Genomic DNA, 560,970 nt, shown 5'->3' on the forward strand with positions numbered 1-560,970 from the left:
TTTGATCTTTGGCCAAAGCAATTATTATCTGGTTTTCTTCAGTACCAAAAATAAATAAATAAGTAAAAAAACAAATCGAAAGGCACAAGAAGCTGGGCTATGGTAGCCATGGTGGTGTGTATAGCTCCACCCACTTGAGAGGCAAAGGCAATAGATTGCTTGCACTTTGGAGTTCAAGCCAGCTTGAGCAACATAAGGCAGATGCTATTGGAAAAAAGAAAGAAAAGAAAAAAGAAAGGAAGGAGGGGGAAAAGGGAACAAAAGAGGAAAAAAATAAAAAGGACTAGATCGACGGCCCAGCAGTTAAGACCAGACCGATAGGGAGAGAGAGAGAGAGAGAGAGACGGGGGGGGGGGGGGTGCAGGGGGGAGACTGAGCCCAGTGTAGGCTTTTGAAGCCTTTTTTAAGGCACCACCCACACCTACTCCAGCAAGGACACACCTTCTAATTCTTCCCAAATGGTTCCACCAACTAGGGACTAAATTTGCAAAATAGTGAGCCTATGGGGGCCATTTGCATTCAAACCACCACATCATGCCTGATTCATAAAATGAACTTTATCATAACTATGTATGAGTAGAAAAAGTGTGATGCACAACTCCATATTCTTTGCAGTTTCAGTCATCCATCAAGGGTCTAGGGACACAGCTCTCGCAAATCACAGGGAGCTGCTGAAGAAGAAGCTGGTCCCTGCTTTAGAGAGCTGCGTGTGCTTTTATAAATAATCCCCCATGGCAGTAAAGAGCATCTATTTCTCTCGCTTCTTTTCGCCTAGTTATTACTCATGTAAAAGACAAATGTTCTTTCAGAGAAACAGATGTCTGGACTGAGCCTAAGAAAGGATCTCACAATCCTATGCCTCTTTTTTGGTGGGAAAAAAAATAAAAATAAAAAGCATGTCCTGATTTTGTAAACGGAACACTTACTGAGTTAGAAAAATTCAAAACAAAACACTAGTAAAATCTGACCATAAGCCTGCTTCATTTTTAAAATCAGGAATGGATGTGTTAACCTCAAGGGTGCCAGCATCCATAAAGGAAATAGAGGTTCTGATCATATGGACTGACTTTCCTAAATAGAAACTGTTTAGAATAAGCACAGAGCCCACGGAGATGGATTCTTCCTGCCCTGTTCTTTAGGAGCCGCACATGAATCCCAAGCTCCCCCTTGAACTTCATCTGCTGGACTCAACATTATCACACAGCGATGATGGGCACCCACATCTGTGCAGCATCCTCTGCGAGCAGAGAAACATTCAGGGAGCACAACTTCGTCCAAGTGTCTAATTTGGCACGACAGCTTGAATTGGAGCCTTTGCCGCCATTACAACTGGGATCGCAGCTGTGTCTAACCAGCCTTCTAAGCGAACATGCTGCCAAGGATACCTGGGCTATAGATGCTCCTAAGCTGGAGGGGGCTTTCTTGTAGCTCCATTCAACCAGTCTTGGGAAAAGAGAGTGCTGGTTCCCCAGAAGACTCTAGGGAAGCTGTGGGTCTGCATGGCCCATCACTATCACTGGAAGCTGGGTCTATGTACCCACCCTCTTAGTTGGAACAGGACAACTCACCTTACCAGCTAAGCATCAGTAGGGGCTCATAAAGGCATAACCTTTACTTTATTCAGTGCAGCTCTAACATCAATAGATAGCCCGTGGCTGTCAATCATTACATGCTTGTGGAAGAAAGGAAATAGGGAGGGAGGGAGAGATGGAAGAAGGGAGGGAGGGACGGAGGAAAGGAGGGAGGGAGGAAGACAGTGAAAGGCAACATAGACGGGTATTCTAGACTAAATAGTAGTTTGCTGTTGTTCAACATGGGTTTTGTTGTTGGTTTGATTTTGGTTCTGCTTTTTTTAAGACAAGGCTTCATTATGTAATCAAAGCAAAACTAGTTTGTAGCATCCTCTTGCCCCAGCCTCCCAATTGCTGGAATTGCAGGTATGAGCCATCATACATAAGCAGTAGTCTTTATCAGTTAAATTTATGATCTTAGAAATATGAAAAGTTTTATATGTCTTGAATATGGATATGTATTTATCTATCTTGAACTGCAAAAAAGTAAACAAACATAAAAACTTACTACAAAAGAAAAATTAAAAAAAACCAACAACATGTAATGAACTACCTACTTCACATCCTGGACTCCCTGAGACTAGAAAGGAAGCCTGGTGTTGTTCTTTAAGAGTTACTAAGGTTGAGATAAAGGGGGTTGGGGGGTGACCATATGTGAGAGCCAGGATGCTAATGTTCACCTGTGAGGAATCACACTGCACGGGCGAGGGGGGCAGACCACTGAAGCATAGATAATGTGAGTTTTTCCCACATTTTCTTTGGGTTGGGTTCTTATGGAAATTCATGTTCCTGAGGAATATCTGAAAAGAAGTCAGCTACACCCAAGCCTCCTTCTAGCCCTAAAGTCACATGACTCTAGGGGCAGCTGGTCTTTTTAAAGTTGGCCTTGAGGAAAAGGAAATCTGAGTGGAGAATCAAGTCATCTATAGCAATTAGTTAGGTTTTCCTTCCTAGACAGGCCTGCCTTCAGTACTCTGTATATGCCATAAATAGGTGTTCTAGGCCACCGCACAGCAACGATTGGCCATTACTAAGCTATTGTGGGTACACTTCAGAGACGGTCAAACCTCATTAAATCAAAAGGAAGTCTAATCAAAATCAGAGAAAATTTAGCCCTGGTATTTCAAAGAGAAAGGCAACACCCAACTAGCAGGGTGCATGCTAACAGCCACCTCTGCAAGGGCCATTTTACTAAACTGGGAGAGGAGATGAACTTAATGAACTGTGTATCCAAAGGCACAGAACATTCAGCCGAACCATTTCCCCTGATCCAGCCCCTGCTCCAAGTTTCCTTATTCACTTGTAGGTCTTTAATGAAATGGGCTTCTTCAACTGGCTGGCGCTGGCTTGTTAATTCCGAATAAGGAGTGTCTGAACTTGATGGGTCTTCACTGTAGATGGAAGCCCATCACTTTCCCATTCACTATAAGCCAGGAACATGCAGCCAGCCCTCACCTACCCACTTGTACAGCTTTCATCTTGACACTTCAAGGAGGCTGATAGGTTGGTTTAGGTTGGGTTTGGTTTTTCTGTTTTTGTGTTTTGAGACAGAAACTTTGTGGCTTTGTAGCTCAGGCCTGCCTTACCCTTTATCCCAAGGGCTGTGTGTGCTACCATCTCTGGCTTTGGGAGCTTGGCTTCTAGTTTCAATCTCATTCCTTCCTTGCTTCCCAGGCCCTGAGCTCTTCATTCAATCCACTTCCCTCCCAGCTGCCAACCCCTGAGCTGCTAGAAACACAAAATGCAAATTTTTGGCCATAATCGTCCAAATAAACCCAGTCAATCCCAGCAATGGAATCCAGAGGCAAGTGGGAATTTTTACAAATTGCCTAGTTTGCAGATTTGCCCGTGAACATCCCCTTCATCCTTCCTGAGGACCACAGCAGCTGGAGGCAAGACAGCCTAGCCTGATGGGCAAAACAATCAGACATGCCGAAATTCCAACCTCAGCTCTCCCTGTGGTGTAAGTCCATCCCCTGAGCTTTTGTTTCCTTACTGGTAAAACTGAAAGGATGCACACGAAGAGCTGGACACACTGCCCAGGACATGGAGCAGATGCAAATATAAGAGCTACTGGCAGCAGAAGCTCTCCAATTCCTTACAAGGAGATACTGTGCTCAGCCCCTTCGTAATAAGAGACAGAGAGGACGAAATTCTCTTCCATCCCTCTGCTGCTGACCTGTGAAGACAGTATGGAAAGTGCTCCTATCCAAGTGACAAGTAATAGTTAAAATATTTGATAATCCCGTGAGCCACCCCATAGATCAGACCTCCCACTTGGGAGCTGGTTCTTGAAACAGCACAGCTGTCTCCAGCGGGTTTCGTATGAGGAACCTCTGGAGACTCGGCCGGGCCAGGTGGATTGTCCAACATGTAAAGCAATTGCTGGAAGCCTGCCAGAGGTTCTGATGATGTACGAGTGGGGCAGGGAGTGGGGCAAGCACCATTTAACTCAGCTCAACACCGCAGAGGCGCAAGACTCCCGCTCCACGGCTAATCACCAGCAGCAGTGACTTCCCCTAGAAATCTCTTTCCAAAAGCTTTAAGAGAAGATGGCTTTGGGAACCGGAAATGCAGGTTCTTCCAGAAGGTGCTGCAAAGAGTTGTTTGGATTTTCTAATCAGGTAGAAGCCTTGAACTTGAGCTGCGGAAGAAAGCCTCCACACGCCTGTTGTCCTCTCTGCTGGTTGTACAACTACTTCACATAGCTGCAAAGATAAAGCAAGCTGACTTGCAAAAAAAGCATTTAGATTGCATGATGCGTGCTCACTAAGTAAGTTGTGATTATCATCAAGTCTGTGAAGTCACAGATTAGGGGCTTCAGATGGCTGCAGTGAGGAACCCAAGCATCCAAGAAGAGTTGGGACTTACACAAGAGCCCTGTGGTCAGGAAGAAGGCAGTCAAGGGACCAGGTTCTTGAGGCCCTTACAATGGTCATGTGCGACATTAAAAGCCTGTAGGTTTCAAGAGCTTCGTGGGAGTTAGTTCAAAAACAGCTATCACTTCCAGCCTATCCAAGAGGAAACTTGGACCCAGGAAAGCAAGGGCATTTACTTAGCAAGACTGGTGTCACTTCCTCTTTCTACCATTGTATCTCTTTTTGTGGCCCCTGTCTGGTGCTGTGCCCAGAAAATGAGTTCCCTTCGTAAGCAGAATGCTTGTCAATAATTTTCATCTTAAACGGTGCCGCAGGGCGGTGGTAAATGCCTTTAATCCTAGCACATAGGAGGCAGAGACAGACAGATTTCTATGTTCTAGTCTACAGAGCTAGTTCTAGGACAGACAAAGTTGCACAAAGTAGCCTGTCTCAAAAAACCTCAATAAATAAATAAAATGCCAAAAGACTCACACAACAGAAAAGAAAAAGGGCTTAAAATCCATCCCTCCAAAGAGCATCATCCTTTCCTTGCCCTGATTCCCTAAGAAATCCCAATTCCCTAGAGCATTTGGCCATTGTCTCCTTGGAGGCTCCTCTGAACACTGATACTCTTCTATTAACTCCTGAATCAAGAAGTGTGTTATGTAGGGGAGGGGACAACTCTGGTGGCCCAAGGGGAGAGACTGGTACCAGCACGTCTAGTATTCATGAACATAGGAATTGCTTCTACCTATACAAGTAGTTCAGAAAAAGTAGTTCAGAAAGAAGCCCTCACCGGTCATTGTTTGGTTAAAAGCATCACCTCAGCTCCCTAACATCCCTTTATACAAAAAGTCCAGATTGTTTGGCTGGGGGGACTTCACCCCAGCTCCTGGTATAAGCCCCCTCCCCTGGGAGTTGCCTTAGTCCAAACTCCACCTCTGAGAAGGCCCACCAAACAGTAACCCCTCCCCAAAGAAGATCAAAACCACTCCTATAGGCTATTTAAACTGCCCCCAGAGAATGAACACAGGGTCTTCCTTTCTCTCTTTCCTTCTCCACATTCTTCCCCAGGCCACCCAGGAGTATTGCATTAAACATGGGTATCTTTTATTCGATCTGATTTGGTTTGATTGGAATTATTTGTGTCAGTGAAGAGGTTTGGTGTCTAAGACAAAATACCTAATATTTGGAGGTTCTACCAAGATGGGGGGGGGCTGTAGACAGGCCTGCTTTTCGTCCCACACGGCTCCTGCTCGGCTAGCTTAGCCCCAGAAATAACAACACACAAATTGTATTCGTTTAAGCACTGCCTGGCCCATTATCTCTAGAGAGTTAGTTACTGACTAACTCTCACATCTTGATTAACCCATTTCTAATAATCTGTGTAGCACCACGAGGTGGTGGCTTACCGGAAAAGATTCAGCATGTCTGACCTGGTGGCTGGCTCCATGGCATCAGCCTCATTGTCCTCTTCCCAGCATTCTGTTCTGTTTATTCCGCCTACCTAATTTTCTGTCCTATCAAAGGGCCAAGGCAGTTTCTTTATTAACCAATGAAAGTAACACATAGACCCTCCTCCATCAGGGGGCTGTTTTTCCCACAGGCCCAGGGCCACATGTGGGAAAACACCCTTCTCACACATGCTTTCTGCCAGGCTAAGATCGTCTTCATCTTGGTGAGCTCCCCTTTGAGTACATGCACCTAGGGTCAGGGGTGCGGTAGATGGGTGGGGGGCAACAGGACACAGACATTTGCACTTCCTTATTTTTGATTTTCAGGCCTTCCGTGGAAGTCACGATCATCCCAAATGCCCATTCAAGCTGCTAGCCAGGCCTCACTGAGATGGGGCTGAGTGCATAGAGATGTCTGCCACTCGTTTCTCATGAGCTCAAGAGCTCTGTTCCGGTAGACCCATCGCAAGAGGCTTGAGTCCCAAAATGTGGCATGGGTTTTTAAATGGGTTCTTGCGATTTGAAGCCAGATCCCTCAAACACCCTTGGGCTGCCTTTTACAAAAAAAAAAGAAAAAAAATCCTTTCTAAATTGGGGTTAAGATAAAAAAAACAAACAAGGCTTCAAAAGCCCATGGTTTCTAGATGTGTGCTCCTGCCCCCTCTCCCATTCCCCACTGCCCTCCCTACTTCTCTGTTCTCTACAATGGATCTGGATCCCTCTTCCCTGTCCTTTCTAAAGCTCTGTAGGTGTTCCTTTTTTGTTTAGTGTCTGTTAATCAGGTCCTTAGTGGAACCACCCTGTGTGCTTTCCTGGCTTCTGCCGCCTGCCTACACCAGGACTTTTAAGTTGGTCAGCTGACACAGGTTCTTGTCTCACTGTTTGTTCTCTACAGTGGATCCAAACAGTGGATCTGTTTACCCCTGTTCTTCCACTCTCAAACCACATAGTTCCTTCATCCTTTTGTCCTTGTTGCCCCTTGCAGCATCTGCTAATCCTGTCCTTAACAGAACCACCTCTGTGCTTCCCTGGCTTCCACCACTTGCCTAAAAGTTTTTATTTGTCTGTTAGAATAATGTGGTGTAGTAATGAGGAGCGGCGGGCTGCTTCCCGCCGCTCGGCTCCCAGCTGCCTGGCTAGCTTATACCCCGAAATAACAACACACAAATTGTATTCATTTAAACACTGCCTGGCCCATTATCTCCAGCTCCTTATTGGCTAACTCGCACATATTAGTTTAACCCATTTCTAATAATCTGTATCTCCACTTGACTGTGACTTACCTACATGAGTCTAACCAGCGTCCATCTCAGAGAGGAGAGCCATGGCGTCTGCCACACTGCCTTCTTTTCCCAGCATCCAGTCCTGTCTTCCCAGCCTATCTAAGTTCTGCCCTATCAAAAGGCCTAGGCAGTTTCTTTATTTGACTAATGAAAGCAACACATAGAAAGAAGACCCTCCTACACCAATGTGGCCACAGTATGATTGTTTTATGTCTATGCGAGTATGTGGGTGTGTTTTCATAGCATGCTTGCTTTATGTCTCTGTGTGTATGTGTGCATGTTTTAAGATCTGTAAAACTTACAACTCCAGATTACAACAGCTCTGAAAAAAATATAAACACATGGGTAACCCCATTTTGACCCCACCACCACCTTGGGTAAGAGTACCCACATATGCCAGTATTCCTTGGCTTATTAAAATATTCCTTTTAATCTTCTTACACTTACTAGCATTGGTAAGCTGTAACTATTGGGTAGAATAGATGTCTAAATTTAACTAACGGGCAATTGTACCTAATTCTCAAGTGCCTTTACAGATCTGAAAGTATGGCATTTAACAGAAGAGCTTCTAACACCGAGACATGCCAGCTCCCGCAGCATCCTATAACTCCTCAAAGAAGATAAGTAGTTGCAAAAGATCTTCTACCTCAAGGCTTGCCTTTGGGTTTGGCAAAACTACCCACACATCAAAAAGTGGCCTTTCCAACCATTTCTTGGATGCTTCACCCAGAAAATCAATCTTCTCATCCTGCCAAGACAGGTAGACTAAATCGTCCCCCTACAGGAAATCTTTGGGCCTCTTGTTACTCAGCAGCTAACAGCAAGCACTGCTTCTAGGCTGGTGTTCTCCAAGGACTAAGGAGAGACTTGGGATTGCCTGCGTAGCTAAAAAGTTGTCTCATTTCTGCTCATTTATCCCTCCCAGATCTGTCTAATGACATTTGATGACTTAAGGTACTGGTAGTTCATTACTTGATTTGTTAAGTTTCCTGCTAAAATAAAGACAAGTGTGCTTCTTTCACAGGCTTCATAGTCCAGAACTAACAGGTTTCAGATGTATCTTAAAAACAGTCCAGAGTTCCCAATTCCCTTTAACAAGATACCTGCAGGTTCCTGAAAAAGTTCTGCTGCATTATCAAGAAATCTGATCTGGTAAAGACTAACAGTCTCCAAAGCATATTTTAGCCCCACCAATTTTAAAGCAGATTTTACAGGCAAGCCTGCTGTCTGGGCCAAGACCAACTTACAAAGCGCTCTCCAGACAATGCCAACATCTACACCAGCTCCTGGGACTTCACCATTGGTACCAACTCTCCTGGATCAAGGACAACTACCAACTAAAATCTGGTTTTATCTGCTATTGTGTCCCACTTATAACCCGAGACTCACCTGTACAACCAGGACACTTCTCTGTCCCATTCTTTCTGGCAGTTCATGACTCTTCCCATGGCTAGCCCCATTCATAGGGCCAATAATAACAATATATTTTTTCTCCTAGCCACCTGCCTTCTCATCTCTCTCAAAACCCAGATCCCTGAGGTCTCCAGGATGGCCATAAACCCAATGCCCTCCAGTCACACCTCTCGCTGAGCGTGAGCCCACCAACTCCCAGCTTTCCCCTCTCCCATGTCACCCCATGCCAGCAGGAAACAGCGAGACTTGAGTCAGTGCCCCTTCATCCAAGGAGTCTAAAATGTTTGGTTGAGGAGCTTCACCTCAGCTCACCTGGCACCTCTTTATACAAAAAGTCCAGATTGTTTGGCTGGGAGGCTTCACCCCAGCTCCTGGCATAAGCCCCTTCCCCTGGGAGTTGCCTTAGTCCAAACTCCACCTCCAAGAAAACCCACCAAATGGTAACCACTCCCCAGGGAAGGTCATGGCCTCTCCCACAGGCTATTTAAACTGCCCCCCAGAGAATGAACACGTGATCTCTAGGTTTTGCGTGGTCTCCCCTTCTCTCTCTTTTCCTCTCCATGTTTTTCCCGGGGCCACCCAGGAGTAAGGTAATCTATTAAACATGGGCATCTTTTATTCGGTCTGATTCAGTTTGATTGGAATTATTTGTGTCAGCAGAGAGGTTTGGCGTCTAAGACAAAATACCTAGCAGTCATGAGGATACATCACGGAGGAACTCACAACATCATTCTATTAGAAGACAAAGAACAGAGGCTGGGGGTGCAGCTCAGCGATCCCTTCTCTAGCACATTGGATGCCTGACCCTGCACCCAATCCCCAGTGCCACAAAGAACAGACAGAATAGGATTAGGAAACAGCAGGAAGGGAGAGACAGGGTGTGGGGGGGTAGGGGTGGAGAATGAATAAAGAATAAATGAAGGAAAATAATCTCACAAAAGCTGAGCCACTGGGGAAACAGAAGCAAAGGGGTATGTAGGTATTCACCAAGACTTCTAAGCCACCAGGCTAGGAAAATCCAGTCAAGAGAAGATGAATAGGGTGGAAATTACAAGTGCATCTGAGTACAAAGGATAAAGCTCTTGTCATCTGTAGAAAGGTTAGTATTGGCAAGAAAGCATTGTTCTAGCTGCTGAAGAGAAGGGGAAGCATTACAACTACAGGAGAGAGAGAGAGAGAGAGAGAGAGAGAGAGAGAGAGAGAGAGAGAATGAATGAGAGAGAATTTCTAGCCTTTTGTAGAACATCTGGTTTACTTAAGTGAGAAAAATATTTTTTTCTTTCTTGAAACATGGCCTCATGTGTCCCATGTTGGCCTTACACTCAGTATTTGCAGGCCTTCTAGTGCTTGCCCACCAGCCCCCTGCTGGGGTTATAGGCGTGGTTTACCAGACCTGGCTTTATACAGTGCTGGAGAGCAAACCCAGGGTATCAGGTATGCTAGGCAAGCACTCTGCCAACTGAGCTACATCCCCAGGCACCAAGTAAACAAATCATTAGTGGATATCGACCAAGGGCCCAGCACAGGGAGCACTAGGAAGAATTTGATGGCTGCCATTCGCTGAAGCATCTCCACCCAGGGACAGAGGTAGACTCTGTTCACTGGGCAGGGTGACTCATCTGAGATGGCTGAAGACAAGTTCTGGTCAAGCCCAGAAAACATTTCTCTCATCCGTTTCCCCAAAGCTCAAAGCGTTGTTTTAGGAGTTGAAAGCCTTAAGACTGCAGAATCTGAGGGGGATTCATATTTTGACAGCGGGATATATCATTTTGTTCTTAATGGCTGCATTATTGCTTTTCTCATGGTTCTGCTGGCCTTTTCACGGTTTCCAGTTTTCCCTTATTGCCATGGTGGTGAAGAAAACATCTTTAAATCCTTGAAAATCAAATTAAAGTCAGGAACTTTTTTTTTTCTACTTAATATTTTAAGAACTATTTCCAGGGAAGTGCCCTGGCATCCAGCCAAAACTCCTCCTCACAAACTGGAGAACTTGCTGGAAGCAGACCTTCATATGTTTGACAATGAAATCTCGGCTTCCTGCATGATTATTTTCCCTTTTGTTTTCTTCTCAGATAAGCAACTTTCTTTCCTAGGTGCACTTTACTAAAACCACAATTGTTTTTGCAGATGAAAACGGACCAAAAGATCTTGGAATAATACTGATGAAAAAATGGGGGTTTTGTCTTGGTTTTTTTTTATTGTTGTTTGATTTGGCTTGTTTTTAGTTTTAAAAAAAAATAACAAAGCAAATACGGACTCCGTGCATTTGGGTTTCATTTGCTTGGCTGTTTGTTTGCTTGAGACAGAGCCTTGCTGTGAAGCCAAGGCTGGCCTCAATATTTAATCTTCTTCTCCAGTCTCCCATGTGCGAGCTACAAGCATACACTACTACACTCAGGTTTGATCATTTCTAATGGCAGAATATTGTAATAAGTACTTTAAAGTAATACAATTAGTGGAAACAATACTTTATTTGGCAATTTTCATTTAAAAAAATAACCGTCTTGAGTTTGCCTCCAAGAATCAGCCACCAGTTTTCGAGTAAGGAGAATGAAAATAAGTTTTGAGCCTTGCCCACAGAGACCTAAATTCTACACTTGGGTCCTGAACTATTCTAATGAATACAATGAAATAGTACCAGCCTTGATTAAACCGTCCTTGAATTAGCCTCAGAAATAAAACAAATAGGAAGATTATTTGTCTTAAAATTGTAATAGATTTGATCCTTAAAGCAATTTACACAAATGGCTCTCCTGGGTATTTTGTTTGTTTGCTAACGTTCAATCCACTTACTGACTCAACATTTATTGAACACCACGCCAAGTGTGAAAATTTACCAGTGGACAAGCAACCCTGTGCCTTGTTTCAGTTGATGTATCTACCAGCTTTCTTGGTGATGGAGTGGAGTAACTATGGGGGGGGCCAGGGATTCTGAGAGCAATCAGTTCCTCATCACCGCAATAAGTACAGGAGGACGATTTCAGTCCATTGGCATTCGGCTTGCTGTGTTCTGGACCATGATAAGTCAGGCCATCATGGTCGAAAAACCGAGGAACGGAGACATTCACCTCACAGAATCCAGGAAATGGGGAAAACAGGGAAAAATTTGGGACAAGACATGGACTCCAAGGACATGCACCAAGCCATCTACTTTCTTCAGGCACCTCTGAAAGAAAGTTCCCATCCTCTCCCAATAATGACATAAGATAAAGATTGTCAGTTGATTAACTCACCAAGAAGTCAGAACTCTCATGAACCAATCACCTCCCGATGACTGGATCCACCAGTTCATAACCGTGTGGTCACCACCTGAGGCTCCTAGGGAAGCTTCTTATCCAAATACAGCAGGGATGATGGACAACGGATCTGAAAGAAAGAAGAGCTGTCTGTGGCGAATCTTCTCAACTTTCCCGTTTTCTTTGACAGCACCTCTTAGAATTGCAAAGCGTTGGTTCTATTTCTGTCTCTAAAGGGCTTCAAGTGTCCCCTGGTGTTTCTACTTAATGTGTCCCTCTCTGGAGACCAAATTCCACTTAAATGATGTTACATGAAGGCCGGCTTGCTTGTGGAGTTTCTGTCCCGCCCTGTTCCCACAGCTGGCAAGGGCCGGGCTAGTTGGGATTTCTGTCCTCCCACCAGTTCCCGCAGCCATTCAGCCCCAAAGAAAATCACACAGAGATCTCCATAAAATTATAAACTGATTGACCATTAGTTCAGGCTTCTTTTTAGCTCTTATATTAACCCATTATTCTGATCTATGATAGCCATGTGGCTCAGTACCTTTTTCAGCAGGGCAGATCACATCCTGTTGTTTCGGTGATCTGGGCAGGAGTGGGAGGAATGGTCTTCCTCCTTCCTAGAATTCTCCTGTTCTCATCGCCCTGCCTCTACTTCCTGTCTGGTTGACCTGCCTATACTTCCTGCCTGGTCAATCAGCGTTTATTTAAAACATGATTGACAGAATATAGACAATTGTCCTGCACCAAAATGAAGTCTGACATACCCCAAGTTTAAGACTCTGAAGAGCCCTCCAAAGAGGAGATTTATGCTGTCTCGCTTCAGGAGTGGGATGTCTTGTTGGCAGATAGGGGTTGTTTGTGGCTAGTGTGGTAGGCTTTGGCAATTTCAGCCTCCTGGTGCCCACAGTCTTAGTCGTCACCAAGATTGAATCTGTTAGCATGGGAATGTCCTATTTATGAGGTAAAAAGACCCAGATCCTCTCGAAAAGTATGTCAATAACTTGTCCTTCCTTATATGAAAGATAAACGTCTTTCTTGGAAAGTTCCTGAAGCTTTGGAAATAAATCTCAGTGTATCTTTAAGGAGGCCTCTCTTAAACTTTCATTTCAAGCTTTAGGATATTTATTATCAATTCTTTTCAACTGTTATTACTGAGCATCGTCTATAAAGGGCATGTGCCAGGATGCTAATAGATAGAGCCTTTGACTGGGAGGACAATGGATTGAAGTTTGGGTAGAGTCTCTTTGTGTTCACCCAGATCTATGGGAATATAGAGAAGCAAGTAGTCACCTTCTTAACAGATCTAAAACCATCAATGAGAATTCCCCAACTGGAGGATGGCCACCTTCTAGACAGGAACTTCATGAGCTAACGGCTATTCGAAGAAGTATGGTGTTAGAGGAACTTTGCTCTAACCATGCAAAGTGTACCCCTGGGAACTTGGAAGAGATGAGAGTAAAAGATAAGGTGGTGGAAAGGCCTGTGGGTGTGCATCATGCTCTGTGTGTGTGAAAGGCCTGTGGGTGTGCATCACGCTCTGCGTGTGTGAAAGGCCTGTGGGTGTGCATCACACTCCGCATGTGTGAAAGGCCTGTGGGCGTGCATCATGCTCTGCGTGTGTGAAAGGCCTGTGGGCGTGCATCATGTTCCGTGTGTGTGTGTGAAAGGCCTATGGGCATGCATCACGCTCTACATGTATTACATAGCTGCTACAAATGAGAACACAGAAACTCACAGAATTGGCTCAGTGGCTCAAGACATTTGCCACCAAGCTTAGCACCCTGAATTAGCTCCTTAGGCCCCACGTGGTAGAAGGAAGGACAGACTCCCACAAGTTGTCCTCTAACTTCTATAAACATGGCTGTGGTGAGTGTGTGTGTGCGTGCACACACATACAAACACACACAAGTAAAATGTAAGAAACTATTTTTAATGGGTAAACAGGTGTGCAGACGTTCCTTATGTCACATAATCACGGGTTCCCCTCGCACGGGTGGAACTGGGGGAAGAAACCGGCGGTTGTCCATCCTGTGAAGACAGGATTGAAGAGAAAGAGAACAGCTCAGATGCAGATAGGCTGAAGGTCTCTGGTGACCAGCACGTCTGCCCCATGGACATGAGCCTGCTTCTCACACCACAGAAGAAAGCAGAACTACTTCTTGGAGGACTCTGTTCCCAGACCCCAACCCTACTTCAGGATTCCCTCCACCAAAACACCTGTGAGGCCCTCTGTGGTAGTTAGGATCCAAAATGTTCCCCCCCAAAGGACCGTATTAAAGGCTCCATCTCCACTTTGGCACTATTTGAGGATGTAATGGAATCTTTAAGCAAGCGGTACCTTGTGGAAAGAGGTTTGGTCACTGAATACCATGCTCTCTAGTGGTTTGAGGGGCTTTGACCATTTCCTTTCTTTTGCATCCATGAGCACTTCCCGTATTGTGCATTCCCACCACATCATGCTGCCTCACTATGGGACCAAGAGCCATAGGGCCAATCAACCAAGAATTGGCATCTCTAAAACAGAGGCCAAAAACTAAGCCTTTCCTCTTTTATTTTTGTTTTTTGTTTTTTTGTTTGTTGAGACAGGATTTCTCTGTAGTTTTGGAGCCTGTCCTGGAACTAGCTCTTATAGACCAGGCTGGCCTCAAACTCTCAGCAATCCACCTGCCTCTGCCTCCCAAATGCTAGGATTAAAGGTGTGTGCCACCACCATCTGGCCTAGCCTTTCCTCTTTTAAACTGACTAGGCATGGTGTTTCATTACAGTAACAGAAAGGCTACTAACACCTTCTCCACACCAAGCTGACTTCAGATGCAGTTTGAATGAGGGGGTCACCCTGTTTGTGCTGGGCCTTCACTTTGAAAATATGAGTGCACACTTATCAGAACTTCAAGAGTGGTCCTCACAGTCCTGAAAATCCTGGTTACAGTCATGTGTCCTGTGTTTAGTAGCCCATGTGGCCTTGTAAAGTCCCTGAGATGGTATAGTGTGTGAATGAGAGGCATCATCAGACAAGAGACCATTTAGGCCTAGGGGTAGCTCAGTGGTACAGCACCTGCCTAGGATGTGCAAGACCCTGAGCTCCATCCTCGGAAACACAAAAAAAAAATGAGGAGGAGGAGGAGGAGGAGGGATAGGAGGAGGAGGAAGAGGAGGAGGAAAAAGAAGAAAGAACTCCCTACAGTCTCCGTGTGGGCCTCATCCACAGGTACCACCTTCTTGGTGCTATGAAAGCCTCTCCAGATTATTCAAAATCCTTTCCAACTCTCGTCCTGAGTGGATGAAAGCACTGAGCGCAAATCCATGCTCCATTGCTACTCCCGGAACTGTGGACAAACACTAACTGAATTCCTGGGCAAGGGCCTTTCCTGTCCCGATTTCACAAGCGGAATAGCAGGACCAAACCCGGGTGGTTTGGGTTGAGAACACTTAAAAAGACTCAGAATGGATTATAAATTCAACACGATATCAAATGTCAGCTGTTGAACAGTATCATTATCTATTACCAAGTCTCATCAGACACCCCATGTTTGCAGCACTGAGTAAAAACAAGCGCCTGGGCTCCTAGTCATCAACAAAGTCAACCGACAGAAGAAAGATATTCAGGTTCCCAGTTAATGGCATCAATTTCACTTAGGATGTATCATCTTAGGATATTTTTTTTTACCTATTTATTTATTTATTGGCAGAACTTCTAGGTCCAAAGCACAGTTCAACACAAGAAAAGACTTGGCTCTGCCCCAGCATGTTAATCAATGAATTAATTCTCAGCAGTCATTAACCTTGGGCCTGAAGCAGTGACTTGGCTGTGACAGTAGCAGAAGGCCTTCAGTCTCCTGAAAAGATTATGACAGCTTACCTGTGCTTTCCGGTGTTCTAGAACCTTCTATGGAACACAAGGTGAGGGAAAGAGAGTGTACTGAACTTGAGGGTCATAGCCTATGACTCGGGTCAAGTCTGGCCACCTGCCCCCAGGAAGTCGGTTAAAGAGCCACATTAAAGTAGAAAGCAGAGGAACTCTGCTTTAACTGCTGAGAGGTGGCTCAGCAGTTAAGAGCATTGACTGTTCTTCCAGAGGACCTGGGTTCAATTCCCAGCACCAACCCGGCAGCTCACAACTATCTGTAACTCTAGTTCCAGGGGATCTGACAATTTCACACCAATGCACTTAAAATAAGTTAAAAATAAATGTTTAAATAATTAATTAATTTCAAAAGTGGAAATCAGAAAAAAGAGATTTAAAAGAGATTTACTCAGTGTGGTCACACTGGGAAGGAAGCTGCAGCCACCAGCCAAGATTATATACTTAGCCAATAACCTGACCATAGAGCCTGAACCTGGGGGAGCTAAGGAAATAAGGGGGAGGCTCATGAAACTTTAGAAGCTTCATGATTAGGTAATCATGGGCATTTGCTGGGACAGGTGAGGATGGAAGGTTCAAGAAGCCAGGCTATATTGCTAGGAACTTAGCAATGGTGGAGAGTTGGCAGAGTGAGGTTTTCCAGCCCCAGAACCTTAAGGAAAAAAAAGCATTCAGAGATGAGATTAGAAAAGTGAAATTATTCCAAATTAAGGAAAGTCGTGAAAACCTAAGAGCTCCCGCCTGAAGCGGAGGGAAAAACAGCCTGTACGGGGCAGGAGTACAAGCCTGGAGCCGCTGCCACACAGTGAAGGCGATGGTCCACCAGGCAGTCAAGTTCCTCAGCAAGGTTTCAGGATGGCTAATTGCTAGGACACCAGTAAACACGTGGAATCCTGTTCTCCATCTCCCAGACAAGGCCCCACGCCCTGTTCACCAATCCTTTGAGGTCTGAAACCACCTAAAACAAAGTCTCCCTTTCACCCCAACCATCAACTCCTTTTCCTGCTTCATTTAATCCGCATGTGTTTTCCATTGCTTCACATAAATCCCCCTGAGAGGAAAAGCTGCTCCACCCTCCCTCCAGCTAGGGAAGTAATCTATTTCTACCTGGAACAAGACCATGGTGTGGCCCCAACATGTCACCGACTGGGGTTCCAAAACAGCAGCTAAGCTTTCTAAACCTTTCTTGGGTGCTCCTTGAGTCCTTCCCGAGCTGGGTGAGCACTCATAGGCCTCCTTAGGAACCCAGGCAGTGGTTTCCCTAAGTGTTAAAGGGGAAACATCTGTGTTTCTACTTGGAAACATGGATGCTGGTACACAGGAGCCAGTATGGTTGTAGCAACACAACTGAGGTACTTCTGACCTAAGGAGACAAAAGGACTGCTGGACTTGCCGGGAATCACCTGGATAATACTACTGGGGCCTCAGGCCTTGTGGTCCTAGGCTCAATTCTCTTCCACCCCAAGGGGTGGGGGAGGGGCAGGGGAGGGGTGGGAGAGGGGCAGGGGAGGGTGGGGGCAGGGAGAGCTCAGTGGCCTTTCTAGTTTGCTTCATTGTCCATTTGACACAGTCTAGAGTCACCTGAGAGAAAAGTCAACATCAATCAGCTTGGCCTGTTGGCATGTTTGTGAGAAAGGTGCAAGAGACCTGGGCAGACAGCTCGGGCAGTGAACTATCTGCCGCGCGAGCTGTGAAGCATGAAGGAGCTGTGAAGCATGAAGCCCTGAGATTAATTCCCTCACCCTCACAGCAAGCTAGGTGTGGTGTTGTGCACTTGTAATCCCCAGGACAAGCAGGTAGACACAGGAGGGTCCCTGGGGCTTCCTGGCCCCACTGAGTGAAGAGATGGCTCAGCAGGGAAGAGCTGCTCCTTTCACAGAACACACTGGTTCAGATCCCAGCATCCACATGGTGGCTATCAATCGCCTGTAAATTCAGTTCCAGGGCATCTGACACCTCTTCTGGCTCTAGGGGGTACTGCATGCATATAATATGGTACACATACACACAAACACATACACACACACACAACCAGACAGACACATATGGCTAAAAATAAATAAGCATTTTAAAAAAGAAATTATGCCCCTTAAAAAACAAGGTGGACATCTTCTAAGTAACAATGCTTAGAAGGCTAATCTCTGACCTCTGCATAGACTTGTATGTGTGTGCACATGCACACATATGAACACATACACACAGAGTGCAAAACATAATTGAAGAAATTAAATGCTAAAATACATAGATAGTGTTTGTATTTATGAGTCGGGAGGCTCAATTTGTTAAAGTATTTTTAACTTTCCCCAAATCTATCTGTAAATTCATTATTAATCCAATTAAAATCCTTCTCAACTATTTTTGTAAAAATTAACAAACTGGTCCGAAAATATGAAAACTCATCAAAAATTATCTGGATAGAAAAAGAGAAAGCAAACTAGGAGATTTATACCACTCAGTATTCGGACTTGCTATAAAATTATAAGAGAGCATGGTATTGGGGAAAAGATCAATAAACAGATGCACAAAACAGAATACAAAGCACAAATCTTTGTGTGTGTGTGTGTGTGTGTACAATCCTGCATATAGGATGAATGAAATGCCTCAGTTGATTTTTAGCAATGATTCCCAGGCGATTCAGTGGGAAAATTCATTTTGACAAATTACTCTGGAAGTACTAAATGTCCATATGGAGAAAAAAAAATAAACCCTGACCCTGATATATATAAACAATGCTGCCCAGTATTTGTACATTTTTATTTTTGTTATTTTTACTGGTAACGACACATACTGGAGTCATCTGGGAGAAAGAGCCTCAGCTGAGGAATTGCTTCCATAGGGTTGGCCTGCAGGCAAGCATCTGGGGCAGTACATGGGAGTCTTTTAAGACTGTTCTTAGATCCCCAAAGTCAAAGCTGAAACTAAAGCACCTCTAAGAGAAAGCACCTAGGGCATCCCTGTGATAGGAAGGTCTGCGACAGTTGCTCAACCCAGGGACAGAGGGATAACCGTGAAGGAAAGACGGGGAAGCCCAACATAGTCAAATTTAAAATAAGTTTGTTCAAAGTCTATCATTAAGAGATTGCACATCTGGCAGTGGTCTTATGTCCAGAATATCGAAAGGACTCCTCCAGCCAGACGTTTTAAGCCAGCAGAAGACGCTTACAGTCATTTCACGGAAGCTACTGTATGCAAACAGTATCCGGAAGGGGGTGTGGAGTCACTAGTCCTCAGGTGAATGTGAACAGTAGCCGAAAGCGGGTGTGGAATCACTAATCCCAGGTGAACACAAAGAAAAACCAGCATTGCTTGCTACTTCCCATCCCCTGAGGGCGGAAACTAAAAGACTAACATAGTAAATACCAGCAAGAAACCATAACAACTGGAATTTTCTTACAGCATTAAAGCAGCTATAATGTCCCACATGCTTGCCCACAGGCCAGCCTGATGGAGGCAATTCCTCAAGTGAGATTTCCTCTTCCAGAGGACTCCAGTTTGTGTCAAGTTACCAGAGCAATAAAAAGGTACAGATAGTGACCAGCATTATTTACATCAGCTTTGTTCAAAATAGTACAGAAGTTTAAAAAATACAAATGTATATAAACAGATGACTTAAGACATTTTGATGCATTAGTGTAATAGAATATTATTTAACAATGAAAAGGAATAAATTATTAGCACCTGGAACAACATTCATGAATGTCAGAAGTATTATAATTTAAAAAAAAAGATGCCAGACACAAAAAGTAAATACTAAATTAAATGAGTCTACCTACCTCTATGAAGATTTAAACTAGACAATGAACACTAACTGATAGAAATTAGAATATTGGCTGCCCCTCTTGTGGGTAGCTAGCTGGAACTGAGTATACAGGAACTTCCTGGTTTGACAGAAAGTTGTTTGTCTTGAGGAGGGTGGATATTACATGAGTATGTGCAGATGTCAAAACTTATCAGACGGTGCACCTAACACCTACATGTTTTACTGTGTGGAAATGACACCTCAATCTGTTAGGTACTGAATAAAGACATCTGTCCTCTGTCTTTTTTTTTTTTCAACCCCAGGCTTAAGGTTGGCGATTAAACCAACCCCTACAACAGACTAACTGATCCCAGTTCTGTGTCCTGCAATACAGTTCCTCACCGAGCGGTGACTATTCTCTACAAGGTCTACTGGATAGTGGGAACTCCTCTTATTTGCCTAAGACATCTTATTTGCATAAGGTGAGTTCTAAAGCAACCCTTAGACATTATTGATGGGAATGTAAATGAACCCCACCACTAGGGAAATTAGTCTGACAGCTCCCCAAAGTAAAAACTACCATGTGGTCCAGCTATGGCCCTCCTGGGTATGTACACAAAGGAATCAGGGGCAGAGGACAACGGAAATACCTACATGCTATGGACTCAGCCTAGATACCCATCAATAGATGTATGGATAAAGAATGTGTGACATATATATTTTTAAAAAGGAGCATCATTCAACCATAAAGAACAAATTTTAGCTGGGGAGATGGCTCAGTGGGTAAGGCACTTGCTGGACAGGCGTGAGGACCTGAGATGAGATTCCCTAGCACCCATGTGAAGGCAGGGCATGGTGACCTGTAACCCCAGTGTTGGGGGACAGAGGCAGGCAGGACCCAGAAGCTCACTGGCTACCTAGTCTAGGGGAGAGTGACAGGAAGCTTCTGAATAACCTTCACAAGTACATGAGTGCAGGCTCATGCATGTGCACACACAAAGAAAAACAAATAAATAATAAAAACAACAAAATTCTGTCATTTGCAGGAAAATGGATGAAACTAGAGACCTCTGTGTTAAGCAAATTAAGGCAGCCTCAGAAAGACAAATTTCTCCCAGTTTCTCTCGGGTGCACAGCTTAGATTTAAAAAGATACAAACATGGAAGCAGAGAGGTGTCACGTCCGTTTTGTCGGCAACGAAGACGCAACATCAGACTCTTCTTAACTGCAGTTTTATTCAGAATTTTCTCACCCTATCACTATCTCTCATTACCTCTTGCTCCTTCTCAACCTCTCACTACCTCTCGCCCCCGAGGCAGAGCCAGCCCGCAGCTTAAATAACCTCTGGGTAGCCAACCCCAGCAAGCCACGTATGAAACGCAGATAGGTCCAGAACAGAAGCAAGCCAGATCTTAGCGTTAGCCATATATGGAGTTGTTACACACCTGAGAGCATTCATCGTTGGAAAGGTGGAAGGTGGGAATCAGCGCCACCTGTAAGGCGTGGCATCACGCGGCTCCCTACAGAGAGGAAATTATTTGGGGTCAGCATGGTCAAAGCACACTCCACATCTATGAAAATGTCACAGTGAAACCCATATTAGTAACATATGTTGATCTAAGAAAATGTCCACTGGACTGAAGAATATGGTGATGAGCTGAGAGACTAAGATGTGTGTGGTTGTGACTGATAGCCTTCCAAATGGAGCAAGCAGAGGTGTGATCTGGGGGTTAGGAGTCTATGGGCAATAACTGGGGTGGAGTAGGCAGGACAGAGAGTTTACTGACATCATATCAAACACCAGTATAAGTTTCAAATCGCTTGATTTTGGTCCTAGGACTGACCCTAGGGTCTCAGGCATCTTAAACACAAGCTCTGTCAAGCCACCTGAGAACATCTATTTTAGCCAGGAGAAACTAAAATATGAAAGAAAAGTTTGCAGAATGCTTAATAAAATGCCTATGGTATATTCCACAGGAGGAAAAATCCAATTATAAAAGTTATATCTACAAATTTTTAGTAGACTATCTCATCTCTTTAATAAATTATATGTGACCACAGAGAGTTCTAAAAGTATCAAGGTAATAAAGTTGAATTGGTGTGAAATGACAATGGGTTTTGTGTGTTCTGTAGTGTCGTATAAAGTGCGCATTATGTGTGTGTGTTCATATAGCAGAAAATGTCCTCTTATCAAACCATCAAGTCTAATTCTTTCTCTTTTTTTTTTCTCCAAGACATGGTTTTTCTATGTAGCCTTATTTGTCCTGAAACTCCCTCTGTAGAACAGGCTGGCCTTGAACTCACAGAGATCCACCTGCCTCTGCCTCCCAAGTGCTGGGATTAAAGGTATGCACCACCATCGCCCAGTTTAATCTAATTCTTGATGCAGAAGAATATTGGTCTCTTAACAGAGCATGCCTGTAATCCTGAGGCATGAGGATGGTTGTAACTTTGAGGTCAGTTTGTGCTACGTAGTGAATTAAAGGGCAATATGAACTCGATAGCAAATCCCTATCATACTCAAGTGAGCAAAGCAGAGAAAGAGAGAGAAAAAAATAAAAAGAGACTAAAATAAGCAGATCCCTTCCTTTTGTGTTTGCCTTGACTATGGCTGTGGGACATGTCATATCGTGATATTGGCTGCGTTTTGCTCATGGCAGTGAGACTCTGAATCCTAACTGAAAGGCGCCATCTTGTCAAGTTTCCCATCTTACTATTGAGCATCATCTGTCACCTGTCCCCACTGCTCCTGCCTTTTCAGGGGCTATTCTTACCTCTGCTGCAGGCAAATGAAGGCTCTAGAGGAGATGGACCACACTCTGGCATGCCTTCTTCAGTTCCCTAGCGGGGAGGTATGCCTTCTTCAGTTCCCTAGCGGGGAGGTATGCCTTCTTCAGTTCCCGGGGGAGGGGGAGGAGCCATGTTTCCCACACCAGCTGCTACCAGAAGCCTGTTTGCTGTTAGTTCAAAGCTCTATGCCTAACCAGGATGACTAAACAGGGCTTTGGGGTTGATAGTGCTGTGTTCTGTGTGTTGATTTCATCTGCAGGATCCCAAGGTGGTTTTCTTTTGTCTTTAACATACTAGATAGAGCCCAAGGCTTTGCCCATGTTAGGCAAGCTCTCTCCCTGAGATCTATCACAACCCCAACACCAGTATTTGGTTTTATTTTCATTTTTTAAACAAGAACTGCTCACTGGAGCCCTGAATGGCTTCAAACTCATGATGATCCTCCTGCCTCTGCCTCTCCAGGGATGGATTACAAGCATGCATCATCATGTTCAATTCCTAACACCAAGTTAGAATTAAGTGCTTTAAGCAGCAAAATTGGGATCACGACTGAGTCACTACTTCAAACTCAGCTACTGTTTGTAGGAGAGAATAGTCCATTAACTTTAAAATATAAGTAGCTAAAGGTAGTTGTGACTAAAACCTTATTATGAATATTACAGTAAACAAAACCAGTGACATCATCCATCCGAGAAGCTAAGGTATAATTAAGTCCATGAGCATTTTAGTCAGTGTAGATGGAGCATCTACCATGTTCTAGTTATTTCTCTAATCTCACAAACAGTTCTCACAGGATCTAAGGATCATGCATTCCAGGTGTTCTGGATGTTCTGGGACCTGACTTATGTCGTCACTGATTAGTAATCTTACCATGAAGAACTGAGATTCCTGTGGTAGCCCATCCTGCTCTGAGTTGACCACAACTGCTAGCAAAGTTCTCCCTTGAACTAATTCATAACTCCCACTCATGACTACTGTGTGAGGTATGATCAGTGCTTGCCCTCCACAAAGAAAATCAATTTGCCCCTTTCTCTTATCTTCTTCCTTCTACCATATGACTCAACGTAAGTTGAAGGCTGTTTTCCTCAGACCTGGAAGTTGACAATTTGCCAAGGAGCTGTTCTGCTTTCTGGAACTCTGTACGCTTCCTAGATCATTCAAACAATGTCAAGATGCTAGAGTTTGGGCTTCTAGCTGCTGTTTGGCCCATGTGATTAGAAACACAAGAGGAACAAATGAATCTTTTGGGCTCTTGATGGTGAGCCATGAAATCCATAAAAGGTCCAGCCTCTGGCCCCTGGCATGGAAGATGGATGACGTTTCCCCCTGACTATGATCCCCTTTATCCTCCAGAGGCAGAGGCTCTCAGAAGGAGCGTTGATGAAAGTGTTTACTCACCCTGCATGAGGAAACGCTCGGCTTAAGTGGAAGAGGGTGGAGAGATGGCCAAGAGAAATAGGCTGAAGCACACAAAGTTTTAAAACTTAATTATGCTTCAAGACAATAAAATAATTTGTTCAAAATGTTTATGGGAAATGAGTTTGAATTTAGATTCTTTTCCCACTCAAATGATCAATAGCACGAGAAGGGGCAAGAAAGAACTTAGTTTTCCTACCCATGTGCTCACCGTGAAATCGTTAATCAAGAAACTACTTTGGCAAAACAAAAAAGAGCTGAAGAAAGGGAACAAAATAGGGTCAAAGGAGTGGTGTCAGTCAAACATGAGGCAGAAGGGGAAGCCATTAGACTGAGCAAGCAGAAAATTCTAGAACCAGAAGACTGAACTTCTGTTTTGCTGGGCTCGTTTAATTTTAAGAAAGGCCTTCCTGGAATAATTCACAGCTCGCTGGAAGTGTTTAGCATTTAGAGGGCCTTTGATCCATTTCCTCTTCTTCCACAGCTTCAAATCCACTCACATGCAGCAGTGGCCCTCACTGTGGCCGACATCAGCAAATCTCCAGACCCCAGCCTGGTGCGTTGCCAACTGATTCATCTTTAGCCATGGCCTAGGAAATGTCCAATTACAAGGAAAAGAAAATGGCCGAATTCAAAGATCTTGAGCTTGTGCTATTTTTTTGGAGAGAAAAATTAGGACATAAAACCAGACTGATAAGTAAGATTATATCTTTAAGAACCAACCTGCCTCTTCTCTCTTATCCCTAGTTTAGCTCGGGCCCCACGCATTCTGCCCTCCTCGGCCTGCAGCTGGCAGGCATATAGGAAGCTTGGGAGCTGTAACACTAGTATGATCTTGGGAGCAGAATGGGCTGGGGAGTAAGACATCTTACTTAATATTTGAAGTCACTTATCAAAGTGTTTCTGCCTACCTCTTACACTATTCTGTTTAGATGATTGGGAAGAGGAAGCAGGAGGATCAGGAATTCAAAGTCGTCCTTGATTATATAGTGAGTTCATTGTCAGTTCAAGGCCATGAACTCAATATATATATATATATATATATATATATATATATATATATATATATATATATATATGGTCTGAAAAGTAAAACTTTCTATCTTATTGCAACCCTTGTATTGTTTTGGTGTTTCTCTTAGGGTGGGACCCTCAACAACCATAGAGCTAACTGCTCCACCCCTCAGTAAATTCTGAACGCAAGCCCTCAGAAGAACAGTAATTCTAGCGATTTACACACACGCACACACACACACACACACACACACACACACACACACACACACACACACACCATACACTTGTAGCCCCACCTCTTGTTTCCAGGGCTCCTTCAAGTGACTCACTGGTCTTGGCCACCAGAATGCCCCGGTGACAGCTGAGAGAATAAGATAAGAGCTGCAGGCCTCCCTTCCCTCAGGCCATTGTGTCATATTTGGGGAGTTCTGCCACAAGAAGGTGATAAGGGCTGAGCAGTCTTACTTCCCCACAGAGAATGGTTCATACCCATCAGTACCCGGTGATGCTGCTCCTGAATCCAGAGAGGCAGTGGCGCCTCACAAATATTTACCTGGCCACACGGCAGCAGGGAGGCACTAGAGAGGGTTCTGGTTCACTTTAAGGATATATGCCCTCATTCCACTCTCTCCACAAATATAGGAAAATGTGGTTTCTGTCCCAGAACTGAAAGCCATGTGATTGCTGAACCCTTTCCATTTCTAACGCATCTGCTAACCCAGGATTTGAACGAGCAGTGGAGGTGAAATCAGGCTTGCTTGCACGTGCGTAGCTCACAGCACTTACCCTGGAGTTCAGACTCATTCTTCCTTGCACTTTACACAGGCACAGATGTTTCTAGGGATGCTGCCCATTTTCCCACAGATGAATGAAAGAAAACCAAGTGCTCGAGGCTTAAATCAACAACTACAAAACACAGCAGAGAGAGAACATAGCTCATGACCCTCCTACATACTCCACTGGGAACTGGGGAGAAAAATCCAATGTCTTCAGAGGCCAACTTAACCAGGAATAAGGAACGGCAAGCCAGGTGTCACTTTCGCAGCAGTTAATAGAAAAGACATAGTTGAAAAACAGAGCATAGTTAAAGGATGTAAGAGGAGACTCTCCATCATTAAAAACTCACACAATGATTCAGACTTTTGTCTCCATGGAAACAGCATCAGCTCTGCCAAGTGTCCCCACTCTAAGTACAAGGACTTAAAGTAGGGAAGGCCTTTCATTAACTACCACACGCTGGGCGCCCTCTTGTGGTGAGCCTTTTAGTAACGTGGAAGAAGTCACAAAACCAATTTCTTTCCAAAATCGTTAATAGTCAACTATTTTTGACTAGTTTAAGAAAACACGCGGAGTTTTCCTTTCTAATTAAAAAGTAAAGAAGAAGACATGACATGTTCTCCCCTGGATCTAAGAGTTGGTAAATATCAGTTGTGATTTCCTCACCCCAAAGTCAGCAATCTTTGAAAGAAAGGAAGAAAATTTGAGGAAGTAACTTGACAGTTTTACAGAAAAATATTCTTACATGACAATCACCCTTTCACTGGAGAAAAGCTTCACCCAGCATTTCAGGAGCTGGGCGCTGTTGTATCTGCTCCTGTCTGCCTGTTGTGGCGACTCCTGTCTGCCTGTTGTGCAGACTCCTGTCTGCCTGTTGTGCAGGCTCCTGTCTGCCTGATGTGCCAGCTCCTGTCTGCCTGTTGTGCAGGCTCCTGTCTGCCTGTTGTGCCAGCTCCTGTCTGCCTGTTGTACTGGCCCTGTCCACCTGTTGTGCCGACTCCCATCTGCCAGTTGTACTGGCTCCTGTCTGCATGGTACAAAGGGAAGAGTGTATTCCAGTTATGGTCCTGGACAGAGTGGGTCCACATCACCTGGGAGGAAACCTGAGACCTGAACATGTAGATCCTGGTTCCTACTTTCTTTGGTTTTCAGAAAGAAGTACGCATCAAACCTTACGAGTACCAGGTGCAGACGAGCCACTTACTTCTGAAAACATCTCATAACTGACTGTACCAGCCAGAGCAGGATGGGAACTAAGGCTCCACAGTCGACAGTGGATATCAGTGATCACGTTCACACATGACACCACATTGGTTAGAGGTGGTATTAGGTTCTGCATTTTCTGCGGTTATGATACCAGCGTGTTTGTAGACAGTGTCATGGGAACTAGGCGACTCTCAGGGTTTTGTTACCCCACCCAGCCTCCCAGCAGACAGACTCGCAAATCCACTGTGTTAGTCAGGATTCAGTAACCATAACAAATACCGGAGACCACCAAGTTAAAGGGAGAAAAGGTTTGGCTCACAGAGTTGATGTTCTAGTCCGTGATCAAGGATGTCATAGCTTTGAACTTGTAGCAAGGAGTGTGTAGGGGAGCTAAACAACTCACCTCATGACTGGCACATGAAAGAGAGAAAGAGGCCAGGACTTCCAGTCCCCTTCAATGTCACTTATCCAATGGTCTGGGTGTCCCACTAGGTTCTGGTTCTCTTAAAGTTTCTGTTGCCTCCTAATAGTGTACTTGGAGACCAGACCTCTATAAACATGTCTAACCTGTGACCCACAGGCCCCATGCAGCCCCATTCTGATAAGAACTAGTACACATAGGTCCAAGGAGAGATCCCCAGATTGTTCTCTGGACAGAGGAGGGGGTGCCTGAACCGGCCTTGGCCCGTGACCATACTGATGAATATTTTGCTTATCACCATAGATCCCTCATCTGGCGTTGGATGACGATACAGATGGAGGCCCACGTTGGAGCACCGAACTGAGCCCCCCAAGATCCAAATGAGGAGCAGAAGGAGGAAGAAAATGATGAAGGACTGCGAGGGATACTATCACCCACTGATACAAGGGGTCGGATCTAATGAGAGTTTACCAAGGCCAGATGGACCGTGACTGAACGAGCATGTGATCCAACCAGATTCTCTGAATGTGGCCGGATTTTCTGAATGTGGCTGGCCTGCAGTCTTTCTGAGAAGCCATTGACAATGACACTGGGACTGGTTTCCTCTGCATATACTGGATTTTTGGGATCCAGTCTGTTTGGATGCTCACCTTCCTGGACCTGGAGGGAGGGGGGAGGAACTTGAACTTCCCACAGGGCAGGAGACCCTGACTTCCCTTGGGGACAAAGAGGGAGGAGGAGAGGGAGGGGGGGAGTGGGAGGGCGTTGGGAGGAGGGGCGTAAATGGAAACTTTTTATAATTTAATAAAATTACTTTCAAAAAAAAAAAAAAAAAAGAACTAGTACACAACCAGAAACTTAGTTAAAGCATTAAGAGAGGTGTGTGTGTGTGTGCGTGTGTGTGTGTGTGTGTGTGTGTGTGTGTGTGTGTGTGTGGAGGCCGGAGGACAGCCTCAGCTGTCATCTAAAGATATCATAGATATCATTCCCTCCTGTTTTTTGAGACAGGCTCTCTTATTGGCCTGGCACACATCAAGTAGGCGACTCTGACTGGGCACTGAGGTGCAAGGACCCACCTTCTCTGCCACCAGGGTGCTAGGATTACAAGTATACACCCCCATGCCATTTTTTAAATGTTAATTTTGGGAGACTGACCTCAGACCCTCGTTCTTGTGATGCAAAGTGCTTCTGCAACTTTTCACCTTAGTCTCGAGAAATTTGGGGGACTTTTATGTAACTTAATTATGCATTCTTTTTCAAGCATGAACTTTGTAGATGATACTGCTACCTCATGCCTGCAATGTATGAACCTTTGACAGTTTTGCAGAAGAACATTGATTGGCACAAGACCCACAGACTTTCCCTTTGGAGGCAGAGGACAGAGGGGACATCCATCAGTCAAGCTATAGCATTCACTAGCTTGCAAAACCACACAGCTCTCCCACCAAAGTTTCACCAGTTCTCCTCTTTCTTCATGGCCACATCAGAGATAAATTCATAGAAGATGCTCAGAGGAGGTTCATGGCTGTTTGGCACTTGACAAGTCTTGTTGATGAACACCAGAAGAAGCTAAGGATTGGACCACAACAGCGTTAAATAAACTGTTGGTTGATTATATTACAAAAAAAAATTTAATCAGAATTCTTATCCTAACTACCCACTGGTGTGCACCAAATACAAAGATTTGTTATTGTTGTTGTTGTTGTTTTGCTATGTTTTTCGAGACAGGGTTTCTCTGTAGCCTTGGAGCTTGTCCTAGAGCTCACTCTATAGACCAGGCTGGCCTTGAACTCACAGAGATCTGCCTGCTTCTGCTTCCCCAGTGCTGGGATTAAAGACCACCACAAAGATTCTTACTTGAAAACAGATCTGTAGCGCCAGCAGGGCTGACAGACGAGACAGGGGAAAGCTTTTATGTGACCCCCAAATCAATTCTCGGGGAGTGCCTACCTGCAAGTGACTTCCAGGTCAGAGAGTGCGGCATCTGACTTCAACTGTCTGAAAGCCATAACTGGGCATAACTAGAAAAGTGGGACAAGGAAGGCCGCAGTCTCATCTGGAAGATAAGAGTCAGGCCTAGGATGTAGTTAGAGGAAAAGGAGATCAAAGCAACGGGGCTGGGAGTCAGCCAGTGACTCCTGAGGAAGGACCCCAGGGGCATCACACCAGGGAGCAAAAATTCCAGTGAAGAATCTCAGGTGGGAAAAAGTAGGAAACTGTGTTGATAGATTGACTGATTTGGAGGTTCTATAACTCTCTGTGAATTCCAGCCCATAATTTCACTGCTCCCCGGTATTTCCTGGGTGAGAAAACGAGGTCAAAGGTCTAAAGCAAAGAGATTAGTATTTTAGTACTGAAGATAGAATCAGAGTCTTGGGTGTGTTAAGCAAGTTTTCTACCACTGAACTACCCTGCCACGAAACATGCATTTTTGTTGGTCTTAGCAGCCAACATAAAGTGTGAGGTTGAGACCAGGTGTCGTGGCACATGCCTCTAATTCCAGTACTGGTGAGGCAGAGGAGCGTGAATCTCTGTAAGTTCTAGGGTAGCCTGACTTCTATGTATCAAATTTCAGGACATCTAGGACTACATAGGGAGACCTTGTCTGAAAAAAACTAGACAAGAAAAAATTGTAAGGCTGAGGAAAAATTGCTACAAAGTACTGGAGGTGCTAGAAGTACGGGGGTGACGATGTGTGAGTTTTGGCTTTTCGCTTCCTTTCTGTTGCATTTGCCAAATACTCTGGGGCCAAGTTCAGGAGGTGGCAACCTTGAAGAAGGAAGCGAAGCCCCTAAGGTGCAGATGGAGGGGGAAAGTCCTGGCGTGTAATTAGTTGGTGGAGCAAGTTGGAGAAGGGAAGAACAGACTTGGCAGACCCAAACCCCTAGAGAGAAGCTCAGAGTCACTTAGATCCGCCTGAAGTGAGGACAGCCACAGGAAAAAACAGAGCAGATGTGAAGGGAAAGGGGAAGGGCATGGCCAGAGATTGTAACGGAGGACATCACTGCTCCCCTTGGGGATTCTGATGCTCTGTGGAGAACCGCTTGACTGCCAAATGTTCCCTCTCCAATTGCCAGCTGGGCCCTGCCTCTGCTGTCCCTACCAGGTCAATGATTAAACTACAAATTCGGATTCAAGTAAGGTGTCTATAGATAGAAGAGGTGACGGTTCACAAGAGGCTAACGCCTCATAAGAACCCTGTTTCCCAGTGCCCGCTCCATAACACACAAAGAGAGGATGCATCTTCCTGAGAGCTATCCTGGTTAACTAGGGTAGGGAAAGGGAAGACAGACACAGTCAAGGTTTTTTACAGGAGCAGAATTTTCCAGAAGGCAGCAACTGCTCCTTTCTCTGGGGCTCTCAGCCCAGTGTGGATTGTGCTGACTGGCTGATCTGGGGGTCCTGCTATGTCCAAGTCAATACTTCTGGGTCTGGGCATCGCTCAGGAGTCCCCATCCCCCAGCTTCATCCCATGGAATACACAGTCCCTGCTGCAGGCAGCACAGGCAGTGGAAATCTGTCTAGAGCTGCTTTTCATGCTGTGTCTGCAGATAAGAAAGAGCAAGTGTGCAGCTAGGAGCCATCAATGGGAAGAATAGGACAAAAGGGTACTTAGAAAAATAATAGACCCACAGGAGCCCCTGCATGATATCAGAAGGATTCGTAGCACCGGAGTCCCAGAGAAAGGAAAATTGACACACAGAGAATGAAGGTGGTCTCCCACTTCAATGGCTTTTTCACTTTATAATTACGAGCCATGCACCACATAATTCTCACATTGTCAGGCCTTGGGGACAAGCCATAGCTTCCAGTCATCCCTGAGATCATGCTGTGGTTTGAATGTAAAATGTCCCCTATGGGCTCACATGCTTGAACACTTAGTCCCAGTTGGTGGCGCTGTGTGGGAAAATTGTGGGATATTAAGGAGGTGGAGCCTCCTTGGAAGAAGTGGGTGACTGGGGAGGGATCTTTAGGTTTTGTAGCTCAGTCCCCCTCCTGTTCACTCTCTGCTTCCTGACTACAGATGCAGCATGACCCACTGGCCTTCTGCTGTCTTCCCCATCACAATGGACTGTATACCCTCAAACTGTGAGCCAAATAATACCTTTCCCCCAGAAGTCACTTTTTGTCAGGTATTTGGTCACAGTGACAAGGAAGTAACTGGTACAGCTAGTGTGCTACAGACATACCAACGAACGCTCTGATGCTGAGCTGGGATGGGCTGTAGGTGTAGTAAATGTGCTACATCCACGGCTGTCTCGCCAGTGTAGCAGAAATGCTGACTGGATGGGCAAATATTGCCGGCAGGATTGGGATTTGTGCTTCCAGGAGCTGTGTGTTCCAGGCGGGTCCCTGGCAACCAGTTGTGGTGTAAAGCTACCTGAGTTGCCATTAGTATTGACTCGACCTGGCTGTCCTTGGAGCCATATGTGTGTCTTTTCCTTTGTCTGTGTGTTCTTTGTGATTCTTGCAGATTATCAATAGATCAGACTATTCCAGGCAGTTGCAGATACAAACAAGACTGCTAAGGACATTTTTGAATTCTGCTCCGCTATTAATTAAAGCCTTAAAAAAGTAACCAGTTCTGGGAATTGCCAGAATCATCATTAGGACAATTCCTTGATGATGTGGAAAGAAAGGAGTTAATTTTACTAGAAAAAACCTTAGAAGCTTTAGGCATTTGCCTGAGAAATATGTGCAATTGTAAACAGAAGGCCTATGAAACCTTTCTTATGGGAAGAAAAAGACCTAGCCTAAAGTGACAATATCTGAGCCTGAGAATTGAGAAGGGAGGAGAGTTGAAGTTATTGATATAAAGTAAACTTCAGAGAGATTTAAGACTATGTATTAGAATTTTCCTAGCAGAAAGCTTTCCCAGGGAAATAGTAGCCTTTTTCTTTCAAACCTAGGCACACAAGGTCATTTAGCTCATACCAACCAGCCACCTGCAAGCTGATAAAGATGGTCTAGCTCAAGGGCAGTGATCTCTTTGAAGGCAAGAGGAGAGAGTTTGTTTTGTATAGTGTGAGAAAGCAGAAGTCCTTGTGCCCAAGTCAAAGCATCTTCAAAGATTCTTTTTGTAAATTATTTTATGCTGTTCTTTTCTGTCTTATGATTTGATGATGTATGCCTTTGCCAAGTTCTTTGATTGTAAAAAAATATATAATCCTGCACTGAAGTAAGTAAATAGCAACAGCATGTCTCAACATTGAGAGTGTCTGTGTGTCGCTTTCCTCGCCGTATCCTGATCTCTCCTGAGCCTTCGTCCTGATTCCCTATGGTCTGAGTGGCTCCCCTGAGCCGGTCCGTAGCATAAATGCATTTTCAGCTTGCAATTTTTTCTGTGTAATTACAGCATGATATGGAGTCAGCCACATAACCTCTTTGTGCCTTGGTGTTCTTATCTGTAAAATGAGATGCCAATGTCTTCTGTTAATAGGGAGTTATTGTAATAGGATTGGGCACACGGTATATGTGTGTTAGTCATTATTCCAAGTGCTCAAAAGAAACTAAACAACCTTCTGTAATATTAGTTGATATTCAGTCAGCCCTATGATTAACTGAGGAGTAAGCTAAGCTCAAAATATATTCTGTGTCATTTGTGGTCTTGTAGGATGTATATCAAAATATTTTAAAGATCTGTACCAGAAATAATGCAAAAACAGGATATAAATTGAAATACACAATTTTTAAGAGATTTTATTATTATTTTTAATTATGTGTACATGTGTGTGCCTTAGTAAAGGTTTGTGCATAATAGTGCAATGGTTAAAGAGGACAAAATGGGTGTCAGAACTCCTGAAGCTGAAGTTATGGGTGGTTGTGAGTTACCCGATGTGGTTGCTAGAAGCCAAGATATCCGTTGCAAAGGCAGTACCAATCTTACCGCTGAGCCATCGCTCAAGCTCTGAAACACGTGTTTTTCCAGTGAGAATCAATGTGGCCACCTGAAGTCTAGTGCCTAACAGTTAATCATCTCTTTCATTAAATGAAATGAAATACTGTGTGTGTGTGTGTGTGTGTGTGTGTGTGTGTGTGTGTGTGTGTGTTTGCTAGGCATCAAACCCAGAACTTCATGGTCCTAGGTTAGGTAAGTGTCATATTTTTATCTCCAGTATATACTAGAAAGCTCAACTTGAACTTCTAGTCACTAGTCTTTAGCAGAACTAAGTTGTAATTTGACAGATTTATAAAGACAGGTGTATCTGTAAACAGTTCTAGGCAGTTTGAACTATGTCCCTTGATCAATTTATATCATCAAAACCTTTTCTTTGTACTGCCCCCCATATCTCTTAAAAACCAATTCTATAGCATCATATTGAGAACGACCAGAGAATACTGTTGCAGTTTCTGCAGAACTGCTAAGCAATAAAGATGTCCCTTTACAATAAATGTGATGGTATAAATTTCAGGGGGGGGGGGCAGGTGTTGCTTCCCTGCTAAGTTAACGTGTGCACCTCCTGTCATTAATTAAATTCTAATCCAGTGCTTCTCCACCACCTTAATTAATTTCCTCCTTGCTCGGATCAAAGACCCAACAAGAAGCAGCTTAGCAGAGGGCATGTTTACTTCAGCTGACCAGCTGAGGTTTCCACCCACTGCGGTAAGGAAGACATGGTGGCAGGAGCGAGTCATGGCTGCGGCTGCAGGGGCAGGAGGCTGCCTGTTTCCCACCCAACAGACGAGAATTGGAGGCCAGACAGGACACAAGACTGAGCTATAAATAAAGGCCATCACCACTCTCTTCCTCCAGCCAGGCTCTACCTCCTAAAGATTCCTCAACCTCCCGAAGCAGCACCACCAACTGGGGACCATGTGCTGTAACAGAGAAGCCTACGGGGGACAACAGCCTCTTAAAGTTTGTGGGGGAGCTGGAGAGATGACTCAGTGGTTAAGAGCACTTGCTGTTCTTGCAGAGGACCCAAGTTCAGTTCGCAGAACTCACAAGGTGACTCACAACCATTCTTATCTCCAGTATATATACACAATGGAATATTACTCAGCTATTAAAATGAAATCATGAAATTCACAGGTAAATGGAAGGAACTAGAAAAGAAAATCATCCTGAGGTACACAATGGAATATTAGTCAGCTATTAAAATGAAATCATGAAATTCACAGGTAAATGGAAGGAACTAGAAAAGAAAATCATCCTGAGGTAATCTAGACCCAGAAAGCCAAATATGGTATGTCACCACTTGTGTGTGGACATTGACTGTTAAGTCAATGATAACCAAGCTACAATCTGTAGAACCAGAGAGGTTAGGTGTGGAGTGAGGGCCTGGGGAGCCTGGCAGATAGATCTCTTTAGGAAAGGGAAATAGAATAGATAGTTCTGGATAAATGGGAAGGGCTGGAACAGGAGAATTAACTTGAGAAAGGGAGAGAAGAGAGGCACACGGGTACGGATACAAGGAGAGACAGCTAAAATTAAGGGCCATTGAGAGTAGTATAAAAATCTAGTACGTTAGAAGCTTTATAAAATATATACATATAGGAAAGCAATCTAAATAAAATTGCCAAATAATGGGGAAGACAGACCCTAACTTGCCATCGCTTGTCACCAAATAAAGCTTCCAGCACTGAGATTGGATTACAACTAATTGAGTTATTGGCCAAAGGAGTCCCATGGGAACCCCAAGCAACCCAGGCTGTTGCCAAGACTAGAGGTTGCTCCACAAACTGACAGCAAGGCCTGTAAAGACAACACCTATACAACTCATTGAATGTGAAGAAGTCGGGCTGGTGCCTACACGGAGCCTCCACCCCTATGTTCTAGTGTCTTTGGTACTGGAAAGTATTCTGCAGGCTACACAAGGAGAAGCACAAATCCCAGTCAAGCAACAAAACCTTTCATCTACAGTGGTGTCCTGCTTGCAAGAAATGCTAGTGCAGCGGTGGCACAAAGTTGGGGGTAATTAATCAGCATCTGATTTGACTTAGATTGGTGCATCCCATAGATTGGAATCCATACCCGACACTGCTTGGATGACCAAGAATTTAAAACTAGATAGCTCAGGGACATAGGGTAAAACCAAATACTACTGTTCTGAAAAAAATACAATGTAGCAATAAAATAACAGTTAATGACACTTGGCTATACTCATAGATCAGAGCCTTGCTCAGCCATCATCAGACAAGCTTTCTCCTGCAGCAGAAGGCAACAAATGCAGAGACCCACAGCCAGACATTATGCAAAGGGACAGGCCTTGGAACAATTGACTCTAAATGGGATGTCTCCAACAAATCCCTTCTCTCAGGGACCAGGGAATCCTGGGGGAGAGGAGGCAGAAAGAAGATCCTTTGCAAATGTGTTTCAGTTCTCAGTTTGGTCTTTTTATGGGATTCCTGACTGTGATTGGGTGGATCTCTGAGTCTACATCTGTTTCTTGTGCCTTTTCTTGGACTCTTTTCCTTCTGTTTGTTTGTTGTGTCCTATTCCAATGTATTTCTTTCTGTTTATCTTATTATATTGTATTTTATTATTATCCTTTGGAAGGAGTGTTTGTTTCCTAATGAAAGACAGAAAGGGGGCGTGTCCAGATGAGAGGGAAGGTGGGAGGGGAAATGGAAGTAGCAGAAGGAAAGGCAGCTGTAATCAGCATATATTATGTGAGGGGAGCTATTTTCTTTCTTTCTTTCTTTTTTAAATTAACCTTATTTTACATGCATTGGCGTTTCCCCATGGGTGTTGGGTCCCCTGGAACTGGAGTTACAGACAGTTGTGAGCTCCATATGGTGTTGGGGATTGAACCCAAGTCCTCTGGAAGAGTAGCCAGTGCTCTTGACCACTGAGCCATCTCTCCAGCCCTGCTATTTTCAATAAAAGTGAAAAAGCAGAGAGGAACAGAGACAGAGAGAGCTGAGCATCTCTGAAAGACTTCCACAGAGCATCCTTAATCCCCTTGGCCCACACACACTGGTGGTCAGCTACTATTTTTGGCACACGCGATCACCCCATTTTCTAGTGATGATTCCTCGGCTTTCCTTTGAGGGAAATGCCTGGTCTGAGGGCATTCTGTCTTATGGACACTATTCATCAAAGTACCGTGTGCTGCTCTGACTAGGTTTCAAAGTCAACACTTGGATATTAAATCTCAAGAATGACATGAACCTCTTTTCTGCCCCTGGATCTTCCCAAAGTCTGCTCCATCTGTTTCTTTCTGTGAATCTCTAGGGAACCAAAGTCCACATTGTTTGAGCCAATAGTTTATTGACTTCGCATACACAGGGCCAGCCCCACCTCAGCCTCGAATCTGAATCTTGACACTACAGCATCAGTGCAGAAGCTTGTATCTCTCTGGGGACTGAGTCCCGGAGTCACTCCCCATGAGGTTTTTCTGGTCCCTGTTCTCTCTGTGGCCTGACGCTTCGATTTGCTGAGAACTCACCAGGGTATATCACAGCCTGCTAAGATTCCCTCCACTGCAGTAAATCAGAGGGGTTTTCCTGTTGTTTGAAGATGAAGCTTATGAGCTGTCTGTATCTCCTGCCATGATACATCATAGTCTGGGATCTTTGTCTCTTCTCTTCTCAGGCACATAGCTCCCGAGATTCTCACTTTAATCACAGAAGGTAACTCAGCAACAGGCAATAGTGCTGAGAAAGAGCCATCTGCCATCCTTCCTGAACTCCTCTGACTTCCCAGTCCTAAATCCCTGCCGAGTCAGCTTCTTCTCAAGAGTGCCTGAGATAGGATCCTGCACCTCTTTTTCCTTGTGTCCTCCTGCCTCTGATGACCAGATTTAAAAATAAGCAAGGAATGGGCTAGAGAGATGCCTTGGTGGTTAAGAGCACTTGCTGCTCTTGCAGAGGATCTGGGCTTTGGTTCCCAGCACCCCCTTGGTGGCTCATAACTGTCTGTAATTCCATTTCTAAGAGATCTGACAAATTCCTTCTCTGGCATGAGGCATGCACATGGTACACAGACACACAGACACAGAAAAAATACTCATACACATAAAGAGAATAAATATATCTTCAAAAGAATAAAGTAGCTAGAGGTATATCTTAATGATAGAGCGTATGTTTAGCATACCTGACTGCTGAATTACACACACACACACACACACACACACACACACACACACACACACACAGAGCAAAACAAATAAATCAACAACACATCACTCAAACCTAAGGATGCTAATGCTATCATCATTAGTAATACATGCACAGAAGGCCACACTTTTCTTGTATGTGAATTGGAGATAAATTCTGGCTAAGAATTTTGGGCTTTCATTGGACAGAGATATATGCCTTTATGCCAGAGAAAACAAGCACCCTTAAAAGCGATAATGTCACTCGATGCGTAGGCACCATTTTTCATCTTCGAAGCAATTTGTAGACATTAAAGAATTGACTGTCAGCTCTTCTTAGATAAGAATAAATTTATTCTGCTGGGCACAACCCTATATACCCATGTCTTCAGACCTAAGTAATGGACCCTGCTGATACTCTGTGACTGGACAAGACCATTTCTTATGAGGGTAGATGAGGTTGAGAGTGGGTTGGGGAAAACCAGAGGACTAAAGAAACACAAGCAAGAAAGAAAAACAGAAAGACCTGCAATCCATCTTCTGACTACTGGGAGTCTAGGAGGACAATTTGGAGAAGTCCCTACAGGGTTTTGGCCTGGCTCTGCTTCCATTTATCCCCCTCCGTGACTGCATAGAAGTCTCCAGAGAGATCACGTCATTCCTGAGCGTCCCTAAAACTGCAGCCTGTCATTGCTGATGCTCCTTCCTCTGTGTGCCTGACACACATGCTTCCTTATTCCTAATTCAGGAGTTGCATGGCATATCCAAGGAAGCCAGTCTTAGCATAGCATATGTATGTACGTGTACATGTGGCACTGGTACTTTTTCTTATTCTCTGCTTCTTCTCACCTTTCTTTTATATATATATGTATATATATAAATACATATGATATGTATGTATTTATATTTGATTTTTATTGAGCTCTACATTTTTCCCTGCCTCTCACCTCCCCTTCAACCATCTCCCAAGGTCCCCATGCTCCCAATTTACTCAGTCGATCTTGTCTTTTTCTACTTCCCATGTAGACTAGATCCTTGTATGACTCTCTTAGGGTCCTCATTGTTGTCTAGGTTCTCTGGGATTGTGGTTTGTAGGCTGGCTTTCTTTGCTTTATGTTTAAAAACCACTTATGAGTGAGTACATATGATATTTGTCTTTCTGGGTCTGGGCTACCAAACTCAAAATGATGTTTTCTAGCTCCATCCATTTTCCTGCAAAATTCAAGATGTCATTGTTTTTTTCTGCTGTGTAGTACTTCGTTGTGTAAATGTAACACATTTTCCTTATCCATTCTTTGGTCAAGGGGCATTTAGGTTGTTTTTAGGTTCTGGTTATGACAAAAAAAAAAAGCTACTATGAACATATTTGAGCACATGTCCTTGTGGCATGATTGAGCATCTTTTGGGTATATATCCAAAAGTGGTATTACTGGGTCTTGAGGAATGTTGTTTCCTAATTTTCTGAGAAATTGCCACACTGATATCCAAAGGGGCTGTACCAGCTTGCACTCCCACCAGCAATGCAGGAGTGTTCCCTTTACCCCACAACCTCTCCAGCATAAGTTGTCATCAGAGTTTTTTTTATCTTGGCCATTCTTACAGGTGTAAGATGGAATCTCAGAGTTGTTTTAATTTGCATTTCTCTGATGACTAAGGATGTTGAGCATTTCCTTAAGTGTCTTTCAGCCATTTTAGATTCCTCTGTTGAGAGTTCTCTGTTTAGGTCTATACTCCATTTTTTATTGTTCTCTTGATGTTCTTTGTATATTTTGGAGATCAACCCTCTGTCTGATATGAGGTTGGTGAAGATCTTTTCCCATTCTGTAGGCTATCGTTTTGTCTTTTTGACCGCCCCTCACCTTTCTTATTCGGGGCTGGGGCTGAGATCTGGGGATCAATACTGCATCCTGCCTCTTATAAGGTTCGATGTTTTGCAGTGATGGTGTCTGAAGGGAACACAGTGAGATCAAGGTCTGCCATACTCTTAGTAAATCATCCCATCAAACCAAAGATGAGTCTGCACCTGGTCAGAGAAACGCTGGCAGAATTTAGGAGCATTTGGTCACCTGGCGTGCAGGCTGGATGTGAAGCTAGGGCTAGAACCTCTTCTCCCAGTGTCCATGACTGCTGATCCCTTTCTTTGGGTAGCTGTGTTCTCCCTCAGATCGACAATAAACCTTCTCCCAAACAATCCCCAGAAGTAGTTGTGTCCTCATGTTTTCATTCAGTAACCTGAGACGAGGAGCCTTTGCTGTGATAAAACTGCCCATGTTATTCTTAGGCCTTCAGAACGGCTTGTGGGAAGAATGTAGAAGAGCTACAGGGGAGGGAAGCCCCAGAATGTAATCAGAGTATAAGGGGTCATTCCGAGGGGAATCCGGAAGATAAGAATGGCAATAGAAATGCAGACAGGAAAGGCCAGGTGTGCGAGGTTTCAGAGGAGAACAAGGGCTTCAGGAGAAGCTTGGCCCAGCCCATTCACTTTGGATTCTGGCAAAGAATTTAGCTGTGTTATGTCTGTATCCTGGGAATTTGAGGAAGACTGAATTCAAAAGTAGTTGACTCATGGACTGGGGTGCCAGATTGAATAAAAAGGGACAAAGGAAAAGCCAGCTGAACACCGACATTGATCTCTCTGCGTTTTGGATTCCAATTCATGAAAGCAGGAACAACCTTTATCAATGTTTTTCAAAAATCTGGAACTGCTATAAGAAAGGAATAACCCTCACTAGGATATTTTCAGGAACCCGGCTCGGTTTTCCTTGTGGGTTTTAAAATGACAATGTAAAGAAGTGTGGGCTTTGAACTTGGATGTCCTGAGTTTGAATCTAAACTCTGAAGCTTAATTATCTGAGCTCCAGATGAAAAATGGGGAAGACTATTCCTAAATTCACATGGCTATAGGGTTAAAAATTAGATCATATACATAAGGCATTTGGCTCTCCCTATGCTGGAAGTTCTGAAAATCATCTTGTTGCTTCTTGTATCTTCTAAAGTGGATGCCCTGACTTCTAGTTCTAAATCTATTCCTGTAATAGAATTGTACTTTAGCATTCCTAATGTTTCAGATGTCTGAACAAATGCTCACTCCCATCCCCCCTCATTGCCAAGTCAAGTTCAGTCGCTCTGGAGAGACATGCACTAAGCCTTCCGAAGCAGGTGAGTCTTGTTTCCGCTACAGTCAGGGCCACTATAGGGCAGGGATGCAGGCAGGATGGGAAAGATGGACGTAGAAGGATCTCCATAAATTGCCACCCCCACCCCAAACACAGAAGAAGGGAGCTGAAGATAATATTGGGATGTCACATTATACTTATTACTGATATTACTAATGTCACATTATACTTATTACTGATATTACTAATATTGGGATGTCATGTTATACTTATTACTGATTTACTAATATTGGGATGTCACATTATACTTATTACTGAGTCACACTGCTATAAGGACAGAGTCCTGTAAGCTTCGTTCACTGAACACTTACTAGAAGGTCACCGTCCCACACTGAATTCTAACCTCCCCTAAGGAGGTGCTACTGTAATGTTTATTTTATAGACTAAGAGATAGCATGCCAAGAAATCAAATATCTTGGCCCAGGATCATGCTCTCAGATGGTAAGCAAGCCATCTGGCTTTTGAGTCTACCTGACTAAGCATAATTGTGTGAGATTACTATGCCAGGGGCCTGTCCTGCGATCAGAACCCAGAGAGGAGGCAAGGAGGAAGCCAGGCCGTGGTGAATGTCGCAGTCTAACTAATAGTCAGAATGCTTCTTTATTTATACAGAATCCAGTAAGCTGGGATAAATTCATGTTGTTCTGAAACATAGATCATATCCTTTTTGTTTCCAAACATGCGTTTAACTTTTTCTCTTGCACATCGGGGGTCGTCAGTTTATCATCACTAATGAGCTGTGACGTAGCAGTAATCTTTCGTGTCATTTTTCCTCAAGTTTAGTCATCACTAATCAGCAGAGTTACCTTTCATGATCACTTTAACTCGTCAACCCCATAACCCGGTTTTTAAGAGTCTAGCGGCAAGTGACAGCCTGTTCTCAGGCTACCAGCTTCTGTGGCTTCAAGGACACTAGACAGAAAGAAAATATCCACGCCAGCCCAGGGAGACCGCCATGTCCTGAACAGTGTGTTATTAACTTGTAATGTTCGTGGTGCCCAAGGAAATCCTCAGGTCAAAGATGCTGCAGTAACTTCTTACATAGTACAATGTTTACATTTTATCTATTTATAGCATTTGTTTCTCTGTCTAATCCTGGCCTTCTTTTATTCCTTGGTCACATGGCAACACAGTAGCTCTATACGAGCTAATTTTTCTAAGAAAGAAAGGTCCTGACACCTCATTCTTTTATCATCTTCCCACGCCATTCTTTGTCCATCAATATAAGTCCCCCTGTAGGGCAGAGGTAACTTCAGTTAATCTAAGTTTGTTGCTGTATATGCCACGTAATCGCCTGAGTGTATAGTGAGAAGAGGCTTGCAGTCTGATCTGTGGCCAACCCCCCTAGCCCACTGAATTTTGCTGACCTTTTAAAGTTTACTTTGTTTTGATTATCTTGTTCCTGGGTAAGTGTGGGGGCAGATGTTTTAAGAATGTCTCCAAGTCTCATAAAGACACCTCTGGCTTCTTTAGGTACATCACAACCTCCAAGGCCTAAGGAAGACCTGCATCACGCAAAAAGAGAGACACTGGGCCTGGTGTGGGCTTCTGAAACCTCAAAGCCTACCTGCAGTGGCACACTTCCCCCAACAAGACCACACCTACTCCAAAAATGCCACACCTCCTAATCCTTCTAATCCTTCTCAAATGCTTCATCAACTGGGGACCAAGCATTCAAATATATGCACTGTGGGGCCTTTCTCATTCAAATCACATCAGTTACCCAAGCAAATATGTCCAGCTCTTGTTATGAAGGGACCATTACAGATGTACTTAAAGCCAGTATCAGCCAAGAAACAGTGTCTTGCTGACCCCGACCAAATCTGCTAGAGAGGTACGAAAGCATGTCTGTGACTTTCCTGCAGGAGAGGCAATCCTACCTGGACAACAGGCAAAACCAATGGCTGTGAGCGTCCAGCCCGTGTTTCCCTTCTTGCCTGCCCTCTCAAAGGCAGAGGTCAATCTCTTATTACAAGTACACACACATAACAGGGACATTTTATATACACATGCATGTGTTAAAGATGTTTATCTCACCTTAGTTGGCCTCTCTGATTGAATTCCAATGCATAATTACCTCATTTACGACAGCTGGCAAATTATGCTGAGGGACATGTACTATAAAGGAATTAATTATATCAGCATCATGGTTAGAAACTGTAGTCCCTAGTAAAGCTGGGGATTTTCCTCTCTTGCTGTCCAGTGTATATTGTGAAAGAGACCCTGCCCTTTGACATGACTTTAACAATGGGTTCTCGATCAATGATCCCTAGAAGCTGAGTGCAAAATTATTCTGAGGAAAGTCTATGTTCTTACTAGATTCTCAAAGATCTACTTCTTCTCAAAATAGATTAACAGTGGCTTATATTGAAGTTAAGTCATTTACACTCATTTTTTACAGGAAATCTACATATCTTATGAATAGGAAGTTCTTACCTTGTTCAAAAATTGTTGTTGAATTTTAGTTAATTTTTTTGAGAAGGGGGTATGGAACAAGCCACTTGCAATAAGGAGAAATTCTGTTTTACTTGATTAAAAGTCCACAAATACAAGTTGGATAGTAACCTCTAAGAATGCTACACATTAAATATAATCTCAAAGAAGTAAGGCAATCATTGATGCAAAAAATACAATTTAAGTCATCTTCAGTTTATATTGAGTCTGAACAAAACGATGATAAATTAGAGAATTTCAGTATAGTTCTATAGAGTCAGCTTGGTGGTGCCCACCAAAAATCCTTGGGCTCAGGGGCTGAGGCAGGGGGACCAACAGTTTAAGACAAGCTGGACTACATAGGAAGACTCAGTTCAAGAAAACCACAAAATAGGGACTGAGGAGAAGACTCAGTGGGTAAGAAAGCTTGCTATGAAAGAAAGTGTGGGTTCCTGTGTAAACGGAGACTGCTCATTCATTCCTGGCCTCCCAGACCTAAATAATCACACAGAAATTATATTAATTACAATACTGTTTGACTAATAGCTTAGGCATATTCCTAGCTAGGTCTTACATCGTAAATTAACCCATTTCTATTAACCTGTGTATCTCCGGGAGGCTGTGGCCTACCAGAAAGTTTCTAGTGTCTTTTTTTCTTTGGAAGCTACATGACATCTCTTTGACTCTGCTTACTCTCTCTATCTCTTCCAGCCGCTATATTTTGCCCCTCTACAGGCAGAAACAGTTTCTTTATTAATCAATGGTAATAAAGTATATTCAAAGCATACAGAGGGGAATCCCACATCATCTCCCCTCTTCTGTCTAAATGAAAAGGGAGGTTTTAACTTTAACATAGTAAAATTACATAAACAAAACAGGTATCAAACAAGAATTACAGTATTTCTATATGAGTCTAAAGTTTCATATCCAATTTATCTTTTATCATAACTACGGAAAACTCTGTCTTTAACTCCACCAAAGGCCCCTGAAGGATATAATACTACCTAAGTTAACAGGAAGTACATTGTAAGCAACTTCCAAAATTCTAGAATTGACAGAGACATCTCACTGCCTTGGACAGTCACCCAAAGTTCTGTAAAGTTGGGGCATCCATCTTCAGCCTACAGGACCATAGTATCTGGCAAACTTTTCCTTGAAGTAGGAAATTTTAAAGACTTTTTAGCCTATATTGGCAGTTTGTCAGTCATTTTCTGCTGTGTCCTGCAGAATGTCTAGCAGACTCTTTCATGAAGTAGAAACCCTAAAGGACCATCCCATCTTTTGTAAAGTTCAGAAGTCACTTTTATTTGTGTCCTGCATGTCCTTTTCATATAGTATGCCATCAACAGTCCAGGCAAGAGCAGCTTCTTGCCCAAATGGCTAGCCTTGTCACATTGAAGGCAAACTCCATAACAAGTTTCTTCAATGCCCATCAACCTCTCTGAAGTAATTGGAGCTGCCAGAAGACATATCTCACTATTGAGAAAAGTCTTACTTCTTAAAACATTTTAAATGCTATATTCCATAGGTCTTTGAAGTGTTGGAGATTATCTAACATATCTCTGAATATTTAGAAAACATAATGTAATTAAAAACTTGGTTATAATAAATGACTATCTAATAATATCTGTATTTCTTAACTATAGATTACATTTTTAAATAAGTTGCACAAACACAATAAGATAAACAAGACTAAAAATATACATATACACAGTGTTATGAAATAGACCTTAAATTTGTATCAATAGACCAAGATCCATACCAAGGTAAAGTATCCATCTCTATATCATACCTCCCCCACTTTTTAGAAATTGACTGTGACCATTGGGAATTTGGGTGAAGTTGTCTCCAAACTGCTTCCTGCTGTTTATTGGGCAATGTATTTTTAGAGTTCACCAAGGTCTTTCAGGGGTCTTGTTCAATCAAACCACATTAGCCTGGAAGGAATCCACAGGTTCTCATCTTCTGTAGAAACAAAAGCAGAACTCTTTTTCCAAGCAGCATATCTTAGACCCAAATTTTGAAGTTAATGTGCCTTTATGTTGGTTTAAACTTAGCAACCCCCAGAATCAAATGTCTCTCTGCAGTCACAAACTTAAAAAAAACCACAATAATATACATAATCCAGACTCTCTGTGTATTTTTCATCTTTACACGGCTTTTTTATTACTATATTTCTTTTTAATATTTATTTTATTATCTTTACTCCTTTAATCTATGACTATCTGTACTCCATTTTTTCTCTCTCTCTTAAGCCCATGTACAATAATACAACACTGTGACTTATTCAGAGGTCTTTTTCATCTGAATCTGTCTTATTGTGTATTCATAATCATTTTCTGACCAAGAGGGCCTTTTTAAAAAAATGCTAAGCGGACATGGCAAGGACCAACTCCACAGCCTGCCTGTTTTCTCCACCCAGTTCAACATGGTGGAAGCCTCTGCAAGCCATGCTCACTGCCCCAGCTTCAGGGACCAGGAGGTCTATGTTGCCTTTAACCAATCTGTAACAAGCTGCTCAAAGACTCCATTTAAGTGCTCTGTAACAGGACCAGCACAAACCAGGAAGTCGACTCTTAAAGGAGCTACACAGTTTTTGCTGCTAACACTGAGTCAGGAAACTTCAAGAATCACACTTCTCCTTACCTCTAGCAAACAGAGTCTACCCAAGAAAATGCTGCTACCAAGAAGCCATGCTTAACTCTGTTCTTTTATGTCTAGAATTCCTTCCCAAGTTCTCTCAGGTTTTATGTGGATGCAGCTGGCTCACACTGCATTATTATGTAAACAAAGACTACTTGTTCCTTCCTGGTCACCCAGACCCAAATAATCACACAGAACCTATATTAATCACAATACTATTTGGCCAATAGCTTAGACATATTCCTAGCTAGGTCTTACATCTTGAATTAACCCATTTCTATTAATTCGTGTATCTCCATGAGGCTGTGGCCTACCAGAAAAGTTCTAGTGTCTTTCTCCTTCCACAGCTACATGGCGTGTCTTTAACTCTGCCTACTCTCTATCTATATCTCTTCCAGCCTGGATATATTCTTCCCTGCTATAGGGAAGATTCTTTATCAACCAATGGTAATAAAACATTCATAGTATACAGAGGGGAATCTCACATCAGTTCCACAGAAGTGGGTCTGCTCCACCTTGACTAAAGGTCAGAGATCCAAACCCTACTTTTGCTCTTTCATAGTTTTGACAAGAAGTCTGACTTAAGGAGTGGCTACAAATAAGATATCCTGACCTTGGATTGATTACTTGGTGTTTTGGATATTAAGATGGCCCATAGAGATAGATCTGCTCCACCTTGACCAAAGGTCAGAGAATCCAAGCCTATTTCTGCTCCTTCAAGGATAAGTCAGGTGGTTGGATCCAGGGAGTGGATGCCTACAGAATGCTTGGTCTAAGGTGTGGTCACTACACATCCTGCCTAAACAACAAAATACTTAGCTAAAGGTTAACTAGTTACTTGATATTTCAAGTATTGAAGCGAGTAATTATTCTGTTTGTTCTTCATATCATATTAAAGCAGTCTTTTGCCTTCTTCCCCCCTTTTGTATTGGGGTATAAAAGTATATAAAATTAAACATGAAAGAATTTGATATCCAGTATTCACTGAGCTGCCCTCCAAGTTCTGTTCTATGTCTCTACAATTCTTTCATATCTCTGTTCTTCTTATCTAATTTTTCTAATCCACATGCCCTTACCCTGGAATGTATGAACCCTATCAAGTCTAGATCTTGACAGATGTCACCCTAATGTGTGGCTACAACAAGAAAGAGGATCCAAGAAAAATCTCCAGCATTCATATAAAAGCCAGACATGGTCATGAGTACCTGAAATCCCAGTACTGGGCGGGGGGGAGGGGAGGAGACAGGTTGATGCTGAGAGCTTGCTGGCCAGTCAGCCTACCCAAAACTATCAGTTTCCACAAGAAAATCCTGCCCCCCCCCATCAAAAAAAAAAGAGAAGAGTGAGAGAGGAAGACATTTGACAGCTGTGATGGTTTGAATGGAACGGCCCCTATAGGTCCATAGGGAGTGGCACTGCTTGAGAGGGATCAGGCGGGGTGGCCTTAGTGGAGCAGGCTTTGAGGTTTCAGAAGCTCAAGTCAGGTCCAGTGTCACTCTGTCTGCCTGATGCTGTGGATCCAGATGTAGAACACAGAACTACTCTTCAGCACCATGTCTGCCTGTGTGCTGCCATGCTTCCCACCATGATGACAATGGACTAAACCTCTTAACTGTAAGTCAGTACCAATTAAATGTTTTCCTTTATAGGCGTTGCCATGGTCATGGTGTCTCTTCACAGCAATAGAAACTTTAATTAAGATAACATCTTCCTTTTGCTTTCTTGTGCATATACACGGGTGAATGTACCACATGCTTCACATGCAAAACAAGACAGGAAGAAAATTAGATTGCTAAATATCCTTCATTTCTTTTGTTTGAAGAGAGATTTGTACTTGATATATTTGAAAAACAGCATGAGAAGTCTAAATTCACACTAAACAATCCCCTTAGGACATTGATTCATTTCATAAAAGATTATAGTGAAGTTGACAGAACTAAAGTAGTCATCTGTGACCATTTTAGTTATGACAATGAAGAATAAAGCTGGAAGGTTTGAAGGGAGTGTTCCCATAGTTGCCTGATTAGAGTCAACCAATCACGAAGATTCATAACCTTGCACACAAAGTCGTTCTGTAAGCTGTCTATTCAGCCTTGGACTGTTACAAAATTTGATTCAACCTATTTAAACTCTCTTTACTATTTTGTAAATCTCCCTCAGATGAATACTGGAATCACTGTGCCTAAGAAAATAATCTTAATTTCCTCTCTACTAAATGGTTCCACTTTCATTTTTTCCATTTTTTTAAAAGATTTTTTATTTGTTATGCATACAGTGTTCTGCCTGCATGTATGCCAGCATACAAGAAGAGGGTGCCAGATCTCATTATGGATGGTTGTGAGCCACCATGTGGGTGCTGGGAATTGAACTCAGGACCTATGGTAGAGCAGCCAATGCTCTTAACTGCTGCTCCATCCCTCCAGCCCTCTTTTCCATTCATAAAGGAATAAAAACATGTTTGTTTTCACTTTTCATTTCTATGACAAAATACAGAGACAAACAGAAGGAAGAAAACTTATTTTGACTCAGAGTTTACGAAGTTTCTATCTATGGCTGCTGGGCCCTGTGCTTTTGGGTCTGTGGCCCATCTCTGCAGAAGGCATGGTGGAGGATCTTCATTTACCTTGTATGGTAGTGTTAACCTCTGAACTGTAACATTTCCATCCTGTAGGGAGGACTGTTAAGACTAGGAAATAAAATAACTGGCAAGTCCCAGGAAGTCCCTGAAACTTAGAGTCCACAAGGCTCCTCCCTCCACTAGGTTATAGACACAGAAGACTGCTGGGGAAAGAAGGGACTCTTTGACCTGCTAAGCTGCCTTTGTACCCTGTAGTCTTTCATCCTACCTATCAACTTATTGCCCATCTCATCCTCTTCTTTGTCTTAACTGTTAGCACAGAATGGAAGCCATGATCTCTCAGAGACAGCTTCCTCCTAATCCATCACCCTGTTTTCCAGATAGGAATCAGAAACACAATTGAGAAACATAAATCAGATTATGTCTCTCCTCTGCTTAAACTTAAAGAGCATCTCACTTCAGAATGAAATCCCAACATCTAACCCTGGGAGGACCTGGTTTTGTTCATCTCTTTCCTCACCTACTGTGGTCTTCTCTCTTCTTTCAGGGTATGTCATCTTCTATGCATTTCTATGCATGCTCTTGTGTGGAGGTGTGTGTGTGTGTGTGTGTGTGTGTGTGTGTGTGTGTACCCACACGTGTATGCACCCATGTGTTCCCATGAAATCAGAGGAGGATGTCAGATGTCCTTACTCTATCTTATCCATCACTCTCAACCTTATGAGATAGGGTCTCTCACAGTACCTAGCACTCAGCTAGCAACCAACAAGCCCCCATAATCCTCCTGTCTCCACACTGTCTACACAGCGCTGTCTACACAGTGCTGGGGTGACAGTTGCATGTCACCATGCTAGCTTTTCACATAAGCACTGGGGGATTCCCCACAAAGCAAGCACTTTTACCTACTAACCCTCCTCTCCAGCTCCTTATACAAAGTTCTTGTGGCTGCTTTCGGCTCCATCTCAGCCAGAGTACCTCTGCCTTGCAAGTTCCTCTTCTCACCAAAGTCAGTATCTATCCATTTGATCATTAGTGTTCCCTGTTTATCACTATCTCAACTATCTACTTGTTTGTTTTAGCTGGGCTCATGCAGGCAGGGACATCCAAGTGGTGTGCCTGTCACCTAAAAGTTATAGATCCAAGAAATATTTGTTGAACGATTCAGTACCTGTGATAGTACACAGAACTGAATACTCTATCTGTGCTTGTTTTTCCAGCTTATTTGTATTCAGAAGTGTTGCTTTATTTTGGATTTCTCTGACTAAAGGAAGTCACATGTCAAAGAATTATTTCTCTACTTCATATTCATTGCCCAGCTCTATAACACGAAGCATGTAGCCACTTTGACTACTACTTCCCTACAACGCCCGCCACGCTTTCTTCTCAAGACTCTTCTCACTGTGTACACAGTATGTCTGATGATGAATGAAGTGGTTAATCACTGTGCAGTCTACTTTTATAACATGCCAATCAAAACTGTTCTTCATAAGCCACAACATCCATGTTAATACTGAAATCTTATTTTTAAAATGTCTAAACACAGCTCTGCTATTGCTCAAGATCAACCTGGTTAGCTGTAAACACGAAACCACATTGTCCTCTGAAGAACTCACATGGCTCTTGATTTCTTCACTTACTTTCTCTAATTCCTCGTTCTTTGATTCCTTCATTCAGACGTGTGTGCAGTGAATCTGTACTTATGTTAATCTTTTTTGTTTGTTTGCTTTTTGAGACAAGGTTTCACTGTGTAGCCATGGATGTCCTGGAACTCTCTGTAGACCAGGCTGGCCTCAGACTCACAGAGATCAACTTGCCTCTGATTCCTGAGTGCTAGGATTAAAAGCATGTGCCACCACCACCTGTCATTTTGTCTTGTTGACCATGCCCTTTGCTTTACAGAAGCTTTTCAGTTTCAGAAGGTTCCATTTATTAATTGTTTCTCTGTGTCTGTGTTGCTGGGGTTATGTTTAGGAAGTGATCTCCTGTGCCAATGCATTAAAGTGTACTTCCCACCTTCTCTTGTACGATGTTCAGTGTGGCTGACTGGCTTTATGTTGAGGTCTTAGATCTATTTGGACTTGAGAACTCTCTTATTTAGACAAAAGGGAAGGTGCTGTGGAAACTCCTTCAGCCAACAGCCTGTAATATATCAGCCTACTTGGTGTGGTCTCTTGTACTATAAATGCAGATATAAAACTTGCACGGTCTCTCTTTCTAGGCTGCTGGATTCAGTTCCCGTTACCCACTCATGCAGAGGACTGTGATCTGTGAGTCTACCACTAAACAACCCTTTATTATACTCAGTTCTGAGCTAGTGTAGGATGACTTTATAGCATCCATCTACAAGGAGAGAAGGATAAAACGTATGTTATTCCCAACCCTGACTCTGCACAAGTAAGGGAATTATTGACACTCTTTAAAATCCTGGTAGAAGGGCTGGAGAAGTGGCTCAGATGTTAAGAGCACTGATTGTTCTTCCAGAGGTCCTGAGTTCAATTCTCAGCAACCACATGGTGGCTCATGACCATCTGTAATGAAATCTGGTGCCCTCTTCAGGCCTGCAGGCATACATGCAAAATAAATCTTAAAAAAAAAAACTTTAAAATCATGGTAGAATGTCAAAATGTCAATATATTTTCTGAAAGTCAATACACTGTACAGCTGATAAGAATGTTTAGGACTCCCTAAACCCAATAGCCAATACCATGCTCTTAATACAAGATATTTTAAATGAAAGAACTGAGCCCTGGTATTTGTCACATATTTGGTCACATTCCAAATTACCAGGAGTCTTGGCAAAGAGAGATATAATAACTGGTGCCACTATAATGATAGCTACAGTAGATTTGCTAGAACAAGCTGGAATGTTACATCAGCAATTTTACTTATTACCACAGAGCTTACATAAGTTGCTCCCAGAGGTGCCAATTTTGCAGTGTAAACATCTATCCAAGTCCTGTACTACATGTGTGCCGCTTGCCCCTTTGGGGCCCCCTTCAGAGGGGTGGGGTGAACCCCCAAGGCCTAATACCCAATACTATATGGCAAATGGATGATAAATCATGCACTCTTTGGCAACTTGAGATATGTAATATTATAGTAGATACCTCTCTGACTTTGTGTATGCATTGGCAGTGCCTGTGGAAGACCCTCCAGTGTTATAAAGACCCTCAAATTGGCAATGCTAGTCATGGGGGTAGCCTCAGCCATAAAAACTGATAATGGCCCTGCCTATGTGTCATGACAATTTACTGATTTTTGTGTGTTCTTGGCAGATTTCCCATATGACAGAAATCCCCTACAATCCCCAGGGACAGGCCATAGTGGAAAGAGCAAACTGGACCCTTAAAGAGTTCTTGACTTGAATAATACCACCAGAGACAAAGAGAGATCCTAATCCTGCTTTGGTGGAGGTCCTTTTCCACGTTAGTTTCCTGTGATTTGAAGATAAGGGATTAAACCCAGCCTTCAAACACTAGGCTGCCTGCCACAGGACACCCCCTGCCACTGGTGCAGTGGAGGGATCTTATATCCCTCCAATGGCAACTCCCAGACCCCCTATTGACCCAAGGGCAAGGGTATGCTTGCATCTTTCTTAAGAGTGCCACCACTCCAATATGAATACCTCCTAGAGATATTTGTACTGCTACAGACCAGGAAACCTTGCCCAAGGAAGAAGCTACAGATGGGTGATGTATATTGCTTTATACTGCTGTTTGATCTCCATCTGTGGAGGATTTGTAGACCCTTGTCCCACTACCCTCTATTCTTTCGCCCATGGCTGTCGAATCCTGTGTACCCACTTTTGTTTACTTCTAATGCTAGCTAGTTTGGGCTTGTTTTTCACGGACCTAGTACCTGCACAAAGAAAACTGGAAGGAAGAAATACTCTGCTTCACAATAAATGTGTTCCTCAGTCCCTGTATAAAATTATATAACATAACCACGGGAGACTTTCATGGCAACCTTACTAACGGAACCAAGAAGCTTGGAGTTTCTTGCCCCACTCACTAATTACAAACACCCATTAGTTCCTCCAACAATATCCCAGCCACCTTTGCTTCGATGTTCAGCAGTGTCCAGACTGTCCACTTTTGGACTGCCCATCCCGGGGGAACATTGCCAACCCGTTGTATCCTCTAGATTAGAAGATTATCCAGTACAACTCGGTATGTGGAAGCTCACTGCACTTGGTGTCTCCTACCTTTCTCTGCATATTCTCAGAGATCCCATTCATTTTCTATTTGACCCCATCATGGGCAACTGGGACTTATGTGGCCTCTCTAATTGTCATGATCTGCACCCTTTGACACTCCTAAAGGTGTCCGTCTTTTTAACGGGGCCTACGTCCATAAAAAGTGTATGGGTCAATGGACAGGAAGAAGTGCTGTAAATGTGACACAAAATACTGAATTAACTGAAGGCCACCCCAGTCTGTGTCCGACTCCCCCTTCTTTCTAGTAACTAATGCTTCCAGTGTCAGAGATACCCTCAATCGCTCTCTCAAGATGAGCTCCAGATAGCATGCTGCCTGGGATATTCCTAAAGAACCAGCAGCCATCTGGGTACCCATTGTCAATGCTACCCACTTCTACGCCATTACCATTATGACTCAAATCTAGTTAGAGGAGGTGGGTAGGACAAAAAGAGACTTTGGAATTAAGGACGCTGTCATTGCGGTCATTGTGCTGGGAGTGGGAGGAGCGGTGGCCAGAACAGTGCCACTAACACAAATGGCCACTACAGTAGAAACCTTAAGTCAAGTAGTCGCTAAGTCTGTTGAGGTTTTACATGCTCAAGAGACAATTATCAACATTTTTCTCAGGCTAATCATGTATTACAACAACAAATTGATCTTTTGGCTTAGGAATTGACTTTGATAAAGGATACATCATTGTTAGTGTCTGAACCCTGATACCAAACAATTTGTCTCACTCCCTACAAGGTTTTCAATATTTCCTCAAAAAGATTCTGATTGACACAATACATAAAAGGGACCTGGTCATATAAGTTCCTCAATTACTCCATATTACTTTGGGAACAAGATCATTGACTAAACATGACTAGGAAATCACACATGTACTTAGAGACTGAATTTTTGATGAGTGTATGGAATAATTTAAAAAGACTTTTTGATCCCTCCTGGATCCTTATATGTTTTGCTTGGGGGTGTGGTACTGCTAATTCTTCTGTTTTAAATGTCTCCTACTGCCTAATTGTCAACAAAAGGTGGCCAAGGCAACCCTCCAGGTTCTAATGGCTCAGACGACTCAGACACTAGACAAAGCCCTCCTGGAGAGGTAATGCATGCAGGGCTTACTGAGGTTCAAAAGGTGCCTGACCCACCACTCTGACTGCTCGCCAAGATCAATGCTCTACAAGGGCTGGTAGTCAAGGAAGGGTAAGAGTAGGAAAAGCTGACTTAAGACAGACACAGTTCATTGTGCTGAGCCCTCCTGAGGTGGGGACAAGAAGGCCAGGGTAAGGCACCCTAGCTTCCACTGAGCATGTCCTGTAAAATTAATTAAGGATGGATATGTGGGATGACTGAGCCTTAATGGGCCTGCGAGCCAGCCAGCCTAGGCCGATATTAAGAGCATGTGCAGTAGATATTTCCTAAAAGCCGGCTTGGGTCTGCCAGAGAGCCTTGATAACACCAGCCGAGTCTGACAAGAAATGATGTGGACCTGTGAACAGTGGCCACATCACCTCAGCAGAGGCCAACCCCTTCCTGAAGTAAACTGAGCTTTGTTTCAACATGTTCCTGGTGCCTATGGCTCTGCACCTACTTTGCCTCGCCCCCAAGGGCCACCCTCTAGGACCCTGCCACACTTTATTGTATATATATGTGTGTGCATGTGTGTTCATGGTGTGTCTGAGTACATGAACGTTAGAGGCTACCCTCAGGAGTCAGTTTTCTCCTTCCACCATGACTTCCAGGAATCGAGCTCAGGTCGGCAGGCTTCTGTGCCTTTACCCGCTGAGCTATCAGTCCATATTTTCTTACTTCTTCAGTTAATATTTTAGGTCAGTACACAAATTATTGTGTTCCAGCATGGCATCACCATTCATATGCATCACTATATTTTGTTCTGCCCAATGGCCTGCAGGCCTCTGCCCTCCCCCCTCACATTGGTCCCTTTCTGTCCCTCAGTACTCACTGTGCTCTCCCTTTGCACAACACCTACTACCCTCTCCCTTCCCATGTCATTTAAGCTCTCTTCTTCCCTCTCACGATCTCTTACTATTTCTGTAAAGCCTAATTCTGACCACCTACCTGACAGGTATAAAAATGGAAATGAAAGAAATATAGATAAATCTGAACAGACTGAGCCAGAGAGCAAGAATTTCATAGAAAGTTATTTTATTATCAGAACAGTATGCTTCCTTATGTTTAAGATCTATTTATTATGTTATGTTATTATTATTATTTTTTTTACAAATACCAAAGTTCCTCCATGTTTCCCAAGTGAATATGTACGAGTATAAAAACTGATGATTTTGCATACTGCCCACTCCATCTCCTGCTGGTCCGGACCACTGGGAGGTTGTGTTCTGTACGCCGTCTCCTAGAGTAGCTGTTTCCCTCTTCTACTTATTCACAAGGCAGCGCTCAGTCGTCCTCTTGCTCATTTCTTTTCTGTCAAAGGAAACCAAGACTATGTTGGAGAAGCACATTCTAACTAGGATATCTGCCCAGCCAAGGTCACTGTTTCTGTCAGAAAGTGTAACTTTCTGGAGATCTTCACAAAAGATGTGGCTTGAAATTATGGAAAAAAGATGCTTTAACTAATTTGATAAGCTGACACATCACCGGGCTCCTGGATGACAGCCCTCAAGCATCCGAATACTTTCTTCTCTTCCTTACACAGGTACACACACTCCGACAAAGAAACACACATATTCACAATCACCATGTAGCAGAGGAGACTTGATCTTCGAACCCATGACAACATACATACTTAAAGCTAGTAGTATGCAAATTTTTCAAATGAGTATGTGTCATAAAAGTGTCTTCTGCCATCCTGACAAGTTATCCCTTCACCTTGTAGTTTCTATTTCCTTACAAATCGGCCTAATTCTTTCACTGTGGTCCTTTAATCCATAATCAGTGATAAAAGTCCAGGTGGTCCAGGACTGAAAGAAAGTGCCACAAAGCACACTTGAATCCCAGCACATGAACTTCCATATACTCTACCAGTTTAAGGAAATCTATAAGCTTGTAAGCGTCTTCCCCAGTGGAGAGGTCCACGAAGTCCTTGGGCAGTCGGTAGCTCAGATAGGGACTGGGCTGCACCGTAACTTCACTGTTTGTGCAGCGGAAGGCTGGAGAATCCTTTACAAAGAGAAAACAGCGAAGTCTGTCAATTTGTTTTTAGGTCTACTTTCTAAACTTAAAAACAACAGTCGCACAATTTCAATGCCATTGTTCTCTTCTGAACTACAGAAGGAAGAAAGTAAGACTCTAAAGTAAGAGAAGGTACCAGACTTTAAAATACTTCTACATGGTTACTAGAAAGTGAACAGAAAGTCTTTCAAAGTAGCGTTCCATTTAGAGCTGGACGGGTCTCTAAGAGCTGCCTACATACAACACTGTGTGTGGCGGAGATGCTCCTGAGTAGGACAGAGCCCAGTGTTAGTCTCTTTAGGCCCAAGCAACGTCATAAAGGTCAGAACTCTGTGCTATTATCACTTTTACAGGTGTGTGGTTGGGAGGTATGCTCTTGGAAGTACTCTGCCCTTGGGGAAGTACTTTGCCCTTCACAGTGAGGGCAAATGAGTACTCTGAATTCCATAATTTTTTTATACTCCTCTTAGATCATCAGCCATTGCACCATCTACGTGAACTGCAAGTTCATAGGTCACTAGTCTTCCAACTCATTCTTTAGTACACTTGGTCAAGTCTTGTGTATAATGTGGACATGTTGTCTTGTGCCAAAAAGGACTCCAGAGACAGAAGGCCTTGGCTATGGACTTCCCAGCTGGCAGATATGTAGGTGAGGAAGGTTGATGTCCAGCAGAGGAAGACAAGACGGGAACTTAGACAAGACGGGTTGCCTGCCTGAGCATGGGTGGGAAGAATTTAACTGAGCAACGGCAACTTAACTGTAACTATCAATGAATACAACTCTTCTACTCCCAGCAACCTCTAGTTCCTCAGGCAAACAAGTTTAAGGGTAGAAAAAGGTAATGAAAATTTGCTGAAAGAAAGGTTAGCTGTGAAGATGGGAAAAGGAAGAGTGTAGCTGCATAAATAAATGTGGTTAAAGGAAAAAAAATTAAGATGGGAGTTACATGAACTTGGCTGAACCCGGACAGGAGTAGACAAGAAAAGGGTGAAAAATACAACATGCTAAGAAGGGTGAGCTCAAGGCTTAGGAGGGCAGGCAGGGGTGAGCTCAAGGCTTAGGAGGGCAGGCAGGGGTGAGCTCAAGGCTTAGGAGGGCAGGCAGGGGTGAGCTCAAGGCTTAGGAGGGCAGGCAGGGGTGAGCTCAAGGCTTAGGAGGGCAGGCAGGGGTGAGCTCAAGGCTTAGGAGGGCAGGCAGGGGTGAGCTCAAGGCTTAGGAGGGCAGGTAGGGGTGAGCTCAAGGCTTGGGGAGCAGGCAGGGGTGAGCTCAAGGATTAGGAGGGTAGGTAGGGGTGAACTCAAGGCTTGGGGGCAGGTAAGAGTGAGCTCAAGACTTTAGGGGGCAGGCAGGGGTGAGTTCTAGGCTTAGGAGGGCAGGCAAGGGTGAGATCAAGGCTTAGGAGCGCAGGCAAGGGTGAGCTCAAGGCTTTGCAGACAATAAGCCAAGAAGCTTCTCCTTCCTATAGAGGGGCTGAAAGGATCTGCTGAGAGGAAGAGAAGGAACAATGGCTGGAAGAAATGAAAAGCCTGGAGAAATGGGACCAGCCTGGAGACACCTGAGATGAAAGCTGACCAGGGACACTCACCACAAAAGCAGAGGTCACAATGTGAAGAGGCCCTGGTCTGGGTAGATAGGTAGCCACTGCTCTCTGCTAACACGCAGCAGGAAGCAAGGACCAGAGAAGCAATGGTGCGAACTGACTGAGGGTCAAGGTTCTTCCAGGTGAGCATGACTGACAGGCAGAGTATGGAAAACCAGAATAAGCAGAACAACTCTGCTTTCCAGGGAAAGGAATGAGCACATGGACACCCATGCTGATGGGAAGTAAGAGCCAGCAAAGCTGTGTCTCCTGGACCCTTTCCCAGAGGTCCAGGTTCTGTCAATGCGATCAAGGGTGTGAATGGACTGAAAAGGTCGGACTTACCTGCCCCTGAGCATCCCCTTCATTGAAGTCACCTCTTAGGTTGTTCTCTGATGTCAGCTCTTCCCAAGTAAACAACAGTGAGTCTGTGACTTCCCCAAATGGATTAAAGTCAATCAGCCACACCTTCCCCTGGAGCACAGACAGAAGAAAATCAGCTTAGTATAAAATAAAAACAAACACAACCTATACTCTCTGATTAAACAGGCATTCTACTATTACTTTCCCTTAACAATCATCTTAAATGCTCAGTGTCCTATCCTGGAGTCCCCTGTCAAAGCAGACAGATCCAAGGGGCTGACTGAAGCAGAGAGAAGAGAACCAGTCAGAAGGCCCCACCGAGGGCCCATCTAAACACAGCACAAAGGGTACAGAAATGGTTTTTATTTTATTTTTAGTTTTCCATGTGGCATTTAGTTTGCATGTATGACAGAGCTTGAAAGCACACGAAGGAGAGAGGAAAAAGATTATCTCAACCTTTGAAAGGAATTTCTTGTCTTCAGAAACAGCCTACTAGATGCTCACTTACGGGAAAGAATGCTCCAACTGTTCAACTGTGCTGGAGTCAGGGACAGCTGAGCAAAAAGTGGTCCATATAAACCTATCTGAACTGGGAATGTGTACAATCCTAGGAAATCAAAGCCAGGGCATTTGATCACAGAGCCATTTGGGTCATAGGTAGACATGTTTTGAAATTTTTATTCTTCTACTTCTGGTTTGCTCTGTGTGTGTGTGTGCGTGTGTGTGTGTGTGTGTGTGTGTGTGTGTTGGGGTACTTATGCAGAAACCAGAAGGAGATGTCAGCTGTCTTCTTCAATTGCTTTCCCCCTTAGTTTTTGAGACAGAGTCTGTCACTGAACCTGCAACTCACTAACCAGGCTAGACAGGCTGGCCAGCAAGTCCCAGGGACCATCCTGTCACTACTTCCCCAGAACTGGAATTACAGGCACATACCATTGCACCCAGCTTTTCATATATGAGTTGTGGGGTTCAAACTTTGGCCTCCATGAATGTGTGGCAAGCACTTTACCAACGGAGCCTTCTCCCCAATCCCTGATTTTCTACTGACTTGTTCATTTACTTTATGTACTGTTAACAATTAGATGTTTTATTATACATGTGAAATTCCCATGTTGTGATCAGATAGCTGTGTCACAGTCGGACATTCCAAAAGAGAGAGAATGCTGAGTCAGCAGTCTACTGATGCTGTTTTCATCTAGGCTAAAACAAAATTTTAGAGAAGGTGAGGAACCTCAACAGGGCTTACTTCGGAAACATCCAGTCAATGGCATGGAGCCATTTCAAGACATTCTCACCACATGTCATGTGAATAAGGTTATTTAATATATTCCCCAGGAGAAATCCTACAAGCTTCTCTTGCCACTTGAGCCATTGGCACACATCAGTCTGGCACTCACCTCTCTATTCTTAGACCATGTGAAATAATACTAGCCACCAGTCAGTCTGACATAACACCAAATTTGTTTAGGGTGCTACAACTAAGATAGTTTTAGTACCCTGCCTGTTGTTTTTAACAAAATTCAAATTCTCTCTTCTTGACTTTTGCTTGTTTGTGTTTTGAGACCGTTTCTCTGTGTAGCCCTGGCCGACCTGGAACTCAGTTTGTAGGCTAGTTGGCCTCAAACTCAGATCCACTAGCCTCTGCCACCTGAGTGCTGGGATTAAAGTGTGTACCACCATGCCTGACTCTATTTGAGTTTTCATTATCAACAAAACCATCTCAGAATTTTCCTCTTTTTGATAGTGAATACTGACTATAAACTAAAATTGTATCTCATTACAAAACCAACCATCAGTGGTAGCTGGCAGCATTTGATCTGAAAGTCAGATACCATTTTCATTAGCCCCCAAAATAAGGTAAGTCAGCTGCAGTGAGGCATAAAACTGTGCAGAATGAAATTCTATGGTTGAACATGCTTTTATATGACATCTCAGGCCTCAGTCATCCTGAGTAGTTAATTCCATATAGGGAAATTCATAAGAAATGAAGACTCAGACTAATGTTTCTTGTATCAACCAAATGACCACTCATCAGTAAATGTCTCTAAACTAGAAAGACCAATCAACAACAGGATCTGTCCCTTCAACAAGCTCAATCTGGATCACAACATACTTCCTAAACAACCAGAGCCAACACCACCCACAATATGGAGCACACTGCCATGGGACAGAGCAAACTCAGGGCGCGCTGAGATTACAGCAGAGCACAGAGAACCTGTCTGGCTGAGGATGCTAGAAATGCTTCCCAGAGTAACTTGGGTTTCGGCACGGCTCTTCTGAGAAAGATCTCACTGTACTGTCCAGTGCTCAAGTGATTCTTCCGCCTCAGCCACCCAAACAGCTACAATTACAGCTGGCACCACTGTACCCAGTCTTCGCAACTCAGAATTTGGAGGACAACAGTAACAGTGTGGGTGAGAGTGCAGTGTGGATGGGAAAGCCGATACCTGCAGAGAAAAATCAAGAATAATACAACCATAATGGTGAGGTCATGAACAGCAGATTGCTTTGGTTAGTGTGTAAAATTCATGATGGTTTGTTTCTACAATACACTCTGCTGAGGTGTCTTTAAAGGCCTCCTATTTGGAACAGGATCAAATTCAGATTATAAGAATCCCTTTAAATGTACAGACAACAACTGTGAGGAAGAGGGGGGGGAAGCCCCAGGAACCAGAAAGGAAAGGAGTCTGAGAACCAGAGGTAAGAGTCTAGTTGAGCAGCAGGAGCTCAGGGAGCTTAGAATTCCTCCCAGGAATGCAAAGGCAAGGGTTCCAGCACCACACAACAGCCAGGACTGGCCTGAAGGAGGGACTTAGGACTAGGGAGCAACTTCCGAGGGCTGCATCCTCAGTGAAAGCCTCAAGTCGATGTGCCAGACTTTGTTGACTCCCCATTGGAGCCTTGTCCTCTCTGAGGGTTAGATGTGGGATGGAGAGGGGAAAGGTAGGTGGAGCGGAAGGAGGGGAGGGAAGGGGAACTGGGATTGGTATACAGATTAAAAAAAGACTGTTTCTATATAAAAAAGTAAATTAAAATAAATAGTTAAATAAATAAATAAATGGCAGGAGAGATGGCTTAGACGTTAAGAGCACTGGCTGTTCTTCCAGAGGTCCTGAGTGCAATTTCCAGCAACCACATGGTGGCTCACAATCATCTACAATGAGATTTGGTGCTCTCTTTTGGCATGCAGGAATATGTGTCAGAACACTGTATAAATAATCAATAAAATCTTTAAAGAAAATGTGCCAAAGAAGAAAAAAATAAATGCCTACCGACTGACTGGGAACCAAAGGCATCGTCTTTCTCCAGAGTTTGAGAAACATGATAGGAGCAAATGAAAACTCTGATCTCTAGAGTCTTTGGGATTCTCACAAGTAAAAGCTCATTAAAGATTAATTCAAAGTAAAACAAGCAAAATGAATGATGAGATTAAAGGAAACAACATGGGTGAAAGTCTGCAAATACAGCAGAGACTAAAACCCCAAGATCTTAGGTGGAAAAAACATCATCATACTGAGAGATAATAAGAATAAAAATACTGATGTTAGGACAGTTGAATAAGGTCTAGAAAAAGACAAAATTGGATCCATATTGCACAGCAAACAGATAAATGAAAAAATACTAAAGAAATCAAAGACTTAAACATAAAGCAAGAAAGCAAACTAGAGGAGCTAAGAATTAAGAATGGTGGCTCACATTTGTAATTCACTGTAGTCAGGAAACTGAGGCAGGACTGCCTTGAGTTCAAGGTCAGGCTGGGCTACTTGGAAGGATCCTGTCTCAAAACAAACCAAAAGACTCCCCATATAATCCAACAATATTCTGTTTATAAGACCGCTAAACATAAAAGCATAAAAAAATGAATTCACAAAACAATCCCAAGCCTACCATACTATTGATATTAGATAAAATACATAATGAAAAACATATTAGGAAAAGAAGGTCCCTACTTAATGATAAGATTTCACTTGAAATGATCTGTTGTGGTTAACCTCAATTGTCAGCTTGTTTGGACTGAGAGACACCAAGAAGATTGGCAAAGCATATTTCTGGGTTTATCGCCGAGGGCAAGCAAGTTCACATATGACTGCTACAAAAGACAGGGACTAAAGGAGAAAGACCCACCCTGAATATGGGCAGCAAAGTCCAAAGAAAGGGTCCTTGGAGGGAAAATAAAAAGCAGATAGAAGACCATCGGTGCAGCTCTGCTCTACTCTACCACCTCTTTCTCTGGTGTCTCAGTCACCAAAGGCTCACAGTGATGGAGCCAAATGGCCATGGACTGAAACCTCTGAAACTGTGAGCCAATATCCAATGTCCTACTTTTATTTACATCATATGTTTCTTCAAAATAATAAAGGCTGACACAGAAAAATTAGTGTTATTTAAGAACATAACTTCAAAGTAGAGAAGTTATGAAGTTATGAAGAACACAGCTTCAAAGTAGAGAAGTAGAGAAGAAACTAACACAACTAGAAAGCAAGGTATTTTAGTAGACACTGGATTTTTTCCAAGTGATAAAGTCTACACATCTATAAAAATAAACAAACGGCACAAAGAACCCGTTCCCTCCTGGTCTGCTGCACCAGTTGATCAGTTCATTGATGATACTGCTCATTGGCGACCCCAGCCCTCCCCACAAAGTGCACTGACTTTACAGAGATCCATAAGTACCATTCCCTCCAGAAGCTGCAGATTTTAGAAACAAGTTTGATCTAGATATAGCTCCCTGTAGAACATAGCACACACAAGCTAAACTTCCTATGGCAAGCACACACAGAAAGTTTCCAAGGGCATTATCAAGTTATAAAGTCAAACTTACAAAAGAAAGACTCAAAACTAAACATATATTCTGTCCAGAGAGCAATAAAACTACAAGTTAATAACAATAAAACACATCTGAAAAGGGGCGGGGGAAAGAGAGAGAGAAAATTTTTTTTAAGACTCTAAAACAGGACTGGAGAGATGGCTCAGAGGTTAAGAGCACTGGCTGCTCTTCCAGAGGTCCTGAGTTCAATTCCCAGCAACCACATGGTATCTCATTTGTAATGAGATCTGGTGCCCTCTTCTGTTGTGTGTCACATAATAAAGAAATCTTTAAAAAAAATTGAGAGACTGAAAAAAAATGTCTATAAAATAACAGACAGATGGATCTCTGTGAGTTTCAGGCCACTCACTCTACGAGTTTCAGGCCAAATTGTTCTACATAGTGAGTTGTGAGTTCTAGGTAAGCTAGAGCTACATAGCAAAACCCTGTCTCACAAAAAAAAAAAAAAGAAAAAAGAAGAATGCATACAATGACTAAATTCTACTGGTGTATTATCATCCCTGTGGGAACTTCTGAGAGCATTTTCCAAGGCCCCATTTCAGACGTACTGAGTGGGTAGGTCACCAATGTGATGAGTACAGAACAGGACTCTGCAGACTGAATCAACTTGTCCAACACAATAAACACAGTTGTGTCAAAGTGTCACCAGGTACAAACACAGCTCAGTTATATTTCATGAACCAGACCACTTACATACATGAGTTAGCTTTCTACAAGAATAGCCTCACAATAATATATTCAAGAAAGTGTCTAACAAACTCTGATATACGTGCCATTGAGTAAATGCAAATGAGTTGTACAATATGGTCTAAATCTCTGAACAGAAACTGTCAGGATGTTTAGACTGGCGTGCTTCTCACTTTTAAAAATGTAACTAGTTTTAGATCCGCAAGATCTCAGCTACCGTTACTCATGGCCTCGTCCAACTTTACGTTAAGAAGTTTCTAAACTCTTTTACAGGCGAAACAGCTGCTTCACCTGTCAGCCCTACTAAGTCAGTGATCACGACACTTGCCAGGGACAGAAGGAGACAGCTTGCCTGATTCCAACATTTCCAAGTGGCAGTATATGAAATAACTGGCTTAGTAGCTGTACAATGTGGGCAGATAACACATACCTCACAACATTAGATAGACAGATATGGGATTAAATAATACTAAAAGCCTTCTGGGAAAAGAGCGTGTTCTAGACAGTAGGCTGGGTTCATCCTGCTTTAATTGCCTTGATGCTGCCTGCAGCAGGCCATTCCTCACAAACATTTACATGTCTGCCACTTCCATGTCAAGATAACAAACTCCTTCACTGTCCGAGGTCATGCTGTTTAAAACTTTCTGTCAGAAGCGCAGCAGCTAGCACAGCAGATTCATAAACGCTGGCCGTGTGAGCGATCTGCCAATGTCTGCAGTGAGAAGCAGAGCTGCATGATAGCCAGGGTCTTGGCTGCAGGATCAGATTTCTATCCATGAACTCACCCCCGCCTCCCACTCTTCTGAGGTTTATTTCCACACAGCTGACACTTTCCAAAGCATCATTCCTGTCTTTACCCCGCTTCTTCTATTTGTGTATGTGTGATGTGCATAAAGGTGTGTATATATGTGTGTGTATGTACACACGCAAACCAGAGGCTTACACTAAGGTACTTCCTGGATTTCTCTCCACTTCACTCATTAAGGCAGGGGCTCTCACTGGACCTAGAGCTTGCTGGGTTTACAGCACTCCAGAAGGCTACACCATGATCGTCCAACCTTTCCGTGGGTTCCGAGGGTCTGAACTCTGACCACCATGCTTGCAACAGCAAACACTTTATCCACTTTAACCACCTTAGCCATCTTCCCAGCCCCCAACTCATCTCACTTTATAACCCTCCTTTCTAATGCTTACATCTTCCTTCACTCTAGAAGACAGAGAGGTCAACAGCAAACAGTTACTAGAGGACATAATTCTATGGGCCATATTTGCTTGGTCAGAAAGAATTCAAAGTTGTGATAGGCATCACAGTCACACAGTGGAGTGGGAATGAGACACCTGCTGGTGAATAGGTCAGGCATGAGAAAATATATCTCTAACAGCTCAGTCACCAGGCAGAATCACAGGACAACATTCAGACTGAGGCTTCTCTGAGAAGATCACACGGCTTAGACAATGAAATCTCTGCTGTAGGAAGTTTGCATGAAGTCAGGCTTTTGTCTCCTTCTCCATCTCACCAGTTTGCATCACTTTTAAGATGTTAAGTGAAAGTGTTAGACGTTTCTCCAAAGAAGATATACAGATGGCCAACAGACTCAAAAAACACTCAAAACCATCCATCAGAGGTGTGTGAATGAAAGCTACAATGAGATATTGCCCAGTGCCAGCCAGAACAGCCGCTCTCAGAAAGAACAAAGATAACAAGGGCCTGGGAGGAACGTAAGCTAGTTCACCCCATGAGGAACAACGTGGAAGCTCCACAAAAAGTTAAAAACAGGCCTCATCTCAGCCTGTAAAGGCACTTGCTGACAATGCTGATGACCTGGGTTTGATTTCTGGAACCCACATGGTGGAAAGAGAGTAGGACACGCAAGTGCATCCACACTCTTACACATTATCAACGCAAATAAACAAATAAATAAAAACGGAAGAACTGTATGACCTAGCAATCCCAGTCCTTGGCATACATCCAAGGAGAACTGAGTACCTGAACAAACCATTGTCTCTCATCTTTATTCGCAGCACTACTGACAATAACCTATAAGTGTGGACAGCTTAAGGGCCAGTCAGCTGATAAATGGGCAAAGAAAATGTGATCCAAATACACAACAGAATAATGTTGAGCAATTAAAAAAAAATGCTACCCAGTTATCTGAGGCAACACAGATGAACTGGAAAGCCTTATGTAAGCGAACTAACTAAGCCAGGCAAGGGCAAATACCACATGATCTCATTCATATTAGAAATCAAACCAAGAATCTCACAGGAGTCAAGAGTAGAAATGTGGCTACCAGAGGTTGGGTAGACAGAAAGATGGGCAGACGTTGATCAATGTACAAAGTTAATATTGAGGAATAAAAAATTCTGATGTGTTACTGCATAGCAGGGTGACTATTGGGATGTTAAAAGGGTGACCTTTTAACACTGGGAAAGGATATTGTCACCTCAAATGTATTGGGTCCCATTAATAGCTATCCTGGGACACGTGACCACAGGCTGCAGGTTGGAAATGCCTTCTAGATAATGATGATATTCTGTGTTGTTCAAGAGAATTTTGAATGTTCTTACCATAAAGAATTACAAATATTTGAGTAGAAAGCTGTTTACCCAGAACTAAACATTACACAATGCAGACATGCATTAAAATGTTAAATTCATCTAATTTTTATGGTTTTATGTATTAGATAAATATCAATTTAAGTTAAAAATGTCAACCTGGGCTGGGGAGATAACAAGTTGGTAAAGTGCTTGCCTCACAGCCATGGGGGCCCAAGTTTGATCCCCAGAAACCACAGAAAAATGACAGGCATGGTTTGTACACATTTGTAAGCCGGCAGTAGGGAGGTGCGACAGGAAGACCCCTGAGGCTCACTGTCTAGCTGGCCTCATTTAATTGATGAGATCCAGGCCAATGACACTTGCTTCCTCAGTGGAGACTGGAATTTCTGAGGATGTTCTCTGAGGTTGTTCTTTTTTCTATGTGCACAACCCATATGCAACATACAGCATGTGCGACCTTCCCACATGAATATAAATACACACACACACTCACTTAAAAATTTAAAGGATAAATATTAAAGAAAAAAACAAAGAATAAATGTAAACAAGATCACATCTTTAGTCTAAAGCAAGTCATGCAAAGAACCCTTTAGTTGACTTTAAAAGAAAGAAATTAAGTACCAAATGACAAATTCCTGGCCAGTTAAGTGTGTACAATGCATTATTTTCAGCAGGGTCAGACCTCCCAAAAAGCACGAGGAAGGATATAAAGTAGCCACTTATTTATCTACTTGTTCCTTTATTAGTCCCTGCATTGAGGGCACATGGCCATATTCCCGAGATCAGATGAGATCAGGCACATTCAGGGTCGTATGGCCGTAGACCATAATCCCAACACATGGGAGAAATGGTAGGAAAGCCATGAGTTCAAAGCCAACCTGGTTTATATAACAAGATCCAGGCCAGCAGAGCTACACGGAAAGACTGTTGCAAAAACAAGAACGCTGAGTTTCTTCACGTTGGGCATGCTGCTGTAAGGAGTAACCTTGCAGTGTGAGCTCAGACCTCAGCCTGAGAACTCATTTCTTGAGCAGCAGACCACTGTGGCCTTAATGGCTGTGCACTCTGCTCGTCGTTCCTTATTTAAAGCAAGTTAACTACAGTCTACTTACCCTACTGTCTCTGTATATATCGAACACAACTGCAAAGAAAAAAACACCTCAGTTACTAATAAACTAATACTTTTATAATCCGGATCTTCTGTTGAAACTCAAGCACATTTTATTACTAAACACAAGAGAAGATCATTAGCCTTGAATACTTAATACTTCTAAATCTCCAAACTCAGTCAGGAAAGGTGGCCCACATTCCTTAGCACTGGGGAAACTAAGGCAGGAGGATTGCTGTAAGGTCAGAGTCAGCTTGAACCACCAGTGGCATCCAGGCCAGCGGACTACAGTGTGAGACCCTGTCCCAAAACAACAATTAACGGACTCACTGATGAAATAAAATTCCAGACATAAAAGCATTCTGTGCTGTATTCTCTGTTTAACTGCCTCCTCCTTTTCTACCCACAACTGTAATGATTCCTCATACTTAAAAATGCAAACCAAACGCCATCATCTGAACCAGCTGCTTCCATGGGGAGAAGAAGCTGTCACCAAGAGAAATACTAATAAAAGGAGCATCCATTACTTATCTGAGGCGTGAAATGAGTAAAATTTGTCATAAGAAAGCACAAAATGTAATTATAAGACAGCACAATTCATCTTCCTTTTTAATTAAATCTGCTACGGAACTCAGTCGTGGCAAGTACAAAAGGCATAAATCATAGATACAATTCAAAGCTAGTCAAAAACTCTCTTACGTACCACAAACTTTCAGTTCCTCAAAACACCCCCTAGCTGTTTGCTCTGCGGCCACTGCTATCTTTGATTATACAGACAGATGCTAAAATAGAGAAGCACCCTGAGGAACGCACAACATCTACAAGCACGGGGAGAGAACTGGTATCAAATAATGTTACCTGATTAAATGAGGTGAAACACACAGAGAAATCACCAGGATAACAACTGGTGATAGAGAAGCCCGCTAAGAGCACAGACTCTGAGCCGAGTGTACAGACGAGTGTACAGACCAGTCCCACGTCACTGTACTGACAGAGAATACTCACAGTCTTCATCTAAGAACTTATACTGTATGTGTTCCGTGAAAAAGTCTTGAATACATCTGCGAATTTCTTCTTTTTGTTTAGAAATATGATCATAGTATTGCGTGTAGTCCCTCTGAGAAATACCTGGCAAGAAAACATTCCACAGATGTTATTATACAAGGCTCCTAAAACACCAACATGTAATTCAAAGCAGTAATCAAAGCCATTAAAGGTGGCCAAAAGGCCAAGCAGGTGAGCACTGCGGCACAAATGACTCAACCACAGAGGCCATGTGGATAAGAAAATCTTTAGCTCCACAACGCCATGCATTCTTAATTTTGGAAGTAGTTATTTTATTTACCATAATGGAAAGAATTCAGTCACAAATAGGCTTGTTGAGTAAAATATGCACGTGACAACTCTAAACCTGTGCATATGCACTTTTATTTTTCTAAGACAGTCTTCAAATCAATAGCCTCTTCCACTGGGGAGGGGGAGTAGCCCTCTCACACACCCGCCTTCTTCACGCTCTATCTGTAAAAGCAGTCTATTCTTCCTGTTTTGGGAAAGCTGGTCTATCTTTAGAGACTTATCTTTCAAGTCACAGAAAATGAAATATTCTCTTTTTTAAAAAGTGAAGGGGCTGTTGTATGACTCCCTCAATGTATTCAAGTCCTAGGGAAAAGGTTTCTGCTATAAAGAAAGGCTTCTGAGTCCCTAGCCACACACCTAGGTCCCTCTCTGCATACTTAAACTACGGACTATCTAACAGTCAAATGCCTACATTTATTTTAGTTATGGAAATGAATGCTGATATCACATTCAACGAACAGTGATGTGATGTGGGATTTCCCTGTTGTGTGCTGTGAATATTATCATTGGTTAATAAAGAAGCTGCTTTGGTCTATGGCAGGGCAGAATATAGCAAGGTGGGAAATCCAAGCAGAGATAGAGGAGGAAAGAAGGCGGAGTCAGGGAGATGCCATGTAGCAGCTGAAGAAGAAAGATGCCAGAACCTTAGTGGTAAACCACGAGTCTCGTGGTAAAATAGAAAATAATAGAAATGGGTTAATTTAAGATGTAAGAGCTAGCTAGGAATACACCTGAGTCATTCATTGGTCCAACAGTATTGTAATTAATACAGTTTTGTGTGATTATTCGCATCTGGGTGGCCAGGAAACAAAATCACAGTCTCTGTTTACAGTGGTGAGCTGATATTCAATTATACTTTCCTTTGTTAACAAATTTATTTTATAGAATACATGCAGAGATCCACAGCCAAACATTAGACAGAGCTCAGGAAATCCTGCGGATGAGGGGGAGGAAGGATTGTAGGAGGCAGAGGGGTCAAGACCATTACAAGAAAACTCACAGAATCAACTAACCTGGTCTTATAGGGGCTCACAGAGACTTAATCAACAACCAGGAAGCCTGCATGGGACTGATTTAGGCACTCACTCTGCACATATGTTACAGTTGTGCAGCTTGGTCTTCTTGTGGGACTCCCAACAGTGGGAGCAGCGGCTGTCTCTGAGTCTTTGTTGGCTTTTGGAACCCTGTTCTTTATATTGGGCTGCCTTGTCCAGCCTTAATACAAGGGGAGGTCCAGCCTTACCGCACTTGATATCCCACATTTGGCTGATATCTATGGGAGGTCTGCCCTTTTCTTAAGAGAAACGGAGGAGGAGGAGTAGATTGGGGGAATAGGAAGCGGAGTAGGGGGAGCTGGGAGGAGGAGAAGGAGGGGAAACCTCAGTTGGGATGTAAAATAATAATAATAATAATAAATCATTAAAAATACAGTGGAAAAATTTTAAAAGAAACTATCTTCAGCATTTAACTTGAATAAGTGATAGCTAACAAAATAATAACTTCAGAGGTAAGAACACAATGTACTTGTTTGTTGACTATATTTTCTTTTGCTCATGTAATAAACAGTGCCCTACTAACAGAAATAAAGACTGCAGGGGGCTGGAGAGATGTCTCAGTTAAGAGAACAGATGGTTCTTGAGTACAGGGGACTTGAGCTCGGCTCCAGCACCCACGTTAAGACACCTTAGGATTAACTCCCTCAGCTTCAGCTCCAGGCAAATCCAATGGGCATCTGCACTTTATGAGTACAACCCCACACAGAAACACACACACACATGACTAAATAAAATAAATCCTTGTTAATGAAAGGAAGACTGTTAAAACTTGGCTTTTTAATGTTTACAAGCACTTTATACCTAGTAACACAAAACTTTCTAATATTACAGATAATATGTTGAGATTGGTAACAGCTGTCCCCTCCTTCTCTAGAGTCCAGACAAGACTAACAATGCCACCTTCCTGTGTGGAAGTCAAACATAGGCTCAGGACCCTTAGGTAACACAGAGCTCAAGACTCTATCAAACAGAGGCAGCAGCTGGCAGCAAAACTGACCATCCCCCGTCCTAATCACTGAAGTTATTTCCTTCAAAAGCTTGCCTTCTTTTCTTTAGCTATTTTATTATTTAATGAAACATGACAATTGTACTATGAAAGAGTGATGTGACATTTTGAAATATGTATGATAAAAATGATAAAATATATTCACACAATGAAATACAATTCGACCACAAAAGAGCAAAATTCTAAAATTTATAACATAGTTATCCTTCTCTTTTAAAAACAAAAATATTACTCGTGTGTGTGTGTGTGTGTGTGTGTGTGTGTGTATATATATTTTCCTGTTCAGGCATGTGTGAACACACCCCTACGAACAAACAAGTTCATGTGGTGGTCAACAACAACCTATGGAGTTAGCTCTCTCCTTCCACCATGTAGGCTCCAGGGACTGAACTAAGGTCATCAGACCTGGTGACCCACTGAGCCACCTCACCAGCCATCTTCTTTTGGAGATTACTTTGGGTTTAGGGCTATAACAGAGTACTTGCCTAGCACATACCAGGATCTGGGTTCAATTTCTGGAAACACATATGCATTAAAGATTACCTTCAAGGATAAAAACTCACCAATAAGCTTGTTTTCCTTGACAAAACATCGGAATTCAGCCCCAGGAATTAATTCACACCATTTTCGGAGGACAAGCTATGGACAAATGGATAAATGTAACAGAAGTATACCAGAAGACCCTTTCAGACCCTTTCACATCAAGACCTTATTGTGATGATGCCATAAAAGTGGTTTGAGGAAAAGAGGCCACTTAAACTGGAGATGTGACATGAGACGCAGGCAACAGAGCTGCGACCTGTTGTTCTAATAAGGAGAAATTGTTCTGAAACACTTTAGGACAAAACACATTAGGATTTAGGTTTGGCTCAGTGGTGAGTACTTACTTAAGTAAGCTTCTTAAGCTCAAAGCCCTTAGAGTATTCCAGTCAAAACACTCATTTTGATAGATAAGAAATGCATTGAATCAAGCCTTGCAAATGTGGTATTTTAAAAACATGATAAAAGGCAGGGGAGATGGTTCAGTAGTTAAGGGCACTTATTGCTCTTGTAGAGAACCTGGCTTCAGTTCCCAGAACCTACATGGCAGTCCACAATCTCCTGTAACTCCAGTTCTAGGGAATCTAATGCCCTCTTCTGACCTCAATAGGCACCTACCACACACATGATACATAGATATATATGTTGGTAAAACACTCACATATAAAATAAAATTAACAAATTAAATTAAAAAATAAAAATAAACATCAAACTAAAATATTATACATTCCTATGTATTAAAGTTGACCTTGGAATAGGGCATGTGTGAAAATATGGCTATGGAAATTTTATTTAGCAACAAATTAGCAACTATAGCACATTAACAGCAACAAGTAACACACACAGTGGTTGATTTTAAAGCACAAAGGAGTAGAGTCTTTCTCCTTGCCCAGTCTTTCTGTTGTCCTCAGAAGCAGCCAGAACTTTCTGGTTCTTATTTGTCTTTCTAGAAGTAGTCCAGGAATACATAAGTATATAGCATATGGAAACATTTTTAAAAATACAGACAGAAGCATATGCTACATTGGATTCTACTTGCAACATTTTTCACTTTAATTACTTGAGGAATATCACTTCCCTAGCTTTAACTCTTGTGTTCTTAGCATGATGATGCTGTTTCAAAACAAAAGCAATTCAACAGCAAAGGACTGGTAAGCAAATCTTAACTTTAACCAGTATTATATTTCAATGAAAGACTAAAGAAGCAGGAGCAAGGCCCTGCCTCAAAGTGATGTGCCAGACTTTGCTGACTCCCCATAGGAAGCCTTTCGCTCTCTGAGGAGTGGATGAAAGGTGGGGTGGGTGGAAGGTGGGAGCACGTGAGGAGGGGAGGGAGTGGGAACTGGGATTGGTATGTAAAATGATAAAAGATTATGTAAAAAAAGGAAGGAAGGAAGGAAGGAAGGAAGGAAGGAAGGAAGGAAGGAAGGAAGGAAGGAAGGAAAGATACTAAGAAACAGTCTTTACAGTTCTTGTGCAGCTAGCACGGTCTGCTGGAGCTTCACAGGAAGTGTTCAGCAAAGCAGTAGGTGTAAATATGTAATATGCATACAAATAATGCTACAAAAGACTGCACAATGACATAGGAAAATAACACTCTGGAAATCAGTAGGAAAAAAGCCCACAGTGGCATATAAAGATTCCAGTAACAAACACTCTAAGTTTAGTGACCTAATAATAAATTCAATGTCCTACAATAACCAGAGAAGATATATCGCTATAGTTATTCAGCAGAATGAATATTCAATTCAGGGAGTGTTGGTGAACAATATTTTTTCTTTGTGATACTAGGAACACACCCAGGACCTAAAGCATGGCACACAGACTAGGCTGCTTGACAAAAACATGTATATGCAGAGATGTCTAGAAGCAAATAATGAAAAATTTTAATCATGGCACTGAACCTAAGATATTATAAAAACCAAATATGAAAATGTTTTGCAATTAACAAGCAAAGACAATTATGCTTGCTTCAAATTTTTCAGAAATACTGCATTTTAATAATGCAAATTAAAAAAGAATCAAGAGTATACAAGTGACAGCCTACTAAGCAGCATTTAAAGGACAAGAAAACTCTAGATTTAATTAATTAGTTAAGAAATCAGCTGTAATTAAGAATAGTACCCATTTGAGAGATATTTATATGTACATTTTCAAAACAATGGAGTAAAACCAGGAGTCTGTAATTTTCTACAATGCCTTCTAAAGTTGGATCATTACTTTCCATTCTTTGACATGTTCTTTCCAGGATGAGTGAATGATACAGAGGGAAAGCGAGGATGATGTTTTTCCTGTCAGTGTAATTTGGATTTGGAGTCTCCCTCACAGGATCCTACTTTTACACTGCTTGCTCTCCAGCTTATGATGCTATTTGGAAAGCTGTGGAGGAGCTGGTAAGTGGTGGCCCTGGCTAGCAGACACAGGCCACAGCACAGCTCTGAATCAGACTTGGTTGGTTAAAAAGTATAAAGGTGTTGTAGAACTTATTTTAAGATGTGTTACATTTGTTTATGCTATGGAACATTTGTTTAATGATGCAAAAATGTGTTCCATTCTTTTATGTTTCATTTGTTTAACTCTGTGAAGCTGTGATTCTTTGCCTGTCTAAAACACCTGATGGTCTAATAAAGAGCTGAATGGCCAATAGCAAGACAGGAGCAAGGATAGGTGGGGCTGGCAGGCAGAGAGGATAAACAGAAGAAATCTGAGAGAAGGAGCAAGAGAACAAGGAGAGGAGGATGCTAGGGGACAGCCACCCAGCCACCTAGCCAGTCAGAGAGTAAGAATGAAAGTAAGATATACAGAAGAAAGAAAAATAAGAAAGTCCAGAGGCAAAAGATAGATGGGATATTTTAAGATAAGAAAAGATGGCTAGAAACAAGCCAAGTTAAGGCCGAGCTTTTATAAGTAATAAGACTCCACGTGTATTTATTTGGGAGCTGGGTGGCAGGACCCCGAAAAAAGCCAAAAGAGTAAAAAGAGTAAAAAAATATCCAACAACACAAAGACATTTATTTTATTCAAGAATGTGTATATTCTAATATATAGCCTATAAACATTTTTCTTTCTGTGGTGGTTTGAATATGAATGGTCACCATAGGCTCATAGATTTGAATGCCAGGGAGTGGCTCTACTAGTAGGTGTGGCCTTGTTGAAGGGAGTGTGTCACTGGGGGTGGGCTTTAAGGTTTCAAATGCTCAAGCCAGGCCCAGTGTTGCTTGCCCATCTGGATGAAAAACTCTCAGCTACCTTTCCAGCATCTGTCTGCCTGCATGTCACCATGTTTCCCACAATGACAATAATGGACTAAAACTCTGAAACTGCAAGCAAACCCTAATTAAATGTTTTCTTTTATAAGAGTTGCCATGGTCATGGTATCTCTTTACAAAAACAGAACATTGACTAAGTCTCTACCCCCCCCCCCAATTTGTTTGAGACATAGTCTTACTGTGTGGCATTGACTAGCTTGAAAATTGCTTTGCAGACCGGGTTGGCCTTGACCTCAGCGGTCTGCCTGCCTCTGCTGGTATTAAAGGTATGCACCACCATGCTCCACCTGAACAATACATATTCTTCTATATGTATGACAAATTTCTGAAGTTTAAAAATTTAGTGTTTCTAAGTTCCCAGAGAAATTAGTCCATTTTTTTTATTCATTTACAAATAAGCAGCACTAGTTCATGACCTTTGACCACCACTCTTAGTGTCATAAAAGGCAAGAAGATGCTTACCTCGTATTCTATACAAGGATCTGGAGAATCATCAGTACAATGAATGAATCTTTGGAGAGAAAAAAATGCAATTGAGTATTTTTTAATATGTTAGTTTATGCATTATAGACATGTTCATACTTAGTGTGAGAATCAGATTTCATAGAAAGTATCCAGAAACAAGAAACTAAGCAAATTCTGTCAACAGTTATTAAGTATTACTTAGTGTTATGTATTATGTCATCTCATTTAATCCTCAAAACAGCATGAAGAGTTCATATACTACTCATAACCTCCATTTTTCTGTCACTGAGTAAAGAAATTAAAATTCAAGGGCCCAAACTTCATAATAAGCTAGGACTATATACTACACAGGCTGCCCAGCTTCTCAGCAAAGGTAGGATGCCACTGTACACACTCTCAGTGTTTGTCCAGCTGCTGAGACACCAGATTGTAGACTGCTCTATGACCACGAGCTCTGCCAATGAGAGCCACACAAAGTGACCACACTCCTCCAATGGAGGTAGGATGATATCCATTATCCACCTTCGTGCTCACTCTGTGGATGAGTCAGCATGCTGACTACGGCTCCATGAACATTAACTTGGCCATTGACAGTCACACAAAGTGGTTGTCATTTCAAAAAATATTTGATAGAACAATTCAGCCGCCCACTACATACCCCACTCTAAGCATTGTTCCATGAACAATGATATATACCAGTATAAAACGTCCATCTGTGCCAAGCACTAGGTCAGGCACCAAAAGGACAAAAACACCTAGGACTCGGATGTCCTTTAAAAGGTGTAACAGAGAGAGCTAGCAGGTACACATAATTTCAGAACACTAGGGTGAATCAAATAAAACACTCTGGCATCACAAATGAAGAACCAACGGGCTGGCTGTCATGTGAGAGAAGGAGAGGAGGAAGTACGAAAAGAGCTTACCTGTAAGACAAAGGGAAATGTGTCAGGGCAGGAAGTGGAATGAGAAGGCAAAGAGCTACATGAGATTAGTATGGGTGGGGTGCGGAACACAAGGGGAAGCGCCGGTGATAAGGATGGGTGAAAATTTGGACAAGGAGTGTTGGTTAGATTTTTTTCACTTTGACACAAACTAGAGTCACCCAAGAAGAGGGAACCATATAGAGGACCTACCTCCACCAGATTGGCCTGTGGACATGTCTATGGGGCATTTTTTTAAATTGATGGTTGACAGGGGAGGGGCCAGCCCACTGTGGGCAGTGCTCTTGGGCAGGTGGTCCTGGGTTGTATAAGACAGCAAGCTGAACTAGCCACGGAGAGCAAGTCAGTAAACAGCACCCCTCCATGGTCTCTACTTCAGTTTCTGTCCTAGCTTCCTTTGACAATAACTGTAAGCAGTAAAATAAATCTTTTGCTCACCAAGTTGCTTTGAGTCTGTGTTTTATTACAGAAAAAAAAAAAAAAAAAGCAAGCTAAGACAAGGAGGAAACACAGATGATGTGGTCCCGGGGGGGGGGGGGGGTGGTGGGTGGTAGGGACTATAACGGAGATCATTGCATTTCAATGCATTAAAACTATCAGGATGGCTCAAAGTTTTACGGTTGTGAAGGAAAGACTAGCAATGTGAGGTAGACAGTGAGAAGGCTTACTACAACAGTCTCAGGAAGTGAGGAAAGGCTAAATGAGGCAATGGGAGGGGTGAGGGAGAAGAAAAGAGCACCATACAAAGCTATTGGGAGGGCCAAATCACTCTAACTTAGAGAGGGATTAAAAAAGAAGGAACAGGGCTGGAGAGATGGCTCAGTTGTTAAGAATGTATTGTTCTTGCAGAGGACCCAAGTTCAATTCCCAGCAGCCACACCAGTGGACTCTGTTTTTACAGGAGTGAACGTTCACATGTGCCAAGCACGGCTGGAAGCCTTTCACAGCTGCATCTCACTTAATCCTTGCAGTAAGAGCTGTGATTATTGTCTCCAATTATCTAAGCTATCAAGGCTCAGGAGGGTGAGGTAACAAGTGGGAAAGAAGCATTCAGTCACAAGCTGCACCACATCTCTAGGATGGAGATACTAGAACTCAGGTTAAGCCTAGTAGGCAGACAGAGAGGTATGCGTACACACACGTACACACACACACACACACACACACACACACACACACAATATACATACTGACAAGACTTTAGCCTAAAGAAGTACCAGTGTTGAAAAAGAAAAGAAGCCGGGTTGTAGTTGCACACGCCTTTAATTCCAGAACTCAGGAGTTCAAGACCAGCCTGGTCTACAAAGGGAGTTCCAGGACAGCCAGGGCTACACAGACAAACCCTGTCTCACAAAAGGTTCAAAAAGAAAGAAAAGAAAGAAGGAGGGAGGGAAGAACGAAGGGAGGAAGGGAAGGGAGGAAGGAAGGAGAAAAAAATTATTAATAAATCGTATCTCCACGAGAAAGTTGGGGAACCTGTTTTAGCATACTCTAGCACACAGTAGTGCTATCTGAAGACCTTATCTTCCCTTGAAAGCAAAAATTCCTTTCTTCAAGCTCATCTAAAGTATATTACCCTAAGGAGCTTTATTCCAACACTAGCTTTGAGTATATTTAAAATTTCTTAAGCAAAAATGAATCTTACAGGTAGTTTTATGTTAATCAAAATTGAGGCCATGAAATGTTGGGTTAATAAAAATTAATACAATTGTTTCAGTCTCTAAAAATAACCACCCATTCCTCACCAGGACCAGCAGTATGATAAGACTAAAAATATTAATAGAGTTCCTAGGTTTTGACACCTATGTAAGTAAGTACTCTGGATTAGAGTAACTATACAAATAAGAAAAGACAAGTAATCCAATGCATGTTAAGAAAACAGGAACTGCTTGGTGTAGCGGTGCATGCCTGGAATCCCATGACCCAGAAAGCTGAGGCTGGAGCACTACCATTAACTCTAGGCTAGCCTAGGCTACATAGTGAGTTCCAGGCCAGCCTGGGCTAACGTGTGTAAGAAAATAAAACTAAAAAGGGAAGAAAGGAAGACAGAGGAAAGGAAGAAGAGAGAGAATAAGGAAGGGAAAGAGGAAGGAAGGAAACAACAAAGGACCAGAGGTCAAAAAAAAAAATGCTGGCCAGTGGTGGCGCACACCTTTAATCCCAGCACTGAGGCAGAGGCAGGTGGATCTCAGTGAGTTTGAGACCAATCTGGTCTACAGAGTGAGTTCCAGGACAGTCAGGACTGTTATACAGAAAAACCCTATCTTGAAAATAAAAATCATAATCAAGACCATAGGTTCCATAATAAGTGCCTTAGCTTCTCTCTCTCTCTCTCTCTCTCTCTCTCTCTCTCTCTCTCTCTCTCTCTCTCTTTCTTTCATGGTTTTATGAGACAAGGTTTCTCTGTAGCTTTGGAGTCTGTCCTGCTGTCCTGGAACTAGCTCTAGTAGACTAGGCTGGCCTCGAACTCACAGAGATCCACCTACCCTGCCTCCCAAGTGCTGTGATTAAAGGCATGCACCACCACCACCTGGCCCTTAACTGCTTTTCTATTGTCAAGATAAACACCATGGCCAAGGCAACTTATAAAAGAAAGCATTTAATTTGGGGACCATGCTTCCCTAGGGTTAGAGTCCATGACCATCACTGCGGAGAGCATGGCAGCAGGCAGACAGGCATGGCAATAAACAATATCTGATAACTTACATCTTGATCCACAAGCACAGGGCAGGGAAAGAGACACTGGGAATGGTGTGAGCTTCTGAAACCTCAGAGCCCACCCCCAGCGACACCTCCTTTAACAATCCCACTCTTTTCCCAGCAGCTCACCAAGCGTGGACCAGGCACTGAGAGGTCACACAGCTTAGCCGTCAGACTCGCAAGTCTGACCCTCCACTCTAGTGCCAGGGCTGCAGGCAAGGACCACATCCAGCTTACATGTGGGTGCTGGGACTCACACTCAGGCCCACATGCCTGCACTTTACTGATCCACTGCCCCGACTCCACTTGTTAAAAATGCTTCTATAGTCTTACAAATACCAATTCAGAATCTTAGTCATCATATTACTACTTAAAAATAAATATACTTACATACATATTTACATTCTATCATCTTATAACATTATTTTTAGCTGGTTTAACATTTATGTAATTTTTAAAATGAGTAGTCTGAGAACATATGTGGTGCCGGAGGTTATTGCTGTAAGCTTTTTCTTACTGAGATGACTAACCAGATGGCCAAGTATGTTTATGAAAGGTGATGCTGAGCCATCTAGAGACTGAAGAGAAGTCAACAGGAGCCTGTCAGGAGCTCATCTCGAGCAGACATCAGGGACAACTGATCATAGTAAGACCTCTCTCTTCAGAAAAAACAAAAAAAAGTTGAAAAATTACAACATTGTGCTTCATACTAAACAAGGCCAAATTTTATGAAAAAAATAAATCATGGACAGAAAGACAAAGGACAAATTTTGAGCAAGGAGAAAATAATACATCAAAGTTTTGGTGGTATAGCTTTTCATGTTGTTCAGAAAGGCAAAACAATAGTGTTGGCATGTAGATACCATTTCTTTAGCATTTTCAACTATGGTAGAAAGGGAAAGAATAAAAAAAAAAGTGAAGTAAGGGTGATTAGATGGTTCATTAGGATTTTCATAGATCTTTTCTCCAAAGAGGCAAAATACTGTATTTAAAAATTAAACCACCTATGGTAGCTGGAATGAGATGTCCTCCATGGTTGCAGACATTGGAATACTTGGTCCCTAGCTGGTTGCACTGTTTGGGCCATTTAGGTGTGTCCTTGCCAAAGAAGTCTATCTCTAGAGGTGGGGCTAGGAGTGCCTGAGGTTCCAAAGACCCATTCCCAGTTAGCATTGTCTGCTTCTTGTTCATGGTTTAAGATGTGAGCTCTTAGCTGCTCCTGCCACATACCTTCCCTCTGACGTCAGACACTTACCCTCTGGAACCATAAGCCCAAATAAACTCTTTATTTAGTGTTTCATCATAACAAAAAATAACTAAGACACCAACACCATCTAAAGCACATACGCTGTCATCTAAATAAATACAACTGAAAAATGATAGTGGCACAGTTACGTCAAGTCCACTGATACACAAAACTTTACTCCTGAGACTACTGCTGAACTTCATTTGGGATTATAAACGTCTTATCAGCAGTTTTAGATGCCTATGATTATGATCACTTATTTAAAAATAAAAATTCCAACACAGCAGAAGCCAGCCAGCCCGCTCCCACCTCACCAGCTGGGCACCACTACAATGAACAAATATGCGATGGAGGGGTGGGAAAGAGAAGAACGAAGCGATGTGTGCACTGAGAGGCAGAACTGGAGCCAAGACTGTGGTGACAGGTGAGAGGGGGCTGAGGCTGACACTGGAACATGTCGTTTCCCAGTAGGGCCAACGGGGTGGTGTGCAGCAGCGTGGAGCTTATGCAGACACAGACTCAGTCCTCAAACACACTGCCAGGTTGTGGGATCACCCTGGCTCTGCTCATTGATGGAGGCCCAGGATGAGAAACAGTTCACTTTCTGGATTGGACCTCCTCGAAGGACCACTGTAGTCCATGATGCCCATAAAGGCCATGTTGGTCCATGCCTTAGGCCGTGATGAAGCCTGGCTGTATGAAGCCTATGCCGCTGACTGAAGCCTTGAAGATGTCCTCCAGCTTTACTGCCTCAGAGGGCCATGTTGAGTGACAATCGTTTAATCATGAAAAATGTACGTGGGCAAATGATGTAGCCAGCAAACATAACACAGATTCACTGTAAGTGTTATAACTCAACTTCCACTTTTTAAAGCATCTGATCTACAGTCATCAAGTAAAGACCAAGAAAAACAAAGCCAGAACTTAGAATTCTATAGGAAATTTTGCCTATGGCAGACCCTGGGTAGATGCTCCAGCTACTCCTGACTGGCAGCCTTGCTAAGAGCATCTGGATTGTACAGACTGTGATGCACCTGTGCTTCACAATCACCCCTTGCTGAGGAATAAGCCTTTACACTGTGTGAATATTTGTCACTGTGATTGGCTTAACAAAGAAGCTGACTGGCCAATAGCTGAACAGAATAAAGTTAGGTAGGAGAACTAGACAAGGAAAATGGTGGGAGGAAGAAAGTTGAAATCAGCAGTTGCCAGCCAGACTCAGAGGGAGCAGATGACTGTGCCATGTTTTTAAAGGTACCACCATGTAGCAGAATGTAAATAAGGAATATTGGTTAACTTAAAATATAAGAGCTAGTTGTAATGAGCCTGAGCTATTGGCTGAGCATTTATAATTAACATAAGCCTCAGTGTGTTTATCTGAGAGTGGTTTTGAGACAGGAAAACTCATCTCAGAACCTTTCATAAAACTTTTATCTTGAAAGTCCCCCAAAGTCCATGTGCTAAGTGAACTCAGCTCATTGTGTCCTGGAGAGATAGTGGAGCCTCTAGTATGTGGGGCCTACTGAAGGAGGGGGCAGGTAACTGGGAGTGTGCCCTTGATCTTAGGACCATGATCATTTCCTATCTTACTCTCTGTTTCCAGGCTGCCATAAAGTGAACAGGCCTCTTCTATCAGGCATTCCTGCTCTGATGCACTATGCTCTCACAGACCCAAAAGAAATGGGGTCAGCCAACCACAGGCGGAAACCTCTAAAATTGTGAATCAAAATAGAATTTTGTACTTTTTAAGTTGTTTAACTGAGGTATTCTGTCCATGACAAAAAGCTAACTAACACATCCTTTCTTCCAGGGATTCACAAATTGACTCATATAAGCAGCCCTCAAAGCATGAGCCTGGAACTGCCAGGAAACACGTTAGAAATAATACAGTCAGGGCAATAAACCCTGTGTGAGTAAACTATTTTCAATTGGCTTTTGCTAACTTTAAATATAGGGACGGGATAGAGAGCTCAGTAGTTAAGAGCACACATTGTTCTTACGAGGACCTGGATTAAGTTCTCAGAACCCACATCAGGCAACCCACAGCCACTTCCAATCCCACCTCCAAGGGATCTGATGTTCTTTTCTAGACTCTGTGGGCACCTGTACTCATCTGTATATACTCCATCACACAGACATATACACATAACTAAAACAATAAAATTAAAACTCAGAAACATCCTGATTATATCACAAATGTTTTTAGTCAAGGTAAGCCTCAAAATAGTGTAAACAATACAATTTCATTTTATGATACTGTAAAAGTTTGCACAGATCAACAATTATGTATTATAATAATCACTGATATCTCATTCTATTATATATTTCAATGGGAATTCTGAAAAGAATCTGTAACTGATAGTAACCAGCAGAGGAGTTTTGTTTTGTTTTTTTTCAAGACAGGGTTTCTCTGTGTTACAGTCCTAGATGTCCTGGAACTAGCTCTTGTAGACCAGGTTGGTCTCAAACTCACAGGGATCCGCCTACCTCTGCCTCTTGAGTGCTGGGATTAAAGGTGTGTGTCACCACCATCTGGCTAGCAGTGGCGTTTTGAACTACTGAACAAACTTAGACCTCAGCAAAGTAAAACACTGCATGATCTTGTTGAACCTAAAGAATTACACTCTTAGTATTTGAGAGCTTCTGAAAGACACTCTGACAAAAGCTCTTTTTATTTTTTCTATTTTGCAATGCTAGGACTCAAACCCAGGACCCCAAAATGCTAGGCAGATGCCCTACAGCTAGGCCACACTCTAGGCACAGATCTTCAGTGTTCATGAGTTTTACTAATAGAGACTTTGGTTACAATGACACATTCACTGTTAAGTACCTGGCTTACTGCTTTCTATGCTAGTGATTATCAACATTTCTAGGAATGCATCAGTGATGCCCAGCTAATGGGCTGGAGGCTGAGCATGCATCATTTGTTCCCTCAACATCCCAAATGATGATGGTGGAAGCATGGCCATTTGTGGGTGAGCACTCTAAACCCAAGGCCTCACAATGACTTTCTGATTTAACTTTTTCCTTAAAAGTCAAAAAGTACAAGGTGTAAAACATGACTGGTAATTTTACCATCCACTGGTGAATGTTGAAGCTGATTTTTAAAACCATCAGCTTCAAAATTAAAAGTAATGTGAAACTGTTTTGGAAAGGCCAAGGTGTCCTCACGTTCTCACTGCCATGAACACTAAAGGTCTGCAAAAGTCTGTATCTATTAATTAACAGATGCAAAGCAGTTTGAATGTAATGTAGTTCAAGATCCCTTTACTCAAAGCATTAGAAGTTGAAAACAAAAAAAGCTTTAAAATGAGGGGTGGGGGAGAGATGAAGCAATGACTTTCTTCTAACCAGAGGAACTTGCCAGGATACAAACAAATGTTGCTGCATTTATTAAAATGAAAACTGAGGGCCACCAACTCCCAGTAATACCTGCGCCAGCATGACCATAAAAGGTCGGCAACTGCATGTAAAACAATACATACGATATGTGGGTTCTTGTTGTTGCTATTTTTGTTTGTTTCGAGACAGGGTTTCTCTGTAGTTTTGGAGCCTGTCCTGAACTTGCTCTATAGACCAGACTGGCTTCGAACTCACAGAGATCTGCCTGTCTCTGCCTCCCGAGTGCTGGGATTAAAGGCGTGCATCACCATCACTCAGTCTGTTGTTATTTTTGCTCATTTCTATAAACCCAGAAATGAATGGCTATGGAACCACCTGGTTAACTCTCTCCCCTCTATATGTTAATTTTTTATGATGCTTGGGACTGAATGCAGGGCCTCATGCAAGCAAATCATATACGTAATGACTAAACCATGCCCTAAATTCCTTTTATGATAAACTGGGATACAAAACACTCATTGATGGCTACAACACATTGCTTTCTCTCATCAACACTATAATCACATACAGAGCCCAGGTATAACAGAGCTGACTGTGACTGTCATGCAGAGGACATGCCTAGTAATGCCAGGACTCCTTCAAAACAGGAGCTGAGGCTGAAGCAGAGTGAACTCCCAGAAGAGACTCTACTGCATGGTTAGGAAAAAGGGGTGTGCATGCACATGCAAACAGTCTATTTTTGCATCTTAAAGCAGAACTTACAGACTAGTTTAACTGAGATACTGGTGTTTAAAGATGACTAGGAAGGGATGTCAAGACTAGCTATTATCTGGTGATGAGACAAAGGAAGAGTGGGGTGCACACACACAGTGGTGGGTACTCTGTTGCCCTGCTATAATTAGCAGCAGCAGCCCAAGTCCTTTTTTTTTTTTTTCATTTGAGACAGGGTTTCTTTGTGTATCGCTGCCTGCCCTAGAACTCACTCTGTAGATTAGGCTGGCCTCAGACTCACAGAGATTCACCTGCCTCTGCTTCCCGAGAGCTGGGCTTAATTAAAAGTGTGCACCACCATCACCGGGCACTGCTTGAGTTCTTTAGACACACAATTACTATCAAGGAGACAGTAATTCTATTTAAAAAAAAATGCATCTTCAAGATTTACTTTAAGGATCTTTACTGCAGTGCTTTATAAAAGAAAAGAGGATTGCTCAAACACATCACGCTACCAGTGTTCAGTGGCAAATCATCAAGATCAGATAGAATAATGGTGAATGTAAGCATTTAAAGACACAGAAAGATGTCACTATGTGTTGGTAACATACCGTCACTATAAACTGCAAACACACCCCAGAGTAACATGAACAACTGGATCCCAATCTTCAAGTTGGGTTGAAGAACTGGCTGAGCAATTAAGAAAACTGGTTACTCTTCTAGAGGACCAAGGTTCAATTCCCATCACCCACATGACAATATACAATATCTATAACTCCAACTCCAGATCTGATGCCTTTTGGTCTCCAAAGGCACCGAGCTTGCATATGGCACACAGACATATATATGAGGAAAACATAAATACATAAAAGAAACAAACAAAAAAGTCCTAAATTAAAAAATGGTGCGGGAGAACTGTCTGTAATCTGTCAATCATATTTTAAATAAATGCTGATTGGCCAGACAAGAAGTAAAGGCGGAAAAACCAGACAGGAAGTAGAGGTGATTCAATGAGAAGCAGGGAGCTCCCTCCGCCATTCCTGCCCAGACTACTGAAGAAGCAACATGTGAGCTGAGAGCTGGAAAAGGTACTGAGCCACATGGCTAACATAGACAAGAATTATGGGTTACCATAAGATGTAAGAATTAGTTAATAAGAAGACTGAGCTAATTGGCCAATCAGTTTATAATCTTATGGAGTCCTGTGTGTGATTTTCTTTGTGGCTTGCCGGCTGTGGGGTACCGGGCGGGACAGAAACCTCAACAAGCCGGCCCCCTCATGTTACAAAAAAAGGGGGGGCAGGTGGGCTGGTAAGATGACTCAGGAAATAGAGGCAGTTGCTACCAAGTCTGACAACCTGAGTGTGACCCCTGAAATCCATGTGGTAAAGGGAGAGAACCAACTCCTGTAAGCTGTCTTCTAATCTCCACACGTGTTTAAGACTTGTGTACACACAGACACACAAAAAAAAATATAAGGAGACTTTAAGTAATCCTTACTAGACAAAGACAGGTATATACATTATTACATTATATCTATGAATCAAAAGAAATCTGGAAGTATATACAGCTAATTATGTAGTGAGCTCACCATGTTTTCCTGCTTTTTAGTCATCTGTAGTTACTAATTTTGTTCTTATAAGTATATTTAAATTTTATAATAGGAAAAATTACTAAAATGTTTTATCTATCTATCTATCTATCTATCTATCTATCTATCTATCTATACTGTGTTGCTAGTTAGGCATACCCATTGTAGCATTTGCTAAAAAAGAAAAAGAAAAAGAAAGGTCTGCTTTGAAAATACCACTTGAGGGCCACAAGTAGCTCATGATACAGAACTGTTAGAGTATAGCATTCGAGAGAGAATTTTATCAATAGGAAGCTACTCACGAACACTTACGGCTGTGTGAAGTCACGAGTGATGAAATCAGAACTCTTGAAGAGTAGGAAGATGTCACTGAGGGTGTTACACTTCAGAGAACTATTCATTGCTATCCAGTATGCATCCTAAATAATAAACATGTGTAAATTAAGACACATCCCACAGCTGCAGCTCAAGCACATAAATGAAGGCAACAGTGCACAGCACCTCAAGGGTTTAAAGAAAACAGCCAAGCAAATTTTAGTAGAACTGTCGGATATCAAACACACTTCTTAACAAAAAGAGCATGGCAAGAGCATGTCAAACTCAATTATGTACACTGAAGACCAAGATGGTTCAGTAGGTAAAGGCACGTCCCAAAATCTTTGATCACTGAAGTTCAATACCTGGGCCACACATGGGAGAAGAGGAGAAGTAAGTTCCACAAATTGTCCTCTGACCTTCAAGTGTGTATGCACAAGTACACCCACAAAACAAACAAACAAATACAACTTTTTAAAAAGAAGGGCAGTTATGCACACTGAGATAGTAGGATCCACACTTCTCAGCCCAGGGCCAGGTACTTTCCAGTGTTTTTCATGTTAAGATGGAAGGCGAGTAAATGAAGTCCACACATCAGCTAAAAGATCCAATGGTAAAGAAACAGCTACTGTCCAAAATAAAAGTCACCATTTCCATCCTTCCTGTTTGGGGAGAATGACAAACACCTGGAGCTGGTTGGCCAGCATAGTTGAGAGTCTATGTATTCAATCAGAAAGGAAGACAGTGGCTACGCTGGACATGCAAACAAAACATAAGGGAGCAAGGCTCAGTGCCGTGTGATTAAGTCACACTTCTATAGTCACAGGATAAAACACTCATTGAAAACACTGGGAGGAAGAGAAAAGGAAAAAAAAAACACTGATAGTTACCAAAACTATCCAATTATCCACACTACATAGAAGAAAACACTGGTGTATACAAGTCAATCAATAAAATCAATAAACAAATGGACAAATAAGGAATTTACAACCAAAAATAATCTTCCCATCTTAAGTGGAAACAAAGTAAAACATTACTCCTATAGAGATGAAAATCTGACTGGGAAACTAAAAATGAATTTAAAAACATCTACATGATGTCTTTATAATTTCTCCCAATGAAAAAGGCAGTAACTTCTGGTTAAAGGAAGAATACCTAGCATTTAATTCCACTAAGACATCAGTATTTACATTAAAAAAAACCACACAGTTGAATTAGGAAAAACAAAAGAATGCAACTACCAATTCCAAGGAAAGTAAAATATGGAATAAAAATACTAATAATCATAGTAAGTATACACCAGTGAGTACACGGTGTTTACAAAATGAAAGCCACTGGAAACACTCAATACTGGGAGAAACGGAAGGCACCCCCAAGAGTGAATACACACTTCCTGCCGCTGTGCACAAGCTCATGTGTGGGAGGGGTGTGTACTGAGACTAGAGGACAGCTTTCAAGGGTTGGATCTCTCCTGCCGTGTCGGTCCCACTGAGCTATCTCTCTGGTCCAGCATATTTATTAGTACTTTTCAACAGAGAAGATTTTGCTCAACCAAGAAAGTGACATTTTTAAAACTGCAGACTATTAAAATAAAGAAAATTCTAGCATAATTGGCAACACAAGGGATCAAACTGTCTTTTGGTAAAATGCATAGTATTTCACTGACCCAGGAAAGTACACACAGCAAAATCAAAAGAAGAAAACAGAGGAAAAAAGAAATAAACGCAAGAGCATTTTTTTCTAGAATTAGGAATATAACCAGATCTCCATGGGGATAGAAAATGAAATAAAGAGCAAAACAAACAAGCATTCAAATAAAAAGATTTTCTTCTGTGCACCTACCCTTGGGGCACTCCAGTTAAGCTTCGGGAAGACACTACCCCCCAAGGAATTGATAGCTTCCTGGACTTGAGTGTTGAATTCAGGAAACTCTGGTGCCTATAGAAACAGAGGACAAATCATGAAAAAGTCAGGATCACTAGAGACAAAGAAAATATGATCAATGTCTCAAGATTGTAGCTAGGGTATTAAAAACAGAATTCTTTAGAATACAAATTATTGTTCCTATTCGTCCACTCGACTAAATAAAATAAGCAAGAAAATAATTTTACCAGAAAGAGAAATAATCAGCTTCTCAAAGGGTACTTTCTAAAACAATCAAAGCTCATATCTCTGGAAATACAGATGTCTGTCACCAAGTACACGGTACAAGAGGAACAAATCACTTGTTCTTCTGAATACTTACATAATGCCAGCAACTAAAGCCAACTGAGCTGGCATATGCCCTGTAATCCCACCACTTGGCAAGCAGAGACAGGAATTAGGAGCTCAAGACCCTTGGCTAAGGAAGTTCAAGGCCAGCTGGAGCTAAGGGGATGGGGCGATAAAGCAGTATAAAGTGTGCTCTGCACAGCAAGCATAAGGACTTCAGTTTAAACCCCAGTACAAAGGCCAGGCGTGGCTGCCCATGTCTGTAACCCCAGCATGGGGAGGGCAGAGACAAGCGGATTGTAAGGGCTCACTGGTGAACCAGCCTCACTGAAATGGCAAGCTAAAAGGTTATTGAGAGACCCTGTTTAGAGGCAATGAGAGGAAGGGCGACAGAGGACAACACCCAGTATCTTCCTCTGGCCTCCATGGACACACACACAAATGGACTAAGGAGAACTGGTATTTTTCAAGAGAAGAGATTGGGGTGGGGTGGACATACACTCCAGTTCTCAGAAATATTACCCAATACTTAACAGGCCATTTGTGGGAAAGGGCCAGTGAAAATGAAAAATACATGATATGACAAAATGTACCTAAACACTACTATTTACAGACAAGTTTTTATTTATTTATTTATTTATAAAAATTTCCACTTCCTCCCCTCCTCCCAATGCCCTCCTACTCCCCCCACTCCCTCTCCCCCTCCCTCTCCAGTCCTAAGAGCAGTCAGGGTTTCCTGCCCTGTGGGAAGTCCAAGGTCCTCCCCACTCCATCCAGGTCTAGGAAGGTGAGCATCCAAACAGACTAGGCTCCCACAAGGCCAGTCCATGCAGTACAATCAAAACTTAGTGCCATTGTCCTTGGCTTCTCAGTCAGCCCTCATTGACAGCCACATTCAGAGAGTCTAGTTTGATCACATGCTCCATCACTCCCAGTTCAGCTGGCCTTGGTGAGCTCTCATTAGATCAGTCCCATTGTCTCAGTGGGTGGACGCACCCCGAGCACCCCTCGCGGTCCTGACTTCCTCGCTCATGTTCCCCCTCCTTCTGCTCCTCATTTGGACCTTGGGAGCTCAGTCCAGTGCTCCAATGTGGGTTTCTGTCTCTATCTCCATCCATCGCCGGATGAAGGTTCGGTGTGAAAGGTGTCCTCAGCACAGGGACAGGACTCTTGGAGGTTGAAGGACCCCGCAGACAAAAGGGCGAACTTGGGGGGGGGGGGGGGAAGATCTGTGCGGAGCCAAAAAGCCCCTGCAGCAGGAGTTGGAGGTGCCGTGAACTTCTCTTTCTCCGGCCGGGCGGGTGCGCACCCCCACCCCTATGGGTGGGTAGCCTCAGTCCAGACAAGTTTTAATACAAGCAAAAATCCCAAATAGTGTTTGTGTGAGTTAAAATGTCCTTTTCTTTTTGGTTGAATTAGAAGCAGACATTTTCGCATAAAAAGCAACTCAGTCTAATGTTTGTTTCAATCAGGAAGTGACAGAAAAACTACTATTCAACAGGAAGATACGCTTGATTGCCAAGAGGCCCTGCTTTCGGTAAATATCAACAGGGATGGAAACAGGACTTTCTGGGGAGCCAGAACACAAGGACACTGACGAACACTTCCTGTCACTCTCTGACTGCATGAGTTTCTAGAGAGGAGGGCTGCTGACCCCTACTGGGCAATGGCAGGTTCTGAAAAAAATCTAATCAAACTCCATAGTAGAAAAATATTCTGAAAAAGTCTAAAATTACCTACACACTACAAAACCCATGAACTCTCATGTTCTAGCCCAGAGAAGAAAAATAAAAAACTGAGAAGATTCTGGGGGGAAAGGCCAAAAAAGTAAGCTTTTAAAAATGGGAATATACCTCCCAATTAGAAACAATTCATTGGTGGGTTTTGTTTGATTTGTAGGCTAAAACTTGATCCCTGGCGTCTTGTGTGCCAGGCAAGCACTCTAATACTAAGATGCACTCTCAGCTCTAGAAAGGAATTATAAGCAAGATGCTAACCTGTAGGCTGGTTAACAAGTTCTCTCATTGTTTGATAGACTGCATCGTATCTCTCTTCCACTAGACTACCACCAACTCGGCTTAGACATTATCAGGGTCATGAAGATCTGAGTTAGAAACCCTGTATTACCATTGCCTCTCCCATCCAAATGATGTACCACTCCCCTCATGCACATACTCCCTCTTAATTACCAGGAGCTGCTGATCAGGGTGTTCTAGAGCTGTCAATAAAAGCCACTTATGTAAGCTCTGCATCAGCGGTAGTTTCTACAAGATACAACTGGGGCAGTAGAGATGGCTCAGTGCCTAAGAGCACTGGCTGCTCTGCCAGAGGACCCAGGTTTAATTCTCAGCACCCACATAGCAGCTCACAACAGTCTGTAACTCCAGTCCCAGGAGATCCTACTCCCTCTCTGACCTCCACAGGTACCAAACATGAACATGGTGCACAGACATACAAGCAGGCAAAACACCCATGCACATAAAATTTAAAAATAATAATTACAAAGATAAAATAATTAATTCCATTTCCCTACTCCACAAAATACTGTATGGAAGGACCGCTACATTTCATACATTTGCTTTGGTTTTTGTAGTGCTAAAGATTGACTCTGGGCTATGTGCACTTTAGGCAATCTGCAGAAACCCTGGGTTTTATGTTTGTTTGTACTGTTTTGCTTTTTTTTTTTTTTGAGACAGGTTCTCTTGTAGCACAGATTGACCTAAAAATCACCATATAATCAAAACTTGAACTCTTGACCCTACCTCTCGACCTCCATTTTGCTGAAAGAATCACTGCCATGCACCACTAAGCCCAGGTCTATTTATTACATTTTAAAAGATTTTATTGGTTCTCCCAAATCCTCAAAATCATCCAACCTTATGAAATACTAAATCATGGATACTACAGAAAAATTTAAATTATAAAGAATTTACATATAGCACACCATTATGTGATTTTTCACTATGCCCCTACTATGAACAACTTGCTAACAGATAACAGTAAGAATGACATTTCATGGGTATCCTGAAAGGGATCCAGTTGTCACCTCTCCCATCCCAGAGGACTACATATTCACATAATACTCCTGATCACTGTCTTTTCTTTACATTCTATTTTTAACCAATTTTAATTATTGCCTAGTTCCTCTAAGAGTTAAAGTAAAATCTTTAAAAAATGTGTTAAATCAAGAGTTTCGTTTCTGCATTGTAGTTATGATTTTATACTATGAAAACGACTAATAAACAGATGACATTAATATTATTTCAAGCTCATAGCTCAAACGCTAGTCGTGAACATGGAAACCAGTCAGTTGTCCAGGGAAACATTCTCATTGTGAGTGGGTAAAAACCCACTTTCATTTGATATCCCTAGACTTTCTAACCTCAATTCTGTACCACACTCATTCAAAGAGGCTAGGTTTCTTTCTTTCTTTCTTTCTTGGTCTGAATTGTTTGGTTGGTTGGCTAAGTGGTTGGTTGGCTTTTTGAGACAGGGTTTCTCTGCAGCTTTGGAGCCTGTTCTGGAACTAGTTCTTGTAGACCAGGTTGGCCTTAAACTCAGAGATTCACCTGCCTCTACCTCCCGAGTGCTGGGATTAAAGGCGTGTGCCACTACTGGCTGGTCTGAAATGTTTTAAAAACTACAAAATGCATATAAAAGTTACATTTACTCATGTTTCTACATTGAAACAATCAAAAATTTGGCATGTTTAACTCAAACTTTTACGTGTTTTTGTTTGTTTTACTTTTTTCAGTTAAGCAAAGCTAAATTAATCGTTAGTTGTATATTTCTTAAAGGATAAACATTACTGAGAGGAATAAAAATCCTAACCATCATTATAAAATTGTTGTATATTCTTCTACATTCATGACTTTAACTCTACAGTACACAAACTTGTCCATAATTATGGTATTCTAAGAATTTCATATACTACTATGACTTGCTATGCATACTTTTATTTTTTTAAATTTTATTTCTTTTACATTATATGTATGACTGTTTTGTTTGTATGTGTGTATTGCTGTGTTGTATCCAAGTCTGGCACCATAGAGACCAGAAGAGGTCAACAGATTCCCTAGAACTGAAGTTATAGCCGGCTATAAGCTGCCATGTGGGTCCTGAGAACAAATCCTGGGTTGTCTAGAATCAATGGTTGTCTAGAAATGCAGCCAGTGCATTTGGCTGCTGAGCCATCTCTCTAGACGTGATTTGGGGGAGGGACAGAAATGAATCCAAGTTGCACTGTCTTTTAAGCAATACTTTTAAGCAATACTTCCAAATACAAGTTCACCGTGGTGCTTCTGAAATCTTAGTATTTCCTTCTTTGTTTTGAGACAAGGCCTAGGCTCTTAGCCCAAAATGGTGTCCAGTTTGCAATCCAGATTACACACCTGAGTCTTTTGAGTGTTAGGTTTATACGTAGGTGATTCATATTCATCCCTCCCTCTCACCCTCAAGGATGGGGTGTTTCTCATTTGATAGCTTTTAACTTATACTAGTGAATGATAAACTCTGGATTTTCCTTCAATGGACCAGGTTTCAATATCTCCTCGCTAAGAGTTATCCAACCATGAGTGTTCCTAGTGTCCATCTCCACTTAATTCTATATGAAGAACTTAATTACTTAAATATATTCATTAGCTTTTTATTGTAAAATAATGTCAGACTTCCAGAAATGTAAGAGCAGCAAGAATGCCAACGTACTATTCACACTCTTTTCCCCTTTCACCCTGTTTGCTTTATTATCGTTCCCCAAACCCTAATCTCTAGGCATGTCTATTTATATATTTATACCATGTAGTAGTTGTTGGGTTTTCTGTCCTGCCTGTTTTCTATCCTCCAACCAGGTCCCACAACCGTTTAGCCCCAAAGAAATCACACAGAGGTCTACATTATAACTCTATTTTATGTGGATTGGTGTGAGGGTATCAGATCCCCAGAAACTGGAGTTACAGACAGTTGTTAGCTGTCATATGGGTGCTGGGAATTGAACCTGGGTCCTCTGGAAGAACAGCCAGTGCTCCTAACCACTGAGCCATCTCTCCAGCCCCCTAACTCTTATAACTTATATTAGCCCATTATTCTAGTATATGTTAGTCACATGGCTCGGTACCTTTGTCAGCGGGGCAGGTCACATTTTCCTTCTTCTGTGTCTGGGCAGGTCTGCAGAGGAATGGGCTTCCCCTTCCCAGAATTCTCCTATTCCCATTACCCCGCCTCTACTTCCTGTCTGGTTGTCCCACTTATTATACTTCTTGTCTGGTTACTGGCCAATCAGCATTTATTTAAAACATAATTGATAGAATACAGAATTGTCCCACACCATGTAGTGAATTCTTTTCCCATGCTATTTTAGAACACATTGCAATCACTAGTCCCTTTACCCCTAAATATGAAGATATATTTCCTAAAAAGCTGTTTAAACATCCCTGTAGAAAAGAATAAACAATCTCAATCAAGAGGCTTACATAAAGAGAACATCACTGCCTAATTTCATTGTATTGAAGCATGCCCACTGTCTAAACAGTCTTTTATAACAAAAGAAAAACCAGAACCTTTTCCTTATCTGAAATCCATTGCAGTCGTGTTTCCTATAACCTCTAACAGCTAGTTCTCTCTGTGGTACTTATTGCTCACGACCTTGATGTTTTTAAAGTTTACAGAGAGCTGGCTTCTGGGATTTTTGTCATGTTCCCATCATTCTTTTCTATTTTGTTGGTTTCTGGCACAGCAAGCTACTGTGGGTCCATTTCACTTTCCAACTTCAGTCCTAAGTTTCAGTTTAGTGGAGAATGGTGTTCAGAAGCCAGCATAAACGCATGAAGTATGCTTTCTGCCACCAATGATGAATGTCACTGATTCTGCAACTTCTCAGTACACAGGAGCATGGAAAACACACACACACACACACACACACACACACACACACACGAGTTAGCACTGATTTCAAAAGACTTACTCATTTATTTGTTGTATGGGTTGATGTGCAATGTGTGCTCACAGAGGCCAGAAGCCATATAGCATGCGACCTCCTGGAGCTGAAGTTACAGGTAGTTGTAAGTCACCTGATATAGATGCTGGAAATTGAACCCAGGACTTTTATATTAGGGGAAAATTTTTTTTTCTCATTCCCACTGTTCTGATTTTTAAAGTTTGTGTCTCTCCAAAATTCATGTCAAACCTGAATCCCAACCACAGTGATACTGGGAGGTATGATGTTTAGGAAGTTAAGTCATGAGAGGCTATACCTTCATGAATAGAGTTAATGACTTCATAATGGACACCAGAGAACCTTCCAGCTCTTCATCTCCCCTGCCTCCTTTAGCACGGTCTTATACAGCAATAGGGGGCCATCTTGAAGCCATCTTGAAGCAGAAACAGCCTCTTCCCAGACACTATGTGTACCTTGTTCTTGGATTTCCAATGAGAAACAAATTTCTATTATTTCTAAATTACTCAGTCTAGGAAGCAGACACATGTGACATGAGAACAGAAAGAGGAGCTAATTTAGAATGGAAGCACCAAGGAGAGGGGAGAAGATCATGGTAAATGAAAAAGAGCAAAGTGTGATAATATACATGTATGGAGATGTCATGATGGAAGTGTGACAATATAGACAATATACGTGTATGGAGATGTCACGATGGAAGTGTGACAATACATGTGTTTGGAGATGTCATGATGAAACTCATTTCTTTATGTGTGAAGTACTTGCTTTTCAGGAATGATCCCCAGAAGTCAGATAAAAACTCAAGGCCAACATTGAGGTACATACTTATAATCTCCCAGCTAGAGTGAGGGAATAGGAAGAAACCTGGGAATTGCTGGTCAGCTAGTCTAGCCTAACTTGTATGTTCTGATCAGTGACAGATTCTGTCTCAAATGAAGTGAATGGTGTTCCTTTTATTCTTTCTTTAAAAAAAAAGATTTATTTATTTATTTATTTATTTAGTACATAGTGTTCTGCCTGCATGCCAGAAGAAGGTGCCAGATCAAATTACAGATAGTTGTGAGCCACCATGTGGTTGCTGGGAATTGAACTCATGACCTCTGGAAGAGCAGCCAGTGCTCTAAACCTCAGAGCCATCTCTCCAAGCCCTCTTCCCTCTTCCTTCCTTTCTTCTTCTTCCCTTTGAGACAGGGTTTCTCTGTGTAATAGTCTTGTAGACCAGGTTGGCCTTGGACTCACAGAGATTTGCATTCACCTCTGCCTCCCAAGCTGAAATTACCACCACGAGTTATGAATGACATTCTTAGCAATAATATCTCAGGTTGTCCTTGGGACTTCACATGCACATGGGCATGTGTGCATGCACACCTATATGTATATGCACCTGCACACATATACATAATAAGTAAACATTAACAAGTAGATAGAAATGAATTGTCCAGTATACTTTGTTATAGCAGAAGGAACAAAGTTACATACACTACCTATCCATCCATATTATTTAAATGTGAGCTCATATACTAATCACCCTTACTCCATTAAGATTCACATCAAGGGTATCAGCGGATGGATGGCTCCATACCCATGACAGTATACATAGGACAAAGTGGGTGGGTAATCAAAAAAGAGGACATAAAGTTGGGAGTGGGGATGGGAGGGGGTCTGAGAAGTTAGGGGAAGGAGTAGATATGAATATGACCAAAATACACTGTATGTAGATATGAAATCTCAAAGAGTTCATAAAAATATTATGTTTTAAAAATCTTGGTCACATATTGCTTTCCATTGAAGCATTTCTGGATGCCTTCAGTTAACTGTTCTCTCTACTTTGACATTTTGGCCAACTACCTTCTGTCTTAAGTCATCCTGCTCCCTGGTTTACAAACCCTCCGATGGCAGAAATCAGATATCTTTGTTCCACAGAGGCCAGTTTAGTGGTCTGAGTATGACAGGATCACACTGAGCTAAATGGGATTTTCATATATAAGAGTGATATGCACGGCATCTGGAATAAACAAGACAAAAATGTCCCATCTCTGCATCTGTTGGCATGGTAATCTAAGAAACAACACCACTTTTAGACATCTCCACATCTTTCCATGTATCCTTGAAACTGTATTTCTTTAATCAAAATAAACGAAAGTACCTTTGAGTAGTACTTCAGTCTCACTTGAAAGAAATAACTTTATGCCATTTAATATCCTTGAATAAATGAATACAGACTTTTCATTTTAATTTCTATTCATCTGAGAATCTCAGAGCTAATATTTGGCTTGATCTCACCTTTCAGGGCCTGACAGAAGCAAGAAGAGTATCAAATATGTACTTTTGATGTTTCTTTTGTAAGCATGGGGGAAAAGAGGGCAAACTATGCTTGCCTCTTAAACAATGACACAAGTTATTTTTATAAATAGTAAGTGATAACCCACAGACAGTAGGCTATCCCAACGCAAGCACATTAAACCTAGAGGCAGGCACTTAAGCTTTGAGGCTCACTCTTGTACGACAGTGTGAGACTGCTCCATGTTGGTGCAGCCTTGCTCTTACCGTTAGTGTGGTTGTGTTCTCATCATCGGACCACTGCATGGACAAGAAGACAGAAAGAAAACATTCAGTTTAAATACTATATTGGGATAACAAAGGCAGTATGCTACCTAACAATGACACACAGGAGACACCTTTCCCTGAATATGGTCTATGAAGAGATGGCTCAGTAGGTAAAAGTACTTGCTACTCAAACATGAGGACCTGAGTTCTAATCGTCAATACCCACGTAAAATGCAAGAAGCAGCTGTGCAATCCAGGAACCCTAGAGTTGAAGTGGGGTTGAGCATATCCATGGGGCCTGCTGGCCAGTGGTAGTCTAGCTGAAACACAGTGAGCTCCAAGTTCAGCAAGGGAATGTGTCAAGGAAATACAACAGAGAGTGATAGAGCAGGATACTGGGTGTCCTTCACTGGCCTGTGTGCACTTGCACAGGGGACATACATAAGTATGCACAAGCTCAGATACCACACATATATACCATGTATGTGTAGATATATATCTGACATATTATGTCAAAGTAAGACTTTCATGCAACAAAACCTAAGGTAAGAGCTGTCAAAAGCATTTCAGAGATTGTCTAAATGAGAACAGATACTAAACAGACTTTCTCTACTGACCTGTGTTTCTTCCGCTTCGTTATCACTGTCTGTCTGGGAACATGTTGGTGGATCTTCCCTAAGAAAACATAAGGCAAAAATTAAGTGAGAAAAATACTTTGGTGCCATGAAGTCATAATTTCAAATGTACTGAATTTTATAAATAAATCAAAGCAAAATAGTTTTACTATTGGAGAGTTCAGGTGCATGCCTTTAATCCCAGCACCTGGGAATTAATCAGGAGGCAGAGGGAGGTGGATCTCTGTGAGTTAGAGGCCAGCCTGATCTACAAGAGCTAGTTCCAGAACAGGCTCCAAAGCTACAGAGAAACCCTATCTTGAAAAAAAAAAGAAAAGTTCACTTCTTGAAACATAAATAAAATATGGAATTTAATTTTTTTAATATTTATTTATTTATTATGTATACAATATTCTGTCTACATGTATGCCTTCTGGCCAGAAGAGGGCACCAGACCTCATTACAGATGGTTGTGAGTCACCATGTGGTTGCTGGGAATTGAACTCGGGACCTTTGGAAGAGCAGGCAATGCTCTTAACCACTGAGCCATCTCTCCAGCCCCTGGAATTTAAAATTAATACAGAATTTAAATAAATAAATGTCAGGCGGTGGTAGTGTACACCTTTAATTCCAGCACTCAGGAGGCAGAGGCAGGTGGGTCTCTGAATTTGAGGCCAATCCAGTCTACAGAGGGAGTTCCAGAGCAGCCAAAGCTACACACAGAGAAACCCAGTCTCAAAAAGCTATAGAGACTGGCAGAGCTCCCTCGGAGAGGATCAGAGGACCTGAACTGATGAAAGAGGCAGTCTCTAACCTAACACACTCCTGGCAGACTGTACTGTGCTCTACAGTTCCAGCTTTTGTGAGCACTCACCTGTCCTGGGATGGACATCTGTGATGCACCTGTCTTTGAGTCATTTCTGCTCCTCTAAGTAACCCCTCACACATATTCTTCTAAGTGGTTCCAATAAAACAAATTAGTTCACAGACTGGACTTAGGTCATCCATCAGTCCACTATGTGGGGTGAGTACACACCTGTTTACATCCCCATGAATCATGTTAAATATCAACTAATACTGTTCATTCCACATGGTGCTTACCAATACCTGAGACTCATGCAAGCATCTGACTTATAAAAAAAATCAACACAGGAAGCTCTTCAATGTCCACAGTATGGAAAGTTATAAAATATCTTCTAATATTAGGAGTCAGTAGTATTGTGAATTATTATATACACATTTGGGAATAGCAGTTTTCTTTTCAGTACAAGAGATTGAACTCAGAACTTAAACTAACCATCTTTAGACTGAACCCTAATACTGAGCTTGCAACCCTTTCTCTTTTTTCAATCATTTCCTTATTCTTTAATTATACCACACTAATGAGGCTCTACTTTAATAATTTTCACATTATTAAAAGGTTATCAATGGCCAGTGAGTGGTGTATCACATCTGCAATCTCAGCATTCAGGAGGCATAGGCAGGCAAATCTCTGAGTATGAGGCCAGCCTGGTCTATAGAGCAAACTCCAAGACAGCCAGAGTTACACAGAGAAATCCTCTCTAAAAAAAACAAACAAAAACAAAAAAAGAAAGAAAGAAAGAGGGGGCTGGAGAGATGGCTCAGCAGCTAAAAACACTGACAGCTCTTCCAGAGGACCTGGGTTCAAGTCCCAGCACCCACATGACAGCTCTCAACTGTCTGTAATTCCAGTTTCAGGAAATCTGACAAGCTCACACAGACACACATACAGACAAAACAACAATGCATATAAAATAGGAATAAATAAATTTATAATTTTAAAAGAAAGAAAAAGAAAAAGGGGTGGGCAATGCCAAGAAGCCAGAAATAAAATCCAGAAAGCTACACTAGAAATCCAGCAGGCAATAATGAGGATAATCTGCACACACAATAAACTTCTGGTTAGTGTGGGAATATGAGAAAACTGTCTCAAAAACAAACAAACAAACAAACAAGGGGGCAGAAGAGGTGGCTCAGAAGTAAAAGCACTTGCTGCACAACCCTGAGGACTTAAACATAAATCTCGAGGACTTGCTTACTTGTTTCTTTATTTATTTTGAGAAAGGCTTTACTGTGTGATAGACTGGCCTGGAAACTGGTGTGTAGATCAGGCTGACCTTGAGTTCACAGAGATCCAACCGCTACTGCCTCCTGAATGAAGAGGTTGGTGTGCCTAGGCTAATCTACTTACCAATGCAAAAACGTTGATTTAATCAGTACACTGTCTCTTTATGATTACAAAGGATTGTTTTCTGATATGCTTTACCTTCCTGAAACCACCAGAGTTCCATCGTCGAGTAAATAGTCTTTCACATTCTGAGGAAGTGGGAGAATGACACTGGAAAAAACAAACGTATCATTTAAAAGGACTAGTCACAGTGGGGAGAGGCAGACAGATTTTCTAGGGGACCGCCAGCTCATAAAAAACCCATATGGAGACTTAATAATAAGTATGAAAGCTTGGCCCATAGCATAGACTTGTTTCTTTTCTTTCTTTCTTCTTTTTTGTTTTTGTGTTTTGAGACAGGGTCTCTTTGTGTAGCCTTTGATGTCCTAGAACTAATTCTGCTGACCAGGCTGGCTTGAAACTCACAGAGATCCACCTGTCTCTGCCTCCCAAGCACTGGGATTAAAGGTGTGCGCCACTACCACCAGGTTTAGGTTTGTCTCTAACTAGTTCTCATAACTTAAGTTAACCCATTTCTACTTATCTATGTCCTGTCACATAGCTCACGGCTTTTAACTCTCCTCCTGCAAGTCTTTCCCTGGGCTTCTGACAGTGACTCCTCCTTTCTTTTTCCCAAGTGCTCTCTGTCCAGAAGTCCTGCCGAACCTCTTCCTGCCTAGTTATTGGCCATTTAGCTCTTTATTAAACCAATTAGAAGGTGTCTAGGCAAAGACATATCATTGTACAAAAAGATTATTCCACAACAGAGAGAAAAGATCCCACACAACTCATTTTATATCCATTTGTGAAAATAAAAACATATTTAGATCATTTTAATATGAAACAGAGCAAAAACCAGGAGCTAGTATAATATGAATAGACACTGCAGTTTATATAATTACCACAGTAGTTCTTACAATGAAACAAGAAAACCAAACACCACCCAAATCCAGAGAAACAGACAGAAATCACAAATGGTCAGAGTGCTGAGAATGAGTGTAGAACGGCCATCTCTAACGGGAACATCTCTATCACCCTCAGTCCCAAGGCTTAGGGGACATTACTGAAGAGCGGGTAGGAAAACTGTAAGCGAGGCTGGAAGGAGCACGATGACATGCTGTTTTCTGCACAATATGAGGCACCGTGCTCATGAACGCCCAGTAGCTGTGGTAACCAGCAAAAGAGCAAGACAGACAAAATCCCAGCAAGTCTCACTCCCAGCTGAGAGCTACTGACAACTGATGGTTGCTGGGGGAAAAAGTCATTTTTCTTAGGTGATGTGGATACTGGACGATTGCCCAAACTCCAGTGGATGGCCTTACTCCCATGCACATACAGGCATCACTAACTGAACTGAGAGAGATATTTAAAAAAAAAAAAAAAAAAGCAGGGTAGGAAGTTGGGAGATGCACTGTTTCTTAGACCCGAGAGATGGGCAAGGGGGAAATGGCAAGACTAGGATCAAAATACCTTGTATACATCTAGGAAATTCTTGAAGAATAAATAAAAACTATTTTAAAAAGGAATTTGCATAATCTGCTCTGAATCAAAAATAATAAACACCAAATACTAATGCTAGGCAGGATGTGTATTTTCAGCACTGAAGCAGACAATGTCTGCCTTATGCCTTCACCTGATCTGTCTGGATTGTGGAAGGGCTGTATTACAACTGGGTTAAACAGACAAAGAAAAGGGTTTAAAGCAGAATAAATGCTTTAAGGCTGCTAAAAGGCAGCTTAGTGGGTAATGGTACCTGGAAACAAGTCTGATGACTTGAGGTTCAACCTAGGACTCACATGGTGGAAGGTGGAAGCAGACTCCTGCAAGTTGTCCTGGAACCTTCACATGCCCAACATGCGTGTGTGCGCGCGCGCGCGTGTGCACACACACACACACACATTAACTAAATGAACATTTTAAAGGTGGTTTTAGGCAACACGGCTTAGGCATAGACTGTCTATAGAGATGCCAGACAATCCCACTCACCAGCTTATTTCCACCGATGTCTTCACATACATGGCATACATTTTAAGTGAATTAAAATAATTTGCTCAATGGGAGCTTATTCAGTTCAAAAGGAAACAAAGCAACGTTTTTGTGTGTGCTTATTATGTGTTAGAAAGAGTATCAGCACTTTAAGTATGTGACACTCATAACAAACCTACTTCTTTCTGTGTTTTCCAAAGGAGGGCTAGGGAGATTAAGAAATCTGCTGAAGATGCTGCTAGAACCAGAATTCAAAGGCAGACAGACGGTGCTGACACTAGAGTCTAATATGTAATCACCACATGTTTATTCTGCTTAAGGAAAAGGAGTACTATGACAGAGGTTACAGCAGTCAGTTACATAGAAACCAAAGCACAGTTTTGAAAATCTTCAGTGCAGAACTGGGAATGGTGGTGCCTGTCTGTAACCCCAGCACTTGGGAGACTGAGGCAGGAAGGTCACCAGTTCAATAGCCAGACTCTCTCAAAACGAGAGACAAAAGGAACGAAAAAGGATTTTTAGCACAAAAATGACTGAAAAGTTCACACGTATCATACCAAAGTATATGTATGTGTGTGTTACACACACACACACACACACACACACACACATTACCTATCCCTGTTAGTGAATGAAAGCCTTACCTGCATCTTTCAGATAGTATGATTGCTTTTGAAGGTTGGAGCTGGTCTCTTAGCTGCCTTGCATTTGAGTGATAAGATAACGGATTCACCAGAGGCATTCTGCAAACCTGCGAAGACTCCTTGTTCTAGGCCAGGGAACTAGAGAACGAGTATGACTCTACACTATTTCCAGATGGATTGCTGCTTCTCAGAACACTGGACCATCAGTAGTAACGTAACCATCTAACGTTTCCTATACACGACCGCACTGGAGCTTCCCAACAGACTTGGAGGTCGGGTCTGTAGCACCGTCCTCATTTTACAGTGACGGAACTCAACTGTCACCAGACGGGTTAGACAACAGCAAGGCGCACTACCCAGTTTAGTTTGGTTTTGTTTATCGCCTTGCACTTCTGGCAATTCCAAAAGTATCTATCTCGATTTAATCTGCCTATGACCCTCACTGCTTTCCTAGCTCTCTTGACTCGCATCAGGAAGCACGGCAAATTTCTGATCTACTTCGTTAATCTTGTCACCTCAAACCTCAGGGAGTCGACAGCTCCACACCTTCGCTCCCACTGAGTCGTTAGAAGGCCTGCCTTTTTGTTTAGTTTTCTGAAGGAGATGGGATTTGCCCAAACATCGCAGTTCACCTCCGGGCATCTTACCTCTTGATGGTAAGGCTTCGGAAGAGTGGGTACCAGGCGGAGAACTGACAGTGACTAACATGCTCCTTCTTCATCCTCCACCTGCCTTGTCAATCGCTGCCTTTCTCCTCTCCCGCCAGCACTCTCCCGGAACCCGGCGTGTCACTTCCGGAAGTGCCCACCAAGTTATTTTGATGGAAGGACTCTTCCGGTCCGTTAAAAGTCAGGAGGCGCTAGAAGCTAAAGTAATGGTGGAGGGTACGCTCAGCATGCCCGCACACACTCGCGAGACACAAAAAGACTTTGAGTCCGGGAGAGAAGCATCATGAAAAGTACAGAATTTTAGAAAGCTTACAACTCCTCTTTCGTCTGTGGACACCTCGACCCGGAAGGTAATCATCTGAAGCTAGCCGAGTTTCTACGGGTGCCGGGAGGAGGACGTGTGCACAATCCTTCTTCCACCACGAGAGGCGCCGGTGTCTCTAGTGGTGGCGCCCGCTTCTACGGAGATTGCAGCTTCTGTCTGATTGTTTTTCCTTTCCTCCTCCATCCCTTCCACATCCCACAGCTTAGTGTAGGTAAGTAGGCGCGCGCCAATCTCGGTACTAAGTGTCCTCGGAGAGGGGAAGGGACCGGAGGGCGCGAGCACTGCTGGTGGTGCTGTGGACGCAGCTAGTCGCGCGCGTATCTCCTAGTCCGCGCCTGAGCGCGAGAACCAGCCTGGGCTGCGAGAGGAACCAGAGACCAGCACAATAAACGGTTGAACACACGACAGTAGTCGAGGCATCTACAAGAATGGTCCCTTCTCATTAGTGAAAGTGATTTTCAGGAGATACAGGGAAGAAATCCCGCATGCACGATCCTGGGGAGGAGGCACGTATTTTACGGTCCTGGAGATGAAAGAGGCGATGTTCGTCTGGGGAAGCAAGGGAAAGAGGAAAGTTGTGCTTTGTAAGCGTAAAAGTTCATTTAGTCCAGCCTCGAAAAAGTCACCAGTGTGGAAAAGCACAGATTTTATCAGTGTCGCTGCAATGATGAAATCATAAAGTTGAAAGAGTTTTTACGCGAACTTGTGGTTTTTCTCCCTACTCCTTTTTCCATCTATCTTCTTACAAAGTTCAGTTTTGTTTCTTTAAAAGAAAGAAAAACCACCAGTTTAAGGAGATATGGCTTTAAAACCCACTTGCCATAATTTACAAGTCTTGGGCATGTGCCAAGCACGTATTTGTCCAAAAGTACCACATTTTCGATATCCACCCCCTACAAAAAAACAAAACAAAACCCAGCACATTTCCTCTAGCCTGTCTAAGCAGTTTAACTTAGAAAGGTAAAACCCCAGCCACTCTCGACTTCTTTAGAAAGGTATTTGTTAGAATTAACCATGGAATACTTTGTATTTTAAGTTAGAATACACACATAACAGAACTATAACTTTTTAAAAGTTACAAGTGAAGTGGCTAGAAGTATTGTTTAAAGAACACATTTTCAAAGCCAAGATAAATGTGTTATGGTGCAGTGTACGCTGGTGGGTTGTGAATGACAAAGATTCCAATTCAGGTACCTGTGAAATGCAGAATTAATCAGTCCCGTGGTTTTTTTTGTTGTTGTTGTTGTTTTGTTTTGTTTTTGTTTCTTTGTTTTGTTGCTTTGAGACAAAGTTTCTATAATCCTGGCTGTCCTGGCATGGGCTATGGCAGTGGTTCTCAACCTGTGGGTCGCGACCCTTCAAGGCTTGCATGACAGATATCCCGTATATCTTACCTTTGCATTATGATTCATAACAGTAGCACGATTGCAGTTATGAAGTAGCAACAGAATCATTTTATGATTGGAGGTCACCACAGCATGATGAAGTGTCTGTATTGAAGAGATACAGCATTAGAGAAGTTGAGGAACACTCTAGACCAAGCTAATCTCGATCAAGATCGGTCTGTCTCTGTCTCCCTCGTGCTGGGATCAAAGGGATGCACCACCAGGTCTGGATGCACCTCCGTGTTCTGAGGGAAAGCGTCGATAATCCGTTCCTTCCCTTTCCTTTTTCTGGGGGATAGTGCTTGCACAGCTAAGAGACAGAGCAGAAGTGAGAGACCATTAATACTTTTTTTTAATTGACCTGGAAACAAAGTTATAGTAGGAGGAAATGTTAGCACTGATTGGAATGCATTTGGGTAAAGTATTTTTTTGTTGAAGTTAGGAATTGATCTGTGGGAGAAAGCAGACCCAGGAACATTATTTATTTGGATAAAGCAATACTTTTAACAGCCCAGTGAACACTTGGGCACAGAGACTGAGACAGTTATTTGGAGAGAATCAGCTAAATTGTAATCATCAGGAAGATGACAGGACAGAGAGGAAACTGGAACAGAGTCTTGTGTATTCACTGGCTTGTTTGTTTGTCGTGGATTTTTGAGACAGGGTTTCTCTTGTAGCCGTGGTTGTCCTAGAACTTGCTTTGTAACCGGGGGTGGTGGCACACGCCTTTAATCCCAGCGCTCGGGAGGCAGAGGTAGGCGGACCTCTGTGAGCTTGAGGCCAGCCTGGTCTACAAGAGCTAGTTCCAGGACAAGATCCAAAGCTACACAGAGAAACCCTGTCTTGGGGATGATGGGGAGAAAGAAAGAACAAACTTGCTTTGTAGACCAGTCTGGTCTTGAACTCACAGAGATCCACCTACCACTGCCTCCTGAGTGCTGGGATTAAAGGCATGCACAACCACACCCAACCTGTATTCTATGTTTTCAATAACTGTTTTTAGTACTGAAGTAGGTTCTGCTACAGACTTAGCCAGAATTCAATGAACTGATACCACAAATAGAAGATGTGCAAGTGTTTTGAAGAGTAGAGTTAAATCTCCTATTTTTTAACTACCATTTTTTTTCAACTTTTATAGGGTACAAATAATCATATTTTAGTGTGTACCAGTACAAGTGGGTAGTACAGCAGGCATGTGAGATCAAAGGATAACGTTTCAGCTTTGGGGAGTCACTTCTGTCTTTCCACTGTTGGCTCCTGGGGTTTCCCTCGAGTACTCAGGCTTCCGTAGCAAGCTCCGGTTGAGCCGTCCCACCAGCCCTCTGGATTTTTTTATATTTTTTAAATGTCAGTACCATTAGGGGATTTACTGAGTGATTCCAAGGTGAAAATTTTTTTTTTCTTCCTTGAATTCATAACATGACTTCTAGATAAATATCTCCAAAGCCACAAACTTAGTGTGTCCCAGTGTGAACACTGACTTCTTTTCCCTAGTGTCCTTTAAAATCTTCTTGGAACCCCCCCTGCATTCACTTCCCTAAAATAACTCACTTTCACTTTTAGGACAAGATGATAAACTCTAGTTGTTGTTTGATGCCAGCACCCCACCACACACTCGTATCCTCTCCTGTCTGAACTGCTGCAGGAAGTTCCTTACAGGACTCACCACTGTGTGGTTGTAATCAATTAACCTGCCCAAGGTCATTACTGTTACTTTCCTCTTGCTCACCTAGAATAATAATAGTGCTATAATAAACTGTGGTAAACGATGTTTTTATAGAAGTCACCGGGTAGTAGAATCTCAATAAATGTCAGCTCCTTCCTTCACCACCCATTGCCCAACCCTATCGGGAGAAAGGACACACTGGACCTGAGTGGCGTTCCACCCCTGCCATGTGAGTGCAAGATCTCTTGACTACTCTGAGAATAATTTTCAGTGAAGGGAGGGGCACTGAAATCCATTTGATGTGGGTACTAAATTTTTACTATGTGTAGTATAAAAGAGAGTATATATCCTTGTTTTTAAAGTAAACTTTTAAAGTTATGATAATGGCTAAAATGATTTAGCATTATTCTTGTTTTTTCCTTCTTGGTTCTTCATTAAATGAGATGACTTTTCTATTTTTTAAAATTAATTCTTTGACAGGTGTATACTGGTTACCTTCTGATTACTGCTTCTTCCAACCCTGTCTTATCTGCTTCTCATCCACGTAACCCTCTCCCCCAACCACACATACCTATGAATCTTCAGATTCGTGACTTGGTTTTGTTGTGTGACCATTCGGTTTAGGCAGAGCCATCTGTGTGGCCATTGGATTAGGACCATCCATTGCAGGCTGGTGGGGGAAGTCACCAGTGGCCACCTAACTGATGACAGGGAGTCCCTCTGTCCCTGAATTTGTATGTAGGAAATAGTTCAACAGTGAGGGTTGGGGCCCCTAAGTCCCCCTCCATCCTAATCTGACTGTTGAGCAGAATCATTGTCAGTAATCAGTAGTTTGGGGAAGTTCTTGATTGCAATGGCTGTCCGTAAGATGGCATTTTGCAGCCCTTTTTCCTGTCTGCCAGCTTTTTCTTTCCTCCCAATCTTCCATACTGTTCTTCTGAGCTTTGGCAGGAATGCTATAAATGTCCTGTTTGGGGTTCAACACTCAACCATGATTTACTCTTAACACAAATGCAATTGTAACATTCTAACTTCATCTCAACTCCCTGGAAAGAGGCTTCTTTGGATAAGACTGAGAATGGTGATTGTCTGTGAGTATTAATATGTGCGTTTAGCCAGCACTCTGGAGGCAGAGGCAGGCCTGGTCTACAAAGCAAGTTCTGGAACCCCGTCTCTCAAAAAAAAAAAAAAAAAAAAAAAAAGCCAATAATACTAAATTATTTCTTCAAACTTTTTAGTTAAAGTTTTAATTTTTGGGGGGGGCGCTAGGAGATAGCTTACTCAGAACGTCAGAAATCATTCAAGATATCTAAGTTTGATCCCTAGTACCCTTGAAAAAAGCCAGGGTTGCTGGTTCAATTTGTGATCTCAGTGCTGGGGAGGCAGAGACAGAAGGCTTCTGGGATAGGATGGACAATTGCTAAGCTAATTGCGAAGCCCCAGAAAAACAAGGTGAGGAGTTCCTAGGAACAAACGCTGGAGGCTGACTTCAGGCCTCCACACACCTGTGCACAAGCACGCCCGTGTTCACACAAGCTTGTATGTGCCCCACACAAAGCCACATTTTCCCTGCTCTCTCAAAGTGCCTTGTTGATTTTCCTCCTTATATAATGGTCTCAACCGCCTGCTTGTCAGCCAGGGTTTCACTCATGCTTTGAACTTCTACATTTTTTTTTCCTTTTTTTTCCTTTTTGAACTCGTATCTCACCGTATTATCCATGCTGGTTTCAAAGTGGTGGCCTCAAGCCATTCTGCTGTGTTGGCTTCCCGAACAGCACAGTCCTACTTCTTAGACAGGATGAGTATTGAGCAATGCCGATACCATTCCTCAGATTTTATCAGAGAGAATGCAGTGACTTGTTCCCTCTTGTTAAGATTTTGTTTCACTTTCCATTTTGAACAAATTGCAGCAATTCAAGGAATGGTAGCAATGAGCAGGGTACTAACTCCACAGTCCGACTTTAGTTTCTGGTTTCACTTCTTGCATCTTAACTCTCACCTGTCTCTTTTTTATAATTTTTTAAAGTCTTCTGAGATTAATATAATTACAGTATTTCTCCCTTCCCTTTCCTCCCTCCTAGTACTACCATATGCCCTTTTAAATCCTTTTTCAAACCCACGGCTTCTTTTCTTTATTAATTATTATTACATGTTATCTTCCTAAATATAAACTGCATAGTCTGTGTAATGTTAACTTGTGTGTATGTTTTCAGGATTGACCATTGGTATAGGGCAACTAATTGGTGTGTCTTCCTTGGGGAAGATTATTTCTCTCGCTCTCAGCCTTCCTTAGTTGCCTGCAGTTCTTTGTGCTGAGCTGAGACTGCGGGATTGTAGTTGGGCTTTCCTTTGGGCCGCCAGCTCACAGAAAACAGCATAGAGATTTATATTAATTATGAAAGCTCGGCCTTAACTTTGTTAAGGCTTGTTTCTAACTAGCTGTTATAACTTAAATTCACCCATTTCACCTATTTCTTTCTGCCTCTTGGCTTTATCTCCTCATCTCCATATTGCCCATCCTGCTTGCTCTGTGTCTGCTGGCGTCTCTGCCCTGCTTTTTCCCAGGGTCCTCTCTGCCTGAAATCCTGCCTAGCTATTCGCCCTTCAGCTTTTTGTTAAACCAAAGTGACACATCTTTACAGTTTACAAGAAGTTTATTCCACAGCATAAGATTGTGTCTCCCGCTGTCTTAGGGTTCAATTGGTATGATGAGATATCATGCCGCAGTAACTCTTTTAAAGGAAAAATACTAATTGGGGCGGCTTACATTTTTAGAAGTTTAGTCCATTATCATCGTGGTACAGCGTGGTGGTGTGCAGACAGACATGGTGCTGGAGAAGTAGCCAAGTGTCCTACATCTTGAGTTGTAGGTAACAGGAAGAGGTCTGAACCACTGGCAGTATCTTGAGCATATAAGAGACCTCAAAGCCCATCCCCACAGTGACACTCTTCCTCTAGCAAGGCCACCCCTCCAAATAACTCCACGTCGTGGCTCCCAAATGCTTATAAAAATAACATAATGCAAAAACTATATTCCAACTTTAAAAGTTCACATAGTCCCTCACAGTCCCAAGCTTATGTAAAAGTCTGAAGTTCAATGTCTCTTTTACGATTCCTGCAATCTCTTAACTATAAAATCAAAATCGAAAATCCAGTGACTTACTCCCCTGCTTTCTTGGCCTCTGACCAACTGTCAGTATTAAACCACCTTTTAAAAATTTTGCATTCTTTTCCTTAAATGTTTGTGGTCACCCCACTTCTAAACAACCAGGTATTGGTTGGTTGTGGTGGCTCACCCTGTTTTCCCAGCACTTTGCATGTAGCAAGCCCTGAGCATGTGAAATTCTCGAGTTGAATTTGCCCACTCAGTGGGGCTGCGTGGTTGTCTAAAAGTTCTCCTTGTTTAGAATTAGAACTCAAAGGTTTCCTTCCATCAGCACATTTCCTTGGCTGCTGTGCATTACTAACAAGAAGGAATGGATATCTAGAAGACAAAAGGACCTCTAGCCAGACATAATGGACAGGTCTGTAATCCCAGCACTTACGAGGAGGGGCAGGAGGATCTAATTTTCAAGTCCAGCCTCTGCTACAGAACAAGTTCAAGGCCAGCCTGAACTACATTAGTCCATCTCGAGAAACAAAGAAAAATTCTACCATTCTTTTATGTGAGTATAGAGTGTGCAAGCTGAGATTCACAGGGTTTTCCCCTTCAGCCAGTTATCCACATTCTACATTGGTTACCTGTGGTGATGGCTTAGATCAGTGCCCCTCACCAAATGCACCTAGTGCTTGTCTCTCATCCCGGCATATGAAAGGTGGGTTCAGGGTTGCCAGGAGTTTAGGGTCATCCTCAGCTACGGATCAAGTGCAAGGCCTGCCTGGGCCACATGAGACCCTGTCTAATAATATATATATGTATATGTATGTATCCGCCAGGCCATGGTGGTGCATGCCTTTAATCACAGCACTGAGAAGACAGGCAAGCAGATCTTTGAGTTTGAGGCCAGCCTGGTCTACAGAGAGAGTTCCAGGACAAACAGTTCATCAAATGCAGCATAAACAAAAGTCACACACCTGAAAATAATATTCCCCAGCATATCTATATATCTATATAAATATTCACACACATATATATATATAAAACAGTATACATTGTGTCTGTGTGTGTTTGTGTGTATGCGCGCATATGTGTGCACATGCATGTATATATGCATGCGTATAACAAAGAAAGACCTTGCCATTCAGGCTAGTGAGTTGACCCATTGAGTAAAAGTCTTCCTACACAGGCCTGACGAACTGTGTTTGATTCCCAGAAACCATGGTGGAAAAAGAGAACTTACTCCTAAAAGTTGTCCTCTGGCCGGGCAGTGGTGACACATGCCTTTAATCTCAGCAATCGGGATGCAGAGGCAGGTGTATCTCTGTGAGTTCGAGGCTACTCTGGTCTACAAAGTGAGTTCCAGTACAGCTAGAGCTAAACAGTAAAACCCTGTCTCGAAAAAAAAAAAGTCCTCTGACCTCTGACCATGACACTATGGCACACATGTACACCCACACTCACCCAACAATACACAAAGAAATAAAGCTAGGGATATCCCTGGACAAATGGTTCAGCAGTTAAGTCCTCTTTCAGAGTGCCCAAAATCAGTTCCCGGCACTTACTTCAATACGGTTACAGTAGCTGGCAGTCCGAGTTCTGGAGGATATGATGCCCACTGTCCTCCACAGGCACCTGCATATGCATGGTACACATAAACTAATAGAGCTAGGCAGTGACGTGCATGCCTTTAATCCCAGCACTCAAGAAGCAGAGGCAGGTGGATCTGTGTGAGCTCAAGGCCAGCCTGGTGTACAGAGCAAGATCCAGGACTGACTCCATAGCTACTGAGAAACCCTGTCTTGAAAAACCAAAAAAAAAAAAACCCAATAAATAAATAAAAAATCTCACACAAGCACACACAGACATAATAAAAATGAATCTTCATGGGGGAAAGTATATAGAAGACTGTTGGGGAAGATTAAAGATTTATTAATTCATGCTGTGGAATATTTGTTTAATGACGCAAAGGTGTGTTGCATTCTTTTATGTTACATTTGTTTAACTCTGTGAAGCTGTGTTACTTTGCCTACCTAAGACACCTGATTGGTCTAATGAAGAGCTGAGTGGCCAGTAGCAAGGCTGGAGAGGGCTAGGTGTGATTGCCAAGTGGAGAGAATAAATAGAAGGAAAGAACAAGAAGAGGAAGTGGTGCGGGAGAATTATCTGTATTCTGTCAATCATGTATTTTAATAAAACGCTGATTGGCCAGGCAGGAAGTATAGGCGGGTCAACCAGACAGGAAGTAGAGGCGGAGTAATGAGAATAGGATAAGGCTAGGGAGGAGAGAAGTTCCTCAGCCACTCCTGCACAGATCACTGAAGAAGCAACATGTAAGCTGCCCCCGCTGGAAAAGGTACTGAGCCATTATGGCTAACATAGATGAGAATAATGGGTTAATATAAGTTATAAGAGTTAACAAGAAGCCTGACCTAATGAGCCAATCAGTTTATAACCTTATGGAGTCCTGTGTGTGATTTTCTTTGTTGCTTGCTGGCTGTTGGGGTACCAGGAGGGACAGAAACCCCAACAAGCCAGCCCTCATACTACAAGGAAGAAGTGAGAAAAGGAGGAGAGGAGGATGCCATGGGTCAACCACACAGCCAGCACGGAATAAGAGGGAAAGAAAATATATACAGAAATAGAGAAAGATAAAAGCCTAGAGGCAAAAGGTAGTCAGGATAATTTAAGAAAAGCTGACTAGAAACAAGCCAAGCTAAGGCCAGGCAGTCATAAGTAAAAATAAGTCTCTGTGTATTTGGAAGCTGAGTGGTGGGCCTCTGAAGAGTAACGCTGTGGGACAATGGTCTGGTACCCTGTGAAGATTTGTTACTTGTATTTTAATAAAACACTGGTTGGTCAGTAGCCAGGCAGGAAGTAGAGGTGGGGCGACTAGAACAGGGGAATTCTGGGAAGAGGAAAGGTCAGTCTACAGTCATCACCTGGATGCATAGGAAGCAAGATGAGAACACCTCACTGGTAAAGGTACCTCTGCATGCTTCCTGAGGCAGTTCTCCCAGAGAGTCACGAAAGATGCTTTAGTAGTAGATAATTTTTTAAATCTCTTCCAATACTTTGACCAGAGACCCATGTTTGGAGGAGCCTGACCAATCTCACTCCCTTACAGCGGAACTTCCCACCGGAGGATTGTGGAGACCAGCTAGGTTGAAATGGAGAACCAAGAATCAACAGATTCTTCCCAGAACGCCAAACAGCACATTATTTCAGAGGAGGTAGAGTTTGTTTTTTCCTATCCTTTCCCTTCCCCACATAACACTAAGTTTAAAATGAATGTGCAGGGTATTTTTTTTATTACCATGGGATTTTCATTTTTGAAGATAGTTTGCAAATGTTATTTTCACATCCCATTTCAAGGCTAAGCCACATTTTGCTGTTGTCTGAACAGTGGTTTATCCATCTTAATTATATGTATAATGAAATTGAGAATAAGTAGATTTTGGCTTCTAATAGAAAAATTCTTTCTAAAAATTGCCCTGGATAGAAAAATAATATGTGGTTTTGCACATAGTATGTGGTTTTGAGATTTCATATTCAGTAATTACATCTTGCTGTTTATCATCCCAGCATAAATGTTTAAAATAATAAAAACTTAAATTGTTTTCAGGTGGTGGTGGCACACATCTTTAATCCCAGCACTTGAGAGGCAGAGGCAGCCGGATCTGTGGGTTCAAGGCCAGTCTGCTCTACAGAGAGAGTTCCAGGACAGCCGTAGCTGTTACACAGAGAAACAGTATTGGGAAGGAAAAAACACTTAAGTGTTCATTGTAGTTCGGATTCTGCTGAGCTGTAGAGCTAATGTTGAATGGAGTTTTTAGGGCTTTGTTCTCTGAGGAACCAGTCGTTGTGGATAAATTTTACATATTCATCGTGGAACTGTGGTCCTGACACTTTTCTGGAATTTTTTTGATTTAGAATCTTTCTGTGTTGTCTATGAACAGATCTGATAATGATTAGGTTGGTGCTGGCAAGAAGGGGTGGGATGGGGTAGTAAGAAAAGGCTATTATTACTTTAAGTTCACAGTGAAAATCTCCTCGGCTCGCCTGCCTCTGCCTCCTGAGTGCTGGGATTAAAGGTATACACCACCACCATCCAGCTTAGTAAGATTTTACATACAACTACACACCAGTGTGGTCAGCTTAGCATGTATAACCTGGGGTCCAAACTTGAGAAACACGCAGAAGATTTCCCACACACACACCCATACTCCCGTTGGTTACCTTTTTCTCCCCAGCCCAGGTATTTTTATTTTTCAAATAACAAGTGCCTACTGTCAGTGAGCACACCTGCTGTACTCCAATCTCCAGACATTAATTCTTTCCTCTCTTAGTTCTACCAAAAAGACCCACCCTTAGGAGGCCAACTTTAAATACTTAAGCTAGAAACTTACCCACAAATTATTGGGGGGAAAGGGACATAGAGAAAATTTAAAACAATACATGTTTTGATTTAAAAAAAAAAAAGACCAACTTGGTTTGAACATTTCCTACCTTATAACTCTCTGATTTTGTTGTAGTTGATTTCGGAAGGAAAATGGGTCAAATTTGAAAAAACAACTTACATGGATCCTACGGGTAAAACTAGGTAAATTTTCTTCTTTTCTTTCCATCTTTGGTTTTTCCAGGTCTCTCTTGTTTCATGGACACTGGTGTGTCACCGTTGTAAGCTTTCATTGAAACAAAGGTCAAGTCCAGCTCCTACTCCACCGCTAAACCCTTGGGTTGTTGATAATCCCTGAATAAACTGAATACAGTTGTTCCTATACCCAGTCTGAATCCATTCTTCATAGTATTGTGGGCCGAAAACGTGTGATTCTGGCTTAACAAGCTAAAGAATACTCAACAAACAAACAAAGCAAACAAAGCAACAAACAAAGCAAAGTGTCGATTGCTTCCTTCTAGTAAACCCAAATTTCTTGGTGGTTGTTGTTTTGGGTTTTTTTGTTTTGCTTTTTTTTTTTTTTTTTTTTTTTTTTTTTTTTTTTTTTTTTTTTTGAGACAGGGTTTTTCCATGTTACAACCCTAGCTGTCCTGAAACTCAATCTGTAGACCAGGCTGGCCTTCAACTCACGGAGATCGGCCAGCCTCTGCCTCCCAAGTGCTGGGTTTAAGCCACAACTGCCTGGCTTAAAACCAAATTTTTAATGTCTGAGTTAAAAGAAACTCAGTACTTGCCTAGCATGTGTGCAAAGTCCTGGGTTTTATCCCAACCTCCACACACACACACACACACACACACACACACACACACACAAATGTAAACCAGTAGGAAAAAAATAATGTATTAAATAGGCTTACTATTTACTCAATGAAGTATAATAAGAAATAAAATAGACTAAAGCTGAATTTAGTATCCAGACTATATCACACCAAGTCATTACAAAAAAATTTCACTTGCTACACAATCATGGAAGAATCATTTGTGTGTGTGTGTGTGTGTGTGTGTGTGTGTGAGAGAGAGAGAGAGAGAGCAAATACATTTTCCAAGGTGACAATACATAGATTTGTTGATGATTGAAACAAACGTGAACTGTGTCTGCTGAACTAGCACAAACTTTAATAAGGCCCATTACTAGAGAGCTATGGGAGACATACTAACAGACAGCAGACAGAGCTAACGATGGAGTAGACAGAGGGTGGGTGCAAGCCCAGGACGCACCAGTGGTAGGACCTAAGCCTCAGGGAAGCACAGTGTGAAATGTGTGACTACTAGAACTCTGTAGAGTGAAATAGTTTGACTCTATTTCTCTGAAAACGAAGTTTGTAGCACAAAATACACCCTTTAACACTAACAAATCTAAAGAATGCGTGTCAGTTCACGCCCTCTCGTATCTTCCCTGACCACTCTTAGGTATTTACTGATCAGGTATTTACTGACCGACTTCTATGTCTATGTCATTGTCCCAGTTGGGCTCCTATTAACTGCAGTGAAGCAACATGACCAAAGCAGCTTGGAGAAGAGAGAGTTTGATCATGCGTTCATGTCACTGTTGGTTATCAGAGGAACAGGACAGGAACCTGAGGCAGGAGCTGAGGCTGAGACCCTGGAGAACATGGCAGTTTGCCTGCATTCTACAGAACCCAGGGATGCCACTGTAACATGAGGGCCGGCTTGTTGGGGTATCTGTCCCGCCCGGTACCCCTCAGCCGGCATGCCCCAAAGAGAAATCATACACAGCACTCCATAAGGTTATAAACTGATTGGCTCATTAGGTCAGGCTACTTATTAGTTCTTAAGACTTATCTTAACCCATTATTCTGATCTATGTTAGCCACACGGGCTCAGTACCTTTCTCAATGTGACAGCTTACATGTTGCCTCTTCGGTGGTTTGCGCAGGAGTGACAGAGGAACCCCTGCTTCCCAGAATTCTCCTGTTCTCATTGCATCACCTCTACTTCCTGTCTGGTTTTCCCGCCTATACTGCCTGCCTGGCCAATCAGCGTTTTATTAAAATATGATTGACAGAATACAGACAATCCTCCCACATCATGCTACCACCCGTAACAGGCTGTACCCTCTGGCATCAATCACTAACTAAGAAAGTGCCCCACGGGCCTGCACATTTTCTCAGTGGAGGCTCCCTCCTCTCTGGTAACTCTTGGCTTGTGTCAAGTGACATAAACTACCCGCACAGTCATTTAGGGCTATTTTCCCCAGGGTTCCTATGTCTAGGTTCCATTCCAGAGAGTCTAGTCATTAATTTGGGAATGAGCTACGTAGAGCATATTCTTGTCCCTTCTTCCATACATAATTCTTTCTCCTGGTCACTGATGAAGGGTTATGTACTGAATTAATATCTCTTACCGTGGTGTCTAGCTCTGAAGCATGATTGACCATATTTTATTAATTTATAAACATTCATTCTCTGTTACCTCAAAGAATAGCATGTATATATATATATATATATATATATATATGGATAAAAATAGCTAGAGAATGATTTTACTACTGTCTCATTCATGGAAGAAGGGATATGGAATTAATCCTAGAAGTATTCAGTACTAATGTTAAGTCCTTAATTGGCACTGCAGACAGGGCTGAGTCACCCTTTGCTGTCTCCTACCTCGCCGGTGGCTGGAAGTAACTGCTCCAGGTCTCTAACGAGAGACCAAATGGAGTAATTTAAATTTAAATAGAAATTCCAGTTCTAAAGCTGGAAGAGATTTTTTCCAGTTGATTTACTCTTTCCTGAGTTACACAAAGAGCAAGCTGTTGTAGCTTCGGTTTAGCTGGAGGACAAGTGCAAGCGTGGGTAAGTGGGTCCATGAGAGCCCAAAATTAAGGGAGATCAAGTATTTATTGGGGGACACTCACAGATAACCATAAGGTAGAGATCCACCGGGGTCCCCTGCCCTTGGGGGCACTGAAAGCTGCGATCAAATCTCCAACCACCACACAAGAGAGCAAGCACGCTGCTTCTCTGTGCTTAGCAGTCCACAGACTACACCCAAAGGGCCGGAACCTCTAAAGGTACTGGCTGAGTGAATTCCCACAGCAGACAAGTAGAGACTTAAGCGTTTCTTGCCAGCGAGTCCACATCCGTGAGTTCTAGGAGAGCGTCTGAGCTGTGGGGGGCATTCCTGTTGTAATGTTTGAAATGTGTATTGTTTCTACTGCTTCTCATGTGCGGCCCATTACCGCTCATTCACTTCCGCTACCCACTGTAATGCTGCCACTCTGTTTTCCTTATTCCTAGTGTATTTGGGATGGGACCTTCGGTGCTTTTCCCGCACTCTTCAGTCTTTAGGACTAACCTTAGGAGGCAGCAGAGATCTGTGACAACAGGTGTTCTGTCTCTTGTTATCGGTATTATGTGTTGGAAATCGCTTGGGGTTGGCTTTCTGGCTACTAACAGGAGTGTTAGGCTACTGTGAGTTGTCACAGCGGTGTGTTTGGTTTTTAGTTTCACACGCTTGCCTTGGGAAACTCGGGTGCAATGCTGAGAGGTGTGCAGCTCACAGGAAGGGTTTGTGTTTACTCTTGCTTTAAGCCACATTAAATAGCCAGAACTTTTTGTAGGAATGCGATATAAGCAGACATCAAGGACAGCCAGGGGAAAAAGAAAGTGTGAGCAAGAGAGCCCCTTAGAGCAGGATGCCTTGTAATTTACTGTACTTAGCCTAGTGCCTGGAGCCATCCAGAGGATAACCCCACCTGTAAAGCACAGCCTAACTTTGCTTGCCTGACCACCTCCAACATTAGTTTAGCACTGCTTCCCCCTCCCAAGAGACGAGAAGCAAAAGAGGTAAATTTTCTGTTATTTCCTCCCCTTTCCTGAACAATGTGTTTTTTTCTCCCTTATAACTGAATTTCCCATATAACCCTACCTGATGTTCCTGTAAGAGCAGGTAGAATAGCGGAGATACTACCAAAACCTGAGAGCAAGCAGCTAGGAAGAAATCGCTAACACGAAGGAAGCCATAAAAAGGAGCGAGAATATGATGTCAAGCACTTCACAGCTTTCTCCAGGGACCTGTCCTTTTCCTCTTGCATAAAGCCGCACTCATGCAAAGAAAATCCAATTCTTTAGATAAGTGAAACGTTCTGCTTTCTTGAATTGTGTGGTTTGGTTACATATTTTACACCTGCATAATTTCAGTGGTTCATGTTGTGCATGGCATCCTTTGTCCTTGGAAATGCATCTGGAATGTTGCACTGCTGCAGAAAGGCCTGGACAGCTGCACTACCAGCCTGTGCTGCTGACTGTAGACTTATGATTCAAACCAAAGTATTCTAAGGGCGCAGTGGCTCCCGTGCTCAGCCGCTTCCGCTTAGATGGCAGCCAGAGGCTGGGGGAGAGGTGACAAGTTTCTTTCTTTTCACCTGTGCTACAGGAAAGCTCGGTTGGCTGATGAAGTACAGGTCTTTACTGTGCTCCTTGGCCACTCTCAGTAGCATATCTGCATGCATTTCATTATGAAGTTCTCATGTCTACAGAACATTCTTCCCTTTGCCACTAATGATTGTTTTTCTTTTTTCTCTGCCTGCATAGAACTTGGGAAACAGTGAAACTCACAACCAGGAAGGGAAAATCTGCTGACGGTATGACTATTATAACTCTCTTTATGACGGAAGCTAGCGCATGAGATTATAAGCTATAACCAAAGACCTCAAAGCAGAATTACCCTCAGCTAGGATCTTTTATACATATACTCACGTAGTCTTCAGTTTTTACAGTGTTATGTTTTAGAACTTTCTGTATAAGTAACTTCTGGCTCCCGTTTTCTAAGCTAAGGGCAGCTTTTGAAGGAAAGATGTGTTAACCTTTATAGGCAAACATACGGCAGTATAATTTGAAGGTACATGCTGTGTCTTCGTGTGTTAGGACCACTGGAGCCCTTCGTTCTCTGAAGGTGAGTGCCTGAATGTGTGGTGAAAAGATCGCCCACCTTCATGCTTCAGTTGAGAGGAAAGAGAATTGGGAAAGGGCTTCTGTCCACCTTCCCTTCTAGGCATAAATGACTTGGCTGTAACCACACCAGAAACATCCTGGTAGCCACATGTGGTCTGGAAAAGCAGAGCTTTTTGCTTTGCTATCTTGGTTTGGTTTGTCTTTGTAGGAGGCAAACAGTTGCCTTGCTCAGCTGCTCTTAACTGTCAACCCATCTGGGAGATGCTAACAGTCCTCCTTGATGGGGTCTGTCTCCACAGCCAGTGACTTTCTGGTTTTGTTTTAAGGCCAAATTATTTGGAGCAGAAGAGCTTATATTCTAGAACAGCAGAAGTCAGTCCGTTGACAAAGACGACACAGTGGCTCTTCACTGGCTTCTAACATAAAGGAAATCTAGGGGCCCGCAGACGCTCTTTTGACCAGGTGTCACCTCACTGGCTGCTGCGTGGGGAGCAGGGGCTTCCCATGCTTGGCCCTGTGTGACATGTTTAGTTCCAATTTCAACTTCATTTTTTAAGAAATTGTGACTGATCTGGTAGTTTACACCTGTAATCCTATACACTTGGGAGCCTGGAGCAGGAAAATTGTGAGTTTGAGTTAGCCCAGGTAGGAGACACACACAGGCTCCTTCTGAAAGGGGAAAAGGAAAAGGATGTTTTGACAACAAAAAATGAACTTTTTATAATTAAAAGTATTTTAAAATCTGACAGAAGTGTTACTTTTTACTTTCTTTTCTTGTTTGTTTTGTTTTTTTTTGTTTGTTTGTATGTGTGGGTTCTTGTTTTTGTTTTGTTTTTTTGGTGTGTGTGAGACAGGGTTTCTCTGTGTAGCCCTGGCCATCCTGGAACTCAGTGGACCAGGTTGGCCTCAAACTCAGAGATCCGCCTGCCTCTGCTGGAACTAAAGATGTTCGCCACCACCACCTGGCTTACTTTTACCTTATTAAAGGAGACTAGTTCAGAGTTGGCTGCCAACATGTAGATGAATTAATTGCTCACTGCTTCAACAGCATATTCAGAATGTTTTGGATGCATCCTCAAATCTGAAATCTATGTTGGATTGCTGACCTTCCTTATGGATTGCTTAGCTGTGTTTCTGTCTGACAGTTGTGTCCATCATCCCGGTGCTGCAGAGGACCCTCCATTATGAGTGCGTTGTTCTGGTGAAGCAGTTCCGACCCCCGATGGGTGGCTACTGCCTGGAGTTTCCAGCAGGTGAGTAATGCCAGGTCCTTTGCCTGAGACTGAGCATCGCATTGCTTATGTCTTAACATCTTTTCATCTGTCCACGTGGCAAATGTTCAAGTGATAAACATGTCTAAGGCTAGGGAAATGGCGTGGCAGTTAAAGAACTTGCAATGCAAGCAAGAGGACTTGAGTTTGGGATCCCTAGAACCCCATGTCAGAGACAAGTAGGTAAGTTGAGACTTACCTGGAATTCCAACCTCCAGAAGGTGAACAAGGGGATCCCTGAACAAGCTAGCTAGAAGACTAGCCATATCAGTGAGCTGTAGCTCTGACTGGATAGCCTTGGGCAGAAGAGTGATTGAGGAAGATTCTTACATCAACTAGTCCTCAACATGCACACACACAAATATATAAAAAGAAAAAACAAACAAGCAAACTATATTTCTATAATGAGGCTCCTTCAAGCCCTGGTCACGTTTGGGGTTAGGCAAACCATGTACGTGATGTGAAGCTCAGTGGCCACAGCCCCTTCCACACAGCTCACGATCCTCCGTCTCCCAGTGACTGCTGCCCTTCATTTATCAATGAATTGCCCCTTCTGTTACTACCAGTCTTTCACTCACAAGAATTTTACAGTATCAGTAGTTCAGAATGTGAATGGCAAAAGTCGTAACTAGAAGACACTAATCTGCCATAAACAAACGGGGCAAGGAAACTGTCTTGATTTTATCAGGTATTTTCCAGTTTCACTGTAAAGAAGCCACCCGGAATTTGGTACACAGTATTATTGCAATTTATTGGACTGTACTCATGAAGGAATGAATAAACCCCATGTATTTATCAAAAGTGACATTCTTTACAGCCAGTTTCATGAAGCTCACTAGGGTTTAAGTGCAGTGTTTACCCAGCATACATAAAGCCCTGTGCTCCATTCCCAGGACTAAAGTGGAAAAGCCCACTTCACAGCAATATATAGTAAACTAGTTTCTTTCTCACTTGCCATTTTATTAAGACATTAATAACACTGAAAGTAATTTAAAAATTTAATAACCTAAATTTTACTTGTTCTTTACACAGTTGTATTCCATTCAGGAAAATGAACCTGAGTTTTTACTTTCTCCATGTTTTGACTGTCTGGTCTCCATAGCAACTGTAGTAAAGGCCTACTGCACAACCTTCAGGGCACTTCCTCCTGACACTTCATTGCTGGGTCTCAGGATTTTTTTGTGAGGAAGGAAAGTAAGATAAGTAAATGATTACCACACCAAAAAATGAAACAAAAAGAATCAGCCTCTTGTGCTAGCTACAGTCAGTCACGTAACTAACTGGCTCCAAAACCTAGGCTGTTTGGCCCCCACCAAATCGTCTTTCCTCACAGTGCTGCCCCTCTTGTACAGTACATGGCTGAGATGTTCATGAAAACATCTAGATGTAAGCAAGAGGCAGGAGAAACACCTACCATAACCTGCTTGGTATGCAAGGGTCACCGTGACTTTCCTAAGTCGTCTCCTTACCAACTGTTAGAAAGATGTTCAAAGAACTGGCGTCCCATCTGTCCTCCAGGGCTCATCGACGATGGGGAAAGCCCAGAAGCAGCTGCTCTTCGGGAGCTAGAGGAAGAAACTGGCTACAAAGGGGATGTTGCTGAATGTTCTCCAGGTTTGTTTTCCTTTTCAGATGTCAGTTTCTTAAACATTAATGAAACAGGGCTTCTGTATGGTTGGAGTGCAGGCAGAGAGGGACCAGGGATTTAGAGTGGTTTCCAGGCATGCGCAGTGATGTTTTTAATTCTAGTCCTCCATGGCTGAGGAAGGGGTGTAAGACATGAAGGTCAGCACGGGCTATACAGTAAGACAGTGTTTCAGTGCTCCTTTACCCCAAATTAAAAAGGGGGTTCTCCACCTGCAAGTGAACTGTTCTTCTGCATGAGAGCAAGTTAGAGAACTGAAATTGAAAAATTATGAAACCAAGTTGTCTTCAGTGCATAGCAAACCTGGCTACCTTCTTCCCTGTGTGTGCCATGCTCCTCGCTCGGGTTGTTCGTCCCCATCAGAACATCTAACCCCTCAGACTTCCCGGCTGGTGCAGGGACTCCAGGAACTCTGAGAGCTTTTGGAGCGCATACACATTCTACAAGCTGGTAGCATCTGCTGACTAGATACGGATCAAATGAACCCTGAGCCTCACCTCTTCTGTGACATTTAGTGAAACAAGTAAGCACTTGCCTCATTTCTTAAGACGAGTTGTCACTTTTCTCAGCTGTGTGCCTGAATCCGGGCTTGTCGAACTGTACCGCACATGTTGTGACAGTGACCATCAATGGAGATGATGCTGCAAATGTAAGGCCGACGCCCAAACCAGGTAAGGGTATGCTGGATGCATTTAAGCGGGTTGAGCTGCATTGAGTATCTTAACTCGCTAAAGCAAGCATAGTATTCACTGGAAGAATCATAGTGTGCCACAGGTTCTTTGTGGATACTTGTCTGCTTCCCAGTGTTGATAGGTATTTTGACATATTCTCTTTATTTAGCATTTCATTGATCTTTTATGTGTTTTGTTTTTATAAAATGTTAAACTATAAAAGTTATAAGATATTGTTTGATTTTATAAAATGTTCAGTGTCCATTTTTTTGGCATGTGTGTGTGGAAAATTGATTCCTATTTAATGAGATACAGGCCCAACTAGAAAGTAAGAAACTTTAAAATCGCCTTGGTTTTTGTCTTCATGTGTAAGAACAGCAGGTGTTAAAGGCTGCAGCCTTTATTCAGCCAGTTTTATATTTAGAGAGTTTGTAAGGTTAGTCTTTGCACTAAAATATCCCCTAGCAAGTTGGGGCCCGAAGGTATTAAGATGCTGTCAATTCCCTGTCTTTTTCTCCACCCCTTTGAAGGTGGATTAATAGGTGGATGAATTATCAGTACACATGGTTATCAATACACACACACCATAGTAAATCATGTTTGGTAATTTCTTATCCTTGTAAATTACTCCTGCATATGCTTCATTACCTCTTGCAGCCAGTTTTAAATGCTTAGTTGTTTAAGCTGCATATATTCATAAGACATGGAAGAATTCCAACTTTCAGTTTGGGGTGGTAAAAAATTGTGAGCTTAAGGGTGGTAATGTTTGCATAACTCGTATTTAATCGTGCTGAATTTTATTTAAAAATGGTTAAAATGATAAATTTTCTATTGTGAATTTGTCCACAGGTATAAATGTGGCAAACATGCATTACAGGATATACTTTAAATTTTTCTGTGAAATGTTTGATTTGGAGAATAACAATGTTATACTATTGAAGTTGACTTTACCATGATATATTTAGTAGTCTTGGGTTTCTGTTAGATTCTTCTCTAGTTTTTATACTTGCACTGAAGTCTTCCAAAGGCTTGCCCCAGCAGGCTGTACTAAAATATAAGTGTTCTTCCCTCTTTTTATTTGCAGGGGATGGAGGTATGTTATTCAGCTCCCGTGGCTGGCCCTGTGATGGCTTAGTGTAGTGGTAATGACAGCGGCAGACTTTGGGGCTGTTGGGGTTCACTCCTGTTCAACGTTATTTTCACTGCATTCTGTTTGTTTAGAATTTGTGGAAGTGATTTCTTTACCAAAGAATGACCTACTGACTAGACTGGACGGTAAGCACCTTAAGGTTATTACCCAGCCTTCTCTTGGTTCCCTGTCCCCATTTCTGTCCACTAGGACATTAGTGTAATTCCCTCACCTTCATCTCATTAATGTCAGACACCGAAAAACTTTGAAAACTACTGTTGACCAATGCTAGTTTTCTTTTTCAAGTGATATACAATTTGAAATTTAAGAAAAAGATTCTGTGTTGAGGGAATGCTTTAATAGGGGCCTTTTTAAATTTCCCTACATAATAGTGATTATTTTCCTGCTGTCTAACCAAAACTATTGAGTTCTTAAGATCTTTGATCGGTATCAGTGCCAAGGTATAAATATGTAGTCCAGCTGTACTGGTTAGTGTATTAGATGGTCTTTGTGGACAGTCAAGTTAAATCAAGTTAAACTCTGACAGCAGCCCTCCAGCATATACTTGACTGAGAAGCTGATAGAATGAACCTTAGTAAGTCAGGGTCAGTTGGTTAGATCAGCCCATCCCACAAAGACAGTGCAAAAATCCTGTTAGATATTGGTAGACCTTCCATAGATCAATTTACTGAAGAGGTTGACACGGGTACTCCTCTGTGCCCAGCTTTGTGGACCGCTATTCACTCATTTGTGAAGAAGCAGAGCCTTTCATGATCCCAATTTTTTTTTATAAGATCTCTTTCAGGAAATAGATAACTTATTTCTGCTATGGTTTTTAAACAATTACTTTGGAGATTAACATAAAATAACAAGTATTCACTGAGCTAAAACTGTAAGAATAGTGCTTACTTCCTCCCATACCAGTGACTTATGGCTTCCCTTAAGCAGAGAGCTCTATTTTGAAATGTCTGTTACTGTTTAAAAGTTAAGTGACTATCTTTCAAAAAACTATGGTTTTATATTCCCAGACAGCTTCAATTTCTTCACCTTTTCAAAAACTAGACCTGAGATAAAAATCATCTGAATACCTCAAAGTCAAATTAAGTGCCATCATTTATTCAGAAAAGGCATGGCAGCCAATATTAGGCAGTACAGCTAATGATCGGACAGGCCTGGTGAGTTTGAGGCTCTGCCACCATTATCATTATGTTACTAGTTTCTTGTTTTCTTGAATCGAGTAAGCCTCTTCCTGTGAGGATGCATGAGAAAATTTAGACAGGTAATGCAGGCAAAGTACTTAGCCCCCAGGTGCTTAATTAATAGGTGATAAATACTTTGTTTATAGAATATCCTTTATAGGGTTCTTTCTCTCATTCACCTGACTTCCCTTCTGGTCTTAGGAGGGGATAATTCAGCAAGAAAGAAAGGAGGGTGAAACAACCAATTTACCTAACCAGTATAATCAAACTACAGGAATCAACATTCATGTTGGTTTGTCACAGAGTGACATACACTTCTGCTGTACACAGGTGAATAGGACATGACCCCTGACCTCGAGGATCAGTCCTTTGAGCTTATTCCCAAATAAGTGGCTAGGAGACACTGGGCCAGTGAGATGGCTGCATGCTGTCCTGATGGGATATTTGTGTCGCTACCTTTAATCCTTTACTGTGTTAATTTTAGACTGTGTCCCCAGCATCTAGTATAGGAACTGGCATACACTGTGAACAGTGACTCTCCAGACTCTCCTGCCGTCATCTCTAAACTGTCATCTTTGCTTCCTTAGCTTTGGTAGCAGAAGAACATCTTACAGTGGATGCCAGGGTCTACGCCTACGCTCTGGCACTGAAACACGCGAACTCGAAGCCATTCGAAGTGCCCTTCCTCAAATTTTAAGGCCAAGAAGGACACTGGCCATGTTTTGTAAATGAGACCATAAGGCCTTAACTGTTCAGTGTATTCAATTAAGTTTAATGTAGATCGGAAATCAGCTTTTTCATAAAATAAAAGCAGCCCAGACTGCATGTGGCATGGAATTATAATTACAGAGAGGATGTAGCCTTCATTTAAACTTGTTAATGCTCATGAGAAAGAACATAAATGTAGGTATGTATGTTAAGATTTCTTAAACTTCACCTAGTCTAGAAGGTGAGGGTATATCTCAGGAATAGATTTGAGCTCCAAATTAGGTCGGCTATTTCCATCCTCAACTTCTAAAATAAAAATTATGTACTTAGGTCTGCAAATAGCTATTTATTAGATTCAAAATAAGATTTTGATTAGATTTCGAAATAAGAGGGTTAGGTTTTGTTTTGTTGAGACAAGGTCTCACTCTGTAGCTCTAACTGGCCTGATACTTGCTTTGTAGCCCAGTCTGCCTCTGAACTCCTAGAGATCCTTCACCTGTCTCTGTCTCTCCAAGTGCTAGGATTGAAGGTATACACCACCACACCTGGCCAAAATAAGATAGGGAGTTAATTGGCCTCTCCTAATTCTAATTGATTTGCCATATGGAATTTGGGTACTTTAAATGTAAAGTCAACAGAGAATAACATTTGCAGTAAATATTTAGCTACTTGTGGTACATGCTAGTAATCCACCCTCTTGGGAGGCTGAGGCAAGAAGATCATAAATGTGGCCAGCCTGGGCTGCATAATGAAACTTTATCTCAAAAATAACTTTTAAAATGTATTTGATATCCTTGTAAGGCCATTTAATTCCTAAAACATGCCAAGACTAATGCTTCTGTAGTGAACATGGTTAACTCTTAATATATTAAAGGCTAAGCTAAGAGACTGAAAACTCAGGACCCTTCCTGCAAGTGTGCATATACTTTAATTTCCTTTTCTTACCTCAGAAAATTGTCTACTAAAGCTAAATCCATATGAAGATTGGCATTGACTCCACATGTATATTGATGTATAGGGAGATATATTAGCCAGCTATCTGAAAGGTAAAACTATACTGGGAATGCAACAATGGTTTCCATCCAGTGCATGGAAAACTCATCAGCCAAGAGTTCTGCCAGTGTCCTTGTTGTGATGACTACTTCGGCAGTTCAAGGATTGTTGTTCACTATGTCTGCAGCTGGATCCAGGTTCAAGGCAAACTCTCTGAACTTACAAAAGTGGTTTATCCATGCCCAGTCAGGATCCATGCTAAGTGTTATCACCGACAGGTATTTTTATGAAAAAGTATAAGCTCTTTCTACAAATCTTTATATTGGACTTCTTGAGGATGGAAATAATTCTGGAATTTTATAAACCAAATCTGCTTTCCTAATGAATGTGAAAATTAAAACCCACCTTTTTATACAATAGTAGCCTTCCCTATGATTTTAACACACAAAAAAACCAAAAAAAACCTTGTTTTCTAATCACATTATGATATTTCTCCAAAGATACTAGTTTTCCCATGCATTCCCCAGGATCTTTCTTTCCCCATGTTGCTTCCATCCTCTGAAATGAAGACACAGGCTCCATACATTCATCCTCTCCGTGGGGCAACTCTAGAGCCAGGTGCAATAGGAATGGCCTTTGGTATTGGCCAGGACACATTTGTCCCATTCTCCCTGGCCTTTGTGTCTCTTTCTTCTAGGAGTATAACTGAGCAAACGGCTATCTCCTAGAATTGTCCTTAGTGCCATCTGTACTACCTATGCACCTCAGAAGGGCCTGCCATCTGGCATCTTCACGCCTCCCAAAATGGTTATTTGCCTACATTTCTAAGGAAGCTGCCCTTTTGCATCCCTCAGTAAACACACAGAATGGGTCCTAATGCCCCAGGGTGTTTCTGGTGCCTGACTTCACTCACCTCTGTAGTTATCTGACTTCATGATCCAAGCTAAGTCAGTACTACCTCCCATTCCAACTAAGGAAATCAGTGATTAAAAACTGTACTTCTGAAAATAACTTAAAAATTAAATTTGATAATTTTTTTTGGAAAATAAAGTATACACTCTGAAAATGCTAGGGTAAGTTTTGAGATACTTTGCTTGTCCCTTTCTGCATGAGCACCCTTCAGCTGCCACTGCCCTTCAGGAATTTAGAATTGAATTATGATTACATCTAATTTCTTTAAGCCTATCTGGATGGTTTCCATAGAAAATACAATGAGCCTACAAAAATAATCATAGAGAACATTTAATACCACATCTCTTTATTTTTCCAACACAACTGCAACAGTTTTATTAAATAAAACTTTATTGTCTACTGTTTACATTTGGGTCCTGCTATGCATGTAAGAGACAAAGTCCTAGTTTGAATTATTCATTGTTCACTTCCACTCAACTACAGACACTGCTTGAGAACTGGATCTTGCTTAGGGACTTGGGGAAAGGAGAAGTACTAATGGTCATCACACTGAGTGCTGGAAGGAGAAGGCATAGCCGATGCAGCTGGACAGCACTCATAGCCTTCACTGGGAGAAGAGGATGAATGAAAAGCAGGAGGAATTAGAAACAATTGTTTCCAGTGACAGAAATAACTTCAATGTTTGACTTTTGCCCATCCAGGCTGAGTGGCAGTTTGGAGATAGGACAAATAAAGAGGGGTTGGGGCTGGTGAGGGAAAGTCAAGAACATGGATACGATGAGTTAAAAAAGTATAAAAATTATCTAAAATATACATTAGATATAAATGCTCCATAACTCATTAGGGAAGCTCAAAAATACTGGAAAGTGGCAATTTGCACTGTTTATTTTTAAACAAGGGAATATTCAGTGTTCTGAATGTTGTGTGCAAAGCTAATCCATGTCACTGTCTTGCTGTCTGACCAACAGCTAAGCAGACACACTGCGTCCCAGCGTCACAGGCAACACTAGATGGACGGTGCCAACAAATAATGTAAACTTCAGTTTTAAGGCAGCTGGTACTAATGCTGCACACAGGCTTAGCTTGATGCCCATTTCAGAAATGGGACAGTTAGCACTAAAGACAACAGACTGAGGGAAGAAAAGGGAGTCCGTGTTATTTGACAGAAACAGTATGTCAAAATATTTTCCCTTTCATACACGCAAAGAAATATATGAACATTTAGAAAAACAAAGCACCCATCCCTCCAACTTCAGCCTGTTCCTTAACAAATATTTCAAAATACTGATAAATAATAGTGACTGCAAGTAGAATCCCAGTGCCAGAGCCAATGGCCCCAAGGAAGTCTGCTAATACCGACAGGGCACCAATGCACAGGCCCCCAAAGGCAGCTGCTGTGGGGATGTACCTGAAAGACAAAAGAACTTCAATCAGGCAGTAGGGAAACAGGGAAAGAAAACACAACAGCTAGAAGCAATGTAATGTCTAGTTTTGCTCCAAATGGTTCCCTCTAAAGAGATACAAACTAGTCAGAACAGGTCCTCGCTACTGAGACACTGTCCTCAACAGATGGGAAACTGATTAAGGCAATGATATTGAAACCCCAGATTTTAAAAATAATAGCAATTTTTAGGACAGAGGATTAAATTTTGGACTGAAATTTAAGCATTATTTATTATACAAATGGAGCATATATTTTGTGTGTGTATACATATTTACATGCATACATATGGATATATATGTACAAAATATGCTCTATGTATAAAACATAGTGTATGCTACAGTGAATATATAGTACATATATTTTTTCAGACATGTATCTATAGCCTCAAATTGGCCTAGAACTCGGCAATCCACCTGCTTCAGCTTCCCCAAGTACTGTGATTAATAAGCTACCACACCTAACTAAAATTTGGGGGTTTTGTTTGTTTGTTTAGACTGAATCTCATGTAATGAGGGTTGGCCCTGAGCTCATTCAACCCCCACTTCAGGAATTTCAGGATCAATGAGACATGTGCCATCACATCTGGCTAAAATATGCACTATTCTTAAGCAGGTATCCTTAAGTTCCCTCTTGTAGGGTAAAAAAAAAAATTCAAACCAGGCACATATATACACAGGCAAAACATTCATACACATAAAATAATTTGAGATAGGAAGACTAGGGCCAGTTTAAGAAACTGCTGAACAAATGAACAATGCACACACAACTGGGTTTTGTTGTACTGGCTTGGTGCTCATAAGGTAGACAGCCCAGGCTGTCCTTGAACTCGCAGCAATCTTGAGTCTCCCAAGTGCTCAGGTTAAAGGTGTAAACTATATATTTCAAACTGTATATTAAGTGATACAATAAAGCTGTCACTGAAGACCAAATACCTGATGCCTGAGAACAAATCCTATTTCGTGAATGTGAGGGTCCCAGGGTCTTAGAATTTCCCTGGTAGCTCATGAACTACTAATATGCATTACGTTAACACTGGGGTGAGCAATGGTAGCACAGTTTCAATTTAAAATTATATAAGCTGCCTAAACAAAGCCTTAACAGGAACAACACCAGTAGACTTGCTGACATAGAAGGGACCCAACCCTAGACAACTACAGGCAACTAAGGAACTGAGAGCAGGAGAAAACAGCCTTCCCCAAGGAAGAGCCTCAACTGGTTATCCAATACCAAATGGTTAGCTCTAAAATCATGTATATTTATCATGAAACATAAAGACTGAGCAGATTTTATATATATATAATGTATATAAATGTATAAATTTATGAATGAATATAGATACACACTTCTTTAGGAATGTAAGATACTGTGAACTTGAGAGACAGCAGGTGGGGGGAGTACACTAGAGGGGGAAAAGGGGAAAATGGTATTTTCAAAATATAATTTTTAAAAAGATTATAAAAGGGCCAATTCTTATGTGGAGAACAATTAAGACGTAGTTGATTTTAGTTCTCTTGCGAAGAGTAAAAAACTGAATTTGAATAAATCAATGTCCCTTAATGATCAAAGAAATGACTTTATGAGCGTACCTGTTCAGCTCATGGACCATGGAGGTGTCTCTGTGGCCTCTCATCACCATCTGCTGCTCTTTCAGCTGCTTAGCCACCTGGCCAGAAAGAAGACTTGAAATAGTGTGTGTCCATTCTGTTGCTTTCTGTACTAGAAGAGCCTCAACACTGGTACTGTATCGCTCATAGTAAACACAGGGAAACAGGTTTCGGTGCTGCCAAGCACATGCTACTCATACATTACATCTGTACTCTTAGCATTTTTTTATGTTTTTTTTTTTAATTCCTTGGTTTTTTTTGAGACAAGGTCACTGTGTAACAGCCCTAGGTGTCCTGGAACTAACTTAGTAGACCAGGCTGGCCTTGAACTGTCTGCCTGCCTCTGCCTCCAGAGTGCTGAGATTAAAGGCATGCGCCACAACTGGCTGGCTGCTCTCAGCATTTTTTTGTATTAGTTCTCTAAGTTTTAGAGGATCATAAAGCCACAGTAAAAGTCCAAAAGAACCAATTTTTAGTCTGTTAGGGATATGTCTCACTAAGAATATATGAACAAAGCTAAAAACTGTATTTTAGAATCCAAATACTATGATTTTTACAAAAGTTTCCTTTATTTTTATTTTATGTTCATTGGTGTTTTGCCTGCATGTATGTCTGTGTGAGGCTGTCAGAAGCCTTGGAACTGGAGTTACAGACAGGTGTGAATAGTGCTGAGAATTGAACCCGGGTCCTTTGGAAGAGCAGCCAGTGCTCTTAACCAATGAACCATCTCTCCAGCCCCATAAAAGTATTTTTAACAAGTCATATACTTACATCTTTGGCTGACGAGCCAGACACTTCTATCCATGTCTTAGAAAAGAATGCACATGATCCCAACATGAAGATGATATATACAACTACGTGGACAGGATCCTCAAATATGGCACCCATGGACTCAGGAGGAGACAGATAGTAGCAAAGGCCTCCAACAGGGTAAGAACGAGCAGGTCCTCCCCCACTGACATCCTACCAAACAAGAATTAAACAAACAAATGGTCAACCTGACTAGTTGAGAATACTAGGGGGTTTTTTGCTGTTGTTGCTGATGATAAACCCAGGGCCTGGAATATCAAGAGCATGCCATAGAATGTATTGCACCATAAACCTTAAGATTTGTCTCTGTTTTGGGATGAAGTCTCACGATGTTGCCCAAAATGACCCCAAACTCTTTTGAGGTGAACTGCTTTAGCTTTCTGTAGTCTGTAGTTTAAGACTACAACTGTTATGGCCAGAATATACATGTTTGAATTTTTCAAAAATAATTACAGTGTTTTAACTTTTTAAAAACGAAGCTTTATTGTTAAGTGAGTGTATATCATGCCTGTGGGTTGGTATGTGCTGATATGTGCATGGCACAGTATACGTGGAGGTCAAGGGACAAGTCTGTGGAATGGTTTTCTTCTGCCACCCTTTCATGGCTTCTTAGGGTAAAACTAGTCTTAGCAAACACCTTTACCTGCTGAGCCATTTCACCAGCTCATGCTGATTTGAAACACCAACAGCAAATGAGCCTATATAATTTAAGAAGTTAACCTTGTATCCTTCAGTTCTTCAAAATTATGTACTTTATTTTGTGCAAGACACTTTGAAAAGATCATTAACAGAAGAGTGAGTTTTAAAAATATAGATCTATGAAATCTGGAGGAGAGAGATACAATTTATAATTAATCTCTGATTATATTTAGAATCTGAAATGGATGACCAAGCCAGGTGGTGGTGGCTCATGCCTTTAATCCCAGCACTCAGGAGGCAGAGGCAGACAGATCTCTGTGAGTTTGAGGCCAGCCTGGTTGACAGAGCAGGTTCCAGGACAGCCAGGGCTACGTAGAGGCTATACTGAGGCAAGAGGACTGCCTAGTCAGCCTGGGATATAGTGTGAGACCATGTCTCTAAACAACAAAGACTACAAAACAAAATCACTTTTGTGAAAGCAATTATAATTTTTAGCCTAAAAAACTATTCAAATGATGTAAAAAAATGTTTTCCATATAGCAAAACATTCAAAACTACCTGGCAATCTTAGTCTTAGAACATTTACCAAATTTTCCAAGTAACAAAATGGTACAGTTAAAAATACAACTATAAAATACAAATTTTAAATATTTAATAAAAATAAACATACTCACGGCCCACTGTCCTAGTAAGTTTACTAAGAAGTTGCCACTAAATCGAACAGACAGCATCTGGGAAATGACATACAAGTTTGAAACTAGGGCAGACTGGAGAATTATGGGAATGTTCGATGTGTAGAAGAGCTTGATGGGATAGCTACTGTACTGTCCGCGATACCGGGCCGACTTAATGGGCAAGTCCACACGAAACCCCTAAAAATGAAATCACTGTAAGAGGAACTTCATATCAAAGATTGCAGAGAGAAGAAAGGGTAGCAGCAGAGAACTGACAAACCAGCAATAAAATTTGTCCCTTCCCCAAAGATTCCTTTTTACTACTTCATAGCTAGTATTGTCTACCTTCAAACTAGGGCAGACTGGTTCTTAAAAAGCTGACTTACTAGGCACCATCCTTTCAAACTGCATTCTTTTTACCAGAAAAAGCAATGACATCAGTGAAAAGGTTGCACTTACCTGAAAATATATGACAACAGCAAACACGAAAACTGTGGCGATGAGATTCATGAGATTGGGGAGGTTCTGCCGATAGAAGGCCTCCCTCAAGGCTCGGACTTTGTCTGTCCTGGTGGCCAACAAATGAAATAGAGCTATGACTGCACCCTCAAACTCTGTACCTGAGAAATCGAGACAGAAATGAACTGTGGGTGCCTCTTCCAAAATCATCTCAAAAGTCTAAACAAATAAGTTGAACCTCGAGTCAATTTACCAATTGATGACTGTTATACGTATGGCTTTATGACATAGCCATGCGTGTGGGTTCTAAACATGTTTCTATCATGGAGGCAAATTTCAACATAAATCTGCAGTTTTCATTCATAAAAGTTTGCCTCTCCTTTACTCTAGGGAAAGGAAGGAAGTATTTTTAGGGATAATAAAAAGCAGCAGCAAAGCAGAATAAAAATGTCAGAATCAGAGCAGGTATGTTTATCTACCATGCTTGCCTTTAGTTTACTGCACCAAGAATGTTAATAATTATCAGTATTTTCTTAAGGCTGGGATCAAAGTTAGACATTGACTAGTTAGGACAGAATGACAACTAAGAAGTTCAAAGAGATATAGGGAAAAAAACAGAATGAAATCTTTCAAACCTTAGATGCTAATACAAAGCCAGCTAGAGAGGCAAGGGTATGAGTGCTCTCAGAGGACGGCCAAATCGTAATCCACTACCTTTCTGTCCTTCCGGTAAAGCTGCAATCAGGGAGGTAAATGACTCTGGCAGCAATGGCTTAAGCAAGGTCAACAAAATTGGAATACAGTTTGCAACCACTGAAACTTTAAACAAGCAGAGGTTAGATGCACTCTTTTGGACTTACTACTGCATACTTCACACATCTCTCTGCTCATTAAGTTTTAAACAATTAGCATTCGTGGTCTAGGGTAGCAAACTGGAGTACCTAGAGGCATGTGCTGCTGCATTACAGACTCATTTTCAGCATACATCCAGCAAAGCTCGTGCAGTTGCAGTCACTGTGCAATGTACCTCTGCCAGTGTTAATGGTAGTGGGACTAAAGGCCTTCCAGACAATGGTTTCACAGATGTTGGTGGCAATAAAGAGGGAAATACCAGACCCCAAGCCGTAACCCTTCTGTAGCAGCTCATCTAACAGCAGCACAATCAAACCAGCAACAAACAACTGTGGGGAAAGAAATGCACGTAAGCAGAAGCAAGAATAAACTCAGGAAGGGGCAGACGAATGACTAGTTCACAGTTTGTGCATTCCCACTGTCAAACCCAAGCACTGTTCTTCACCGCTGTGCTATCTGCAGCCTCTGCCTGCTCTAGTCTAGTCGCCGATCAACGTAAAAAATTGAAGGACTGGGACTGCTGCCTCTTTATATAGCAAACATTTCACCTCAGAGTTATACCAGCTAGATAGTTTCACTTATAATATTTAAATTGTGCCCATGGTAGGAGCACTAAATAATAATCACAGCTTAGAATTTGAAAGGAAGAAACAGAAAATCGTCCAAATGCTTCATGTAAGTAAAAGGCCAAATAAATTACAGAAAAACTAAGAGATTCTTCACTCCCTAAGGGATGAGAATGAAATTAACACTTTTTACAAAGTAATACATCTTCTATATAATACATATAGAATAAGCCAAAACCTAGCGCACAATTGAGTACAGAAATTGAAATATAAAATTCATGCTATGCTTATTATGCATACAAATTTGAAAAGCTAAGATTTCACTATGTTTTCTAGATCATCTTTCTTTTTAATAAAAACATACTAAATTTAGCTTATGGCTATTCGTGGAGAAGATACATCTATAAAAGCATGTATCAATAAAACCAAGCCACAGTTTCTGTGATGTGGCTTCTTTCTGGCTGGAATAATCTTATGGAGAGGGAAATAAGGCATGAGCCCCAAAATTACTACCTTACACTCTCCCCTACAGAAGCAAGGAAGTAGCTTTGATTCCTCCCAACTCAAGCAGTCCACCCTCATTACACACTTTACCTATTATCGCCTGTCAATGAACACATCAAGCTGCATTATACCGTTTGAGCATGCTTACCTTACACACTGTAGTTGTTTTTTGTTTTTCTTAAATGCCATTTCAGTGCTTGTACAAAGCCTAACTTGTCTTTTTAAAGTTTTTAGTTTGACTGTCAAACAATTGGAAAAGGGGCATAACTCTCAAACTCATGAGAGAGATCATGGTAACCTATCACCGTATGAAAATCAAGTTTGATATTTTGACAAGATAAGAGGGAAGTTAGGACTGGGTTTTATTTGGACACAATTGGGTAATTGTGTCAAAACACCAAGTTAAGTGTTTCCTGTCACAAATCCAGTAACAGTAACCCATCACCACTGACAGGGAGAGTGCATACTCATAAATCAGTAGTCATGACTCTGACAGATAGATGGTCTGTCCAAAGACACAAGAAGTCCTAAAATAATGAAGTCCCCTGTGCAGAATAATATACCTAGAATTGTTCATGAATATCCTTTAAGAATGAGACTCATCTTTTCCCAGGAGGAGTAAGAAAGTATAGCTAAATCTAAATGAGAAATAGTTTGTGCCATTTAATGAATAGCAGAAGAGATAGTAAACACCATGTGTGCTTGTGGAAGAGGAAGAGGAAGCAGAGAATGACAGCAGCATCTCCATGAAGCCCAGGGAGAACAGAACTGTGATGGGTAAACATGTGAATGCACACTATGACCCTCTGAGTGGGTGTAAAAGTGCACTGGATGTCAACTGGGGTGTGCATACCCACTCCACTTAGTTTGACAAACACACTTACCTTTACTATGTGTCATGCACAATGACACTTTCTATTTAATTTTTAATTTCAACCAAGACTCAATTTAGATTTCAAAATCAATTAGTGGAAAGAGCACTATGTGAGTGAAACAAAAACAAAGTGAGAAATACCTTCCAAACAGCATGCAAACAGTTTTCAAAAACCTATGTTTCTAGGTGAACACACACTGATCCAATCATAAATCTTCAGTGTAGCCACATATTGTCAGTGTTAGCAATCCCTTGAAAAGACACAAATGGATCACTGCCCACCAGCAATCAAACATGACATTTTTCTTTATATATTAACACTAGAAGAATTCATCACAACAGATATTTATATACCAGAATTTATGTCAACAAGCTAATACATACTTGCTCATTTCAATCTCAGAAATAATGAGATTTCTCAGTGTTCAAAAGAAACATTAAAATAGCCTGAAATGCTGGAAAAGCCACCTCACCTAACCAGGCCAGAGCTGCTAACCTACATTCCTTGACTCTAAGCCTAGCTTTTGGAAGGTGCCAGAGAAATTACACTGGTACAAAATGTTCTGAAGGTTTGATACTAGTTCTGAATGTCTTTTAAAAGGACAACTCAAGGCTACTTTATGCTAAAGGAGTATCTCTGTGACAGTGCAGATTTAGCATTTTTAAGACTCTGAATCAATCCTTAACTCCAAAAGAAAACAAACAAAAGTTAAACAAAAAACCATAAAACTTTATTTGCTGCATAAAGCAAATGTTTTAAAGCAGTGGTTCACACAGGGTGGTGGCAGTGCACGCCTTTAATCCCAACACTCAGAAGGCAGAGGCAGGCGGATCTCTGTGAGTTTGAGGCCAGCCTGGTCTACAAAATGCCTTCCAGGACAGCCAGGACTATTATTACCTGGAGAAACCCTGTCTCAAAAACAAACAAGCAAAAGGACAGGTTCTCAACCTTTCTAAATCTGTGACTATAAAATACAGTTCCTCATGTGGCAACCCCAACCATAAAATTATTTTCATTGTTACTTCATAAATTTAAGTTTGCTACTGTTACGAACTGTAATATAAATACATGGTATTCAGGAGTTCTGATATTTGACCTCTGCGAAAGGGGCATTCCTCCCCCCGTGCCAGGTTGAAAACCACTGCTTTAAAGAAACAAGAACAAGCATGATGTCCTCAGCATATAAAGAAACCATAAGCACTGAAGGATACTAAAGTCAGGGTCCAGAGGATTCTTTTTGCCCCATCCTCTGCATCTTTTCCTTTTTCAACTCCCAGTAGCTATAATGTCAAGCACGTGATTTGTAAATGAAGAAATAAAGGAACCATTATTCTCTTAGGAAACTCATTTTATGCTGGAAAAGAATGCACTAGGCCTCAGCAAGTTACCAACGACCCAATAATACACTGAAAATCCTGCCCTAGAACACAGACAAAATAGTTATAATCCATTATATTATTATCAGATACTTGAAAATCTCTGTCCTCAGTCAGGCTCACTGAATACTCTCTTATTTGACTTGCTTCCTAAATAAGGCTTATTTTACAAAAAAAAGGGGGGGAGGGTAAATTATACACATCTGAGATACTCATATTTCTCAAATACTGGCATTTGTGATTATTTTAAAAATATTTTCTGAATTTGATCTTTTGAACTATTAGGGGAAAAAATCCTAAATTAATTCTAATTTTATACAATAGATCAAATGAATTTCCATGGTAACCAGAACCACAGGAGACATATTTTATTAACATAGAACTTTAAAAAAATCTTCTGAACATTATATACAATCAAAATTATGTTGGTCTTTAAAATACCCATTTCAGAAATCCATGGAGGGCTGGGATGTCATTAAACTGGCAGTTTGCTTACTATGCACAAAGCTCTAGGTTTAATCCCCAGTACTGCATAAACCAGATAATGGTACAGCAGATGTATAATGCAAGCACTTGGGACATAGGGGTGTGAGGAACAGAAACTTAATGTCACTTCAGCTACATAATAAGTTTGAGAGCCATCCAAGGTATATGACATTGTCTCAAATAAATAACCTCCACAGAACACTTGTACCTGAGTATATAAGGTATTTTGCAGGCACTAAAATTATTTAGAGCATCATAGTTTTGTATTCCACCAAGAAAGAAGAAAATACTGTTAGAAACCTGGGTACAGACCTAAAATCTGAGCACTCAAGATGTGGAGGCAAGAGGATTCCAAGTTTGAAGACTGCTAGTTAAACTACGACAAAATATCTTATTACTACAAATTAGGTATTTCAGACTTAGCTGTTTTTCATCAAGTTTGCTGTTACTGTGCTTTCTCTAGACTAGCATGTTTCATTTCAATGATAACAATTTAATGTTGCACAGGCTTGTCTGTAATTGTTGGTTCAAGAATTCCTCCACTACAGTCCCCAACTCGGACTAGAAGTTTGTACCACTATGCTGGGTTTTCCGAAGTGACTTCAGCCAATAAGGAACTTCAGATATCTACTATACCAACAGTGCATAAAGTAACCAACAGCTAGAATGCTAATCCCTACAGCTATGACCAAGTGGACTATCATACAAGGGTGCTGAATGCCCCACCACTACCACCTGGCTGGCAACAGCAGGAATGCACTATTAACTGAGGGAATACATTAGAATTTCAGAGACATCAGAATGTGAATATCAAACAATGGTGGAGTGGTATCCATAATTCTTTAAATGACAGACTCTAAAGCTATGAGAATAAACTTTTAAAAATCAATACAATGTATATGTAACTTCATTAATAAAAATGTAATTAAATAAAATGACTCAGAAGAAATGATTATATCATTCACCTACAGAATTGTTAGATAAAAGGGACCAAACTGTTTTTATTAGCATATGAAAACACAAGATTTCTTACCTGTATAATGATAAGGAGACAGATCCCAGCACCCATTTCCGCAGGGTCCCCGTACATCCCCGTCATGACATACACAATGGCTTGCCCAATGGTAATGATCATACCAAATACTGATAAGAAAAGAATTACATGCTTACAACCAAAGACAAAAACCAACAAAACCAAAGAACTACAAGAAACATCTTTCCCAAAACCATCCTCAAATTTGGAAAATAACTCTTTATTATTGCTCACGTTTCTGGGCTCCATTGAACAGAGCTCTATCTTTGGGTGTATCTCCAACTTCAATGATTTTGGCTCCAGCTAACAACTGCATGATCAAACCAGATGTTACAATTGGGGAAATACCCAATTCCATCAATGTTCCTGTAAAGGAAGGAAAATGAGTAAACAATTTCTATCAATGAATATGTAAAGAAAAGGTCTGGATGAAAATCTGAAATTTATCAATACCCCAGAAACATCCATCATATATGTTGGTACATTTTATAAATGCTGATTCATTGAAAAAAAATAAACCTTCCAAGAAACAGTGAATGCGTAGACTGTGGGAGCCCACGGATGTGGATTTGTTTCACCTTCACCAAAAGTAGGACAGTGCAGACCAATTCTTGCTCCTTCAAGGTTATGACAGGAGGTTTATCCAGGGTGTGGAGGAAGGCTCTGAAATGCTGTAGGATGTGCATGTTATAGCCATGTGCTCATTAGCCCACAGCAGATACAGAGCTTGTAGACAGTCAGCACAACTAAGCCACTGAACATTTGTTCTCAGTGATGTAGCCACTGAGGAACTCAGGTTCCAGGACAGCTCCACACCCATGCCCTAGTTAAGCCCACTACGTCACAAAGTAACACTAAAAACAAGAGGCCTGCAGAGATGGTTCAGCAGTTAAGAATACTGACTGCTCTTCCAGAGGATGTCAGTTTAATTTCCAGCAACCAAATGGTAGCTCACAACTATCTATAACTCCAATTCCAGAGGATCTTGTGCTGGCCTCTGTTGTGGGACAATGCTTTTGCACACTGTAAAGATTTGTCACTCGTATTAGTTTAATAAAACACTGATTGGTCAGTAGCCAGGCAGAAAATATAGGCAGGACAACCAGACTAAGAGAATTCTGGGAAGAGGAAAGCAGAGAGTCAGTCACCTAGCCAGATGCAGAGAATGCCTTACTGAGAAAAGGTACCAAGTCACATGGCTAAACATAGACAAAACTTATGGGTTAATTTAAGTTAAGAGCTACTTAATAATAAGTCTAAGCTAAGAGGCCAGACAGTTTATAATTAATATAAGCCTCTGTGTGTTTCTCTGGGACTGAACAGCTGCAGGATCAAGCAGGACAGACACTTCTTGTCTATTGGCCTCCATGGGCACTAGCTATGCATGTGGTATACAGACATATATCTAAGCAAAACACCCATAAATATAAAAATAAACTAAAGAAAAAAAAGAGAGAGAGAGAAAGAGAGAGACATGAAAATGGGATGGAACATGATGGGAGGATAGGGCTAGTAGTGATGGGGGTGGGGTATTAGTAAGTGTGACGAGAATATATGAAGCAGTTAATGAATTTGGAGATAGGAAAGGAGAGGGTGGTGCCGGTGAGATGACTCAATGATTAAAGGCTTTGTGGCAAGCCTGGCAACATGAGTTCAATCCCTGCAATCCATGCAGAGGTAGGAAAGATCAGCTCCAAAAAGTCTTCTGACCTCCACATGATCACAGTGACACGTGTGAGCATACAAACATACACATACACACACACACACACAATTTTAATAAGTAAATAAACCAATATTACTCCTATAATCTAAAAAACTACAAAGACCTGCCATTTATTCAAAAATATTTCCCCCAAACATGCATCACCATTTCTGAATGAAATTCAAGAGGCCTCTGGTCCAGGGCATCAGCTCCCTGACACTGAAAATCATGGGAATTTTTTTTTTCGTTTTTTGAGACAGGGTTTCGCTGTAGCTTTGGAGCCTATCCTGGAACTAGCTCTTGTAGACCAGGCTGGCCTCACAGAGATTCGCCTGCCTCTGCCTCCCGAGTGCTGGGATTAAAGGCATGCGCCACCGCCCAGCCAAATCATGGGATTTTATTTTTTTTCTTCTTCTTCTTTTTTTTTTTTTTCCTTTTTCTCAACATATATAGGAAAGTCGAGTGGCAGCTGCAGGCACTGTGCTGGCCAGGGCTGTCAAAGTCTCTCCAGTTACCCTGGCATGCAGTTGGAGACCCCATGGCAAATCATGGGATTTTAATATCGGAAAATTCTTTAGGAAATAGCTCAGTGGGTAAAGAGTTTGTGGCACAAGCTTGAAGTAGAGTTCAGATCTCCAGTACCCACATAAACACCAAGCTGGTGTGGTGGCCCATTTGCAATCCAAACTCTCAGGATACAGACATGGGTTACCTGAAGTAAGTTCTAGAGCACTAGAATTGGCAAGTTCTGGGTTCAAACTGGAGACCCAGTCTCAATACATAAAGTAATCTGGACGTGATGGCACATACCTTTAATCCCAGCAATTGGAACGCAGAGGCAGGAGAATATCTAAGAGTCCCAGACCACCCTATATACAGTAGAGAGTGATCAAGGAAGACACTAGTCAACCTTTGACCTTCACTGTGTACACACACATGTGTATAAACCACATACATTCAAACACACATGCACACACAAAACACATACAATAAACCCACTGCTGTCACTATTACAAGCTGGTTTCTCCTTCTAAGCCATGGGTTTCTGTTCTAGCTCTCCCATATAAAACCACAACTAATGGCAGGAGGGAGGTCAGGAGTGCATACCTCTGTTGGATGCAAGAATAACTCTCATCCAGTAGAAGGGATCTGCAGAATCCGATGACATGATCCCAAACAATGGAATCTGAAATATCACATAAAATGACAGGACACTCTTAATTTAAAATGCACTTGTTTGGCCTACAAAGCATGTTAGTTACTTCTTGTGATTTCTAATGAACAAGCTTCCCTTAAAGTTCTCTAACAAGCACCAGAGATCACTACTTAGTAAATATATATGCCTGTAAATACAGGAAAATATGCCTAACACTACAATATATCTAAAAATAGCAAAGAAGATCAATTTTGTTATTTTTCATCACGATTTAAAAAAAATACCCCTAACATATTAGTGTATGTATTTGTCAAGGCCTGGAACAACTTTGCAAAACTGAGAGTATCCACCAACTAGAATGAGCACAATCCTGATTTAAGACCCAAGGAGATGTATATAACTGGAATAGTATGCAGCCACTGAAAACAATACCAATGAAATTGTAATATTATAAATACTTTCTCAAGGTAAGAAGAAAATGTCAGTTTTCACGTATGACTTTCCCTTCAGGAGAGCATTTGGAAATGGCTACAAACATACTCGACTGTCACAACTTGGTGGAGGAGAGTAATATTGATACCTGATAAACAGACGTCCATACCCAGGACAGCCTGTAGCATGATAAATAAAAACCCAAAGACTGATATTGGGATTCAACCTAAAGGTCAGAAAGACAAAACAGGCAGCCATTGGTTCTTACCTCTACCTCATTCCAAAATGGTGAGCCTGCCTCCAAGAATCCTCAGAATGAGAATGAGTCTAAGAGCTGTCTCCTCCTGTCTTATAGTTCTCTCTAGTGCTGGGATTAAAGGTATGCATCATTGCCGCCCAGTTTCCATGGCAACTGATGTGGCTACTGGGATTAAAAGTGTGTGTCACCAGTGCCTGGTCTGTAAGGCTGATCAGTTTTACTCTCAGATCTTCAGGCAAGGTTTATTTCTTAAAATACAAGTGAAATATCACTAAAACAGCCCCCAGCACACAAGATGCCTGAAATTCAGTAGTACCAGTATTAAGATATCCTGGAATAAAAACTAAAATTCAAAACTGCATACAGTATAAGTGCAAAAATAAGAATACATACAGAAAATACCGGAAAACCAGCAGCTTGAGCGGTAGCTCAGCGGCTAAGAGCGCCTAATGCTTTTGTGCCAGAGGACCCGGGTTCGAGTCCCACCTGGCGCTAATAGCAATCGATAGACTAATCGATCATTATCAATAATCGGGAAAAAAAACCAGAAAACCTTTCCAGTGTTAAAATACTGATAATATCTAAGACAAAAGATTATAATTGATTTTTGTTCCTTATTCTTTTCAGAAATTATCAAATATTCTAGCATAAGACATCATTTTCCACCCAGTTGTTTTGGCAAGGTCACACCAGCAATTCCAACACTTAGAAGACTGAGGCAGAGAGACTGCTTCAAACAACAGCAGGAGGGGGAAAGAAGGAGAAAGAGGAGGAGAAGAGAGGAGGAGGAAGAGAAGAAGAAGAGGAGAAAGGAGGAGGAAGAAGAGGAAGAAGACGAGGTGTAAGAGGAGGAGGAAGAGAAAGAGGAGGAAAAGGAGGAGGAAGAGAAAGAAAAGGAGGAAGAGAAGGAGGAGAAGAATAAGAAGAAAGCGACAACAGAGGGAGGAACTAACTTTCAATTATTATTGCCCATGACAGGCCCTTGTTTAGTTTCCTTACCATACTATGGAGGAACCCAGGGCCTGATACATGCTAAGCAAGTCCTTCCCCACTGGGCAATACCTCCATGCCAACACACACATATAAGACAAAGCAGTTAGTGCAAGCTCCTTCTCAAACATGATAGATTCCTTTCTCAAAAATGCAGGTTCAGGCACAAAGAAAATTACATTGCTAATTTCAAAACTCTATAGCGACTGAGGAGATAGCTCAGTTAAGAGTGCTGTCCACACAGCATGAGGACCTGAATTAAGGTTCCCAGTGTCAAAGGAAAAGAACCATGTGCCAGTGCATGTCTGTGACCACAAGACATGAAGGGGAAGAGGCAAGAGGGTGCCTGTGGCCTGTTGACCAGGCTGTCTAGCTAAGCAGGAAGCCACAGACCTCTATACCTGTACACACGTACACGTACACACACACACACACACACACATACACACAGAAAAAAGAAAAACTGTAAAACAATTTTAAAAGTTCCCAAATATCCTCATGAAATTTTAAATAACTGAATCTCTGGAATATTTGAACTATTATTAAGTTAGGCGACAGGAACGGTAACTCAGAAGGCACGACTAGTTTGTGCACACTCTGTATCTGTGAGAAGTGAATAAGGAAGTCACTGTGCAGTAACCCACTAGCACTACAGGGACAGCTCCTATCTAAGGCCCCTGAACAGAACCTCTATACTTCTCTGGTGCTATCAGATTGAGTCCTTAAATGTCCAAATAAATCACTAAGTTTATTTTCTGTAAAGTCTTTCTTTTAGCAAACCTGACAAAATATTAATATAATACAGTATTGTGGAAAACCCATATACTCCCTGTCCTAATGGAAACCTGAACTAACCGTATGGAGATATAGAAAATGAGCACTAGAAGTCGTCCAGAGCAGTGAAAGTCAAAGCTAAAGAAGGCATGTCTGGGATGAGACTGCAAGTTGCAGGCCTGGAATGTGGCTTGGTATTTGCCTAGCATGCTCAAGGGTCAGGGTTCATCTCAGTGCTGAAAGTGAACAAGATGGCAAATTGCAGTCACATTACAAATTCCCCCCCTCTGGCACATAATAAAATATAAACATAGAAAAGAATAAAAGCTAATCCAAATTTTAAAAAGCTACAGGAAAAGGAAAAATCTCCAAAGCAACTATGATGTTAGCTTGACTGTTAACTTGGTAGGATTTAGAATGACCTAAGAAACAAGCTCAAATACATCTACAAAAGTATTTCCAGAGACGTTTAACTGAGGAGGGAAGAGCTCTCCTAAAAGTGGGAGAACCACCCCATGCGTTGGGTCAATGGGTCAAGCAAGCTGAGTGTCAGCATTCATCTCTCTCTGCTTCCTGACAGCAGACACAATGTGACCAGCCACCCTATGCTCCTGTCACACCTTTCTGCCACTGTGGACTGAACCCTCAAGTTGTAAGTCACACGAAACCATCTTTTAAGGTGCTCCTGCCAGGTGTTTTGTCATAGTGGTAAAAAGAGTGACTAATACAGCCGCTAAACAAGAAAAAGGTGATAGATTCAAAGCAGCAACAGCCATGGTGCAGCGCACAGAAAATCAGTAGACAGCTGCCTACCTATTACCATGTAAAGCTGACAATTCCCAGAATGCCCACCAACATTTCAAATGTGGAGAAAAGGAAACTAGAGATAGCTTTATTTTTTTGTTTTCATTAAGAGGAAAGAGAAACAGCAGCTGAGAAAGAAGAGATGGAAGTTGAGCAAGGAGGGTGAGTGGCTAGGATGAAACTGAAGATTATGGGGCAACACTAAATGCTAAATTTGAGAACCAAGGAGTGGCCTGAGTCCAGAATGAATTATAGACCTCCAATTAGTTGATGGGAAGCTCTCAAAGACAGCCAAAAAAAAAAAAAATCAAAGCAGAGCCCTGGAAGCATCTAATGTAATGATCTCAGCTTATCTCACCTCCCACCATTCCCTCAAGTTAGAGAAAACTGGCTGGAACTTGTTTTATGTTCAGTTGAAATCACCCACACTGGGCAGATCTGCCCAAACGTGAGAAAGACAAAAAGCAACCACTTAGCAACTATATAAACACAGGGAACTAGGTAACACAAAGGCATAAATGGGCCAAAGCCGGAGACATTCCTAAGAAATAGTATTGGTTTTTTAATAAGAAATGTTGTGTGCGGGGTATTTTTGTGAAGAGATACTGAATAGGGAGCTTATATAAGCTAGTCAAGCACCCTAAGGAATCAGGAAGGTAGGAAGTGCTTTGTTTTGTTATCATTTTAACATTAGAGACAGGGTCTCTCTAAGCTGTCCAGGCTGGCTTTCAACTTGAGACTCTCCTTGCCTTAGTCTTCAGAGTAGCTGAGATCACAGGCCAATGATACTAGGCATGGAGATCTTTCTTCTATTTATGTTTCCTTTTTGGGTCCTGGGTAATGATTTAAATCCCAACATTTCACTAACTGTACTTTCACAGGTTAAAGTTTGCTGACCACTATATTAGAAGATTCAGTATTTTTAGGATGGTAATTTTCATAAATTGACCTAAAAAGTCAAAGCAGTAAATATATATACGTATCTCATATTCAATGATTTTCTTACAAAAATACACATAATGATTCTAGATGTTTCTATAAAAATATAAAGGATCTAGAGTTGGTCCTTCTCAGTAAAGAACAAAGCGGAAGGACTTTTCCTAACTGGTAAGTATAAAGAAAGTAACGTCAGAATCCAGATGCTACTCAGAACACAATATATCCAGTAGCTTTCCCCTGTCATAGATACCAACAGGCATCCTACTGAGACATTTGGGTCCCTAGCTAAGAGACTTCCAGGTGCCAGTATCTCTCTAGCCTGAGAGTAAGATTAGATCAAAGTGAGTACTTATGGCCACACATCTTGCTCCTTACCCTCTTCCCTGCCTCCTGCTTGGGAACGAAAGAGCCACATTATAGGCTCAGGCTGTGAAACCTCCCCTATTCTCAGACACACGTAAGAAGAGACCTACACTTCTGCCATGTGGGATGATTCTTTTCTTCAGAAACACCCCCCACGCTGTCACTGAGGCTGGGGCCTCAACTCTGTGCTATTGCCTCTCTTTCTATCCATCTACAGCATTCATAACTCATATTGCCTGTGTTGGTTAGGGTGTCTATTGCTGTGAAAAAAACACTATGCCCAAAATCAACTTGGGGAAAGAAAGGGTTATTTCATCATCTAGAGAAGTCAGAGCAAGAACTCAAGACAGGAAATGAAGCAGAGGCTTTGGAGGACTGATGATTATTGGCTTGTTCTGTTTTCTTATGCCATCCAGGACCATCTGCCTTGGGGTGCACCACCTACAATGTTCCGGGCGCTCCCACATCAACCATTAATCAAGAAAATGCAAAGGGCATAGTGACATACACCTTTAATACCAGCACTCAGGAGGCAGAAGCAGGCAGATCTCTGTGAATACTAGGTCAGCCTGGTCTACATAATGAATTCCAGCCACATACATAGTGAGACCTCTTTGAAGAACAATAGTATTGATGTTGGGCAGTGGTGGAGCACACCTTTAATCCCAGGACTCAGGGAGCAGAGAAAGGTGGTTCAAGGCCAACCTGGTCTACAGAGCAAGTTCCAGGACAGCCAAGATTACACAGAGAAACCCTGTCTTGAAAAAACAGAAACAAAGCAAAAAAGATACTTTACCAAATATGCATCTCTCTGTCTCTCTCTCTCTCTCATACACACACACACACACAAAAAAAAAACAACGCTCACTATCATTAACCAAGGGAATTTAAACTAAAATTGCACCTATGAGGACAGCTACTATTCATAATAGATGAGGTAGTTGAAAATAAACAAAACCTGAGCATAAGACACATGGGTGTCTCACCTGGGGGTTCACAGGTAAAGAACACTGAACACAGTCACCATGTAGACCAGCTACACGATCCTACTCACACATTACTAGGGAGGAGAAACTCTTGTACAATAGTGTTCACAATAACCTGTTTCAGCAAAAAGCTGCACACAAGCCAAATGTCAACATATAAGTGAATGCACTGTGATATATTCATGCACAGAAATAAAAACTGCTGACATGAATAAATCTCAAAAATATTATAAAGTCAGATTCTAGACACCCTGACCACATATATGTGGAATTCTAGAAAGGACAAATTATAGCAATGAAGGGCAGATCAGGGCTTGCCTAGGACTTGGGGTAAGATGAACAGTGATGGAGAGTTACAAGGATCTTATGAGGGTAACAAAAATGTTCTGTACTTACTTACATAATAGATTCTTGGTGTACACATCTGCCAATATTCTTTAGAATGTACAGTTAAAACTGTTACTTTGTACATATACCACCCTAAAGTTGATTGTTCTTTAAGTGGGGGGGGGCAACATCAAAGATGTCAAATGCATATGGGAGAAATATAAGTGCCTGCTTTTTTCTTTGAATTTTCTGTGTGTGCGTGTTTTTTAACTACTCTCTCCTGCCTTCCCCCCAAGAAAAAAATTAAATCAGACTCAGCAGTAAAAGTTCTTAATAACCTGATCTTTCATTCTTCAACACACATGAACCAGCAAGATGGCTCAGCAGGTTAAGGCACCTACAACCAAGCATACCCACCTGAGTTCAATTCCTGAAACCCACAGGATGAAAAGAGAGAACCAACTCCCACAACTGTCGTCTGATCTACATACACAAGCCATGGTATGAGGCATGTATGTATTCAGATACAAACACACACACACACACACACACACACACACACACACGCATACACACAAATAAATACTAAAAAAAAATAAAAAATAAAAAAAAAGCTGGGCAGCAATGGCACATGCCTTTACTCCCAGCACTTGGGAAGCAGCAGCAGGCTGATCTCATAGCCAGTCTGGTTTACAGATCGAATTCCAGATTAACCAAGACTACACAGAGAAACCCTGTTGTTGAGGGGAGTAGGGAAGGAGGGCAGATCTCTATGAGTTTGAGGCCAGCGTGGTCTACAAAGAAAGTTCCAGAACAGCTTTGAAACACTGTTGAAAGAGAAAAACTGGTCTCGGAAAAAAAATAAATAAATAATAATAATGTTCAGCTTAAAATGTAACTCAGTCACTCAGTCATACAGCACTTGCCTTGCATGTACAAGGCCCTGGGTTTGATCCCCAGATCACAAAGAAAAAAAAACAACAGAACTCAGAGCCAAAGAGATGGCTCAAAAACTAGGAGTCCTTGCTGCTGTCCAGAAGACACTATTTCATTTCTCAGAATTGACACTGGATAGCTCACGACTAACTGTAACACCACCTGTAGGAGATCTGACCCAATTCTGGCTTCCATGGGCAACTAGACACACGTGACACACACACACAAAACACAAATAATAAATCTTACCAAAAAAGCATCACTCAATGTATATCAGTATATTATTTTATCGTTTTTTCTAATTCTTACTAATCAAGACCTTAAAATAATACAGACATGTACTCAATAATTTGGTTACATACCTGACAGCACACTAAGAAAATGAAGAGTGTAATAGCAGTCCATAGTACCTTCTCTCTAAATTGAATCTGTACAACAGAAGTACAAAGAATGATCAATCAAAACCAAGAAAAACCAAACTCAAAGCAAAATTCCACATTAAGGCATGATTACCGCTCCCTATGAGGCATGCTCCTATTATTTACGTACCCTAGTTTGTTCCAGCTAAAGTAAACAACCAAGCAACACAAACCTAACTCTCTTCTTTACCAAAAGAAAGTTATTATTTGTATTCTGTGCTCTTTACATAGTCTAGATATTAACCCTCAGTGGTTGTACAGCCAGGGAAGAATTTCCTCTCATTCCGCATGTGCTCTGCTGCCTTTCCCTTTGCTGTGCAGAAACTTTTAATTTCATGAAAATTCCATTTGTCTGCTGTTGACATTAACTCCTGAGTGACTGGAGTCCCATCCAGAAAGTCTCTGCATATGCCTGTATCTTAAGGTGCTTTCCCTACTCTTTCTCACTGTTCAGGGTTCCAGGTATTACATTATGATTTTTTGAACCACCCTAGTGATGATGAAATTTGAAAGATTTAACTATAGTTTGTAATAGTTAAGACTGTATCTCCAACTAGCTCCCATGTGTTGCCACAAAAAAAAGATAATTTAAATATAAACATGCTTCATGATCGCCAGCTGGTGGTGGCGTATGGCTTTAATCCCAGCACTCAGAAGGCAGGTGGATCTCTATGAGTTCAAGGCCAACCTAGTCTACAGAGCGAGTTCCAGGACAGCCAGAACTAAGACTATACAGAGAAACCCTGTCTCAAAAAGTCAACCAAACAAACAAAAACCGCACTTCATGTACACTGCACAGGGAAAGTAACTGGGGAGGAGGCAAAGTAGAGCAGACCTAACACATGTCTCAGGCAGAAAGGGGACTGTATGAAACACTGAACCGTTTTACACAGGAATCCTAGGATATTCATAACTATCAAAAGTTATGTTTTGCATGCCTAAAGTAAAACGGAGTAGCCATCTTTACCACCTCAAATCATTAAAAATTAAAAGTACTTCTAAATAAAACAGTAAGTCCAACAAAAGTTTTATCAATCTTTAGGTCCCCATTTTGTTATTAATTTCCTAAGGACTAAAAGTAGGGAAGAGGATAGTCTGATAACTGAAAAACTTGAAATGAATGTTTTTTTCTGGAACTTTATCTCAGTTCCAAATAAATTCAATGATTGAATAATGTGATTTAGTTATGATACCTTCTAAACACATTCCTGCTATTTCTTTCCAAATAAGAAATCAAAATATGTGAGGTATATACTTATACAATTACAATTTATTATGCAAAACAGATGGTACTCACCGAACCTACCCAGCAGATCATATCATTAGCTAGCAATATATACATCTTACACTGAAGAAATTATAAAGTTCCAACATGGCCAGGAGAATACCATATCTTAACAGTTCAGATACCTGTGTGTTATCTTAACACACAGGCCAAGAAGCACTTGGACTGGAATCATTATAACTTAGAGTAACATTTTTGATAGAATGAGAATCCTAGTCTTAAAAAAGGTCTATAACAGTGCCAGCCAGCCAGCTGGAGTGATCTGAAGAAGAACAGCCCTGTAGGCTCATATATTTGAAAGCTTAATCCCTAGTTGGCAGAACTGTTTTGGAAAGGATTAGGGGCCTTGTTGGAGGAGGTGTGTCATTGGAGGTGGGGTTTGAGGTTTTAAAACCCCATGCTAGGTCCAATCCTCCCTCCAGCCTCTTTCCTGAGATCCACCTGGTGAGAGAAAGAGAATCAATTCCCAAAAGTTGCCCTCTGACCTCCATATGTAAACCATAGAACACTAGTGAACAGGTACATATGCATACATAAGAGAAAAATAAATATAACTTAAAAAACTAAAAGCAGGTCTATAGTTGATTGCAAGATGAGGAAACATTTTTCTACTTACAACAGAAATGGCTGGGGTAAGCAAATGAACCTTGGTGGTTTGGCAGAATAATTCACTCTGCTACCTGCTGCATTATTAAAGTATTATACTTACTTTCCTTTCAGGCTTCTGAATTTCCGGTAGAACTGCACAGAAAGGTTTGATAACTTCTAAAAATTTGACTGTAAAAGAAAAGTATCAAGTTTAATAATGTATCTGTGAACGGTTCGGAAAAAAAATTCTTTAACAGCTGTTGATCCCATCCACCCAAATTAAATAATCATGATGTTCTCAAGTTCAAAGGAGTAGGCCTGCAATAGATAAAACCACCCAAATGGCTAGGAGGTAAATAATGAAGGAAAGTGAATAATGAGCCGTGACTTTGCTTCTTCGTGCTTAAACCCAATCTTGTATATACACAGAACGGGGAACCTTCAGATCACCACTATGAAAAATACACAAAGGCGGTTTATACAGTACTTAGATGATCCACTAATAGATGGTAGAAAAGAGGGAGCCTTTCCCAGGGACCGGATAGTAGGAACTGAGCTTAGTGAGCTTAACTGAAGTACTGACTTAAACAGCTTAAAGATGGCAACATTCACTAGGCAGAAAAAAAAAATCAGGATCATGTCCTACAGGCAACTTTTTAAAGTCTACCAACTCTACTTCATTTCAGTTAGCCACTTTTCACAGCTTGGTCATTCTCCAAGTAACCATATCAAAGTACTTACACACAAGAATCAGCTCAGAGAATGGCAATTACATTTCATTACAAAGTCCTGCATTCCCAAGCTATTTCTGAAGCAAAATAAAGTAAGATAAACCAAGGTTTAGGGAAAGACACTAACCTCCTAAGTCCCACTGGACTCAAAGGTGGAAGTCACTGATGTCGGTTAGAATTTATAATTGTCATGTTTGTTATTTAAGTATAAGTTTGGACTACTTATAAAGTAAATCCAAATAAAAAACAACTAAGGGTCACATCAAGAAACTCTATTCCTTTTCCTTCCCAAGAGACTCTCTGGGATTTCTTGGCACTTTATGATTTACTGTAACTGACGTTCAGGCTTAAACAATGCTGTTGCATGCAGCCATGTATTGCCTATCCTTAGAATTCCATTTATCATTCGTAATTCATGGCCAAGGGTCTCTTCTGTTTCCTTTCCAAATGTCTACCAGCTGGCCAACTGGGTGCATCGCTTGAACCTGCAGTTGGGTATGCCTTTATACACAAACATGTGAACTGCTAGGGTAAGTATCTGTGTGAACACACATGAGGATGAATGTTTGGGGCAGGGCCATCGAAGGACCCCCATTTTACGAGGTCATGTCTCTATCGCGTGCACCCACTTACAGTTTTCATTGAACACTACAGAATGACTGGGATGAATATTTCAAGGAAAATGCTGAGCTACCGATCACACGCCTTTCCTCCCCTAAAACACGTTATGAATCACATTTTTTTAAAAAATGAGGGAGACTTATTCATCTCAGCACGCTAAGGAAGCGTGATTCAGGAATTAAAAAAAAAAAATCCCAAGTGGTCCAAGCTAAGGAGAGTGTCCTAACTCCCCGCCCCCCCGCCAATGGCTTCCCCGCGCCATCCACGCGCCATCCAGGCTGGCTAAAGGGCGCAAACCAGGACCTCCGGGTCCCCGTGACCCCCGTGCAAGGCCTCGCTGACCAGAGGCGACTTGGCGGAGGCCCCCAGCTCGAGTCATCCGCGGCGACAACGGCGAGGCCTGCGCATCCTCGGCCCCCCTGACGACCCTAATGGGGAAGCGGCTCCACTGCCCATAGCTCGGAGGGACCCGCGACCCTTATGGTTCCTGCTCTGGTCACCATACTCACTGCCCATGGCGGCGGCTCAGGACTCCCGGCGAGGACCCGCGGCGGTTGCTTTCGCTCACTTCCTCACGACTCTGGCCTAGGAGACGAAAGCTTGGGACACGCTTCGGCCGTCCCCACACAAGCTCCGCCCACGAGTCATGTGACACGCGCTCTCAGCTCCTCCCAGACCCGCCCCCGGATCTGGCCCCAGCCGTTGGACGACGGCCACCGCGTTGCCATGGTCACCGTTGGCGCGGCGGCAGGGGCGGGGCTGGACGCCAGGAGGCGGTGCCGACCTGCCATAGTGGGCGTGTCTTGGTTGCCCTACCCAGTTCCAAAGGCCTTCCAGAGGCCTTGGGGGGACCCAGAGTTTTCCATCTCAGAGCTGGTTTCCCAGATTAGGTTTCCTAGCCTAGACATCCTGCTGGTCCCCTGAGGCCTGGGATTGAGCTGCCAGAACCGATCTTTTCTTTCGGTCCCATCTTAACTGTAACTTCTAAAAGATTTGTAAAAATTGGTGATACACTTATGCATTCAATAGCCTACAAAAGTACTTTCCAGATTACTACCATGTGCCTACCCTGCCCCCCAAAGTACAGACATCAAGGTTTTATGAATCCTGTGATTGAGGACTCAGTGGAAGTCAGTTCTTTGACCCCTCTGGTGGTTCCTGCCTCTCTTATTTTTGCTTTCTTGGACAGCATGTGGTAAAAAATCCACACACAAGAGTGTTAGAAATCAGCGAGCCCTACATTTAATCCTCATGAATGCCTTTGGGCCATCAACCTAGATAAGCTACTCTGACAAAATACGGATAACAGCAGCCAACTCCTGAGGGTATGGTATAGAAGTTAAATTGAGTCACTAGACACAAGAAGGCCCTCAAATTAATTTTCTTTACTCAAACTTTAAGCCACTCCCCGAAATCAAGTATCTGTTCTAAAGTCTGCTGCAGTAAGTTGAGTTGAAGGTACATCCTATACTCGGTCAGCCATCAAATCCAAAGATGTGCTCTCCGGTTCAGATCTATATAGCCAAGAAGAAAACAAGATAGCATCTACAGTGGGTGTGGAGATTGTTAAGAGTTGTCTTGCAGGGACCTGCAAGGGTTTTCCCACTTCTTGGGGCCAGCTGGGAAAACTCAGGGGCTCTCTCACTTAGATCTGGCCAGCAGTGCTTATTGTGAGCATCGACACATCCATTTGGTCTCCCGGTGTGTACTGGGCCTCCTCACAAGACTGTAACTTAGCGTCAAGAAATGCCACTGGAAAAGAGTGTCTTTTTTTTGTTTTTCACTGTGTAGAGGCAGCCAGGAAGGTCTGCTCAAGTTCTGAGAGAAGAGAGAAAAGGCATCATCTCTAGGGGCAGGCATGACAAAGCTGGAAGATCTTGAGTAATCCCCCATTCTTTGAACGCACCCTTATTTCATCCTACTTTGTCAGCCATTATTTTTCTTCCCACCACCCTTACCTCTGTTCCTCCTCCCCCTTTTCTTGAGACAAGAATCTCTTGTACCCCAGGAATAGACTGATTCCACAGATTAACCTGAATAAAGCCTCTGCTATTCTTTGGTCTTTCTGGACTTCCTACATGCTACCCAGAACTCCTTGACTGATACGCTACCTACTCTATGTCTAGCAGGAATATCCTTCCACCTTTAGTCTTCAAGTTGTTTTAGAAGGAAATCTCTTGGGTTGGAGAGATGGCTCAGCAGTTAAGAGCATTGACTGCTGTTGCATAGGACTTGGGCTCAGTTCTGTGTTGGCTAGCTTTACATCAACTTGACACTGGCTAGAGTCATTTGAGAAGAAAGCTCAAGTGAGAAAATGCATTTTTAAGATTAGCCTGAGGGTAAGCCTATCTGGCATTTTCTACACTGATGAGTGAGTGATGTGGGAAGCCACAGCTCACCAGGGTAGAGCCACAACTGGTCCTGGATACTATAAGATAGCAGGCTGAAAACAAAGCCAGCCTACAAACCACAATCCCAGAGAACTTAGACAACAATGCGAACACTAAGAGTGACTTACATAGATCTAATCTACATGGGAAGTAGCAAGTAGAAAAAGACAAGATCTCCTAAGTAAACTGGGAGCATGGGGACCTTGGGGAGGGTTGGAGGGGGAAGAGGAGAGGCAGGGAGGGGAGCAGAGAAAAATGTAGAGCTCAATAAATATCAATAAAAAATATATCTAAAAAGATAGCAGACTGAGAAAACCATGAGAACAAAGCTACTGAGATGCATTCCTCCTCAAAGAGACCAGAAAGACTTCATCCAGCAACTGATGGGAGCAGCTGCAGAGACAGACAGGCGAACAATAGGGAATCCTGCGGGGGAGAAGTAAGGACTGAAGGAACTAGAGCAGTCAGAGACACCAAGAGAACACAGCCCACAGAATCAATTAAGAGGGATTCATGGGGTTTCACAGAGATCAGAGAGCCTACAAGGGGTCTGATTTGGGTTCTGTGCATATGTTATGTCTGAGTAGCTTGGTGTTCTTGTGGGATTCCTAACAGTATGAGCAGGGTGGCCACTGACTCTTTTGCCTAATTATGAGACCCTTTTCCTCCTGCGGGGTTGTCTCATCCAGCCTAGATGTGATAGTATGTGCCTGGTCTTAGAGCAGCACATCATGTCACGTCTGGTGGCTGACCCTGGAAGGCCTGCTCTTTTCTGAGGTGAGACTGGAGGGAGGAAGGATCAGGGGGAGAAAGAGGAGGTGGGAAGCAGAGAGTGAGGGGAAACTGTGGTCAAGATGGGATATATGAGAGACCCCCGCCCCCGAAAAAAAGCATCCTCGAGGAAACTTCTTCTTCAGTTTCTGCCTCCAGGTTCCTCCAGGTTCAGTTCAGTTTTCTGACTTCTATAATGATGGACTGTGATGTGGAACTGTAGGCTGAAATAAACCCCTTTCCCCTCAAGTTGATTTTGGTCATGGTGTTTTTTCAGCTGTAAAAAGTTCCCAGGACCCACATGGTAGCTTATAGCCATCAATAACTCCAGTCCCAGGGTATCCAGTGCTTTCTTCAGCCCCCTGCAGTGACCTGCTATGCACATGATACACATACATACATGTAATACATACACACAGGAAAGACAAACATATGCATAAAATAAAAGAAAAACAAATTTAAAAAAAATCCCGTCTTGCCAGGCATGGTGGCACATTCTTTAATCCCAGCACACAGGAGGCAGAGGCAGATAAGACCAGCCTGAGCGACACATCCAGTTTCATGGCACCAAGGGTCATACAGGGAAGCACTATCTTAAAAGGGAGGGGACCTTTTTTAAAAAAAAAAAAATTCACACACTGCTAGTGAAGGACCAAAGCCTTTTAAAGCAAAACAAAAACAATGCTATATGTACAAGAACCCAGAAGAATATTTCTTAATGAAATATCTTTTTACTCTTAAATTGCTGTTTCTTATGTTTTGATGTTCATTCAATACATCTGGCTTCATATGAATAAGAGAAGATAGTGAACAATACTAAAAAATCAGTAAAAGTTTTCTAAATTAACAGGTCTTCTAATTTAGAGAAATTGGTAGGTTTTATGCTTCACTTTATCAGATGTAAACAAAAACATGACAGAGCCTTTTAGGGTTATTTGTACAGGGTGTGGTGTATATTCTGTTGGTTTTGTCCACATTTCCTGCAAAATAAGCTTATTTTATGTAAAACGGACTCTCTGAGAAGAAACTGAGATAAAAATTAAGCATGCAAGTATATTCAAAAGAAATTTACAGAAAGCCTTTGGAACTTCAAGACTAAAAAAGCATTGATTCATAATCTGAGACTTCCTTCCTGGTCAACTCTCTTTTCCTTCCACTTTGTAAAGAAATACTGTTTGTATCACCATTTCAAGAGCCTTAAAAGTGTAGCTAGAGAATTCAAACTTAGTTCCCAGTCTGCACATCTGGCTGCTGCTTAACTACCTGTAAGTCTAGTTCCAGAGGATCTAGAACTGTGGCCTCTGCAGGTACCTGCGCTCCTATACTCTCTCTCTCTCTTCCATGCACACATAAAACTACTCTTTTTTAAATTATTAAAACTTTCAAGATCATATAGGCAAACTAGAGAAGTTAATTTCAGAATACATTCCAAAATAGGAAAAGAAAGTATATGGAAAATAGAGCAAAAATGATTCTTACAAGGTAGAAAATTTTATTTTATTAAGAATAATGTATTATTTCAAGCAAAATTGAAATCCTCTCATGATTGTTAATATTTTAATTTACTAACTAAATAATTTAAGCTCTATTCCTCAGTGAACATTAAACAAGCATAATTATGGATAGCAAGTATGAAAAACTAATGTCACATTTTTAAGAGGAATAAAATACAGTAGTATATGTTTGACTTGAAATTCTTCTAATGGTCCCTTGTGAAAAACAATTCAAAATATGGTTGTTGTTGAGATGATAGACACTTTTATGGCTCATGCAGGTAAAACCATAACAAGAAACAGTAAACTTGTAAGGTACATTGTTATGAAGAAATTCAGAAAGAGCAAGACGATTCTTTTTCCTTTTCTTCCTTTTTTTTGGGCTTCTCTGTAGGAAGCCCAGGGCTCTGTAGGACAGCCCTGGATGTCCTACAGAACAGGCTGGCCTTGAACTCAAAGATCTGCCAGCCTCTGCCTTCTGAATGCTGGGATTAAAGGTATTCACACTATCCTGCGACGACAAAAATATTTTTAAACATATTAACTTTCATTTTATTTTATAATTAGAGTTTGAAAATCTTTTAAGAAACCAAGAGATGGAAGAATAAAGATACATTATGCTTTTTTCTACCTAAATGTACATTACTATTCTTATTCAACAGGCCTTTGAAATTTTACTGATTTATATAAGTAGTACTAAGCTACAAGATTTATAAGGCTTGATACAAGAAAAAAGGACTGAAGAATACAGAGAGAAAAGGGAGGTAAAGGGTTGAAGGACTGGCTCAGTGGTGGAGCTTGTAAGCACAAGGCTCTAGAACTGATACCCAGATCCAGAGAAAAGAAAAAAAGAAAGTAAGGAAGAATGAACGAATGGACAAAAGAAAGAGAGGGAAGGAAGGAAGGGAAGAAAGAGAGAGAGAGAGAGAGAGAGAGAGAGAGAGAGAGATAGGAAGTCACAGAAAAAAGAGAAGCAAATATTACAGAAATGTTAAATAAGCACACTAAAGAATGATTTTAAAATGTAAATTGTAGTCTGGTATGGTGGTGTTCACATTTAATTCCAGCACTCAGGAGGCAAAGGCAGAGAGATCCGAGATCCAGGCCAGTGAGAACTACATAGTGAGACCTTATCTCAGAAACAACAACAACAAAAAAAGACGTACATTATGAATCTATTACTAATCTAGAATTGCCTATTCAGTAATGATTTAAGACACAGCCCACTGATGGTAAAAGAGAAAAGGGAATAGATGCATTCCAGACCTTCATATGCCCCATCATCTTTTAGAAAAACAGTATCATAAAGCAAAATAGTACATGGCAGATGCTCCTCAGAATCAATTCAAATGAAGCCACACAGCTACTGTTTTGATTTGGTCCCAACATTAGGCTTAACTCCAAATGGAGTGGGTCACTTGGTGACCCCTAAAGAACCCCAAGTACCTGGCTTTGGGAAGGTAGCTAAAAAATTAATGTACTTTACAGTACAAACATACATCATAGTTGTACCTGGAACTTTTAGAGACAAAGGTGATTATCCTGATACTGAAATCCACCCATCAGACACCAAAGTTAGTTTAAAAGTTAGAAAATGTCAAAGCAATATAATGGGGAGAAGGGGAACTTAATGGTAAAATAAAGCACAAGCCAGTTTTAATACAGCTAACACTTCATAATTTAAAAATTATTAGGGGCCAGGGCTGCAGCTTAGTTGGTAGAGTGCTCCCTACCAGTCACGAAGTCCCAGATTGGATTCTCACCAGCAGTATTAACTAGGCACGACTGCACAAGTGAGTAGTCCCAGCACTCAGGAAGTAGAGGCAGAAAGAGCAGAAGTTCAGTCAGTCATCCTCTGCTACACAGTGAGGATGAGGCCAGCTGGACAACAGGAAACTGTCTCAGCACAGTGCTAGAAGAGTGCACAGTCAGAAAGCTGTATTTAACAGAATTTACTTTTCAGGATAATGGATAAAACCTGAAAGAACACAAATCCGGAATGGTCTAAATTCTACTGGTATTGGGCAGAACATTTCGTAGAGTGGCTCAGAGATGTCTTAAAACAAAAATATTGCCGTTCAGAGGACCTTAAAAAGGGGGAAATTAAGATAAGTCATGTGCGCTAAACAATTAAATGGTAGTGTTGGGGCTGCCTATACACTGCCTATATACAGCCCCATATTTTAGCAAAAGAACTTTCCTTGCTCATTTACGGTCAGTTACAGTGGAGTCTAAATATATCTGGTTAATGACTCCTTTTTCAGTTCATTCATATCTAACCAAAGCATAACAAACACTATTGTCCTGCAAAGGATAAACATCTACTATCTCTTTCATTACTTATAAAATCGGTTTCCCTGCTTATTCCACTTATTCCAGAGTCATTTGTCCAAATCACTCCAAGGGCTTCCATGCTCGCTAGGGGAAAGGAGAAAGGGTGGAAGAAGCAGGTTCTCCTTTACAGCACTTTGCTTGAAAGGCGACCTGTTTTCTCAACGCACATTATGAAGCAAAGGTCTTGGTGAGGATATCTTCATGCTGCTGCTGGTGCACAGTGCCAATTCCTACTGCAGGTGCTGGCAAAGGCGGCCGGCTTGCAAGACGGAGCTGTCATGGGAGCAAAGAAGAAACCACATGACATTTTGAATGCACTGGAATTCTGTTCAGTTCCACCAAAAAGTTCCATATATTCTCTGTTAGCTTATTCAAGGTAAGAAGAAATATCGAATTACAGAGACCAGACTAGAGGAAAATATTTAATCCTGAATTCCAAGCATGATAAGGTGAGAAAACTATCTTTTGATCTTAGCCATAGTTTCTTTAACTAGGTGTATTTCATGTGATCTTAGCCTAGCAAACTCATACTAAATGAGTGAACTATATTCTAATACACGTAAAATAAAAAGATAAACAGAAGTACAACTACTCTTACTGTTTCTCCTTTCCTGAGAAAAGTAAAGCATTATAAACATGACTGGAATAAGTGATAACTGGGTATCTCTGGCACAAAACTGAAAAAAAATATTATTCATCAAACATCTTTTTCTGGCACTTGAACAAGAAATGATGAGGAAATACCAGAAAAAGTAGCAACATACAAAGTCCATAGTTTTTTGGGATACAAACACACTTTTAGCATAATATTACAGGTGAGTATCCTCAAACCAAATTCTCCAGATAGTTATTAAAAGGTCTTGGGTTTTGAAGCATTTCAGATTTTGAAATTTTTTTAAGGCTTCTCAGCCTAGGAAGTGTACATAAATACTCTAAAATCTGAAAACCTCACATATCTGAAACACTTCTGGTTCTGATCATTCTGGGTAAGGGATACTCAATCTCCATAATCTTAATACATAGACAGCTCCATAAACTCAACATTTTCCTCCAAAGGAATAATCTAAAACTAAATTTCCCTTTTTATTTGCTCTTCCTCTTGCATGTATCAGGATCTGACTATGTTGCCTGAGCTGATGTCAAACTCATAAACTCAAGTGTCCCCAACCTCCTAATATAGGCATGCACCACCGTGACCAGCTGAAAAAGAGAGGTTTTCATTTCACTTTATCTTTAAACAAATGAGGAAGCTGAGAATAAAAACCCTTATGTTGTTACTCCAAGAGAAACAAGAGAGAAAGAATAAGAATGAATATAAATTTAAAAATGGACACTCACCTTGCAGGCCAGCTGTTTTTCAAACCTTGGAGAAACAAAAAACCATGGACCCATATTCTGAGGCTCCTCCTGACTCCAAATGATATCTACAAAAGGAAAAAATTTACTTTAACATCTCATATATAACTTATATACCAAGAAGTGGAGTAGGGGAAGGGATGAATGGAACATATACAAATTTTCAACTTCAAGTAAATGTTTTTCCAACATGTTAGCATCTTAAATTTTTTATTAGGCATGTGTATGTATGCATGCCTGTATAAATGTATGCCACGTGTACAAGTGCCCACAGGTGCCCAATGAGAACAGAAGAGGACATTGGATCCCTTGAAGCTGGAGTTACAGGTGGTTGTGAGCCACTAGTGTAGATACTGGAAAGGGTTAACACCTGAACCATTTCTCTAGCTCCTAATGTTATTTCTTCCTTCCTTTTTCCCTTCCTTCCTTCCTTCTTTCCTTCCTTCCTTCCTCTTTCTTTCTTTCTGGCATGCACATAGTTATGTGTTCACCAAAAAAATTATGATTCAAAATAGTTCTTTCAATCCCAAGTCTACTCATCCTGATTGTTTGCAGTTAGTATGCTTCCAAACCCCAAATGTCAGCAAGAGTCAGTCTTTCGTCTACCATAAAGTTTCACCTTACCAAAATGACATATAAATGGATCCATACAGTGTGTAGCCTTTTGGGTATGATGGGAATTATCAAAATACATTTGTGATTTATCCAAGTTCTTCTGAATAGCAACAGTTCATTCCTGAGGTTCGGAGCTAGCCTGGTTGCCTTTAGCATCCTTGAGCCCTGCATAGCAAACAGTACCTCCTTCCTGTTTTATTGAGTATGATATTACACACATTTCTTGCTACAGGAGAACTGTGTTTATTCATTGCCTAGGTGAAGAACATTTGATTATTCCTAGCTTGAGGCAATCACAAATAAAACTACTAAAAACAAAAAACAAATACAGCTGCTAAAAATACCTGTATGCAGATTTTCCTGTGAACCTGTTTTCATTTTCTAGATAAACCAGCAGTGGGCATTCTGGGTTACAAGGTCAACTGGGGTTTATGTAGTAAGAAACCATCTTCCAGAGTGGTTGTAATCACTTGCAATCCCAGCAGTGGTGAGTGACGGTTCCAGTTGCTTTGCTTTGCATGCTCGGTTTATTGGGGAGGGGTTGATTTGTTTTACATTTTAAATATATTTGGGGTAGGGGTGTTTGGCCTGCAGGTATATCTGTGCACCACATATGTGCCTGGAGCCCTCAGAGGCCAAAAGAAAATGTCATATCCCTTGAAACTAGAGTTACAGTTAGTGATTAAGCACTACGTAGGTGCTGAGAATTGAGCCAGATAACTGTGGAAAAGCATCCAGTGCTCTTAACCACCAAGCCATGTCTCCAGGCCCTACAATAATTTTTACAATGAAACTTTTTCATGCTGATTAAGCCAAATTTTTAATGACAAAACTAAAATCTTTCTATCTAACCAAGCTCAGAGAGGTTTTCTCCTAATAGTGTTACAGTTACATTTAGGTCTGTAATCACTTAATTTCTATCAAATGCATACACATGCCAAATTTTCCAGTCCTAAGTACTGAAAGTGCTTTACCATTTACAATTATATTGCAATTACCACATATGATGGGACAGCACTAATGACCCACAAATTTTCAAGGAATTATGTTTAGATGATAGTGGAACACCAAGAGAGACATGACCCTAGTGGTACTTCAAAACATATTCTCAGATTCTATGAGATTTGACTTCCTAGTGCCTTTCACTTCCCCCACCTCGTTCCATCTGAAATGGTGTGAACGGGTTTCAGGTTTCTGAAAAGCAAAGGGCCCTAACAGGAACAAGTGTTGTGGAATATTAGTTGAAGATGTGTTACATTTGTTTATGCTGTGGAACATTTGTTTAATGATGCAAAGATGAGTTGTATTCTTTTATGTTGCATTTGTTTAACTCTGTGAAGTTATAGTACTTTAGCTGTCTAGAATACCTGATTGATCTAATAAAAAGGTGAACAGCCAAATGGTGTGGGAGAATTGTCTGTATTCTGTCAATCATATTTTAATAAAACGCTGATTGGCCAGGCAGGCAGTATAGGCGGGTCAACCAGACAGGAAGTAGAGGCGGAGCAATGAGAATAGAATAAGGCTACGGAGGAGGAAGGTCCCTCCGCCATTCCTGTGCAGACCACAGAGGAGGCAACAACATGTGAGCTGACAGCTGAAAGAGGTACCAAGCCATATGGCTAACGTAGATAAGGATAATGGGGTAACATTTAAGTTATAAGAGCTAATAAGTAGCCTGACCTAATGGGTCAATCAGCTTTATAACTTATAGAGATCTCTGTGTGATTGATTTTCTCTGGGACTTGCCAGCTGTGGGGTACTGGGCGGGAACAGATACCCCAACAAGCCGGCCCTCATGTTACAGCCAAAAGCTAGGCAGGAGAAAGGATAAGCAGGGCTGGCAGAAGGAGAAAATAAACAGGAGGAGAAATCTGGGAATAGAGATTGCGGAGTAAAAGAAGGAGAGGAGGACATCAGGGGCCAGCCACTCAGCTACACAGCAAGCCACAGAGTAAGAAGTAAAAAAAAAAAAAGTATATAGAATAGAGAAAGATAAAAGCCCCAAGGCAAAAGGCAGATAGGATAATTTAAGAAAAGTTGGCAAGAAATAAGCCAAGCTAAGGCTGGGCATTCATAAGTAAGAATAAGTCTCCATGCAATTTATTTGGGAGCTGGGTGGTGAGACCCCCAAATAGCAAAGAGTAAAGAAAAACAACCAAGTACAAACAAAAGGCTTTACTTTGGTGGGCAGTGGTGGTGCACGCCTTTTTAATCCCAGCACTCAGGAGGCAGAGACAGGTGGATCTCTGAGTTTGAGGCCAGCCTGGTCTAGAGAGCAAGTTCCAAGACACATTCCAAAACTACATAAAAACCCTGTCTTGAAAAACGAAAAAAATAAAAAAAAAGAAAAGAAAGAGAGAGAAAGGAAAAGTCCTTTACCTTTAACATGTTTGTATTTGCTCATCTCTTGTTGTAATGAATCCAGGGGGAAAGGGCAGAGCTCCTCTATTCGAATGATGGCAAAGTCATGCTTCTTGGCCCCCAAAGATTCTCTTTGCTTCAGCAGGGCATAAAAATGTTTACCACAGCAAAATATAAGGGTTTTAACGCTGTTGGGGACAAAGCAGGTATCAGTGTGGAGAGAAACATCCTTAAGAATTGTGTCAGAAGAAAGAGAAGACTAGATTTCAATGTGTTCCAATAAAGCTGCTTGGGGCTCTGATGCTGAGTTCAGTCACCTGAAATTCTCTTTCTGTGACAGATGTCCCCAGAATTCACTCTTTCATACACACTCCCCTTAAAACAGAGCTATAAAGGGGCTAAGATGTAGCTCAGCAGTATTAAGCATGGTAAGGCAGTGTATTCAGTCACACACACACACACACACACACACACACACACACACAATTTATAACAGGATATAAGAAATTTTAAATTTTGTTCAGTTATTAAAAGCCCAAAGTAGGAAACAGAGAAACACCAAATTACTTTTTTGGATCTACTGATGAATCACCAATGACAGGTTTGAATGCTGTTCCTGGGGCCATTTCCTGAAGAGCCGACACAGCTGCCTAAGGGAGAAAACAGCCATGTGAACAACGGAGAAGAACTATAGCTGTGACTGAGAGCAGGTCTTAGAAAAACAGTTCTAGAACTCTGGCACGGAACCGCACTCAAGCACACACACTAACACAGTGTTCTCCAGGGCACACAGTGTTCTGTGTACGCCAAACTAAATGATAAGAGCTTGCCTTGTCTGTACCATAAGACAGCTTTGTTTGGTCTTTTTATTTTGTTTTCTGAGACAGAGTCTCACTATACAGCTCATAATGACCTGGAGCTCACTATGAAGACCATGTTGACCTTGAACTCAGAGATTCTCCTGCCTCTGCTTCTGTTCCCAGAAGCTGACCATTGTAGTAATTTACACTTTGACTTGGCTTGAGGCTTCTGTTTCAAAATATCTGCATCAGAAAAGCCCTTCCACAACAACAACAACACACACACACACACACACACACACACACACACACACACACCAAAAAAGCAAAATAAGAAACCAACCTGTCCTAAAGGGATTGTACGACCGTTCTTGAATTTTATGTGATTTCTCAAGACTCCCAAAAATATTGGTGAAAGAAACTACAGAGAAAGCCACAAAATAGCTGCTAAGGATAGATCAGAGAATAAGAGTACCTGCTGCTTGTCCAGAGGACCCGAACTCAAGTCCCAGGATGATGTGGGATGTTCCTCTGTATGCTACAAATATGTTTTATGGGTTAATAAAGAAGCTTTTTTGACCTATGGCAGGTCAGAAAAGAGCAAGGCAGGAAATCTGAACAGAGATAAAGAGAGAGTAGGCAGAGTCAAGGAGATGCCATGTAGCTGCCAAAGGAGAAAGATGCCAGAACCTCCTGGTAAGAAGAGTTAATTCAACATGTAAGAGCTAGCTATAAATACAACAAAGCTATTGGCCAAACAGTGTTGTGATTAATATAGTGTTTGTGTGATTATTCAGGTCTAGGCGACCGGGAAACAAACAAGCAGTCTCCGCTTACACCAGCACCCATACTGACTGGCTCATAACCATCTTTAAGTCCAATATATCTCCTGGCCTCTGAGGGCTCTTACACACACATAGCATGCACACACATACACATGCAGAGCAAATAAAACTTAACAAAAAATAAATTCAATTAAATACAAAACATAGAGAAAATAGAATATAAAAAAGTAACGAAAGGAAAAGGCCTTATGAGATAGCTCTTTCTACTTACAGGGTACCTGAGCAACACTTTGGGAGAAGCAACAATGAGAGGTTTCCTGAAATTCCGGATCATTTGTCTTCTAAGCAAGTGGAAATACTGAGCGGGCGTAGTTGGGTGAACCACAAACATGTTCACAGTGTCGCTGTCCACCCCTGCTTCTGCACTATCACACATCTAAGAGAGCAATGGAAACAAATCACAGGCACGCTGAGATCATCTACCTTAGTCCCAACACAGCCCAAGGGCTACAGGGAAGCACGTAGATTCTCAGCTAATAAAGATATTTCTCTCCATTGTGTATCAGAAAAGTATTAGAAGGCATTTCCCCTGACCTATAAAGTATTAACCAAAGAAGAGACAGAGGGTCGTCTCCATCCACTCATTTCTAACAAAGCTACTTCCAGACAAGGCTGTTTGAAAAAGGCACCTGGGAAAGAATTTTTTAAAAACATATCCTGACGACTTTCTCTTGAGCAGTCAGTACCCACACATAGATGTGGAAGGTAGAGGCAAAAGAGTCAGATGTTCACGGTCACCGGCAGCAACAACTGAATTTGAGACTAGCCCAAGCTACATGGAAACCTGTCTCAAAGAACAAATAAATAAAGGATTCTCTATCCTTTGTTGCTATGCTCCTATCCTCCCCCAAACTCCCATATAAAGTTAAGAGCAATAGTTATTTGGCACACTTATTCTCTGGTATGTCTTACTTTCTTCTGAGTTCCTCTCCCCTTTTCCTATTATCTTCATTTAAACTCATATTAAAATATCTTTATGTCAGGTGGTGGTGGTACATGCCTCTAATCCCAGCACTTGAAAAGCAGAGGCAGACAGATCTCTGTAAATCTAGGGCCAGTCTGGTCTACTGAACTAGTTTCAAGACAGCCAGCCCTACACAGAGAAACCCTGTCTTAAAAACAAAACAAAAAAATCTTTCTGCCCCCCACAAATCTGGTTATTGTCAGATTAAGACGGTAAGAGGGAGCACTAACAGAATCTCACACTTTTGGTGAAATAAAATCGTAGTGTGCACATTTCAGGACAAAAGAACAAACAAATGCAGATTGAGACAGGTGTGTTGAAATCCCAGGAATTGGAAGGAGAGAGTCTGAAAGGTTGGGAGTTCAAATAGTTCAGCCTTGGCTACAAGAGACTGTGGCAAAAAAAAAAAATTAAGATGTTAAAAGGTTGAGAGCAAAAGAATAATCTCAGAAGATCCTGCTGGCCCCAACCCTAATATGGAAGCAGTGTGGGGATGGAAATAGAATTGAAAGAAAAAAAAAAACCCTAGTATCCCAGATGAAAGGCAGTAAGGAGCATTCTGGAAAAGATCAGAGGCACAGTCTTCTCTAGTAAGAAGCTCCCACAGAAGCCTAATGGAAAGGGGATCCATCTCCCATAGGGAGGAGATAGTTGTGGGCAATTACTGAACCTCAGAAAAACACCCAGATCAAAGAGTTCTTTCCCAGTTACATCCTCAGGACCCAAACTCTGGAGCCTATCCTCAACTATTGTTGTAAGAGAATATATTGTATCCTGTATATTGTGCAGGATATATAAAGATTTACTCATTGTTGATTGGAAAACAGAGAAGGTCTTCGAAGAGGCCTAAATAACCAAAGACAAGATGAAATGAAACAGCATAGCGATAACATAAATGCCATGTCACCAAATAACTTTATGAAGGAGGAAGGAAAAAAGAAAATAAAGGAACACAGTGGGCTAAGAACACAGTTTGAGGGTTTGTTTTTTGTTGTTGTGTTTTTGTTTTGTTTTGTTTTGTTTTTGCTGTGTTTTTAGGGAGGATGACACAGTCTCATATAGCTCAGGCTAGCCTCAAAATCACTAATAGCTGAGGATGGCCTTGAATGTTTGACTCTCCTGCTTCCACCTCCCAAGTACTGGGATTACAGGCATGTGCCAAGCAACCATGCCTGGTTTTGTATAGCACAGGGACTGAACGCAGGGCTTCAGTGCATGACAGGCAAGCACTCTACCTACTGAGCTACACCCCAACCCAGGATAGACAGTTTTAAAGAGAACAGAACAAAGTCAGACAGTAATGAAGAGCATAAAACTAAGAACACAAAGTAAAAACTCTATTCAAACTACTGCGGTTTAAGTAAACAAGAAATACCAAGAACAACACCGGGCAAGGTGCCTTGGTGATTCAGAGCATTTGCTCCTTCTACAGAGGACCTAGGCTCAGTTTCCAGCATATACATGGACAGCTATCAACCATCTGTAACTCCATTTCAGGGAATCTGTTGCCCTCATCTGGCTTCCATGACACTAAGCATGCACATATACATATATGCAAACAAACACTCATATACATAAAATGAAGTTTAAAAAAAAAACCTGAAGCTGGAGAGATGGCTCAGAGGTTAACAGCACTGGCTGCTCTTTGAGAGGTCCTGAGTCTAATTCCTAGCAACCACATGGTGGCTCACAACCATCTGTAATGAGACCTGGTTCCCTATTCTGGTGTGCAGGTGGAATACTGTATACATAATAAATAAATAAATCTTAAAAAAGAAATGTCAAGAACTTACAAGGCTGAAAATATAAATGACACAGAGAGCTTGGCATAAAGACAATGAAAGCAGAAAGCAGAAGGAATAGCAGGCATTTACATGAGCAGCAAAGACTTTTCTTTCTTTTATTATTTTTGGTTTATCGAGCAGGGTTTCTCTGTAGCTTTGCAGCCTGTCCTGGAACTAGCTCTTGTAGACCAGGCTGGCCCTGAACTCACAGAGATCCACCTGTCTCTGCCTCCCAAGTGCTGGGATTAAAGGCGTGTGCCACCACCACCCAGCTAAAGACTCTTCTAAGTTATTTATAGACGTGAACCTTTTCATAAGGCTGAAAATGAAATTAATAAAATAAACAAAGGACTTGAGATAACCACTATGGTAGTAGATGAAATCATGGCAATAAAGATTTAAACCCACAAGTGTCAATTTGTTTGTTTTTCACTGAGTGACCCTGGCTGTCCTATCTGTAGACCCTGGCTAGCTTCTAATTTGCCTTCCTCTGCCTTCCTGAATGCTGGCATCAAAGGCATGTGCCAACACTCATGCCTATAAATTTCAATTATTATAAGAAAGGAGTTGTCAAATCCTCAGGGATGAAGTTCTTGACACTCAAAGCTTAAAAGCCATAACACTATGGCATGGGAGCTGGAAACATGTCGACATATCTCAAATAGTTAAGAGTACCGACTGCTCCTCCAGAGGAGCCAGGTTCAATTCCCAGCACTCACATGGTAGCTCACAATAATATATAATTACATTTCCAAGGAATACAATGTTCTTTCCTAGCCTATTCAGGTAATGCATGCATGTTGTTCACAAATACACATGTAGTCAAAATACCCATAACATAAAAATAAAAAAAAAAATCTTTGAAAAAAGCTGTAACACTCTCTCCTTTGCTCACCTGCTGTCAATGCTAGCTGCTGCTACAAGGCACAGACCACAACCAGTCCCTGAATATATGGCCACCAATTGCCTGTGGTGGTTTGGAGGAGAAAGGTCATGAAACCGGGTAACACTGTTTATGTTATGGTTTTAAGACAGCATTTTATGTAACCCAGTTGGCCTCAGACTTACTAAATGGTCAACGATGGCTTTGAACTCCTAATCCTCCTGTCTCTATCTCCCACACATTGGGACTATAGGTATGTTCAACCATTCCAGGTTAAGTCCAGGTTACTTAGGAACAACATAAATTTCTTTCTCACATTTATGGAGGCTGGAAAGTCCAAGATCACGGAGTAAATTTGGGGTTTGATCAGGGCCCATTCCCTGACTCACACATGGTGTCTTCTCATGTGTCCTTACATGGTGTGAAGAGCAAATATGCAACTATGAACTAAAGAGAAGGCTCTTTAGTACAATCCCAGCCCTAAGAGCTCTATGATTAGGACTTCATCACTTATCACAGGCCTCACCTCCTAATTTCCTCACCTGGCTTTGGATGAGGGTATAATTCAATGAATGAGTTTTGAGAAAACACATACAGATTGTGGCACAAGATAATATTCTTGACAAAATCAACAGGATTTTCTCCACAAACTCCATTTTGTGCATCCCCCCTTTCTGGTCACCATTTTCTATCTTTCTAGGTCACTTTTTTGTTGTTCTTGTTTCCTCCCGCTCCCCTCTCTCTCTCGTGTGTGTGTGTGTGTGTGTGTGTGTGTGTGTGTGTGTGTGTGTACACGTGTGGTGCATAAGCATTCATGTGCATATGAAGGCCAGAGGTCAACATTATATGATCTCCTAAGCCACTTTCCACTTATTTTTTGAAACAGAGTTTCTCACTGACCCTGGATCTCACATTTAGGCTGGAGTAGCTGGCCAGTGACCTCCAGGGCTCCACCAGTCTCTACCTCCCCAGCACTGGGATTTCTCTTGTTCCTCTCCCTCTCCCCAGACCCCCAGTCATGTGGCTAGTGCTAGGAATGTAACTCAGGGCCACTCACGTTAGGTAAGTACTCTATCGCTGCGCTACAGCTCCAGTCTGAAATCATTCTGTGCCTGTGAATGTGTGTGTATTCATGCGGGTGAACATGTGTGCATGGGTGTGCATACATGCGTTTGTGTGTAAGTATTTAGGATAGAAGTAAATCCTAGAGGATCTTTCCTCAAGTGGCACCCACCGTGTTTTCTCAAACAAGGTTTCACTTGGCCTGCAGCATCCTGATTGGGCTAGGCTGGCCGGCTGTGAGCACCAAGGGTCCTCCAATCTCCTGCCTCGCCAACTCTGTTAGTACAAACTGGGTTTTCACTGGGCGGGACTGTGGTTAGGGCACACCTTTAATCCCAGCACTTCAGTGGCAGAGGCAGGAGGATCTCTGTGAGTTCAAGACCAGTACAAGGTGAGTTCCAGGATACTAGGACTACACAGAGAAATCCTGTCTCAAAAAAAAAAAGAAAAAGAAAAAGAAAAAGAAAAAACAAGCCAAGGCCCCCACTCCCAAGTCTGGCTTTTAAATATGGATGTTGGAGATCAAATTCAGGTCCTGTGCTCGGGCGATAAGTATTTCACTAAGCTATTGCTCTAACCTGTCTTCTAGCCCCATTTTTTAAATTTATTTTTATTTTATTTTATTTTATTTTATTGAGACTGCATCTTCCTATATGCCCTCCAGGCTAGTCTAAAACTGAAGGAAATCATTCTTCCTCAGTCTCCTAAAAGACTCAAATCACAGGCATGCGCAACCACGCTTGACTCCAGAAACCCTTTTATTTCTTCTATTTTTCAGAAACTGTGGTTTTATATAGAAGCTGAGGCATTACACGCCAAGGAATAGTCACACTGCATTGAGTTGGTGTCACTCAGCTACAGTATCTTGCAGTTGAAGTGCACATGAAGCTATCTACAGGAGGTAGTATATGGAATGGGAAAGAACCTAGAAAACAGGAAAACATTTTTTTTAGAATCCAGTGGCATTTTACATACCTGCAAGAACCGCTCTATTCGGCAAGATGAGTGGTCAGGTCCAGCCCCATCATAGCCGTGTGGAAGGAGGATGACAATGCCACTCTGCAGGAGCCACTTGGCCTCTCCTGGAAACACAAGATAGAGATTTCCCTAAGAAGCAGAACAAAATAACCTGACATGACTTGGGGAATGGAACAGAATGCTAGTGTGGCTCCCAAGCCTCCAAACCACTTTCATTACATCATCTTCTAGCACCGATCTACTAGACTTGGATGGAAATACCCATCTGAATGTGTGAAACCCTGCGCTAGCAGATGCTTTGGGCTCTAGCAACTAGAAGACCAATTCAGTGGTAAATATACAACATGTGGTGCTCTGATTTCATTATCTAACAACTGTTAGCAAAGACAAGCAGCTCCTGCCATGCTCATAGCACAACAGACAACCCTGGTCACTATCCTCAAACAGAGAGCAGTAGACATTCAACAATAATCCCTGGGAGCAGGGAGGATAGCTCAGTTTGTAAAATACTTGTTGTGCAAATACGAGGATCTGAGTTCAATCCCCAGCACTCACATAAAAAGCCAGGCATGGGGGGCTGGAGAGATGGTTCAGTGGTTAAGAGCATCACCTGCTCTTCCAAAGGTCCTCAGTTCAATTCCCAGCAACCACATGGTGGCTCACAACCATCTGTAATGAGGCCTGGTGCCCTCTACTGGCCTGCAGGCATATACAGCCAGAATATTGCATACATAATAAAACTAAATAATAAAAAAAAAAAGCCAGGCATGGTGCACACTTGTAACCCTGATGCTAGCGAAGCAGAAAGAGGGATCCCTGAAGCTTGCTGGCCAGTCAGCTTAGCCTAACTGGTGAGTTCCAGGTCCCAGCGGGAGACTCTGTCTCAAAGACCAAGGTAGACAGCTCCTGAAAAAGAACACCTGAGGTTGACCTCTGACCTTCATATGCAACTACATGCATATGCATGTACACCTGCACACACACAAACACACAAACATGAATATTTTCTGGACAAGTCAAAATCCAGATTCCTCATGCATTCTTCTTTCTTCTAACACATTTCAGATTTTCAAGCGAATCATCAATCTCCACCATAAAGTGTCACTATGTCACCTCAGAATGCTGGCTAACTATGCTGCTCAACACTCCAAGAGCGGGTGCAGAACCACAGAGCCTAGGAGCTGCCTGCAGCTTGACACAGTCCTTGGGAGATGGGGGACAACGACAAGCTGACAGAAAGCAAAGATAATCTTCCCAGAAGCTCACTAAACTGCCAGAAGGCTGCCACATGCCTGTAGATAACAGGGAAACTCCCCAAAGTCTCTGGAGATGGTGTGGTACAGAGAATCTCAGAGGCAGTCCTGGCCCCTTCCCATTTACTTATGCTATGAGACTGGACCCAGCCACCACCCAGCCACTCACTAACACCAACCTCCAGAGATGAATGTGTCAAAGATGATCTGGGCTCCATTGAAGAAATCACCAAACTGCGCTTCCCAGAGGGGCAGCAACTTTGGGCTTTCGATGCTCATTCCATATTCAAAGCCCAGGACGGCCTCTTCTGACAGCGGGCTGTTGCTAACCTAAGAGCGAGGAAGAGAATCAGACACTGAAGTGCCTGAGACATCTGGGAGAAGCCAGCGAAAGTCAAGCACCACAAGGATACAAACCTCTCAAGGGGAGGAGGGGGCGGGGAAGGGAGCATGGCTCTCACTCATCACCTCATTTCTTTGCAAAAGGAGACCTACTGCTCAGTGTCACTGGCACATTTGGAGAAAGTTAGGACAAAGAGAGGAAAAGAGAAGACATTGGAATACAGTCATTCAAGAATTTCTTCAAGAATAAGTAGTACAGGGCTAGGAAATGGTACAGTACTTGCATAGCATTCACAAGGTCCTGGGTTCAATCCCCAGCACCACCACTGAAAAATAATGGGAAAAAGGAGGGAAAAAACCTACCTGGGGGGATAGCGAGATGGTTGAGAAGGTATCACTAAGCCTCAGAACCTGAGTTCAATCCCTGGACCCAGAAGATGAGAGAATAGACCCCTGAAAGTTGTCCTCTCATAGCCCCACCCCTCCCCACAAAAATGTAACAAAACTTTAGAGAATAAGCAATTCTTCTCATATGATACACATTTAAACAGAAAAAAACTGCCACATTTTTCAAAGATATCATAAACAAAGATGGAAAAGTTATAGTATGAAGTTCTACCTTTGGTTAGACTCTTGCTGGAACATCTGATTTGTAGAGACCAAAAGAGTCATCGTGGTAAGACTGACAGAGCAGAAACTATTTCATCGTTGAGGAGTGGAAAGAGGCGCCCTGCTGAGAGTTAATGCAGCAAGATTCTAGAGTGCACTTAAGAAAGATGGGAGAAAAAATGTCATTGGCTATGATGAGTGATGCAGGGGGATGCCTTTGATTTAAGCAAACACAGATTGCAGGTGTCACGTTGGCAGTTTGCTCTCAAACGGCTTAGGAAAGGGAAAACATTCTTTTATATATACAATTTATATAATTCTGTATTTGTCTCAGTATGTTTTTTGAGAAAAAGTCTCACTCTGCTGCCCAAGATGGTCTTGAACCTGCTATGTAGCTGGCCTCAAACGCATGGTGATCCTCATGTTTTACTTCTGGATCCTAGGATCATAGGCATGAGCCACCATACTCATCTTGTTCCAGCTTTTCTCTTTTCCAACTTTTTTAATGTTACATCTCCACAGAATATTTTTTTGGCAATGAAAAGGAATGAAGTACTGACATACATGACAACATACATAGGCCTTGAAAATTCTAATACGTCAAATTAATGTCATATAAGGGAATATATCAGTCTATGTATACTAGCTTCCTGAGACAAATACATTAAAACAGTCAATTGACTAGCAGCTGCCTGCAATTAGAGGGAGGCTAGAATGGGAGACAGGCGCTGAGAGTTAACAGAGTTTCCGTTGAGGAGATGAAAGTCTTCTGAAACCAAACAGTGGTGATGGTCTCAGTGCTGAACTATAAACACTCCCAAAGGTCAGATTCTGAGTTGTATTTCAACAAAACCTTTAACAAATAAACTCCAGAGGGCTTGGGAGATAGCTCAGTCAGTAAAGTGCTATCATGCATAAAGACCTGAGTTATCCCTGGGGAGGGGAAGTAGGTGTGACGGCACAAGTTTGCAATCCTAGAGCTGAGGTGGTAGAGATGGGTGCCTCCTGGAGCTCCCTGGTCAGTCAACCTGGCATACTTAGTCAGTGAGAGATCACATCTCAAGAAAGGAAATGTGATGGCACTTCAGAGACAACACCCAGGCTTGTTCTCTGGTCTACACACGTATATGTACACATGCTCACCCACACACAATTTGCTAGGTAGTTTTTGTCAATGTAACACAAACTGGAGTCACTTGGGATGAAGGAACCTCAATTAAGAAACTGCCTGTATTGGACTGACCTGTGGCCATATTTGTGAGGCATTGTCTTAATTGCTAATTAATTTAAGTGGGACTATCCCATTGTGGGTGGTACTGTGCCTGGACAGGTGGGCCTAGGCTATGAGCAAACCAGGGGAACAAGCCATGAACAAGCCTCAGTTTCCCTCAATGACAGACTACAGCTGGAACATGTAAGGCCTTCTTCCTCAGGTTGCTTTTGGTCATGGCGTTTATCAAGCAATAGAAACCAAACTAGAACATAAACATGCAGACACACACACACACACACACACACATACACACACACACACACACATACACACACACACACACATACACACACACACATACACACACACATACACACACACACACATACACACACACACATACACACACACACACACATACACACACATACACACACACACATACACACACACACACACATACACACACACACACATACACACACACACATACACACACACACACATACACACACACACACACATACACACACACACACATACACACACACACACATACACACACACACACACACATACACACACACACACACACACACACAGGAATTATATAACTTCTAATTATAGCTATAAAATGCGATTTCTAGAGATACGAACTAAATGACAAACATAAAAATATCACTGGATTATCTTCAAGCACGGTGGGTGGAATCAAGCTTAGCTTACCCGTTGGATGTGCATTCTGACTTCAGGATTTAGGTTGATGTGTGCTATGAATGCATGTTAGCCCAGGCGTGTTGCATGTATCTCTCTGCTCTCACTCCCTCCTTCCCCTCTCTTCCTATCCAAGACTGGCATGCCCACTCATGCTCAATCCATCCCTTCTTTCTGTTCCTCCCAGGTCCTGGCTTTGCCTCCTTTCTGAACTTCAACAAAGAGACCATCAAATGCTTAAAAATAGAACAAAAAGTACTCCTGACTTGAGCTCTCTTAGCCATTTTATTTGCTTCTTTTCAAACTTCTAGAAAGTAACTCAATAGATTTGTCTTCAACTCTTAGTTACTTTTATCCACCCTCTCTGTAAGTATAGTTGCTCTGTGACTTGTGATGGGGTCATGTTCCAACAAACCCAGTTTATTGATTTGAAAATACTATAAGCCCACTGGGTTAGAAACATAGCTCAGTGGTTAAGAGCACTGGCTGTTCTTCCAGTGGTGCGGGAGAATTGTCTGTATTCTGTCAATCATGTTTTAAATAAACACTGATTGGCCAGGCAGGAAGTATAGGTGAGAAAACTAGACAGGAAGTAGAGGTGATGCAATGAGAACAGGAGAATTCTGGGAAGGAGGAAGCTGATTCCTCCCAGTCCAGCCCAGATCACCAAAGAAGCAACATGTTACCTGCCAGCTGAAAAAGGTACCGAGCCATATGGCTAACATAGATAAGAATAATGGGTTAATATAAGTCATAAGAGCTAATAAGAAGCCTGAGCTAAAGGGCCAATCAGTTTATAATCTTATGGAGACCTCTGTGTGATTTCCTTTGGGGCTAAACAGCTGTGGGAACCAGGCAGGACAGAAAACCCCAACAAACAGGCCCCCTCATGTTACATTCCAGAGGACCTGGGTTCATTTCCCAACATCCACATAGTGGCTCACAATTGCCTGTAACTCCAGTTCCAGGGGAGCCAATGTCCTCTTGCAGCCTCCTCAGGCACCAGGTACACAAATGGCACACAGACATACACAGACATACATGCAGGCAAGACACTCATACACACACAAATAAAGGAGTCCTTTTGTTTTAAGACAAAATCGCTCAATGCTGTCCACACTGGTCTTGAACTCCTGGGCTCAGTTTCCTGTGGAGCACTATCACACACAGCTATCTGATTGTCATACACTGGCTCATTCTTTAGGGTGTGACAACATGTCAAAAGTACAATTAGCATCTAATGAGGGAGCATTCTAGCTCAGCAACTGTACACCGGGGACTGGTTTCCCTCTGCACTACCTGATTAAACAGGAGCTATGGCTTGCGCCATGGCCTGTAATGTATCAAAACTGATACTAAATACCAGATCACAGTCCAGTGAAAGCCTGATATGAGGTGGGGGACACTAAACACTTCTATCCTGGTTCATCTGTCCTGGAACTCACTCTGTAGACCAGGCTGGCTTTGAACTCACATAAATCCATCTGCCTCTGCCTCCCTCCCGAGTGCCCACCACAGCCCAGCTCCCACCTTATTCTTTGAGACAGAATATCTCACTGGACCTGAAGTTCACACATTCAGCTAGACTGGCTGATAAGTTAGGCCCTGGATCCTCTGTCTTTACCTCTCTAGTGTTGAGACTGCCATGCCTGACTTTTTACTGGAGACCGAACTCATCTCCCAGCCCCACCAAACGCGCAGGTTATATTCTCAAACCAACAACTGGAGTAGGAAAGAAGGTGACAAATTATTAAGTTTACCTTAAAGGAATAGTTTGTTTTCATAAATATCATGTGCTGTTCACTAAAGTAATTGTCGAAGAGACAAAAATGAGAAGACCCTGTTCTTAAGATCTTAAAAACCCAAAGAAATGTCCATTAAATTTTAGGGAGCAACATAACATTGAGGAAGTGTTTCTGTTGCATTTTGTTTTGATTTAGCAGGCTAGAAATATTGGCTTACTCTCCACAACAAATTTTAACAAATCGCAATAGTTTACAGGCTGCAATGTTGATTTTAACTTGACAGAATTCATATCTAGGTGATATCACATAATTACAGATAGGCATCCCAGTTAATTGCTCTAGTCTTCAAGTGCCAGCTCCAACACAGCTCTTATCTGTTTCTTCTAGTCCAAATTTATAGACCTCCATTGCCTCCCCACTCAGCATTCCTTTACCTAGAAAGAAGTGTTGAACATAAAGTTTCTGACATCTAAATTTAGTTGCTTTAAAACTTCTCCACCTGCGGGATGGGATGGTGCAGGCCTATAGCCCCCAGCACTTGAGGTAAAGTTAGAAAGATCAAGAGAAATTTAAGATCATCTTCAGCTACTGAGGAATTTGGGGGCAGCCTGGGCTATGTGGGACTCCATCTAAAACCACGAATCAAATCAAACGTTGTAACTGTAAGAGTCGGCACACCAGTACACAGAGTTTATGTATGAACGTCTTACCTCCAGAAACCCTTTCTGACTCGGGTCCATGTGGTTCAGAGGAATGTAGGCATTATCTGTGTTCTGACACACCACCATGGCGTGCCTTTGACTGAAAGTTCCACGGCCAACATCTTGGCCACTCAGACGAACATTGAAACCTGAAACAAACAAGCGGGGGAAGAAACAAGATTGCTCTGAATAAACAGCACAAAAATAAGATATAGCAGCCCTGAATGCCTTTCTGCTTTAAGACAAAATCTCTCAATGCTGTCCACACTGATCTTAACCTCTTAGGCTCAGTCTCATGTGGAACTTGGCTATAGCTATGTCCTGTCACACACAGCTATCTGATATCATACTCTGGCTCATTCTTCAGGATGTCCGTTTTCCTTAGGATAATACATTCTCCTGATTAAAATACACCTTTCCTGATGCTGGAGAGATGGTTCACTGGTTAAGAGCACTTGCTGCTCTTCTGAGTTCAGTTCCCAGTGCCCATATGAAGCTGCCTGCAAATGCCTGTAAGTCCAGCTACAGAGGGATCTGAAGACTCTGACCTCCTTGGGCACTAGTATGTACACAGACCCACACCAAGACACACAAATATACATAACTAAAAGCAGTACATCTCTGTATGTGAGGATATGTATATATCGTTCCTATACTTGAAGGCACATAGTCAGTGTAAAATTTGTAAGAATGGAGAGTCATTTCTGGTCCTAGCTTTCCAGTACAGCCAGGAGTGAGCCCTGTGGATCCCAGTTATGACTGCAACCTTGTCTATACGTGGATGAAAGTGTTCAATGTGCCTTCTAACTAAGGAGTGTTGTTAGGCAAAATATTTTAGAAGTCCTCTAACCAACGAAAGTGACAAGTGGTCACCGAAACTCAGAAGATCATGTGTAACAAGTGCCGCTCGGAGCATCGCCTACCAGCTGTGCCGCTAAACGGAAATGTCTTACCTTGAACAAGTAAGGAGCCCAAGGCAAGGGTTTCTGCTGTGGCCCAGTCCAGAGCTGTTCCCTGCTTCATCTTCTCCATCCTTGACTGAAAAAAAAAAGGAAAAGAATAAAACAAACTTTTAAGAATCCATATCCTGAGGGCTGGAGAGATGGCTCAGCAGTTAAGAATACTTCTGGCTCTTGCAGAAGACTCAGGTTTGATTCCCCACATCCACATGGTGATACATAACCATCTGTAATTCCAGTTCCAGGGGATCTGAGATCCTCATGTGACCTGCACAGGTACCATGCATGAAGGTGGCACATATGTATATATGCGGGAAAACAATCACACACATAAAATAAAATGAATAAATCTATTTTAAAATTTTTTAAAAATATCCTTTTCTATTTTTTTCTTTTCTTTGTCTTTTTTTCTGCAACATTATAGGCTGAACCTAAGGCTTTACATCTGGTAGGCAAACACCCCACGCATTATACATATTTTTTAAACAGGCAAAATAAGTATGGCTCAGGTAGTGGTCACCTCTGCTGAGGTTTGAGCAGATGGAAGCAGAGAAGAAACTTTATTTGTAATGTTTTGTTTCTTTTTTTAAAATTTTATTTGTATTTTATTTTACATGTATGAGTGCTTTGCTTACATGTATGTATATATGTAAACCTTGTGCGTGCCTAATGCCCACAGAAAACAGAACAGGGGTTAGATCCCTGAAACTGAAGCTATAGACAGTAACCACCACGCGGGTACTGGGAACTGAACCCGGATCCTAGGAAGGAGCCGCCAGTGCTATCAACTGCTAAACCATCTCTCCAGCCCCAAATTTTCTGTTTAGGGCTAAATGGTGAGTGCATTTTGTTTGTAAAAGTTCCACTAAAATAGGACAGGACGGATGATTCAGCAGGTAAGAGCACGAGCTGCTCTTCCAGAAGACCTGGGTCCAATTTCCAGCACTCACATGGTAGCTCACAACTATTTGTAACTTCAGTTCCAGAGGATCTGACACCCTCACAGACATACATGTAGGCAAAATATTGATGCACATGAAATTTAAAAAATAAAGAGTCCTGCTAAAATAAAAACTTAAAAACAAAGGTAGTGTTTTAAAATAAGTCAGAGGGTACAGTTACTACATCCATTCTTGAGGAAGTTAAGGACCTTTAACTCTTTACTTTCCTAGTTTGAACAACAGAAAGTCCCACACTCTACAACACCCATCAGCTGTGGGCAAACAAGTATGTTTAACCAAGACAGTATATAAAACTTTAATATGCTTATGGGTATAAATGGTCACCTTTCAGGTACATTTGTTCGCTGTTATTATTTTATTTAATCTACCGGAAGGAGTCATAGTGTTTTCTGTTCACTAGTTAGAAAAATCAGACACATTTCTGTACTTTTTAAAAAGGAGCGTGCATTTCTAGTACATATAATGTATTCAACACACATAAAATTCCCATAGAGGAAAACACAAGTAAAGAAAATCTGAATCTACTAAGGCATAGCTTTAAATCACAAAGAGCTGGGCACTCAGGAGGCAGAGGTAGGCACATCTCTGTGAGTTCGAGGGCAGCCTGGTCTACAAGAGCTAGTTCCAGGACAGGCTCCAAAGCTACAGAGAAACCCTGTCTTGAAACAAACAAACAAACAAAACAAAAAGCAAAGAAAAAAAACCCATGAGGATCAGTTGCTACAACCTGGTAACAAATAGCAAATAATTCCCAAACTAGCAACTAAAAGCATCAAAACGACACATTTTTGCCGAGCAAAGACAAAAAGCAGCAGAAGGCGACATCAAGGCTTCCCACCTGAACATACATCTTGAGAAGGTGGCTGTGTAACTGCAGCTCCTCCGGAACCTCCACGGACTTCACACCAATAAAGCGAAGGAGGTCGAGGGGCACACCTGTGTCCCAGGTAGTGATGCGTGCTTCTGGCTGCACCAGGCCCTGCCAGTGGGCCTGCAGGTTAGTGACAGGGGGGCTGTACTGGGCCGCATTGGTTAAGTGATCATTTAACTTGGTGTAGTAGGAGGCTTTTATGTCAGAAACCTCCTCCTGGGTCAGGAGTCCACTGGCAATGAGGTGCTCCGCATAGGTGTCAGGGATGCTCTTCCGGGCTCTGTTGGAGAGAGGCGGGAAGAGGGGGAATGGAGACAGGGTCAATCAAATACACACAATGCTAAGAGATAATCACTACCAAGGGCACTGCAGGATGATTTATTCCCTTTGAAAGTCACTTAAGAAATGTTCTGGAACTAGATAGAGATGATGGTTGCAAAACACTAATATATTAAATGTTACAGAGTTGTTCTTTTCAGAATATTTCAGGGGGCTGGAGATAACACCTCAACAGGTTAGAAGAGTTTGCTGTTCTCTCATGAGGATCTGAGGTCGGATCTCAGCATCCATGTCAGGTGGCTCACAAATGCCTGTTACTCCAGCTCTAAGAGACAAGACACCCTCTTTTAGCCTCTGTGGTAACCTGTTCACACACATGTGTAGTGTGTACATATTCACACAGATAAAGAAACACACATAAAATAAGATAAAAGTGCTGGGATGCCAGCTAGTCTAACCTAATTGGTAAACTCTTGGCCACTAAAACATCCTGTGTCAAAGGAGGTAAGTGGCATTACTGAAGATGATTTTACTTCTCTGTCCAACCTACCTACACACAAATTAAAATACAATTTCTCGAGTGCTGCGGGAGTACCTTCCGCTCCTTCAGCCAATAGCCACTCAGAATACCAGCCCACTGGGGCATGGCATATTTCTCTTTTAAAAAGGGCCGCAAGTCTCGGTTCAGCCTCTCTTGGTTCTGGCGCTTGTTTCCGGCTCCTGCTCTACCGACTAGGCTCCTTCCCTGATGGTTTGTGTGTATGTAAGTTTTACCCCCCAAAATAAATACACCTTTAAAACCTAACTGGTGTGGGATTGATTCGCCATTAGTCGAGCTATTTCCTCTTAAGGTAGAAGTAGCTCCTTTGCTACAACAGTTTAAAGAAATGGACCATGGAAGTCCTATTCCTGATCCTGCCTGAGTATTACTAACTAGCCAGTAGCAAGGTTTTACCCAGTCTTCTTATCTAGTCTTGCTATCTGCTAAGTAAGTAAAGTTGCCCATTCTCTACTTAATGAGGAGACATGAAGTATGAAGAATGCAGGGACCGCCGAGCCTTGTAAGATGGCCACTCTGGTTTCTATAGGACAGGCACAGTCTAGCTGTTCATCCCACTTCAAAGTATCTAACACAGATATTGGAGCCCGGCAGTGGTGGCACCCCCTTTAGTCCTAGCACGTAGGAGGCAGAAGCAGGTGGATCTCTGTGAGTTCGAGGCCAGCCTGCTGGTCTACAGAGTGAGTTCCAGGACAGCCTAGGATACACACACACACACACACACAAACACACACACACACACACACACACACACACGGAGCATTCACATGGCTCTAACTGAATCTCCACCACCACAGAAATGATTGATTGATTGATTGATTGAGGAGGAGCAGATTAGCCTGTTATTAAAGGAAGGTTTCTAATGGTACCTGATGATCTTGTACATGACTGGGTTGGTGAAGAAAGGTTCATCCAGCTCATTATGGCCCCACTGCCTATAGCATAACAAATCAATAATTACATCCTTTCGGAACTGGCGCTGATATTCAAAAGCAAGTCGTGTGGCTCGGACCACTTCCTCTGGACTGTCTCCATTGACGTGGATAATGGCACAGCCTACTGACTTTCCTAAAGAAGGTAAGACCCAGATTTAAAAAAAAAAAGTCAGTTAACATGGGCTAATATTAGTTATTTCCCAACACCTTCTTGCCTACGTAGAAAGACAGCCCTGAAATGCAGAGGTAGTTTAGCCTGGGTGCTAAGAACATAAACTTTAGAGTTCAGCTGACCAGACTCAGCTCTATGACTGACTATATGGTGTTGGGAAAGGTAGAAATCTCAATCTAGAAGCTAGAGAGCATGATTAAGAGCCCGATGCTCGTCCTGAGGACCTGGGTTTGAGGCCCAGCACCCACACAGTAGCTCACAGCTGTCTGGAAGGCCAGTCCCCACGGGATGCAACACTCTCTTGCTCGCCATGGCTACTGTGTGCATGTGATATATAGACATACAAGCAGGCATAACACCCATACACATAAAATCAAAATAAGAATATAAAAATTCAAAAATAAATCAATAAATGGGTCTTGTCTAGGCTCTGAGTGACGTTGTCAAGTGTAACATGAAGGCCGGAACTAAGGAATATAGTGTCAGTGTTTCACAGTGCCTTATACAGCGGCAGTTAACATTTATTATTGTTATTATTACTATTATCTTTCCTCCCAAGACAATAGGTCATTGAAGTATGAATCCTAGGAAAAGATTTTTCTCCCAAGAATTTTTAAAAGTATTTTTCCTGTGCCAGACAATTTAAAAGGCATCTAGTCTAGACTCTAGTTATAAAACTGGCTGACAGTGCCTGTAATAGTTTTGTGGACTATGAGTGGACAATAAAATCCCTGATTTGTGCTAAGATTGTTATTTCCACAGATTAAAATAGACTGACTTTGATCCTTTACAACATTTTTTTTGGGATAGGGCTTCTCTGTGTAGCCCTGCCTGTCCTAGAACTTGCTCTATAGACCAGGTTGACTTTGAACTCACAGAAATTCTCCTGCCTCTGCCTTCCGAGATTAAAAGCTGGGATTAAAAGCACGAGCCACCACTGGTTGGCTATAACTTACTTCCAACTAGAGCATTTTAGCAGATTTACCGAGTGAACACAGCCTTTTTTACTGAGACTCTGAACACTCTAAGTTTGAATATTCCAAAGGTAATTACTCTAGAATTGTACCAAGCGCACTGCTCTCTGATTTCTACCAGATAATTAAACTATGTAAGCAATATGGGACTGAACCCTCTCAGCTCCATCTTTGTCTCATTTCCTTTGACTTAAGAGCTCACACTTGAGGCGGAAATGTTGCTCTGTGGAAGAGTGTTTGCCTAGTATGCATAGCATACTAATGCAGTTCTGTGGCAGAGAGCTTGTGTCAACTAACATCATATAAAATAAATAAATAGCATACGCAAACTAAAAAAATGAATGTTAATTTGGTAACTTTTGGCAACTACTGACCAACCATATCCAACTTCAAAAAATTAAAATGGTTGGTAGTGGTGGCAACACCTTTAATTCCAGCACTTGGGAGTGTGGTGTTTTGAAGGAGAAAGGCCCCCATAGGCTCATATATTTCAGTGTTTGGTTCCCAGCTGGTGAGCTGTTTAAGAAGGATTAGGAGGTATGGCCTTGTTGAAAAGGTTTGTCACTAGAAGTGGGCTCTCAAAAGCCCATGCCAGGCCCAGTCTCTCACTCTCTCTGCCACATGCTTGTGGATCAGATGTGAGCTCTCAGCTACTGCTCCAACGCCAATGCCTGTCTTCCTCCTGTCCTGAGTCCTGGACTCACCAGCTGAAACTGTAAGCAAGTCTCAAGTTAAAGGTTTTCTTTTATAAGTTACTTTGGTCATGGTGTGTAGCAATAGAACAATAAATAAAACAAGGAGGAAGAGGCAGGTGGATCTTTATGAGTTCCAGGCCAATCTGGTTTACATAATATCAATTCCCGTTACACAGACAAACTCTGTTTCAAAAAAACAAAACAAAACAAAACAAAAAATCCAAAAACCAAAACAAGAACAAAAACAATCTCCAGGTCAGTTATGATGAGGCCTTGTTTAAAATGAAAATGAAAATGAGGTAACCAGGGCTAGAGAGATGGCTCAGTGGTTAAGAGCACTGCCTGCTTATCCAAAGGTCCTGAGTTCAATTCCCGGCAACCACATGGTGGCTCACAACCATCTATAATGAGGTCTGGTGCCCTCTTCTGGCCTGCAGACATACACACAGACAGAATATTGTATACATAATAAATAAATAAATAAATATTAAAAAAATGTTAAAAAAAAAGAAGAAAATGGGGTAACCAGCAAGACTCGCTGCTCTGAATGAATGAAGTTTTCCTCTGCCAATTTCTCATCTGGTTGACACAGCAATGCCAATCCTAGCGTGCTACACGCCAATTCTAGCGTGCTACTTACCAATATCGCTGCTGTATAAGGAAGACCTTCCTCTTTCCGCTGGAGTGGTGTAACCCAGCTGGTTATTGACGATTAGATGGATACTCCCACCAATTCTGAAATGTGGGAGATTAGAGAGCGTGAACGTTTCAAGAACAATCCCTTGACCACAGAAGGAAGCATCACCATGAACCTAAAACATATGTGAGATGGAGGAAATAAGGAATTAATAAACTTAGATTTTACTGATTGAAACTAGCTGTTTAAAAATATTAATTGGAATACCAACAACCACTGTCTCATGACTCTCCTGACCTAAAATTATATAGGTTGCAAGATTTCTTAGTGTGTTTAAACTGATGACTTTTCAAAGATGCCTTCTCAGCTCTCCCTGCTAACACTGTACCACTTCACTCACCCCGGCCCTGCATCCAACTCATCGACTCCCCAGACATTCTAGCATCTATAGTAACACTATGTGAGGAACGGCTACTACATATGCAATGAAAGCATCACTCTATTGATTTTATCCCGAGCTAGGGATTGAACCCAGGGTCTCCTGCCTCCTAGGCAAGCACTCTATCACTGAACTACAGATCCAGATTCAGCACAGGGAAATTTTGCAAGAAAATAGCCTTAAGATATGAGAAACAGGACCAGGAGATGGACGCCACAGAGGGTAAAGGTGCCTACCTCACAAACCTGAGGCCCTGAGTTGAATCTCTGGAACGCAGATAGGGGTAAAACGACAGAACTGACTCCATAAAATTGTCCTCTGCCCTCCACATGCACTGTGGCACGCATACACCCACACACATCACACACACGTACAAGCCTATGAGGAACAGTGCACAGCTCTGAACTCTTCTCTCCAGTCACTCACACCTGAAAAGAGACAGAGAAGTAGCTCCCATCACCAAGGCCTGCCTGTTCTTATGAATATAAGAGAGCAGGGTGATGGCACGTGTTAAAGCCAAGGTGCAGGAAGAAAGGCAATCACGTATAAGCAGGAAAGTAAAATCTTATTATGAAAGGATATCTAAAATATGCTAATCTTTTAGAATATTCAAAGCCACTAGATCAGGTTATCACTGTGAAATTTGGTAGGTAAGGTGGTTAAGGGTGGGGAGCTTTTCTCTACACCTACCGAAAATAATAAACATATCGTGGAAATTTTTAGAAAAAAAAGTTTAAGCCCCAGAATCCTCTTTCCTAAAACTGTCACGTTACTTCGCTTTCCACTGGAACACCTGTCACATTTGCCAACCCAGACAATGCTATTCCCAGTTTTCCCCCTTTCCCAAACTCAAGTACCTGCAGGCAGATGACTCTGTCCCCAGGCTGAGCCGAACTGTGCAGTGAGTAGTCACCGTCTCCCCGAGACTGCTGCCTGCCGCGAGTTTTCCCGACAGCCACAGGGTTAACAGCTTCCAGATGAGAGGGATTCGGCAGCATTGTCACATGGAGGGGGCGGTGGGCGCCAAAGTCTAGGTCCACCGAGGAGGTCAGATGGGACAGGACATCTCCAATGGCTGAGACGTTTTCTGGAAATTCACTTAAGCCTCGCATTTTACGGAACATCAGCTATTAGAACAAACATACAAGATATCAAACAAGTCTTATTACAGTAGAGTCTGAAGTGAGCTTGAAAAAATTTGCATTATGTAAATTCTTTTATAGTTATTAAAAACATACATTATCCAAAGATAGGCACAGATTTCTAACTGCTGGGTCACTCAGAACTACTTGGAGGTCTACTTGTATATACGTGTATGGGTAAGAGCACATGAGTGTAGGTATCCACGGAGTCCAGAAGAGACTGGACCCTTCTGCCAGAGAAACACTTCCCTGAAATGTGGCCAGTATGTAGCTTCCACCAGATAACCCAGTAAGATTCCCTGGAGCCTACCATCATGGGTACTGGGAGCTAAACCCAAGTCTTCTGCAATACCTACCTATACATCCTTACCTACCTATACATTTCTCCAGACCCTAGTGGTAATATTTTAAGAGGAGTCTTACCCAAGGCAAACAGTAGCTACCTCTCTCTGCCTTATATAACTTCTAAAGTATGTAATCATTAGCGGTGATTCCAGCCACCATATCTTTGTAAAGACTACAATTTAGTATTTTTGTAACTCTGAGGGAGGTGGAATTTTAATTAGCTTTCTACACTACCAAATTTCTACTTTGAAATTTCTGCAGTCTTAACTATATTAAAGTGTTCCTGTGGCTTCAAAGAAGCTGCGAATTCTGAAGTCGCAGATTTCGACCCCACTGAATGTCCTTTAAACGCTGTTTGGGGTTCGGTTTTCTCATGAGACTTCTGGAGATTCATCTAAGGTCCTTGTGCTTGCAAGCAAGCCCGTCAACAGTTGAGTCACCTCCCAGGCCACACTCTTTCTAAGGTTCTTTCCTTATTTTTTCTTGGTTTTCAGAAATTCTTTTGCTTATCTTGCATTCTCCACCCATGTCACCCGTGCAGGAGGCAGTCCCTGGAGGGAAGGTGCAGGAAGACCCCTGGGACCTCCAAGAGATGACGAGTGCCGGAGAGCCCATGCTCCTGCCTCCTTCTCCCTTCTCATCACTGAGACAGCCAGGCCACATCTCACCCAGATGTGGAAATCCCTCACAGCTTTCCCTTAGGTTCTGCTTATTTGCATCTGAATATTAACAAGGGTCCTGCAAATAGCTGACCTGCCACATCCTTCTACTCTAGACGCTGTCTAAGTGACACCATTCCCAACACATGCTGAGGATGGTAGGGAGGTGACACTCACATATCAGCTCAACTTGGAGCCCTTCCTTCGCGATGCTAACAGTGTATCTTTATAGGAGACCAAAAATCCAGTGCAGTGACCATGAGTCCTCAGAGTTTGTAGTTCTCACTGTGTTTGCTCTTTCTCTGTGTTCTATGTCTGTCTGTTTCTGTCCCATTCTCTCTCTGTCTCTTACACACACACACACACACACACACACACACACACACTGGCTCGAGTTACCTGCACAATGGCAGAGACACACAACTGACCTTTCCACTGTCCCTGAACCTAGCATTTGAACATTTGTGTGCAGATAGATTAAAAACTCACAGGAAAACAAACTCAAAGCAAGGTGGATACTCTAGTCAGATCTGGGACCCCTTCTGCCAGAAAAACACTCCCCTGAAATGTGGCTGGAAGGTGTTTCCACCAGACACCCCAGTAGGCTCAAAGTCTAGCAATGGGGTATTCCTAGGCCTGGTCAGGCATTAGGGTTTCAGCAGGTAGTGAGGTAAGCAGATTCCCATTCTGTGGCTAACCAGAAGCCCTTATTCAGCTCTCCAGACACCATCGGCTGTATAGGAAGCTCCTAGTCTTAGTAGTCAAGAATCCCTTCTACTATAGCCCAGACAGATCTCAGTTAAGAATGATGGTGACAGGTTGTTTAGGCCTCTCATAAAGCCAACTGGAAGTGTGAACTACAGGCTGTTCCCACCCTAAGGCAGGAAGGGTTCCCTAGGTGTCACTAGTCACTAGCTCTGGAACACTTAAAAAAATCAAACAGGTCCACATCATGAACTGAGGAGAACATGAAACCTGACCACTGCCAAAGGAACTCACTGCAGGCTAGAAAAGAATCTTCACAAATAATTGGAAGAGAAAATAAACTTAGGAAGCATGTACTAAATGTTTTCCTGTACAGTAATAGGAGGAAAGAGGGTCCTGCCATGACAGGAAGCCTCGTGGAGAGTACCTAGCTGAGACTTTTCTGAGCACAGATTCTGAGCAAAGGTTCAGGGCTGGACTGTCCATCAGTCCTCCTGGGTCCTTCTTGCAGGCTCCAGCACTGGAAATGTTCTCATCATGCTGGACCAAAGATGAAATAGAAGGCCTTCTTGGTGGCTGTGGTGTTGACATATCATAGATCCACCATGAAAACCCAGTTATCCTTGGTTGAACTTTCATGGAACATATCACACAAGGAAGGAGGAGTCAGAGACCAAGCAGCTGCCTTCTGCTTGGGGCTGATTTACCCACCCCACCAGCTCACATACACAGAATCTTGAGACATAAAGAACACCCATGGAAGCTGGTGGGTCTACAGTGCTCTGTGATCACAGCCTTGGGGCTCAGCACAGAGAGGTGCATTTCCCAAAAACATTGTTCCCAAGACAGCGGTCCATCCATGGTATTTCTGATAATTCCTAGGGATACACATACCCTGGCTGACAAGGAGAAAGGTGAGGCACCCCCTGTGGAGAGTGCTCTGCACTTTCCAAAGTATGGGAGGCTTCAGTTTAAGAAGATGCCTATGAGCACATTGCAGAAAAAAGTCTAAAATTTCACTCTGTCGGCTCCACATCAGATTCTGAGCATCCTGGGAGAAGTTAGGTATGGTCCAGAAGTCAGAGAGAAAGAACATCCCAGAGTTCTGGATGGAGGGCCCTGATCCCAGGTCCAGATGTGCCCCCTCCCTGGTAAGCTCTTCAGTACAGTGTATCGAAGTGACGGAGAACCTTTACTTGAGACTTTTGGGGTGCACCCCATGCACTCTAAACACTGGTAGTACATAGCACCACTATGTAGTCCTTTGGTATCTATGTTCTACAAGATGGCGCTGAACAAGGCATGCTACTGGGGCTTCTCCCCCACACATGGGTCCCAGTTGGTGGAATAGTTTGGGAAGAATTAGGAGGTGTGTCCTTGTTGGAGAAGGTGTGTCACTGGAGGGTGGGCTTTGAAATTTCAAAAGCTAAGCCATTCCCAGTTAGCTGTCTGACTGCTTTGTGCTTGTGGATCAGATGTACACACTCAACTACTGCTCCAGCATCATGCCTGTCTGCACCTTGCTGCCTACCATGATGGTTGTACACTCACCCTCTGAAACAGTAAGCAAGCCACCAATAAATTCCTCTATAAGTTGCCCTGATCATGGAGTCTCTTCACAGCAATAGGAAAGTAACAGAGACGCCCAGTTCTGCAGGAGCTGGAGCCTCTAAGTTTTGTGGCGACGCTGTTGATGACAATGCTGTGCTGTGCTCCATCAGGTACTTTCTTTTTCCTTTATGTGGTGTGCATGTGTGTGTGTGTGTGTGTGTGTGTGTGTGTGTGTGTTGAGATGGGAAGAGCAGAGGACAATTTTCCTTATCATTCCTTGACCACCATGCATGTTGAAGAAGCAAAGTAACCTTTACTTTCCCTGGTGGAAGAAAGAATCCCTGAGACCATTACAGAAAAACCAACCTTGGTTCTACCAGTCAGCACTAAGTTCCCACCCATTCACTAAACTATCTCCCAACCAACTGCTCAGAGGCACCATTAGTTTCTAAAGGAAATTAACACCATCAGTTTTATTCTGCTCCAGTCCTACACTGGTAAGAATGACAAAACGTCTCCTAGAAATGTCAGAAAAGCTACATCCATGAAGTCTCCCCAATATGGCCACCTGAACAAAACTTGAACATCAGTGGGCATGCTAACATGGAAAGAGGGATGCTCCAGGGGCCTCAACAAACAACTGTAGGCAACTGGGGGATGCGGAGAGTGAGAGAGATAGTCTCCTCTCAGGAAAGAGCCTCCATGTGGTTACCCAATACCAAGTAGTTAGCCCTAAAATCAGATACATACATGTAACATTATACAAACAGTGCAGGTTGCATTGTGTGTTTAGGAGTGTTTAAGTATAGGGTAGGGTAAGGTAGGGTGTGTGTAAAGAAAATGAGGCTGTGAATTTGAAAGAAAACAAGGAGGTACATGGGAGGGGATGGAGGGTGAAAAAAGAAAGGAGGAAAATAATGTGATTATATGTATGTGTGTGTGCGTGTGTGCATGCGTGTGTGTGTGTGTGTGTGTGTGTGTGTGTGTGTACTGGTTTTTCAAGACAGGGTTTCTCTGTAGCTTTGGAACCTGTCTGTCCTGGAACTAGCTCTTGTAGACCAGGCTGGCTTTGAACTCAGAGATCCACCTGCAACTGCCTCCTGAGTGCTGGGATTAAAGGTGTGCACCACCACTACCCAGAAGATTATATAATTATTTAATTAGTATATTTTATACTATAATTAATATACTATATAATTAGTATAATTTTTTTAAAAGCTAAAAATTATTATAAGAACACATGGACACTAAAAAGAAACAAAGATCAACAACAAAGACATAGAAAGAAATCTTACCTCTGGAGGTAACTGCAGAAGGCCTGTCAACAGATTCAGCCTCCCTCTATGGGGCATCCCAATAACGACATCAGTTATCCCGCTATAGGCTGACGACTTTAGTAACTCGTGAAAAAAGCCCATCATGCTCTCAGCCCCTTCACCACCATATCTCTTCACTGTGGCAAACTTGGTGGCCAAAAAGTGGTCAAACTCCTGTGGAACAGACATATTAGCTGCTGGAAGACCACAAGGCGAAAGTCAGGTAAGTCCTGTGTGTTGTGAGAAGGCCCCACATTATTCCAGCGGTCATGTATCTGCCCTTTCACTACCATATTCCCGGAGACAGACATCCTGGTAAAGCACAGCTCTGCTGAGGACCCTGGCACAGCAGGAGCTGTGAAGAGAAGAACCTGAGTGGTAGAATCACGTATCTGGGAACAAGCTCCTTCTGTGTTTGTTTTTCCAGCCCTGAAGCCAGACTTAGCTATCTGCTGCCTCGCCCAAGACCTCAGTTCTCCTAGAGGCTCTACAGTATTCGTTGCCAAGGTCTAACACTGTCCTACTACTCAAACTGGTGGGACGTGACTTCCTATCAGTTTGACATGCCTAAGCCCTTACCACAGCCCTGTTAATGATGTGGTTCCACTAACTGACAATGAGAACTTCTGCTGGGCAGTTGATCAAACTTCTCCAGGAAACAAAAGGAGAAGCACAATCTTAAGGACTTTATTAAGTTTTATAAAATAAGCAGAGGATACGTTAGCATACTTTGATACCGAGGAAAACCAACAGCTCAAATGTCTAGTGATCTGCTTTGCTTCTGCTTGGGGTGAAGTGCTGTTCAGTCTGATGTGCTGAAGCAATGGATGATGGACAGGGGCCAGGTCGAATGCCTTCCTTTCCTCTCCCCAGCAGCTAGTTATTTTTGTAGGAAGTGAGAAGACCTGGTCCACTAATGTTAGCTAATACTTATTTCTACTTTTATTTTTCCATTTCTAGTTATTTACAGTTGTATGTATCTGTATGTCAGTATGTGCATATGAACACAGGTGTCCTCAGTGGCCATAGGCATTGGGTCCCCTGGAACTGGAGTTAAAGACAGTTGTGAGGTACCATGTGGATGCTGGGAATTGAACCTGAGTCCTCTAGGAGAGCAGCAAGTGCTCTTAACCATCTCTCCAGCCCTTATCTGATACTTTTTATACCTGAGATTCTAGCAATAGTTTTGCTAGGTGTTTTCGCTCTTCTGTGGTAAACGACTCCTTTTTCAGCTCCTCAAACCGTCTGGCAAACCAGTCTTTCTCCTCCTGGCTCTGAAGCTGTGCGGTTTCAATAGAAATTGGCCCGCAGTAGATATGGTTCAAGTAGGCTAAGATTTCCTCAAGAGAAGCCTCTTCTTTGCCCATGTTCAACAGTCCTGTGGAAGAGAACAAAGGGCTCACTTCAAAGAATAACCAACTATGCCGAAGATGAGCTGTGGGGCAGAGCAGAACAGAGGCGCGCTTCAGTCTGAGCGCGTCATTACAAACCGAATTGTTACCAATGACTGTTAACACTGCCTTTACAAAAGACTGTGAAAAAGTATATCCAGGATCACTCGCACAACAAGCAAGTATTCTGTCACTGATGTAAGCCTCTGCCTCGTCTAGACCTCTTCTAAAGTCAAACTTAAGACTATGGCTGATAGCCATAAAGTAGAAAAAGTAGATTAGGTGGAGACCTTCTGAGGACACAGCTCTATCACGTCATGCCAAGTTTTGATCCCAGGTCTCATCCTTGCACCACAAATAATACTAATAAAATAATATAAATAAAACGAGATAAAACCCTAACACCATGACTCATGATCCAGGCCCAATATTTTGTTTGTTTGGTCTTGCTGTTGTTTTAGTTCCCAGGCTTGGAAAGAAACTGGAATGAGGGGGTTTAGGCTTTCAGGGGGAATGAAAGCCGTCGCAGGATGTTTCCCTACCTCTGCCCTGCAGCAGCTCCATATTATCCAAGCTCTCTGAATCTGTTTCTGTCTGGGTAGTTTCAATGAGAGGTGCCCCCATAGGTTCAGACATCCCCGGATAACGGGACTGTTTGGGTAGCTTAAGAGGCCATGCTGCAGGAAGCATGTCACTAGGAATGGGCTTTGAGATTTTAAAAGCCACATGGTACTCCTAGATGTGTGCTCGCACTTGCTGCTGCAGCTCCATGCCTGCCTGCTGCCACAGCTGTCCTCTGTAATGGTGAAGGATTCTTATCGCTCTGGAACCACAAGCCCAAATAAACCCTTCCTTTTGTAAGATGCCTCGGTCAATGTGTTAAGTTTATCTCTCAACTAAATACGGGAGTATTTATTAATGTTAGTTTATCTCTATACTAAATACGGAAATAACTTTTAGGAGCAGTTAGGAAAATGGATCAGCATTCTATATGCAAAGTGTGTGGCACCTACCTGTTTGGATTTTTAAATACTGTTATTTATGTATGGAGGAGGCATCATGTGCATTCTGTCATGCATGGCATAAGAAGGTCAGAGGGAAACTTTGGGAGCTGGTGCTCTCCTTCTACTATGCTTTTCCCACTTGGTGGCAGGCATCTTTACCCGCTGAACTACCCTGCCAACCTGTTCTATGTTTTTAACCACATAGAAACAAGAGCACTCTAGAACGTCAAGACAGCTCCCACGTGAAGACCATGCAGTGTGTCCTTTGTCCCTTCACCTGATGGAAGTCTCTAATCCAGGGCATCCAGTTCCTCAAGAACAGAACAAGACTGACCCTCCACCTGACAGCTCCCCTCTCACACCCAGGTGCTGCCTTACCTGTCGTAGTGAAGGGTCCCTGCAGGGTCTGTACGAGGGCTTGGATTTCAGGCACAGTATCCAGCAGGGCTTGTCCCGGGAAGAGAGGGTTGATCTGGGCGGCTTTGTGGCCATGCTCACAATAAACTGTCACCAACCTGGCAAGGCCGTGATCAACTAAATTGGAAGAAGAAAATAGCACAGTTGAGGAGATGCTCAGAAACTACAGAGACACTTGTCACAGAAGGACCTTTAACTCACCGTTCCTACTCACATTGCCGGTGGATTTCAGGGTTAAAGACTGTCAGATGCTAGGTAAGTACACTTTCTTTTTCTTTTTCTTTTTTTTCCTTTTTTCTTTCTTTTCCTTCTTTCTCTCTCTTCCTCCCTCCCTCCCTCCCTCCCTCCCTCCCTCCCTCCCTCCCTCCCTCTCTCTCTCTCTCTCTTTCTTTCTTTCTTTCTTTCTTTCTTTTGGAGAGCCTGTCCTGGCACTAGCTCTGCAGACCAGGCTAGCCTTGAACTCGCCTGCCTCTGCCTCCCAAGTGCTGGGATTAAAGGCGCGCACCACCCTTCCCCCCGCCCCCCCCAGAAACACTTACTTTCTTAAATTTATCTCATGATAGCTAAAGTCATGGAAGCAAAAGAAAAGGAAATAGGAGAGGAGCTAGCATCATGAGTGTAAGAATAACTGCGCATATGGTACAATTAGGAGAGAACTTCTGAGACTGAGAAGGATTACTTCCACCCTGATGTTATAGACACAGTCCCCTTCTTTCCTGGTTAGTGTAGGTGTATATAGATCTCAGACAGAACACTAGGGCTAATGCTGGGTGTGGTGCACACCTTTAATCCCAGCACTTGGGAAGCAGAGGTAGGCAGATTCAGTGAGTTCAAGGCTAGCCTGGTGAAATCCTGTCTCAAAAAACAAACAAACAAACAAAAAATCATACACATAAAACAAGAACCCCTCTCTCTCTTTCCTTCCCTCCCTCTCTCCATCTCTCTCTCTCTCTCTCTCTCTCTCTCTCTCTCTCTCTCTCTCCACATATGTGTGTGTGTGTATACGTGTATATATATTTCATATATATACATATGCCTATATATCTTTCCCTTTGGTTGGGGTTACACAGGCTTTTAATTTGGGAGGCAGAGGCAGATGGATTAAGGCCACATAGTAAATTCTAGGCCAGCCAGGGTTATACAGTGAGATCCTATCTCAAACAAACAGACAGACAAACAAAAACAGCAATAATAAAGCTAGGTAAAACCCCCAAATCAATGTTACATTTCCTTTTCCCCACTCAGTGCTGGGAACAAAAACCCACAGCCATGCGTTTGTTACGCAAGTACTCTACCATAAGGTCAAATACCCAGCCTCACATCTCCCTTGTTTAAAAGTGCGCATTTGTTCATTTTGACAAGGGGCGCATGTGCTTGCATGTGGAAGTAAGGGGACACCTGCAGAAACCTGTTCTCCTTTCACCACGTCGGCTCCAGGGGCCAAACTTAGGTGCTCAGGCTTGGCAGCAGGCACCTTTATCCCAGGAGCCATTTTGTCAGCTCCCTTCTTCCCTTATTGACTCCAGACACAGTTGTTTTATAAAACTGGAGACAAAGAACCTAAATTATCTTGGGAGTCACAGAACACAAAACTATCAAAGAGCTAAACAGATAAGCTGGCTTCTGCGGCTCACGCCTGCGGAAACAGGATTGCTGAGTACAAGGCCATATTGGATTACACAGTGAGGTCCAGGACAACCTTAGCTATAGAGTAAGACCCTGTCTCAAAGCAAAGCCTCTATAGATCAGGGAACGGGACTACAACTCAGTGGAAGAGAGCTGGGCTAGCATGTGTCAGGCCCTTGCTTAATTCCCAACACCTAAATCATTCATTCATTCATTCAAGCAAAGTTAGGCTGGTGTGGTGATACACACCTTTAATGCCAACACTCAGAGGGAGAGGGAGTGGCTTTCTGTGAGTCCCAGGACAGTCAGGCTACATAGTGATCCCCGTCTGAAAAAACAAACAAAGCTCTTCAAATGTCTATTTTATGAACAATTATTGTCATGGAATGGTTTCCTAGCAACACATGTGCTTCAGTCTGTATTTGATGCGTTGCCAAGCTTGCCTCTTTACACATGGCAGGCAAAGTGAGAAGAGATCAGAGATGCAGTGATCAGAGGACATCTTCGCATCACGTCAGCAGCTAGGCAGGCCCACGGTATGCCAAATGCCCAGAGGTGACTCTGGTTCGTTCCCTTCCTGAGTCTTAACTGCTGAGCGCATCCTCTAGTTTGAGGAGACATCCCTATAGCTTCCACAAAGCATTTTTTGTTTAGGACGGATAGAAATTGTTGGGAAAACAAATGTTGTTTACAAACACTATGGTGAAAACATCAATCTGCATTGCTGTTTACTGTAAATAAAAATGGCAGTGAGGCACACAGACCACAGCTCTGTTTCAAGAAGGAAAACACCAAGTTAGCCAGCACAAAGTCCATGTCAGCTAATTTAAACTAAACTTGATATTTCAGTTAAAAGCCAGGTGTCAGGGAGATGGCTTAGCAGTTAAGAGCACAGGCTGTTCTTCCACAGAACCCTGTTTCAATTCCCATCGCTTACATGGCTGCTCACATCCCTGAACTCTAGTCCCAGGGGATCTGACACCTCTTCTGGCTTCCTGGGCAGTGTGTGCCTTCTCCTCTCACAGTTAGGATGTGTCAACTTTTCAATTGCTGGGACTACAGGCATGTATTACCATGTCTGACACTTTTGTTTGTTTTGCCTTGGTTTTCTTTTCTGTTCTTCTTTCTTTTTTCTTTCTTTTCTTTCTCTCTTTCTTTTCTTTTCTTTCTTTTTCTTTTCTTTTTTTTTTGAGACAGGGTTTTTCTGTGTAGTCCCAGCTGTCCTGGAACTCACCTGTAGACCAACCAGGCTGGCCTCAAACTCAGAGATCTCTGAGTTTTCAGCCTCCTGAGCACTAGGATTAAAGGTGTGTAACACTACCTTTGCACACCACCTCCCAGTTAGGGAAAGTAATTTCTAAAGAGGGACACTGGTAGTAAAGAAGCTGGAATTTATTTGAACATAAGTGTTTTTACTTTAACACTCCATTACACACATACACACATACACACACACACACACACACACACACACACACACACACTTTTTCCTTGGAGATAAAATCTAGAGCCCTGAGCATACCAAGCAGGCATTCTGCTACTGAGGCAAATCCTCGTCCCTGCATCTGTTACAACAAAAGTTGAAGAGGGATGTTTTTAACCTATAGAAAGAATGACTAGAACTATATAAGGCTAAGGTTGTATACTTTTTGCATTTGCATTAATTTTCGAATTTTCTACAGTTGTGAAAATCACTGATGCTTTCAGTTTCTTCAAACTATTTCTTTACAATTCCAGTAAAGGCCACTGTGGTTTGTAACATGCAACATCCCCCCAAAAACATCACTTCAACTATCAAAGCTCTACTGTGATAGAGACGGTAACTGCCGGCCTTGGTCTAGAATCCAATGACTTCCCTCTCTGGAAGGTCTCTGTTCCGGGTTGAATGGGAAATGTTCCCTACGGATTGATGTGTCAGAACATGTTTCCAGCAGGTAGTCCTGTTTGGAGAGAGAACAGAACATCTGGGCTATGGGGACTGATGATGGTGGATGTCGGCCTGTTTGGCCAGGGCTTTAGAGTTACAGTCATTGCTTCCTGAACTGGCAATATGTCAGGAGCGCCCGCTCACATTTCTGCTGCTACGATGCCGCCCAGTTGCCTTGCTTTCCTCTCCATAACAGACTGTCTCCCGTGAAACTCCAGCGAAGAGAAACCTTTCTCTTTTGAGTTGTTTCTATCATGTATTTTGTAATGTAAATAAGAAAAGTAGCCATGGGTTTTTTGTTTGTTTGTTTGTTTGTTTTTTCATGATAGGGTTTCACTGTGTAGCTCTGGTTATCCTGGAACTCACCCTGTAGACCAGGCTGGTCTCAAACTCAGAGATCCACCTGCCTCTGCCTTCCGAGTGCTGGAAGCTGTACACTATCACTGCCAGCTTCTAACACCATTTTTCTGTTTATTAGTTTTCGAGACAGGGTTTCTCTGTAGCTTTGGAGCCTGTCCTGGAACTAGCGCTTGTAGACTGGGCTGGCCTCAAACTCACAGAGATCCACCTGCCTCTGCCTCTTGAGTGCTGGGATTGAAGGTGTGTGCCACTATCATCCAGCCCAACGCAGTTTTTAAAAGATACAAAAAAAAAAAGCCAGGTAGTAGTGGCATATGCCTTTAATCCCAGCATTTGGGAGGCAGAGGCAGGAGGACCTCTGTGAATTCAAGGCCAGCCTCATCTACAGAGTCAGTTCCAGGACAGTCAGGGCTACAAAGAAAAACCCTGTCTCAAAAACAACAACAACAACAACAAAAATAAAAAAATAAGAAGAAGAAAGAAAGAAAAAAATCTAAAAAGACTAAAACCCTTCAGTATAAAGTATACATCGTGAGAATCACTACTCTTAAACTAACCTCTACTGTAATTTGGTAATTTAAATAAATAGATCCAAAATTGATGCATAATATCTTAGGTTTGATTACCACGCACAAATAAAATAAGTAAATAAATTAATAAACAAAGTTACTTGGTAACTAAGGTTTACCGAGACTAAAGTACAAGTCATTACCAAGAGTAAACTACAAAGAACACTCAGCCTGGGTCAAAGTTTAACTGATGATAACACTAACAACCCCCACAATCCAAGAGGTTCCTAAAGGCAAATGTAGTGTTTCCTTAAGTCCTCAGTACAAAGCAAGGCTGGGAGAATGGTATGGGCTCCTGAGGCAGGAGCTGACTGTAACCAAGACTGGCATGAGGGTGAAGAAGCCTTCCACAGCCTTCACTTCATTCTCTCTTGGTGCTCTTCCTGTGATTCTACTAAAGTCTAGGCTGGCCTTGAACTCGTTATCCTCTTATTTCAGTCTGGGAATGAATTATAGGTCTGTGTCACCAGCTCGACCACTGAGTCACTTCTGAAGTGTCAAAGTGTCCATTTCCAGAAGGGTTTGCATTTTATCTTATAAATACTTCAAAATTAAATCATGATTCATAATAGAAAATCATTCCTCTGGATTAAGATTGTACTTTCACAGCAACTGATATACTTGAAAAATACTAAAGACAGGCCCATGGCCTCACCTGATTCTTATTCTTTATTTAAAGAAAGCTAATTTATTTATTTACTTTGTGTGTGTGCACGTGTGTGTGCGTGTGTGTGTGTGTGTGTGTGCATGTGTGCCTGCAGAAGTCAGAAGAGGATGTCAGATCCTCTGGAGTTGGACTTACAGAAGATTGTGAACTGCCCAAAATCCAGTTCTCTGAAAGAACATCAAGGCTGTTAACCACTCAGCCATCACTCCAACTTCCATACTCCCAATTATAAAAAACTAACTATAAATACACTTGTCCATAATTTAAGGACAAATGCAGAAAGACATCATTATGTTTATAGCAAAAAAGCATAGAAACAATGTATTGGCCCATATTTAAAAGGCATCTTCTCAGTCAGGCAGTAGTAACATGCACCTTTAACCCAGCACTTGGGAGGCAAAGGTAGGCAGACCTCTGTGTGTTTGAGGCCAGCTGGGTCTACAAGAGATAGTTCCAGGAAGCTAGGAAAAACAGAGAAACGCTGGCTCAAAAAACACACATAAATAAATAAATAAATAAACAAACAAACAAACAAATAAGGTGTCTTCTCCTGATACTCAATGTTCTGGTTATATAAGAAAGAGGTAAATACTCCAAACATACACATACATACATACACACACATACACACAAATTGCATGAGCCTAGCATGGTGATGCATGCCTGTAATCCCAGGATGCAGGTAACTGAGGTAGGAGGACTACCACGAGTTCAAGGCCAGTCTAGGCTACAATAACAATTACCAGGTCAACTAGAATTACAGAGTGAGACTATGTCTTAAAAAATTGCATATACAAGGACATATGCTATATGTGTCTTTTTTAAAATTTATTTTTATTTTTGTGAATGGGTATTTTGCGTTCATGTGTGTCTGTGCACCACACATGTGCCTGGTGCCAGCAGAGAGCCCTGACCTTATATCTCTTACTAAAATATAAATAGTGGGACTAGAAAAGTAGCTCAGAGATTAAGAGCACTGACTGCTCTTCCAGAGGATCCAGACTTGATTCCTAGCACCCACAAGGTGACTCACAACCTTCTGTAACTTCAGTCCCAGGGACCTCTGGGACTGGCATATGTGGTACACAGACACCAGGCATATGTGGTACACAGACACCAGGCATATGTGGTCCACAGACACCAGGCATATATGGTCCACAGACACCAGGCACATGTGGTACACAGACACCAGGCATATGTGGTACACAGACATAAGTGCATGCAAAACGCTTCTATACATAAAATTTTAAAAAATCTTTAAAAGAATGAAAGAAAACATGAGGTCAAGTGGAAACTATATTATCAACAAATGGGTAGAAACTCCGCACTGCTATCGAGAGCGACTCTGTGTCTTAGCACCTAGAACAGAATATAACAAGGAGAAAAGAGCAGGACCCAGAGGCAAGAGCTCCAGGCAAAGTGCCTGCCTGAGTGTCACAGGTCCGGAGTTTGATTCCACACACTAAGACAATAAAATGAGGTCAGGAATAGTGATTCCAGAGAGGCTGTCTGGGAGACTCATGCCTCCTTAGGGTATAGTGCTCGACAATAGCATGGGCTTGTTTTTGTTTTAACTCAAATATGTTTACTCAGTACCTGCTGTGCCCAGAGTATCATAGTAGACACCAGAGATTTAGGTATAGACAATACATATTCTCTATTGTTCAAGTTTCTAAATACCAATGAGGTAAGAGAAGAAATAGTATCTGAATCTTAGGGGAGACACCCTCCACCTGGTATGACCAGCCTTTTGTTTGCAGCACACAATGTCATTTATGACGTTTAAGGGGCTGGAACATGGCCCAGCAGTTAAGAGCACTTGCCGGTCTTGCAGAAGACTCAGGTTTGGTGGGTACCCAGCATCCATACTGAGTGGCTCACAACCACCTATAACTCTAGCTAGCTCTATGTGTGCACATGCACACACACACACACAGAGAGAGAGAGAGAGAGAGAGAGAGAGAGAGAGAGAGAGAGAGAGCGCAAAAAACAAAAACAAAAGCCAGGCTGTGGTGGTTGCACACCTTAAATCCCAGCACTTGGGTGCAGGGTCAGGTGGTGGATTTCTGTGCGTTCGAGGACCTGGTCTACAGATAGAATTCTAGGACAGGCTCCAAAGCTACTAAGAAGCCCTATCTTAAAAAACAAACAAACAAAAAAAGGGGGCTGGAGAGATGGCTCAGAGGTTAAGAGCACTGCCTGCTCTTCCAAAGGTCCTGAGTTTAATTCCTAGCAACCATATGGTGGCTCACAACCATCTGTAATGAGGTCTGGTGCCCTCTTCTGGCCTGCAGGCATACAGACAGAATATTGTATACATAATAAATCAATAAATATATAAAACATTTTTAAAAAAGGAAAGAAAGAAAATTTTTTAAAAAAAACGTAATTTTCCTTTCCAAAAAAATTCCTTCAGCCAGATACTGCAACTCACAAATAACTGTTTCCATCATCGACTTTGCTATTCCTTCACAGTGGCCCTAACCACATACAATCATACCCATGTCCTGAAGTTATAGTTCAACACTGAACTTTAAGATATTACCAGGTAGCTCATACTAAAGCAAGTTCTCTATTAGGAGGTCGTGGAAAGTGTTTTGGTGAAAAGGGAAGAATGAAGGACTTAAACATAAAATCAACTCCAGAGATATTCTTCTAACCATACCAGCCTGAAGTTCCCAAAGTGATTCTCATCTAATCTTCCAAATAGTAACTATTAGACAGGTTTTCCCATGGCAATCTTAATTTATTAGGTCAGTAGGATGTGAAAGAAAAGGTCAAGCCCATCACAGTAGCTGTATGTTGAGTGTCCACTAACACCACCTTAAAGGTTGTGTCCCTTCATGTACAACATACATTCCTTATGACTAGCCAAAGGCGGACACACACAGATACACACATTCACATAATTCCTAGGCTGAGGGTGTATGTAGCTAAGTGGTCCAGAACTTGCCTAGCATGCACCAGGCCCTCAGTTTGATCTTCAATGCTATAAGAAGAAAAGGGGAGGTCATGTTTCAGAACCTCACATAAGTCACTAAATTAGAACCTGGGTAAAGAGAAAAGATTCAGAGCTAGGAACTGGCATTTTAAGAACCAAAATCACTGTTAATCAACAAATAAGTTTAAGAATAATGGATATGAATTATAGGGAGCTGAGGAGTAAGTAGCTCGGTAAATAGGGTTATAGGTTCAAACAACACTGAAAAAATCTACACACTGAATTTGCAATGTGGAAGAAAATACCTACAGCCTTGCAAATCCAGAATTAACAATCTAGTGGGTCAAAATGCTTTCCCAAAAAAGAAAAAAAAAATGACTACAGCCAGGTATGGTGCCATGCTTTTAAAACAGCACTCAGGCAGAGGCAGGGGAATCTCTGCATTTGAGTCCAGCCTGATTTACAGAGCCAGTTCTAGGACAGTGTGGCTACACAAAAGAAAGAGATAAGATTTATTTTCAATGGTCCCCAAGATAAAGAGCAAAGTACTTTAAGGTTCCAAAGTGTGAAGAGTCAAAGAAAGGTCTGGTCAGCACTTAAACTATAAAAAGGATTTGTTTATTTTAGTAGAAACAGTCTTACTATGTAGCTTCAGCTGACCTGAATTCCCTATGCAGAACAGATGGCATTGAACTCAGAGTAGAAAGTAGAAAAGGACAAGACCTCCTGAGTAAATTGTGAGCATGGAGACCTTGGGGAAGGATTGAAGGGGAAAGATCAGAGGCAGGGAGGGGAGCAGAGAAAAATGTAGAGCTCAATAAATATCAATTTTTTAAAAAGAAGCTAAATGGGGGCTGGAGAAATGGCTGAGTAGTTAAACAAGCAAAGTTGCAAACGATTGGGGTTAGATTCCCAGCACCCACATGTTGGTTCACAGTATCTGTACATCCAGTTCCAGGGAATCCAATGCCTTCTTTGGACACCAGGCATGCACATGGTATACATGGTAAAACACTAATACACATAAATAAATAACTATAAAAGATATATAACAAATAAGTAAATGTAAAAAAATTTAAAGATGCCAACACTTTTCTCTAATAACTTGCATTTTTCTACTGCATAAGGACCAATGTTAGAATAACTTAACTTTGTAGCATAAACCAAATACTCGAAATTATTCTTGGATGCGAGACTGCAACATAGTTCCAAAAACTGATTTTTCGCGTTGGCTAATTACGTCAAAACATATTAGTCACACGGTTGCGAGTTCAGCAATTAAAGAGAAAGGCTAGCTAGGTCCAAGAGCAAATAATACCACTGTTGTCTAGATCATATACCAACTGCCGTCCTGCAAGGAGCACAGAGATGCCATCTGTTGGCCCTGCAAATATATCATCCGGTTAAGAGCTGGGAGATCTTAGAACGTGTCTCCTTTCACAGAACCATCTCCACAAAGGGTTAAATTCCTACTTGTTGATGGGTGAGAAATGGAAAAGAGAAGCTGTTCCCAAACTAGGATCCAACAAAAAAGATGGGGAGACTACGTGAATACAAAGCCCAGAGATGCCCATTTGTGGAAGCTAGACGGTGGGGTGACCTCGACACTGACAACTCCCACGCCTTCCTCCTCCCATCTCCTCAGCTCTCCCAGGCTGCGATCCTTCACAAGCCTGAAGTTTCAAGGCGCCCAGTACCCACTTTCAAGAGCACCCCACCACACGCAGCACAGGTGGGTCCCTGCCCTCCCAGAGTCCAGCCGCATCCCCAACCTGAGGGGCGTGTACGGTCGCCTCGGGGCTCTCCGCTTTCCGCCTTCCTAGGCCGGTAGCCATAGACGCCCCTCTCCGTCTGGTAACCGCGCCGGAGAAGCGGGACAGCCAGGCAAAGGGCTCTCCTTGAAGCTGCCATAGTGGCCGGAGCCATGTCAGTCTGGGTCCGAAGATGCTGTGAAAGAATGGAAGAAACAGGAGCTGCAGCCAAGGCGAGAGAGATGGTCGCAGGAGGAGAGTGAGACCCTCAATGCCCCACGTGAGGCTGAGGACCCGCCCCGGGACAACGCCCCCGGGCTTCATTGGTCAAGGTGTTGGACTCTCAGAGCCAATCAGAATCTGGAAGTTAGGGCGTAGCTACGCCCAGTATTCAGGCTGGTCTGGGGGAAGGCCCAGGGCCAAAGGCCTTCTGGATTTGGACCCAGTGCAAGGCTGGCAACCCAGCAAGACCAGCTTTCTGGTATAAAGTAGAGCTATATGTACATCCTGAAGTCTTCCGCCTTAAAATTCACCCTCTGCTGGAAGCTCCAGAGTACAGCAGTGTAGTTTTCCTTACAGAAAGGACAAAAACAAGGTTGCAAAAAGAAAGGATTTGGGGGAAAGAAGAAAACTCAGTTTCACTATTTTTTTTTAAAATTAGCCTACAAAGTGATGGGTTTCATAGCTGCATTTTCGATCATATTTTTTTCTCAATGATCCTCCTTCCTTACTCCCCTGCCCTTCCTCTTTGACCCCTTTCTTCCCTCCTATATCCTTCGTAAGGCTTTTATTCCGTCTTCTTTCTCTCTTCCTTTCTTCCTTTCTTTTGGTTTTTATGAGACATGGTTTCTCTGTGTAGCCCTGGCTGACTTGAACTCGCTTCGTAGACCAGGCTGGCCTACTCAGAAAGATCTGCCTGCCTCGGACTCCTGAGTGCTGAGATTAAAGGTGTGAGCCACCATTGCTCCGTGCATTTTCATGGTTTTTATAATATTTTTTGTCTATGGGTGTTTCCCCTGTGTATATCTGTGCACCATGTGCAAGCAGTACCCATAAAGGCCCAAAGAAGGCATTAGCACCTCAGGACCTGGGGCAACAGATGATTGTGAGTTGCCATGTTGGTGCTGAGAATTGAAGCAGGATCTTCTAGAAGGGCAGCCAGTATTCTTAACTGCTGAGCTATCTCTCCAGACCTTAACAATCTAGAATCTACATGTGAAGGAAAAAAAAGAAGTACCTTTCCTTCTGAGCCTGGCCTACTTTGCTCAACTTGATGTGGTGCTTTGATAGCAATGGCCCCATAAACTCTAAGATATGAATGCTTGGTCACTGGAGGGTGGCTGTTACTTGACAAGGATTAGGATGTGGCCTTGTTGGAGTGGGTGTGGCCTTATCACAGGAAGTGTGTCACTGGGAGTGGGCTTTGGGGGGGGGAGTCTCAAAAGCTCAAGCCAGGCCCAGTGTCTCTCTCTTCCTGCTGCCTGCTGACCCAGAAATCTCAGCTACCATGTCTGCCTGCAGGCCAATGTGCTCCATGAGGAGCATGGACTAAACCTCTAAATTGTAAGCAAGACCAATCGAAAGCTTTCCTTTGTAAAAGTTTCGAGGGCCATGGTGTCTCTTCATAGCAATAGAACATTGACTAAGATGCATGATAGTTTCTACTTTCACCACAAATGACATGATTTCACTCTTCATGGCTGAATTCTCTCTCTCTCTCTCTCTCTCTCTCTCTCTCTCTCTCTTTCTGTATGTGTGTGTGTATGTGTTTTAATAACTTTTTTTCATTCAACAGCTCATAGGCTGATTACATGGCTTGGCTATTGTGTATGCTGCCAAGTGAACACAGTGTGCAGGTATCTCTGCTATATTCTGTCCTCGATACTTTCAGGTTTATACTCAGGAATGGTATTCGTGGATCTTGCAGTAGTTTATTCTTATGGTTTGTTTGGGAATTTTTAATTACTGTTATATTGCTGTGGAGAGACACCCCAACCAGGGCAACACATAAAAGAGAACATTTAATTTGGATCTTGCTGCCTGTTTCGGAGAGTTAGTCAATGACTCTCATGGCAGGACTATGGCAGCCGCAGGTTGACAGGATGCTGGAGCAGTATCTGAGAGCTTCTAGCCTGATCCACAGCATGAGGCAGAGAAAGAGTGTGTGTGTTGCGTGGGCATTTGAGCCCTCAAAGCCCACTCCAGGGACACACCTTTTCTAACAAGGTCATACCTCATAACCCTTCTAAAACAGCCCACAAACTGGGGGCCAAATATTCAAACACAAGAGCCTATGAAGGTCACTGTCATTCAAGCTATTACAGACCTCCATACTCACATACTCATTTCCATAGTGCTTACAATAATTTACATTCCTCCTAACAGTGCATAGAGGTCCCTGTCTTTTCCGTCCTTGCCAATGTTTAAGCATTTTTTCTTTTCTTTTTCTTTTTCACTCGTTGCTTCTTAAAACTAGGCCTTACTCCAAAGTTCAAGCAAGTTACCTCCCAAATGCTGGGATTACAGGTGTAATTACCACACCTGGCTTTTTGTTATCTGCTTCTTTGATAATAATGCATTTGCCATTCTGGTCCAGGTCTGGCTAAAGATCCTGAGTACTTTTAAATGTATTTATTAGCCATTTATACTTATTCTTTTGATATGTTTAATTTATATGCAATTTGTTGGTTGGATAATTTGTTTTCATGTTTTATTTTTTAGTTATCTCTATCTTCTGGGCATAATCCCATGTCTGATAAATATCTGACATAGATTTTCCTCCCATTCTGTTGGCTGTCTCTTCCCATTGGCAACTGTCTCCTTCATTGTTCAGAACCTTTTCAATCTGATGTAATCCCATTTGTAATCCTTGTCTCTGGGCCTAAAGAAAACTACAAAATACTCAGGCACTCAGGTACTAAGCAGTGGGACCTAGAGCACTTAATATCTTCACTGTGTCCAGGGCACCAGCCAGTCATTTTCCCTGGTAGCTTCAGTTGGTAGGTTAAAGCGAACAGGCACCTGAGTCTGGTAATACATAGCTGTCATCCCAGAACTCAGGAAACTGAGGCGAGAGGATGGCAAAGTTGAGGCCAGCCTGGGTTACATGGCAAGACTCTGCCTCAAAATAGCAGCAGAACAAAAGTAAAAAGCAAGGCAGGCAGGCATGTTCTAGGTCATGCTGTGACTGCAGGGCGGCCACTTGGAGTTCCTGGGCAAATGATGAGCAGTCCCTTTAAACAGAAGTGCTGAGAAAGCAGGGACTCCAGTCTGGGAGCTGCAAGAGATGCCTGGAAGTTTTTATGTCTATCTGCTCACCAGCTGACTCCTTTCTGGTGGAGTCTACCAGATGCTCAGCCAAGGGTAACTCAGTGTTGCTTCTGATTGAGAAAGTTAAACTTAGGATGCCAAGGCTATATAAAATTGTACTCACTCACTTCAGAAATACATCATGCGGGCTGGAGAGATGGCTCAGAGGTTAAGAGCATTGCCTAATCTTCCAAAGGTTCTGAGTTCAATTCCCAGCAACCACATGGTGACTCACAACCATATGTAATGAGGCCTGGTGCCCTCTTCTGGACTGAAGAAAGAATATTGTATACATAATAAGCAAATAAATAAATATTAAAAAAGAAATACATCATGCCTATAAAATACATGGATATGAATATATGTATATGAAATATTAAATAACAAGGATTGCTATTGTGTTTGCTTATCTATTACCCCACAATTTAGAGCCTTCAAGCAACAAACATATATTACCTCAAATTTTCATAGGTTAGTACATCAGTTTATCTCAGCATGTCTGGCTCAAGATTTCTTAGGAGGACCCTGTTAAGTGAAATTTCCATTCATCTGAAGGTTCAACTGGGAAAAGATCGATTTCCACATTCATTTATTCCCACGGATACTGGGAGGACTGAGATCTTGGTGGGCTCCTGGACAGTTCATTGCCATGTGAACCTCTCCAAAGTATACTCCAAAGCAGCACCTTTCTTTTCAGCTTTTGAAAAATATGTATTTGCCAGGTGTGGTAGTGTACACCTTTAGTTCCAGCACTTGGGAGGCAGAGGCAGGTGGATCTCCAAGTTTGAGGACAAGCTGGTCTATAGACACAATGGGGGCAGTGGATGCATGTGGAAAAATACCTACAGGTAGAAAATAAACTCTAAATGTTAGCTGTTATTATCATATTGCTTCAAAGTAGAGAAGAAATGTACAGAAATTGCCCCATATTAAGTACCTAAAGGATGGCAGTGATTGTTCATAGCTTATTAATTTTGATATTGATTTTTTAATGTGAAAGCATTAATATGAAGTGACAACTATATTTAGATGAGTCTTTCATTAAATAGGAAACAATGGATTGACTCTTCCTATGGATTTCATGGGGAAATAGACTATTGTGTCTGCAGTGTAGTGTAACATGAGGGCCGGCTTGTTGGGGTTTCTGTCCCGCCCGGTACCCCAACAGCCGGCAAATCCCAAAGAGAAATTACACACAGGACTCCATAAGGTTATAAACTGATTGGCCCATTTGGTCAGGCTACTTATTAGCTCTTATAACATATATTACCCCATTATCCTTATCTATTTTAGCCACATGGGCTCAGTACCTTTCTCAGTGTGACAGCTTACATGTTGCCTCTTCGGTGGTCTGTGCAGGAGTGGCTGAGAGAGAGCTTCTGCTTCCAGAATACTCCCAGTCTCTTTGCTCCACCCCTACTTCCTGTCTGGCTTTCCCGCCTATACTGCCTGCCTGGCCAATCAGCGTTTTATTAAAATATGATTGACAGAATACAGATAATTCTCCCGCACCATTTCCCTCTTTTTTTTTTTTAAAACAAAGGAAAATACCCATAATCCATTTGTTGGGAATGTGGGCGTAGTATTTCAGGCTACTTCCTGCTGGTTGGGGGCGCTGATAGTCTTAAGGGGACCTAAAGAAAATTTAGAATTATCATCAAGTCCTGACTGGAGTATCCTGTGAGTCTTGATCATCTCAGGCAGCAGTCTTGAACCTGTTCTGGATGAAGAACTCAGACATCTGGGCCATCTGTTCCTGTCGGAGATTTCTCAGGTGGCCTTTCTTGATCATACTGGATTTTTCTTAACTCAGAATAAATCCAAAGCCTCTCGTTTTCTGTGGAAACAAAAACAAAATCTCTTCTCCAAAGTAACATACCTTTTGACTTCAGTTTTGGAGCCAAGGTATTTTCAAAATATCTATATTGGATTAATTCAGCAGCATTTATAAACAAAAGTCTTTTAGCAGCTGTTGCTCCTTCCTCAGCATTCAAACAATTCAAAGAGAGCATAATAACATACGGTATGAAGATTCTCTGTGCATTTTCCATCTTTATGTGGTTTTATTTTAACCTCTATTTCTTTTATTTTTACTTTTACTTTTTGAGACAGGATCTTTGTATATCTTTGTCCTGGAATAACACTGTAGACCAGGCTGTCTTTGAACTCACAGAGATCCTCCTGTCTCTGCCTCCCCAGTGCTGGGATTAAAGGTGTATGCTACCACACCTTGAACTCACAGAGATCTGTCTCTGCCTCCCAGGCATTGGGATTAAAGGCGTGTACTACCACACCTTGAGGTCACAGAGGTCAATCTACCTCTACCCCTTGAAGTCACAGAGGTCAATATGCCTCTGCCTCCCAGGCATTGGGATTAAAGGTGTGTACCACCACACCCAACTACTCTCTTTCTTTCCTTTTAACTTTAAGAACTTTAACTTTTAGCCTGCATATATTTTTAACACATAGTAAACCATTTAGAGGTTTTCTTCGTCTTTGAACCTCTCTTTTACTGTATCTCTCTCTATTTTCTGACCACATGAGTCTAAAACCGTGGCTTTGTCGGTTAGACCCAGCTCATTATTTACCTTTCCAGCCTCATGGCTGAGGTACCAGTCAGAGCTGTGTTCAATGACACAACTCTATGGCGTTTCAAGGTCCTTGCTAGCAAGCAAACTGCAGTATTCTGCTCACAGACCACACTCAGTCCGACTGCCTGCCTGAAAGAGTCAGAGATTGCCCTGGCAGGACAGCCCAGAAAGCCGGCATTTTAAAACAGCACAGCTTTTTTCCTGCTACGACTGAAAACCGAAAAGCATGTGTTCAGCCTTTCACCAACAGCATTTAAGTGTTTCGTGGCAGGACCTCTTAATGAGCTGCAAGGTTTTGCAGCTAAGGCTGAGTCAAGAAGCATCTCTTAGATGAGAGCATTTGCTTGCCTCTAGCAAGCAGAGCAGAACCGAAAAATTGCTGCTACCAAGAAAACATACTTTACTCTATTCTTTCCCAAACTTTCTCAGGCTTTCTGTGGATTCATTTATCCACGTCTGGGCGCCATATGTAGCTTGAGGGCTGGCTTTTTGGGGTTTCTGTCCCACCCAGTACCCCAACAAGCCAGCAAGTCCCAAGGAAAATCACACGGAGTCTACATTAGGTTATAAACTGATTGGCTCATTAGGTCAGGCTTCTTGTTAACTCTTATAACTTATATTAACCCATTATTCTCATCTATGTTAGCCATAATGGCTCAGTACCTTTTCCAGCAGGGGCAGCTTACATGTTGCTTCTTCAGTGATCTGCGCAGGAGTGGCAGAGGAACTTCCCTGCTTCCCAGAATTCTCCTGTTCTCATTGCTCCACCCCTACTTCCTGTCTGGCTTTCCCGCCTATACTGCCTGCCTGGCCAATCAGCGTTTTATTAAAATATGATTGACAGAATACAGATAATTCTCCCGCACCAGTGTAGTATCTTCCAGAAGAAACACATGCTAGAAATAATAACTTTGTCTTTATCTTCAGCAACTGACATACAAAGAGAGGCTATGAAATATTCTCTTGGAAAGAACATTTTCCCCTGTGATTTTTCTCAATGCAGCACTATCATTGAGTTGTGAACACAACCCCTGTGCACTTTGATTTTAAAATACTTGGAAGCAATGATAACATGTTGCTAGAAACAAGAATAATGTAGCTTAAAATTCTAACTTTACAACTAAAATAAAGACCTGAATCACAAAGTTACAATGACTTGGCCTTTTCTAGGAGCCGCCAAGTCTCTGCAGCCCATATGGAAAACTACAGGTGCATGCACCAGGACCAGTTAAAATTATGGTTGTTGTAAAAAATCTCAAAGTATATTTATAATATACTTTCTAAAGAGATATTCTTTCCAAAACTGCAAAGAGAGTGTTTAACTCTCAGAAGACTGCCTGCTAGAGATGGTGTTGACAAGCTGGTAATGAGCAGGCTGTGAAAGAATTTACCGACATAGAAAAAGGGCAGAAGTAGAGTATATTAAAAATACTGAAGACAGGCATGGTGACACACACCTAAGGCAAGCCATCTCTAAGATCAAGGCTAGCTTGGTCTATAGAGCGGGTTCCAGGACAGCCAGGGCTACAGTAGAGAAACTGTACAGAGGCATTCGAGGGGTGGAGAGAGTTTCTATACAGGCAGTCAGACAGGGTTTCAGAGTCATGGCGCAGGGTGTTTTAGAAGTTAAGAGAATGGAACAAGAATGGGCCACTAGGCAATCAAATTTCTGATGATCTCTTCCTACTCGTTTTTATTTTATATGCATGGGTGTTTTGCCTGCATGCATTTGCCTGAGGCCACATTAGATCCTCTCGAACTGAGCTGCCATGTGGATGCTAGGATTCAAACCTAGGTCCTCTGGAAGAGCAGCCAGTGAGTGTTCTGAACCCCTGAGCCATCTCTCCAGCCCCTGTGCATGCTCACTAAAGAGTGAGTTCTTTATAGTTATACTGGGATACCCTAAGGCAGAGTGCAGCCAGGGCTTGTTAAGGTTCACTTCTTTAGACCCTGGTTGGAGGCAGCAGGTACTGTGCTCTGAGCCCAGCTTACTCTGAAGCACAACAGCCTTTTTCTGAAGCTAGAATGGTTCACTGCACCCAACTGTCTTGGAATGGCATCCATAAAATCTACTCACTGTATCAACTGATCAAAGTTGACAGCTTCCTGGTGGTCCATACCCGTAGTTCCAGGGAAGGGTCAGTAGCTCAGGATCATCTTTGGCTACATAGTAAGTTTGAGGCCAATCAGGCCTACATGAAATCCTCCTCTGACACACGACTACACACACACACAGAAACACCAACATGGAGAGTCGGCAGGGGTGAGAGAGAGCGCACTCCAGCTGAGACCATTTGAGGGATGGTCCTGCAGCTGAAGAGCTATTGTCAGGTGCCCTTGTCCGGAGGGCAGCAATTCTAGGGGGAGGCACCACGGCCTATCAGACTGAAGACCCAGAGCACATGTGGGCCCTACAGATGGTGTTTGGAATGTGGCAGTGCAGAGCCCGAAGAACTGGAGGAAAGAGGCAGGTCTGGTAGGCTGCTCCCACCAGCCCCTCAAACAAGATCCTGGACAATAAGCTGTGGCAATGGCACCAGTGACTGAGGAAGGTATCATTGGTCTTGTAGTTGTGATATCCAAGGCCAGGATCCAGGCCCTGGGGTTTCATAGCCAGACTCACCATTAGAGGGAGGATGAAGATGCGCAGGGAGCCTTAGCCCCAAACAGGCACAGAACACATAAACCTGGTGAAAAGAATGATGTTTGGGGGAATCCAGAGTTCCTGTCTGGATTCATGAGGGAGATATCAGTGAGATGATACTGGAAGCCCTTCAAGCCTGGTAAGCATGTCCTGCCTGGATGTGACCATCCTGAGGGCTTCCCTATCTGCTTACATCCCAAGCCCTATCTCCACTCCATTCCAGAGCCAGAATTGACCACTTCCCCGGATGTAACACTCTTTTTCACCTTCCCATCTCCCTTTTCAAGGCAAAATGAATTTCCGAGAGATCCACTTTATTCAGTCCTGTACATATGTTGACATTAGCCCCAGCCTTAGTATATGTCACTTTGGGGAGAACAAAATGTCACACACACACACACACACACACACACACACACACGAAAAGGTGTGTATTTAATTGCTTTGGAAATTTTAGTTCTGAATTGTGTATGGACTATTTAATCACAGATAGCCCACACTAGGGACCTAGAAATACAGCTAGAGAGTTCAGTAGTGAAGAACAATTAGATGGTAGAAAACTGGCTTTCTCACCTTACCCATCTGAATGACTGGTTATCCTGTGGTACAAAATGAAATGATACTGGTGGTTAGAACTGATGATTACACTCACGAACCTTTGCCATTAGTGACAGACATAGCATTAGTGGCTACAATAACAGAAAACTCTTCCTTTCCACCCTGCCCTTTCATTTCAATCTTCCCCTTGAAGTTCATTATCTTAGCATGGATTCCTAGTATTTGGAGTAAAGGGACTTGGGTACACTGGTTCCTAAGCAGTGTTAAAACAAAGAAAGTCAGGAAAAATTATAGTACTATTATTTGACCAAGATGTAATAGATATGTAACATTTTCTCTGAATTTGCCAAATGCAAATGAACTAGACATTGTTGCTGTATTTATTGGGTGTATATATTGTATATAGTCATTGTACTTATTATATATAGTTTTCTCTTATTAGTTATAGCCTTCTTTATTTTAGACAAAAAAGGGGAAATGTAGTGGCATTTCAATTTCATTTGAATAAATAAAGCTGTCCGAAGATCTGAGAGTAAAACATCCTCACTGGTCAGCCTTACAGACCAGGTAATGGTAACACACACCTTTAATCCCAGAAGCCACACCAGTTGCCATAGAAACTGGGCGGTGCATGACTTTAATCCCAGAACTAAAGATGATTATAAAATGTGAGGAGACAGCTCAGTCACAGTCTTATTTTGAGATTCCCAGAGGCAGGATCGCCAGTTTGGACTGAGGTCGAGGGAAGAGCCAGAGGCTAGATGCTCTGCTTTTCCAGTCTTCAGGTTGAACCCCAATATCAGTCTCTGGGTTTTTATTAATTGTGCTTTTGCCCTGTTTCAAAAATAAATGGGGAGTAATTAGGGAAGACATTTGGCATCAGCCTTGATCCTTCACATGTGCACTCGCACACATCCAAAATAGGATCGAGGAGAAAGTCTTTCCTAATTTCCCTCCTAGTTGACAGGCACCCATTGCCTTTGCTTTGTGTTCTAACATAGAATGTCTCTGCTTCGACTCAGGGCACCATTTTCTCCCGCACTTCCAAGTCTGTCCCTTCATTCCACCACAAGGAGCTTGCTCTATTCTATATCATCAGATCTTTCCCTCCTATTTGGATCATTTTCATTAGAACATATTCTACATTTCTCTCTTTTTTTCCTTTTGGTTTTTCAAGACAGGGTTTCTCAGTGTAGCCCTGGCTGTCCTGGAACTTGCTCTGTAGACCAGGCTGGCCTCAAACTCAAGAGATCTTGCTTCTGCCTCTCAACTGCCTGGATTAAAGGTGTGTGCCCCCACCACCCGGCCATTTATCTCATTTTATCCCAGAACTCGGGAGGCAGAGGCAGACGGATTTCTGTGAGTTCCAGTCTTGCCTGGTCTACAGAGCGAGTTCCAGAACATGTTCCAAAGTTACACAGAAAAGCCTTGTCTCGAAAAACCAAACCAAACCAAACCAAATCAACCAACCAAACAAAAGACATAAAGGAAAAAAATAGGAATAGAGTGTAACTTTGTGGCTGAGTACTTATGGAGCAGGTACACTACATTGGGCTTGATCCCAGCGCTTGGTTACAAAAATCAAACAAAATTCCAAATTCTTTTATGGCTATGTTTTTCCTACTGGTCTTCACTGTAAAATTCCCCAAATATATATCCCCCCCCCCATCTCCGACTTAATCTTCAACAATCCTAATATAGTTCTATCATTTTATGACCCTGCCACCTGCAAGGCCAATATGGCTTCTGAAATGAGCGCTTCTCATCACGGTGTTCTCCATCTTCTCAGGGACACTGACTGCTGCTCACTTTCTCTCCCTGAAACATTTCTGCCTCTGCCGTTCATGACACCAACACTCTTACTGGTTTTCCTTTTTCTCCTTCATCTCCCGTTTTCAGACCCAACTTTTATATATTTAGAAGTTTCTCTGGGACTAGTCTTGAGCCTTCCTCTTGATATTTTCTTGGGCAATCTTACCCATTTTTATGATTGCACAGATAGTCTCGAATGTAACCATGGTTCAATTTAGGATTTTTTACTCTATGATGGTACAAAAGTAAACTTACATTCAGTAGAAACTCACGTTTGGACTTTTTTTTTTAAAATTAATTAATTTCTTTATTAAAAATTTCCACCTCCTCCCTGCCTCCCTTTTCCCTCCCCCTCCCTCTCTAATCCTAAGAGCAGTCAGGGTTCCCTGCCCCGTGGGAAGTCCAAGGTCCTCCCCCCTCCATCCAGGTCTATAAAGGTGAGCATCCAAACAAACCAGGCTCCCACAAAGTCAGAGTCCATGTAGTAGAATCAAAACCCAGTGCCTTGTCCTTGGCTTCTCACGTTTGGACTTTTGATGTTTCTCTCCCCCCCCCCCCCCCCCGAGACAGGGTTTCTCTGTAGCTTTGGAGCCTGTCCCTAGAACTAGCTCTTGTAGACCAGGCTAGCTTCGAACTCACAGAGATCCGCCTGCCTCTACCTCCCAAGTGCTGGGATTAAAGGCGATGTTTTTTGTTTTTTTTTTTTCTCAAGACAGCAAACATTAATCTGGATGCTAGGCAGCTGCAGTTCCCAGTTAATTACGTAAGTGCTTACGAGATAACAATAACACTGCAAGCATATTGTACTGTTGAGACAGAATGTTTAGTAGGTTAAGTAGGTGAAATATTTTCAATTTATGTTGAACGTAACACAGGTTTGAAGATGATGCAACCCTGCTGTAAATGAAGCTGCATTCATGCCTAGTTGATGATTAAACTTTCATCTCTTGGGCAGAATTCATTGCTGTATTTCAACTGTCCTCTTAATTATAATCTAGCTGGATAAGTCAGGCTTTAATGTATTAAAATACTATGATTTAGTGCTAGGGAGCAAGCCCAGGGTAGTTTGCATGCTAAGCAAATGCTCTACCACTGAGCTTTATCTTAGCTCTTCTCTTTTGATCCCTGTGTTTACAAGGTTTCATAATAACATCTGCTAACAAGATATGGGTTGACTTGTTCAGGATGAGAGTTTGTTCGTCAATACAGGGGTAAATCTTTTCTTTTTTAAAAGTCTTTAAAATATGTCTAAATATATATAGATATTTAGATGAGGCCTGCAGAGGTCTGAAAGGGTCTCAGAGGTCCTGGAACTGGAGCTAATGGTTAGTTGCAAGAGCAACAAGTGATTCTAACGGATGAGCAATCTCTCCAGCTCCCATTTTTTATGTTTTAAAATTGGAAGCCAAGGTTTCAGGAAACAGAAGGCAATTCTCTAAGACATATTCCCAGGCCAAAGAAATAAATACTTTCTTGTTTGTTTTGAGATAAGATGTTGCTCATGTGTGTCAGGCTGGCCTCTAACTTATCAATCCTCCTGTTTCAGTCTCCCAGGTGCTGGTATTACAGATGTGAACCACACCAGATCTGGAGCAGGTTTAAGACAGTGAGAGAAAGAAAAGGAGAGAAATGTAAGCTGTCTTCACTTGTGTGGTGTCATAGAAAAAAAACACCTCATAATTGCTTATTAATGATACAGAATGGCAGCCAGTGTTCACCTCTCTCCTTTGGTACCCTCTATGAGCTTGACCTAGTGGTTGTGTTGAACAAGAAAAAATTAACACAGAAAAGGCACAATTTGAAAGAGGATTATAACATAAGGGTGTTTTTTAAATAAGGGAAGAGGCTGGGCGGTGGTGCACACCTTTAATGCCAGTACTCTGGGAGGCAGAGACAGCCAGATCTCTCTGAGTTCAAGGCCAGTCTGGTCTACAAAACAAGGTCCAGGAGAGCCAGGGCTGTTACACAGAGAAACTCTGTCTCGAAAAATAAAAGAATTTAAAAAAAAAAAAGAAAAAAGAGAAGATAAATCACATGGGCAAAGGCTGAATAAAAAGGAGCCTAGACATCTCAAGAATCCAGGCTTGTTTTGTACCTTTGTCCCTTTGGCTACGGTCCAGCCGGAGCGGAACCATATGCACATCCTGGCAGATTCACAATTTCATCAAATATAGGCGGTCAGACGCACAATTACATTTGCTTAGGAAAACCGTCGGTCGAGCAGTTGATAACACATTTCAAAGGCTATTTGGTTCAAATTCGTATCCTTGTCCCTTTAAAAAAGGGTGATTCATTCCATTGTAAAATTTAAAAAGCTTACAGTAGAGGACTTTGTAGAAGAACCATGTAGGAAAAGTCTTGACTGCTTTTCATTCTAGTTGTTTTTCGGGTCCAACACTCACAACTGATCCTGGAAAGTCCCCCACGAGACTTTCAGTCTAGTCTTATTCCTAAACCACCTCTATCTTCCTCACCAGCCATATTCCTTAGCTTCTCCAGTTTTCAGCTTCTTTAATTTTCAATCTTTTCGGTATTAGTCCAATCAAACTTTGCCTCCTAGAACCTCTTCCTTACGATCACACCAGTAAACTCCTCCGAGAGGCGAGTGACCAAACTTGTCCCCGCTAGCGCTCCGTAATTCTACTGTCCCACCACTATTCTCCTCCTCCTTTAGTTCCGCCCCGCCTCATTCCGGCCCCCACCCTCCCCGCACAACAGGAGAAGGATTTGCGCCTGCGCACCTCCAATTCAGGCGCTTTCCCTTTCCTGACGACCAATCCACTTCCCGCCTCCGGTCCTTGGAACGCTCCTCCCCTCTACCGAGGCCCAGGTTGGAGGCACTGGTAGCAGTTGGCCTAGGCATTGCCTGCATAAAAAAAAGGGATGCACCCATCGGGAAATTCAAACGAGTCACAGAAGCGGATGACATATGCTTGAAAATTTGGTATATATTTATCATTTTCGAGTCAACATGCGGGTCTGAACAAGAACCGAGTCCGGCAACGAGGGTCATTTTGGATTGGGCAATAGTGCGGGCAGCCTTTCCCTTTTCCCCACCCTCCGCCCCGCCCCCCCGGCAGCCCGGCCGCGTTGGTGAGTGGCGGGCGGGAGGGCCGACGGGCGGAGGGAGGAGGGGGAGCTGAGGGAAGGCGGGCCCTCGGCTGCGAGAGAGGTGGGGGGGAGGGGAGGGGAGAGCCCGAGCGCTGGAGTTGGTGCTGGGAAACCCGGGGCTAATGTTGACAACAGGCTCTAGGTGAGTCCCAGGGAACCTCCTTCCCCTCCGCTCCAACGTCGGGGAGGATCTGGCGCTGAGGGGTCCCGGCCTGGACTCCTACTCCCTGAGGGACCCGAGAGGCGACTCCGCACTCCAGCTGTCCGGGGGCGGCGAGCAGCGGAGGGACGAGCGGGTCGGACGTCGTTCTCCCGAGACCCCTCTCCCGGAGGGGCTGCTCAATGTGGGGGATCTCTCGACCGGGCCGGCCCGGGGCTGGCGTGAAGGGCGGCAGGAGAGATGCCTGCCCCACATGCCTGGGCCGGGCCTCGGGGCTGGAGGCGGGGGAGCCTGCTGTGGAGGGGGGAAGGTTTTCGGGGGCGTGGAGGAGTGCGGGGAGAGGCTGGGGCGAGCTCCGGACTCCGGAGGGGGAGCGTGGACGAGGAAGTGGGACGGTGTGGAGGAGCCAGCCGAGCCCGAGAGGCTGCGGTGCTGAGGGAGTGTGGGACGAGAAGTTGGGGTTAGGACTAGGATGGCTCCCGGGAATGGGAGTCGCGGCCGGGAAGTGTGTCGGTGGTGGGACACTGAACCACAGCGGGGGTTTGTGGGAAATGCGTGTGCGGGGAAGAGGCTTGGGGTGGACCTGCGGATGGTGGCAGTGGGGCTGTTTGGATTTACTTCCTTTTAACCAGGTAGGCTGGTTGATTCTTCGCCTCTTCCCCGAGGCTCTCAGTACTCTCTTAGTAGTACTGGTGAACTTAGGGGGCGATCACATGATGATGTTTGATCTCTGGTGAGCCAAGCAGCTTACAGGTTTTGGGGTACGCATGGTAGCGACTAGCCGTGCTCTCTCAAAAAACTTAAATGTGCTGACTGACACATTAGACGAAAGTAAGACTGTTTACTTACTTCTAAGTACTTACTTCAGAAGTTACTGACCCTTCTCGTTTGTCATAGTTTTTAGGTGGTCATAAAAGTCGCACACATCAACAGGAAAGCCATTTTTGTGCTGTGGTGAAATTTCTGAATATTTTGAATGAGTCTCATATATATAAGGACTTTGTAAAAGAATAAAGTCAGAGACTGGAAGATATCTCTGTGCTGTTCTACTTTTAGAACATTTTAAGTTCAGAACACAGGCTTGAAAGGTAAACCAGCATTCTCTTACTCTGTAGTATTTTCAGAGCAGTCTAATTGTGATTTCATACATAGACCATATGGTACTTAGCAAATTACAGCTTTATTAGGGAAACACCTCCGTTCTCTGTCCTCTCTAGCACACTGCACTGGGATCTGTTTTACTAGTAAAATCGTTTTTACTTATTTTGGAAGTTTAGAGTATATTTAGAAAACCAAGTAAAATAATACAGACCGAGTGCCAGGACACTCTTTTGGGAGCTAGAAAGGTGGCTTTGAACCATGCTTTCCTTTTAAGGTTGTCTGAATAAAAGTGTATTCAGCAAAATAGTTTGTAAGAGTTAATTGTATTTCAATTTCAAGACCACTAACCTTTATGTTCTTTATTTTTATGTAATAGTACATGGGAAATTTGGAAACACCTTAGGTTAATTATTTTCTGTTGTTAAAGTTTGGGTTATTAAAGTAAGAATTTAGCGTTTTGTTAAATATGAGCTCAGTTTGATTTTTTAAAGTTGGCAAAATGCAAATATGTACTTGTTGGATTCATGTTTCTAGTGTTTATTTGGTCTTTAAAAATCCTTTGCATCTGTGAGTGTAGTGGGAGAGAGAGAACTGGGTGGCCTCTAAAGCCAGTTGGGTAAACTTGGGCAGGTCACACGGCCTTCAAGCTCTCAGTGTAAAAACTGACAGTCCTGACTGTAAGGCTCTATCATACTGTAATGGCCTATTCAGGGTTAAGTGTCAAAGAGAATTGACACTTATTTAATGGCTTTCTTTATGGTAGCTACTGCTCTATGAGTTTAGTAACTCCTTAAGATATGTAGCCATAGCTCCATCTTACTGGTGAATAATTAGAATAAACAGAGAAGTTAAGTTACCTGATTTCCATAGCTAGTAAGTTACAGAGTTGGGATGCAAATCTGATATCTGACTTGAAAACCTGTTCTGTTCTCACAAGTTGCATTGTTGCCTGCACTTTCGCATACAAATTTGGTAGCTAAAATTTAGCTCAGAGACCAGAACTTAAAGGTCTAATTGGGAATCTGGTTTGTCATCCTCTGAAATAGGATTTGTCTCATTTGTCATTGACTTTTATCATCTATTAGTGTAGTAGTTCTTTACAGTTAGCTGAATATTGGAGAGTCATGAAAGTTTGGGATCCTGTTAAGCTTATAAATAATGATCTTTCATGGATTTGTCATATAAAAAGTGAGTTTGTTGATGCTTTAGAAGAATTTAAGATTTAACTTGTAAGCAACACCTTAGCTATAAATTCTGGTGTTTTTTTTTTTTTGTTGTTTGAGAATTGTATGTTCTTGTAGTCTTTGAAATATCTTTTTGATACTTCAAATCGCAAAATTCAAATTTCCTAAAATTTTGTTGCATTTAATGACCAATACCCTTAAGTAAAATTGTGTTGTTACCTTAGACATTATGTTGCCTCCGTACTTTCAGCCAGTGTGTGCTAGTAAGGTAAAAACATGTAGCAAGTGCTTAACCATTATCAAAGACACCTACTGAGATTCACAGTTCTATGACTTGTCATAGTCAAGTGTCTGTGATCAAATCTTCCATTTCACAGGTTGGTATTCTCAGAGGGTTCACATTCCAGTTCTATCACCAGCTGTGAAGGCCTTGGTCAAGTTACTTGGTTAAGTCTCAGTTTACTCATTTATAAAATAGGGAAAACAATACCTACCTCATAAAGATTTTAGTATTGAGTGAGAATGTACATAAAATGTTTAGTGTGATATCCGTGACTGGTTATTGGTGGTATACTGTTTGAAAGTTTATTTTATAGTGTGGCATTTTCACATTAACGGTGGGTATATACTAGAGAATAAGAAAGTGAAAGAAAGAAGGGGTGCTGAAGGAGGTGAAGACTATGACTACTAAGATATCTACATACTTTCAGTATTCTGGTCTAGGTTGTCTTGCTGGTATAATGTTTTAGTGCATTCAAGGAAATTCCTTATTTGTTTATACTTTATTATTGCAAATGTTTTAGCTATTAACCTGGGGTTTCTTGCTATAATTTAAATTCTATAGCTGAAAATATGTAAGAATATTATGTTAATCCAAATTACTTACTAAGACACTTAAGTTTAAGTAATTTTATACTTTGTAAATTAAATTGTGGTTTGCTTATATGTAACTTGTATATTATTTAGAAATTAAAACAAAAATATTACCTGAAAAATTGTATGAGATAGCTCATTCTGGGTGGAGAATTGTTAGGAAACTCCTATGTTTTGGTAAGATAATACAGGTTTTTTCTTCCAGTATTTGTAGTTTCTATTTAAGGGTGTGAGTTTGTTTAGTGCTGTTCGATAGCACTTTTGATAGTGGAAGTGCTTAGTATTTGTACTGTTCTACTAGGCATAGGGAACTGAAATGAAATGTGGTGGTCCTGAGGAACTGAATTACAGATGTTATGTTTAAGTGGCTTAGTGCTGTGGATCCTCAGCCAGTGATATTTTTTTTCCTCAGGAGCATTTCTTAGTACCTGGAGTCATTTTTGTTGTTGTATCTGAGGAGGGACTGTTGCATTACTAGATGGGAGGCACAGCGGTGCTTAGCTGCTTCAGGGATATAGGATAACCTTTTAGTTTTACAAAGAGTGAATTATCTTGGAGGCTGGGGATACAGCTCAGTGGTAGAGTGCTTACCTGTTGGACAGAAAGCCTGGATTTCATTTCTATCACTGCTGAACAAACAAAAACAAAAGAAAACCGGGCTTATTCAAAATGATAATAGTGCTGAGGTTTAGAAGCTCCTGGGCTACAGGCTAACTACCCTATTGACAGATATAGAGCAGAATATACAGATATAGTAATTTATAGTATATAATGTTTATAAATATTGCCTTGCACTAATGAGATTTTTAAGCCTGGTCTGATTTGAGATGATAAGCTTTTTATTTTAAAAGTTTGAAGAGGTTATAGTAATGGGATAAAATTTGTGACTCTTCTATTCTCTGTCCATTTGTAGATAGCAATAGTTTTTTCTTTGTACTTATTCTCTGTGTAAACACATTCCATGAATATTGTATACAACAGTAAAACAGTATCTTTCTCTCCTCCCTTGTATTTTGGGAGTGCTGAGGGTTGGACCAGGCCATTGCTCATGCTAGATAGCATTCCCCTCTTTGAGCTATGATCACAGCAAGAGACAAACTTGCTTGCTTGTTTCACTGTGCCAAGGATCACATTCAGAGCCTAAAATGTGCTTAGCACTCTTCTACTGAGCTGCATCTCCAATGTTCAAGTTTCTTATTTCTTTAAAAGCTTAAAAAAATTTACTTATTTATTTAATGTATGTGGAGGTCAGATGCCAATTTTTTTTTTTTGTAAAGTTAGGGACTTAACCATATGGTGAAAGCTGGTGTGCAGTTCACTATATAACACTAGCGGACCTCTTATTTTTTTAATATATATTTTTTATTGATACTTATTGAGCTCTACATTTTTCTCTGCTCCCCTCCCTGTCTCTCCCCTCCCCATGAGTGAGTACATGTGATAATGTCTTTCTGTATCTGGGTTACCTCACTCAAAGTAATGTTTTCTAGCTCCATCCATTTTCCTGCAAAATTCAAACTGTCGTTATTTTTTTCTGCTGTGTAGTACTCCATTATGTAAGTGTACCACATTTTCCTTATCCATTCTTCGATCGAGAAACATTTAGGTTGTTTCCAGGTTCTAGCCAGAAGAAACAAACAAAGCTGCTATGAACATAGTTGGGCACATGTCCTTGTGGCACAGTTGAGCATTCTTTGGATATATACCCAAAAGTGGTATTACTGGGTCTTGAGGAAGGCTGTTTCCTAATTTTCTGAGAAATCGCCACACTGACATTCAAAGGGGTTGTACCAGCTGGCATTCCCACCAGCAATACAGAAGTGTTCCCTTTCCCCCACGACCTCTCCAGTAGAAGTTGTCATCAGTGTTTTTGATTTTGGCCATTCTTACAGGTGTAAGATGGGATCTCAGTGTTGTTTTGATTTGCATTTCTCTGATGACTAAGCTTGTTGAACATTTCCTTAAGTGTCTTTCAGCCATTTTATATTCCTCTGTTGAGAGTTCTCTGTTTAGGTCTGTACTCCATTTTTTTTCTTTATTGGATTATGTGTTCTTTTGGTGTCCAATTTCTCAAGTTCTTTGTATATTTTGGATAACAGACCTCTGTCTGATGTGGGGTTAGTGAAGATCTTTTCCCATTCTGTAGGCTGTCGTTTTGTCTTGTTGACTGTGTCCTTTGCTTTACAGAAGCTTTTCAGTTTCAGGAGGTCCCATTTATTAATTGTTTCTCTCAGTGTCTATGCTGCTGGGGTTATATTTAGGAAGTGGTTCCCTGTGCCAATGCATTCAAGTGAACTTCCCACTTTCTCTTCTATAAGGTTCAGTGTGGCTGGCTTTATGTTGAAGTCTTTGATCCATTTGGACTTGAGTTTTGTGCATGGTGATAGATATGGGTCTATTTTCATTCTTCTACATGTTGATATCCAGTTATGCCAGCACCACTTGTTAAATATGCATTCTTTTTTCCATTTGATATTTTTTGCTTCTTTATCAAAGATGAAGTGTTCGAAGGTGTGTGGATTGTTATCTGGGTCTTCTATTTGGTTCCATTGGTCCTCTTGTCCTTACGCCATCACCAGGCTGTTTTCAGTACTGTAGCTCTGTAGTAGGGTTTGAAGTCAGATATTGTGATGCCTCCAGAAGTTCTTTTATTGCTCAGGATTGTTTTGGCTATCCTGGTTTTTCTGCTTTTCCATATGAAGTTGAGTACTGTTCTTTCGAGGTCTTTGAAGAATTTTACTGGGATTTTGATGGGCATTGCATTGAAACACTAGGGGACCTCTTAACTCAGGGCAGTTTCTGCCTTGACCTCCTGAGGATTACTCTTAACACATGTAATAAACTTGGGTTAGCTAGGTGGTGGTGGTGGCAGTGCATGCCTTTAATCCTAGCTCTCTGGAGGCAGAGACAGGCCGATCTCTGTGAGTTCTAGAGCCTGGCCTACAAGAGTTAGTTCCAGGACAGTAAGGCTTTATAGAGAAACCTTGTCTCCAAAAATCAAAAAAAGAAGAAAAAAAAAAAAGGCGGGGAGGGGGGTTTAAAACTTACTTATAATGTTTCTAGTTGCAGTGATGAATTATTTTGGAGTTGATTGTGGTTGGAGCTAGATGTGTTTAGAAGTTCCAAATGCTGTGCTACAACTCTTTTGTTATGCTTTAGTTTTTGAGACTTGGTCTCCAGAGCCCTGGTTGTCCTGGAACTTGATATGTAGACCAAGCTGTCTAGAATTTAGGGAGATCTCCCAGCCTCTGCCTCCCAGGTGCTGAGATAACAGTGTGCACCACCATGCCTGACCTACTTTTATGCTTGAATATTTTCTTAAATAGAGAGTAAAAACCAAACCAAACAAAAATCCTTAGATATATGAGTAACTAATAATGATAAAACATGGAATGTAACCAACAATATTTTTTAGTGATACTGGAGATTGAAGTCTTGTGCATGCTAAGCAATACACCCTAGTCCCCAAGACATTATTTTTCATCACAGCAGTATTACTTTGAATGCATTTTAAAATTTCACAGTTGCCAAACTTCATATGTTTTGTTTAAAATATAATATATCATTAAATAAAAGCCATTCTGCCCACAGTACTGACATTCTTTTACTCCTACAGATTGTCCTGGGTCACATAATGCCAGCTGAGCGTAAAAAGTCAGCAAGTATGGAAGAAAAAGAGTCTTTACTAAACAACAAGGAGAAAGACTGCAGTGAAAGGCGGCCAGTGAGCAGCAAGGAGAAACCAAAAGACGATCTCAAGATCCCTGCCAAGAAGGAGGTCAGTAAAATCCCTGAAGATAAAAAGAAGAAACTTGAAGAAGATAAGAGAAAAAAGGAAGACAAGGAACGCAAGAAAAAAGAGGAAGAAAAGGCAAAGGCAGAAGAAGAATTAAAGAAGAAGGAGGAGGAAGAAAAGAAGAAACACGAAGAAGAGAGAAAAAAGCAGGAAGAGCAGGCCAAACGGCAACAAGAAGAAGCAGCTGCTCAGCTGAAGTAAGAAACCTTAGTTAAAGTGTGAAGGAGTGAGAGTGGATGATTGTTTCAGAAAAATGCTTCCTGCAACTTCTTGAGGTTTGGGAGGATGTTAATTTGTTTTATTAGTTCTCCCAATTGGGGGCATGTTTGGGGTGCTTTAAGTATTGCAGTCTTTAATGTTTTATGAGATCTAGGGTGATCTGATTTTTTGTTTGTAAAAGCTTTTATCGTGGTCCTGGAACTTCCCCCTCTCCCCTCAGTGGTAGGGATTAAACCTTGAACCATCTACATACTAGGCAAGTACTCTTCAACTAAGATGTACTTTGCAATACACTTTATAAACTCTCAATCTCTCATTTATTATACACACACATACACACACACATATATAAACTATTTTTTAATGTTCTTGTGTGAGTGTATATATCATGTATTCAGGTGACCCAGGAGGCCAGAAGAGGGTATGTTATGTGTGGGTCCTAGGAACCAAACTTGGTCCTCTGGGAGAATGAAAAGTTCTCTTAACCACCAGTCTCAGTCTCTCCCTTTGTACTTAATTCTTTGTGTGTGTTGTTTTGTTTTGTTTTGGTTTGGTTTTTCAAGACAGGGCTTCTCTGTAGCCTGTCCTGGAACTAGATCTTATAGACCAGGCTGGACTCGAACTCATAGAGATTCACCTGCCTCTGTCTCCTCCTAAGTGCTGAGATTAAAGGCATGTGCCACACCACCTGGCTTTCAGTCTCTCCCTTTTTAATGAGAAGTTTGGAAGACAGGAATATCCACAACCATAATTCTTAAGAATTTCTTGCTTTTTTTTATTTTTCTTCCAAAACTATTTTTTAATCAGACTCAGTTGTCAGGCTAGTATAAGTACTTTTACCTGCTGACCCATCTAGCTGAAGTTGTAATTGGTAAACATACTTGATTTTACAAGTTTACCAAGTAAACATTGATGTTTATGAGAGGAGATGGATGTGGCCATTAGGATGAATTGGTTTCTTTTGATTGGACATGTTAATTAATATAGCCAAAAGGGGACTTTTGATTGCAGTGCTTTAGTAATTTGATAGCTGGACTGTGGTAGTCAGCCTCAGGGGGAGGAAATGATAAAATAAGGGCATAGAATTTATAAGGGAATAGACCTTGGTGGCTAACTTTAGGATTGTAATCTAATGGTTTAGTATGTAGAGGGAATGGGAGAGAAAGGTAAATAAAAAAACTGATGGTATCATATTTGCCTTGCTCCTTAAGTTATGATTTTTTTCTTTTATATATATATATATATATATATATATATATATATATTTTTTTTTACATACATTGGTGTTTTGCCGTGAGTGTTGGGTCTCCTGGAGCTAGAATTACAGACAGTTGTGAGCTGCCATGTGGTTGTTGGGAATTGAACCCGGGTCCTCTGGAAGAGCAGACAGTGCTCTTAACCACTGAGCCATCTCCCCAGCCCTGATTTTTTTCTTTTTATTGATGTTGATTTAAAAAATTTGGATTTTATTTTTATTTTATTTATATGAGTACTTGCCAGCTTCTCTGTCTATATACCACATGCATGCAGTGTCATTGGAAGCCTGAAGAGAGCAGCAAATCTGGGACTGACATTCCAGATTGTTGTGAGCTGCCATATGGGTACTGGGAATTGAGGTTGGGTCCTTTGGAAGACTAGCCAGTGCTCCTAACTTTGAATCATCTCTCCAGTCCAGGATCCTCTCTCTCTCTCTTTTTTTTTAAAGGCAGTTTTTTATGTAACTCAGGTTGTCCTTTACTAATTATTTGATAAATGCTGGGTATGGAAAAGCAATTCTTAACAATTCATATAATTGTTTTATATAAATATTTATTTAAATATATTTTATAATGGTTGTTCTTTAACTGAAATGTTTCTTGTATAAATGTTTTTCTATTTGCCCAGTGCTTTTGTTAAACATTTGATATCATTCCCAGGCATATCACTTTATAGTTTACATATTGAACGTTATGTCTTAATTAGATGAACTTGCAAATTGGCAGAATGATTAACAATTTGGATTAGTTGTTTAAAATCCTTCTACCACAGTAAGTGTCAAGATTTACTGTGCTATTATTATATTGTCGTTAACAAAATACCTTTGAAAATAATGAAAGAGGTGGTGCATGCAGCTCCACAGTACAATACTTGCCCAGCATACTTAAGGTCCAAGGTTCTGCAGTTCTGCAAGACAAAAATATAAAGTAGTGGAAGGTCTTTTTCGCACCTTTTGTACATCTTGGATTCTTATACTTAGATCATAGTTTTTTTATTGGCTTTTACTCTTAAGTGATTTATAAATGATGCTCCAAAATGTGTATTTTTATTTGTGTTTTGTCTTTTACATAGAGAGAAAGAAGAATCCCTTCAGCTTCATCAGGAAGCTTGGGAACGGCATCAGTTACGAAAGGAACTCCGTAGCAAAAACCAAAATGCTCCAGACAACCGACCAGAGGAAAATTTCTTTAGCCGCCTAGATTCGAGCTTAAAGAAAAATACTGCTTTTGTCAAGAAACTAAAAACAATTACGGAACAACAGAGAGACTCCTTGTCTCATGATTTTAATGGCCTGAATTTAAGCAAATATATTGCAGAAGCTGTAGCTTCCATTGTGGAAGCAAAACTAAAAATCTCTGATGTGAACTGTGCTGTGCACCTCTGCTCTCTCTTTCACCAGCGGTATGCTGACTTCGCGCCCTCACTTCTTCAGGTGTGGAAAAAACATTTTGAAGCAAGGAAAGAGGAGAAAATGCCTAACATTACCAAGCTAAGAACTGACTTGCGTTTCATTGCAGAATTGACAATAGTGGGAATTTTCACTGACAAGGAAGGTCTTTCCTTGATCTATGAACAGCTAAAAAGTATTATTAATGCTGATCGAGAATCCCACACTCATGTTTCTGTGGTGATTAGCTTCTGTCGCCATTGTGGAGATGATATTGCTGGACTCATACCAAGGAAAGTCAAGAGTGCTGCAGAGAAGTTTAATTTGAACTTTCCTCCTAGTGAGATAATTAGTCCAGAGAAGCAACAGCCTTTCCAGAATCTTTTAAAAGAGTACTTTACATCTTTGACCAAACACCTGAAAAGGGACCACAGGGAGCTTCAGAATACTGAGAGGCAAAACAGGTGATTTTCAAATGTTTCTCAGAATTGAGAATTTATTGTGGAACTCATACTTAAAATGTTTAAAGTCTTCATGCCACTGATAGAACTTATGGAAAAGGGCTTCTTAACAGGTGATTTCTTAGTATTCCAGGGAAATTTCAACAATATCATAGTCTTAAGTACTCATGTGTAAATTTGACTCTTGGATTAGATCTTATTTCTTATTTCAGAAGAAACCTGGCAAGAAGGTAGTAATTTTTGCTTTGTTGATATGTTTTCTTCCTGTGGGATGTGTGTATGTGTGTGTGTGTGTGTGTATATCTATATATCTATATACATACATACACACATATATATATCTCTATATACATACATATATATCAAGACAAAAAGCTCATTAATGTAAATTTTCTGTTTCTGTCACTTTAACTGACCTGCCACTATTTTTCTGTTTCAGTGTGTCTCCTAACAGGTTTGCTTTCATTGTTTTATATTTTAAGTCGTTAATGTCACTGCTACCACTTGCTCTTGTAAAGAAAATGAGTCAGTCATTCGTTAGCAGTGACTTTTGAGAGACAGTGTATGAAGTTAGCTGTGAAAAGAGTTGCTGGATAAGTTTTAAAGTGCTTTGATAGGACTCTTCGTGAGAGCTGTTATTTATAATTTGAAACGAGTCATGTATTGTATCTGTGGTATTGGTAAAATGACCCTTTTAAGAACCAATTAAATTATATGCTTAGGAGTCTAGAATTTCTACTGATCAACAATTATTGAGGAGGCATATCTTTGTCTGTCCTCCTGACCTACAGTGGGAGAGGAATGGTGTAAGTAATTACCCCTGGAAGATGCTTGATTTAGCCAGAAAGACAAATGATTGTGTATGACAATAGTACAGGTTCAGATTGATGTTAGACTATGTGAGAAATCCTAGTGACTAAAGGTCACTCAGGTGAGAAATAGACTCTCTGGGCAACATAGCAAAATCACATCTCAAAGAAAAAAGTAAAATGGAAGCAGAATTACCATTCTAGTTTATGTTTTTGAATGTTACTTATTCCATGTTTAAGTTTCTTAATTATGATTTGCATAATGCTTTGTCATTTTCATCCTCCTTTATATGGTCTACCTAATACATTGCAACTGACTTTGTAAATATAACAATTGTTGAGTTTTATTGACTTCTTCATGGTTTTATTGGTTTCTTTATAGTTTATGCATTTAGTTTTAACCTTATAGTATCCTAGTAGAGAGGAACTACAGTGATTTAATGCCAGAATGAGCCATGTGTCTCTGATTCCTATGACTTCAATTGCACATTTTCTGATTGCTTTCTTTTTTCAGGACAACTATCTTCACGTTTAATCATCTTCAAACACTCTCACTATCTATCCTTCGGACATTCATTTTTGATTCATTCTTTTCTGTGACCAAAATTGCTTTTCTTTCTTTTCTTTTTTTTATGTATTTAATGTGCACTGGTGTTTTGCCATTCTATACTTTGTGTGAGGGTTTCGGGTACCTGGCATTCAAGGTACAAACAGTTGTGAGCCACCATGTGGTAGCTGGGAATTGAATTTAGGACCTCTGGAAGAGCAGCCAGTGCTCTTAACCTCTGAGCCATCCCTCCAGCCCCTTGTCTTTTGTTAGGCCTTCTCACACTGAAGCCTGATTCTCCTAATGGACTGGTCTTTGTTTTGTTTTGTTTTGTTTTGTTTTGTTTTGTTTTGTTTTGTTTTAGAGACAGTGTCTCACTAGGTAGCCTTGACTGGTTTCAAGCTTGCTATGTAGATCAGACTGACCTTGAACACTTAGAGATCACTGGTCCCATTCTCCTAGTGCTGGTACTAAAGGTGTGCCCTACTACACCTGGTTCAAGTGATCTACTTTTAAGGTAGTTCTTTACTTTGAACTGGTTAGTGCAATGATTTTTTTTTACCCTGAATACATATTTGCTGAACTCTTTAGTTTTTAATGTGATATCTCACTGTTTGCTTAATTTAGATTTATTTAGATGATTTTAATATGCTATTTTAACCCAATGATTTTGCAAATGATTTTATGTGTGTTATTAAGTGCTCAGTTTAATAAATGGGTTGTTTGTTTAGCCCTGGCTGTCCTGGAACTAGCTCTTTAGACATGGCTTGCCTTGAACTCAGAAATCCTCTTGTCTTTGCTTTCCAAGTGCTGGGATTAAAGGCATGTGCCACCAAGGCCCAGTAGTAAATGGATTCTTTTCTACTGGTCCACCTATAGTTTTGATAGACACATTTTCTGTTCATTTATTACTGTGGCCTTTCTTAAAAAACTCAACTGCCTTGATAACAGAACTGGTTTTTTTGGAGGGGCGGGTAGCTCTGTCTGACTAGGAATTTGCTCTGTAGACCAGGCTGGCCTTCTTCTGCCTCCCAAGTGTTGAGATTAAAGGCATATGCCACCACTGCCCAGTTTTGCTTTAGCACCTTTAAATTAATTCTGTTCTGATTGCTCGTATCACTGGCAATAAGAGATTTGATTTTAAAGTTTAGTCAAAGATATAATGGAATCAAGCATTCCATTGCTAATAAAATCAGAGTAGTATTAGTTTGACTAATGTTGATACTTGAATATACTGATTTAAAATTAAGTAATGCTTTTACTCTAATTTCCTTCAAGAGAGTTTTACTTATTCTTACAGTTTGATCAGTTTGTAATATTTACACACCATTAGAATATTGTGCCAGACGTAGTATCACAGACCTTTAATATTAGGCAGAGGCAGGTGGGTTGGAGGGCAGCTTGATCTAAAGAGTGAGTTCCAGTACAGCCAGAGCTACATAGTGAGATCTTGTCTTGAAAACAGCAACAACAAGAAAAGATATTGACTCACTTAATTTTCTCTTTAAGCAAGGTCTTACATTGTCAAAAAGAACTTACTTTGTTTCCTCCTCTTTAAGTGAATTTGACATAGTAATGGAATAATTGTTTGAGTAAGTACAATTATATTGTATACACTAATGTCTTTTATGAAATAAGATAACCATAACCAAATTAAAATGAAATTGTAAGAAATTTAGTGTAATTCTGGAGCATGTTTTTGTGATGATTTGACAATGCCGGAGCAAATGAGAGGTTGAAAACCCAGATTTTTTTTTTTCACTTGGTTTAACCATGACCATATTTTCAGGGTTTTTTGTATCCTTTTTCCATAGTTTTTTTTTTAAAGATTTATTTATTTATTAAATATACAATATTCTGTTTGCATGTATCCCTGTGGGCCAGAAGAGGGCACCAGATCTCATTACAGATGGTTGTGAGCCACCATGTGGTTGTTGGGAATTGAACTCAGGACCTCTGGAATAGCAGCCAGTGCTCTTATCCTCTGAGCCATCTCTCTAGCCCTTCCATAGTTTTTTGAGACAGGGTTTCTCTGTGTAGCCGATCCTGTTGAGGAACTTACTCTGTAGAACAGGCTGGCCTTGAACTCAGAGATCCACCGGTCCCTGCCTCCCAAGGCTGGGATTAAAGTGGTGTGTCATACACCCTGACAGGGATGTTTGTATTCTTGGTGAAATATTTATTTTAAGCTTGACTTCTAGAAAATCAAAATAATATTTGGCACTTAAGATTTTTACTTTTTTCAGTGGCTTTAGTACTTTTTCTCTCATGAAAGTACCAATTTCTATCATTATAATGCATTATATGTATAATCTTACTGATGTCTATCAATGTCCCTAAAGGCAATATCTGTTGTTGAAGGTGACTGATGGAGGAATTTTAGAACTTGTCCAAGGTAATGTGAAGGACCAAGGACAAAGTCAGGTTCTTTGTTTCAGTGCTGTATTTCTCAAAGCTGTAATACCCGTTGTTGTCACTAGTACTGTTACTTATTATAAACTTGTGACGAACCACTCAGTCCTGACCAACTGAAGTGCCAGCCAGAGGAAATCCTTGTTACATTTTTGGTTAAAAAGAGGATTTAAAATAAATTCCTTGATATTGGTGGCTTGCTTTTGATTATGTACATTGAGAGAGATTGTAATTCCAACATAATGTCCAAAATAGATTAATTTTATTTTAGATGTAGTCATAGTCTAGTTTTTAATAATGAAGACTGCAGAACCAGGGTACTTGGATTCAGAGCCTAGACTTGTAATTTGCTGTTTTCTTGGGCACGTTACCTCAGGTACTTGTGCTTCAGCATTCCTAGCCTTCAAATGGAGAAAATAGAGTTCTACTTCTGCTGGAAATGTGGGTCATGTTGTGAATTCATATGTGGAAAAGCACTTAAACAGCATCCATCACTACATTAGTGCTTTGAAAAATGCTCATTACCTAATATAGTGCCAGTTTGATGTTTCTGAAAACCTATGAATGAGTCATTGTTTTGAAAATTGTTAAACTTTTTAAACACTGAACTCTTATAGTCTTACCTCAGATTTGCTGACTATACTCATAACTCATTTTAAAAAATTATTATTTTTAAGACCATATAAAGCCAATGAGTAATTTATACAAAAATAAAAAGGAATGACAAGTCAAATCATAAAAGTAAAAATAAATAGGAAAAGAGAAAGTATGTATTTTACTATGTGGCATAATGGGTTAATGTTTGATTCAAGAATGAACTACTTGATATTTTCTGTTGATATCTGTCGGTGTTATAACAGTAACTTAAAAAACCCACTGAACTGAGTGTGAATGCTCATACCTATAGTCCTAGCACTGTGGAAGCTGAGGTAAGCAGAGCTCTGTGAGTTTAAGGTCATTTAGGATGCTTCTAGATGGTGATCTCTCATGTTGAATAAAAGAAGTTTTACCTGTTTCGATTTTTGGCGATGGTGTCTTACCTATGTAACCCTGAACTCATGGGTGATCTGCCCTCCTCTGCCTCTCGAGTGTTGGAATTAAACACTTGAGCAGCAAGAAGTCTTTTTTGTTTCTAAAATATTTTTGTTATAGTAAGACTTAGGATTGGTTTTGTTTTCATCAATTTCCACATCTGTGAGGGGGATATACCATTACTTCCTCAGTGTTGAACAGTTATGAAAAGGGAATGAGGTAATTAATAGATGTTTAACAGTGATAATTAATTGATTAATTCCAATCATGCCAAAGATTGACACACTGTGGCCTACTGGCCAGATTAGGGCATTGACTAGTTTTTAGTGCTTTGTGTAAGGATGGTTTTTAGCTTTTCATCAGATGGGTTAAAAAAAAAATTAAAAGATGACTAACAGTTTGTGAAACGCAAAAATTAAGTGAAATTTAGATTTCCTTAAACTGTTATAAAACTCTGCTCTTAAGAGTTTTATAACATAGCATAAACTCATTCGTTTCCATACTGCCTGGCAGTTACTCTTGTGCTACAATGGCAGTGAACAGTTTCAGTGAAGAACCTGTGGTCTAGTAAACTTAGAATATTGAGTTCCTGATTTTTTCCAGAAAAAGTTTACCGACCTCTGACTAGCAGTGGTTTGAAAAGAATGCTTTAAGTTCAGTTTTGTTAATAGATGTGCTTCAAAAAAGATCGGGTTAGTATATGATTATCATTAGATTGGTTTTGCCTGTATTTTCAGTGTTAACATTCTCGTGCACTTGGTTTATGAAGTTTGGTGAGGAGTGGGAGTAGAACTCAAGGTACAGGGCTCGTCTGTTATACATGAAGCCCTGGGTTCTGTCCCCAACACTTCATAGGAAAAAAAAAAGGCGAGTTTTTTTTTTTTTTTTATCTTGTTTTGTTCTTAATTTCATCTTTGAACCAAGGGCCTAGTCAAAGCTAGAGACTAAGCTCCATTCCCACCCAACACTTTTGTTGATTGATTTCTGTGCTTCAAGTCATAATAGTCTCACTGTGTGCTGTAGATTCGGTGAGCTATTTATTAAGTGTGTGTTAGATTAGATACCACTTAGAGGCAGAAGGAGAATTGCTAGTTCCAGACCATCTGGGTTTTATATTAATTGAAGGCCGGCCTATACTACAAGGCCCAGTGGCCCTTCCCTCCCTCCCTCTCTCTCTCCCTCCTTCCCTACCTCTCTCCCTTCTTCCCTCCCTCTCTCCTTTCCTTCCTTCTGTACTAGAGGTTGAACCTAGAACCTCACAGGTGTTAAACAAGTGATCTACCACTTAGCTATAGTGCATCGCTGAGACCCTGTCTCCAAAACAAAACAACAAAACAGAACTGAGGTTTGCAGAAGGATTAAGGAGTATCTCTGAAGTTACTTTTAAGGTATATTTATTTTTTATCTTATGTGTATTTTGCCTCCAAGTATGTATATTCACCACGTACATGCTTGGTGCCCACAGAGTGAGAAGGTGTTAGAACATCTTGAATTGTAATAACAGATAGTTGTTAGCCACCATGTGGGTGCTGGGAATTCAACTCAGGTTCTCTGGAAGAGTAGCAAGTGCCCTTAATATTGAGCCATCTCTCCAGCCCCAGTTTGTATTGTATTGTATTGTATTGTATTGTATTGTATTGTATTGTATTGTATTGTATTGTATATGTATAGATGTTTTGCACTTCATGTGTGTCTGCACTATAATTTTAAGGTTTTAATTTGGTACCAGTGGAACTGTAGAAGAACTAGAATCAGATACATGGAATTTAATTATTAATATGAATCATGTTCAGTTGATCAGTGCAAAGCCCTAGGCAAGTACTTAAGCGTGAAGTTGATCCTGAAGTACTGTTTTCAGTTGTGGTAAAATGGTTATCACTTTACTGCTTAAGTGCTAGAAATTCTTAGTATTGTATATTTGAATGGACTCAATGTATGCTCTTCAGATGACCTAAAAGTTAAAACTTGTTAAAGAAATACATTTTTAGATTGTGCTCTATGCTTCCCCCACCCTGTTTTTGTCACCCCCCTGAATACTGTAATAGTGTTACTTCTTTCTTATATATGTATGTGCAGAGGTGTTCCATGGTGCATGTGTGGTCTGAGGACAACTTGTGGAAGTTTATTTTCTTCTTTCACCATCTATATCTCAGGAACTTAACTTAGGTATTCGAGCTTTGTGGCAAGCACTTTACCTTTTGAGCCATCTCTCTGGCCCAAATGTTGCATGGGGTCATGTACTAAAATACCTTAGAGCCTTTATTATCCCTTCTAACAGCATTTACATGAGAATGAACTCCAGTTTTTTTATCACTGCTGATGATAATTTGCATATTATTCTTATTATTACGTTTATGTATGTATTGTGTGTGTGTGCAGGCGGATATGTGTATATGTGTGTGTAAGTAGATGTATGCATGCTGCAGTGTATATCCAGTTCTCTCTTTAACTTTGTGGGTCCCTGAAGTAGAAGTTGAGTTGTCAGGCTTGTTGGCAAGTGTATTGGCTGATCGATCCATTTTGACAATCCATTGTGAATATTTGAATCACTTTATTTTAACTAAAAACTTTTCCAAATTTGTCTTTAAAATGATTAAATATTTTAATAATTTCATAGTAATATTAATAGTTTCCTTCATATACATATTTTTGTTTTAACTTTTAAAATCTGTGAACTTGCTGAAAGAAACTTATTTTGCTTATTACATTACTTTGAAGTAAATAATAGCAAACTTTTAAGACAATAGTTTTGGTCTTTATAGAGAAATGCTTTTAGCCTAGGTAATTATGACTAAACTGTTTTGACAGAAGTTGCTAATACATTTTTAAGTCAGTGAGTGAAAAATTTAAATTTATTTTAAGTATATCTCATAGTAAATTATTTTTCCCTCCACCACTCCCTTCCTTTCTTTTTTTGGTGTTCCTATGGTTGGAATCCAGGGTATTTTGCCTACTAGTTTTCTCCCACAGAGCTATACCCCAATCCCAAAATTTCTCACTGTAAACCCTAATAAGATTTGGGAATGTAAAGAAATGATTGATTTAGTGAATCCACACATTGATGTACTTTTAATGGCAGCTGATATTCCAAAAATAAACCAGTATTTGTTACACACGGAAAAGGTTTCCGTAGGTGAGTAATCTGGGATGTTTGGAGACTGTTCTGAGTAGGCAGGGAAAAGTGAGTGTAGGCATGGTTTCCACTTTATTTTCTGTGACTTCTAAGAGGTTAACACCTCAAAAAATAAGAACTTATTTAGTTTCTAAGAATGCTCAAATGCTAAGTATTAAGCTTTACTTCTGGGAATGCTTTAATTTATAATTTATAATTGACTTTTAAAAACCTGTATTGAAAATTGGGTGTGATAGCACATCCCAGCACTTGGGAGTGGAGACAGAAGAATCATGGAATTTAAGGCCAGCCTTGGTGACAGTAGTGAGCTTGAAACCAAACTGGGCTACATAAGACCCAGTTTAAGCCAGCCTATAAATTTCTATTATATGTACAGTATTGTTTATATATACCAGTTATATTTCTATAAAAATATTTAGTGTAGAATAAATTGGATCCTTCTATATAAGTCTTTTTTTTTTTTGGCAGAGAAAGTATTTGTTTAGTGGGTTATGGAGTGGAAAGGAGAGAAGGGGGAAGAACAGAGAGAGAAAGAGAAACGGGTGTTGGGAGAAGAGAGCAGAAGCTACCTCTTTGGGAGAGAGATGGGGAAAAAAGCTCTATATAAATCTTAACTGTTTATATTAATATGGTAGGAATTTTGATTTATATATGTTGGTTATTTTATAATTATAGGTACTTTTGTGAAGTAGGAAGAATTATATTCTTGGGCTTCACCAGGAAAGCCTAGACTTGAGTAAGTGGGCTGGTCAGTTACTCTTTGTCCATTGAATAAATAACCAGTACTGTAAATTGAAAACTGGCTATATTGGAGAAATGGATTTTTACAAAAGGCAAGCTTGATTTAAATCATTGAAGTTTATGGATGATCAATTCTGGCTTTGAACCTGTTGTATTTAGAAACTGACTTTTGTGGATTTTTGACTTAGGAAAGCATAATATAACAAAATAACAACATTAGTTATTTTGCAGTAAATTTTCTTTTGTTTGTTTTGTTTTTGTTTTTTGGTTGATTTTGTTGGGACAGGGTTTCTCTGTGTGTCGCTCTGGCTGTCCTGGAACTCACTCTGTAGACTAGGCTGGCTTCTAACTCACAGAGATCCACCTGCTTCTGCCACCTGAGTGCTGGGATTAAAGGTGTGCACCACCACTGCCCGGCTTTATTTTTGTTTTGTTTTTTTGTGATAAATTGTTAAATATATTTTCTTATGAAGTCATTGTTGAGATTTAAGGATAATGTTTCTTTTCATAACATGTTGCTTTTGAAAACCAGTTAGTGATTTGGAATAAATATTTTTGGTTAACCATTTGCTAAAGAGTTCCATCCTTGTAACAGAATACTAAATATTTTGTTGATTAGTAAAGTTAAATATTATGGTAATTCTGAATACATACTTTTTAATTTAAACTTAATTGCTTGGGTGGGCTTTTTTTTCGGCGTTTTTGTTGTTGTTATTGTATTTTAGTTTTTATATATAGCCAGAGAATGTGAGATAAAAAAGAATAATAAGTTAGCAAAGAACATTATGTTAAATTTCTGTGGTAAGATCAAATTTTATGGACCATTTCCCATGATCATGTCTGCTTTGACAAGCTTATCAGATTATTTCATCATTTGTTTATAGGCGCATTCTGCATTCTAAAGGTGAGCTAAGTGAAGATAGGCATAAACAGTATGAGGAATTTGCAATGTCTTACCAGAAGCTGCTGGCAAATTCTCAGTCCTTAGCAGACCTTTTGGATGAAAATATGCCAGACCTTCCTCAGGACAAACCAACACCAGAAGGTAAGATATAACCCAGTGTGTGTGTGTGTGTGTGTGTGTGTGTGTGTGTGTGTGTGTGTGAGAGAGAGAGAGAGAGAGAGAGAGAGAAAGAGAGAACACAACTTTGTGGAGTTCTCGGCTTTCACTGTATGGGTTCTTGAGATTGAGCTTGTGTCATCAAACTTGGCAGCACTATATAGCCATATATTTGCCTATTAGGTCATCTTGTCCGTGCACAGTATCCTCCCTCAGGCACCACTCCTGCATGTGTTACACATAGCATACATGCAGGCAAAACATACACATAAAATAAATACAAAATTTTTATAGCCCTCAGAATTCCACCTCCTCTTCCTCCTGAGCACTTGCGTTAAAGACATGTACTTCAATTCCCGGCTACCTTATTTTTTTAGGATGATTTCTTGTTGGGCCTGAGCCCTAACTGATTTGGTTAGGATTACAGGTGTGTACCATCATGCTAAACTTTGGTCACATGCTGCCTGCCTCATAAGTTTGGCAGCCTGAATATTAGAAGAGTCAGTATTTTCAAGATGACAGTTTTCGTAAATCAACCTTAAAAATCAAAACAGCAAGTATATATATATTATTCAATGGACTTTCTTACAAAAATACATGATTCTAGATGTTTCTATGGAAATATGCTTCTCAGAATCCCATGAAAGTAGGAGGAGAAAACTGTCTTTTGGAAATTGTCTTCTGGCCTCGAGCACACATTTGCCCACATACACACATACGTGTAATAATTATAATTTTAAGAAATGGGCCTGGTAGTGGTGGCGCACACCTTTAATCCCAGCACTCCCGAGGCAGAGGCAGGCAGATCTGAGTTTTCTGAGTTTGAGGTCAATCTGGTCTACAGAGCAAGTTCTAGGACAGCCAGAACTGTTGTATAGAGAAACTGTGTCTCAAAAAAGCAGAACAAAACAAGAAAGAAAGGAAGGAAGGAAGGAAGGGAGAAAGAAAGAAAGAGAGGGAGGGAGGGAGAGAGAGAGAGAGAGAGAGATGATCACTGACTGGAAAGATGGCTTAGCAGTTAATTAAGAGCACTTAATGTTCTTCCAAAAGACAAAGGTTTGGTGCCCAGCCCCTACATTCAACATTTATAACTCCAGTTCCAGGGAATCCAGTAAACTCAAATAGACACACACTTATGCATACACATAAAAAGAATAAGTAAAATTTAAAAAGTAGCCAGACATATTGGCACTAGCCTTTAATCCAACATTCAGTAGGCAGATGCAGATGGATCTCTGAGTTCAAGACTAGCCTGGTCTGCAGAGTGAACTCCAGGAAAGCTGGGGATACACAGAGAAACCCTGTCTCAAAAAACAAAACAACAACAACAAAAGTTATCACGTGTAATCTCAAGTGCTTCAAACAAGAAGAATTCTGGTCAGTTGAAACAATAGAGGTTTAGTAGCTACACAATTGAAAATAAAAAGTAAAGTGCTATGTTTGCCATGCTATTTCTGAAATAGTGTTATCTGCTCATGTTTTATTTTATTGTAGAGCATGGACCTGGAATCGATATATTTACACCTGGTAAACCTGGAGAATATGACTTAGAAGGTGGTATATGGGAAGATGAAGACGCTCGGAATTTTTATGAAAACCTCATTGATTTGAAAGCATTTGTTCCAGCCATTTTGTTTAAAGATAATGAAAAAAGTCAGAACAAAGATGCTAACAAAGATGATTCCAAAGGTAAACTATTTTTTCAAATGTTACTTATATTATTATTGTGCATATTTAATGTGTGTCAAGGGTTGGGGGTAGTGCATGGAGACCAGAGGAGAACTTTACAGTTACTTCTCTCTTTCTGTCTTCATGTGGATTCCAGGAATCAAACTTGGTTTTCAGGCTTGCAGGGCACATGCTTTACCCACTTAGCCATCTTACCCTCCTTCCAAAGGCAAATTCTCAAGGAAACCCCTGACATTACATATGATTGAAATGAGCTTCAGAATGGTATATGTTTAAAAGCAAACACTGGTGTATGAGCATCAGATTAAATGAATGAAGTAATAATGAGGAACAGAGCATTAAATGGTGATGGTTACCATGTTTAGGTTGGTGTGCAGGCCCAAGGCAACATATGAAAAGTCAGAGGAGGACATTTTGTGTCCTCTTTTGTTACTTTCCATGTTACTCCCTGTAAACAGGTTCTCTTGGTTTTTCAAGACAGGGTCTCTTTTTGTAACAGTTCTGGCTGTTTGGAACTCATAGACCAGACTGGCCTTGAATTTACAGAGGTCTGTCTGCACCTGCCTCAGGAGTGCTGGGATTAAAGGCATGACACACCACCACCTGGTTTAGATAGGGTCTCTGACTGAATTTGAAACTAAACTGACAATTAGCAAGCCCTCCTGTCCCTACTCCATGTCATTATCCTGTGTGTCCCCCTCTATAGCCATAGTGTGGGAGTTAGTGGTTTAAGTGGCCAAGTTTGTATACTTTATGTGGACGCTGGCTATTAGAACTATGTTTGTACAAGTGCTCTTACCCATGGAGCTATCTTCATAGCCACTGATCATCTTTTCTAGAGCCACTATCTTTACACTACTTTAAATTGATTTGGAAGTGTTTATTTTTAGTATCTTACAATGGAGTCATGTGAGATCTTAGAAGACAAGAGTTTTCCCCTCAAAGCATAGGTTTTGTATAGTTATCTCTCTACATAATATTCTTTCTAGGCTAGATCTAGTCAGGTCTCTGAGAATGTTGAAAGAAATCTAAAAGTCTGAAACTACTAATAGAGTAGGAGGTGCTGGCCAAACTTTGTTTCTCAGATCCATCTTTGTGCTGCTTTTTAAAACTATTCTGTCTTTGTGCTCCTACCTGGTTGCTGTTTTAGCTGTTATTTTTATTCTCCTTACTAATATATTTTTAAGATTTATTTTATTTTATGTGCGTGAATGTTGCCTGCATGTATTTAAATGTCCCATGTGTGTGCAGTGCCTCAGGAGGACAAAAGAAGGAGTTGGATACCCTGAAACTAGAGTTATAGGCAGCTATGATCTGCTATGTGGGATCTGGGAACTGAACCTGGGAGCTCTGGAAGGCCAGCAGGTGCTCTTAATTGCTGAACCATTTCTTCAGACCTCCTTACTATTACTATTCCTTTTTGTTGTTGTTGTTCTTTGTTTGTTATAGGATTTTTTTGAGACAGGGTCTCACTCTGTGTCTTAGTGTTTTTATTGCTGTTAAAAGACACCATGACCACAGCAGTTTTTATAAGAAAAACATTTAATTGGGGTGACTTGCTTATAGTTTCAGAGGTTCAGTCCTTTATCTTCATGATGAGGAACATATCATGTGAGCAGATGTGGTGCTTGAAGATTAGCTGAGAGTCCTACATCTTACAAGCAACAGGAAGTTGACTGACAAATTTAGTGGTATCCTATGCATAGGAAACCTCAAAGCCCAACTCCACACTGACAAACTTCTTCCATCAAGGCCATACCACTCCAACAAAACCTCCTCATAGTGTCACTTCCTATGGGATTATAGGAACCAGTTACGTTCAAACTACCACATTTAGTCTCTGGCTCCCGTAAGCTTGTGACAGTATCATAATGCAAAATGAATGTATTTAGTCCAACTTCAAAAGTCCCCATAGTCTATCAGTCTCAAAAATGTTTTAAAGTCCAAAGGTCAAAGTCTCTTCTGAGATTCATGCAATATCTTAACTGTAAATCCCCTGTAAAATCAAAATAAAAAAAAATCACATACTTCCAACATATAATGACATAGCCTATACATTACCATTCCAAAATGTAGGGAAGGAAACATAGTGAGGAAATACTGGACCAAAGCAAGGCATCTCTGTGTCTGTTGTCAAAGCAGATTTCCAATTCTGTTCAGCTTTTTTGGCGGAAACATACTTTTTTTCTCTTGAGCTGGTTCCATTCTGTGTTAGCAGCTCTCCTTGGCAGGTATCCCATGGCTCTGACATCTTGAATGTCTTGGGTTCTCCAAGGCAATTTGTGTTTTAACTTTACAGCTTCATACAATGGCCTCTCCAGGCCTCCATTCAGGGACACCCCAGACACATGCCTGGCCTGAGCAGCTTTATTCTGTAACTCCTTTCTTTTTATCATTAACTCTAAATCTAGAATCATGAGGATGAAACTGCTATGTTCTGCTCTTTCTGGGACTGGAACATGGCCCCCTTGTTCAATTACATCTTCACCAGCTTTCTGTCCTAAGCTTGGCTGTCCTGAAACTTGCTCTGTAGAACAAACAGACTGACCTCATCTTAAAGATCTACCAGCCTCTGCCTTCCCAGGGCTAGGATTAAAGGTGTGCTTACCACAACCTACTCCAAGCTTTTCTTTAGTTTCTTTTCACAGGGTTACCATTCCCTTTCTTCCATTTCTTAATCTGTTTATCTCCTTAAACACAGAATTTAGCTCTATTTCACTTCCTGGTGCTCTTTTTCTCCTCAAAACTTTCATTTTGTAATTTACCCTGCTCGTCTTTGCTCTTTTATTGTAAATCTTCATTAGAATTAACCACTGAAACCCATGTAGCAGAGTCTATACTAAACTGTTTTGAGATTTCCTCTGCTAATGAAATTAATCAAAAAATTTTCACTTTGGCTTCAGGCAGACTCTTCAGACAAGGGTAAAAGGTAGCCACGTTCTTCACCAAAATATCACAAGTACAATCTTTAGGCAACATACTAAAATTCTTCCTGTGAATCCTTTTGAATGAGCCCCCATGGTTCATCAAATCAGCACCATTGTCTTCCATGCTCCTACTATTCTGGCTCATTAGACAACACTTAAAACTTTCAATTGCTTTTCTAATCCACAACTTCAAAGTTCTTATTACTCTAGACAAAAACTTGGTCTGGCCTATTACAGCAATACTCCAGCCGCAGTACCAACTTCTGTCTTAAGGGTTTTATTGCTCTCAAAATACGCTATGACCATAGCAACTCTTGTAAACCTCAAGGCCTGTCCCCTACAGTAACACACTTCTTCCATCAAGGTCACTCCAACAAAGCCATACTTCCTAATAGTGCCACACCCTGTGGGATTGTGGGGGTCAAGTACATTCAAACTACCACACTTTGTATTTTTGACTGTCCTGGAAATCTCTGTGTATATCAGGCTGGCCTTAAATTTAAAGAAAGCTACTTGCCTATGCCTCTGGAGTGCTGTGATTAAAGGTTGAGCCACCATACCCAGCGATGGGGTTTTCTTTGTTTTTGCTTTTGTTTGTTTTTCCTGTGTAGCCTCAGCTGTTCTGGAACCCAAGATATCCAAGTGCCTCCTAGTGATAATTGTAATGGCTTAATGGCATTACCTAAGTTTGAAACCCAGTTTAAAATTGTTATCTTTGTCTCAAAAACATTGCATAATTTGTCTCAGATTTACTACTTCATCAAGTATATTATACCTTGACTTTTCTATTCTAAAAATTCAGTCTCTGAGTAAGCTGATCTTGCCTTACATAAACCTTTCAAACATTACTTATAATATGTTCACCTCTGTACTCTACTTGACTTCTTCATGAATATTAGTTTAACTTTCTCAGGTAAGTTATACCTATTCTAAGCATATTAGCCATATTTTAAAATTCAGCATTCAGTAGCTTACTGTAGTTGTGAATGTGTAGTCACTAATCAGTAAATGTTTGTTTTCTTTTTTTATTGGAGATTAGCCTTATGTTAATTAATAACTAAAATATATTAGTAAGAAGAGGGCCTGAAGTAAACACTTTACCACTGAACTATAACCCTGTGCAGTAAATCCTTTTGTAAAATAAAAAAGATACTTCTTCCTTTCTTTTTTCTCTGTATGTGTACACATGTGGCATGGCACACATGTGGCAGATAGAGGACTACTCCTGAGAGTCATTTCTCTTCCTTCCACAGTGTTGGCTCCAGGGATCAAAATCAGGTTGGCTTGGTAGCAAGTACCTTTCCTTGCTGAGCCATCTTTCCAATCTATAAATACTCTTTTGATAGCCAGATATTAGTAAATATGGAGGAGTAAATACATGCTTCGTATGGGAAGTGGCCTTTATGTTTATTATAGTCAAGTTGTATCTCTGGTGTTTAGAACAATCTGTAGCTGAATAGTAGGAATTCGACAAATAATTGCTGAATGAAGAAATGAGTGAGTGTAGTCTCTATATTTAGAAGGCAACAAAAGCTCTCTGTAGAGCTTTTTTATATCTTTGGTATAACATTGAGTATCATGATATGAAACATTTCTTCCTTCATTGCAGAATTTAAAGGATAATAGAAGACATGAAACATAATATTTTAGGTGGTTCGAATATACATTTAAAAGCAATTTTTATTTGTTTTGTATATATGAGTTTGGACATATAAGCATAAAGTTTTTAGCTTGAGTTCTTAAATTTTATTTTATTGAACCAGCATCTCTGTAGCCCTGAATGCCTAGAACATTATCCCAGACTAGTCAGTCTCCTTAGTGCCGGTGTTACAGGAATGAGACACAAAAGCACATTCTCTTTCTTATTCTCTCTCTCTCACTTAATAAATAGATTTTTTTTTTAAAATCTCAAGGAGATAAAGGCTAGAATGATGAACTCATATTTACCTGTTACTCAACTTCTACAGATATCAACATTTTGCCAATTTTGTTGAAGTAAGGTTTGGTTCTATTTTATTTATTTCTAGCCATTTTCCTTTGTTAGGTTCATTTTGTTTCCTCTGACCTCCTTTCTGATTATTTCTTCTTTGCATTTAGTCTTTTCTAATTTGTTTAATATATTGCTACTAAGTTAATTTTCATATCAAATTATATTTCAGTGTTATCTCCTGCATAACCCAAGAAAGATCATACTGCATATAGAAATAAAAGAGAGGAGATAGGAGAGATACCTCGGTGGTTAAGAGCACTGGCTGTTTTTCCTGAGGACCCAGGCAGGTTTGACTCCCAGTACCCACAGAGCAGCTTATAGCCATCTCTAACTCCAGTTCCATGGGATCTGACCCCTCTTCTGGTCTCCACAGACATACATTTAGGCAGCACATACATACAAATTAAAATTTAAAGGGAGAGTGGAAAGAGAGAGAGGGTTGGGGGATGGATAGACCTGAATTTATCTTGGAGTTTGAGAGCTTTCTTATGAGATTATGCTAAGGAACTTTATCTCCTATCTTTAGCATAGATCCTGGTAACATGTTAGCTAGCTAGCTAGCCTGCCTCTATATCTCCTTTTTCTTTCTTTCTTGTTTCTCATCCCTTCCTTTTCTTTCTTCCTTGTTTTTTTTCCCTTCTTCTTTCCAGTGAACAAATATAGAAATGAAGAAGTTGGGTAGCTTATTCCAATGGTCACTAGTAGTACAGATGGTCATACATATTTACATACAAGCCAAACATTTACACACATAAAATAAAATTTAAAAACCATTAAGAAAACAACAGAATTAAAAAGATTTATATTTTATGTATCAATAAGCTTAATCTATTTTATAAAAAAATCTCTATTTAGTTTTCATTCAGATTTGCCAGAAGTATACCTAAGGTTTTAGACAAGTTATATAAACTTGTCAAACTTTATCTAATTTTTTTTTTGGTAGCAGGATTAAAAATTTTTTAGAGAAGTTATACAGATTTTGTGAATCTTTAATATTTTTATAGCAGGCATAAATTTTAGAGAAGTTACATAGATTTTGTGAATCTTTAATATTTTTTGTAGTAGGATTTAAAAGATTTGTTTTTTGTTTTTCTATGTCAGGTATTTTGCCTGCATGTATATCTGTGTTCCACATGCATGCCTAGAGTCCTTGAAGAACAGAAGAGGTGTTGTACCCATTGGGACTGTTGTTACAGACAGTTGTGAACTGCCTTGTGGATGCTAGGAATCAAACTTAGGTCTTCTGGAAGAGCAGCCAGTGTTCTTTAGCTGCTGAGCCATCTCTCTAGCCCTGTACAGTATTTTGAACTAACTTGAATTCAAGTATATTTGTTATTTGTTTTTATATATTTTAATTATTTTTACTGTATTGAACCCAAGGCCCCCTGTATGCTAGGCAAATATTCTACCATTATACCCCAGTTTCTTATTCTTTGTTTTTAAACAGAGACAAAAGAACCAAAGGATAATAAGGAGGTATCAAGTCCTGATGACTTGGAACTTGAGTTGGAGAATCTAGAGATTAATGATGATACGCTGGAGTTAGAAGGTGGAGATGAAGCTGAAGACCTTACAAAGAAACTCCTTGATGAACAAGGTAAAAGCCTGTTTCATTAGTTTTTATTTTTTGTTTTTATTTTTTTATTTTATGTATGAGTGTTTGGCATGTATGTATATATGTGCACCATTTGTGTTCCTGTGTCCATGGAATTCAAAAGAAGGCTTCAGATTCCCTGAAATTGGAGTTAGGGAAGGTTATGAACCATTGTCTGAGTGATGGGAACAGAACCCCAGTCCTCTGCAAGAGTAGCAAGTGTTCTTAACCACTGTGCCGTTCTCCAGCTCTAACTGGTTTTCTTTACTTAGTCACTAAGAGAATTTGATTTGTTAGAATCTTAATATTATATGACTATTAGTTTTACTGATCATGTGTATTTCAAATATTTTAAAGATGTTAAAATATTTCTTAATACTTTCCCAGCAATGTGCTAGCATTGTCCTGAATATATTTTAGAGTGTGTGTGTGTGTGTGTGATGGATTTTCATGTGTTTGGAAATTAGGTGACAACCTAGAGTGTTGGTACTTACTTTTCACCTTCTTCGAAACAGGGCCTCTTTGTTCTCTGCCTCCTACCAGCTACCTGGCCTATGAGTTTATGGGGATTTTCATATCTTCACCTCCCATCCTCCCATAGGAACAGAGGGATTACAGATGTGTGTCACAGTGTCTGGCCTTGTACAGATTTCCACAGAGTCAAACTCAAGCATTCATACTTGCACCCCAATTACACTGAGTTATTCCCCAGCCCTAAATATTTTAATTCTATTATAGTTGTTATTAGGATTTGCCATAAACATGTTTGAAAGTTACCCTAAAAATGTTGAGATAGAAATGACTGGAATTTCATTGTTCAGTGTTAAATTTATCTATCTTTTAAATTGAGTAGTTTTCTATTTAGTAATAAGTATACTTAATGTTTTCTAAATAGATATCTTTATTTATTTGTACATGTGTGTATCCATGTGAATATATGCTGTATATGTGTGCAGGTGCCCACAGAGGCTAGATGAGGGTGTTGGGTTCCTTGGAACTGGAATTATAGGCAAGTGTGAACTATCTAATGTGCCTGCTGGGAAATGAATTCTTGTCCTCTAGAAGAGCAACAAGTGCTAACTGCTGAGCTATTTTTCCACTCCTTGCTAGGACTTTTAATTAGAACGATACCTTCTAATAGTATTTATTTTCTCTGTTTGCTTCATAGTTTTATACAGCAAATTTTGTTTTTCTATATCAGCAAGAAGAGGCATGGACGTGGCTAATAAATTCCTTAGGTCTAAATCATACTAGCTTGTGACATCAAAGAGTTTTTCACTGGCTGTGTATAAATATCACAGAAGAGCTTTAGTTCTATGCTGAGTTGGTTCAAAGGCTGATAGTGTGCTGTGCTTTGGTAGCAACCACCCCCAAAATTACACAGAATGAGGAACCTTAGTTCTTTATCGGCAAAAGTTGGTAGTGCTATTAATTGCAGAACTTGAGAAAATAAATGTCAGGCAGATAAAACTACTAGATTTACTGTAAAGCTATATGAATGTTTTGAATAGATTTTTTAAAAATTTCGTGTATGTTTAGGGTAAAAGTTGTTTATAATTAGCTTCTGAAATATTATAGTGAATTGATATTATGATTTTAGGGATATCTCCAATATCCTTAGCCCTCTATAAATACTTTACAGAATGTTTTTTTTTTCTGGTTCGGAGAGAGAGCTCAGTGGTAAAGAACACTTGTTGCATAGTATAAGGACCAGCGTTTGGATCCCAGCACCCATATAATAAGGTGGACGTTGTCTTCATCATGTTTACCACCCCAGTACTCTGGAGAGCAGAGAGAAGAGGATCATTGGCACTTGCTGGGTGTCAGCCTAGCCAAAAGGCATAAATAAGTTCTAGATTTAGGAAGAAACTGGTCACGTGACGCCCCTCTGACCTCTGCACAGGCATGCACGTTGGCACATATACATGTGCATACACCATACAAACATATCTTCTTGATGGTTCATTTTTCAGATCAATAATAGTTGGATGATTTTGTTCTTACAGTCTCTGTTTATTTTATTTTTTTTAACCTATCCACAAACTAATTTTATATTAGAACAAGAAGATGAAGAAGCCAGCACTGGATCTCACCTCAAACTCATAGTAGATGCTTTCCTCCAGCAGTTGCCTAACTGTGTCAACCGAGATCTAATTGACAAGGTATTTTTTAATGAACTTTTCATTTAATTAAATTTTATAATTTTAAAAAAGTTAAAATTATATCACTTCCCTCTGTTCCCTCTTCCCTCCTCCAACTCCTCTTGTGTTGCCATCTCCCATGCTCTCACGTTCCTGGCCTTCTCTTTGTTTCTGTTAAATATGTATGTATGCATAAATACAAAATAGAGTTAGGGGGCTTCTTCCAGGGATCGGGGGCTGCTTCTCCTGCTCTTACCATCCCTTAGTTGCCTATAGTTCTTAGAAGGGTTTTCTTATCCTTATATAATTTAACAAAAACACATAGATCTTGAAGAGTCTTACACTGTCAAATATCAGTATTTTTAGGCTGTGGCAGCCATACAGTGAACCATTTTATTTTCAAAGGGAGTCTTTTGTGGGAGTAAATACAGGTAAAATTGGAGCTAGGTATACATTTTTTGTTTGGAAGTAGGAGTAACTCCAGATTCCTGTTGGCCTGATACCTTTCTCCTTCACATAGGGACCTTCAGTTTTAGAAATGTGGTTTTAGAGAAGAGTTTCTTAGAATGTACTGCGTAGATTTCTGATGGCACCCAAGGCCACCAATGTCTTCATAATATTCAGAATGCCCCACCTTTTACTGTTTTGGTGTTTGCAGACCTGGTGGTGAGGAATGTACTAGTATTGTATATAAATGAAGGAATTAGCACCATTTTATTCTTCATGCCTATAAATTGTAATTTTTAAAATGTTAACTTTCATGTAATATCAGTACTAGTTCTATAAAATGAATGATTTTATTGCATTTCAATTTTAGAGTATACTTCCATATGTATGTATGTTTTCCTTTTTTTAAAACAATTTGTTATATTTTTTATTTTATGTGCTTTGTTGTTTTGCCTATATGATTGTCTTTGTAAGGGTGTCAGTTCCTCTGGAAGTGCAGTTATAGATAGTTGTGAGTTGCCGTGTGGTTGCTAAGAATTGAAACTGGGTCCTCTGAAAGAACTGCCAGTGTTCTTAACCTCTGAGTCATCATTCCAGCCCTATTTTTCTTTTAAATCATCACATATTTGTTTTATTTTGTAAGACCAGGGTCTTGGTATTTATCTCAGGCTACCATGGAATTTGCTGTGTAGAACCAGGATTGCCTATCTGGAATTTGCAGCTCATCATATTTGGGTTGTTCTAGTTTGTATTGATTTAGTTTGCTTCTTTGTTGCTGGGATAGATACTGACCAAAAGCAGCTTGGAGAGAAGAAATTTTTTTATCCTGTAGGCTAGAGTCATCCTTGAGGGAAGTTAGAGATAGGCGCAGGAACTTGAAGCAGAAGCCATAGAGGACTGCTGTTCACTGCTTGCTCCTGGGTTTATGTTCAACTGCGTTTCTTAGCCAGCCCAAGCCCACCATGCCTAAGGATGATGGTGGCCTGGGAATAGTACTTCCCACAATAGGTTGGACCGAGCTGCATCAGTTAGTAATCAAGAAATACTCCACAGTTATTCCCACAGACCAATCTGATGGAGGCAGTGCCTCCCAGAGATCGCCTGCCTCTGCCTCCCAAATGCTGGTACTAAAGGTGTGGCCACCACCGCCCGGCTGATACAGTTTTAGATTCCACATTGTAACTACCTTCATTTAAGCAACTATTACATGTCAAATTTTGGTATGGTATAAGAGAAAAGTAATTAGAGAAGTTCCACATGGTGGTGCAATCCTATCATCAAGAGACAAGTAGGATTGAGAGTTAGAAGATAGTCTGGGCTATATATTTATTGCTATATAGTAAAATCCTGTCTCAAATAAAAGAAAAATAATTGTGATAACTGAGGTTTCTTTTTGTTTTTGTTTGTTTGCTTGCTTTTGCATTTAGACATAGGGTTTCTTTGTGTAGCCTTTCTTTGTGTATGTAGCCTTTGTGTAGCAAGTTCCAGAACTTGCCCTGTAGACAAGGCCATCCTCAGAATCAGAAATTTGCTGCCTCTACCTTCTGAGTACTGGGATTAAAGGTATACACCACCACCACCTAGTGTAGTCCAACTGCTTTTTAAAATAGTATCTACCATTTTTCACTACTTTGTTTTTATAAATTGTAGGGTTTTTTTGTTGTTGTTGTTTTTGTTTTGTTTTGTTTTTTCCCTTAAGACATTTACTAAAAACCAGGCAGTGGTGGTGCACACCGAGGCAGAGGCGGTGGATCTCTGTGAGTTTGAGGCTAGGCTGGTCTACAAAGTGAGTTCCAGGACAGTCAAAGCTGTTATATAGAGACACCCTGTCTTGCCCCCCCCAAAATTATTAAAAGACTTATTTTTAAGTGAATTTATGTTTTAGAAACTTCTCATTATTTCTAATACTATAATTGGCGTTAAATGTTGCCTATACAAAAAGGTCTTTAGATTGGTGGTGATGTGTCATGTCTTTAATCCCAGCTCTGGGGAGGCAGAGGCAAGCCAATCTCTTGAGTTTTGAGCCAGCCTGGTCTACAGAGAAAGTTCCAGGAAAACCAGAGCTAAATGGAGAAACCCTGTCTTGAAAATAAAACAAAACAACAACAACCAAAAAACTAAAAGAAAAGGTCTTTGAAGTTCTGAATAATTTAGTGTAAAGTACTCATCATAGAAAATGTGTATAACTACTAATGACTTCCTTTTTACTTTTAAATCAAATTTATTGATCTCCTTTTTTTCCTCATAGTGCTTAGAAGAACCTCTTCTAGAGACCCATAGTTACATAATTGTCATTTCTAGGTTTTCTTCAAATGATTTAGAGACATTTTTGTTAATATTTATGTGATTGAACATATTCTGAATTGAATATTCTCTAGGGTCAGTATAGTTTTCAAAAAGTTATTAATTGTAGCATTTATCTCTGCAATCCTTTTTTTTTAACAGCAGTGAAGTACCATTTTTGTCCAAAGTATTTGCAATGTGATGAATATTAAAATTTTAAGCAGACTATCTAGAGAACTCTCATTGATACAGAGTTGAAGCATTCTTCCTAATCCGAGATACTTTTCTGCTCTAGTTAGAGATAATACCAACAGGTTTATTGGCAATAATCTTATAAAATTTATTCCAGATATCTGATGTTACAGACTTCAGTTTCTGTAAGTTATGCATGATCCTTTGTATGTAGCTGGCATAAACCCTATTATCTTATCTCTCTTAATTGCTTCTGTTATTTTTTTCTTTCACCAAGACCTATATAAGTCTTCTGTAAATAAAAACATAAACTGAGACAAAAGCTGTACATTCTTAAAATTGCCATATTTCTCATGCAAGATACAGGTCTTAAGCTTCCTTATAATGACTTTCCATTGGAATGGGCATTGAACTGGTCACCTGTTTATACTGTGAACAATCTCTACTCAATAGCACTGAGTAAGTTCTGTAATCTATAGGGCAGATAGCAACTGTTTTCAACGTCTTCCCTACATCACTACACACAGCAACCATATCTGCCATGGTTCCTTGTCTTTTTTTCATTTCCCTAATAGCTTCTTCCACAGGTCCCTTCTATCTTTGACATTTAGAAGATGTTGAGGGAGGGTGGGGGAAGAGAGAGGATGAAAGAAAAATATATAGCTCAATAAAAACAATAAAAAAGATGACTGAATCTGTCCCCAAAATACACATTATTTGTCTGTAACTCCAGAGTGAGAACAGTATCTTGACATGGCTGCTTCCTCCCACTCTGTATTTTGGTGCTGTCATAAAGCTGCAGTGGAGAAGCTCAACGGTAGTGTATATTAGTTACATAATAACTACAACTCTCAAGGTGTAGTTCCCTAGTTCTCAAGTTGGTATTAGAGCCATTTCCAGTAAATTCTGGGTTAGCTTTCTGAGAGCCAGATAGATGAATAACACTTTCCTTTGGACCATCGCTTCTTCTTGAGAGGAATTTCTTCCATAGTAGGTGTCAAAGAACCAAATGACTGAAGAGTTTGGGATGTTTAAGAACAATTAAAACACTGGCTTAGGGTTTTTACTTTTAGTAGCTATGCCAAGGATTTTTTATATATACAAAATTAAAACGTTCTTTTTCCTTTAGGCAGCCATGGATTTTTGCATGAACATGAACACAAAGGCAAACAGGAAGAAGTTGGTACGAGCACTCTTCATAGTTCCTAGACAAAGGTCAGTATTTGAAACAGAAATTTGTTGATAGTGATGTAAGATCAAACATTCTTACTATTTCTTTAAAATGATCACTTCACTTAGTTTTTCTTATTTCAGTAGGTGCTATTATTATTAGCATGTTCCTAGGACTTTTATTAATTTTTGTCTTGTTTTGCTCTGTTCTACATGCTATTTTAAGAGAAAACATTTAATAATAAAAATAACTTGGTGCATATGGTGTTGTATACTGTAATCCCAGCACTCAGGAGGAGGCTGAAGCACATGGATCTAGTATTTGAGGATAGCCTCAGCTATACAATTGAGACTTTTACCTCAATAAAACAAAACAGGCAGGGATTGGCGGTTTATGCCTTTAATACTAGCACACGAAGGCTGAAGCAGGTAGGTCTCTATGAGTTCATGACCAGCCTTGTCTGTATAGTGAGCTGCATGCCAACCAAGGCTACATAGTACGCTCCTGTCTTAAAACAAAACAAAACCTCCAAAATGAAACAAAAAAATGCCCGGGTGTGGTGGTACACACCTTTGATTTCAGCACTGTGTGACAGAGGCAGGCAAACCTCTGTGAGGAGGCAGAGGCAGGTAGTTCAGTTTAACAACAGCCTGATCTACGTAGTGAATTCAAGGATAGCCAGGGCTATGTAGAAAAGGCCTCTCTTTAAACAGAAACAAGCAAAACAAAAAACAAACTCTAAATAATAAACCCAGTAATGGCTAGAAGCAGTTGGTTAGTTGGTTTATATTTTTCCTCTCTGAGGAAAAACAACATAAATTATGCAGGTTTTTTGAAAAGAATTTATATTGTGTATAGATATGATAGTAATTTAGTATATGTAATTCTTAAGCTTAAATGGAAATTTTTAAGTTGTTTGAGTTTTACTGTTAGGGAAGAGATAAATTTGCTTAGAGATTTCACTCAGTAAAATTGAAGGCTACAGTAATGGTGGTGGTAACTCAAGATACCCAATTATATAACACAGAGAATTGTGATGCTCTGTCATGCTAAATGAAAATCTGTCTATATCCTTCAGAACTTTTCAGGCCATTTACCTAGATCTAAAGGAGGTCCATTTCTGTTACTAGATTATTTTTTTTCTCTTATGAGACAAGATCTTAAGTATTGATGCTGGTCTGGAACTCATATGATCCAGTCTACCTCAAATTTGAGTTTCTCCTACTTTAAGCTTCTGAACAGAGGTTATGGGTGTGACCACTGTTCCTGGCTATTTCTCTGTTCAATAAAAAGTTAAGAAGTATGTTGGGGCTAGAGATGATTCAGTGGTTAGAAGGACTTGTTCTCCAGGAGAACCCAGGTCTGATTCCCTGCACCCACATGGTGGTTTATAAATGAAACCCCAGTTCCAGGGGATCTAATCTAATGCCTGACTCTGCCATGACATTGGTGGGCACTAGGCACACATGTGGTACATAATACATGCATGTAGGCAAAATACCCATGCATGTTAAATAGAATAAATTAATCTAAAAGGAAAAGAAGTTTGTTAACTACCATGATTAACTACTTAGTTTACAATGTAACTAAGATTGTTTCTTGCCTCCAAGGATAAGGATTTTATTGAAGATTTTATGATCCATTGATACATAGAGACTAGGGTTACTCTAGTACTGCTAAAATTTCTCAGTGAAATCAAATCCTTACTTAGCCTTTTCCTTTATCTTAAAAATTACTTAACTTTATTTTGTTATGGGTTATGGGTGTTCTGCTTGCATGAATGTCTGCGCCATCTGTATGCCTGGTACCCATAGACACTAGAAGAGGTATTGGATTCCCTGGAACTGGAGTTAGAGATGGTGGTGAGCTGTCATGGATGGGTGCTAGTAATCAACCCCAGATCGTCTGAAAGAATAGCCAGTGCTCTTAACCTCTGAGCCACCTCTCTAGCCCTCTTCCTTTTTCTTTTCTCAGCAGTGTTAATTTGAGCATGTTTTTAAGTTTTAATAGGTGGAGGAAGAAGGAATACTAGTACAGTGAGATAGTGATTAATAATTAATATACTGTAGAAAGATGACTCTATGTTGTTTTATCCATTAGATATTAAATGGGGGGGGCAAGGGCTGGAGAGATGGATGGGTCAGTGGTTAAGAGCACTAGTTGCTCTTCAAGAAGACCTAGGTTCAATTCCCAGCACCCACATCATGGCTCAGGACTGTATGTAATTCCAGTTTTAGGATTTCTGACACCCTCACACAGACATACATTCAGACAAAACACGCATATAAAATAAAAATAAATACCAGCCTGAGAGACGGCTCAGGGAGTAGAGCACCCGACCGCTCTGCCCGAGGACCTGAGTTTGATTCTGGGCCCAGCGCAAGTAGTTCCGTACCGTCTGCCAGCGCCCCCTGCCGGCCTGCAGAACGACCCACAGGCTTCTACTAACTATCCACCGTCGATCTGTATAGAGTAGTAGACAAAAAGAAAAAGAAAAAGAAAAAGAAAATAAAAATAAATATATTAAAAATATGAAATTGTATACTTTATCAAATTTAAGGTGCTACCAATTAATGTGTGCCATTAACTTATGTACAAGAGAAAAATGTTGTCAATATTAAGGCTTTAATCTGTTCTGTCTTTATTTATTTATTTTTTTTAAATCCATTGCATAGATAGACCACAGTTTTTTTTAAACTTTATTTCATGCGCTTTGGTATAATGATGTCACATTCTCTTGGTCTGGAGCTACAGACAGCTGCGAGCTGCCATGTGGATGCTGGGAATTGAACCCGGGTCCTCTGGAGGAGCAGTCAGTGCTCTTCCACTGAGCTATCTCACCAGACCCTGTTCTGTTTTTGTATAGATGAAAATAGGGATAATATATACACCTTGAATTGATGAAATTTCAGCAGTTTTCCCCCCAATATCTTGTATTATATGCATATAGATTATATATCTGTATATATACACATATACATTTTATGGATCTATTTTGTGTTTGGGTATATAGGCACATGCTTGGTACAGTGTGTATGTGGAAGTCAGTAGACAACCAGAGAGAGTTGATTTTCTCCTTCTACTTTGTAGGTCCTGGGTTTGAACTCAGATTACCAGGCTTGGTGGCAGGTGCTATGAAGTTGTCTTGCTAGCCCATTTGGGCTAATTTTTTTCAGTGAATTTTACATTCTATCAAGAAATGTTTACTTTTGTGTTTTTTCATTCAAATAAAGACATGTATCAAAAATTATATATACTAATTTTTATAATATAGCAATAAATCAGTTTGCATAATAAAATATTGTTTAATGAAAGAAACCATGTAATGATGTGACTTAGCTATAAAAGACCAACTTTTTGTCTCTGTATACTGGTGCTTCCTCCTAAAATGGAGAAAAGGTTAAAGATCTTTAAAAGTTGTATACTATTATTATTGTGTGTATACATATGTGTATGTGCTCATGTGGAAGCCAGAGGTTAACGTCTTCAGTTACTCTCTGATTTTTTTCTTTTATTTATTTTCTTTCTTTCTTTTTTTTAAGATAGGGTTTCTCACTGAATCCTGAGCTCAGATTCTACAAGGGTGACTGACTAGTGAGTTCCAAAATCCTCCTGTCTCATTCCTCCTTAGTGCTGGGATTATAGGTGCATGCCAAAGTACTCCCTTGTTTATATGAGTGCAGAGGGTGAAACTTGAGTCCTCGTGTTTGTGCGGTAGGCACTTCACCAAGTCCTTTTATTTGTTCTTTTAGAACTAAATTTATCTGTATAACTCATGAGTAGAATGTTCCATTCTGCTAGATACACAGACTTGAAAATAGTAGGAATTTACAAGTTGAGAGCAGTGATTCTCAGTCTGTGGTCCTTGACCCTTTTGGGGGATGAACATTCACAAGAGTTGCCTAAGACCACAGGAAAACAGACATTTGCATTATGATTCATAGCAGTAGCAAAATTATAGTTACGTAGTGGCAACAAAAATAATTTTATGGTTGGGGGTCATCATAATATGAAGAGCTGTATTAAAGGGTCACAGCATTAGGAAGGTTGAGAATCCCTGGTTTAGAGGAAAGAAAAGGATGCATTTAAGCTGTGCATGATGTACACACTTGTAATCCCAGCCCTTGGGAGACACAGCCTGGAAGAGGAGAAGTTCATGATCATCCTCAGATGAGTACAGTGTTCCAGGCCAACCGAAGAGACATGAGCGCCTGTCTCAATTTTCGTTTAAATTATGTAACATCTTAAAACCCTAAGAAATAGATGCCTATTATTACCATAAATGTTTGATATGATAATTTGAATTGGTTACTTAAACATTGAAAGATGAAAGTATTTCTTAAATCTAATCACTAAATAATTAATGATCAGCTGTTTGCTGTGATTATTCCAGAAGATACAACAGGTTGATTTTGTTTTTGTACTTAAGTATAGCTTAATATTTGGAGGGAAAACAGGTTAATAATTCCAAATTTCATTATCAAGAAGAGAAAGAAAAACATGACATACTTTGAAATACAGAGCAAGTGGAATTTGGAGATTTAGTCTAGGGCAACTAGAGAAGGCTATATGAAACCATGGGTTGTTTAATAGGCATACCAAGGAGTTAGCTATACGAAGGATGGGTGAGGAAAGCAAATCTAGAGTGTTTCTGATAGTAGCAGTCTGTGTATAGAGACTAGAAAGATCATGGTTTCAAACCATAGCAAAATCCCTTTGATGAAATTTGTCTGGAGGACACTGTTTCGTATACAGTAAACTGCAGGAAGATAGTCAGTCATATTTGCTGTTATCCCTAGCACTTAACACAATGTTTGATATGCAGAAGTTGATAAAATTATGTGACTTGTTTAGTTTTAATGCTCGCCCCTTTTTAAAAATGAAGTTGATAGATTCAACTTTTTTTTTTTAAAGATTTGTTTATTTACTATGTATACAGTATTCTGCCTGCACCTATGCCTGCAGGCCTGAAGAGAGCACCAGATCTCATTAATTGGTTGTGAGCCACCATGTGGTTGCTGGGACTTGAACTCAGGACCTTTGGAAGAGCAGCCAGTGCTCTCAACCACTAAGCCATCTCTCCAACCCAGATTCAACTTCTATCTATCTATCTATCTATCTATCTATCTATCTATCTATCTATCTATCTACCTATTTTTTGAGAGGGTTTGGGTATAGTTTATTCAGTGGATTATGGGAGGGTGGGGGGTAAAAACAGAGGTGGAGGGAGAGGAGAGGAGCTGCGGCAACAGCCACCTCTCCGAAAGAGAGACGGGGCAGAGTGCCTTTCTTTCTTTCTTTCTTTCTTTCTTTCTTTCTTTCTTTCTTTCTTTCTTTCTTTCTTTCCTCCTTTCCTCCTTTCCTCCTTTCCTCCTTTCCTTCCTTCCTTCCTTCCTTCTTTCTTTTTTTCTTTCTTTCTTCCCTTTCCCTCCCTCCCTCCCTCCCTCCCTCCCTCCCTCCCTCTCTCCCTCCCTCCCTCCCTCCCTCCCTCCCTCCCTCCCTCCCTCCCTTCCTTCCTTTCTTTCTTACTCAGGATTTCTCTGTGTAACCCTGACTGTCCTAGAATCTGCTCTCTACTCTGTAGACCAGCCTGGCCTCGAATTTACAGAGATCCGCTTGTCTCTGCCTTCCAAGTGCTGTGATTAAAGGCATGCACCACTCAGTGGTGGTGGCGCACATCTTTAATCCCAGCACTCAGGAAGTAGAGGCAGGCGTATCTCTGTGAGTTTGAGGCCAGCCTGGTCTACAAGAGCTAGTTCCAAGACTGACTCCAAAGCAACACAGAGAAACCTTGTCTTGAAAAACCAAAAACAAACAAACAAACAAATAAATAAACTGCAAGTGCCAAGGTCCCAGGGTCTTTCTGTTCAGATTCTTCACACACACACACACACACACACACAGCAGATATGCCTGGAGGGTTTTACTTCCTTGATGCACGGGACTCAGCACACCTTGCTCTTATAGAAGGTCTGGGTTCAGTTCCCTTTGCCTATGTGGCAACTCATAATCACTTACAGCTCCAGTTCCAGAGGATCCTCTGCCCACTTCTGGCCTCCATGTGCACTGTACACACACGGTACATGTCAATACATGAACATAAAATGCTGAATAAATAATAAAAAAAGGCGTTCACTATCACTACTAGGCTCAATCTTAATTCTCTTGTAAAATCCCTATATGTATAGAGTGACCAAGTGAAATACCTTTGTTTCCCCCACTCCAGAGTGGAATGCTTTCTACTGTGTGGGATTCCTTTGTTTTTTATTGGAATGGTGACTCATCTTTAAGTCATATCACAGTAGCTGTCTTGCTGAACAGCTGTCCTTTGTTCCTTTGCATAAAGTAAATGTAGTGTTCTTTCGGGAAGAAATCAAGTACATCATATTACAATTGTTGACTTGATGACTGTACTGTAACCAAACTGTGGAAATAATCAGCTCTTCAGGAGACAGAGGATGAGAGCTTTGAATTTACACATTTCTATACCTCGCTGGGTACTGTAGTATGTATCTATAAGTCTAGAACTTGAGAGGCTAAGGTAGAAGGTTTGCTCCAAGTTTGGGTCACAGAGCAAGATCCTGTCTTAAAAAACAAATAATAAATGTTTCATTTAAAAATATTTGAATTAGTTTTATATGCTATTAAAGAAATAAGTTATTCTGGGCATGGTGATGCACACCTTTAATCCCAGCATGGTAAGAGGCAGAGGCAGAGAGGCAGGAGGATCTGTGAGTTTGAGGCCAGCCTAGTTTACAAGGCAAACTATAGGACAGCCAAGGCTGTCACACAGAGAAACCTTGTCTCAAAAAAACTACATACACACACACACACACACACACACCACACACACACACACACACACATCTTTTGTTCTCAATACCAGAAGTCTAAGACATCTTTTAGTAGTAAATAGAAGTTTAGAGTCCTCTTCCTTTTTATACAGAGAGCTACCTCTTGTGTATATATGTTTCATCAATATGAAAAAGTCTCTCTCTTTTTTTTTTTAATAAGGCTGCATGCAGTGTTTCTCTTCATGGATGTACCATATTTAACCATTTTGGGCTTTTCAGCCCTTTTCTGTTACCGACAGAGCTATATTTGTACTTCCTTTTTCTCTTCTTATTTACACTAACTAGTATCTTTTTGGTTTTGCTTTGTTTTTCCTACCAAAACTTTTTTTTAATATTTATTTATTATGTATATAATATTCTGTCTGTGTGTCTGCCTGCAGGCCAGAAGAGGGCACCAGATCTCCCCACAGATGGTTGTGAGCCACCATGTGGTTGCCGGAAATTGAACTCAGGACCTTTGGAAGAGCAGGCAATGCTCTTAACCTCTGAGCCATCTCTCCAGCCCTCCTACCAAAACTTTTAGATTTATCATTGATCCTATTGTTTTACTATTAATAATTTTGACTTTTTTGTTTATTCCCTTCTTTGGGGTTGTTTCATTTATTTTGTTTCTTTCTTGTTAATTTCATATATGTCTTGGCCTTTGAGTGTGGCTGTAGTTATTCTGTAGTTTTGACATATGGTGACTTAATGTTTTATAGACATTCTGCATCTTTCTATGACACCTGTACAATTTGGCTTGTCTCTGAAGATGTTTTGGTCCCTAGTGGTGCTAGAATTAAAATTACCCACCAGTCTCCTGTCATTCTATCTTCAGTCTCTTCATTCCCATAAATTCAGAAACTTTTCTTTATCCCTTAAATAAGAGAGATAACTAACTAACTAACTGGTAGCCCTCGAAGGTGGGTAGATAGGAGGAGGGGAGGAGGAGAGAAGAACACAAGAGAGTGGAGTTTAGTATAAGCAGGTTATACTGTTCTGGGCTAAGAAGTGTTGGGGGTAAAAAGTTACTCTTGAGCTATCTGGATCATAGATGCTTGGCTTGAACTCATTTGAAAGGTATTCTGAATACCTTCCCCTCCTCAGATGCTTAGTTTACAATTTGGAATGTTACTATTGTTTTCTGAGTTGTCTTTGTATTTTTTTGGTGTAATGTGTAAGACCAAAAGATTTTAAGTTTGGTATAGTCCATTTCTTACAATTTGTAGATTAGGCTGGCCTTGAACTCAGATCTGTCTGCCTCTGCTTCCCAAGTGCTGGAATTAAAGGTGTGTGCCACCAATGCCCCATCTTTTACAATTCTTTTCTTTCTTTTTCTTTTCTTTTTGTCTTTAGTTTTGTTTTTCTACGCAGGGTTTCTCTGTTCCGGAACTAGCTCTGTAGATCAGGCTGGTGAGTGCTGATATTAAAGGCAACCACTACCTGGCATTACAATTATTAAAGGTGTGAGCCGAAACAGGGTTTAACTTTCAGTTTTACTTGTCAGATTTGGTGAAAGCGTGTCTAAAGGCTGCTGTTTTATCTGTTAATTTATTAATTTGAAGGACTCCTCAGAAATGAAGCCTATAAATTTTCGTAGATATTTGCATATCATTTTATAGATAATTTGTAATAGCCACAACACATAGAGGAAATTGAAACTTTACATGAAATATTTAATCTTTAAATATACTGTATCTACCACCCAGATCAAGTTATGCAAAATTTTCATCATCCTGAAGGCCATTTACCTAAGCTAGATTTTGAGTTTAAAGTTAGAATCTGGGAAAATACTTTAAAAATCTTTTTCTCGTTTTAATTACTGCTATACTGTGTTTCTTTTAGTGACTTTAAGTCCACTAGAGTTATAAGTATTGAGAGGTAGATGTAAAGAATATCCTCAGAGTAATGTAAATACAATGCTCCTCACATTTAAATTTTACACCTGATTCTGGAGGAGGTGTTTTGTTTAGTCTAGTTTGATAGGCTTTTTCTGTAGTCTGTTCTGGAATTAACTGTAGACCAGAGATCCACTTGCCTCTGCCTCACAAGTGCTGGGATTAAAGGTCCAGATGGCTTTTTGATATTTTTTTGTGAGATTTTCAAATTAGATTTCCTTCCTCATTAAATTTAAAACTTAAAGAATCAGAGATTTTGGGTTGTTTTGTTTTTGCTTTTTCTATTGGTATGTTATACCACTTGGTGGCACTGTTTTATTTAGAATGTCAGGACTGTATAAGAAACCAGAACAGTTACTTGGTTGTGGATTTCAGAGAAAATGATCCCAGTCTTTATTATATATTATATTATGCCACTTTTGAATCATATTCTACCTTAGTATTATTTTGTAAGTGTGTGTGTGTGGTCCAGATAGACCACAGCACCACAGCATCACAGCGTATGTGTGAAGGTATAGGACCAGCTTCTGAGAGTTTTGTGCCTTTTTCCACCTGGGTCCCTGGGATCAAACTTAAGTTGTCAGACTTGGTGACAAGTTCCTTTTTTCCACTAAGTCATCTTGTCAACCCCTAGTTTACTATTTCCCATGCTGAAATTTTTTGTTGTTGTTGCTTTGTAGTGTTGGGAATCAAATCTGGGGTCTTACTCATGCTCAGAAAATTCTCTGCAACTCTGATGCCCCTCCAGTTTTTTTTTTGTTTGTTTTGCTTTGTTTTGTTTTTTTTGTTTTGTGGTTTTGGTTTTAGTTTTTTTTTTTTTTTTTTTTTTTTGAGACATGGTTTCTCTCTGTAGCTTTGACTGTACTAGGACTCCCTCTTTAGACCATGCTGGCCTCGAACTCACAGAGATCTGCCTGACTCTGGGATTGAAGAAGGTGTGTGCCGCGACCACCTGGAAATAGAGTTGTTTTTAAGTCATTCACTATTAACAGTTGAAAATAATTACCACTATCAGAAGATTATAGAATTTGACTTTGAAAAGAAGGATCTAAGTTATTTCTCATGTGCTTTTTAGACAATTCAAATTAGAAGAACTGTGAGATAGGCTGTGCTTATGACTTTACTGGATGCTGTCTCGCTTTTAGATTTTATTGCATCGTATTGCAATGCAGAGATATATTTTTTGCCAGGCTTAGTGGCATGGGGCTACAAACCTCAATATTCCAGAAACTGAATGAAGCAAAAGAATCTCAACTTCAGGGTCCACTTGGCTTTGAGAGAGTTTAGATAGCCTTAGCAACTTATTAAGACCTTGTCTCAAGAAGTAAGGTAAAGGCTGATTGTTTGCCCAGTTTGAATGAGGTCCTAGATTCAAATCCCTGTTGTGGACAAACGAGAGAGGGAGAAAAAGGACAGAGGAGGGAAGAAGGGAGGGGAGAGAAAGGGAAAAAAGGAAATGTGAGGTATAAATTAATTAAAATATCTCATTTTGCCAGGCAGTGGAGGCGCACACTTTAATCCCAGCACTTGGGAGGGAGAGGAAGGTAGATTGTTCTGAGTTTGAGGCCAGCCCGGTCTACAAAGCAAGTTTCAGGATAGTCAGGACTGTTACACAGAGAAACTCTGTCTCAAAAAAACAAAACAAAACGCCTTTAGTCCCAGCACTCGGGAGGCAGAGCCAGGCGGATCTCTGTGATAGCCTAGTCTATAAGAGCTAGTTCCAGGACAGGCTTCAAAGCTACAGAGAAACCCTGTTTTGAAAAACCAAAACCACACACAAAAAAAAAACTAACCTCATTTTGTATTTTAATAACTTAAAAATGGTTAATGTTATGTTTTTCATTTTAGCCCTTTTAGGCTTGTATTTATTCTTAGGAAGGAAGGACAGAGCATTCTATGTCATCCAGAGAATGATTTATGATAGCCATGCTTTCTATTTTCAATGAGTTTATAAGATAAAATAAAAGAATGACTAACAAGTGGTAGATTCATAGAAACAGCAGATAAATAGCAAAATGTCATCAAATCAGGCAGAGATACCTGGAGTAGCCTCACTGAGAGAGTAAATAAAGGCCACAACATCATGTTGAGGCCTGCAGACATTTAGCAGAATTACTAGAGAAGCCCAGTGGAGGCAGTCAGTTCCTGATGAAGAGTCTCAGATGGAGCAGAGTATTCCCTTAGAGAAGGCTTCTAAGCAAAAGATCAAATAGCAACAGATAATGTCGTCACATTGGGAACGAACAGGAGAAACTGGCAGTTATTTGGAGTTTCATATTACATTGTCGCTTCTTTGGATAAGTTTCCCATTGCTCAATTTATAGCTGCTGTTCCCACTACAGGATTTTGGTTTTGTTTTGTTTTGAGACAGGGTTTTACTGTGTACACTCAGATCTGCTGCCTTCCCAGTGTCTGAGATCTGCCTGTCTCCGCCTCCTAAGTGCTTCAATTAAAGGCCTGTGCCACTATCACTCCTGGCCTACTGCAAACGTTTTTTATAATATGGGATAAAGAATTGTAACCTCTATTAGAAATAATATTTGTTCTATCTCTTCTCAGGGGACAGTGCTTTAATGTACTTGGCTGCCTGTTTTGTTTTTTTTTTTTTCCTTTCCCCTATATTGAGCCAAGAGGGCAGCCTGCCTTGCAACAGTTTTGGAGGATACTTGAAGTAAATTTGTTTGAGTCTGGAGTAGAAGTCTACTTTCAATAAGATAACAGCACATAACAGTTAACTAATGTAAAATACAGTTACTTTTTTTTTTTTTTTTTTAAGAGACAGGTTTTCTCTGTAGCTTTGGAGCCTGTCCTGGAACTAGATCTTGTAGACCAGGCTGGTCTCGAACTCACAGAGATCCACCTGCCTCTGCCTCCACCTCCCAAGTGCTGGGATTAAAGGCCTGCGCCACCACCACCCAGCATGATTTACTATCTTATTTACAGCGTAAGAATTTATTTTGTAGAGTAATGGATGGACACAGAACTGAAGATACAGCAGGGTAAAATTTACTATGAACTATCGATTTTATAGGAGTAGAGCTCTGAGAAAATGGAGTGTCTGTGTATGTGTGTATATACACACACGCGCGCGCCTGTGTGTCTGTATGTGTGTGTCTATATACACACACGCGCGCGCCTGTGTGTCTGTGTATGTGTGTGTATATACACACACGCGCGCGCGCCTGTGTGTCTGTGTATGTGTGCGTGTGTTTAGACTTTCTGTGCATGAGCCTTGGAAGTCAGAAGAGAGAGTTAGATCCATTGGAACTAGAGTTATAGATGATTGTGAACCACTATGTGGGTGCTAGGAATCAAACCTGGGTCTTTTGCAAGAAGAGTAAGCACTCTTAATTATAGAGTGATCTCTCCAATCCTCCAGGATTTTTTTTTTTAATTTAAAAACACTAACAATACCCAGGAAATCTTATAGGAATACCTTAGTTTTGTAATATCAAGAAGTAATGTGGCCCAAATCATGTCCATTTTTTATATCAGATGTATAACTTTCAACAGATAAACCTTTAAAATGTTTTAAATAAATATCTAAAGTTTGATTTTTTAAATGTTAGGGTTCAAAACACTTTCAAATCTTACTTTTAAAAATAATGATTTTTTTTTGAGCTGGGCAATGAGCACTTGGGAGACAGAAGCAGATGAATCTGTGAGTTCGAGGCCAGCCTGGTCTACAGAGTGAGTTCCAGGACAGCCAGGACTACACAGAGAAACCCTGTCTCAAAAAACAAAAACAAAAATATGATTTTTAAAATTTAAGATATGAGTAGATAGCAAACACAGTCTTCCATCTATCTTGTTATTTCTGAAGGGCTGACTATAATAACCATTTCATAGATTATTATTAACAAGTTGAATAATATATGTGTATATATATTAGGATTAGGACTATTTCTACTACATTAGTAATTTTTTTAACTTTTAAGTTTTCTTTAAAATCATTTAAACTAGGACTGGAGAGATCCACATGGTAACGCTCAACCATCTCTGATTGGTCTGCAGGCATACATGCAAGCAGAACACTATATACATAATACATAAATAAGTCTTTTGTAAAAATTTAAATTAGTGCCAGGTGGTGATGGCACACATCTTTAATCCCACCACGAGGCAGGCAGATCTCTGAGAGTTCAAGGCCAACCTGGTCTACAGAGTGAATTCCAGGTCAGGCTCTAAAGTTAAACAGAGAAACCCTGTCTCCAAAACAAAACAAAAAAGGTACTACACTCATTTAAATGTGCAACAGTGTGTGTGAAGGTTAGAGAACAGCATGGGGAAGTTGGTTCCTTCCGTCCACTTTGTGGGTCACTTAGGTTGGTTCGGGTCCCCTGGTTTAGCAGCTGCTACTTTATTAACCCACTGAGCCATCTCTCAGACTTTCAGGTTTTGATGTTTGCACTTATAAAACTATTTGCTCAACTTAAGAACAGGCAGTCTTCTTTCCTTTTTATAATGGTAGAAATTCTGATGCTAAGGGACATTCAGTCACTTATGAAAAAGTTTTATTTAAAAAGAAAATGTTAAAACTTTAAAAAGAAGTTATAGAAGTCAAAGAAGAAAACCAAGTTTTTAAGATTTTAGCCATGAATTTACCTTTTCTTCCCCTAACCCCTTATCTCCTTTACCCTCCTTGTCTCAGCATCAATCTAATTCTAATTCCAAGTCTAATTTGTAGTCTGCTATGACAGGTTTACTTTTAGTAGTAATGACCTATTTTCCTAGTCAGTAATGCAGGGATATGTTTGGATATAGTTAATTAGGAAGTGTAGGATTACTTGTTTGTCTTCTAAGAGCTTCCAGCTGTTATCATGGCTTCAACTGCTCTTTGTGGGGTTTAGCTTCCCTGCCTCTGCCCTGCTGGTCCTACTGCTGCGGGTGTAGCTGCTTCTGTCTCCAGCCTGTGTGATCTGCTGAGTGTTGAATAGCTAAATAATCAAGTCGTGTAAGATAACGGCTGTGATGGGAATGGAAAATAAATTGTAATGTGTGTGTTGATTCCAGTTATCAGTGATTGCCTGGAGTATTGGATTAAATAAGCAGGATTCTGGAGCTGCGTCCACATTTGATAGGAAAGAGTGCTCTGTCAGTGGAGTGAGGTGACATCATGAGTGCCACATACTACCATTGGCTAGAGTGAGATCTTATATGAGGATCTGAATGGGTTTTGTGATGAACAAAGTTTATTTGCATCATTTGATATTATGTTAATAACTTAGGTACTTTTTGGTTCTTGTTTGCTTTCTTACTTCAGAAATTGGTATTTCCAAATGACTTACCTCTGGATAAATGAAGGAATTTATTTTTTGAAAGAATTCCGACTTGCCATATTTAAGTTGCCTTTAGATTTGTAAATATTCTGTTACTGAGTAATTATGTAATTAAAAATTTAAGCCATTTCAGAATGCATTTTTTTTCATATAGCATTATATACCTGGCCAAAATATAGACTAAAAAAGTGCCAGGTTTTTAATACACTTTTACAAGGCTTACTGAATATTCAGAAGCTCCATAATGGCAATAAATTGACATGTCTGAATGATTAGCTTTTTAAAAATTATTTACTATGTGAATAAATCTGAGAAAGTTTTAAGTTTTAAAATGAATTATTACTGGTATGTCTTTCTTTTTACACATATCACATATAACTTTTGCAGGTTGGATTTGCTACCATTTTATGCAAGATTGGTTGCTACATTGCATCCCTGCATGTCTGATGTAGCAGAGGATCTTTGTTCCATGCTGAGGGGGGATTTCAGATTTCATGTATGTATTTAAGCATTTATTTTTTGATATGTATATATCCTAATAAGTTGAGGATTCTTTGGTTGAACATTATAATTTTATCAATTAGTGTACTTTTGAAATTGATAGTGGCATAATAGTTGAGAATTTATGGAATTCTAATTTTTTTGAAAGATTTATTTATTATATATACAGTGTTCTGTCTGCATGTAGGCCTGCACACCAGAAGAGGACACTAGATCCAGTCATAGATGGTTGTGAGCCACCTGTGGTTGCTGGGAACCGAACTCATGATGTTTGGAAGAGCAGTCAATGCTCTTAACCTCTGAGCCATCTCTCTAGTCTGGAATTCTAAATCTTTAAAGTGTAAGTGTACTTAACCACGCTTAAAGTTGTTAATGCTGCTCCAGGTAGGAGGGGAATTGTTACTATTTTGTCCTCCCATTATATGTATTTTTTGTCTCGTTACAAATTAAAAATCATTCTTCAAGGTCAAGTCACAGGCCTTATTGTTTACCCCAGAAATAAAGAGAATTATCCATGAAGAAAGTTTGATATGCTGTCCCAAGGGGCCTTTTTAGGTGTTAAGTTCCAAAAGTGGGAAGTGTAATAGCTTTCATAAATTCTAAGTCATCAGTGAATTCTGCTCTTGCCTGTGTTTTATTGATTCTTGCCTTAAGAATTTTTATCTTGGATAGTGTTAAGTTCTTTAAACAAAAGTCCAGTAAATACCAGGGATATTTTACTAGGCAGCTTCCCTTCTTTTCAGGTTCTACAAACCTGAACAGACTGTTTTAGTAATTCTCCTGTGCTCTAGTTACCCAGTCATCTTATGGAAGTGATGTGATAGAGCTTCAGATACAGGGTTGGTGGGTGAAAACAACACTGCTAATGACTGAAAGTGGACATTGGTAGACTTTGAAACAACTTAAGTACAGGTATTACCATAGCCAGTGAAAAGTTATGTTTACAACACCTTGCAGCAAGTTGTTTGGAATGCCAGTAAAACTATTGTTTGCTGTGTTTAGTAAACTCTATTATATTATATTCACTATTTATAAGTCAGTAGTATTGTTGAGCTCTCAAGAGAACAGATAATTCCTGACGTCAGGAACTTCAATATATAACTCACAACTAAGACATAAATTTAAAAGCAAAAAGAAAAATAATAAATTGTGATGGTACACTTACAAAATGACTTATGAAGAGTTCAGAGCAAGAAAATCTCGTAAGGGACAGATTGATCTCTAATTCTTGTCATAAATGTCTATTTGTTGCTATCTTTGTGATTAAGATTTTCCAGAGCCATGTTTTGCTTAGGTGTGTTTTAGATTTTCATAGACAATACTAAGCCTGGTAGAGTTTCTGTGTTTAGAGAACTTGGGAAACACTGAGCTTATTAAAACTAACTGTTTTGTTTTGTTATAAAACTTCTCAAAACTTCATGAGGGTAATTGTGCTCTGTGTAATGTACTAGAGGAGTATGAGTATATGTCCCATAAAGAACACACTTTGATAAATGCTGCTACTTCAGGAACAGATAAAGCAGAAGTCTTATTATTGCTGATGTAATTGATTTCTTGTACCAATGAGGATCTGTTATGCCACTGAGCTTATATGAAGGTTCTGTATTAATCATATGCATCAGTCTCTCAACCAAACCATAAATTAAGCAAAATCCAAACTGTTGCACTAAGTATGATTAGTGAAAAACATACAATTAAGAGTGTTCTATACATGCATACTCTCTTATCCTAAAAATTGAAGTATAATTTATACTGCTGCAATCTTGGGGACCCACGGTTCTCAGAGTAGAAAAGAAGTTAGTTGAAGTTACTTTCCATCTCTCACAGGATCTCTCCTTCCTAACTTCCTAATCTGCAGACTCTTTCTTAACTTCTGTTAGGTTTTAAATGTATTTAGTGTACAACTATTATCAAATGAAAACGAAGTAACAGCTGCAAAACCCAAATGTGTCGATCCTGTTAACACAGTATACCCTACAACATCCATATTTCATTTTCTTATTTTGAGACAGGGACTATCTCAGGCTGACCTCCTATTCACTGTGTAGTGGTTTTTTTATTTATTTGGTGTGTTCGTTTGTTTTCCTTTTTATTTTTTTTTTAGAGTATATTTTTTCCCCTAAAACTAGCATAGCGACATCCTTGATAGAGATCACTAAGTTTCCTGATTATCCATTATCCAAGTTGATGTCCTTCTAGGTTCTAAACCCTGGACTCTCCTGATTTTTTAGAAGACGTCATTCTGATTCCACCATGTAAACATTGTGACTAAGATTTAGTTACTCAAGTGATAAACAGGTCTATTTAATAATAGTAATTTTGCTCTTTGAAGCTGTATTTGTCCTAATTAAATGAGAAAATCCATATATAGTACAGTACCTAATATAAATATTATCCAGGATCTTTTGTTTATTCTTGTTAATCTTTTTTAAGCTAGGCTTATTTGTTGGGATTCCTTAGTCTTCTTTTGCACTGCTATTTTGCTTGTGATGGGATTTCATATAATTTGGGCCAGTTCAAACTCATAAGTGTAGCAGGGCTGGCTTTGAATTGATCCTCTTTATTCCACCTTCCAAATGCTGGGATTCCAGGTGTGTTCTGCTTTTTGAGTGGGAACACAATTGTTTGGCTTCTGTTAACATTTGTTTCCCAACAACTTCATGTCACCAAATGTGTGTATCTTGCTAGAGTGTATCCAGTGCATACACCGTTTTTTTTCCATCTAGAAACCAGTTGTATCCACAAAACAGACTGATAATTTTCTTCTAAGAACATCTTTATATTTTAGTTCATTTAATGTACTTCTGTATTTTCCCCATAAATTCAGTATATTTTATTCAGCTGTTAAGGTTCTTTCATATCTCATAGCTATGTTCACCAAATTCTTGTCACAGCATTCTGAAACACTTTACTTCTAGCTACTTCCCATCATACCCGCTACCACTGTCTTTCATAATCCACAGCTTGAGTTATGACAATAGCTCTTTAACCAGGTTTCCCTGTCTCTGTCTTCTATCTAGGTCCAATATATTGCCACAATATGATCATATTTGCCCCCTTAAGAATCTCAGCTGAGAAGTAAAGCTGGTAAAACTATATGTAGTCAAAGAAATTCTAGTTAAACAATGGATTTGCTAATTTGACAGATCAATAAAGCTAATAGAAGTGAGAAATCAACATTCTTATATACTTCAATCAGGTAAGAATTTAGATAAAACAGTTCGGCAATAATGTTTCAGATCATTAGAGACTGAACAGTTCTGAAGAAAAAATAAAAAGCTTTGTTTACATCATTAACTGTACTAGGAAAAACTGATCATCTCAAAGCCCAACTCTAATCATGATGCCAAGGTGATATAGTCACTAATTAATAGTTTTTTATAAAATGTTGTCTTTGGATAGTACAACTATGAGGAATATTTTGTTTCTAGTGTTCTTTTCTTCCAGACTTTTCAGAGTCTCCTTTTTAAATGAAGGAGAGGGCAGCTTTTGTTTAAGCAAATCATCCTCACTGACATTCTAAAATATGGTCTAAGTTTTTTAAATTAAATTTCATTATTGATTCATTAGCTTTTCACAACTGACCTGAACACCTCACATAAACAACTTAAGAGAGGAAGGCACATTTTGTTCATCTTGGAGAGTTGAACTGATGATCGCTTGACTCCATGTGTTTGGGGAGAGCATCATGGTGGCTGGGATGTCAGAGTGAATGGGAAATAGAGAATGAAGAAGAGGGCAGGAACCAGGTGTGGCATTCAAAGGCATACCCAGTGATCTACTTCTCCCACTTAGGGCCTTCTTCCCAGTTTTCCATAACAATGTTCAACATATAAGCTTCTAGATACATTCATAATCAAACTAAAACAGTTGATCAAGATAAGTGAAATACAAATATGTTTATGAGATATAACTGCATTTTTATTATGTATATGATTTTAAGCTTACATTTGCAATATAGCATTTTATCTACACTGTAGAACATAAAAAATAAATGAAAGCTGAGGCAAAATGTGTGAGTAGAAGTTTTAAATTTATCTTCAGCCCTCACTCCCTGTCCTATAGATTGATTGTACACTTTTTGAGACCAAATTAAGAAATATTATATGTAAATTACAGCAAATCTATTTATTCGTAGACTCAGAACAGATTACAAGGTTAGCATAAAATGGATTTGTAGAAAAGTGTATTGAATTAGTGGATAAAGTTAATGTAGAGTCAAAAGAACAAATTATACAGGAAAAAAATATCTTCTTGAACAAGTGTCTTTTAGCCCTTCTAGAAGGGCCAGCGGTTTCTTTTATATAGGGAAATAGTAAATGATAGGTATAAAGTAGTTTTAAAGATTTATGGGTAGACATATTTGAAGAGGTTATTTGGTGATGCACACTAACAGTAATTTAGTTTCATCTATCTTTAAATATTGAATTGGAAGCAGCATTTTTGTTAAGGTTAATTGGTAATATAAGTAACATCTTACAACAGTAATCACCGAACTGATAATATATAAACAAATACATATTGATGGTCTGTATTTAGTTTTACAGAAATATTGCTTCTCATTTTTTTGGCTAAAAGTAAGTGTAGTTTTGCATAAATTTTTGATATGTCTATGATTATAAATCATGAGGAAATGATAGTGAAGAATACTGGACGAGAAGTTATGATAAGTTTGTGGGGTCCCCCCCCAGTTATAGTCTTTCATGTTTCAGTTTCTCTTCTGAACACCAGGAATAGAGATAATTGATCTTTGTTTTTAAATTTTCATAGTTTTGAAGGGAATAAAAAATAGATCTTGTAGAAATAGGAGTAAAATAGTGATTTCTAGGGCAGGAGAGATGGCTCTGTGGTTAAAAGTAATGGCTCCTCTTCCAAAGGACCTGGATTTGGTTGCCAGCACCACATGGTGATTTGTAGCCACCTGTAGCTCCAGTTCTAAGGGCTCCAACATGCTTTCCCAGCCTTCACAAGCACCAGGCACACACATGGCATACATGTATACTTGCACATACACATAAAATGAAAATATATTTTTTTTAAAAAAGTGATTACCAGAATATGGGAAGGGGTGAAGATGGGGAGAAGTGCAGAGAGTAGCTGGTAGGGGTGTGGAGTGCAGTTGAGGGACAAGAGTTAACTCTTGATGCTCCACTGTACAGGAGGTTAACTATAGTAGGTCACAAATTCCAGAATAACTAGGAGGGCTTGGTGCGAGTGCAGAGATAGAATGTGTACTTGTTCTGCTCTGGCTGTATTTTCTCTTTGTCTCTAATCACAACGATACCCTTTATCTATAAATAATATGACTAAAATGAAGTTTTCTGGAATGTTTGTGATTTTGTTTTTGCTTGATATTCTTTTTGTTGATACTTTGGATTAGATTTAGTAATAATGACCTCCTAGTTTGCTCTGGGGTTTTAATAAACATAGTTTTATTTTAAAATCATCACTAAAGAGACTGAGTATTGTGTCACACACCTATAATCCTAGCACCCATGAGACAGAGACAGGAGGATAATTGCAAGTTTAAAACACCCTGGCCTAGATAGGATGCTTCAGGTCAGCCAGGGCTACATAATAAGACCCTGTCTCAGTCAGTCAACCAATTGATCAATCAAACAAAAATCACTAAAACTCTAAAAAGTCTAAATATTTATCTCTGTTTGCTATAGAAAGTAGATGTGTGAAAGTCAACAAATTCCATTGACTGTTTAGTTGTCTAGTTTGTAAAAGTTCAAAATGATCATGAAGTATATGACTGCTGATGAGATTAGCCCTTGTTTTTATAAACTTGGAATTCCATCATATTATGCTGAGTAAATTTCGGTTGACAGTTTGGAAATTTGAATCTTGGTGTTTGTTTACCCTGGTCAAAACATTGACACTTCTAAGATCTTTTTTTAATTGATTTTTATTGAGCTCTACATTTTTCTTTGCTCCTCTTCCTGCCTCCCCCCCCTTAGACCTTTCTCTTTCTTTCTCCCTCGTTTACTGTCTCTCCACCCTCCCCTGCTGCACCAGAAGAGTAAAGCTATCATTTTTCTCCTGAATATTATAAATGTTCTGGATAAAATAAGTAGGTAATATTCTGGAAAGAACACTGAATTGAGATGCTACTATCTCATAATCATTGTTTACATAATAATTTTCTAGACTGTCAATTTGGATTTATGAAAATATAATTCTACAACTAATTACACTTTTCTTAATGTGTCTATATCATACTGTTTTAATGAAATTTTACTACATTTGATTATTTTTAAATGCGCGCATCAGTGTAGAACTCAAATTTGCAATGGATTTGAACTTTGACACATGATTATTTCTGGTAATAAAAACAACAGTGAATATATTGCATGTTTCATTGTAGTGAGTTATACAAAATCTGTAATATACATAGTATAACAACATCTGAAAATATTTTTCACTTAAATGAGCTTTTAGCATTTATATTTTTTAAAGCAGCATTTCCTAAAGTGTGTTCTTAAAATATTAATCTGATATACTGTTAATTGATAGTGGCTAATATTGCATAAAATTGCTTAGATTTCTTGAGAAATACTGATTTAAATTCAGTGAGTTACTTTGAAGTCTTCTTTAAGCCTTAAGAATAATTATTAAGAAAAACTAATGTCTTGGTTCCCCAAATTACTTGATCATGAGCAGTTTTGCAAAGTACTACCAAGAACTGGTATGGACAACATGGGCAAATTTTTCTTTAACTTAAAATAATATGAAGACAAATCTTTCCCAGTTGATTTGAAATATTTGAAGTGAATTAAAATATATTAAAGTAGTTCATTTCACAAGTATTCAAAATGTTAATTTCTAAGCAATGTCTTACTTTATAGGTACGAAAAAAGGACCAGATCAACATTGAAACAAAGAACAAAACTGTTCGTTTTATTGGAGAACTAACCAAGTTTAAGATGTTCACCAAAAATGATACACTGCATTGTTTAAAGGTAGGTGCTGTAATATTTTAAGTTTTATTTATGTTATAGATAAAATGAAATGATTAAACATTTGATTAACTTAAATCAATTTGTCAAGAGCAGTAAAAAGGAATATTGTTAAATATGTGAGTAAAGTAGAAAAGAAATGGTAAAATGATAGAAATTCAGGAATTTTAGTAATTAAAAAAGGGACAAAATATATCATGTAAAAGCCATATAAGTACAATACTTAGTTAAAATAATTTGTTGCTATCTACAGGAGGGATGGTTCTAAAAAGATAAACAAAGTAGGCTAGAATAAAAAAACAAAGTACACTTTATAAATACTAGTCAAGAAAACTGATCTTACCAAACTATTTTCAAAGTGTGAGGCAGAAAGCATACGGAACAGAATTGCTCTCATTTATGGAGAGGTTTCTTACCAAGAAAGTATTATGCATCTAGCAGCATGACTTCAAAATACATGAAGAAGTAACCACAGTAATGATAGGAAGAGTCCTATTAGAGTTTGATGAACAGTTTATCAAACTTTGATCTAATTGACATTATATGTGACACCAAGATAATATCTTCAGATGTGCATGGAGTTACTGAAATGCTTCAAATTGTGTTTTTTTTCCATAATGAAGTTAAATTAGAAATCAAATAATAACACTAATTTGTGTGGTAAAGTTGAGAGCAGAATTGATAAACCTGCATTTTAAATTATTATTTTTTTCTAAAATTCATTTTTTCCTAAAACAAATTTTCTACTTAAACTGTATTTTTTTAATTTAAAAATACTAATAGTTATTATAGATATTCCCTAGGGAGTCTCAAGAGAGTGCTTACCAGCAGAAGACATCTCAGGCAAACCTCAGGCAGCTAAGAGTGACTGGGAGCCATGCCAGAGATTCTTTAAATATATTAATTCATTTTTGTGTAATCTGAATTGTGTAAATCTATGTAGGAAGTATACATGTTTTCTGACATAGAATTCTGTTTCTAAGAATTTATTTTAAGAAAATAGTCATCAGTATATGTACAAATTAATCTGCAGGGATCTTTCTCATAAGTTTTTGTTTTCTTTTTTGAGAGTCTCTCAAGCTTACTACATTTTTTTCCTAAGGTACTAATATAACAGGCATGTGACACTAAGCCCAGCTTTCATACTGTTTTGGGGTTTTGCATTTGTATGTTTGTTTTCTGTCATTTTTCAACAAATACTTTACATGTGAAGGCTGCTTTACCCTGTCTTAGGGTTTCTATTGCTGTGAAGGAACACCATGACCATGGCAGCTCTTATAAAGAAAAATTTATAAGAAGTTTCCGTCCTGCCCGGTCTTGCAGCCATTCAGTCCAAAAGAAATAAACAGAGGCTTATGTTAATCATAAACTATTTGGCCTATTAACTCAGGCTTATTAGTAACTAGCTCTTAAAACTTAAATTAGCTCATAATTCTTGTCTATGTTTAGCCACATGACCCGGTACCTTTTCTCAATGAGGCATTCTTATCTTGCTTCCTCTGAGTCTGGCTGGTGACTGACTAGCTCAGCCTTTTTTCTTCCCAGAATTCTTCTAGTGTAGTCACCCCACCTATTCTTCCTGCCTGGCCAATCAGTTTTTTACTAAACTAATATGAGTGACAAATCTTTATAGTGTATGAAAGCTTTATCCCTCAACAGGAAAGCATTTAATTGCGGCTGTCTTACAGTTCAGAGGTTTAGTTCATTATCGTCATGACAGGAAGCATGGCAACGTGCAGGGAGACATGGTACTGGAGAAGGAGCTGAGAGGTCTACATCTGGATCAGTAGGCTACAGAAACAGAGAGAACCACTGGGCTGGGCTTGAGCTTTAGAAATCTCAAAGCCTACTCCTAGTGTGTTAAGTCAGAGTTTTGACTAGCATACGAAAAAATAGGTTTTAATGTGGCATTTTCATACTCATATATTATTATACTAGTTCCTTTTCACCCCTCCCCACTACCTTCTCCTCCCCATTCTTTTTAGTCTTCCTCCTCTCTCCAGATAATTAACTCTAAGCTCTCATGTGTTCTGTTGTTTTCTTGTTCCCTGCTGACCCCTCTTTAGACCTCTTTCTTCCCCCTCATTGTTCTTTCTGCATATATACACATATAAACACGCCGTTCAATCTAGTTTTCACGTGATAGAAAACATGTCTTCCTTATTGCACTTAACACAATCATTAATTTTTCTATAAATGATATAATTTCATTCTTACAACTAAATGTAATTCTACTGTGTATCTTTACTATGTGAGTTCCATATCTTGCCTGTTATATACAATAATATGACAGTAAACATGTTGTATGTTGAAGTATTTCTGTAGTCTGCTGGCCATGTGGTTAGGAGTGGTATGGTATAGTTGATCATTAGGCAGTTCTGTTTTTGTTATTTTGAAGAATTTCCATACTGACTTCCATAGTGACTGCACAAGTCTGTATTTTTACAACTTCTAAATAAGGATTTCCTTCTGCCCAGTTCCTCATCAACATTTGTTGTCATTTGTTTTCTGTGTATGTGTAGGTGAGTACCTATGTGTATGTGCTTGTGTTGATGGTGGTGAGGTTGTGCCAGGTTGGGTGTGTAGGTCAGAAGACAACCTTTAACTTTGTTTTAGGCAGGGTCTCTTTGTTGAGCTTCCATGCATGTTAAACTATCTGACTTACAAGTTTCTGGGAGTCTCTTTCTCTGCCTCTCATATGACTGTAGGAGCATTGGGATTTCAGGTCCACAGTACCATAGCTGGGAGGTCCTGTCATCATTGTTGGTGTGACAATGTTTATTGAACCATCTCTCCAGTCCTAATTTTTTTTTTTAATTTGTGTGTTTTGGGTCATAGTTACTTTGATGGGTGGCATAAAATCCCAATGTAATGGGGTTTAATTTTCTTTTTTAAGATTTATTTATTTTTGTGTGTGGGCGTTTTGCCTGCATGAGTATCTAGTGCACAGTCTGTGTGCCTGGTCTCTGCAGAGGTCAGAAAAGAGCATTGCAACCAAAGTTATAGATGGCTGTAAGCCACCCTGTGAGTGTTGTGAGAACACTCACATGTGAGAGCCCAGATTCTCTGAAAGAGCAGTTTGTGCTTTTAATGCTGGGCCATCTCTCTAACCCTTGATGTAGTTTGAATTTGTATTTTTCTAATGACTAAAGTTTTGAACACTTTTTCAAATATTTTTCAGCCACTTGTATTTTTTCCTGTAAGAATTGTCTATTCAGTTCATTAGCGAAATTGTTGATTGGTGTTTTGTTTTTCACTTTTTAATTTTGGGGGCACTTTATAGATTGTACTTGTCAGATTCTCACTTGTGCTGTATACTGTCAAATCATTCTGGTGTTTACTTCCTTTGCTGTGTGCAAGCTTTTTAAAGTTGTGTGATCTCATTTGTCAGTCCTTAATGTTGGTTCTTGAGCTATTGGAGTGCCTTTCAGTTATTTCCTGTGCCTGTATGTTGAAGAGTTTTGCCCATATTTTCCTCTAATATTAAGGTCTTCTATCCATTTTAAATTATTTTTTGTATAGTATGAGAGGAGAGGTGGTGTGTGTGTGTGTGTGTGTGTGTGTGTGTGTGTGTGTGTGTTTAAAGGCATGCATGCAAGTACATATGGAGGCCAGAGATTCATGTTAGATGTCTTCCTCTACAGTCTCCACCTTATTTTTTGTGACAGTATTTTCAGTGAACCTGAAGCTTATTCATTTGGCTAGACAGGCTAGCTAGCAAGCTCTAAGGACCAAAATTAAGGTTCTTAAATTTAGAGGTTAAAGTATGTGGTTCACGGAGCAATTACCTCAGAACCCTTGTTCCTTGATATGTCTGTTCAATTTTCCTGGCACCATGTGAAGATTTCTTAATTTATGTTTTTAACACTTTCATTAAAGATTAGGTGGGCATATATATGTGTGTGTGTGTGTGTGTGTGTGTGTGTGTGTGTGTGTGTGTGTGCGTGCGCACGCGTGTGGGGGTGCTTTTGGGTCCTCTGTTCTAGGCCATTGGTCTGTGTGTTTGTTTTTGTGCTGATACCATGCTGTTTCTTTCTTTGTTTCTGTAGCATAGTTTGAGGTCAGAGTTTGTGGTACTTAGCATTCTTTCTGCTTAATAAATGCTTTGACTGTATAAGGTATTTTGTGCTTCTATATGAATTTTAAATTTTTTTCATTCTGTGAAGAATGTTATTGTGATTTTAATGGGAATTTCATTGTCTGTAAATTGTTTTCAATTATATGATCAATTTTATTATGTATGAGTGTTTTGTCTGCATGTACGTCTGGGCACTGGTTGTATGCTTGATATCTTGGCAGTCAGAAGAGGGTATCAGATTCCCTCGAGCCGGAGTTACAGATGGTTGTGAACCCACCATGTGGGAACTGAAAATTGGATGGACCTGGATCCTGTGGAAGAGTAAGAGTTCTTAACAGCTGAGCCATCTCTCCAGCACTCAATTATATAATCATTTTTACATATTAATTCTGCCAGTTCATGGAAGATCTTTCCATCTTCCAGTGTCATCTTCAATTCTCATTGACTTTTCAGATTTTCATTGTAGAAGTCTTTCTCTTTATTGGATTACCTCCCACCTTTGTTTGTCAAGGTATTGTGAATGGATTTTTTACCTCCTGATTTCTTTTTCAGCAAGTACTTTTACTCACAGAGCCATCTATTTAGCCTGGTTTGCAGTTTGTTTGTTTGTTTGTTTGTTTTTTCTGAGAATTTTATATCTATGTTCATTAAGGGAATTGTTCTAGACAATTTTTTGTTGTTATCTTTATCCAGTTTTAGTATCAGGATGAGACTGCCTTTATAGAATGAGTGTGGTAGTTCCTTCTGTTTCAGAGAACAGTTCTGTGAGTACTGGCTCTTCTTTAAGCACTTGGCAGAATTTAGCAGTAAAGCTAATTTGTCCTGGGCTTCTTTGTTAAGGGCCCTCTACTATTTCAGTCTTATTGCTGGTTAAGGGTCTTTTTAAGTTCTTTGTGTCCTAGAATTTGATTTTGGTGTGTGATATATATCTAGGAATTTGTTTCTTGTATATTTTCCAGATTCTTTTGGAATATGAGTTTCAAAGTATTCCATAATGATATTCTGAATTTCACTGGAATCTTTTTATTTAAAAAAATTTATTGATTTTATTTTATGAATAGGAAAGATTTGCCTACATGTGTATGCACCATCTGGTGCTCACAGAGGTCAGCATCAGATCTGAAAGTGGTGTTAAAAATGGCTGTGAGCCAGCTGGGTGGTGGTGGCGCACGCCTTTAATCCTAGCACTCGGGAGACAGAGAAAGGCGGATCTCTGTGAATTTGAGGCCAAGCCTGGTCTACAGGGCAAGTTCCAGGACAGGCTCCAAAGCTACAGAGAAACACAGTCTTGAAAAAACAAAACAAAACAAAACAAACTGGCTGTGAGCAATCATGTAGGTGCTAGAAACCAAACCCAGGTCCTCTGCAAGTGCAGCAAGTACTCTTAACCACTGAGCCATTGCTCTCTAACTCCTCCTTTTTCATTTCTGTTATACTTAATTTGGTTCCTATTTATTGACTTTTTGTTTAAATTGTCTTCTGGTTTGTTGATCAATCACAGATAGATAAATAGATAGTTTTGATTTTTTTTATTTTTGTTTTGTTTTTTTAAGGAAGGGTTTCTCTGTGTAGCTTTGGAGCCTATCCTGTCCTGGAACTTACTCTGTAGTCCAGGTTGGCCTCGTACTCAAAGAGATCCACCTGCCTCTGCCTCCCGAGTGCTAGAATTAAAGGCGTCTATATCTCTATATCTATCTATCTATCTATCTATCTATCTATCTATCTATCTATCTATCTATCTATCGAGACAGGGTTTCTCTGTAGTTTTGGAGCCTGTTCTGGAACTAGCTCTTGTAGACCAGGCTGGTCTTGAACTCACAAAGATCCGCCTGCATCTGCCTCCCAAGTGCTGGGATTAAAGGTGTGCACCACCACCACCTGGTAATAATTTTTTTTTTAAAAAAAGAGTGCATGTGTGGTCTAATAGTATTTCATTATGATCTGATAAGATACAAAAATAATTTATATATTTTTTTGATTTTGTTCAGACTTACTTTGTGGCTTAGAATATTGTCTGTTTCAGAGATGGTATTACAGGCTCCTGAGAAGAATGTGTATTTCATATGTTGAATGACATGGTTGATGCCAGCTATCTTCCTCCATCTCTCTTCACTTTGTATGTTGAATATGGGTCTCACACTTGAAACTAGTGCTCACTGATTTGGTTATTCTAGCTAGCCAGGTTTCCCTGGGAATACGTTATCTCAGTCTCTGAGCACCGAAATACAGGTGGCCACCATATCCACTCAGCATTTACATTGCTAGGAATTGAAATTTGCCCTTTATTTCAAGTATTTTACCTGCTGAGCTATTTACTTCCGTATCCCAGCCCCTGCTAAATGTTTGTGTGAATTGTTCACTTCATTATTACATAGTTGCCTACTTTATCTCTTTTGATGGTTCAAACTCCATTTTATCTTAAAGTAAATCTACTTTATTTTAATTGTTACTTTGACTTAATCTAGAAGGAAATCTCAGTCAAGGGATTTCCCAGATCATATTGGCCTATGGACATGTCAGTGGTGTATTGTCTTGGTTGGTAATTGATATAGCAGGACCCAGCCCCCATGGATAACACAATACCTAGGCAAGTGGTCCTGGACTGTATTTATTTTTTTATTTTATGTGCATTAGTGTTTTGCTTGCATGTATGTCTGTGAGAGGATGTCAGATCCTGGAGTTACAGACAGTTGTTAGCTGCCATGTGGGTGATGGGAATTGAATTCCTGTTCTCTGGAAGAGCAGTCAGTGCTTGTAACTGCTGAGCCTTGTTTCCAGCCCCCAGTCCTTGCTTGTATAAGAAAGCTAGTTAAACGTGCCTGTGAGCAAGCCAGCAAGCAGTATCCTTCTTCCATGGCTTCTGCCTCAAGTTTCTGCTTGAATTCCTTCCTGACTCTCCTCAATAGTGGACTGTAAAACCTGTAAGCTGAAATAAACTCTTTGCTCTTCCACATGTAGAGTGTTTTATTATAGCAGCAGAAAGGAAACTATAACAAGAAGATATTGGATTAGCTATGTCAGTTTGTTTTCAGCTTTCATTTGCTTTAGATATTTGCATGATACATTGATTTCCATCTTTTACCTAACTTTGAGTATCTTTGTTAGATGTGTTTCTTCCAGACAAGAGGTTAAATCTTGTTTTCTTTTATCTCATAAGCTAGTTATATTTCTTTTTTTATTGATGAGTTGAGCCCTTTTCCATTTAAGATAAGCCATCCACATACATGCACACATATACATAAACTACACACATACATAATAAAGTAAAATAAATACACAGCATCTAATAAATATAGAAAAGAATTTGATATCAGTTTTCTTTTCTGAAAACAGATGTTAAACATATCTAAGTTTTTAGTAAAGATTTGATGTTGAACAAGATATTCAGCGATAAAACCTACTAAAGTAGACTTTATTTTCACTATTGACATATTACATGTTATTACACACAGGTGCTTGTATTGTTTTCTTTCTCTCTTACAATTCATGTGTTGTCTTTGTAGTTTTTCATCATTCTTATTATTCCAGATGCTTCTGTCAGACTTTTCTCATCATCATATTGAAATGGCATGTACTCTACTGGAGACCTGTGGACGATTTCTTTTCAGATCTCCAGAATCACACCTGAGGACCAGTGTGCTTTTGGTAAGGATTTGTAGATCCTGGTAAGAAGTTGAGGGTCTTGATTTACCTCAAGGATTCAAAGTATTAATCAATGTTGATTGTCTTCCTCTGCCATTTGAGTACAAGCATTTCTGCCTAAACTAGAACATACTGCACAAATGAACTGCCATCCTAGAGAGCCACAGAAATTTTTTGACCTTTGTTGCTAGTTAGTTCAAAACAAAAATTAATGAGCTGGCAATACAGTTCAGTGGGTAAAGGCACTCGCTATGCAAGGCTGGCAACCTCAGCTTGATTCCCAGAATCTACACAAAACATTACAAGAGAACTGACTCCATAAAGGTGTCCTCTGGCCTGCATACGTATACTGTGACACACATGTACCCACATACACGTTGTGCGTGTATGTTCACATATACATATATGCACATATTAATAATATTTTTTTTATTAAGGGAAAATGAAGTTAACTCTAAAACAAATTATCCAAATGAATAGGTACTCAGTACTGTTAGGTGGGAATCACCTTTGGTTTTGCTGTTTCTACCCATTTTTAATGTGTCATGTAAACACTTAAAGTATAACCTAGAAACCATAAAAATTTTTTAAAAGATTTATTTATTTATTTATTTATTTATTTACTTATTGTGTATACGGCATTCTGCCTCCATGTATGCCCGCGTGCCAGAAGAGGGCTCCAGATCTCATTACAGATGGTTGTGAGCCACCATGTGATTGCTGGGAATTGAACTCAGGACCTCTAGAAGAACAGCCAGTGCTCTTAACCACTGAGCCATCTCTTTAGCCCCCAAAATTATTTTTTACATAAAAAAATATAAAAATGGGGCTGAAAAGATGAAACAATGGTTAAAACTATGTGCTCTTCTTACAGAGGACCTAAGTTTTGTTCCTGATGCATATTTTAGGTGACTCATAGCTTCCTGTATCCCCAGCTGCCAGAGATCTGACACCCTATTCTGGCCTCCACAGGCACTACACACATATGTGCATATGTCCAACTCCATATATCCATAATATAAAATACATAGATTTTAAAAGTTAGAAAAAATCATAACATATAATCTTAAATTTTAATTTGGAAGAGAAGTTGATTAGCTGATTAGGATTTTGAAATGGCCGTCAAATTTTTTAAGCATTATTACATTTATTTCATAATGTAACCCACTACACATGCCTTGGTTGTGACATTTTATCTACCTTACTTTATAGTCTACTTTTGAGGCTGAATAGTTTTCTGGTGAGATTTGAAATAAAGAAATGTGAATTTATTTGTTGTTGGTTTTTTTTTTTTTGGCAGAAACTATTCTTGTGATGACCATCAAATGAAACCAAAATGCTCTCATTCTAGGATTCTCTGTTCCTAGCTTAACTTTTGTTCTCAGTGATAAGATTCAAGGCTAAAGTGGGGGCGATCACTCAACTTATCAGGATGTAAACTATCATGCTACTACAATTTTTAGAACATATTTAAATATTAAAAGAGTACTGTTATAAATGTGACTTGATTTATAACTACATGAGCCTGTATTAACCCTAAGGAGCAGAAGGCTCAAATGTGTAAGTGAAATTAAGGAATAAAAACCAAATAAAAGTACAACTCTGACTTGAGCTGTCCTGTATGTAACTGATTATAAATTCCTTCTTAGAGTTTATGTCATCCAGTATTTTACCATTTAATCTGGACCATCTCTACAGAGAAGAAAACTATTAGCCCCCAAGGTCTTAAAACTTAGTGTGGTCAACTTCAACTTGAAGTGTGACTGAAAAGGTCTCATTAGGATTTAGCCTCTATGCCATTGCCTTTTCAGAGAAGGTAAGTGTTTTTACTTCATGCATTATGGAATGTTTTGGTTAATCAAGACATTTTCTTTTAGGAACAAATGATGAGAAAGAAACAAGCAATGCATCTTGATGCACGGTATGTTACAATGGTAGAGAATGCGTATTACTACTGCAACCCACCTCCAGCTGAAAAGACTGTGAGAAAGAAACGTCCTCCTCTTCAGGAGTATGTCCGAAAACTTTTGTACAAGGATCTCTCTAAGGTTACTACTGAGAAGGTAAAATCTGAATCAGATCATTTAGTAATAGTCACCTTGAAATTTGTGATGATACTGCACTCATACACATTCTAGAACAGGTAGGAGTAGACCAGTGTTCTATTATGTATGATTTTGTTCAAGTTATCCTAAGAAGGAATTCATGAGATGCTACAGAATATTTAAGATATATGCTTTATATTTTTTTTTTATGACTTTTTATCATGTTTTGTAACTGGAGGTTTCTCTCCCACCCTCCAGTTCTGAAAAAGCACTCTGAGGCTTAATATTAATTAAAACTCTTTGGCCTATTAGCTCAGGCTTATTATTAACTAGCTCTTACAACTTTTATTAACCATTTCTATTATTCTATATTTTACCATGAGGTTTGTGTCTTATTACCTCACATCTTGCTTCTCTGGCGACTGTTGGCATCTCCCTTGACTCCATGTATTCAGTTTGGCTTTCCCATTTGACTGTATTCTGCCCTGCCATAGGCCAAAGCAGCTTATTTATTAACCATTGATAATAAAACATATTCGCAGCATACAAAGGGGCAACCCACATCAGTGTTTCACTTCTAAATTTAATTGTGGTGCTGTATATGTTTAAAACTTTATCTTTCTGTTGTTCTTTTTGTATTGTTGTTTAGTGTTTACAGAGCCTTGTGCATGCTAGACAGGCAACTGGTGCATGATCCCTCTCAAGTTTCATAAATTGGTATATCTATTTTTTTGAGTGGATCACAACAAGATGATATTTTTCAGAAAGAGCTAAGAGCCACTTACTTGTTGTGGTTACTAAATTGTGTTTTGTTAAAAACTACTTTTAAAATGTTCCTTGTTAATTTTACAAGTTGGCATGTAATAAAGTGCAGAGCTTCTTTATTGTTTAAGGTATTAAGTGGTAAGAAATGACTACATCTTTGAAAATTGAAGCTGTGCTTCAGAGTTGTTTAAAACAGTTTTTGAATGGGGTGAAAATTTGGAAGCATTGGAACATAGTGATGAAGTGATGACATTTCCAGTGAAAGTAATAAGTGGAGTAGGAGGGTCTTCTGTCTATGTGTTACTTTCATTGGTTAAATAAAGAGACTGTCTTGGCCTTTTGATAGGGCAGAAAATTAGGTGGGCGGAGTAGATAGAACAGGAGACTGGGAGAAAGAAGGCAGTGTGGCAGATGCCATGGCTCTTCTCTCCAAGATGGATGATGGTGAGACTCATGCCGGTAAGCCACAGTCACGTGGCGATACAGATTATTAGAAATGGGTTGAATCAATATGTGAGAGTTAGCCAATAAGAGGCTAGAACTAATGGGCCAGGCAGTGTTTAAATGAATACAGTTTCTGTGTAATTATTTAGGGTGTAAGCTAGCCGGGTGGGATGGAACAAAGGGCCCGCTCCTCCTTTTACAACAGATAAGGAGAGCATGCTCAGTACTTGAAAGGTGGTTATAGAAAACAGACATGAATGGACTATTTCACAATCTGCCAGTAGTATCTATTTTCTTCCATAACAAAAGTGGAAACAGTCTGTCTTCAGGAGAGCTCTACTGATTATGTTATTTCTACGAAATTTTGAAATAGTAAAACTAACATCTGGAGCATTTTTATTTTACTATACACTTCAGTATGCATTACACATAACTTGTTTGATTCTGTGAACTAGGAAATAAGTGTTAGTACTTTTATTATTTCCCATTTGACACACAAGGAAACTGAGGTTATCCTCTCTCTTAAGTGACTTAAAACATTTGTGTGTATGTATACATGTTTGTGTGTATGCATGTATATATGCATGTAGAGGCCAAAAGGTTAGTGATGATCAGGTGTTTTCTCTCACTAAATTGTGAGCTCACAAATTCAGCTTTCCTGACTTGTCAGCAAATTTCAGGGAGCTTCCTGTCTCTGCCTGTCCAGCATTGGATTGCAGGAGTGTATTCATGTCTGACTTTTTTTTTAAATGTGAACTTTGGGGGGCATCAAACTCAGGCCCTCATGATTGCATAGTGAGCACTTCATAGCTGAGCCACTTCCTCAACTTGATTTTTAAACTTTTTAAATATACCAAATAATGGGTCTCACTATGACTTTTTCATACATAATGTGTCATTATTCTTTTTCCTACTCCTACCCTCCCCCACACCCCCTTTTTCTTCTCGATCTCCTTCTGTCCTTCTGTTAGTCTTCTCGTCTTTCATATCTCATATATTCCTTTACCTTCCCTATTTCTATCCTTCCCTGTCATCTATAAGTCTTCATCACCCAAGTTTTTTTATACTTTGTATTCTACAAATACACACACACATATAAATTTAAATTTAGAGTCCCCATGAGAGAGAACATGTATTATATGTCTAAGTATGATTTATCTTGCTTAATATAATGATCTGTAACTCTATTTTCCTACAAATCTCATAGTTTCATCTTTCTTTATAACTAAGATTCCATTGTGTGGTATATTTTTTTTTTTATTCTTTCTCTGTTGATGGGCGTCTTAACTATTGTAAAAAAGTGTACCAGTAAACACAGATGTTCAGGTATCTCTGTGGTACGATAACCTAGAATACTTTAGATATATACCCAGGTGATATATTTGGTCATATGGTGTAGTAGTTTTGATATTAGTTTCCTTGAAGAATATCCCTATTGACTTCCATAGTGGCTATACTAGTTAATATTCCTACCAGTTGTGATGCAAAGTTTATCTTTCCACATTATTTTTTTTCTAGATGGTACTGGAACTCATATAGGCCAGGGCTGACTTTGAACTCACAGATTCACCTGCCTCACTCTCCTGAAAGTGGGTTTAATGGTGTGAGTCATCACCACTGACTCTTCCTACATTCTTATCAGCATTTGTTTTTTTGATGATAGCCATTATGATTGGGGTAACATGGACTCATAATGTAGTTTAATTTCTTTCTTTGATGGCTTAAGATTTTGAACACTTTTCCATATATTTATTATCATTTATACTTCTTCCTGCTAATTCATTTATTGATTAGAAGGTATTGTCAGTATTTAACCAAACAGTAATAATCAGTTCTCATTTCTATATCTCTTCACTCTGCTGATTTTTAAATTTTTTTCAGGTGCAGACGCTTTTAAATGTATCAACTCCGTTAATTTTTTTGAGTTATTTCTCATGCTTATGTAGTTCTTTCAAGAAGGCCTTTCCTGTGCCTGTGTGTTAACATGTTTTTCTCTAGCACTTTCAGCCTTTCAGGTATTTCATTAATAATGTCTCAATCCATTTTGAATTTACTTTTCAAGGGAAAGAGAATGATCCAGCTTCATTTTATTCCTTATGGATATCCAATATGATTTGCTAAAGAGGCTGTCTTGTTTGGTTTTGTTCTCTGATGTATGTTTTTGTGAAAGATTAGATGGCTCTGATTGTGTAAGTTTATTTCTAGGTCATCTGTTCTATTTCATTGGTCTGAACTTGAGGTTTTTTTGTTAGAAAGTAAATTTTGAAATGAGATTATTTGTGTCAAACAAGAGAACACTAATTTTGGCAAACCTTGGGTTTTCTTTTTCAGTGAGCTAAGTCTTTAAGTATATACCATTGGTTTGATTTTTTTTTTTTTTTGGTAATTGCCTACTAAGCCATCTCATTAGCTCTTCTTTAAGAACCCAAATACTCTAAGAATTTTGAGAAATTATGGAAAGGTTTAGAGAATAATGATAGTAAATTTTCAGTAATAATAAATCTCATTTTACCTGTTTCTAAAGTAAGAAAATTGAAGTATTTCAGATTTTAAAAGTTCTGTGTCTCTGCATGATAATAAGACTAAAGTAGCTGAATTATTATACATGCTTATCTTAATAATTTAAATATTTTCTTCATGTAGGTTTTGAGACAGATGCGAAAGTTGCCCTGGCAAGACCAAGAAGTAAAAGATTATGTCATTTGTTGTATGATAAACATCTGGAACGTGAAGTACAATAGTATTCACTGTGTAGCCAACCTCTTGGCAGGATTGGTACTCTACCAGGAGGATGTTGGAATCCATGTTGTGGATGGAGTACTTGAAGATATTCGATTGGGAATGGAGGTAACATTTCCTTTATTGTCACCGGGTTAGAATTTGTGGAGAACATAAAGTCTCTAAATCCTAGAATTGAATAATAATTTGAGCACACACCTTTAATCCCAGCACTCAAGATGTAGAGGCAGGCAGATCTCTGTAAGTTCAAAGCCAGCCTAGTCTATAGAGTTGAGTTCCAGAACAATCAGGGCTACGCAGAGAAACCTTGCCACGTAAAAACAAACAACAACAACAACAAAAACATACGAAAAGGAAAATAATTAATGGAATAGCTGTTCCTTTTTTGTATTAAATCATTTGCTGCTCCTTGGGAGTTGTGAGTAAACTTGTATTAAATTTCCTGCTGCAACCTCAGACAATCACCAGTATTTTTTTCTGAAGTTTTTTAAAGCTTATTTTGTCAGATTATACTAAATTTTTATTATTTCTAGCTTACTGTTGAGATGAGACTTCTAGGAATTCATAAGCGTATTAATTATAAAATTGATAATTATAGGAATTTTCTCTAAGGACTTTATTTTTCTTTTCTTTTTTTCTAAGTACTTTTTTAATAATATGAATCTAACATAACCAACTACTTGTGTTTTTTGATTCATAGTTTACAAAGAAAATAGGTTGAGTGGGCTGATAGGAAGAATTCAGTGTAACTATTTAGGAAAAGTTCATTTAATGATAGGTTAATATTCAATTTAATATCTAACATGTTCTTTATATGCCTAAAGAGTGAAAGGATGCATTAAAATGGCCGTATTATTAGGCAAGGAATAAGGAAATTATCTTCGTTTCTCTGGTGAATGTTCTTTGAATATTTGATAACTGTTAAGTTTGATTAACTCCTACAGTTATATTGCTACTCTTCAGTGAAAACCTGTGGGGTGTTTTTTGTTTTGTTTTTCAGGTTAATCAACCTAAATTTAACCAGAGGCGTATCAGTAGTGCCAAGTTCTTAGGAGAACTTTATAATTACAGAATGGTGGAATCAGCTGTTATTTTCAGAACTCTTTATTCTTTTACTTCATTTGGTGTAAACCCTGATGGTTCTCCAAGTTCACTGGACCCTCCTGAGCATCTGTTCAGAATTAGATTAGTATGCACTATTTTGGATACCTGTGGCCAGTACTTTGACAGAGGTTCCAGTAAACGAAAACTTGACTGCTTCCTTGTATATTTTCAGGTATGTAAGCACAGTATGCAGTTTGGTATCATTGAATGAATGTACAACTAAAATTTTAGCAAAGAGATGATATATGTTGTTTCTATATGTTCAAAATTAAGTTATACTTATTGTAGAGACCTTATTGTGCGATGGATTCATACACAAACACACTTTAATTTTTTGCAGTATTTATCATCAATAATAATTGGTTGCTAATTTTGAGAATTATATAGATTGTGAATTTGGCATAGTATATAGATTATGGTATTTGATACAGTAATTCTTAAAGTTCTTGAAGGTTTTGGGTGTTTGTTTTTTGAGCAAGGGTGTCACTGTATAGCCCAGGCTGGCCTTGAATTCATGACCCTCCTGCCCCAGCTTCCCAAGTGCTGGGATCATAGATATGCAGTGCCACAACCAGCTACTTGCAACTTGATAACATTCTTCTCTCATGTGTGTTTTAGTTTATATTCAAAATACTTGTTTCTAAAAGATCCAATTTAATCTGCTTAATTGTTTACTTACTAACCTATTTAGAGAAATAGCAGATCACGTAAACATTTATAGTTCAGAAACCAAATGCATTTATTAGTAAACTCTTGGGTTTTCCTTTTTATATTTTATTTATTCCATAATTTGATTAAGTGTGGCGTAAATTAAATTCAGTACAAACATAGGTATAATTGTACAACTTCTGTAAAGTTTGTATCACAGACGGTAACTTCTAGGTTGGTTGCACATACCTCAGTCATCATTCCCTGCAAAATACAATATAATAAATATTAATTAGAAAGGACAGCTCGTCATCAAATGCTTAAGTTGTTGCTGAGTAAATATCAATAGTATTTGATGATACACAACCACAGTTGTTAGCAATTTACCTCTTGAGAAGGAGTATTATAACTCCAGGCATTGGAAATGCATCCACATAGTAGCCAGGATTGATCTGGGCGTAAATAATGTTGGGGAATTTCATTTTAACTTTATCCTACTCCTGTATCTACTGTCTTATTTCATGAATTTATGAGCAAGAAAAGAGGAAAAGAGTTTGCAGGTTTGGGAGTCAGAGTCCGTTTTATGTAAGGACTGTCTTAAACTGGAGATGTCTATATTAAATACCTGAGTTGTGCTTGAAAGAGATGGCTGTAAGTATTAATATCCAAAGTAGAATCTCTTTGAAAAGAGAATTCTAATTTGATGTCTGCTATTCCAGCCTCAGAAATAAGAGCCACATAGAAATACCCAGGACTGAAAATCAACAAAGGTGTTTTCCAAGTTAGTTTGACAGAAAAATGTGGCAGATTTTAAATAAATGTACTGAGAGTTTGAAATGAGTTAGGCTTCAGAGAGGAGATTATTTATTCTGCTTAGAATATGAAATGTCAGCTGTCTGCGGTGAGGTTGTTATATCTCACTAGAATAGAGTATAGATTATGTTTTAGAAGGTTCTAGAAGGCAGGTAAAAAGGATCAGCTGGAAAATGCTGAACTCCAAGTGCATGTGTATTATCTGGGATATTGCTAAAATGATTGGAACTACATTTCATTTCTATAAGCTTTCTGGCAAGACCCACACTTTGAATAACAAGAGCCTAGGCCACAAGGTGAAGAGGAAGAAGAACACGTTTGTGCTAGCAAAAATATATTTTTTAATAAAAAAGCATTTTTATAAAATATATATGCTTAGGTTGTGCTACTTGTTAATATATATTAGGAATTAGAACAAGAGCAGGTAAAATGAGGGAACACACTAGTATAGAGGAAAAATATCTACATAGTAGCATGTACATGGTAGCTGTTTAGTAAATGTTCATAATTTACTTAGTTTTCAAAAAGTTTCATCCTCAGATATTTTAATGACCTTTTAAAAAATATCAAAGCAAGTAGCATAGAAAAAATAATGACAATTTATCAAAACTGTGGCATCGAATTTGCTTCAATAAAGTTAAATGCGTCAACTCCGGGGCATGGAAATGGGTTTTCCACTTTTGTTTCAGAGTACCTGAAAGAGTATTTGGTATTTTGTTTATACTTTCTCCATGTCTGCTTCTTTCTTTCTTTTTTTTTAAATCTATGGCAGCCAGAATAAAAATGTTTGACTAAAGTCAACAACTGGCTCAAAAATTACATAGATAGGAGGAAATGATTGGGATTAGGATCATTGCTGTTGACCTTTAATAAAAAGTATAGGTTTCTTGTTCAATCTTTTAACTTAGTTATTTTAACTAGGTAACATCACAATACAACTATTTTAAATTTTTGTTATTAATTTCTTATAGCTAAATTTATTTTTCATTTGTTATCAGCGTTATGTTTGGTGGAAGAAAAGTTTGGAGGTTTGGACAAAAGACCATCCATTTCCTATTGATATAGATTACATGATCAGTGATACACTAGAACTTCTAAGACCAAAGATCAAACTCTGTAATTCTCTGGAAGAATCCATCAGGCAGGTACAAGACTTGGAACGAGAATTCTTAATAAAACTAGGTAAGCAATTCATTACAGAGAGAAAATGAAGGGGATTTGGTCAGATTGTCTCTAGAATCTGTTTTATAATGTTTCCAGTCAGAGTTTTGTATTTGCATACCTTGTGTCTTTGATGTTGAGTATTGCATAATAGGGTTAGGTGAGACCTTTGTGACCTAGTTGGTTTCACTAAGTGATCTCAAATTGAAATAAAACAGTCAAGCAGGACTTAAAGCAAGTGATAGTGAAGGAAATATACAATCTTGTGAGCTGCTCTTAATTTTAGACTCTGGTTTCTAATCAAGCCTTTGGATGAAAGGTCTCATATGTATAGCATATTTTCAACTGCTATTATTCCTGAAAACACACGGGCTTTGGAGCGTGGAAGGGAGTACCAATTTAAAATTTGTAATAACTCTACAAAATTTCCGATCTTTTTCATTAGTAGATTTGACTGTCCTTCAGAGTCTAGAGAAAATGTGCTCTTAGAAGATTATCTTTACAATTCTCTTCATCCTTCTGAGGTAGTTGTAGTATACTAATAGCTTTGTCACCAGGTAACAAGTACAAGGTCTAGTCTTGCCAACCTAGTTTGTGTGCTAACAGCTCTTCTGTCTCATCTGTTTTATTGTAATATTTTCAAAGTTATGTTTTCAGGATTGGTAAAACTATTATTTTATTTCTCATTAGCACGTAGAATGTTCATGCACATCTTTAGTTTCAGTTACACTTATGCTGTTACTTTATTAGGTTATATGTCTCAAGACTCAGTTTAAAGTAAGGGCATAAGTAATAGTCCTCTCCCTACCCCGGGCATCCAGAATATTGATAACTTGCTATCTCCAAGGTAATTCCTCATTTGGAGAACATGCTTGTGCTTGCCTGATTTTTTTTTTTTTTTAATTTCTGCCACTGACTGTGCAAGTACTGTCCTGTTGCTCACCTCACAGAGACCTACGGTGAATCTTGGCTTTTCAATCTTGATCCAAGTTACCCAATTTCTTTTTCTTTTCAGATTTCGAATTACATAAGCACTTCAGCAAAGCGTATCATCTTATATTATCATTCTAAGTGTTCACATTCTTTATGTGTTTTTAAACTGTTAAAGTGTAGCCTAGGGCCCAGAAATTTTCATAAGTGGTTCAACTGCATAAAAGGAAAGAGAAAAGATTACTTTTTTTTTTTTTTGTAAATTAAAGAGTTAAAAGACTTTGAATTTCTTTTGGGGAGCCCAAAGAGCAAAAAATGAATCACCATATATGGTTTGAAACTCTAAATATGGTGGCACTTAAAATGGGTCTGTGCCAAGTTATCTCTGATTTTAGAAGTTAGATAAAAGGAAAAGGTTATATGCAGAGGATATATTTTAAGTAAGCTTTCTGTTAATAGACTATTGCATTGTGCAGTATTTTTGCCTTTCATTGTTTGTCTTTATGCACCTGGAAACGCCTCATTTTAGTTTTATAGCATCCAGTGCAAAGAGTGAGGCTAGTGGGAAATACTAAAATTATTTTTTAATGTCTTAAACCATTTACAGTATTACCACAGATAATGTTTATGGCAGTAATTCTGAATAATTCAAAGAAAATCACATATTACATTCATAAAGAATGATGTGTTAATATACTTTGTATTCTTTTTTTTTTATTTTTCTTGGTCTTTGTAGTTTTGTAACTGAACTTTTAAATCTTTGTTTTGTTTTAAAAAATAGATTATATTCCTTTGAATTTGCCTTAGTTACTTAATTCTATTGTTTGACTCTAAGGTTTTTCCAATTTTATATCCCTGTGTTAATTTTTAAAGTGACTTTCATTTCTTTAGGTAAATAGAATAGAACGAAAAGGGGACTAAGACTTTTTTTAAATTACAAATAAAGCCAAAGTGGTATTATTTAATTTTATTTTGGAAGTTCCAACTAGTACTGCAAAGAACAGATAAGAGGGAAGTGAAAATAATATTCCTGCCAGGTGGTGGTGACACACACCTTTAATCCTGGCACACAGGAGGCAGAGGCAGGCAGAGCTCTGTGAGTTTGAGGCCAGCCTGATCTACAGAGTAAGTTCAAGGACAGCCAAGGATACACAGAGAAACCCTGTCTGGAAAAATAAACACATAAAAATGCAAAAATGAAAGAAAATAAGATATTTATGTAAATAAGTATGTTATAGAGCAAAAGAATATATTTTTTAAATTGTAAACAAAGCCAAAAGCTATTAAAGGTCCAAAATTAGTTCTAATTAATAATAAATAAGGCAATTTAGCATATGATGAATAAGGATTTTTAAAAATAGAATAAAGAAAACCAGTGAACTAAATGTGTTGAATATTTATTTTTTAAAGGCTTAAAGATGATTTAGTACTAGTGTTTCCCAATTTTAAATTGTAGAAGAATGCACCCAAAAATAACAAATTTGGTTGTTTGAAATTTTCCGTATATGTGGTTCAGTGGCATATACCTGTAATCTCAGCACTTGGAAGGCAGAGGCAAAGAGTCAAAGGCCAGTATGAATATTAAGGGAGACTTTGTCCCAGAAAAACAAGATAACAAATCCACAAAATAAACAAAACCCAACAAAATGCACACATTTTATACAGTTTGAAATTAAGAGAAAAATTGTTTCCATTCCAAGTTATTATCACTTTTATGTGAAGTGCACAAACTGATAGGCTAGCATCTGTAAGGCTAGGTAAATGAACATGACATATGTAAACCAAGAAAGTTTGTTCTAATGAATATGGTTTGTTTGCCAGAATGATGGAGGTATTACTTATGTGTGACAAACAAAGCTCAAATTAAAGCACCAGCTAAGGTATAAGACAGGTTAAAAAATACATGCTCTTATGACTTCCAAATATATGAAGGATAAGTTCAACTAAGCAGAGAAATACAAGTTAAACCACCTGAACAGAGACTTTAAAGTAGTTACCACCCCTGTGATAAGCAGAAAAACTGAATCATGAAGCAATTCAAGTTGAAAGATAAATGCATTTTATTTTGTTCCCCAAGTATACTTCTAACATTTTAATATTCTAAATTTTGTCTGTATTTTGAAGTTTCTTATCCGTATGTCCTTTATATGGTTTCTATACATTGTTTACATTGACAGTTTCCTAGGAATTCATAGTTTGGTTATTACATAATTGAGCAAATGCAAAAAGCAGTACTTACAAATTGTTTTTGAAGCTTTGTTGCAGTACAAATGAAAATGTTAGAAATAATATTATTTTTCCTGATATTTTGGAAACATTACTATCAAAATGGTTGCTTACATTTTGTTTTCTCCAGTTGCTTACATATTGTTTTCTCAGTGATGCATATTTAATGAAGGGAGGACAATGATATAATGTTTCATATCACAGAAATTATCTCTGTGTATGTGTACTGGTAACATTTAGATATAAACTGACTTTGCCTTTGATAATTATCAGTCATATTTTGGTTTTTAAAATGTTTTTATTATTATTTATGTGCATTGATATTTTACTATGTATGGATGTTGGGTCCTCTGAAACTGGAGTTGCAGACAGGTGTGAAGTGTCATGTGGGTTTGGGGAACTGAGCCTGGGTCCTCTAGAAGAGCAATCAGTGCTCTTAACCATTGAGCCATTTCTCTAGCCCCCAAATATTTTGTTTTTAAAATCTAGTTAGGGATCTGTAAAATGGCTCAACAGGTAAGGATGCTTGCCACCAAACCTGACCTTGACTTTGGTTCCTGGAACTCACATGGTAGGAGAGAACTGACTTCTGTAGGTTGTTCTCTGACCTCAACACTTATGCCATGACATGATATACACACAACATACATACATACATACATACATACATATATATATATATAAAATCTACTACTTTTATGTATGAAAAATAGTAAGCAATAAGTGAATACTTTCATTAATGGAAACGTAACCTGAGACACTATCTGTTGGTCTTCAGTATGAATTTTACTTTAAAAGCAGATACTTCTGAACTTCATTCATCTGTTCTCTTTTTCTCTACAGACTGAAAATAGGTACATTAATTGCTCTGTGCTTAAATAATTTTACCAGTTGCTTAGGCTTAGAGCACTAGAGTAAATTTTTGTTGTTACTGATTTGTCTAGTAATTCAAATTCTGACATTCAGTACTCATAAAATGCAAAGACTAATATTCATTATTAGTAATTCTTTCTGTATTTTACTAAAATTTTGTGTGTAACTAGTATTTACTTACTAAATACCTACTCTACTTATCAATGTGTAGCTTCTCCTAAGTTTGAAGTATATAAACTAAGTTCTTTATCCTTAATGTTATTATGCAACATTTATGAAATTGTTAGAAAATCAGTAAGATGTCATAGCATCAACATGTACTCCATGTGATTCAGGAACAGGCAGTAGGTAAATTTTCAACAGATTGGAAGAACAGATTAGATTTACAACTGCATATTCAAATATGCTCCATTGGGAAGGAAAGTGGATGAACAATGTGTAAAGACAGCATGTTCTGTGCAAGGTGTGGGGAAGAGATGGGAAATAGGTCGGATAAGATTATGTTATGTGTATCTTTAAAGTAGGACGAGTGGGTTGGAATTCAGTCCAGTATGAAGAGCTGCACAGTGAGATGTAGAAGAGCACAGGAAGTGAAATATTTGGGCCAGTTACCCCAAGGAAGGAAATGCTGCTACTAAAGAAAAAATTAAGCTGTATAATAACCCTACTGTGGCCTTTTGTGCTTTTCTTCTTTAAAGTGCATTGAGGGGCTGGAGAGATGGCTCAGCGGTTAAGAGCACTCACTGGCTGCTCTTTCAAAGGTCCTGAGTTCAATTCCCAGCAACCACATGGTGGCTCACAACTATCTGTAATGAGTTCTGGTGCCCTCTCTGGCCTGCAGGCAGACATGTAGGCAGATATTGTATACATAATAAATGAATAATTATTTTTTTTAAAAAAGTACATTGAAATTGATAGCCAAATGTAATTTCTTCATTAAAGTAACTTGATTTTTATTTTATTTTATTTTTGTAGTTTTGGAGATTGCTGAACTATTATTTGTAGACTGTGACCATGCGTCTATTTTATATATGTCTGAGATAGAGTTTAGACAGGATAGGATACTTTTTTAAAGTATTTGAAGCTTTAAGAAAAGGGAAAAGAGGTATACACATACTTACATATTTTTCTAGTTTAGTGGCTAGTAAATGTATTGCTTTTTTTTTTACAGTGTTTCTCAATTATTTTCAATTCTGATCATTTATTCTGAGAAAATGGCTTTTGATTAATTATAGTTTTTAAGTAAAGTGTTGGTATAAAAATGGTAGTATAGCGTTTCTCTTTCTAAGTGTATTTTCCTACTTTTGTCTTGTTTTCAAGGCCTAGTAAATGACAAGGAGTCCAAAGATTCTATGACAGAAGGGGAAAATCTTGAAGAGGATGATGAAGAAGAAGAAGGAGGAGCTGAAACTGAAGAACAGTCTGGAAATGAAAGTGAAGTGAATGAGCCAGAAGAAGAAGTAATTACTTTTATATCTACAGATAAATTTGTGGCTATATGTGCAGAAGAATATTTGATCGAGTAAATAGTTTAAAAGCTTTTTATTACACACACACACACACACACACACACACACACACACACGGCCCTGTCTGTACCATAGCACACAATTGGAGCTCAGGGATCAGTTTGTAGGAGTTAGTTTTCTCTTTGGATTTTAGGGGTTGTACTCAGACCATTGGGCTTTGCAGTAAGTGCTTTTCCATGTGAGCCATCTCTCCAGTAAAGATTCTTAATTAATAGATATCTCTCCTTTGTTTTATTACTGAAAATGTAACTAATATAATTCTATTATAACATCCCTTGATGAAGGGTTTTTATAGACACTAATACTAGGATGATCATAGCATTTTTATTTAATTAGCAGTTCGAGAAAAACATTGTTTTAATCTCCTATGTGTCTTAATCTTATTGTTGAATATGGACAATCTGTGGGCTTTATAATCTGAAAACTATTGTATTGACTAAATATTCATATACGTTACTTTATTTTTACCAACTTGAGTAGTTCTGAAACAGACCCCCTGAAACTGGAGTTACAGACAGTTGTGAACTGCCATGTGGATGCTGGAAATTGAACACAGATCCTTTAGAATAACCAGTGCTCTTAACTGCTGAGTCATCTCTCCAGCCCTCATTTCTTTGGTTTCGATATTGAACTTTGTGTTTTGGAAGGGTTTATCACTTTAAATTACTTGTAGTTCAAATCAAAGAAGGTAACATTACACATGCTATATCTCTGGTAGGGAGAAATGCAAACAAATGTTTAATTGGAGGAGTTATATGGCTGTCTAAAAAGATAGGTTGACTTTGAGAAAAATGAGATTGGAATGCTTCTCTTCACCCTTCAAGGTCCCTCTGTTCCTTATAGCTATCCTCCAAATATAAGCAGAGAAAATTATTGAAGAAGAAGGATGTGTTGTAGAGTAATAAACATGGGGAGGGGAATTCTATGACTGTTTACTCCAGTGGAGAAAGAAAAGGCAAGACTTCAACTTATTAGAAACAGTAGGAGCCAAGTGGTGGTGCACACCTTTAATCCCAGCACTCAAGAGGCAGAGACAAGTGGATCTCTGTGAGTTTGAGGCCAGCCTGGTCTACAGAGTGAGTTTCAGGAAAGGTTTCAAAGCTACAGAGAAACCCTGTCTCAAAAAGCAACCAAAAAAAAAAAAAAAGAAGAAGAAGAAAAAAAGAAAAAAAAGATACAATACAGCCTTATAATGATAAGTGTATAATATAATGATAATATGTATAATACATACACACACATACATACGCACACTACTGAGCTAAATCAGTGTGTGTGTGTGTGTGTGTGTGTGTGTGTGTGTGTGTGTGTCTAGCATGCATATAACCTTGGGTTCCATTCTTCAGAACCCCTCCCTGAACAAAGCTATTGTTCAGTTTTCATCTTGGTTCTATTTTTTTTGTGTGTTTATGAGTATTTTACTTACATGTATGTATGTATACCATGTGTGTGCTGTGGCCCCAGAGGCCATAAGAGGGCACTGGAGCCTTTACAGCTAGAGCTACAGATCATTGTGAGCTGCCATGTGGGTTCTAGGAACCGGACCAGGATCCTCTGCAAGTCCTCCTAACCATTGAGCCATCTCTCCGACCCCATCTTCATTTTTTTATGTCTTAGCACCTCCCAACCCAGAAATTTTCTCTTAAATATCAGCTGAAAACACAAATAATTGTTGAAGATTAAAAAAGATGATCTACTAAAACATCATTTTCTGCAACATTTATATAATTAATAAAAAATGATAATATTTATTGTTAAAATAACAATAATATTTACTAGATTTTTGCTATACTGTTCACTATCGTAAATATGATTGTTTCTTATGAATAAGGTTGATATTAGTGAGAAACTAAGGTACAAATAGGGTAAGTAATTTGCCCACAATCTCAAGAGTAGTACCAGAGCCAGTATATAGCATGGGCACTTTGGTTTTTGTTACATTGCCTCTCCTGCTTGCCTCACCAGCTCAGGCTTTGTGGTGTATTAATGATCACTTTATAATTCTATCCATTATGGTAGTTAGGGAGATCAGGACAGATGTATTTTTGTTCTTCAAAATGAATATTTTTATCCAGTTGGCCCTTCCTCTATGCATTCTACTACTCACATACAAAAAATATTTGAGAGTAATATATTTATTCTAGGCATATGCAGACTCTTTTAGTCATACCCTAAACAATGCTGTATAGCACTTAAATATATTTGATAGTATAAGTTATCTATAGATAATGATGCTTCATGGGAGTCCTTGAACCAATCCTGAGATGCAGTTTTATTGACTGAAAAATAACGGGAGGGGTGTTAATTCATTCAGCTTAGTTTAACCTAGTTTTTAAATATGAGGCATCTTTTATAATTAACTGATTTATGGGAGAGGCCTGGGAAGATGACTTATTTGGTAAATTGCTTGCCTTGCCAAATTTGAACACTAACACCCACATAGAAACCTGCAATTCCCATTTTGCTGAATAATCTTGGAGGATCACTGGCTACCCAGTTTAACTCAATCAGTGAGCTCTAGATTTATTTAGAGACCCTGTCCCCTGAAGTATATGTATACACACACACACACACACACACACACACACACACACACACACACACTAATTCATTTTCTTCAAGGGCAAATTTAAGACTAGTTTTTTGTTTTGTGTATTTTTGATTGGTTGTTTGCTTGCTTGCTTGTTTGCTTTTGAGACAGGGTCTTAAGTATCTTACTGTGTGCCTGAAGATGATCTTTGTCCTACTTGGGTTTTTGTTGTTGTGATAAACACCGTAATCAAAAGCAGCTTGGGAAAGAGGATGGTGTAGTTCATGTTAGAGGTTGCAGTCCTTCATTGAGGAAAGCCACAACAGGGGTTGGATGGAGAAAGTAAAGCAGAGACTCCAAAGAAGTACTGCTTACTGGCTTGCCCAAGTTTTTTTGTTTGTTTTTTGTTTTTTGTTTTTACATGCATTGTTTTGCCTACATATATGTTTGTGTGAGGGTGTCAGATACCTTGGAACTGGAGTTCAAGACAATTGTGAGCTGTCATGTGGGTGCTGGAAATTGAACTCAGGACCTCTGGAAAAGCAGCCAGTACTCTTAACCACTGAGCCATCTGCCCAGGGTGGCCTGGCCATCCCACATCAATTATTAATTAAGGTAATGCCCCACACACATGCCCACAGATCAATCTGGAGGCGATTACTCTTCTTCTCAGGTAACTCTAGCTTGGCTCAGCAGTATAGCCTTGAACTCCTGACCATCCTTTCTTAGGTCCTGGGATTTATTATAAGCATATACACCATGCTTAACTAAGAACATCATTTGTGAATTTAATTTTAAATTACAGAACTACCTTAGAAAATAAAGCTTGTGCTTTAATTTTTAACTTTTATTATTTATTGGAGGTGGGTAGGTATAGATGCACAAGTGTACCATAGCACTGCTTTGAAGGTCATAAGACAGCTGGTAGGAGTCAGGTCTTTCATTCCACTGTGTGTATTCCAGGGATCAAGTCCAGGTCATCAGACTTGGTGGAGAACACTCTTCACTGGCCATTGTATTCTTTATGAAATCTTTTCATGTAGAATTCCTAAAAACTTAACAAATGTTTGTAGTAACAGTGTACTTTTGGGACTTTAGAATTATTTTTTACATATGAACAACTAACAGTAGTACAGATTAATGTCATTTATTTTAGGGAGTATTTCTCACTTGGCACGTTGAGAAGCAGCTGAGTTTAGCATAGTGGATTTAAAACTTATTGACACCTATTTGACCTAGTTATTGAGAGTATTGTTTATGATATCTAAATACACTGTGCACTGATCAGGTTGGTAACTGTTAATTCTGTATCAATCATTGATGGTTTCTGTGGTTTAGAAGAAAATATGGTATGTCTTCATTATGAAATGTTAATTCTCTTATATACAAAAGTGCTATTCTGTTAACTTGTGTCAGTATGAATGAAACTGAAAGGTGTTGTGTTAAGTGACATAAGCCTAGCACAGAAAGAATGGCATATGTCTTCACTCACTCAGGGAAACTCTAAAGAAAAAAAAAGAATCACATGTTTAAGAGTGAAGTAATGTGTTTGTTGAGTAGCAGTGAGTCCTTAGACATGTGACTTTTCTGAGCTGCAGATTGAGTTTTTGTGTTTTTACTGTAAAAAATGGGAGCAATAAAGTACAAGATAACTTTTAAACTACAAAACCTTGTAAAACTTAGTGCTATATCATTGCCTTTATCTAGTGGTATTAAATTTGAACTTTGTATAATTAGATGAATATTTTAAAAACTACAGTGAGAAATTTCCTTAGAGGCGAGAAGGTTCAGGAAATTCTTGTGTATTTCAAGTTTATGCAACACCTCTGTGTGCTGTCTGACCGACCCAGTGACTAGCTTTTAGTTTCTGACATGTGGGAATGTTGCCTTCTGACTTCTGTCATTCATTTTGAACAGACTCCATAAAAGGAAGCTTTTTAATGTGTGTTAGGTCCCCTTTCAGAGGGCTTAATCGTCTATTGATGTTAATTTCAGGAGGGTTCTGATGAGGAAGAGGAGGGAGAAGAGGAGGAAGAGGAAAATACAGATTACCTCACAGATTCCAACAAGGAGAATGAAACTGATGAAGAGAATGCTGTATGTATGGCCATTTTGTTGTTTTATTATTATTATTATTGTGTAGTGTTTTTGAATATTTGAGCCTGTGATTATGAAAAAGAAATTAGCTTTCTTGGGAATTTACTTGCACTCAGTTTTCCCTTGGATAACATTCTTTTAACCTTCATTCTTTGGTTATGTTAACTACATCTGTATAGAAAGGCTCTGACTTATGAAGCATCGCAGTGAACATTTGTTGTGGTATTTTCTTTGTTTTGGCAAGGAGGTGATGATTAAAGGAGGTGGACTGAAACATGTGCCTTGTGTAGAAGATGAGGACTTCATTCAGGCTCTGGACAAAATGATGTTAGAAAACCTTCAGGTATGAAATACTCTCCTTTTTGGTTGGCCTCGGACCCACAGAGATCTGCCTTTCTCTGCCTCCCAAGTGCTGGGATTAAAGGCATATGTCACCACTGCCCAGCTGAAATATTCTCTATTTAAAGACTCTTTTGAACACAAAACACTGTAGCACATAAAATTCTGATTAATGTGAGAGTCTTTGTAAGCAGCCTCCTCTGTAGCATATCTCCCTCATGTTCATAGGTTGTGACTGCCATCCTGGGTTCCTGATTTGCAATTTGGAGGTGTTTGGGGAGAGATGGGGTCGGGGGAGGAGAGAGAAAGGAGATAAATGTAGTTAACTTAAGACTGGGAACAGAGTCATTTTTAAGAGCATGTGGTACCCTTACTGAGCTTGGTTCCCAACATAGTGTTGGACAGCTAACAGGTACCTATGATTTCAGTGCCTGGAGATCAATAAATCTTTATGTCTACAGCATTAATAAACTAGATTTGGTTTGGGAGGGTGAGACAGGGTTTCTCTGTGTGTCCCTAGCTTGTCCTGGAACTTACTCTGTAGACCAGGCTGACCTTGAACTCTGAGAGCCATCTGCCTCTGCTTCCCAAATGCTGGGTTTAAAGGTGTGTACCACCATGCCCAGCTAATGAAGTAGATTTTATCAAAACTTATAAGGCTGTTCATTTTGTTTTGAAATGTAGTGCTGGAGATCAAACCCAAGATCTTGTGCATACTAGCTGGGCACTGAACTGTACCTTAACTCACAATATAACAATTATTAAAATATCACAGTAATTTGAAATAATTACATTTTCCTGTAATTGGAGAGAAAATCCTTTGGGTTGTATGCATCCGCCTATTAAATTCCTGTCGCTTTTTGGTGACATCGCAGTGCTTTTACTGGAACATTGACTTGGCAAGGAGCAAGTTCTATTGAAGGGAAGTAAAAATGTTCAATACAGATAATTGTTGATCAGTTTGTATTAGAAAGAGAAGAGAAATAGGGAGTGGCTAGGGTTGGGCATAGAGCAGGGTGGTTTCTTAGCATGTTTTTGTTTAAGATATTAACTCATTATATGCAATGAACTGGTTCTTTAGGGAAGAAATACTGTCTTTACTAATGACACTTCTTCCTTCTTTCTTCTTTCTTCCTCCCTCCCCAAAGTATTATTATTCTTCCTGAAGTTATTATTAAGTTTAGGATATTATTTTACATATATTAAGTATTAGGCCAATTTGCTTCTTCCTTTAGATATTAGGTATTTCTTTATATCTTCAGATGTTTTGGTATATGTATTTGGGGGCGTTGTTTGATTGATTAAATTTTTTCTTTTTTTTGTTCTCAATATAATATTTTTATCAATTCTATTTTATTTGGGAATTTCATACAGTTTACCCTGAAAACTTGCTTCCTATTCCTCCCAGGTCTACTCTCCCACCTCTGTGTGCCCTCCTCCAAAAAACTGGGGGGGAGGGAACCCCAAAAAGCAAACAAATAAAACACCAAATCCAATTTATATTTCCCATATACTCATTGGCACGTTGTCAAACTCCTAGTGGCCAGCCCCTTAAAGAAAACCAAATCCTCTTCCACCCACCCCCACAGCCCCCCACCTCCATCAGAGGCCATCATCTGTGAATTTGTGATAAAGCTCTTTAATAGCTTCCTGTCTGAGCTGTTCCTTTATTTATTTTTTGTTTTAATTTTTTTGGAGGTGGGGAGATTGTCATAGAAGCCTTCAATGTCTCTCTGGATCTTGTTTATTATTTTTTTACATTGTTGTTGTGTTTTTTTTCTTTCGGTTTTTGTTTTGTTTTGTTTTGTTTTGTTGAGGCAAGGTCCCATTAGGTAACTGAAGCTGGCCTCAGACTTAATAATTAGCCCAGGCTGGCCTTAAATTTACTCTCTTCCTGCCTCAGCCTCCCAACTGCTTGAATTACATGTACATTCTACCGTAATTAGCCCAAGAGCCCTTAATTTATGAAATAAATTTCATGTCATTTTAGAGGCATGTCAAATAAAGCATAATTAATTATTCTAATCTTCTGAAAGAAAAAATAGTTTGCATAAAGAAGCTTATGGAGTCAGTACCATTTAATAAATATTATGCAACTACTATGTGACTACCGTTGTTCAGCAGGTGAAGTGTAAGTAGTATATAAGACAAGTGCTCTTCCTGTTCTTAGAGAAGATAGATATTTTAAAACTACCAAGAACATTACTTCTAAATTGTGCTAATTTGGTAAGGATAGAATGTTTTGGTTTATAGAAAGGGAAGATCCTTAGGTGGGATGGTGGAGAAGACATTTCTAATGTCACGATGGAGCTGTTTAAGGGTGGGCAGATGAGATGGCTGGTTAAGAGTACTGGGCTGCTCTTCCAGAGGACATAGGTTCAATTCCAAACACCCACATGGTGGTCACAACCATCTGTACACCAGTTTCAGGAAATCTAATGCCATTGCAGGTGCCAGGCATACAAACGGTACAGAGTCACATGAATGCAGGCAAAATACCCACACACCTAAAATAATTTTTTTTTTTAGTTAGGGGAAAGTGGAGAAAATTACAGAAGTCTTGAGGCAGAAAAGATCTTGCCTTAGAAAACTAAATAGAAGCTTAGTATCAGTGGACATAATCTATGGGAAAATGATGACAAGAATGAGAACTATAATGGGAACCCTTGGAAGAAGAAGTTCTATGTGAAGGTGGTACTGATAGGGGTGAGACTGCAAACCTGAAAGCTTGGGTAGAAGGTTATATTGATAATCACCAGGTTAACAAAGGCATCAGTTTGAGAGCTTTTCAGTTTGTAGAATGAACTGAATTTATTAGGTGCTTGACTAGATACAGAGTGTGGGTTCAATCTTTTGTAGCTATGACAGATGCCTGAAAGTAGTAGTTTAATGGAGGAAGAATTTGTTTGAATCTTGGTTTCAGTCCTTGATTGACTCTGTCACATTTAGAGTGACCTATAGCATTGCAGAAGCATCATGAAGGAAGTGCATGACGTAGGCAACTATAATCCCAAGGAAATATTAAGGGACAGGGACAAGATACACTTCTAAGAACATGCCTCCAGTAACCTGCTTCCTGCAGACAGGCTTGTGTTGGTTAGACCCTTTGTCCCTGTGACAAACACCAAGAGAACAACTTATAATAGGGAAGAAATATTACTTTTGGTGTCCAATTTCAGTCCTTTACCGCTTTATGCCTGAGGCATGGTAGTAGGGGTGTGTGATAAAGACTGTTTACCTTATAGAGGTGGAAAGCAGAGACAGCAGGACAGGGGCCAGGTAAGACTCTTCAGAGGTACTTTCTCCATAATGAATTTTCTTCAGCAAGTTCTCACCTCCTAAAATTTCTAATATTCTCAAAGTGGCACTCCTAGCTGGAACTAAACTTTTAGACAGAAGTCTCACTATTGTACGATAGTGGGCCTGGAACTTGCTTTATAGATCAGGCTAGCTTAATTCACAGAGATCTGCCTGTCTTTGCCTCCCTAGCGTTGGGATTAAAGGCATGCATCACCACACCCAGCCTGAGCATTAAACTTTTAATGTGAATCATGTAAGGATATTTCACACTGTATAATTAGACTTTTTTGGGGGGGGCGACCCACCTCCAAATAATGACACAGAGTCTTATTATTAATTATGAAAGCTTGACCTTTATCTTAGGCTTGTTCTTAACTAGCTCTTGTAATTTAAATTAACCTATTTCTAGTAATCTACGTTCTACCACATGGCTTTTTACCTCTCCTCCATTCTATATGTCCAACTCCCTCTATGTCTCACTGGCATATCTTCTGTACCTCAGATTCTTCTCTAGTTCCTCTCTCTCCCCAGAAGTTCCACCTAATCTCTCCTGCCTAGCTATTGGCTATTCATCGTTTTATTAAATCAATGACAGCAATACATCTTCACACAGTGTACAAATACCATAACAATACTAGATCCATAGCAATGTTTCACCTCCTAAGTTTCCGTTACTTCTCAATAATGCCATTTGTGGATTAACACCTGCATGATCCATAACTTCTCAAGAACCCTACTTGGAGCCTGTGAGATGGCTCAACAGAAAAAGCATTTGCTACCAAGCCTGATGACCAGAGTTGGAGCCCAGGCCCTGCATGGTGGAGGAGTAAACTAACAATTCCAAATTGTCATCTGACCTCCATACATACATTGTGGCACATTGTAGTAAGGAGGCTGCTTGTTGGTTTCCGGCCACTTAGCCCCAAAATAATCACACAGAAACTGTATTATTTAAATCACTGCTTGGCCCATTAGCTCTAGCTTCTTATTGGCTCTTACATATTATTTAACCCATCTCCATTAATTTGTACATCACCATGAGGCCGTGGCCTACCAGCACAGTTTCAGCACATCTGTCTCCCGTGGCGGCTCCATGGCTTCTCTCTTGACTCTGCCCTTCTTTCCCCAGCATTCAGTTTAGTTTTCCCTGCCTAACTCTGTTCCTCTATAGCTCTGTTATAGGCCCAAAGCAGTTCCTTTACTAACCAATGGTATTCACAGCATACAGAGGGAAATCTCACATCAGCACATGTTCTGCAACCCCACCCCTCAAAAAATACCTGCAAAATAAATGAATAAATAAGCATAAAAATAAGTCTTTAATGTCTATCAGTGGTGTTAGTTGTCTGTCAATGAAGAGTCAAATAAGGAGATATGCATGTATTTATATCTGCTGCCCACCCTCTGTATATATGTTGAAATAGGAAAATGCCCAAGAATAGTATTAGAAAAATAGCTTTGATCCCCACTACTCAGAAAACTGAAGCCAGTGTATCACAAACTTGAGATCTGTATTGACTACAGAATGAGTTTAAGGCCATCCTGGGCAACTTAATGAGTTCAGTCGTGTCTCAAAAATAAAAAAATAATAAAAGGGATGGGGACATGGCTTAGTGGTAGAATGTATACCTAGACGTGTTCAAGGCCCTGAATTCAATTTCTGGCACTGCATATTAATTATATATGTTTAATGTAGGACAATTTGCTTGATAATGGTTGTTTGACCCTATGTGTATGTTAGCATATGTAAGAGAAACTATGGAGGAACATAACCTATTGATAATGGTGGTTGCATCTTCAACTGAGGCGGAGACAGGTAAGATAAAGGAATTAGTATAGATACTAATAAATTTTTTTGTATTTAAATATCTTACAAAGAGAATGTGTTAGTTTTGCAATCATTAATAATTTATGAATACAGGTCAGGATTTGCCTAACAACATTTTTCATTTTTAAGTAAAAGATGTTTATAAATCTAATAGATCTGGGACTGCTTCAGGCCAATTCTAATAAATTATAATTTAAAAAACAAAAACCAATAAAACTAACATTTTGCTTGATTGGCAAGTCTCTTGAATACATGAAACTCATATTAAAAGATAATTTAAATGTTAGAAGAGCAATTTTGAGACCTTGAAAGGAATCAGCCTGCTCCATTCATCAGGATGTAGGCAGGAATTGTTAGCATGAATATAGCATGAATTCCCACTTCCTTAAATACATCATTTCAGGTCCCTGCTTTTCCACCTGTTCTTCCGCTTCAATTTTTTTCTATATTTCCAAAATTGCTATTTTCTCATCTTTTTGGAAGAAGTTGCACTAAGTCATTAATATTCTCAAATGTCTCATTTCTGTTCAATCTTTCATAAAATTTCTAGTCCCAGTTAGACATACCTCTAATACATTTTAGCTTACATAGTCTCATTTGAAAGTTTACACGCTTTCTGAAGGTACTTTAAATAAGCCCCCACCCCTGCCCCGTGTGTGTGCTAGACTGAACTAGACATTGTCATCATCCCTCATTCTTCACATTATTTTTTAAACCTAGTGATTGGCTTAGTCTGTCTGTTTGGTAATCCCCTGGTATCTTCCTATGTCTGCCTATCATTGCTGAGACTACAAATATAACTATACCCAGCCTTTTATATGGGTGCTAGTGATCCAAACTTAAGTCTTCATGCATGCATCTCATGCATTCTACCTACCGAGCCATCTCCCCAGTCCCTAGACTATGTCATTTTGCTCCTAGTACCTCCAGGCTTAACACTAAGTAAGCGTCAATGAAGGTTCATGTAACTGATCATTTGGAAATTCATTGTAAATACTAAAATTAATTGATACGACAACCAAGAAATTTTTAATGTGAATTGCTATAGATTTCAATTGCTATAGGTTTCACTTGTTCTTGGGTACTTGTTAAGCACCTGTTGTATGTAAAGTACTGCCTGTGAATGCTGGGGAGAGGGTGATTAGCTAGCTCTCAGTCTGGTGGAAGAGTCAGACTTCAGACACTGAGATTTTCTGATCATTACAAAAGCAGATGTAATGATCTGTAATGACTAAAGAGTGAAAGGACAGAATGCTTTTGAAGAACTCGGTCTATGGGACCTGCAGTGCTGTGTGTCTCTAGGAGGCTGGTGCACTGAACAGAATCCAAATTCCGTGGTTCCTTGGAGGTCAGACACAAAGGTAGTGATATTTCTATTTCTTGGTTTCACTTGTATTTCAGAGTCTCTGTATCTTAGGGTTATGTTTTAAGAAATAGCATATTTGTCGGGCGGTAGTGGCGGCACACGGCTTTAATCACAGCACTTGGAAGGCAGAGGTAGGTGGATTTCTATGAGTTTGAGGCCTGCTTGGTTTTCAAAAGTGAGTTCCAGGACAGCCAGGACTGTTATACAGAGAAACTCAAGCCTCCCCTCCTCCCCCCACCAAAAAAGAAGAAAGGAAAGAAATACCATGTTGAGTGAATTGTTTGCAGTTTATATTTATATTTCTCTGTGTTTCAGAATACTTACATACTTTTTAAATTTCTGTCTTGAAGCAGAGAAGTGGTGAATCTGTTAAAGTGCACCAACTTGATGTTGCTATTCCTTTGCATCTCAAAAGCCAACTGAGGAAAGGGCCCCCACTTGGTGGTGGGGAAGGAGAGACTGAGTCTGCAGACACAATGCCATTTGTCATGTTAACAAGAAAAGGCAATAAACAGCAGGTAAGAAATGTCCACTGTGTAGTTAATTGGTGGTTATCAGGTGTTATCTATTATATGTATGAAAGATGCATTGATTGACTTTTACAGAATAGATGTGTGTCAGTGGAAAGGACTTTTAAATTCTAAATATGTATATATTCATAAGAATATATAAATTCCTTGATTTCACATAGTAAACCATATAAGGAAGTTCATGGTAGGGAGGAAGAAGATACTAGCATCTCAAGAAAATGTTGAACTGCCAAAGGTTTTTCTTGAAATTTGTTATCTGACCCCGTGCCAGATATAATTCTTACTCTTTCTTACTATGCTCTCTTTCTTTGCTATATGTTACATATGGCCTCTCAAAATCATTTCCCTGGCTACTAAGCCATTACTTTGGGCATTCATGTGTTCATTTAGCAGGGTTTTTTTGTTTGTTTATTTTTTGGTTTTTCGAGACAGGGTTTTCTGTAGCTTTGGGACCTGTCCTGGAACTCATTCTGTAGACCAGGCTGGCCTCGAGCTCACAGAGATCCACCTGTCACCCGAGGACTGGGATTAAAGGTGTGTTCCACCACTGCCCAGCCATTTAGCAGATATTTACTGAGCATCAATTCTGCTCCATTAAGCATGTGTATGTGTCTAGGTCTATAGTGACACACACCATGAAATACCTGTCTTAATGGATCTTATGTCTCACTGAGATGATAAGACCTGGTTGATATACAAGGATAAACGCCAGCAGTCAGACACAGCTCCTGGATGGACATGTATTGGTTCTGTTTGTGTGCTTTATCATTTCTGATAACAGGTTCATTTCTAAAGTTGATAAATTCATGTAATAATTGACATTTTTACATTCTAATGTAAAGTAAAATAATGGTATATATTAGAATTAAATACTAGATTTTATGAAATAAGGTAGCTTCCACAGGTAGATAAGTGTAATACTTGGTTTTCGTGTTATTCACATAGCCATTTGGCATGTTTGTTTCATGCTAAGCCCTTTGTTTAGACCATAAGTTAAGCATATTCTTTCTCTCTTAGAGCTTCATTCTGGTTTAGGGAACCATAAAGTCAAGAAAGTCACTGTCAGCTTGAAATAGTGTGAGGGAAATAGCACGAGATGAAAAGAGACAGTGGCAGGGCTAGAGACATGGAGACTTTCAGTGATTGTGATGGAAAGAAGAGTCTGTATTCAAAGTAATGATGCCAGCATAGTGAGATGGTTCAGTGGGTGCAGGTGACAGGCTGAGTTCAACCCCAGAACCCACCTGGGAAGAGAAAGGTGACTGCCAGAAATTGTCCTCTGACATACACACTGTATCTATATCTATCTATCGCACACACAGAGACAAACTGAAAAACTAAATCTAACTATAAAAACAATCAAAGGTCTTTCTGGAGATGGAGGCTAGGGAACCTAAGAAGAGGATAATGGTAAGCAGGAATCTCTGAAAGATTAGAGAATGTGAATGCCACCATTTGGTCTTGGATGTCTGCTTCTCTGTTCATTTCTCCTCCACAGCCTTGGGCCCAGCTTGCCTCCCTGCTATCCTTTCAAACTTAGATCCTTCTGGATCCAGTAGCTGAGACCCAGTCCTGTCACTTCAAGAACAGAGGAACACCTTCCATAATTCCCTAGGTCCTCCAAGCCTAACTCCAGCCCTGAATTGGCTTCTTGGGGACAGAAAAAGCTCTGCAGCACTATCCTTACTCACCAGTGCCAGCAGATGGCAACCTAGGCAAAGACACTGACTCCCTGCACACACCTGCTAAGACCTTAGCATGGAACTCTAGCCCCTTCTTGGACCTGGTGCTCAAAGTGGGCTGCCACTTACTTGCCTTCAGCCTTGTTCCAGAACCTAAAAGCTCTACCACACTGCAATATCCGTCATCCCCTGCACCTTCCTAAGGAACTAGAGTGGGTACAAGTACTCAAACCTTGGGAGTAGGTAAGATCGGGCAGTCTCTATTCTTAACTATCAAGCTACTAAGCAGATGCGAGGGCTGAGGGCTTACCCCTTGGAAAAGAATCTTCACTTAACTTTGTTAAGACCTGATATCCTTCCTTCTTTTTTCCAGTAAGAAAAAAAAATGAGAAATTAAGACCATCACCAGCACCCTAGCCCCAAGGCAGGGGGGCACAGAGGCAGAGCCTTGCCAGCTATGCTTACCCACCCTCCACACTGCCGCTTCCAGTCTGTTTGATGTTTGGGATATATGACTCGATAAAATTCCCCTCTGCATTTTTTTTTTAATTTGGAAATGAGTGTCTCTGTTCTTGTCCATAATTTCTTATTTAGATAAGGGATTATAGAAGTCCTGCTTTATACCATTCTTTTGCTGGCTGGTAAGTAAAGAAGTCTTGATAATATCAAAATAATAGGGCCAGCAAGGACTTTCCATCATGCCTAATGTTAAAGTTAACATGTCAAAATCAGACACTAGCTTCCTTCATCACCCCCACCTTCTCTGTGCATGCACACACACACAGCCCTACCCAGATCTCATTGTGCTTTCATGAGGCTCACCCCTCTCTAGACCAGGGCTGTGCTTTATGCTCACTCAGTCTAAAGAGGAAAGTGAGAGCTGGTTTTGGTAAGAATCCTAAATTAGGTGTTATTCCCTGATCTTTGCCAAAACTGCTTCTCAATTACCTGGTGTTGGTATTTTACCACTGTAACTAGGGTTCTCAAATCCCAAGTACTGAACTTTTTCCCTAGGCCTACCTAGTTTTTTGAGCTAGACTTTTTTTTTTTTTTAAAAAAAACTTAGTCATCCCATTTTAGGTCTCCTTTATCTTTCTCTCTTTCTTCCTCTGTACTCCCTACCCATGCCAATGGCTTTTCTTGGCACAAAAAAAGTAAGTCTGAAAAGGTCATTTAATTCTAACATTTTAAGGCATAATACAGTGCATAAAACCTTTACATGTGTGGAGTGGGGGCAAAGAGTAGTGTTTAGCTACTATAATTAGGTATTTCTTGGTTCCCATTACTGCATAACTACTCATGTCTTGGCATGTACCTTGGGTCCTGAATTTTGTTAACTAAAAATAAGCTTAGTAATATCTTTTCTGAAGAAAATACAACAATAGTTTTCCTCTTTATTGTATTCAGGTACACGTAAAAATCCACTCATCAGCATGCACATGCTGTTTAGTCCATATACAACTTGTAGGCTTTGACAGTACACCGAAATGTACCTCAAGGCCAGGCATGGTGACACACACCTGTAATTCTCAGAGGCTGAGACAGGGTCATTAATTTGGAGGCCAGTTTATTGGAAGAAGCATTATAGTATTTTGTAGTCTGAATAAGTGTATTTTGTTCTGTGTGTTTTTTTTTTTATTTACCATTTGGGTGTTGGCTTTTCTATAAGTGTGAAATCTGTTATTGTATAGGAATGTTTAATTCTTCACTCCAGTGAAAGATCTCTTTGTGACAGGATTTCTGTTTAGAAAAGCCTTACTGTGGTAGTCATCTGCAGAAAAAAATATATCAGTGAAGTGAGTTGGTAAAAGTGTCAACAATTAATGTCTACATTTACGTATTTATTGATTTGATCATTAAAAATGTTTTAGCATAATAGCTCTGTTATATAATTTAGCATATTTTGTTTTTAAAAATACAAAGTAAATCAGGCAGTGGTAGCACACACCTTCAATCTCAGCTCTAAAGAAGCAGAGGCAGGTGGGTCTCTTGAGTTCCAAGCCAGCCTGGTCTACAGAGTTCTAAGACACTTAGGGCTACACAGAGAAGTCCTGTCTTGAAGAAGGAAAAAAAAAGTTGGGGTTAGAGAGATAGCTCAACCTTTTGGTGTTTGCAGTACAATCATGAGGACCAGAGTTTGGTTCCAAGCACCCATATAACAAACCAGAATCCTACAGACACACGTAACTCAGTTCTGAGGAATCCAGCACTCTTTTCTCCCTCACTCAAGCAAATATGCAAATAAAATGATTTTTTTTAAAAAATGCAAAGTAACAGATTCAACACAATGCCCATCAAAATCCTAGCAAAATTCTTCAAAGACCTCAAAAGAACGGTATTCAACTTCATATAGAAAAAGCAAAAAACCCAGGGTAGCCAAAACAGTCCTATACAATCAAAGAACTTCTGGAGGCATCACAATCCCTGACTTCAAACTCTACTACAGAGCTTAGTACTGAAAACAGCCTGGTATTGACATAAGAACAAACAGGAGGACCAATGGAACCAAAAAGAAGACCCGGATATCAATCCACAGACCTTCAAACACCTGATTTTTGACAAAGAAGCAAAAAATATCAGATGGAAAAAAGAATGCATATTTAACAAGTGGTGCTGGCATAACTGGATATCAACATGTAGAAGAATGAAAATAGACCCATATCTATCATCATGCACAAAACTCAAGTCCAAATGGATCAAAGACTTCAACATAAAGCCAGCCACACTGAACCTTATAGAAGAGAAAGTGGGAAATAAACACTTGAATGCACTGGCTAAGGAGACCACTTCCTAAATATAACCCCAGCAGCACAGACACTGAGAGAAACAGTAAATGGGACCTCCTGAAACTGAAAAGCTTATGTAAAGCAAAGGACACAGTCAACAAGACAAAATGACAGCCTAAAGATCTTCACTAACCCTACATCAGACAGAGGTCTGTTATCCAAAATATACAAAGAACTTGAGAAATTGGACACCAAAAGACCACATAATCCAATAAAAAAAAAAATGGAGTAAAGACCTAAACAGAGAACTCTCAACAGAGGAATATAAAATGGCTGAAAGACACTTAAGGTAATGTTCAACAACTTTAGTCATCAGAGAAATGCAAATCAAAACAACTCTGAGATTCCATCTTACACCTGTGAGAATGGCCAAGATCAAAAACACTGGTGAGAACTTATACTGGAGAGGTTGTGTAGTGAAGGGAACACTCCTGCATTTCTTGTGGGAATGCCAGCTGGTACAACCCCTTTGGATGTCAGTGTGGCGATTCTGTTTCTCAGAAAATTAGAAAACAGCCTTCCTCAAGACCCAGCAATACCACTTTTGGGTATATATCCAAAGGATGCTCAATCATGCCACAAGGACATGTGCTCAACTATGTTCATAGCAGCTTTATTTGTCATAGCCAGAACCTGGAAGCAACCTAAATGCCCCTCAACCGAAGAGTGGATAAGAAAAATGTGGTACATTTACACAACGGAGTACTACATAGCAGAAAAAATAACGACAGTTTGAATTTTGCAGGCAAATGGATAGAGCTAGAAAACATTATTTTGAGTGAGGTAATCCAGACACAGAAAGACAATTATCACATGTACTCATTCATAGGTGGTTTTTAAACATAAAACAAAGCAAGCCAGCCTACAAACCACAATCCCAGAGAACTTAGACAACAATGAGGACACTAAGAGAGACTTCCATAGATCTAATCTACATGGGAAGTAGAAAGTATAAAAAGACAAGATCTCCTGAGTAAATTGAGAGCATGGGGACCTTGGGGGAGCAGAGAAAAATGTAGAGCTCAATAAATATCAATAAAAAAATACAAAGTATATTTAACTTAATACTGAAAGACAAACAATTGTTTTGTAACCAGTACCCATAAAGAATTATAATTTGTTCCATGTTTTGACGAGGATAATTAGAATTTACTGTAACCTGAGACTATATATATATATATATATATATATATATATATATATATATACATATAGTTTTAAGATACAGCCATATTACGATTCAGCTTAAAACAACACCTTTAGTACCCCACTGTTGCTCCTACTGACACATGCTCCAGAAGGTCAGTAAGTGATCGCACCTTTGATCTGGAGTTATTGGTGAGGTCTCTTATGATAGATAGTGCATGCAACAGAGAATTTAGGTTATGAGACACCTAAATGTCTTATGCTTGCTAGTTAGCATAGTTTACTTTAAAAATTTCCCAGGGAGCCATGAGCCATAATTTTATAGATTTTTATCTAAGTTTGTCTGCCATATGCATTCCTAAGCTAGAAACATCTTGCTTAGAACAAGCATTCCAAGAAAGGGAACAGTATCTCAGGATGAGATGCTTCATTCTCATCCTCGAAACAAAGAAGTGCTCAGAATGCTGAAGATGGGTAGATTTGCATTTTGATCAATAAAAGTCTTTTGAACGTTGTTCACATATGAGGGGTCTGCAGGATGAAAAGTTGTTCTGTCTCTAGGTGTATGCTTCCAAAGAACTGCTATTTATGAATTCAGTCAAACTTAGTGGCCTTCTACTCCAGGTATCTCTTGGAAAAATCTGATTTATAGTGAAGGATAGATTGGGTTGTTTTGGTTTGGTTTTTGGTTTTTTTGAGCAGGATTCCTTTGTGTAGTTTTGGCTGTCCTAGAAATAACTTTGTAGATCAGGCTAGCCCCAAACTCGCAGAGATCTACCTACTGCTGCCTCCCAAGTTCTGAGATTTAAAGGCGTGCGCTACCACTGTTCAGCCTGACAGTATTGTTTTTTAAACTAATATATTTAATTCTTAACTATTTTATCAGGCTATTTGTGATTCCAATGTTATTTTTCCTCCAGTTTAAAATTCTTAATGTGCCCATGTCGTCCCAACTTGCTGCAAATCACTGGAACCAGCAACAAGCAGAACAAGAGGAGAGGATGAGAATGAAAAAGCTCACATTAGATATCAATGAACGACAAGAGCAAGAAGATTATCAAGGTATAAAATAATTTATAGCCCATAGACTTCCAGTGCCATCACTCTGGAGACTGAGGCAGGAGGGTCACCATACATTTAAAGACAGCCTGGGCTACATAGTAAGACTATCTCAGCTGGGCAGTGGTGATGCACTCAAACTCACAGAGATCCTCAAGCCCCTTTGCCTCTTGCCTCTGCCTCCCAAGTGCTATGATTAAAGGCGTACACCACCACCACCTGTCTGTAAATAAGTCTTTAAAAAAAAAATAGTGTTTACTGTGCAAGCATGAGTACTTGAGTTGGAATTCCCAGCATTAAAAACAAAAACAAAAACAAACAAAAAAAACAGGTGTGGTGATTAATGTTTGTAACCCCAGTGTTGGAGAGGCAGATATCTGGGGCTTGCCAGCCAGCCAACCTCAAGTAATAGTCAAGGCCCAAGTCCCAGTGAGAGACGTGTTGAAAAACAAGATGGACAGTGCCTGAGAAAAAAAAACACCTGTTGTTATCCTAGCTGTCAGGGTTGTTACTTCCTTACCTTTGCATGCTTTCAGTACTTCATAATCATTAACCTATACGTTTTTTGAAAGTTGCTGCCTACATATAAACACCAATGAACTTGATCTCTATGGTTTTTTGTGCATTTGTAGAAACATTTATTTACAAGAGTTAACTGCATTTTTCTCTTTACTCCTAATCACAGAAATGTTGCAGTCTCTTGCACAACGCCCAGCTCCAGCAAACACCAATCGTGAGCGGCGGCCTCGTTACCAACATCCAAAGGGAGCACCTAATGCAGATCTAATCTTTAAGACTGGTGGGAGGTAAACAGCCTTCACTTGATTCCTCCTCACAAGGGTTCCTGTTAATGTTTTTGTGAAAAACTGAGTTTGGGATTAGCCTGTTACATCACTGCTAAACATACAAAATAGTTTTAAGAGTTTTAAGCGATTGTGATGCCTCCAGAAGTTCCTTTATTGTACAGGATGGTTTTGGCTATCTTGGGTTTTTTGTTTTTCCACATGAAGTTGAATATTGTTCTTTCAAGGTCTGTGAAGAATTTTGCTGGGCATTGCATTGAATCTGTAGATTGCTTTTGGTAAGATTGCCATTTTTACTATGCTAATTCTACCTACCCAAGAGCAAGGGAGATCTTTCCATTTTCTGGTGTCTTTATCAGTTTCTTTCTTCAAAGATTTAAAGTTCTTGTCATACAGGTCTTTCACTTCTTTAGTTAGAGTTATCCTAAGATATTTTATGTTATTTGTGGTTGTTGTTAAGGGTGATGTTTTTCTGATTTTTTTCTCAGCCTGTTTATCGTCTGTATAAAGGAGGGCTACTGATTTTTTTGTGTTAATATCTTGAAATTTGCAGGCAAACGGATGGATCTAGAAAAAAAAACATTGAGTGAGGTAACCCAGACACAGAAAGACAAATATAATATGTACTCACTCGTAAGTGACTTTTAGATTTAAAGCAAAGAAAAACCAGCCTATAGTCCACAACCCCAGAGAACCTAGACAACAAGACCCTAAGAGAGGCATACATGTCTCTACATAGGAAGGAGAAAAAGACAAGATCTCCTGAGTAAATCGGGAGCATGGGGGTTGCTGGAGAGAGTAGAAGGGCAGAGGGGAGAAAGAGAGGGGAGTGGGGAAAAAATGTATAGCTCAAAAAAAAAACAATAAAGAAGCAAAAAAAAGTTAGAGACAATGAAAAATATTAGTTTCCTGCCTGTTCTCTTTCTTTAAAGTGTATGCTGTAGTATTGATATCTGTTGCTCTCATAAAATTATCAGAAACCAGAACTGTTAGAATGTTTTGACATTTAATATAGTGGCATTTCTATTTGGTAGGTTAACATCTCGGGTGTTCTTGTCAATATTCAAGACTTTCTCAACTAAAATAATGTCTTTTTTTTATCATTCTTATATGTTGGGTTGCCAAAAAGTAGAAGAAACAGTGTCCATACCCTCAAGGCTAGAGTCTAATAGAAAAATGAATTTACGAGTACTTGAAAGTTAATTCTGCACTAGTTGTTTTTGTTTTGGGGTTTGTTTGTGTTTTTTTTTTTGTTTTTTTGTTTTTGTTTTGTTTTTTATGATGGGGGTTTGTTCAAGATAGGGTGTCTCTGTGTAGCCCTTGATGCCCTAGAGCTCATTGTGACTTTGCTTACCTTAAACACAGACATGTCCGCTTTTGTCTCCCAAGTGCTGGGATTAAAAGCGTGCACCACAATACTCGTCTTAGTCATTAAAAAAAAAAAGAATTATTGAAATACAAAGTATTTCCTAGGAAGTAGGAAGCATAAAATATGGGGAATAGATATGTAAATATATAAATGCATATGTAAAAACATATGTGCCTTTTTTTTAAATTTCATGTGCATTTTCTGTTTATCCTACATGTATGTCTGTGTGAGAGTGTCAGATCCCCTGGAACTGGAGTTACAGATAGTTGTGAGCTGCCATGTGGGTGCTGGGAATTGAACCTCAATCCTCTAGAAGAGCTGTCAGTGCTCTTAACCACTGAGCCATCTCTCCAGCCCCGTTTATATGTTTGTTGATGGTGTTACATAGTTGTCTTTCCAAAATTCTTCATTGCTGAGTAGAAGTGGTCCACACCTTTAGTCCCAGCACTGGAGAATCTGAGGCAGGCAGATCTCTGTGAGTTTAAGGCTGCCTTGTCTACAGAGCTAGTTCCAGGATAGTCTCCAAAGCTAGAGAAACCCTGTCTCAAAAATCCAAACCAGAATTCTTTGTTAACATTCTCCCATTTCCCTTTGAATTTCCCATTGAAAGAGGTTGCCTTGTTTGTTTTTCCTTTCCTCAAGGTAAGGCTATGACTTACCATTCTCATTTCACTGAAGCTTCACTTGGAACCCTTCCTGGGTCTTGGCTATTGCCTTAGTCACCCTCACAGTGTAGGCTCTGTTTTGTTTGTTTGTTTTGTAGAATTTTTTACTTTTTGAGTGTTTTGCCTACATGTACGTTTGTATACCACATACGTCCCTGATGCCTGAGGAGGTCAGAAAATACACTGGATTCCTTGGTCCTGGAGTTTGGGATGGTTATGAGTCACCATGTGGGTTCTGGGAATCAAATTTGAGTTCTCTGCAAAAGCAACAAGTGCTGCAAACTGCTGAGCCATCTCCCCAGCTCCCCACCCCTTTTATTTTTTTTAAGTTTTATTTATTATTCATTCATTTATTTATTTATTTTGAGATAGGGTCTTACTATGTAGCTCTGGCTGACCTGGACTAAGATCAAGTGTAGATTGCTGTTGTAGCCCCTCATCAACTTTGTGATCTTTTTTGACCCTTCTGTGTCATTTTCTTTGCTATAACTAGTATTCTGAGATGCAGTCTGCCATGTGACTTTGTGAGTCCTTCTATCTAAAGCCCCTCAGTGGTCCCTTGTGCTGAGCTTATAGTATAGACTCTGAGTTACACAGCTTTGTTAACTTTTCTTGTTGTTCTTTCTCATATTCTCAGCCAAGCCGGCCTCTTGGTATTTTCCCCCCTTCCCATCTCTCTTCCCCTGCTTCCCTCTTTGACCTTTCTCTGCCCTCTCTGTATCTCCCCCTCCATATCCTGCTTCTCTGCAACCTGGGGTAACTCTGTTCCTCTTTTAAGGCCTGCCTTGGTATTCTTAGGACTTTCCTAAGTAAATAAAGATATGCTGCCATGACTCTGCTCTACAGAGCAGTTTCTACTTAATTACCTGTTAGCTTGTCTCCATTCCCCCAGGGGATTACTGTAGAGGTAAGGATTGTGTTTTATCTTTCCTTGTATCTCCTACATGGCACTTACAGAAGTGGCATCTAACAAAAACTCAATTAGTTGAAAAGACAAAGGGACTTTTTTTGTTTTGGTTTGGTTTTTCTCTGTGTAATAGTCCTACCTATCCTTAACCTGGTCCTTTGTAGACCAGGCTGGCCTCAAACTCACTGAGATCTGCTTGCCTCTGCCTCCCAAGTTCTGGGATTAAAGGTGTGTGCCACCACTGTCCAACTGAGAAAAGGACTTCTTTACAGTCTGTGTTTAATCATTTAATTTTCTTTTCCAAGTCTCCTCCAAGCTCATTCCTGTATCCTTTCTTTGTGAGAGTCATAGCTCTTCAGCTAACTTCTTTGGCCTGTTTTATCTGAAATCAAAACTTAAAAAAAAAAGAATAAGAAAACCCTAATTTATCCATTAGGGTTGGAGTTTCTATTGCTGTGAAAAAAACACCATGACCAAAAAGCAAGTTGGGGAGGAAAGGGTTTATTCAACTCACACTTCTGTTCATCACCAAAGGAAGTCAGGACAGAATTTAAACAGGATAGGATCCTGGATGCAGGGGCTGATGCAGAGGTCATGGTAGGGTACTGCTTACTTCCTATGGCTCGCTCAGCCTGCTTATCGACCCCAGTACCACCAGCCCAGGGATGGCATTACCCACCATAGGCTGGATCTTCCTTCATCAATGACTAATTGAGAAAATACCTTACAGCAGGATCTCTAGCTTGTGTCAAGTTGATACACAAAACCAGCCAGTACAACTGATTGACTTGACACACAAACTTGACAAAAAGCCACAGCCCTTACTTTCTTGTTTATCCCCAATATCTTACATTAAAAACATAAATAACTTTAAAAGTCCCACAATCTTTACAAATCCAAAAGCATTAAAATTTCGGTTTCTTTAAAATAGCCAATCTCTGAAACTCCAAAATCTCTTAAAAGTTCAGTCTTTCAGCTGTGGGCTCCTGTAAAAATCAAAATTAAATACTTTCTTATTTCAAGAGGGAAGAACCAGGGCACAGTCACAATCAAACCAAAGCAAAACCAAACTCCAACTGTGTGAGCAAAACAACATTCAATGTCTGGGATCCACTCATGATCTGGCTCCTCCAAAGGACTTGGGCCACTTCTTATGCTCTGCCCTCTGCAGCACACACGCTTGTCCTTGGCTCTGGCTGACTTTACTACTGCTGCAGTCCTTGGTGTTTGTTGCATGGTACTATCTTCTCCAAATTGCTGGGATCCTCTGTTTCAACTGGGCTGCGCTTTCACCAATAACCTCATAAGCTCTGTTCATGGTGCCAAGCCTCAGCTTCTCCTTATGACCCCTTTATTCCTGGGTCTTCAACTACTACTGTGTCTGTACCTTCACTAATGGCCTCTTCTGACTTCTCACAGTGCCAAGCCTCAGCTGCTCTCCCTTCATGCCATCAAAACCAGTACCACCTGGGTGACTTTTAACTCTACCAAGTCTACTGCCAGCTCAAGGTACCACCTTGGCCACCTCTGGAACACAGCTTCTGTGTGCTGACTCTGCGGAAACGCTTCCCAGAAGATTTCACCTTAGCAAAGCTGATTAACTTCTTAATCACTGTTAACTTCTCAGCTCCAGCTGACCAGCATGGAGTGTCCCAGCAAAGCAAAGCAAAGATTTCACTTCAGCAGTTCTGCTGCCTTGTTAATCCCAGCTCAACCTAAGCAGAACCACAGACTCTTAAAGCAAATAGCCCTGATTGAGTCTTTAAATATCCCTCTGATATTTCAGAAGCCAGGCCTCCATCCTCTGCACTGATCTCAGCATTCTTCCAAGCTCACACAGTCCATCCCACGTAGCTCTCAGCACTCAGAGGCATCTCTAGCCCAGAGTTCTAAAGTCCTTCCACAAGCCTGCCAGACCACTGTCAGGTCTGTCACAGCAATACCCCACTACGCTGGTACAAATATGTTTTAGTTAGGGTTTCTGTCGTTGCAATGAAACACCATGACCAAAAGCAAGTTGGGGAGGAAAAGGGTTTATTAGGCTTACACTTCCATATTGCTGTTCATTACAAAAGGAAGTGAGGGCAGGAACTCAAGCAGGATAGAATCCTGGAGGCAGGAGCTGATGCAGAAGCCATGGAAAGGTGCTGTTTACAGACTTGTTTCTCATAGCTTGCTCAGCCAGCTTTCTTATAGAACCCAGGGATTACAGCTCCCACAATGAGCTGGGCCCTCCCCCATCAATCATTAAGAAAATACCTTACAACTCCATTTTAATGAGGCATTTTCTCAGTTAAGGTTCTGTCCTTTCAGATAACGCTAGTTTATATGTCAAGTTGACATAAAACTAGCCAACACATCCATCATCTTTAAGAATGGCTCTTTGAGCCTATCATGGTGGCATATGCTTATCCTAATACTTGATGGGGCAGAAACAGGTGTTATTTCTGTGAGTACAAGGCTTGCTTGATCATAGCAAGTTCCAGACCAGCCAGGGATATATAAGACCCTGTCTCTCAAGGGGCGGGTAGAGGTGGTATATGGCAGCATAGTACTTTGCCGAGTAGTTAAGAGTACTTAATGCTCTCTCCATGGACTTGAGTTTGGTTGTGGCAATTTACAACCATCTGTAACGCTGTTTCAGGGGATCTGACGCCTTCCTCTAATCTCCACAATATCAGGCACACACGGGTAAAGCATTCACATAAAATCTTCTTAAAGGCCCTTTGTAAAGAAAGTATAATGAATGCTTTAAAGATATAGGCGTGCTGGGCAGTGGTGGTGCTCACCATTAATTCCAGCACGAGGTAGGTAGATCTCTGTGAATTTGAGGCCAGCCTGGGCTACATAAGTTCCAGGACAGAGAAGATCTACCTTGTCTTGGGGGGGAAAAAAAAGAAAGTGTATTCCAGTGCTCCTCAAACTTTACAGATGCACATCAGTTATTTACTGAAATGCATCTTGCCTACCCTTGTTTTCATAATGAAATGGTGTTGCTGTATTGTCTAGGTTCATTTAAGTAATCCCAAGCTTAGTTCTCCCATCTCATCTTTTCAAGCAGCTAGGACAGCTGACTTAAGCTTTTATTGTATACCCTCCTCACACAAACATTGCTGGATAATTATCCCAGCTAGGCATATGTTCTCCCATTGAGTTAAACCCCTAACCCATTGTTTCTGTTTTTCGAGACAGAATCTCCCTATGTGCAGCTCAGGAAGGCCTTCAACTCTCCTAATTCCAGTACAGAGACTCGAATTATGTTGTTCCACCACATTCCATGTAGGAACTTACTTATGAAATAGTGTACCTCCTAGAATAACAGCCCAAGTGTGCACTGGGAATACTTTTTTCAGCTCTTAGCATCAATCACTCAGGGTAATTCTTTGCCTATAAGCTAGTCAAGTGATACTCTACTAAAAGTCTGAAGTCTGTCTTACAAAGACGTTTAACATTTTCTTCTCTCATCCATTGAACTTACTCCATTTTAGATAGCTGCTTTGTGTTTATTTCAGGAGAGACCTTTGCATCTTTGAATTATTTCTTTCAGGGGATGGTTGTATTGATTTCCCCCTCATTCAGTTTGTTCAGTTCTGGGGTTGTTGTTTTGTTTTGTTTGTTTGTTTGTTTGTTGTTTTTGTTTTTTCCCATGGGTAGATACAACTCAGGATATACTTCTCCATATTTGTATTTTATTCCTTGAAGGTTTCTTGCTACTATAGCCTGCTGTTTGTAAAACATAATGTGGGAGTTCATTCAAACTGTCATGAGGAAGTACAGCAGAAGTTTGTTGTCTCAGTTTTGGAGACAGAAAATGTGAGGCCAGGAAATCAGCAAGGTTGATTTCCTCTGAGCTGTAAAGAACATATTCAGGCTTCTCAACTTCCAGAAGCTTGCTGGCAGTCCATGGCTTGTAGATGTGTCACTCTAGTCTGTGTCTTTATGTCCACATAGTGTTCTTTCTGTGCATCTCTGTGTCCATGCTTTATTTTATGAGAACATCCTCATGTCGGGAACTCACCCTATTGCAGCATGGCTACATTTTAACTGATCACATCTGTCAACAGCTTTTCAAATAAGATTATAATCTGATGTTTTATAGGTTAGACTTCTCCATATGCATTTAGGTGATACACAAGTCAACCACTCATAAACTGATTTCTTAGCATCTTAGAAATTAGTTGTAGAGTGCCACATATGGTGGTACGTGCCTTACAATTATACTATAACTTGGGAGCAGAAGACAGAAAACCACAAGTTCATGATTATCCTCAGCTACATAGTGAATAGAAGGCTAGGTTGGGTTACATATGACCATATCAAAAATGTGGGAGACAGAAAGTCGCTGCAGAGAAGGTATAGGAGCCATATGTTATCTATGGAGGACATTGTGTGATCTTCAAAAAGCATTTACTAGGAGAAGTCGATGTATGGTGATTGCTGGTGCTTGAGTCTTTCTTGCTCCAATTTTGTCCTGCAGTGGTAAAGTTCCTAACGTCAACCTGTTTGTACCTTTAGGAGACGTTGATCCAGCAGCACGTGTCATTTCATTAGGTCCTGTATCTGATGTTGTGGATAGTGGAGTCCTCCAGCAATTGAATGAGAGCAGCGGACACATCTCAGCATGTCGGTCTAGAGAGTTGCGAATCTAAACCTGGGACAGGCTGGGGCCATGAGGCAGAAACACCAGCCTCCGCCAACACCGGAACAAGCCGACGCTTCCAGACAAGGCAGAAAGGCCTTTTGTAATGGAAATCACGTGAGGGTTAATCTTCTCTTGAGAATGTCAGTCAAGAAATGAGAAGGTTCACTTGACTACTGAGCAGTTACACCAGGAAGAGCGTCAATGAGATGACTGAGCCAGAGAAGACGCGGTTGAGATGGGAATGGTATGGGGGAAATGAACTTGAGTTTTAAACTTGATTTAAGTTACAGTGTCTCTGAATTGAACATCCCATGTTGGAAGAAGATACATTTGGGGGCTCCAGGACTACAGTAGAAAAGTATAGAGCAAGCAGTAAAATCTTCTAGTAAAAAACTTACATGCAGGACAACAAAATGATGAAAGATAAACAAATGCCAGATAAGCCACCAGGAAGGGTTTTGTTAAGGAGTTTGTTTCAAGAGGAACAAGGGATGAGGAAGGAAAAACCTGTTTTATCCATCAGAGTCAGTGATGTAAAATTGCCTATTATAGTGAAAGAAAATGTGAAGACTGTTAATATGCAAAGCATTAATTCAGATGGTTTAGAAAAGTCTGATACCAGCCTAAGAACGGGGATATAGTTGAGCCCATTGTAAGTATCTTTGAAAACAAAACGTGCCAGTGAGCATGTCATGGAAGAACGAAGGACAACAAGAAGTGGATCAGAGTATTTTGTTGACCTTCATGGGTTTACAGCCTCTGTGTCTAAACAAAATATGGAAACAAGTAGAGCTTTTACTTTGCTTTTGTTTTCGTTTCATTTTGTTTTCTTCCCCTCCCCCCAATAGAAATGAGGGTTCTTAGTCTGTTTCTGACAGTCTGTTAATTTATTAGGATAGGTATTTTTCATTTGCTTTCAATAGGCATAGTAATTTAGTTAAAGAACACATCTGTATGCTACAACTTGATTACATCTTTTTTTTCTATTTTGCATCTTTCTTTTTACCATGTTTCAGTTTCTGCATGTAGATTTCAATAAGAAACAAAACTTGTAAAGTTGTAACATTTCACATGGAAATGCTGCCTAATCTTCACCAGCTTCAGAAATCTGACCTTTGCCGATGCTGCAATAAAGTGTTGTAATTTGGATTTGGCATGATTTGTTTTATTTGATTTGGGAAACCTTTCAGCTGGTCAGTATCACCCAGGTTCTTCTTCATGCTTTATAAAAAATATTCTCTGATAGATAAAATGGTACATGATTATAATCCCAATACTCAGTACTGAGGCAGGAGGAGCACAAGTTGGAGGACCATCCTGATCTATATAGTGACCTGATTATATAGTGAGACTTTGTAAAAAAAAAAAAAAAAAAAAAAAAAAAAGGTCTCCCTATAGCCTTGGCTGTATATACTCATTCTGTAAACTTTGGAACATAATACATAGACCTGGAGCTCTGCTTGCCTCTGCTTCCCAAGTGCTGGGACTAAAAAGTCTGAGCTACCATGCACAGAAGACAATGCCTTTAAAAACCAAGTAGTAGATTTCTTGTGTAGCTTGACCCTGGCACTATGTTACATCTCTAAGAAATATGAAAGAAACAAAGAAATATGAAAGAAACAAAGGCAAGAATGTTCCTAAATTAGCCCCCCCATGCACACATTTATCAAAGATAAATAGATGTTCACAAACCCAGCTGTCAGACTCCTTCCTTCCTTCCCTCTAGTGATCTACCTTTAAGTTCTAATGAACTGAAAACCAACCCAGCTGAGAATCTGTCTCAAGTAAAGCCTCTGCACTTTCCTAGCAGGGCCTCAGACACCTTTATATATATTGTCTTTGCATGACAGCCATTGCAGAATCAACCCACTTAAAACCAAGTGGCCAGCCAAGGGGAAGATCATAGGCAGTAAGTGGTGGAAAGAGATAAGATGAGAAAGTGGAGGAAGAAAAAGAAACAAGGAGCAGCGCTTGGAACCACAACGCAAGAGGCCCAGTAGGGGGCGAAGTTGTAACTGTCATGCTCTAGGTTTGAACCTCAGTACCACAAATAACAAAAGTCAGAATGGCAATAAGCTCCTTGCCCTGCAAGTAATAACAATATCAACCCAATAAGCCAGTGGGATATTACCCTAAAATACAAAGATTAGTGTGGAGAAAAGCTTTTATTCCGCAGATGAGTCGTCCTGAGAGGTGTCTTGTCACTCAGTGTCAATAATTATTGGGAATCTAAGGTCAGTAATTGTGGGGATTTTTATTAGCAAATAATTTCACTATAGGAAGTATGTGCTTGAATATTGAGAATCCTTTACCAGTAGTAAAGAGAGAGCCTCAAGGCTTCCTAACAATTCCTATATAAGATCTTTATCCATAGTGAGAAAACTCCAGGGCTGAAATTATATTGAATATGCCCTAGGTCATCATTGGAAGTGATTTTAAAGTATTTAAAATATTTACACTTTCAAGGGATGGAGAGATGGCTCAGTGGTTGAGAGCATTAGCTTTTTCTTCCAGAAGACCCAAATTCAAGTCCTGCACCTACATGGTACCGAACAGCTGTCTGTGACTCCAATTCCAGTAGATCTGATAACCCCTGGTCTGTTAGGGCACTGAACACATATGTAGTACATGGATATACATGCAAACAAATATCCATATACAAAGTAAAAATAAGTTTTAAAAAATTAAAAGTGTTTACACTTAAGGGGTTAACTTTGAGCTAGACTTCAATGTGTTAATTAAAGATAATTTGAGTTTGCTTAAAGCAAAGGTGATTATTATAAGGATTCTAAGTATAAAGCAATGTTCAGGAACCCATGAACATTTAGACAAGTAAGTGCAAGCAGAAATATTCTCTGCTCCTAACCATTGTTCATGCTCATGGTAGACTGTTCTTGTTACTCAACAAAATGTCACAGATGGGCAGTTTAAGCAATTGCTTCTAGCTCTGGATGCTGCATGTCCAAGGATTGGCAGGGTTGGTTTCTTCTGAGGCCTGCCTTTGCTCTGCAGAGGCTTCTTCACTATGTCCTCACATGCCCTTTTGTGTACAACATCTCATTTTTTTTCCTTGACGACACGCAGCCCACTCTGTCTTGGAACTGGGTATGTAACAAACTCATCTTGAACTTCCATCTTCCCATGTGCATGAATCACTGTTCTTGGTTTCTGTGGTGCTGAGAATCAAAGCCAGGGGTTCATCCATTTTAGATATGCACTCAGTGGGAGCAGCCCCAAGCAAGCAACCTCCATGGGAGCAGAGTTGAAAAACCCCCAGGATTGCTGAGTGACCTCCTGGGGTGATTGGAACAGTGGCCCTGACTGCATCATGAGGAGTAACCATCTGAGCCTTGGATCAACTGGCATCTGTAAGACTGATCACCAGAGTCATAGCCCCAACTACACCAATCAAAGGAAAAGATGGGTAGACAAAGTAAGAACACACCCAACACCACAAAGGGCAACATGACACCAACAAAAACTGGTGGCTCTACAACAGCAAGACTTGAATACCCAAATATAGATGAAACAGAAGAAAATGACCTAAAAAGTAACTTTAGGAGAATGTTTGCGGCCCTTACAGAGGAAGTGAGAAATTCCCCTAAAGAAATAGAGGAAAAGACAAATTTAGAAGAAATCAACAAATCCATTAAAGAAAACCAAGAAAAAGCAATCAGACAAGATGAAAGAAACAATTCAAGACTTGAAAACCAAAATAGAAACAATAAAGAAAACACAAACCAAGGGAATTATAGAAACAGAAATTATGGGAAAACAATCAGGAACCACAAACATAAACAACAGAATACAAGAAATGGAAGAGATTCTCAAACGCTGAAGATACAATAGAAGAAATAGACTCCTTAGTCAAAGAAAACATTAAATCTAACAAAAGCTTAACCCAAAATATCCAGGAAATATGGGACACCATGAAAAGAGCAAACCTAAGAATGGGATAGGAGAAGAAGAAATCCAACTCTAAAGCACAGAAAATATATTCAACAAAATCATAGAAGAAAACTTGTCCAACCTAAAGAAGGATATGAATATGAAGATACAAGAAGCTTACAGAACACCAAATAGACTGAACCATAAAAAAGTTTCCTCACCACTCAAAACACTATACATACAGAATAAAGAAAGAGTATTAAGAGGGGCAAAGGAAAAAGGCCAAGAAACAAAGACAGACCTATCAGAACTACACCTGACTTCTCAATTGAAACAGTGAAAGCCAGAAGGTACTGGTCAAGTGTTATGCAGACATTAAGAGACCACGGATGCCAGCCCATATTACTATACCCAGCAAAACTTTCAATCACCATAAACGGATAAAACAAGATATTCCATGACAGAACCAGATTTAACTAATACATAGCTACAAACTGAGCCCTACACAAAGTATTAGAAGGAAAACTCCAACCCAAGGAAGGAAGTTAGCTACATTCACAAAAACTTAAGACAATAAATGATCTCACAGCAGCAAATCCCAAAGAAGGGGAAAACATACACAATAACATCACCACCAACAAAAACTAAAACAACAGGAACTAGCAATCACTGGTCATTAATATCCCTTAATATAAATGGACTCAACTCACCTATAAAAAGATACAGGCTAATAGATTGGATATGAAAACAGAATCCATCCTTCTGCTGTATATAAGAAACACCTCAACCTCAAAGACAAAGATTGTCTCAGAGTAAAGGGTTTGGGAAAAATATTCCAATCAAATGGACCTAAGAAACAAGCTGGTGTAGCTATCCTAATATCTAACAAAATAGACTTCAAACTAAAAACAATCAAAAGGGACAAAGAAGGACATTTCATATTAGTCACAGGAAAAATCCATCAAGAGGAAATCTCAATACTGAATGTCTATGCCCCAAATACAAGAGCACCCTCATATGTAAAACACTTCTAAAACTTAAATCACACTTTAAACCCCACACACTAATAGTGGGAGACTTCAACACCCCACTCTCACCACTAGACAGGTCTATCAGACAGAAACTTACAGAGAAATAAGGGAACTAACAGATGTTATGAATCAAATGGACTTAATAGACATCTGTAGAACATTTCGTCCAAACATTAAAAGAATAAACCTTTTCAGTACCTCATGGAACCTTCTCAAAAATGGACCACATACTAGGTAACAAAGCAAACCTCCACAGATACAAAAAAAAAAAAATTGGACTAACCCCATGTATCTTATCAGATCACCATGGCTTAAAATTAGAATTCAACAACAACACTAATTTCAGAAAGTCCATAAACACATGGAAATTAAACAATGTTCACCTGAATCATCAATGTGTCAAGGAAGAAATTAAAGACTTCCTAAAATTCAATGGAAATGACCACACAATATACCCAAATTTATGGGGCACAATGAAAGCAGCGTTAAAAGGAAAAATCATAGCACTAAATGACTATATAAAGAAGCTAGAAAACCTTGGAGGAGGGTTGAAGGGGAGAGGGAAGAGGCAGGGAGGGAAGCAGAGAAAAATGTAGAGCTCAATAAAAAGGTGGGGGGGGGGAGCTAGGAAAATCCCAGTGAGTTAACAGAACACCTAAAAACTCTAGAACAAAAAGAAGAAAACTCACCTAGGAGGACTAGACAACAGGAAATAATCAAATTGAGAGCTGAAATCAACAAAATAGAAACAAAACAATACAAAGAATGAGACAAAGAGTTGGTTCTATGAGGAAAATCAAAAAAAATAGACAAACCTGTATCCAAACTAACCAAAAGACAGAGAATATCCAAATTAACAAAATCAGAAATGAAAAGGGGGACATGACAGACAAGGAGGACATCCAGAGAATATTAGGTCATATTTTGAAAACCTGTACTCCACAAAATTGGAAAACTTAAAGGAAATGGACAATTTTATGGATAAATATCACCAAAATTAAATCAAGACCAGATAAACAAATTAAATAGACCTATAACTGCTAAAGAAATAGAAACAGTCATCAAAAATCTCAAACAAACGGCAGCCTACAGAATGGGAAAAGATCTTCACCAACCCCACATCAGACAGAGGGTGAGCACCAAAATAAACAAAGAACTCAAGAAACTGGTCATCAAAAGAACAAATAATCCAATAAAAAAAGGAGGGTACAGACCTAAACAGAGAACTCTCAACAGAGGAATATAAAATGGCTGAAAGACATTTAAGAAAATGCTCAACATCTTTCGCCATAAGAGAAATGCAAATCAAAACAACTCTGAGATTCCATCTTACATCTGTAAGAATGGCCAAGATCAAAAACACTGATGACAACTTATGCTGGAGAGGATGTGGGGTAAGGGGAACACTCCTGCATTACTGGTGGGAGTGCAAGCTGGTACAACCCCTTTGGATGTCAGTGTGACAATTTCTCAGAAAACTAGGAAACGACCTACCTCAAGACCCAGCAATACCACTTTTGGGTATATACTCAAAGGATGCTCAATCTTACCACAAGGACATGTGTTCAGCTATGTTCATAGCAGCATTGTCATAGCCAAAACGTGGAAACAACCTAAACGCCCCTCAACCAAAGAAAGGATAAGGAAAATGTGATACATTTACACAATGGAGTGCTACATATCAGAAAAGAATAATGACATGTTGAAATTTGCAGGCAAATGGATGGATCTAGAAAACATCATATTGAGTGAGGTAACCCAGACCCAGAAAGACAAATATCATATGTACTCACTTGTAAGTAACTTTTAAACATACAGCAAAAAAAAAAAAAAGAACCACCTACAATTCACAATACTAGAGAACATAGATAACAAAGAGGACCCTAAGAGAGACATACATGGATCTAATCTACATGGGAAGTAGAAAAAGACAAGATCTCCTGAGTAAATTGGGAACATGGGGAACATGGGAGAGGGTAGGAGGGGAGGAGAAAGGAAGGGAAGGGAGCAGAGAAAAATTTATTGCTTAATAAAAACAATAAATAAAAAAATACAAGTTAATAAAAAAGTAATTGATTTGACATAGGAATCAAATTGCTGAGATTATTCAGAATTCATTTGTTATGACCATATAATATATGTATAAGGAGCACAAAAAAAAGAGCACAACAGGAGAGCTTTGTTCTTTAGTCAATTTTGACCACCCGCTTGTGTCTCCAGCTCAAAGGGACAAAGCAGTTCTCTACTCAGTGAGCCCATATGTAAGACATCATATTAACAATTGAGTCTGTGAGGGATGGCACGTGTCTTTAATGATTTGCAATCTGATTACCACATCCAGAACATTCACCTTCCTCTTTCAACATAGGACCAACTTTTTAGCTGTCTTCTCATCTTTCAGGTGTAGTGGAAAGGATGTGGGCCATGGAGTTAGATGAGCTGCCTTTGACTGTGGGCCCTTACGAAGAGGTTTCATAAGCTGACCCTTTCTTCACTATACAGTGGGGGAGGGGAGGGGCAGAGAACAAATGAATAGACAAACAGCTTTTCCAGGGCATTGTGAAAATTGGATGCAAAATGTTTAACACTTCCTGTATGCTGACTTTACAATCAGGTGCGAGGCAGGCAAAGCCATGCTTCCTGGGAGCCTCTGTCGGAGGAGGGAATACCACATGAGCATGCATGAAGACCAGAAGGAAAGTTCGAGTTGATACTGCCTTACTGCGCAGACATCTTTGTGTAAACACCTGTTCTGAGAGCTACTAGGGGTACCCTTGGAAGGCAGCATCTGACTGATAGCCCCAGCGATGGTCTCAGCTGTGCACTCGGCCAGAGGTGGCCCTGGAAAGGTTCCACATAAAGACAGATCAATACAAGTTGACAAGGGTCTGGCTATCCAAGGCCCAAGTCAAAGCAGCTCTGAAGGACCAGCGAAACTGCAATCTAACTGCATGTCATTAGGCCCAGGATAGTAGTTCTACGGCAGGTGTCTCTAGAGATGGGGGTTGTGGAGTAGGAGGAGTCTTCCACTCTGAGTCAAGACCTGAGTAATCAGCAGTCAGCCTTTGGGCAGGACACCACTCTTGGTGAAATGATCAGAGGAAGGAACAAGAATGACCTTCAGAGGAGCCAGGAAGAAAGAGAAAGAGGAAGAATAGATGCAGAAAGATTGGAGAACAGGACCCATGCCAGAACAAGAACTTTAGATTCTAAGCTGGGGGTACTGATTTGACTGGTTTAGAGCCCTCCTTCGGCTGGAGGTTGCAGATGAATTAGAGAAGCAGGTGGGAATAGAGCGAGAATCTAGACTGTGGGTGATGGTGGACAGAAGCGGGGGTGGAGTGGGGGTGATGTGGGGGTGATGGTGGACAGAAGCGGTCAGACGTGCCTTCTGAGGCGTTCTCACTGGTCCTGGTGGTTAACGGGCTAACGGAGGGTGGAGTGAAGGCATCAGGGCTCCTGGACTGAGCATGAGAAAGGCGGACTGGGTTAGCCTATAAAGAAAGTTCCCAGTCGTTTCACTCACTGATAGCAAGAATTTCCTTCACTCTGCTGTTCATGTGGTTTGTGTAACCTGGCACCATGCTTAATATTTGTAGAGGTTTCCGGTGAAAATAGCCATTACCAAATGGACCTGGTCTCCAGGGTTGTCCAAACCTGCAAGTCTTCCTTCCAGATAGCGGAGACTACTTTGCTCCCAGAGAAGCACAGGGATGACTGAAGTGGAGCTGAGTCTTCTCTTGGAACTTCTGCTCAGCAGAAAGACTCTAGAGCCTGGCTCTACCTGTCCTCGTGATTCTGGGCATGGAGCTTAAGAGAGTGAGCAGAAACGTCATGAGAAAGAGCTAATTATAAGCCAGTTCTTGTCTATGCTGCCTGACCTGGATTTGCCTTTCATTGGATTTGACTGGTATTTGCTTGCTCAGTATGTGTTTTGCATGGTTTCTGAGGGATGTTCATGAGATTTAGGCCAAGTGGTCTATGGCGACAGTATTTGTGCATATTATACACAACCTGGTTCAAGCAAGACTCCCAGCCACAGCCTGCTGTTGGCCTTCCTCGACACCTGAGCCTCACTTAGCAACCCTTGTTACCTGCTGCTCAGCGAGGCAATGTTTTGATTCTCATACAGAGTTTGATATTACATAAGAACTTCATCTCTACCTAGCCCTGCTTCTTCCTCCCCTGAGTTTTATATTTTGTGTTCTGTATTTAAGTGACCAAACAAGTTATTCTTTTGTTTGAGTTGTGAGATTCAGGTATCTGTGTCACCCTCCAGACCGTCCTTGGTCTAAGGATCAAACCTAGAGCATACTAAAGTCTCTACCCCAGCCAGCCACATCCTAGGTTTAGACTCATATTTTGCCCAAGAATGTCTAATAACTGCAGTGCCATTTGACGGGCTCTCCCCCTGCCCCCTACTGAATAGCTTTTGTACCTTTTGTCAGTCGGTTGAACATAGTTATTGTGGGTTTATTATCCTGCCCCTTTGATCTCTGAGCCTCCTCCTTCAAACACCGTACAGCCTTGATAACTGTAGCTAAACAGTAAGCCTTGTGGGTGGAGCAACTCTTCCCACTTTGTTCTTTCTCAAGAGTGTGTCGGCTACTCTAGCTCCTGCTACACAGACTCGGTGACAAGTTGTCTGTGTCTGTTAAATACCTTGCTGGAATCTTGACAGAAATTAGGCTAGTAGAGGTGGAATTATTGATTTCATTTCCAGATTGTTCATTGCTTCTATATAGAAATACAGCTGACAGCTCACGTGTCCTATAACATCGCTGGATTCTTTAGCGTTGGTAGCTGTTTTCTGTATTCCTTGAGAGCGTCTTCATACCGGATGGGGTCTTGCCTTCCAATCCAGACATCTGTGTGTTTTCTCACCTGATTGCACTGGCTAGACTCTCTAGTACAGTGCTCATCAGAAGTGACTTGTGCTTTCCTCAGTTCTTATCTTGGGACAAAAGCATTCCTTTTTAAGCCTGCGATGTGAACAAAGAAAACCGTATGACCACCATGGAAGGCTAAAGAAGGAAAACCATACACCCACCATGAAGATCCAAGAGAGGGGAGGTTGGATGAAGACCATTTAGGAAGGTGGGTCCCCTGTGGGCAGGAAGTTCATTAGTTACAGCAGATGAACTGCCTGCAGAAGAAGGCAGACTTGGTGCTACCGACTTAGCATGGTTTTGTTGTGCCTTCTGACGGGGAAGATCTGTTCTCTCTTCATCATACCTCCAGGAGGGACATCACAGAGCCCTCCAGAGCAGCTGCCAACACAGGCTGCATCTCTGCCCCATCGCTCTGGCCTGGAGTCGGCTGGGAAGAGACAAGAGGTCTTTCCCACCATTCAAGAAGAGAACTCTGAGACCAAGCCTATGAGACATATTCTGAGGCTGTTACCTTCCGGGGCCTTGCAAGCCTCCTTCCTGCATTAACCTGACTTTCTCACGTTCCTTCCTTGTGAACCCATTCATGTGTTATGTGCACTTGAATAACATAAGCAAGGTACCTGGTGAGGCACTGAAAAGTTCCACAAAGACTAACAGAACCATATTCACCAGACATTTGTCACTTACAGCAGAAGAATGAATCTCAAGTAAACTTTATGGACAATGTGAGCTCTGTGGTAAAAGAACCATTGCTGTGTTCACTCAAGAACCAACAGCTCACCCAAGTGTGGGTAGCTTTGGGATGGGTAGCTGGAGACTTACTATCAAGGAGATTGCACCCAGGGAGCATAGTCAAGCTGTGCCCTAGAAGATACATGAGATTTTTGCCTTTAATCCCTCTAACACTGAGGCACTAACACTGAGAAGCTGAGGCAGGAGGAACAAGAGTTTGAAGTCACCCTGGACTGTATAGTGAGAGCCTGCTTACACACACACACACACACACACACACACACACACACACACACAGAGAGAGAGAGAGAGAGAGAGAGAGAGAGCTCTGTGTGTACAGAGCTCCCTAGAGTAAGGTTTCCTGAGGGGTGCAGCCCTTAAAAGGTGTCTCAGTTAGGGTTTCTCCTGCTGTGATCAAACATCACGACCAAAAAACAAACTGGGGAGGAAAGGGTTTATTCAGTTCACACTTCCACATGCTGTTCACCACCAAAGGAAGTCAGGGCAGGAACTCAAACAGAGCAGGAACCTGGAGGCAGGAGCTGATGCAGAGGACAAGGAGGGGTGCAGCTCACTGGCTTACAAAACCTGGCTTGATCATCCTGCTTTCTTGTAGAGCCCAGGACCACCAGCCCAGGGATGGCACCACGCACCATGGGCTGGGCCCTCCTACACTGATCACTGAGAAAATGCCTTACAACTGGATCTCATAGAGACATTTCCTCAACTGAGGATCCTTCCTCTCCGATTACTCTAGCTTATGTCAAGTTGACACACAAAACCAGCCAGTACAACTGACCCCTTGTTGACTTGACACACAAATACATACTATTACGCCACAGTCCTTTCTTTCTTATTCATCCCCAAGATCTTATGTTAAAAACATAAAGAACTCTGAATGTTCCACAATTTCAAACACACCAACATTTCAGCCCCTTTAAAATAGCCAGTCTCTTTTAAAATCCAAAATCTTTTAAAAGTCAAAGCCTCTCAACTGCGGGCTCTAGTAAAATACTTTCTTATTTCAAGAGCAAAAAAAATCAGGGTACAGTCACAAATCAAAGCAAAGCAAAACCAAATTCCAACCATCCAATGTCTGGGATCCACTCACGATCTTCAGGACACCTCCAAAGGGCTGGCGGGGTCACTTCTCTGGCTCCGCCCTCTACGGCACACATAACCTGTCTTCTGCTGCTGTTCTTGGTGCTCATTCCATGGTCCTGGCATCTCTGAAATGCTGGGGTCTTCTTCTGCCACTGGGCTGCACTTCCACCAATAGCCTCTCCTAGACTCTCTTCACGGTGCCAAGCCTCCTCTTCTTTGCATGACCTCTTCAGTCCTGGGCCTTCAGCTGCCACTGAGGCTGCACCTTCACCAGTGACCTCTCCTGGCCTCTCACATTGCCAAGCGTCAGTTGTGCACCATGACCCCTTCATGCCTTCAAAACCAGTACCACCTGGGAGACTCTAGCATATAACCAAGTCCAGCTGCCAGCACGAGGTACAACCGTGGCCACCACCGGAGCACAGAGCCATCTCTGTGCTCTCAGGACACACTTCCCTGAAGATTTCATCTGGGTGATGCCGGTCTCTTCTGAATCACCGCTAGTTTCTTAGCTCCGGCCAACCAGCACCAGTTGCCCCAATAACACAAAGGTTTCACTTTAGGGGTGCTGCTAGCTTGTTAATTGTGACTGACTCTTCAGCCCCAGCTGACCAGAAAGCTCCCGATCCTCCCATCTCCACCTCTGCAATGCTAAGATTACAGAAGCACACTGCTGCCCTGGGTTCCGGGGACTGAACTGGGGTCCTCACGCTTAAGAAGCAAACACTTTCCTAATGGAATTCCCTCCCCAGGCCCTATCTGAGCCTTGGACAGACGACTGGCAAGACTTTGAGGACACCCTCCAGCAGTGAGGCCCCATGTGTACATGACCCACTTGAGAACTCCCAAACAGGCGGTCTACTTCAGTGGGCCCGGGTAAGCGTTCGATTCGGCCTTGCTGAGAAGCGAAGAGGATCCTGCAGATCCTATGGTCACAGTATGAAGAGCCACTCTGTGGAGAGCTCCTGATATGACCTGGCTGGAGAATAGTGAGTGAGAAGAACCGGGAAAGGAGGTAGAGGCCAGGTTGAGCTGAAGAGTTTGAACCGTATTTGGCAAACAACATGACTTCTGAAGGTATTTGGGTCATGAAGTGAGCCAAGCCCAACTTAGCAAGATTAGCCTGGAAATCACTCAATAGACTACAGCAAGGACAATTCAAAAATGTATTATTCACCCACTCACCTATCCATCCATACACTTGCACGCCATCCCTACCCACTATTAACATATTCTAGGGGAAAGATGAAGAGGACCAAAGCTTTTCCCCAAGGGATGCCAGGGCCTGGATCAATGAGCAACGTTATGTAAGCAGGGTTGTCGGCACAGGTATAGCACAAATTCTAATTGGTATTAATAACAAAAGCCCAGAGTCAGATACAGGGGTTAATGCTGAAGATCAAAGAAGCAGAGTAGCCAGGCACTAGAGAGTTCTTACCACTACCGATGCCCAGACCAAAAGGGCGATCCTGTCCTCAGACTGCTTCCTTAGACTGCATTCTCAGACTGACTGCTTCCTCAGACTGCTTCAGATGGACTACACTGAGCTCCAGTCTCCCCCCGCCTTACACAAGCACCCATCATGCAGCATTGTGGACTCTCAGACAAAGGAGGCATAAGCTAAGTGCTGTGGACATTCCAAGAAAGGAAGCCACACATCTAAGGGAGTAGGAAGAGGCCTGTCTTGGGGAGGTTCAAAGAACAGTGAGATATATTTGGGTAAAAAAGAGTCCAGTTGAAACATCTTGAGCAAAGGCCAGAGGGCGAGCAGACAATGGGGGAAAGAATGCTTTCAGGAGTTTAGAATTGATAGGTTAGAACCAGCGGTGGGTCCAGAGGAGCTTACTAGTCAGGGGCCTGTCTGCAAGTAACAAAACTGGTTCACCTGATGTCGGGGTGCTGGTGGCTCAGCAGCTCGTTGGTGAACAAGCTTAAGCAGGTGCTTAATGTCCTACCCTGTCCCCCTTTCTCTGAGAATTGTCTCCGAGAGGGACGGGTGGAGTCAGTTGTCTTAGTTAGGGGTATTGTTGCTATGATAAAATACTATGGCCAAAAAGAAGTGGGAGAGGAAAGGGTTCATTTGGTTTATACTTCCTCTTTGCTGTACACCACCAAGGGAAGTCAGGACAGGAACATTAGCAGGATAGAAACCTGGAGCAAGAGCTGATGCAGAAGCCATGGAGAAGAGCCAAGTGACTTGCTCCTCGAGGCTTGCTCAACCTGCTTTCTTATAGAAAGAACCCAGGACTACCTGCCCAGGAATGGAACCACCCACAATGGGCTCCGCTCACCAATCACTAATTAAGAAAATGCCCTATAGGCTTGCCTATGACCAATCTTAGAGAGGCATTTTCTCAATTGCTATAGCTTATGTCAAGGTGACCTAAAACTAGTGAGTACGTCAGTGAAGATGAGTTATCCACTCTCAGAGGATCTGGGGCATTTCCACATCCTTGACTCTGGGCCAACATTTCACACAAATCATTCTGTGCGTTCTTCCCTATAACATAAGGAGTATTGTCTTTACCTTTGGGATGAGGAACGTTGGTGTGGGAGAATTGTCTGTATTCTGTCAATTATGTTTTAAATAAACGCTGATTGGCCAGGCAGGAGGTATAGGTGGGAAAAACAGACAGGAAGTGGAAATGATGCAAGGAGAGCAGGAGGATTCTACGGAGGAGGAAGTTGATTCCTCCCACTCCTGCCCATACCACTGAGCAGCAGGATGTGATCTGCCCCACTGAAAAAGGTACTGAGCCACATGGCTAAAATAGATCAGAAAAATGGGTTAATCAAGATGTGAGAGTTAGCTAATAAGTAGCCTGACCTAATGGGCCAATATAACTGGCCCATTATAACTTATCAGCTTTATAACTTATAGAGATCTGTGTGGTTGATTTTCTCTGGGGCCTGCTGACTGTGGGGTACCAGGTGGGGACAGAAAACACAAACAAGCAGGCCCTACATGCTACAGAATGGTGCCCACGTGGATAACTGCATCCACAGAAAGCCTGAGAAAGCTTGAGAAAGACTAGAGTAAAGCATTTTGGTTTTCAGCCGCAGCAGGAAAAAAGCTTCGCTGTTTTAAAATGCCGGCTTTCTGGGCCGTCCTGCCAGGGAACACTCTCTTTCAAACAGGAGGTCCCAATGGATACAATGTTGCAGCTTGCTTCCTGGCAAGGACCTTGAAATGCCATAGGAGCTTTTGAGTGTTATCTTCTTCATATTCCTTAGCAAATTAAAGACCCATGTGGTCAGAAAAAGAGAGGTATACAGTAAAGAGAGATTCAAAGAGTAAGAAAACCTCTAAATGGTTTACACTGTGTTAAAAATATATGCAGGCTTGAAAAAAAAAGGTTTAAAGCCTTAAAATAAAAAAGAAAGAAAGAGAGTAGTTGGGTGTGGTGGTACACACCTTTAATCCCAGCACTGGGGAAACAGAGACAGACAGATCTCTGGGAGTTCAAGGATAGCCTGGTCTACAGAGGGAGTTCCAGGACAAAGATATGCAGAGAACCTGTCTCTAAAAGCCAAAAGTTAAAAGTAAAAATAAAAGAAATAGAGGTTAAAATAAAGCCACGTAAAGATGGAAAATACACAGAGAATCTTGATACTGTTTGCTATTATGCTCTCTTTGAATTGTTTAAATGCTGAGGAAGGAGCAACAGCTGCTAAAAGATACTTGTTTATAAATGCTGTAGAATTAATCCAAGATAGGTATTTTGAAAATACCTTGGCTTCAAAATTGAAGTCAAAAGGTATGTTACTTTGGAGAAGAGATTTTACTTTTGTTTCCACAGAAAATGAGAGGCTCTGGATTTATTCAGAGTTAAGAAAAATCATCTTTGACCAAGGGAGACCACCTGAGCAATCTCCAGTAGGAACAGATGGCCCAGATGTCTGAGTTCTTCATCCAGAACAGGTTCAAAACTGCTGCCTGAGATGATCAAGACTCACAGGATACTTCAGTCAGGACTTGATCATAACTCTAAATTTTCTTTAGATCCCCATAAGATTATCAGCACCCCCAACCATCTGGAAGTAGCCTGAAATACTATGCCTACATTCCCAAAAAATGGACTATGGATATTTTCCTTTTTTTTTTTTTAAAAAAAAGAGGGGGAAGTGGTGTAGGAGAATTGTCTGTATTCTGTCAATCATGTTTTAAATAAATGCTGATTGGCCAGGCAGGAGGTATCAATGGGAAAAACAGACAGGAAGTGGAAATGATGCAAGGAGAGCAGGAGGATTCTGGGGAGGAGGAAGTTGATTCCTCCCACTCCTGCCCAGATCACCAAAGCAGCAGGATGTGATCTGCCCAGCTGAAAAAGGTACTGAGCCACATGGCTAACATAGATCAAAAAAATGGGTTAATCAAGATGTGAGAGTTAGCTAATAAGTAGCCTGACCTAATGGGCCAATCAGCTTTATAACTTACAGAGATCTCAGTGTGATTTTTCTCTGGGACTAAACAGCTGGGGGTAATGGGCAGGACAGAAAAACACAAACAAACAGGCCCCACTCATGTTACAGAACATTGAGCTTAAAGAGATTTGGTGGCTTGCCCAGGGTGACCCAGCTACCAGGCACTGGAGCTTCAAGCAAGGCTGTCTTTTGGGAGTAAAAATGCAGGAGACTGACCGAGAAGGAGGTAGGCCCAGGCTACTAAAGAGAATTGGGGCAGGGCCAGGCCCAAGTCCTAGGGAGTCAAGAGCTGGGAAGACAGAGTAAGTCATGTGCTCTGATGCAGATGTGACATCTGTCACCTCCATCAGTAGAGGCTGGTGCTGGGCTGGGAGAGACCACACATTGAAGGCACTAGGCAGAAAAGTAGGACAGTGTGCAAGGAACAATTAGTGTTCCATGTGCTCTGGAAACATCAAACTCCTGGGATGTGGAATCAGGAGAGAGGTCAGAAACCCCTAGCAAGACTGGAGCTTGGAGACACAGGAGAGCACGGGAGCCAAGAACAGAACTGAAGGCTGTGTATACCCAACGCCTTGGTGTGTGATTGAGGCCAAGTGGTATACCCAGAAGAGGCTGGAGGAGACCCCAAAGGAGAGGGAAAGAGGACTTACCACAGAAGGTGGTGAGGAGGACAGGGACAGAGCAGGGTTGTAGCAGAGAAGCCTGCAGAACGCTGGACGCTGCCGTCCCTGGACACTGCTCAGTGGTCCATCTGGGACAAACACCCTCTATAAACACACTCTTTCTGTCTTTCTGCCTGCTGTGGTTTATGGTGTCCTCCATTTATTCACGTGTTGGAATCATAATTCTTCAATGGGCTAGTGTTGAGAGGCGGGGCCTCCTGGGATTAGGTTAACGGCTTCCTTACAGGAGAGACTTCTCTGCAGGACAGATCAGTCACTACCCAAAGCAGGCTATGGAAGGTCCTGTTTTCCTTTTGTTTTATGCCGGGAGGTGTTACTAATGGTACGATGCTAGCGGGCTTCCTAGACTCCAAAACTATGCCCTTAAATCAATTTTCCTTATAAACAACCCAGTTTCGGGTGTTCTATTAAAGCAACAACAAAACTAAATAAAGCCAGGCACTGTAGTGTATTCTTGTAGCCCTAGCTATTAGGGAGCAGACACAAGAGGACTGCTAGAGCCCAGAAGTCGGAGACTATCCTGGACAACATAGTAAAACTATGTCTCAGAAAGAGTAGGCGGGACGGGTGGGGGTGGGGGGGACGACGACACGGGGACAGACGGACCACCACGGACGACGGTCGCGGACGGCTCAGCTGGTTGAGTGTCCGCTGTACAAGCCTGAGGACCTGAGTTCAGATCCCAAGCACCCACACAAAAGGTGTTTGTAAACCCTAGCACTAGAGGTGCGTGTTTGCGGGGGCGGAGGTGTGAGTGGGCTGTTGGGGGCGTGCAGAGATAGGCAGTTCCCCAGAGCTCTCTAGCTCCCCTGTTTAGCCAATCTGTGAACGTTAGGCTCAGTGAGAGACCGGCTCAAAATACACTGTGGCGAATGATTGAGGAAGACACCAGACGTCTGCCTCTGGCCTCCTCACATCCTCGTACACACAGGGAGCCTGAGTCAGAGAGGCGTTTGTGGAAGGGCAGGCTGAGGTGATGTGTGGGGCTGGTGAAGAGCGGGAAGTGATCTGTAAAGGCAGAGACTAGCGGGCAAAGGTGACACCAGAAACAGGAGCCTTGGCTAGGACTGTGAGAGGCCCTGTGGGAGTGTGTGTACTGGAACAGGGCGCCAACTATTGCTAGCTCCAAGGGGGCGGGGTGTGAATGGAGTTTTCAGATACACTGCCCAGAGAATCATGGGAGCTGAACTGGTCAGTCTGCAAGGCCCATCTAACAAAGGACCACACACTGGTGGCTTGAACCAGGAAGCTTTGCTTCGCAGCTCTAACAGCTGTCAGTCCACGGTCAAGGAGCCTGGGGCTGGGTCCTATGGCTGCCCTTTGCTTTGTTCAGGGTTTACTCAGCCTGAGAAGGGAGGCCTCTGGTGTGCCTTCCTCTTCCTTTTTATTTAATTTAACTAATCCATTTATTCCTCTGTACATGTGTGCACACACCTTGTTTTTAGAGACAGCATCTGTCACGGAGCCTGGAACTCACCAAGTCAGGGATCCTTCTGTCTCCTCCCCTCTCCCCCCACAAGGGGTAGACTGACTTTTACTTCAGTGCTAGGGATTTGAACTCAGGTCCTCATGCTTGTGCAGTCACCCCTTTACTGACTGAGCCATCTCCCTAAGCCCTCTTCCTCTTCCTATAAAGACACCAGCTCTATTCAGTTATGGTCACATCTTTATGACCTCTTTTAATCTTGATTACCTTTATGGCCTCATCTTCAATATAGTCACACTGGGAACAGGGACATGAAAGGGCACATTCACCCTATAACAAGAGCCATGTAGCTCAGACCCTTATTTTACTAACGAGTACACCAAGGGTTAGGGAGGAGGTTAAGGGATTTGCACAAGGCCACACGGCTGAGGGGACCCAATCAAAACTGGACAGGCAATCAATGCCTTCAGCTATTGTGGCATGAATGGAGATTCCCCACCCCACCCGCTGCAAGGAACCAGTCTGTTGACCTGAAACCACAGTAGCGGGGAGCAGGCCTATCCTGAAACCTGAGAAAGATTTGCCTGGACTTTCTTTTTTAAAAAGATGTGTCATTGGGATGTAGGGAGGGTGGCAGTTGTGCGGGTTCCTTTGGAAATGAATGAGCAGTTTCATAACTGCTCAGAAATGCTTCTAGACTTGGGTTTCTATGGTGGTAATGGAAGCTTTGAATGCAGGAGTCTTGCCAGGAGGAAACAGAAGGGGAAAAAAAATCTACTCCTGTGTTCTAGCGTTGGCTCAACAGCCCAACCTTGGGGGTGTGGGCAGGGACCAGCTACAGCTGTTTGCCTTGGTTGGGTAACACAGATAAGTGGCCCTTTCTGTTTGCACATAGAGGGCCAAGTTTTGGTGAGGAAGGTCAAGTCCAGAGCATGCAGAAGGAATTAAGGAGCTGGTAACCAGGTCAGGGTCTGTGCATGAGTGATGGGAGAGATATACATTCAGCTAGGGTCTGGTCTCACTGTGGGGCTACTATTTGTCTACTCACAAGGACATCTCAGCAGTGCCCCCTGACCTTCCTGTACTGATTCAGTCCAAGGGTTTAGACTTTTATTTTTTTTTGTAGGAAATTTTTATTTTTTTAAAAAAAATGTATCAAAAATAAAGCAAGAGAAAAACATATTAAAATACAAATTTAGACAATGCCTTCCAGAGCCACAGTGACATTGTGTAGGAAAATAAGGGCTTGGGAGACCCACCCTGCCTGTGGAATACTAGCTGCCAGCCTCTTAAAGAGTCATTCCCAACAGGAATCGGAAGAATGTGGTTTCGGGAGAAGCCACATCGAGATACAGCACATAGCTAGAGCATTCTTTTTACAGCCTCGTGGTGACCTTTGCTCACGATTCTCTGACTTCGTCTGATAAAGCCGTACCCCCTTTGAAAGCTGGGAAAAGGAAGCTGGAAATGGGGCTAGCAGTTTCTACTATTATACCTCCAATAGCGCCACCTGCCCTGCATAGTTCAGAGAAACAGCCCCCCCAACACAGCTTAGCACTATACACACACTCACACAGCACTAGTCACACCCACACGTTAGCACTATACACACACAGACACACACACACACACACACACATTTACAAAACACAAATCTGTGCTGGGAACCTGTCTCATCTCTCTGTGACACCTGGACTCCTTGCTTCAGTCAGCTCGCACCTGCAGGAAGGCTTCTGTCTGTCATGCTGCAGGATGGAGGTGCAGCCCTGCAGGAGCTGAAGTGCCCCAGAAGTGAGTGCAAGGGAGAAAGGAGTATTGTTTTTTCCAGTGACCTCAGGGCCTGGGGTTGGTACAGGTGTGATTTCTGCTCCCACCGTTCCCAAGGACAACTTTTGGTTGCAGGCTGTCTGTTCACAGTGTGGTCAGTGGGTCAAAAGGCCCTCACTCCACCTTACTCTAGAAATGAGAATTCCGTGGTTTCATAGAAGGGCGTTTCATGCAGGCAGTGCAGAGTCTGTTCCTGCTCATCGTGTTGCATTGTGAATGTGGGGTCTGGGCAGGTGCCACCGACTCTGGGGGTACCCGTGATCACGTGGTGAAGTGGATGTGGGCTGCAGGGGGGAGAGTGTAACCTCTTCAAGTTCACACTTTGGTTTTGTTGTTGTTATTGATTGTTTGTTTGTTTTTTTCTGTTTGTTGTTTGAAAGAGGGTCTCAGTCTATAGCCCAAGCTGGCCTCAAACTCACAGCAATCCTTCTGCCTCAGCCTCCTGAGTCTGAGGATTACAAGTCGACCAATACTCTTTACCTCTTTTTCTTTTCTTTTTCTTTTTCTTTACTTTTTTTTCGAGACAGGGTTTCTCTGTATAGCTTTGGAGCCTGTCCTGAAACTCACTCTGTAGACCAGGCTGGCCTCGAACTCACAAAGATCTGCCTGCCTCTGCCTCCTGAGTGCTGGGATTAAAGGCATGCGCCACCACAGCCTGACTTTTCCTTTTTTACTTACCTCTTATAATTAGCTCTTACATGCTTTTCATTAACATCACACCTAGATGGGTACAGGAGATTGGACGATACCACCCACCTAGTCATTTGACCTTGGGTGTGTCCATGGCAACTAAATAACAGACTGTGGAAACAGTGTGTCCCAGGGCATCTTCATTCTGCCTGGCAGTTTAAAGGTCTAGATAGAGGATGAGTTCCATGGAGTCTGATGGCTGGGTTGTGCCCTGTCATTCACTCTCTCTGTCACCTTGGAAGATCTTCACTTCACAGGTTCTTTAATGGAGAAAATAAAGGGCCACCTCACTGCCTGTCAAGAGAGTTGATTTGGAGGGTCCACATAGGGCTGCAGGACCATCAACAATATCCCTGGAGTATAGACAGTGTATGCTCACCCCCTTGACTGTCAATTGCACCCCTCACTCGCCTGGCCTGGCCTTGCCCAGCCAAGGTGGAATCCTGATGAAGCTGGCTTTTCTTGGGTAATGAGAACAGTGAGTCTGCACTCAACAGGCCGTTGGGAGGAAAGGACGGTACTCTCAGTCCTGGGGACCTGGTGTTAGTGCCATCGTATCCTCAGGAGGCTTCATTTCCCTACATGGTGACCACAGCTTGAGTGAGTGAACTCCAGAAGCACACAGGGACCATTAGGCACAAGTAGGATCTTGCCAGTTTCCAGCAGGTCCACAGACCACTGTAAGGCTATGGTTCCTGGGGTCTCCAGGACTAACTGTAAGGTGGCTCTCGTCTCAGACAGACACTTCTCCAAGATACTCAGACTCAGTCCAGACAGCAGCCAGAGACAGACAGAGAAGGCCACAGTACAGCCAGTACAAACAGAAGATCCCCTCGGCCTTGGAGATCGAGTGGGGCTGGGGCTCCGAATGCACAAGACAAGAGCTGAGATGCCATTTCTGGCCTGACCTGTAAGTCCCATTGGGTAGGTGTTCACTCTATCTGAGGACCTCCTCCAGGGTGGCACCAGGCAGCCCTGAGGCCGAGGCCTGACGGGAGGGAGAGATGCCTGAGGTGTAGCAGATGGGAGATGAAAGGCTTGCAGAGGGAGGCAGTGGAGGCTGATAATTGCTGGTTTGAACTCCCAGCCAGGACCCAGCGGGGTCTCCCTGGAGCTTCACCCTTTGCCAGAGAGTGCACTGCTCCTGGCACGGGGCCTCAGAATGGAATGTTCTGGGGCCAGCAGGTGTGAAGCAACTGCTATAAATGCTTGCTCAGTGATGTCAGAGGTCAGGGTTGGAAGGAGGCCAGACTCACAGAAGTGAAGGGTGACTGTCAACCCAGTTTCCCTCCCTGCCCTCCAAATCCCTCTGCTGCACTTTTTGATGTTGTTTGGTGCAGTGTTCTGTTTCTGACAAGGTCTCACCGTGTTGACCTTGAACTCTCAAACTCAGATTCTTACCTCAGGCTTCCAGGTATCTGAGGATGAGAGGCCTACTCTGCCCAGATCCATGCCCTCAGTCGTGGTTCTCATCTTCCTCCTCTCCCTGAGTTTAAACGATTTCCTTAGGAAGTGTGTTTAGACTTCTTCTTCTTCTTCTTCTTCTTCTTCTTCTTCTTCTTCTTCTTCTTCTTCTTCTTCTTCTTCTTCTTCTTCTTCTTCTTCTTCTTCTTCCTCCTCCTCCTCCTCCTCCTCCTTCTTCTCCCTCGCCCTCGCCCTCTCCCTCTCCCTCTCCCTCTCCCTCTCCCTCCCTCTCTCTCTCTCTCATGACTGATTTGGATCCTCAAGAGCTATGAATCCTTGAGATTACATGGACATGAGTCAGGAAGTGAAGAAAGTCACAGGATAACTTGCTCTGCCCTTTGAAGTGTCAGTTTGATTAAATGATTGGAGAACAATTATCTATTACAACAAACATAAGCACACACACACAACAAAGAAACAAACAAAAAACAAGTGCACAGTAGAGAGAAGAGAAGGGTTTTCTTCATATCATTTTTTTATATGCATTGCTGTTTTGTTTGAATGAGGGTGTCAGATCCCCTGGAATTGCAGACAGTTGTGAGCTGCCATGTGAATATTGGGAATTGAACCCGGGCCCTCTGGAAGAGCAGCCAGTGTTCTTAACTGCTGTGACATCTCTCCAGCACCTGCTTCCTAAAATTTATTTTTAGTTTATGTATATGAATGTTCTGCCTGCATGTGTGTATGGGCACCACATATGTGTAGTTCTTGTAGAGACCAGAAGAAGGTGTCAAATCCCCCTGGAACTGGAGTTACAGTTGGTTGTGAGCTGCCATGTGGGTGCTGGGAATCAAACCCTGGTCCTCTGGAAGAGCAGGCATGTCTCCAGCCCCATCGCCTGACTCATTTAGCAATGACCTCACACTTTCATGGAAAAGCTTGAAAGTAGAAATTTTGATTTTTTTTTTCAGAACCATCTGGGAAAACCTTGTGTCAGGGCCCCATCACTTTCAAATACGGAGACAAACATTTTCAGCAAGAACGCCTTCGATGTCACCACGGTACAGGTGTCAAAGCCTGGGCATTCGTGGTGACTATCACGACCAATCATTCGAGTTCTTCCAGTCTTCCTGTGCTGTCCTTTTAATGAGAATCAGAGAATTTGATATGGGCTAGAGAGGTGGCTCTCTTGATGAAGTGCTTGCCACACCAACATGCGAGCGGAACTGAATCTCCAGAATTTTAGAGAGCAGAGAGTGATCATGTGTGCTGGTAATCCCAGGGCTGGGGCGGCAGAGGCAGATTTCCAGGGTTTGCTGGCCAACCATCCAGTGAGACCCTCTCTTAAAAAGAAAGAAAGAACAGTAACCACGGTGAGAGCAAAGGATGGCTTAGTGGGTGAGGCTTTGCTATGTAAGTGGGGCGACCTGAGTTTGACCTCTAGATTGCACATAAAGGTAAAGAGAGATGACACTATAGAGTTGTCCTCTAACCCCCACACAGACGTCATACACACAAATAATAGAAATACAATTTTAAAAAGTGGATGACATCCGAGAAAGACAGCTCAGACTGACGTCTGCACACATATATGCACACGGAAACACACACACAAGCACCCCCACATATATAATATTTAAACACACATGTATACACGCATATACACATATACATACATACAAAACCAACAGTAAAACAGTAGTGGTATTTATTAGGGACTATCTGAGCATTATTGTGGGACTAAGTACACCTTAGGAATTATGTCATATTCCAGGGAACTAAAGCTAGAGGACGTTTGTAAGCATACTATGAGGAGGATTACACCGGATGGTTTGGTTACCAGAGCACTGACAGTCTAAGGCTAAACAGGCATTTCCTTGGCAAGGCTTCTACCAGCAAAAGTAGGTGTTATAAATAACCTTTTGTTCATAACCCCCCCCCCCGTGTGTGTGTGTGTGTGTGTGTGTGTGTGTGTGTGTGTGTGCGTGCATGCACACATGTGCATACATGTGCATATATGTCCCAGGTCTGTGTCAGTGGCCTGTCTCAGTCACTCTCTGTCTTACACTGGGGGTGGGCTCTCTTACTGAATCTGGAGCTCACTGATTCAGGGAGGCTGAGCAGCAAGATTCCCGTTTCTTCTTCCCTGATGCTGGGATGGCCGATGTGGACCGCTAAGCCCTGCCGAGGATCTGAACTCAGGTCTTCCTGCTTGTATTCACCCTCAGAGCCATCCTCCCAGCCCATAAACTTCCAGCTTGATTTCCTTCTGTTGTTAGGTTTGACACAGACAACACCAATTTGAACTTGACAGCTTTAACATTTCGTCTACAGAAGCAGAAACGATCCAGAACAGAAATGCGTGGTATTTTATTGTCCCTTCAGTCAGGGAATCTCTAGCCTTTTACGAATTTATGATGACAGCATTTGAGTATCGCTGAGCCAGCTGAAGTTTTCTGCTTTCTGATGTGGGGATTGAATGGAGGTTTCAGCTCTGGAAGGAACAGTATGAAGTGACACTGTTCCCACGGTGTGATTTCTGCCCACTTCATCCCTGGTATTACTGCACCAGTTGAATGAGGCGGCGTCTACCTCATTCAAAAATAAAGTTATTTTTGCTTTGTAATTAGTTAAATATTGAGTGATACTTTGAAACTACATAAAAATCCTTTTACTCATCAAATAAATCATTATAATTAATAATTAATGATAAGTATGTTTATGACTAGTATAATTAATGTATATTTGACCTCACATGGATTCCCTTTTTATTTAATGGGTTGTAATGGGCTATAATCTATTATCACTATTTCATGCTCAAATGACATCAGGTTTAGTTGGTGGGAGCCCCTTCAAGCCATGTCACCATCTTTCAGACATTTCTTCTTCTCCGCCTCCTCTCCTTCTTCTTCTATTAAGGTCTCACTGCGCAGTCTCAGTTGATCTGGAACTCTGTGCGGGCCAGGACCAGACTGGCCTTGAACTCACAGAGACCCACCTGCCTGGCTTCCGCGTGCTGGGGTTACAGGCGTGCACCACACCCCCTACGTTATTTTCCGTTCTCTGCGGTCCCCGTCCCAGCTCTGGAGTCACCTCCTCTCTGTAGAGCCCTTCTCCGGTCAGTGGAGAACAAAGAGCATCAGAAGGCCACGTCTGTGTGGGCCCAGGGAGCTCAGGCTGGGATTGGCCCGGGGCCTTTGGAGCTGGCAGACTCAGGTGCGTCTGTGTACACGGACTTGCAGATACACATGTTTGTGCCTGTGCTGTCTCATTCTTAGCTGATGCGAGTGACATCGGAGCTCACATCTGTGTCTCCAGCCCCACAGGAAAGATTCATTCTGGACTTCATATGTTCATAGCGTTCCCCTGGTAGGAGAGACTGGCTCTATGTGGTCCTTCAGATCCTGACTTATCTGGTCACACCCTCTGTAGAGACTGACCTTGTAACCCTTGCCTCTTCTGTGGGGATGCTGCCTATACTCTCCTGCAGTCCCAGGTCATACACCCCCACCCCCAGCAGCCTTCTTATCCTCCACTTGGGCCACTGGATTTCTTTCAGCTGGGGTTTCATCCTCCTCTTGGGCCAGTGAACGTCTTTCAGCTGGGAGCTGGCACCTCCTAGTTGCCCTTATCTACCCCAGGGGCTTCCCGCTGGCAGAGAATATTCTATTTTCAGTTGTGTTGGTGACTTTTGAAACTCAGCTAGGCATGGTGGGTAGCACAAGCCTTTAATCCCAGCGCTCAGGCGGCAGGTGGATTTGAGTTTGTGGCCAGTCTGGTCTATTTAGCGGGTTCTAGGACAGCCAGAGCTACATAGTAAGACCCTGACTCAAGCATACACATCCCCTACCATACAAAAAAAGAAACGCACAAGTCCAAAATGTAGCCTGGGTGATAACTCCCTCAGATGACCTTCAAGGGTGCTGCTTTCTGGTGAGGGTGGGTTACTTGTGCCAGTGATGGGACCCAAGAGTGGAGCAGGCCCTCACTTCCTCCTCAGGCTGCATGCTGGAAGCTGGCTGGGTTACCTCCTCCTGCTCCACCAGCTTCCTGCCCACAGGGAATTTCCCATCTCCCCTCAGGTTCTTGTTGCTTTCCAAAAGTGGGTGTGTGCTAGCCCTTCCCATTTGTATCACTCCTGCCACCAGCAACCCGCACCCCAGGCACACCTAAGGGGCCACATCCCACTCCACAGGGAATAGACAACGAGGCCAACTATTTTGGAATTTTTCTTCGGACCCCCTGAGCTGGTTTCTAGGATGTTGCCTCACTTTTCCAGAGAAAAGAGACACAGAAGAAAGACACTGAGGAAGTCCTGGTTCAGGTAGGTTTTGTATTTTGTTGCTGTTCGGTTTTTTGTTTATTTTTTGTTTTGGTTTTTGTTTCTTTTCAGACAGGGTCTCACTATGTAGCTCTGGCTGGTCTGAAACTTTTTATGTAGCTCAGGCTAGCCTTGAACTCACCTGCCTGTGCCTCCCAAGTGCTGGGATTGAAGTCATGTGCCTTGCCCGGCCTGTAGTCTCTATGTAAAATAAATGTTTCCAAGTCATCTAAGCTGCTAGCCCCACAGCCTGGGCCTGCCTTGTTCATGTCTTCAAGGCTCCTAGGCTCAGGGCATCCCAGAATGAAGAGAAAGTGTCTAGGACAGGCCCCTCTGAGGGGGACAGCAGCCTGGGACACATCAAAGAGGCTGCTGGTTCACAGCTCTGGCCCTGACTAGCTGTAAGACTCCATGGGATCCTAAGTGCTCCTGCCTCAGTTTCCTCCATAATGTATCTCTCTTGGGGCTGACCTGCCGGTTAATACACATAGTCAGTCTGAATCCCAGACAGCTCTCAGATACGCTCCCTCTCCGTCCTACTATAACGCTGGTGATGCCATAAGACATAGCATCCTGGATGTTCCGTGGTCTTCTGTTTCCACAAAGACAGTCTGTTCCAGAACTTCTTCGCTTCATTTAGCCAAGACCTCAAAGCCTGGTGACAGATTTCAGGATGGATGTCCTGGCCTACTTTGCAGGTTAGTGGTTTGGCCTCACCCACCACACGCAAACACGTTCATACCTCAGCAGTGTGAGGCAGAGCCTGAAGGCCTGGCCTTGAGCTCCCACCCTGGCCTGGTCCTCAAGGGAAAAGCCACACAGTGGTTTCCTACCTCTTCCCAATTCAGCTCAGTGAGGTCATGCCCTGGAAACTGGCCCAGCTGAGTAGGAGTGTGTAAGTCCCCGCAGTAGGCAAATACAACAAATCGGGGCTTGGCGTATTGCTTTGTAGCTGGGGCTGCACTTGAGAAAGAGATGAAGGAAGAAAATGTGAGTGGGGCAGATCGACTGAGACATGGGTTATACCCAAACGCAACATTAAGAGAGAGAGAAAGGGGGGGGGAGGAGAAAATTTTTTTCTAGTCTTTGGAAACTATTACCCTTTTATTAATTTATTTTAGACCTTTTATTTATTTATTTATTTACTTACCTACTTATTTTGGTTTTTTGAGACAGAGTTTCTCTTGCAGCTTGGAGCCTGTCCTGGAACTAGCTCTTGTAGACCAGGCTGGTCTTGAACTCACAGGGATCAGCCTGCCTCTGCCTCTTGAGTGCTGGGATTAAAGGCGTGCGCCACCACCACCCAGCTAAGACTTTTTAATAAATACAATTTTTAATAAATAAACTCTGTGTAAAGGTCACATAGCAGGCTTAAGGGCACTAGATTTTTAAGGGTTTATTTATATGTTTGTTTACGTGTATATGTGTCTATGTGTCCGTGTCATGTGTCCAAGTGCCCGTGGAGGCCAGGACTGAGAGTTCTCTGGAGCTGGGTTTGCCAACAGCCGTGAGACACCAAATGTGGGCTCTAGGAACTGAACTCAGGTCCTCTGCAAACGCTGTATAAGCTCCTAACCACAGAATCATCTCTCCAGTCCCTAAGGACAATAGAGTAAATGGAAAAATTAAGGTGTCAATTGAGACATAAGTTCATTTGTCAAATCATGGCTAAATATGAGTTTGATCCAAATCAGTGAACAAGTCATATATGAATCAACTGGATATATAGAATTTACAGTTAGAGTATTGTATATTTTAACATTATTTATAAAATAGTTATAAAAATTGTCGTTTCTGCACCCTTTATACCAGCAGAATTTATAAGAGGTTTTTGTTTAGTGTTTTTAAATTTTATGTGTGTGAGTGTTTTGCTTGCATGTGTGTGCACCCCATGCTTGCCTGGTACCCAAGGACACTAGAAAAAGGCATTGGATCCCCTGGAAGAGGAATTACATGTGGTTGTGAGCCACTATGAGGGTTCTGGGAACTGAACCTGGGTCTTCTACAAGAGCAACCAGTCCTCTTGACCACTGATCCATCTCTCCAGCCCCAGAAACATATTACCGTGTGTATATACACAGATGTGTTTTGGGGAGAGCCAGTTGCTAAATCACCCTTGGCCTCTCTCCAGGCTGTACCCCTTGTCACTGTCCAGGACTGTAGCTGCTGTGGCTCTGTGTGTCACTCACTGGACGGTTTGAGGACAGGGAAGTCTCAGTGGCCCCAACATGTAACTTCGCCTGCCACCTACTCCAAAGGGGAGCATGAATGACAGCATTCAGCAGGGGGAGCGTGAAGCCCCTGCTGCCTGCCCTCCACGGCTGTGTCCTCCTGGGAAGACACACTGACTGCTGACACCTGATCGTGCACGGCAACAAACCCAGTCCAGTGATGGGGGACGCGGTAGGAGGAGAAACGTCAGCCAGGCTGGGCTCATCCTTCTCGGCTACGGGGACACTGTGGGCGCTGTTGTAGACTGCCGCACGCTGCTATTCTGGAATGCCATTGCCTGGTCAGTTACAAACAAGAAAAGTTCAAGTTGGCTCACAGTTTTGAGGTCAGGAAGTTCAAGGTGGAGGAATTGTGTCTGACGAGGGTCTTCTCTGGTGAGAAGTATTGTCTGGCAGGAAGACGTGCCAAAACCGGCAAGAGAGGGCTGAGCTCGCTTACGTAACAAAGCCACTGGCCATCCTTCTGACTGTCACACTGTCCAGTAGACCCCACATCCTGCACTGTTGCACTTGGGGTGAAGCTTCTAATACTGGAATTTGAGGGGATAAAGTTAAACCATAGGCTGGTGCCCCCAGCCTCACGAGGAAGGGATACCAGACCTACGGGACGGCTGTAAGTAAAACAGACTTCATTTTGTTAAGCCACTGAGACCATAGGGGTTTCTTACCGGAGCAATGTCTGATGACTCCTGGCTCGTCCCATGAGGAGTGGAAGGATGGGAAATGGGCCAGGCTGCAGAGCTCGCTTGTGACAGGGCCAGGCCCCTCCTTATCTTTATTTTCAGATAAACCAGTTTCCACCTCCAGGCGTTTCCTCCTCCTTCACACTTCTTCAGCCGTACGAAATGAGGGGCTGAGCTTTGGACTCAATGGTTAGGCGTGGAAGTGGGTTTCCCTGCACAGCTGCCTGGAACTTACATGTGCACATATCCACACACAGACACCCCCTCACACACGCATAATTAAAAAGGAAATGCATCTTTTTAAAAAAAGTGTTTAAAAATACAAAATGTGAACCCAAGGTAAGTTTTGTTCAAGGTTCAATCTGCTCAGGGCTCCCCTGTGCTGATACCTCTGAAGGCAGCCAACCCACACAGGAGGCACACCCACCCCGCGCCCTCTGTGATTAGAGGATCAGCCAGTGTGGCTGATGTCTGGATCTGAGACTCCATCTCCCATTAAGTGTGATTAGCCCGGCCCACAGGTCCCTCCCTGCCTGCCATTCCTCATTTGCCCAGACAGTCTGGGAAGTGGACGGACAGTTCTGTCATCTCACAGCATGGGACTGAGACCCCAAATGCCAAGCCCAGCAAGTGGGGCTTCTTGTTCTCAGCTGCGGGAACCTTGGCTCAGTTCTGGAAACGTTTGCCGAGCAGTGCTGCAGTGTGGTGGAGCACAGGAAGAAGAGTGTGGGGGAGCCAGTGGGCGCTGCACGGTGAACTGGCCGAGCACAGAGGTCTACAACGCAGAGAGTATTTTCTGTGTTTCCTTCCCAGGAAGCCTGGACATTTTCCCTTCTTTGACCGCAAGCAGGGATGTTGAAGCCATCAGGCTGAAGCTGCCGTGGTGTCTTGAGAGCTGACTTGGCACATTCCCAACTCGTAATTACCTGTGACACCACAGCCCTTCCACTCCCGGGCCCCCCCCTCCACCTGTCCTGTCAGGAATTCCGGCTACGTCTTGGTCCTAGCCCTCTCCCCACAATTGTTCCACCTTTGTTTGTTTTCTGTCTTCAGCACCAGAATAACAAGGTCAAGAACAGGACTTTCCTTTTTCTTTTGGCTTCTGTTTGGCTGTGTCCCCAGTGTGCGGGAATGGTGTTGTTTGTTGAATGACTATTGGGCTGTAGCGCCTGGGTGGGCAGGGACCACGGCTCTTCCCACAGGCCGTGCCTCACTCAGGGTCAGTGTTTGTCATGTGACAGACACTACAGGCCACTGTTCCTCACACACCTTCCTCTTCCCAACCTGCTCTGGGTCTTTTCCAGTGCTGTTCCTTCCATCTGAGCACCCTCGGCCAGACTTTCGGTCCCATTAGCTCTTGCTGGTCCTTTAAGTATCAGCTTGGCCGTGTCCCTGCCTTCAGTTCTGTAGTTCCCATATTTGCCCTTCTGCAGTATGGTTACAGATCAGCCTGTCTGTCCCCCGCCCCACACATACCTGGGCTGCAGGCCTGGGGAGGATGCGGCCTGAGTGGTCTGCTCACCACTGCGTGCTCCCCAGACAGCACATAGCAGGGGAGGATGTGCCGGTAGGATGAAGCCATTCGAGGTAAACCCAGAAGCCACGTGTGGAAGATGCCGGAATCAGAGCCTGACCCTTGTCAGGGTCTCCACTGATTATCTACCTATGGTGTCATGCTTGGCTCTTCAAAATGGCCTCAGCCTACTGTTTACTCTGTCTGTCTGTCTGTCTACTATGCATCCTCCCTCCCCGTTCTCTGAGCCAGACTATTTCTGCTAAGGGAGTAACAGACTCTGTAAAGTCTGAACTGCTCTTATTCTCTTACAAATGTTCAATTTACTAGCTGATTTTTTTTTTATGTGCCAAATGCCACTTCAGGTACACTGGAGCTGCAAAGGTAAGTATAATGTGGCCCCCACCTCACAGATACTGTAATCCAGCACCCATCCCGCACCTTAGGGAACTTCTTTCACTGTGCACCCCAGAAGAGGAATACACTCTCTGTTTTCTGGCCATGCCTTAGAGGCTCACAAAGGCTCACCAGCCTCTGCCAGACATGGTGGTCCATGCCTTTAATCTCAGCGCTCAGGAGAGGTAGGTGGAGCTCTGAGTTCCAGGCTAGCCTGGTCTACATAGTATGAAAATGGTGTATGTGGGACATATCCCAGGGCCACTGCTGGCCACACAGTCTCCCAGTGTTCTGGCAGAGCTGGCCTGGCATTCCCTCTAGGGAGGAGGCCCAGAAGGGAGGCTCCGGGGTGAGCATCGTGTCCTGCACCGGCCTAGAAAGGCAACATGAAGAGTGGGCTCAGATGCCCGGCAAGATCCAGCACTGGGCTTCTGAGCAGGAAGCCAGGCAAACCCAGCCCCAGAGAAGGAAAACAAACTCTGGACACATATTTTTAGAAAGTGGGCAAGCCCTGCAGCTCAGTTCCCTGTGGAGCGGAATCAGCAGGAAGCCAGGCCCCACAGACTGCAAGCTGGCTGGGGACCTCTGTGGAACACCAGAGTGCTCTGTCCTGCTGCGGCCATCACTCCACATTTTGCTCAGGTCCCCAGGGCCAAGAGGGACTTCCCTACTGTCATCATGGTGTGGGCACTAGCTGTGGTGATGGCGGTGTGAGCCAGTCATGCGCTAAGCCTGTGATCTCACTCAGGCCCCTCGATGACCCTGAGAGCTAAGGATGGCTCATCCCCATCAACCCCCTTGGGGCTCCAAGGGTCAGACCCATAGTAAGCAGTCACAGGCTGGGGACTCAGAGGCAGGTGATCCTCCGTGTGGGTGGACACCCTTCCCCCTCCTGCCAGTAGAACTGCTACCCATTTCACACCAACCCTCGGGACCTTTTAGACCTTCTCTCTCCTCCTCACTCACACATTGGAGGGCACTGTGTGGGATCTGCAACCCAGAGGCCAAAATTCTGAGGTCATGTGTTAACTGAGGCGTTTGTTTTCATAGAGTCTCATGTAGCCCAGGTTGGCCTCAGAGTCACTATTGAGCCCAGGATCACCTTGGACTCCTGATCCTTCTGCCTCTACCTCCCCAGTGCTGGGATGGCAGAGGTGTGCCCACAGCCCTGCCTGGATCTCATGTTCAGAAATAGCAAATCATTCCTAGAATTAAGACTGTAGGAGGTGGATGACTGAACTGAGGGGGAAAAAGCCTAAAAGGAAATGGTGAGGTGTTCATTTTACTGTCTGGCCTAAAGGCACAGAAGGTGGTTATTGCCAGAAAAAAATTTACAAAAATAGCAACAAGCTTAAGGGAAGGGTAGCGCCTCCCAAGGCAGGAAACACTATGTTCTTTGATGCAGGCACATCTCGGTAGAATGGGGTATAAATGTCAGCAACACCATTTTCAGACATTGGCAGAACTGTCGTCATTGCTGCCAAGATGGTTAGAGGGCCAGGGTTTGCACAGTGGTAGTACCATGAAGGGAATGGGGCCAGATACATGGGGACCATGCGCCTTCTCACCCGTGTCTTCTTGGAACCTGCAGCCCTGGCCAGAGCGTTGCACTGAGGCCTCTCAGTCTTTCCAGGACCTGCCGTGACTTCTAAGGACTGCAGTGGGCAGCTGGGCAACCCCTGCCCCCAAGTTCCCATTGTGCAGAGGGCAGTTCTGAGTTTCAAATCAAGTCCTGGAGAGAATGGATGGAAACAGGGAACCAAAGACTTCCCTTGAAGTGGTTCTTCCAAGGTCAGAGGCTCCTGCCCTTGCTGCAGGACCTGGCACACTCCCTCCCTTCTCCCCAAAGACTCAGCTGTGTGGGCTCCAGGCCCAGATTCAAGATGACCGACCAAGGCTCATCGCATTCAAAGTGAAAAGCACCCCCATCCCACCCCCACCTCCACACACCTGGTCTGATTGTAGGAGGACCATAACTCCAAGTCTGGGAGAGAGCAGGAAGTGATTCGGGGAGGAGACAAGCTCTGTGGAGAGGCACTAGGGGGATGCACACACCCTCTTCTTGATGACCTGATGGGGTGCAGCCAGCTCCACACTGAAGAAAACAGAAGGCTAGGAGGAATAGTCCAGGCCTGGCTGGAGCATCAGCAGAGGGGTGGGAGGGGAGGCAACTGTAGGCCACCAGGGCAGTGGAAGCAGGGTCCCCAGGAGGACCCGGCGGAGAGGAACCTTCCTGAGTGGCCACTGCTCATGCCACACCCCTGGCAGGTATTTAGGACCGAAAGGGTATTTATCACCACTCAATTAACCACCCTGGGCAAGGGACACAAGGCTTTGCTGAATAAAAGAGACTGATATTATTTGGCACCTACTGGTTTACCTCCCAAACTTTAGAGAATAAGACTAGTTTGAAGTAGAGCCAGGTGATTTATTCCTGTAACCCAAACTGCTCCGGAGGCTGAGGCAGGAGGACAAGTGTGAGACCCTGTCTCAGTAAGCAAATTCTTTAGTCATGGACACACTCCCACTGACTGACATCAGACACGCCTTAATCCTACTCTTTCGGAGTGAACTGAGAATCCAGGCATGGCAGCACACACCTGTACTCCCAGGATTCTGGAGGGCCAGGTAGGAGGACTGGAAGCTTGAGGGTAGCCTGTGGGTGATGGTGGCCTGCTGGGGGAAGAGGGCTTGCTGCTCAGGCATTAGGATCCGAGTTCAGATCCCCAGAACCCATAAAAAAGTCAAACGTGGTTTTATGTACCTGTAACACCAGCACTGGGAGTCAGGGCTGGGGTGAGGGTGGTGGGGGTGGTGGGAGACTAGCTGAAAGCAGTTAAGCTCCAAGTTCTTTCACTAGAGATCCAGGGACCCTGTCTCAAGGGAATAAGGTGAATATCGGTGATAGGAGAAGACAGCTGATAATCTTCCTCTGCCACCTCCAGGTGCACACAAGCACATACAGTACACACACACACACACACAGAGAGAGAGAGAGAGAGAGAGAGAGAGAGAGAGAGAGAGAAATAACCTTACTTTGAAAGCTTCAGAAACATGGATATGAACATAAAAGAATATGGTTAAGTTTATAATATAAGCATAACAGCTTGAATGGAAAGGTATCCTGGCAGTTGGGAGCCAAGGAATACCACAAGATCACACCACACAACAAACCTCACACAAGAGATTTATTAGGAGGTAGGAAAATGGGAGGGTGGCTGCCTCTGCTCAGGGAAAGAAACAGCAGGAAACCGACCAGGATACAGGTTTATATAGAGTTTCTTGCCAGGAGGGTGAAGTTTTCAGGGTAGAGACTGGTGGAATTTCACATCCAGAGATTGAGGTTTTTATTCTATAGGGTGGTGGGGCAGGGTCCACCTAAAGTATTCTTCGGTGGAACCTGGCGGTTGGAGGCCCTCGGGGAAGGGGCCTGGCTGGAGGGGCTTATGTAAAAAGATAGGCAGGAGTACTCCAGGAAATACAGTGTCCTGGGCTCCACAAGCCCTTCTTCATTCTGCCTCACAAGGCAGAGTGCATCTTCCCCAAACTCAAACGCTCACACACCAAACAAGTAGACAGCAAACAAACAGATGGACAAAGTCTACCTAGTTTCATGGGCCAGGAAACTGTTGGGCAATAGAATGAGATGGAAGCTGGAGAGAACTCTGAAACTTGCCATCACAGCAACTTACAAGCAACCTGATTTCAGGCGTACCAAGGGCTTACGTCATTCCCAAAGGCCACAGAGACCTAGAGGCCTCTAGCCGCCTGTGACAATACTCAAGGCCAGTATACCCAATATAATGAGTGCAAATCAGAGAGGCCAGGGCTGACGCCAGCCTGGTTGCTCTAGAAGAGTGTACGCATCAGACACACGTGCTTGCACACACACATGCTTGCACACACACAGGTACCAAGCCAACTCCCTGGCCTAGAGTTCCTTTTCATTCAGCTTCACCCTTTGAAAACGTTTCCAAAATTTTGGCAGGTACCTCGGCAGCTTGACTGCACACGCACATATCTATAGTTAGAGTTGACAAAGGGTGACCTGTTTGTTGGTGACGGTGACGAGGCTCCATTAGCTTCAGCTTCCAACTGTGACTTTGTGACTACAGCTGAAAGGTACAGCCTGCCTCCACAGCTGGCAGTGGGGACTGGAGCCCTGAACCTAAGAGTGGCTAGTCTGTAGTTTGGAGTTTCCCCTTCCAAAGGCTCCGGAAGCTCAGAAGTATGGCTCCAGCCAGGACCAGGAAATAGATGACCCCCTGAGGATTTTTGGTCTTGCTTTTGTTTTGTTTTTCGAGACAGGGTTTCTCTGTGCATCCTCTGGAACCTGTCCTGGAACTCACGCTGTAGACCAGACTGGCCTCGAACTCACAGAGCTCTGCCTGCCTCTGCCGCCCAAGTGCTGGGATTAAAGGCGTGCGCCACCACCACCCGGCGGGCTCTGAGAATTTTGAGGTAAGCTTGGGATTTGAGAACCTCTATTAAACACAGCATGAAGACCCCTCCTCACCTGCCCGGTCTAGATCCCAGGATACCATAAAGCAATGACACCCGAGGGACTGGTTAGAAATTTCCGAGACCCATGAGCCGCTGTCCTCCTCTAGGCTGGAGACTCTGCGGAGGGCCACACAGATGTTTCTGGAAGTCCTCCTTATGCCTCCTTCCTCCTTTAACAGTTGCACAACAGGAAGTGTCTGCCGTTCAGAGGAAGGACAAGGAGGAAGACTGAAGGAAAAGGTTCCTGTTCCTGGGGATTCTTTGTGCTGCCTCCCCGCCCCCATCGCCGCTGTCACCGGCGCCAGGAGGGAGTGGCATTTCTGGAATTTTGCCGTATTTTGAAGACTGGGTCTTATGAAGACCTCAAAGTTGCTTTGTGGCTGAGGATGACCTTCACTCATCTGCCTGCCTCCCCCTCCCAAGCAGGGCTAATACAGCAGTGCACCACCAGGTCCAGCCAGAAGGCTTAGGAAACAGGACTGCGAAGGATGGTTTTGCTGTATCTTTCTGCATCAAGACACCTTTAAAAGCACATCAATTGCCACCCGCAAAGGCTAATTCCTTCTATGCTGAAAAGTATGTGATGTCTCTCCAGCATCTCCAGAGGCAGATTCCCAGTGCTGCTTCTCTCCCCCCACCCCCCACCCCTGGCTTTGATGCCCAGAGAAAGCAGATGATTCTGGTGAGAGAGCCCTGAATGGGAGGCCAGTGGCTGAACTGAATTTCCAACTGGGCCTCCATTTCAAACTCAGTCACAAAGAGCAGCGACATTCCCAGGACACGGCAGCTTACAGCCCGGGCTTCTTTTTTTCTCAGGTATCTGAAAGCACAGCTTGTCCAACTGGTAGATTAGAAAAGGATATGGGAACGTGTCCCCATACTTTAAAGCCAGGGGGAGAAAGCCTTGTGAAGAGAAGACACAAAACCTGTTTGGTGACTTGTCACTTTAGAGAGAACAGAAACCTCTCCAGGTGAACATTCATGACCCTCCCCTTCCTCCTTCCATCCAGCAGTCTTGGCTGGGGACCAGGACGAGGCCAAGGGACCCAGGGAAGCAAGGCTACTGCTCATCCAGACTACACCGCTATTGGATGACAGAAGTTTGAGAACACAGTTTAGGGCAAAACTAAGTTTATTAACCTTGCCAGGTCAATAAAGCAGCCAGAGAGAAACAATGCCTTCATTGTACTTGTACCAGCTAGGAAAACAGCTGTGTAGCAGACACACATTTCTTTGATAAGAGTAAATTGCTGTCATATTTATCATCTTTCTTCCTCTTTAATACACGCTAAAGAACTGATTATCACCTGCACAGAAGTCGCCACTAAATCCTGGGAAAGGTCTGGTCCTCCCAGCCAAAGCCCTGGGGGTTTGGGAAGAATGCACTTCCCTTTGTTTTGTTCTGATACTAGGGCTCCATTGCCCCCTGGTCAGCTCCACCAAACTCCTCGTGAGAGCTAGTTCTCAGTGGGGTCCTACCCTGCCCCCCACTAGCGCTGCGTGCAAAGGACTTCTACAGTCAAAAGTCTATTTCTGTAGCCCCGTCTGTCTGTACACTTCGTGATTGCTGAGGGCTCCGTGGTCAGTCACTGTGTGTGTCAGGGGCCTCAGCACGTCTGGTGGGTAACATCCTACAGTCCGACTCCCCCCTTTCTCCTCAAGCAGGCATTACAAGAGGGTGTAACCTCAGTGAGGAAGAGAGCAAAGAGCAAAGGTGCTGCCTTTTTTTGTGCAGATGAGCAGGCACACTAAGGTAGGGTGCAGATTAGCAGCAAGGAGGCAAGAGCTGGAGCAGACGCTGCTCCCAGGGACAGCTAGGTAGGGCTGTGGCTGTGGGACTCTAGTTTGGACATCTGTGTAAAGATAGTAAAGGAAAGGAGAAATTGTTTTGTTCGTTTTCTGGCTTTTACATAGCACAACAGAGTTTCCTAGAAATGAAGGGGTGTTTATAATGTCAGCTGAGGAGAAACTGGGACTTTGGATCTACCTTTACTTTTCGTTACAATCTTGCTTTGAAATATGGTCCTTCAACACCGGGAACTGGATGTCATCTAAGAATGTCATATCATATCACAGCTGGGTGATGGCAGCGCACGTCTTTAATCCCAGTACTCAGGAGGCAGAGACAGACAGATCTCTGTGAATTCGAGGCCAGCCTGGTCTACAGAGCGAGTTTCAGGACAGGCTCCAAAGCTACAGAGAAACCCTGTCTTAAAAACAAAGGAACAAAACAAAGCATCACACCCCCATAACTACTGCAAGGAAACTAATGCTTTTCAGCAGAGGATACACACAGCAGGGCCCTCACCATTCACAAAAATAGGGCTTTAATCATTAGGGCTTTGGACACAAGAAACAAAGTAACAGTCAATATAATCATGGATTAAATAGACAGAAAACATGAATAAATAGAAGAAAAAGATATAACCCTTTAAAAGGAAGTAATATAGTGCATAATGTAACACAGTTGTTTATAGGTAGGATAAAAATTTGCTTTTCAAAAATGTCATTACAAGAATATATTAATCTACAGTCAAACTCAGTCTATTCGCAATAAAGTGATGGGAAAACCCTCTATGAAGAACATCTGTAACAGCTGTTCTGAGACCGTCAATTATTAAACACTGTGTGTGTGGCATCTGGCTTTGTCAAAGGGAAACCTCCGGGCTCCTATCAAAAAAATCCATCATAAGCAGGAGTAAAATTAAAGGTACTTTTAAAAGTTTAAAGCCCTTACTTAAGTAGGATTAAAAAATGTTTGCGAAGACACCAGGAGAAGAAAGAGCTGGGCGAGTTGCTAGACCATGGTTCTGAAGAAATAAAACCTAATCATTCATTTCATGGACCTTACAAAGCAAGTGGAGTTCTGCGAAAATGGCCTTCAACGGCTCAGAGTCTCAGTGATTCTCAGTTGGAAAAGAAACAGGGCTGTCACCGTGCCGCCGAGGACCTGCGGGTGTGGCTCCTCCCAGGCCAGTCTTTCTCCATCTATTTTTAGAGGTTTGAGACTCCAGCCTTAAACTGTTTTGATAATAACACTTGTGGCCACAATTCGGTAAAAACAAAGTCCGGGAGGAAAAACTCTTCATGAATTCAGTTTTCTCCTTCGAGTCCCAGGACGGTGTTCGTGGAGCAGAACCAATCAGATCGTTTCCTTCCGTCTACTACCTTGCAACACAACACTAGTGAGGTGACAAAGAAGATTTTAATTTTTAAATGAAAAAAAATGTTCTTAAGTAAAAACAGGAACTATCTTGCTTATTTGAAAGCAGGAAATACTACTTTAATTGGGAACAGAACATACTGTTGAGGAAAAGGGACTTGGGGTTCATGTGTCCCTAGCCAACTTCCATAATAGGAAGACTTCGTAGTGCTCACCACAGTGCCAAGGTGTCTGTGAGAGAAAAGGAAGTGTTCATATCCTGTAGTTAGATAACGGTGTCTTCAGAAGGAGATACTTACATCCTAAGAAATGTGCATACACAGACACACAATACTCATGTGTGTTAGCACAGGCACACATATTTATACACAACAGACTCATACACACATCCCAGGGTCGCATGAGACTTGCTTTCTCATAATTACCACCTTTTCCAAACTTGACATCCTGTTTTGTTCTTACAATTCAAAAATTACAGTAAATCTTACTCTAAAGGGTTCATTAAGAGTTTCAGTTAAGAAAATGGGGCAAACCAAATTATGCCAAGAAACAAATCCAGATTGGTAAAGTACCATCTTCTACTCTTCAGAAATACACAACACACAAACAGCTAGACTTCAAAGTGTATATTGACACTATAAAATTTAACAAGCATTTCTTTTTTTTTTTCGAGGAGGGGGAATCCTGAGCATCAGAGAACTACACTGGCTTTCAAGTCCTGTGCGTGGGATAAAGGTTCAAATCAGAGATCCTGGACCAAGTCAAGCCAAGGCCGTCCTCATATATGGAAGTCATAGGTCATCCGCAGCCATGGAAGCCCACGGGTCCTAAAGGTTATCCCATGACCCCAGGAAAGGAAGAGGACAGCTCTGGGGGCCAGGTCCTTGCCCCACTGGCCTCTGGCTCCACGCTGCACTGGACACAGGGGTTGGGGCAGAGGCATTTTCCCCGAACATGTAGTTCTTTGTGCCACCCGGTTCCTGAATAGAACACCCAGTGCGGGGATACAGGGTCTACCCAATCACTGCAGCAGTCCCACCGTGGCCATCACAAGTTCTCCTTCAGCAGCCCGAGCTTGCGCAGGGCCTCACGTCGTGCTTCCTCTGTGGAGCCACGGCCTGAGAACTGCACTGTGATGCCCTGTGGCCGGAAGCCCACAGCCCGGGGGAGCGAGCCTGTGCGCTTGCGGGCGTCCTGGGAGCCGTCCAGGCGCGGCTCGTACAGGCTGCGGCTGGCATTCTGGCGCGCCAGCTTGCCCGCTACAGCGGGGTCTGGACGGAAGGTGATGGTCTTGCTGGTGGGGACAAAGGCGCTGGGCTCGCTGCGCAGAGCCTCATGCACGCTCTGGAAGCCATTGGCCAGTGCTGACGGCTGCTCGGTCTGCACGGCCCGGGACTGCTGCACCCTGGTTGGGCCTCCTGCACGGGACCCTCCGGGTTCCCCGGCCATGCCCACCCTGCTCTGGGCGCGCCCCCCGTCCGCAGAGCCGCCCCTCTGCTCCTCAGCCTTCTGCCACCGCTCTTCCGATGACGTGTCTCCCGCAGCGATGAAGGACATGCCGTTGATGTTGGCCAGGACCTGGGCCTTCCGCTCCTGCACGTTGACAGCCGCCTTGGAGATAGTCTTGTTGAAGTCCTTGCCCGCGCTGTTGGTCACGCTTATGTTGCTGGGGAAGCGGTGGACCTTGGGCGCCGACTGGGCCGTGTGTCGATGCCACACGCCGATCTGGTCCCCATTTCGAGAGGCTATCGAAGTCAGCGGCATTCTCCATTCCCCAGGCCTGCCCTCCTTTGACGGGGACGTGGGGGACAGGGCTTCGTTTCCCGCCAACTTCTCAGAAATTTTCTGAGCAATCACCAGAGGAGTGGGCACGGAGCGGGACAGTTTGGGATGCTCTACCGGAGGAGAGGGGGATATCAGCTCCTTTCGGGGGGCCGAGGGCGCAGGGACAGGCGAAGAGGGCGGCAGAGGAAACACCTCAGGATCCCTGGAGTCTGGTGGTGGCAGGGAATTCTCAGCGGCTTCTTTTCCACCTTCAGGAACGGGAGTGTCCTGTTTTGGAACAGATGTGGCCCCTGAAAGAAAAGAGACCTCGTAAGTTTTCACCTTGCTAAAAGTAGACACGTGGCATTCCTGCCGCTGAACTTTAGAAAGTCACAGTGGGACACTACCAACCTCTACAAAGCCTAATCAAAATGCTGGTTCTGCTGCCTGCACTGCTGAGAATACACCGAGACCCAACAGATTCCTGAAAGGGTGGTGAAGATCTAGAGCCAGAAACAACCAGCTAGGAAGCAGTCTGGAAAGGTGTGCTTCTGAAGCTCCCTAGCCCTGGGGGCATGTGACAGGACACAAGCAATGACCACCTCATAGGGGGCTTCAGAAAGCACTGAGTGGAGGATGGGGGTGCTTGTCTTGAATCCCAGTACTCAGGAGGTAGAGAAAGGCAGATCTCTATGGTTCAAGGCCAGCCTGGTTTACACAGCGAGTTCCAGGACAACCAAGACTACATAAAGAAACCGTGTCTCAAAAAGCAAGCAAACAAAAGAAGATAAGAAAATAGTAGGTTAGAGAATTGCTGGGAATTTTCCAAACCCATTTTCTTTGGTGTGATTACATGATCCAATCTGTTTAAAGGATCAGTTGGTTCAAGTTACTTTAGAAACTATACTTTAAGGCAGAAGTGTAAAAAAGAAAAATGCAAAATTTAATGTCTCTTCTCTCAAGGGTTGGCTGCAAACCATGCTCTTTTGTGTGGGATGTCAATTCTGAGGAAGGCAGTTTGCTTTACAAGAAAACATACGTAGGCTAAGAATGGTGGCATATACTGTAATTGTAGTGCTCGAGAGGCGGAAACAGGAGGACAGCGTTCGGTCCGATTCGGTCAGGCTGGGCTACACAGCAAGCTCCAGGCCAGCTGGAGATGCACAGTGAGACCCCGTCTCACAAAGAAAGACACCCTCCCCTGAAGCTTATGACAAACACGGGTGTTAACAGGCTGCAAAGTGCAAGTGTTTTCGCTCTGTCTCGTCTCTCGTCTAGTCCTGGGTGCCTCCTTCACTTGTTTTTAATATCGCTTCCCATCGGCAAATAAAGGCTGTAAGAAACTTTTCACTAACCATATCCTCCCAGTTCTATCCCAGGATTCAATGGACATCTTTTTTTTTTTAAACTTTATTTAACTTTATTTGATGCGCATTGGTATAATGAGGTCAGATTCTCTTGAACTGGAGCTACACACAGCTGCGAGCTGCCATGTGGGTGCTGGGAACTGAACCTGGGTCCTCTGGGGGAGCAGTCAGTGCTCTTAACCACTGAGCCATCTCACCAGCCCCCTCAATGGGCATCTTCATGGATGCCGCTCAGTGATGCAGGGCATACAAAGAGGGCGCTGGCCTGCACCTTGCCTGCTCTTTCTAGGACTACCTCACAGAGTCATGTGTTAGAAATGGGACATAATCACACAGCACAAATCAGGTGCCCTGCCACACATAAACACACCACACATACACACAACACCACACAACACCACACAATCTATATGCGCATTTGGTCCCCCCCCCCCCTTTCAGTTGGCTGTTTTTGTTCAGTCTTTTTGGAGTTCCCCTTGCTGGAGAGACTACCAAGAGGATAATTCGGCCTTCTAGAAGCTGGAAAGAGCTTCAAGAGTGTCTATCCTGACAAGCAGAGGCAGACAGAGCAGAAGGTGCTGGTGCCTCGGGTGCACCACCACACCAAGTCAAAGGCGTGGGAACCTGTGTGTACCTGCTACGTGAGCCACATCTGGATGGCTCTCGGGGCCTGGTTGGACTAAATCGATGACATCTTCAGGTTCCGAGTGACTAGAAGGGCTCTCTTCCAGAGACTGTGGAGAGTGGCAATGAATGCCACTGTCACACAGGGCTGGCTCATCAAAGTCATATTCCAGGGAATCGAGAGTCTCTTCAAAGAACAGGATGACGTCCTTCTCCTCGTGTGTGAGGTGCTTCAGGCTCTCATCATCCTGTAAGTGGATTGGGGGATGGGGAGAGATGCACAGTGATGTGAAGAAAGAGTCACAGGTAGGAGTCAATACCTAGCCTAGGGCAGGCTTCTCTGGGTCCTGGAAGGTCCCTGGCATTTGGGTCACCCCACTGACAAATGACCTGTAAGTCACTCACTAGTTTACCTGAGCAGAAAAAGGATACTGTCAGGAGATGCAGAAAACCCAAGGCCTTTACCCCCATCATGAGCTCGAGCTGTGGTTACCATGGAGTCAGCACGGTAGAGGAAGTATTCTCCAGGAACTCTGCAACCAGGCACCCTGCTGTCCCCGTACCAACAAGGGAGACTTCTCGTGTTCAAACACTGAACTGAACTCCCCGTTTATCTCCCCTTCCTCCAGAAACGCTGCTAAACAATTAAGGGATCTTATTAATGATTATTAGGTTTATGGTGTGAGTGTTTTGCCTGCAGATATGTCTATGCCCTGTGAGTGGGCCTGGTGCCCGCAGAGGTCAGAAGAGGGTGCTGGATTTCCTGGAACTACAGATCCAGAGAGCTCTAGGCTGTCATGTGGGTGGTGCTGGGATTCTAACCCAGGTGCTCAGCAAGAACAAGGGCTCTTAATTGTTAAGCCACCTCTCCAGCCTGGGACCTTATTAATTTCCTTAACTAGGCAGAAATCACAAAGACATAAATAACAGGAAAGGAGATGATGCCAATGAATGGAAGTCAGAAAGCAGAAGGGAGGAGGTGATGAGAGATGAGCCAAGGCTGCAATTACATCAGCGCTGGGAAAGCCTACAGCCAACCTGCTGGGTAGGTGTGACCTGGACTGAGCCCAGCCAGGAATGCAGTACAGAGAAGGTGACACCTGAAGGGCAGAGCCAGCTGCAAGTCTTGATGGGTCACCCCAGCAGGAGAGGAAGGGTTTATTTTGTTTGTTTGTTTTCAAGACAGGGTTTCTCTGTGTAACAGTCTAGCTGTCCTGGAACCAGCTCTGAAGACCAGGCTGGCCTCAAACTCACAGAGATCTGCCTGCCCTGCCTCCCGAGTGCTGGGTTTAAGGTGTGCGCCACCACCGCCCGGCGGAAGGGTTTATTCTTAAAGGAGTTAGTAGTAGAGGCAGGGAAGCTGAGTTGACGGGGAGGAGCTGCACAGAAAATGGTGGAGGGTGTACAATGAAGTCAAATGGACGGCCCCGAGGTAGCGGCCAGTCAACATGCCCACATCAGAATTTCAGCCTGGGCTGAAGAAACGGCTCAGTGGTAAAGGGAATGCATCGCTCTTCCAGGGGACCTGCGCTTAATTCCCAGCACCCATGCTGGGCAGCTCACAGCTGCCTGGAACGCCATCTCAGGAGACCTGATGCCCTCTTCTGGCTTCAGCGGGCACTGTACTTATGTGCAGCCTCTCATATTCACATAATTAAGAATTAAAAAATAATAAAAAAAAGGGGGGGCTGGAGAGATGGCTCAACCGTTAAGAGCATTGCCTCCTCTTCCAAAGGTCCTGAGTTCAATTCCCAGCAACCACATGGTGGCTCACAACCATCTGTAAGGAGGTCTGGTGCCCTCTTCTGGCCTTCAGGCATACATGCAGACAGAATACTGTATACATAATAAATAAATAAATAAATAAATAAATATTTTAAAAAAAATAATAAAAAAGAAATTTCAATTCATATTTTTCAGACAGTCTTGAGAGCTAAAGGTACAAGCTTAGTGACAATGGGAAGAAAGGGGACGGATTTGTGAGTTATTTGAAAAGCAGATTCGGGCTGGGCGGTGGTGGCGCATACTTTTTAATCCCAGCACTCAGGAGGCAGAGGCAGGCGGATCTCTGTGAGTTCGAGGCCAGCCTGGTTTACAAAGCAAGTTCTAAGACAGTCAGGGCTTTTACACAGAGAAACTGTGTCTTGAAAAACCAAAAAGAAAAGCAGAATCAGTCCCTCTTGTAACATTCTTTCGCACTGTAGTGGCTGAACACCCATGCTTTTCACCTTCTTTAGATTTTACACTTAAGTATAACATTGTAGGGGCTGGAGGGCTGACTCAGCGGTTAAGAGCACTGGCTGATCTTCCAGAGGAGCCAGGTTCAATTCTCAGCACCCACATGGCAACTCACACATATCTGTAACTCCAATTCCAGGGCTTCTGACAGCCTCACACAGACACACATAGGAATATAAAATAAAGCAAAGCACCAAGGAATATAAAATAAAAATAAGTTGTACACACACATATGTATGTGTGTGTATATATATATATATATATATTTTAAAGACTCACACTGGATATATCAAGGCTTGCAGGTTTTCTTGAAGCCCACAAGGAGTTATTGTAACCAAAATATCAGGTGTCTCCTCACCATGGGTGCCTGTTCTGACTTTCGATGCCTAAAACATAAAGCCTCTAAGAAATCCAGCAATACTCTTTTTTTTGAGAAATCACCTTTCTGTGTAGCTGAACTTGCTATGTAGACCAGGCTGGCCTCAAACTCACAAAGATCCTCCTGCCTCTGCCTCCCACGTGCTAGAATTAAAGGCGTGCACCACCAAGCCCAGCTCATTCATTGTTTCAACACAAGCACTGCAAGTCTAAAATCATTAGGGCTCTTGGCGTAACAAAGATCCCTCTAGTTAAACTTCACCCATTATGGATTTTGTCAGGGTGACGTGACAGAGATCACAACTGTTACACAAGTGTTGACCTCCACTGCTGAAACATGAGGCCTGGAGAATACATTCTCTCCCCTGTGGTGACTTTTATGCAGAGCACTTCAGAGGATGCATGGCTTTTAAAAGATTTTTGTTTTTGATTATGTGGATTGGAGGTATGTATGAACATGAGTGTAGTGTCCATTGAAGCCAGAAGAGGACACTGGATCCCCTGGAGCTGTAGTTACAGGTGGTTGTGAGCTCCCTGGTGTGCGTGCTGAGAACTCATATCCATCCGGTCCTCCCTGCAAGGATATGCACTTTGAACCCTGCGTTCTTTCTCCAGCCCTGTGCTTAACTTTTGGAGCCTATTTTAGTTAGGAATAATCATTCTCCTTGGCTACATTGCAGAACCGAAATTGCACTAGCCCGGCCGAGGGTCTAGCTCAATGATAGGAAGCTGGCCCACGCTTCTCAAGGCCCTGCATTCCAGTCTCAGTACCAGAAAATAAACACAACATAAAAATCATGTGAACGTTTTCAAAAACAAGGCCGAAAAATGGACCTTCAGCTTAAGACATATTCCAGTTTCCCACAAGAAGGCAATGTAAGAATGGACTCGAAGGGGGCTAGCGAGACAGCTCAGCAGTTGCGAGAACAGAGGTCCTGCGTGTTTATTCCCAGCACCCACATGGTGGCTCAAAGCCATTTGTGGCTCCAGTTCCACGGGATGTGGTTCCTCCTTCTGACCTCCACAAGCACCAGGAACATCTGTGGTGTGCATACGCACACAGGCAATCACTCCTATATGTTAAAAAACAATGGGCCATGTTCTATCCAGCCTGGAAGTAAGCAGTCCTACCACGAGAAATCTGGAAACCATGCTCAGGAAAGTGCTTCCCACATGCCTGGTCATGCCTGTACACTATGGAAAGGCTTGGCATGACTTTCCAAGGGTCTCACCCAGGGGCCTAGCCTACTAGAACTCAGCTCTCTGCTTGCCTTCTGTTTCGCCCTTTCTAATCCTACCCCAGCAAGTATCGACAGATCTTGTAGAGATGCCTGCGTGAGCCTTGTGCAGTTTACCAGGGGGTTCTTCGGTTCTCTCCCTGTTCCCTTTCCCTCAGTACGCGGATGTGAGATACAAATCAGCTCCCACCAGTCTGCTCAGAAACAAGACCCCCAGGTCACTCTGAACCTTGCATCCCCAGCCCGAGGGCTTTCTCTCTAGTGTGGGGCTGGGTGAATGGCATGCTTTCTTTGCCATCAGCCTGGCCTGGAGTCCTGGATTATGATAAGGTCAAACATACTATGGGTTCGGTGTGCTGCCCAACTCTAAGACTTGAAGCTTTCTCCCAGTGAACCTGGGAGAGGAAAGAAGGCAAGGCTAGGCAGTGGAGCAAGGTACACCAGGGCCAGGAGAAGGGCACTTGGTACCGGGCCAAGATGGATCTGGGGAGATGCTGAACACTGCCTCTGATAGGGTTGTAAAAGGAAGGCATTCTTGGTCCTGAGGGAGTGGCTGAGCAGTAAGAGGCGTGGCAGCGAGATATATCCAGAGTCAGAAAGGAAGTTCTGGCTAGGGGTATAGAACAGGCAATGGAAAACTGAACAGGCACAGGATTTCTTTAGGGGAGATAAAATGTTCTAGAACTGACTATGATGATCTCTGTACACACAGAAAACCCATTTACTTTAACCGACATGCAAAACATAAAAATTATGTGTATTTATGGGATCCCATGTGATAGCAAACCAGGCCAGACAGACCTCTTTCTGTAAACACTTTCCACTATGCTGAAAACCTTCAAACCTTTTCTTCTAGGTTTTTTTTTTAATATTTATTCATTTATTATGCATTCAATATCTGCCTACATGTGTGCCTGCAGGCCAGAGAGGACACCAGATCTCATTACAGATGGTTGTGAGCCACCATATGGTTGCTGGGAATTGAACTCAAGACCTTTGGAAGAGCAGACAATGCTCTTAACCACTGAGCCATCTCTCCAGCCCCCTTCTTCTAGGTTTTACAATTGAGTATACAGGGCTGCTGTCAGGGGTCAGCTGTGCAATAGCACACCAGACCTTCTTTCTAGTTGACTGTAACTTAGTAGCCATGATCAGTCTCTCCCTGTTGCTATTGCCCCAACCTGCAACTTCTATGAGATCAACGTTTTTTTCAAAGACTTTCTTTCCTTTTACTTTATGAATACGGGTGCAAGCATGTCTGTCTGTGCACCACGTGCACGAGTGGTGCTCACGGAGGCCAGAGGTGTCGGATCCCTTGGAATTGGAGTTACAGATGCTTGTAAGCTGCCACATGGGGTCTGGGAACGGAACTTGGATCCTCTGCAGGATCCAAGTATTCTTAACTGCTAAGCCAGCTCTCTGGCCCCGAGATCAAGTCTTTAAGATTCCATATGTGAGCAAGACCACGTGACACCGGGTTTTCTGAGCCTGGCTTATTCCAGTTCCACCTGCGTTTTTGCAGATGATAGCACTGTATCATTTAATGGCGGAATAGCATCCCATTGTGCACAGGTAGCACATTTTCTTTATCTACGGAATGAATGACCGGCACTTGGGTGCGGAAATTTTTTGTACTGCAAATGAAGGAACAGTCTCCGCCTACACTTGGGCTGTTTCCACGTCTTTCTCTGTGTGTGTGTGTTTGGAGACAGGCTCTCATTAGGGACGCCAGGTTTGAATTCACTATGTTACCCAGGCTGGCCTCAGACTCATGATCTCGCCTCTGCCTCAAGGCCTGGTATCAGAGGCGTGTAACACCATGCCTGGCTCCTGCATTTCATAGTAACTGTCAACACTGTCACCATTACCACGGAAACACAGACTGTTCTTTGACATACTGGACTGTTGGGTCATAGAGCACATCTAGTTTTCATTTTCTGAGCAAACTCCGTCTTTTTTTTTTTTTTTTTTAATCACAGCAGTGTAACCCCATACATGCTGACAGTGTGCCAGGCCCCTTTTCTCTACAACAACACAAACACTTGATGTTTTCAGGCTTTCTGATAACCACCATTCTTACTGGGGCAAGGCGCTATCTCACCGTGGTTTTGATTTGCATTTCCCTGATGATTAGTTACATTGAACCTGTTGTATGTCTTAAGAAACATCAATTTATGGTTAGTGCTCATTTTTTCAATTGGATTTTTTTGTTGAGCTTTTGATTATTTATGTATTGTTACTACCAACCCCTTCACAGATGAATAATTCGTAAATATTTTTCTGATACTGTAGGTTTTCCCTTCACTCCGTTGTTTATGTTGAGTTGGTTTTTATAACTAATGAGAAATTGGGTTCACGCCAATCTTCGGCAGGTGGACATCTGACTTCCCAGTACCACTGACTAGAGTGCCTGTACTTTCTTCAGTGTGTGTGTTGGTAGCATGCTTGCTGAAAGTCAGCTGACGTGCGTGGGTTTACTTCTAGGCTCTCTATTATGTTCCACTGGTCTGTGTGCCTGGATTTACATTAATACTATGCAGATTTGTGCATGTGCGTTTGTATGGAGCTAACTCTTAAATCCAATTTAATGTATTTGAGGGAAGTCATGTGCCACTGAGTTATTTCCCTAGCTCCTAGTAGGCTGTTTGATCATAACTCAGTAGTATACTTTCTTTATTTTTAAATATTTATTTATTTATTATTTATACAGTATTCTGTCTGCTTGTATGCCTGCAGGCCAGAAGAGGGCACCAGACATCATTACAGATGGTTGTGAGTCACCATGTGGTTGCTGGGAATTGAACTCAGGACCTTTGGAAGAGCAGGCAATGCTCTTAACCACTGAGCCATCTCTCCAGCCCCTGTAGTATACTTTAAAAATAATGTGTATGGGTATTTTTGCCTGTGTGTATATCCGTGTACCACAGTGCCCATGGATGGCAGAAGAGGGCCTTTGATCAGCAACTAGAGTTATAGGTGGTTATGAGTTACCATGTAGGTGCTGAAACCAAGCCTGGATCCTCTACAAGAGTAGCCAGTGTTCCTAAGCACCGAGTTGCCTGTCCAGTCACTTAGCGCTGTGGTATACTATAGAAAAGCATCTCTCATTCTTAGCCCAGCACGCCAACTTAAGGTAAGATTTACAGGTCTCTGGGGGAAAACTCTGCTTCAAGACGTGTGAAGCAATCTCTCCCCTAATGTGTATGTTATGGTTTTTGAAGAAATAATTTATGAACTAATTTTCAAATCAGAAAACTCCAAACGCTAAGTATACTGGGTAATTAGAATGTGCACTGAGCAAGCTTCCCACAATGACCAGAGCCTTCGGCCAGGTGGTGGTGACACGCGCCTTTTACTCCAAGCACTCAGGAGGTTGAGATAGGTGGATCTCTGCTGAGTTCGAGGCCAGCCTGGCCTACAAAGTGAGTTTTAGGACAGCTAGGGCTGTTACACAGAGAAACCCTGTCTCAAAAAACCAACCAAACAAACAAACAAATAGAAGAACAACAACAAAGCCTTGCCAACAATCACATTCACTCCAGTAATATAGCAGAAAAAGAGCTCTCTAGTCTAATTCAAACAGAGGGAGCATCCCGACAAATGGCAGGTGGCAGCGGGAAGTGTCACAGTAAAACCCGTCACTCAGTACAATTAATAAAGATTTTTTTTTTTTGGTCACCCTGGCTGTCCTGGAACTCACTATGTAGATCAGGCGGGATTCACCTGACTCTTACTGAGTGCTGGGACTAAAGGCATGTACCACGCCTGTCCCCTAATTACACAATTTTTTAAAAAGGTAGATGATAAACTTCCTTTGGGGTGTGTGCGCGTGTGTGTGCATATGTGCATGTGTGCATGTGCTTAAGCGAGTGTGAGTGTAGGCCTGCAAACGCCATGGTAGGATACGGACATCAGGCCTCTTGTTTACTGCTGCTGTACACACCAGGCTAACTGGCCGTTGACCTTCTATCTGCCTGTCTCTGCCCCGCATCACACAGCAGGGACAGGAGAATGCGGATGCACACGGCTGCACTTGGCCTTACGTGGGTTCTAGGGTTTTGACCTCAGGTCCTGACACTTGCACACCAAGCTCTTTACCCACTTAGTCAGCTCCCAGCCTAGGACAAACATTAAAGGAATGATAAAGTCAACAGGACAGCTCTACCTGTGTTAGGACAGATTACAAATAGGAGTGTTTGGGGTGGGAGGGCAGGGCAAGGATACTAGAGAAAGGAAAAAACCCAAACCTTTAATTGAATCAGAGATCTGAGAAGACTTAAATAGACACTCTAAAATAGCCTTACAAACCTACTCGCTTTCACTCCTATAATTAAGTCAGGCTGTTCGTTTTCCTTTTGTTTTTCAAGAAAAACAGTTCGTTGAAGAATTACAACCTGAAGAATGCTCATAGGAACCAGAAAGACCGAAGAAAAGAAAGTACTTATTGTAAAAACGAGGACAACCAGAGCCTGGTGTGATGGTGCAGCCTGTGATCCCAGCACTCAGGCTGAAGAGGGAGGATCGTCACAAGTTTGAGGCCAGCCTGGGCTACATGTAGCTGTTTCCATGACAGCATGGGCTGCGTAGCAAGGCTCATTCACAAGCAAGCAAGCAGGCAGGAAAGCAGGCGGGCAGACAGGCAGGCAGACAGGCAGGCAGGCAGGCAGACAGGCAGGCAGGCAGGCGGGTGGGCAGGCGGGTAGGCAGGCGGGCGGGCAGGCAGAGGTGACTAAACAAATACTGTGAAAGGAGATCTAAACCAGGATTCTTCACTACTTGTCCCCCAGGCAGGCAAGCAATGATATTTTGTCTTGGTGGCATCTGATTTAATAATTACGTATTCTTTATTTTCTCCAAGGTTTATTTTTATTTTACATATATGGGTGTTTTACCAGCATGTATACAGGCACATCATATGCCTAGGAGGTGAGAAGAAGGTATCAGGGCCCCTAGAACTGGAGTTACTGATAGCTCTAAGCACCCGTGTGGGTGCTGGGAGCGGAACCCAGGTCCTCCGGAAGAGCAGCCAGTGCTGGTGATTGCTGAGCCATCTCTTCAGCCAGATCACATGTTCTCAAAGACACCAAAGACCTACCTGCCATTTGAGCAATACTTTACCGATTTAATAATGTAAGCTGATGCCAAAATGGAATAAAGGCAGGGAGAAGACTCGCAGCCTAAATGTTGTGCTGTCTCTGGCAACTGGGGCAGCGTCCCCGTAAGTACACATGGGACTTCCCTACCGCAGAACAAGGGCTTAATTATGTGTATTTCTAACTAGACACTGTTGTAATTTTTTTTTTCGCTGTGACTAACTTCAACCTGTTCTCCTGAAGTTAAGAAAGGGACACAAACAAATCAGCAGAGAATGAGGTCTGTGTACAGCTTGGATTAAGAACTGGAGGAGAATGGCTTCAAAGGCTTACAGCTGGGCTCGGTGGCTTTAAACTTCTTTAAACTGGAAACAGAGCCCTTGATCTCTCATCTGTCTGATGTTTGGAGCGCCTTATAGGCTGTGCCACACCGCCCTAGCTCTATACACGCCTCGATGCAATCCTGAATAAAACCACGCTTTATTCAGTTCCTGTACACAGCAGATTATTTACTAATATCTAACGGATTAAACAGAAGCTCTTTGGCTATGTCCTCAAGTAGTTTCTGGCCTGGTGCGGGGAAGAAGCCAGCTGTGGGTCACTTGCTGGCCAGTCTGCATATCTCTTTTCCCCTCTTGAAATCACAGCGCAAACGGTTTGTCGAAATCCTAGGACACTGTGTGTACTTGTGTCTAACCCCACCACGAGAGGAGCGGTGCCCACGGCTCAACAGTCCTATACCCTGACTCTGTGACTAAGGGGCGTGCATGTGGGCGGCTCAAGTGCTGGCAATGCCATCTAATCATAGATATTCTGTGACTCCAGAGAGTTTGGGTGGGGGCGGGATTCACGAGAGTTCACTGGGTACTAATCTTAAAACCTTGCCAAAGAATTTGGATCACTGCTTTTGCCCAAATCATAGATAAAAATGATTAGGGAGCATTGTGGAGTGCCCCCAATCCTCAAAGAGTGGGCACAGATTAGGGTTTAATTCCTTAGGACTTAATCCTGTGAAGACCTCTCTCTTCTTTCCAACAATTCAAAATCCCATTATTTTCTAGAGGATGCTCCAATGTGCCCTTGAGTTGATTAGGCTTCAGGAACAGAATAAGAATGCGAGTGAGTTCCAGGACAGCCAAGGCTACACAGGGAAACCCTGTCTCTGGGTGGGGGTGGGACACGGAGGGAGGATAAGAACTCAAGACTGAGCCGGGCGTGGTGGCGCACGCCTTTAATCCCAGCACTCGGGAGGCAGAGGCAGGTGGATCTTTGTGAGTTGGAGACCAGCCTGGTCTACAAGAGCTAGTTCCAGGACAGGCTCCAAAGCTACAGAGAAACCCTGTCTCAAAACAACAACAACAAACTTCAAGAACTCAAGATTGTGAACGTGGTTCTGCTGGAGTGGGCACGGTGTCTTATGAATGGCACAATTGTGCCACCCAAGTCAGGAGGTTAGGAACAGGCAGTCTAGCATCCCAAGAGCCGGAGCACTAGAAAGGGAGGATCTGTGGAAAACCAAAAGACAACATATCCTTCAAAAGACCTAAAGTTCTCGGGCTGGTTAGTGCTGGGTAAGGATCTGGATCAGAAAGACCGGGTTTTGTAAAGGCCTTGGAGTCTGTCTAAAAGTGAGCTGTTCTTTTTCTGTGGGGTGACTTTCCTGCTCCCGGCCCGGGTGGTCAGTGACTTCAGGCATGGTCCTTTCCACAGCTAAACTGCCCTGAGTTATAATCTGTGACCACAGAGTCACTCCACAGCCACGTGCAAAATTTAATATGATTTAAAAAAAATACCAGTTCACAGGAAAGTATTCTGAGACATCCACTGGGGCTTTGCAAACTATTCCTCCAAGGGGTGGAGCGCTGGGGCCAAATCAACCAACCAAAGCATCTGAAAGTTTTAAAGAACGCTACCACTCACCAAAGTGAAGCTTCTGGACCGAGAGCTGCTGCTCCGGCTCTCCAGACTGCCCCCTCTGCTCAAGTCACTGAGCCTGCCGCTTGGCGACAAGTCAGAGTCCATCTCCAAAGACTCCGGTTTCTGCTGGTTTCCAGGCATCCCCACAGACAGCGGTCACTGGCTGGTTCACTGGAGACTAGGTAGGAGCCAGGGTCCCATTCTGAGGCAGGGGAGGTCTTCTAGGGAAATCACACACAGAACAGTAGTTAGTGACCTGAAAAGTTCCCCGGCTGCTCCAAAGTGGAAGGGCAGCCCCTCGTTCACAGACTGGAAGAATTAACACTGTGAAAATAGCTGTCTTGCCAAAAGAAATCTACAGATTCAACACAATCTCATCAAAATCCCAACTCTTTTCTTTTTTACAGAAATAGAAAAAGTAGTATTAAATTGCATCTGAAAACATAAAATACCTCAGATAAGCAAACGAAGGTCTACTGGGCCCAGGGAGATGGTTCAGTTGGGTAAGAGGACTTGTGGGCCAAGCAGAAGGACCTGGGTTGGAATCCCCAGCAATGGTAAAAAGCCAGGCATTTGTAACTCTAGTGCCACGGTGTGTGTGTGTGTGTGTGTGTGTGTGTGTGTGTGTGTGTGTGTGTAGGGGGCAGGGTGATCACTGGGGCTTGATGGCCCAGGTTGAGTTAGAGTCTGACAGAGTAGGGTACCGAGTGTCTTCTGACCTCCACACACGCAAATATAACCCATCCTCACAATTAACAATGCCAGAGGTATCACCACCCCCGATTCCAAATTATGTTGTAGAGTCAACAAAATTGACATGATACGGATGTAAAAACAGATATGTAGACCAATGGGATGGAATGTAAGATTCAAACATAAACCCACTGATTCTTGACAAAGATGCCAAAAATATATATTGGAGGAAAGACATCCTCTTTTAACAAATGGTGTTGGGGAAACTAGATCTCCACACACAGAAGAATGAAACGAGATCATTTTCTCTCACCCTGCATGAAAGATAACCCCAAGTGGATCAGAGACCTTAATGTGAGACCTGAAACTTTGAAACTGAAAGGAAAACACTTTAAGATTCAGGAATAGGTTAAAAAAAAAAAAAAGTCCGAACAGGACTCTAGTTGGTAGTTGACATATGGGATCTCACAAAACCTGCTCAGCAAAGGAAACAGATAGTCGGGTGCAGAAAGCCTGCAGAATTCAAGAAGATCAAAGATGCACATCCAACAGAAGATTGAGATCTAGAAAACTAACTCCAAAACTTAACAAGCTGGACAGAGTGCTGTATGCTTTTAACCCCAGCACTCCAGAGGCAGAGGCAAATGGATCTCCGTGAGTCTGAGGTCAGCCTGGTCTACATAGTAAGTTTCAGGCCAGTCAAGTCTACTGAGTGAGACCTTGTCTAAAAAGACCAAACCATCAGACCAAAACCAACCAATGCCGGACAATGGTGGCGCATGCCTTTAATCCCAGCACTCGGGAAGCAGAGGCAGGAAGATCTCTGTGAGTTCGAGGCCAGCCTGAGTCTACAAGAGCTAGTTCCAGGATAGGCTTCAAAGCCAGAGAAACCCTGTCTCAGGAAAAAAAAAAACCAACTAACCAATCAAAAAACCTATCCAAAACTCTAAATGAAACTATTCACCCAATCAAAAAATGAGCTATGTAACTTTACAGAGATCTCCCAAGAAATTGAAATGGCCAATAAATATTTTCTGAGATGTTCAACACCCTGAGCCATTAAGGAAATGGAGATTAAAACTATATTGAGATTCTATCTCAGCCAAGTCCGAGTAGCAAGTCATCCAAGAAACGGGTGACAGCAAACGCTGACAGGGATGTAGAGAAAGAGGGGTCTTTATCCGCTGTAGGTGGGAGTGTAAACTCACTAAGGGAATCAGTCCAGAGGGTTCTCAAGAGACTGAAAACGGAACTACCATATGACCCAGCTGGACCGCTTCCAGACAAACACCAAAGGATTTACATCCTACTGCAGAGAAACTTGCACACTGCTGGTAGTCGCTGCTGATCCAGTCACATGGCTAGGAAACGAAACCAGCCTCTATGTCCACCTACACGTGATGGATAAAGAAAATACGGTACACATACATGGGACATAAGAACATACAGATATTTTTGAGGTGGGTTTTACGATGCAGCCCTGGTTTGCCTGGAGCTTGCTATGTAGACTAGGTTGGTTGGTCTCAAACTCACAGAGATCCATCTACATGTAGACATCTACATCTGCCTCCTGAGTTATGGGATTAAGGGCACGTGCCACCATGCCTGACTAGTTTTTATGAAGGAATAGAAGCGTCACAAATGACACCATTGCTGAGAACTTGGTAAAATAACTCTGACACTGTCCTCTTCACCGAGGGTCTGTACCCTTGGGCTCTTGGACATTCTGCCTCAGACTTTCCTGGCATTTCTGCCTCAGCCACCACAACAGGTTTCTTCTCCAGGTCACTGCACTTTAGAGTTTAGAGGTGGTGGTGATGACTACAGTGTTGGGAAGCAGGCTTGACAGCTCTAAGACCAAAGGGTGTCTGAGGCCCGATGATACCGCAATTTCTATAGAAGGTGAAAGTCATATAAGTTGACCCTATCAAGGAGGTCATGGCTAGTACTTCCAAGAAGAAAGTCATCGATGCTAAAAAGCATTTATTGCTCTTCCACAGAAACTAGGTTTGGTTCCTGGAACCTCTATCAGGTGTCTCACAACCGGCTTAACATCAGTTCCAATGGATACAGTGACCTCTGGTCTCTGTGGGCACTTGCACACACACAGTGCACATAAATACAGACACAGATAAATATACAGATAAATAAAAATAAATCTTTAAAAAATGTCCCTTGTATACACATGAACACACACACAGACACAACACACACTTCTTAAGTGCCAAACCTGTCACGGTGGCATACATCTTTAATTGTAGCACTTGGGAGGCAGAATCAGGTGGATCTCTGAGTTCAGCTTGGTCTACAGGACAGCCAGGGCTACACAGAGAAACCCTGTCTTAAATGCCCCCAAACAAAAACAAAAACAAAAAAAAGAAAGAAAAGAAAAGAATAAAATGTATCCTGTAAGCTAAGTTAGTTCATCTTCTGACCTTCTTAGTAGAAAACCCAGCCCAGCACCCTAAAAACCAAATGAGTTCAATAAAATATTCTAGAAGGCCAAAGAGATCAATAGAAATATGCCTCCACATCACAATCCCTGACTTAAAACTCTACTACAGAGCTATAGTAATGAAAGCAGCCTGGTATTGGCATAGTAACAGACAGGAGGACCAATGGAACCAAATAGAAGACCCGGATATTAATCTACACACCTTCGAACACCTGATTTTTGACAAGCAAAAAATATCAAATGGGAAAAAAAGAAAGCATATTTAACAAATGGTGCTGGCATAACTGGATATCAACATGTCGAAGAATGAAAATAGACTCATATCTATCACCATGCACAAAACTCAAGTCCAAATGGATCAAAGACTTCACATAAAGCCAGCCACACTGAAATTTATAGAAGAGAAAATGGGAAGCATACTTGAACTCATTGGCACAGGAGGCCAATTCCTAAATATAACCCCAGTAGCACAGACACTAAGAGAAACAATTAATAAATGGGACCTCCTGAAATTGAAAAGCTTATGTAAAGCAAAGGACATAGTCAACAAGACAAAAACGACAGTCAACAGAATAGGAAAAGATCTTTACTAACCCCACATCAGACAGAGGTCTGATCTCCAAAATATACAAAGAACTCAAGAAATTGGTCATCAAAAGAACAAATAATTCAATAAAAAATAGAGTACTCGGGCTGGAGAGATGGCTCAGAGGTTAAGAGCACTGACTGCTCTTTCAGAGGTCCTGAGTTCAATTCCCAGCAACCACATGGTGGCTCACAGCCATCTATAATGAGATCTGGTGCCTTCTTCTGGCATGCAAGCATACATGGAAGGAATGTTGTATACATAATAAACAAACAAACAAACAAACAAACAGCCTTTTAAAAAAATGGAGTACAGACCTAAACAGAGAACTCTCAACAGAGGAATATAAAATGACTGAAAGACACTTAAGGAAATGCTCAACATCCTTAGTCATCAGAGAAATGCAAATCAAAACAACTCTGAGATTCCATCTTACACCTGTAAGAATGGCCAAGATCAAAAACACTGATGACAACTTATGCTGGAGAGGTTGTGGGGTGAAGGGAACACTCCTACATTGCTGGTGGGAATGCAAGCTGGTACAGCCCCTTTGGATGTCAGTGTGGCAATTTCTCAGAAAATCAGGAAACAACCTTCCTCAAGACCCAGTAATATCACTTTTGGGTATATATCTGAAGGATGCTCAATTGTGCCATAAGGACATGTGCTCAACTATGTTCATAGCAGCATTGCTTGTCATAGCCAGAACCTGGAAGCAACCTAAATGCCCCTTGACCAAAGAATGGATAAGGAAAAGGTGGTACATTTACACAATGGAGTACTACACAGCAGAAAAAAATAATAACATCTTGAAGTTTGCAGGCAAATGGATGGAGCTAGAATACATCATTCTGAGTGAGATAACCCTGACCCAGAAAAACAATTATCACATATACTCACTCATAGGTGGTTTTTAAATATAAAGCAAAGAAAACGACCCACAAATCACAATCCCAGAGAACTTAGACAACAATGAGGACCTTAAGAGAGACATACATAGATCTTATCTACATGGGAAGTAGAAAAAGGCAAGATCTCTGGGCTGGAAAGATGGCTCAGTGGTTAAGAGCACTGCCAGCCCTTCCGAAGGTCCTGAGTTCAGTTCCCAGCAACCACATGGTGGCTCACAACCATCTGTAATGAGATTTGGTGCCCTCTTCTGCCCTGCAGGCATACATGCAGACCAAATACCAAGAATACTGTATACATAATAAATAAATAGAAAAAAAAAGAAAAAGACAAGATCTCCTGAGTATAAATTGGGAGCACGGGGACCTTGGGAGAGGGTTGAAGGGGAGGGGAGAGGCAGGGAGGGGAGCAGAGAAAAATGTAGAGATCAATAAAATCAATAAAAAAAAATAAAGAAATACGCCTCCAGTTGATAGACACAGCCATTTGTGGAGAAAGTCCAATCAGTATTGGCACCTGCCAGAGGATTCTCTCAGTCTGGGGAGTGTAGCAAACCTCTCCAGAAGAACAGATTTAAAGAGAGATTCCCTACCCCAATTCTCTTCATGTCTCAGTGATTAGCCCATGCCAATTCAAGAGCGAGGTGTGGAAACCAGAAGACTCGGAACTTGTAGAATATACCATTACTCCAAATAATGTGAAAGCAATTCAAAGGGTTAAAGTCTAAAGCTGAATATGCTGGCCTATCCAACGTGTGTGTGTATGTGTCTGTGTGTCTATGTGTCTCTCTCTGTGTGTATGTAGAAGACTACAAGATGGAAGCTAGCCTAAACGATAGAACAAGACCCTGCCTCAAAACAACAAAACTAGATGTGCTGGCCCATGCCTGTCGTCCCACCAGTTGGAAGGCAGAGAGAATCAGAAGTTTAAGGCCATGGGTACATAGTGAATTCAAGGTCAGCCCAGACTGGATGAGAACCTATGCCAAAAAACGTAGCCAAGTGCTGGGCATGGTGGCACATGCCTTTAATCCCAACACTCAGGAGATAGAGGCAGCGGATCTCTGTGAGGTTGAGGCCAGCCTGGTCTATAGAGTGAGTTCTAGGACAGCCAAAACAAAATAAAAACAGGAAAAAACTAACCAAACCACCATCATAACAAAAGTAAAATGTTTTGGAAATCATTTAATAACATGTGACCTTAAATAGTAACATGATTATATAAATACCTAAATGACTAATAGCATATAAGTCAGGCTTTCCAATATACAAGATGAAACTCTATTTAGTCTCAAAAATCAAACATCAAGCATGCGTCTAGTAAAAACACATACTACAGATCTACCAAGAAGGCTACCAATGGGGCCAGTGCAAGCAGCAATGCCTGGCAAAGGTAGATGTGTGTGCTACAACTCTGCTCCTGGACCCAGGATGGGCTGGAGTCAGGCGAAGTGAGCCAGCCCAGGCAGTGAAGGCAGGCTAATTCTTGCATCCTTCCTGTGGGTCCCACCCACTGACTCAGCTCAAACTAGGTCCTGACCTGAGTGAATCACAGCTCCAAGGGGAGGGAAGGGATGGAGCATCAGCCTTCCCCAGGAGTCAGCAAGGTGAGGGCGGGATAGGAAGTGCTGATTCACCCACACAATTCTGGGAAGGTTCTGGAGCTGTATCGTCTGGGCAGTAAGGGTAGTGCATGAGCTTCACGGTGTGACTGGAGGGTAGTGACTTACCATGCTGTTCCAGCAGACACCTTTTGCATATGCTGCTATAATTTTAAAAGCTAAGGAATGTAACTGAGATTTCTGTATGCTGTTGTCTCAAAAGTGTATGAGGAAGCTATGCAGGGTCTTCCACAAGGCCAAGGTGTTACAGCTACAAGACATTAATAGTTGATTTCTAAAAGAATTTCTAAACGAATTGAAGATTCAAGGCCCCTAGGAATTGAGCATATAGAATTTCGTGGGAAGTGTTTGTGAAGAGATTTTCTGAAGGGCTGAGCAAAGAGGCAACTCTGCCTACCCTGAAATGGGACACACTGCGACAGGGACTCGAGGTGGAGCAGACAGGATGGACAGTACTGACCACGGGTCTGTGAGGGTCATCACTACTTTGAAATATCTGCTGTCCTTGTCCATTCTAGGGTCTCTCTGGGCTTCTAAGGTACACACTGCAGTAAGTGAGGCCAGGGTCAACAGGAGGCGTGAAGAAACCGACTGTTCTCAGGCCGAGAAGGCTTCAGTAAAAACCCAAAGCCTCCGTCAAGATCAGAAACACAATCGCATCTCATATTTTTATATTTCCTGTGGTTATTTCCCATTACTGAATAGAAGCACCCCCACCCCCCCAGTTCACCCTTGGAGCCAAGAGATCAAGGCCAAGGCCATTCATCATCTTATTGCATCTGTGACTGCCCAGCATGGTTTATTCACAAGAACAACAGCCAATGGAGGAGGAGAGCCCAACGATGGTGATTGAGCTGAGACTCTAAGGAGGCAAGTGAGCCCCCTACAGTGAGTTTGCTGGAGCCAGAAGAAAAAGGCATCTCATTTTCTTCTTAAGGGGACATTTTAGAAAGACCTAGCATAGCCTAGAGGGTAAGCCTACAACCTTCCTTCTACGCACCCCCCCCACCTCCGCCCGTCCTTACAGCCAGTAGGCATACAGAACAACCCAAGTCAATGTGTCACCACTGTTCACCTGAAAGCTGCGAAGTCTGTGGAATCCCAAAGCTGACCTATGCCACCCTAAGGCCCATCTACCGGCACAAAGCTTTGAAGACATTCTTCGTTTCTCTCTCTGGTGGTTTGAAAGAAAACGGTTCTATGGGGAGTGGCACTATTAGGAGGAGTGGGTTTGTTGGAGTAGGTATGGTCTTGTTGGAGGAAGCGTGTCACTGTGGAGGTGGGCTGTGAGGTCTCCTATGCTCAAGCTACACCCAGTGTGGCATGGCTTCTGCTGCCTTTGGATCAAGGTGTAGAACTTTCCGCTCCTCCACTAGCACCATGTCTGCCTGCACACTGACATGAGGATAATGGACTACACCTCTGAACCTGGAAGTTAGCCCCGGTTAAATGTTTTCCTCCAGAAGAGCTGCCACGGTCACGGTGTCTCTTCACAGCAATAGAAACCCTAAGACACCCTTTCCTCCCGCCACTCACGGCCAGCCAGCCCCGCAGATTCTCCCTACTTCCAACAGCAGCATGCCCACTTTCCTCCTAGCCCCCTCCTGGTACAGACCCACTGTGGCCCGTGCTGACCTGCTGCCAACCTGCCGTGCCCATCTTGAAGTTCGCCTGTCCCGTTCTTCTTCATCCTTTCCTGGTCTTATTACACTGGATCCAAGTGTACTCCTTGGCTTTCCCCACTCACCTACAGCAAGCCACGGCACCCCCTTCCCTACAGACTCTAAAGTCAAACAGACGACAGAGGACTCCAACAGGGGAAAGGTCTGATCTAGTCCATGTTCACAGCATACCAGGATACAGCAACTTCATAACACTCATCCCATCAACCAGGCATGGTGGCGCCCCCTACAGCCTCAGTACTCAGGAGGCTGAGATAAGGGGTAGGAGAATGTGAAGATACCCTGAGCTACACACCCAGATCCTGTCTCCAAACAACAAACATTCCTTTAATTTCATAGGTATGCACTCCTCAACACTGACGTTAAGAAACACTCTCTTTAGACAGTGTAACTGTATTATGTGTCGGTAAAGATAACTAGAAGAATTCATATGTGTAGCCATTAAGAATTGAGTTCTGGGGTTGGGGTGATGGCTATTCTTCCAGAACACCTGAGTTCAGTACCCAGGCCCCATGTATGAACAACTCACAAACACCTGTAACTCTAGCTCCTGAGAATCTGAGGTCCTTTTCTGACCTCAGAGGGCACACACACACACACACACACACACACACACACACACACACACGGCATACACAGAAGCAGATAGATACATATACGTAAGTCTAAAATATCTTTAAAACTTAGTTCTAAATAACTCTTGGAAACAGTGCTGGAAATTAGAAAGCATTTCTAATGAAATGGTAAGAGGAATGTGAGCAGTGGAACTCAGGATGCAGGTGATGTTTATGGCATCAGAAAAGCAGGCAGAAACAGAGTCAAGTTCATCCCAGCTGAAGCCGAAAAACAAACAAACAAACAAACAAACAGAGTGGACGGACAGAGAAGCGTGAAAGAGAAAAGCTGGATTAAAATAAACACCTTCAGAATAGAGCAGGACCCTCGTGCACCCAGGTCCGGCTCTTTGATCCTCTCCTTCCTTCCCCATTCACGGGGAAGCCAAGAGGAAAACCAACCTAGCAAAGAAATGACCTTTAATTCGGCCCTGAAAAATCTCAGTAGGCTGACATAATAACCAAGTGACTTCTAAGATGATAGGTTTTTCCCCTGACCTTCAAGAACATTAAAAACCACAAGTGTCCCACAGTAGGACCCGTTTAGAACGGCCACAGCTGATTATCATGAGTGGGCTTTTCATATGGTTAAAGTGGGTGAAATAAAGACCAGCGAACACAAAGCAGCCCTTGTGGGCTTTTGGACCAGTGGCTCTTGACAACATTTGTTCGCATGAACAGGCACCAGGGTGGCTTCTGTGTGACAGGCATTTTGCTGTTCTCCTGCTTTCAGAGTCCCGGTCTGGCTGTGTGTGTACAGATAATGCTAACCAGAGTGAGTCTGAAGGATGCTTACCATTTTGGCAAATCAATTCTTCATAGAAAACTGAGTTCCAACACCTTCTGTCATTATTGAAAAAAACTGAAGAATTATTGAAAAAAATTTCTCAGACTATTTTCTTTTTCACTGAAAATCATTTATAAATCACTTCCATAAGATCAGTTTCACTTCGGTCATCACAGCACACGGGTTATCTCTGGGCACAGTTCTCAGTTCACTTAAGTGTGTCTGGCTTTGCACACCGAGCCAGGGTTGGTGTCCACCAGTCCCTCCACACACCCAAACTGCCCACTCAGAAACCCAGAACGGACCTAACCGAAAGGGAAAAAAATGGCTGCTGGTCCTGGGACTCAACTCTTCTAAGAATTCCTACTTTCAAAAACTTTCTAGAATGCAAACCAAATACTCAGTGCCTCAGTCCCCAGCAACCTGCCAAGCAGACAGCCCTTCGAATGCTCCAGACTGCTCTCGGGATCTCAGACCCACCAAGCCGGCAGCCTTTATATTCTCCTGATGTACACGGCCAAGAAACCCCTCTGTAGGCACAGAGCTTCAGAGCAGTCCTCTAGATCTGGCCTGTCCCTACCTCTTCTACCTAAAACTCCACAACATGGACCCCTTTACCCCTTTTATGCCCAGATTCCTATACACGCCAATCCCCACAGTTTCCTGTAGCTCTTTTCCCAGCTTTCTAAACCCAGCTCAAAACTGCAAACCTATACCACCATTTCCAGTTAAGAACCATATATTAAAACTCGAAAACCATCTTATTTTCTTTGGGGTAGGGGTGGGTTGAAATCCTAAATTAGATTTGTTTTCTGGCAGAGTCTTGTAGACAGCTCAGGAAGGGCCAAAACTCTCCACCTTACTCCTCGGGTTTTTTGTTTTGTTTTTAGCAGCATGAGGGTTCAAACCCAGGGCCCCAGGGCCCTACCACCGCCGACCTTCATCTCCAGGCCAGAAAACAGACTTTTTGGGTTTGGCATTTGTAATCTCAAAATTCAGAGACTGAGCAAAAAAATAGAGTTCAAGGCCAGGATGTACCACTAAAGACACCCTGTTGTTTGTTTAGGATACTGCCAACTGGACCCCAGGGTAGGACAGAGACACAGACAGAAGCAGACACTCCCCGCAGCACGGGGGACTGAACTCATCTCTCACATCCACGTTAGGTAAGCACTTTGTTGCTACATCCTCAGCGTTTTAAAAAATGTTTTATGTTGAGACAGGGTCTAAGTTGCCAGGCAGGCCTTGAACCTGTGATCCTCTTGCCTTAGCCTCCTAAAGCGCTGAGATTAGAGCCCTGTGCCACCAGGTCTAGCAATAGTCTCTGAACTTCTGACACAGTTTATGTGAAAATCAATTTTTCTAATAGGCACTCATGGAATACAATAAAAAGGCTAAGAGTTACTTTGCTCTTTGAAGCACAGAGTTGCTTTCATCTAGTTTTTGGGGTTTTTTTTTTTTTGGAAAAACTCTTTCTTAGTGATGTAGAAAAAACAGTATGATTTCAAACTGGCTCTAGTATTAACACTTTCAACTACTAATAGGAGGTAATAACTGAGTGAAGGTTACATCGCATGAAAGTAACTGATGGGCCCAGACTGAGGGAAACGAGTTGGCCTGGCAGCCTTAGTCTGCAGGAAGAGCGACAGACAGTCCATGGGCTGTCTCTTCTCACTGAGTTTACCACCTCCGAGCGAGAGAAGAAAATCAGACGTCCCTATAATGAAAGTCTCACCTGAAGACAGCAGGAGCAAGCTCCGTCGGGGAAACGAAGCGCAATGCAGTCAGCCCAGGCAGATGTTGCAAATGTTTACTCAACTCGTATTCTAAAAACTGACATTTTAGCATTTTAGAGCCAGGCGGTGGTGGCACACGCCTTTAATCCCAGCACTCGGGAGGCGGAGGCTGGCGGATCTCTGGGAGTTCAAGGCCAGTCTAGTAGTAAGTCCTGGTCTACAGAGTTCCAGGACAGGCTCCAAAGCTACACAGAGAAACCTTGTCTTGAAAAATCAAACCAAAAAAACAAAACAAAACAAAACAACCCAAAACTGGCATTTTAAATGCCTTTTATAGCTGTTTTAATCCCAGCACTCAGAGACAGCGGGAAGCAGCTATCCATGGCCAGCCTTGCCTACATATTGAGTTTGAGGACAGCCAGAGCTGTTATGGAAGGAACCTGTCTCAAAACAAACAAACCTCCCAAGACAACCAAAAAACACAAAATGCCTATGTTCTTTCTAGACACCGGAGGCAAGGCTTTTAAAAAAAAAACAGAAGAAAATCCCAGGTTAAGCTGTTTTTTGAGAAACCATGGTGTGTGCTTCATTCACCAGATACTACTGAGCACCCACTGCGTGCTCCCTGGGGAGATAAGTGCAGTCCCTCTAACTCCGAGGCAGTAAGCCTACCTTCGTGTTCTACAAAGCCTTTTGTTCCCAAGAAGCTTAAACTTCTCACCAGAAGCTTTCTCCGGTGGAGTTTGTTTACTGGGTATTCATAACACCTGGTCAGACTGGAAGTGGAGATCTGCTTCACACGTCTTATCTCAAATGTGCAGATCGGAATCAAAACCAGAGTAAAGCTCAGACGAGACCTCCTGCTGGGCCCAGCTTTTTTTTTTTTTTTTTTTTTTTTTTTTTTTTTGTATTGTTGGGAGTGGAACTCAGGGCTCTGCACGCTTGACCACTACACCCTCAGCCCTAGCGTAGAATTTTTAACGGATCTCCACAAAACTTCTTCGCTAGCTCTTCTGGTGGGGGGGGGGAGGAGAGGGGAGCATTCTACCTGGGGATGCCTACACAGGCTCCTCCTCCCTAGTCTCTCAGCACGTGTTCAGGCAACAAATCCTTCCAGCACCCACTTTGTAGCTGGTCTGTGAGGAGAGTTCACAGCCCTGCTTTGAACAAGAGGCGCAGAGTTCTTTGTTAAGAAAGACCTTAAGTGTTTGTGGAAAGCAGTCTGACTCCAATCAACAGTCACGGAGTTGCTCTTTCCACCCTTCAAGCGCTGCCGATCAGTCTCTCGAGGAAAACCAGATCACCTTCAAGTAGTTCAAGAGCGGAGTTTGATAATTATTCAAATAACGAAAAGGGTCAGTTGGCTGGTGCGCAGTCAGGTTTGTAACCTGATCAACCATCTTGGAAAACAAACACACAACTCATATCCCACAGAGGAGACTAACTAAGCAATACAGATTTAAGTATACACTGCAGGCTTTTTGATGTTTTATTTTTCTGCAGATTGAGGGACTGGGCATGCCAGGCAAGTTCTCTACCATGGAGCTACAGTCCCTGGCCCAGTGTCCACCACCACTGCTGATACTGAATGTGCTTTAATTATTTGTGGATGTCACCAGTTCTCCCACAGAAAGGATCTCTAAAACCAGACCAGAAGTCAACAGTGAGGAAAGAGGGGCATATTGACCTCACGAACAGTTTAAAGACTTCTGATTTACACCCCACATGCTGAGGGCCTCAAGGGAGTTTCTCATCCATTCCCTCATGGATTTGGGGGACAACTTACCCTGTCACAGGAGTTAGCAAGTTCAGGGCTGCTGTGGCTTAGCAGGTTCCCGGAGCTGCTTTCCAGCCGCCTACCTTCTGCACAGGGCTTTTAAAAAACGTTTGCACCAAGAATTCCACTGGACATTCTTCAGGTGCCTTCTCCCGCTGCTGGCATTTCATCTTCATAGCCTAACCGGCCTTCCTCATTCCTGAGCGTTCTGTGTGAAGGTCCCCTCTGCAGCAAGTCAGCACCTACTATGACAACCACACTCCCAAGCCTTGAGGCTAGTGCCCAAGGCAAAAGCTGGGCTCTGTGCAAGGCAGTCAAAGCACAGCACTTCTGTGTTAGCCTCATTTCCACTCTCCCCTCCACCCCCAAAGACTAGTGGGTATCTTTGTTATTAGCCCATACTGATAGCAGTATGTATCTTATTTTCTTTAATCTCAAGTTTCTGGAACAATTTCCAATGTGCTGAATATGACAGAGGGGATTTTTTTTTTTCCTTTTTCTTTTGAGACAGAGTCTCTTATGGGCCAGGTTGGTCTTGACTCACTCTGCCCCTATAACCCGTACTTTCTGCAAGCACTCTGCCAACTGCTACCCACCCAACCCCATATGAAAGGAAACTAAGTATCCACTAAAACCCTTTCAATTCTCTGAAGCTTTTCTGAAAATGCCAGTGCACCATTTTAGGAGGCAGCAATGGGCCACGCTTAAGAGCCTAAAAGTAACTCCCACCCCAACTTGTAACCAATATGTACAAAGTCAATTATTTTAAATATCTGCAGAGAACTGAGTTTGTGAAGGGCAGAATCTTGCCTCTCAAGGTCCACAGAGGCCCTGCGAGGTCAGCGTTCTATCACAAACTACAGAACAGAAAATCAAGTAACAGGAAAGCTCCGAGTGAGAACCCTAGGGCCATGCGGCTATCTGGTGACGAAGCCTGAGTCAAGTCTATGAATCCCAGAGGAATGTGGCTCTCCTTAAGATTCTTTAACCTGAAGGTTTTAGAAATAAATTTGTAATGTGTACGCATCTGTTTGTCTGGCCGTGGACTACTTCAGGGCCCAGCACATGATCCGTCACAGAGCGGGCTACAAAAATCTGCCGAAGAAACAAACGAACACCCTAGAGTTCTGGATAACAAAAGCAGGCAGAGAAGATTCAATATTTCACAGCACTGGCCAGACAACTGGCCCCTGAGAGAGAGGAACAGTCTCAAAGAGAAAGGAGAAAAACAAAACAACCCACAATAGGACAGAGTTGAACTGAAAGAGAACCCAATCCAGAGAATGCACTTGCCCATACGATTTTGGTGATGCAAAAAAGTTAAAACAAAACGGAATGACAGTTTGCATAGGCAATGAGTCTCCCACAAGGGCTCAGGTGTTGGGAGCTTGGCTCTCAGCTGCTGGGGCTGTTTGGGGAGTATCTGTGAACATTAGGAGGTGTGGCTTCGCTGAAGGAAGTAGGTCACCAGGGGTAGGTTCCTGCGGAGTGTGTGTCCTGGGCCCCCTCCGGCCCCTTCTTTCCCTCTCTGCTTCCTGGCCACTTCCACCTGACTCTCCCGCCATGATGTTCTGCTCAACCGCACTGGCACCAAATTAACCTTTCCACCTCTGGGCTGTCCTTGTATCTTGGTCACAGCAATGCAAAAGTAACGAATGAGAGAATAAAGTCCTCAGCAGACATTTCTCTAAGGATGCAGGGAAAGATAGCTGAGCAGGTAAGAGCGCTCGCAGTGCGAGTCCCTGACCTGAGTTCGCTCCCTGGAACTCACAGTAAAAGGAAAGAACTGGTTTCCAAAGTTGCCCTCTGACCTCCATGTGTACACAATGGCATGAATGCACACCCCCCCACACACACAGATAAATAGATAGATAAGATAAAATAATAAAAAGATAAAAAATTTAAAAAGCAGCCTTCCCCTTTATTCGGAGAGGACACCGTCCAAAAACCCCAACAAATGCGTGGTACAGAGTAGCGTGTTGACCCCTCCAGAAAATGTTTCTCCTGTGTACACACATATCCAGCGATGGAGCTCAGCTCATACATAAATTAGGAACAGGAAGAGATCGCTAACGATAAAGCAATTAAGACAATATACTGAAATGAAAGTTACATGAACATGCCCCTCTCACTTCCAAACTGTCTGTCCTCCGCACTGCATTGTGGGAATATCAAGCTCTGGACCGCCAGGAGTGCGTGCACAGCGCGAGAGGAGGCCAGAAGACAGTCCAGTTAGAAAAGGACCGGCCAAGCACGAAGACCTGAGTTCAGACACCCAGCACCCATGGAAAAGCTGGGCGCGTGGGCACACATCTATAACCACCGCTAGGGGCTTGGGGAGGCAGACAGGGGCGCCCATCTGGGGAGCACTGGCAAACCACCCTAGCTCCAGGCCAGTGAGAGGCCCTGCCTCAAGCAATAAGGAGGGGGGAGAGTAATGTGGAGAATGGTTGAGGAAGAGGATGGCACTGACCCCTGCCCTCCCCCCACACCGCACCTCTCACATGTATATACCCCATCACACGTGCACACGCACGCATGCACACACACACACACATACACACACACACACCCCTGCAGATGAATGTGGGAATGGCCAACAAGCACAGGAGACAGTCCTCAACACTGTTAGTCATTAGGGAACTGCAGATCAAAACCACAATGAGCTACTACTTCATACCATTGGGATGACCAGAACAAGCAACGTGTGGCCTATCATACAATGGAACACTGTGCACTCACAGAAAAGCATAAGAGGCCAATACAATGCTGATGAATCCTGAACCACAAAGGCCAAATATTTTAAGATTCCGTTTGTATGAGAACAGGCAAATTCAGAAGTAGAAAGCAGATTAGCAGCTGCCAGGGGCTAGGGCCATGGAGGAGGAAGGGAGGCTGACTGTTTAATGGGGAAGGGTGATGGAAAAATTCCAGAACCAGACAGGTGTAATGGTTACACGCCACTATTAATACACTTAGTGTCATGCCTTAATAGAGCTTAAGATGCTAAATTGCATGTAATTATGTACTTTATATTTTACTACAATAAAAAAAAATGGTAATTGGATGGGTGAAATGGCTCAGAGGGCGAAGGTGCTTGCTACCAAGGTTGACAATCTGAGTCCTATACCAGAGACTCACATGGTGGAGAAAGAGAACCTATCCCTGTAAGCTGCCTTTTGACCTCTACATGCACACTGTGGTACATGTACCTGCATGTGCACACGTGTACACACACACAAGTAAATGTAATGAACACTTTTTAAAATGAGAACCATTTCAGCATTTGGGAGGCAGAGGTGGGCCAGGGGCTCAAGGCCATTCATCGTAAGGTAGCAAGTTCAAGGTCAGCCCAAGCTAAAGAAGAACCTGACGGGGGCAGGAGAGAGGAGATGAGAATCAAGTTTTCCCAGTGCTGAAGTCTCTAGTATGATGATATACATTCATAAAAAGCTAGCAGACTCTGGTCCGGAAAGGCAAGCCGTTAAGTTGCACAGACCACCAGTTCAACTCCAGCTTTCATTAAAGTCTCTCGAAAGTCAAGACTGGAAACTCTAAGGAGGCAATGGCATTCCCGACGGGACAAACGTCACTATGCTTCTTCACAGACAGGCTGTTATCAGGGATGTCACCGTCTGAAGAGAAGGAAAGTCCCAGCAGGAGCAGAGTCATTCCGGACACAGACAGCCCATCCCCTGTAGGGAACCATGAGGAAGCCATGGCCTCACCTCCAGAAAGTGCAAAGGAAACTAAAACAAAATGCTGTCCTTGACTGTCAAAAGCGTTCAAGTTCCTGGATGCTCCTGGGATTCCCCTGGCACCTACTAAATGGCTTCAATGTCATCGGCATCCATCCCCTAACAAGGCAGAGCAGATACCTTTGAACTGTCTGTTCCAGAGGATTCCCTTGGCTTTGCTCTGCTCCACCCAGGCCTTCCACTTCCCTCTCTTCGGGTTTCAAGGCCCTGTTCTGCCTCTAAGAGTTACCTGACCTGATCTTCAGATCAGCACAAGGTGCCAACTGTAGGCTCCTGAGGTGTCTGAGAACTTTGGAACCAAGGCCAGGTGTCTCGTCAGTCACCGTCGAAGGCAGGATTACCAGATCTGGGTTTAATCAGTTTGGACCATATGGCTCTTATCTAGAAATTCTTGCGTGTGCAATGGCGAGGGAGGGCTCAGCACAAATGGAGCTGGCCAAACAGACTACAAACACAGTGATGAACTAACAGAGTCTAACCAGGTCTGCGTTAAAGCAGATCAATTCCTCTGCAATAAAGAACCACGAGGTCAAACAGACTCAGTATTTTTCAGAAGCACAAATCCTCTTTATAACTGCCACCTAGCCACCTATTCTAGTTTCAAATTTCAGTTTTCTATGAGTGGAGAAAATGTTCTTAAAATTATCGGCATCCAAAATTTTCCAGGAGTTCATTGGAGGCACTGTTAGAAGGAACCTATCCAGTCACTGAAAAAAAAAAGGCGATTACTCGTCTGGGCAAGAAAACACACAAGATTCCATACATACACTGTCAAGCCTGGCAAGAGAGATCTTAGCTGACTTCTACCCTTCCCACCCAACCCCAAGTAAATAGGGCATTTGTTTGTATTTCCACATTGGCTACACCAACGAAAATACCTCCTCCACCTAGAAAAACACTCTGGAACATTCAGGCATGGAATATGAGGGCAAAGTTTCAGCACACATTGGAGCACCTCACAGAAAATGATTTTTCATACAAGTCTGTGCTGTGAACACTTTCCCCAAGTTCACACTTAATACCTGGTTTGGTGTTTGCAGATGGCGCAGGGACAAAGCTTTTTGCTGTTCTTTATTACAACTGGAACCTGAAAGAATCTTCCCATAGCAAGACTTGAAAGTTTTACTCTGTTTAAGGGGAAACACATACACACACACTCCTTCATTTTCTGCTTTGCACCGAACACACGCGCACACACACACACACACACACACACACACACGCACGCACACACGCACACACACACAACTTCATTTTCTGTTTTGCACCTAATAGGTTCAGGCAAAGAGTTAAAAGTTGCGTTTAAGTGGCGAGGGGAGGGGGTTAGCTGCTTAAATTTACAATCTGTAAAACAATGCAGGGAAACTTTCCGTCTTGGAAAAACGCTGCAGTTGGACTGGCTTTTGTTAAGCCGCGTCCCATTAGCCACATACTCTTTCTAATCCTGAAGTCCCAGTTCACCGAGCAGATCTACACATACATTCCCGCGCGATTCAGTTATCTGCGGGAAACTGGCGGGGGCACGGAAACCTACAGAAAGAGTCGCAAAGGACCCCTGTTTAACAGGTGATTCTAGCCACCTCCCGGGTCTCAACCTCACAGGAGACACGGTCCTCACGCGCAGACGGGCGCCGATCCCCTCCCTCGCCAAGCTCCGGAGAAAGGCAGTGGGGACCAAAGTCTGGAAGTCAGGGACCCAACGCAGACAACACGCCATGAACCACTGAGCGCTCGCCTTCGGGAAAAACCCGAGGTGGGAAGCCACGCGCCGCGACCCCTTAAGTCCCGGGATGAAGGCCATTGGGTGGCACTGACCTCGGCGACGACGGGCGCCCCAGCTACGAGCAAAGGACTTCCCCAACTTCAGAGACCTGGACTCGGCACCCACGGTGATCCGGACAGCTGCTGCCGCGCCCGCGCCCGGCGCCGGGTCTGTCCCAGTTCCGTAGGGCCGAACTCACCGAGCCAGGTCCCCTCCCAGGGCCGCAGGTGTCCACGCCAGCTCCGACCCGCAGTGCTAAAGCCGTCCACCCGTCAGCAAGCCGCGCACGCACGCCGACAGTCCGGGACAGCCCGCTGCGCGCTCCCCAGGGCGCCCGGCACCTCCCCGCCGCGCGCTCTCGGTTGTGCACGCTCCGCACCTCTGCCGCGCGTTCCCGGCTTCGGGATTCTGGTCCACCAGAGGTACTCTGCGCGCCCCCGCGATTTTTAAAGGGCCAGAGCCTGAAGCCTCTAGCTTGTGCCTTTGGCCACCTTTCGAAGTCTTGGTCGGTCTACTTGTGAAAATGAATTGACGGTTCACAATGGGACATCGTTAAGCGGATGTGCTTTTGAAGTCCTGAATGAGAGGGAACTTCTCCAGCAATTCTATGGCCAACTTTGAGAGTTTCATTAGTGTTTGTTTTTTGAAGTAGTGTTTCACCATGCAGGATGACTTTAAATTTGTGATTCTCCTGCCTCAGCTTCCTGACTTCTGGAATTACGGGCATTCAACAGCAACACTATCTTGAAGAGATTATTTTCATTTAATAATAACAATGACTGCCATTTATTGAACACTCTCAGACACGTAAAATACATTATTTCATTTAATTCATTTGGGCAATGCTTACTTTATTTTTTCCTATTTATTTATTTTTTGGGGGGGGGGTAGATCTCTGTCTGTTTTTAATTTTTGACAAAGGATCTCACTATGTAGCCTTGGCTGGCCTGGAGTGCACAATAGACTAGGCTGGCCTCCAGTTCAGAGAACTCTATCTGCCTGGCTGGGATTAAAGGCGTGTGCCACCACGCCCAGCGTTATTTCATTTTTAATGAACTTGTAGGAATTGCATAGATTTGTGAGGTGCTAATGCTCCCATACACATGTGCACTGAACAGAGTTGTTAGCAGACCAAGCTTAGCTAGAGCGCCTTAAACATTTATCTTTTTTTTTTTTAATCACGAAAAATGTCATAGGCGGCAGTGGTGGCGCACGCCTTTAAACCCTGCACTCGAGAGGCAGAGACAGGTGGATCTCTGTGAGTTCGAGGTCAACCTGGTCTACAGAGTGAGTTCCAGGACAGGCTCCACAGATACTGAGAAACCCAGTCTTGGAAAAAGAAAAAGAAAAAAGAAAGCAAGGAAGGAAGGAAGAGAAAGAGAAAAACGAAAGAAAAAAATGTCAAAATCCTGTTGTAATTTTTAAAAAGCAGCATGAGAGAGAGAGAAAGACATCATGCAACGGAACTCACATGGTGGGTTTTTTTTTGGGGGGGGAGGGAATGGTAAAGGGGGTAGGGGGAGAAGGGAGACCAGCCTCTGGGGACAGGAGCCAAGTAAAGGAGGGGAGAGGAGAGACAGAGATAAAGAGAGATGGGAGGTGTTTCAGTGGGAGCTTAGTGAATGTGCACAGGAGATGCTCTTAGTGGCTACAGCTGAGGTTGTAGCCTGGCAGGACCCCAAGGAACAGATGCCTGAATACTAACACTCCTCCTCGGTTTTCTGAGAATTTTGGTACTTCCACTTTTTAATTCATTTGTGTGTGTCTGAGTTGCTGCACACAAGTGAAGGTCAGAGGGCAAACTTCACTTTCTTTCCAAGGCATGAGCTAGTACTCAGGGCTCACTGCAAGAACCCCAACAGATGAGCCATCTCCAGGACCACAGACTTTGACTTCTTATGTTCATTACAGAGAGGGGATATTGAGGTAGACAAGACTGAAGAAATACTCAGTCTTTGACCCTGCTGTTTGTTGTCTTTTACCGCCGGAAATATTTCTGAATAGCTAATAATAGTAGCTAGTTGTGGAAGACTTTTATAAGTGGGCAGAAGTTTATGATACAAACGAGAAAGTCAAAAGCATGTGTTTTATTAATTGTAAGACTTAGCATGGGCTTGAACAACAGCCATTGTAACAATCCATATTCCCAAAATGTTTGGATACCCATTTCACAGAAAACTAAGGAAGGAAGTGGCTGGCTGCACAAAACGCCCGGGTTATAGACAGTTGTCGGGGCTGAGTCCCATTCCTCAGCCATTAGATCATACCCTGCCCCTCCCCAGGAAGACGAGGTCCCTGATTAAAGGGAAGAAGAAGTTTTCTCTAATAACACACTGGCCTCACCTAGCTCCCTGCATCTTTAATTAATGTTTACAAAGCACTTCAATCTACCCAACATGCTAGTTAATTAGGCAAGTATTATTACCCCCTCTTTCTGAATCAAATCCAGAAGAGAATCTAATCCGATAGTCCCCCACCCTTGGTGAATGAAGACCCAAGCATTCCATTTCTGTTGGGTTTTTGTTTGCTCTCTCACCCTGAAAATTTTGTCTCACCCTGTTAAGTGTGCATGTATTGATCATTCAGTTACTTTTTTAAAGGTATATAATACTAAATGCTGTTGGCAAAATGTAGTATATAATATAGGTAATTATTGTCTTTAAGAAAACAGGTCAGGTCTGGTGTGGTGGCACACGCCTTTAATCCCAGCATTCAGGTGGCAAAGCTGTTGGATCTCTTTGAGTTCGAGTCCAGCCTGGTCTACAGAATGAGTCTGGGCCAGCAAGGGCCACGTAGTGAGATCATGTCTCAAACACAGATCAGCAAAACCAAAGTCCTGAATCCTCGGCACTTTAATAAGTGCTTCCCAGGACTTCTCACTTATTATTCTTTCCCAGCTCGGCTTTGGGGTGTGTCTTCTTAAAGTTTGCTGGTGTGTTTCTTACTTATAGATGAAGTAAAAGGGAGAAAATGGAAGAATGAGGGAATTAGGAAGAAAAGAGATAAAAGCAGAAAGAAAAAGATTGGGGTGGGGAGAAAACAAACAAGAAAGCAGTTGAGACTGTGAAGAAATTTCACCCAAGAGGCAGCTCCCGCTAGCAAACCACAGTGCTTGTGAGGATTAATCCCGAGTGCTTCCCAGATGAGCAGAGACCAGTATAACCAAGGAGGATGCACTGGCTCCTCCCCACTCCCCTGTGCACGCCTTTCCTGTTGAGCAGGGACCAGTATAACCAAGGAGAATGCACTGGCTTCTGCCCCCGTGCACCTCTTGTCAAGACAGCTTTGTGCCCTCCAGACACTCACACACTAGATATATATGATGCAAAAACACAAAGTGAGGTGGAGAAAAAAATATATCTAGTTTAGAAGGGACTTGAAGGATAGTTATTCATAAAAATACTCAATCTCTAGGAAGGAAACCTCTAGAACAGCCGTTCTCAACCTTCTTAATGCTGTGACCCTACAATACACTTCCTCATGTTGTGGTGACCCCAACCATAAAACTATTTTCATCACTGTAATTTTGTTACTGCTATGAGTGTAATGTAAATACCTGAGTTTTATGGTGGTCTTAGGTTACCCCATCAAAGGGTCCTTTGATTCCCCAAGGGGTTGAGACCCACAGACTAAGAACCACTGTCCTGGAGGTGTTTGTCTATAGTAGTCTTACTGCTTTCATTTTTCAAGATAAGGTTTTATCACTCTGAGTGCTGGGATGGATGTGTCCTGTGCTCTACTCTTGTTCCCCCATCCCCATTTATTTTATTTTATTTTATTTTATTTTATTTTATTTTATTTTATTTTATTGTTTTGGTGGTCCTGAGGATGGAGCCCAGAGTCCTGCGTTCAGTAGGCCCGGGCTGTACTTGTAAAATACATAGTTTGTTCCAGAGCAGCCAGAGCTACACAATGAGACCCTGTCTCATAAACAAGCAAACAAAAGCTAAAAGCTAAGGGCTGGAGAAGTGGCTCAGCGGCTAAGAGCACTGGTCTGTGTCTGCTGCAGAGGACCCAGGTGTGATTCCCAGCATCCGCATGGTGGCTCAAGGCTGTCTATGACTCCAGAGTTAGGGGAATTCGAGGCCCCCTTCACAGTATGCTACATTTTGGAGCTAGAATGCCTCTCACCAGCCTAAGGTGCCTTGGGGAAGTAACGGGACCTTTAAGAGATGGGGACTAGAGGGAGGAAATGGGGTATTGTGGGCATGTCCCTAGACCGAATATTGGGATACTCACTCTTTGGGCAGGGCGCCTTTCTCTTTGACTGTCTCTTGTTTCTCTGTCCCTGTAGTGAGTTCTGTCCTACTTGGGTGAGGCCTTTCTTCCCTGCCGGGATGGGGCTGTGAAGAGGAAAGTCTTCCCTAGAAACTGTGGTGCTGGAGCAAAGGGGCTGGCTGCTCTGCCCTGGGGTTTTGTGTGTATCCTCAATTCAAAGTCTGAAGTAGGATCAAGGAATGGCTCAGTTGGAAAAGTGCTGACCTAGACTGCAGGAAACCCATCACCATACAAACCAGGCATAGTGGTTTACATCTGTAATTCCAGCACTCTGGAGGTGGAGGCAGGAAGAGTTAGAGTCAGGCTTGGCTACAGAGAAGAGTTCAAAGTCAGCCTGGATTACCTGAGACCCTGTCTCAAAAAGTACTACTAGGCATTGAAAACAGATTCAAGTACTGGAACTCTGGGAATAGAGGGTGAACTATTATTATATATATTTGTTTTATTTTCTTTTTTTTTGCTTTATAAATAATACCATTCAAAATTTCCACCTCCTCCCCTCCTCCCTATATATTTGTTTTAAACATCACTGTTAACCTTCTTGAGAAGTTGTTACTGAATTATTATCCAGGGTATTATACACATGCTTGCATGTGTGCACACACATACACACATGAACGCACGTGTGTGCGCGCGAACACACACACACACACACACACACACACACTGCCTCAGACCTTAGAAAACTTTACTTTTCACTGTTCAGGTGGAAAGGGGACAGGAAAAATCCACTCAGAGGTTGTTATGTTTTATAAGCTCTCACAGCCTTGCCAAGGGTTTTTAACTTTCAGGGTCACAATTCTGAAAGAACTTCTAAAGAGAACATAGAGGCGCTGGAGATGTGTAAACCTGGCATGGCAGTTCTCTAGCACTGTGTCCCCACCGTAGGACCTCATGTCTACAACCCTGGCCCTGTGTCCCCACCGTAGGACCTCATGTCTACAACCTTGGCACTGTGTCCCCACCGTAGGACCTCACACCTACAATTTCAACACTTGGGGGGGTGAAGGCAGGAGGATCTTAAGTTCAAGATCATCCTGGGCTACTTGTTAAGATCAGTCTGGGCTACAAGAGACTGTGAATGAAGCAACAACAAGCTAGTAAATTAAGCTGAACATGTTTTTACTTTATAAGAGAAAAAAATCTTATGCTACATAATACTGTTTAAGTCAGTATAGAACTTATGTGATCTATTTAATTTATGTGACCCAGTGACATCACAGCCTCTCTATGAAAATGCACAGTGATGTCCACACAGGAACAAAGTCACCCACTGACACACCCAGTCAGGGCAACATTTAAGCTTTGGAAAGACTAGTGTATATGAAAAAAAATATGTTCAAAGAATGATGTTACTTATTCTGGGTGAGATTATGTGTGATTCTTATGGTATTGTGTACTCTATACAAAAACTAATGAACTTTGGATTTTTTTTGGGTGAGTCAATAAATGCTAACATGGAACATATAGAACCTGGCATCTGTCAAACACTGAGGGTCTCGGTCTCCATGCACTTGAGGGAGATACACAAACACAGAAAAGATAAAGCACAGGAAACAAACTAAACCTTGCAGCACGAATAATAAAAACCCAGAGACAGGTATTGGGGTTCAACCTGAAAACCAAAAAAGCAAAAGAGAAGTCTTTCCTCTACCAAGGTTGGACAACCACAAACTAAGCCTCTCTCTCCTCCCTAGGACTGGGATTAAAAGTGTGTGTCACCATTGCCTGACCTCTGCTTTGCCTCTGCTCTTCAGGCAAGATTTATTTATCAAAATACAAATAATATACCACTACAAAGCCCCAAGAGTTCAGGTGTTTGCTGGAAGAAAGAAAGAAAAGGAGATTGATTCGTTTCAAAGTTAACTTCAGTGAAGTTTTTACTGAAAAGAAATAACCAGGGGCTGGACAGATGGCTCAGTGGTTGAGCGTGCTTGATGATCTCGCAGATGGCCAGAGTTCAGTGCCCAGCTCCCAAGTTGGTGGCCCCAGCCACCTGTAACTCCAGCTCAAGGGGATCTGATGTCATCTTCTGGCCTTCACAGACACCCACACATGTGCACACACACATTCTTCAATAGATGATAAAATTGTGATCTGGGGATTTGCTGTGATAGATTTTTTTTAAAATATTTTTTATGGTTTATTTAACTTTTTATTTTATGTACATTGGTGTGAAGGTGTCAGATCCCCTGCAATTGAATCTTCAGACAGTTGTGAGCTGCCATGTGGGTGCTGGGAATCGAACCCAGGTCCAATGGAAGAGCAGTCAGTGCTCTTAAACACTGAGCCATCTCTCCAGCCCCAGATTTTTTTTTTTAAGCTAGAAAGAGATAGATGATTTCACACATCTACCAAATGCACGGTGTTACACTGTATTGCAGGTCAGTGTTTTGAAGGGGATAGATGGGAGAAAACAGTCAGTTACATCTAAATTAATTAGTTAGCTAGTTAATTAGTACTTGCTAGGCAAGTCCTTACCACTGAGCCACACCCTCAGTTTCTCAAAGTTTGCTGATTGATTGTTTTAGTTTTGATGTTTTAGAGATGGTTTCTTCATATGGCCCAGGCTAGCCTTGAACTTTCAGTCTTCCTGATACCAGCGTCTCAAGTGCTGGGACTATAAGTATGTGCCAAACACCCAGTCCTAAGTCTAAGCCTCATTCTAAGGGTTCCAAAAGAGAAACAAGACTCCAAAAATCCTTAATGAAAACCAAAACCCCATAACCCCAAAAAATCAAAACAAGTGGTACTTATGTAAGTGTTAGGATTGCTAATTTTTCATGCACAAATCATTTGTGGTTTGTGTCCTAAGTGTTCCTATGAGTCAGGTCACAGAGATGCAAACAGACAGTAAAGAAAGTTCCCTATCTGTGTGGAACACAGGGTCTAGGAGAAGTGGGGGTATACAGGCATGAGGCTTATGGAAAGACCATCAGTTGTTATAAATATGTTGATAGCATACAAATGCCGGGAGAATGAACTGCCTGTCCCCCAGAAGAGTCTGGTTACAGTTTGGCTGAGAATGACTTGTTCGGCTTCTGATCGCGACTGATTTGCTATATGAAGAGCTTAAAGTTCTGGTGGGGTTTTGGAAAGGGCTAAGAAAAGCCTGCATGGCAAATGGATGGTTCTAGAAAAAAAGAAGCCATATTGTGTGAGGTAACCCAGACCCAGAAAGACAAATACAACATGTACTCACTTATAAGTGACTTTTAGATTTAAAGAAAAAGCCACAACCCCAGAGAAACTAGACAGCAAAGAGGACCCTAAGAGAGACATACACGGATATAAAAGTAGGAAGGTGAAAAAGACAAGATCTCCTGAGTGAACTGGGAGCCTGGGGGTCATGGGAGAGGGTAGAAGGGAAAAGGAGAGGGAGAGAGGAGAGTAGAGAAAAATGTTTAGTTTAAGAAAAACAATAAGAATGAAAGAAACAAGGAAGGAAGGAAGGAAGGAAGGAAGGAAGGAAGGAAGGGAAGAAAAAGCCTGCACAGTCTCTGGAAGCTGGAAACAAGGCCGCTGTTGACAAAGGGGAATTGCTTTTGAGGCAGAGTCTCACCAGCCATCCCCCACTGCTCTTCAGCTCACAGCTTCGGTGCTAGACTTGTGGATGCATCCGACCCTGCCCTGCCAAAGAGATATGAGGTAGGAAGTTTCCTGGGCAAGATGTCCCTTAACCTCCATTTTTCCCACCAACTTTCCCTCTGAATGCTCTGGGAGTAGACTCTCTTCAGCATATTTGAGTGTGGTTGAGCCTGGTCTTAGGTGAGTGACGGGCCCAGAGGGGCCCAGTTTCAGCCTAGGCCTGATTGGCTGTGGATAAACGTGGTTCCATATTAAGTACGGGAAGTAGAGTAATTAACATTTCTAGCTTGTACCATCTTTCCAGACAGTTGAATTCTAGTTTTGTTTGTTGAAACCGTCTCCTTTAGCCCCGACTGGCCTCAGACTCCAAGGGTGACCCTGGATTTCTGATCCTCCTGACTCCCCAAAACTGAGGCTTGCATCACAAAGCCCCATTAAATGCTGTGCTGTGAATCAAACCCAGTGCCTCATGCGTACTAGGCAAGCACTCTATCAGGTATGCGTACTAGGCTACCCTCAAGCTTAATTTTTAGTCATATTATTTCACTTAAAGTACTCTGTAATTACAGATTTTTGAGTGAGAGGGCCGGCATTCTCCCATACAACTTACACGTGACTCAAGCCATCCATTGCTATGGGATGTGACCGGGAACACAATGACACCAATGCTAATTTCAGGGGTTCTGAGTAAACTCTTCTCCCTGCATTTCAGAATTGGGACAGTTGCCCAAATAGTGTGGCAGTGAGCCCCACGGGTGCCCTGACCTTCCCACACCCAACAACTCTGTTCTCTTCGTGTCCCCAAACCATGATGTCAGATTCCCCATGCACTAGGTCTCATTTCTATTTCCAAGTTACAGTTTCGTCAGAGAGGTGGCTAAGGGACCCCTGTTGAGTTCTCTGAGCTATTTAAAATATCGTATTTCATTTTCTAAATTGGCAAATGGATTCAAATAAACAAAATCTTCCTACAAAGAATCACAATAGGGAAACCACACAGAATTCCCTCACTAAGTAACATTTTCCGGTTATCCTAAAATTGCAACAGAGTACTAAGCCCTCTGGGCCAAGATCAGGTATTTACCACCCCTTAACATTTAAATTCAAGAAATCCATCATAGATGGGTTGGGATGTAGGAGCTCAGATCTTGAGTATAACACACGCGCAAACACACACACACACACACACACACACACACACACAAGTGCCCACTGGCTTTGAAGTGCCACTCTTCAAAGACTGATAGCCAACAAATACAAACTGTCCCCTCCAGCAGCTGCCCCTGCCCCCACTCCCATTTCTGCAGTCTTTTGAGGCTGAGTAGAATTACCATTGCATATGCAAACTGTAGTTTTTCTCTTCATTGACAGGTGACATTTAGGAGACTTCCATCTTCTCTCTGTTGTGAATGAGGACGTATAAACATTGCTATACAGATAACACTTGTGTCCCCACTTCCCGATTTTCGGTGGCTTTGGTACCCTCCCCGGAGTGAAATTGCTGAAGCGTACAGATATCCGATGTGTAACTTTTTGAGGAACTGGCATTGCCTGACACAGCCATACCATCTTACATTCTGGCTGGTGATGTGTGAGGGGTCCAGCTTTCTGGAGGTTTAGTCAATACCCATTGTTCTCCTTGAAAATAATAATAATAAAAAAGTTAGGCTCACTCTTAAATACAGAGTTGAGACTTGGTGTGATAGCAAAAACTTAGGAATTGTTAATTTGGGCAGTCTGAGCGCTGATGTGTGGAAATGGGAATTCGTTGGAAATTTGCTGGAGGCAAGACAATGAAGCAATAAAATGATTTCATTTTTATAGCCCTAAATAAACCAGTTACAAAAATAAAGTGCTAAGCAGAGAGAATCCACCCCCCCCTTGGCTTTTTCTTAAAATTCTTAGTCACTTCAATAATGCTTCACAAGAGGATGAAGCAGGCTAAATATATTTATTGCCTTTACCATTTTATTCCCCTCTGATGCCTGGCTATTCTCACCACCATTCAGCTACATAAATATACATAATATATATTAGCTTATCTTCAATGTGACCATTTTCCCCACAGTTGAATGTGCAGCACAGTGTTCAGACAGGTCTTCTCCAACAAAAGCTTGCATCACCTTGGCCTCCAGTATTACCTCCGTGATGACCTGGAAAGTCTCCACCATGGACACAGTTTGTTTCATTTAAGAGTTGGGCACCTCCGGTTCTGATTGAAAAGCTTGTTTGAAAATTGTTAGCCTGGCATCACATTCATTAAGCTCATTCATCCAGCCTCCTCCCTTATTTGGTTGTGGAAGGCAATGCTCTCTCTTTGGAATGCAAGAGATGGGAGAGTTACAGACAAAACGAACAAACTCAAAATAAACAAAACCAAGTTAGGTCATTTCATGTGAGACCGAAAAAACCCACTGGAAGGCTGTTTGTAGCTCTGTGGTGGAGCACTTGTCCGGCATATGTGAGACTTTAGGGCGGAGAGAGGGAAGTGTTTTAGAGGTCAGGAATGTAGCTTAATCAGTAGATTGCTTGCCTAGCACGTGCTTAACCTGGGAAAAATCCCCAGCATTGCGTGACCGGGTAACAAAAGCATTCAGAGGTGAAAGCAGGAGTTGAAGAAGTTCAAGGTTATCCTAGACTGTGTAGCAAGTTTGAGGCCAGTCTGGCATACATGAGACCCCATATCAAAAACACACACACACAAAACAAAAACGCAAAATAAACCCGGTCTTTAGAGTGTCACAAGATGAGAAACATGAGAACGGGGACCCTGAAGAAGGCTCTCTGGAGCAAGAAGGGAAGCGCTAGCTAAAGACGCAGTAGAATTCCATATAGAGAATTTCCAGTGTGCGGGAAAGCACCTAAGCTTTCAAACAGTGACGTCTGACGTGGAAACGATATAGTCATTTCCTCTGGTGCTCAGAAGACTCTGTCACCAGGAGGGTCAGAGCAGTCCCTTTCAGAACAGCAAGCAGAGGTTAATACAGAGCTGAAGGGTTCGGACAGTGTGGAGCGGATGCATGTACCTTGACAGAGAAATGGGAGGGCTTGTTCTAGACTATGATTAATTAAAGTTATTCGTGTCCCACCCCCCAACCTGCTTCCCAGTGCTCAGGGATTGAACCTTGGGCCTTGAGCATACTAGGCCAGTGCTCTATCACTGAGTTGCATTCCTAGTTAGCTGTTTTATTTCGGTATTAAACAAAGCCGTGCCAAGAATTTGGAAAGCAAGGAGATATGTGGGTTGTATCAATAGCCACATAGGCAACATGTGTTAGCAGCTTGCATGTCCCTTCTTCATACATGTCAGCGTGCGCCTGAGATTGGCTTCCATCTACTGCTACTAAATGCTTCCTTTTAAGCTTGTAATCTGTCATCTCAGACCTTTGGTCTTCTTTTTTGAAGTTCTTTTTAAAACATGGAGATCCTGGGCTGGAGAGACAGACAGCTCACTAGGTAAAGCATGTGCTGTGCAAACAAGGACCTGAGTTTGATCCCCAGATTCTGCACATTGCACTGCCTGCTCTTCCAAAGGTCCTGAGTTCAATTCCCAGCAACCACATGGTGGCTCACAACCATCTGTAATGAGATCTGGTGCCCTCTTCCGGCCTGCAGGCATACATTCAGACAGAATACTGTATACATAATAAAATCTTTAAAAAAAATGTAAAAGCATGGTGGTGCTTGCAATCCCAGTGCCCGGGAGGTGGAGACCGCCGGATTTCTGGGGCATCCTGCAGCCAGCCTAGTCTACCCTTGGTAGCTCCAGGGCAATGAGAGTCCCTTTCTCAAACAAAAACAAACCTGAGGTGGGTAGTTCCTGAGGAATAAACTTGAGGTTGAGCATGATTTCCAAAAACACGCACACATGTGCACTCCCATGAACACACGCACACAAACACACAAACAAAAAACATCTAGAGATCTTGTTCTCATATTTCATAAAATAAATGCATAACATTTTTATCTTTATATCACTTTACAGTATACAAAACCCATTCACACACATCTGATTTTCTCAGTAGCCTTGGAAGATGCTCCCATTTTACAGATGAGGAAATCAAAGCTCCAAAGGGTTTGACGGCTTTCTCAGAGTCATTCATGTAGCAAGCGTCAGGTTGGTCACTGAGACTACTGCCTTGTTTACCCTTTGCCAGAGCCGCTGTGGTGGTTGATCTTCATTGTTAACTTGACTGGATCTAGACTCACCACGGAAACACACCTCTAGGTGTCTAGGAGAGTGTTTACAGAAATGTCTCCCGAGTAGGAAAGACAACTCCAAGTGGGCTGCACCATCGCACTGGTGGATCGGGGTCCCAGGCTGGATACAAAGCAGCAGCAGGCTGAGCACCAGCATTCGTCTCTCTGTTTCCTGACTGGATGCCCTTCATGTATGTTCCTACCAGCGTGGCTTTCTGCTGAGATGGACTTAGCCTCAAACTCTGAGACCGAACAAACCCTTTCTTCCTGAAGCTGCTTCTGGCAGGTGTGTTACTACAGCGACTAGAGAAGGAGCCCATGGCACTGCCCGTGGCCATTCTGTGGCCACCTTCCACGACAGGGCTTGCATTTTCACTTTGTGAAGCCAATTAAGGTATCTGTACTCCAATTATTGGCTATTTCAAGCATATTAAATTAGTCTTGGGAAAAAGTAAGACCTTTACGAGAGATGAAGGAATGGCAATAAACACTAGGAATGTGAAAATCTCATCACAGTTGTGGAAATCTTCCTTTATTAGATAATCATCTGAGTGAGGATGCTGAGGAGCCGCTGAGAGGGGGGCTACCGGGATAACGAAGAAGAAGCTGCATCTTTCAGCTGGAGCTTGAGAACGACATGCAAATCCAACAGGGTTTGGATGGAAGGACTCAAAACTTTCCTCCCAAGTGTTTAGTAAAGCATGACTAAATGTCAAGTACGAAATAGCAATATATAGACTTATAAAAAGGTTCCGTGCTTCCCCCAAAACTAATTAAATCTAAAACAAACTAATTCCATGAGCACAACATCTTGTCCCAAGACAGACAAACACCCTTCACTCAAGCAAAGTCACAGAAGCAGCAGAAAGACCACAGCTGGGATTCCAACTCCACTGAAATCATCATTTTACAGGCTCAGGCAAGAGCTGGTCCCAAACATGGCTGCTTCACTCCTGAATTCTCCCAACAAGAACAGATGGGCTGATCCTGTAAACTGCTTATTACGGCGGGGCTCTGATTCTCAATGGGGCATTAACACATCCCATGAAGTGTCTGGAGGGTAGCAAGGGTACTTGATATACAAATAATTCCATAATGGGTTTGAGATTTGTATTTCACCAGTCTACTTCCCAACTTTACAAACCCAAAATGAACTCATTTAATTTTCATTGATTTTTCCTTTCTCCTTCGTCTCCTGGGAAGAAGCTCTTACGGGCTCCAAAGAGGAACAGGCCTGGTTAGGGTCATAATTTGAAGGCATAAAGCAATTCTGAGTTGTCTCCAGAGGTCCCCAGGATGCACGAGCCGGGAATCATCTCATTATGGAGTGTGATAGCAGGTCATTTCTGGATTACATTGTGTTCAACAATTGTCTTAGGGGCTGGGGGAGATGACTCAAAGAGTAAATTACTTGCTTTGCAAGTCTGAAGACCTCGGTTCAGACCCCAGGATCCGAGGGAAGCCCAATGTGGTGACTGTGGCCCTGGTGCTCTGTAGAGGGAGTAGAGGCAGAGGTGGAAGAATTCTCAGAAGTTTCCAGCCCAGCGGGTGGAGGTATAGGGAGAGACTGACGCAGACAATGCGGAAAGTGAAGACTGGCACCCACATGTGCCATGTGGCACGTGCTCCTGTGTTCACACATGCAGATGGACACACAACATAAGATAAAATTGGTTTTGAAATCCAAGTATTTGGAGCTAGGGCTGTGGCTCAATTGATAGAACACAAACACAAAGCCCTAGGTTTGATTTCCAGCCTCGCATAAACTAGCTGGGCAGCACATAACCCAGCGTAAGATGTCAATGAGAAGCATAAATTCCAGGTTACCCTTTGGTAGCCAAGGATATGTAGCATATGGGATTCTGGACTATAGGAAACCCTTTTCTCAATAAATAAATAAATAAACAAATAAAACCTTGAAACATGTTGAAGGGAAAATATTTTTATTTCATTGATACATTTACTAAATTGTGAACGCCTCTGGTGTGCTAAGAAAATTCAGGAGCGAGGGATGTTTCAGTTGTAGGATGCTTCAGAATGCTTAACCAGCATGTGGGAGCTCCTAGATGTGAACCTAGCACTCCCCTCCACACACACACATTTTCATGTAGAGTGTAGTATGAGGGAGGGAGCAGCGGGCTACGTCCCACCACCCTGCTAGTTTAACCCCCGAAATAACCACATGGAAATTGTATTAATTTAAACCCTGCCTGGCCCATTAGTTCTAACCTCTTTTTGGCTAACTCTTACATATTTGTTTAGCCCATCTTCATTAATGTGAATCACCACTTGACTGTGGCTTACTGGCATGAGTCTAGTTAGCGTCTGTCTAGGAGAGGAGAGCTATGGCATCTGCCACACTGCCTTCTTCCTCCCAGAATTCTTTTCTGTCTACCACGCCCATCTAAGGGCTGCCCTATCAAAAGGTCAAGGCAATTTTCTTTATTCAACCAATGAAAGCAACACATAGAAAGAAGTTCCTCCTACACCATTAGAGTGGTTGTGAGTTTGAAGTATGATTTCAGTAAATGGGGAATTTTGGACATTGCTTGCATATGTGAAATGCCAACAGTCCAACCCCACCCTCCCATGGCTCTAATTCCAAGAGGAGGCAGGCGCGGCAGCGGTGGATGTAGAATTCAGATTAGACACAGCTTAAGAAGCACATTTTACTTCTTTCTGCTAAGATGAGGTACATCTAACTCTGGACCTAGAATGGCTTTCATGCCTGAGTCTCAAAGTATCTCTCAGAGTTAATCAGATGAATTACATATCTGTCTTCAGAAGAGAATTTGAAGACCCTAGAGAAACCAGGAAGAAAGGGTTCCAGACCATAGTCTGTCTTTCTTCAATAAATTAGTTCATTTTTAGGGACACTGCCATACAGGTAGGGTTGTTGTGAAATGCTTTTGTTTAAGCAAGGCAGTATGCCAGGCGGTAGTGGCAGCACATTCCTTTAACCCCAACTCTTAGAGGCAGACACAGGCAGATCTCTGAGTTCCAGGACAACCAGGACTACAGAGAGAAACCCTTGTCTTGAAAAACTGAAAGTAAATAAATAAACAAAAACAAAGCAGTAATTGAAATAATCTAGCAAATCTTTTTCAACAAAATACCTTTCAGATGATTGGGGAAAGAAAACCATCCACCTTAGCAGGACACAAAGACATGCAAGCATATATTCTAATCATGAGCTTCATGCCGTGGCCCAGTGAGGAGGTGTGTATAGGGTGGCACTGGATAGATATCTTTAAATTAGTGAAAAGTATCTTGTAACTGAAACAGGAGGACCACACTGTGCCAAAGCAGTGTGACATTTCAGCACCAGCCTGTGGCTGACCACACTCACTAGGGATCTCTGTCCCTGACGGCATTGTTTGCTATCTCAAAGGCCTTCCATTTCAGCCAGGCTTGCCTTCCAGGATCAGCTAGTACCTTGCTCTGGGGAAGGAGCCTTCTTGGCAGCCTTTCCAGATGGTTGAGAGATGACCCACTTCTCTCAAAAGTCACATTGGGAGAGAGCTGCTGCTCGGGGGTTCGGGAGAGTGGCCGGTAAGCTGGAAACCAACAGACTTCAGTGAGGCTGGAGAGGGGAGGGAAATGATCGGCCCTCACCCCAAAGTTTATTTCTTTGTAAAATAGGAAAGAGGGTTGGGGGACAGTCAGTAAAGGCTTGCCATACAAGCTCCGGAACTTTTATTTGCCCTCCAGAACCCCACTCCCAACACAAAAGCTGAACATGTGGTGTGTACACAGACTCCCAGTGCTAGGGAGACAGGGGAAGAGGATCCTTGGAAATTTTAGACCTTTCACATAAGTGCCAAGCAGGTATGGCAGTCTGTCTTTAATCTCAGCATGCACGAGGTAGAGACAGAAGATCCCTGGAGAAAGTCAGTAAGCTAGACTAGCCAAATCTGAAAGCTCTGGCTTTAAGTGATGACCCTGACTCAATAAATATGGTGAGAAGTTGAAGAAGACACCTGACACCAACCTCCGGCCTACACACATACACATCGTGTATGTCTGCATGCACATATGTACCATACATATACCCACACATGGGCATGCACACACACAACACACGTACACCACTCATCACTCATGCATATACATACCAAAAAAAGAAAAAAATCAAAAAGCCATCAACATGGGCAGTACCCAATGAATGACTGCTGAACTTGACTTCTGGCCTCCACATGTACAAATATGCACACGTGCATATATACACTTGTACTTGCGTATTCACCAACACAAACAAAAAGAAAATGCTGGAGTCTGTTACTAATTACAGTGTAGCATGGCCACTGAATTTCCCCTTTTTCTTCATTAGTAGGCAAAACCAAGAGGCTTGGCTTAGAAATTTTGAGGGGAGGCTACACTTGTAATTAGACTTTGGTGGAAGAAAGGCCAAGTTTCTGTGGATTATTTCTGCCATCTCATGAGTTGCCACAGGCAAAGCCCTCTCAGAAATGCTCACTGTCTCACCAACCTCAGTGGGACCTCTCGAGGTCTACATCCCTCTGCTTGGTCAACAATTCTGTTTCCTTCTGGTCCCTTGTGTCTACTCTTGCTTAAACACTAGTGACTACTGTCTCCTGAGCTCTTCCTGAGCTTTCTGACTCCAGGCCCTGGCTTGTGCTCTTCTGATTCTGGCCCCTGTAAAAAATTTTGCTATTCTTTGAAGCCCTGCTTCACTACTGTCCAATAAGCAGTGTCCTGGGTTGTTCTATACCTTACTGTGTAGCCCCAGGGGTATCAGAAACTCTTTGATAGTTGTAAAGCCAGGGGCCATGAGTTCATTTACATCAGTACCTAGATTATAGATCAATGGACTTATTGATTAACTGGTGCAGGAGAATTGTCTGTATTCTGTCAATCATATTTTAAATAAATACTGATTGGCCAGGCAGGAAGTATAGGCAGGAAAATCAGACAGGAAGTAGAGGTGGAGCAAAGAGAATGGGAGTATTCTGGGAAGCAGGAAGCTCCCTCTGCAGTTCTGCCCAGACCACTGAAGAGGCAAGATGTAAGCTTCCCCGCTGAGAGAGGTACAGAGCTCTGTGGCTAACATAGATAAGAATAATGGGTTAATATAAGCTACCAGAGCTAATAAGTAGCCTGAGCTAATGGGCCAATCAGTTTTATAATCTTATGGAGATCTCTGTGTGATTTTCTTTGGGGCTTGCTGGCTGTGGAGTACCGGGTGGGACAGAAACCCCAACAAGCAGGGCCCCTCATGTGACAACTAACAAGTGAAACCTTTCCTGGGACTAATAGAAGAGACTCAAGAGTTAAAGATGTGCTAAGCATGACCCCTTGGCCTTGGACAAGACAGCCAAAGGTCGGCATGCTTTCTTCTCCCCCAAAGTGACCAGGGCCCTGCTCTATAGAGAAAGAAAGTTCCTCAGGAATGCTAAGAACCTGAACAGACAGGCCTTGCCAAGTTCCCCTCCTGGTATTTATGGCCATTAGGACAGACCTTCTCAACCACCAGTCCCTCTTATGACTGCCATCCTAGTATGTGGGAGCTCACCCACAAGCCTAGCACTCAGTCCTGCGAGGTAGAGATAGGAAGCCTAGCCTGGCCTATGGAGTGAGTTCCAGACTAGCTAGGGCTTTATAGCAAGGCCATGTCTCAAAATACAAAACAACGACATAGAACTTGCACAGATTTACTTGTTTCCTTGGGTCTTAATTTCTGAAGGCTAGGGCAGGACATAAACGTTAAAGTTTTTAGTCTGGCGATGGCATTACACATCTTTAATCCCAGCATTTGGGAGGCAGAGGAAGGTGGATCTCTGAGTTTGAGGCCAACCTGGTCTATAGAGCTAGTTCCAGGACAGCCAGGGCTACACAGAGAAACCTTGTCTCGAAAAACAAAAAAGAAACAAAACAGTCAAATTTGTTACACTTTTCTCTTGCTGTTAAATCTTGTTAGTCAGAAGGGTTTTATCTAAGACCTTGGGGTGGATAAGGAGAGTTCTCCTCTGTACAGTCCAAGGAGAGAAGAAAGAAAGTTGGTGATAAAAGACAAAGAGGGGGGGGGGGGCGGGGAGCGTTTCCTGGCCAGAATCCCAGCTGGAAAGAAGTGTGGGCAAGGATGCCGTGCAGATTCCGGACAGAGAAATACTAAGCGGAGCAGATGCTGCACAGCAGCACAGCTCCTTAAGATGTTCAGGGAACCAGGGGACATTCCAAACGGCCCAGGGCAATGGCATCTTAGAGACATCACAGCAAATGTGTCTTTCGCTATGACGGGATACTATCCCTGGACGTCTGAGGGACACATTTTCAGTATCAGTCTCCACTTCCGAAGCAGCTCAAGCGTAAGTTTAGGTGAGTCCCGAGAAGACAAAGAAGTCACAGCAGGGTTGAGCAGGATGGCTCAGTGGGTAAAAGGTTTGTCATACAGACTTGAGAGCCGACTCTGATCCCCAGAGCTCACAGTGAAAGAAGAGACCTGACTGCTGTATGCTGTCCTTGGACCCCCCCCTCCCCACGACACTAGCACTTCCTTTGTGCATGCGCGCTCTTTCTCTGTCATTGAAAATGAATAAACTCATTTTAGAAAACCTCAAGCATCCAGAGCAATGGTAACCAGAATTCATGGTACGTTTGTAGGTTGCGCGATCGTTACTGAGATGAGCTGTGTCTACAACGTACAGCGCTGAGCGGAAACTGTGGGGCGGGGCCCACAGCACGGGGGCGGGTGTATATAGCATCCTTGTCCTGTGCTGTTCTGCAGCATAGCAGCCAAAAGAAAGTAGCATTTATGAATAGAACTGACCTTGTACTTTCTGGACTCAGGTGTTGGGTAAAGAAATTAGGTGGGGTGAAGTCGCTAGTCAGCACTGACGGCTGACCTCTGTTTATCAGAGTCAGCGTGTTAAGTCATATAAGCGGGAAAGGAGGGGCTGAAAGACCTGGTATTGCTCCTCGGAGTGGGGCCTCAGAGTGACGCAGCTCCGTGAATACCTGCACTATGTGGGAGAGAAGGGCCATGAATAACTCAGCATAAATCCTGACTGGAGGCCATTCTTCTAGGAATGAAACCTAGGTGATGAAATCTTAAGGGAGCTCGAGGGACGGCCTGAATCAGGGAACTAGCTAGCTGTTGCCAGCTTTGGGTTGCTACAATCCCTAGGATTCAACCAGGAAAAGAAATAGACTTTTCTTGTAGTGGGCTCGGGGGCAGAGCCTCACGTAGCTCAGGCTGGCCTTGAACTTGCTACAGAGCTTAGGATTTCCTTGAATTCTTGATCCTCCTTTTTCTACTTCTTAAGTGCTGGTGGGGAGTAAAGGGGACATTGTTTTGATTTCAATGGTGATTTTTTTCTGACCACTTTAATTTGGAAGTGCTTTAATTTATAGTCCATTGTACTGATTATATAATATTAATTATATTATATTAATTTATAGCCCCAGTGCACTGCACTGTTAGCAACTGTTGGTTTTCTGCCTGGATCTCAAGACCTATCGACAAAGGTGGATGATATAAAACACCTCATGAGGAACCGCCCCCCCCAAACTTCTGAGACACTGTGGAAATAGATGGAAAAGCTAGACATGAGCATAGCGGAACAAAGACAATCTAATCAGGAAATCTAATCTGTCAGCTCATGCTGAAGCCAGAGTTCTAGAAGCCTGGCATACTGAAAAGAATGGTTATGTCTTCACAGGCTTCAGAAAAATCTCCTTCCTCCACCCCTCCCCTGTGTACCAGTGGACAAAGGCAGACTGGGCTTTTATCTGATTTGTGGTCAAGGTGGGCCCAGGCTTCTGCAATGGCCGTGACATTACTCAGCATGTACATAGCTTGCTATAGCTTGGCCAGATCTCCACCAGGTGCTACGGTAAGAATCTGGTGATTAATGCCAACCTTGAAGCCTGTGAGTGCCACCTGTTTGTACTGTGGTGGTGTAAGTCCCATGGAGCCTAGATCCAGCACTGACAAAGCAAGAATGAGGGTGGGCTGAGGGTCTGCTGCCCCATAGCCAGAGGAGGACTTCACCTGAAAATCCTGCCCCAAGGAATCTGGTCTCTGAATGAGACAAATGAGACGTAGCTTGAGAGATGGATTCAGGAGGGGAGCTGGGGGCCTTAGAGGGATCCTCTGAAGTCAGATGTCGTAATGGGCTGGTACTGTAATTGTGTCCCCTCAATTCATGGTTTGGCATTCTAAGCCCAGCACCTCAGTGGGACTCAAAGAGTCACTAAGTTAAGTCGTTAGAGTGGACACTGGTCCGACAGGACTGGTGTCCCTGTAAGAAAAGGAGACCAGACAGGCAAAGGGATGACCATGTGAAGTTACAGAGAAGGCGTCGGTGAATAAATCAAGAACAGAGGCTCCAAAGCCAACCAGCTCACACCTTGATCTTGAAGACCCAGCTCCATGACTGGGAGGCAATTAACTCTTGTTTCAGCCACCCAGCTTGTGGTGCGTGGTTATGGCGCCCTGAGCAGAAGCCTGCTGCGGAGCCCGGGAGAGAGACCTGAGTGAAGGAAGGAATGCTTTGATGTAGAAACTGGACTGTTCTACATTAGGGAAAAGAACGAGGGGGTGAATTTAAAGCTCATTCTGAGGAAGACTGGGTTAAGGTAAAGCAGCATGCTGGGCTGGTCCTCTGTTCTCCATATTTTTCTAGCTTCCTAATCTACTGCTCACTGGTTAGGGACACGGTTGTCACAATGCCATCACGTCTCTCTGAAACACAGACAACTTACTAGAGCATTCCGGGACATGGGAGTTCCATCTTTTGAAGCCTTGGGTATGCTAGGCATGTCCTTTACCACTGAGTCACAACCCAGGCTGATGATGGAGAAATATCTCATTTCTCCTCCCGTACTCTGTACTGATGGGTTCTCACTACGGTGATAGTAAAAGAATTTAGGATAAAGGGGCCTCCATATTCTATCACATGGGGGCTGCTTGCTTCTCCTACCCCTGAGCAGTCTTAATGGAGGTAAAACAGTTAGAAGACTAAAAATACTATACAAGGCAGATGTCAGATATAGATGGAGTCTGGGGCCTGATCTGTGTCCTGGTTCTTCTTAATTTTGTTTTGTTGATATAGAATCTCATGTAGCCTGCATGATCTCATGTATACAGAGATGACTCTGAACTTCTGATCCTTCTGAGTACTGGGATGACAGTTCTGTGCTACCACACCTGGTTTACGTAGTGCTGGGGACTGAACCCAGAGCCTTGTGCTAGGCAGGCACTCAGCCGACTGAACTACATCGCAATCCTAAAACAATCAACAAATTCCCAACACAGTTTTCAGGCCAATAGTGGAAGTTGTGCTAGTGAGTATGCTTAATTCTAAGTAAGTTATTCAGGGCTGGAGAGATGGCTCAGCAGTCAAGACCACTGACTGCTCTTCCAAAGGATCCAGGTTTAATTCCCAGCACCTACAAGGTGGCTCGTGAGCATCCGTAGCTCCATCCAGTTCCAGAGGATCTTCTACCCTCTTCTGGCTTCTATAAGCACAGCACCCATGAGGTGCACAGACACACAGGCAGGCAAAATCGCCATACATCTAAATTATCTGTTTAACAAGTTAGTGAGTTCTTCTATTGGTTTGCATCTTGATTTTGCCACAGGCAGAAGTGGAAGTTATGCTGCCTCCCCACTCCATTCAAAGTGAAGACCCAAGGTAAAACAGCCATTAGGTAGCTAGCCTGCTCTCACCTTTGAGGTTGGAAAGGGCTGCTTACTGATTTTTATGAAAAAAAAAACCTACTCATTTTGCTCATTAAATTGTTATAATTTTCTTTTAATAACAGGTCTGTAGCAGGCAGGAATTCCTGAAATCTTGGAAAGAATGGCTTCTTGTTTCACTATAATTTGAGTAATTATAGATGGCAGCAGCTAAGGTAGTTGGCATCATCCGAGGGAACTAAACCTTATCTTTTTGGTAATACAGTTGATTGGGAGCTGGTGGGGGCTGCAGACCCAGACCCTGAATTCCCCGTAAACAACTTGTTTTCCCCTGCTCTGAGCGGCCTGCAGCTGCTCTGAGCACGGCACCCTGATGGCAGGGGAGTGGGTTCTGAGGAGCTGCAGCTGAAAGATCCCGAGAGCTGGGGCGTGGCCAGAGTCCTATGTAAGTTGCCCTGCACTCCTCAATAAAGTTGGCACTCTTGTATAAAGAGTGACCCATGTCTCCATCTCTGTGTTTTGGGGTCTCTCAGCCCAGTTTCTGGTTTGCGTACTGGTCCTGTAGTGTCACGGGAGCTAAAGGACCAACTTCGTTCAGGTTTTCCAATAGTTGACAGTGGTCATTGTAATATTTTGAGTGTTGGTAGAATTCTCAAAAAGTCAACCAATGTAATATTTCCTCTGACATATTGTCCACTCTATACAGGGAAACATTAGCCTCCAGGGTAGTAGCATTAATTTTTTTTACTGAAGTGTGATTCAGTGATGTCATCAATGAGCTACTGATTGTTGATCTTTTGTCTGTGGATGGCTAAATAACTGTGTCTTTTGGAGTCTATGTCTACTTTGTGCTATGGCCTTCTTTCTCCTACTGTCTGCTGTGTATGCAGACCGTATGCCCACTGCCTTGCAGCAAGCTGGCAGGTCAGGCCTCATGCTTATTAAGAATGTGTCTACAACTACACAAAATAGGCATGAATCACAGGGTCAGGACTCTGTAGGAAATAAGGGTACAGTGGACTTTATGGGTTGGATGTGTGTGTCCTTCCCAAAGACCTATGTTGGAATTTTAACAGTCAACATTATGGTTTTAGGAGATGAGGGTATTTAGGAAGAATAGAACAATCGTGGATGAAATTAGAGCCCTTACAAGAGATTTGAACTCTCGATTCCTGTCCCTGTTCTGAGCCATGTGTGAACACAACGAGGAGATGAAAATGTGAAAATTGGGAAGGAGCTCTCAACAGATACGGGGGCTGCTAGTTCCTGGATCTTGACCTTCTAGTCCCAGACCTGGGAAAAATAAATGTCTATTGTTGTGATGTCTACAGTGTTTTGTTATAGCAGTCCAAGGAAGACAGTGGACATTTGTGAATACTTCCCCAGCAAGCACCACTCCCTTTCCCATTGTCTTTGATGTTTACTTGGAGATCCGTGTGCTTCTACATAGTCTCCAGTGGTAGAACTTGGGTTAGATCCAGTGGGAAGTTAAGAGCCAGCACATTGTATTTCTGTAGGTATGCGATTGGTCCAGAGGCTAACAGTAGATCCAATGAGGGTGTTTTCAGCAAGCATCTCTAGCTCATAATCCTATGGTTATTCTCGTGATGTGGAAGATGACACAGGTATTGCTGATCTGGTGCCTGTTTTACCATCATCAGAGCGTCAGCTTTAGGGTAAGGTTGGTACCAAGGAAGGAAGAGTATGGAGAACTAACGTAGACAGTTTGGTCACATCACTAACCATGGGACCCACCATTGTCTAAAGCTCTCTTTATTATTTTTCCTTCTGGGAGAAGATTAAAAGCAATAACTATAACTTTAAATAATTAATGTAATTTACTATTATTATTATTAGCATTAGAAACATCAAACAGGCCTTTGTGCGCGCTGGGCGAGCGCTCTACCAACTGATCAGCACCCTTCGCTTTACCTGCTGTTGTGTTCTGAGAGATGGAGAGCAGTCACTGGATTATAATCTGCCTGACAGATGATGCTATGCCTTCCTCAGAGGGCACTGGTTGTGCAAAAGAAATTACCGTGCAAAAAAAAGAAGTAAAGATACTAAATAAATTATCCAATATTCTCATAGCAAATATTAATATCTTATGAGTGATATGATTATCCAAGAAAATTAATAACAGAGAATTAGAAAATTCTAAGTTTTCTAGACAGAGAATCATGTACAACATGAACTGCATTTCTTTACACCAGCAACAAAGAGAAAATTTAGTTAAAAAAAAAGTAAGACAAAAAAAAAAAAAGAGGCCAGGCAGTGGTGGCACACACTTTTAATCTCAGCAGTTGGGAGGCAGAGACAGCAGAATCTCTGTGAGTTCGAGGTCTAGAGAGTGAGTTCCAGCACAGCCAGGGCTACACAGAGAAATTCCATCTTGAAAAACAGCAACAAAAAGGCACTTAGAAACATATGTGCCAAAAACATTTTCAGAGAAAGTTGTAAGCTTCAATAACAATCTTAAAGAAATATTACATGAACAGAAATGCCGTAATTATCAAAAGTAAGACTCAGGAGGCCAGCACTATCAATATAGGTCTATAGATACAATGCAATTTCTCTTGAAGTTTTAACAAGGCTTTAAATAATGTTAGACAAGGGCTGGAGGGATGGCTCAGAGGTGAAGAGAACTGACTGCTCTTCCGGAGGCCCTGAGTTCAATTCCCTGCAACCACATGATGGCTCGCACCCATTATACTGAGATCTGAGATCCGGTGCCCAGAACACTATATACATAGTAAATAAAAATTTAAAAAAAAAAAAACAGTCTTAGAAAACAACAGTAAAAAAAAAAAAAAATCATTGCTGTTGAATGAGTCTCTACATCAGTTAAAAAAAAATGTTAGACAAAATGAATTCAAGTTGAAAATGAAATGGAAATTGCTGAGAAGAATCTGACCTCTCGATCTCCTCCCCAGAGGAGAGGAGTCTGCAGGGTTCCTCCAGAAAACAAGCTTTGCTACCAAGTTGAAGTCAATATAATGCAACAGGTACAAAGGCAAAAGAAAATACACTGGTGTAGCAGCCTAACGGGTCCTGAGCAGACCTAGGTTAATAAAGAAGTTTGCAGACCGAGAAGTAAAAGATGGGACAATATCTTGAGCAAATGGACCAGCCACACGCAAGTCACACAAATCAATTCCGGGAGGATCAACAACCTTTTCCCCCAAAATGCAAAACATTCCAAGTCTTTGAAAAAAAATTGGAAAACACTTATATAAATATATTTGTATATTAATATAATATATATGTAAATAACTGAAGAGTAATCGAGTATTTTTCATGTTTGGGATCCTGGGTTCAATTCCCTAACACACCCCCATCAAAAAACAGAAAGAAAAATATTTCTTAAGACTAAACAGCCTGCGCAGCGAAGGAAAAGGCTGGTTGGCTTGGCTTGGAGTTAAGATCTCCTGTTTGAGGCGTGGGCTCTGAGGCGAATCTGTAATCCTAGCACTTGGGAGGCATTAAGCGGGACAGCTTGAAGCTTGAGGTCAGACTGGGCTACACAGTGAGTTCAGCCCCACGCTGAGCTCCTGAGTGAGATCCTCCCCCAGAAATCCATGGCTCAGTGGTACAGATACTGGCTGCCAAGTCTGATGACTCGGAACCCAAACAGTGGAAGGAAAGAACTGGCTCCTGCAAGCTGTCCTCCGACTCCCAGCAGTGGCCTCTAACTGAAAAACAAACAAACAAACAATAAGGAAATATGTAAGCAGATAAAAGCATTTTTTAAAAATCCAATAAATAACTGGGTGTGGTGACGCACACCTTTAATCCCAGCACTCAGGAGGCAGAGGCAGGCGGATCTCTAGGAGTTCAAGGCCAGCTTGGTCTACGAGAGCTAGTTCCAGGACAGGCTCCAAAGCTACAAAGAAACCCTGTCTCGAAAAACAAAACAAAACAAAAGAATTCCTCAAGACAATACAAAAGTTCCAAACAACCTAGGCAATAGTTGGCACTATTACCAGGCCAAGACCCTGTGGCTGGACAGATGGCAGGCCCGAGGAGAGAGCTGCTTCTGTTGTTCTGCTAAGTGATGCAGTATTATTCCTGAAGCCTTATCATTATATCAATAGATCAAATCACTTCTCAACCCTCATCAGAGAAGCTCTGTTTATAGTTGTTTGTGACTGACACAGAGACCTACAACTGGCCGAGGATCAGATTCAGAGATGGCAGGATGCTCATCCTAAATGGAACACATATACTTTGCCCCTTCTTCAAAGGCTCAGTGGTTGTTGCAGAAGAGGGGCAGGAAGGATTTAAGAGCCAGATGGCTGTAAGGAAGCAGTTGAGTCCTGGACCCTGCAGGGAAGCTGAGCGACCGAAGTCACAGCAATGGTCATGGCATGCACAAGACATGCTGAACCCAAGCCAGAGCAAATCCCAGCATGGAGAAGAAAGTTGGGAGAAGAAAGTTGCCCCAGCCCAGGAGCTGTTGGCATTTCTTAGCCGCCGAGAGTGGAAGGGTTGGTTTTCTCTAAGGACATAGCTCTTGATAAATTATCCCTACTCCCATGGAAGGCCACTCATCCAAGACTATTTGGACAACACAAATTGACCTTCATGGGGTAGGGGTAGGGACACAGAATTGGGTGGGAAGAAAAGTGGGATAGGATGGGAAGTGGGGTGCATCTGGGAAGAGTTGGGGGAGGGAGAGTGAGTAGGGTCAACATACGTTCGGAATTCTCAAAAAACTAACTTTAAAAAAACATGAAAAGCGAATTCATGGTTTTAAAGAAGAAGAAATGCAAATGGCTCATACGCAAATGAAAAGATGGTCAGCCTCACAAAGTAACCAGAAACATACAACTTAAAACACGGTGGGACCTTCTCATAGCCACCTGCCTATAAAGTCGTCAGTTGCTCACATTGGGTTAGAGATCCAAACTCTTGTATTCTCTCAAGGAGGTGGACTGAGGGTCTTGGACTGGCAGAATAGAAACAGACAAGATGCCTTCAACAGGAGGTTTGTTGTCTACGGTTCTGGAAGCTAGATATCCAAGATCAAGGTGTTGGCAGGGTTGCTTTCTCCTGAGGACTACCTTCTTGGCATGTGGATCTTTTGATTTGTACTTACAAGGACACCAGTCCTGTAGGAGTAGGGTCCACACTAATGATTTCATTAACTTAGTGGTCACTTTGAAGACTATCATTACAAATGAAGTTAATGGAGATTGGATTAATGTTATGAAGGAAAAAGGTACAAAGATTTAGGGATGCACCGGGGATCTATTGATATTTTAGACGCTGTGACTGAGAAGGCCTCTCTAATGAGGTGGCCTTTGAGCAGCACAGAAGGGAAGGAGGCTTGAAGATTTGATGGGGTCTGCAGGAGCCCTCCAGGTGCAGGGACCCGTGTGTGGAAAGATGCTGTGGTGAGAGCAAGTTGGGGTCCTCCAGAAACAAACAGCATGAAGAGGGGGTGGGACTGTAGCTCAGCTGGAAGAGTGTTTGCCCTGCATGGGTTCAATCCCCAGTATCACATAAAACTGGGCATGGAGGCACATACCTGTAATCCCAGAACACAGAAGGTGGGGGCAGGAGGATCCGGAGTTCTAGTTGTAATGGTTGTTCTGTCTCTTTAAGAGACAAGCCATACCCACTCCCTCCCCCATCTGCTGAGGCAGGCTGATCTTCAGCTTCTAGCCTGAGCTCACTCTCTTTTTTCCCCATCTTCCTCTTGGAGAGGCAGCTTCGCTTCTGCCTCTCTCCCTACTTCTCTGCTTCCCCCCTTCTCTGTCTCTTTCTCCTCCTCTTCCTCCTCCTCCTTCTCCTCCTCCTCTTTTTCTTCTTCTTCTTCTTCTTCTTCTTCTTCTTCTTCTTCTTCTTCTTCTTCTTCTTCTTCTTCTTCTTCTTCTTCTTCTTCTTCTTCTTCTTCTTCTTCTCTCTCCCCCCACTTCTCACTTGCCCCTCCAAAACCCCCTGAATAAATATTCAACCTCACTCTGCATGTCGTGTCTATCCGTGTCTCTGTCTCCTGCCCTCCTGCCCACCCACTATGTGCCTCCCTGCCTGGGACCAGCCACTGCTTGGGGACTGGCAGCCATCTCTGTCTGGGACTGGCTGCTCCCAGGGCCCGCTGTCTGCTGCCACACGGCCCGCTACCACCATTTGGGACCTACATCATCTGTGTTGCCTACTGCCGCTGGGGATATTGCAGCATTTAAAAAAAAAAATCATAAAACTAGTGGAATACTTTGGTACCAGCCTGAGTTACACAAGACCAGCCCTCACTCATGAAGCAGGAAGTAAGAGAGGGTTTCAGAGGCGGCTAAGAACAGGGAGTGCTCTGTAAGGCCAGAATTGTGGGTGCCACACACAGTGATAGGGAATGTTGGAGAATTCTGAATAGGGCGTGTTAGGATCACCACGCGAAGAGCGAAGAGCGTGAGGTGGAAGGACAGAGGGAATGAATCAGGCAGTCTTTGAGGACACCAGTGCAGACAAAGTGACCCAGGTTAGGATGAGACAGTGGAACTGTGAATGACTGGCAACTCCTGGAAGCTTGGTCCAACGCTGTCAGGTTGTGGACCAGGTCTAGCCTGGAAGGCACCGAGGCTTCTGGGCGCTCTTTTTAGGAGTTCTTGAAGGCAGCCGTTTCAGACAGGGAATGGAGACGTCTGCTTTGGACTCCAATGACTCTGGAGCTCTTCCAGGCACTTAGAGGTGGAATTTTTGACACAGGTCAGGGTGTAGAGAACCCTAGCAGTCTTAGCACTGATTGCCCTATCAGTAACTCAAGGAAAAGAAACACACAACGAAATTTCTTACGCCGTCCAATAGAGTGACTTGGAGGTTTCAGACGGCACTGCCCACAGTTGGCTGAGCCCTGTCCTTCAGCAGGAAACCATGGCATTGAGGGACAGAAAATAGATACAATGAAACCTTGGAGGTCTATTGGGGCTGAGCTTCCAGGCCGCTGCCTTTAGCAACCTGAGTGGGGACACAGAGGATCACTGCACTGTCTTTCTTCCCCAATGTCTTTCCACACAGTAGATTCTTCATTTTGCACCAAATGTCACTTTCCACCAAGTAAGTGGTGAACCCACAAGCCCAGCGACTGTCCTGGGAGCAGATAATGACGGTCCTGCCCTGGGTGCTTGGCCATCGCACCCTTCCATCTTCCAAGGCCACAGAGCAGCCAGTGAGACACCAAGGGCCACGCTCGCCACTGACTTTGACCCCTGCTTTCAGCTCAGGCGTCTGTCAAGTGCGTTCAGACCTCAGACCCTGGCCGCTTCTCTGCAAGCTGGCTTGGTCTAATTTCAGAATGAACAGCAAACAGAAAGCTTCTTAGAACCAGCAAGAAACACTCGGTCATTGTAGCTGAATTCCTTCTCCACTTTGCAAGTGGCAGGGGGCAGATACCTCCTCCCCAAGAGTCTTTCTGAAGCAGGATTAAGGTCTCTTGAGGCATGCCTTGGGATGTCCTTCACTTTATGAGACAATCCTCCTGACTCGGCTTCCGGTCCTGGGTCATAACAGCTTCTGCCGTCTTGCTAACCATTTCCTGCAGTCTCCCCATCTCTGGCTGTGATAAGTATTAATGCCTATAATTGGCCATTCCTCCTTCAGGCCCGAGCTTCTGGTAAGATGTGAGTTTACTTGCTTTCAAGTTCCCCAGAGATAAACAGTACTCATTTTCTGTAATGGCCTTTCCTAGGTCTGGTTTTCAATTCAAAACCTCCCTGCTTTGTGTCCCAAAGAGGAGACGACTGTAATTAGAGCTGGACCCTAGAATTTGAAGCTCTTTGTGGTCTCACGTCTTGTCCAATGTTTGCTCTTGAGAGCCCTAAAACCTGGGCTTTGAAGAGACGGGGCAGTGTGCTGAGGTTATGTGCAATGTTTTCTTTGAACAGAATGTGCACTTTTCTTCCCCTAGATAAAGCATCATAAGTTTCTTTTTCTATGATATTTTCTAGTTTTTAACTTTTAAAATTTTATGTGTTAAAAAATTATGTGTAAAAAGAAATGTTTTTTTTTTTTTTTTTTCCACCAGCATGTATGTTTGTGCACCACTTGCGAACCTGGTGTGAGCAGAATTCAGAAGAAAGCATTGCTGCCCCTGGAGCTGGAGGTAGAAACAGGTGTGAGCCACCATGTGGGTGCTGGGAATTGAACCCAGGTCCTCTGCAGAGCCGTCAGTGCTCTTAACTGCTGAGCCATCTCTCAGGCCTTCTTTGGGTTTTCAAAATACGATACCAAAAAAAAGTAAAACATTTTGAAAACCTGTTTAACTATTCTGAGGAAGAATAGTTTTTTTTGGGGGGGGTACTTCTGGGTGACCCCACCACCTCACGTGTGGAAACATCAAATACCGTTATATCTTCTGGACATGATTCACAGGAGAGCACAGAGCATCAGAATAAAAACGGGGTTGGAAGCCGGGCGGTGGTGGCGCATGCCTTTAATCCCAGCACTTGGGAGGCAGAGGCAGGTGGATCTTTGTGAGTTCGAGACCAGCCTGGTCTATAAGAGCTAGTTCCAGGACAGGCTCCAAAGCTACAGAGAAACCCTGCCTCGAACAAACAAACAAACAAACAAACAAACAAAAAACGGGTTTGGAGAGAGAGATGGCTCAGCAATTAAGAGCACTGGCTGCTCACCCTCAACACCCACATAGTGGTTCTCAACCATCTGTAATCCAGTCCCAGGGTACCTCTCTAGCCTCCTCCTGTTCCAGGCACACATGTGGTACACAGACATACATGCAGGCAAAATACCCATACACGTGAAAAATCAATAAATTTGATGGGGCATGGGGGCACATGTCTTTAATCCCAGCACTCAGGAAGCAGAGGTAGGTGAATATCTATGATTATGTAGGCCAGCTAAAGCTACATAATCTGACTCTAAAAGTAAAACAAAACAAAACAAACAAAAAAGGAAAACTGATATCCCCCTTTCTACTTCGGACCGTGACTCCCAGGCTCTGGGGCCTTGCAGGGACAGACGGCCAATGCAGACTAATGAAGACAGGTGGACGAGCACAGGGCGATGGGGAGCTGTGAACGAGCCACTCAGGGGCCAGACTCACAGCTATTGTGGTTTGTAGACATTAGGAAGTCTCTCTCCCCTTTACCCAACCCCCCCCCCCCCACGATAAAATTGATGGGGTGTGGTAAAAGTTTTTTTTTAAAAAAAACCTCAAAACCAGCCATCCCAGGACTCTGGACACTAGCCAAAGACAGACAACACATTGAGAAACATTTACTCTTGGAAATCGCCAGAGCTTGCAGCAGGCAGTAGTGGTAGAAACCTTCAGCCATCTTTGCCGGCTCTGCTCCTGACTCCTCCCTCTCCCTTGAATTACCAATCACTTCCTTAGTAAGGACCGAGCCAGGACAGACACCAGCCTTGCTGCCAAGAGGTTAAATCAATTTTGAGCAGAGGACACCCGTCACCCCAAGACACAGTATTGACACTAAGCTATAGAACTTACTAGAAAACAATCGAAAGAAAGTCTAGGCTCTGTACACCAGAGGATGTGGTCCTGTCTAGGCTGAGGAGTCACCCGCTGTGAACGGCACAGACAGGCTCACAAGGACAGTCAGAGGCACAGTGGATTCTTCGGCCATCTTTGTCAGCTCTGCTCCCCACTTCACCCTCTTCCTTGGATTTGACCTGTGTGCAAGTGAAGGTTTTGATGTCCAGCTCAATAAAGTCTCACATCTTCTGACAACTTCATGTGTAAACTATCATCATTTGCTTTCCTCTTTTTGTGAGGTCCTGAGGATGGAAACCAGGGCCTTATGCCTGCACTTGTGTGCGGGTGCCCTGTCACCAGTCACAGATCGATGGCGTCATAGGGTCCTTCCTTTCCTCTCGGTTTTGTCTTCAAAACTATATTCGTTTCTACTGGGGTGGCGTGTCTATTATTTAGCCCTTGCTGTCCTGGAAATCACCATGTCGAACAGCCTGGCCTAGAACTCATAGAGATCCACCTGCCTCGGCCTCTGGAGGGCTGGGATTAAAGGTGTATGCCGCTTTGCCTGACTTTCAACATCGTACTCTGAAAGCAGTTATTGAGGTGGTTCAAGAACTTGCCTTCCAAAAATTCAGACTGATTTTGGGGTTCTGTTCCTCTCCAGAATTAGGGTGATGATGAAAATGTACATTTTTTTAATCCCCATGAGGTGGGGACCAAAGTATTTCTTTAAAATACAACCAAATAGCACTCCGTATCTATAAATTGTGGTCTGATCTCACCTGCATGCCTTCTTGGACTTCAGATTGGTGTGATCAGTTGTATAGAGGAATTTTTCTTTCTCTGTCTCTCTATTTCTATGTCTCTCTGTCTGTCTGTCTGTCTGTCTCTCTCTCTCTCTCTGTGTGTGTGTGTGTGTAAGCATGAATGAACGAGAGAAACTCTCAGTTTTGTACGATGAAGGAATCTGGCAGCCATCTACCTTGTAAGTTAAGAACCCAATGTTTCTTATCTCCTTAACACTTTGTCCTACAAAAGCAAGTGCAAGGTGTACCCGAAGAGCCAGGTGCACACTTTACAATGCCCAGTATAAAATGAAAACAAAACTAAACAAAAGTCAAGCTATCAACTGCAGGTCTTTAAACTCCACGTGAGGCCCTGCTGCCTGGGCAGATCACATGCCCAGAACGTGCAAGTGTGTCTCCTGACACGACACAGCTCTCACGGAAAGATCACCCCTTCCCAGGTGACAGACTTCACTGGAAGAATTTCCCATCATCCACTCCTCATCATTAATCGCCTTCTCCACAGCCATTCTCTGGAGACTTGCCCCAGTTCTCCGGGTTTCTAAACATTGGCTCCAGTTTCCTGTTTATCTGTAGCTGGGAGGTGTGGGTGAGGCTTGCTTCGGTGAGCATAGTAAACACGTCTCTGTCATGGCCTCTCCCACCTGGCTCCTCCTTTTGCGGCTCACTAACTTCTTGAACTCAGCCGGGCGTGGTAGGAAACTCATAAAGGTCCCGTGAAACAGAACGAGTGGCAGGAATTCTTGGCATGTGTTTCCTCTCTAGCCAATCCTTTTTGGTTTAGTGGGTTCTGAAGGGTAGATGGAGGTAACTCACCTGCTGGGTAGTGCCAGGTGCCAGCCACTCCTGTGAACCCTGCCTCCCTGGCACTGGCTCAGAAAGACCGATTACACCGTCAGCTCAGCTTCTCTCTTGATTCTTTCTCAGTCTTAGCCTCTTTGCCTGTTTTTGATTAACAGGAACAATGGGCGCTGGCACCATGCCTTGGGGTGGACACAGAGTCTTTTGGATGTTAGAATGCTTCGTTTTGCCTACCCAGGTTCCCTTCAAGCAGGCTAAAAGGCAAGGATAAAGACTCTCCTCTCTAGCCTTTTTCAGAGATTGCCCAAGCTGCACCCTAACCCCAAAGTTCAAGCCCCTTCCTTCTGACGCTCTAGGCCACACTGTGGGTAAAGGTGATGGAGGGCATCAGATGCGTGCAGAGCACGGTGGTAAGTGACCACTTCTAGAGGAAGTCCTCTGTTGCTGTGTCGGAGCTTCTAGGATGACCTTGAACCCTGGATCTCCCAGGAGAACGGTTGAGACAGCAAGGGCTTGAGAGCTCTAGAGATATACATTCACCTTCTCCACATCTTCATCCCCCAAGCTTGTGATTGTGCTGATTTACTTAGCAGAAGAAACTTTTACACCTGATTAAGTGAAGGCTCCTGGTGTAGGGAGACTGCCTGGGTTATGCGGGTGTGTGTGTGTGAGGGGGGGTCTGATGTAATCCCAAGATCCTTGTCAAGGGGAGGCAGGCTCGAGTATAAGGTGTGACCAGGAAACAGAAACTAGAATGGCGCAATTGCTAATTGATTCCTGAGGAAAAGAATGTTGGCAGTTTCTAGAAGCTGGTCAAGGGTGAGGTAAGGAAACACAATTATTTCTCTTGCATCTTCCAGAAGGAATGCAGCTTTGTCCACACCTACACAGGGGAGTGAAACCCACTCCAGAACTGAAAGGCAATCCCGATCTCGGTGGTTAAGTCTTTAAGTTTGCAGTTGGTCATAGCAGCAACCAGAAGCTAATATGCTCTACACCTATCCTTAGAGAGTTTTCTGACTCTTCAACTGGTGATTCCCCACCCCACCCCATGCCCATTTTTATTAATAGATCATCAACTTCTGCAAACTTACGGCTGGAATTTCATCTTATTTCCATGCCGAGCCATGAACAGTGACAAAGCTAACCATTGACGGCTCAGAGATAACTAAGCTTTTATAGCTCACTTTCTTTGACAGGCAGAATATAAATAGATGCACTCTAGAATGCACAATGGCTTTAGTCACTATGGAATTTAAACGGGATCTTGAAGGATGTACAAATCCCGACGCAGTAAGGGTGAGCTGAGATGCTGTGCAACTGTTCAAGGGTTCCCAGGGCTGCATCTCCGCCACTAGTTGAATCTTGCACTGACACCAAATGCAGACACTAAGTGACTCAGGGGCTGTGCACAGGAACCCAAAGGCAGGAAAATACTGAAGGTGGCTGAGAGTATCCAGCCCAGGAAGGACTTTACCTCTCAGGAGCTCTAGACTGGTACCACCCCCAGTGCTCACACGGCTGACTTTGTCCTCTGTGTCGCATTTGGCACCGCAAGTGGCAGTGTCTCCACCGCCTACGATAGTGATGAAGCCTCTAAGGCTGCATCAAGCCCCAAGTCCACGAAGGACTTGGTTCCCCTGGCAAAAGCTTCCCATTCAAATCCCCCAATAGGTCCGCTCCAAACAATCTGCTTAGCTGGATCCACAGCCTCAGCATCTGTCTTGTTGCTCTCGGGACCCCAGTTCAAGCCCAGCCAGCCAGCAGGTACAGCAGAAGCCACAGCAGCTTGGCCTGTCCTGGGTTCTCATCAAGTGTGTCAGCAGTGACAAAGTCAGCAGGCAAGGGAATCTTCGCACCATTTTCTTAGCTTTAGACACGAGATCTTTGACGATCTTGGCTCCTTCTTCCTCACCCAGGCAAGCGCCAGTCTCCATGTTGTCGAGCACCTTGAGAAAGGTAAAGGCCATTCCACCGCCAGTGATCGTCTCATGACTTTGTCCAGCCTGTTATTGATCAACTGGATCTTGTCCTCAACTTTTACTCCTCCCAAGATAGCCAGGAAGAGTCGCTCGGGACTCTCCAAAGCTTTGGCAAAGTAGTTCGGCTCCGTCTTCCTCAAAATTCTACCAGCGTTCTGTGGCAGATTCACACCCACCATGGAGCTGTGGGCTCGGTGTGCAGTCCCCAAAGCATCGCTGACACAGACATCCCCAAGTTTGGACCGTGAGGCTCGGAAAGCATCCATCTTGGCCGACTCAGCTTTAATCTTCTTCCCAGAAGCATCCTTTCCCTTCCCTTCCTCCTCTACGTGAAAGTGAGGGTTCTCCAGCAGGATAGCAGTGCCAGCTGCTGGGTTGGCACAGACACTCTCTACTTCTGGGCTCACACAATTCTTTATGAACAGAACTTGTCAGGCATGGGAACACCATCAGCTGGCCCAGGTGGCTCATAAGGACTTGGCTCCATTGTCCAAGCTGAATTTGATGCTTGGGACAGCAGCCTTGATCCTTTGGTTATTTGTTATCTGGTTGCTTTTCATAGGAACATGGAAGTCCACCCTCATCACGATCTGCTTCCCCTTCACGTTCAGCTTGTTCAAAGTCAGCTCGTCAGACATCGACTTTTTGGCAACGCAGTAGGTTCCAAAGGCCCAGACCTGAGGAAGATCTCAACTGGTCCATTTCTTTCTCCTTCTAAGGTGTTTTTCTTTCGGGAGCATCGTGCAAGCACACAAAATATTTAAAAGAACATCTAAAGTAGCTATGTACGTTTTCCGCTGAAATCCTATGTGCAAGTCTAACACAAAACAGAAGTGCAGCTTCTTTGTTAAGTTGGAGACCTGCAGCAGATGAAGCGGAGGTAGCAATGATGAGAAGGCAGGCACTGTGTGTATAAGATTGACTGATAACCACCCACGCAGACACTCACGTCTCTTTTAAATGGGGTAGAGTTTGAAGTACCATCATTATGAATGAGGTGTGTGGGTCTATTTTATTTGTGGCGCTCAAGGCGATATGAAAGAATAGACCTCATCTTCAAGCAATTTCTTTTCCAAGAGTCTCATTTCAAATCTCTTCCTGTCGGGAAGCTTAAGCAGCAAGGTCGTGTCCCCTTCTTCCACGTTGGTTTTAGTCATAGCTAGTTTCTCATAACTATTAAAGTTGGCGTTTGTAGTCTCCTGAGCCTCTGGGGAAGTCCCTCACCCAGTGCCTTCCCCCATTCGGTGTTTTCCTGTTCACCTCAGAGTCCAGTTCAGCAGGGAGCAGGCTCAGAGATCCCCTTGCAGCTCCCTGTTGTTGGCGTCTGGAGTAGAGGACATCCTTAGACAGGGAGATCAAATAGCCCAAGGGTAAAGAGGGCCTTTTCTGTCGGCACCGCACCGACATCCTCTGGGAGGAGGCCAAGGGCAACATCAACACAGCCGGGCTGTGAAATCAAAGCCCCGGTTAAAAATAAGCAAACAAACGGAGTGGGCTAGGATTACTACTCCTTTATTAAAAGCAACTGAGGACAAGACAAAACAAACACAAACGTGGAGGAGGGTTATTAAATGTGAATTCATCTTGTAGAGGGAAATTGCTAACGTGGTCACTTCCTGGAAGGCTACAGAAAGCAAACTGAAACTCACGTATAGGTAATATTCCTTTAGCGCTGGTATAACAAGCATCGACTTAGGAACATGCTAAGAGTGTAAGTTCCTGGGGGCAGGGGGATGCGTTAGTGGCTAAGGACTGGCTGTGGAAATGTGAGGATTCAAGTTCAGATCCCCAGAACCCACTCAAATGCTGGGTAGGCGTGGCCCCCCTCCTGCAATCCCAGCCTCTGAAGGCAGAGGCCGGGAATCTAAGGGCCTTTGGCTAGAGCAGTGGTTCTCACCTTCCTAATGCTGCAGCGGCCCTTTAGCACAGTTCCTCCTGTGGTGGCCCTGACCCCAAGAATTCTTTCGTTGCTGCTCCGTAACTGTAATTTTGCTACTGTCATGAGTCATATTGTAAATATCTGGTATGCAGACTATTTGATCTGTGATTCCCAAAGGGGTCTTGACCCACGGATTGAGACCTGCTGGGCTAGTGAGAGTAAACATATCAACGGGCTTCGTTTTGATCGAGAGACCCTGTCTCCACTCTTTAGCGTCCTCCTTTAACCCTCTCGCCCCCCTGTCGCCCACCAGCTCTGACCGCCCGGCTGCCAAGCAGGCCAACTGAGACTCGCAGTCATGGCTGGTCCACGTGACTCAGGCCAAACTCGGAGTCTGCAGCAAGTTGCTTACTTCCTGAGAGTAACTCTGGTCCCCACAAGGAAGGGAGGCAAGCTCGTGATCTTTGCCTCCCAGGTTCTTTTCTTTCACGCTGGCTCTCCTGCTGTTTTGTCCCTACTCCCTCTGGTTCCTCTGTGACTTTTCCTGGCACGTATGGATGGGTCTGTGTGGGTGTTCAGAACTCATTACCTCTGGGCTGGATCCCTGGGCAAATGGCGTCTTTCCTGAGCAAGGATGACTCTAATTTGAGGGGTGATTACAAAAGAAAGCTGGAACCCACCTCCCACTGCCATATAGATACAGAGCAGGTATGTCTGGTCAGTGTACAATTTACACAGTCCAGCCTTTCTCTCTCCTGGCCCTGGCCACCCTGCATCTCATCTGCAGCCGCCTTGCCATTCTGATGCTATTCTGGCCCTTGTCTCAGGAAAGGAACTTTCATCCTCCCCAAAACTAACACTCACTGGGCAGCCTTCCAGTAGCAGGGTCATCTCTCTTTCCCACTTTCAGTGCATATGTGAGACATATATAGAATAAGACATGTACAGGGGCTGGAGAGATGGATCATAGGTTAAGAGCATTGGCTGTTCTTCTAGGGGTTCTGGGTTCAATTCCCAGCAACCACATGTGGGAGGGAAGAGCACAGGAGGGACATTCAGGCAGAAGGCAAGTGAGCTTAGAGAACAGAAATGTAAGATCTGAATAATCAAACCATATAAATGTGTGTATAATGTAATATATGCATATGTATGTATGTACGTGTATGTATGTATGGAGCGTGTGTTATTCATGTCCCCACTGAAACAGGCTACTGCAAGTCAAAGTCGATGGTGGAGAAACACAACCTATTAGCAGCAGAGACAACCAAGAAAGGTCAAGAAGTTCAATGGAGCCAGCCAGGCCTGATTGAGTCTCTCCCCTGAAAGGGCTTTGTCAAGAAATAAAACAAAAAACCAAAGCTGTTCAAACTCAAACCATGGCAGCGACCCAAGCAACCCCACTTCTGCTCCCACAGAAATGAGTACTCGGAAGCTCCGCCCACAGCCAAGGAGACTTCCGGTCATGGTGGATGCCGAAAGAGTGCTCATGGGGCCCCACCCATGGCCCACCCACCCCCGTGACAGTGTAGACAAACCTCGCCATTAAACTGCAGTGTTTGAGAGGATCACTTGCTATAGATTATTCTGTGGGTCCATTTTCATGATCTGGAGTTAGCGTAGTAGTTAAACCAAAAGTTGAGCAATATTTATTCAGGTGTCCCTCCCCTCACATAGGCTGGAATGTTTAAAATGTGTGTTCCGTGAGTATACAAAATTATACTGCTGGGCCCACAATAGGCAAGAGTTGTAACTGGAATGTTTTTACCTTCTAGTAAACTTAAAAAAAAAACAAACCCTTTTGTTTAACCTAAATTGCACATATATCAAGCGGGTGCATATCATATACATTCTCACCAAAATAAAGTCAGCGGCAGCACACAGGTGCCGGAACTGACTTAATGGGCCCTATGAAGTTTCACATTCAGGATTTCCTTCCACCATTAGTATAAAATATACGTGTTTGCTATCCAGCTGTAGCAAAGAATGAAGCCCCATGGCTTGTGTGATGCCACAGTTAGAATGAGAAAGTTTTGACTGGTCCCAGTGGGTGGAGTTAGAAATACTGTTCTGCAGACCACAGTGCGCAGGCCCACACCCCAAACCGACGACTGTCTGGCCCCGAAGGTCCATGTTGCCGACCGAGGGTGAAAAGTCCTTTTCTGGAGCCCTCCTGCAGTCCCCACCCCAGGCTGAAAACCAACAAGGAACCATATTTACAGCAGGCTACACGGGCCGCTGGTTCTACCCCTAAAATCAAAATCAGCAAGCAATTGTGTTAATTCCTTCTCTGCAGCCGTCTAAATAACTTGACTGTATGACAATAAATTGACTACTTTTATTCTCAAGATTAAAAAGTGAAAGGGCATACAGTTCAGCAGTAGGGTGCTTGCCTAGCATAAGCAAGGTACTAGGTAGGTTCAAGCCCCAGCACCAATGCCCAAACAGCAGCAAAAGCGACTTTTCCCATCAAGTAACCTGAAGCAAGTTCTCGGTAAGATTTCAATCCAGAGGTAAACAACTACTGCCCTCTGCTGGACAATCTTATAAATGATACATTAAATGGGACGAGCCAAATTCACAGGCTGGCCACTTTAGCTCTTACTTTCGCCTTTGAACATGTAGTTGCCTCCAAGGGTGGGGAGTGCATTGGTTTATACAACCCAACTAATATTTTAAATAATAATTTTATTCTTTGATAAGTCACACATTTATGCAGTGTATAAATCCATCCTCTCCTCTTGCCTTCATGTCCCCTTCGGTTTGTTACTAATTCCCAGAGTCCAGTTAGTGATGTCTATACACACACGGGTACAGGGCCATCCCCTGGGGACCTGAGCAATCTACCAGTGAGTACATCTCCAAGGGACATTGGCCCCCTCTCATCAGCCATCACCTGCCAAGAAAGACCTCTTCTGTGTAGGTGCCCACAGCTGCTGTGAGCCGACGGAAGCCCAGGCGAATTCTATCCAGAAGTCGCGGTCACAGCTCTCCCCTTCAGCCACTGGCTCTTACAGACTTCCCTCTGCTCTTTCTAGGAAGTTCCCTGTGCTTTGAATAGTGGAGGTTGATATTAATAATCTATCCATAGCTGGACCCTTCAAGGTATCTCTTCTTGGCTTTTGGACCAGTTGGAGGTCTCTGTGCAAGTCCCTGCTACAAAAAGAAGACTCTCTTTAGACCACAGTGGGGGAGCAGCATGTATCTCTTGGTATAAACATGGGGATTTAGAAGGCAGTTTGAGGACATGACTGCTCAGCGAACCACGGAGTAGGTGCCCCTTAGGGCCCACAATCCCCTCAACCTTGAGCATTTGGCCTGGCTCACAGGACTGGACACGAAAGTTCTCTTGTTGAGAAAGTCTCAGATCGAATCAGAAAGCAGTTTTATACCCTTATAACTGCCACGCCACAGCTACACCAACCACAACTACACCAATGGGCATCTGTTGCCAGTCTCTCAGTATCATAGCCTATATAGTCCAATGCTGAGTAAGACATTGATAAAAAAAAAGGAAAGAAAAACATTAAAAAATCAGGTGTTAGTGGTACACGCCTTTAATCCCAGAACTCGGGAGGCAGAGGCAGGCAGATCTCTGTGAGCTCGAGACCAGCCTGGTCTACAAGAACTAGTTCCAGGACAGGCTCCAAAGCCACAGAGAAACCCTGTCTTGAAAAATCAAAATAAAATAAAATAAAAAGACATTGATGACCCCCTCATCCCCAAGAAGCCTGTAAGCTAGTTAGCAGGCACAGGGTTCCCTGGTCAGTTTGATTGATTTCTTTATGCCTGCATCCAAGGTGAGAGGTATCTTTAGCAAGAGTCTTACTATCTAGCTATGGTGGGCAACCAAGAGTAATGCAGTTGTTGTGGGATTCCCCTCTGTATGCTATGAATGTGTTTTATTACCATTGGTTATTAAAGAAGATGTTTTGGCCAATGGCTTAGTAGAGTAAAGCCAGGTAAGAAATCCAAACAGAGATATAGAGAGAAAGTAGGCAGAGTCAGGGAGAAGCCCTGTAGCTGCCAAAGGAGAAAGATGCCAGCCACCAGCCCGAACCTTACTGGTAGGCCACAGTCTTGTGGTGGTTCACAGATTAATAGAAACGGGTTAATTTAAGACGTAAGAGTTAGCTAGAAATATGCATAAGCTTCTGGCCAAACAGTGTTGCAATTACTATAGTTTCGGTGTGATTCTTCAGGTCTGAGGTGGGTGGGAAGATAGGAGCAGTTTCCACCTACAGGCAATAGCTTGTAGTTTAGGGAGTCTCCCAGGCCTTCATCACCAGTACTCAGGGAGATAACACGTGGCCGGCATGGAGATTTTCATTAACAGCCCAGGTCTTCTGGGAGCAGCAGTGTCCTCCCATACAATGAACTTCTGCTCAACGTCTTCTTTTAAAAATATTCTTAATTTGCTTACAAGCTAGTAGATTTCCATAGACGTGCTTTGTGTATCTAACCACTACCCTCTTCCTGCCCCAGGCCACCTATAGCCACATAAACCTTTGACCTTGAATATGTCCCCATCTCCTTTCAGGTCACTTATGTTGTCTGTCCCTCTAATTGAGTTTGTCTTGGGTTAGAAAATCGCAGGTTTCTGTATAGCTCTTTCAGGCACCTTTCATTGTGGTTAAACCTTCCACTAACATCTCATTTCCCGTTCTCCACCCCGACCCCGCTTTTACAATCAGTTTCTTTCTCATGTAGTGCCCAAAAGGTTTACATGTCATTTGATGATCATGAAACATCCCGTTCCTCTCTAGCAAGGCGGCATTACTTAACAAAACAGTACCAAAGTTTAATGATAGGACGCAGAAGTAGATCCTAGGATGGGCTGGGGAGAGGGCTTAGTGGATAAAGTGCTTGTCATATGAGCGTGCCCCATTTCCAGAACCCCCATTTTAAAAAAATTCAGGCTTGCTGGTGCATGTTTGTAATCCTAGCGCCGGGAAAGTGAAGACAAGCAGATCCTTTGGGCTGCTGGCCAGCCGGCCTAGCCCACCTGAACAGTCACAAAACGTGACAGACAGCACCTGGAGAACGACACCTGAGGTTGCCCTTTGGCCTCCACATGCATACATGCTAGCACACACACTAAGATGCATACACATGCCTGTGAGCACATATATACATATCTTTCTGCTACCCCATGGTAAAATTTATTTACTGATTTTAAAATAAATTTTATGATTTATTTAACTTTATTTTATGTGAATCGGTGTGAAGGTGTCAGATCTCCTGGAACTGAATTTTCAGACGTTTGTAAGCTGCCATGTGGTTGCTGGGAATTGAACCCAGGTCCTCTGGAAGAACAGCCAGAGTTCTTAACCGCTGAGCCATCTCTCCAGCCCCCTATTTACTGATTTTATTTGTTTTTGAAATTGTGTTCAATTTGTTTATTTGTTTATGTATTTTTATTTATTTATTTTGCTTTTTCAAGACAGGGTTTCTTTGCTTAGCACTGATTGTCCTGGGACTCTCTCTGTAGATCAGGCTGACCTTGGACTCACAGAGATCTGCCTGCCTCTGCCTCCCGAGTGCTGGATTAAAGGTGTGCACCACTTACACCCAACCAAAACTGTACTTTAATTAGAGCATTTTCCTCTTCCCTTTCCTCCCTCCAACCCCTCTTGTACACCTTTTCCTCCTTTTCCATGAGTTGTCACTGCATGCATATGTGTATTTGTAGATATGTGTATATTGCCAAATACAGCCTGTCACGTATAGTTTTTGATAATTATCTAAGTATGATAGGGGATGGACTGGAAAGCTTATCCAAGGGTGTCAGGTTCCCTGGAGCTGGAGTTCAAGTGGTTGTGAGCTCCCTGATGTGGGTCCCCAAGAGCAGAAAACGCTCCTAACCACCGAGCCATCTCTCCACCCCCAGTTTGAAACCTTTGAGCAGTATGAAGGGGCAACCAATGAAGAGCAAATCTTCCTCACTCCTTGATCCAGAGGTTTATCATTATCCATTCTATGTCTCTTTCCACGGATAGGCAGTGCATAAACACACGAAAGTACTGTGATAGCTAATTTTATGATGCCCAGATGGCTGGTTACACATTATTGTGGGTACACATCGGTGTTACCTACTTTCCTTGTCGCTGTAACCAAATACTTGACTAGAAACATCTTGAAAGCAGAAATACCTGTTTGGGCTCATGGTTTGAGGAGATACAGTACACCACAGCAGGGAAGGCGTGGAGGCAGGGGCATGCAGCAGATTCTTTATATCGATAGATAGGGAAGAGCAATAGTAAGTCAGATATCCAATTCACTTCCTCTGTTTCCTTTTTGGTCTTATCTAAACCCCAGCCCATAAGATGCTGTCACCCACATTCAGGAGGTGTCCTCCCCCTCAGCTGATCTCTGAAATGCCCTCCCAGACACACCAGACCTAGGTGATTATAAATCTAGTCGCCTTGACATGATGAACTATTCCAAGTCTTCCTTTGTCAACCTGACATTCAAATGCACCACTTCAATCCACTTCATTTCATACTTGGCTCCCATTGGCTCCTGGCCATCTGACAATGCAAAATGCATTTAGCTCATTTTCAAATGTCCCCATAGTCTTTGCTGTACCAATACTGCTTAGAAGACTTCGGTCTTCTACACAGTGAACTTCTAACCTCGGGGAAATTTCTTCACTTCCTAAACTTTCTAAACTCAAGGAAATCTCTTAACTCTCCTCTAAAAGTTAAAACATAAAATGTTACATCTTTCTATCATACAAAGGAAGGGAGGAGACTAAGGCCATGGACACCTGTGGCCGTGTGTTCAACATCAGAGGCTTGTGCGGTCCCACCTCTCCGTTTCACAGTATGGAAGCCATGGAGGCAGCTCTGTGACAGCAGGGCCATGGTGGCCAGGAGCATGTGGCCCCTCACATCTTGGCAGACCACAAATGCAGGACTCAGCTCACTTTTTCCTTTCTCCTCTTCTCTTCCACCCAAGGCTGCAACCCACAGGCTGGACCCTTTAAAAAAATTATTTATTTATGTACTTATTTATTTGTTTGTTTATTTTCTTGACATGGTGGTCTCTAGTTCCATGGATACGGTCATTTTTGGGAGTGCTGATTTGAACCTTTGGTCTCTCTCCTGCAGAGTGGTGCTGTCTGATTTGACCTAAAGAAGGGGTGTGTTCTTCCAATTCCCTTCTTCCAGTCTCCCAGAAGATTCTCTGCAAGGTCAGTGGAGATGACTGTGAGTTTCATTGGCTCCTGGGAGACATGTCTTCCTGCTTCTGGGACTGAATACACTTCCTGTTCCTGCCCTAGTCGCCACCCTGCACTTCCCTGTGGTGTCATTGTTGGAGTTCCCATGACCTCTCCTTCTGTTGGTGTCTTAGTCTGTGTTTGCCCCGAAATCAGAACTTAGGATACAGGCTTGCACGTCGGTGGTTTATTCTGCAAGGTGATCCCATCGGACAGGAGTAGAAGGCACACAAGAGGAGGAAAGGTATACACCAAGGGTGAGCTAGTGAGCTGGTCACTGGAGAAGGCAGGTGGGGCTCCACCCTGATGGGGCTATCCAAGGAGTCTGCCTCCTCCCATTGCCTGGAGATGCCAGCTTCTTGTACTTCTGGGGTGGGTATGTGATTTGGGGACTCCTGAGTTGGCGTCTATGCAAATGAGTCCAAGGTGGCCTGGGAACAGAAGTGACTTGACAGAGAGAAGCTGAGACGTTATTTGATTTCTGGTTTCTGCATCTTCTTTCTTGGCTTATGCATTTGTTTTGATGTTAAAAGGGACATATTGGCAGCAGTCCTTTGAGCTACTGACTGCGAGAGAACCGGCTGGATGCCTGTGACAGTTACCTCCCTTCTTCATCTCCAGCACCTGGATTCCCTTTTCCTCCCCAGGGGATTGAAATCCTGGTTCCTACACCCCTACTTCTTCTTTTGCTTTTGCTCTGTTGGGATGGAAATTTCCCCCATCCTTTCTGAAAAAGGCCGATGGAGGAGGTCACTGTCTACAAAATATCCTTATTTTAATGCCACATTTTAGGAAAAGATTGGAAATCATGTTTCTATGTTATTTTGGAGGCATCTACTCTATTGTTTTCTCAATTCTAGTATTGTTGTGAAGCCCCACACCAAAGCCTTTGTTCTTAAACTTTTGAAAGCTGGGTGGTGGTAGTGCATGCCTTTCATCCCAGCTCTCAGAAGGTAGAGGCAGGCAGATTTTTGAGAGTTTGAGCCCAGTCTGGTTTACAGAATGAGTTCCAGGACATCCAGGTCTGTTACACAGAGAAACCTTGTCTCAAAAAAAGAAAGAAAAAACCCAAAAAACTAAAAAACAAACCAAAAACCAAAACAACAACAACAAAAACCTTTTGAAGGGTTTTCATTCCCACTCCATATAATCTGAAGGGTGATCTGTGATAGCCACACATCCAGCCTTCAGGGTCCAGCTGTGTTAAATATGCAGCAAGCCAAAGTAAGAGAAAAAATAGCAAATGATAGATACATAATAGATGGATACATAGATGTATGATAGATATGGATAATAGATATGGGTAGATGATAGATAACATAGATGATAGATAGATAAATGGATCGATAGATATAGGTAGGTGATAGATAATAGATATAGATGATAGATAGATGATAGATAGATAGATAGATAGATAGATAGATAGATAGATAGATAGACAGACAGCAAAATATCATCACATCTGGCCTTCAAAACATCCAATAGAAACTACCTGGGAAGCCCTGTTGGGCAGTCAGCTGGTGTCCCCAGTAGCAGAGGCGAGCCCTTGGGTGAGGCTTCCACGTAAAAGAGTACCAACAGAAAGGTGATGCCATTAAATTGGGGGCTCACAAACACCCAGTAGAAACCCACTGGGGAAGCTGAGGCAGTCAGTTGGAGTCCCAGTTGAATTTTATCTCTACGGAGAAATTTCCCATGACTGAACTTCCCACGGCCAGGCTTCAGGCTTCTGGTTCCCACGGCAGGCACTTGTATATCACGGATTAAACAATAGGAACCTCTGTTGAAAATAGTTCCCAGCCTTTCTCAAGGACACACACAGTCTTATTACTTGGGCTGTTTTGTTGTTCCCTTCCCTCCAGATCACAGAGCTGGGTATGGAGAAGTCATCCCAAGACAAGGGGCCTTGAAAGATACAAGACAAACAATTTGAGTCTGAAATTGGCTGGGGGTGAGGGATAACCCCATGTCCAGAGCCAGCATCTCAGTGTGCTCAAACAACAGATGCTGATTTGCCTGTACAATGTACATTACAATCCACACTCCGCCCCCCCCCCAGCTTCGTGCTTCTTCTTTCTGTTCATGTCCTGAGATTTATTAGAATGGTTTACAGGCTGTGGTCCAGTTTGTCCAACAATGGCTGACTACCAACAGAAGGTCCAAGAACTCAGTAGTAGTTGTTCAGTTCATGAGACTGGATGTCTCAGCTGGTCTTCAGTATGCACCAGAATCCTGAAGAAGTGGGCTCTTCAGGAAACGGACTTGCTAGTGAGAGCAAGGACAAACAGGCGAAGAGATCAAGCTTCATTCTTCCATGTCCTTTAGAGAGGCTTCCAGTAGAAGGTGTGGCCCAGATTAAAAGTGGTTCTGCCCACCTCAAAATATCTGGATTAAAAGTGTATCTTCTCACCCTAAATGATCTGGATTAAAAGTGTGTCTTCCCACTTCAAATGATATCATTAAGAAAAAAATTCCAGAGGCTGGAGAGATGGCTCAGCAACTGAGAGCACTGGCTGCTCTTCCAGAGGACCTATGTTCAAGTCCCAACATGGCAGCTCACAACTGCCTAAAACTCCAGTTCCAGGGGACCTGGCATCCTCACGCGTACATCCGGGCAGGCAAAACACCAATGCACATTAAAATAAATTACTTAATTTTAAAACTCCCTCACAGATGTGTTCAGCTGCTGGGGTTTTCCTTACTTCCAGGTGTAGTCGAGTTCACAGCTATGAAGGGCTCTCACAGGTGTGGTAGCTGTAACCCCAGCAAAGATCCTTAGACACTCTCTCTAACCAGCCACCGTAGCACATGTGGCAGTGAGTTCCAGACCAGTGAAAGACTATGTCTCACAATAAGCTGGACCATGTTCCTGAATGACACTTGAGACTGCCTTCAGGTATCTGTGCATGTGCACACACATATGCACATGTATCTACGTGTACATATATACCCGCACACACGTGAACAGATGTTCCTTAGTATGTAGTGGGGTTATATATGAATGAACCCACAATAAGATGAAAATATCATGAGTCAAAAATATATCTAATCTGCTTTGCTTACCCAACATCATAGCCCCACCAGTGTATTGTTGTTAATTGACTCTTTCCTTGCAATCACAAGGCCAACTGAAAACTGTGTCTTGATGCTGCCACCCAGCACCCCAAGGCAGAATCTTATGGTATATCGCTAATCCTGGGAGGTTAAAACATTTCTGCTGAATGCTTATTGGTGTCACACCTTTATAAAGTCCAAAAAATATTAAGTCAAACTATCATGTGTTGGAGATCATCTACATATATGTTTATGCATATACATGTAAGTGCTCACATATATGTATAGCAACTTGTTCTTGTTGCATAAACCGCACAGTTTTTCCCCCTCAGGATATCACAAGGATTTTTTTTTTTTGAAAAAAGACTTTATTTATATGTATGAGTGTTTTGCCTACAAGTGTGTCTGTGCACCCTGTGCATGTAATACTCACGGAGGCCAGAAGGTGGCATCAGATCTCCTGGAGCTGGTTATGAGCTGTCGTGTGTGTGTGTGTGTGGGGGGGGGGGAGGTGCTGGAAATTGAACCTGTGTCCTCTGGAAGAGCAGTCAGTGCTCTTAGCTGCTGAGTCGTTTCTCCAGCCCTTATTACTGTTCTTACAACAATTATTATTTATTACTATTGTGTATAATGTGTATATGGGTGTGAGGGCAGGTGTGTCCCACAGCGCATGTGGAGGCCAAAGGACAGCTTTTAGGAGCCCTCCTCTTCTGCCTTGCTGAGTCAGGTTTTCTCTTGTTTTGTGCTGTGTCCTCCAGGCTAACTGGCCTGCGAACATTTGGATAACTCTCTTCTCACTGAATATGTTCCCCTCCTCCAGCTGCCTACATGGGTGCCTGAATTACAGATGCAGGACACGACATCTGGCTTTTTCCATAGGTTCCGGGGACTGAGCTCAGGTCACGTCTACACGGCAGGCAGCAGGCACTTTTACTGACTTAGTCACCTCTTGGGCTCTCTTACATTTTTTTTTCTCCTTTGAATACTTTGTTCCTTCCAAGTTGCTTTTTTTTTTTTTAACACCGTCTTCCACACTCGACTACCGGCAAATGTGGGGACTTCAGCGGTTGACTGTGGCTCTGACTTTGCTTTTCACCATGGAGGGATCAGGCTGGGCCACGTGTAGGGAGTTCGGATGAGAGCATCATCTGTGTGTCTTTCCCCATACGCTACTTAGGTTCCCTGGAGTGTGCTCTCTCAAACTGCTCACCATAAAGTGTTAGTGTGCTTTTACGAGGACCTGGGGAGGATGCGGTATTAGATGTCTGTTTCCCATCTGCTGCCTGGCTTACGGTCCTGGCTCTTCACATGCACCTCCTGCGACTTCGCTCTTTCCTCGCATTTAGTCTCCCGATCCCCACATTTCTGTGTCTCTGAGGTTGGGAAACGTAGTCTTTAAAAGCTCGAGTTAAAACGGTAACAGCAACTCGATAACCGAGCTGAACAACGCTGGGTGTTTGTGAAATAATTTATACACGAAAGCCTGGAACTCGGCAGCAGGCAGTGCTGTTCAATGCATAAGATGTAGAACAAAGCAACATGCTTCGATGTGGGGGTGGCGCTACAGAGGACAAATGGAGTTCTCGGGTGCTCTCTGTGAACGGGAGACAATGGATGCCGGCTGCTCAGATGAGGCCGGACCTGAATCCTGTAAGAAGCCCCGTATGTGGGATTTGGTTTTCCAGATGGTGAATGACTTAGTAAAGCTCAAAACAATAACAACCATAAAGTGAGTGACGTTTCAGCTCACATAGCTAAACTTCTGCTCATTCTGCATACAGTAAAACCATGCAAATATGTTATAAATTATCCTGCTAAATGGAGTTGCTTTGGGGTTTAGACCATTTTTCCTGTCTGAACAAGTCCAGGGCTGTGTAGACCCTTTGGGCTGGGGAACTAACTGCCTCATGCATTATGATATATCATGTAGTCCTGGTCTTTGGTTGCTGAATGCTTGTGTCTTCTAGATTTTGTGGTCGTGAGACATGACCCATGGAAATTGCAGTTGCCCCTGGCCAATGGGAGCATTCTATGCATCTCTTGGCTGGTTCCCTGTGGAGGGCCTATCCCAAGATCCTTGGCGAAAATTGCTACTTTGGGGGACTGTGTTCTCAAAGAGGCACTTACTGTGCAAGCTGTGCTTAAGGAGCGGTCAGATATTAGTACCCTCTTAAAATTAAAATGTGGTCAGGGTTTGCTTTATAAAAGTCTTGGGTGTGGGAGGGGTGACTGGAGGGAGGAGCAGGTGTCTATAAATTAATCATTGTTAAAATGTGGTATTGAATTCATGGTAGTGTATATATATATATATATATATATATATATATATATATATATATAATTTCTCTCAATTTTTCCATGTGTTTGGAGTTGTTCACAAAAAAAAAAAACGGTTTTGAGATGTGCCATTCCAGGTTAGGTTCCTGTGCCTGCTGGTAGGGGTGACAGAAGAGGCATATTAAAGTAGATATTGATGCTTAAGAATGGCAGAAATGTCAGGAAGGCCACCATAATGCTTTTCTATGCCACAGTTATTTTAAGACAGTGCATTTGGTGGGGGGGCTTAAATAAACAGCCTGTTAGGGACACTGGACACTCTCTCCCAATATCTGCTAGCTCTCTAGACTTCTCGTCTTCTATAAGATCACGTCATCCCTCACAAGGAAGTCCTGGTGATTATCTCAACACCAAGTTCCTCATAATTTATTTTAAAAAGAAACAGAATCAGAGCTGAACTCAGTCTATGAAGGAGAAGCGGGAAAGTGCCGGAGGATGTGCGATTCGTGGCAGCCTGGCTGTTTGTCTCAATTCCCTGTGCGTGCCCCAGGGCAGCTGTCACCGCGGCGCGGGTGGGAAGTGGATTATTGGAGTCTTTGCTGCTGCAAAGATGGATGGTTTGTAAGTGGGACCTCTTCTCCTCGCAGTGACCAGGCGCGATATTGAGCAAAATAATGGTCAGAACGAACATTGCCAGGCCCCTAATGAGAAGCTGTTGACAGAAAAATTGCTCTAGCATTCATCAAAAAGCCAATAAATGCCAAGGAAGGGAGCAGAAATGCAGTAGCTTATAAATTCCTTCTCGAGGGGACTGTGGAGAGGACCCGGGGGCAGCACACGGCACTGCCTTCACAGCGCCGCTGAAGAGGCCTCCTGGAAGCCCGTAACATCAATGGGTGGCCTACCTGAGCAGTTTTCATTTATTTATTTCTGAGGGGAGAGAATCAACAAGGAGGCCACGCCAGTCTTTGGTCAGAGCAGTCTGTGTTGGATACCCACAGCGGCTGAATCGCTAGTTCGGTCACGTGACAGTCTGTGCGCCACGCCCGCGTTTGAAAGCTTTACAGGAATGCAGTACTTTGCTCACTAACAAGCCGAATGGATTCTTCTGGGTTCCTGTCACTCCCATGGCCCACACTCCTCACGTTACAGCTGTTGCTCCATGACAGTGTGTCTTCTGTGGAGGTGGTGGGGACGGGGTGGGTATTTACTGACAGCCAAGCATGACTTAGCTTCTTGACTTATACTGGTTCCTGATGGTTATACTGAAGGAGGGACTTCGGTGGGTGAGATCTCTTTGGGAAGGGATTTACAGGCAAAAATATGAGAGCTTGGTTGGGGTCGGACAAGGCCGACAGGGATGGGCCAGTCAGCGATGGACAATCATCTCCTAACTAGGCTCTGGGACGGATGACTTGAGGGGGTCGGGACAGTGCCCGCCGGTAGTATGAGATTTCTCGTGGGGGTGTCATGATTTCGGTGTGATTTGGTCTCATACGTGTCTAAACACTTGGTTCCCAGCGGGTGGCTCTGTCTGGGAAGGTTGTGGAACCTTTGGGAGACAGAGCCTCACTAGAGGAAGAGTGTCAAGCCTTGAGTTTTTCTAGCTGGTCCCACTTCCTGGGACTGACTACCTCAGGGTCCTGCCATTGTGCCTTCCCCGTTATGCTGGAATATGTCCCCTCGAACTATAAGACAAAATGAGCCCTTTCTTCCTTAAGTTTCTTTTCGAGTGTCTTGTCACAACAACAAGAAAAGTGACCACGACAGGGGCTGATGAAAACTCCTCAAAGTATTACACCAGAAAGCTATGAATAGGAACAACTGAATTGTATGTCTTAAGTGGGATCATTTCATGGCATGAGAATCTTATCTTTTGTTTTGTTTTGTTTTGTTTTGTTTTTTGAGACAGGGCTTCTCTTTGTAGCTTTGGTGCCTGTCTTGGAACTCACTCTATAGACCAGACTGGCCTTGAACTCACAGACATCTGCTTGCCTCTGCCTCCTGAGTGCTGGGGTTAAAGGCGTGCACCACCACCATCTGGCCATATCTTTTTTAAATCTGATTTTATTTTATGTGCACTGGTGTGAGGGGTCCCTGGAACTGGAGTTACAGACAGGTGTGAGCTGCCATGTGGGTGCTGGGATTTGAACCTGTGTCGTCTGGAAGAGCAGTCAGTGATCTTAACTGCTGCGCCATCTCTCCAGCCCTGAGAATCATACCTTTCTAATGCTATCTCTGTGTGTGTGTGTTATGTACATGTAGGCATATGTACTTGTGTATGCACGTGAACATGTGTATATGTATGCTAGAGATTGACACTGGGTGTCTTTCTTAATAATGTCCACCTTATTTTTTTCTGAGACTTCATCTTTCTGGAACTAGGAATCTGCTGGTACCTATGCTATCCACCCCCAACACCCCTAAGTGTGCTGGACTTCAGATCTGTGTCACCATGCCCAGTTTACATGGTTGCTGGGGATACAGTCTCAGGTCCTCGTATTTATGAATCGGGTACTTTTACTGACTGAGCCTCTCCCCAGCTCCCTAATGTAATAAATATTATTTTAAAAGCACCAGTAATTCTATCACTCTGAGGCAACCTATTAACCTAAAATGTATATAATAAAAGTGAAGCCTCGACCCCTAGACACCCCCTACTCTCTTCTAGAAAAATGAATGCTGGCGGAATACAGTGAGCTACGTGTAATACCGTGTTTTATAAATGCATGTAATTTTTTTTTCATTCATAAAACAAAGCCCGTCTCTGTCTTTACAAGGGGTTCTAGCTGATCACTGTGTTTAAAGATGTTGTAGATGTCACCTTTAAGGTGTCCTCTGTCACGTTGACACACTGTTACACTGCTCTGTCCACAGCACTGGTCTGTTTGTGGGCTTCTTTTTTTTGGGGGGGTTTGGTTTGATTTCTTGAGACGGGATTTCTCTGTGGCTTTGGAGCTGTCCTGCAACTCACTCTGTAGATCAGGCTGGCCTCAAACTCACAGAGATCCACCTGCCTCTGCCTCCCGAGTGCTGGGATTAAAGGTGTGCACCACCACCACCCAGAGTGGTTTTTGTTTTTTTAAATCTTTGTTTCAACCAAATTTAGAAATTATTTCTCCAGATAAGCAACTATATTATTTAAGTTGTCAAATAAACAACTTTATACTTGTCTCCCCGGGTTTTGAGGTAGTGGGGATCGAGGCCACGGTCTGGTGCATCCTAGGCCCTAATACTGAGCTACAGTGCCAGCCCTTGGGTTTGCTTTTTTCTTTTCTTTTTGATACTACTAATAAAATTACATCATTTCTCCTTCCCCTTCCCACCTTCCAAACCCTTCTATATATGCCTCATTTTGTTCTTTCAAATCCATGACCTCTTTTTCCTTGATTGTTATTGCATACATAGATGTATATGTATATACATATTTATTTCTAAATATAACCTACTCAGTCTGTATAGTGTTACTTGTGTTTTTGTTTCCAGGGCTGATCATTTTGTATTGTGTAGCACAAAGAACAAAAACCCAAAGAAAGCTATTGGGGTTCAACATGAGTATCAGAAAAGCAAAGCAACCAACCACTGTGAGAGCCCTTTTACCGCTACCAAATCTTCAGACCTAAAGGGCGAGATCCTGACTCCATGAATCCTCAGACTGCACACCCCAGTGAGCGCCTGTCTCTTCTGCTTTGTACTCCTCTCTCCACCCAGCCATATCACTCCTGTCTCCACCTCTCTAGTGCTGGGATTAAAGGCATGGGATCCCAAGTGCTGGGATCACCTTTGTGTGAGCTCTGGTTCTCTTTTAGACAGATTCAATCTGTGTAGCCCAGGGTGGCCTTGAACTCACAGAGATCTGTCTGCCTCTGTCTCTGGAGTTCTGGGATTAAAGGCGTGTATTACCACTGCCTGGCCTGTATGGCTGACTAGTGTGGTTGCTTCACCCTCTGATCTTCAGACAAACTTTATTTACTAACACACAAATAATATACCACTACAGCATTGGATAGCCAATTTGTGTGCTCTTCCCTAGGGTAGACTATCTCTCTCCTTCTGCCTGTAGTTCTTTGTGTAGGGTTGAACCCTCGTGGTTCTGTTTCCACTCCATCCATTTTCAACCCTTGAACCCTTGTGTGTGTGTTTTTTTTTTTAAGTCTCTTTGTGTAGCCCAGGCTGGGCTTGAGCCCATTATTTTGCCCAAATTGGCCTCATGCCTCTGTTTCCCAGGCACCAGAATTCCAGATGTGTGCTACCACACCTGGACTGTATGTCCTTTTCATTCATAAATGATGAGGCTACAACCCTCGCTGTGTTGAGAAAAAGCAACCCTCTTCTCAAAACCCAGAATTCCTTGTGTGTTGTTGATCAAATGTCTGACCGGGAAAACCATATGGACAAAATCAACACTGGAAGACCCTGTGACGAACAGCTCTGGGGATAGCTGAAAGATGCTTAATGTATTAATAAGAGGAACGTGTTGAAAATTCTAGCTACCGGCTGTCTGTTTTGTTTAAATGGCTTGCAGGTATGTAGATGGTGACGCTCTCCTAGATGGTGTTGAGTCAGCGGGATAGAACATACCGGGTCAGTTTCACACCGGAGTAGAACCCTTATCCTAAAAGCTCAAGGGCTCCTATGGAGTAGTGCGTGTGTGACTTGCTGGTTGGAGGGCAGCTGGATGGAAGTTTGGAGAAAGAAGATTACACGCAAGACTGATATTTCACCAAATCATAAATTTAAAATAAACTTCTACAACCATCAAAAACAAAGTTGGAATTTCCCTATTTTGGTCCTATTTCTCAGAGGGAACTCACACATGGCTCCCCACTGCTTCGAAGGAGTTGTTTAAACTCCGTAGTTTTTTACTCAGGGGCTCTGACCCTGACCCCTGACCTAATCTGCATGCCCCAGTGGGCTTCTTTAGCGCACACCACACACCTAACCTTCCAGGGACCTTTCGTGCCTTCTGCGGCTTCATCCTTGGTCCACATTTCCCAGGTCCACAATTGCTCATCCAGACAGCCTTCCTGAAGCTTCTGGTTCTCTAGCTGGGAGGAAACGCTTCCTCCTCTGGATTCAGGACTCAGGTATCTCTGTATCTGAGGGCATATATCTTGGGTTCCTTAGTTATTTACGGTTTTGTTGTCTCCGCCGGGAGCACATAATGGAGAATGCTTTAGGGTGTACAGAAGACCTGATCCATATGACTTTAACAAGGATGTACATTTCACGTAAGAAGACACTGAGAGGGTAGCAGGGTCACACCCAGCCTCTCGCCTCACTCTGCTACATTTACTGGGGAAGCTTTTACCTCCCAGCTGTCCTCCATGCAAGATGTCCCGTGCAAGTTCACAGCCCAAACTTGAGAGAAAGCACACTACTTCTCTGGAGGACAGACCCACGATCCCAAACTCCTGCAATCATCCCTTGTGCGATGTCTTCCCGTGACCTGCTAACTGATAGACTATGGCAAGGTGATGGGTTAGACATGGTTTCATACATGTGCTCATGTTGCACGAAACTGTAGCATCTATCTTGCTAGGAAACTGTCTTTTGTTACCTTTGATGAAGCAAACCTCCGTGCTACAAAATTTAGTCTGTAGAGCGCCACACATGGGCAACAGCCAACCAGAAACAGACCCTCAGTTTGGTAGTCTTTACAGAACTAAATGCCACCCACAATCACAGGAGATTGGAAGTGACACCTTCCCTTGACAAGCCTCAAATGAGACTACAGCCCTGGCTGATCCCTCTCTCCTCTCTCTGTGTGCATGTGTGCATGCATGTGTGTGTATGTGCATGTGTGCGTGTGTGTGTGTGCAGTATGGATGCATACATGCATGATCTGCATATGGAGATCAGAGAACAACTTCAGTTGTTGAGTTGGTCTGGGGTGGGGCACCGTCCATCTTTTTGTTTCAGATTGGATCTCTCACTGGCCTGTATCTTTGTTAGCTGGCGCCCAAGCTTTCAGGATCCTTCCTGTGTTCCCCTGTCATCTAGTTAATTCTGGGATTGCAGGTGTATAACATTGAGACCTAGATTTACTTTTCTTATGTATGTTTGGGGAATCTGAACTCAGGTCCCCACATTTCCTTCTTTGTTTTGGTTTCTTTTCTTTCTTTTCTTTCTTTCTTTCTTTCTTTTTTTTTTTTTTTTTTGAGACAGAGTGTCTCTATGCCTTCCTGGCAGTCCTGGAACTGACTGTGTAGAACAGGCTGGCCTTGAACTCACAGAGATCCTCCTGCCTCTGCCTCCTAAAAGTGCTAGGATTGAAGTTGCGCACCACCACGCGTGGTGCTCCTCACACTTACACAGCTTGTGCTTGGCTGAACGAGTTGTCTCCCTGTCTTCTGGCTAAACACAAATCTTCATGAAACAGTGAAGCAGAGAAGGACTGAAGTCATTTGGGTTCAAGGTTTACATAAGCATAAGAAGAAATCTTAGCTATCTTGACAGTTTCAATCCCTTTCCCACCAACCACCCGATATATATATCGGATGTCCTGGAACTTGATGTGTAGACCAGTCTGGCCTCAAACTCACAGAGTTATGCCTGCCTCTGCCACCCAAGTGCTGGGATTACAGGTGTGCGCCATCACCACCCGGCTACCACCCATTTTCTCAAATCTCTCTGAAGACTGTTCTGTCGCTGCAAGTCGAGGGTTTGGAGACTAAAATGCACATTAGTCCTGCTTTACCAAAACAAGCCCAAACTTCTGAAGTCTGATTTTATCCAAGTGGAGGGGTACCGCTCTCACATGTCAACTTCAGCTTGAAGAGAACTACCACCCGACCTCCCTGCCTTGAAAAAGAAAACAGCAATTTAATTCACGCTTCACTCTCTAAAACCGATTCAGAACTGGGGGGGCTGAACACAGCAGGACACGAAAGGAAACTGTGCATTGGCAGCATCTTACATAGAGCAAGCGACTCTGCGGGTCTGTTCTGCGCCAGGCATTGTCACCAATAGCAAGCGCTTCCCTGTGCAGCCAGAACGGGCTGACATTGCATCCAAGAGACACAGTACACAGAGCCCAGATGGTATGTCATCTTTTCATGAGCCATCATCCGGGACATGAAAAAATAAGCTCTGAGGGCTGAGGAGGCGGCTGGGTTGGCCAAGTTCTTGCTGTGTAAGAATAATGGCCTGTGTTTGATCCTCTGAACCCAGGTAAAAAGTCAGGCATGGTGGAACACGTTTGTAATCCTAGTGTTTAGACTGGGAAGGCTGAGGCAAGTTTATCCCTAGAGACTGCTGGCCGGCCACTCTCACCAGCCGGCAAGCCCTAGGTCCTAGTGAGAGACTCTGCCTCCAAACACAAGGTGGACAGTGCCTAACGAATACCCTCCAAGCCGACCTTTGGTTCCATGCACATGTGCACACACACATACACACCACACACATGCACACATGATAAAGGGAAACTAAACTTTATGCCTCAAGTGATGAAAGAAAAATCTTTGGAAAATGAAAACTTGACATTTTCTTAAAGAATCCAGGATGTAGGACTAGAAGGACAAATTATTGGTGGAGCAGCCATGACTTCTTCCTTCTCCATTCCAGCTCTCCCTCCTCAGTAGGGCCTTGCTGTGGAGCCCAACCTGCTTTGGAATTCTCTATCCTCTTGTCTCCGTCTCCTGCATGCAGGGTTTACACGTGTGTGCCAGCATGTCCAGCTGTGGTGGCACCTTTGTAGGAAGGGAAACAGTGCTGATGGAGGCTGCCTCCCCTAACACATCCACACAACTGGGACCAGCATTCGATCTGAGTTCCTGGCTGCCAGATGGATGCTTCCCCCCAGATCTCCTTTGGAAAGCAGTGTTCCCTCTCTTCTGCCACTTACGGTCTCCTAGGAGCACAGATCTAGCTCTCGGCTGAGTGGCAGGTTTTGCATGAGTCGGGAGGTATAGAGTGCAGCAGTTGGGAGCATAACTCTCATAGTCATGCAGATTCAAAACCACGTGCTGGCTCTTCTGATTTCAATACCTTGACTTCTCTGGCCTCATACATAGCGTGAGTGAGAAGAATGAATTTGAGGGCCGCCTGGGATGGCTTTAGGCTCTCCTGAAGTCTCTGACGTTCTGTCATTTGCCTGTTTCTGTTTTCCAGGGGCCAACTCAGCCTTTCAACAATGCCTTACTTGGGGCTAGTAGAAGTGAATGCCCATTCTAGGGACTTGATAGGCCCTGACTGCTAGGGTGTGGCCTGCTGGACTCGGCTCAGCTCGGCTCCCCAGAGGTAAGTGGTGCCAGGGAACAGGGAATATAATAGGCTTTTCAAAAGCGGTCACCATGTGTAGAAATCAGGAAGTTTTCACTCAACATCCTGGTAAAGGGGAACAGATACAAACAAAGCGAGAATGATGTTGTTAGCCTTGGGACGGCCTATCCGGCGCCACGGGTGTGTGGCGCATTTCTTGTTGGATTGTTTTCTGCCCCAGTGACTACTGATATTTATAGCTGGTCGTCATTTGCACATCAGTTCGCAGGCTGGGGAGCCAGCCTAGAGGCCTGAGGAATGCATGATTTGATGGAGCAGTGTTTTCTCGTATGGAAACGGGCATTTTGTTTTCATTTGTCAAATGTGGGGGAAGGGTTTGCTCGCCTCACTGAGGCCTGGGTAGTGTCTGCCACCCTCTCTTTCTCGTCAGCGTGATCCAGCACCCACCAGGCAGCAATTTTCTCAGCGGGGGCACCAAAGAGGAACAGACAGTGGCTAATCCATTTCTTTTGGACTAACTGCCATAGTTAGTCCCTAGATTAAATAGGAATGTCAGCCTGCTGTCTATTGCCTGGTAGTAAAACCCCCACCCGGGCCCTGCCGACTAACAGATCCAGGGTCTCTCGTGAGTTGGGAAAGTCCCTAAGGTAGGAGTATGTCTTCCACTCTCTTGCATGGAGACTGTGTTGCAGAGAAGGACCAGGCTCAGACCATCCCTGGGGACAGCAAGAGAGGAGCACAGAGTGTATCCCACCCAAGCGGGGTAATTTCTTGCGGAAGCAGTTCCAAACTGTGCTCAGCCTCTGGTAACAAATTCAGACTAGCATCAGGCAACTGAGCTCCCCAAGAGAGCAAATGTGTGGATTGAGAACTAAACATTTTCCTTTCTGGATTTTGGTCTAATGATCTGGAACATTTCCCATGAGGCAGTGCAGCAGGGGGCTGAAAGCGACGGCTCTTGCAGGCAGACATGTTGGAACCCTCAAACTCCAGTTCTACACCCTGGCCTCAAAGACCCTCCTGAGATGGGGTCACTGTGGCACCTACTCCCCGGGCCCTACTGAGGGCCACGTGAGAGCAGTCGGAGATACTTGGCACGTTCCCGGGTCTGCAGGAGATGGCAGCTCAGATCGTTTTTTGTTCATGGGGCACTTTTAGAACACACTCTCTTCTGCCATCTAAACCCTGGAGAAAGAAATAACCGTTATTCCCAAGAGAAGCTTGTAGCAGTGATATCTGGGGATGTCCATACCACAAACACTTTTACCCCGCAATTAGAGTAGAAACCACAGGTTACCACACAAATCAATCTCTGTCCGTGTCTGCCTCTCTATGTCTTCCTCCCTCCCCTCTCTTTTCCTTTCTCTTCCCCTCTCTCTGGTGCTGGGGATAAAATCCCAGATCTAATGCATTCTAGACTAGTGTTTACCACCAAGCTACTTCTTTACCTTATACGTGTTTATTTTGAGTCAGTGTCTTGCTAAATTACGCATTTGAATGTGTGATCCTCCTGTCTCAGATTACTGAGTAGGTGTGATTATAGGAATGTGCCATTGTGCTTTGTTCTTTTCTACTCTTTGGGACAAAAACTGATGACCAATAGGGACTGGGGTGTAGCTCAGTGGCAGAGCACTTGCCTGGTACACAGGAGGCTCTGAGTTCAATCCCTAACACTGGTAAGAAGGAAGGAGGGCAGGGAGGGAGAGGACAAGCAGACAAACAGACAGAAAAACAGGCACTGATTTATGATCATGTTTACAGAAAAAGGAATTTTGAACACTTCTTGGGCTGCATTAGATCAGAAGCCAAAAAAAAAACCAAAAAAAAAACCAAAAAAAAAAACTAGGTCTAAACATTAGTTCAAGCAGAAAACTCAGTGGCTGGTGTCAGTCTGGGTTTTTTTTTTTTTTTTTTTTTTTTTTTTTTTTTTTTTTTACCAGAAACTGAGCATCACTCAGAACTGGGGATGCAGTGACTCACTGGGTAGGAGCTGTTCTGCATCCTCTCTGGATTAGCAGTCACTGGAGGGTGAGGACCTTCTCAAGAAGACACGTGGCTCTTGCTCTACATGCCCATCAGAGTGGACAGAGAGAATGTTCACTTTTTTTTCTTAGCTTGGAGTAGGTTAGAAATGAATGACCCAGCTCCATAAATATCTAATTTATTCAGATCACATATGATTATTCCAAAGCCACAGGCAAGATTATTTCCTGATAGAATCAAGAGTATTTTCAGTGTGGAGATGATCTCATGGAGATTTGAAATGCTCAGCTTGTCATGAGAGACCAGAATGGAGTCTGCCTGAAGAGAGCTACAGAAAAGTCGGATGGCAGGCCTCTCTTGACTGTCACCTGTGTGCGGGTAGCACACCACTCCAGGTGCTACAGGCTGTCAGGTCACAGCCAGCACACCCAGCGCTCACTAACCTGACTCACGGACCTAGAACCCCGTTTACTCCCCTGTATTCACGTCCCATGAAATCGTGAATTTTAATATAGACCACACACTGGGAAACCAATATCAGAGTTAAAAAGGATGGCTGTCCTCTCTTACAGCCAGGGGTGTGATTGGGCTGAGAAGACGCGGGCTGGGCGACTTCCTAGCACTGGCTATTTGGCCCAGCCTTCCTCGTGCTGGCTCAGTGTGACCAGACAGGCTTTCTCTTCTGGATGAAGGCCTCAATTCCTTCCTGCCCATCCCTCAGGGCCAGGTTGTCCACCATGGCCTGGGAGGTGAGGAAGTATGCTGTTCTAAGGTCTTGGGACAGCTGTTTGTAAAAGGTGGCTTTGCCCAGCGCCACCACGGAGCGACTCAAAGAGGCGATCTTCTTCGCTATTCTCATGGTCTCTTCCTCCAGCTGGCCCTCAGGCACCACTTTGCTGATGAGGCCATGGCGTACAGCCTCCTGAGCAGAAATGGGCTCCCCCGTAAAGAGCATCTCTAAGGCCACCTGTGAGAAGGGCAAGGGAGGTCAATAAAGCACTTTTCCTCTCCCGTGGCTTCCTCAGCCCCCAGCTCTGTTTCCCTGTACTGAGACAGTCGCTCTCTGGACTTACCTACATGCCTCACGCCAGATAGACGCTTCCCCACATGACACGTCTTCTATCACCCCTGATGTTGTCAACACCCCTAACTCCCCGCCAGGGAGAAGATCAGATCGATCCAAGAGCCAGGGAAACACAAGTAGCCTGGAATGGGTGGAGTCTCCCTCTGTGTCCCCCTTGTTGCTCCGCAGATTTGATCGGGTGGCCCTGGCAACCCAGGAGATCCCTTCCATCCACCCCTTTAAAGGTCATGTGAAGAAAGACAGCCTATCTGGTGAGCCCCACTGTGAATGCTGCTGGAACAAGCCCAGAACCTCCTGCAAACCGGTACAGGGGCCACTTTCCACAAGGACACATGCCCATGGGTCCCATTTCCTCATCAGGACCCCAGAGACATGAAGGGACTTAAATATCCTCAAGGACCAGATACAGAGTCTGGCACGAGTCGCCACTAGGTGTCCCTGCACCTGTAGAGGTCAGTAAAGTAGAATGGTCACGCGCATGAGAGAACCATGTGCTGCAGCATTCTGGGGTCCCCTGCTTATCTTTTGGGTGGGCCCCATGTCTGTCCAGACTGACTGCTAGAACAACGTGCCATAAACCGTGTAGCTTAGAAGGAACAGGATTGTCTCACTCTGGAGGTTGGGAAGCCCAAGTTTAGGGCATCAGCAGAGTTAGTGTCCAGTGAGAACCCGCTTCCAGGTTCAGAGACGGAAATGTCACCGTGTCCTTACACGGGAAGGAAGCGGGTGAGTCAGCAGCCAGCCCTCCTTTTCTATGGGCGTCAGTCTCAGTGAGAGCCCTACCCTTGACCTAACGGTCACTTCCCCAGGACCCACTCTGCGACCGTCACACTGGCGATGGCATGTCAACATCTGAACTTGGGGGAACACCACATTCAGGCTATAACGATGGCATCTGTCTCCCAGAGACTATGGATGGCAGGCTGAGGAGTTGCCGTGTGGAAGAGAAAGTGAGCTGGGGAGGGTAGGATGGGCTGCAAAGGCCACCCGGTGTGCACAGGTGACACATTGGATCACCGACCTCATCTCACTGGGAGCCTGAGAAAAGTCACTAAGATTCGTAGGTGCTTTTAATTGTGTTTCTTAAATTATGTTGGGCATATGAGTCACTGTAAACAGTGTGTGTCAGGAGTGAGTCTCTGTGGCTCTGGTCTGAGTGAGAATCTAACGCTTTCCAGCGTCTAAACCCCACCCTAAGTTAGACTGGCAGGAAGTCAGGGTGTGCAAGCACACAGTAAGTGGGTAGCTGCATGGCAGCAGGCATTTCTACTGTGGTGAAGGGACTGGTGCTGGGAAAAGGACTCATATTTTCTCCACCTCTCCTGGGATACCCACTGCCTGAGGCTGGCTCTGAGTGTATGGCCAGCTCTGGCTGGGGAAGGGAGCAGCTGGAACCGGCAGGGCATTTATATGGCACAATGAAAATGCATTATTTAATTCATGCAAAAAGAGAAAGACTTTAAAAATAAGGTGAATAATTCATGTCCTGGCACAGTAGGCTCAACTCTATGACTTTGGCCCAGCAGACAGACTTCACTTTCCAACACAGTGGAGCAGTTTCCTAGTGTGTCCAGCAGAGGGAACTAGAGTCCAACACATGCTGTCCTACCCTATGTGAAAAGGGCAGAGACTTTCAACCCAGGACAGTTTGCAAAAGCTTTGCCAGTTTCTCTGTGGATAAGTCACCCACCTACCACTAAGACATGCATGGGCATAAGCATAGTGTGTTTAAGTTAAGTCTTCTTCTGGGGTCAGAACATGAAGAGAGACCAGAGGTCTGAGTAAGGCATGACTCTGCATGCACATTTGTGCGTGCGTGCGTGCGTGCGTGTGTGTGTGTGTGTGTGTGTGTGTATTTGAGTGGGTGCATGTGTGCATTTGGGTTCAGAGGTCAAAAGTCAACCTTGGATGTTGCTTTTCAGGAGCTGTTCTTGTTTTCTGAGGCAGAGCCCTCAGTGGAGAGGCTGCTGGTTGCTTCAACTGGCCGGTGAGTCCCAGGGCTCCTCCTATGTCTGCCTCCCCAGCTCTGGGGTTCCAAGTGCATACCACCAGGCCTGGTTTTGATCTGTGGGCTCTGGGATCTAACTCAGGTCCTCGCTCTTGAACAGCGGGCACTTTGCTTACCAAGCCTTCTCCCCAGCTCCAGCCCAGATTTTTCTGACAAAAATATCTTTGGGATGGAAAAAGCAATCCTGGCTCTCACAGTGTTCCTGCCCCCTCGTCTGTCACACGGGTCATTGTGCAATGTTGTTCCGAGAATTAGGGTTCCATGGAACTTAAGGGATATTTTGGCTACATTTTTCCTTTTTTAAAAATCAAGTGTAAAGTTTGATAAACACGATACAGTATGAAGTTTCTAGGAATTTTGATAAGCCCTGATTTAGAAAGCTTTCCTGATAATAGGACTGATTTAAAGGCTTTAAATGCCTTGACCATGGAACCTTCCGGGAAGTCACATGTTGGAAGAGAATAAACCAGCATAGCAACTTCTTGCTATGAAAGGTTTCATGGTTTTTCCTGCAGTTACAAGACAGTCTGTGAGTCTGACAAGAGATTTGTAAAATATTTTGATTAAATGTCTGAAACAAAGCAATGACCTAAGAAATATTCACTAAATAAATATGGATACACTTAAGGCAAATGTCTATCTTAGAATAATAAAAACATCCCCCTTTTGGACGACACTTGAGCCAACCATTGCCTCTTGCGGCATGTAGGGGTTGTAGGTAACCACAGACTCTCCCTACAGGCACATGTTTCTGTAAAGTAACCAGAGGAGCTGTGAAGGAGGCAACCCTCCCTGGGATGTCTTGGCTCTACTGCGAGATTCCCTTCGGGTCTCATTTCTTTTGTGCCTCAAGCAGGTGAGCCACTGCTAATTTTTGTTGCTGTTTCCAAAACAGATAGCCCATTCTAGGGAGCAGTTCGCTTCTTCACTCACTGCAGACAAGATTTTGCCCCTCCTTCTCCAGGTTTCCTACTGAGGAGAGGATGCCTTTTTCCTAGAACAGACACTTCAGGGATGTTCACTAAATGGTATTCTGTGAGGCTGCGGAAGGAAGGAAGCTTCACGGGGGGAATGAACTTGACTGTCATTTTAAGGACAAGACAGCTCTGACACACAGCTGCCCCTTGGGCGGAGTCACTGAGTGTGATCAGGACAGTCCTTGTCTAACCACTGTAAACACCACACTGCAAACCAGCAACTTTACGTCTTTCCTGGACTGAAAAAGGTTGTCATTAAGAAGTCATTAGCCAGAGATTCAGCCTCGGCCCCTTGACACTGGTGCTGGGTCAGCACACTGTTTGCTGCGACTCATGGGCAGCCACTTAGGGTAACAAAACTGCTTCAGTTGCATTTCAAATACGATTTCACAAAGACTGTGCTTTCCTGAAGATGGAAAACCTAACAGTCACACTGAGTGGCTTGTAAGATTGAAATGTGGCAAATCACAGATGATACTTGGTGTTTGATGCTACAGAGGAGCAGGCAGCGGGCTCTTCTCTCCGTAGCACAGAAGGAACACTAGTGACCTTTGGGCATAATGTCTGATATAGAACATAGAAAACACTCTGTGTGTGTGTGTGTGTGTGTGTGTGTGTGTAAAAGCCAACAAGGCTAACTTCTGGTGGTGTTTCTCAAGTACAATATATCTGTTTGTTTGTGTAGAGGGGACAAGGTCTCACTGGTCTGGAGCTCACCCAGTAGCCTAGGCTGGCTAGCCAGCAAGCTCCAGCACCAGGAGCCTGTGTCTGCCTTCCCAGCACCAGGATTACAACTGAACACCACTACACCTGGCTGTTTTATGTGGATTCTGGGGATTGAATTTAGGTCTTCATGCTTGTGTGATAAGCATCTCCGCAACCCCTTAGGGGTACTTTTCCTAAGCTAATCCTGCAACCTGTGAGTACGGAAAGGCAGTTCAGTTACCTTTCTGGGCACGGCTCTCCCCAGGGCAACCGCGGGGGTGGAGCAGAAAAGTCCGATATTCACCCCAGGAGTGGCAAAAGAGGACTTGTCACTCGCCACAGCAATATCACAGCTGGCAACGAGCTGGCAGCCGGCGGCCGTGGCCAAGCCATTGACCATGGCAATGATGGGGACTGGGTGGTTCCGAATCAACATCATGACCTGTAGGAAAAACACACCCATTTCATTTCCACGAAGCATGAAGAGCTGTGTACCTGCCGGGTTACACGACTGACTCCACGGAGCGTGTTTCTTGTGCAATTAGTTCATCGGAGTCTCGGGAAAAACACGGAATCCTCAACTTGCACTGCATCTCCATCATGAAATAGACTTGGAGAGTTTGGTTTTGTTGGAGAAAAAGTAACAAGGACATGAAGCTGAGAGGGTAAGGGGTCGTTGACCTAAGGCCAGAGAGTGATGGCCCACCATTGCCTTGTGCTTCCTGCCTCCCCAGAACCCCGATGGAGAACTGCGGGGTTTTGTTTCTGGGGAGCAAGTCGTGGAGTGCCCGCCACCAACTGTCAGTTCTCCGCACCTCTGGGCAGCTCTTGTGTTAAAAGTCTGAAATTGGCATTTGGTGTCTGCTTGGAGAATTAAAGGGGAAGGGGACTTGAAGGCAATTTCCTTAGTAATTACTTCTCAAATTACCCTGCTGCATAGCGTCCTCTCTCAATGCCATCAAAGTGGGGGGAGGGGACACCCTACTGTCATAAAAATAAGCAAAATTCCTGAGACGGAGCCCTTGGCTCGGAGAGGAAAGACAAAGTCGTGTTCGTGTGACCCCCGCCACATAAACGGCCAGGGCTCTAACATATTTGAAGCTTATTTTTTCATGACACTCTAAACAGATTGCGTTGTCATGGCAACTTCGATTTCTAAATTATTGCTCTTTGAACCTTGGCAAGTTGGGAGGGGAAGATAGGAACGGCATCTGGGCTTTTCCCCAAGGCAGTAGCTGAAGGAAAAACGACCTTCGCAGATCTGAAGAGTTCTGCTTGCGAAACTTGTCTTTTATATTCACAAGCATTTGGTGTTTGTCATCTTCCCCACCCTAAATAACCAGCTAGATAGTCAGGCACGACCAGTGATGCTTCTGGTCAAGTACAGACTGTGTATGAGGGTGGTCCGAGAAGGCTGTGATGGCAGAGTGAGTGCTTGCTCACAAGTGTAAGGTCCTTGGTTCAATCCCCTGTAACACACACACACACAAACACACACACACACACACACACACACACACACACACACACACACACAGAGCCTGGCATGGGAGCCCATCCTTATAACCCCAGTACCAGGAAGGCAGAGACAGGAGGATCCCTGGCAATCACTGACCAGATGGTCTAGCCTAATGGGGAGCTCCAGGCCCGGGAGAGATGCTGTCTCAAAATGGGGGCTAGAGTTCCTGAGGATGGCATCGACATTATGACAGGACTGATAATTGCCACCAGCCTAAGTGACCACCCAGCCTAACATTACAGGACAGCGTTGAGCGTGAGGAGGCACGGCTCCAAGGGGTGTGAAGGTGCAGCGGGATGCTGACGTGCAATGCCGCCGCTTCACATGGTCCCTGGGTTATATTCTGGTTTTGGGTGTGCTGAGGATAGAACCCAGGACCTTGTGCATAACGCTGAATCACATCCCCAGCTCTTCTTCTGTTACAGTGGAGACATGCTCTCACCTAGTTGCCCGAGTTGGCTTCCGAACTCATTCTTTAACCCCAGGGAGGCCTTGAATCTGTGGTCTCCCTGCCTCAGCTACCCAAGATTCTGTGAATACCTACTTTAAGAGTGGCCACTGTAGAGAGTATTCCTTCTGTTTACTAAGGAAAGCTTGCTGGCGGTCTGAATGCCAAACTATACTGGTGGTGGTCTCACATAGCTCGTGTTTATCTGTCCATTGCTGTAGCATCCCCCGTGGCTGATCTGACCTTATATAAAATCTACTTACTGTTGGATGGTGGTGGCACACACCTTTAATCCCAGCACTTGGGAGGCAGAGGTAGGTGGATCTCTGTGAGCCTGGTCTACAGAGTGAGTTTCAGAACAGCCAGGGCTGTTACACAGAGGAAACCCTGTCTGTAAAAAAAAAGCAAAACAAACAAACAAACAAATCTATTTGCCATGTAGCGTAGGTATAGAGCTGACTGTGCCATCTATACATTGTTAGTTTAGCTGTGGAGCAGGCTTTCCCCTCTATAGACCATGTAGCCTGGTGTGGAGCAGGCTTTCCCCTCTATAGACCATGTAGCCTGGTGTGGAGCAGGCTTTCCCCACTATAGACCATGTAGCCTGGTGTGGAGCAGGCTTTGGGACTTTGCCATCTATCTATATGCCCCATATCCCAGGTGCGGGACAGACTTTCCATAGGTATGTTATATTTTCTAGGTGTAAAGCTGACTTTACCACCTTTAAGGGATGTGGACAGATTTGTGGAGCTGGCTTTCCTGTCTATACACTGCAGTCTGGTGGGTGTCAAATGGGCTTTGCTATCTGTGTGCCATGTAGTCTGAGTGGGGCGGGCTGTTGCATACATACACCATGCATCTACGTGTGATGTAGGCCGTGCCGCCATTGCTTGTGTCATACACTCTGTTGTTGACTGCATTATGAAACCATCTACCCGTGCCTTCCTAAACCCATCCTCATCATTAAATAAGTGTATTTAAGGGAACCTGTGTATTTCAGGGAACCCCATAATATTTGATAGTGGCTTTTTTTCATACTTTTGGAAGGTGGGGTCATGTTTTGAGACTTTGATAAATGCTAACTACTCTCTTCCTAGAAAGGTGCACACATGTGTAAATGCATGCAGACTTGTCGGTGAATATAACTGGTTCTTGCCTTTCATTGAAGGCAGTGGGGGCAGGATAGTGATAGATGTCGTTCCTAGAGGGAGCTGGAGTAACGAGAGGAAGAATGTGTGCACCATCTAAAGTCTTGTGGCAAGAAAAGGTTTGCTTCATTTCGCACATTGCTCGTTTATACCACCAGCCCAGGAATCCTCCTTTTAAGAACTCTGGAACAGACAGAGCTCTATGGTCAAACACACTCACCAAATCATTACCTTACAACAGAAGGAACTAGAAATGATTCCAGTGTACAAAAACGAGTAAGTAGACAGCCAGTGAGATGGCTCAGTAGGTAAAGCGCTTGCCATGCCAGCCTGCCGACTTGAGTTCAATACCCAGAGACCATATAAAGGTGGAAGGAGAGAAGTGTTGCCATAAAGATACCTTCTGATCCCATGTTTTTGTCATGGCATGAGTGCCCACACATGCCACACACACATGTGCACACACACACACACACACACACACACACACACCCCACATGCCAATAATAGTAATAATAAACAATTTTAAAAGTAAATGGTTACTACAGCTTGGGTGGATGGTCTCCAAAATTCCATACATTGAAGACTTATCTCAGGGTAGTGTCATCAGGAGATGATAGAGTCAGTGAGAAGTGGGTCTTTTGGGAGGTCCTTAGGACACTGGCAATTCCCTCAAAAGGAATTGGGGTGGGGCTGGAGAGATAGATCAGCAGTTAGAAGCACTTGCTGCTCTTTCAAAGGACTAGGGTTCAATTGCCAACACCCACAGAGTGGCTCACAACCATCTGTAAGTACAGTTCCCTGGGGGCTGATGCCCTCTTCTGACCTCTTCACACACTGCACACACACGTACACTTAGATACCCGAGGACAAAACACTCATATACATAAATAAAAATGAATCTAAGGGCTGGAGAGATGGCTTAGAGGCTGATAGCACTGGTTGCTCTTCCAGAGGTCCTCAGTTCGGTTCCTGCAACCACTTGGTGGCTCACAACCATCTACAATGAGATCTGAGGCTCTCTTCTTGCGTGCAGGCACATGTGCAGGTAGAATACTATACACATAATCGATAAATAAATCTAAAAAAGGAAATGATGAAATAAATTAAAACCAAAAGAATAAATCTAAGGAAAAAATGTAAAGGAATGGTAGGTTCTTGATCTCATTTCTTTCTGCTTCTTGACTTATGGTTTGAGCAGCTGTTTTTGACATGCAAGTCCTTCACTAATATTAGGCACCTTAACACTTTTAAAACAATAGAGCAACAGATCTTATTTGTTGGAAACAGGGTTTCTCCGTGTGGTCCTGGCTGTTCTAGAACTCACTATGTAGACCAGGCTGGCCTCAAATTCACAGAGCTCCACCTGTCTTTGCCTCCTGAGTGCTGGGAATAAAGGCGTGCACCACCATGTCCTGCCCCAAGCTACCGAATCTTACATAATATTGTATACATAATAAATAAATAACGTCTCTAATGGCTTGAGTGTTCGTCCCATGTTCAGTTCCCAGCAATAATACTGGCTCGCACTGCCTGTAACTCCACTTCCAGGGGATCCAAAGCCTCTGGTTTCTGTGGGCACCTACAATCACGCACAATGCCCCCTCCACACACATATACATATTAAAAATAATAAAGAGAAATATTCAAAAGAACCAGCATTCTTGCATTCTTGTTTGATGTTTAGGACTAAGTCATATTTATTCACTGAGTCTTTTCTGATGAGCTGGAGGCATGAACGGGTTAGAAGCTTCCAAGAAACCAGGCCTTTACCTCCTGAAGAACCCCAGAGTGCCACACAGCCCTCTGCTAACCTGTCCAGGTCCCTGCCCATCCAGATACTGCAGCAGACTGAGAAAAAGCAGGTGCTCTCGGGAAGTTACAAGGGAGATACTAGTTTCTTTAGATATTTTTCTATTTTAGCCAAATATACTGGGGATTGGTAGAAAATATTTTTTTTTCCAGTGTGATGGATTGAACTCAGGGTCTTCTACATGCTAGGTAGATGCTCTACTACTGAATTCCATCCCTAGTGGAAAACGATTTTGAAAGCATCAAACACTGGCAAACCAAATAAATAGGACACTGTGCAAGCATTGCTAACATAGGAAACCAAATAGGATACTGTGCACATTGCTAATGTAGGAAACAAAAGATCCAAATCTTTTTGTTCTGTCAGGTAAGTGATGCACACTTATAATCCCAGTGCCTGGGTGGTGGAGGCAGGAAGATCAGGAGTTCACACTAGACTTGGCTGGACAGCAACTTCAAGGCCAGCTTGAGCTACTTGAGGCCCCATTTCTAAAACAATCAACACCCTGCGTCCAAGCTCTACTTTGTTTCTCCTCCTCCATAAAACTGAAAAAGAAGCCCTTTTCCTTTTGTCTTGTCACGAAACGAGAAAATGATGATCTGATCTGCTTACTGGCTTTTTGAATGGCAAAGGAAACAATCTGTGCTCAAGAATGTATCTGAGAGGCAGGGGAAATGGGTCAGCCAGGAAAAGAGCTCACTGCGTAGGGCACCCAAATGCCCTGCAATCTCAGCACTGGGGAGGTGGAGACCGGAGGATGCCGGATGCTCACTTCCCAGTCAGCCTAGCCTAACCCTTGAGCTTTAGCTTCATTGAGAGACCAATCTCAAAACACGAGCAATTCAGGAAGGCACATGCACGCATACACACACACACACACACACACACACACACACACACACACCCTTGCACACATCCTTGCACACACATGCAGAGGCTGGAGGAGGCTGGTGTCCTGCTCTATCGGTCTATCCTACTCCCTCAAGACAGAGCCTCTCTGAACCCCCAGCTCACTGGTCTTTGGCTACTCTGGCAGCAGCAAACCCTGAGGAGTCTCCTCTATTGGCAGATGTGTGCGGCCACGACCAGTTTTTCTCATAGATGCTGGGAATACAAATGCTCTCACCACTGAGCCATCTCTCTAGCCCCTATGATCACTTCTTAAAAGTCCAAACTAGTGGTTCTCAACCTTCCTCGTGCGGTGACTTTTCAATACAGTTCCTCATGTTGTGGTGACACCAATCAAAAAAATAACTTTTGTTTCTACTTCATAATTGTAATTTTGCAAGTTATGAATCGTAATGTAAATGCTTGATATGCAGGGTATCTGATATGTGACCCCTGTGAAAGAATCATTTGACTCTCAAAGGGTTCATGACCCAAGGTCGGTAATTGCTGGTATAAACCAAATAATTGCTTGGATGAAGAACTCACCAATAACTACAGAGCTTTTGAGGGCCATTCTCTAGAACAGGCCCCATGGACAGACTCTCATCTGAAACTAGAAGGCTACTTCAGTGTTTAGCATACTGTGCTTCCCATGCTTGCGATGCTGGCTGGCACTTTGCTTACCTCAGAACAGGTCTGAAATACTTCAGTGTGATAATCACGGCCTCGCGCATCTGTCAGCTCCTTCAGATCATGCCCAGAAGAAAACACAGGGCCCTCAGCTGCGAGCGTTTCCAATTGAGGAAAGAAAAAAAAGTCAACAATCAGAGGTGGCAAAATGGCAAATGCAATGACATGAGGAGACTCCGGGATCAGAGCTTTTTATGACGCTCTGTCTGGTCTGATGACTTTATTTTTGTGCTCAGTCTGCCTAAGTATATCAACTTGTGCGGGTCCTTTGGACTCTGTCATGCTTTCAGCAATGCCCCCATCATCCAGGTAGGTCAGAGTGTGAACAGAAACATGGGAGCCACCTGGCTCCAGCTCTTGATTTTACAGAAAGGAGCTGAGGCTGTGGCTCCCGTCATTATCCCTAACAACAAAATGTCGCTCCACTGATAAGCTGAGAACATTTCCTCCCATTTCCCGTGTGACAGGCAATGTTATCCTGTTTTTACAAGCGAGAAAGTGGTGCTGCTCAGATGTTACCAGCCTTTCTGCTGTGTCCAGCTTACGCCACATATGCCTGCTGCTAGTGACTAATTCCAACTTCTCTCCCCTTCAACGTATGAAACAACTGAAAATTCCTATTTGGTCATTGCTAAGAGGGTCGCTCGGAGTCTCTCAGGATGCAGTGATGCTTAAACAAACAAAGCTTCAGAAAACAGGATGTGTTGTATTTTTCTGGGGGTGCGTAAAGGTGCCTGTGTGATTTTTATCATGCCGTTGCAGTATGTACGAAGTGGTGATTTGACCTTTTTTTTTTTTTTTTAAAGGAATTTACTTTTAATTATGTGTATGTGTCTGTGTGGGTATGTGAGCACAGGTGATTTGGAGGTCAGAGGTATTGGATCTCCAGGACTTGGAGCTATGGGGCACTTGTGAGCCACCCAACATGAGCCCTGGGAACCAAATTCAGATCGGCTGCCGGAGCAGTAATTGCTTTTAAGGTAGCCGGCCACCTCTCCAACTCCAAAGTGATAATCCTATAAGAATTTCTAGTAGAGAGAGGGGCTAGCAAAATGACTCAGCAGTTGAGATCACTGTCTCCTCTTCCACGGGACCTGGGTTTGAATCTCAGCACCCACATGGCGGCTCACAACCATTTGTCAGGCCAGTTCTGGGGAATCTGACGCTCTCTTCTGGCCTCTGCAGGCCCCATGCATGCAACAGGTGCATGGACACACACGCAGGCAAAACATTCATGCACATTAAAAAATAAACTCTACTGGAAAAAGGTGTGGAAGAAATGGACAAAACATGGCGTACTTTCTGCCACCATTAAAGATGACACCACAGATATAGGCATGAGCAAGATTCAGCAAACAGAAGAGAAAAACCAGCTGGCTGTCCCAACAGCCTACCTGCTAGCTGCCGTGATTTATGAAGGGGATTAGTGATTAAAGCCATCTTATAAGGTCCATAAACAAACAGCTTTTTAATTTAAAATTCTGTTTTAATATTTTTGTGTGGTTCTGAGGATTGCGTGTGCTAGCAAGTGCTCTATCACCGAGCTGCATTCCGAACCTGATTCTTTGATCTTGTGTGCATATGTGTTCATGTGTGGAGGGGCACATATGTGCACATTCATGTGGAGTCAGAGCACAGCCTCAGGTGACATTGCTCAGGTACCTCCCATTTTTCCTTTGAGATAGGGTCTCTCATTGGCCTGGCCCTTCTTCACAAAGTAGGCTAGACTATGGTTAGCGAGCTCTAGGGAGTCACCTGCCTTTGTTTTGCACTGCCCCCTCTCCATGTCTGGGATTATAGGCTTGCAATACCAAGCTCAGCTTTTTATGTGGGCATGGCGCTTGTGAGGCTAAGGGCTTACCAGCTGAGCCATCTCCTCAGCCGCCAGACTGTCTGATTTTGACAAGGAGAAGTCGTGATTTCACTGAGCAAAGGCCTTTGTTACAGTCCACAAAGCTAACGAGGACCAAGCCCAGAGCATCGTAGAAGTTTCCACTTCTTCAAAGGGGGTCAGAGCCACTCTCCAGTGAAGTGAGGAGAGGGCGTCCCAGCTCACCAGCACGTTTTGAGAAACCTCAGGCGGGCCCCGTGGTCCACTGACGACAGGCGTCAGAGAAATACCTGCAATTATAATGACTTTCAGGTCTTTGCTCTCAGCTTCGTGAAGAATGTCACTTCGGAGAGATTTCAGCATGGCCAGCGACAGCGCATTCCTCTTCTTGGGATTGCTTAAGACAATGTTCCTGTGAAAAGCATTTGATAGTCCCCGGGTCATGAACCAGTCAAAACAAGCGAGGACCCCTGCAATTCCTTTCTAATTTAGGAGCAATTTTGAAACCCAAGAATAGAGAACCGCCAGGGCTTAGTGCCAATTTAGAGGGCCTGTCAGCCCTCTGGAGTGACAGCTGCGTCAAAACAAGGGAAAAAGATGACCCGGAAGGTAGGCTACCCTTTTCTCTCCGCTCCCTTGATTTGTTTTTGCTCTCTTTTTTCCTTCTTCCCACATGGACTGCCAGAAACATGACTGCCACCTCCACAGCGAGGGTGAGTCACAACAGTCCCCAAATCATCTCTGCCCACAGAGGATGTGAGTTTCAAGTGACAGTGGCCCGGCTTGGTGAATACGACAAACGGGCTCCACCTGCAACTTGCTTCCTCTTTAGCATGAGGTGAGAAAGGAGCCAGGGATGAAAGTCAACCTCCCCACCCCTGTCTCCTCCCATCCAACCCCGAGAAAAGGCAAGGGAGCCTGGCTGCCAGTGTGCACGTACTGCGACATTTGTAAAGGTTTCCAGTGGGGTAAGTCTGCAGGATAACTCGTGCAGGCTGAGAACAGATGCTATACAAAGAGCAGACAGACAGACCCATATAACAGACGTAGCATCTTGAGAAGAGCCGGCACCCAAAGGGCCTTTTTGCTACTTTAAAATCGCCCACATTCAGAATAAAACAACCTGTATTGTCATCTCCCTGCCTTACGTAGAAATGTCTTATTTTTGCTGTCCTAAGAAACGGGCAGTGAACCAAACCAGATTCTCATTACAAGCGTTTTATTTCCCATCAGCCTCCGCCCACACATGCTCTAAGCCTTCTTCATTCTTTTCTGAATATGGTATTTTATTGGTACATGGTCAATTGGATGCTCCATAAATAACATGTAGGAGAACGTTTTTAAAAACCAACTTTGGCAACTGAATTGATCTCAGCACAATAAGAATAATCATTCCTTTTGGGATATCATTTCAATTTTGCTGCAGCTCCCAGGTAGCTGTGGAATTGTTTTTTTTTCTCATAAACATCCTCTCTGCTAAGTATAGGAATTACATGCGGCTGATCGGCTGCCACATAGACACCTCTGTCTGTGCAAGCCGTGGAAACTGCTTGTAACATTTCGGTAGAATCGTGACTGTACTCATGGTGGCAAACATAAAAACACTGTCATCCCAAGGCTGGGGAGATGGCTCAGTTCTTGTTTTGCAAGTGTGAGAACCTGAGTTCCATTTCTAGAGTTAGCTTTTTTTTTTTTTTCTTTCTGATGATGGGGCATTGTGACCTGTACTTTGCATCCTAATGTTGGCGAGGTGAAGACAGACTTTGGAAACCCATTCAAAAAGAAAAGGTGGGCAGTATGGGAGGCAGCATGATGCTCAAGTTGGTCTTCTGGCTTCTACATACACATGCAACTGCACACACATCAACGCGAGAGTACATGCACATACACAAAAGCTGCTACCCCGGCATTTACATCAGCTGAAATTAAATTCTAAGGCCTTGGGCAAAATTGCACAAATGGAACCTTGCTGCTTGGTGATATGTTTCATGTGCATCCCATTCATCCTTCCAGACACATTGTCAGACGGTTCTCATTGCAAGTCACACGCAGACGTCTTTTCCCACCAGCCCACTGACACCCTTCTCAGCAGACATCTCCTGACTGTCAGGACCAGATGCGTGGGCCACCCGCACCACTGTCCCCGTTTGGAAACAGTCTCCTCTGGGGAGCAGTTCTTTCTTCTTTAGTCCTTCTTGCCTTCTTTTACAGGGGCTCCTGGACTCTGGCACACTGCCCAGGTGACTTCGCTGGTGGCCATGACACCAGCTGCTCCCTCTGTGCTGACATTGGCCCTAGTTCCAGCCTCTCTCCAAAGCCCTGGATCTGGATGTTCACTGTGATGCTCACTGGATTGCTCCACCGAGGTGCGCATTGGGCCTTTTCCTCTCCCAACTCAGGCCTCTCTGAGCTACTGCGCAGTCTCCCAAGCTAGAGCCTGAAGGTCATTTTACCTTGCTAAGCAGCGCTCCCTTATATCGCAGGACAGGAAAACTCCTAAACCCTTCATCAGTTTCAGTTTCAGCTCTCCCAGCGGCTATTTCAGTTCCAAGTGTGGAATGCCTTGAGCTGAGAGCTTCAGCAACACCCCTCCTCCGCCGCCACCACCAAGGAGAAATGTCTTTCTGATGAGGTTTCTCCCAAGGTGACATGTGTACAGGTAAGATCTGGTCCCTTTAAACGCTCCGATGAGCTATCTGAAGACCATCAAGGTAAAATACCAGCTAGTTTTTCATGGCGAACTCTACCGAATGCAGTGGACTGGAGTGGTCTCCCAGGCCCTCTCTACCATGATGGCACATGAGCGGAAACAATTTAGGAGGCAGAGGGGATCTCTTTCAGGCTCCTGGCTCACCTACCTCCTGACAGCCATCTCTGCACTTGACTCCTGTCTGTGATGTGGGGTGACAGCCACCTTGCAGGTCACTGTGTGATTAGAAACAGTGCAGAGAGTCTGACACAACACTCATTTTATAGCTGGGCCTCACAGTATGACAGCGTTATTGCTCTGAGGCACAGCTTTGAAAGGGGACCCTTGAGGTAACTGAGTTGCACAAGCTTAGTGCTTAGCATCGTGCTGTGGGAGCACATTCCGCTCCTTCAGCCAATACTCTTTAAGATACCAGTTCACTTGGGCGTGCTCTCTGATACTGTAAAAGCAGCTGGAAAGTGTGCCACTCTCTCAGCCTTCCTTCTCCCAGCATTCAATCCAGTTTTCCCCGCCTACCTCAGTGCTGCCCTATCAACAGGACGAGGCAGTTTCTTTATTCATTAACCAATAAAAGCAACACATAAACAGAAGAACCTCCCACACCAGCTTAGTAATGCTCTAATGCTTGACCGGGGGCTCTTAATACATGATTCCTATGATTTACAGCCAGTTGGTCTCCTCTCCCCCTTCCAATTCTCGATTCATGTTTAATTTTGAATGACTCAGTCTCTTATCTTTTGCCAGAATTTCTGATCAGATATGACAAGACATTGTTTTTTTTTGGGGGGGGGTGTGTTAGTGGGAGGTGGTTGGTCTTACTATGTAGCCCAGGCTGGCCTTGAACTTGCTGTCTCGTCCTGGTGGGCTTTGAATTCAGGATCATCCTGCTTCAGCCTTCACAATGGTGGGATTACAAGCCTGTGATACCACACCCAGATTATGTATTTTCAGTAGCACAGCTGTTCCTTAAAATTGGAAAGAGAGGCCCCTGTGTGGGCGCTGCACTTCAGGGCCGTCCTCTGGATTTCTTTGGGAGTGTCCCTATCTCTGTTGATGAGCAAGGAGTCCACAGGGAATAGAATTACCCTTTTTAAAATACACTTTAGTTAACTGAGCACCCAAAATGCCTCCCTGTGGGGGCCACCCACAGTTGTCTGTAGGGAGTTAGGGGACAGACAGATATGGGCCCTTCATGCCAGCATCTGCAGACCTGTGTGCTAAGTCCCTTTAAGGCAGCAGGGGTAGAGAGGTATAGACCAAGGGATGATGTGGAGAAAGCTGAAGGCCAGAGACTGGCTCTCCATCCTTTTGGGGGAGCACCTAAGAGTTTGGGTGAGGATTAAAAAGTTAGGCATGGTCTTCTAGGATTGAGAAGGGCTATTTACTGGAGTTGGAGAATATAACAAACAGCTTGATCTGTAACTCTTGAGCATGGAAACCCATTTCCTTTCCTAACCTTATCCTGGCCAGGCAAATGGTCAGGCCTGAAAGGGTCCTTGTTACTCCATGGTCCAGGCTGGGCACTGATTTATCTCTAAGGCTTTTAGGCTCGATGCACAAAAGGGCAGAGAGCAGGGTGCTGTGCCCTTTATCCTACTTAATGACCTGCCCCCACCCCGCACGTCAGCCTGCACTAACCCTGGAACCAGCCGAGTTTGTAAGGACCATGGATCTCTTTTGTGATGAGTTTTTATTGGAGGCCACAGAAACAGTGGGTAGGGTGCTTATGCTGCCCACACCAGCAGAAATGCTCAGAAGTGACTGGGCGACTGGGCATGGTAGGCCTGAGGGTTCAGGGGGTTCCCAGGGAGTCTCACTTACAACTCTCACACATACATCGTACTAGCGTGCACAGGGCAGGGACACCTGTAATCGCGGTATGCAAGGATTCCTCCACCAAATATTTCATCTTTCCAAGATGAAATCTGAAAGAGAAGCAGTGACTGCTAACTCAGGGTTAGTGGCGGCGAGGCCTGTTTATCCCGAGTCCTGGTGCCCAGCTTCAGGGAGAGAGTTCTGGCATTGTTCTCAGGCTGACCTGATTCCGTCCTGCTGTCGCATGCTAGTGGGCCGGGGCTCCGACTCCGGCCGCGCCGTTACTGCTGACGCCGGGCTGCAGAAGCCGGCGGAGAGAGGGGCCCACCGACTGCCCCAGAGCCAGCTGGTCCCCTTCACCCCAAAGGCCCGTCGGCTGGCGACCAGGGCCATTGCAGCCAAGAAACAGCGAGGTAGACAGTGCAAGCGGCCTAGGCCTTGGATTTTCCCGGTTTGGACCCGACAACTCAGATCCTCGCCCGAGACCCCGCCCACAAAGTCCTGCCCTGTGTCCCTCTCCTGGAGCCCGCCCCCTGGGGCCCCGCCCCCAACCCGGGGGCACGGGTCCTGCCCACCGGAATAGGTCACGGCTTGAAATCATGCCAGTTCCAGCGGTTTGTTTGGTTTAGTCGGGCTGTGAAAGAGTTTAAGGGAAGGGCGAACTGGGTTGGCTCGTTCCCTTCTGTACTGACACCAGGAATGTGCCGGATGTTGTGAAATGAGTGTCAGCAGGTGCTGAGTGGCAGGAGCCGTGGTACACGTGGCTATGCTCACGCCTCCCACAGGAAACACTCCCAGGCCTTGTGGGTGATCCTGGATCACAGAGACTATTTAGCCTACTAGAATTTTGAATGTTTTGCATTTTCTTCCCATGCAGATGCGGGAGACCCATAGTTATGACTTCCACATTTATCCAGGGGAAGCCGGGACTCCGTTTCAGGATCCCAGTGGCTAGATGAGAGACACATCCAGCAGTGGAAGGCTTTAAGCAGTGGGGAGACTACTCTTCTTGCATGCTAGTAGTTCTTGCAAATGTGGGTGTTTGTGGGAGACACAGAAGAAATAACCTTAGCTCTTGGGATTTTGTTGTTTCTAGGGGGAGGTGCCGTTTGCGAGAGCCTACATCCTTGCCACGGGTTCTGCAAGGATAACAGTATGCAAAATGCATCCATTGAGTCTCAGAAAGTAGATGAAATTTACAAGTGTCAGGAAGTTCCTGATACTTATGAGATCCACGAGGCCCCCCTCCACGTTTTTTATATGTAGTTGTTGGACAAATAGGCTGTTCTATAAGCCCGTCTACCTGCAAGACATTCAAGGAGCCTCAGAGATGCAGCCTCCTGGGAGCCTTTGCTGGTGAGGGATTTTAATCGATACAGCTGCCTTTGAGTTACCCGTGCTCTTGCAAGTAGCCCCTCACCCCTGCTTCTGTAGGGAACCCCAGTAGACTTACTGGTTCCCTAAGCTAGCTCAGGTTAGAATTGTTTCTTTGGTCTGTGGATGTCTTGTTTGTGTCTCCCTAGGAAAAGTCACACACAGGGGTTATTAGTGAAACACAATAGCTTAACTTGAGTGAGGCCCTCACTCTTAACTTCATTACTGGACAAAACACTTAATGTATTAGACAATGTTTTGAAATATCATTTAAGATTCCTCTACCACTATTCCCCCCCACTCTCTCTCTCTGACATTTGCTGTATTCCGAAAGCTGGATTATTCTTTGTTTCCTTGAAGAAACCCAAGATCCAGCAGAATCCAGAAATTTAGAGGGTTATAATTTTTGACTTCTGAGTTTTCAAAGCTTGGCTCGTATGGGTAGAGGGCAGCCTTACCTCGTTGCACCAGACAAACGGTGTGAGTTTTGAAATGATCTCTTCCCTTACCTTAGGGGTGTGGAGTCAGCAATCCAGCAGTAGGTTGCCACAGGAACCGCCTGCTAGGATGTGTGCCCCAAGAGTGCCAAGGTTTGGGTGCCAGGGGGCATTGTCTGTGGTAGGGGCCAGTGATTCAGAACAAAGCTTCCAGCCTTAGTGCAAATTAAAATCTGGGGCAGGAGTAGGGCAAGCAGACCCTATGGGAAAAGGAAGAAGAGGGTTATGGAAAGTTGGGAAAGAGAGCCAGTCTAGGCCCCCTGGAGGATGATGAAGATAGTGAGATACCTCAGCTAGGGCAGGGGCAATCTGGCTCCTTTTCTTTGGTAGAATCTCAGAGAAATCACAAGTGTACCCAGCGGTACAGAGTACAATACCATGTACATTTGCTTGTGGCCTGGTATGCTGCTGTGACTGCAGAATGGTCCCTGTCTTCTGAGAAGGACTTAGAAATCGTATGTAGAATGATGTGTTGAAAACGAGGTACAAACAAGGACATCTTGGCAGCTTCATCAATGATATCACCTATGCTAAAGTTTGATTAGAAATGTCTCCCTTCCCCAGACCTATGTATCAAAGGCTCGGTCATCAACCCCTGGATCTATTGGGAGCCGGTAGAACCTTTAAGAGATGGGGCCTAGGTAGAGAAAGTTAAGCTGTTGACAATGTGCTTTTGAAAGGGATCCTGCTGTCTTTAGATCATCAATCTCCCTTTGTTATTCCCTCCTTGATGCTGAAAGGTCTAAAGCAACAGGATCAAAGGCTCCGGAACAATCAGCACCAGGACCCTTTTCTCATGTTGAGGTGGTTATCTGAGGTTTTGTTATAGCCATGCAGAGTTAGCAACCCATATCCCTGAGCCCTGCCAAATTATACTGAGATAATAAAAGCACTAACAAGGAGGGTCACAAGTTCAAGGCCAACCTGGGCTGTGTAGTGAGACCATGCCTCAAACAAAACAAAAACAACAAAACACACTCATTGGTTCCAGACAACAGGCTCATTTCCCACAAGTCAGTGTCTGCTGCAGATCAGCTGAAGGCTTTGGGTCACCTCAGCACTGCATGGGAAAATCGTGAACAGGCATTTATAATGTCTTTTTGGACATGATTCTCATGTTTTATTTCTGAAGCAAGCCATGTGGCTACACTGAACTGCAGGTGTATGGAAGAATTTGGAAGAAGGACCCAGGATCCTTGCACATAATCAGAATGACTTACAAGACCATCTCAGTATAGTGCCTTGTCGTGATAAGCTAATTTATGCCTGCTATTCAGTGTTTGGTAATACAGGTGGAAATACGCTTAGGTTAAGTTTTTGCCACTAAGTCAAATGGGGTTTTGAAATAACATTAATCTCAAAGAGCTGGTGGAATGGCTCAGCAGGTAAAGTTGCTTGCCGCCAAGTCTGATGACCTGTGTTTAATCCTTAGGCCCATATGGCAGAAGGACAGTACTGACTCCTGAAAGCTGCTCCCTGACTCCACAAGTGTGCCCTGGTGTGTGCAGGTGTGCACGTCTACACAGATGTACACACGAATGTAGTAATTTTTAAAAATCAAGCTCATACAGCTATAGATTTATATAGCGATAGATCCAGCATTGTTCTCTCTCCCTCTCTCTCTCCCAGCTTGAGGACAGTTTTATGAGAGTTTAAATGGAAAATTCCAGGGCAGGCAAGCTGTAAATCTTAACAACCCAGAGGAGGAGAAGGAGAACAGAGAAAAGGAAAAAAAAGCTAAGCTGTTTGAGTAAAGTTGGCATGGAGGTCAGCCATGGTCACAGGCAGTCACACGGCCGTGATGGGGTTTTAGACAAAGTACAGGGGAGTGCAAAGTATCAGGAAAACCATACTTGCAACTGGCCAACACCCAAAAGAGACAGAAAAAGTAAAACTTGCACCTTTCTGGCTCATAAAGGTACGGCACAGCAGAACCTTATGGCGGATTGTGATAGCCTGTGCAGACTGTCACACGGAGCAAAGGCCTACTCGGCTAATCGCATCATAGGCCACAGTCAGCTGAAAGACGTCTCTCACCTTACACAAGGCAGTTTCCCTGAGAGAACTGGAGAGTTGGTTTGGGTATAATATAAAGAGGCTTCATCTCAACCGAGTTGGGAAAAAGGAACCAATATGCAAAGGTCCCATAGAGTCTGTGCAGCTTGGTTCTATGACTTCTGATAGACACCCAAATCCAAGGATACCATTTTCTCTTGAATAAGTTGACAAGATAATCACTTGGAGCCTCTAAAATACATTAAATAATCTCTGGAGTTCTTATAACTATACTATATATCACTTCATTCCAGGTACTCACCATAAACACTGTGTGGCAAATTCTTTTGCGGAATTTTTTTTTAAAATTTATTTATTTTTTATTTTTTAAGATAGGGTATCACTTTATAACTCTCATTGGTCTGGAACTCACCTGACCAGGCTGGTGTCAAACTCAGAGATCTACTGCCTCTCCTTCCCAAGTGTGCCACCACACTTTTTTCAATTTTGAGTCTGTAGTGAAGAACCTGTGGATGTCAGCAGGGGCTGGGGGAGGGATGGGTGGCTCACACCTATGATGCCAGCTCTTGGGAGATAAGAGGCAGGAGTACCAGAAGCTCAGAGAGTCCTCTGCCACATAATGGCCAGCCTGGACACAGATTCTTGAGTTACCATTTGCCTCAGACAGGAAAAACTCAGCAGCTTCAAGAGAGGGGTGAGAAATAGTGATATAAATATGACAAGGGGCTTGTCTCAAAAGCCAAACAGCAGAAGCACAGGCACGGAGAGAGGGATGTATAGGCTTTGAGCAAAGGAATAAATAGAGCTCTCCGAGTGTGGGCATCGTGGATGGAATGGGAGGTTTCAGCAATAACTTTCCCACGAAGAGATATGTGGAGACGGACAGCCATTGCAACATCTAGTCAGGAACTGACATAACTGGGTGACCATTGCATTATCCAGGCAGGAATGGGCATAAGTGGCTGAAACATTGGTCTATCCCGAGGCAGTGCAAGGCTCTTTGTGAATTCAGGCTGCTTCGCCGGGCCCTGTCTTCCTCCCATTAATTTTTTTCAGGGCTGTCTGTCTTTATCCTCTCTTGTTCGGAGCCCTTCTAATCTATTTTCTACACTGTCCTTCTCACAGACACAATTTGATTTCCGGGTTGCTAGCAGGCTTCTCTGGCTTTGATTTATGCACCGTTTCCTGAGCCCCACGTCTTTCCTCCCTTTAGCATCCCTTTTAAAGACCCACAGGTGCTTGGAGGCCGCCGCAGAAGCTGTGCTGAATAAAAAGAGGATTCTAGGGAGCCTGGTGTCTCGAGTTTGATGTGGGCATGAAGGAAGATGTAGGCCTCTTCAGGGTACAGAAAAAGGAAAGCGAAGGACAGGTTTTTTTGTTTCTTTGGGAGTAATTTTTGAACTTTCTAAAAATTGTCTCAGTTCTCTTAGGAAGAAAGGGGATGGCGTGGTCAGAGGTACAAGGTACAAGATGTAGATAGGAACTTAGCTCCAGTGGGGATCCCTCTGGCACCAGGTGGCCTCTGTCTTTCTGACCCCATCTTCTTTCCTGTGTCTGTCTCCCTCACCTCCAAGGCCGGTAGGAGGGTCAAATACTTTTCAACCATAAAGGTTTCTGATGTTCATGATTCCCTAGTCAAGCATGCTTTCAGTGCCCCAGCGCTATTATTTTGTAACTTATTTGTAATCCAGCGGCCATCACCCAGATGCCTTTGGCAAGCTTCAATTTCTTTATAAGGATTCATGCCTCAAGTTGAGTGAAAGTTAACACAGAAACTAGATGAGGGGAAGTGTGCATGGGTGAAATTAGCTCTTTTCTTTCCACTTAGTACAGATTATTTTTTTTGCTTGCTTTTTAAAAGACTTATTTGTTTTATATATAGTGTTCTGCCAGCATTTGCCTGCATGCCAGAAGAGGGCACCAGGTCTCATTACAGATGGTTGTGAGCTACCATGTAGTTGCTGAGAATTGAACTTAGGACCTCTGGAAGAGCAGCCAGTGCTCTTAAGCTCTGAGCCATCTCCCCAGCCCGCTTCTTTGGTTTTTTTGAGACAGGGTCTCTACCTAGCCTGGGCTGGCCTGCATCCAGCTCGCTATTAGACCAGACAGGCTTTAAACTCACAGAGACCCACTTGCCCCAGCTTCCCGAGTGCTGAGATTAAAGGTGTGCACCCCACACCCAGCCTATAGCACAAATTCATTCGTGTTAGCTATAACACACTCAGCACCTTCAGGTGAGGCTGTGGGAACGTGTTATAAATATGACAAATGTGTGTTCACAGCATTGTGCTTACAGATCTTGGGAGCCAGGTCCTTTCTAGTGCCTTGTGTATTGCATACGACAGCTGTTCCCAGATGCTGTTTCTAACTTGTAGGGAGAGCAAGCTGTTAGCCCCTCCCTGTAGTGCTAAAACCCATGCTCATTGCTGTGGCTTATAAAGACAGTGGGACTAGAACCAGCTTCCCTCCGCAGCTGCCGTCCTCCTCCTCCGTTCCTACTCCGCACTCACACAGCCCTCTTCCCCCATTTCCTCTCCCCAGCTTTATTAGCATAATTGACAAGTAAAAGTCGTATATATTTGTAATAGTCTAGGGTGTATGGGGTGATCTGTGTGGGTTGTCTTATTAATTAATTATTTATTTAACAGGGTTTCATCTAGCCTAGGGTTAGTCTTTAATTTGCAACATAGGTGAGTATGGTCTTAAACTCCTGAACCTCTCAGTCTTTCCTCCCAAGTACTGGAGAGTATATTTTTCATTTTCCCCCAGGTTTTTTGAGACAAGGTCTCACTATAAAACACTAGTTGGACTGAAGCCTGCTATAGAGACTAATCTTGAACTTGCATTGATTCTCCCACCTCTGCCTCTTGAGGGCTAGGGTTTGTAACTGGTCTTTTCTGTTCTGCCTGTCAGCTCCGAAATAACCACACAGAGACTTTTTGATAATTATGAAAGCTTGGTCAATAGCTTAGGCTTATTAGTAACCAGCTCTTACAACTTAAATTAACCCATTATTATCTATCCTTTTTTTTTGGTCTTGTGGCTTTATTACCTTTGCTCTTTACTGCCTATCCTGCTTCTTCTCCATCTGGTTGGCAACTCTACTCTTCTTCCCAATGTTCTCTCTGCCCCCCAAATCCTGCCACCCAAATGGCCAGGATTTTATTAGCATTTTATTAAACCAATCTGAATGACATTTTCTTAAGTATACAAAAAGATTATTCCACAACAAAGTTTATGGTCTGCCCTACCATCCTAGGATTGTTTTTGTCTTGAGAGTTGGGGGTCTAGTTTTATAGCTCAGGATGCCCCCATTCTCTCAATTCCTCTGCCTCCTCAGTACTGAGATTACAGATACACAGCCAGATATGTTTTTACAGTTACATATTTATTTGTGTATATCTGCTGTGTGATACTCTTCCCGGGGAGAGATGAACAAATATCTATTCACCCCAGAAAGGGAAACAGTGACAGACCAAAGTAATGATACTGCCAAAGTCCAACTTAGTAAGACAGTGCGTTTATTGGGGTTACTTATAGGAGAATGCACCCAAAGCCTGTCTCAGATCCCAACATGAGTGGTGGCTATGAAAGCTAGATTCCTGGAGCTCACTGCACATTAGGGGCACCTTACAGGTTAGGGAGTCTCTCCCATGCAGCTCAACTGGTCTGAGTCTCCTCCATATCCCTTACTGATTATATAGCCTTTGAGGTTGGGGGGGGGCAGGATCTTGTAATCTGGTTTTAGGGACTTCCTGAGACTTGTGAATTATTTATTTCCTGTATTTTAGCAACCTCCTTTAACGCTTCCTGAATCTTATTTCTTTGTTTCTTTTTTTAAGACAGGCTTTCTCTGTGTAACCCTGGCTGTCTTGGAACTCATTCTAAAGACCAGACTGGCCTTGAACTCAGAGATCTGTCTCTGCCTCCTGAGTGCTGAGACTAAAGGCATGCACCACCATGGCCCAGTTTCACTTCCTGAGTCTTAATGAACTTTCCTCCTTGATGGGATGTTTCAATTGGAAGGAAATTGCTGTACAACTCAGTTTGGCTATGCACAGGTCCATGAATGCCTGTGTGCATGCGTGCATGTGTATGGGCCAGAGGACTACTTGTGAAAATCCATTCTCTTTATCTATCATGTGGGTCTCAGGGCTAAAATTCAGGTCACCGGACTTGGTGCCAAGCCCTGCTACCTACCAAACCATCTCACTGGCCCCCCAGCCTGGTATGTCTGATATCGGATACATTATGAAATGATCATGATAATGAAGCCCATTAGCATATCCATCACCTCGCATAATTGCAATTTTCTGTGTGTTTTCAGGATACTCGGGATCTGTTCCCTCAGCAAATTTTAAGTGTGCAATCCAGTGTTACTCAATGCAGTCATCTTGCTTTCCTTTAGGTCTCCTGAACCTATTCTTCTTGCAAAGGTGGAATTTTACACCATTTGACCAGCATTTCCATAATTCCCCATCCGTAGCCCTTAGAAATGACCCTTCCACTCTCTGCTTATAAGGATTTGATTTCCATTTTATCAGAGCTCCCAAAACACTTTTCTACAAGGACACAGAAGAGTCATCTCCAAAGGCCCCAGTTCCAGAACTGTAGGCATATTTCTCTATCATCTCTCTCTTAAGTCTTCGGTAAGTATGAGAATAGAAGCAACGTGTGTTTTCCTTACTGCTGTGCACTGGACACCCTGTCCCTCACACTGGTAGGCATACTATTTGCCTAATAAGCAAACATTGCTTCTCTGGCTCCCATTATGTCACTTAGACAAATGTAAATTCTTTAGTTTAATAAGCCAACCTTGATTACTTTTCCAATTTTTTTGTTTTATTTTGTTTTTGATACTGGGCTGGGATCCAGGGTATTGTACACCAGGCGAGCATCCTGCCATTGAGCTAAGTCCCAGCTTTGGATGTTTTGAGAAAGTTTCTTGTTCTGTAGCTGAGTCTGGCCTCGAACTCTGTATTCTTCTATTGCTTCTGCCTCTCAAGTGCTGGGATTATGAGTGTATACTGCCACACACATGCTCCTGTGCATGCACGCGTATGTGTGCGTATGTACACATACACATATGTACACTCACACCCTACCCTTTACCTCTCTAGTCTTTGCTATCACACATCGATGCGGGTTTCAGTAACACAAATCTAGCTATTCTCTCTCTGGCCCTGTGTTTTTCTTCCTTAATGCCATGGTCTATTGCTTAAAATATCTCCTGGGAATGAATTGACCCTGTGTCAGCTCCCCTCCTTAAAACAGGTATTAATCATCATGTCCTGAAGCTGTTCAGATGTCCTCAGCTAACCTCAGCACTTTTATTTACAGCAATTAAAAGCATCTCCCCACCTTTCTCTTCTAACCCAGGCTGACCTTGAACTCACAATGTAGCCAAAGATGACATTGAACTGGGATCCTCCCACCCTCATCTGGTAAATGCTGGAGTTACAGATGTGGGCCCCACAGCTGACTGTGCCAGTTTTTCCAGTTTTCTTTCTTCTCTCCATGTCTGCTCTTCCCTACGGCACCAAGGATTCCTTGAGGGCAAACTCCAGACCCTAACGGCTCCTGTATCTGCTACCCACATCAGGTGTGTGGGCAGAGAAGGAGCACGAATGACCCAAAGTGGGTCAGGGTTTCCCACTTAAATGACAGTTCCCTCCAGAGACACATGGTGGCAGCCTAACCCAGCAGAGTGGCACAGAGTCTACCAGCCACATTCAGTTTCTCAGCAATTTTAAAGATAATGGCGACTCTTTTGAATGCCGTCTCGCTAGCTGTATCGAGCAGCTATGAATGGTGGGAAAAGAAATATAAAAGACAACTTAATGAGCAAAACAAGACAGGAAAATCAAAGGCTAAGACACTTTCTGAAGAGAGACAAACACTTGCATTCTGGACAAGGAGCCCTGCCACCCCAGCTAAGGACAGGACAGAGATTGGGGGCCTCCAGTGAAGAAAGGCTGTGACCTGTCTGCTGGAGGAGAAGCTGTGTTTCAAATTTTCCCTTTTCCACTGGGAAACTGTTTACATGACAGGTCTCCAGTACCCAGGCTGGCCCAGGCCTCCCCTGTGTAGCTGAGGATAGCCTTGACCCGCTCAGGGTCTCTAGCAGGAAGTGCTGAGATGGTACACATCACCACAGCCCCGTATTATTTGGTGTTGGGGAACAAAGCCAGAGCCTTATGAGTGCTAGGCAAATGTTCTGCCTTGGAGCTCCACCCCAGCTGTGAGTTCCTGCCTTTGTTAATGGTGGAACATTGTGCAGAGAATGAATTGTGGCAACTCTGTTGCCTAGGCTAAGTGGATACTCTTTTGTAGCACAAATTCTAATTGGGCTTAATAAATACAACCCGGAGTCAGATATTACGGGGTGAAAGCTGAAGGATCAGAGAAGCAGAGCGGCCAGCCACTAGAAATACCTTTACCTCTACCAATGCTCAGACCGAAAGGGCGATCCTGTCCTCAGACTGTCGCCTCAGACTGCGTCTGAGCTCCTGTCTCCTCCCACCTTATATTCCTCTCTCCACCCAGTCACATCACTTCTGTCCCCATCTCCCTAGTGCTGGGATTAAAGGCCTGGGATTCCAAGTGCAGGGATCACCTTTGTGTGAGCTCTGTTTCTCTTTTAGACAGATTCAACCTCATGTAGCCCAGGGTGGCCCTGAACTAAGAGAAATGCCCCTGTCTCTGTCTCCTAAATCCTGGGATTAAAAGTATGAGCTACCGCTCCCTGGCCTCCAGTGGCTTAGCTCTGTACTCTGATCTTAAGGCAAATTTTATTTGTTAAAACACAAGCAAAATATCACCACATTCTTTCTTACTATTTTCCTCAGTGTACAAAGCACGACATATAAACACACACAAGTGTGTGTGTCCTGGAGCAACCACCTGCATCCTGTATCTGTCCCACCCTTGCTTCCTGGCTTTGCCTTTCTTCCTCATGAAGCTACTGTAACACTGGTTTGTAGTTGTTGTTTTTAAACTTTAAAAGGGGCCTCATGTATCTCAGACCTGCTTTGAACTTGAGGTGTAGCAGAGATGGCCTTGAGCTTCTCATCCTTCTGCCAGTACCTCCCAAATGCTGGACTCTAGCCCTGTAGCACCACACCTGGTTTATAGTGTTGGGGGTATTGGGACCCAGGGCTTTATGAATGCTAAGTAGGTACTCTCCCCACTGAGCCACATCCCTGGCCCCACTATAAGACTCTTACAGTGTAGCTTCGTATTGGAATAAACTAGATGGCCTATTGAATAAACTGAAGTGTAAGGAGCTGAAGAAACCAGCAGAATTCAAAGCTGTGTTAGGAAATGGAAGTTGAGTGTGGTTAAAAGCGGCTTCAAATTCAAGTCATCCTTGGCACCATGGTGAGACACTGTCTCAAGATAACTGGATGAATAAACAAAGCTTTCAAAGCTAACATATACGCTCCAGCTTGCCTTTCTCTACCCTTCCACCACCCAAGTGCTTTGTGCTGGTGTATATGTCTTGTAGACTCCCCCCCCCCCCCCCAACTCTCCCTTTCTCTGTGCCAAATTATATGGTTGTATAAATTTCGAGCGCTGGGCTCTTAGGGACTGACAACCTTGGTGTGGACCATTATCTCAGTGATTGTGGTTTTCAGGGTCAGCCACAGGTTGCAGAAAACCCTCACGCTGAGGAGAGCCTCACAGACAATGTCGAGAAGATAGCCAACATTGGATCAACGCGTAAAAGTCATCAAAATAGAAAGTCTTTGTCCAGTCATGCCTACCTGGACCAGACAGCTGCGCCTATGGGAATTATCTGCTGGGCTACAATCACCAATTCCCACTGGGTTTCTGGCATCTTCTCTTTTAAAAGATAAGGCACAGTTTGGCGATCAGAACTGATTTCCTGGGAAGAAAAGAAACTTTTGGTTGCTACTGTAGATTTACATGTTTATGGGACAGCTTTAATTGCCACGATTCTCCTCCCCACCTGGAAGACTACTAGCCCTTGGGACCACAGAACTTACTTCTGGAGTAGTGGAATGGAACACATCCCCTCAGTCCGATGTCATCCTCGGTTATTTAGTGGCTATCATCTATGTAATTTTTTCTTTTACTTTGTTTTTACAAATGACCTTCACAATAAACTGTTAAAACACCAATAAATATAAATAAATTATAAATGAGGTCCCGGTGAGAAGACTCGGCAGGTAAAGGGGCCCAAAGCCTGAGGACCAGACTTCAATTTTTAAGACCTACGTGTTGGATGAAGATAATCGATCTTTGAATGTTACACACACACACACACACACACACACACACTAGAAAGACAGATAGATAGATAGATAGATAGATGTAACTAAAAAGAAAAAAAAAGGCTGAATTTCACATTGAGAGACCCTGATAATTCCCCCATCCCCATCCCTGAATGTCAGAAGCATCCTGGAAAAGCCTATAAGCTTCCATAGTTCATGGAATAAGAAACCAAATCAAAGTGATGTTCAAATTAATTATAACTCAATTTTGAGACACAGAAAGGTCTGTTTTACATTCAAGTTACCTATGTTTCCTAAAAATCTACTTTTTTAGATGATGAGATGATTCACAAGGTGAGAGTCTCTGTTGCCAACCCTGATAACCTGAGTTTGATCCCTGGGGCTCGCTAGGTAGAAAGGGAAAAGTCCACCAACCTCTGTAAACATGCCACAGCACAAGTATCCCCCAAAACAAATAAATAGATGTAGCAAAAATATATTCTATACTATGTAGTATAAACTTAGAATAACATAGCATGGTGTTTTATAGTCTCTTTTTCCCTAATAAATCATAAATACTTTCATGGTGCAAGGCTTTTCTCACAAATGGACTTCATATTTAATAAATGAACAATGCTATTTTATTACATAACTTTACCATAATTTGTTTAACCAGTCTCTCTTATCAGAAACAATTTTAATACCATAAATAATACTGCATCAAACAACCTTCTGCATGAATCTCTCTGCGCATCTCTGACAATCCTCTGAGGTCGAACTCCTGTGTCCAAGGCTTCTGGTAACTGTTGCACAATTGGATCCAGAAACATTGCATCTCCAGCACTTAAGAAATTTTAAGGGCATAGATCATGACCTTGGACTGGGCTTAGAAATGACCTCTTGGTAGAGCTGACATTGCTCTACAAATATTAAAGTATCTACTGGATATATTACCTTGTACGTGAACACTCAGCCTTGTAGAATGAACAGTTTGTCAGATATTTTGAAGACTTCCTCTATATTCAGTAGCAGAGGAAATGAACATTAATCGGAGTTCTTTAGAGGAACAGACAAATAGGAGGTGCATGAATTACAATGTTTTAAAATAGACAAGGAGATTTATTATGAGCCTTGGCTCATGTGATTAGCAGGCTGAGAAGTCCCACAGTCTACAAGCTGGGAACCTGGGACATGATGTAATTTTGCCCCAGTCTGAACAAAACACATGGAGCCAGAGTCTAAGGGCAGGAGATGAACTGAGATGTTCCAGCTCAAGCAAGGAGACAGGAAGAAGAAAGAACAAAGACCTCTTTTATTCTAATCAGGCGTCAGTGGGTTGAACAATGTTTGGCCATCTTGCAAATGGAAATCTTTACTGAGATCACACATTCAAAAGCTAATACCTTCCAGAAACATGCTCATAGGCACACTCAGAGATGGTATTTAATCTGAACACTGGTGTGGGACAATGGTCTGTATTCTGTCAATTATATTTTAAATAAACACTGATTGGCCAGTAGCCAGGCAGGAAGTATAAGTGGGACAACCAGACAGGAGGTAGAGTCAGGTCAATGAGAGCAGGAGAATTCTGGAAAAAGGACACAGTCCTGACCCAGCCATAGAGCAAGCAAAATGCCTCACTGAATAAGGTACTGAGCCATGTGGCTGACATAGACAAGAATAATGGGCTAATATAAATTATAAGAGTTAATAAGAAGCCTGAGCTAATGGGCCAATCAGTTTATAACTAAAGTAGACATCTGTGCAATTTCTTTGGGACTTAATGATTGTGGGAACCAGGTAGGACAGAAAACCTCAAACAACAGAACACCCCTTGTCTAGTCAAGTAGACATGCATTAATAATCACAGTGGCAGAGATGGGGATGGATGGGTGAAAGCTCTGAGCTCCACGACTTTACTATATTGATTATCCATTCCAGGAATCACAAAGAATGATCAGCACAAACAGTAAAGGTAGATGCCAACATTGGATTGTTGTGTTAGACAGTCAGCGATTTAGGAAATGGCGTTTTACAGAATGCCCATGTTAGTGTTAGGCCATCTCAGTGACTCATTTGTGAAACAGGAGATGTGGTCTTGTCCAAAGGATGTGTGTGGAACAGATTCTTCCTCCTCCTCCTTCCTCACGGACAGAGCAGTTCTCCATCCTTTTGCTTTTGGTGTTGGTTGTATTTTATTATATTATTTCATGTATATGAATATTTTGCCTGCACCTATGTCTGTGTACCATGCGTATGACTGGTGCCCAAAGAGGCTAGAAGACAGCATTGGATCCCTGAAACTAGAGTTACAGATGGTTGTGAGCCACCATGTGGGTTCTGGGAATTGAACCTGGGTCCTCTGAAGAGCAGTCAGTGCTGTTAACCACTGAGCCATCTCTTCAGCCCCAGCTCACATTTTCTTTTACCCATGAAGAAACAAATTTAACTGCCTCCTGTTAGAAATGTTTTGCTATAGTTTGAACCTGAACTGTGTCCCGCAAGCTCGTTTTGAACTCTGGTTCCTCAACTGCTGCCAATAGTTAGTGGACTGAACTTTTATTATGTTGGGGCTTCGCTAGCAAAAGTTCTGTGACAGTGCAGGCCCCGACTTCAACCATTTACTGCTTCTCCGACTTCCATGACGTGAGAAGCCTCCACCATCTGGACCCACTGCCGTGAACTCCACCATGCTGTGATAGAGAGAAGTCCTCTGAAATTGTAAGAGAAAGCTTTCTTTGCTAACATTTTTTTTGTTGTTGTTGTTGCTGCGATTCTAAAAGTAACCAATAACCGCTTGATTCTTTTCTTCCTGAAACACATTGCTTTTACCCGTCTTTTATATCTGCTTGCTCCCTGCCTACTGTCTTGGCTCTTTGCATCCCTATGCATTTTGGTTAGTGTTCTGTTGCTGAGAGGAAACATCGTGACCAAGGAAACTTGTAAAATAAGGCATTTAAATGAGACTTGAGTACAGTTTCAGAGGGTGAACCCATTACCATCATGGTGGAGAGTATGGCAGAAGACAGGCAGGCACGGTGCTGGAGAAGGAGCTGAGGACTCACATCTGATCTGCAAGTTTCAGGGACAGAGATAGAAGGAGACCAAGCCTGGCGTAGGCTTTTGAAACCTCAAAGCTCACCCCCCCAGTGACACACCTCCTCCAATAAAGCCACATCTTCCAATCCTTTCCAAACGTTTTATTAACTGGGGGACCAAGCATTGGGACTGGTGAGCCTATGAGGGTCATTCTCATTTAAACCACCACAATTACCATCAACGGCTCCTAGCATTCCCAGTGTGGTTAAAAAGAAGAAGAAACCAAGCCTGGAATCAAGATTTCTGGGCTGGTTATCTAGCCTCTCTACATGTGAGAGTCAAGCAAAAAACTTTCATCGGGAAATCCTGGACTTCTGAGTCAAATGTTCAGGCCTGTAAGATATAAAAGGATGCTCCTGAGGCCCAGGTAGCCCAGCCTCAAACACACCTTACTCTGGACAGCTTTATTCCTGTCTGTCTTACAAACTGAGTTGTTTTTTTTTTTGACATCATTTTAGGTGATTTTTACTTTTTATCTTTTTTTAAATTGATTTTTATTGAGCTCTATATTTTTCTCTGCTCCCCTCCTTGCCTCTCCCCTCCCCTTCAACTCTCTCCCATGGCCCCCATGCTCCCAATTTACTCAGGAGATCGTGTCTTTTTCTACTTCCATGGAGATTACATCCATGTATGTCTCTCTTAGGGTCCTCATTGTTGTCTAGGTTCTCTGGGATTGTGATTCATAGGTTGGTTTTCTTTGCTTTATTTTTAAAAAGCACCTATGAGTGGGTACATATGATCACTGTCTTTCTGGGTTTGGGTTACATCACTCAATATGATGCTTTCTAGCTCCATCCATTTGACTAAAAGTTTCAAGATGTCTTTTTTTTTCTGTTGTGTAATACTCAATTTTGTAAATGTGCAACATTTTCTTTATCCATTCTTCAGTTCAGGGGCATTTAGGTTGTTTCCAGGTTCTAGCTATGACAAACAAAGCTGCTATGAACATAGTTGAGCACATGTCTTTGTGGCATGATTGAGCATCCTTTGGATATATACCCAAAAGTGGTATTGCTGGGGCTTGAAGAAGGTTGTTTCTTAATTTTCTGAGAAATTGCCATACTGACATCCAAAGGGGTTGTGCCAGCTTGCACTCCCACCAGCAATGCAGGAGTGACAAACTGAGTTCTAACCCCAAATTCAATGTATGAATCCTGCGGATTTGATACAAACCAGCTTTGAAGACTGTTAAGCTCAAAGATGCACGAGGGTTCTCCAACATTGTGTATTTCATCATTTTGAGTCCATCTGAAAAATGCCAAGGGTTTCCTTTCTTACAGACCCTCCAGGAAATAGAAGGGTTGTCTGGTTTTGGTTTGATTTCAGGGTCGCACTATGTAGCCTAGGGTAGCCTTGGATTTGTTTTGTAACTCAGACACACTCTCTCGGTCCTACCTTGGTCTCTTGCGTGCTCTAGAACTCGCTGCCACACATGATAAAAGGCTTTTTATGAATGACATAAACTTACTATGATCCTCCGTCTCCTCTCTTTTCAGAAGTGGATCCTTCTAGGATGTGCACTCAGCAAGATCCTCAGACAGTGTTGAAGCATCGCGTTCTAATGCATCTGCCCCACTTCCCAGGGATATGCAATCAGCCCTTCTCTTGACTTGGCATTCTAGGGCGTTTGTTTTCTGCGGGAAGCCCTGATCCACTTCCACCTTACACGCCTGCTTTGCAGAAGAAGAAAATGGGACAGAGAGGACAAGCCAGACTGACCTCAAGCAGCACACACCATCTGTCAGGAGGACAGCTTCCTCGGGCAGGTTTCTCCCCGGGTGCTACCTTTCTCTTGGGAGAAACCCCATTCTCTTTTCTGATCTCTTGATAGCACACAGCCTGCTTTTCTCACTTCATATTTTCTTCTCATAGGGAGCCAGCCTGTCATTGTTTGGCTGCTGTGCCTCGCAGAAGAGAGGCCATGGACTGAAAGGACACAGATGCTCAGTCCAAAGGGCAAGGCCGTCCTTTCTGTGTAGCTGGAGAAAGAGGGACAGGCACTGAGGATGGCCCTTGTGGGCCAGCCCTGTCTTATTAGCTCTACTGCCCTCTGCTGCCTTGGGGACATACATATGTCACGCAAAGAGACATCCCAGAATAACCCAGATGGAACAAAGCAGTTGGTTGTGTTTCAGAGGAACGCTGGAACTTACAGCAGAGGTCATGGTCTCAGAGGCCAGACCTATTTCATTTAGGAGAACTGAGCTGTTTGGAAAGGGAAAGGATTTTAGTGTTCCAGAAGCTTCCCTCTGAAGGCTGAGAGGAAAGACCAAAGAAACCAGCCCACTTGGCTTCCTCACCTGTTCCTCTTTGTGGCACACACAGGAAATGATGACACTCTGTCCCCAGAGCATGCTGATTGGCTACTAATGCAGGGAACTGCCGGCTCTTAGCCCTAACTGAACACTGAAGAACTGTGGGGCTGGGCATCTTCATCCATTCGTTCTTGTTGATGCCCAGCATGGAAACTGTCAAATCAACAGCAGTAGCAGAAGGACCAGTGGTACAGCAAGCAGGCATTCCCATGAAGGTGACGTGAAAGGACCACAGAGCGGTGCTTGGATCTGAGTATCCTGAAAAGGATATTTCTTCGGGAGGCTCTCAGGACAGACAAGAAGCCAATCACAATTCAAGAAGTTTTTGTTTTTGTCTCTTTTTTTCTAAAATGGACGTGTCTGTGTGGACGTGTGCATATGGGTGAAGGTGGCAGTGGAGGTGAGAGGAGGGTGCCAGACCCCCAGAAGCTGGAGTTACAAGTGACTGTGAACTGAAGTGGGTGCTGGGAATTGAACCTGGGACATCCGCAAGAGCAGTGCGCCTTCTTAGCCCCTGAGCTATTCTCTCCAGCCCAAGCTTGACTTTACTTTTAATCGTACACATGTGCACATGAGTGCAGGTGCCCAAAGTTAAAGACGCTGGGTCTCCTTGGAGCTGGAGTTGTAGATGGTTGTGAGCCACTGTGGTGTGGGTGCTGGGTTTTCTGCAAGAGCGGTACATGTTCTTAAGTACTAAGCCTCCCCTCCAGCACCTCCTCTTTGCTTTTCAAGACTGAGTCTAAAAATAGTCCAGGCTGGTGTGGGACTTTCTGCATGGCTGAGGATGCTGCTGAACATCTAATGATCCCTCCTCTAATGAACATCTAATGATCCCAAGTCACCAAGATTACAAGTGTATACCAGTAAGCCAGGTTCACGCTCAGTGCTAGGGATCCATTCCAGGGACTCATGTATGTTAGGCAAGCACTCTATCGACCGAGCTATATCTTATATTTTAAAAAGTCAACTTTTTAAAATTTAAGATTGAGCCACAATGAGAGTTTGGATGACAACCATTAAAAACAAGCAGACAAAAACCCCAAATCCAGAAACTCAGAAGTGTTTGTGGAGATGTGGGGAAACTGGGACACTTGTGCTTTCCTAGTAGAAATGTGAAAAGGCTTGCCCTCTGAGAATTCAACACACAGCTACCAGAGGACCCAGCAATTCTGTATCTGGGTATATGCCCCAAAGAATGGAAACCAAGACTTTGAAGAGATGTTTGTACTCCAGTGTTCATAGGAGCATCATGTCCAGTAGCCCAAAAGCAGAAGCAATGCGAGTGTCTATCAACAGATAAGGAGAAAATGTGATATGAATACACAGTGGGACATTAGTCAGACTTAAGACATTCTTTCAGGTACTGAGACGCGGAGGAAGTCTGATGTCATGGTTTGAATGAAAACAGCCCCAGAGGCTCATTCACTTGCATACCTAGTGCCCAGCTGATGAACCTACTTAGGAAGGATTAGGAGGTGTGGCCATGTTGGAGGAGGTGTGTCACTGGCAGTGGACTTTGAGGTTTCCAGAGCCCATGCCAGGTCTGTGTCTCACTCTCCCCACCTGCTGCCTGCAGATCAGAATGTAAAGCTCTCAGCTACTGCCCCAGAACCATGCCTGTCTGTTTCTTGCCATAACGATAATGGGCCAACCCTCTGAAGCTGTAAGCAAGCTTACAGTTTTATATAAACGCTTTCTTTTCTAAGAGTTGCCTTAGTGATGGTGTCTCTTTTCAGCCACAGAACCGAGACAGCTGAGACCGTTACCGTGAGCGACAAAAGCCAGGCACAAGTGGGTAGAATATGGCTACTTATTGGTCCTTCTTGTTGCTGAGCCCAGAGCTGTCAGATGCAGAGAGAGAGAGAGAGAGAGAGAGAGAGAGAGAGAGAGAGAGAGAGAGAAAGAGAGAGAGAGAGAGAGAGAGAGAGAGAGAGAGAGCGCAGAAGGCAGCTGCCAGGAGCGGTGGGAGGAGAAAATGGGAAGTCAGTGTTTAAGGGGGAGTGTTTCTGTTTTGTGAGATGAAAATATTGTGGAGTTGTTGATGGTGATGGCTGTGTGGCAGGGCAGGTGTGCTCAGGCCCACTTAAATGTGGGCAGGATGCTAAGTTTTGTCATGTATATTTTTACACACCACACACACACACACACACACACACACACACACACGAATCCAGGGCTAGGTTCCGTTGATAAAGCGCTTGTCTCTGAAGGGCTTTTCAGACTGTGTCTTCCACACTCTTGTTTTCATGGGTTCCTTTCTTGGCTATGGTGGGAGCTGTTACCCTTTTCTCCAGCACCCCTTCCCCTATTTTCGGTTCCAACCAATCCTCTTCTAAACCAGTTGTAAAACCTCCCTCCTTCCATCTCCCCACTCTCTGGACACGCTGCTGTTTCGGGTAGTTCTGACTAGTTTCGGGCAGTTCTGACTAGTTTCGGGCAGTTCTGACTAGTTTCGGGGCCCTCAGTGATCAGAATACATTTCCACTGTGGTTTTGGCCTCATCGAGAACCATAACAGTCTCGCCCTCTGGCTCCTGCTGGTCTCTGACTGTTGGTCCACTTGTTTTGAAGCAGGAGGGGAGTGGGCACACAGAACACAAACACAAAGACAGCCTCTCTGTTCCCCCAGCACTCTCGGACGCTTGGTGGGTGGCTCTTGGCCACAGTCATTCCTCCGCCTTCCACAGTGCCAGCTGGACCTTTATCCCGGCTTGTCCTGCCACGCCAGCTCCGAGTATGAAAGGACCGTTCTTCACTGAGGGCCAAGTGGCGCCTCTCCCCACCCATTCTCAGAGGACCTTCTTGGCGGGGTGTGTCTATAGTGCCAAGGGATTACCTCTGCGGCCTGGAGAGAATTTTGAAATAAACTGATCTGGAGACCAGCAATGAAGTCTGACTTTCTCCTTGGCTTCTGCTCTCTGCCTGAGATCTGTTCCTTGAGGCCCCAGCTTTCATGTTGGGCTAGGTCCTCTGCTTGGGATTCTTGAGAAAGTATCTTGGTTTTCTCAGACCACCTTTGTCAGAGAAAAGTTTTGGCATCACCCCATTCAGTTACTGGGACACAGAGGCCCTGCCATATCTGCCTCTTCACTTTCTAGAACCAACTGGACTGCCCCGACCCCAAATCATAACTCAGTTTTGAGGGGTGGAGATGTAGCTCAGATCCAGCGTGCATGAAGTCCTAAATTCAGCCTTCAGGACCAGATAGACTGGCCTGTTGGCACATACCTGTATCTCAACAATGGCGAGATGGAGGCAAGAAGGTGAGAAGTCCAAAGTCATCCTTGGCTACATTGTGAGTCTAAGGTCATAATGGCAGGAGATCTTGAAAAGAAGAAGAAATAAAAGACCCAGTAGGGATTTTTTTTTGCAACCCACATCTTAATCCCTCTCAAAGATCCACACATCCTTTCCCCTTCACATCCAGCAGCGGCTGTGTAACACATTCCCTGACTTTCACTAACGTTCGTAATGAGTCTCAAAGAAGTTTAGAGCTAGGAAGAGCCTTGAAGTGCCCAAGCCTTACTCCAAATGCACAGCCGGAACCTTCCGCCTGGGTGTGACTGGAGATGCTGGCCTGTGAGTCTCCCTGCACCTGGGTTGCAGTGACGACACACACAGTCTCCTTTCAGCAGTAGTTGTATGTTCAGCGGGGTCATAGTTCATTCCCAACATGCGGCAGGGCCAGAGTTCGCTCCCATCATGTGGTGAGGCCAGAGTTCATTTCCACCATACAACAAGGTCAGAGTTCATTTCCACCATGCAGCAAGGCCAGAATTCATTTCCACCATGCAGCAGGGTCAGAGCTCGTTCCCATCGTGCAGCGGGGCTAGAGTTCATTCCCATCATGCAGCAGGGCTAGGGTTTGTTCCTATCGTGCGCTTCATGCAGGTTTCCTTCCCATTTCCTTATAGGAGTGCGGAATTACAGAATCATACCACCACATCTGACTTAAAAAAAAAAAAGTGTGTGTTCCAAGGATCAAACTCAAGTCATCAGGCTTGCCAGACAATTTTTTTTTTTTTTTTTTTATCTTCGGAGCCATTTCACTGGTTCTTTATCTTCTTTGGAGCCGTGGGTTTGCTCATAGCTCAAGCTAGCCTTGAGCTCAATATGCCCCCGTCTCAGCCTCCTGAGTGCTAAGATTGCAGGAACTGGTCACGTTCCCGAGAGCCCAGGGTCCACGTCTGTTCAGGATGATTTCACAGCACAGTGGGTTCCAGAAACTCAGGTACCTCACCGTCAAAGAGTCCTTGGGAGAATCAAGAGCTCTAGCGGCTAGAAGCTTGAGCCTGCCCCGAGGAGCAGATGTTTCTCCAAGTCAGTGAACAGTATTCGGAGGAGGTAAGGAACTTCTATGTGAGAAACAAAACGAAACATAAGTTCAATGTCAGAGATACTTGGATGCAAAATGAAAACAAAAACCAAACCCAGCCAACCAACCAGCCAACCAAACAAACAAAGCGAGTGGCAAATGTGTCACGTGCATCCTAGGAGTGTGTTGGTGTGAATGAGAAAGCAGAGCACCGAGAGAGACCTGGGCGGTGCTGGTGGTTGTCTGTCTAGAGACTGCCTATGCTATGCCTGAAAGTCTCTCTGGTCATAGCCACTATACACCCTGGGGCCACACAGCAGCCTCCACCTTCTTGAGACCGTGGAACGGCTCCTCCTGCTCCCTTCACCTGGGCACAGGACTCAAAGGACTCTGCTCAAGTGTCACCCTTGCCACATAGTGTCACACCGTGAACAACTGTCCTTTGTGCTGGACAGGTTTGCAGGACCAAGTCCTACCCGGAGGTCACTCTAGCCTTCCTGTTGTCCTCTGCTCCCCAGGGCAAGACCTCTACCTACTGATCTGCCACCTTTTCACCTCTGAATAACCAGGATGAGGATAATGGTGGTTCACTGGATTAGTGAGCATATAGTGAGCGTCTGTGATAGACCAGCCATTATTCTGTGGCTGGGGCTACGGCAGGCACAAAACCTGCTTGTGCAGAGCACTTTGCTGCTTAACAGAATTTGGTTTCTTTATCCATTTTTGGGGGGAGTCGGGGGAGGTTTCTCTGTGTAACAGCCTGACACACCCGGAACTCTCTCTGTAGATCAGGCTGGTTTCGAAATCTGCCTGCCTCTGCCTCCCGAGTGCTGGGCTTAAAGGCGTGCACCACCACACCCATCTCTTTCTCTACTTTGCATTGTTAAAAGTAAATATGGGAACTGGGACGATGACTCAGAGGCTATATACATAAATTGAAAAGCAATAAAAATAGACAAAATAAAGCTTGTGGGCTGGTGGGATGGCTTAGAGGGTGAAGGTGCTTGCCGCTAAGACTGAAGGTGTGAGTTCAAGCCTTGGGACCTACATAGTAGAAGCAGAGAACACCCTTGCACATTGTCCTCTGACCTTCATACTGGCGCTATGGCATGTGTCTGTGTGTGGGCACACACACAAGAGAAAGAGAGAGAGAGGGAGAGGGAGTGGGGGAGAACACAAGAAACAAAAGCAAAGACCAAAAAAAAAAAAAAAAACTTGCCAGCCTAGCCAGTATTTGAGATTACAGTTCAGTGATATCAAATATATTCATCTTGCTCTGTAACCAACTTGCTGACCAGTGTTATGACACCTTGACACAAGGTAGAGTCATTTGGGAAGAGGGAACGTCAATTGAGAAAATGCCCCCACTAGACTGGCCTGTGGCCAGCCATTTCCTTGCGTGGTTGATGTGGCAAAGCCCAGCTCAGAGTGGCAGTGCTGCCCCTGGCTTCTGTAGGAAAGCAGGCTGAGCGGCCGTGAAGAGCGAGCCAGTGAGCAGCGCTCCTCTATGGCCTCTGCATCTGTTACTGCCTCCACTCTGGCACTGGCTTCCCTGGACGATGGACTCTAAGCTGTAAGCTGGAATAAACCCTTACCTCTCCAAGTTGCGTTTGGCTCCAGCATTTCAATGCAGCAATAGACCGGCTAAGGAAAGCTCCAGTCTCAATGAATTTGTTTGTCATCCTGCCAAACTAGAACTCTGCACTCTCTGTACAGCAAACTCCATTCCACCCTCCTTGTCTTCCAGCTGCTGGTGATCCACCGTTCCACCTTCTGTTTCAATGACTAAGATGGTGTTTGACACCACAGAGAAGTGGGATCCTTCATGCCGTCTTCTTTGTGACCGTGAGGCCCATCCATGTCATGCCCCGTGAGCCTAGTCTCTCCTAGACCTCCACAGTCACCTCCCAAGGGGGCTTTGAGTCACAGTTTCCAGGTAAGAAAACTAAGGCTCAGAAGGATAAAACAACTGTCCAGATTATATAATGGGTTGATTTATGCACCCTCAGATTTATGGCTGAGCTCTCCCTACCGCCATTGCGTATAAATGTGACCTTATTTGAACATGTGGCCTTTGTGGGCATAATTTAGTTATGGACCTGGGCATGAGATCGTCAGTCAGGTGACTGATGTCTCTTCCTCAGGCATCTGGGCGGGATAGCAGAACTCACGCGAACCACGTATCTAGTTACTTTCCCAGAGAGCTTTGGGACTCCTCTCAGTATGGCATGAACTTGGCTGTGCCCCCTGGCTTCTATATATTACTTTCTTTCTCTGACTGACTCAGATGGGGTGGTCATTATCAGTCGTGTTTGCCTCTTCCTCACTGTGCCCCCAAACCCTACTCCTGTCCGTCTCCACACTCAGGGCATCGCAGCCATTGACCTCTGAAGGTCGAGTCGTTCTTTACGAGCGGGAATGAAGGGCTGTTCTCTTCCCTTCTCCCGAAGTCCTCGAAACCTTCCCCTACCCCCGCCTTTATGAGCTTCTCTGGAACCATGTCACTGTGTATCTGACTACAGAGTCACGTCTGCTTTTCTCCAGCCGCGGCTTCGGCTGCAGGCCGTCATTGCTGCCCACAGCAGCCGGAGGAGTTTCCTTAATCGTTTAGGGCCCTAAACTCAGATAAAACTAGATCCTTGGCCTTGACACAGAAAACTATTTCAGGCTGAGCCTGTAATAAGCAGAGGTGGTTTATTAAGAATAGAAGGAAAGGTGCCTGGGGAGAGGATGAGGCGCACCTGAGGCCACGGGTGTGTGGGGGCTTCTCAAAGGAGAGTCGCTTTTAGGTGTCCTTTCAGTGCCTGTCTATAGGATTTCGGAAGCTTCTGGAACGTCATTTGTGGCAACAGGTTTCTAAAAGGGACCCTCTCCTCCTCCAGCTCTATTCCCTGTTCTACTAATTGAGATCACAAGGTGACCCTGGAGATGTCTTGGATGGGATTCCAGTGATAGGGGAAGGTCAGGAGTCGCTAGGGTTGTACAGGCGTTTCTGTGTGATTCCTAGAAACTTGCAGGGCTATGTCCGGGAAGGAAGGACGGCTTTAAGCAAATGTTCATTGTGTTGGAATTCTTGATTCTAACCTGGAAAAAGGCCTTACTTGCTACTATCCTTGTGTGCATCTTTTTCTCTTTCTTTCTATTCTACCTCAACAATAGCAAGCCATGTGAAGGCTAAATGCAGCTGGAGTGCCCTTGGCAAGCCTGCAGCCCTTCAGCGGGCTCTGATCGCCCTAGGTGATACCTGTTATTTTTGGGTCCATCTGTTCCCTGCCTTATTCCTTATAGAGCAGGCTAACCCAGCACTGGCCTTCTGCTCCACTCCGCTCAACTTCTGTGCATCGAGGCCTCTCCCTGGCAGTGACCAGTACCCCTTACAGTATTTCTTCATGAGCACTTTTATTCCCTTAAGTGGCTGTTGTCATTTGAAATGTCTGCCCTTCTCCCCTGTGCTGATTGAGGGTCAGGCTCTGCCCTGGCCTTGATCAATTCAGGGTTGAAGCTAATTTCGCTTGATGTAGAAAAAGGCAAAGCCAAACCAAACAAAAACCCTACCCTCTTTGGAAGAGTGGCAGGTAGAGATGTACTTGAAGACCCCTCTTCCTGGCCTTGGGAACCCACTGATGACACTTCTGACTTTGAGCCCAAGAGTCTACAGATCTGAGAGGGAAGAAAATGGATGACAGTGGCCGGGAGTTTTATCTTCTTGGGTGGCTTGCAGACCTAGTCCTAACTCAGTGTTAGACAGGGGGCAAGGAGCACAGCTCTGTTTTCCAGTCTGCTTCCTTTGGATTTTAGCAGGCACGTGACTAGGCTGCTAACAGCATTTCTCAAGTGTGACCTTGGGGTGTGGGCCAGCCTAGTTTCTCAGGTTGTTAATGTTTCTCAATAAAAGTGTTCCTTGGGTCCAGAAGTCTGAGAAGTGGTTCAGGGCTGGTGAGATGGCTCAGTGGATGGAGGTACTCGCTGTCAAGTTGGAGGAGCTGAGTTTGATCCCTGGGCCCCACATGGTGGAAGGAGAGAGCCTACTCTTGCAGGTTGTTCTCTGACTGCTGTGTAGGAACATGTACACACACATACGCAGACACACAGACACACACACATACACAGACACACAGATGCACAGACACACACACATACGCAGACACACAAACACACACAATGAATAACTAAATTTAATTTTTAAAATAAAATAATAATGAAATAAATAATATCCAGCCAGGTGTGATTGTGTCCCTAACATTTAGGAAATGGAGGCAGAGAACCAAGGTTCAAAATCATCCTCAACAACACTGGGAATTCAATAACTGCCCGGGGCCACTTAGGACCCTGCCACAAAACAAAAACATCAAGTCCCAAACCCCAAGCCAAAACCAACCACCCAACCAAGCAAATCAAGCTCAAACAACAACAGCAAATCAAAATAACAATAATTAGGGTTCTTTATTGCAGAGCTTTTTGGATAACTGAGTCATGAAATAGTAACTGAGGGCCATGTGTCACGTGAGGTGCTGGGAACAGAAGCCTGGAAAGAGCCTTGTCTGCAAGCAGCTTACTCGTCTGTAGCAGACAGACTTCACACAAGGGGCTGCCCTCTAATTTTACCTTTCCAGAGCTGCAAAGGGGAAAGGTGGGCTCCAGGAAGAGTGGGTTTGCCGCTAGGCTCTATCTGATCCGGTGCAACAGCAACGACTTTCTGGGGAAATGACGTCCATATTAGGAGGTGAAGGAAGAGATCTGTTTCCTAGGGGACAGGAGTGTGGGTGGGAAGCCTCTCGGGCAGAGCTGAGCACACACAGGAACTCTCAGTGGGAAAGTGCTCCAAGTCTCTGTGGGACATAGAAGACCAAAGTGAGCAGGGAACCGCCTTCACTGCCCCACCCCTACACCCCACAACCCTGCCAGGATGCTAACTGGTTTACAGACCAGTAAGGATTTTGGAGACCAGGGAGAGCTCCAGTGGGAAAGCAATAAAATAGAAAAGAATGCAACGAATATTAATTATAAGTAAGCAATGAAGCGATGGCTCAGCTCCGTGGAGGGTGTGGGCAGGCTCAGTATGGCTGCCGCTCCAAAGCTTTGGGAGAACTCTTTGGGAGATGGGCTTGAGTGTGCTCCACAAAGCCTCGTGTGTTGAAGTTAATCCCTGTTGTAGAGTATCAGTGTAGTATTCAGAGTTGGGGGCCACGGGTGGTGATCAGAGTTAATAAGGCCACCAAGGTGGGGGCTTCATGATTAATGATGGTGGCTTCATAAGGAGACAGGCAAGAAGGGGCACACACTTATGTGCACTCGGTCCATTTATCTGATGCCCTCTTCCATCTAGGGACACTGTCAGCAAGGTTGTCTTAGTCACTGTTCTATTGCTATGAAGAGACACCATGACCAAGGCAGTTTTTATAAAAGAAAGCATTCAACTTGCTTGCTTGCTTACAGTTTCAGAGGTTTAGTCCATTATCATCAAGACCAGAGCACGGAGGCATGCATGGTGCTGGAGAAGTAGCTGAGAGCTACATTTTGATCCCCAGGCAGAGAGAGAGAGAGAGAGAGAGAGAGAGAGAGAGAGAGAGAGAGAGAAGGAGAGAGAGACCTGGGACTGGCATGGGTTTTTGAAACATCAAAAACACTTCTTCAACAAATAGTGCCACTCCCTGATTGCATTACTTCAAGTATATGAGCCTATGGGGGGCATTCTCATTCAAAACACACCACAAAGGCCATAATCAGATGCACCCTCACCATTGAAGCCAAATCATACACTGAAATAAACTAAATAAGTCAACCAGACTTGCCCAGCATGGTGGCACAAATCTTTAATCTCATCAAGAGGCAGAGGCAGGAGGATCTCTGTGAGTTCGAGGCCAACCTGGTCTGCAGAGGGACATCTAGGCTAGTCAAGGCTATCTAGATAGACCCTGTCACAAACAAACAAACAAATAAACAAACAACAACAGTTACCTTCCCTCAGCTATTTTGCTACAGCAACAAAGAAGAAAGCTAAGCTGAACTGAACGAGCACATTGACCTAGTTAAGTAGCCCTGCGCTCACTGGGGCTTCATGTCAACCCACATTTACTGACAGCTATATTTGAGGGGCCCAGTAAAGAAAACACTGAAATACTTCATAATTGGGCTGGGGGGGGCGCGGTTATTGTGCATAAGAAAGAGAGAGATCATTCAGAGGCATCTGGAAGAGTCCTGAGTAGAGAGATAAAGAAGTTGACTGGACACGGCCAGCACTAGGGAGGTGGGGGCATGGAAAAAATCATGAATATTATAAGGGAGATGAGTACCTGGGGGAAGGGAAGCCTGGGGAAAGCCTGGGAGCTTAGGGTAGAGGAGGAGGCAGGAAGGGCCAGGATGCTAATGTGGGGGCTTGGAAGTGTATAACTTATATTTGTGGATAGGGATTGTAGGAGCCTGGAGGCCAGTACAGGCTTTGATAAGCAACCACCGGTATAAGCCAGAGGCAAGGGAAATGACTTCTTTTGAAGGAATCTGTTTCACAAGTTCCTGAGAAATGCTAGCTTTTATCTAACTGCCAAAAATCCTTCTATAGTCCCGCTTGAGTCTAGCCAAGACTGCCGTTTTTGAATATATGCTCTTCCTTAGACCTAGCAACAGTTGTTACTTGTTAAGGATTATGGGGGAACAGACCTCTGAATACAGCACCCCACACTTCTACCTCTACTCCCTTTCTTCCTCCTTCCCCTCTTCCTTTTTGAGAGGGTCTGATGGTGTAGCGCTGCCTGTCTTGGAACTCAATATGTAGACCCGCTGGCCTCAAACTCATGGAGATTCTTGCCTCTGCCTCCTGAGTGCTGGAGTTCAAGGTGGCACCACTGCTATTTTCTTTCAGGGCAGTGACACAAATGAAGGTCCTCATAGTCACTGGGGAGTCCAGAGAGCTATCAAGAATCAATAGCCATTGTTTCCTCTCATCTTGTATCTGTCCTGGATACAAGCAGTAGCTTGGAACAGCCTTGCGTCTTGGGAATCCAGCAGACAGGCACCTTGCAGAGGCGAATTCATTGTATAAGGTAACACAGTTGCTCAGTGTGCCAACAAAGAGGCCTGCCTCTATCTTAGAGAAAACATGCCCTGTGGCATCACTTGTTAAGTTAGGATAAATAGCAAGCAAAACCTATGTGGTCTAGGATCCTGGTTTTGCCTTCTCTCTCTCTCTCTTTTTTTTTCTTTTTTGATAGTTAACTTCTCTCCTATTGTGGGATATTTGCACACTGTGTGAAGATGTATTTGCTGTGATTGGTGTAATAAAAAGCAGAATGACCAACAGTTAGGCAGGAGGTATAGGTGGGGTTCTTGGGAGAGAAAGGAAGAGGAGGAAAATCTAGGCACACAGGAGATGCCAGAAGATGGGGAAAGGAAACAGGGGGTGCAAGACAAAAGAAAGAAAGAAAGAAAGAAAGAAAAGATAGAAAGGAAGGAAGGAAGAAAGAAAGAAAGAAAGCCACATGATAAATCGTAGATTAATAAAAACAAGTTAATTTAAGTTATAAGAGCTAGTGGAACAAGTTAAGGCTGAGCTTTCATAGTTAGTAAGAAGTCTCTGTACTGTCGTTTGTGCGGTGGTGACCCAAAGAAAAATCCTACTACCTTCTCCCACTTTTCTCAGGCCCTTGGGCCAGATCCTTTGGTACCATTTCTTTCTCTGACATAGAAAAGAGACAATGTATCACCTTTGCTGCATTGTTTTCTGAGATTATGTCACCTGAGGAATTTAGCATGGTGATGCACGCCTGTAATCCCAGGTATTTGAGAGATACAAACAAAGGATTGCCACAAGTTCGAAGTCAACCTGATTTGTATGGTGAGTTGTAACAATCAGGGTTATGTAGTAAGACTTTGTCATAAGCAAACAAAGAAAGAAAGAAAACAAAATAATAAAAAAAGAACTTAGCAGGAGTCATTGAGTGCCTGTTGCCCTGGCTCCATGGTAGACACATACAAAGTAAGCATCCTCCTCTTAGGCCACCGTGCCACCCAGGGCAATGCTGCTGCAAAACACCACAAATGAAATTCAGCACTGCAGGTCTGGAGGCCTAAAGGCCAAGGTCAAGATTGTCAGGGCTAAGGGGAAGATTCTGTTCCAAGCCCTTCTCCCTGGCTTGTACACACTCACCTTGTCCTTATGCCCCTATCTTTCCTCCACACCTGCTGCTGTGTCTCAGTTTCCCTTCTTACAAGGCCATCTCATAAAACTTGATATCAATTTAATTAACTTTCTGTAAATGTGGGCACACTCTGAGCCATTGGGATAGGACTGTGGCTTGTGGACTTGTAGAGAGACACAGTCCAACCTGTAACAGTATAATGTAAATATCTTAGGGTTTTCTCGCTGTGAAAAGACACCATGACCGTCGCTACTCTTCTAAAGGAAAACATTTAATTGGGGATGGCTTACAATTTCAGAAGTTTAGTCCGTTATCAGGTACTATGGTGACATTCAGGCAGACATGGTACTGGCTACATCTTGATCAGAAGGCAACAGTAAGTTGAGTAAGTATCACATTGAGGGAAGCTTGACCAAAAGGTACCTCAAAACCCCCACAGTGACATACTTTCTCCAACAAGGCCTCACATACTTCAACAAGCCACACTTCCTAATAGTGCCACTCCCTTTAGAATTATGGGGGTCAATTACATTCAAACTACCATAGTAAGTTTTTTTTTTTTTTTAAAAAAAACCTGAAGGTATTTGTGATACCCTGTTAGTAGATACCTGAGTGTTGTGGGGTAGAGCCAGAACTCTGTATTTGTTTATTTATGACTTGGTATTCAACCAAGTATTCATACTTGGTATTCATACTTTCTGTGTACTTATGTACGTGTTCATAGTATGTATATGTGACAGGGCAAGGCAGTGCAGGGATTCCTCCATCTTATATTCTTGCTGAAATCATTTTAGATTTGATTTTCTTGATGGGGAATCTAGTAGAAACTACCCAACTCTATTCTAGGAACCTAAGGTCAAGATTTCCCAGCTAAGTTAGCTTCTGTTAGGCTGCTTGCTTGTCCAACCTTCCCCTGCAGCTGCTGAGCAAGAGATCAGGATGTGGCTTTTGCTTTTAACAGCCCCTTACCCAGAATGCTCAGGGTTACACCTAGGTCCCTGTACATCTGGGTACAGTTCCGGAGGACTAGATAGACTTGCAGTTGGTTGTAGACTGTGTCTGAGTGGATATCTCTTGTGAGATCCTGAGAGACTGGACCCCAACTTTTAGGGGCATCTGGACCCCAAGCAGCAGGGAAGAGTGTGTGCTGCAGAGGACTTCTCAGAGTTTCAGAGAGGCGTTTCAGGACTCTGGGAAAACCCTTTCTGACTGAGGAATTTCCTTGCTGCTGAGTGTACTCTGGAGGTGACCAACTAATTCCATAACCCAAAAGACAAAAAGCAAACCAAAATTATCTGAGCTGAACACCTCTCTAGGTAATTTTTGTCTGTAGGAGGGACCGTCTGGTTAGGAGACAAGAGGAGAGGTTGAAAGTGACCATAGATTCTCCTGTCCAGGATCCCTTTGAGACAGCGCCGGGGTCTGTTCAGGTGTATGGCTGTGTGGAGGCTTCCCCTATTTGTCTTTACTATGTGTCTTTCTGTTTGTTGTGTCTCTCTGTGAGTTTCTGTTGCTTCTGTTGGTTGGAAAAACAAATCTAAAATAGAAGTGGGAAGTAGTTTCCCCTGTTGACGCTGTACTTGGGCCCCAAATACCTCAGAATAGTCCCAACTGGCTGGAGTAAATACTTTCAATTGGCTAGAAACCATGTCTGAATGGTCATTGCTGGTGGGGTCACCATAACAAGTGTTAGGAAGAGTGCACATGTGTGTGGTTGTGCATGCGTGTATGTATGTGGAGGGCAGAGGTCAAACTGGGACGCCTTATTCAATTTCTTGATACCTTGGTTTTTTGAGAGAGGGTCCCTCACTTTTGCCTGGGTCTTGACACTTTGGCTAGACTAACTGGTCAGAGTAGCAGGAATCCCTCCTGTCTCTGTCTCATTGGTGCTGGGGTTACAAAATATCACACCTGGCTTTGTTTAGGTTTTTGTTTGTTTCCTTTGTTGTTTTTTCAAGATGTTTTCCCTTGTGTAACAGTCATAATTGTTCTGGATTGCATTTTCTAGATCAGGCTGACCTCAAACTCACAGAGATTCACCTGCTCTGCTCCCCAAGTGCTGGGGTTAAAGGTTTGTGCCACCATTCCAGGAGTTCTTGTTTTTTGTTTGTTTGTTTGCTTGCTTGCTTTTTTATATATGAGTTCTTAGGATTGAGATCAGACCATGCACTGACAGCCCTTTTATTAACTGAGCCATCTTTTTAGGCCCCCCTTTTTTGTTTCTTTGCTTTTTTTGGGGGGGGGTGGTGGGGCAGACAGGGTCTCAAATCCAAAGCTACCTTTGTAGCCTAAACAACACAGATTTTGATTTGCACTCTTCTTGCCTTATCCTCTTGAGTTGCATGGGATCATAGGCCTGCCTGTGCCACCAGGCTAAGTCTGTGCTGCAGAGAAGTCAAGACCTTTAATGTCTTCTCTTCAGACTGCTTCACACAGAGGCCGTGTGCACAGGTGGCCACACACCTGCAGGTACTAACCTTCCTAGTCAACCTTGCTTCCTTGTCTTTGTCTCCCTGACTCACGTGTGATGTTGCTGTAGGTCAGATGATAGACTTGGCGAGCTGGCTCTGCCACTTCATGGCTGGTTAGCCAGGAGCAATCCACTTGGTTTCTCTGCGCCTGGGTTTTGTCATCTATGGAAGGAGAGCCTTCCTTACTGAGTCAGAGGGACGTCTAAGCCAGAATGAAGCCGGGTTGGTACTGGGACCATAGATAGGGCAGAAGAGCTAGTATTTATTATGGTGACTGCCCCTCCCCTGCCACCCCAAATCAAAACCAGATTTCATTCATGTCTGTAACCTAAACAGATTTTGGGTTTTTTCTAAAGATGACAAAGGGAAGGGGATAAGGCTCAGTGGTGCCTACCTATCAGGTGTGAGGAACAGAGAGCTTGGACCCCCAGCGCCCATGTCAGTGCTGGTGGAGATCATGCTGCCCGTGTTCCCAGAGGGCAGAGACAGTGTTTCCTGGGAACAAGCTGGCTAACTACACTAGTCGAACTGATCAGCTCTGGGTTCAAGTGTGAGCCCGCCTCAATATACAAGGTAATACAGTAATTGAGGATGACTTCTGACGTCAGCCTCTGGCCTCCACATTCACACACACACACACACACACACACACACACACACGCATCCATACACATGTAAATACACACACACATGCATTCACACACATCTGAATACACACATACACCCATACACATGTATTCATACACATCTGAATACACACATACACACACACACCCAAACACATGCATTCGTACACATCTGAATACACGCACATACACACACACCCATACACATGCATTCATACACATGTGAATACACACACATTTGCATTCATACACATCTGAATACACACATATACACACACACCCATACATATGCTTTCATATACATCTGAATGCGTGCACACACACACACATGTATACACACGCACACGTGCACATGCCTCACACATACATATGAAATTTTTAAAAAAAAAGAAAAGAGGAAGTTCTGTGTTTAAAGCCCCAGGAGCTGCCTGTCCTAAAACTGAGGAGAGTTAGCCTCACTTTTGAACTCAGCCTCTCTCTCAGTGCTGGCCAGGGAGGTCTGCTGGGCCTGTTGTGAAATCCTGGGTTAGTCCCTTTGATGACTTCCTGCTTCAAAGGAACCAATCCACTCTGCCTACAAACCAGGACAATGGTCACATTGCCAACCACTTGACCCCACTCCCCTCCCCCATGTAATGGCCACAGGCACTGTCTGGACCAGGATTGCCTGGCCTTGGGAACACCCACCACAACCACTCACTACTTTGTCTTTGAGAAGTTGTGTAGTTGTGCTGTGCCTCGGTTTCCTCCTCCTCTTCTTCTTAGAATAGAGGGATATGCCATAGTTCATACCTCATAGGACTAAATGACTCTGCGTAGACCTCTCGGAACTGTGCTCAACCTGGAGCCTCCCACCTTCGCGTGCCACCCTTTGCCGTCAGCTGCCGGGCCACCCTATTTCAGTTTTATTGCCTTTCTCCTCACTAGTTCTCTCCAGCTCCATTTTTCTTCATCTGCACATTGCCTATTCTTGCGCTGTTAGTCTGTGTTCGCCCATTTCAGACATATGTGAGCACAGATGGTGCCCGGTTTATACTGGTTCAGCTTCTGGTTTTTTCAACCTTATGAGATGAGAAAATCCCCTCATGCAAACATTTGGGTTCCGTTTTCAATATAGTAGTCAATGTGCTGCTTAAGATAGACAGGCATGGTGATATACATCTTCAATCCCAGCTCTTGGGAAGCAGAGGAAGGTGGGTTTCTGTGAGTTCAAGGCCAGCCTGGTCTCTATCATGAGACTCTATCTAAAAGAAGAAGATAATAATGAAGAATAAGAATAAGAGAAGACGAAGAGAAAAAGTTGCAGGAGATTTTCAACATTTTGTATGAAATAGGCTAATATGAGATGACTTTGCCCCACCGGAAGTTCTGAGCGCAGTTAACGTGTGTGAGGCCTAGGTTATGATGTTCTGTAGATAGCTGTTGTGGTGATTTGAAAGAAAATAGTCCTCAAAGGAAGTGGCACTATTAGGAGGTGTGGCTTTGTTGGAGTATGTGTGATCTTGAAGGCAGTGTGTCACTGTGGAGGAAGACTTTGAGGTCTCATATATGTTCAAGCCACGCCCAGTGACACAGCCCACTCCCTGTTGTCTGTATATCAAGAAATAGCCCTCAACACGTCTGCCTGCATGCTGCCGTGTTCCTCGTCATGATGATAATGGATCGAACTTTTGAAAATGTAAGCTACCTCAATTAAATGTCTTCCTTTATAAGTGTTGCCATGGTCATGGTGTCTCTTCACAGCAATAGAAACCCTAACTAAGACTGCTGTACTTAGCACATTTTCTACTTAAGATATTTTCAGCCTGAAATTTGTATGTGTGTGTGTGTGTCTGTGCGTGTGTGTGTGTGTGAGGGTGTGTGTGTCAGGGTATATGTGTGTGTGTAGGGGGGTTAACGGCCTCATAGGCAAAGGAACATCTGCATATCACTTCCGTTGTTTTGTGTTGGCTGAAAGTTTATAAAGATATATTGTGTTATATGCCTCATATCTCCGTTAGTTATCATTGTTTTTGTCATTAAGCCTCTGTAATCAGCCTGGTCCATTCCACTGTGTGTTATTACCACACCTTAATGACCAGTTCCCCTGCTAGTGGGTACTCAAGTGACTCCTAACTCTTAGTTACCCGACGCTGCACTTCAGTGAGTGTCCTTTATAGTCCCTGACACATATATGCAGTTTTTCTGGGCAGTCAGCTACTGCCTCTCCCACTGCCCTTCTAAAATATTTGTGACTTAGCCAGTGCTATCCCAGCAGCTAGGTGTGAGGTAAGACATCTTCTTCTCACGTGCAGCTAATGGGATGGGAGTAGCTCTATAGAATGTGTGGTCTCACCCTTAACCCATTGATTCCCTTATGGGTGCAGGGATCAGGCACACGTGTGTCAAGAGGAGACTTCTGGATGCTACCCAGGGGCATCGACTGCACTGTAGCAAGCAGTGAAAGTATGTCATCATTCAACACAAATGAGTATTGTGTAGTGACAATAAGAGAAAGATGTGTATGGTCTGGGCCTCCTGGTAGAGAAGCCTCATGTGGGAGCAGTGAGTTTAGGTCACTGTGGTGACTTCCGATGGTAAAAATTCAAATATGGAGAGCTTCAGAAGCCCTGCTGTGGTCCAGAGAATAGGGTCTTGAAGGAGGAAGCTGATAGAAAAATCAAGGCTGGGAATCTGACCTCGAATGCCAAGCAGTGTGCTGTTTACTGATAGTTTAGAAAGTGTAGGGGGTCAGACAGTCTGGTGTCTAAGAAGAACCTGGTTCAAATATGAAACTGTGAGAGGTGAGAGCCACTGCTCAGATCAAATGCAGCTTCATTCTTCCAGTAACTACGAAATGAATACAAAGTAACAGAATAACAAAGTAACAGTCTCACATTGGAGAACAGGCCGAACTACAAAGAGGATAGAGAGAGTTTACGGATGGGCCACATCTAGAACAGGGACCAACAGGCTGAAGCGGGTAAGAGTGATGGTGGGGGCTGTGCAAAGGCTTATTTTGGGCCGCATCATTGCACAGCTCTCCAGGACTAGGGTTGGGGCAGTGCATCTATTCAGAATATATGATACCATCCAGGGACCTGTCTAGTGCATGAAGCCCATCTCCAGCTAGCAAAGAACTGAGGACTATGAGCCTGCAAGACTCTAGCTTCCTGCATTAGCTCTGGGGCGTATGAACTTCAGTGCATTGGGCTGTGTCTGCAGTTGAAAAAAAAAAACAGACAGAAATTCAAGATCCAGGACCAATCTTCAGTAGCAGGCACCAACCTTTCGTCTGCTATTGCCAAGATGCCAGCAAACAGCCTCCAGAGGAAGTACTAGGGATCAGTCCAGAGCTTTCTGCTCCTTCCTAGCTCACCCACCCAGCCTGAGCCTCTCACATGCATGGGCTTTCTGCCTGTGGGCTAGAAAGAAGCGCAGGCACCACCAGTTTATTCTTAGCCATCTGTGAAACTCCATTGTATCAGTTACTTTTCTCTTTGTGGCCAAATACCTGACAAGAGGCAAGTGAGCGGAGGAAGTGTTAAGGAAGGACACCGTCCATCATGGTAGGAAAGGCCAGTGGCGGGAGCAGAAGGCAGTAGATCACATCTCCCCAACAGTCAGGAAACAGGTGGACACAGTGCTCAGCTTGCCCTCCCTTCTGATTCAGTCCAGGACCCTGCACAGGGGATGATGTCACCTACATTTAGGGTAGGTTTTCCTGTCTCAATCAATTGTCTAGAAAGTCTTCCAAAGACATACCCATAATCTCTTAGCTGATTACAGGTCCTGTCAAGTTGCCAATCAGCCTCAGCCATCACAGCTGCCATGACAGAATACCAGCAACTGGTACCTTAAACAACAGAAATGCTTCCCAAGGCTCTGGAGGCAGCAAGTCCAAGAGCCAGGAACCAGCAGGATTGGTGTCGGAGGCTCTGTCCTTGGCTTCCAGGTGACTTTCACTGTGTCCTCACATGTCTCTGCTTTGTGGGCAACCCCTCACTCTAATGAAAACACCATCCGTACTGAATTAGGGTCTCATCTGATCACTTTAAATACACACTTTATATTAATACTTTAAGTACTTTGGAAACTTTGCCAGCTTCAGTGAGGCCCGATTCTGGCCGTAGTAGTTTTCCTCTCTTTAGCCCCCTCCCTTCACTCCTGCTTTGCATTCGTGTGGCTTCTGGCCATTTTGGACTGCATCTCATTCTTGTACTTAGACTTGAAGATGAAGTCCCATCTGTTGCTTTGGCTCTGTGTCTTCTGGGACACAGCTGACACTTCTCAGCAAGCAAGGACTTCCAGGAGGTGAGGGATGAAGCCACATGGGCCATCCTGCATTCAACTCCTCCACTGAGAGAGTTTATGACATCAGGCTTGGCTTCAGCTCACCCAGTCTCCTATCAACTCTTTGCCAGAGTTTCTAGAGTCAAGGCCATGAGACTAAAGTGTAATGGTCATTACACTGACTGTAGGTTAACGGTCCGAGTTATTACATCTGGTCCCTAACTCACATGTGACCTTGGTGAGTTCACTTCTCTGAGCTACTTCCCCACTAGCAAATCAGAATGATTTATCTGTTTGGGGGAGTTATTTTAAGAGATAAATAAATTGATGTATGAGTGAGACTGTGTGGTGATGCACACGGGCCCCTGTAGATGCCAACTACGTGTGGTGATGCACACGGGCCCCTGTAGATGCCAACTATGTGTGGTGATGCACACGGGTCCCTGTAGACGCCAACTACATGTGGTAATGCACACGGCCCCCTGTAGATGCCAACTACGTGTGGTGATGTGCACAGGCCCCTGTAGACACCAACTATGTGTGGTGATGTGCACAGGCCCCTGTAGATGCCAACTACTCAGGAAGCTGAGGCGAGAAGATTGCAAGTCTGAGGCAGATTCTTCTCAAAAGAAAAAAAATTTCAAGACAGTGTCTCACTGTGCAGCTCTGGCTGTCCTGGAACTCAGTCTGCAGACCAGGCTGGCCTCCAACTAACAGAGATCTGCCTGCCTCTGCCTCCTAAGGCATGTGTCACTATACCTATCTTCAAAAGAAAAATTCTGAAAGGCTAAGGAAAGCCAAACATTGTGGCTCAAGTCTGCAGGAGGTTCAGAAGTTCAAAGTCATCCTTGTCTATATAGTGAATTCTAGGCCAGTCTGGGTTTTCTTTTTCTGAAAACAACATTTGGAGAGGTAGATAAGCAGTAGAGTACTTGCATAGCATAAGGCCCCACCACAAAAAATATATATATACATGAATGTATCACACATAGACACACACACAGAGGCACACACAGAGACAAACACACAGATACACACACACAGACATACAGACACACAGACACACAGACACACATATAAAGACACACAAAAGGCAGACACACACAGACATACATAGATACACACACAGAGACACACAAAAGGCAGACACACACACAGACATACATAGATATACACAGACACACACACAGAGACACACAGACACACACATACACACACACACACACATGTTTAGGTGGAAGCCCTACCGTTATCCACATATACCCAAAAAGATTGGGATGTTGGGAATCTGCAGTTAGATGCCCCATTCTACGCTCTGGTCTGGCTCCTTCCATCCCAAACCCTGCCCTTGGAAAAGCCTACCAAAAGTCCGATTCTCCCTGGGACTGCTCAAGACCAGGCCTACAGGCTATGTAAGACCTGGTAGCCGTGCTTGCAATGTGATTCCTCCCCTGCCTTCCCAAGGGTCACTCAGGAGTTCTTTGTTCTACTCAGATTATACCTAGACTTGCTAATCCAGCATGGTCTGACTTATTACATCAGCAGTGGTGTTACTACTGGGGGATTTAAACTTTTCAAGACATACACACAGACACACATATGTTTACACATACAGACACATACAGAGAGATACACATATGACACACGGATGACATACCTCATGCACAGAAACACAGACACATTGAATCATTTCCATGCTCCACTCCCTTTCTGGGCAGAGGCCTGGATGGAAGATGGCCATCACATATGTGGTCATACAGAGGAATTTTTTTACTTTTGTTTTTCTTTTTTTAAATTAAATTTGTATATCCCTACCACAGTTTCCCATCCCACCTCCCCTACCATTTCCTCCTCCCACCTCCCTTCTGCCCCCACATCCACTACTCCGCAGAGAAATATTTTTAAGGTTTTAGAAGAATGCCCACTCTGGCTATATTTAGTAGCTATTTTTGTGGGACATAAGGAGCTTGGCTGAGATAGGAGTTGGGAGAAAAGAGTCCATTCCTCTCTCCCCTGGCAAGATGTAGCATGAGCTCCCACTCCGTTGGGAGAGGACATATTGGAAATCCTGGGGTGGTTAGGAAAGGGTAACCCTTGATCCTGCGGGTTAGTGGTTATCTTTGCGGCGTGTGTTTGTGTCAAACACTGGTCTTAACCTCACTGTGTGTTGGGAAAATCTAAGAGACTGGAAAAAAAAAAGACTGTCCTTGGGCTAGCTTTTTTTGTTTGTTTGTTTCAGAGGGAGATCTGGAAATCGGAGTTTAAGAATAAACCCTGGATGACTGCATTGTGTACCTAGGGTGGCAACTACTCAATTTATGGGTTATACCAACCATTTCCCATGCAGTTCATAAGTCTTCCAGTAGACACTTACTGAGTGCCTGCTTCACGGTTGACACAGTTAGTTCTTGCTTTTAGGTTAGAGCAAATAAAGTCCCTGTCTTTATAAAGCCTCCACTAAAGGACATAGAGAGACAATAAATAAAAATAACAAGTAAATTATGTACCTTATTATATGCTTTCCAAATGAGTGCTCGGGAAGAGTTAAATGGAAGAAGTCACAGAGTAGGGTGGGAATGTGGTGCTAGGCTCTTAGGGTAATCAGGGGAGGCTACAACGATAGGACATGGGAGCAGACTTTAGGAGGTGAGGGACAAATGATGTGGTTATCTAGAGGAATAGTGTTTCAGGGAGTGAGAACCGTCAGTGCAAAGGCCCTGAGGTGAGTGTGTGGCTCACAAAGTAGAGCAAGGCAAGGAGACTACTGTGGATAAAGCAGAGTGAGCTGGGGAAGTAATAGAAGATGAACAAAATCAAAATAGAAGGGGAAAGGGGTGCCAGATGTGTAAGGCCTCAAGACTAAATTTTATGTGTATACTGAGTTGAGAATTCATGGGAAGGTCGGAGACATGGGAAGAGCCAATCTACATCTTCAGTACGTTTGTTGTTGTCGAGTGTAGGAGTATGAGGGCAGAGGCCAAGAGGCTGGTCAAGTTACCTTACACATTGTGTCAAGTGACAAAAACCAGACACAGAGGACAGATAGTCACTGGACAGTTCCGCCCACACAAAGTCCCCAGGGCAGGTAAACTCACAGGGACAGAGTTTAAAAGGGCCGTTACCGGGGACCAGGGGAGAGGAGGATAGGGGGTAAAGTTCAAAAGACACAGCTTGGGAAGATGGGAGAAACTCTGGGATTCGCCTTGATTGCACAACACTGTGATGGCCCGTAATGCTACTGAACTCTTCATTTTAAAAAGGGGGGGCCCGGGAGATGACTTTAGGACCTGAGCTCAGATCATCAGAAGCCACACAGAGCCAGATGAGGTAGCAATCCTCAGGCTTCTATAGTATGAGACATAAGGCAGAGATGTGAGGAAAAGCTCATGGGCCAGCCAATCAGATGGAGGAAGTGGCCAACAAGAGCCCCTACCTCAAACAAGGTGGAAGGCAGAGACCAGTATTTGGGGTTATCTGTTATCTGATTTCCACAGGTGCCGTATGGCTTGTGCATACCTGCACCCCCACACAAAGATGTTTTAACAGTAGAATGGTAAATTTTATTATTTACATTTTCCACAGTTAAATAAAAAGTAAACAAGAGGCCATTGCAAAATTCCAGATAAGGGACAGGACTGGGGGTTTGGACCAGAAGCTGCTGGTGGTGGAAGTGACAGATGTGGTCAGGTGATATCTAGTAGAACAGAGAATGTGCCGGAGTTGGAGATAAGGTGTAGGAGCCAGCTGCCAGGTCTGGCCCTGGCACTTGGTACTGAATAAGTAGAAGAACGAAGGATCCTTCCATGAATGAGAAAAATAAGGTTGAGAGCAGAGCAGGTTTGAACATAGTGAGCTTGTGACATCTATCAGGTGTCCCCAGAATGGACAGGTCAAGCTCAAGTCGGGTGACTGAAGCTTGCATGGGGATTGAGTGGAGCTATTGGTAAAAACCCAAGACACACACATTGTTTTCCGCATGAGAGGAACTCTCAAGACGAGACCTTAGGAACCTCGGAGGAGAGCATCAGCAAGGAGAGGAAGGGAGACTCAGAGAGGATGGTGAATGGCAGCCAAGCTTGGGAAGCACTTCTGGTAGACCAGGTAGGATGAAGGTTGAGAAATGCCCACTGCTTTGGCAACAGGAGAGCTGACAGGGAGGAGCTGGGGGCGGAGCCAACGGATGGGGTGTAATTATAAGAGCCATTGAGGGACAGTCTCAAAGGATAGTAGAGGAGTGTGCTTACACCCACGCTGGACTGTTCTTTCAAGGCAGGATTAGGCCCTGGAGTAGATGAGTCAGCTGAGGATAAACCTGTTTCTTCTCCAACACAGACTCTACTTTAAACCCGTCTTCAACCATTGATTTTTACAATAAAATATTCTTCTTCTTATACTAAAATTTGGACTCAGTAATTTTTTTTTACAGTTTTAATTTTTAAAAATTTATGTGTATGTGTGTCAGTGTGAGTATATGCCAAGTGTGTGCAGATGCCTTTAGAAGCTAGAAGAGGGTGTCAGATCCTGCCACCTGACATGGGTGCTGAGAACTGAACTTGGGTCTTCTGGAAGAACATGAAGTGGTCTATTCTGTGGAGTCATCTAATAATCTCTCCAGCCTCCCTCCCCCACAGGTTTCTTTTTACTTTGTTGGTGTTGTTTGTTTGAAATATGAGCTCACTGTGGAGCCCAGGGTGGCCCGAAGCCTCCACCTTCCTGCTTCAGCCTCCCAGCTTCTGCAACCATAGGTGTCCGTCACCATACTCTTTGTTACGCTATGAGCTGAGTCCCTCCAAATGTTTATGGAAGTACTGACCCCCAGTTCTTCAGAATCTGACTGTTTGGAGACAGGGCATTTAAAGGGGGGTGATTAATGAAAAAGGAGATGGGGTTGTACTGCTCCGCACCTTCCTCCTGGCCACGTGCTGTGGGATGTGCACCTGGGAGCTGTCTTTGAGAGAGTGTGAGCATCCTTGCTCTGACCAGCTCTCAAAGCCTGCAGTGCTCCAAGTAAAAAGTCATTATTATTTACAGAAGAGCTGGGGCAATTGGGTAGAGTGGTGCGTGCGGATGTCTCTGCCCCTCTTGTCATTGGGATGTGGGAGATTCAGGCTGTAGTCCCTCTGGACAGTATCCTGCATCATCCCTTCCCCCTTCCCAGAATCGCACAAGGAGAGCACAGAGCTCCCTGGTGCTGATCGGTGAAGTCTCAGCTTGTTAGAGCAGCATCAGCAACTGTGAATCAGGTGAGGGATTCTTCCCGTGGTGTGTGTGGGAGATGGGGGGTGGGGAGGAAGTGTGCCAAAATGCCACCTTCCATGTGGCTGCACCCGGCTGCTGTTCCAGACGACGAAACTCTCGGCTGCATTCCAGGTTCTTCCTTGATTTTTCGTGTTCACCCCAGGGAGGAGTGTGTGATAATGCTTCCAAGCCAGGGGGCCTGCGACCTATCTTTAAATCACTCAGAGGCATCTGGTGTAGCAGGGCCCTTCCCTGGAAAGTGTGAGGCACACACCTGGGCAGGAGGGGGTCGGACAAGCTCTGTTGCAGGACTCAGTGTCTGAGAGCGTGGAGAAATTAAGGTATGGTGTTTTAAAGAGATTGTAAGATTGTACACTGGGAACTCCCGGAGACCTTTCAGGAGGCGCCCTCCTTCCCATAGGATATAAGAGGTTAGCGATCTCTGGGGGGAGAGGAAGGAGAGACTTTTCAGTGTTGAAGTGTTAGTACTTTGCACTCTGATAGGCAGCCCCTGACCCATGTTCACGTAAGTAATTCAATTAACATCACTAGTTTACCAAGCTAGACTTGGGTAGAATATTTTTTTTTTTTTTTTTGGTCTGTCATTGGTGCCCTATCTGGAGTCAAAAGGCATTTGTTCACCTCTCTGCAGGAAAAGTCACGTGACAGCATGCTAAACGTATGTGTCTCTAGACGCTGGAGATACTTTCCAAGTCTTAGCCTTAAATGTCCAAACTGGTAGTTCCCACACTAAGAAAATGTCCTCTTCAGGAAACAGGTGCAAAAGGGAGTGGTCACTATCCTTAGCGAAGGGAAGTCTGAGAGGAACGCAAGGCAGGAACCGGGAGGCAGGCGTGGAAGTAGGAGCGCAAAGGAATGCGGCTTACTGACTTGCCTTTCATGATTCCTTCAGCTTGCTTTCCACCACAACCCGAGACCAACAGTGGAGGGGTGGTACCGCCCACAGAGGGCTGGGTCCTCCCACAGCCATTATTAAACAAGAAAACCCTCCACAGGCTTGCCTGCGGGCCAATCTGAGGGAGGCATTGTCCTAATTAGGGCCCTCTCTTCCTAAATTACCCTCGTTTGTTTCAAGTTGACAGAAAACTAACCTGTAAAGCCGGAATCTAGCAGGCTCCAAGTGCAGGCGGTGGACAGGTGAAACTGGTTCTTCAGGCAAGGATGGCGGTGAGGTCACCAGTGAGCCACCCCTCGTGTGTCTCCAGAATGCTTGCGAGATAATGAGGGAGAGGGATCTACATGATCTAGTCTGACCTCTGCAGAGGAGTTTTCTGCACAGATGTTTCTCTCAGATCTGTTCTTAGATCTTCTGCTGAGCAAAGCCTTCTATTGGGCACCAGAGATCCCGTCCGTGTCTTCCGTCCCTGCCCCCCTCCCATCTAGAGCACCATGGAGGCTACTTTAGAGGGACAAGCCATTCCCGGGCTAAAGCCAAGCTGAAGAGGCTGAAAGGAAAGCAGGCTTGGAAGTGCAACAGTGAGCAATGGTTTATCTTGCACAACTGGTCTGTCCCAAAACACATTGTCTGGCCTTGTATGTGGCTCAGGTTGGTGACACCCCCTCTCCTTTTTACTATCTCCTTTTACTCCCAATATCTAAAATTTTAGCTGGAGTCACCCTACAGGGCCACAGGGACACTCAGGAGTCAGTCACATCTGGGGCTGGAGAGGGGGCTCTACAGTTGAGAGCATTTGCTACTCTGGCAGAGGACCTGGACTCAGTCCCCAGCACCCATATTGAATAACTCACAGTGACCTGTAACTCCAGTTTCAGGGAACCAGACACCCTCTTCTGACCTCTGCAGGCACCAGGCGTGAACTGTGGTGTGCACATACACGCAAGCACTCACACATACAGAGAAAATAAAAATAAATATATCCTTTTCGGAAACCTACATAGCTCATGTTCGGATGATTAGATCACAACACATGTGGAGGTAACACATCTAGAGCAAACGGTGGCCACACGCTGCCTCAGGCCAAAGCTTCTGGAGTTTGCAGGCTGGCCTGAGGCCAGTGAAGGAAGGACAGGGTGAGGTGAAACCCAGGGATAGGACACCAGAGAGGCCGAAATGACTTAGGCTATGGTGTGGTACTGGACAGGCCCAACACTGACCAGACATGGAATGAAGGGGACCAGAAACAAGGACCCATGAAGACTCTATGCACTGCCTCCTGAATCTGTGTCAAACTCAGACTTTGCATTAAATATGATTGCAAAAAAGGTCTTAGTTAAATGTTGGATCACAGATATTCAAATCCACGGAAATGGAGAGTGGAATGGTGGTCACTGGAGGCTGCGGGGAGGTCATGGGTAAATGGCAGAAAGTTTCTGCTGTGTAACAAGGTAGTGTTGCTTGGAGCTAACCGTATAGTGGTCTCCCCACATCTGCAGGAGATGTCTTCCAGTCTCAGCTCTCATATACACACAAACCTCTGATAAAATTTCACATATAAACTAGTCATAGTAAAATTTAATAGTAATATAATAAAACAGTTTTGACAGAACACTATACAATGATTATCTAAAACTTGTTAATTATTTATTTCTAGAATTTTCCATTTAATATTCTTAGACAATAGTTCACCACAGGCAACTAAAACCTAGGAAAGAAATCAAAACTGCAGGCAGGTAAAGGAGTGTGTGCTGTGTTAAATATTTACATTTTCCTAAGAGGGTAGATATTAAGTACCCTTACACACATGCACACACACATGCCTGTAAGTACGCACCAATAAGTTATAACAAAGGGTTGGGAAGAAACTTTGTAGGGTGACAGACATGTTTGTGAATTCAGTGACGTCATGGGAGCATATTTACCTCCACATGTGTTGTGATCTAATCATCCGAACATGAGCTATGTAGGTTTCCGAAAAGGATATATTTATTTTTATTTTCTCTGTATGTGTGAGTGCTTGCGTGTATGTGCACACCACAGTTCACGCCTGGTGCCTGCAGAGGTCAGAAGAGGGTGTCTGGTTCCCTGAAACTGGAGTTACAGGTCACTGTGAGTTATCCAATATGGGTGCTGGGGACTGAGTCCAGGTCCTCTGCCAGAGTAGCAAATACTCTCAACTGTAGAGCCCCCTCTCCAGCCCCAGATGTGAAGTTTTAAAAGTGCCAACCATTCCTCTATAACATGGCTTAAAATCTAAGATCAACCAGATGGGGAGTCGTGGTGACCCCCAACCAAAGAGGAAGGAGCCAGAAACACCCGCCCCCCACCCCCGACTTTGTGCCCATAGAGGCTGTGTGGTGACCAGACACTTAGAGTTACATTTGCTCTCACGTTGTCTCTGGGACTATATTGTTGGCTTTGTTTTTAAGAAGATGTTTGAAGTCCTCTAATGAGTTGGTGTTTATATTTCGTGCCAAATGAGCACGCGTTATTATCCACTGCTACAAAGGCATGTGGTGTTTTCTGCGTTTAGGCAGCTAGTTTCGGAATCCAATAATAGCCTGTTTTACACTAGACAAGAGCCGAAAAAGTTGCATGTAAATCAGGTTTCTGACAACTTAGTCCTGTTTCAAGATCACTGGAGGAGCGACCAGAAGGAAAGAAACTTCTGATGAATTTTTTTTCATCTTGTTTTTTGGTGAAATGAAACCATTCATGCACTACAATGAATAGAATTGCCTCCCTTCTAGGCCATTCAAATTTTATAAATTGAGATTTTGTGTTGGCATGTTTTCAGAGTCAGGCTGCTTAATGCTTGCCTGCCTGGCATCCTTGCGCTTTCTTGTCTCTTCCTTTCATGCGTTCCCTTGGCCACTTTTAACTGGACCGTGACTCACATAACTCATCGAGTGCCTTAGAAGCAGACCAAGATGTTCAGGGACAGTCCCAAGAAACCTGGGCCTGGCAGTCATCCCAGCTGTGGGGGCAGCCACATGTTTTCTCAACCAGCTCAACTGGCAGAGGTAATTACCGTGGGAGGAGGAGGTGCTTGCTCAGAGCCCCTGGTGGGAGCAGTGAGAACAGGTCCAGCCGCCCTTTGTTTCAGACCAGCACACACAAAAATGACGAAATGACGTTGGTTCACAGCTCGCCCTAAGGGTGCTTACAAACCACTTCCCTAGGGGCCTTTAAAAATAGCAATGGTAAACACATACCCGCTGCCCTGGGGGATTTTGAATGGGTCCTGTCGAGAAGAAGAAGTACAGAACGGAAGGACATCCCCCAAGCCTGGGCCAAGCCCTAGAGCTTGCCAGAGCGATTCTAGGAGGAATCAAGGGTAGCAAGAGCCTTGGAGTCCAGAACCAGCCTCAGAGAGGCTCGGGCTCAGATGAAATATGACCTTCTTGTGTCTCCTGGAGGGAACAGTCAGAACTTGAGTTTGACAAGGGCCTCCACGGTGCCCAGGAGAACAAAGGGGTGCTCACCTGGAGGCTCCTTGTGTAAGGGGCTGGGCAGCACTTCCTTGAGGTCTCCCAGCCCAGTCCTCTTGGGGACCAGACAACCAGCAGGAGAGTGTTTGACACAATGAAGCAGGCCTGCAATCTAAATGGTAGATTATTTTCTTTTTTGTTCTAAGCATGCTGTGGGATGAGCAAGGTGTTCTTTTTTCTTACCTTTGTGCAGAGGGGAGGTCTTTCAGAAAAGGGTTCTAGAAGATGAGGAAGTTTCTAGATTTTTTTCACTTGAAGGGTATTGTGAAGGAGGAAACACCCGCCCGTTCGGGAGCAGAGGACATTCAGGGTCCTGAAATCTCACATTGCCTATCTTTAGTACCCCTGCCCCCATTTTAGGCACTTAGAATCTTCCAAGTTCTTGCCTCCACGTTTCAGGGGTCCAGTGAGAAAGTCAGGGACGCATCAGGCAGCAGAAAATTCACAGTTGGAGGATTGAGGCTCCCGTTCTCGTTCTGGAGGTGGATGCCGTTTCTGCCTGCCTGTACTTTGCCATCTGCATATTCATTTACCAAACAGACACCTACTGAAATGAGGACTGCATACAACACAGACTGTGCCTGGGAGGGGTGACAGCCACAGCCTCGCCTCTGTGTGTGTGTGTGTGTGTGTGTGTGAGAGAGAGAGAGAGAGAGAGAGACAGAGACAGAGAGACAGAGACAGAGAGAGAAAGAGCGAGAGAGAGAGAGAGGGAAAATATAAATATACCATTATAATATTGTTTTAGAGTCAGGGTTCTATGACATGATCTCAGATAATTATCCTAACCACACACACACACACACACACACACACACACACACACACACGGCCTCCCTCCCTCTATTGGACAGTTGGGTAAAATAGTAGATCACCATTAATAACAAGTCCTTACTGAAAGGCAGCAGCAGTTAAAGAACACTGGGTTATTAGAGTGGCTCTGAGCATGGTGGGTCAGTGGTTCTTTGAGGAATTTTTTCAAATATACCATCATAGATCCGTATCTGCACCTTGACATCTAAGCCTCCTTGGAATTTCTCAGTAGCAAAGAGTGGGAACACTTCTCAGATTAAGCCCGGTTCCTTACAGCGGGGAGGGGCTCGGAGCCTGCCTGTGGTTGGCTCTGTCCTGGGGACAACCCTGGTTTCAGCTGGGCTGTGACTTCCATATTAAAAACGCGGCTTCCTGCTGTCCTCAATCAGAATAGGTTAGACATCCCCTGCGGGCTGCCTGTCCTACATGTAAGCGCTTTCTTCCTCATTCTCTGCAGCACTTCAAGCTTAAATATCACCCTTCGTGAAGAATGCAAATGATAGTCTGAGACTGGACGGAGCTAGACAGAGGACGGTAAATAGCAGTTCCATTACTTTCTCAGAAAAGCCTGCGTAAGGACTCGTACTGCATATATATCATATGAGATTTGCTTCCGTCTCTTCTTTGGAAGAGTGACCCTTTCAATGAAACTGAACTGGTTTTAAAACAAGATCAGATTTAATGTCCAAGTGCCCATTCTGTCGCCCAGGAGTCAAAGGTACAGCGCCACGAATTAAACTATTTAACCCTTGAAGTCGTGGAGAACCTGTGTCTGACAGATGACTTCTGTCTTTAAAACGTTAAAAAAAGAAAAGTTGCCCCCAGCTGCATGACTTTCCTGTGAGGGCAGACTGTCCCTTGGTCTCCTAGGCTGGAGTTCAGGGTGGAGAAAGGCAGAACTCTCTAGAACTGGGTCTTCCACGTGTGACATCTCCATCTAGGCCCTCTGCTTTGGTTTTCCTGGTGTTGAAATTCCCACTAGCTCATACGTCATGTTCAATGTGTGCCACCCTTAACCAGTGGGATGTGGTAACAAAACATCTCAAAGTCATACATGGGGATTGCTCTGATGTTTCTTCTCTTCGCTCTTTATTTTTCCTGCTGTCTATCTTTAGGGAGTGTGGACTCATGAAGATGGCAGGCCCATAAATAGGCAAATATAGAGTGATGGGGCCAGAGAACACAGGGAGACCAAAGGCCCACAGGAAACCTTAGATCCCTCCCACAGGCCATTGCCTCAACATAGCGCTGTCTGTGACTGGGCATAAGTATCATTGAATCTAGGCTTAGTATTAAGAAAGTGTTTGTCTTCAAGAAATATATATGACATAGCCTGATATTAATTTGGTCGGTAATAAAGGTGATATCTTGTTTGTCTCTTCTGGACTTAGAACTTTGATAGAGAAAAAGGCTGCTATTTGGGGACCATGCTGGATTCTGATGTGGACAGTTAATTTAGCCCTCAACCCTGAAAATGAAAAGAAAATGGATGTTGGGAATGTTCTATGTATCAAAAATGATGGGCTATGAAACTGGAGGGTGGCGTGAGCTTCCCTGGCCCAGAGAACTGGAAACTTAAAAGAGTATAGAAGTGGGAAGGAATGAGAGCCTTTGAAGACTCTGGTAGGGTTTCTGTTGGTGCAATGAACACCATGATCAAAAAACAAGTTGGGGAGGAAAGGGTTTATTTGGCTTACAACTTCCATATCACTGCTCGTTATCAAAGGAAGCCGAGACAGGAACTCAAACAGGACAGGCACCTTGATACAGGAGCTGATGCAGAGGCCATGGTGGGGTGCTGCTTACCGGCTTGTTCCTCCATGGTTTGCTCAGCCTGCTTTCTTTTTTTTTTATGACTTTTTTTTTATTTTATTAAATTATAAAAGTTTCCATTTCCGCCCCTCCTTCCAACACCCTCCCACTCCCCCCACTCCCTTTCCTCCTCCCTCTCCATCCCTAAGAGCAGTCAGAGTTTCCTGCCCTGTGGGAAGTTCAAGTTCCTCCCCCCTCCCTCCAGGTCCAGGGAAGGAGTGAGGTAAGCCAGACCCAAAAAGAGGAATATGGTATGTATTCACTCATAAGTGGATTCTAACCATAATTAAAGGTCTTTGAGCCTATTGTTCGTGATCCTAGAGAAGCTAAATAAGAAGGTGAACCTGATGAAAATCATGTAGCTATCCTCCTGGAGATTGGAAATAGACAAGAGTGCCAGAACCCTCATCTGGCGATGGAGGGAGATGGAGGCGGAGACCCACGTCGGAACACTGGACCTAGCTCCCTAGGTCCAAACGAGAGGCAGAAGGAAGGAGAACGTGAACAAAGAAGGCAAGAGCAGAGGAAACCTTCATCTGACGTTGGATGGCGATACAGACGGAGACCCATATTGGAGCACCGGACTGAGCCCTCCACGGTCCAAATGAGGAGCAGAAGGATGAAGAAAGTGAAAAAAGAAATCAGCTTGCTTTCTTACAGAACCCAGTACTACTAGCCCAGCTCCGGCACCACCCACATCAATCACTAATTAAGAAAATGCCCTTCAACTAGATCTTATGGCGGTATTTTCTCAATTGAAATCCCCTGCTTTCAGGTAACTCTAGCCTGTGTCGAGCTGACATAAAACTATCCCGCACAAAGACTATTGACCATAGACGCTTCTAGCACACTGAATAAGGAAACCTGTGCTGAGAAGAAGCTAGAGAAGTGGCCAGATTAGTTCACCCAGGGTTTGTATGCTGTGGCAAAGAGCTGGACACTGATACTAAAGGCTGTGGGAAGTCAAGAGGATCTTGAAAGCAGAACAATCATAACCTTACTCTTCCAATATTAGCATTATTGCTAATACGAGAGAGAGAGAGAGAGAGAGAGAGAGAGAGAGAGAGAGAGAGAGAGAGACCTCTAGAAATGGACCATAAGAACAGACAAAGGAAGCTCATGTAGGGGAGTCTTGCCTTAGTCCAGATGGGAGATCAAACAATGATTACACAGAGAAATAGTTCGATAGGAGATACCATTGGGAGATCCAATCATCAGAATTTACTGGTAGATCGGATGCAAGGGCTGGGAGAAAGGGGAGAACTGTTGGATGAGGAGATGGGTGAGAGGACCATTTGCAGAGATGGCGGAGTGGGAACGGGAAGTAAGGGAATTCAGATGTCATGAGACTTCTCTACAGCAGCGTCAGGTAAGCAGCTGGATTCAGGGCCTGGCACTCAGACGGTGTTGAACAGCACTTACGACTAAACCCACTTGTTCCTCTCATCCACCTGCACGAGTCATTTAACTAGTGTTTTAGTTACTTTTAGGTTGGCATGACCTGAATACCAGATGTAAACGAGGGAAAGAAAGTTTATTTTGGCTCATTTCAGAGAGGTTTTAGTTCATGGTGGAAGGAGACGCATTAGGGTATGGCAGAGACTCACGGTGTGATGGCAAACCAGGAAGCACTGCAGGCAGGCGGAGCCAGAGGCAGGTCTAACCACAAGTTCAACTTAAAGTTCTAAAAAGTAAAGGCCACTAGTGAGACTTCATTATTTTCTTGTTGTTGCTGTTATTTCTCAGGGTCTGGGATTCAATGATAAAGACCTTCTTCAGAAAATTCTGCATCCGTGGGCTAGAAGAGGGTCCAGTGGTTAAGAACGCTTACTGTATTTTGTAGACGTCCTGAGTACAGTTCCTAGCACCTCTATCAGGTAGCTCACTGTAACTTCAACTCAAGGAGCTCTAACACCCCCTTCAGGCCTCCATGGGCACCTCCACTCATATCCACATAGCCACGCACAGACACACAAGCATACCCATAATTAAAAATAAAATAATTTAAAAATTCTGCCTAGAAAAAAAATTGTAAAGAATTATTTCATGACCTTATTTTGAGGAGCTTCTCATCATTTTCAGGATAATTTTTCCTCTCCATACAGTAGCTGGTTGTCAATCATTTTCTTGTTGGGGCAAAGAATGCAGAAGACTTTTTATTCACTTCAATGAATGTCTTTTTGAGGGGAAAAAAAGGCTCTTTAATTAATGTGTTTATGGGGCACAATAGCTTTTTAAAGACTCCAGTCCCTTCCTAACGCACACAGCTGTGCTTCAGAGCTTGCTTCTTCACCCAGCCAAAGGGCCCCCCAGGGACCCACTATTCAGCCAACCTCTGCCTCTCAGACTCTGCACAATGGAGCCACTTCCCTGCAATGCTCCTGCCTGCAGAATCTCATTCATCAGTCTGAAAGGGGCTGAGATATTTAAAGCTCATTTCAGGAATGTTTCATAATAAGAACTGGGGGAAAGAACATAATCTCATTTTAAAAGATTTCCTTCCTCTGGTCTGCTGATAGAATCAAACAATTGGGCATCCCATCTGTCCCGAAACCCGTCCAGATTGTGTGATGTGGTTTTGAAGTTATTTGAGTTCTTTTGTTCCAAGGCACCTCTGGGGGGATTCTTTCCCCTCCATGGTGTACACACACTCTGCCATTTGATCCTTGGATTTGCAATTCCAGTAACAAAATAATGAGCTAGCACTGTAGGAAAATGTCACTCTGCGGCAGCAATCAGGACCTAGGACGGGAGAGGGAAGTGATTGCTAAATGGCAAGATGGATTTAAAGGGACATTGTCAAGGTAATAGGAAAACAGGGCTGGCAAGGTGCCTCAGTCAGTTGGAGTGTTTGCCTTGCAAACATGAGGACCTGGGTTCAATCCCCAGAGCTCAGTTAAAGAGCTAGGTGTGCTGGTATGTGCTGATATTCCTAATGCTGGGCAGGAGGGGACAGGAAGATCCTGTTTGTGGTGGATACACCTTTAATCTTGGCACTCAGGAGGCAAAAGCAGGCAGATTTCTGGAGTTCAAGGCCAGCCAAAGCTACGTGATGAGACCTTATCTGAAGGAAAAAAAAAACAACAACAAACAAGGACAAATAAGCACCCCCCAAAGCCAACAAAACAAAACAAAACCAAATCAGGTGGAAAACTACATGCACCCTGCACACACACACACACACACACACACACACACACACCCTGCACACACATGCCTCCTGTACATGCATGCACCCTGCACACATATGCACCCCCACACACAGACACACACAGTACACACACATGCACGCGCACATGCACACACACACACACACACACACACACACACACTCTTTCTCTCTCTCTCTCTCTCTCTCTCTCTCTCTATTTAATAAGAAAACACACAAATGCTAAGAAATTTAAAACATTAGTAAAAATCTAAATAGGGACGCTCCCTATGTAATGTGCTGACACACCTGCCATGTCCCCTCCAGGCCATGTGTCTGCTCCCGTCTGCTTGTGAGACTGCTTCCCTGGTGTCTTCTCAGGCCCAGATGGTGCGGATGGTGGGCTATCACAGATCACCCTGGGTGGTCTTTCCTAGTTTCTGTTGTGCCCAGAATTTCTCTCCACAGCGCAGTTCAAGGATCAGCAAAATTTTTAGAAATGGCCAAATAATAAAAATATTTTAGGTTTTAGAACTTGGGTGGAGCTCAGTGGCAGAGCCTTACGTGTGTGCGTGAAGCTCCAGTTTGAACCCCAGCACCTCAAGAAATAAGTAGATATTGGAAAGATTTCTGCAGGAGAGTGACCTTGGCAGCAGGTGAAGGACAGACAAATACACCATGCAGGCAGAGCTAAGTGAGGAGTTTATTGAGAAAAGGGTAAAGGAGAGGAGAAGGAGAAGGAGGAGGAGAAGGAGGAGGAGGAGGAGGAAGAGGAGGAGGAGAAAGAGAGAGAGAGAAAGTGAGTGAGAGAGAGAGAGAGAGAGAGAGAGAGAGAGAGAGAGAGAGAACTGTTTGCTTCTTCAGAACAGTGGGACCACAGCAGGAATGGGCAGAGCTTGTCTCTTAAAGGGATATTTTGCACCTGTGTACAGACCATGTAAAGATGTAGCAGCCATAGGACCCTGGGCTGGCCAGGGCACTGTCTGAGTGCATCCTGCCAGGTGACAGGGGCCAGCATAATGCCTCCCAAATCCCAACAAATATAAAATACATTTGTCTTTTTTTGTTTGTTTGTTTGTTTTCTGAGACAGGGTTTCTCTGTGTAACAGTCCTGACTATCCTAGCATTCTATAGACCAAGCTATAGACCAGGCTGGCCTTGAATTTACAGAGATCCTCCTGCTTCTGCCTCCTGAGTGCTGGGATTAAAGGTGTGTGCCACCACTGCCCAGCAAAATATATTTTTTTAATTTAGAATTTTCTTCCTTTGGGTTCTGGGATTAAAGCCACAGCCTTGTGCTGCTAGGAGCTAGAATTTGTTGCCAGCCAGCCCTAGAGTTTGTTGACCAGATTGTCTTTTAATAACAACTAGATTTTGTCGTATAGCATAAAAGCTACCACCCAACACATGCTAGCACATGGGATGGATGTAACCCAGCCAGAGTGTTTATGGACATTGAGATCTGAACTGCAAATAATATTTACGTTTTTGCCAATTTTTTATTTTTAGAAAAATCATCAAAATAAAACCATAAATAGTATTCTTATCCCATGTGTTATACAAGACTAGACAATAGTCGGATCAGGTGTGGCTCACGAGCTGCTGTTTGCCAAGCCTTTTCTTGTTTCTGGGTTTGTGTGACTTTTTTTCCTGGTGTCTAGGGTCAAAATCCTTGTCAACCAACCACCAGCACTGATACAGTTCATAGGAGAAGACCACAAGAGGATGGGTCTCTGTACTTGGAGCTTATTATACTAAAGTATGACCTGCAGAAGACAGCAACATTTTCAGGATAATAACAGAGAAATGAACTGCAGGCTTGTCCAGAAAGCCAAACCCTGAAGAAAAAGCTGAAGTAGGGGTTCCTACTTCAGTTATAAAAATTACGATTTCATCTCACATGGCTGAGGTAACATTTGACCTAATTAAGGTGGCAAGGTGAATCTGGTTGGGTAAATGTGCCTGGCATGGTCTTTAAGAAGTCTGTGCACCAGCTGCATGATGCAATTGACCAAGAACTGGGGCAGACGAAATTGTAATTTGTATCTTCTTACTTTTATCCATCTTCCATATGGTGAGACACAAGACACACAGCCTTGTTTGTAAGTTAAAGGGTATTAATGTCAGCGTTTTGGTGTGTCTGGCTATCTTTCACTTGGCAGACTTCGTATTAAGATTGCCCTTGAACATCGAGGCCTCCCTGAGCCCTGAGCAAAATGGAGCAGGACTCACCAAGGTCCATGGGGCATATACTGGTTCTGTCTGGAAGCTTTTCAGCGGCCTCCTTCCTTTTCTTCCTGTCTGTTTCCATCTGTCTTCCTTCCCACTCACAAACTTAGCCAGCATCTATTAGAGGTCTGAATGGATATAGCTTGCCTTTCTCTGTAGCGCACTCATCTCTATTTACAGGGATCTTGTGATAGTTAGCCGCCATTGCCAGTCTGATGTATCTGGAGTCATCTAGAAAACACATGTCTGGGTATGTCTGTGAAGGTGCGTCCAGAGAACTTAACTGAAGACTCACACTGGATGTGGGCAACACCATCCCAGGGGCAGAGGTCTCAGACTGAATAAAAGACAAAAAATGAGAAAGCCAACTGAGCACCAGCATCCATCTCTCTCTGCTTCCTGACCTTCGACAAAATGTGACCAGTCACCTCAAGCTCCTGCCACCAATGCCCTTCTTCCACTTTGGACTGCATCCTTAGAACTATGGGCCAAGAGGAACTTTTCCCTCTTGAGGTTGAAGCTTGTCACATATTCCGTCACAGCAATGGATACTGATAGATGAAATCAGCTGGAGAAAAAGGTCCCAAAGTGGAACCCAAGCTTTGGGTCACACAGCCATCAGTTAGTTAACAAATACCTCATTTCTTCTCCAGCACAGAGGATGGAATCTAGGGTCCTGTACGCGGTAAACATTTGCTTTACTACCAGTGTATGTCCAACCCCCAAAGAGGAGACTCTAAAGAGTCTCTCTGGAGACCTGTCCTATAGCAGGTGCTGGAGAGCTGCAGAAGTACACTGCTTCCTGTCTGCTTCATGTCTTCTTCCTGTGTTTCCTGTCTGTTTCCTGTCTGCTTTCTGTCTTCTTCCTGTGTTTCTGTCTTCTTCCTATATTTTTCCTGTTTCCTATCTATTTCCTGTCTGCTTCCTATCTGTTTCCTGTCTTCTTCCTGTATGTTTTCTGTCTGCTTTCTATCTTCTTCCTGTCTGTTCCCTATCTTCTTTCTACATTTTCCTCTCTGCTTCCTATCTATTTTCTGTCTGTTTCCTGTCTTCTTCCTGTGTTTCCTGTCTGCTTTCTGTCTTCTTCCTATATTTTTTCTGTCTGCTTCCTATCTATTTTCTGTCTGCTTCCTATCTGTTTCCTGTCTACTGCCTGTCTGTTTTCTGTCTTCTTCCTGTTTGTTTCTGTTTTCTTCCTATATTTTTCCTGTCTTCTTCCTATCTGTTTTCTGTCTTCTTCCTGTCTGTTTCTATGTTTCCTGTCTGCTTTCTGTTTCCTGTCTTTTTCCTGTATACTTCCTGTCGGTTTCCTGTACCTTTCCTTGCTCCCTGTCATTTGCACTTCAGGATACAGTGTTGTAGCTGAAAAGTCAGGTTCACCAACATAAGGAGTATCAGGAAGAAAAGGAAGGAAGAAGCCACCTGGGAACCTCAGTGTTTGATGTTCTTTGCTGAGGCAGGAGGAATAAAGGGTCCACGCCGAGACTGCTAAAGAGAGCAGTGCCCATGGCCTGTGTTCTCGCTCTCCAGCTGCCCGGAATGCGGTTTCCCCAGATACCAGGCCAACTCCCTTACCTACAATCACCACCTCTGCCCAGAAGCCTGTCTGACTTAGCTCTTTAAAATTGCAGGCCCCACCCCCCTGGAGCACTCCTGTTTTGCTCCCGTGGCCTCTTTCCATCCCCCCTTTTCTTTTGCAAATAGATTTGCCATCTTCCAATAAATAGAGAATAAATACGTTGATGTACTTTGATTATGCGTTGTTTGCTGTACCCCTGCCAAGGCACTAGGGTGTAAATTCTGTAAACGGCTATGTCTTCGTTCACGGATGCATCCTAAGAGCCTGGAGGACGGTAGATGCTCACTAGATGCACGTTCCTGAGTAGGTGATTTGCTCTCATACTTTTGGTGAATTTACCTTTGTTCTCTGTTACGGTTTGAATGTGAAATGTCCCTCACAGGTACAAGTGTTTGAGCACTTAGTCCCCCAACTTGTGGTGCTGTTTGGAAAGGTTTTGGAATCTTGGGAGCACGGTGCTAGATGTCAGATGTGGACCCTTAGGGATAAACCTCTGAGATTCTAACACAGCCCCGTTTCCAGTCCTGTTCTCTGCTTCCTGGTCTGCTGAGACAGGAGAACCTCCCGCCATACTCTGCCACTGTGAACTCCACCATGATGGACTCAAGTCCCTTGAACCCGTGGGCTAGCATCCTTTATCTCTAAGGTTGCTTTTGTCAGGTGGCAGCAGTGAGAAAAGTGACTGGTGTTCATGGATTCTGAAGCATCCTCCCACCCACAGACATCTTTACCAGCCGAAAGCAGGCAGCTCTTGTTTGTTACTGTGGTTGCTGGTTCTTAAGTAGCTGACCTGGAATCGCTGAGGGGTATTTGGTCCCACCTCCCTGCAGACATTCCACTACCTGTGAGAGCAGGAGTTTGGATGAGCCTGCTTCTGATTTCAGGTGCTGAAGACAGGGAATAAATGGATGGAAGCGAGATTTTGGATGGGGCTTGAGTTGGTCAAGTTAGGCAAGTGAAAGCCACATTGATGAGAAGGACATTGGTGAGGATGCTCTATAGGTGAGGCTGTGAGGAGGAAACAAAATGTTGGGGACAAGGCCAGCCCAGGGGACAGGGAGAACAAAGGTGGAGCAGGCGGGAGGGGCCGGATCCTGGGAACCAGGAAAGCCAAAAGCCAGACGGAGAAGTCTTGCCTTTTTGTGGTGAAGCACAGCAGGGGAGTGGCCTGATAGAAGCTGTGTTGTAGAAGAGTCCCCTGATTGCTCTAGACAGACCTCACTGCACTGTGGAGCCTGCTGGGAATTGGGGGCCTCTGCAGTGAGGTCTGAATAGGCATTAGTAAAGGAAAACCTCAAAGAAATCTTGAAAGAATCAACACGGTTTCCCCAACGTTTCTTTAGGAAAAAACTCTAAACACAGAGAACTATGTGACAGAATATTGTTATCTCTTTGTGTAACCAAGAATTAGAAACAATAGAATTTTACTTGGGGTTGTTTTATTATCAGGAACCTCAGTGATTGATTATAATGGATAAAACACACACACACACACACACGCACATGCACATTCATGCACTTGTACATGTGCACACTCACACACAACCCTCTACACACATGCACACACACACACAGTTTCAATTGTTGCAATCAAATCTGGGATTAAGTATTTGATCACATTTTTTATCGTAATTTTATAGAACCAAGACTGTAATCCTATGTGACCCTCTGTAGAAGTCACCATTCATTGGGTCAATGACAAAAGGAAGGAGCTGCCTGGTTCAGGGCATCTGTGATCATGATCATTGCCAGCAAATTATTTTAAACATTTGTGTTGGTTGAGCTGAAATGAAGAAAATGTTGTTTCATCTGTCTCCAAAGAAAATAAAGGCTTACAGTGTGGTTACTATTTGATGCCGAACATTCTTTGCAGAGGAGGGGCTTGTCGAGCCTCCCCCCTCCCCCCCCCCCCCCCCCCCCCGTTAACCTCTCAGCTGGAAAACAAGAAGGCAAAAGCTGTAGTGTAAAGGAGACTCCCTTGAGGAAATGACACTGGCCTGACACCCAGTCCTGTCGGATTTCCACATTGCTTCCTGTCCCCACACGGCAGCTTTGCTTTTGTTTATTTGGTTTTCAGTCTGACCTGGTGTTATTTTCTGTGTCTATCACGTCTCAGGTCCAGGGTGATGGCAGTTTCTCACCATCCTTGTCACTCACAGTGTCTCTCGCAGGGGACTTGTTAAAATGCCAGTTCAGTAAATTCAAACCGTTCCAGAGCCTCTATTTTAAAGCCACAGATGCCAGCAACTCACTGAAGTTAAACCGTGTAGAGACAACAACTCCCACCCCCGCACTGGACAGGGGCCAAGACGGACCTGACATTGAGTCATATACCTGCTGCAGTATAGATGGTCATATGCCAGCAAGATTCCATTCACTCTGAGGAATGTGTCATTTTCCAATGTATTACATAAATAATACAGTTGTTCCAGAATAGCTTGTGCGTTCTTCCTTTAGAGGCTGTGACTATAAGGTGATGGAATGGATGCTCTAGTGGAACTTTTTTGTTGGGACTGTCAGCTCCCCAATAATGACATGGAGACTTATTATTGTGAAAGCTTAGCTGATAGCTTAGGCTTGTTTCTAACTAGCTCTTATAACTTCAATCAACCCATAGCTTTTCATCTATGTACTTTTATGTGGCTCGGCAACCTTTACTCTGTATTGCCCATGCTGCTTCCTCCTGATGTCCCCGCCCTTCTTCCCCAGCATCCTCTGTGCCTGAAAATCCTGCCTAGCTATTGGCCGTTCAGCTTCTTATTAAAACAATCAGAGCGACACATCTTCACAGTGTACAAAAGATTATCCCACAGTAGGATACCATGCAGATTTGCAACAGATTTGGACAGAAGTTCACCCTGGAGACCAGGAGGGAGAGTGCTCTCATGGACTTCCTTGGGGGAAAGTTTTATCCCTCCCAGCATGCAGTTCTTCTGTCAGTTCCCTCTGTAGTATTTGTCTGGCTCATGAAGACAGATTTCATGTTTTTTTTTCCCTCCGTTCTCTTCAGATTCATTTTTAATTGCACAAACATGAATGTGTTCTCATCATGAAAGTAATTCTATGGATGAAGATAAAAATACCATATTAATTCCAGCTGTAGTATTAAGAGATTGGCCTCTAGGAGGTTAAGTGGCAAGGGTGGGTTAGTTGAGGGACCTTACAAAAGGGCAAAGTGGCCACATTTCTATTTCCTTTTCTTCCACTGTGTGAGGACCTGGGCTTTGTCCCCTCTGGAAAGATAGAGTTGGAAGTGCCATCTTGGAAGCAAAGACTGGGCTTCATACTAGACATCGTACCTGCTGGCATCTTCATCTTGAACTTCCCAGCCTAGGAGAAACGTGTTGTGAGAAATGCAGCCTGCAGCCCATCGTTTATGAATTCTTAGCCTGAGGGTTTGTGAAGAGATGGGAGTAAGGGAGCTTCCCCTTCCGCTTCCCCTCCTGCCGTCACTGACCTGTTGCCATCCCCCTTCAGCTAATCCTGCAACATCACAGCAGCAGGCTCTAAGTCTGTCCGGGTTTTCTCAGCTGCATGTGCACGATCGCATTTACACAGTGGTCTAGTCAGGCATTGACTTCAACAGCAACGCTTGCCCGAGCCTTCTGCAGCTTCCAGCTTCCATTTAACTGTAAATTAAATGGAAGCCTCTCCCCATAAAGCCTTTCATGTGTTCTCTCCCACACAAATCTTCATGTCCCCCCCCTCTTACTACATTGTTTTTCAGATATGTCAGAATTTCATCATTGTTTTTTGTAAAAAAAAATAAAAGTGTATTTTTTAATTTTATATATCTTAATGTTTTGCCTGCATGTATGTCTGTGTACTACATGCTTGTCTGGTACCCACAGAGGCCAGAGAGAGTTCTGGGTCCCCTGGAACTGGAGTTACGGAGAATTGTTAGTCACCATATGAATGCTGGGAATCAAACCCGGGTGTTCTTTAAAAGTAACAAGCGCTCGTGACTGCTGAGCCGTCTCTCCAGTCCCCCCTCCTCTCTTTAGTTTTTTCTCTTAAACGAATAAGAGTAGACTAGTTAAAGAATTCTTTGAGGTGTCTAAAAGGGGATTGCTTAGATTTAATACTAGCCCCCATCCACAATGAGTGAGATCCACTGTGAGTGGCCTGTCCCCAATGACCTACTGCATCCAACCAGGCCCTACCTCTGACTGTCTCCTACTAAGGCTGTTAAATTATGACTCCGATGATGGCTGGATCCAATGATGACATCACAGTCTTTTGGGGAGAACACTATCTAGCCAGCCCACAGCAAAGTCCTCAGTGGATGTATCACAATTTAAGACTTCAGATCAGATAATCCCCACATTGCCGCCATGGCTGACTGGTTCTGGAGCCCATTTTGTCTTCTCATGCCCATGCAATGTGCCCATGTGTGCATGTGCGAGTGCGGGCATGTGACTTCCTAGCACGCCTTCTCATGTTTGGTTGAAAGATGGACATGCTAGGCCTTTAGCATATGGAAAATGTGGTAGCGAGGTGTGTGGACAGGGGGAACATTTTATAGCTCAGTGTCTGGGCCATTGTCGTCTGTGAGGGAGACTGTGTTCCCAGAATGTGACCTTTACACGTGTTTTTCAGCTCATCTTCAGAAATGCAGGAATTGAATCCCAGCACTCAGGAGGCAGTGGCCGGTGGATCTCTAAGTTTGAGGCCAGTCTGGTCTACAAGAGCTAGTTTCAGGACAGGCTCCAAAGTTACAAAGAAACCCTTTCTCAAAACAACAACAACAACAATAAAATGCCAGGAATAGCAAGAGAGGATTGAAGTGGGTATTCATAGTCTCAGGTGGAATAGGCCCTAAGGAAACCCAGGCAGGTTAGACAGTGGTTATTATGTTCTCAGGAAGCTGAGGAAGGAGCATCACTCTGAAGACTAGCTTGAGCAACATGTGAATACCCTGTCTTGAAAAAAACAAAACAAAAGAAAAAAAAAACAAAAACAAAATGAAAGTTTCTCTTCAGGGCAGACTGCATTAGGAAACAGAATGTTCTGGTGTGTTTCTAAATGGTTCCTTTCCTCTCTGCTGGCCAGACCCAGCACAGATATTCTCCAATATTCACTGTGAGGTCCTGATGGCCAGGCTCCAGAAAGGACCTCCCCAAAGTGCAGGATGGGATGTGACTGGGTCCCCTGGAGGTTTTAACTCTCAAGCTGGTCTACCTCCAGGCAAGCACCAATCAGCTAAAGGTTCCCCCTTTGGCTCCTGGGTATCTACCAACATCTTGAAGACAGGACTTTGTAGCTCTCATTTATGGTAGTGATTTTGTCTGTGCCTTAACTTTTCCATATGGAAGAGGGGTGTCACTTTTGTGATTCTGTGTAATAACAGAATGTTCTTTGCTTCAAAGGCTAGCTAAATGACTCTGGGTTAGGTTTAATGACTTGTAAATCCCTAATGAGGTGTGATTCTAAATGTAAGCCAGCAGAGGTGTGTGTGTGTGTGTGTGTGTGTGTGTGTGTGTGTGTGTTATATCGTATCATATTATATATGAGTGCTCTATCTGCCTGTATGCCTGCATGCCAGAAAAGAACATCAGATCCTATTATAGATGGTTGTGAGTTACCATGTGGTTGCTGGGAATTGAACTCAGAATCTCTGGAAGAGCAGCTAGTGTTCTTAACCACTGAGCCATCTCTTTAGTCCCTTCCTGGGTGTTTTTATTTATCAACAAAACTGCCATTGGCCTTATTAAGGCCTCCACCACAATATGGATCTAAGCATGTGTTAGTTCTCCTTGTGGCCCTATGATCCCATGATGCTCTCCTTCACTGAGCATGCATTTCTTCTTTTCTTGTGTGTGTGTGTGTGTGTGTGTGTGTGTGTTACATGTGCACGTATACAAGTTAGAAGACCTCTATTGCTCTTGGCCTTATTCCCTTGAGACAAAAATCTGTCACTAAACCAGAAGCTTGGTGTTTTGATTAGACCAGCTGGCTAGTGAGCTCTTATGATGTGATGTCTCTACTCCCAGGCCAGGGTTACAGGTCTGTATAACCACATTTAGCGTTTTTATGTGGGTTACTCCAGATCTGAACTCAGGTCTTCCTGCTTGCACAGCTTGTGTTCTGATCCACTGAGCATCAACCTCTGAATACATACATTCCTTTAACTTTTCTCAAATTCTCTGCCTCTCTTCTCTCACCGACCTCAATTCTCCCAGGCCAGCTAGGACTCTGAGCAGCGCAGAAGGCTACAGAGATCCCTTGAAGCTGGAGGCAGAGATGGGGGTGAGGGCATATGTGGCAACCGGAGCTGCTCTCTGTGTCCTTCCAGAAAAGCCACTTCTGTTTCATGGCTCTCGGTGGGGCACACCCAGCCATTGGCACACTCCTCCCACTCCAGCCTCCCTCTTTGTCCCCACACAGCCTCACCTCTGCCTGTCTTCTTACTTACACGGGCCAGCTCTACCACCTGGGAGATTGAGCCTCGTGGTGGTGGGAGGGGTGTTTCTGCAATCCAGCCTGAGCACCCCTAGGAAACCAATGGCCACTCATGCCAGGCATGTCCTCTTCTGGAGCTCACCTCTGGGATGTCCTGACTCAGTCTGATTGGATGCTCCACTGTCTAGTCATTGGGATGTTTAGGTTCCCAAAGCTGATTTTGGTTCTGAACCTGTTTGACCAGGCAATTGTCATCTACCTTACATAGTAAGGTCTTTAATGCAGGGGACACACACACACACACACACACACACACACACACACACACACAGAGTTCTTTGGGGGCTCTCACTGTGTAGTGATTAGCCTAGAACCAGAAGCAATTAGATGTCTAGAAGATGCACCTGGCAGTGAAAGGCTACAAGAAATTATTCTAATTAGGCATTTCTTGGATTTGTTCCTTGAGTTTGGCAGAAGGGGAGTAGAATTGGGGTGGGATTGGTACTTACTTTAAATTTTCCTCAGCAATCCAGTTTCTAATTTTCACCTATCCAGTTCCTTAGGGCCTGATTTGAAGTGCAGTTCTGAAAATGAGAATCATAGTTCTAAAGCCAAGTGAATTCTCACGCTCACAGCTGAGCGAACGTGAGTGAGGTCACCTTGTACTTGACACTGAGGCATTACAGGACGGTTGGGAGCCTTATCACCCTTCACCAGGAAGAACATTCGGGTCAGAGACTCATTCCCTGGCCGAGGTAATACCTTTATATAATGAAGGCACTTGGCTGGCTGTCAAGCCTCCCCTCCCTCCTGTGCTCTTTCCCTTCCCTTTCTTCCTCCTTTCTCCCTTTTCCTTTTATTCTCTCCTTCTTTCCTAACCTCTCTCCTCTCGCCCTTCTTTCACGTGTATGGTTTTGTGTATATGTGTGATATGTTTATATGTGCACATGTGTGCAGCTATATACACCTGTGCACATGAGCAGAAAACAGAGTAGGACGTAAGATGTGTTAAGATGTCTTCTTCTAGGGCAGGGCGGTACAGATGCCTGAATATTAACAACTTACTCTCACCTGGTTTTTGAGGGCGGCTCGCTCAGTGATCCTGAAGTTGGCTATCTGGGCCAGGCTGGCCTGTCTCCCTTAAGTCGCAAACCCTGAGGTGCCAATTTACCATATCAAAGTGGACCTGGTCGCCAGGTTCTCCCAGCATCCCTTAGTTCCTACCTGTTATAGGGTATGTCTGGCATAGCCCAATCTCTACCCAGAACCCAGAGTCTGAGCTGCCCTTCCCCCAGAGGCTCTTCCCTAATGATCCAGCCATTTTGGTTACCTGCCCCTTTGGTACCTTTGCCCTCCTGGCTGCTGTTAGTATTCAGACATCTGTATTGGTCTGTCCTTGGGGTTGACAGGATAAATCCTCAACTGCAGCTGAAGAGCAGCTCCTGTACACATTCACTATGCTCCCTTTTAAAAGGGCCCTGCCCACCTCCTGTCTCTCTCTCTTTCTCTCTGTCTCTGTTAGCTCCTCTCTCTGTGTCTCTGCCTCTCTCTCCCTTTCTCTCTCTCTCTCTCTCTCTCTCTCTCTCTCTCTCTCTCTTTCTCTCTCTCTCTCTCTCTCCTCTGAGTCTGGTCTCTCCCCTCCCACATGAACTCTGTTGCATGGCGTCTTTCTCTCTCGTGTGCTTTTCTAAATTACAATAGCTACTGCACCTCCTTCTCCTCCCTTCCCTCTCCTTTCTCCTCCCCCTCCCCCCACATGGGCCAGCTCGGTCTGGCCATATCCACTCTGGACTCTTGCAGATGTCCCTGCCTCTGGCTGTGCTCTCCTACATATCTATAATAACAAACTTTCTCCTCCTCCATACCTAAGAGCAGTCATGTCCTTTCCTTCTCATTTCTTTTTTTTTTTTTCATCTAACCTCCACCCCACAGTGTTGGATTACAGGAATACACAGCCATGCCTGGCTTTTTTACATGGGTCCTGGGATTTGAACTTGGGTCCTTCTGTTTTCATAGCAAACACCTTTATCCACTAAGCCATTTCCCTATGTAACGCCCAGCATCCATCTTTGGAAGCCCTCTCCCCCTGGGAGTTTCCTTGGTCTGGACTCCACCTCCAGGAAAGCCCGCCAAGCACTGATCCCTCCCATAGGCCTGACCTATGGGAGATCAGGACCACTCCCATAGGCTATTTAGGCCGCTGCCCCAAAAAGGAACACATGGTTTCGGTTTTGCATGTCTCCCCCCTCTCTGACTCCAACCACCCCATGCTCCCGTGTCACCTGGGAGTGCTGCATTTATTAAACGTGGGCATCTTTAATTTGGTCTAATCTGGTCTGATTGGAATTATTTGTGTTGGTGGAAAGGCTCCTCATAAGATTATACCTAACATCCTAGTCCCAGGCTTTTCTTTTAGATAGTTATATGATTTGAGTTCCTTTGTTGTTGTTGTTGTTGAATTTCTTTAAAAGAAGAAAAAGAAAAAGAAGAAGGAGAAGGAGAAGAAAGAGGAGGAGGAGGAGAAGGAGGAGGAGGAGGAGGAGGAGGAGAAGAAGAAGAAGAAGAAGAAGAAGAAGAAGAAGAAGAAGAAGAAGAAGAAGAAGAAGAAGAAGAAGAAGAAGAAGGAAGAAGAAAGAAAAAGAAGGCTGAAGAGATGGTTCATTGGTTAAAAAGCACTGGCTATTCTCCCAGAGGCCCAGAGTTCACTTCCAAGCACACAGATGGCCGCTCACAACCGTCTACAACTCCAAAATCTGACACCTGTTCTGGTGGAAGATCCACCTCAACCCCTCTCCCTCATCTCTCTCTCCCTAAACACTGCCTCATTTCAGAAAGTCCACCAAACACAGTTCCTATTCCAGAGATGCTCAAGACCACTTCCACAGGGTATTTAAACTTCCCCCAGAAAACAGACAGGTTGTTTTTTAGCCTTTCTTCCCCTCTCCTCTAAGGGGGTTCAGAAAATCATTCAGGAACCTTTTACCCATTAAACCTGAACTTTTTCTAATTTGGTTTAATTTGACCTGATTTTGATTGCTGCATCAGCGGAGAGGCTGATGGGGTGCAGAAACTTTTCAACACCCTCACACAGACATACACACAAGCAAAATACCAATGTACATAAAATAAAAATAAATACAATCCCTGACTTCAAACTCTACTGCAGAGCTACATACTAAAAACAGTCTGGTATTGGCATAAAAACATACAAGAGGATCAATGAAACCAAATCGAAGACCCAGATGTCAATCCACACACTTTTGAACACCTGATTTTTGACAAAGAGACAAAAAATATAAAATGGGAAAAAAGAAAGAATATTCAACAAATGGTGCCAGCATAACTGGATATCAGCATGTAAAAGAATGAAAACAGATCCATATCTATCACCATGCACAAAACTCAAGTTCAAACAGGCCTGCCTTATAACCCCCAGGGACAAGTTATCATAGAGCGGGCACATTGCACACTCAAATCTTATCTACTTAAACAAAAAGGGGGAATATTGACAGAGCTGCCCACGACGCCAAGGGTGGCCATCGCCATGGCTCTGTTCACTATAAATTTTTTAAATTTGGATGATAATGGCCAAAATGCTGCAACACGACATTGTTCGGGTCCGCAACGGCCCAAAGATTTGGTTAAATGAAAAGATGTGATTTCTAATGAATGAAAAGGCCCGGATCCCATTTTATTGAGATCCAGGGGAGCTGTTTGTGTCTTCCCACAGGATCAAGAAAGCCCATTCTGGCTGCCAGAGCAATTGACCCGAACAATGAAGAATGATCCACAATACACTGATTCGCCTGAGGACCTGGCTGCTGCTCCTCCTGCCATTTTGCGGATGGATGACAGAGTACCGATGGAGGACACTCTCAGCTTTCCTGAAGCTGTTACCAGTCAGCCATAGGATGGCGGTGTTTCCTCGATTTTTTACAACCAATAAGACTCTGGGGCCCCTCATACCGTCCTAGAGATGATTTATAAGCTTGGCCGTAGGATTCCAGTCCTGGGCCATGTCTTTCATTCCCCTACCTCAAAGAATGGGTGGGGGTGGAATTGTTTTGAAACAGTCCTATGCTGTGAAATAATGTTTCTCCTCTGGATGGTCTGCTGACTCAAATCCCAAAATCGTAGGGACAAAATGGTTATTGCACAAGCGTTGGCTGCCCTGAAACAGGGGCCTCTACCGATGTATGGTTATCTATGCTGAAGCAGTAAGGTTTATGCCAACCAGCTCCTGCACCCCTAGGACAATGGTCCATTGCACAGGGTGGAATGCTTGGCTTAGCTAGCCCTGAAGGTTGTCGAGCTAAAGAGCATCGCACAGAGAATGGCCCTCTCTGAGAGATATGTCGTCCTGCATAAAGGTTTCCTGTCGTATATTCCCTTTCCCAGAAAAATGGCAGAGGGCAGGCCGGATAGGTTCCAGGTGTCATAAACCTAGGGGCAGATTCCGTACAAGCCCATTATAATGTTTCCGCTCCGGGAAGTGCGACCTCTATCTTTGCCTTCTGAGGGAGTTGCCTTTCTGCAAAGAAGTAAAAAAAGGGGATATGTGGAGGGCCGCAACCACATTCTCCATTGCTTCAAGGAACGAAGGTAGAGATTGACCTCTGTGACCCCAAGGTGTGGCGGTACACGCCTTTAGTCCTGATGCCTGGGCGGCAGAGGCAGATTGACCTCTATGACCTCAAGGTGTGGTAGTACACGCCTTTGGTCCCGATGCCTGGGAGGCAGAGAAAGACAGACCTCTGTGAGTTCAAGGTGATGTAGCACACGCCTTTAATCCCAGCATACGTGCTTGGTAACTCTCTACCGCTGCATCCCTGCCTACTCCCGAGGCATCATCTGGGATAATGGGCAGCGGACCAATCCAAGAGTGACACGTCAGAAGCAAGGACTGTTTCCTTTATAAGGGCTGGGTTCCCCTCATTCTGGGTCTCCGCCATGTTGGCTGATGCTCGCTCTCCCAAGGGGCATTAAAGCTTTACTGCAGAAGGATCCTAAATGCCCCGCGTCGTTCTTGCTGGCGAGGCCGAACGCGGGACAACCAACTACACTGAACCTCATAGAAGAGAAAGTGGTAAGTACACTTGAATGCATTGGCACAGAAGACTACTTCCTAAATATAACCCCAGTAGCACAGACACTGAGAGAAACAATTAATAAATGGGACCTCCTGAAACTGAAAAGCTTTTGTAAAGCAAAGGACACGGTCAACAAGACAAAACGACAGCTTACAGAATGGGAAAAGATCTTCACCAACTCCACATCAGACAGAGGTCTGATCTCCAAAATATACAAAGAACTCAAGAAATTGGACACCAAAAGACCACATAATCCAATAAAAAACATGGAGTACAGACCTAAACAGAGAACTCTCAACAGAGGAATCTAAAATGGCTGAAAGACACTTAAGGAAATGTTCAACATCCTCAGTCATCAGAGAAATGCAAATCAAAACAACTCTGAGATTCCATCTTACATCTGTAAGAATGGCCAAGGTCAAAAAACACTGATGACAACTTATGCTGGAGAGGTTGTGGGGTAAAGGGAACACTCCTGCATTGCTGGTGGGAGCGCAAACTGCTACAGCCTCTTTGGATATGTGCATGGTGATTTCTCAGAAAATTAGGAAACAACCTTCCTCAAGACCCAGCAATACCACTTTTGGTATATATCCAAAGGATGCTGAATAGTGCCACAAGGACATGTGCTCAGCAATGTTCATAGCAGCACTGTTTGTCATAGTCAGAACCTGGAAACAACCTAAATGCCCTTCGACCAAAGAATGGATAAGGAAAATGTGGTACATTTACACAATGGAGTACTACACAGCAGAAAAAAATAACGACATGTTGAAATTTGTAGGCAAATGGATGGAGCTAGAAAAACATCGTTTTGAGTGAGGTAACCCAGACTCAGAAAGACAATTATCATATGTATTCACTCATAAGTGGTTTTTAAACATAAAGCAAAGAAAAACAGCCTATGAATCACAATCCCAGAGAATCTAGACAACAAAGAGGATCCTAAAAGAGACATACATGGATCTAATCTACATGGGAAGTAGAAAAAGACAAGATCTCTTGAATAAATTGGGAGCATGGGAACCGTGGAAAAGGGTAGAAGCGGAGGGGAGATAAAGGGAGGGGAGTGGAGCAAAACATATAGCTCAATAAAAACAAAATAAATAAATACATTATTTTAAAAAAATGTCCAAGCAGAAAAATAAGTTACTTCTAGCCTTGCTCTCATCCCTATAGCCCTGATAATTGCCTTGCGGGTATTTGAAAAAAATTGATTTGGGGACGGAGTTAGACTGGAATCCTGGTCAGATTCAGTGCCTCATTTTATGACTCTCAGACACTAGAAAACATCAGACTGTAATTTTCTGTTCAAGAGTAAGAATTCTAAGACAGGAATCACAATGATGGTGATAATCCTGGGTGACCTGGAAGAGGAACGGTGCAGAACGAGGAAGTGAATTTAAAGATTTTGTCCAAGGCCACATAGCTCAGCCTTCAAAAGACTCCCTGCCTCTCTGGCTGGGGCCCTACCCTAGAGGAAGTGGAAGGAGCCAGCTCCAGCCAAATGTTCTTGCAAGCTGCTGGGAAGGCTCCCAGAAGAAGCTTTCCCTCTTGTGCTGGGAGAATCCAGTTACTTCCTGGTTCTGCCCAGGAATAGCAGCCTTAGTGAGAGCTTCTGTCTGGGCCTCAGACAGGCCTAGCCACTCCGAGACTGGTGTTGGTGGCAACCCTGCCTAGTAGTCTCCTGTGTGTGTTCCTGTGGCTGTAGTCATCAAAGCACAACGGAAGAACACGTTGGAACACATTGGTGGACGGAAGGATCCTGTTTGAGCTTCTTGGAACAATGCTGGAACAGGAACTCTGAGGAGGGGCTGGGGGAGAACATTACGGGGGTGAGGAATAGTTAGACATGAGAAGAAGCACACGTGGTGTGTGTGTGTGTGTATGTGTGTGTTTGTGTGTGTGTGTGTGTGTGTGTGTTTAGGAAGTGAAGAGGCCAGGAGAAGAGTGGGCTCCTTGTCCCATTTAACCCCTATTTTAGAATGATCTTTCTGTGGCTTTGTCTGTCTCTGCCCCCCATGGCTTCCACCCTGCTTCCTGGCGTTCCAGCTCTTCCCTTTGGTGTGTTTGAGTTCCTGGATGACTTTGCCTTTTGTCTGTTTTCCATCTTAGCAGCCTACCCCTACTCCCGACTAACCCCTGCTGCTTCCTACAGTTTCTAGAACGTACTTTAGCCTCGGTATGCTTCTTAGGACTTGAGTAAAAAGCTTTGTTTTTACAAGAACATTTCTTCCGCTTTCTCTCAGAAGAGGTTCTTTTGTCTGATTTTATTGTCCATTTTCACGCATTACTCACTTCCTTCTGCCTGTCCCCATTTGCAGAGTTGGTCTGTGTAGAAGGGGCAGTTTTATTGAGATATAATTCACTGTGCACCTCACCCATTTGAAGCGTACGATTCAGTGGGCTTTACCATCTTCCCCGGGTTGTGTAACATAGTCAAAGTTAGAACATTCCACATCCTCCCAAAACATCCTGTGCCCATTAGCCGCCACCTCCATCCATTTCCAACCCCCAGCAACTGCCAGTGCATTTTCTCTGTGTGTACCAGATCTATGGATGTGTTTTGAATAAATGGGGTCTGAGAGCATGTAGTCTTTGCCTCTGGCTTCTTTAACCCATTCCTTGGTGTGGTAGCAACCTGCAGCGAAAAGAATGCTAAAATCATATGGAAGATCTCTAGGCACACCTTTGGAGAGACAAGATAGACACCAACATTAAGGAAGAGTCCAGCCAGAAATTTTTTTTTCCATGGAAATCTTAGTGCTCCCAACACCCCACTCTTCCTATCATCCTCACCCCACCCCCCACGTAGTCTTTCTGTGGAACGGACCTGTTTCTGTGTCTGAATATTTCAGTTCTCTTCTTGGTGATGAAGGGAAGACAGAGGGAAATGATTTAGTTATTGAAATTTAAATGAGTTCAAATGAAAAATCAAGAGCAAGAGCCAGACTGAATTGGCCTTTTCAAGTAGAAAAGACGTTATCAAGCCAGAAGATGAAAAAGGCCCAAGACATTGATAGGAGAGAGTTTGAAGCTAATTGACATTGAAGCCGGATGCCCTAACAAGATTAAAGAAGAGCCTGCGTGCGCAGGGGCTGGGAGTCAATTTTGGTAGGGTTTGCATGGCAAACGAATCAAAGGAATTTTGGATTGCCTTCATTATCCTGACAGCAATCAGAAACCTCTGGGATGCCTATCTGCAACCCAGATTATGATGTAGCAACCGAAACAGCTGGCCAGGTTGAAAGTCAAGGGTTTTATGCCCCTGATGATAATACAAGCACGAGCAAGAAATGAATAAACGAGCAGAATAGGAGAGTTTGCCCATTGCAAAATTAGCTCTGGAAGTATATTAATAGTCACAAATCCATTAGAGTTAAATATGAATCGTGTGATTAATGTAAGTCATTACACAGAACCAAAGAGAAAGGCCTCCTTAAAGCCCCGGGGTGGCTGACAGTAGGCCTGGCTGTGCTGAGGTCGGCTGGAAAGACAGAAGCAAAGGCTGTACCGACAGCCTGGTTGCTGCTGTGAAACCACCAGGCAGCTCTCATCTGCCACAGCCTCTGCTGAACAGGGGCATTGACTGTGCCCCTGGGGAGCTCCACGCCAATCGCTTTTCTTTACCATCTTTGTAACGCCTAAGATCCGAGCATCCTTTCCATGTGGTTCTCTAGAAACAGACGAAGTGGTTAACCAGAATGGTCTACTTAGAATTAATCTATTTATTCAAATGTTGAACGTGCCAGGGGGATTGAGCTGGGTCACAGTGATGACTATAATTGTCACAGTCCCGCTCTTGGGAACAGACATGGTATGTATTTATTTATAATTGAGAAAGTATCTGTGACACCTTCAAAGGTGTTTGGGAGTCTTCACTTCTTTTCTCAGTGCTATGGTGGTCGGGGGGAGACACAGTTGCCACTAACACCTTAAGGAATGATTTATCTTGGCTCATAGCTTGAGGGAGCGGATGGGAACTCAAGGGGCAGCAGAGGAACTCTGTCCATGACTGGGAGCATGAGACAGGAGCTTGTCTAGGTGACTGCCGACCAGAAGCAGAAGAAACACCCTGGATCCAAGGGACAGGTGTAACTTTCAAGGCCTGTGTCTAACAACTTACAAGTCCCACCTTCTAAAGACTCCAGGGCCTTTAAAATAGGGCAGCAAGCTGAGAACCAAGTGTTGAAAACGCAAGTCAAGTCTGGGCTATTTCAGATTCAGATACTAAAACCCTGCATGAATTGGCAATTGATGAGTGAGATTGTCCTTGGTTAGGTTTTTTAAAATGATTTTTTAAAAGGATTTTTCAACCCCCTTTTTTACAAAGTGTTTCCAGTCACTTAGACATTTTTCTGGACCAGGCTGGAACGTCTCATCAAACTGAGATGATGTGACAGCTGTTACAAAGGCCTTTTATTTTTCTTGTTTTTATTCTGGCAAAATAGACATAATGTAAAATTACTATCATAACCACCTTTAAGTTTACAGTTTGATGTTAATAATAACATACGTATTATTGGGCAACTGTAGCTACCATCTATATCCAGAACATTTTCCTCTCCTCAAACTGAAACCATATGCCCATCAAACTAAACTCCATGTTTTTTTCTTTTTTTGAAACCAACCCCCTATGCCGCCCCCTCCCTGACAGCTACCTTCTTGTGTCTGCACTGATAGATTTCCTCGACCTATCTCATGTAGGTCGGATTACATTCTATTTGCCTTCTGTGGTTAGCTTTTTAGACTTAACATGATATCTTCTTGCTGTTCTTGAGACAAACTCACTACACAGCCTAGTTGACCTCAAACTGGCAGTGGCTCTCCTGCCTCCGCCTCTTCAGTGATGGATGCCACCACCATTCCTGGCTCACACTAGCGTCAGACCTTCAAGGTTAATCCAGGTTGGACCATGTCAAGTTGTGTTGGTGTTTTCTAATGGTATCTTTTATGTATTCTTTGAAAATTTCGTATGTATAGAGTGTATCTTGGCTGCACCCATTTATTTATTCTTTGAAATTTTCGTATGTATAGAGTGTGTCTTGGCTGCACCCATTTATTTATTCTTTGAAAATTTCACATGTATAGAATGTATCTTGGCTGCACCCATTTATTTATTCTTTGAAAATTTCCCATGTATAGAGTGTGTCTTGGTCCCACTTCCCTCTCCAATATACTCTGAACATCCTAACACATCTCCCTTCCAACTTCACATCTTCTTTTTAATTGAAGCATGTAACTCTTCTCCTTTCATCTTTTTTTTTGGGGGGTGTGGAATTTTAACTGATTTAATTTTAATTTATCTTCTGCAGGTTGTGTGCAGATGGCTACATGTGCTGTGAGTTTGTGTGTGCAACAGCCCTGTCAGGCCCCTAAGACAACACTTCACAGCTTCTCCCATTCTCTGGCTCCCACATTCTTTCCACTTCTTTCATGGTATTCCCTGAGCCTTTTGAGGTGTGGAGATTAATATGGGGGTCCCATCTGTTGATGAGCACTCGTGGTCACTGGTTTCAGCACCGTGAACAGCTATGTGTTTCTCTGTTAATCACCGCCCATTGCAAAAAGCTGCTTCTCTGACCAGGACAGAGAGCAGCACAGATAAGTACTCAAGGCCCTGAGGACTGGGCCCCTGGGGTGCAGTTTTCATGGCTGTGTAGACTCTGTTGCCATGGTCCCTTGCAGGAAAATGCATGGTACACTCAACAAGGACATTGGGCATAACTTAATGAAGAGACTACTTGCAAAGAAATGGGCAAAGAAGGAAGGAAAGCTAGAGAGGAGAACCCAGTGGATTGTTCCACCCTTGGTCAGGCTCAGGTTGCAAATGTGTGGTGACCCATGAGTAGGACGTAGGCTGGAATCCAGACTTCACACTAGATAATGCCATTCCGTCAACGTTGGGTTTCTTGGGTACTGGGCTGGTGTTGGTTATGGCTTGGGCTGTGATGTCAACCTTGGGTTTCTCGGGTACTGTCCTGGTGTTGGTTATGGCTTGGGCTGTGAATGGAGGAGATCTTTGTTCTTAGACATTCTCACAAGCAGACTTTAGAGTGAAATATCCTGTTTCAAACTCAGTTTTGAATGGAGGTGGGAATGGTAGGCAGGGAAGGAGACCCAGGTTGAGGTCGAGTAGCTCACGCAGCAGGATGTTAGCCACTGGGCAGAGTAGGGAGTCCCACCCTTTCTGTGGTCTTGTTAGGGGAGATTTTCTGTTTAATGAAAAGTTAGAGGAAGGAAGTGTTCCTAGATAAGGTCTTCTTACACCAAGGAGGAACAGGCTGACAGCCCCTCTGGTTGATTGACAGCCTCCCTGAAGCAGGAAGGGTGGGTGCCACCTGGCCCTTTAGCATTTTTAGCCATGTGTCCTGGCTATCATGAAAAGCACAGCACACAGTACCATAAAAGATCAAAGCCTGTTCCTGGTGGGGCTTAACAAGGTTTGTGACTAGGATGTATGACTCACCTAGCCCTGAGGAGGCAGGACAGGCCTGGATGATGTCGTTAGGTATTCATTGAAAAAAATGGAGAAAAGGCAGTCCTTTCTATGACACAGTGGGCAGGAGTCAAGGCTCTATAGTAGAGCTGCATCTCACTATTTTATGCGTTATCTCACTATCTTCTGTTTGGTAGGGCAGTTTGAAAATAGGTTCTTTTCCCAGATGTAGGCTGTTACAAATGAGTCTGGGGTTTGTAGCCCTGTTACAGTGTGTGTTGTGGACACAGAGGCCTCTGTTTTGTATAATACTTGGTGGATTTGCTTGTTTTCCTAACAATAATTCATCTCTTGACTATAGGAAGGAGGGACAGAGGTAGAGAGGAAGGAGGAAAGGATTGGAAGGGGTGGGAACAGAGATGATCTTTGCTGTGCCAAGTTCTGGTAGGAGGGGGCTTCTTTTCGGATAGCTTCAGTGAGATCTGATAGCATATCTTAAACCTGTTCCAATTGTATCATTTAGGTTTGGGTGCAGGAGGACACATTGATGTCATAATGTGCCTTGGGTTACTGCGTATTAATGGCAGAAAGTCAAGAACATCATCCTATTGAACAGCAGGGAGATTCCTGGAAGTCATTCCTAATTCAGGACAGCTAGCCACAGCCGTCCAGCCTGTAAGCCGCAGGATTTATCCTGCTCAATTCATGAAGCTGCAGCCCTAACTCAATTTGTTAAAACCCAGTGTGCCAGTCGTTCCAGTGTTTCATGCGTGCGGTCAAGTAGGATGGAGAGAAACCTGGAGCAGAAAGGAAGGTCTGAGTCAACTTCAATGAAAACACCTAATTTTTAAAAGTTCAAGAGGCAGTCATGGAAGCGCAGGCTGTGATCTCTGTACTTGGCAAGCAGATATGGAAGGCTATCCTGCTCCACACAGCAAGATACACGCCAGCCAGGGCTACCCAGTGAAAAGACCCCTGCCTCAAAAAGCTGGGGGAAAGGGGGGGAAGGATGAGAGAGGAGGAAAAAGGCAAGAAGAAGAAATAAAGAAAGAAAAAGCCCTGATTCATGAATACGAAGTTGAGATGACCCTCAGAACTGTGTTTCCAGCCAGTTCTGGTAGGGAAGGAGCAGGGCTTGGATGCTTTATGCTTCAGGGGACTCTGCCCCTGGGGTATCTTAGTGGATGACCACTGGGCTGGTGGAAACGTTGGGCAGTTGTCAAGAGATGATATGCAGCTAATGGAGCCATTAAACACAGGGACTTTGAAATTGCCTCTGCTAAAACACACGGACTCCTGTCTCGGACTCGGAGGTAATTGAAAACAGGTTGGAAGTCTAGCATCGCTGCCTTTGTTTGTGTCTGTCCCCTTGCCTTTGGCTGAAGGTACAGAGATGCATGATTGCCCTAAACCTTCCGTAAACCTTGGATTCCAGGAGTGGGGAGTCCACCTTGGAAGGTGCCCGCCATCTAGATGAGGACAGTTATCCACGAAGGTGAGACTACAGGGTGGGACAGCAGTGTTTTGCTGTAGGAACTACATTTATCCCCTCACACTTGACAAGGACTCCTCAGATAACCTTGTAGAACCCAGATAGAGGACAAAGACCACATTCTGACCAGGACCACTTAATTATGCATACATCTTGCCCCCTTCTCTACTTATAACTAAAGCTCATGTTAGGATCCCGAGATGGACTTAGGGTCACTAGATCCCCTTACTCACTCCTTTTCTAAATGTGGCCACATCGAGTAACTCTCAGCCCTCTACTGTCCATCATTATTGTCTCCTAATTGATGGGTCGGGGGTGTGTGGCAAAGCCTAGGTTATAGGGGCTGCCTGAGCTTCAGCTTCCCGGAAAACTCAGTTAAAATTCCACAATCATCACAGCTGAGTGGATAGATGAATCCCCTTCAACGAAAGTGTCTCAAGAAAGAAGCCAAAGGACAGAGGCCAGAACCCGGGGCAGTGTGTGCAGCGTGAGTATTTAGTGATGAGCTGTAGAGAGAGCTGCCTTCCAAGTTTCTAGGTGAGCAGTCGAGCAGAGTGGGAAGAGCGGGCTGTGCGGGAGAACGAGTCTAGATGGCCAGGGGTCTTTGCCATTTAAAACAGAGATTTCTGTTCATGTCATGTGCGTGAGAGAGAGAGCACCTGTGAGTACGTGCCATGGTGCCCTCGAGGGGTCAGAGGGCAGCCTTGCGCGTCACTCCTTCCTCACCGTCTACCTTATTTAAACTTGTCAGGTGCTTCACACACCAGGCTAGCTGGCCTGTGAAGTCATTGCATTCTCCTGTCCCTGTCTCCCATTTTGCCATAGCATACTGGGACTACGGACACACTTGACTATGCCCAGTTTTATGTGTATTCTGGGGAACCAGAGTTGGTTCCTCATGCCCATGCAGAAAGCCCTTAGCAGGGAGATTCTGATAATGCATGTATTTAAATATTTAAAACCAGACACAAAGTTATTGCCACTTTATACTGTAATAAAATGAAAACATCTTCAGTACTAGCAGACACCCCAGCACTTGTAACATTAAAATTAGCATTCAGTGCAACAGATGGTATTGTTTTGCTGAAATGAAATCATTACTGTGGGAGTTAGCAGTAGAGAAACCCATTTACACGGAGCGGCTCTCACATCTTGGCTTGGCTATGTTGATTTCACGCATAATGTCCATCTTAATCTCTGTTGATATTTTTCTCTTTTGGCAGAGTTGATTTTATGTTTCCCGTCTGTCGTTTAACAAGAGGGAGTCTAATGTGCATCCCAAACATGATGGCAAGACATTTAAAAATACCCTTTAAAAGAGGTTCATTCGCTGATGGTCTGCTACCGTTAACAAGCCGTGTAAGCTGGTGTGTGGTCCCGCCACGGGAGTCTCACGTTGCATCCACTTGCCACGTAAATACCGAACCAAATGCTGAGAAATCTCTTTTGAGATTTCTGTGCTGTACCGCCAGGTGTGTTCCCACGGCTCACTTTTCTCACCATTGTTTCCAAGGCTTTGCAAGATCCCCATGTTCATGTTTAAATGTGTAAGAATATAAAGAAAATGCCAAAAAGTTTATAATGAATAGAATTGTGTGCCAGAAGGCAGAGGAGCTAGAGATTGGACCAGCTCATCTTTGTTCAAAACAAGGTGTCAGAACTGTGGGAAGAATGCTCCCCTTAGGCTGGGAAGATGGCTCCACGGGTGAGTGTTTGCTGTGCAAGCATAAAGACCTGAGTTCAAATCCCCAGCTGCCAAGTAAGAAGGTAGGTGTGGCCATGCATTCTACTAACCTCAGCACTGTAGGGGATAAAGACCGGAGGATCACTGAGGCTTGCTGGGTGCCAGCCTAGCTCTAGATTCGGTGAGAGACCCTGTCTCAAGGGAATAAGGTGGAGAGTGCTAGAGACGGTCACTTGATGTCCTCATCTGACCTCCACCTCAGACACAGGCACACACATACTCTCATGTGCATACATAGCACGCCTATACACTGCACACACACAGACACAGACACACACACACAGACACACACGTACGCACACACACAGACATATACACACACGTGTGTGCGCGCGCGCACACACACACACACACACACACACACACACACACACACTGCACTTTTCTAATTGTTCACATCAAACTCCTTATCAGAAGAAGGGTGGGCAATAGGGAAGAAAGAGCGCAGGTTTGGAGTCACACAGCTGTGAGTCTGGGTGATGCTTTTATCAGCCTTAACGTGGGAAATTTGCCTCATCAGTTAATTTTCTAATCTGCCTCACATAGACACGAGTGGCAGTGACAAAATGAGGTCATGTGGCAAAAATGCCTATTGCTGTGCCTGGCACACAGTTGGTGGCAGTGAGGGCAGCTGTGACCAGTGGTAGAAGTTTGCCAGGCCTGGAATAAATGATGCAGCTAAAAATCCTTGGAAGATTAGGTCAGTAGGGCTCAGCGACTTGAAGGGGGTAGGAGAGGAAGGCTGGGCCGAACTGGACAGGGTGGGAGCGACTCAGATTTCACGCAGCATGGTACTTACTGTTGATTAAACAGTTGGCATACAGTGTGACCCTAAACAGAATTTGTGTTAAGTTCACTTGCCCGTCCACAGGTGGTCAAACACCCCCCACTGTTGTTCATAATCACATCTCTCTTTGTAAGTTCATGATCAGTTTGGAGTCTTTGGTCCACAGTCAATAGAGGTTAAAGTGGCTATTTTCTCCTTTTTCTCCCCCTCTTGAAGACTCTGGACACCTTGGTCTTATTTCAGTATTTTTTGCTTCTCCCTTTAGTAAAAGAACCGTTACCTGTGCTTTTCATTTGTTTGTGGCTAGCAGCAGAATTCAGTCCTAACCGTGTAGGACTTGATCATCTAAGCACACACAAGAAAAGTATAGAAAATTAATTAAATCTCTTTAATCTCTGGATAATAGGAAAAACAGTAGCACCAGACTGAGTCCCAACCACATTGGAAAATAATTGGTTTTTGTGTGTGTGTGTTTGTTTGTTAAAGATTTATTTATTTTTATATACATTGGTGTATTGCCTGCTTGTGTGTCTGTGTGAAGGTGTCCTCAGGTCCTCTGGAGCTGAAGTTACAGACAGTTGTGAGCTGCCATGTGGGTGCTGGGAATCGAACCCGAGTCCTTTGGAAGAACAGGCAGTGCTCTTAACCCCTGAGCCATCTCTCCAGCCCCAGCGAGGTGTTTTTAAGCTGCAAGCTTGTTTTATTCAGCATGAGCAAATGCCAAAATTCTTAGGTATGGGTAAAAGGAAAATAGAAATAAATAACCATTAAATAGATGGTTCTTGTTCCCATACCATTTCCTTTCTATTAGGGAGCTCAGACAAAGTTCTCTGAGGTTATTCTCTGGATGTAAAAGGAACAGCGGGCCGCTTTCTGCCACCCGGCTTGCAGCTAGCTTTACACAAAATAATTACACGGAAACTGTATTCTTTTAAACACGGCCTGGCCCATTAGTTCTAACCTCTTATTGGCTAACTGTTACATATTCTTTTAACCCATTTCTAATAATCTGTATCTCCACTTGACTGTGGCTTACCGGCATGAGTCTAACCAGCATCCATCTCGGAGAGGAGAGCCATGGCGTCTGCATGACTCTGCTTTCTTCCTCCCAGCATCCTGTTCTGTCTACTCCACCCACCTAAGGGCTGGCCTATCAAAAGGCCAAGGCAGCTTCTTTATTTAACCAATGAAAGTAACACATAGACAGAAGGCCCATTACTCCATCTGGAGATTGTCTGTGAATGCATTCACCGGGACAATATGACTGACGAGGGGCGTCAGACCCAAGCCCCTTCCCTCACTTTAATATGGTATGACTCTTCTTGTTCAAGGAAGAAAGGAGTAGCTAAAAGTATGTGTGGGTTTTTGCTGTTATCACATTGGTTGTGAGGACTGGTAGCTGGCTTCCAGTCTAGTAGGTGGCTATCAACGAGTCTTGCTTGCTTGGTGGTGTTTAACCTCAAGGAACCTCTCCCACAGTATGTCAGGGTTGGCCCACGTGACCAATAGGAAACAGCAGAAGACAAGGCACACCCTCCTGAGAAAAGGTTTTGAACGGCTTCCCAGCTTCTGTCCCTCTCTGCCCACCTTCTTCTCTGTGGAAAGCCTTATCAGGAGCAGATACGAGGCCCGTGTGGTGAAGAACTGTAGCTTCTCGCCCACCAGCCATGCCATCAAGTGAGCTTGGGAGCACTTCTTCCCAGCCCAGGCAAACTTCAGATGCCTGCGGGCTCTCTGACACAGCTAAGCTGTGTCCAGGTTTCTGACCAATAGACACCAAAGTAAACATTAATTCTCGTCTTACAATGTTGTCTGGAGTGATTCTCCCCCCATAGTTCAGCGTGTACCTGGATTCCCGCAGAGTGAGGATGGCTCAGCACAGCAAGGATAGCCTTCATTTACTACCGACCAACAAAAGCGTGGAGCTAGGATCCCCACTCTAAGACTAAGCCAGCAACAGAATAGGGACAGAGAGTAATAAATACGATACTAACTGTAATAATAAATACAAAATAAAGGCAAGGGAAGGCTTTGCGTTTTGTGTGAAGATCAATCAATAAACGGTGCAGGCACCTCAGCAATGGGTAAATCAGATCCAAAGGCTATTTGGGGGAGAGGGGGATGATGTTAAAAGACTTTCTTCATTGTCTTGTCCTCTCTGGAAAACAATAAATAAAATTGTGTATGTGGGTTGCACAAGACCTCAGATTACACCAGCATGGCTTTTGCTTTGAATTGGTCACAAACTATACTCATTTAAGAGATTCGTATTTCACCCCACGCCACAGACGTCTCACTCAGGGCAGGAAAGGGACATTCAGGGAACGGCTGTAAAGTCGCAGTCCAGCCAAGGACAGGGAAACCTTCCTGCTTTTCTCTTTTGTGTGGAATTAAATTGCTGGAAAGAAGCTGAGGAAATTGCGTGTCTAACCGCTTGTTTCTAGCTGAATAATCCTTACATCATTGATAGTGATTAATCAAATTGTTTTGGATCTTAGATACCATGGACTTATTTATTTATTTCTCAGGCAACTAATTTTAATGTTTTCACATTTCCATTAGAAGTGGATATGGTGCCTTTACATTGGTTATAAATGTATTATAATTTTTATTAAAATTAGTGAAGCAATGTCGTTTGTGTCATTTAGCTGACAGTTACTTTGACTTCTGATATATAAATGCTTCTGATAACTTTTATTTTATTTAGCAGAGGCCTTTAAACCAGGGTACCTAGTGGTGTTTCAGGTTCTCCAAGGGATACATGAACCAGGTATTTTAGCAAACCCATTTTCTAGGTCCTCAACTTCCATTTCTTCTTCCATTTATTTATTTGTTTGTTTGTTTGTTTGTTTGTTTCGAGACAGGGTTTTTATGTGTGTCTCTGGCTGTTCTGGAACTCACTCTGTAGCCCAGGGTGTGTGCCACCACCACCTGCCCTTTTATCCCTTCTTTAAAAATAATTAGTTTTTCTGATCAGGGTCTTAAGTAGCTAAGGTTAACCTTAAAATCAGTATATAGTAGCCAAGGATAACTTTGAATTTCTGATCCACTTGCCTCTACCTTTCAAGTGCTAAGATATAGTTGGACATTTTCGTCAGGACCGTGGGTTCCTCAATAATGACATGAAGACTTATTATTAATCATAAAAGCTTGGCCCATAGCTTAGGCTTGTTTCTAACTAGCTCTTATAGTTTAAATTAACCCATTTCTATTCATTTACTTTCTGCCTCAAGGCTTTATTACCTCATTTCTGTATTGACCATCCTGCTTGCTCTGCATCTCTGCCTTCTTCTTCCCAGCATCCTTTCTGTCATGATAATCCTGCCTAGCTATTGGCCATTCAGCTTTTTTATTAAACCAGAGTGACACATCTTCACAGTGTACAAAGCGATTATTCCACAATACTGGGATCATTGGTGTGTGCTACCTTGCACTTTTTACATGATGCTAGGGATGAAGTTCAGGGCTTCATGCTTCTAGGCAGCCACACTACCAACTGAGCTACATCCCCAGACCCTCAGCTTCTGTTTCTTATCCTGTGCCAACTGCCTTTATTTCCAAAAGAAAAGTATACCTCACAGCATGGAGCTGCATTATTCTGAAGCATGAAAACCCTTCGAGGCTTCAAAGGGACAGTTGATAATACTCAGATTGATTCTGAGAAATAACCTCCCCAACTGACCAAATAACAAACCCTATGCCAATCAAATAGTTTTCAGCTCTGCATGCCCAACAAAACCAAAGTAGGGCCTTCTTGGGATGTCAGCTGTTAAAATTTTCAAATAACATATAATTCTAAATCACTATATAACTTTTGGCATGAGTAATAAAGAGGTTAAAAAAGTTAGAGCCATTTCCAGAAAAGACAAGCAAAAAACCATTATTTTCCCATCTATTTATTTTTATGAATAAAGTTTCTCAGAGTTCACTTGTCTAAACATGAAAAATAGGAACCAAACTGATGGGAGTCCTGTTTCATTCAGCAACAAGAACATATTTGTCAGTAGACAGCTTAAGCACAGGAGGGAGAACGTGAGTCTATTCATTCTTGCGTCTGTCTACTGTGTATGTTTATGTAACTCTAACAATTAGAGGTACGTTGCCCATAAAAATTTGATTTTAAACTCTTTAAATTTTTATTTTATTTTGTTATGTGTCTGTGTGTGTCTGTGTGTGGGTATGTACATATGTATGTGGGTACCTGTGGAGGCCAGAAGAGGCCATGATATTCCTTGGAGCTGGAGTTGAGCTGCCTGCTGTAGATTCTGGGAACCAAACCTGGGTTCTCTACAAGGGCAGTACTTACTCTTAACCTCTAAACCATCTCTCCAGTCTCCAAATTTTATTTTTAATGACAAAACTATAGTGAAAGAAAACACATTTGTGACAGTCTTGGACTAGGGACTAGGCATGGGAATGTCCTGCAGAGATGTGGACTTTTAAAAAATATTTGGATCTTGTTTGTGGTGTTGGTTCCATACTTGAGTGTAATTTCTCAAACTCACTAGCATGCACAGTTCAAATGGGAACATTTTTCTTGGATATAAATTATACTCAATAAAGCTGAGGGGAAACTGTGTTTCATAATTATGCATAATATTTATAATACTTGCAAATAGTCAGTGCATTGTTTATTCATGATTATTTTAATATAACACAATCCAGAAGAAAGAAGTCTTTAATACTTAGAGGCTAATAGCTTTGAATGAAAACAAAATCTTCTATGTGTGTTCATGTTCTGTATGTGTGTGTTCAAGTGTGTACAGATACATGTGTATGCATGTGCATAAGTGTGAGGCCAGAGGATGACTTCAGGTATTGTCCTTCAGGTACCACGCATTTTTTTTTTTAATTTTGAGGCAGGGCCTTTCACTGGTCTGGGGCTGTCCAAGTAGGCTAGGCTGGCAGGCCAGCAACCCCGAGGGAATCCACCTGTTTTAGCCTCCCCAAGAGCTGGTACTATGAGCACACACTACTGTGCCTGGGTTTTTCATGTGCATTCTAGGGACTGAACTCAGCTCCTCCTGCTTTCAAGGCAAGCACTTTGCTGAGTTATTTCCCTAGCTCTGGAAAGAGAAAATTTTAATCAATGTAATACAATCCTAGCTAATCTTATTAAATAAAAACCAGGAGTCAGATGTTAGAGGGTGAAAGCTGGAAGATCAGAGAAGCAGAGCAGCAGCCAGTAGAGTTCTTATCTCTGGATGCTCAGCCGGAATAGGCAAGATGCTGTCTCTATGAATCCTCAAACGGAATGGCCTGAGCTCCTGCCTCCTCCCGCCTTATATTCCTCTCTCTACCCAGTCATATCCCTTCCTGTTTCCACCATCCTAGTGCTGGGATTAAAGGCGTGAGTCACCTCCTGGCTCTGATTCTCTTTTAGACTGGATGAATCCTGTGTATCCCAGGGTGGCCTTGGGCTCACAGAGATCCGCCTGTCTCTGCCTCTCTAGCGCTGGGATTAAAGGTGTGTGCCATCACCGCCTGGCCTCTATGATTACCTAGTGGCTTAGGTCTGCACATTTTCGGGCAAGTTTTGTTAAAGCACAAACAAAATAATACCACAAATTAGTACTCCCCTGAGAAAGTAATGACCAATAAAAATCTGTGAAGTATAATATGGATAACAAGGCTAAATTCTAACTGAAAGGCAATGAGATATGAGAGAGGAAAAGAAGCCATATGCAACCCCAGCTGTCAAGCAAGAGCCATTCAAGTATTTTTAGACACAGAGGGAGTGGGCTATAACAAATCACTTTTTCCCCATTGGTTTAAAATAGTGATGTTATCATGGTTGTATTTTAAGATATTGATACTTATTAAAGACTTTTGAAATTTCCTTCTCTGAAACCGATTAAACTTAGGAGAAGGTTTTAAGGTTTCTGTTTAAACATGTCCAAAGAGTCTCAAAAATTCTTTTAGAAACAAAAAATGATGCTGAAGAGAGGGTGCAGTGGGGACATTGCTGCTACCTGTGAGTTCAAGCCCCTGAAACCAAAGTAAAAAAGTTGGTGGCAACACCCCGGAGAGGTGGCAATAGGAGGATCTTCAGACTACACTGATCACCCAGTCTGCTCAAACAATGAGCTCTAGGTTTAGTAAGAGATCTTGTCGCAAAAAGTAAGATGTAGAGTGACTGAGGGAGATGCTCAGCATTGACCTCTGTCCTCCATATGCACACACATACACATGTACACATATTCACACACATGCACATGCATGGGGAGAAGAAAACAAAACCACTTTAGGGCTGTGAAGATCATAGAGGACTCGGAAAGAATGATCAAAGGCACGTAAGCAAACTAACTGAGACTGGGCATGAACTCAGAGAGCCTTGCAAAGAGAGGAACTTGTACAACACAGAGGGCTCTAGAAAGGCAAGGAAGGGCCGCAGAGTGCTCTGCGTAGGCTTTTACTCATGAGTGAATGCCTTGGTAGGAGAAGTTGATATCTTTTTCTAACCCAGGCACAGAATTTCCTTGGAGAACAATTATTTCCTTACTTCCTGGGGCTCAAAAAAGACTCGGTTATTTGTATGTGTGTGAGCAGAGGAGGACCTGCAGTGAGCTTGCAAAACTGGGTACATGATTGTTAGGGAGAGTGTCCTCCAGGACGGGGAGCATGAGCTGAGGCTGGTGGCAGGTGCGATGTCTATTTAAGGAAGCAGCATGTTTTCTAGTCCAGGTGGTGCCAGGTTTACTGCACGGCAGTGGATCTACCTGCACGGCAGTGAATCTACCTGCCTCTGAGGGAAGACTGACTTGATGAGAGGCATGCCACTGCAGACCTTATGAGCCCGAGACCCTGCCTCCAACATTCTGTACAGTCTGAAACCATCTTGACCCTTGCACGATCCAGAATCTGAAAAAGGAATCCCCCGTATGGCTGAGATGGGATTCTTTTCTACTCAACAGAGCCGGGTCCCCACCAAAAAAACTCAGCAGCTGACGAATTTTGGGGGAGACATAAAAATGCAGCATTTCTTCACATCTGCAGGCCACTGAAGGATAAGAGGCCCTCTGTGAGAAGGAAGCGTTGGGCTGAACATGTCAGGTGGGAAGTCGTCGGTGGTTTCAGCGGGGTGTGGATCATGATGCAGATCTTAGGGAATGAGGAACAAGTGGAAGATGAGGAAGTGAAAGAAATACGTGTAGATCGCTGCCCCAAGGAGCCAGGCTGTGAACAGTATGCAGGCAAATAGTGTGTAAAGAGGAGAGCCTTTAGCTGGAGCATCACGCCTCACTGGTGACTGTTGGCCTGGCCTCTCTGAGCTCTGAGTAGCATTTTGACATTGTGTGTGTGTGTGTGTGAGTGTGTGTGTGTGTGTGTGTCCATCTATGTATATATTTATTGTTTGTGTGCACTTAGCAGGTGTGTGGAGACCAGAGGCCATCCTTGGGTGTCATTCCTCAGGTGCCATCCACCTTGTGTTTTGAGGCAGCATCTCTCACAGGCCCAGGGCTCACTGATTAGGCTAGGCTAGCTGGTTAGTAAGCTCCAGGGATCTGCCACGATCTTCCTACCAAGTGCTGGGGTCACCAGTACTGGATTCTGGGGATCAGCTCAGGTCCTCGTGTCTGCGTGGCATGTACTTTAGGACTGAACTATCGTCCCAGCCCCCTTTCTTCATATTTACAAAAATAATCATGAGGTAAGACAAGTTGCTGCCACAGACCCCTAAACCTCTGGCTTAGCGCCACATGAGAAAGGTTTGTTTTTTCATGCTGTACAGTCTAGGTGGGTATTCCTACTCTACAGGCATGTCCTCAGGTTCATCCCGCCCATGATATCTTCAACACTAAACCTCCAGCATTGCTCTAGACAGGCAAAGAGCATATAGGACTTGTCTGGGCTGGAACTGGGCATGGTATGCATCTCTTCAGCTCACTATGAGCAGCACTCATTTATAACCCATGTAAGTACAGGGGCCTGGAAATGTGGCTCGGCCATGTGCCTGGGATGGGCAGAAGATGGGTGTGACGTCTCCCGGCTCTGCCACATTATTCTATGGACCCTTTACTGTGACCCTGTTACCCTATATCCTTGCCTCCTAAGGTCGCAGCATCAATTTAGACTGGACAGTGTTTCTGTTCAGCTTCCTGTTCTAATCTACTTCCTTCCTTAAAGGGTCACATCTCAGTTTCCTGTAGAAACAGCAGGGAATTGTTCCTGCTTGTAAAATAAGTCACACAGCCATCCTGCTGCCCGCCTTCCCCACCCTATCTCCATAGTTTGGGAACTGTCAGAAAGGAGGTCTGAGGGATTGGTGGCATTCCAGCCAGCAGGGTCTGTCTCCCATGAAACAGTTTCCTTTTTGACTCTACCTTTGGGTTCTCCACTGTGTTGACATCACCCTGGTCTGTGGGACTTTCCGCATTAGTAACCCACACCCAGTGTAAACAGAACACCTTTCACACAGCAGGATAAAAGGTAGTCTTTATTAAATTCAAAGGGAGAACAAATGGAAATTAACAGTGGTATTATGTCAAAGCCAGAGGCCACAGGATGTTGAGTTTGGCCTGGCTTAAGACACTTCGCAAGTCTGAGATCTGACTCTTAGTCTCAGTGTTAATCAACTGTGCTTGCTGTTAAATCATCACACAGGCTGGGGTGCCCTGAGTTTGGGAGTGTGCACACTGCTCCAGGATTTGAGGTGCCCCTCTGGGTGTATGTCTGATTATAATGACTTCACATGGCCCCTCTTTCTTGTTTTGGTCACTGAGGCAGCTTCACCACTGGACTCAGCATGTGCTTTAGTCCTCCTTAGCCTATTTCTGGTCACTGTTTTGTTTGGTTGGATTAACCTTTGAGACAGGGTTTCCTGTGGTCGAGGCTAACCTTGGACTTGCTACACAGTCAATGATGGATGACCAATGATGGATGACCTTGAACTTTGAACCCTCCTGCCCCCATCTCCAGGCTTCCATTACCGCATCTGGTTATGTGGTGCGAGGAATTGAACCCAGTGTTTTATGAGTGCTAGACAAGGACTAGGAAGCCAGGTGACATTACGGGGACAGACATGGTCCCTCAAAGTTGGTTCAATAAATAGGATCCTGAGAGAAGATGTACTAGGCTATAGTTCAAAGGTGAAAGAGCATGGAGGAGCGGTGGAAAGTTCAAGAGATGGGCTGGTACTTGTGCAATTTTGAGTGACATGGTACGCTGAAATATAGGCTGCACATGAACTCGTATATGCATGTGCACACACACATTTTTACATACTTGTCTTTTAAAAAAAATAAAGCAATGAAAATCTTATTCTAGAAGCCTTTTTATCAGCGTTACTGAAGCCAAACCAGAATTCTGGAATGTCATTGAGAAATTTGATCCTAGTTTAAGCAAGACAGCAATACTAAGAGTAACTTGAATTAGAAAATGATCAAGATGAGGTTTTTCTGAAAACAAGCACATCTTTCAATTATATGAAAAAGGTAATAATTAATCTAAACATATATAGGCCTTAATCTGTGAGTGTAATCAGTAAAGTCCGTCTCCACTAAAGAGTCCCCCAAGCAATATGGAAAGATCAAGGAAGTGTCTTGTGACTCTAAAGGTGTTAGCTTGTCCCTAAGAGTTGATAATGGAAAACAAACTGGTCCATCTCTTGCCTCCATGCATTTGCTCTCGGCCTTGGAGAGGGATCAGCCAGTTTTGCATATTTTTCTCTTTTTCAGTTTGTTTTTTTCATTCCCTGTAACTCTGATTAAGCTATGAGCACTGAACACCATGTATTGTCTGCTTTCCCTAATAGCTAAGTATCCTCAGTCTCCTTCTAATACAGCTACAGAAAAATTCTCAGTTCTATCCTTTATTGCCATTTCCAACTGGAAACCAAAAGCCGCCAAAGCTTCTTATGGGGAATAGAGAGAATCTCGCAGTTTGCTGCTGCCGGATGAACATACTGCCTCTTGGCCTTTTTTCTTTGCTACCTATTTTCCTTTCTTCCAGTCTCTCTCCACCGCATTCTTCTGTTTCCATTATGAATGCTGACGTTTAAATTCCATTCAAGTTTGCAAGCGTTATATTTGCTAAAGTTTATCTATACATTGATCATAACAGTTGAAAAATAGTTATGCAGCAATACCACCTTCCTCCTCCTCCTCCTCTTTTCCTTCCAGCTCTCTTGCTGACATTGAGTACGTATTTAACCTGGGCAGTGCAAACTTTGTTATGATACTTTAAATTGGAAACAGCTAAAGCAAAGAACCAGAGAGGATGTGGGTTTGAGTGGTGGTGACATCCAGTTTGGAGATAACAGTGATGTCAGTAACAGACACCAGAAGTGTGATTAGATATTATGAACAAGGACATGTGTGCTGTGGTGCCTGTCTGAGAGCAGGTGCGTGCACGCGTGCACACACACACACAATAAAAATCATTCATTTAAAATACTTGGGTTTTGATGATATTTTTAAAATTTGTATTTTCATTGTGCTTATTGGTCATTTGTCCGTATTCTTAGAGAAATGTCCATTTTAGTCCTTGCTCACTTTTAATAATATTTAATTTTTTGTAATATTGAATTATAAGAATTATTTTGTCAATTTTTTTTTTTCTGAGACACATCAGGTAGAAACCATGATGTCCTCACCAGAGAGTCCCACATTTCTGAGGCCCATATCAGGTCACTTCTTAGAACATTATATTTTAAGGATTTATCTTCTATTGTGTCATAACTTGGTTTAAACTATAGAAACTCAAGTTGAGATTTAGGCTATACCCCAATTCCCACAGCAGTGATCTGCGTAAGTTACTGTGTTCAGGTCACCATTTCATTTTGCACCTTTCCTTTAAACGTATTTCTACTGTAACTCACAAAATAGAGAATTCGCACTTTTACACAAGCAGCCAGTGGCTGTGGTCTACTCACAAATGTACAACTGCCGTCACTGTTACTGCCTAAATATCTCATGACTTTGAAAAGAAACCTCATACAATTAGGACTTTTCTCTTTTCCCCTTTCCCTCACTACTTTCAGTCATTTTTACTTTCTGCCCCTGTGGATTTGTGTACTATGGCTATTTCATAAGATTAAGGCCATCTAACTTGAGGCTTTGGGCATGGCTGTTTTAGGTAGTGTAACATCTTAGGTTCATCTACATGGTAACAGGAAACAGAACTTCATTCCCTCTTACGATTGAACAACATTCCTCTGTATGAACATACCAAATTTTGTTTATTGATCTATTGGTCTTTATTTATTTGGGTTGTTTTCAGCCTTTGGGCATGGAGGACATTGCTGCTATTATTAAATCTTGTATATTAATGTACAGGATTTTGTGTGAAGATGACTTCTCATTTTCCTTGTGTGTATGTTCTGGTCTGGAACAGCTGGGTAAGACGGCAGCTCTGGGCTGAACTTTTTGAGACTATGCCAGGCTGATTCTCAAAGCAATGGTGATATTTTACACCCCACCAATAACACACAAAGGTTCCAGTCCCACTACATCCTTGTTAGCACTGATTATTTTCTTTTGTCCTTCCTTCCTCCCTCTCTTCCTTCCTTCCTTCTTTCC

General features: G+C 42.9%; 7 protein-coding genes, 2 non-coding genes and 1 pseudogene across 16 annotated transcripts; 3 read left to right on the top strand and 7 right to left on the bottom strand.

The window, feature by feature from the left end:
• Positions 1 to 54,263: 54,263 nt before the first annotated feature.
• Positions 54,264 to 101,876, bottom strand: Cdc123 (cell division cycle 123). Its single transcript, XM_048461256.3, has 13 exons — positions 101,714 to 101,876; positions 98,536 to 98,607; positions 96,252 to 96,309; positions 95,635 to 95,667; positions 86,769 to 86,864; positions 84,924 to 85,030; positions 74,078 to 74,126; positions 70,370 to 70,445; positions 67,395 to 67,517; positions 66,394 to 66,422; positions 57,190 to 57,318; positions 55,115 to 55,252; positions 54,264 to 54,556 (listed from the first exon to the last, which is right to left on the bottom strand). Exons 1-13 carry the CDS (start codon positions 101,785 to 101,787, stop codon positions 54,530 to 54,532), a joined length of 1,011 nt encoding a protein of 336 aa, XP_048317213.1. The 5' UTR covers positions 101,788 to 101,876; the 3' UTR covers positions 54,264 to 54,529.
• A 232-nt stretch (positions 101,877 to 102,108) lies between these two features.
• Nudt5 (nudix hydrolase 5) lies at positions 102,109 to 142,722 on the top strand. 3 transcript variants are annotated; one of them, XM_048461257.3, is made up of 10 exons: positions 102,110 to 102,270; positions 111,335 to 111,440; positions 112,743 to 112,810; positions 117,220 to 117,269; positions 118,725 to 118,832; positions 120,369 to 120,464; positions 121,065 to 121,166; positions 122,251 to 122,259; positions 122,388 to 122,441; positions 124,082 to 124,337. In XM_048461257.3, exons 2-10 carry the CDS (start codon positions 111,378 to 111,380, stop codon positions 124,189 to 124,191), a joined length of 660 nt encoding a protein of 219 aa, XP_048317214.1. In that variant the 5' UTR covers positions 102,110 to 102,270; positions 111,335 to 111,377; the 3' UTR covers positions 124,192 to 124,337. The 3 variants fall into 3 exon arrangements, with proteins under 3 accessions (XP_085555215.1, XP_048317214.1, XP_085555216.1); XM_085699089.2 differs by lacking the exons at positions 122,251 to 122,259; positions 124,082 to 124,337 and adding an exon at positions 141,609 to 142,722 and having other exon boundaries at positions 102,109 to 102,270; XM_085699090.2 differs by lacking the exon at positions 122,251 to 122,259.
• On the bottom strand, positions 126,437 to 151,410 carry Sec61a2 (SEC61 translocon subunit alpha 2). Its single transcript, XM_048461255.3, has 12 exons — positions 151,254 to 151,410; positions 149,514 to 149,581; positions 147,463 to 147,528; positions 140,242 to 140,320; positions 137,664 to 137,795; positions 137,430 to 137,539; positions 132,765 to 132,918; positions 131,738 to 131,898; positions 131,279 to 131,476; positions 129,927 to 130,118; positions 129,138 to 129,214; positions 126,437 to 127,515 (listed from the first exon to the last, which is right to left on the bottom strand). The coding sequence occupies exons 1-12, from the start codon at positions 151,258 to 151,260 to the stop codon at positions 127,329 to 127,331; spliced, it is 1,431 nt and encodes a 476-aa protein (XP_048317212.1). The 5' UTR covers positions 151,261 to 151,410; the 3' UTR covers positions 126,437 to 127,328.
• On the bottom strand, positions 139,580 to 139,696 carry LOC125417713 (small nucleolar RNA SNORA44). Its single transcript, XR_007237234.1, has one exon. It is a non-coding gene; the product is annotated as a small nucleolar RNA SNORA44 (small nucleolar RNA).
• Positions 151,411 to 155,377: 3,967 nt separating the features above from the next.
• Dhtkd1 (dehydrogenase E1 and transketolase domain containing 1) lies at positions 155,378 to 202,114 on the bottom strand. The gene is made up of 17 exons (XM_085699091.2): positions 201,835 to 202,114; positions 191,934 to 192,089; positions 190,327 to 190,538; positions 189,140 to 189,334; positions 184,300 to 184,569; positions 183,007 to 183,178; positions 180,460 to 180,658; positions 178,720 to 179,032; positions 176,914 to 176,998; positions 175,970 to 176,109; positions 170,816 to 170,966; positions 169,381 to 169,487; positions 163,924 to 164,088; positions 162,635 to 162,717; positions 162,086 to 162,255; positions 159,071 to 159,156; positions 155,378 to 158,005 (listed from the first exon to the last, which is right to left on the bottom strand). The coding sequence occupies exons 1-17, from the start codon at positions 201,986 to 201,988 to the stop codon at positions 157,901 to 157,903; spliced, it is 2,763 nt and encodes a 920-aa protein (XP_085555217.2). The 5' UTR covers positions 201,989 to 202,114; the 3' UTR covers positions 155,378 to 157,900.
• Positions 202,115 to 215,841: 13,727 nt separating this feature from the next.
• On the top strand, positions 215,842 to 323,112 carry Upf2 (UPF2 regulator of nonsense mediated mRNA decay). Of its 3 annotated transcripts, none has more exons than XM_085699094.2 (22): positions 215,842 to 215,980; positions 222,773 to 223,149; positions 225,500 to 226,279; positions 235,835 to 235,995; positions 237,505 to 237,699; positions 244,064 to 244,213; positions 246,269 to 246,372; positions 250,403 to 250,488; positions 264,842 to 264,950; positions 271,807 to 271,920; positions 279,524 to 279,640; positions 281,515 to 281,700; positions 285,535 to 285,738; positions 286,631 to 286,906; positions 289,194 to 289,377; positions 294,706 to 294,845; positions 299,440 to 299,541; positions 299,786 to 299,884; positions 306,725 to 306,892; positions 313,439 to 313,580; positions 314,263 to 314,383; positions 321,837 to 323,112. In XM_085699094.2, the coding sequence occupies exons 2-22, from the start codon at positions 222,791 to 222,793 to the stop codon at positions 321,844 to 321,846; spliced, it is 3,807 nt and encodes a 1,268-aa protein (XP_085555220.1). In that variant the 5' UTR covers positions 215,842 to 215,980; positions 222,773 to 222,790; the 3' UTR covers positions 321,847 to 323,112. The 3 variants fall into 3 exon arrangements, with proteins under 3 accessions (XP_085555220.1, XP_087752515.1, XP_085555221.1); XM_087896389.1 differs by having other exon boundaries at positions 306,728 to 306,892; XM_085699095.2 differs by lacking the exon at positions 215,842 to 215,980 and adding an exon at positions 216,933 to 217,086.
• A 35,717-nt stretch (positions 323,113 to 358,829) lies between these two features.
• Positions 358,830 to 394,218, bottom strand: Proser2 (proline and serine rich 2). 4 transcript variants are annotated; one of them, XM_048460878.3, is made up of 4 exons: positions 393,931 to 394,218; positions 375,501 to 375,715; positions 364,644 to 364,881; positions 358,830 to 362,953 (listed from the first exon to the last, which is right to left on the bottom strand). In XM_048460878.3, exons 2-4 carry the CDS (start codon positions 375,636 to 375,638, stop codon positions 361,926 to 361,928), a joined length of 1,404 nt encoding a protein of 467 aa, XP_048316835.3. In that variant the 5' UTR covers positions 375,639 to 375,715; positions 393,931 to 394,218; the 3' UTR covers positions 358,830 to 361,925. The 4 variants fall into 4 exon arrangements, with proteins under 4 accessions (XP_048316835.3, XP_048316834.3, XP_048316836.3 ...); XM_048460877.3 differs by having other exon boundaries at positions 375,501 to 375,718; XM_048460879.3 differs by having other exon boundaries at positions 375,501 to 375,718; positions 394,077 to 394,202.
• Positions 394,219 to 425,135: 30,917 nt separating this feature from the next.
• Positions 425,136 to 429,434, bottom strand: LOC125417582 (phosphoglycerate kinase 1 pseudogene; annotated as a pseudogene).
• A 17,987-nt stretch (positions 429,435 to 447,421) lies between these two features.
• On the top strand, positions 447,422 to 447,484 carry LOC125417715 (small nucleolar RNA SNORD78). Its single transcript, XR_007237236.1, has one exon. It is a non-coding gene; the product is annotated as a small nucleolar RNA SNORD78 (small nucleolar RNA).
• A 5,954-nt stretch (positions 447,485 to 453,438) lies between these two features.
• Positions 453,439 to 471,408, bottom strand: Echdc3 (enoyl-CoA hydratase domain containing 3). Its single transcript, XM_048460980.3, has 5 exons — positions 471,136 to 471,408; positions 466,678 to 466,799; positions 464,551 to 464,648; positions 458,292 to 458,492; positions 453,439 to 454,243 (listed from the first exon to the last, which is right to left on the bottom strand). The coding sequence occupies exons 1-5, from the start codon at positions 471,303 to 471,305 to the stop codon at positions 453,932 to 453,934; spliced, it is 903 nt and encodes a 300-aa protein (XP_048316937.3). The 5' UTR covers positions 471,306 to 471,408; the 3' UTR covers positions 453,439 to 453,931.
• Between the last annotated feature and the right edge of the window lie 89,562 nt (positions 471,409 to 560,970).

Source organism: Myodes glareolus, chromosome 14, assembly GCF_982192425.1.
Source record: "Myodes glareolus chromosome 14, mMyoGla1.1, whole genome shotgun sequence".
Classification (NCBI taxonomy): domain Eukaryota; kingdom Metazoa; phylum Chordata; class Mammalia; order Rodentia; family Cricetidae; genus Myodes; species Myodes glareolus.

What these genes read in the sequence shown, in the direction of transcription:
- Proser2 (XM_048460878.3), bottom strand. Translation starts at nt 375,638, where the DNA reads ATGCCTGGAAACCAGCAGAAACCGGAGTCTTTGGAGATGGACTCTGAC. An exon ending in GGTCCAGAAGCTTCACTTTG is followed by an intron (nt 364,882 to 375,500) that starts GTGAGTGGTAGC and finishes ATCCACTTACAG; the next exon opens with GATGATGAGAGCCTGAAGCA. An exon ending in AGATGTGGCTCACGTAGCAG is followed by an intron (nt 362,954 to 364,643) that starts GTACACACAGGT and finishes CTTTTCTTTCAG; the next exon opens with GGGCCACATCTGTTCCAAAA.
- Sec61a2 (XM_048461255.3), bottom strand. An exon ending in TTTTCTTAGTGTGCTGTCAG is followed by an intron (nt 140,321 to 147,462) that starts GTATGTAACCAA and finishes GTGATATTTCAG; the next exon opens with ATTCCATTGTTTGGGATCAT. An exon ending in TACCATTAACACTGGCAGAG is followed by an intron (nt 131,899 to 132,764) that starts GTACATTGCACA and finishes TCGATTTCTCAG; the next exon opens with GTACAGAGTTTGAGGGTGCA.
- Dhtkd1 (XM_085699091.2), bottom strand. Translation starts at nt 201,988, where the DNA reads ATGGCTCCGGCCACTATGGCAGCTTCAAGGAGAGCCCTTTGCCTGGCT. An exon ending in ACAGAGTCATCTGCCTGCAG is followed by an intron (nt 183,179 to 184,299) that starts GTACTTGAGTTT and finishes CATATGTTTTAG; the next exon opens with GTTCATGGTGATGCTTCCTT. An exon ending in AAAAACAGCTGGCCTGCAAG is followed by an intron (nt 158,006 to 159,070) that starts GTGAGTGTCCAT and finishes CTCCCATGACAG; the next exon opens with CTCCGTCTTGCAAGCCGGCC.
- Cdc123 (XM_048461256.3), bottom strand. Translation starts at nt 101,787, where the DNA reads ATGAAGAAGGAGCATGTTAGTCACTGTCAGTTCTCCGCCTGGTACCCA. An exon ending in CGAAGCCTTACCATCAAGAG is followed by an intron (nt 98,608 to 101,713) that starts GTAAGATGCCCG and finishes TGTTTTTTCCAG; the next exon opens with TGTCATTCTCCCACTTCCTC. An exon ending in TTATAGATTTCCTTAAACTG is followed by an intron (nt 54,557 to 55,114) that starts GTAGAGTATATG and finishes TTCCTTTGACAG; the next exon opens with AAAAGAAATGAGCAAGAGGA.
- Echdc3 (XM_048460980.3), bottom strand. Translation starts at nt 471,305, where the DNA reads ATGGCCCTGGTCGCCAGCCGACGGGCCTTTGGGGTGAAGGGGACCAGC. An exon ending in GAAAGTCATTATAATTGCAG is followed by an intron (nt 464,649 to 466,677) that starts GTATTTCTCTGA and finishes AAACGCTCGCAG; the next exon opens with CTGAGGGCCCTGTGTTTTCT. An exon ending in GGAGAGCCGTGCCCAGAAAG is followed by an intron (nt 454,244 to 458,291) that starts GTAACTGAACTG and finishes CCCTTCTCACAG; the next exon opens with GTGGCCTTAGAGATGCTCTT.
- Upf2 (XM_085699094.2), top strand. Translation starts at nt 222,791, where the DNA reads ATGCCAGCTGAGCGTAAAAAGTCAGCAAGTATGGAAGAAAAAGAGTCT. An exon ending in TTCATAGTTCCTAGACAAAG is followed by an intron (nt 250,489 to 264,841) that starts GTCAGTATTTGA and finishes TAACTTTTGCAG; the next exon opens with GTTGGATTTGCTACCATTTT. An exon ending in AGAATTCTTAATAAAACTAG is followed by an intron (nt 289,378 to 294,705) that starts GTAAGCAATTCA and finishes CTTGTTTTCAAG; the next exon opens with GCCTAGTAAATGACAAGGAG.
- Nudt5 (XM_085699089.2), top strand. Translation starts at nt 111,378, where the DNA reads ATGGAGAACCAAGAATCAACAGATTCTTCCCAGAACGCCAAACAGCAC. An exon ending in CTGCCTGGAGTTTCCAGCAG is followed by an intron (nt 118,833 to 120,368) that starts GTGAGTAATGCC and finishes TCTGTCCTCCAG; the next exon opens with GGCTCATCGACGATGGGGAA. An exon ending in AAGGCCGACGCCCAAACCAG is followed by an intron (nt 121,167 to 122,387) that starts GTAAGGGTATGC and finishes CTGTTTGTTTAG; the next exon opens with AATTTGTGGAAGTGATTTCT.